Here is a 545,262-nt window from a genome sequence, read left to right on the forward strand (position 1 = left end):
GCCACAGAGGATTGAAATGTCATCAATTGATACCATTGGTGAAAACCTTTTTGCATCTGCCAGAACCTGACCTTATAATTGTGCACTGTGGTGGGAACGATCTAGGCACATTGACTGGGGTAGGTCTGGAAATGCTTTTAAAGGACACCTTTCATCAATTGATGATACTTTTTCCCCAAACTGCCTTGGTATATTCCAATATATGCCAAAGACAGAAATGGAACTGGTCCAACCAATTTTGTCCACAATTTGAGAAAGCACGGAAACATGTGAATAAATCTGTTTCTGCTTACATGAGAGACTATGGAATGGGTTCAATATACAATAATAACTTGCGTTACAACATGCAAGACATCTACAGAGGAGATGGAGTGCACTTCTCAGATGAGGGGAATAGAGTATTCCTCCTGAATTTAAGAATGTGTATTGGAACCTACTTGTAGGTACCTAAATCAACCACGGAACCCAAAAGCTCTTTTCAGAGCTACCCTACCTCTGATCATTCAAAACGTTTATTTTTTTTAACTTTTTTCACTATTTTTCACCAAAGTACGCTTCCCGGGACGCATACCGGTGCGCGTACCGGGCGCTCCCCCCGCGGAAAATATTACAATTTTTTTGTTTGTTTTTACCTTTATGAGCCTCCTAAGACCCCCTCAGAAAACCTAGAGGGTCAAGAAGTCTCTACTGTGCCCCCTTCTAGCCATACCGAACATTGGTTGCCCTCCATCTTGTGTCTCGATTGTTCCGAAACCTAAAATGGAAGACTCCCGTTACGCTGCCGGTGCGCGTACCGGAGCACGCACCAGTAAGCGCACAATAAAAAAAGGTGGGAAAGTAATTTACGGAAAACCCAATGGAGACACTTTCATCAAATATAGAATAGGCCCTACTACATAGCAGTCCCTACCATTTGCCCAAATTTGGTGAAATTCCATTGAGACATTTAGGCTACAGGCCTGTCTAAATATCCTGAGGTAAATTACATGACAAAACCACATATGAAATGTTAGAATTTACAACCAATTAAAAAGTTTCTTTCATTTTCTACGATTATTTCCTGACGTTTGATTGGTTAAGTACAAGAATATATATAAAAGAAGAAAGGGAAACACAGCCATTTTGACTACTGCTTCCAGAAGTACATTTGAAAACAAATATCACTGACAACTTCAACTGATTTCTCTAAGGTAAGTTGTTATTATGGAAGTATATTGTACACTTTAAGTTAATTTCTGAAAAAATATTCTGTTAGTTATATGCTATCCCTCTGTAATAGTTATAGATAGAGATAGACTTCTCTGTAATAGTTATGGATTGAGTTAGGCTTCTCTGGTATACAGTACCCTAACTCTACTAATATAGTTAATTTGTATGCAATTTTCAGAAAGAAAATGGAAGGAGAAAATCAAGCAAATGATACTTCTATCAAAGTAAAGGTGGAAAAACCAGAACAGCAAAAAGATGAAGTTGATTTCATGGATGACTGTTTGGATCAACAGTTTATAGAATGTTTGGAACAAATGGAATCATGTACTAATAATTATGAGGAAATTCCGGACAATATTATGTTAGAAATTTTATTAAATTATGAAAAAGAATCAGAGGAATAAATTTATATTTAATAATTTCAAATTGTTTGAGACAATATTCATTTTTATATGTAATTCATAAAGTATTACCAAAAATGTTTAAAATATAAAGTGAGACTTATAGTATACTGTTCAACTATTTTTCTGTTACATAGTAAGTTTACTCATAGTTACTACCTTTCTCCCACTATATTATCTCCTATGTATATTTTACACCTCTTTTTCATAAGGGAGCAGGATAGACTACTCATGATCCCCTAGAAATTCTCAGGGAGTGCTTAAAAGATCTGTTTCTGCTTTCCAGACAGACTATGTTATAATTTCCATATACCACAAGAAATACAATAACAACATGCAAGATATCTACAGAGGAGATGGTGTACATTAAATTAAAGTCTCTGCATTGGTACCTACATGTAGGTACTTACATAAAATAAAAAAAACAATTAATAAACATACAATTTTTTAAAGTGATTATTTTCCCAAAGTACCCTCCTTGGAGCGCTCCCCGGTGCGCTCCCCGGTGCGCATACCGGGCGCTTCCCCCGCGAAAAACGCAAAAAAAATTTTTGGGGGAGTTCCCGCGGGGTCCTTTAATGGCCCCCATATCAAACCTAGGGGGTCAGGGGGGGTCTACCCTGCCCCCTTATGGTCAATTCCCCCCTTTGTTTTTGCCACCTCTTATGACTAGATTTTACCGACAGACAAGATGGCGGCCGCTCCGGACTGTTTAGAATGTTTACAGACAACTGAGAACCAATCAGCTTTCTGCGCGCAAGTCGCGTGGCGCGCCCGGTGCGCTCCCCGGTGCGCGTACCGGAGCGCGGCTACAGATATATATATTTTTTTGAACCTAAATTACTCAAAATCCACTGGAGCACATATCTTGAGACATAGCAAAGGCACATCGGGCTAACAGTCCCTACAATTTTGCCAAGTTTGGTGGAAATCCATTTAGCCGTTCGGGCTAAAAGTGAAATCGACCGCCCTATGGAAATTAACATGGGGAAAACGTGTTTTGGGACCCCCTTTTATCTCGGCCCCCGCTTCACAAATCCCCCCAAAACTTTCAGGGAAGGACCGGAATGCCGCGAGGCCATTTTCAGGAAATTTTCAGGCAGATTCGTCAACGGGCGCAAAAGTTATTCCAAATAGAATTTTGAGATTTAACATTGAAAAAAATCCTAACTATAACTACCTACTGGCGACCGCCAGTAGGTAATATATATATATATATATATATATATATATATATATATATATATATATATATATATTACCTACTGGCGATAGCCAGTAGGTATATATAGTTAGGATTTTTTTCCTATGGGATTTTTGAAAATTCTATGTCGAATAACTTTGGCTTATGAGGACAGAATTGGCTGACATTTTCAGGAAAATGGAACATTTTGTTTCTGAGCAGCCCCTGAAAATTTGGGGGGTTTTCGTCAAGGGGGGGCCGAGAAAAAAGGGGGGTCCCAAAACGTGTTTTTCCCATGCAATTTTCCATAGGGCGGTTGGCCTCACTTTTAGCCTGAACGGCTGAATGGATTTACACCAAACTTGGCAAAATTGTAGGGACTGGTAGCCCGATGTGCCTTTGCTATGTCTCAAGATATAGGCTCCAGTGGTTTTTACGAAAATTAACTTTGAAAAATATAAATTGGGCTACATTGGGCTATATATATGTTGGAGCCCAAATGTAGCCCAATGTAGCCCAATGTAGCCCAATGTAGCCCAAAGATGGCCACCAGAGACAAAAAACCAAATGTAGCCCAAATATCAGCCAGATGTAGCCCAACTATAGCCCAATGACAGATTGTCCCAGAGTGTTCTAAAGAACAACTAGAGTGCTAACAGTCCTACTTATTACAAAGGTATGGCACACCTGAAGCCATCTTGATTGGAATAAAGTGGTAACTCTTAAAACATTTAATTTAAAAAGGAACAAAATGAGGGGGTTCATTTTGCCATAGAAAGTATGATTAGCCAATATATGACGAAATCCCGCATACCATCAGTCCGCAAAAAAAATCCCGCATGTACTATTAGGCCGCAAATTAAAATAACGAAAACTTTTAGAACGAATATGCCTTTAGCATACACTAAACAACTAAACTACCCTAAACCCTAAAACACTACCCCCAGCATGACCCTACACTACACAAACAGTACAACACTACCCTAAACCCTAAAACACTACCCCCAGCATGACCCTACACTACACAAACACTACAACACTACCCTAAACCCTAAAACACTACCCCCAGCATGACCCTACACTACACAAACACTACAACACTACCCTAAACCCTAAAACACTACCCCCAGCATGACCCTACACTACACAAACACTACAACACTACCCTAAACCCTAAAACACTACCCCCAGCATGACCCTACACTACGCAAACACTACAACACTACCCAAACCCCTAAAACACTACACCCCAGCATGACCCTACACTACGCAAACACTACAACACTACCCTAAAGCCTAAAACACTACCCCCAGCATGACCCTACACTACGCAAACACTACAACACAACCCTAAACCCTAAAACACTACCCCCAGCATGACCCTACACTACGCAAACACTACAACACAACCCTAAACCCTAAAACACTACCCCCAGCATGACCCTACACTACGCAAACACTACAACACTAACCTAAATCCTAAAACACTACCCCCAGCATGACCCTACACTACGCAAACACTACAACACTACCCAAAACCCTACAACACTACACCCCAGCATGACCCTACACTACGCAAACACTACAACACTACCCTAAACCCTAAAACACTACCCCCAGCATGACCCTACACTACGCAAACACTACAACACTACCCAAAACCCTAAAACACTACACCCCAGCATGACCCTACACTACGCAAACACTACAACACTACCCTAAACCCTAAAACACTACCCCCAGCATGATCCTACACTACGCAAACACTACAACACTACCCTAAACCCTAAAACACTACCCCCAGCATGACCCTACACTACGCAAACACTACAACACTACCCTAAACCCTAAAACACTACCCCCAGCATGACCCTACACTACGCAAACACTACAACACTACCCTAAACCCTAAAACACTACCCCCAGCATGACCCTACACTACGCAAACACTACAACACTACCCTAAACCCTAAAACACTACCCTCAGCATGACCCTACACTACGCAAACACTACAACACTACCCAAAACCCTAAAACACTACCCCCCAGCATGACCCTACACTACGCAAACACTACAACACTACCCAAAACCCTAAAACACTACCCCCAGCATGACCCTACACTACGCAAACACTACAACACTACCCTAAATCCTAAAACACTACCCCCAGCATGACCCTACACTACGCAAACACTACAACACTACCCAAAACCCTAAAACACTACACCCCAGCATGACCCTACACTACGCAAACACTACAACACTACCCTAAACCCTAAAACACTACCCCCAGCATGACCCTACACTACGCAAACACTACAACACTACCCTAAACCCTAAAACACTACCCCCAGCATGACCCTACACTACGCAAACACTACAACACTACCCTAAACCCTAAAACACTACCCCCAGCATGACCCTACACTACGCAAACACTACAACACTACCCTAAACCCTAAAACACTACCCTCAGCATGACCCTACACTACGCAAACACTACAACACTACCCAAAACCCTAAAACACTACCCCCAGCATGACCCTACACTACGCAAACACTACAACACTACCCAAAACCCTAAAACACTACCCCCCAGCATGACCCTACACTACGCAAACACTACAACACTACCCAAAACCCTAAAACACTACCCCCAGCATGACCCTACACTACGCAAACACTACAACACTACCCAAAACCCTAAAACACTACACCCCAGCATGACCCTACACTACGCAAACACTACAACACTACCCAAAACCCTAAAACACTACACCCCAGCATGACCCTACACTACGCAAAAACTACAACACTACCCAAAACCCTAAAACACTACACCCCAGCATGACCCTACACTACGCAAAAACTACAACACTACCCAAAACCCTAAAACACTACCCCCAGCATGACCCTACACTACGCAAACACTTCAACACTACCCAAAACCCTAAAACACTACACCCAGCATGACCCTACACTACGCAAACACTACAACACTACCCTAAACCCTAAAATACTACACCCCAGCATGACCCTACACTACGCAAACACTACAACACTACCCAAAACCCTAAAACACTACCCCCAGCATGACCCTACACTACGCAAACACTACAACACTATCCTAAACCCTAAAACACTAGCCCCAGCATGACCCTACACTACGCAAACACTACAACACAACCCTAAACCCTAAAACACTACCCCCAGCATGACCCTACACTACGCAAACACTACAACACTACCCTGAACCCTAAAACACTACCCCCAGCATGACCCTACACTACGCAAACACTACAACACAACCCTAAACCCTAAAACACTACCCCCAGCATGACCCTACACTAAACAACCACCACAACTCTACACTACACTAACACAACACTACACTACACAACACTACACTACACTACACAATCACTAACCCACGAAAAAATTAACACAAACCCACTTACCTCTCTCGTCATCGTGGTTTTCACAACGCAAATGCATTTACCATACATGCCTTTAAAACGTAATTCTTTGTAAAGGCATGCGCGATAAATGCACATGCGTTTTGAAAAAATGCGGGATAATGGTATGCGAGCTCAATGACCTTGCGGGATAATGGTATGCGGACTGAAAGTCTGCGGGATAAAAAATGCGGGAAAATGGCTGCAAACCATGATTAGCAGCAGACTTCCCTGGTGAGCACTAGCTTTACCACAGTGATCTAATGAGCAACTAGAGTGCTAACATTCAGAATTTATGGCAAATGTGTGACACATCTGAATGCCTTCTTGATAGAACCAAAGTAAACAAGCATTGAAAATGCAATAGATCTCGCCCTCGTTTAAGTTAAAGCCATTCTGTTTGTAATGAGGTGGCTTTTTAGCTTTGCTTTTATTAGTGTTTTTAAAACTTTCATGTAAATAACATGCATATGTATGCATATATGTATATGTATGCATGCATTTATATTTATATAGATATGCAGATTACATATGTTTATATATGTATATTACCTACTGGCGATAGCCAGTGGGTATATATAGTTAGGATTTTTTCTCTATGGGATTTCTGAAAATTCTATGTCTAATAACTTTGGCGTTTGTGGACGGAATTGGCTGAAATTTTCAGGAAAATGGCACATTTTTTTTCTGAGCAGCCCCTGAAAATTTGGTGGGGTTTCGTCAAGGGGGGGCCGAGAACAAAGGGGGGTCCCAAAACGCGTTTTTCCCATTCATTTTTCCATAGGGCGGTTGGACTCACTTTTAGCTCGAACGGCTGAATAGATTTACATGAAACTTGGCAAAATTGTAGATATGGTTTGCCCGACGTGCCTTTGCTATGTCTCAATATATGTGCTCCAGTGGATTTTGAGAAATTAACGTTTAAAAAAATATATATATCTGTGACAGCGCTCCGGTTAGCGCCCGGTTCGCGTACCTGACGCGTAACGGAACTTCGCGAAGCGAATCTGATTGGCTCTCCGGTGTCTGTCAACATTCTAAACAAACCGGAGCGGCCGCCATCTTGTCTCTCGGTACGATCGAGAGACAAGATGTGGTGAAAAACGAAGGGGGAAATGAAGGAAAGGGGGCAAGGTAGACCACTCCTGACCCCCTAGGATTGAAGAGGGGGATATTAAAGTGCCCCGCGGGGCAAAACATTTTGCGATTTTACGCCGTAGAGGCGCGTCCCGGTACGCGAACCGGGCAGCTCACCGGGCAGCTAACCGGGCAGCTAACCGGCAGCGTAGCTGTCAACATTGTAAACAGTCCGGAGCGGCCGCCATCTTGTCTCTCGGTAGGTTCAAGAGACAAGATGTGGTGAAAAAAGAAGGCGGAAATGAAGGAAAGGGGGCAAGGTAAACCCCTCCTGACCCCCTAGGATTTATGAGGGGGATATTAAAGTCCCCCGCGATTTTTCGCGGTAGAGGCGCTTCCCGGTACGCGAACCGGGCAGCTAACCGGCAGCGTAACGGGAGTCCGCCATCTTGTGTTTTTGGAGCGTCCGGTTCGCGTACCGGGTAGCGTCCCGGTAAGCGTAACAAGGGGAAAACCAAGAGAAACAGTAAAAAAAAAATTAAGGGAATAGATTTCCAGCAAACTTGGCAAAATTGTAGGGACTGTTTGTTTGATGTGCCTTTGCAAGGCCTCAAGATATGTGCACGTGTGGATTTTGTCTAATTAAGGTTAAAAAAAATATATATATCTGTAAGCGTGCTCCGGCACGCTTACGTTACGGGTTTTGTTTGCGCTGCAGAACCGATACGTCACGGTTATGCGACGCGTCATGAGGCGTCTCACTTGGCTACGTGATACGTCACGTAATAAAGAATATATTTTACAGCTATAGATATTAGCTTTTAAAAAACCAATGAAATTCACTGAAAAAAACCATAGGTTATAGACCATATATAGTTAGGAATTTGCATTTACAAAACCTTGAAAATTCACTGAAAAAACCATAGGTTAGAGACCATATATAGTTAGCTGGACATTTTATTGACAAAAAACCAATGAAATTCCATATATAGTTAGTTGCACTAACTATATATCGCGCACCCGCAATCCACTGCTGATGATGTCACATATTACATCATTCATGACATGGTCAGTGACATCACTGATGACATCACTGATGACATCTCAAATGACATCACTGATGACATCACTGATGACATCTCAAATGACATCAGTGATGACATCATGACACACCAATACCAGTTACTACATACGCACTCACTGATTCCTACGTCTACACACACATTCACTCATTCACCCATACAATCACTCATACATACAGTCACTCATTATTACACTATCATATGCACTCATACACCTATGCAGACACTCACACACTGCCACTCATCCATGGAGTTACTCACACACCTAGTCAGTCCTGTAAAGAATCAATCACACTTCCATTTCCTCATCTATACAGTTAAACACAGAACACCATACTTCAGTGACATCACTGATGACATCACTGATGACATCTCAAATGACATCACTGATGACATCTCAAATGACATCACTGATGACATCATGACACACCAATACCAGTTACTACATACGCACTCACTGATTCCTACGTCTACACACACATTCACTCATTCACCCATACAATCACTCATACATACAGTCACTCATTATTACAACACTATCATATGCACTCATACACCTAGTCAGTCCTGTGAAGAATCAATCACACTTCGATTTCCTCATCTATACAGTTAAACACAGAACACCATACTTTTCACACATATACTAACACATACTTACTCTCTTATACAATCACTGATACAAGTACACATTGATATGCACAGAGTCACACACCTCCCAGCCAGCCACACACACACTCAGTCTTCCATACATCCACTCATTCTTCAATATGTAAAACATATTTAAACTTTACAAAAACACACAGACACTAGATGATGTCATCAGTGATGTCATTTGAGATGTCATCAGTGATGTCATCAGTGATGTCATTTGAGATGTCATCAGTGATGTCATCAGTGATGTCACTGACCATGTCATGAATGATGTAATATGTGACATCATCAGCAGTGGATTGCGGGTGCGCGATATATAGTTAGTGCAACTAACTATATATGGAATTTCATTGGTTTTTTGTCAATAAAATGTCCAGCTAACTATATATGGTCTCTAACCTATGGTTTTTTCAGTGAATATATATATATATATATATATATATATATATATATATATATATATATATATATATATATATAATATATATTTTTTTTCAATGGTGAAGGAAGATATCTCTTGTGTGGAATGTAAAAGAGATTATATATGGATTGAGGGAAATTCGAGAATGGTTAATATCTTGTGTGGGGTAGTTTGGTAGATGTGTCTTCAGACACAAGTGACTCTCGATTAGTGAGTCTGTAGGGCGTGCTGGTGTAGGCTGAAAAGAGACCAGAAAGATTATCTGTTTAGATTGTTTAACTGGTTCCAAGGAATATCATCGTTCAGGCCCATTTTGTGTCTGCAGTCGGTACACCCATCTTTGTTTTTAGGTCTCGCCTTTACCATTCCGAAGGAATGGGAAATGGGGAGAATTCAAGTCGGCTATTTTCTCTTCAAACCAAAGGGCTTTCAGCCCCGCGGTTTTCATGCAGTGCCCGTGAACCACGTGATAACATGCACGCGCATTCAGGGCCAGCCAGCCCAGCACATCAAAGGGCTTCTCCTCCCCTAATTATTCATGGCCGGCTGCAGGCCGGCCGTACTTTCAATTTCCCGACCGGCTTCTCCTCACCTAATTAGGGGAGGAGAAGCCCTTTGATGTGCTTCACACCAACGTGCCTCAGTCATTCCTCTTGTTTGTATTTGCTTCCAGACTCCGATCTGCTCATGTGCACAAGACGCTTTAAACATTACACTCATCTGCCTGAAGTGAGAGTTTTAAACAAGCAAAGCTGGTCCTTCTGTACTTGCAGTTTCACTTCTAATGTGTGTTGTTATTTATCATGATTTTTAGCTGAGGTGTATCACGCTCGTTCATGAGTTTGATCTCTTCATACTGTGAAATGTTTTCTAAGTTGTTTTTGATTGTCTTACCGCTGGAGGTCTCCCTGTGCTACATTTAGCCTCTGACACATGCAACGCCACGCAGCCACGCAACGCCACGCAGCCACGCAACGCCACGCAGCCACGCAACGCCACTCAACCACGCAACGCCACTCAACCATGCAACGCCACTCAACCATGCAACGCCACTCAACTACGCAACGCCACGCAACTACGCAACGCCACGCAACGCCACTCAACTACGCAACGCCACTCAACTACGCAACGCCACTCAACTACGCAACGCCACTCAACTACGCAACGCCACTCATCTACGCAACGCCACGCAACTACGCAACGCCACGCAACTATGCAACGCCACTCAACTACGCAACGCCACTCAACTACGCAACGCCACGCAACTACGCAACGCCACGCAACGATGCAACGCCACGCAACGCCACTCAACTACGCAACGCCACTCAACTCAACTACGCAACGCCACTCAACTACGCAACGCCACTCACCTACGCAACGCCACTCATCTACGCAACGCCACTCATCTACGCAACGCCACACATCTTCGCAACGCCACTCAACTACGCAACGCCACTCAACTACGCAACGCCACTCAACTACGCAACGCCACTCAACTACGCAACGCCACTCAACTACGCAACGCCACTCAACTACGCAACGCCACTCTACGCCACGCAACTATGCAACGCCACGCAACTACGCAACGCCACGCAACTACGCAACGCCACGCAACTACGCAACGCCACGCAACGCCACTCAACTACGCAACGCCACTCAACTACGCAACGCCACTCAACTACGCAACGCAACTACGCAACGCCACGCAACGCCACTCAACTACGCAACGCCACTCACCTACGCAACGCCACTCATCTACGCAACGCCACTCATCTACGCAACGCCACACATCTACGCAACGCCACTCAACTACGCAACGCCACTCAACTACGCAACGCCACTCAACTACGCAACGCCACTCATCTACGCAACGCAACTACGCAACGCCACGCAACTACGCAACGCCACGCAACTACGCAACGCCACGCAACTACGCAACGCCACTCAACTACGCAACGCCACTCAACTACGCAACGCCACTCAACTACGCAACGCCACGCAACTACGCAACGCCACACAACGCCACTCAACTACGCAACGCCACTCACCTACGCAACGCCACTCATCTACGCAACGCCACTCATCTACGCAACGCCACTCATCTACGCAACGCCACTCATCTACGCAACGCCACTCATCTACCCAACGCCACTCATCTACTCAACGCCACTCAACTACGCAACGCCACTCAACTATGCAACGCCACTCAACTACGCAACGCCACTCTACTACGCAACGCCACTCTACGCAACGCCACTCTACGCAACGCCACTCTACGCAACGCCACTCTACGCAACGCCACTCTACGCAACGCCACTCACACACGCAACGCCACTCACATGCAACGCCACTCAACCACGCAACGCCACTCAACTACGCAACGCCACTCAACTACGCACACATGCAACGCCACTCACACATGCAACGCCACTCACACATGCAACGCCACTCACACATGCAACGCCACTCACACATGCAACGCCACTCACACATGCAATGCCACTCAACTACGCAACGCCACTCACCCACGCAACGCCACTCAACTACGCAACGCCACTCACCTACGCAACGCCACTCAACTGCGCAACGCCACTCAACTACGCAACGCCACTCAACTACGCAACGCCACGCAACTACGCAACGCCACGCAACTACGCAACGCCACGCAACTACGCAACGCCACGCAACTACGCAACGCCACTCAACTACGCAACGCCACGCAACTACGCAACGCCACTCAACTACGCAACGCCACTCATCTACGCAACGCCACTCATCTACGCAACGCCACTCATCTAGGCAACGCCACTCATCTACGCAACGCCACTCATCTACGCAATGCCACTCATCTACGCAACGCCACTCAACTACGCAACGCCACTCAACTTCGCAACGCCACTCAACTTCGCAACGCCACTCAACTTCGCAATGCCACTCAACTACGCAACGCCACTCAACTACGCAACGCCACTCAACTACGCAACGCCACTCAACTACGCAATGCCACTCTACGCAACGCCACTCTACGCAACGCCACTCTACGCAACGCCACTCATCTACGCAACGCCACGCAACTACGCAACGCCACGCAACTACGCAACGCCACGCAACTACGCAACGCCACGCAACTACGCAACGCCGCGCAACTACGCAAAGCCACGCAACTACGCAACGCCACGCAACTACGCAACGCCACTCACACACGCAACGCCACTCACACACGCAACGCCACTCACACACGCAACGCCACTCACACACGCAACGCCACTCACACACGCAATGCCACTCACACACGCAACGCCACTCACACACGCAACGCCACTCACACACGCAACGCCACTCACTCACGCAACGCCACTCACGCACGCAACGCCACTCACACACACAACGCCACTCACACACACAACGCCACTCACACACGAAAAACCACTCACGTTGCCAATAGGTCTCGCAGTACGACAGTTGGAGCCATTACAATTGCAAATAACAATGCCTTTCACTTTGGTTATCATTTTAAATACATAAAGGGCTTTGTCATTTACAAAACCAATAGCTCCAACTTTCCTACTGCGAGACCTATTGGCAACGCCAGTGCTTGTTTTACAAGGAGCGTTTGTTGGACTCTATTCTGTGTGGTTACTTTTTCTGTGATCGTCCATTACAAGTCACATTCATCATGATGTGATTCCAAGAAATCGGTCGTGAGTTTGGTCATGTTCTTCTTCCAGCGGATTGTACTTCTTTGTTCGCTGATACGAGTTTTTATCTCTCTGGTGGTCACGCCAATGTGCTTCAGGTCACATGGGCAGGTGATCATGTATACAACATTCATGCTGTTGCAATTTGTATGAGTTATTTGTTCCCATGGAGTCCTGAGTCCCAGGCCGATGCTTTCAGTGTGTGTCATCAGAAGACACACTGCACAGTTTCCACATGGGAAGTGGCCCATCACCGGAGGTAGATCCCAGAGTGTAGCCCATCTGTTTGTTGCTCTGCTGGTGGTATTGCTGTGTACCAGCCTATCTCGGATGCTACATTTTTTTTATGAAAAAAAAGGTTTTTCGAATTCTAGTTGGTTGGATGTAAGTAAACGCCAATGTTTATTGATTGTCTTTTTAATGAAGTTTGACCTAGAGTTGTATGTTGTGACGCATATTATATTCTACATTTTCTGATTTGTTGATTTTGTCAAGAAGACTTTCTCTGGGAATGTTGTGCACTCTTTTTTTGCTTTGTTCACTATTTGGGTAGGGTACATTGGGTCCTGAAGTTTTTAAGGCAGTTTCTCTGCCGCTTTATTATAGTCTTCTATTTTTGAGCAATTGCATATCTCGTATTGGATATATCACCAACTGCAGAATCAGTATCTAGCCTCTCTGGGAAGTCATTATCAAGGGCATTGTTTGAGTCAGAGGAGCTGTTTGAGGACTGTTTTGTGTATGAGAATGTAGCCAGGTAACATTTGTTAAGCATGTCTCTCTTGCTTGACTTGAGATAGCTCAATTTTGCGTGTACTCTGGGAAGCCTCGTTTAGGTGTACATGAGATGTGGTGCCCAGGTCGTATGGCTTACAACCACCTGGGTACTCGTTTGCTTCTTGAGATTTTGAAGTAGTGCTTGTTGATAGTTCTTCCTTAATGTAGGTCTCCATGCAGGTTTGTTCACTACTAGGTGTAGGGCTATCTATTTCCATTAGCTATATTGAGGGTGCACAGGGGTTTGACGGTACTTGCCCAATGATGTTTAGGTTCGGTAAGATGGTTTGAGTGGGACCCTGTGACCCCCATCCTCTCTGCGTCTATGACATTGCTGCAGTCATTTCTCTGTATAGGGAGCATTTCTGTAGCAGTCTCTACTATGGAGTGATTACGAGGGGGCGGGTGAGCGCCCTCTAGTACCATATTAGTTTTTTGCCCTTTGGACTGCACTGCTCCTTGGTGTCCTCTGTTGCCCGGAGATTCTTTTGCATTATTTGCATTTCCTTCAGTTATCAATACTGACTGAACACCTAATGTGTTAGTCTGTTCTATTACCACTGAGTGCAGTGGTGATAGAAGGCTGCCGAGGCCCTCGTTGCTTGAGCATTGCACAGCGTCTGCATCTTTCCTGAAGGACAATTTGTATAGATATGTGATTGAAACCTCGTTGTCGTGGCATTTGCAGAAGATTCAACCACTACCAAAGTGGGGCGAGGGGGAGAGGTGATTTCCCCTGCTAGTGTCCTTTTTTTGGTTGTTGTTCCCTTTGTTAGCCATCAATGACCTTGTTTGCTTCTCTTTCCCTGATCTTACATTGATCAAATCTTCCTAATTCCGCTGGTTCCCAATATTTTCCTGCTTTCAGCCACCTAGTTTAACCCCCTTAGATCCCACATACCTAAATCTGCACAAATGTAGATAGGTCTCTGGTTCAATCCTTTTGCATGCTCGCGCTGTACTCCTGTTGCCTCCTTTTGTGCGGTAATGTTGGAAGGCTAGGGCAGCTCTGACGTGCACTCACACACTCAGCACCTGACTAGTTAGCAGGTGCTCTCCAGCTCTTTCTGGCCCTGCCTGGTGGAGCCACAGCCGTGGGGTACAAGCATAAGGACAGGTGCACAGGTGCAGAGGACCCTGAGATGCGGGAGGACACTGTAGGGTGACAGCTGGACACTATGACTGGCACTCACCGGTTTGTGCATGTGCATGGTTCTGTCTAGTAGAACTGCAATCACGCTGCCACATGATACAGACACCAGGCACTAGTGCGGGGGACACAAGAGGGCCCAGCAGGATACCAGCAGGGTGGGACCATGGAGGTGACGTCACAGGAGGTTTCTCTCAGTTCTCATGTCTCCAGTGTCCCCAATCAGTTCCTCTCCGGTCAGACCAGTTGGGCTGGGCCGCGCTAGGCCTCAATCGCCAGAGTCAACAAAGCCGTTGTTAGGATCGGCTTACTGCGGCTTGCAGTGGGGGGAGCTAGCAGCCCACTACCAGTAATCAGGAGCGGGGATATGGTTTGATGATCTGAGCGCGGACCGTGCTGCACTAATGTTACCTAAGTCAGTGTCGGATTGGTAACGCGGGCACTTGGGCAATGCCCAAGGGGCCGTTGGCCGAGCTCCAGTTGTGGGCTGTTTTTTTTAGCAGCCTGGGGAGCCGATTTGGGCAGTTTCTGCATTGTTCGATGTTGCCAGCAGCCCAGTGGGTGCCTGAGAGGCCTTTCTGGAGGTAGGTGGGCGTCCATTACCTCCCTTTTATCAACGGCAGAGGTGTCACCACCTTTTTCTCGCTGGGCCAGCCCATTAATGTATGCATATTGAGCGGTGCAGGGAGCCTGAGCAGAAGTGGCCTCACTTGTTTTCAGGTCAAGTCAAGTCAAGTCAAGTTAGAATTTTTATAGCGCACTACTCACCCAGAGGGTCTCAAGGCGCTTGAGGGAGGGGGGAGAAGCGTTACTTATCGAATATCCAAGTTTTGAGTTGTTTTCTGAAGGAGAGGTGGTTCTGTGTAAGGCGGAGGTGGGTGGAGAGAGAGTTCCAGGTCTTGGCCGCTAAGTAGGAGCAGGATCTTCCTCCCATGGTGGATCTTTGGATGCGTGGAATCGCGGCGAGGGCTTGATTGGACGATCATAGTTGGCGGGTGGGGGTGTAGAAGGTCAGGCGCGTGTTGAGGTATTTGGGTCCTAGGTCATAGAGGGCTTTGTGTGCGTGGGTGAGTAGACGGAACGTTATTCTCTTGTTGACGGGGAGCCAGTGGAGGTCTTTCAGGTGACCGTATATGTGAGCTTGGCGGGGGATCTCTAAGATAAGTCTGGCTGAGGCGTTCTGAATGCGTTGGAGTTTTTCTGTAATTTGGCTGTTGTTCCGGCGTAAAGGGTGTTTCCGTAGTCCAGTCGGCTTGTGACAAGTGCTTGGGTGACCGTCTTTCTTGTTTCGGTGGGGATCCAGCGGAAGATTTTTTTGAGCATACGTAGGATGTTAAAGCATGATGATGAGATGGCGTTGACTTGTCTGGTCATCGAGAGGGAGGAGTCCAGGATGAAGTCCAGGTTACGTGCGTGGTCCGTTGGTTTGGGTGCGATGCCCAGGGCCGGTGGCCACCATGAGTCGTCCCAAGCGGAGGGGGGTGATCCTAAGATGAGGACTTCCGTTTTGTCTGAATTCAGTTTTAAACGGCTGTTCTTCATCCACTCTGCTACTTCTTGCATCCCTTCGTGTAGGTTGGTTTTGGCGGTGTTTGGGTCTTTGGTGAGGGAGAGGATCAGCTGGGTGTCATCTGCGTAGGAGATGATGTTGAGGTTGTGTTGGTGCGCGATGGATGCGAGGGGACTCATGTATACGTTGAAGAGGGTGGGACTGAGTGAAGATCCTTGTGGTACGGCGCAGATTACTTCAGTGGCCTCTGATCTGAAAGGGGGGAGGCGGACTTTCTGGGTTCTTCCGGCGAGGAATGAGATGATCCAGTCCAGTGCTTTTCCTTGTATCCCGACGTTGCTGAGGCATAGTATCAGGGTGCTATGGCAGACTGTGTCGAAGGCTGCGGAGAGGTCCAGTAGGATGAGGGCCGCTGTTTCTCCGTTGTCAAGTAGTGTTCGAATGTCATCTGTGGCTGCGATGAGGGCGTTCTCGGTGCTGTGTTTGGCTCGGAAGCCGGACTGTGATGGGTCGAGGGAGCCGTTAGATTCGAGGAAGGCGGCGAGCTGATTGTTGACGGTTTTCTCAATGACTTTGGCAGGGAATGGGAGGAGCGAAATGGGGCGGTAGTTCTTAAGTTCGGTGGGGTCTGCTGTGGGTTTCTTCAGGAGAGCGCTGAGTTCGGCATGTTTCCAGCTTTACGGGAAGGAGCAGTTGATGACATCTTGGAGATGGGGTGCGATGATGGAGTCTGCTTTGTTGAAGATGTGGTGGGGACATGGGTCGGTTGGCGATCCGGAGTGGATGGTGTTCATCAAGCGGATGGTGTCTTCAGTGCTGATTGGGTTCCTGGCGCAAAGGATGTCGGAGGGGGGCTTTGGTTTGGAGGTGAGGGGGGTGAACTGGTCGCCAAAGCTGTTATGTATGTCAGCGATTTTGTTGTGGAAGAACGAGGGTAGCGAGTCGCAGAGGTCTTGAGATGGAGTGATGTTGTTGGTGTCGGCGGTGGGGTTGGTAAATTCTTTGACGATGTTGAATAGTTCTATGCTGTTGTGGGCGTTGTTGTCGAGTCGATCCTTAAATGCTGATTTCTTGGTGGATCGGATCAGCTGGTGGTGTTTGCGGGTGGTGTTCTTGAAGGTGGTCATGTTGTCAGTGGTTGGGTTTTTTCGCCAGGCTTTCTCGAGGGTGCGGCAGATCTTTTTAGATTTCTTAAGGTTGTCATTGAACCAGGGGGCTTTTTTGCTACCTTGCTTGGTTAGATGGTTTTTCAAGGGTGCTAATTCGTCTGCGCAGTGAGTGATCCATTGTGTGAGGTTGATGGCTGCTTGATTTGGGTCCAATGATTTGGCGGGAGGGTTTTGGTAAAGCGATGTGAAGAGCTGGTCGGTGGTAATTTTGTTCCAGTTTCTGCGGGGGATTGGTTGTGGGTGGTGGTGGGTCGTGGTTTTTTTGTAGTTGAAGTGAACGCAGCTGTGGTCCGTCCAATGGAGTCCTGTGGCGTGATTGAAGGAGATGTTCTTGCTGGAGGAGAAGATAGGGTCGAGCGTGTGTCCGGCGTAGTGGGTGGGGGTGTTTACCAGTTGTTTGAGTCAGAGATTGGCGAGGTTGTCTAGAAGGGTGGTGGTGTTGCTGTCGTTGTTCTTTTCTAGGTGGAAGTTGAGGTCTCCTAGTAGAATGTAGTCCTCGGAGGGGAGGGCGTGTGGGCTGATGAAGTCTGCGATGTCTTCGCTGAATTGTGTGCGGGGTCCTGGGGGTCTGTAGATGAGGGTGCCTCTGAGTGTGGTCTTAGGGTCGGTGTGAATCTGGAAGTGAAGGGGTTCGGCGGTTGCGAGGTTGTCGTCGGAAATGGTCGTGATGCGGATGGTGTTTTTATGGACGATGGCGATGCCTCCTCCTGTTTGGTTGATGCGGTCCTTTCGGATGATCTTGTAGCTGTCCGGGATGGCTATGGCGATGTCGGGCGCTGATGAGGCGTTCATCCAGGTTTCTGTGAGAAAGGCGACGTCCGGCGATGCGGTGTCTAGTAAGTTCCATAGTTCCATAGTTCAGTGCCGGCGATTTTTTTAACAGCCCCCCCCCCCCATCTTTTTTTATAAAATTTCGCCGAAGCAGTGTTTTGCGGAAAGGCAATATGCAAATGTGGGCCACTTTTTCTTAGTGTGCCAGGCCGCTTTTTTAATCGCAAACCAGCCCTGACCCAAGTCCTGCCTCTCACGTCTCACGCCACTTCCTCCGACACCACAGCTGTAGTGATATCCTGAAGGTATCTGCTTTTCCACATCCTCAAATATTGCAGCATGTAATCAAATATATTTACGAGACTGGACATGCAGAAGAGGTTCGTTCAAAAGGCTGTTTTCCTAAATCTACATTTTTAGGGGGCTCAGTTTTTTTAGGAAACTGGTTGGAAGCCCTTTAGCAGCAAGTATTTATAATTCAAAAGCATACTTAAGCTTTCAACGCTTAAATCAACAACACCTGAATGTTTCCGAAGTTCCTTTAAAAAATACCACCCATAGGGCCAGATGTAGGAAGGCAAATACCGGTCGGTAACGGCTGATTTCGGCCGTTACCGACCGGTATTTGGAGTTTGGGATGTAGGGGCATGTCAAGATACAGATTCGGTAATTTTACAGAATCGGTAAAATACCGATTCTGTAAAATTACCGAATCTGTGTTTTGACATGTAGGTAGCACTGTAATCAGTGCTACAGGGGTTTAAGAATTCGTTAAGTTGGTGGTAAATAATGAAAACCCTTTAAAAAGCATTTTTTTTGCTTTTAAAACAGTGCCATGTTGCAGACATACATGCCCTAAGGGCATGTCTGTCTGCAACATGTGCACCCATGCACAATTGAGGGGTGCAACAGGGTGTCAAAGTGACACCCTGCCACCCTTCTATGTTTCCCCCAATTACCGAATCGGTATTTACCGATTCGTTAATTGACATTCATTCCTATGGGCCTCCAGGCCCATAGGAATGAATTAGTATATACAACAGTGGTTCTGTTGGGAAGAAAAATTACTTTGTTTGTCCTAAGGACAGATTAATCTCATATGACATTTGTAATATTATTTTGAAAATACAAATATCCAATTAAAAATTGAGCAAACACACCATTTTTGGATTCAAGCCTGTATATTCATTATTTCATAGACCATAAATTGTATCAAAAAACCGTGCTATACATTTATCAGTGGTTGTCCTAAATAAACTTTCACAAAAATATACATTGGACTTACATGAAATATAGTGAATGAATGTGAAACAATAACATATAATACAATTTACACAAGGACATACATATTGACAATTAAAAACCAGTCCAGGAAATCACAATGCATTGGTTACAACTCTATTTGAATTTTCTGATTGTGGTTGGAACTTAGTAAGGACAGATGAGTGACACTACGTCAACGTTTCGACCCTATGTTACGGTGCTTGTTTTTCAAAACCAGCTCGGGTCTTCCTCAGGACTAAAAGTACTATTGGACAACCTGTAAAGATGAGGTGCCTACGTCTGTTTCTAAGACGAGGGTCGGAGGATCTGTCAGCCGACAATATTCACTCCTCAGAGGTCATTCTCTTCGAGAATTCTTTTACAATTAATGCATCCGATTCATCCACCAGTCGGCGGCGATTCTGAAAATCACTTATTCAAGCGCCGCAATGCGATCACCATTGTGAAGTTAGAGGAACGCGTCTCTCTTCTTCGTACGTTGTATTGAGACAAACAAAGTAATTTTTCTTCCCAACAGAACCACTGTTGTATATACTAACTTAGAACCCAGGTTCTGAGGGTCACAGGGCCACCCCATTATTACTAAGGCCATAGGAATGAATGGCAATTACCGAATCGGTAAATACCGATTCGGTAATTACCGAATCATACCAATTCGGTAATTAAATCTGTAAATTTACCTACATCCCGATTGCCAGTTCTTAAATACCGAATCGGTATGATTCGGTATTTAAGAATCGGTAATCTGGGATTACCTACATCAGGCCCTAAGTGTCTTCGGCTACCACCTGGAAAAGGAAATTACCAGTTCACCTCATTTTGAAACCAGGCAATTAACTACAACATTCCTTATCTTACAAAGTCAATAGATAAAATATACTGTGGGAGGTAATCTTTGTTGCTTCTATTACAGATTTAGTAAAGACCATATCAGAAGCCTGTGTGTTGGAGCTAGTTCCTCAAAACTGTCGTCTGGATTTTTTGGAAATTCCACCCAATTTCGGAAGGATTTTAACAGCTTGATCCATGGACCCAGCCAGTCCATAAGCTGTGGTACAAGGGATTTCAGATCTAGTCCAAAAACAAGTTAAATAACAATATAGCACACTCATTGTTAAGATCTGTAATGAATTGCTGCTATATAGTTTGTTCTTCTGTGTGCTTTTAGAGATACATATGTCAAAAACAGTCATTTTATTAGCGTGATTTCCTTACCTCTATGTTACTCTGCACTGGGACTCTGAGCACCTTTCTCCATATGTCTTTTGGAGGAGTACCTTGGTAATTTATATATGAAATCATTTTGATAGTCTTCTTGGGTCTGTACATACTTTTGATAAATTAAAAATTCCTAATATTTTCAGGTCACAGTGTTGCCTTACATTGTTTTCTTACATTGATTATCTTGTTTGTTCATTCAATTAATTCTCTGAATACCACTGCTATGATATTGTTATCTTGCTTGCGCAGGTTCTTACTGGTCTAAGGGCTGCTCCTGTTCTGCGTATTTAGGATTAGGTAAAGGCACAGATCGAACGGTTAGAGCAGTCCCAACTTGGAACTGATTACTATGGTTGGCGTACAATTCTGCTTCTAAATGCTGATTTCTTTGAAAATCTGTGGGCTAGAAATATGGTTATAATGGTTCAAAATTTAGGACAAAACACCAGGAAATGGGCCACAGCCTAAAGGTCAGGGATAAAAAAAGAAACACGATTTTACTCTGTCCCAAATGAGTACAGCTACCAGTAATAATGATGGCGGTGAGAGTGTAGCCTTACAACTATTAGTATCTATAAGGCATCTTTGCTGCTCTTCAACCTCTTCAAACTCTGGGGATGTTTGATCTACATGTAATGGCTTTGGCCCCCACAAGAATATTGCAGCTTGTGAGTGATTCAGTCTGCCAAAATAATTTCCACACCTCCTCAGTCTGTTGGTCCATGTACAGGTCTTCCTGGCAGCCAGGGGGTCATACTTTTTCCTCACTGTGAAGTTAAGTCATGTCACAATAGCAAAATGTTTCATAGCCCTCAAAGAAGAAATCCGTCTAAAAGCTTTGCGACTTTGCCAAATATAATCTATACACAGCTATAGCTTCCTTAATGTCCATGGAAGTACAGCATCCTTGGAACTAAGATTTTTGTATTGGTTCTCGCTAAAAGCTGGGGCCAATCAAAGTGAAAGTTTCTTTGAAATCTAAAATCTTATTACAATCAGAGGACTATTCATCTTTGCCCCTAGTCCTAGCCAATCCATTTAGTTCTTCAAAGATAATATAAGTCAGGCACGTTATAACCAGTCATGGTTCACTACTGGATTCAGGCCAGACTGTGAAACAGTGAACTTCTTGCCTTGTGATATTTTTAGCAACACAGGAAATAAAGACGCAGGTGTTTCAGCTGAGAGGTGAGGAACCTATTCTATAGGAAAGGGGTTATGATTTTCCCAAGGTTATTAGACATCTACAGTTTTGGCGGGGGAATCCTAAACAAAGGCACATGCAGGGTCTTAGTGCATTATCTTGTTCACTTTCTACTTGCACCTCACTCATAATGCAGTATTCTTTTGTTGGCACCTGGGGAAATCTAGACCCTCCACAATGCTACTGATGAACATGTCCATTCAAGAAAAACATACTACAAGCATTAACAAGTGCAAAAATAGTTTATTCATTATCAAGCAGAATATTAAAGGGGTGTTTGGGGCATGGGGTGGCTGTCAGACTACACGTGAAAAGGTAGTGCCGGGGTATTTACTAAGCCTACTTATTGCCTTTTAAACAGAGTATCTGTAGCCCAAGAAGACCAGTTCACGTAGACACTTAACCTCTTATGTCATAAATAGCTGGCACATATCTGGCAAAGGTGAGGGTAAGGCAGTTAATATCCATTAATGTTCACTAAAGATGGAAGCAGCAGTTAACACTTTCCTGGGGGGCATGACATAAGATTTCTGCTCACTGCGTGATGCAATCTACACATTGAATAATTAAGTCTTTGTGGTTGAGTGAAGATGCCCATGTCCTGGGTGTTTGATGCTTTCCACCTGAGCTATGATCTTACCTTTTTGAGCAAGGGACCCCTACTGGTGGAGTGACCATTTCTGCAAATGTAGTCAATGGCTCTTTCTGTTTGCTTGCGCAAAGAACTCAACTTGTTAAGTGATGGTGACTTTCAGTTAGCGCTGATCTCTCGTCATTGATGAACGTTTCCTTACCTTTTTGAATAACAAGATGCCAACGTAGAGTAGGGAGAGCTGAGCGAGGGAACACTGTTTTTGACTTGTAAACGGCAGGCATAGGTTAAAAGCAACTCGGAACAATCCCAACAACATTCAGTCTGTTGCCTAGCACTGGATGGCAAACTCAAGTGACAGAAATGGCTTAAAAGTCTATTAAGATCTTCTGAGAAAAATTCCAAAGTGCATCCAAACAGATAGAGCATTTCACTGGGGCTTGGGCTTCCTCAGGCGAAACTTCAGTTCCTGCATCATCTGTGGGTGTGCAAAGCCAAACCTGGTAGAGAGAAATCAAGATTATTAGGAACGGTATTAATCAAACTGACTTAAACGTAACCCTGGCCTTGCCTTATAGCTTGCCCTACAATACCACAGACCAAGCTAAAACACATGTCTTCATCATTACTTCAGAAGTTTGCATAGAAATGACTCAAATCTAGTCCTGCCCCAACATAACCCTCGCTCTTTATTAATTCTGAACAACTTGAAGCGTTCTAACTGTGACACATATCTATTCAATCAATCAATCAATCAGGGGTTTATAAACGGGCTACTCACCCGTGAGGGTCTCAAGGCGCTGTGGGGTGGGGCTGCAGCTACGGATAAGTCGAAGAGCCAGGTCTTGAGGCTCTTCCTGAAGGTGTGCAAAGTGGGGGAGCGTCTGATGTTGACTAGGAGCTTGTTCCAGGTCTTTGCTGCGACGTAGGAGAAGGCTCTTCCGCCTGCTCCGGTTCTGCGGATGAGTAGGGTCTCTGCCAGGGCGAGGTCGGCGGAGCAGAGGTTCCTTTTGGGTACGTGGAAGGAGACTCTTTTGTTGAGGTATTTGGGTCCGACGTTGTGGAGGGATTTGTAAGCATGAGTGAGTAGCTTGAAGGTTACTCTCTTCTCGATGGGGAGCCAGTGGAGGTCTCGTAGGTGCTGGTTCATGTGCTCTTGTTGTGGGGTTCAGAGGACGTTCTGGGTGGTTGGAGCTTGTGTAGCAGGTTCTTGTTGATTCCGGCGTAGAGGGAGTTGCCGTAGTCCAGTCTACTGGTTATGAGTGTGTGGGTGACGGTCTTTCTGCATTCAGGGGGGATCCACTTGAAGGTCTTGCGGAGGATGCAGAGGGAGTTGAAGCAGGTGGAAACGACGATGTTGATCTGGCGGGTCAAGGTGAGAGAGGAGTCTAGAATGATGCTGAGGTTCCAGGCGTGGTCGGTCAGGGTGGGTGGGATTCTGAGGGCAGGGGACCACCAGGAGCTGTTTCATGCAGTTGGGGAGCGTCTGAGGATGAGGACCGTTGTCTTCTCTGAGATCAGTTTTAGGCAGCTGTCGCTCATCCAGGCTGCGTCGTCTTTCATTCATTCTTGGAAGCTGAGTCTGGTGTCTTCGGGGTTCTTCGTGAGAGAGAGAATGCACTGAGTGTTGTTGGCGTAAGGTACTATGCTGAGCCCATGCTGTCTGACGATGACAGCGTGGAGGGCCATGTAGATGTTGAAGATGTTGAATCCTTTCCCAACCAAATCTGACCTAACATTTATCTTTACCTAACCCAGAGAGATTTAATGACCATCTTTGACCTTGCTCCAAGCCCCTCTTCCCCTGCAAATGATACCAGATTAAGGAATGTAACAGTGAGACTATTATAAAGCACTCTATGAAGTAGTTCCATGTTCCTGCATGCATTGAACTTCACAACATCCATTTCATGGAAACAAAGATAATAATTTTGCTACCATCTGGGTTGTTGTTGGTTTCATCTACAAGGATGCACCAATACTGATGACCATACACTCTTAGAAAAAAGATACACTCACTGGATGATGTCATCAGTGACGTCATTTGATATGTCATCAGTGATGTCACTGATCATGTCATGAGTGATGTAATACGTGAGATCATAAGCCACAAGCAGTGTATTGCAGGGTCGTAAGTTATAGTTAGCTCAGGTAACTGTAACTTCTGAATTTCTCTGGTTTTGTATGAATGAAATACGAGCCTAAATATAACATTCCTGTAAGCTTTGTTTTTTCAGTGAATTTCCAAGTTTTTAAAAAATTCTATTTCCTAACAAAAATGTCCTTGTAACCTTTATTTCCAGTGAATTTCTACTGATATTTTAATTATATTTCCTAGCTATAACGTCTCTGTAACCTTTGGTTTTTTCAGTAAATTTCTACAGCTTTTAAAATTAAATTATATTTCCTAGTAACCTGTCACCTTGAAAAAAGGTGTGTGAGTGGCTGTATAGGTAGGTTAGTGGGTGTGTGAGTCTCTTAGTGGATCTGCGAGTGGGTGCATGAGTGAGAGAGTCCGTGAATGGTAACATGGGGTGGGTGGTAAACCTTGCTTCACCGGCGGAGTGTCCGGAGTATAGCCACTCCACGCCCAGCTTGGAACATGGAGTTTGGCAAAAACTCCACCAACCCACCAGTGGAGTGGAGTTTAACGGCAAGCTCACCCCTAGTCACAAAAATTCTGCTGCAGGGTAGTTACTTGTGGCAACAAAAGGGGTTCCTGGACCCCAGCAACCCTCAGCAGCCAATGGGACTTCATCACCCAACCAGTGATGCACCATGAGGCCCCTTTGCTGAGTGGTTGAGACTCCAACGAGGTCTTAGCAATTCTCACCAAGCTTCGTTTTTTAACTGTATTTTGTCTCTTTCTGCTCAGTTTCCGACCTCTATTCTGCTCTTTCTGCTTGTTGCTAACGTTTATTTTGCCTCTTTCTGCATGATGCTCACCTTAATTTTTCCTCTTGCTGATTGGTTTCTGACCTCTATTTTGCTTCTTTCTGCTCATTTCTGACCGTAAATCTGCTTTTTCTGCTTCCTTCTGACCTTTATTCTACCTCTTTCTTCTCATTTTTTACTTTTATTTTGCCTCTTTCTTCTCATTTCTGACCTTTATTCTGCCTCTTTCTGCTCATTTTTGACCTCTATAGTGCCTCTTTCTGCTAGTTTGTGACCTTTATTCTGCCTCTTTATGCTAATTTGTACCTTTACTTTGCCTCTTTCTGATTGTTTCTGACCTTTATTCTGCCTTTTCTGCTCATTTCTGACTTTTATTCTGCCTCTTGCTGCCCATTTCTGACCTCTATCTATTCTGCCCCTTTCTGCTAGTTTCTGACCATTATTCTGCCTTTTCTTCCCATTTCAGACCTCTATTGTGCCTCTTTCTGCTAGTTCCTGACCTTTATTCTGCCTCTTTATGCTAATTTTTACCTTTATTTTGCCTCTTTCTGATCGTTTCGGACCTTTATTCTACCTTTCTGCTCATTTCTGACCTTTATTTTACCTCTCGCTGCTCGTTTCTGACCTCTATTTTGCCTCTTTCTGCTAGTTTCTGACCTTTATTCAGTATTTTCTGCTCATTTCTCACCTCTATTCTGCTTGTTCTGACCTTTATTCTGTCTCTTTCCGCACGTTTATAACCTCTATTCTGCCTCTTGCTGCTCGTTTCTGACCTCAGTTCTGCCTCCTAATGCTCATTTTGGACATTTATTCTGCCTCTTGCTGCTCGTTTCTCACCTTTATGTAGCCTCTTTCTTATAGTTTCTGACCTTTATTCTGCCTCTTTCTGCTCGTATCTGACCTTTATTCAGAGTCTTTCTGCTTGTTTCTCACCTTTATTCCGCCTCTTGATGCTCATTCCTGACTTTTATTCTGCCTCTTTCTGCTCATTTCTAACCTTTATCTTCCCTCCTTCTGACCCATATTCTGCCTCTTTCTGCTCACTTTTTACCTTTATTTTGCCTCTCTCTGCTCTTCCTCTGGTTTTGAGGTTCCTCCCACATTTCCAGCCGACTCCCCGCCTTCTGTGGGAGCTGGCATTGCTGGACTGAAGGCGCTGCTTGAAAGGCAGCTCCCTCTGTGCAGGAGCAAACAGTTACATCTCTTCCCCTGCCTGCTTGTCTGTAGGCAGGGAAAGAGATGAAACATCTGCTTCCAGAGGGTGGGAGCACTTTGACTGTTCCTGCCTGTTAGAACTGGAGTGTTTGCTTATGCTTGACGGGAGCTGTTAAAGCTCCTGCCAAGCATAAGCAAACAGCTATGTCCTGGGGGTGGGCACCCTGGAACATAGCAGGATCTGGCCCTGGGGGGTTAGCGGTCCACATGGCCATGCATGGCTTCAGGAAGGGAGCCAATGAAGGGGTCTTGGCACCCCCCTCCTTTCTTGTGCATGGGCTGCTCCAGGTAGGTGGTGGTCTCTGGAGCCAAGAACGCCCAAGAGGGAGGCCTTGCAGCCTGTCTCCCATGCTTGGTAAATTGTATTTAGCCCCAGGAGGTGGTGGTTCCCGGGGCCCAGGAAGGACTGCAGGCCCCCAATTTTGGGTTATTTAGCTCCGGGGAGGTTTGGTCCCCAGGGCTCAGGAGGTCCACGTGACCACCTCAACAATGTGTGATTGCCCCTGGAAGGTGGTGGTCCCCAGTGATTATAGAGCTCATGGAGGGGGGCCCGTGCACCCCCCTTTTTTCATTAATAAGGTCCTGTGTAGGCGGTGTTCCTGGAGCTCAATATGCCCTAAGAGGGGGGGCCTGTGCGCCCACCTCTGTTTTAAAAAAATGCCCCCAGGACCTGGCCCACCGGGGGGCCCTGTGCGCCCTCCTCTTATTAAAATAAATGTGTGCAGGACCTGACCCACCCAGGGGCCCCTTTGAAGATAAGCGAGTAAACACTGGCTAATGTAATGTCATTTGTAATTTGTGCGCCTTACATTCCGGATGCTTTACCACTTCAAGACAGATAGTGAAGTTTCCAACACTGCTATGCTGCACTCTGTTCACCTGATATGCCTATCTTGCTTCTCTCTTATAGGTCTGACTCTCATTTGAGAGGAATTGCTTCACTTCAACCATAGGCAAAAATCTGCTCTATTTTAGAGAAAAATAGGAGAGTAAATGAAGCAACCCTGTATTTCATAGAACCTTGATATTTTAAAAATCAAAAGAATCAGTGGCTCGGTCGCCAGAACTTAGATCAAATAACTTTATATTTCTATTTTGATTTAGCGGAACAGTTAGGGATAAACCCATGGCGCACATGCAGTTTCTTTAGATACATGTATAGCTATGTTTTACATGGGAAAAATAGTATTGAAAGCTCAGACCGCAGACAGTATCATGATCATTAGGTTTCGCCCTGGCCGTAGCACCTGCGAAGCAGGTGCTCCGCCCAGGGCGAAATCTTATGATCCTACACTATGGGGCTTAGTTCCGCCTCTGTCTTCCATTGGCTAGCTTCATAAATGGAGGCTAGCCATTGGGAGAGATTGGCTGTCAATCATGCTTTCCCCGTGAATACGCGATTCGGGGGCGTTTCCGTGTCTTTTTTTAAGTCCCGCCCTCTCCTCTTCCCATTGGCTGGAATTTTACCTTCCAGACAATGGGAAGGGGAGAGCGCGAAAAACACGCCCCCGAATCTGCCGGCCGGGACATCCCAGTGACATCATTCCCCGGGCCTCGCTGTGATTGGCTGCCGCCTGGGACCTGACTTATTTTTCTTTTCTGAATGCTGGTTAACATTTCCTGTTGGCTGCTAGGTTGTATATTTTTGGAAAGGATCTCTTGCACGGTCTGTATTGTGTGCTCGAGCATTCTAAGGGCCAGTAGGTTGGGTGAAGCTTGTTTATTTAATAATTTTGTCTTTATCCCGTTCCCAACCCCCCCTCCTGCTCTCCGTGTGCCCGTTCCCGCCCCTGCCCCCCCTCCCGCTCTCCGTGTGCCCGTTCCCCATGCAGAAAACGTTATCACAGTGGGGAAATGGTATCACGCTTGTTATTTTGGTGGCATTTTGCGGTTCTTTTTAACTGTATTAACCAGGGTCGTAGTTACCGATAGTGCAGCAGGTGCACTAGCGCCGGAACCCAAGTGTCTAAGGGGCAGTTGCACCTCAATTATTGGTGACCTTTATTGCCCCAGGTGGGGTTTGCCGACATATTTCAGCTGTTTGCTTTGTGCCCCATAGTTTGTAACCCTTGCATGATTGCACTTTTTTGTAGAAGTGCGCACTACCTGCTTAGGAGTAAACATCAGTGGCAAAGCATAACAGGGACAGCAGATTGTAATATTTTTTCAGTCGCCGTGCCGGGCATGCTTTCAGTGAGTCACAGCTGTTTGGAACTAGCCTGCGCCGAAACATTGCACAAGAATCGTGCAGTGCACCGTCCTTTTGTTTCCACCACATGTCACTGAAATGCGATCCCCTGCCCTGTCTGCTGAGTCGAGGCTGGGTAGACACTCAGAGCAGTCCATCGTATTTCTTCTCTTTAACCGCCCACAGGAAATGCAGGCCATGTGCTTATTTTTTTTTAATCCTCTCTGTGTCCCGACGTGCTTCAGTCAGCTTGCGCCGAGAATGCAGTGACATGTTAGCTTCTCTCGTTAAGTTTTGAAGCAAAACTGGCGAGTGCCCGCTGAAAGTTGGAGGGGCAATTGATGAATCGCCCAGGGTAATCCAATCGGCCAGTTTGCTGGCTCCTAATTGAGTGGGAACAGAGATGGTGAAATGTTTGCTCCGAGTTAAAACACCGAATATCTTGTGCACAAAGTTTTAAAGTTTCGGCTAATTCTTCCAGTGCACATATCTTTGTACCCTATATGACGTGCCAATCTAAGCGTACACTTAGCGAACTGTTGACAGACATGCAGCTGTCTGATGTGTGTGTTCAGTACTGTGTTGTTTTCTGTTAACCTGCTTAATGCATTATTCTGCCTGACTAAGCCACACGCTTGCAATTTGCATTTGACTTAATGATGCAGGCGGAGAAACAGGTTCGTCAACGATCACACGTGGCATGTGTACTGTAATGCGGGGGCGCTAGGGCTTGAGATCCAGACGTCTTAAGTAAGGTATTCACTACGCCGCCCCCTCGTTGACCCTCTGATTCTTGCTGAGTCAAATAGGAGAGCTTTTGTTCTGCCCCAGAAAGCCGTTTCCTGGCACGGGTTCGATAGCGCCAGGGGACGGAGGAGGCCGGACTACGGACTCTCGCAATCAGTAGCAGCAAAAAACCGAAGCGGCGTCTTTCTCGGAAGCCCTAATGAGCCATGCCTGGCTGGGCGTCTTTGCAGATTTTTTTTGTGCAGACCCCCTCATCCGATAAATGCACACACGCAAACTTTGGGCGCCCCTGAAAGGGGAGGTGTTTAAGGAGAGGCGGAGGAGTACATTTACCACAGGCAATCCATTCTAGTAAAGTGTGTTCACAAAAGGGACGGAGTTTTATTTATTTATTTATTTATTTATTTATGTATTCTCACATTTTTAAATAGCGCGGGCATTCATCAGAGGCACTGGGGCGCTTTACAGTAAATCGTTACATAAGATTCAAAATAGCAGATCGTTAATAAGCCATAAAACTACAGTTCGAGGACGTAGGTAGGAGCAGCGAGCAGGTGATCAACTGGTTCAAATAAAATGGACGTAGGAGAGGTTCACTAAGAGGATATTAGATGTGAGAGCACATTTCAATTGGAAAGGCTAACTAAGGGGACATTTAGGGGAAATGTCTAGGGTTTAAAACTCCGTTTTGAAGCTCGCCAGTGGGGCGGTGGTATGTAGGTGAGGGGTGTCATATTTTTGTCCCATTTCCTGTGAAGGATTAGACCGTGAACCTTTGCTAAGGGTTGGAGGGTGGAGCACCAGGACTTCTGTATATCGCGATGGCCTGGGGCCTCCAGACAGCTTAGGTTTCTCCACTCGGTAGTGAGGTGTGAATGTGTGTAGGGCCGCCTTGTATATGGGCCTGGTTTCAATGGGCATGCAGCGAACAGTGACCAGAATAGGTGAGATATGGGCTTCTCTTTTTGCCCTGAATGTAGGATTGATTACAGAGAAGACAGATGGGTCTCGGAGAGACCAGGCAAGAGCTATAGTAGTGCGTTTTGGAGAGCCCTGTCATGAAAACATGCTTCCAAAGTCTCCAGTCTCCCTCCTAAACAGGGAGGGGCTTCATGCACTCTGCCCAGGAGCATGTGCAGCTATGGTTACAAACTATACTTAAGGATTTGATCGTGCATCACAGTTCGAGCTGGAGGCATGGACACATATTTTTTAGTCTTAATTCAGACCATTATAGGAGGAGTTTGGGAATCTGTGGTGTAGGGTTTTAGCGGTACTCCAGCCCAACACCCTACGCCTACAGCATCGAGGTCCATTATCAGTGGTTCGTGTGTTTCACGTGACAGAAGTAAAGCACCAGAACAGGAAAAGTTCACATTTCAGCGCATCGTCTGACACTTCACAACCCCCAGTTGTGACAGGAGTCTAGTGCGCCCCACGCTTTTAAAAGAGAAAACATGTCTATTTGTTGAACAAATGTGCTACATAGTTAGTGACCCGGGATCGGATTTCTGGCACATGTATTTTGTCTTTCCCGTCTGACAGCGGCAGTTGAGCTGTGTGCTTTTGCGTATTAAAGCCGCTCCGTCCCATCCACCCCACAAACATGTACATTCGAGTAATTGTTATTATTCAAATTAAGCACTGGATGGTTATAACATGAAAATCAGGAAGAGTTTGCCTGCTTCTTTCTGCATCACAATGACTCATAGTGCAGGCTGACTTGTCTCCAAATGCTTACATAGATTAATGCCACCCACCTTCTGTTTGGCACCCATTTTGTCAATATCATAAAGATGACAGTAAAGCTTTTGGGGTATAGACCCTGTTGGTGGGACCTGTCCTGGTAGAGACGTGAAACGTGGGAACGGCATTGGCACATCAAAGTAATTTATAGGAAGCATTATAATAGCAGGACGATGATAAAAGGATGCGTGCCTGTCTCTAATGATACGGCAGCCGGGTTTGCTGCATTGGTATCACATATATCAACAGTTGTTTATCTGTGCAGCGCCAGAGATGCAGGGCGGTGGCTGGGCTGTGGCACTCTTCTGTGGGCATTGATGCAGCACATGTTAGCGTGTGTAGAGTAGGGCGGTGTGCGGGGCATCGGCCCTGACACACAACGGATTGTGTACTTTTAAGATGTATGTATGGTGCTGTCTGGGTGTGTGTGTGGCTCTGGGTGGGTGTGTGTGGCTCTGGGTGGGTGTGTGTGGCTCTGGGTGGGTGTGTGTGTGTGGCTCTGGGTGTGTGTGTGTGTGTGGCTCTGGGTGTGTGTGTGTGGCTCTGGGTGTGTGTGTGTGTGGCTCTGGGTGTGTGAGTGTGTGTGTGTGTGTGTGTGTGTGGCTCTGGGTGTGTGTGTGTGTGTGTGTGTGTGTGGCTCTGGGTGTGTGTGGCTGGCTCTGGGTGGGTGTGTGTGTGGCTCTGGGGGTGTGTGTGTGGTAGTAATTGCTGTCTGCTGAGCTCGTCCGTAGGGTACAACAGGTCTCACATTTGCGAGAGATTAAGCTAATGGCAATGTAAATGACAATGCCATTTATTTATCTGTTTTCAAAACCAACACATAAATACAAAATTTGTCATTTACAATGCCAATAGCTCTAACTTTTCCAAAGGCGAAACCATTGCATTGTAAATGCTTGTTTTTTTAATATGAATTTATATATTTGTTAACATTGCACCTATAAAAAACAAGTGTTTGAAGATGTTCAAATAAAAGATCCTGGGTGCTACAAAACAAGTGGGTAACGGAGTAGTGCTTGTTTTATTGCAATGTGAAATGAACAATGTTTAAAACAGGAGTTGGCTGTATACAATATGAAATTTCAGATATATCTGAAAGTTAGTGCAAGCTCAAAAGATATGCAGTATTCAAAGTCTGCAGTGTTCCAATTTGTTATCCTGGTAGTATCTAAAGAATGTTGGTTTTTAATGTAGCAGCAGTATTATAGAGGAACAAAAAGGATTGCCAACGCAAAGCCCACTCTCATTATTGCGTCTTTACATTGATGATGCTTTTGTCCCACATTGATAGGGTTTCTACATCAATCGTTAAAATCCAATCCTGAGGAAGATGCATAAATAATCTATATGTACAGCGTGGACTAGTGGTTCTTAACCTGGGCTCCACAGACAATGGAAGTTTCAGGGGATCTGTAACTATTTAATAAATGAAATAATGTTGGCAGATTAATACATTCTAGATATATAAAAAGAAAAGGTTTCAGTGAAAACATTGGACACCTCTGTAAATGTAATGGAATTTAAAACTGAAGGATTCAAATTAGGTTGCTACGCTTAGCTTAATTTATGGACAACAGTGCACGTACAGTAAACAAAATTTACTATGGAAAACTAGTGGCCTCAAATGAAGCACTCGTATGTGCCAACAAAAAGAGAACCTGCATTAAGAGAAAAAAATACTAAGTGGTGTGCTACAGTCCAGCATATTGCTTTGTCTTTCAGATATAAAACCAAATATTTTACATGATCCAACCTTTAACCTAAAATTCCAATGTTTCTATATATTTTCGTTTGTGAATTAAAAAATAATAATAATACTTTGTATAGCTGTGTGATGTATACTTGTTTGTGCTTTTTGTGTACTGTTCTAAGCTTCAAATCATATAAATTGCTTAGTCTGTGGTATCCAGCTTCCAGTAGAGATTCAGCGAGAGTCCATAGAAGTCCACTGACACACTATCCAAATCATAGTTTGCAACTTCACAGTGAAGTATAAACTGTCCAACTTGTAGCTGCCCAATGCTATATGTGACACCTTCAGTTACGTCTGGCTTTTTAGTCAACTGAGCGTTGCCTGCTGGGCATTTTTAGCTACACTTAAATACAAAAGTGAAACTACAATTGCCACAAAACAAAGAGTTGATGGCTAAAACACAACAACTGGCAGAAAGTGTTAAACATGATCTGGGGCCACTTAACAACTATGTTTACTTAGGCACAGGTTGTGTTTCATTATAAAGTACCTCCCCTGAGGATGTGTGTTTTGGAGACAAAGTGGTGAAAAAAGGTCCCCTGAGAAGGTGCTCTCTTTTCCTGGAAGATGTGTGTGATTGAGAAATTTAAGGGTCTGCTTATATGTTTGGTATTAATATGGACACCGTCACGCTACATATCCCATATATACAACACCCTATACCACCTCATTCATCTATTGTTTTAAAATGTTTAGAATGATGTGCATTGTCTTCACGTTTGGTTTCTTGTAAATGTAAATGTAAATGTATTGGCATTTATATAGCGCACTACTTACCCGTAGGGTCCCAAGGCGCTTCGACCGCTGCGAAACCCTTCCTGGCTTCCCTGAGAGATGGTCCCTTAATGGGTATCTCCAGGGTGAGACCAGGCATCCCCGGCGGTCTGGTGGGGCCGTTAGTGAAGATGAGGCAAGCTAATGCCCAGAGTTGCCGAGTGTGATCGCACCCTGGTCCCGGGCCGTCCTCTGCTCTCGGGTCTGCCGCCTCTAACCAGTGAGCCACACTACTTCACTAGTTCTTCTTCACTACTTCTTGCTATATACATCCCAATTGAACTGTCAAAGAACTGTGTATTACATAAAATTGTACATAATGTCTGTTTTTTATGGGGGCGTGGCTTCGCCAAGCTGCAGAATGGCCGCCTTCTACAGGGGCTCTGCTGGCCGGAAGCATCAATCCTACAGAATCGACATCTTTAATTTGGTATTCGGTACTGCAAAACAGCTGCAGCAACCCACACATGCTGACAGTTGAATCTGCGTAATGTTGCCGTTGGGAACGTGACACCAGTTCAAACTATCGAACCGACATCCTGCAGCCTGGTGCGAGCGGCAATATGGCCACGCAAATCCAAGCGGCGAGTGCTGTGCTTACCTGGGCTCCCCTTCGCTTCATACCCGTTTGCTGAGGTCCTGTAAGTGGCTCACTGAGGCTGGACCGCCGGCGGCTGCCATCCCATGGTCCTGTGGGATGCCTGGGCTGCGGCGCGATTGAACCTGCGTGACTGCCTATGTCCAGAGGTTCCCGCGGAGGCCGAATATGGGATGCTGGAGTTCTGGCGAAGACCCACTCCTCTCTAGCTGATGCAGGGAGGCAGGAACGAGAGCACCTGCGACGACATGGAGCACCGGCTGATGATCGACTGGCCTCACGTTCAGATTACAGCAGTGCAAAGGAGCTTCTAAGTGCAGTGAGTGCGTGTGCGGGTCAGGTGGACGCGAGGCCTTGCGCACTCTCTACTGGCTGGGTCTTAACCCCACCCGGTGCCCTTAAGGCCAGGGGGTTGTGTTTGGGCTGGTGGTACGTGCAACGCACAATCTTCCCAAGTTCCGAGCTGTAGCAGTGGTGGACGTGAAGGCAGCCGTGTGTGGTGAGGTAGCAAGCTTCCTTCCATTCCCTCTCCATGCTGTGTAAATAGCTCAGGAGACCAGGGTTTCGGGCGTAGGGGGCTACTCTGTGTAGGAAGGTGGATACTTGACTATGGTTGCCCCCAACTTTTTGCCTGGTGTTTTGCTGGTTTTCCGACTTAGTTGGCCTGGGGCCCTGCCAATCAGGACCCCAGGCCTACTGCTCTCTCTGTAAAATGGATTCCATGTACCTTAGGTACATATCCAATTGGTACTGGGCCACCCTATCAGACCCTGTAACTCAGGGCATAGGTGTACCCAGGGCCTACCAGGGGCTGCAGCATGTATTATGCCACCCCTGGCTGGCCATCTAAATCTGACACAACTGGCTGCACGACAGCTGGGGCGAGGTGGTGTAATCACCCCTTGCTTTAGATATAGTATACCTATATCTAACCCTAAAATGGACACCCGTATTCCTATCAGTCACTCCTATGACAGGCCTTGACAATCCTGAAGGCAGAGTGCTTGGAATCGTGTGAGATGGTACTCTGGCATGAGCTGAGCCCGTTTGCAGCTTGCGGAACCAAGTCCTAATAGCTGTTCCATGATAACGCGGTCTGCTGTAAGTCTCTCCTCCGGATCAAGACTGCCCAGCTCGACGAGAACCGGCTTCCCTGGCACCTCTGACCTCTACCCACATCGTCAGCTCAGCTGAGACCCGTGGGTGCGACGAGACCTCGAGGGACCGGCCATCTTCAGGACTGCACGACGCTTGCCCAGCACGACCGCCGAGGGATCCTCGAGTGAGTGCTTTGGGGTCCGAGAAGCCCCAACCCTGAGCAGCTCCAGCACCGAAGTTCAGCCCTCCAGCATCCACCAAATCTGCGTGGGGCCCTTCTGCTTTTTGCTGCTCACCGCGTTGTCTGGCTACTAGCCCGCTGGCTTGTGGCCTTCCCGACGACGACCAACGACAACAACACTGCTGGTCTGGTTGCTCCAGACTGGCCCTTGCTCCCTTCCAAAAGAGGAGCACCCCGGACCCTTCTGGTCCACTCCAGACGCCATTTTGAGTCCACCGCGTGGGCTTGAATTTGCCAAGACTTGTTGCCCCAATCCTGGGTCCAGCGACGTCGACAGCAGCAACCATCGTGGGACAGCTCGCACCTCCATCCTGTTTGCCGACAATGCCTCCTGGTCCGTGAGACTGCGGAGCCCAGCGTCGCCCACTCACCTGGTCGAGGTGACTCCATCCGGTGCCATCCTGGTGCCCATCTAATCACTGGCTAGTGATTCAGAACTTGGTCCCCTCTGCTTACAGGTGTCTTCCATCTCCGATCCAGGCTTGGATCCATCCGAATCTCTTCACTGGTCGCCTGCCAGCAACTTCTTCTTTCAGGCTCCTGGTTCGTCAACGAGGGTTTCCGACGACACTTGAACCCTATGCAGCCGCAGCCCCTGGGCTTGGTAAACCGAGTACCCCGGTGCTCCAGCGTAGAACAACTCTCTAAGTGCTTAGATCCACTTTCGTTTTTGACCTACCTAGTCGGGTTCGCCCGAGAACACTAACTTTGCATTTACTAGTATCCATAGACTTTGTCCCGCATCCCGCGTGAGAGTGCACACTCTGCACCCGAGTCCCCTAGGCCTCCTGCTAGCAATCTGAAGGTTCAGTAGTCCAGTCCTAGCGATTCCAAACCCTATGAGAGTAGTACTTACCTGCTAGTAACTTCGCATTCCACTTTTAGAGTATATGGTTTTTCGTGCCCCTCGGACATTTGTGTAAATTGTGCAACTTAAAGTATTTTCGAAAGAGTTTTGTTGTGTGCTTAGTACCCTGTCCTCATAAAGAGTACAGGGCTGTTGTGATCTAAATAAATACACTGTTTATTTTCATAACCCTTGTGTGGTGTCCTTTCACTTGGTGTTCAAGGGGTATATGTGATGGTATAACAGCTGGCTTAACACGCCCTCTAGAGTCTAGCCTAAAGACTGCTCTTGTCCACGCTACTAGGATAGCTGGTCTACGGTTGACTTACAACCAATCATCAATAAGGGTTGTTTGGACTGATACATAGTGGTCACTAGAATAGTGAGCACTGCATATCAGGCCAACTTCTCACACTCTGACCTCAACTGCTCGGAGACCCACTCGCGTGTAAACCTCCCTCAAATCCGCTAGCACTGTGCTCGTAACTGAAATAAGCCTTGGGCTTTTAGACACAACAGGCTGAAAAGCATCAATCACAGGGTCATTTTGCTGGCGTATCAAAGACAACTATGCTGCAGGTAGTGGTGCCTGGGTCACAGCTGTGTCGGATTGAAGCATACAGGCCTGCTGTGTGCCACTGAAGGGGTACCATTTGCAAAGCCCGTGCTGTCCTGTGCTGTGAGCGCACCACCTGGCACTATGGGGAAGACTGACCCCAGACAATCTAGACTCCCCTTTGAAAACAAGCACCAAACTCACACGATCGACCCAGGTTCGGAGCCAGACACTGACCTTAGGGCCAAAGACTCTGGGGAATATCTTGAGGATTGCGCTCAAGAATTAGAACCATAGACAGTAAGATTGATGTGCTTACATCAAACCTAGAAAAGGTTATAAAACGGGTAGACACTCATGAAGTCTGCTTAGACATCTTGGAAAACTGAATTTCAGACACCCAAGACTTTCAAGCTGAATCCAGGGAACAACTACTTCAAATGGAGAAGGTACTATCGGTAATCGAAGCAAAAAACAAGGACTTAGAAGTGCGTTTGAGGCACAACAACCTCACAATCCTTGGCCTGCATGAATCCACCGCTATCCTGAAAAGGAAACCATACATAGAAAATTGGCCATGCGAACTGTTTGGGCCGGCACTTTCATCATGCATGATAGTCAAACGAGCTCACCGCTCACTAGGCCACCGGTGGGTACTCCGCCATGTCCCATAATCGCACGTCTTCTAAATTACAGAGATAGAGATGCGATTCTCAGAGCCGCCAGAGACCACCAAAGCCCAATAAATCACAAGGGAAATTCCCTCTCCTTCTTTCCAGATTACACCCCAACGGTGCAAGCAGCATGTAGAGAATTCACACAGGCAAAATGTATCCTACAGAATGCCTCCTTCCCATAAGCATCGCTGTACCCAGCCAAACTAAAAATAATTCACGAAGGGCAGTCACATTTCTTCACTGACGACTAAGTTGACTATTATGATCTAGACAGTTAGATTATTAAGCTTTGTGTGTAATTTTATACAGTATACCATTTCTGGTTGCAGTGCCAGCCGAGTTCAGGGGTAGCCAATTATTCTGCCATTATATTGGCGTAACGTTCACATTAGGCGGGTTCCTAAAAAATTGTCTCAGCCCGGCCACCCTGCCACTAGGCTGGGATCATGCCGGCAACCCAAGCCCCACTGGGAGTTTCCCCATGTGTTTTTGCTTTTTGGTTATGGGGGAGAAAGGGTGTGGGGGTGGGTAACACAACACAACCTAATTGGGGGATTGGTGTAGGAGGTGGGTGGGCTGGAGTGTTCATAGAGTTCTCAGACAAAAAGTCGTTAACTATACTGTATATGCTCACAGTAGACCACAACCTGCTTTATGTAGACGTTGCTTTAAAGTCTTGCATGCATCTGCAATGTAATGTTAGTAGAATCAAATGCCTAGATTTTTGTTGCAATGTGCACTTTTACCGAATAGGTAATACACTACACAACACCATTACTGACCTATGACTGAGACAAAATTCTTTACCTGGAACGTAGGAGGGCTCAATGATTTCAGGAAATCAAGGCTAATGCACACATACCTAATCAGACATTGCATCGATTTGTGCTTCCTGCAAGAAACCCACCTGAAGTGCGGCACTGACCCCGAACTCCACAGCAGGTACTGGGAGGAGATAAGCTGAGCTCTGTACTCTAACTATGCATCGGAATGGGCTGGGCAACCTCTCACACGTAAATTGACCCAGAAGGGTGCCATGTTATTTTAAGTGGTACACTAATGTCCACGCAGGTAACCCTGGTGGCTATATATGGTCCAAATGTGGACGATCCAAATTGTCTTCTCACCGTATGGGCAAAGGTGCTGGCAACGGGAGGCAGGGACCACCTCCCTCACAAAATGAAGTGGGCAAGGTTGGCGCCACCCGCAGCCCACACCCCAGGGCAATTCAGCAACTGAACACCACTATACAAGACCACAGTCTTACTGATATCTGGCGTATCAGGAATCCAGAAGCCAGGGTGGGAACATTAATAACTTCACATCACAGCGCCTGGTCCAGACTGGACTACCGGCGTGTAACAAGTGAAATTGCATCCTGGACCATAGACACCTTCTGACCATGCCCAGTAATACTGCACTGGGTATTACCACAATCTCTACCCTGTGCGTTCAGCTGACATCTCCCACTATACGCTCTCCTAGATGCAGCATTTAGAGAGGAAATCAGAATTGAACTCTCCCAGTTCTTCTCCACAAATGAAGGGTCTGTAGAATCTCCCTCTCTTCTGTGGAAAGCTTTTAAGGCAGTTATAAGAGGTGCATGCATTGGCAAGAAATCAGGGGTCTTGAAGTCCATCAGAGCAACACTATCGAGGCAGGAGCATGACATTAGGTCCTATCAATCGAGAGCACCTACACACCTCGCAAACCTGCGGGAGAAATTCTCAGAATTCAGGGCAGAGGCAGACAGAGAGACCCGCTTCCTGGGGAAGAATGCTAAAGCATGCAGCTACGGTGGAGGCGATAGGCCGGGTAATGCCCTCCTAAATGCACTCAAACAACACACATCCACAATATTCATAGTTGAACTACTTGACAATGACTTAACTCCCATCAGAGGACAGCAAGCCACACATACGCATCTCACTAGATTCAACTCCTCATTATATACGGCCACACAGAGTGCCCCTCACCCTGAGCTGCTGACATATTTAGACTCCATTGAACTGCTCTGGCTCAGCGACGCCCATAGGGTCTGTCTAGGTGCACTATTTTCAGCTGAAGACATAGTACAGGTCATATGTAGCTTGCCAGGTGAGAAGGCCCCAGGGCTAGATGGGCTGACAACCTCATTTTATAAGACATATGCGGAGGAGCTAGCGACCTGACTGCTAGCAGTATACCAAGAATCCTTACACATGGCTCTTTTCCACCCACAATGAGAGAAGCAGTGATTATCTCCTTCCTAAAATCTGACAAGGCAGCACATTTTTGTAATTCAAACAGACCACTTTCTCTAATTAACGTCGATGTTAAGATTCTTGCCAAACTAATTGCTAATAGACTACAGCCGCTCCTACTGCTTTTTGCCAGGCCAGACCAGTCTGGATTCATTCCAGGCAGATCTACAACCCATAACTTACGCACATTCTTTGCTGCATTCCTTGACGTTACCAAAGCATTCGACTCCCTGGAATGGCCATTCTTGTTTACTATACTACCCAGGTTAAGATTCAGTCCCAATTTCATCAAGCTTATTAGCCTGCTCTATACTAAACCCACAGCCCGCCTAAGAGCAAACCGACTATTATCGGAACCATTCTCTATAACACATGGAACCCAACAGGGTGGACCCCTTTCGCCGCTGCTATTCGCAGTGGCGATGGAACCCCTCACTGCCAGTGGGCTAGTGTTCACAGATAGAAGTATAATTATCTCAATGTATGCTGATGATATCACACTGTACATTTGTAAACTGGGTGTAAATCTGAATCTGGTTTTGCAAGAAGTTCTCCATTATGGTGGAATGTCTCGCATAAAGTTTAACTGGCCCAAATCATCACTCATGCCCTTAACTGACGCCCCACTAGAAATTGAACTAGAGTTCCCGCTCACATGGGCTGACGGTGCTGTAAAATACCTGGGTGTGGTGCTCAGCAGAGACATACGGGAAATCTGGTGCATGAACTTCGGTGGGCTGCTGGACTGGCTGGAGCAGAAATCAAAATTCTGGTTGGCTCTTCCACTGTCCCTGGCTGGTAGAGTAGCCATAACAAAAATTATTGCCCTCCTCAAATTCCTATATTTATTTGCAAATATACCTATCCCCCTAACTCAAGCTTTTTTCAAATCTCTCTGTTCCATTGTAATCGCCCTGGTGTGGGCTGGAAAACAACAATGGGTGAGCTGGGAGGGTTGGGATCTCCTAACCTCGAACTTTATGCAACGTGTGCACAAGCCCAATATATCCATTTTTGGGTAAACCCCATCCCATTTCAACCACATGTGGCAATTGAGAAAGACGTGGTGTACTCCATCCCTCTACATGTCGCAATATACAAGCCCTATCTCAGAATGACTGGTGAAGTGAATACCGTTGAGACTCTGCTTTGGGCCTGGGAGCGTCTAAGAAAACATGTAGAGACCCCATTGCTATATGCACCCTCCACCCCACTTGGACATCATTCACATTTCCCTTTTCTTCAAGGTAAAGGTACTATAGCGCACACCAGCCTATTCATACTAGGTGACCTATACCCGCAGGACACATTCCTAGAGACACCGAAAATTCAAGTAGGCAATCCAGTACCTATTGTAGAATTACTCCTGCAGTATCAACTCAGAGCCGCCTGCAAAACACTGCACCCCTCGTTCCCATCAGCCACTAGAGCACATACTCATCAACCCGTCTCCTCAAAAACTGATCACCAGGTTATACGACCTCACACAATCTCACACCCCATTTGTCACCCCAAAGGCTTTGGCACAGGGGAGAGCGGACCTGAATGAATCAAAGACAGATGTTGCTCCCAGCTTAGACACCTATCCCCAAACTACAAGTTGAGACTTATTCATTTAAAAATTATACACAGGGTATATCACACACCCCTGCAATTACACAAAATAGGACTATGCCCAGAAGCGAAATGTTGGAAATGCAAGCAAGACAATGCACCTTCCTGCACATCGAATGGGCCTGCCCATCCATAGCCAAATTCTGGGAGGTGGTGTATGCAATTATTTATGCGGTCACAGGGGTCTCATTGACATGCACACCGCTGGTAGCCCTGTTGGGGTACGTAGAGGAGACCCGCCTGAGAAACGCCGTCTCACAGCTATGGTGTTGCTACTTGCAAAACGCAGGCTGGCAATACACTGGGTCACCCCTAGAAACCCCGAAATAGACACCTGGGTGCAGGACATTACTTAATGTCAAGAACAACTTGCTGCATTCTGGGACCTTATGCCCATGGCTTCATGCCCGAAAGATATTTGGGAACCATTTACTACTTGGCTCAGAGAGAGAGATGGGATAACTTCAGACAACTCTGCGGCAACAACAGATACATAACCACTAACATTGCCCCACTCGTAGACCTGCTACACACACTCTCTTGAAAGCAAGTCTCATGGGTGCTGGATAACAAACTCTGTCACACTTTTGTGCTAAAGAATCTCGATACATGCTTGACTGTGTTGAAAGATATGCCGGACAAGAACTACAGGATCTCAAGGATAATCTCTAGGCATTGTATTCTATGTATATGTTCTAGACAAATGTAGCCCACACAACACTGGATTTGTAATAACCCAAGTGATGCAACTTAATTTTGTTTTGTACTTGTCTACTACGAGTCTGTGTACGAAACTGTATAGTTTGACCCTGCATATATGTCTGTAAACTTCATATGTTTGAATAAAGCAATAAAAAAAGTCTGGTATTTTATAATGATCGGTTCAAGATGGCCTACAGATCAGTTCAGCTAAGGAGACTGTTAATAAATTACATGTGCTATTAAATACCTTCTTTAACCGAAGCCACAACAAGATTACCTGTCTTCAATGTCTTCAAGGTCATTGTCTGACCCCATTTGGGGGGAACCACAGTACAAGAGGCGGCTCCTGGACCACAACGGTGGTGACTGGGGTGATTGCCATTGGGGTCCTGCAGTACGCCTACTATGGCTTTACAAACTGGGTGCCAAGTACACCCCTTTCGAACTTGACTCTCAGGCTAGTGAGGGTGAGCAATTACAGGTTTCTCAACAAGGTAGTCTGGGGGTAGAGACTCAGGCTTTAAGCAGTCAAACAACAGACAACAGACATAATAATTCACTGTCCAGCCCAGTGCTTATCTTACTAAAAACAGAATGATTTAAGTCTCACAGCAAGACGTAACACTGCACACATTAATGGGGATTCTGCTACAGGGTTCTATAAAAAACAGCTACTGGGCTGTAACCTAGTTCCTCAGGAATCTTACATCCGACTATAAAATTCTATCAGCAATGAAAAAGACAATCATTGAGAGTAATCAGACATAGGTGCACGCTCACAGTTTATTACCACCTACTCTGCTCAGTATTTGGAATTATCAGCCAAACTCTAAATTATATGTTTTGATGCAACTATTGTATCCCTGCTGTTTCCCCCTGATAATATTCTGTCACAGACCATTACACTAGCGTTAGAGGGGATCATACTGCTGAAATGAGTTCCCTGATTCAGGAGCTGATGAAGGATGCGCTATAAACTAGATTTATAAACCTTGAATACCAAACACATGCATGTTGGCCTAAATTCACAAATGCTTGGAGAAGTCACTAGGGGGACCTTGAATTGTTGTTCTATATTGGATGCACATGCAAGGTACATAGCTATATTTGTACAGCTATTCATTTCATCCACCAGGGCGTACACTAGGAACAGCATTGACCTAATTAGCAGTTTAGACCGTACCTACTTTGATTGAGCTACACAATTGTTGGTAACATTAGATATTCAGTGCATGTATACTACTATTCCATTGTATGAGGCTATGCAAGTGATAAGAAAAGTGTTTGATGCCAGGGACTCTCCACTATTTGTTCCTACTGATTTCAGTGGATCATTGCCGGAAATTGTTCTCACTAGGAATTACTTAAATTTCAGAATGATATCTATTATCAATCAATCAATAAACTTTATACTATTCACATCGTAAAAGCTTACAAGACAGAATACAATACAATGAAAATAGATAAAAATTGTTTAAAAAGTAAAGCAATAAAAATGCAGATACAATTTAAGATAATGCAGCAATGATCTGCTCACCCAACAACGTCTTCCTACGGAAGATAACAACCCATACAAAAACGTGCTAAAACTACACAAGTATACAAATCTGGGAGTAATTGTAAGTATAAAAAAGCTGGTCTATATTGTTTAAAATTTAAGAATATCAGTGTTGGCTTAATAAAAGAATTACTCAAGTCCACATACAATTTACAAAAAAACATAATATGCATGGTCGATTGTTTTGACATGTTGTCACAGGGGCAACGCATTAATTCACATGACCAGTTATTGGTATTAGGAAAACTCGTCAATCGATAAAAAAATTTCAAGTCTGAAATGTGTCAGGACAAATCTGTGCTGTGCATTTAGAACATTAACTAAATAAGGGTGCATGTAAAATGTGGTCAAAATCATTTTCTATGCTTACAACTATTCTTACTACTTGCATTATTGATGTACCTGTTTACTATGCTCCCCCATGTACATACCCCACCCCACCTATACCTACAACTGTGATGTACCCTATGGCCTGTTATTCACCCTCCTGGTGTTATTCTATGCTCTGTAAAGCGCTCTGATATCTGCAAGGATCTTGTTCGCGCTATATAAAACTTTTAAAATAAAAAATAAATAAATAAAATTAGATTATAAAAGACAGTGGGTTTAACCAGTTCAATAGACAACCTAAAATCCTCAGCGAGAGTTAAACATTCCAGTTTTAGTGATTTCCTTGTGATATTTCTCAAGGTTTCTGGTTGGTCATAGTATTCGGGATGGCCAATTTCAGACATAAATTGCTTGATGAATTTTAGCCTTGGAATTTTTACAGCATGTTGCAAGCCACAACAGTCCTTTGCAATGACGCAGTTAAATTCTGTATAGTCCGATGACCACATTTTGTGCCATAGTAAAACTGGTTGAACCTTAGCAAATCTGCTAGATACTGTGCGCCCAGCTCAGAGTGACATACAAAATTTGAACAGCTGTTAGGAAGCGCAAGAAGATGTAAAAAAAAGCATTTTCCAACGACTGTAGAGTCTCCACGTTTACATAGCCCCACAATTCAGAACCATACATCACAAAATATTTATATTTAGCATTGTAAATAGTCAACATTTGTTTTGGATTTTTAATACCCAAGTTTCTAGGAAAAATTGGACAAGGCCGTAATTGATTTAGCAATTTGCAGTCTTCTGGAATTCATAGCACTACTGCAATTCCCCTCATAGTTAAATACGATCCCTAAATACGAGATGTAGAGTGTTTGTTGTATGATAGCTACTGGAATTTGAATATTATGCATTTTATTGTTCTTTGACCTGCCTTCATAACAAACGTTTTTCTAGTGTTAATTTGTAACCCCTGATTCTGCATATAGTGTACAAATTCGTTAAGAAGACGTTGCAGGGCCAAAGGGGAGCGAGCCATGAGCACTGAATGAATGAATGAATACATTTATTTGTGGTTACTCAAAACCATTAAAATAAGACAAGAAAATGGGAAAAGAAAAAAAAAGAAACATTCCATTATTATAAAAGATTAAATAGTTAAAACCATAAGCTTTGTTACCAAAAGAAACATTAAAATCAAAAATTCATTGGTCCGTTTATACTCAGCCAGCAGTCTCGCCTAGTCACAATGGGATGGGCTGTACAGTCTTGACAGTCTAACACATCAGTGCAAGTACTGGCCCGGTTAGTTAGCTGGGGAAGTCCATCAGTTTCCGACGGGTCTGTTGTATAAATTTGCCGAACTTAGCCATATGTTTCACTGTTTCCAGTGGGTACAGATGTTGCACAGCCTCCTTTGTCGTTCTGATCCCTTGTTGTAGTAAAATTGGCTTGAGGTAGTCCACGCTCTAAAAAAAAGACCGGGCAGCAAAGTAGAATATGGACCAAACTCTCCTGTTTATATTTGCATAGCCAACACTCCGTGTACCCCATCCTTATTGACTTCGAGGGATATAGTTCTTTAAGGGGGCGAGGCTGTAATCTGAACGCTTCAATCCTTTGTAGAGCTTGTCTTCCCACTGCCTGGGTAAGATGGAGTTTGGACTTGTGTTCTGTATGTGGGAGGCTTTGGGACTCATGGAACCCTCTTACTTCCAATGATTCCAGGTCTGAGATACGAGAGCAGAGGCGAACCTGTTTTTTTATCGCACTTTTGATGGCGGTATACTTAGTTAACTTGGGGTCCCAGTTTTCCACTGCAAGATTCAAAGCTTCTTTGGCGGCAGAAAGGCTAATTGACCAGGGGTTGTCAGGCTCCAGATAAATGCTTTTTAAGGTAGACTTCGATGTGTTCTCTGTTGCCGCCGTGGTGAGAAAAATGTATTTGCTCAGTGTGAGAAGGTGGCCTGATATGCAGTGCTCACTATTCTAGTGAACACTATGTATCAGTCCAACAACCCTTATTGATGATTTGTTGTAAGTCAACCTTATGGACCAGCTATCCTAGTAGCGTGGATACGAGCAGTCTTCGGGCTAAACTCTAGAGGGCGTGTTAAGCCAGCTGTTATACCATCACATATACCCCTTGAACACCAAGTGAAAGGACACCACACAAGTGTTATGAAAATAAACAGTGTATTTATTTAGATCACAACAGCCCTGTACTCTTTATGAGGACAGGGTACTAAGCACACAACAAAACTCTTAGGAAAATACTTCAAGTTGCACAATTTACACAAATGCCCGAGGGGCACGAAAAACCATATACTACAAAAGTGGAATGCGAAATTACTAGCAGGTAAGTACTATACTAATTGGCTTTGGAATCGCTAGGACTATGTTACTGAACCTTCATATTACTAGTAGGAGGCCTAGGGGACTCGGGTGCAGAGTGTGCACTCCCACGCGGGATGCGGGACAAAGTCTATGGAGGCTAGTAAAGGCAAAGTTAGTGTTCTCGGGCGAACCCGATAAGGTAGATCGAAAACGACAGTGGATCCTGACCCTTGGATAGTGAGGCTATGCTGGGGCACCGAAATGGCGAAGTTACCTAGCCCAGGGGCTGCAGCTGCATATGTCTCAAAAGACGTCGGGAATCCTCATAGACGAACCAGGAGCCTGAAGAAAGAGGTTGCTGGCAGGCGACCAGTGAAGAGAGTTCGAGTGATCCAAGCCTGGATCGAAGAGGGATGACACCTGAAAGCAGAGGGGACCAAGTTCGTGACTACTAGCCAGTAGTCAGGTGGCACCAGGAGGGCACCGGATGGTAGTCGCCTCGTCTAGGTGAGTGGGCGACGCTGTGCTCTGCAGATCTCACGGACCAGGAGGCGTTGTCGGTGACCAGGATGGAGGTGCGAGCTGTCCCACGATGGATGAAGCTGTCGACATCGCTGGACCCAGGATTGGGGCAACAAGTCTTGGCGAATTCAAGCCCACGCGGTGGACTCAAAATGGCATCTGGAGTGGACCAGGAGGGTCCGGGGTGCTCCTCTTTTGGAAGGGAGCAAGGGCCCGTCTGGAGCAACCAGACCAGCAGCAGTGATGTCGTTGGGGGTCGTTAAGAAGGCCACAAGCCAGACGGCTAGTAGCCAAACAACGTGGAGAGCAGCAAAAAGCAGAAGGGCCCCACGCAGATCGTGGAGATGCTGGGAGGCTGGACTTCGGTGCTGGAGGTGCTCAGGGTCGGGGCTTCTCGGACCCCAAAGCACTCACCAGAGGATCCCTCGGCGGTCGTGCTGGATGGAAGTCGTGCAGTTCTGATGATGGCCGGTCCCTCGAGGTCTCGTCGCACCTACGGTTCTCAGCTTAGCTGTAGAGGTAGGTAGAGGTCAGAGGTGCCAGGGAAGCCGGGTCTCGTCGTGCTGGTTGGTCGGATTCCTGAGGAAGGACGTGCAGCAAACCGCAGAGTTCTTAGATGGTGCATGCGGATGCAGGGTGACTACTCCTTAGTCACAAGGGAGAAATCTTGAGAAGAAGTCTTGAGTTCCTTTCGTGGAAAGTAGTTTCAGGATTCAAAGATGATCTAATTTGGAAGGGTCCCCGCTCCTGCCTTTATCCTAAAGAAAGGGGTGGGTACGCGACTAGGTCCTGCCCTAGGGGTGGGACCAGGAAGGGGGGTGGTTACACCCCTCTCCCATGCCGGACCTTCCCCAGGGCAGGGGCTGGTGGGCCCCTGGAACTGGTTCTAGCCGGCAGATGCGTAGTGGACCACTTGCAGTCACCTTCCTGTAAAACCCTGCCTACCCAGGATACACAAAACCCTGTCTGGGATGGTGCTAGCACCGCCCCCGACAGGAAACCCTTTGTCCAAGCTCTCCTCGCTGGAAGGACTCCCAGCAGCAGGAGGTCAGACTCGTGTCTGTGGTGGCAGCATCCATTTTGTGGAGCTGAGGCTTCAGTTAACTTTAACCGGGGTTCACAGTTACATACATGTCGTGTCCCTCTAGAAAGGTGGAATGCTAACCCCGTCGCCAGAATTGGCGAGGGGTTAGTATTCCAATTCGTATGACACCTTACTCGACATGTTTTGATAAAGCAATACCAGAGATAGCATTTAACCGCGAGGATTATAATGCACTTAAGAGTATATGGTATGCGTTATCATGGAACAGCTATTAGGACTTGGTTCCGCAAGCTGCAAACGGGCTCAGCTCATGCCAGAGCACCATTTCACCCGATTCCAAGCACTCTGCCTTCAGGATTGTCAAGGCCTGCCATAGGAGTGACTGATAGGAATCTGGGTGTCCATTTTAGGGTTAGATATAGGTATACTATATCTATAGCAAAGGGTGATTACACCACCTTGCCCCAGCTGTCGTGCAGCCAGTTGTGTCAGATTTAGATGGCCATCCAGGGGTGGCATAATACATGCTTCAGCCCCTGGTAGGCCCTGGGTACACCTATGCCCTGAGTTACAGGGTCTGATAAGGTGGCCCAGTCCCAATTGGATAATGCACCTAAGGTACACATGTCAATTTAGTGAGAGAACAGCTAGGCTGTGGGTCTGATTGGCAGGCCCACAGCCAGAGGAAGTCGTAAACCAGTGAAACAAAAGCAAAAAATCTGGGTGATCATAGGATTGCAGACCCTACTCTCCTACATGACCCCCCCCAAACTTTGGGACAATAAACTAACCTTGACCAGGTGAGTCTTCTTGATCTAAGTGGAAATACCTGGAGAGCCCATCTGCATTGCCATGATCAGTGCCAGGTCTATGCTCCACTGTAAAATCCATCCCCTGTAGGGAAATGGACCACCTAAGTAGTTTGGGGTTTTCACCCTTCATCTGATTTAGCCACAAGAGGGGCTTATGGTCGGTCTGAATCTTGAAATGAGTGCCAAACAAGTATGGCCTCAGTTTCTTCAGGGCCCAAACCACAGCAAAGGCCTCCCTCTCAATAGCTGACCAATTTTTCTCTCTGGGGGTCAGCCTTCTGCTTATAAAAGCAATGGGCTGGTCTTGACCATCAAAATCAGTTGAGATAGAACAGCTCCCACACCCAACTCAGAAGCATCTGTTTGGACAATGAATGGTTTGGAGTAGTCTGGACTCTTGAGGATAGGTGCTGTGCACATGGCCTGCTTTAGGTCATCAAATGCTTTTTGACAGCCTGCTGTCCACTGAACCTTTTTTGGCATTTTCTTACTTGTCAGTTCATTAAGTGGAGTCACAATTGATCCATAATTCCTGACAAACTTTCTGTAGTAACCAGTCAGGCCCAAGAAAGCTCGAACCTGAGTCTGGGTGTCGTAAATTAGCATAAATGGGTTAGCGTTAGCAGAAGCCATTTCGCATTTAGAAGTTATCTTACCCGTTTTTTAGAAGCCATTTTAGTTTCTGGAGGCCATCTTGGCTACCATGTGCTGCCATGTGCTCACTTTGTACATTGTCCTACCTTCCTTTTAACTGCACTTGAAGTCTGCCTAGTAACAAGATATATTTAGCCTCCTCCACTTCCACGCATGCTCAGAAATGCCTGGTAGAGTCTGCATCTGTTACTGATTAAGTTTTACATAGGAATGTGTTCACTACGTTCTGAAACTGTTAGCTCCTCCCACTTGGTTCCACATGTCCTTATTAGGTATTCCTTGTGTGCTCACAGGAACACAAGACTGCCCCCTTTTATGTATGCTTACTGTGTAAGTCTGAAATGTATATAAGGCATCAGCCTTCTGACTTCCTCAGACTGCCTCATTCATTTGCCATGGCCTTTGGACGACGCAGCCTCACTTCATGTAATAAACTGTCCTTTGATATTTCAGAGTTCTGTGCCAGCCTCTTATTGCTTTTAAAGGACTCCAAGGTTTTTGAATTCCACAATTGGCGACGCACGAAGGGACTCATCAGAGAGGTGACAATCTGGAGGAGTGATCAACTTGCCAGGAGGCAGAAAACTGCTGAGCAGCATGGGACTGGGTTCTGCAAGAAGGTAGCTGTGCACGGCGCGCCTCTGGTGATTCCTTGTGTCTGCAGCTCGTGTGTGTTTTCTGCCTCTCCTGGTCTTTGGTCCCCCCAGGGATGTCACCCTCCTGACTGAGAACACTTTTGGCGTGAGTATTAAAATGTAACATAAAAAGATAGACTGTTAGATAAGACCTGGCAGTTAGAACTTGGACAGCTTATGTTTGGTAAAAGTAATTTTGCGGCGCCTGTTCTAAGTTTTGAATGCCTTTGTAACGCTTACTGTGGCATATTTTGAATTTGAGATAGACTTGTCTACTTTGGTTGTTTGATCTTCGAAGAATTTGATGTGATTTGATTTGATATGTATGTGTTGCAACTCATATAGGCAGGTAATGCGAGGATATTTCCTCCTTCTTTGATAGTAGTGTATACTCTGCACTATTTTTTGGCATGCCTGTTGTCCTTGGTTAAGCTCACATGTTAAAATGTGTTGCTTTTTGTGAACGGTACCATAATGTGATTTGAAGTAAATGAGCCGGCTTCCCTTAGAAGGGATACCTAAATAGGTTTAGGTGTGAAAACATATTTCTTCCTTGGTGATATCGTATCTTCAGGGAATTAAAATATGGCCATAATACATGTACAGATCTTTTGTTCTGTGCACTTTTATAAATGGGGGAATGCAGAGCGATTTTTGGTGCTCTGCCAGTCAGAAAACTTGTGAATTGAAACATCATTGCCAAACATTCCTTGTAAATATGACGTACAACTAGCATTTACAAATTGGTTTGGTTTACGATTTGTTTGTGGCTTGTTTTTTGTTTCAGTCCTATGTATTGGTCTGTGGGTTCAATGTGTGTTTAAATGTGGGGTTTCTGTTCTTGTTAGTGTAATTTCTGCTTGTGAATAGCGTGGGCGCAAATTTATGAAAAAACATGCTTTAAGCGCTGTATTGTGTGTCCTGCATGTTTGAAAATGTTTCTGTTTCTGTGTGAAATGAGCTCAATGTGTGATTGTGGATTTCTTGATGTTTTTCAGTCTGTTAAGAAAAATGTTGGATTAATTGATATTAGGTGAAAATTAAATAAGAATGCAGTAATCTGCCATGTTACTTGCTAAAATAGTTATATGCTGCTCGTAATTTTTAGACTAAACAAGGCACATCTGTGCAAAATGTTAAATGCTTAAATTAGATAGAGTTGAAAATTTACATTTACTGGGAATATGAAAGGCCTAAAAATTAAATTGTGGGTTCTGTGGGGAAAAACGAATTTGAAGCCTTCTTTTACTTACATGCATTTTCATACATGTAAAATGTTAAAGTTTCAGCTAACAGTGAATTTTTGCTACGTTTAAATGTATTTCGTGTCACACACTTTTCTAAAAAAATGTCTGTTTCCTGAAAGCTCCAGGGTCACCTTCGTGCTGGCCATTTCCTGCCTTCCTGCCTTGAGAACGGCAGATGGTGTTTTTTTTTACAGGCCATAAAACATTGGAATGTTGATTCAGCCAGAGATTAGAAGGTAGTTTAACACGGGCTGAATTTAGCAACTCAGAATAAGTGTTTTAAAGGGTTACAAAAGTAAGTTGCATTATTTTGTAGTACAGGAAGGCATTTCAATTGGGGTTTTTGATCATTTCCTAAAACGAGTAAAAGAAGTAAAAAGAAATAGGGGTATATTTCTGGGTTTGTGGCTCAAATGTTCTCTTTTAAATTCTGGCGCGAAAATATGTCTTGTTCTAACTTAGGCTTTTTGCGCATAGGCTCATACATGATTACATCTACACTGTTAGGCAAAAGATGCAGTTTGGTTTTTAAATGCGGTTTTAGTAATTCAGAATGGGGTTGAAAAAATAAACAAGAAATAAATTATTAAACATGAAAAAATTATTTGAAAAAAATATGTGTTTTTCAAAATCGTTTTTAGATATTTAGAAAGCTTAATACTCATACTATGACCTCCTAAAATTAAAACTTGATTAAATTAATGTGTGACTGACTAATTAGGATATTTGCATGTTAGGGTTTTACTTGACGCAGGCGTAAAGGCTCATTTTTCTAAGGCATTACATGCCTATGCCTCATGTTTGCTCCTTGCAACATGTAAAGCACATTCTAAGGATGATTAATATGTAATGTAAGTGTAGGATTTTCAATTTTAAGTGCCCCAAACTCAAAAGTCGAAAATAGGTTAAACTGGACCTTTTAAAAAGCATTCTAGTCATTTACCATAGCCTTGCAGTGTTTCTGGCTTTCAGAGAATGCATGTTTTTATCTATTACAAAACGTGTGGGTTGTTATTATTTGAGGTTGTTCTTCATAGCTCAGTGAGCTACTGTGCCCGGTGTAGAGGTTTTATGTTTAATATCAGGATTGATAATTCAAATTTCGGCAGGGCCTACTCTGTCTTTTATCTTTGTGGAGCTGATAACTGAGTGTAATTGTATAGGCTGGGAGCAAACATTTAAGATAATGCTGGTATGCTATGTTGTTATGTTCTGCAAATTGTTCACAGTAAATGTTTTACTAAATGCATTTTATTTCTGAAAGAAGTCATTTATATAACATGTGTTTTTCAACAGGGTTGGTCTTGTAGCTTAGAATGAGTGGGGAATGGTTTCTGGTCTTGTAAGTTTAAGGGAGGAAATAGGATATAGGGCCAAGACGGTAGGCCTGGCAGAATTTGACCTTAAGGTCAGTGAGAAGGGGGTTTAGGAGTAAGTAAGTGAACAGATGGAGCACGGACTGCTTGGTGAAAAAGCTTCTCTGATTAGCAGAATTTCAAGCTTGCACATTAGATGGGTTACATGAAGGTTTTTGTTTTTGAGTAGTGCATTCTTGACCAGCCCTAAAGAAAGGAAAAAAGCAGGCCCTCAGGGGCTTTGGAGAGGGGGGGACAATGTGGGGCTCGCAGGCTCCCAGGGCTGTGAAGGGGCGAAGGATCCAAGGGTCATGAGGGGCCGCAGGCTCTCAGGGCCTTGAGGGCAGGGGGTCTGAAGGGGCCACATGGAAAGGCTGGTGCAAGGAATGCAGTGTGTCTGTGAAAAAGTTTTACAGTCAATATGAAAGTGGGTTAGCATGTTTTAAAAGAGGGATGGTTGGTTAACAGTTGAGATTTACTCTGTTATGCGCTGTGTTAGTAGTATGTTGAAAAGAGATGGGTTTATTATGACTTCTTTGAAATGAAATGTTTGTGTGTTTTTTTCATGATTTTGCATTTTTCCCTTATGAATGGTTCTTGCTCATCCTATGGGTCACAAACAGCACTGTAAGTTGTATTTGCCAGTTTTGATAACCAGCAACTGGTGATGACCTGGCAAAAAGCGGGGTGTGAGTAAAATGAAAGCGTAATTTTGATGTAATTTTTGATTTTGACAAATTAAGCTGGCCTGGATTCTGGGTTTTGGGTTGCATGCATGCACGTGTTTCTGCTTGATTACAAGTACCAATGTGCTTTGTTTATGCTTTTTGTGCTTATTATATATGCATGTATATTTGATGATAGCGTAATGACATGTTGTTTTGTTTTATTAGCTGCTTTTTGATATTATTACAAGTTTGCCTGTGTTGTGAAGAGACATGTATGACGGTATGTGTCGCTTTACACCACGTGGTTAATATTCTTGTTTATACTAAATTTCACAGATATGATATTTGCATACTGTGATCATAAATACATTCGCCTCACCAGTGGATGTTAAAATTTGGACATAATAGTGTTGAAGTAAAATAAAAGAGATATACAGGAAGCCACACTACAGATACTGCCCTTTCTCCCTTAAGGAACAGGCAGGCCTAGATTTATATATATATCCTTGATTGGACCTAAGGATGCAATTATAGATTTGTGGCTCTTGTTAAAAGGTGACATAACTTTTTCATTTTTTCGACATTTTTCATTTTTTTCCCTTGAAGGTAGCGCTTCTCCCCAGATGTTGCATTGTGTCCAGACTGCAGAGATGTAATAGGAACAACAACATTATGCATAATTCCCTTTAGTATGACCTGACCAGACTGTTTCTTTCTCTTTAGACTTTTTCTTTAGGCCTATATTTTTGTTGCTTTCCAGTCTGACTGTCAGCTTAGTGATAGACTGGTTAACTGATTTAATAATATAATAAGGAAAGTTTTCTCATCTCAATAGGAGACACTGTATGTTCATTCTGGACTGTGGGAAAAATGTAATGCCCATTCTAATTAGGTTCTCAGTTCTTTTAGCTGCTGTTTTAATGTTTGATGGACCACATGTGTTCTAATAATGGAAACATTAGGAGTTTGTACTCTTGTTTTTTCTCTGTTTTCACATTTTTGATAAATTAGCTATTGTCTGATTGTCCCTGACCATCTCTTATGTGATTTCGTTTTTGAAATGTTTCAGGTGAGGGATTTAGGAACACTTAGATTTTCTCATTTAGGAAAATGTTTACCCATTAGATGATGCCCCTATATGTAAGGACTTCCACTCAGATAAAATGTTTATGTAATTGCCTACCCCTAGATGATAGAAGACATGCTCTCATATGGAAACACAATTGAAGAAGCTAGAGTCATTGCTTTGCGTTCTATGAGAATGATAATGCATTTTAGATTATGATAGTCTCATGGTGTATGACCCCTCTCTTGAACATTGTAGGGTAACCGATTGCAATCCCCTTGTTACATATTGAATTGTCTTTGTACAACAATTGAAGGAAACTAACAATTGTGTCATATCTTCTACATTGATAGGTTCTGCAGGATTCTCCAGAGTCAAAGGGAGAGTGACACCTGCAGAACGAATGACAAAGATGAATTCGAATTCCTATCCTTGACAGCCATAGATAAAAGCAGGAAGTTTTGGTCTATAGTCCCAGCACCCAGTAAGGAATCTGCACGCCATCAATGGTATACCCTAGTTCTTTGTTCACACTACTGCCCAGCGTTCCACGACAGAAGAAAAGGAGTCCCTTTGGTTTTGCAACAGAATTTGAATTGAAAAAAAAAAAAAGAGCGCAAAAAGGTACCTGTTATGTACTGGCAACCTCTGACAGTGTACAGCTCCTTGAGCCCTTGGCCTAAGTTTTGGCCTGAAGCCCTTGAGTCCTTTGGTCTGTGTCTTGGCCTGAGCCTTGGTCTAAGTTGGCCACACCGTTCCCTTTTTCACTTTTGCTCCAACGAAAAAGAAATGAAATGGAGAATTCGAGATTGGCGAGAGGCACTATCTTATGGTGCCCATGAACGAGCAGCTTGAGCGTCCTCTGACACCGAACAAGGAGTGTTGGAGTTTGAAAGTGCTGCTGATTTGTTGAAGGAGTTTTCTTGACAGTGCTTGGATCTGCACGAGATGCTTTGTGCCCTTGATCACGAAGAGCACGTCATTTGTAGTGTCTGCCGTAGTGTCTGCCGCAGATGAGAGACACTGTTGCACTGCCTTGAGTGACTGAACTATGAGTGTTTGCCAAAAAGGGCACTCCAATGGATGCTGAGATACATTTCCATGGAAGGCCTGAAATGAGAGGCCCATGTTGCAATGGATGAGGAGATTCGATGAACAATAATAGTCCGCCAGAGGGACTTGGAATTGGACTCTGGGCATAAGTCGTGGTTATAGAAGTGATTCCTGAAATGTTGAGATTCTGGGTGTTGTGGAATTAATTTTTATTGTCTTGCCTGCAATATTCTAGAGTAGTGTTCTGTTTAGTTTAGGTAGAATAAAAGTTCATTCTCTGTGGAATAGTATCTATACCCAACTTGAGAGCATTGAAGGATTGCATTGATACTGTTTTATCTGAGTATATAGTGTTTTCTGAAAGATTTTAGGATTTACTATTGCTTAGGGTTGTGAAAATGCTAATTTCTCTGTAATAGTGGTCATTATTTCTTCCTACTGTTTGTATGTATGCTTATGACCTAATGTCCCGTTCTTTAGTGTTCCTGGTCATCCCCTTGCTGAAATGTTTAGAATGGAAATGGTTATCTAGCAATGAATTAGAAAATTGACGAAATTATGTTCAAATTAATGAGCACCTGTTTTCCATGTTCCTACTGAGTAATACGAATGTCTTCAGCAAACGCTAAAAGGGCCATCTGTCGTAAATTAGCATAAATGGGTTAGCGTTAGCAGAAGCCATTTCGCATTTAGAAGTTATCTTACCCGTTTTTTAGAAGCCATTTTAGTTTCTGGAGGCCATCTTGGCTACCATGTGCTGCCATGTGCTCACTTTGTACATTGTCCTACCTTCCTTTTAACTGCACTTGAAGTCTGCCTAGTAACAAGATATATTTAGCCTCCTCCACTTCCACGCATGCTCAGAAATGCCTGGTAGAGTCTGCATCTGTTACTGATTAAGTTTTACATAGGAATGTGTTCACTACGTTCTGAAACTGTTAGCTCCTCCCACTTGGTTCCACATGTCCTTATTAGGTATTCCTTGTGTGCTCACAGGAACACAAGACTGCCCCCTTTTATGTATGCTTACTGTGTAAGTCTGAAATGTATATAAGGCATCAGCCTTCTGACTTCCTCAGACTGCCTCATTCATTTGCCATGGCCTTTGGACGACGCAGCCTCACTTCATGTAATAAACTGTCCTTTGATATTTCAGAGTTCTGTGCCAGCCTCTTATTGCTTTTAAAGGACTCCAAGGTTTTTGAATTCCACATGGGTGGTTGGAGGAGCCCAGCCCCTGATTGACTGTATTTTGCTCTCCAGTGGCTGAACTTGGCCTCCACCTACAAGGTGGCCCAAGTATACAACCTGTGTCTGCCCTATCTGGCACTTGGTGGCCTTGATAGTGAGACCTGCTGCTTGCAGTGCCTCTAACACTTTCCTCAGGTGGACCAGGTGATCCTCCCAGGTGGAGCTAAAGACAGCAATATCATCAAGATATGCTGCACAGAAGTCATCCAGCCCAGTGAGAACATGATTCACCAACCTTTGGAAGGTGGCAGGTGCATTTTTCAGACCAAAGGGCATTACCACAAATTGATAATGTCCACCAGGGGTTGAAAATGCTGTCTTGGGCTTGGCATCCTCAGCTAACCTGATTTGCCAATACCCAGCTGTCAGGTCAAATGTACTTAAGTAGTTGGCAGAAGCCAATCTATCTATAAGTTCATCTGCCCTGGGTATTGGGTGGGCATCAGTCTTAGTGACTGCATTGAGACCTCTGTAGTCTACGCAAAACTTCATCTCTTTCTTACCACCCTGGGTGTGAGGCTTTGGCACTAGAACCATCTTCCCTGAGAGCTGGAAACACGCCAAACTCAGCGCTCTACTCAAGAAACCAACAGCGGACCCCACCGACCTCAAGAATTACCGCCCCATCTCGCTCCTCCCGTTTCCAGCCAAAGTCATCGAGAAGACCGTCAACAAGCAGATGGCCGCCTTCCTCGAGACGAACGGATCCCTCGACCCCTTACAGTCCGGCTTCCGAGCCAACCACAGCACCGAGACCGCCCTCATCGCCGCCACCGATGACATCCGAGCCCTGATGGACAATGGAGAAACAGCGGCCCTCATCCTCCTAGACCTCTCCGCGGCATTCGACACGGTCTGCCACCGCACCCTAGTACGGCGCCTCAGCAACATCGGAATCCAGGACAAGGCGCTGGAATGGATCATCTCCTTCCTCGACGGAAGAACACAGAGAGTCCACCTACCACCGTACAAGTCAGAGGCCTCCGAAGTCATCTGCGGCGTCCCCCAAGGATCATCTCTGAGCCCCACCCTCTTCAACGTCTACATGAGCCCCCTCGCGGCCATCGTACGCAAACACAACCTCAGCATAATCTCCTACGCCGACGACACCCAGCTGATCCTCTCCCTGACCAACGACCCCGCCGCCGCCAGAGCCAACCTGCACGAAGGGATGAAAGAGGTAGCCGAGTGGATGACGACCAGCCGCCTGAAACTGAACTCGGACAAGACGGAGGTCCTCATCCTGGGCTCCTCACCCTCCGCCTGGGACGACTCCTGGTGGCCTCCCGCCCTGGGCCCCGCACCCAAACCGACAGACCATGCACGCAACCTGGGCTTCATCCTGGACCCCTCCCTCTCCATGACCAGGCAAGTCAACAACGTCTCCTCGGCGTGCTTCAACATCCTACGCATGCTACGGAAGATCTTCTGGTGGATCCCCACCGAGACCAGGAAGACCGTCACCCAGGCCCTCGTCACCAGCCGACTGGACTACGGCAACGCCCTCTACGCGGCACCCCCCCCCCCCCCCCCCCAGCGCCTTGAGACCCTACGGGTATGTAGCGCGCTTTATAAGTGTCACTGATTGATTGATTGATTGATTGAACTACTGGACTAGCCCAAGGGCTATCTGAGGGTTCATTGACTCCCAACTCCAACATTTTCTGCACTTCAGTTTTGATGCAGTCTCTAACATGATCAGGCTGCCTGTAGATTTTACTCTTGACTGGCAAGCTGTCACCAGTGTCAACCTCATGGGTGCACCAATTGGTTTGACTGGGTGTTAGAGAGAACATATGTCTGAAGGATTGAAGAACTTGTTTACAATCCTTCTGTTGATGTTCAGAGAGGCTGCCACAAAAGACAATACCATCTACTGACCCATCATCAGGATTCTGAGTGAGCAGGTCTGGGAGAGGGTCACTCTCTTCCTCCTGTCCCTCATCTATGGCCATGAGCAAGCTCATGTCCTTCCTGTCGACATATGCTTTGAGCCTGTTAACATGGAGCACCCTGTGGGGGCTCCTGGGAGTATCAAGGTCCACCAGGTAGGTGACCTCTCCCTTTTGCTCAAGAATTGTGTGGGGCCCAGACCATTTGTCTTTGAGTGCTGCTGGGGCCACTGGCTCCAACACCCACACCTTCTGTCCAGGCTGATACACAGTCAGGACAGCCTTTTGGTCATGCCAAGCTTTTTGGAGTTCTTGGCTGGCCTTAAGGTTTTCAGATGCCTTCTCCATATACTCAGCCATCCTGGAGCGGAGACCAAGTACATAGTCCACTATGTTGGTTGCAGGCTTTTTGAGAGGTCTCTCCCATCCTTCCTTCACCAAACACAGGGGGCCTCTTACAGGATGCCTATACAAAAGTTCAAAAGGGCTGTAGCCAACCCCCTTTTGTGGGACCTCTCTGTAAGCAAACAGAAGGCAGGGTATCAGGACATCCCATCTACGCCTGAGCTTTTCAGGTAGTCCATGAATCATCCCTTTTAGGGTCCTGTTGAACCTTTCAACAAGCCCATTGCATTGTGGATGATAGGGTGTAGTGAACTTGTAGTTGACACCACATTCCTTCCACATAGCAGTTAAGTAGCTTGACATGAAGTTTGCACCTCTGTCAGAGACAACCTCCTTAGGGAAGCCCACTCTGGAGAACACTCCAACTAGGGCTCTTGCCACAACAGGTGCTGTAGTGGTCCTAAGGGGAATAGCTTCAGGATACCTGGTGGCATGATCCACTACCACCAGTATAAACTTGTGCCCTGATGCTGTCTGGGGTTCCATTGGACCAACAATGTCAATCCCCACTCTTTCAAAGGGCACCCCCACCACAGGCATTGGTATAAGGGGGGCCTTTGTTGTGCCACCTGACTTACCACTGGCTTGGCAAGTGACACAGGAGCGACAAAACTCCTTGGTATCCTCATTCATGTGAGGCCAGTGAAAGTGTGAGACAAGTCTGTCCCAAGTCTTTGTCTGGCCTAAGTGACCTGCTAAGGGAATCTCATGGGCCAAGGTAAGAAGGAAACCTCTCTGAGTCAAGGGGATAACCAGCCTCCTGGTCATGCCAGGCTTGGGGTCTCTTGCCTCAGTGTACAGGAGTCCATCATCCCAGTATACCTTGTGGGTACCTGTGGCGTTTCCAGCAGCCTCAGCAGCAGCCTGCTGTCTGAGGGGTTCAAGGGAAGGGCAGTCTAATTGGTCCTTCCCCAGGTCTTCTCTTGAGGGTCCCCCTGAGCCCAGAAATTCAACTTGATCAAGTTCAAATTCTTTAGGCTCAGTTTCCCTCAATTCCTGTAGGTCAGCCTCCTCTGAGACTTGATCCTCAACCTGGGGCAAGGGGGAAGGCGATGCCTTAACCCTACTGCTCTTCTTCTTGGAAGGTGTCTGGTCCATTGTTCCAGGATCCAGCACCTGTTCAGTGGGGCATTTTCTGGCCTGTGACCTAGTCACAGCAAGCACATGTGCTGGCAAGCCTAACATCTCCATGTGAGTCCTCTGCTCCACTTCTGACCATTGTGATGACTCCAAATCATTGCCCAACAAACAATCCACTGGGAGGTCTGAACTAATAACAACCTTCTTCTGGCCATTTACCCCTCCCCAGGAGAAAGCAACAATTGCCATACTATGACTGGTAGTGACATTGCTTGCATTGGTCACCAGGAAATCTGTACCTGGCATGATCTGTCCAGGGTCCACAAAGTTAGGTGTCACCATTGTGACACTGGCACAAGTGTCCCTATAGGCCTGAGCCATTCTTCCATTTATTAAAGGTGTCTGCCTGTATTTGCCCAAAGTATTGGGACTGACATCAGGGGATATATCCATATCCCCTGTACAGACAAGGACAGCCTGAGTGAGTGTGCCAACTAAGTTGTCATACCCCTCAGAACCCAAGGTTAACCCAACTAAACCCTTGGGAGGTGCACTACCACTGCTGGCTGTACTAGGGGGCACAGGTGCCTTAGGGACTGCAGTGGCAGGAGTCTGCCCTCCTCCTTACTTGGTACACTCACTAAACCAGTGAGTTTTACTTTTACAGTATTGGCACCACCTTTTGGACTGGCCTTCTTGATTCTTCTTTTTCTGGGAAGCCTGACCCCCCACCCTCTTTGGGTTGTTGGGGACCTGTTGAAGACTTCTGGTCATTTTGTTCACCTTTAGAATCTTTACCCTTCTGGTCTGCTTTCTTCTGACCACCCTGGTTCTGGCCCTGGTTTTGCTTAACTCTTGTTCTGACCCATCTGTCTGCCTTCTTTCCCAATTCTTGGGGAGAGGTCAGATCTGAGTCAACAAGATGCTGATGCAACAACTGGTTCTGACAATTGTTTAAAATTTGTTCTCTCATGATCAAATTATACAATCCTGTGAAATCAGTAACCTTACTGCCCAGCAACCAGCCCTCCAAAGCCTTAGTGGCACAATCTACAAAGTCAGACCAATCCTGAGACTGAGTTTTCTGGGTATCCCTGAACAGCAACCTGTACTGCTCAGTGGTTAGGCCAAACCCATCTATCAGTGTATTTTTCAGGACTTGGTAATCATTAGCATCCTCAGCTCTAGTAGTGAGGAGCTTATCTCTACCTTTACCTTCAAAGGAGAGCCACAAGATAGCTGCCCACTGACTCTGGGGGACACACTGTACAGTGCAGGCCCTCTCCAAAGCAGTAATCCATTTGTGGATATCATCCCCTTGTTTAAAGGGGGGCACTATCTTACTCACGTGCCTAGTGTCTAAACTCCTGTTTTCCCTTGGGGGAATGCTGCCACCAGTGGAATCTTGTCCACTCAACTTTTGCTCTCTAGCAAAGGCAAGTCTCTCTTTGGCCAGGGCAAGTTCTTCCCTTTCAATCCTCAGATTGACTTCCCTCACTTTGGCTTCATACACTCTCCTCTGAGGGGATGTCATCCCTCTTTGAGAAGAGCCCTGAGAGCCATTGGTTCGAATGGATCTGTTTGAGCCTCTGGATAGAGACCTAACTCATCCATTCCCAATGTTAAGCTGGCCTGAGAGGGGTCCCAGGGGTCTCCTGGTACCATTCTCATGCCTGCTTAAGTTGTCCCTAGTTAGCTGGCTAACTACTTCTGGACCTTTGTCTGCCTCATCCTCAGATGGCTCTAGATCCTCATCCTCCTCTTCACCTTCTGCAGAGAGATGGATAAGGTCAGGGTCACCCAAGGTTCCCTCTAGGGGAGGCATGTTCCCATCTGGATGAGAAGGTTCTGTGTTACCAGCCCTCCTAGCATCATAAGTCTCTAAGAGACCAATCAGGAATGGGATTGTGGGGTTAGACCCCTGTTTTAGCTTCCTGGAGGTACACACTTGTCTCATCTCCTGGAAGCTAAGAGCAGCATATCTGGAAGTGACCTGTGGAAGGTCCACTGACACAAGGGGAGACTCAGAGTTTCCTCCTTTGTCTGACATGCTGATTCTAGTGTGGTGTAAGTGATGCACCTACCTACACTATATGTTTGCCTACTGATCCCTTGCTAAGAGTTGTAGCCAAGGTGTGCTAAGCCTTGAGGAGCTACAACAGCTGGTTCAGTAGAACTCAGAGTATTCTAAGCTAAGTTATATGTACCTGGAGTACTTATGTGATCTTTCACAAGATATTCTTAGGATACGTATGGTAAAACAACAGCAAGCTCAAATCCCAACCGCTGCTCACCAATGTGAGAAGGTGGCCTGATATGCAGTGCTCACTATTCTAGTGAACACTATGTATGAGTCCAACAACCCTTATTGATGATTGGTTGTAAGTCAACCTTATAGACCAGCTATCCTAGTAGCGTGGATACGAGCAGTCTTCGGGCTAAACTCTAGAGGGTGTGTTAAGCCAGCTGTTATACCATCACATATACCCCTTGAACACCAAGTGAAAGGACACCACACAAGTGTTATGAAAATAAACAGTGTATTTATTTAGATCACAACAGCCCTGTACTCTTTATGAGGACAGGGTACTAAGCACACAACAAAACTCTTAGGAAAATACTTCAAGTTGCACAATTTACAGAAATGCCCGAGGGGCACGAAAAACCATATACTACAAAAGTGGAATGCGAAATTACTAGCAGGTAAGTACTATACTAATAGGCTTTGGAATCGCTAGGACTACGTTACTGAACCTTCAGATTACTAGTAGGAGGCCTAGGGGATTCGGGTGCAGAGTGTGCACTCTCATGCGGGATGCGGGACAAAGTCTATGGAGGCTAGTAAAGGCAAAGTTAGTGTTCTCGGGCGAACCCAATAAGGTAGATCGAAAACGACAGTGGATCCTGACCCTTGGATAGTGAGGCTATGCTGGGGCACTGAAATGCCGAAGTTACCTAGCCCAGGGGCTGCAGCTGCATATGTCTCAAAAGACGTCGGGAATCCTCGTAGACGAACCAGGAGCCTGAAGAAAGACGTTGCTGGCAGGCGACCAGTGAAGAGAGTTCGAGTGATCCAAGCCTGGATCGAAGAGGGATGACACCTGAAAGCAGAGGGGACCAAGTTCGTGACTACTAGCCAGTAGTCAGGTGGCACCAGGAGGGCACCGGATGGTAGTCACCTCGACTAGGTGAGTGGGCGACGCTGTGCTCTGCAGATCTCACGGACCAGGAGGCGTTGTCGGCGACCAGGATGGAGGTGCGAGCTGTCCCACGATGGATGAAGCTGTCGACGTCGCTGGACCCAGGATTGGGGCAACAAGTCTTGGCAAATTCAAGCCCACGCGGTGGACTCAAAATGGCGACGTGAGTGGACCAGGAGGGTCCGGGGTGCTCCTCTTTTGGAAGGGAGCAAGAGCCAGTCTGGAGCAACCAGACCAGCAGCAGTGATGTCGTCGGGCGTCGTTAAGAAGGCCACAAGCCAGCGGGCTAGTAGCCAAACAACGCAGAGAGCAGCAAAAAGCAGAAGGGCCCCACGCAGGTCATGGAGATGCTGGGAGGCTGGACTTCGGTGCTGGAGCTGCTCAGGGTCGGGGCTTCTCGGACACCAAAGCACTCACCAGAGGATCCCTCGGCGGTCGTGCTGGATGGAAGTCGTGCAGTTCTGATGATGGCCGGTCCCTCGAGGTCTCGTCGCACCTACGGTTCTCAGCTTAGCTGTAGAGGTAGGTAGAGGTCAGAGGTGCCAGGGAACCCGGGTCTCGTTGTGCTGGTCGGTCGGATTCCTGAGGAAGGACGTGCAGCAAACCGCAGAGTTCTTAGATGGTGCCTGCGGATGCAGGGTGACTACTCCTTAGTCACAAGGGAGAAATCTTGAGAAGAAGTCTTGAGTTCCTTTCGTGGAAAGTAGTTTCAGGATTCAAAGATGATCTAATTTGGAAGGGTCGCTGCTCCTGCCTTTATCCTAAAGAAAGGGGTGGGTACGTGACTAGGTCCTGCCCTAGGGGTGGGACCAGGAAGGGGGGTGGTTACACCTCTCTCCCATGCCGGACTTTCCCCAGGCCAGGGGCTGGTGGGCCCCTGGAACTGGTTCTAGCCGGCAGATGCGTAGTGAGCACCTGGGGCCACTCTGCAGTCACCTTCCTGTAAAGCCCTGCCTACCCAGGATACACAAAACCCTGTCTGGGATGGTGCTAGCACCGCCCCTGACAGGAAACCCTTTGTCCAAGCTCTCCTCGCTGGAAGGACTCCCAGCAGCAGGAGGTCAGACTCGTGTCTGTGGTGGCAGCATCCATTTTGTGGAGCTGAGGCTTCAGTTAACTTTAACCGGGGTTCACAGTTACATACATGTCGTGTCCCTCTAGAAAGGTGGAATGCTAACCTCGTCGCCAGAATTGGCGAGGGGTTAGTATTCCAATTCGTATGACACCTTACTCGACATGTTTTGATAAAGCAATACCAGAGATAGCATTTAACCGCGAGGATTATAATGCACTTAAGAGTATATGGTATGCGTTATCATGGAACAGCTATTAGGACTTGGTTCCGCAAGCTGCAAACGGGCTCAGCTCATGCCAGAGCACCATTTCACCCGATTCCAAGCACTCTGCCTTCAGGATTTCTTTTTTTTTTTTGTTTAGAGCCCGCCCTTTCTCTCCATAAATCTGCCAGACCTATTTGCTCCATAATCTCTTTGAGAGACTGCCTGGCTCTGGATGGAGGATGACTTTTATATCTCCCGTGATAGGTGGATTTATCTAGTTTAGGGTTCAATATGACATTGAAATCCCCTGTCCATATTATAGGTTCCGAGGTGGTAATTAAATTGTTCCTGACTATTTCTAAGAAGGATGGGTCGTCTATGTTGGGACCATAGTAACCGACAAGGTTACACACCCATCCATCAATAGACAACTTAACTAACAGCCATCTTCCACTGTTGTCCTCGTTGAAGTTAAGAATCTGCACCTTTGCAGCTTTTTTACAAATTAAGAGAATTCCTCTTATATTAGCGTTGTGGTCAGTACTGATGAATTTGTCAATCCACTTCTGTTTTTTCAGTATCTCGCTGGCCTCGCTTTTTAGAAGATGTGATTCTTGGATGACAATGATCTGCGCTGGGGAATCTCGTAGATATTGTAAGATACGTTCTCTTCTCCCTCGAACGCGCAGACCATTGACGTTCCAAGATAAAAACTGAATTGAGGTCATTTGACGCATCCCTCCCTAGCGTTTGACTCTCTATTGTCGTCATTAAAGTTATTGCCTGTTCGAGCTTTGTTTATCTTGCTTATGGCAATTGAGTTGTTTATTAAAGAGCCTAGTCTTCGAGGACCTGACTTCTGAGGATTATTTTGGATTTTTGTGCCCCCCCCCCACCAGCTTCCAGCTCCCCCCCCCCCCTTGGAGAACCCTCCCATACCTACTCCGACCAGATGTCAGGCCGGCTTTGCGCCGACTGCGCCTTCTCCTCCCTCACCACGGAGTGCTCATCCTGCAAAAACTAAAGAAGAATTTACCTGTATATTTTCCTGTACAGGGCCTTATACCTGATGCTTCATTATTTTCTCCTTTAGTTGTGTTTATGTAATAAAAAAATAAAAAAATAAAAATTTTCCCTTTATGTGGTTATTTATTTGTTATTTAATTACTTATTTACCGTTTTATTCTTTTTTTTATTTTATTTTTTGTATTTTTTATTTTTTTCCATTTTTAATTCGGTAGAAGAGATGCCCATATCTGTGCCTTCTCATCCTTCCTTCCTAAACAGACTTCCTGTAGCCCTTATAAGCCTATGTATTGCCCCTTTATAATACAACTGGTGCTAGTGCAATACAATGCAGTAGAGAAAAGGGGCTTACTGGTTCTGGTCACAGTTTACCCTGAGAGTGGTTACGAATAGTTTCCAAAAGTTCTTCCGCCTCGAAGGAGGATCTAACATTATGCGTCTTGTTATTGTACATAACACGTAAGAACGCCGGGAACCTCATTTGAACTGTTGCACCAGCCGCTCTAAATTTGTCCATCATTTGGCCCAGCTCCCACTGCCTGTCAAGCGTGGTTTTAGACAGATCAGAGCGGACTTCAAAAGGGAAATCAGGGCCTTTTACAGTTTTAAGACTGAGTGCCACATTCAGAATTTTCTCCTTCAAGGCGTAAGTCAGGAAATTTATAAGAACTTTCCTGGGTTTAGTTCTACCAGCGTTCAAACGGAAAGGATCTCGATGGATTCTCTGTATATCTTTGTCCAACTCCTCTACTGTCTCCTCGAGGTTTAGGGATTCCTTCAGGAGTTTAACTGTAAATCCCTTGAGATCTCCACCTTCCTTCCCCTCCGGAATTTTCAAGAGGCGCAAGTTGTTTCTGCGTGAATAATTCTCTAATGATTCCAGTCTGTCTTTCATTGCGTCCCCTTCTCTCCGTAGAGATTGGATCTTGGACTCAGCTGCATCTAAGTTAGCTTTCATTACTCCGGCTGAGCTCTCAAGTGCCTCTGTTCTTTCTCCCAGACCATCTACTTTCCGCTCTAGTGCCTCACATGATGCCCGAATATCGTTCTGGTTGGCTTTGGAGACCAGAAAGTCGTTGCGAATCTCGACTCTCATTGAGGCAATCGAGGCAACCAGAGCCTTCAATGCAGACTCGGTGTTGGTTAAGTTAATAGGGCTGTCTCGCTTTTCTTCCTGATCTGTTAAACTTCGTAAATCGCCTGTGAGGGTCGAAGCTTGCCCCTCTCCGTCGTTTTCCAGGGTGTCTACTAATGTACTAGATGGTGACGGGGACAGTGGATTAGCCATTACAGTGACTAAAGTGGGTAAACCAGGAATTTCAGGGACCCTGGTGGGGCTATAGATGTTCGAGTCAGTGTTGTTTACTGGCAAAATACCAGATGGGGCACCTATGTCGACACTCTCAACACTCTCAACCAGATTATTAACAGGTACCAAATCTAGAACCTGAGGCAATACTTTAAAAAAAGAGCGCAAAGAGGGAGTTACTTTCCCAGCGTTGCATGCTGAGCTCGAAGCTTTCGTGCCCCCCTGAGGACCAGAATTACTGTGTTTTTTATTTCTTTTCCCTTTGGGTTTTGATTTGGATTTCTGATTTGGCTTCTCCTTCTCCTTCCCCTTTACTAAATTCTTGAGAGTAGAAGTAGAAGTTAAGGGCTCGGTTGCTGTCAGAGTGGATGTAGAGGGATCAATTGCTGCCGCTGCCCCTAAAACAGGGGATTCTGGGATTTGTAGTAGCCTTCTACTGACCCCTTGTATCCTCTCCAGGTTCCCTATTACCGAGCTAAAATTTTTGGCACAGCCCCCTCTCTGGGCGATTTCCTTGTCTGTCTTGTCTTTCTCACTCCTCTGGTTCACAAAAGCTCCCGGGCTAACATTAACCCCCTCCCGACTCTTTTCTCTAATTATTGAGACTAAGTCTCCTCCAGTCGTTGTCTCCTGCTCCCGTCTAGTTTGAACAGGGAAAGCAGCTTCACCACCTTGTTTCTGAAGTAGCTGAACCTCCGCTCCCCCTGAGCCTGCACAGCCCAGCCTACCTCTCTGCTGTCCCCTCGCCGAGCGCCCCCGACGTAGCTCCACGGCTGCCCTGTGCCACAAGCCCTGGAGGGGCGGAGAGCTGCTGGGAGTAGATCGTGAAGCGTGACACATCCGTGAAGTGAAAGAACACCAAGCCAACACTGGCCCCCGCAGGCTGCAGACAGACATGCAGGCAAGCGCTCCGGAGACACGGTGATCACACCAAGACACACACTGCATACAGCACCGTGGTTACATGCCCGGACCCCCAGCAGGTAAGGACGGCGTGGATTCCGTCATGCCAGGCTTCCGAAGAGATGAAGCAGGAAGAGCAGCTCCGTGGTGTGGAGCTCGGCGTTCAGCGCGCGCACCGCACTAGCCTGCGGCCGCCATGTTCTCCCTCAATCGGGAATCACTCTGCCTTCAGGATTGTCAAGGCCTGCCATAGGAGTGACTGATAGGAATCTGGGTGTCCATTTTAGGGTTAGATATAGGTATACTATATCTATAGCAAAGGGTGATTACACCACCTTGCCCCAGCTGTCATGCAGCCAGTTGTGTCAGATTTAGATGGCCATCCAGGGGTGGCATAATACATGCTTCAGCCCCTGGTAGGCCCTGGGTACACCTATGCCCTGAGTTACAGGGTCTGATAAGGTGGCCCAGTCCCAATTGGATAATGCACCTAAGGTACACATGTCAATTTAGTGAGAGAACAGCTAGGCTGTGGGTCTGATTGGCAGGCCCACAGCCAGAGGAAGTCGTAAACCAGTGAAACAAAAGCAAAAAATCTGGGTGATCATAGGATTGCAGACCCTACTCTCCTACACTCAGGGAAGCCATCTCTTCCAGTTTTTGTTGATTTAGATTTAATTCTAACCGCACTAGATTGTTTCTGGTACATGCGGGTAGATGGAATATCTTTTTATATGCCGAGCAGTGGATTTTTTCTAGAGCTCTTGGTAATTTCCCTGGGAAGGCCAGTTGTGCATAATTAAGTGATGGTATTAACTTCGCCCTCAGGACTCTTTGAATTGCAGTAGTTTTGGGGCTGTGTAAAGAAGCATAAAGCTTGCCAAGGGCGTAGGTAATGCTTTTCCCTTTTGTGTGTATTTTATCAAAGTGAACTCCTGGGTGCCCTGTTTCAGTGAGCCAAACTCCCAAGTAATTGTAATGTTGTATATAATCCAAAGTCAGCTGTCCTAGCCTCCATTTTGCCAGTTTTTTTTCGGATAGTGCCCAAAGATTGTTATTTTTGATTTAGATTGGTTGGCAATCAGTTTGTTCTTTGCGTTATAAGTTGCCAGAGCCGAAAGAGCTTTTTGTAGGGCAATTTTGGTATGGTCAAGGAGTACCAAGTCGTCGGCATATTGCAGAAGTTGGATCTTAGTATGTCCGATCCTCGGCATTGCTAGTGATGCTCCAATCAGGGCTTGACCCATGTCTGCGGTATATAGGTTAAACAGCATCGGAGCTAATACGCATCCTTGTTTCAGGCCGCGATCAATGTCAATTTTCTCTGAGGCAGAGGCTGTCGAAAGTTTGATTCTGACCCAAGTTCTTGAATACAATGATCGACTAGCTTGTAATAAAGAAGGATCAATATTCCAGCTTGCCAATTTCTGCCAGAGGATCGAACGGTCAACCCCATCGAATGCTGCCGTATAATCAATGAAACAAGCGAACAGCGGCAGACATTTTCATGCCACGGCCTTCTGTGCGAGATATGAAAGTGCTATAATGTTGGCCACTGTTGATGCTCCGGATCTAAACTATGTTTGATAAAAGGGCAGAAGGCCCTCGTTGCTGACTCAGTTTGAGAGCTCCACCAGAAGGGTACTTGCATAAGCCTTGCCCTCGATGTCATGCAAGGCAATCATGTGATTGTTTTGAGGATTGGATTTTGGACCTTTCTTATGTATTGGGTGCAATAGCGACCCTCTCCAAGAATCAGGGACGTCCCCCAAGAGTAGGCATTCGGCGTATAGCGTGGTCAGTTTATCTGTTTAAAAATCTGTGTCTTCCCTGAAACGGGAACCAGGCAGGCCGTTGAGTCCTGGTGCACCATTGTGTCTAATCTTTTTTAAGGTTGTATTAACCACCTTTTTTTCGGGGGGAACCGAGTGGTCCACAGTTTTTAAAGGATGGTTGATGATGACTGGTCGTCCAGCCTCGTCCGGGTCTTTATTCGGTGGAGTTGTACTTCCTTCCTCTTGGTACAAAGTTTTCACATGGACTGCCCAGGTGTCAGCGTCAAGGGAGTTCTCTCTATGGTTGGCTCCTTGGTTTAAAGTATTTAGGTATTGCCAAAACTCTTGGGACTTACCGGGTCTCAGTAGCTCAAAGATCTTTAGCCATTTTGCCTCAATATAGTCCCGTTTTGCGGCCCAAACTTTCTTCGAGTGGGTTTTTGCTGCTTCTTGAAATAGCCTTTTAGCGGAGGCTGAGCCCGTTTTCTGATAGGCCCTTTGTTTGGTTCTTAATTGTTTTGCACCCTCTTTAATTGCAGGAATGTGTCCAAAGTTGTGCCAAGGATATGGAGGAGTTTTAATTGTTATGCCTCCTTGAAGTAGTATTACCAGTTTACGTGCAGACTGGTCCCCTTCTTCTATTGCGCCCCTGCTGTTTTCGCTTTGTAGCCCGTCGGCCCATTTTTTTTCCATATCACAAACTTGTTAATTGGCACTGGACCCCATTTGATCCTTCTCGGCAATGTGAACAGTTCAACTCCATTTGATGACCCAACGCATAGTAAAGTGTAGCAATTGACTACTATAAGCTTTAACGTGATTGTTAGTGCGGCGTGATCGCTTTCATTACGTTGGTCTACTTTATAGTCTGTCATAGGATTCTGTTGCCAGCTGCTTAGTAGAATATAATCTATAGTAGTTTGTTTATTGTATGTTGGTGGGAAGAGAGCTCCTGGAGTGTCCCTTAAGAGGAGAGAATGAGCTGATAGCAGCTGATAAGAGAACATCAGGACGTTAAAGGCCTCTTTTGCCGTAGAACGATTACTTTGTGCTACCTTAGCCCCAATATTATGTGTGTTAAAATCCCCAAGTATTATTGGTTTCATATGTGCATACTGTAGGAGAAGATTTTCTATAAGACTTATTAACTGAGACAACTTGTCCTTATCTCCCGGTCCATGAGGGTTATAATAAACATTAATTAAGAGTATTTTAATGGACCCTTGTTTGTCGATAAGCCTTTCAGGGTGCCTGCCATGAACATGTTTGATGATGTTTTTATTTCTGTAAATTGTATTTCCTGAGAAAGCCTGATGTATATTTATTTATTTATTTATTTATTTAATTTATATGGCGCGTTATAACCACAGGGGTCTCTAAGCGCTAATATAGAAGTATATAAGTATATAAGTATATAAGTATATAAGTATATAGAGTATATAGAAATACCTCCAGATGGTCTACCAAATATGTTCTCCTTAATAGCTGGTTTGCAGTATTCCGCGAATCCTCTTATTGCTATTGGTTTAATGGCTCACGTCTCTTGGATGCAAATTATGTCCACTCCAGCCAGGAACAGCAGTATCTCCTGGTTTTGTACTAGCTTTAGAATCCCTGCTACGTTCCAAGACATGATAGTTACACTTTGAGTGCTAATCATTGAGTTTTTAGGGATTGCTGGGGGAGCCATTAGCGGGAGCTGTAAGGTTTTCTTGCTTGCAAAGAAGCTGGGATTAGGAGTTATGATTTAAGGCCCTTGGCACCCAGGACCAGCCTTTGCTGATATTGTTCTCAATTGAGCAAGACCGAGTTCCTTGACCCAGGATTGTGGTTACTTTAATCGAACCGTCACTTGTTGGATTTATTTTTGTGCCACTGTTAGTCCCGTGAAGAATGGACGCTGCGGGTGGCCGTAGATGAAGTAGCTCATTCAGTGGTGTTTTTTTTGAGTGGCCAATTCCAGAGTGGCGGTTTGTTGCTTCGAGTAACTATGTTTCAGGAGCATTGGATATTTTGGCACAGGCCTGCTCGTAATCTTTATGCCCCAATTTACCAGTTGTTCTTTACTTCTTTTTAATGCCTGAGCCATATCTAGATTGGAGAAACGCAACTCTGTAATTTCATTGCTCTCACCTGGACCTGGGGTAAGGAAGGAGACGCTTTCAATGTCTGTTGTATTTATAGTTTCTAGACCTGGGATATTGGCGCAAAGTTTTAAAAGATTGCTGCGGTGAAGGATGTCCCACTTGCCCTGTGAGACGTATTCAGGGTGAAGTAATATTTTCAAGTCATCGTGAGTGACAGAAGATGGCTTATGATGTGTCGTAACTTCCTGTGGTTTTTGACAAGTTGAGGTTTTCTGTGCCAATCCGTCGACCTTGGCCTCTGCGTGATTTATGTTACCAGCCGTCAACTGGTCTTTCCTCTCAGGCTTAGCTAAGGTAGGTGAAGCTTCCCTTACTCTACAGGCTATGAACTTGGTGGAGCCTTGAGGTCCCCTTTGGCCAGGGGATTGTTTGTTTATTTTTAGTATGTCTCTGGTCGTGCCGCTCGAACATTTATCCACTGCAATGTTCGGCAAGGAACTCCCTAAGTTAGATACCTTGGTTCTTTGTGAGGCGTGCCTTCCGTCCCAAGGTATCGGTCCTTGTGGGCGGTTAGAGCACCAGCTGGTTTTTACTTCGCCTGTTTCCACAGTTTTTGACAGTTGCTCCGTGTGCACATCCAAAGTGTCCCCAAGAGTTATTTCTAGGTTAATTTTGCCCAGATTAGTTGAACTTATAGCATTTTCATTTAGAATGTGAGTCTTTGGAGGACTAATAGTCTCAGAGTCGTTATTGGTGTGGGTCCCAGCCTCTTTATTTTCCTGCAGCAACCACTGCCTGATGGAGCCATTAGAGATGGAGTTGTTTTTTCTTTGTTTATTCAACTTTTTTAGTTTTTTCTCATTTTTCCGTGAAAGGTGGGCAGTATCTGAACTTGTCAAGTGCAAGGTGTTTGAAGTTTCTTGTTCTTTAGCATTGAAGCAGCCAGGTTCTGTTGCCGTTTTTGTAGCTCTACATGGGCGCTCCTCTATTGCCTTATGATGTCTTGCTGGAGGTCTTTGACATTGGTTTGGGAATGCTGCAAATTTTCAGTCAGAGAGCGATCGTTGTTGTTCTGCTGGGAGTATACAGTGTTCCGATGCCTGCTGGTTTCTGACTTAAGATCCTCAATTAGTGTGTTCATTATCTCTGGTAGCTTTTCCAAGTTAAGCAGTACATGACTGCAACCGCAGTCCTGCTGTTTTAGTGTTGCTGTTGTATTTGCCTGAGCTCGATGAATCAAAGAATTCAAATGTTCTAGTTTGGAGTCTATTCCTGAAATCAGACCAGCGACTGTTTGTAGAATGGTTATTTGAGCATCCAGTTTGTCTGCGTGCATTATTGCGGCATTTACCATTGAAGACAAGCCGTCATTAATTAGTACAAATCTAATTTGGACGGCTTCGGCTCCTTTTCCATTTCCTGTCCCCGTCCTAGCGAGCTAGGGGTTACAGGAATCAAAGGAATCAAAGGAGCATTGTCATAAGCGCTGCTACTTTGAGTTGGAGAGTAAGTTACTGTGGCTACAAATGGTTCGGCGATTGCACTTAATGCTTGAGCGTTGATTGTTCTGACCTCCTTGGTCCCGATTATCCCATTTGTTCCAGTCTCTCCCTTCTCTCCATTGACCAGACCGTCAGTTTGCGTGTCCCGTGGCCGTAGGGTTACTGAGTTGGAAGTGCTAATTTTACAGTTATTATTGCTATTGTTGCTGAGCAAAATTGGTGCTGTAGTTGTTTGTGATATTAAGCCCCCCCGGCACCATGATTAATTCTGGCGATAATGGGATTGTCAGGCTCCTGGGTGAGTGGGATCCTGGCGATGTAATAGAGACGACTGTGGTTGAACTAGTAATGGTGTTGATATGTCCTGAGCCTGCCAAATTTGGCATTCTATGAAGAAGAAATTCCCTTATATCTCTATTACTGTCAGTACTAAGTGATTTTGTTTCTAGTTCTCAGGCTAAGGGAGCTCTTGTTGGGCGTAGGCTCATGTAGGATTGCATCCTATCCTAGTTGGAGATTAGGCGCTAGTAGTGGAGCTGAAGGCAAGTCTCCTATTTGAGCCACCTCCGCCTCCACCTCCACCTCCACCTCCGCCTCTGCGAGTCCGTCCTTTACACTTAAACCCAGTTTTGAAGCCCCTCTGCCAGAGGGGTAAATAATTTTTTCCTTATGTTGTCTTGCTGACTTGTGGGGGCGGGGCTTCTCTTGGTGTTGAAGCAGAGTTGAATTTCTTGTTCTCATAATTTTTTATTTATTTGTAGCTGCACGATGCTGCCCTACAGCCCAGTAGCTCCTGGAGGCACTCTGTGTGCTGGGCTCAGTCTTGGCTGCTCCTTTAGGGGATCTTGTTCCTGCCTATCCCCCACTGGAAGGAAAAGAAAATCCTACTTGTGCCACCGGCTACCGGCCTCGTCCTCTATGCTGCGCCTGAGTTTAGGGGTGGACCAAGATCGGACAAGCCGCCGAGAGAGTGCTGCAGACGGGAGAGGCGGGAAAGTGATCGCCAAAAGCTGCTGCTACCCCCTCGTGCTCCTGGACTCACTGCAGTACCGCCAAGCGATCCATGGTCACGGTGCAAACTCTCCTGTGCAGTGTTTGGGGAGGCGCTCTGCGGCTTTCACTGCCTTCGCTGCCACCGCTGACACTGCCACCTAGACGAGACTGCAGCATGCTGGCCCCTCGTCTGCAGCGTGCTGGCCCCCCGTGTTATGTTGTCTTGTTTATCTTACATCTCTCCCATGCTGGGCTCTTATCTCTCTTTCCATGATCCTGCTTAGAATTAGAATCCTTCCCTGTTCTTAGAATAAGAATGTGCTGGTATTCCAGGTCAGTTGCGACCTGAAGCTGTTTGTGGATGAGGCTATTAAAACGGACTTCTGAACCCTTCTTCGTTTCCTGTCTGCTTAATTTGGAGAAACACTACATTATTATTGGCGACGATCCTACCTCTTGTAAGCCTCAACACACAGCTGTCTCCATTTCGAATTTCCTCTCCAGCGGCTGAACTTCTGAAAGGAAGCGTAGCCTTCCCAGCGGCTGATCCGACGACGAAAAAAAGAAGAAAAATAACTCCTTGGTGCGGTGAGGAGAAAGGCGGGAGGTTAATTAAGATAAAGGGAGACTTTAAAGGAAAAGAAAATAGATTAACGCGCTTTAACTAAAAGCTTAAGCCGTTAGGAGTGCTCGCGCTGCTCGCGTGTCATTGCGCGATCCGTTTGGCAGTGCGTTCCAAGGAAGGGCTTTGTGCGTTTCAATGACGCGTCACGCTAGCGTCATAAGGAAGTGCGTATGCGTTTCAAGCCTCAAATGATCGACCACCCACAAGCTGAAACGAACAAGCTCTGTTAAAGCGCGTCATCAATAAGAAAGAACGTGGGAAAACGAAAACATTCTTTTTACAAGATCAGAACGTACCATTGTTGTCTAATCACGTTCTCAAGAAAAAATGTTCAGAATGTGGCATTGTTAACATGAACAAACAAAAAGAGTGATCTCACAAGGCTGACTTCATTATTGATGAAACAAAGACTAGTAAAAAGGTGAAACAAAGAGAAAAGAGGTTAACACATCATTATATTACCAAATAATATTTTTCATGAGAGTTCTTTAAAGGGAAATCGCATAATAAAAGTGAACCTAAAAGAAAGGATAAAAAAAAAAGAGAAAGAAGATGCAGAATGTAACTCAACCTTCATTCTTTTTAATAAGTCCAGGTGAGCCGAATGTAAAATGGCAGAAATGGAAGAAGATTTTTGCAAATTATGCGAGGGTTTGCGGCACAAACTTAAGTGCAGAAAGGAAACATTCTCTATTGTTACACTGTTTAGGAGGTGAAGGCCAAGATGTATTAGAACACTTACCAGAGCTCACTGCGGCGGAGCAGAGAAACTTAAACGAATACGAAATAGCTATAGAACAATTAGATCGTCATTATCTCCCAAGGTTGAGCACGATAATGGAGAGATACCATTTTGGTCTAAGGGGTCAAAAGAGAGATGAGTCTGTAGAAGACTATGTTTCGGCATTAAGAAAGTTGGCCTCTTCGTGCAAATTTGGACAAACATTAGAAGAAAGAATAAGAGATCAGTTTGTTCTGAAGTGTGCCCATGACAGCATTCGGAAAGAACTATGGCTAAAAGACGAACCACCCTTAGAGGAAGTACTTGTAATAGCAAAACAGGTGGAACACATGACCAAATGTGTAGATGAACTGAAGAGTGAAAAAGAGAAGATGGTAGAACCGGAAAAGAAAACGGAATCAAAAGTGGAAGAAGTAGTTTGCCAAGTTCAAAAAGAAGATAAAGTAGACAGTGGAAAAAATGACAATGTGATGAACAGATTTAATCCTAATTTTAATATGTCTAACAAATTTTCTTGTTACAGATGTGGCAACTCAAGTCATTTAGCTAATTCACCAAACTGTCCTGCATTGAAATCTATTTGCAATGATTGTGGGAGAAGAGGTCATTTTTCAAAATGTTGTAGAACGAAAGGTAATAGAAGAGATACTACTTACAAGAAATGGACACAACCACAGGTGAAAACTGTAACTTTTCAAATTAGTACTGAACCATTAGATCATCCTACACATTTAGTTAAGGTAGATGATGCCATGGTTGAGTTTAAATTTGATTCATGTTCACAAATCACAATGATCGATGAAGAGTTACTGCACAAAACCTTTGGAAAAAACGTAAAGTTGTTCAAAAGTGACATCTTACCCTTAGATTATGGCAGTAAACTCATTAAGATTTTAGGTTATTTTATGGCCACTATGGAATTGGGATGCAGAATCATTCCAGGGAAAATTTATGTTACAAATTTTGGTGATGCCCTAATTAGCTGGAGAGATCAACGTGACCTTGGAGTTACACTTGACCCAAATGCCACACCTCAGGTGAAAATTCTTGAAATTGAGAACCTATCCGACATGTTTGCAGAAAAGTTCCCCTCTGTGTTTAAGGATAAGTTAGGATGTTTAATTGGCTACAAGCATTGTATAAAGCTTAAAGAAAACGCAATTCCCGTAGTAGCAAAAGTTAGAAGGATTCCTCTGGCAGAACAAGTGAAGGTCCAAGAGGAGATTGAGAAGTTAATTAAAAATGACATAATAGAACCTGTAGAGGCCACTGAATGGTTGGCTCCAATTGTTGTGGCAAAGAAGCCAACTGGGGAGATTCGTTTGTGTATTGATCTAAGAGCATTAAATAAGGAGGTGGTGGTAGACAGATTCCCGTTACCCAATATAGATGAGATTGTAGGCACATTGGAGGGTGCGAGATATTTTACCACACTGGATCTGGCATCTGCCTACCACCAGGTTGAATTGGATGTTTCTTGTCAAGACTTAACTGCATTTGTAACTCCAATGGGCACTTTTAAGTTCAAAAGAATGCCTTTTGGATTAATATCAGCTGCCTCTGTATTTCAGAGAATCATGACACACATACTTAAAGGACTTCTAGGAGTGAAATGTTACCAAGATGATCTTCTAATATATGGGTCAAACTTGCGAGAACACAATGAACGTGTGTGTAATGTGTTGAGAAGATTGTCTGACTCTGGTCTGTCTCTCAAAAAGGAGAAATGTAAATTTGGCTTGGAAGAGGTAAACTACCTAGGCCATTGTATTAAGAGTGAAGGGGTTTTTCCTAAATCTGATCTGGTTACTTCCATCAATAATATGGCTGAGCCTGTTAATAGAGAGGAGTTGTTATCCTTTCTCGGGATGGTAGAATTTTATGCGAAATTTATCATTCATTTTGCAGACAAGACAAAGAATATGAGGAGACTCACTGGGAAAAGTGTCACATTCGACTGGTCTGACGAGTGCAGGAAAGAATTTCAGGATATAAAAGAGGAACTGCAGAAAGCTCCATGCTTACAAGCATTTGTTCCTGGGTTACCTACATTCATATTCACTGATGCGAGTGACAAGGGATTAGGAGCAGTTTTAGTCCAAAATAAGCATGACCAGGATTCTTTAATTGCATGTGCATCCAGGTGTCTTCGTGGTCCGGAATTAAACTATTCCGTAATTGAAAAGGAATCATTAGCTATATATTGGGCGTTAAAAAAATTCAAAAATTTGGTTTGGGGGACTAAATTTGTTGTCAAATCTGACCATAAGCCACTAAAAGAAGTTTTTTGCAAAAAGGGGTTAGATTCTATCTCTTCTCGGATTAGAAGGTGGATCATATCCTTACAGGAATTTGACTTTGAAGTGCAATATTTACCTGGTGTGTCAAACAAGGCTGCTGATTGTTTTTCTAGGTTGGTGAAAGGTGATGATGCTGGTGGTGAAGATGACTATGTTGATGAGGATGATTTCCTCAATGTATGTGAGGTTACTGAGGGTGTGGTAGGAAAGGAAGAGTGGAAAGAGGAATTGTTAAAGGATGAGGAGTTGGTTAGAGTAATGTCTCTATTAAAAGATAATAAGCCTCTGGAAAAACCTTGGTCCTTGGTTTCTCAGGAGCTATCCATTTCAGATGAAATGCTAACTCGTGGTTTGAGGCTTATCCCTCCCTTCTCTTTGAGGAAAAAGTTGTTGTTACATGCACACTCTGGACATTTGGGCATAGTAAAGACAAAAGAGATGATTCGTACTCAGTTTTGGTGGCCAGGAATGGATTTAGAGATAGAACGCATGGTTAGGGACTGTGTTGAATGCTGTGCAAGTGACAAAATTCTAAAAGTCAGACAAATGCCTATGGTATGTAGAGAACTACCCAATCATCCTTGGGATGAATTAGCTATTGGCATTTTAGGGCCCCTCACTGGAGTTTCTGACACACCGTACCTGATAGTACTAATTGAATACCTCAAAAAATGTGGGATATTACACAAGCGAACATCATTATACCACCCTGAAACAAATGGTGCTGTTGAGAGGGTCAACCGTACTTTGAAAGAAAGTATTCAGCTCGCAAGAGCTAGTGGGTTAAATTGGAAAGATGCACTAAGGGAAAGAATTGATGCGTATCGTTGTCCCACTCACTCAACTACTGGTAAATCCCCTTTTGAGCTATTCAGGGGTAGAGTTCCGAACACTATGTGGTGTCCAGGTTGGATGAATCTGAAGAAGGGGTTTGTGGACAATCGTGTTGGTGCTTGGAGGGAGAGGGAAATAGAAAAACAAACTTGTAGGAAAGCGTATTTTGACAAAACTAAATGTGTAAAATTTCATGAAGTGAAGGTAGGTGACCTTGTAAAAATAAAGGCACCTGTTGGGAGAAGGTCTTGGTCAAAATATACTGATATCAGGCCTGTCAGTAAAGTGTTTGGTAATGCCATCAAAACACAAGATGGGAGGATTTGGAACAAAAGTCGAGTTGTGGTTGTTAGATCAAAAAACATCACTCAGTCTGACTGTGATACTAAATCTAATCTCTTTGGTATAAACAACTCGTCTCGCTCCTGTCCCAACTTCTCACATAGCACTCGTCAGAGAAGTCAAAGATTACGCAGTGCTCCTATGTACATGAAAGATTATGTGTAAACAATGTTCATTTTTCTTCCAATTTTGCCTACTCCATTTATCCCACTATTTCGTTTTATCTTAATGTCTTTATTTATTGTAAAGAAGGGAGATGTGTTATGTTGTCTTGTTTATCTTACATCTCTCCCATGCTGGGCTCTTATCTCTCTTTCCATGATCCTGCTTAGAATTAGAATCCTTCCCTGTTCTTAGAATAAGAATGTGCTGGTATTCCAGGTCAGTTGCGACCTGAAGCTGGTTGTGGATGAGGCTATTAAAACGGACTTCTGAACCCTTCTTCGTTCCTGTCTGCTTAATTTGGAGAAACACTACACCCCGTCTGGCCCCCGTCTGGGTACCGGGACTGCTGCGGCGAAAAACGGCGGAATGGCGGAGCGGTAGGCTCTTTTCCTCTCTTCTCCCTACAGCGGGAGCTCCAACTGCAAGGCGCAAACAGCAGGCTCTCTGGAAAACCCGGACTGAATGAGCACTGCATTGTCTGCATAAAGCAGAACTGGTATGCACTGGTGCCCGACTTGCGAGAGGTCAGAGCATTTATTGGCAAGAGTGCTACCCAGACTGTTAATGTACAAGTTAAACAGAAAGGGAGCGTGTACGCACCCTTGTGGAACCCCTTTTTTTGGATATTGAAAGATCGGGTACATTTACCTGTCATTCCAAAAGCGGACCCCTCTAGCGCTTGCTTAATACAAATGACTAAAAAAGTTGAATATCATGGTATCTACTCCAATTGAAAGCATAACAGACCAGAGTTTGTCATGGACTAGGCAATCGAAGGCAGAGAACAAATGAACGAATGTCAGGAACAAGTTAACACACTTTGTATATTTATATTTGCCTATCAATAGGTTCAGGTTGATAGCTTGCTCCATGGTCCCAATTTCCAGCCAGTCTTCAGTTACTGCAATCTCAACTCTGGACTTTTTATCATCACAGAAGAAAGGGGAATTTACATCACGCCAAAATGCTGTGTTGTCGTTGTTACGACTTGCCTCAAGCATTTGATCCCAGGCCTCCTCCTTCAAACCATTTTTACGGGCTTTTAGGGCAAGCCTATACACCTGTCTAAATTTTTTAACTAAAGTGTTCCTAGGTAAAGTATTTAAAGAACGTTTCAAGCTTTTATGCATCTCAATACAAGCATGGTCAAACTAACCCTTAGTTTTTACAACTTCTCTCTTCTGGTGGGAGGTTAGCTCTGCTTTGATATCATTGGTAATTATGTTAAATGCATCTATGACAGTACTAGCTGCTGTTTCCTCGTCTAAGCATATATCAAAAGCCCTTCTCTGCTGATCTATTAGCTGTTCTAAAACTTTGGTTTGATCAACCATGGATCAACACAGAGTAAAGTCATTTAAGCGATATACTTTCATTCTTTCAATAGATGGCGTACAATGGACGTCCTCTTGGTTGTTAACAGAATTAATGTCTAGTTCTAAGCTCTGAGGGAAATGATCGCTCATTGCAAGTTCATGTAGAGTGATTTTGTTGACTAAAGCAGAATAGCTGTTAGGGAACAGCAGATAGTCAATAACGCTATTATCCACACCACCATTAAATATACAAGTAACGTCAACTGGCCTACGCCCAAACTCATTGCTAAAGCCCAGGTCATACTTAAAAGATAACTTGTTGCGTTTCTCTCTGTATTCTATATGTCTAAAGTGGGAGATGTCATCATTAGTGGGGGGTAACCAAGCCACAGATTTTATTGGACGGCAACTGGCATAGTTAAATGTTAAAATCTCCCCCCCATAAAAGAATTGTATCTCTCTGGCTTTATTATAAAAATGCACTATTACCAACAATAGCGACCTTGAGAGTTTTTTAGAGACAATTTGATAAAATGGATTTGTAGACTTAGCAGCAATACAGGAGGAAATCAGTTTATAAGAGACATAGATGCAGAGGCCACCTTTAGGCCTACCAAATTTTCAGGAGGTGGTTGGGGAATGAAATGTTTTAAAGCCATTGAGATGGATTGGCACAACAGCCTTAATTTCGTGTAGGCAGATAATGTTAAAACCAGACATGAAATGTAACCATTCTGACAGGTTATGCTTACTACGAAGCCCTGATACATTCCAACATAAAACAGTAATGGCACATTCACTGTGGATTGTCGGAACTGTATTTGCCACAATGCTCATAGAGACCGGCTTGGCACTTGTTAGTAGGTTCGATGAACGTTCCTCACTCAGTGAGCTGATAGGTTAGGTGGGAGTTATAGAAGGTGTTACATAAGAATTGTCTTCGTTCTCCTTGCTGCCCACAGTCAGTCCACACCAGTAAGGGAGGAGAGACAGTCAAACCTGTTAGAGATCGGAATTGAGAACGTGGGGGGAACAGGAATAATTTAGATTAGATGTTGGTGGTTGAGATAAGGATTATAATTGAGGGTGCGGTTGTGACAACGAATGCGATTGTTTAGAGGACTGTGAGATGGGTTAATAGAAAATCCTGAGGGGTAAAACAGAAATTTGGTCGGGATTCAAGAAACCTGTGCTTGCTCTACCTAGTATTGTTTTAACAAATTCTGGAGTTTTAAAGGAGAGCACCACGCAGTCCCTCTGAAGAATTTTGGGACTTTTGCTGACTCACTTGACCCATCTAGCCATCTTGATATCCACAACAAGAACTTACCCATCCCATCTCTTGTACTTAACCAATTAAGAGACTTGTTTCTTAGAGAATCCCATGGTTCTTGGATAGACGGAAGAAGAGTCAGCACATTGGCCAAAATAGCCACATAGGGGGTCGCAGCTGGAGGAAGGTCTAATCTGTCTAATTTGGACAAGGAGTGGTTAGAGACATTTCCCAAATAAAGTTTGTTAATTGGGGAGAAGAAGACCTTGGTTTGGGGCGATTACTTACTACTAAAGCTGGTGCTGGTTGGATCAGGGACGCTGTATTTGCCAAAAGACAGTTAGATGGATCAGTGTTCCCTGAAGTAGACGGCTGTAGTCTAAGATTAACAGAATGTCTGGAATTTGAACCACTTTAGTTGGTGTTACCATACCACCGTCCCAAAGCGTTCCCATGTGATGATTGGCTACTGGGGTGTGACTTAATTGTCCCTAGTAAGTCTACACAGGTTAATACAGTATGTTCAATCGCTTTAAGTCTGTCAGTAAAAGTACTAAAAGAAACCTTAACAAAAATGGTCCAAGGGGGCAGTTGCCACTTTTTTACTGCTGCCTCTTGGTGGTTTAGTTATGGCTGCCTGTTTCTGGGTGAGTGCCTTCTATTTAACCCGTACTGATCCACCCTGCATCGCCTCAGTATGATCATTAGTACTACTATTAGGCATGTTTGGGGGATTGTATGGCAGATAAAGATTCGAGGAACACAGTGAGGTGGAATTCTGTAGACTCTCGTCGTTATCAGATACACCATTAAAATGAGCCTCGGGTAAAAATGCTAAGCTTGGGTTTATCAAATCAGAGCACCTACCGAAACAGGTAGGTGATGTTTCTTCTACACTAAGGATCTGCTTTTCTATATCCCCCATTGCCCCTGTGATGTAGTTCATAATAGACGAGTGGATTTTGAAGGGGGCTTGACTAAGGTAGTGCTAGGATGTTTCCTTTTCCCCATGATCTAAATGTAACAATATCTGATTATCTAAATGACAGAAGCAACAAAGGCCTTATTTGAAGATGATTAAAGGAAAAAGCCTAAGAAACATGGGGAGATCCAAAGAGAAATGAATCAGCTAAGAAACAAAAATCCAAGTTACTTAAATGCCGGTAACATACAGTAATTATTGGCAGGAAAAGTAAAACCACCACTTCCCTGGGAGCCTGGGTCACAGGGGCTGTTGGAAATTAAAAGCAGGTTAACAGGAAAGATATGGCTAGCCATCACCACAAACTGACAATAACTTCCACACCATTAGGGAACAGAATGAAGAGACCAGCCAAAAGGGGGAGCCAGCACTGCCTCTTCCTGTCACTAATGGGTGCATACAGGCCCGCGCAGCGGGACTCACCAGCCCTTAAATAGTGGAAATCCAAAACAGGTGTGGGTCACACAGGGAGTTATGGGCGTTGTAGTGCCCCAGCGGTTGGGTCATGCAGCAGCATACCCCCTGCAAGAATCGGCACCCAAAGCGCAGGTGAAGCAAGTGGAGCACGGAAAGAACAAACCAGCAGCAGTTCTTTATTGGCGTTTGCAGGTCCAAGTCCAGGTAAGAATCCCCAGCGCAGCGGGACTCACCATCCCTTAAATAATGCAAAACCAAAACAGGTGTGGGTCACGTAGGGGGTTGTTGTAGTGCCCCAGTGGCTGTGTCAAGCGGCAGCACCCCCAGCAAGAACCAGCACCCAAAGAGCAGATGAAGTAAGTGAAGCGTGGAAAGAACACACCAGCAGCAGTTAGTTGTTGGCGTTTGCAGGTCCAAGTCCAGGTATGAATCCCCAGCGCATCGGGACTCACCAGCCCTTAAATCGTGCAAAACCAAAGCTGCTGTGGTTCACACAGAGGGTTATGGGCGTTGTAGTGCCCCAGTGGATGCGTCACGCAAAGGCACAACCCGTCAAGAATCGGCACCCAAAGAGCAAGTGGGGAGCAGAAAGAACACACCAGCAGCAGTTCCTTAATGGCATTTTCAGGTCCAAGTGCAGGTAAAAATCTCCTTTTACTCAGTTGTCGTAGATGGTAGAAATGCAGTTCTACACTTCCACATAACAGTCCATTTAGGAAGCTTTCTGGACGTACCAAAAGCATTCACCTGTCAGGTTCAGCACTTTGGGCACGGCCAAAAAGAACTGTAAGCCAGTGCGACTGTAACTCCTGGTTCCTTTTTCTCAAGTGAAAGATGTAGCAACAGGGTCTCGATTAGCTGCTGATCTGGCAAACCTATATATAGATCACTACAAGCAATAACATCTGTTTTGTTTATCGAGCCCCTTTTTGATGAGAAAAACACACTGGTGTAGGTACATTGAAGATATTTTCAAAATGTAGACAGGTGACCTTCCTTCACTTGAACACTTTCATTCATGGCTGAAAGCCAAGCCCCTGGACATTGGATTACATTTATCACATAACAACAAGGAGATTACCTTCCTTAACCTTACTGTGCAAACTAATGAGGGCGCGCTACATACAACACTGTTCCTGAAAACTACAGACAGGAATACTTGCTAAGGCATTCTGGCCACCATCTATGCAATTTAAGCGATAATGTGCCCTTTGGACAGTTTTTACGGCAAAGGAGGAACTGTAAACTGAAGGAAGATTTCTTTAAAGAATCTGACATCCTGATGTTGAGACTGTATTACTAAGGTAATCTCTTACACCTCAGTAAAAAATCAAGGAAATAGGCCTGGTTAATTCCCTATTAACATTTGGTGACACCGAAAGAGAAAACATAGTGATGAATTTTAAGTAAGGTAGCTACGTTTTGTATTGTGCCTGAGGGTTTGGAATTTGGAACAATGAAATACTGGTTGAGACAATTTTCCTACATTATTTCTGCTAGATGGTGTCCATGCAACCATTATTTTACAGGTCATGCACAACACCAAAGTTAAAGCGTGTATCCTACAGAATTGCTGCTGCATCAGATGTGGTACAATGGGAGCGCCATTGGTGGATCACTTGAAATATTAAAAGCATGGCACTGATGATATTAGACGAACAAATGATTGACCAAGTACAGCGTAGCTCCCATGGAGGAGAAATTATTTTAAACTTGAATCTCTTGAATGCTGGGTGGATGTTACTGGCTCAACTCCATAATGACAAATGAGTATGAAGAGAGGGGGGTTTACTATCTTGTGTACTGAATATGTAATTCCATAGAGGTACTATGGATACTGTTCTGTTGTTTTGCTATCCTTCATTTTGTACTCAGGCTCAGCCGATTGTATCAATTTCTGAATATTCTCGGTCTTTCCTTATGGCATCATTTTAGAAACCCCATGCCCATTGAGTCTTTCTCCTACACTGTATTTTTTCCATCTTCTTTTAGTAAGCTATGTTCTTAATATATGATTGATTATATGTAGGTCACTATAAGTCAACTAAATTATCAAATTGGAAGTTCATTTCCACCCTTCAAGATTAGTCACAAAACCTTTTCTGTGTAAATCGCCTGTAATGTAGGCATCTTTTTAACAATGTCATGTCTTCTGAGTCTTTCTTTCAGAATGTAGTATTTTTTCCATCTTTGTTTTGTAAACGTTTTCAAAACATGACTGACAATTTTTGGGTCACTAATACTCACCACTAAATTTATTTTGGAATTTGATTTGTATTCCCATATGTTTGATTAGGTAACCGGTCTGAGGAAAGCTGCTTAACCTGCATGTATGAGCAACCTCCACCGGCCTACCTATTCTCAACAGGTAAGCATACACCTTTGCTGGTATTCTTTTTGGAGATGCTTGGTGTGCCTGCTGAAAAGTCTGCTTTTCTAGCACTTGAGGGTTTTTTCTCCTTAAATTTTTCTTTGGCTCACAGTAACAGCATTTCGGATTTTTATCTTTAGAGCACCTGATCATTAACTTACCATCTATTACAAGCTCCACAAATGGTAGGCTGTTTCATCCACCTATTTGGCAGATATTGTAATTGCTGCCATTCCATAGAACAATTTGATATTTGCATGACTTGTCTTCACAGTGTTTTGGGATTGGTTACAAATTATGTGAATTATATAACACTCGCTTCTTCTGGTAAGCCAGGATTTCTTAATGGTTCTTTTAGTTTATACAAAGTTTTGCAGTAGTTATATGTCCATTGTTAGGTCTTTTTATGGCATTTTTGTTTTTGCAGAATGAAGTGAATCGGTCTTTGTCTTTGTAAATCAGGGATGTCCACTGTAATTCATGATATTTGCTTAAACATTCTGCTAGGCCCCCATTTATTAGTCTGTACTTATACAAGACATATATACCCCAGCACGTTTTATCCTACACTAGGTTTAATTTCCATCTTCAGTCCTATTAATGTGAAATCCACATGGAGCGAGGTAAAGTATAGTTTCTTATCTCAATATTACATTTCTGTGCTTTTTCCAAGATACAGCGCTTAATGGTACCTTCTATACATTTGTCCAGGGTACATCTCTTTGTACGGATGAAGATCCCAGAATATGCAGCAGGGTGGGTCAAACCGTAGACGCCTTATAAACTGGACTAAAATTCAAAATATGACTTTTTAATTAAAGATTTCCATCTTAACATAAACCACAGAAAAATGTCATCTCCGCAAAAAAGTCCTAGAAGTACTTAGGCCAAAAGAATAAGTAGTAGCTGGGCAGTTTGAATGACCATATCTCATGTCATACATACCTATTAGTGCAAAATGACCACAGTGTCATGCAAAATATAAATATATAAAGACAAAATACCTCAAAATAAAATATAGATAAATACAAATGTCACGCATAGGCCCTCAGCCACAAAGCTTGGAAATGTGATGTCACAGGTCAGCACCCAGGCCAGAAAGCATGGAAATGTCACACATAAGTACTCAGACCAGGAAGGATGGAAATGTCGCAAAAAGGCACCCATGCCAGAAAGCATGAAAATGTCAAAGAAAGGCACCCAGGCCAGTGGTGCTGAAACAATTTTCAAAGTGTTGGTGCTGCCCTCAATCTTACATCACTGAAGTCATAGGATTGTGAAAACTCCAAACATCACACTAAGGCCAAACATAACAAATGAGCCTTGCCCATTCCGGTAGAGGTGGTGTGTGTCATGACCTGACAAACAGATGATGGACAGGGCGACAGGACAGTAGGGACAGCAGACACTAGGACCCTGTGGGTCGTGAGGGAGGTGACCAGGTCACCGGACACCACATCCGGTCAGGGGACAGGAAGAGCACAGATTCGACCAGGGCGACCACGGAGAAGGACGTGTGTGTGACCAGCTGTTTGTAATACTTGAATAAAGAATCGTGAATGCACCTACCTGTGTCCTAGAGTGATTGTGCTGCGCAGTGCCCACATCGTGGACACGACAACTGGTGACGAAGGGTGTGAGAGAAACCGACGTGCATCTCGACGCCATCGACATCTGAAGAACCAGGTGCCCACCCTGGATGTGCCCAAAGAAGAAGAGTGAAAAGAAGCGACATAGGAGCCCACCCGACCGCCTCTGACGAACCATCCGGCAAAACTGTGGTAAGCGCGAAGGAACGCGCGAAATCTCAAAATAGGCGCGAGCTCTCGCGAGAGTCTCAGCGGCCATTTTGGGATCAGGCGGCTAGGCCAATCAGAGGCGAGATCGGGGAAGCGGCCATTTTGGGGCCAGGCAAGCGAGATTTCGAACGCGAAATCTTGCGAGAAGAGCGGCGGCCATTTTAAGAAAAAGACAAAAGCAGAAAAAGGCATAGGAATAAGGAGAGCCGGAATTACGGAGTCAGGCGAAGAAGAGAAAGAGCAGAAAACAGTTAAAGAAAAGACAAGGAAAGCATAGAAAGGCTTAAAACAAAAGCAAACGAACAGAAGTAGAAGAAGACAAAGAAGAAATAAAAGAAGAAAGAGAAAAGAAAGTAATAAAAGAGACACATAAGCAAAAGGAAACTAGAAAGATTAAAATAAAACAAAGCAGAAGACGAAGAAAAAAAAAACAAGGGGAAGAAAAGAGACAAAAGAGAAAGGAAGATAAAGCAAGAGAACAGAAGAAGAAGAAGAAAAAGAAGAAATAAAAGAAGAAAGAGCGGATAGAAGAAGAAGAACAACAAGGGGAAGAAAAGAGACAAAAGAGAAAAGAAGATAAAGCAAGAGAACAGAAGAAGAAGAAGAAAAAGAGGAAATAAAAGAGGAATGAACAGATAAAGGAAGAAGGAAAGAATGGCAGATCCAAAGCCCACGCACAATACAGGAGACCACTACTGTTTAACCTATCGGAGCCACAAACAGGAATAAGGTGGGAAAAGTGGATCAGACGGTTTAAAAGATATGTAGACGATACAGATGTAGCAGCTGGAAAGAAACTGGGACTACTATTGAACTTGGCAGGGGACGACGTCGAAGAACTTCTGGTGACACTGCCGACCGAAGAAACAAAAACATATGACCAACTAAAGAAAGGTCTAACAGCCAAATTCGACCCGCAACGAAACATTGACTTCGAACGATATACTTTTACCATCGCATGTCAACAAGTCGGCGAAACACTAGACGACTTCGCGACACGGCTGAGGAAATTGGTGACACATTGTGAGTTTGACAAATTTGATAACGAGCAAGCAATCAGGCTACGGATCATAGAAGGCTGTCGCGACACAGGATTCAGAGCAAGAATACTTAAGGAACCAACCTCATTGGAGAACATCCTGTCACTAGCGAGAGCAGAGGCGAGAGCAACGGAACATGCCAAGGAAATGGAAAGAGGGAAGAGCGTTGAAACAGAAAACGCACACTTTACGACAAACAGATATCGCAGAGACCAATGAAAGAATGACTGGAGGGAATAAAAAGAGAGGAGACGACCTGAAAGAACATGCTACAAGTGCGGAATGGAATTTCCACACAGAGGTCAATGCTCAGCATTTGGCCAGACGTGCAGAAGATGTGGTGGAAGAAATCACTACGCCAGTATGTGCCAAGGTGCCCCATTAAGAGACGACAATGGGAGAACAGGAAGACAACAGGAATCGACGACAAGACATGTCAGGTATGTTGACAACGAAAGGAGGAGTTCATCACGAGGGTCAGGTGAAGAAGAGGAAGTAGAGAAAGTAGAAAGACTATATCACATGTCGGAGGTGCACACCGAGCAGAGCGAGGAAGAAGAAGCAGGAGAAACAACACAGCCAGCAGACAGAAGCACCCGAGGAAAGACAGACCATGCAAAGATAAGAGTAGGAGTGCATGAAACAGACTTTGTACTGGACAGTGGTGCAACCTGCAATGTCATGTGTGCATCGGAGTATGGGAGAATGGAAGTAAAGCCGACCCTGAGAGCGTCCAAGGTAAAGATTTTTACTTGGGGGGCAAGGAAAGAAGTAACTAACTTGGGGAAGTTCACAGAGGAACTGAGATACAATGACAAAATAAATAAGGAGGACATTCATGTTCTACAAGGCGATGTCCCAGGGCCATGCCTGATGAGCAGCAGCACCGCCCAAACGATGGGCCTTATAACAATGACATATAAAAAAGACAACAGCTATGCTGAGAGCAAGCAAAGAGAAGACTCAGGGAACAAAGAAAGAGGAAGAGAACAAAAAAGAATAATGGAGAGAACAAATACAACAAAGGGCGGCTGTAGAAAGAAAGGAGCAAGAAACAAAACGGAGGGCAGAGAACAACGATCAAGGCGACGAGAGGCCGGCAAAAAGAGAGCAGAAGGAGGACAACGGAAGAACAGAAAGAAGACTAAGAGGAGAGAGCAACGACAAAGAGAAAGAGCGACTGGCAAACTGAGAACAGACGGAGAACAACTGAAGAGCAGAAAGAAAGATGACAGCAGAAAACGACGACCAAGGAAGGGATGCAAAGGGACAAAGAGACTACGTAGAAAGAAGTAGGAAACAGAGACTGGGGAGAAGGGTCGACGAGACTGACAATCTCTCTCTCTCTCTCTCTCTCTCTCTCTCTCTCTCCAACGGCGAGTTAATGATGTAAATGGTGGTGACACGGAGTGATTAGTAGAACTGTACCACGAAATACTTGAATAAAGAATCGTGAATGCACCTACCTGTGTCCTAGAGTGATTGTGCTGCGCAGTTCCCACATAGTGGACACGACAGTGTGGGTGTGGTATGTTGCAGTGGAGCATTTTGAAGACCACTGCTTGTTGTTTGGTGTTGGTAAACTGTATGAACCAAATATTTCCACAATCCTAAACTCACCAATCCCAGGTGCCTCAACTTCCTGCTGTATCCAGCGCTGTTGTAGAATTTCTGCATAATTCTGTGGTCCTCCCTGGCTCGTGGTTACAGGATTCCCTAAACTGAGATTGCATATTAAATGCATTTAAATTTACTGACATTTTGAATAATCGTCATATATTGGTAGCTGAGACTTTAAAATTAGGTTGCTTCCTTCAACAAACAGCGTTTTCTACTAACCCACTGCAAGTCAGCCTTGTCTGCTAAAGAAAGAGGCATGAGGTGGAATAAAGACTCCTAGGAAATTCTTAGGGACCATCCACGTTTCTTGTATCTTTTATGCGGGTACATTAAGTGCTGTTTGTACCAATTTGCAATTGTTTGAATTTCAATACTTTGAAACATTCAAATCTTCTCTTTACTGTCGGTCATATGTAAAATGTAGACTGTGTTTCTTGGTCTGGTCATCATAACACTTCTAGTAAATTACATCCAATTAAACAATGTTTGCCTCAATTTAAGAGGCTATTTTTAACTTCTGATAGCCACATGAGGGATGTGTTCCAGATTTAGGTTGTTTAGCAGCTGGGGGAGATTGAAGAAACTCTGGGGGTTCTCACAGTGATTAAAAGTCTATTTAACAGAAAGGGTAGAGTAGGGTCGAACATTCATTAAGCTTGTGAACTTGGAGCGTTTTCCAAAATGTTTGCCAAACTTCTTTAAGCCCCAGGTATTTCGCAGACACATATTGCAGCTTTGCCGGCCTCCACCATAAATAAAAGCAAATAATTTTTAAGACAAATAAATCTGCACAAGTCACTCAAGTAAGCCAGTGGCACGAGGAGCCCACTGGCCGCTTGTTTAATCAGTATAGAGCTCTGCATGAAAATATGCATCACGGCATAGTGCAATTATGTTATTGTCTGTCTTAGTGCAAAAATAAAACCCTTAGTGTTAAATAAATCCCTTTTATCACAAAGCAAAGTGCTCCACGCAACATGATGCAAAAGCAAGAGAGCAGGATGCCACATTTTGATCAATAAAGCAGCACAATGTTGATGTTCCCCCTCAACTATTCAACTATATAACGTAGCTGGGACACATAATAATGAGGTGCTAGGTGGGATATCCTTAAGGCTTCTGCTGCAGATGCCTAGTGCACTACTTTCCACTTCCAATGTATTTTCCCTTCTCTGACAAAGGAGTCAAGTATATTGTAAGCCATATACAAGATCTTCAGGCGGATAATAATTTTCAGAGTGGTAATCCTACACACAGTATAGCATATGTGTGCAGATATGTAAAGCCCGCCGTAGGAAAGTAGTATCTGCTTCTTATGGTTACCCCCACTTTTTGCTGATGTCACACTGTTTTTGGACTAGTCAGGCTGGGATCCTGCTATTTAGGACCCAAGTCTATCTGTTTTCTCCCTTAAATTGATATGCATGTACTTTGGGTACACTCCAGAGTGGATTCAGGGGTACCCTTATCAGTTCCAAGTATATGGTACCCAATGTACCCAGGGCATAGGTACCCCAGAGGCCTCCCATGGGCTAAAGCATGTATTAAACCACCCCTGAGAGGCCATTCAAACTGACATGACAAACCTGCTACAGCAGACTGTGTAAGCTGGTGCTTGCACCACTTACTTAAGATATAGGTTCACTATATCTATCTAAATCACTACACTTAAAAACCTGCCAGTCACCCCTATAGCAGGCCTTAACAATCCTGAAGGCAGGGTGCTGCGTTTTATGCGAGAGGGTGCCACTGCATGAGCAGAGCCCTTCTGTAGCCTTCGGAGACCATTCTCCGGGGTTGTCTGTGATGCAGCCAGACATATATGTTTAAGTGCATTATAACCTTGCGGTAAATCCTAACTTTAAAACGGCTGCTTAGAAACATTTTGTGTTTAGTGTCAAACACCTTGGAATCATACCTCCACACCAGTAACTGATGTGGGAGGTATGTTTCCTCCCTTCCAAAGGGAAATATGTGGGTCACCGGACTACCCGGTACCAGATTTCTCGATCTGGGCAGCACAAAATGGAAGCTGCCAGCCACAAACTCGGTTCTGCTCTCCTGCTGCTGAGCCAATCTCGAGCAGAGGAAGGCATGATAATAGGCATCCTGTCACGGGGAGGTGTGACCACCTCCCAGCCAGGGTTTAGTGTATTGGGGCTGGGTGGGTGCACTCTGAGAGTGCCAGAAAGTCTGCACTGGGGGCACATTTGGTGTCCCTGTGCATAGTCCAGCTCAAACCAGTTCTGGGAGCCATTTGCTCCTGCTCTGGCGCAAAACTGGACAAAGGACATGGCTGTAGACACCCCTCTGTCCTATCCCTCCCAAAGGAGGGTCACAGAATCTTTCCAACCCCTTCCCATGGGTATAAATTGGGTTACCTGACTGCAGTACAAGATTCTGCAAAGAAGAAACCAAGTACTTTGACTGCCTGCACGATGCTGGACAACTGAAGAATCTCCCTTGGAGCAAAAGAGTTACTCTCCCACAAAAGCAGGCACCTAAATGCACCTGTCCTGTTTGCTTCTCCTGAGCTCCTGAGGACTCCGAAGATTTCAGCAACACAGGAGGTTGGTTACTGAAAGTCCCTGAGGCCGATCTTCCCTCTCAGCTATTCTGAGACCAGTATCCCTTGTGGGGACTGTGCAACCCGAACCCCTGTACATCGTCTACATTTACAGTTGCATATGCTTAGTGATGATTCCCAAGCTTGTGCATTGGACTCTGTGTAGTTCTGACCCCGAGCAGTATTTGCACTGAAGATTTCCAGCCTCCACTCCTCGAGTGTCCTGTGGGCTGGTACTTTGCAAACTTGCTTGCGGTCTCCTCACGATCCCTGCGTCGTTGGCCTGTGGGTCCTGACGAGGGTCACCTTGTTTGTTTTTGGGCTTACCTGGTTGCTCCAGATATGCCCTGACTCTCCATTGCTTGAAGAGTCCCCTGGACCTTGCTGGTACACACTGTAACCTGTTTCCTCTGACCGCATGGGTTATATTTGCCAAGGCTTGTTTGTGCTCCAGTCATATATCGACCCCTCAGCTCTTGACATCCTTTGTGGGACAGCTCACCTCCAGACTCTGGTCATCCTTGATGTCTACTGGTCCTCGTGGCTGCAGAGTCAAGCAGCCCTTCTTCACTCCTGAAGCACTCGACATCCGTGGGGGAAACATCCTTTACAACGCAACTTTTACCACGCAGTGCCTTTACATTGCAACTTTTACAACGCAAACCATTACAACGCAGTGCACTGGGGGGCGCTCTAGGATAGGGAAAAGATTTAATTTACTATCCAACACCTTCCCTACTATCCACGGGGACTGGAGTTGGAATAGTAAATTAAACTATTCGCTATCCAGCACCCCTCAACACTATGCATTGTAAAGACATGCTTTGTAAAACTTGCGATGTAAAAGCATGCGTGGTAAAAGCATGCGTTGTAATGTCATACATCCATCAGTGGGCATTCGACTACTGAGCCCCTGGTCACCTGAAGTGACCCAGACTCTGTCCCCTCTGCTTTTAGGTTCCTTTCACCTTGAATCCAGGCTTGTATTCCACTGGACATTCTTCGTCCTCCTGGCAGCAGAACTTCTTTGCAGCTCTCCATAAAAAATTACGAAGGTTTCCGACACCACTTGACCCCTATGCAATCGGCTCCTCTGAGATAGGTAACACGGATACTTTAGTATTCTCTGGTGGGTTGGCCTTAGAACCTTCTAAGTTCCAAAGGGTTTGCTCGAAGTCCTCTTAGAAGTGTCCTTAACTTCTAATTTTCCAACCGCAACTTTCTTATAGAGTTGGATGGAGCAAACGTCTGTGTTTACTAACTACACCCGTCCTCCGTGTGCTCCCTGTGTCACTGTTCTGGGTGGTTCCTTGAGGTCCCAGTGATTCTACATGCTCTAGGCACTGTGTCTAGTTAAGTAGTTGTTGTTATACCATATTTTTAGTATATGGTTCGGTCTCCCCCTGGAGCCCGCCGTGTATTGTGCTATTTACGAATGTTCTATTGATTCAAAATTGTGTGCTTTGTGCCCTAGTCTCATATAGAGTCTAGTAGAGAGCATTATATTAATAAATACATATTTTTATATAAACACTGTGTGGTTCTCCTTTCATTTAATCATTTAGGGGGTGATATTCTGGTAAAACAAGCTGCTTTACATCCCTTCAAGATTAAGCCTGAAGGCTGCTCTCCACAGCTACCACTAGGATAGCTTTCAATAAGGTTATCTTTGACCTTATACATCATAAGGGCCGTGTGGACTGGTATAAGGTGCCCACTTTAATTAGTGGACAGCATATACCAGCCCACCTTCTCACACTCACCTTATCACCACTAAGGGTACACAGGCACTGAGGGCCATTAGGGAGATTAAGTGAGCTATTGCCCAAAGTCACATGATGCTGAGCTGAGCTGCCACAGGGGATAGAACCATGAACCCTGCGCTCCAGAGTTAGCCTCTGACCGCTGCGCCACACCTCTCCCTTTACACTAGTACATAATCCCCATTTTCAGTGTTTGGAGAAGGACAGAGAAATGTTCAATGGCACACAGCTGCAGGTTCGGCATCAACTACGAATTCCAAGTGGTGGACACCCACGGTGATGAAAATATGTGCATGTATCTAAACGAGCAGCCACATTCTCCCCACCAGAGATAAGCTACTCAGATACAGCTAGGTTAATATGAAAGATCACCACTTCACGCAATCTATCCAGTTCCACCACCAGTTCTCTCAAAGAGCAATCCAGTTCAACTGAGACCACCATGTCATCAACAAATGCCGTACCTTTGAAGGTGTCCTGGGTTATAGCTGGTATTGCACCCAGCAGTCAAAGTGCATTAAACAAAGTATGGGAACTGTAATGTGGCATGCAATGGGGGCTGGGTGAGTAAGCATGGGGGTGGGGTCAAAGGCGTGGCTAAAAAAAAACAAAATATTCTGTAATTATTTCAGTCTTTCAGTCTTTCCCCTTCAGGTAACTACGTATAAAATACCAAACAGCTTAAATTAAAAGTAAATGCAGGTTAACTTAATCAGTGGTAAATGAATCCTGGTTGATCCAGTGGAAAATAGTGGCTTGTGTATGTATAGTGCTACGAAGTCCCAGTCTGTGGCATATGTAAGCTATTATTATTTATTAATTTATGTAAGTCTGTGAATATGAAAGCTATTATTTAAAACGTGCATTGCACACAGTATAGGATAGGCTGCTACAAAATACGCAAATGATTTTTAGGTAAAAAAGTGCTTCCAAAATATACATTTTTGTAATACCAGACTGTAAGCACCCTTACAATTGCAGCTTGACCAGTTGTGTACATTTACATTTCTTTGAGGCACACACACCAACTTACACTTCAGCTGAAGCATTTTAGCTCCCGGAATTAACCATCTTGAGATGGTTTTCTTCTCTCAAAAAGTAAGGGAACTGTTTTGCTCAAATTAAAAAATGTCATGTTGTTTTTTATCTGAATCCAAATGCTGAATGTGTTTAGAAGTTTCTTCCTATGAACGATAATTGTAGAGGCATCGAGATGACATAATGATGAACTCTGTTTAGTTTGTATACATCTAGCAAAGTAATAGCAAATTAATTGTATGCTGCTGTAGTCACCATTCAGGCGTGCATTAAATTAAATCTTGGTTTCATTTCTTTTGTGATTGTTCTTCGATATCTTTCAACAGGTGCTTAAACCGAGCTCAGGGCCTCGATCAGTTTTCAGCAGCTTCCAATCTCAGCGAAACAGTGCTCTGGGCGTACCACGCAGTGAAATAATTCGTATGCTGCTGGATAATTCTACCAGACACCTTGTCACCTCTAAGCTGTTACTTAACATTGTTCCAGTAGCACCTTGGGAAAAGATTCCACACTGTGCCCCAGTCACTGATTGACCTCTCTTTAAGACTTTTGGCACCACAATAGAGAGTTCGACCGGAAGCGCGGGGATCAGTCTGGGCTGAGACAGCTTAACCATGGGCTGAGCTGCTGTGTTTAATTAAATGCTCAGGTGGTGCACGGTCTTCATTAGCTCCCCCCCGCCAGGACCAGGAGGCTGGAAAGGCAGGGAATGTAGCTTAACTCCCGCCCTATCGTGATATAATGTATGGCTAGGCCAGGGCCCTGGGCATCATCGAATCTTCAGATTGTGGCGCCGGACCTTCAGCGGTGACCATCACTCCACCATGCTCGGCACAAGAAAAATAAAAAAACAGTATTGGTTTGGCAATGGACATGACTCAGTTACTTAGGGGACCATTAGCATGATGGGCGGACCACCACTGCCAGGCAGGCGGTGGTCACCGTCGGCCCGGCGGTGGCGATCCGCCCACCAGATGGCCCGGTATCACCCCGCCATATTTGCATGGCATGGGGCACTGTGGCGGATGGAAAGACCATCCACCGCTTTTCTGCCGGTCGGATTCCCAACCAGGTGGAAAAGGCCCTTAACAAAGTGGCGGTACCTTGCAGGCACAGCCATTCATATTAGTATGTGGCTTCTTCAATGCCTTTCCATGGCGGAGACTCCGCCATGGAAAGGCATGAGGATTTCGCTTCATTGGCATGGACAAAGTGGCAGGCACCGCGCGGTGCCTGTCACGTTGTGCATTCTAATGCACAACATGCATATATTGCATTGTGGTGGGCACTGCTTACAGCACTGCATGCCACAATGCATGCAACATATGCGGGATGCCACCGTGGCGGTGGCATCCTGATTGCCATGGTGGGATCGCTGCACCTCTAGCGGTTGGTCCCGAGTACCGTTACGGTGGCCCGCCGCCATCATAATGGACCCCTATGTACTTACGGTTACTGGTGGTGGGCAGCCGGGGCACTGCTTTATTAACTGATAGGCCTGGTGCTGATGCTGATGCTTGCCCTGGCTTAACCGCTAATAACTCATGGGGTGCAGGAGCGCCAGAGTGTGGCATTCTGATAAAAATCAGTGCACGCTGCCTGTCGCAGAGCCCCTACCCCCGCAAGACCAAATCCAGCCCAATCAGTGTTCCGCCCGCCCGTCGGCAACACTGAACTAAGGGCCGACACCGAGCCGCCTAATGCAAATTTGCAAGGCGCATGTGATATGGATATTGGATAATTAATTATGGTTGGACCAGCAATGAATCGTATCATATGAATCTTGGCTCTCACAGCCGCAACACTCTTCACTGGAACTCACTTGGGAGACGAACAAGTACAACACTGTCTGCGCCAAGTCAGTGAGGTAATTATATCATCAATGCCATATGACGTGCAGACACGTTTAGACCCAGACCTGATAAATAGGCACACATTAAGCACAGTTTCCAAGTCAAAAACGTGTACAAGCAAGTATTTGCCATATCTAGCAAATACTTAACCTCAAGGTAATAGGGTTAACTGGTTATGATAAATATCTCAGCCATTCCAAACTGTTCATAATCACAGTCATTTTAATATCGAAGAACTGTGTTATTTACCAAAGGCATTTTCCATCATGATGTAGGCCACTTCCTGAGATGTCATCATTGTCCAGTTCAATGTGATGTCATTTCATCTGACGACTTTGTGCTCAAAGGGCATAACGCCTGTGTCGCACCCTCATTCTACAGTGCCATTTTGAGAGATATATTGTGCAGACAAGAGACAGCACACGTTAGCAGGTGGTAGAGCAGACTACTGGAACATTCCTGACATCTGATTTCCTGTTGCAAGATGGCACCCATATAATCGGAAAGGCACCACCTTGTTGGCATTAAGGTCTGTTAAAGAGTGTCACTCTTCCTTGTCTACCTTCAGAGTCTATCTATTTTACGATTGTATCGACCTACTTTTCTTTAAAAACATGATGTATGGTAAAAGGATAGAATACACATCACAGAGGTAAAACACATATTCGAGAAATCATATCGTTAAACATTGGAACGTACTACGACACAGCCATCAATGGACTCACACAAAAAATCTACAAGCAGTTGAGAGCACATACACTTACCCTCATTTACATACAAAAAATACAAAGAAGGACAAATACTAAAAGACACACTCCACATGGAAGCCAATACACAATCACAAACCATATGCGTGCAGCTAGGGTGAGCCAACAATTAACAAATTACCAGGGAGAGCCGAAGCAAGGGTCTCGCTGGGCGCTATGTGCCCAAGTACAAGCTGAACGCTGAAAGTATTCGCACACCATGCATCAGGTAAAAATTCAAAAAAGTGTTTTTCTTTAACATGCAGAAGCGCTTTACCTTAGTACATCAGATCATATCACTTAATGAGGGACATTTATTAAAAGTGATATTTTTGAAACATTTCCTGCCACATAGCCCTACCTTGAGAACGATGTCGTTGGCGAACTATGGAGCAAGCCACTTGCAATGTGTAGGCTATAGTATGTGACCGAAATTCTTAGATGGAGCAACATTATAATCCACCAAATCAAACACAAGAAGTTTTCGTGCAGTGCAAAATCTAAATTTGCATATCTGAAGGAGTTCTCATATATGATAATTAAAAAAAGGAGACCTGGGAAATAAACTATTTGTCAAGGATCACACAATTTTATGAAGTAGGGAAGCTGGGATTGAACAATATCTTTCTTTTGCCCGTTTTACACTGCTTTGCCTAAAATTCTTGGCACACGAGGGTAATGCATAGGTGGCAGACAAAAGCGGCACGAAAGCTCAGCCCGGTTTGGACTCGAGGGTCCAAGAGGACCTTGTGCTGAGCCGGAGCCTGACATACGGCTCAAGCCTGGATTGAGCTTTCAGTTGCCCCCCTTTTCTACCACTTCTCTACCTGGTCATAGGCATACACACTGAGGCGGCTGTGTAAGGCATGAATGTGTGGGCGAGAAACCCCACAACGTTTTTGTTAATTTTCTCAGTTACACTGTTGAGGTAAAAATCTTTAAAGAAACTATGGAACTTAAAAAATTCAAGCAGATGGGTTCATCAGAACAGATCAAAGAACTGGAGACCATCAGCAGGAGCTAGGGTGGCTGATTGTAGTGTCTAAGGCTCCTGGGCATGCTGTTCAAGTGAGAGAAGGAGCCTACTAAAGAGGAGTGAAAGACAGAATGAGACATTGAGAAAGAGAGGGAGAGCGAGAGCACTTGCTCTGCCTGTAGAGGTGGGTAAACATCTCTGTGTCTGAGGGTAAGAATACTAGAAATGGAGACACAATGAGAGAAGCCAGCACTGCCTACTAAAATAGACAGTCTGACTGGGGAGGGAGGGAGATTTATGGATTACTGCAGAGCATTAGGATGAAATCATTACTCTACTCCCATCATGTCATGTGTGCAATAGGATGCTTTCATTGGGAGAAAGCTGGGCAACTTTACCTTCTTTGGCAGAGCAGCATATGCAAAAAAATGCCCTAAACAACACTCTAACAACATATTCCTGACCTTTTCCCATCCCTAAACAGCTCCCGACCCAACACCCTCCCCCAGGTTCCCCAAGCACTGACAACAACCCCAAAATTATGGCCAACTATAGTCACATGTTCTTTTTATCACATCCAGTGGCATAGCAAGGGAGGTCGGTCTGCCCCGGGTGGGACGAGTCTTGGAGGTGGTGGCCTCCCCCCCCCCTCCTCCTCCTACCTGCTGTCTCGGGCGGCAATCGCCTGTACCCCCCTCCTGCACTTCAATGCGGCAGCTGTGGGTCAAACAGAGGAACCTCTCTTCCTCTACATCATCTGTTCCAATTTCTCCCACTAATCCATCTCTTTGTCTTCATCCCACCCAATCGCTGCCCACAAGCACCATTTGTTTACTTAAAAGCTTCCAACCTGCCACGCCTGATTCCAACTTACCCCATCCACTGGGTTGGGTGGTGGGTTCCTATGAAGCAGGCAAAAGTGACTCCCCGTGCGCCCAGTGTACTGACATGTTCCGACAGCCGTGAAGCCAGCTACATCATTTTGCTACTTCTTTCCTCTCCCAAATTCCCGTTGCAGACGGTCTACACCTTGAGACTGAAAGATCAAGAGCCCAGCAGTGACCTGCAGGGAGAAATAGGGGATATTGGGAACTGCTGGGGAGTCTGTATGTTTTAGTGTAAGACGGACACAAAGACTCAGAACTGCTGCAGAGATTAAAATGAATTTTGGGGAGGTAAAGAGAGGGCAGCGATGTAGAAAGGATGTCTCTGGCCCTAATACAAAAAAAAGAAACTATCCCAGCTCTTGGTTGGTGTAAAAAATTGGATTATTATGTTGGGTTGGTGACTACCCATCTCATGGAATTACCATAACCCTGGTCAGAGTGAACTCTTAAAGTCACTAAATTAACCTGAGTTCAACCCCCTGATAGCTATGACACAGAACAGACAGGCCTAATTTAGAGTAATGTATAAAGTATTTATGTAGTAACAAAACAGTAATAAAGTCAAAATATAAAACAAAATTCCAACCAGAATTAGAAAGATAGAGTAAAATTTAATAAACAAAATGACACCAAAATTACAAAAACCCAATAAGGGGCACCGCAGATATGAAGATTTTAGTAGAAATAGTGCTAAAAAGCTCAAAGCACCAATGATAGTTAATGGTCGCAATAGACCAGGACCCAGGCGCAATTTGAGGCTGATCATGAAGGAGCGTGTTCAGACACATCAACAAGTTTCATTCTGGTCAAATATTATACCTGCTGACTGAGTGCGAGATTTAATTTTAAGTGTATGCAGTAATATCTGTTGCCCTGGCGGAGAACTTAATATCCTTAAGGCAGAGGGTACTCCACCCATCAAATGCAGATATGACCGCCAAGCTGGCGGTCATTTCAAAAGCATTGTCAGGAACCACCATCATGGTGGTTCTTGTCAATACTGTAAAAGAAAAATCCAGAAATAGGATTTTATTTTTGAAGAAAAGAAATATAATGCTCCCCTCACCATAGGTGTTCTCTACAATGGCGCGGGGAGGTTTGAGTAGTTTTCACCGCCCCTTACTGCCAACCTGGTGGTGATGGGCAGAGAAAACCGACCTGTGATGTTCTCCCCTATAAATAAGGAGGACGGAGATCAGCCTCCGACAGCCCATACCTGTCCAAGAGGTGTAACCATAGCAGTCACGGAGTAGTCTCCAATGTGGTTACACCAAAGGTCCGCCAGCTGCTAAATCTGTGGGGTGGACCATTATGATTGAACATAAGGATAATCTGCTGCTGCTGCAATGGAGTATCCTTACTGCTAATATATCAATTGGGCCCATAGGTTTTTAAGTCCCAATCCACCACAGGAGTACACTTCTAATGCCCCGCCAGGGACCTCAGAGGGGGGACTTACAGACTCACAGGGTGTCAGGCAGGGGACAACAGCAGGGCCCAGTCCGGGTCCAGTTCTCAAAGGTTAGCTGGGTAGTTCCAGGGAAAGGTCTCTTGTAGCTTTTTGTATTTCTATAGCTTGAGCAGGAGGTCAGCCTTATGACTCTTGGCATACACTTCTTTCTCCTGGGTCAAGAGGGAGCAAGTCCAGTCCTTTTCAGCTTGTCTCAAGTCACAAACAGCAGGTCCAGTCTTTTTCTGATCTTTCGCAGGTACAGAAGTGTTCTGAAGTGGGTGCCTGAAGGTGCCACATTTACTCCTGGCACTAATATTTGGTTGGAGCCATAGCAATTAGGATAAAGTTTCCCAGTGCCAACCCGAACCACTTTGGGAATTTTTAAAATGGCAAAAGTCTTTGCTCACAATAAACGTGAGCTCTAAGGGCTGGGGAGAGGGTGTGGTGAGTGCTACAGAGTAATTCTAGTTCCTTCCCACATCTAACACTAAAATCCAGTTTGAATCAGCCACTCTACCCACAATAAACCCAGAGACAAACATATGGCATGACAAAATCAGAGTCCTTCAGCATCCTGACAGTGGATCCACAAGAATTATCTTGGCATCCTGTTCTCTCCCCTTTCAAGTATGCCCCAAGGAGTATATGTAAACCCACCATACATTTCAAGGAAGATTTGACACTAAAGAAGGATTTGACACTGTGGTGTCAAAAAAGATGCCTGCCCACAGCCCCCACCCTACAAACACTGTGAAATTCTGAGTTGTCTCTGTCAGCCTATTGTTTGCTCCTGGAAGGCATTTCACCCCTCCTCAATGTTAAGTACTGGCTGGGTTAAGCTACAGAGTCAATGCAAATTAACAAATTAACCTCCAGGAACATTATGCAGGGAAAAGGTAACTTTCTGAAAGTAACTTTTCCTTAATATTTAGTAAAAATCCAACTTTACCATTGAATTTGATTTTAAATAATTATTTAAAATAGTGTTTTAATACATTTTTCAGCAGGTCCCTTTACCGAGATATAGTATTGGTATTTAATATCACTTCCCAGTGTTTCTCTATGGGCCAGCCAGCCTTCCTACTGTGAAAATAGCTTTTGGATGCTATTCGTTGTAAGGCCATGCTAACATTACATTTTTGCATGTGCTACTTTTAAATACCAAATATCCTGCCTTGTGGGCTCAAAGGCCTATAAAGGGATAACTTACTATTTAAAATGGAAGGTTTGACCTGTCAGAAGTATTTATTTTGACAGTTCTCAATGCAGTTTTCACTCTGCAACAGTGGTAGGCCTAAAGCTATGTGTGCACTGACACTGTAGTGGATAGCACAACAGATGCTGCAGTCCACCTGACACATTTAACTTCCAGTCCCTTGGTACATTTTGGGCCAGATTTATATACTGGTGAGAGGCCTGTATATTTGTAAATACGATGGAATAACTTACTCCTTCATGCTGACGGAGATGTTGCCCACCAAGCTGGCGGTAATTTCTAAAGCATTGACAGGAACTGCTGTCACAGCGGTTCCTGTCAATGCTTTTTGCAGTTTGATGCAGGACTCCGTCAGCATGAAGGAGCCTTGTACCTAATTGTTTTTATTTTCTTTAAAAAAAAAAATCCCAGAGCAGGATCTTCTTTTTGAAATGAAAAGATATTGTGGCATGTCGAAAAAATAATAAAGCTAGCTGTGGGGGATTTTAATCCTCCTGCATAGTGGGACGACAATATTCAGTGTTTTTAGTACAAATGCTATTGTTAATTGTGAAAATGCATTTATCAAGTCACACAGTAATTTGATGTACAATGGGACAAGTGGAGATAAAGCCAAGCCCATAGGGGAATGCCAGTGAAGAGCACTATGTGAATGACAAGTTTTTTAACGAAAAAAACGCACATTTAATAAGTCACAAAACGAGCTGCTGTAGAAGCCGACATTTTGCAGAGTCTGAACAGAACCTGTAAGTACATAGTAGTGAAGAGTACTAGGGTACTGAATAGAGTATTGTAATTGACAGCTGCTGTGGAAGTGGATATCCAGCAGGATAAGAAATCAGTTGGGTAAGTATATAGTAGAGAAGAGCACAATGGAACTAATGAATGTTCTTAGTTAAAATCACTGTGCCCATTGTGAGATCATTTTATGAGCTCACACAAAAAGCTGTTCTATATGTCTTCACAGAGGACGAATGGCGGTAACCCTTTAGATCAGTGGTCCTTATATTTTTAGGCTCGTCTCCGCAGGGCGCATGCGCTGATAGGAAAAAGACCTGTAGCAATCGCTTCAGTTTTTGTCCCAAAAACATGCACACGTTGCATTGCCTTCAATGGCAACGCATGCACGTTTGACGATTCCCTTGCGGGAGAGAGCTTGACACCATATGTTTGTAATTAACTTGCAAACACATGGTACCCGTGGCTCGCTCCTGCAAGGGAAACTCACTGTGTGCTCAAGGGAAACAGGCACCGGCCCCCTCCTCACTCCCCTCCCCCTGTTGCCAGCGCGAGGCGCGCGCGCTTGTTTTGAATTTGATTCCGTCGTGCCTATGAACTGATTCAAGTTTTTAGGGTCTCTGTGTGACATGAAGATTCAGCGATGGCACTTTGTTAAAATGACGGTTTCAGAGGTGTGTATCGCCCAGATTAGGGCACGTGCCTAAGCCCCCTTCTGCTGCTGTCCAGGTGGCTCCTTAAGAAGAGGGTGAACTTGGATTAGTGGCAGCAGACCACATGACCAGGCAGAGCGGTGAGCCGGCAGAAGGGCCGGAGGAGCTGCAGACAGAGCTGCCGAACCTCCGATCCGACTCTGATGTGCTTCCAGACCCTGGCACCCGGAGCTAGGAAGGTGAAGGCAGTGAGTGCAACTATGTTGACCGATAAGTTGTACCCACCACATACTTGGACAACAAGGGCGAAGCAGGCCGAGGCAGCCGGTCCAGCTCTGGTTACACGCTGAGGGTGCAACTTGCTGAGGCCCACAGGTCGTAGGTTTGAACCACATACATAGGCTGCAGAAACACGCCTTGGCACAAAGCGACAGAAAGCCAGCGGAAGGCGCTCCAGGGCTGGCAGGTTCAGGGCAGTGGCACTCTGGATCCTATGTGGAGAAACAGCAACGAAAGGAGACACGAGTGTGTGGAGGAAGTGCGGGAGGAAGGAGTGGACTAATGCGGTCATGCTCTGGTATGTGTCCGAGAGAGGAAGTCCCCGTCCACACTGTCCAGAGACCAGCCCGGAAGGTATGTCACTAACTAGGATAGTACGCAAAGGGTTGGGCACTTACTCCCATCACATTATATGCACCTACACAGGGTGGGATGCTTACTTCTGACACAGTTTATGCTCTTCCATCTCCAGGTAGCCCAGGAGCATGCACCTCCTCGTCAGGGATGTTTAATCCCATCAAGGGTGAAGCAGGCACTAAATTCTGGGGGTGCTTGCCAGCCTTGGGGAGAGCTAAGACAGGGGTCCGACTTGGCTCCAATAGTCAGAGTAAGAGCTGAGCAACGAAAAGATGTAGATCAGAAACACATGTGTTAAAAAATGTGCCTAAGACTTGACAATGAAATATATATTGCTCAACATTTCTCAGTGACTGAATTACGTATATAACATGACATCACTGAGTTGAGGACAGAGGTACATTTATTGAAAGTAATAATGTTTTAAACATAAAACCTCCAGGAATAACACAAAGCGCAGACTTATTACCCAACATGTGTCAGTTTGTCGTGTTGTCGATTTATATAGCTTTTGCTAATATTAAATATGAAAGCAAGCATGTGTGACAACTTTTTGCGAATCCAATGTTAGTACAACTGGCCAATACTGAGTTGAGCAATGGGATTTGAATCACACAATTTGCTCACGTGGGGAAGTCGGGACTTGAGCCCAGGATTCACTATACACATTCTGCAGTTTAGAGCCTGAAGAGTTCATGCTTCTCTCTTCCGTTTCACACAAAAGATCAGAGCTTGTTGTTCAGTTAAAGTTATTCAGTGGAAAGTCTAAGCTTTAAATATTGGTTTTCTATTTGGAATGTTTCCACAGACACTGAAGATCAAATACAGCAACAGAACATGCCTGCCTGAAACATGCTACAATTCACAAATGTCTCACTGAAGCCTTATAACGTAAGGCGCAAACTCTGCTGGAACTTCAGAGTGCCCCGTTTTTGTCTAATATTAAATTGCGGTCATTGAGGAGCTGCAACTCCTCTAAATAGGCAAGTGATGTGCCACATGGCTTCAAAGAGGCATCTTCTGTCTGTAACTGTTTATTTTCGGTTTCCACATCAAATAATGAATGGGAGGAGTATTGTCTCCTGCGTCCCTTTTTTCTGTAATATCAACTGTTTATGAAAGTGCCTTATGTGCAGTGCCACACCCATTAGGACAATCATTCTAACTGTGACATACACATATGCAGTGTTTGATTTATTGTTAAACATAATTGAACCATGCACGCCTTCTGCACTCATTTATGTGCCTCTTAGACCTGTCTTATACTACTCCCATTACAGACAGTGCCTTATCAAATGAGCAATATGTTATATAATTGCCTTCATTGTCTAAAATCATAATGCAGGCTATCAAATATTGTTTCATAATGTAAAAAGTGGGACATAAACAGAAGTCCTACAGAAGTCCCTCTGGATATTACGCACACTTGTTCCAAGAGTAAGTCATTTACTCAGGAAGGCAATAGGATGATGTAATGGCAGCTTAATTAAATCTGTGTTTACTTCATACACTGGAATACATCACATAACCATGATTGAAGTAATTTCTTATACTCTCCCTCTGGACTCCCTATACTTTTTGGATTAAATAAATGATCACCCTACAGGGAATTGAATTGTTAAACTGGGGGCACCACAGTTGATCAGAGCAATGAATGAGCTACCAAAAGGCAGAGCCAATCTGACCCACAAAGGCAAAGGGGTTTCTGTGAAGAATCTATGGCTCAATCTTGGTGGCTTGAATAAAGTGGCCATTGCTTTCTCGGGGAAAATGCATGTTGTATGAGTGCAACAACTAGCCAACAACAATACGGTCAAGAAACAATTAACAATGAACCTAACATATTCAAACCAAGTTCGTTAGAAAGACAAAAATAAAAAAATACAAATGACACAAAAGAAGAATATTGAGTGTAGGAATTAAAAGAAAAAGAAAAATGTGTCCTATGGCAAACTAATGAAATAGGTGTTCTATGTTTTCTTATGGGAAATGCTAAATAATGTGAAGAACACAGCATGGTGTCTCCCATTTGGTAGACTGGGACCTAGGTTTCTTCTGTGGTTGACCCGTCATTGAATGCAGTTAGATGCTTAACTTTTGATTGAGAAACTCTTCCGGAGCAATGATATTTACAGCAGGGTTAGACTAAACATAATTGTGGACAAGAGCTTCACTTGATGGAGCGAGGTTTCATGCGTACAGAAACTTGCTTGGACTCAACCCTCTCGAAATAACCTGTAATTAATTAATCAACATGTTTTGTCCAATAATATTTGCATTATACAACATATTTAGTAAGTTGAGGAAGCTTGCATATGAGCTTTTTAACAGTAACCCGAGTGTACTAAAAATGACCGCCGAAAACGCAGGAACTCTTCTGCGCATGTGTCTGCCATATCTACATGGTATGACGTCTTTCGCTTTTGGGGGGAAATCTTTGCTTCTGCGCATTAATGCCAAGATGGCTGCTTCATGCTTACTCATACTGACGCATATGCTGCTGCTTGTACTAAACTTTGTTCGTTCTGCTTAACCAATAATGCTATAGCATAAATAAAGTTGTTAAAAAGTAAACCAGACTAGTAGCTGATTAAACTTCTTCTTTATTCACGGCCTCCACAGTGCCACCAGATTAACAGGACACTTCAGTTCATTCTCTCCTCAAGATCAGTCTACACCTGTCAACATTCTAAAGCAGCCTCCAGGGGTAAGGAACATTCCAAGGGGTAGGAAAGGGAGGGGTGGAGGAAGATACCAAGTACTATATATAACCTCAAGTATAAAACACATACCTTAACCTATGTAGAGCTAGCTCATAGCCCAACCTTAATAATGGATTTTATCAATCTATAAAGAGCATATAAACACATTGTTGATATAACACATGTAGCAACCTGTAACCAGTATAAATACTTATGGATTATAACAAAAGTAATGGGGTTAGAGTAAAGATAACTGGTATACAGAGTCTTCATTTATTTTTGTATTCTAAATTGTTTCTCTTTAACTTTGTTACAAGCTCATATTTGGGCCTGAAAGTGACGCGAAACTCCATATTGAAAAAGCTGCGCCTGCGCAGAAAATCTCTGAAAATCATGAAGCTTCTGTCATTGAACAGCTGCCAACACCTTCTTACCCACGATGTTCCTGGGAACCTGCTCATCTGACCTCTAGAGAGGAAGCTAACAGACTGTATCAAAATACAATGTATTCAATTTGTATACCAATATTGCTGGGTGGAATAAAATTGTGAGAAAATAAATTATGGGCGGGAACTTAATCAATATAAGTCAAGGAAGAATGATCTCATCTTAGTATGCTGTGATGACCTCTCCTCGTCTTTCTGACCAATCACTGAAGGGGAACACATAGATTTGCAACATTTAGGGGTGGTACATTGCCCTGGAAAATAGTATAATTAAGGTAGGTTTAGTTAGAGAATTTGTTCGACTTTTCCGAGTAGCTGACCTGTCACTGACCCAAAGCATGCAATAGGAGATCAAAAGCAGAGGTGCTGGTGGAGCACTCTGTCAGAAGTATCGAGGTGCCGGTGGGAAATTATCGATTACCTAGTCGGGGTGCCAAATTTTGCTAGAGAGTGGTGTGATGCTGGCGATGCACTTAGCGGAGGTCACCTGTCCTGAACTGCACCTGTCTTGTCCTATGGGCACCTGACTTTGTCGGGAGTCCTGTCTTTTGTCCCAGCCCGTGGCCACGATTGGTCCTTGCACCATTCTAGGTAAATATAATCCATGTGGTATGTCCTTGTGCTATTTCCCTTTCTCACCCTTCCCAGGTACCAATGTCTGAAGGTGTTACTGTGATTTCTTGCAAAATGTATATCTTATTAATCATATTCTTACTTATGAAATTTATGGTTTCTGTAATTTGGATGAAGACTCACCTAAAACTTGCATAGATAAAGCTTTTAACACTTCTCCCGAGTCTGTGGTTATTACAGGAAAGGTAAATTGTTTAATACTACTTCTTTATTCTAACACCCTTTTTGATCCCTAGGACTTATAGCTAAGGTGACAAGGATTGGTAGGTCATGGTTTCACAGAGATAAGTCCTAAAAGGACTCAAAGTACTGATAGGCTATTAGTTAGTAATTAAAGGCAGGACTACTAGTTCAAAGTGTGAATGTTTTCTGGGCCAGGGTGAGTATGGAGAAATTGAGCTAGTGGTCCCACGCTTATCAGCTCAGCACCATGTGACTTTGGGCAATAGCTTGCTTAATCTTCCTGACGGCCCCCAGCGCCTAGAGACCCTAACGGGTGATGGTTCGCGCTTTACAAATGTGGATTATTATTAATGTGTATTATTATTATCAATATCTACAGCAGGGTTAGACTAAACATAATTGTGGACAAGAGCTTCACCTGCCTGGTATGATAATCCAGGGGCTCCATTTTGGCCTCAAATTTTCTGATTAAAAGCATCAAATGGGTAAATTGGGAAGATGAGCTGACCGGTTGAACAGCTGTCCAGCTGATGATTTACAGCAAAATACATACATAGTTTTTCCAGAAGCTCTGTTAGTACTAGTACCTTCAAAAACGTATGCAAATCTTTAGGACTTGCTCTTCGAATACATGTCCACTCCCTTCGATTGAAGCAAGTTACCACAAGTCACCCTCAGGGTCCACAAGACATGTCCAGGGAGGTGAAATCTTCCCAGGCGGTTAGCAGATTTCCCAACTTTGGAACCCTATGCACTTTCCAGCATCAGGAGGGATGTTGCAAAGGGACTTGGCCACATTCAGCCCCATGAGGCCTGAATTGCCAGACACAGAAGCTGAGGGCGAACGAGACCTTTCTCGTGAATAGTCACTCACAGATAGGCATGCATTTTTCAAGTCAGCAGGCTTATCTCTTCTTCATGCAGATTCTGTCCTTGGACATGGCAAAACAGGATGTTTTAAAGGGTAAACCTGTCAACCTTTGATTGTGAGATGTAGCCAAACCAAATATAACAAGCATTGGCATGGCCAATAGGTCTCACCTTTGGGACCTTATAAGTGTTTAGCCATGCAACAGTTGATGTTGTTGCACCAAAGATATTGTGCTGCATAACTAAATACTTATAAGGTCCCAAGGGTAAGACTTATTGGCTATGCCAATGCTTGTTTACTTTGGTGGAGCTCCACTGAATCTCTACTGGAAGCTGGGGACATAATTTCTATGATTTGAAACTCAAAACAATAAACAAACACACAAACAAGTATGCATCAAATACACAAATTACAGTTTTCTTAAGTTAATTCACAAAATAAAAAATCGAAATATTGGAATTTTAACTAGAACTTTGGATTATTTAAATATTTGGCTTTATTCTATGCAACACAGAAATAGGATGGACTGTAAAATATCACTTTGGATCTGATTCTCAAAAGTAACATACTTTTGAGTAAGTTTACACACTTCGGTAAATTATTTCTTTTTGTTATTCACAAACTGCACTTTTGTAGTCACTTGCACTTTTTGTATTAATTCCAGCACTATACATGGCCAACCAATGGTACTGCACCACCCTCCCAAGGAAGATGATCGGGATAGGGACTTAAAATAAAACCCCTAGGATATAATGTTGAATTATCTTAAAACATTTAAAATAGTTAAACATATAAATACATACAAGTTAATGTTAGGAGTATTTCAAAATAGTACATATTTATTAAATTAGAACATTTAAAAAGCTATTTAAAATAGGTTACTCAATAAAAATAGTAAATATTTATTATTTAATTATACATTATGTACACATGTGCACATTGCGAATAGCAACAACTGCATCGAAACTACATTATTTTACACATTAACAACAGCAAAGGTTGAGAAAGAAAAATGTGCCACTGAAGAGACACCCTCATTCGTTTAGCCTAGCAAATGCTATCCTCCAGTGCACCGGAACAATACTGTCACTCGGTATAACTGATACTGCAATTACCAAATGCCTGTCATGCTGGCTGAGCTAAAATATGCTTGACATTGCCAAAACACCTTACAGTTAACAGGGGAGGGTCCATCTTCACGCAGCCTGTATACTTTCCTGTAGCCTAATCCAACAATTTACTGACACTGCCTACTTAAAGTTTAAAAAGGGTGTCAGAAAGCAAGGAAAATTAAAATGAAATGAAAGTGAAGAAGTTAAAGAAGAGTGTAATAAGAAAGAGAAAGAAGTGAACTGAGGGCCGGAGAGAATACCAGAGATAAGCACTGCTGATGTAGATGTTTACATCTCACCTAAAAGAGAGGTCAAAAGTGGTTAGGGCGGCTCCTCCATTGGAGCAGAGAAGCGTCGCCCCACAAGCCCCAGAGAGGAAAAATAAAATGATAATAAAGTTTATTTATTACTATTGTATTTTTCAGCAATCCGTCCGGAGCTAAGCATTAGGATAGGGAGGGACCAGTGCTGCCGAGTGGCCGCAGCAGGGAGCTGTGTGCTTTCAAAATGTGCATGTCTCTTTGGCCGACCATCTTGGGAGTGCCAGACAGACATGCACATTTTAAGCTTATCTAGCCTAGCTGTCTTAGACAGCTGGGTTAGAGAAAGCACAGTGAGGTAAAACTCCACGAAGAAGGTAAGTGGAACTTCTTTATTTAAGATCAATAGAACCTGTACCCTCAGCTTGCTGGTGCCAGTCACTCTCAGTGAAGCGCAGCCTCATCAACATTCTAAGGCTGCCTTAGTTCGGAACATTTTCAGTAAGTACCAAAGGTGAGCAGGAGGAGGGGTGGAGGGAAAGTACCAAGGGAACCAGATACAACACATCTTCCTCCCTGAAGGGAAGAGAGGAAGCCAACTAAGAGGTAGCGAACGGGAAGTGGGAAAAAAGTGGACGGGAGGAAGAATGTGGGAAGAGGATGAGGGGGAATAGGTAAAGGGAAGAGAAAGGGGTAAACAGGAAACAAAATACCAAGATTTGGTCTTGCGCAGAAGACCCAACAACCACAGAATGTTTCAATTAGTATGTCATCCTTCACACCATTCTGTATTCTTTGTGCCAACCTGGAGAGATTTGTTGCCTTATTCCTCTTCTCACCTGAACCTCATCAGACCGAGTACTTTGGGCAAGAGGTCTGCTGGCCACCCTATGTCCGACCTCGTTCGGGCCTATGGCAACACGACCCATACTCCATTTTTTCCCATCTTCCAAAATGACTACATTCTTTTTGACCTCTCTTATTTTCTCTGGAGCATAATATTTGTCGCCTTTACCACTCAGGCCCTCAGGCTTCCTGATGTAAATATTTTGCCCCTGTCTGAGAGACGTGTCCTTTGCACCCCATTTCATGTCGTACCACTCCTTGTACTTCTTTTGTCTGGATTCCACACTCTTCCTGAACTCTTCAGGATTGACCACTACCTTATCTTTAGGGCACAGCCAGTTGAGGGACAACTTTGAGCCCGCTTTCCTCCCCCTCAACAGTTCAAAGGTATGACCTGTGGTGAGACTTGGTGTAGTATGGTATGACCATAGTGTATCTCTAATAGCTGACTCAATGGGTTTTCCTGACTTGACTGCCAGTTGAATGCACTCTTTTATCATTCGGTTTGCCCTCTCTACCTTTCCAATAGCCTTTGGACAATACAATGGTGTGCGGATGTGGGCTATTGACATGTCCTTAAGAAACTCCTTCATTTCCTCCGACACCAACTGGTCGCCATTGTCCGTGACTATGGTAGAGGGAATGCCCTCCTTTGAGAATACATCACTCAAGAAAACAATTAGGGACTTCGTGTTGATGTTGTTCACAAATTTGTAAGTTATCCACTTTGAATTATAATCAATGAGCACTAATAGGTACCATTCCTGAGGTCCCTTTGCATGTATAGGGCCAGTGATGTCAAAACCTAGCTTGTCCCAAGGAGACTAAGGGATCTCAACTTGAATGAGAGGGGGTGCCTGGTTGTTCTGGATTTATCACTCATTCCACATGCATAACAGTCTTTCACTTTTTCTTCCATTAGCTGATCCATTCCAGGGAACCAAAATTCAGACCTTAATCTAGCCTTGCAGAGACTCCTCCCCAAATGCCCTTCATGTGTAAGATCTATTATTTGGAATCTCAGTCCATCCGGAGGAACAATTTTCCCTGACTTGAGAAGAAACCTCCCCTCAATCGATAGGTCTTCTCTTACGTTCCAAAATGGTTGTATTTCCCCTGGAAGTTCTTTACATTTGTTGGGCCAACCTTTGATTACATATGATTTCACTTTTCTGCTGATGTTATCATGCTCCATGTGATAGTCCCACTGGTCTTTTGTTACAGTTGGAAGCCTTACCTCCAGAACCCCTTTGTTACCTGTGGATTCCACATATTCCTTTTCCACTGGTGCCCTTAATAGAAAAAACGCTACTTTGTTCTGTTGGCCCGGAGCATGCACCATTTTGGAATTGTATCCTTGTAGCCCTAATGCCCATTTTGCAATGCAGGGGGTCATGTTCTCCATATCCTTTTTTAGTGAACAAGGACAATAGGGGTTTGTGATCCATATATATTTCAAATGGTAGGCCCCATACATAGAAACTGAAGTGTTTTATTGCCCAAAAAAACGCCAATGCCTCCTTTTCTACTGTTGAATAATTTGATTCAGCCCCTGTCAGTGTTCTAGAGGCGAAAGCCACTATATGCACCTTCTTGTCAATCTTCTATGATAGTGTTGCTCCAATGCCCTTACCACTAGCATCTGTGGAAATAATGGTGTCTTTATCCACATTGAAGTTCCCAATAAACGGGGCAGAAATTATGGATTCCTTTATGCTCTCTAAAGCTTCCTTTTGATCTTTTCCCCAAATGAACGCTGTGTCTTTTTTTATGAGATCTCTGAAAGGTTGAGATAGCATTGCAAAATGTCTGATATACTTCGCCATATATTCAGCCAAACCTGGGAAAGACAGAATTTCCTCTTTACACGTTGGGATAGGTGCTCTTCTCACAGCTTCAACATGATCTATCATAGGTTTTATGCCCTCCTCCGATATTGTGTGTCCTAAATAGTCCACAGATGTAACTCCTAGTTTACATTTGTTTTTTTTTGTAGTAAACCCAACCTCTCTCAATCTTTTGAGGACCATACCAGCATTAGAATTGTGTTCTGTTTCACTTGAAACATAGATCAAAATATCGTCCTGAAAACACATAGTCTTGGGGCAACTTTAAGGACGTGTTGCATTGCACGTTGAAATGTTGAAGCTGCAGACGCCAACCCAAATGGCATCCTCAAGAATTTGTAGTTGCCAAATGGGGTGGTGAATGCTGTCAAAGGTTGAGATTCAGGATGTAACTTGATTTGATAATAGGCCGAGGAAAGGTCAAGAACACTGAAAATGTTGCTCCTTTATAGTACTCAGCATCTTGTTGATCCTCGGTAAAGGATGTCTGTCAACTAAAATGTTAGCATTTAAGGCCCTTAAGTCCACACATAGTCTAATACTCTGACCACTATCTTTGGTTGTGATGACTATGGGTGGCAACCAAGCAGTGCTCTCTATTTCTTGAATTACGCCTTGGTTGACCAATTTTTCAATTTCCAAACTTAACGGCTCTCTTATGAGTAAAGGAATAGAATGTGTTTTGTGAACTACTGGGACAGCACCATCTTTTAGAACAATTTTATGCATGTAGTTTTTTAATAAACCCACATTTTCATTAAACACATCTGGAAAATTCTTTAGTGAGATTGGGTCCGACTACTGGGGGTTCAATAAGTAAGACTTGCTCATGATTATTGGGGTCCAGGGTAGTTCCTATTTCTTTATGGTGTTTCCACCCCAGAAGACTTGATCCCTGCTTAGTTATATAAACATTCCCCACTGTGTGTCTATTTTTAAATGAAATTCTCATTCTCGCCATTCCTTCTAAGGGTATTGGCTCTCTATTGTACCCTGTCCCTGATGGACTTATATCAGCATTTTCTAACTTGATGTTATACTTAGAAAACGTCTAGTTAAAAATGTTCTTTTCCACTAGAGTAAAAGGGCAACATGAGTCTGCATATGCCTTGAATTTTTCCCCATAAAGACTAATCTCACATGTAGGATACCGCGTATTTTCATCCAAGTTTCCTTCCTCAATCTGAAAAACAAAATGATTTTCCTCTTCCCTCTCTACCTCCGGGTTTTCAATCACATGTACTTTAGGACTAAATACATTACATACCTTAGAAAAATGCCCTTTCTTATTGCATTTCCTACACATTATGTTCCTAGCGGGGCATTTCCAATTGTTAGCCAAATGATTTGGGCTACCGCATCTGAAACACAGCAACCCCTCTGCTTTATTTCCTGAAGCATCTTTACTTTTTGCACCAACTTTTCACACCGCCTCCTCACTGCTTGAGGCTTTAGGTTCACCCTTCTCTTTATTTCCCTGAGAAATTTTCATCTCTCTCATACACAGTGCCGTGTGTTCTAACCCCTTGGCAATGCTTATTGCTTCTTCAAGGTCATGATTTCTAGTCAGTAATTCCTCCTGAACCTTCAAATCATTTGTTCACCTGACTAATTGGTCCCTGATAAGGGAGTCAGTCAGAGCTCCAAATTCGCAAGTAGCGGACATACCTCACAACACTGCAACATACAAGGATACTTTCTCGTCTTTCCTTTGACATCTTTTGAAAAACTTGTGTCTTTCTAGGACTACATTTATTTTAACCCTGAAGTGTGCTTCCAACTTCCTTAATGTATATTAGTATACGTCAGCACCTGCCTCCTCCTCAAGGGTATTTACAACAAGGGGTGGTGAGGGACAGAGTCTCTGAATTAAGCAGAAAACTCTCACCCAGTCAAGAGATCAGGGCTAGATCCAACACCGTTTTTTAGCTCACTGCACCATCCCAGTTTCAGAACCTGGCTGTATGCAAATTAGTCTGTTCCTGTCCCAGTGCATGATGGGAACAGGGCAAACCAAACTACAAAAGCCAATTCTTACACTGGGAAGGAAACAAGCTCCCGGGGACCGGTTTCTGGCATTACAGCCGTCTTCGGCCCGGTTTGCTTGAATCCTGATGGTGCAATGAGCAAGGGACTCACATCTGAGTATACCCTTCCACGCTTAGGGTGGACAAAAATATTTACAACAAGGGGTGGTGAGGGACAGAGTCTCTGAATTAAGCAGAAAACTCTCACCCAGTCAAGAGATCAGGGCTAGATCCAACACCGTTTTTTAGCTCACTGCACCATCCCAGTTTCAGAACCTGGCTGTATGCAAATTAGTCTGTTCCTGTCCCAGTGCATGATGGGAACAGGGCAAACCAAACTACAAAAGCCAATTCTTACACTGGGAAGGAGACAAGCTCCCGGGGACCGGTTTCTGGCATTACAGCCGTCTTCGGCCCGGTTTGCTTGAATCCTGATGGTGCAATGAGCAAGGGACTCACATCTGAGTATACCCTTCCACGCTTAGGGTGGACAAAAATATTTACAACAAGGGGTGGTGAGGGACAGAGTCTCTGAATTAAGCAGAAAACTCTCACCCAGTCAAGAGATCAGGGCTAGATCCAACACCGTTTTTTAGCTCACTGCACCATCCCAGTTTCAGAACCTGGCTGTATGCAAATTAGTCTGTTCCTGTCCCAGTGCATGATGGGAACAGGGCAAACCAAACTACAAAAGCCAATTCTTACACTGGGAAGGAAACAAGCTCCCGGGGACCGGTTTCTGGCATTACAGCCGTCTTCGGCCCGGTTTGCTTGAATCCTGATGGTGCAATGAGCAAGGGACTCACATCTGAGTATACCCTTCCACGCTTAGGGTGGACAAAAATATTTACAACAAGGGGTGGTGAGGGACAGAGTCTCTGAATTAAGCAGAAAACTCTCACCCAGTCAAGAGATCAGGGCTAGATCCAACACCGTTTTTTAGCTCACTGCACCATCCCAGTTTCAGAACCTGGCTGTATGCAAATTAGTCTGTTCCTGTCCCAGTGCATGATGGGAACAGGGCAAACCAAACTACAAAAGCCAATTCTTACACTGGGAAGGAAACAAGCTCCCGGGGACCGGTTTCTGGCATTACAGCCGTCTTCGGCCCGGTTTGCTTGAATCCTGATGGTGCAATGAGCAAGGGACTCACATCTGAGTATACCCTTCCACGCTTAGGGTGGACAAAAATATTTACAACAAGGGGTGGTGAGGGACAGAGTCTCTGAATTAAGCAGAAAACTCTCACCCAGTCAAGAGATCAGGGCTAGATCCAACACCGTTTTTTAGCTCACTGCACCATCCCAGTTTCAGAACCTGGCTGTATGCAAATTAGTCTGTACCTGTCCCAGTGCATGATGGGAACAGGGCAAACCAAACTACAAAAGCCAATTCTTACACTGGGAAGGAAACAAGCTCCCGGGGACCGGTTTCTGGCATTACAGCCGTCTTCGGCCCGGTTTGCTTGAATCCTGATGGTGCAATGAGCAAGGGACTCACATCTGAGTATACCCTTCCACGCTTAGGGTGGACAAAAATATTTGTAAATCAATTTTGGCCACTATAGGTGTGGCAGGGTATACTCAGACATGAGTCCCTTTCTCACTGCTCCATCAGGATTCAAGCAAGCCGGGCCGAAGAGGCTGAAATGCCAGAAACCGGTCCCCGGTAGCTTGTCTCCTTTCTGGTAAAGAATTGGCTTGGTAGTTTAGTCTGCCCTGTTCCCATGATGCACTGGGCCAGGGACAGACTGATTTGCATATAGCCAGGTTCTGAGCTGGGATGGGGCAGTGAGATAAATAACGGTGATGGATCAAGCCCTGATCTTTGGACTGGGTAAGAGTGGTCTGCTCAATTCAGACACTCTTTTCATCACCACCCCCTTTTGTAAATCATCCTCCTCAAGGGGTTCATCCTCCACTAGTCTACCTGCAATAGCCTCAAAAACTTTTCTTCCCTGAATTCCTAGAGTGTGCAACAGAATATGTTGCTTCCTTACATTTGAAAAATTACCACCCCCTATGGCTATTAGGTAAGATTAGAAGATTCCTTCCCACCTTCTCCACGGTATTTCTGGCTCTCCTAATTCATTCAAAAAGGGGGGTGGCTGACTCATACCTACACCAGCCATGACAGATGCCTGTAAGGATAGTACTACAATAAAAAAAAAATGAGGAGTCTCCAATAATGGTATATGCACAATGGAAATACTGTTAGGGCAATAGGATATTACACAATGAATATGCAATCAGTTAGAGACACATCACAGTAATGAATATATACTTTAAAACATATACACTTTAGGAGAGCTAAAACCCTATAGTAAGGTGTACTACAGTCCTGTTTTTATGTTTATAGATCTTCCCTTAAGCCCCGCCAGTCTGAATGGGGGCGGGAACTTCCTTCCAGAAAGCTGTGTGAGGAGAAAGAGGCACCGCTGACTTCCTTTCACACTGTGCTTGCCGCGATAAAATTATGGAAAAGAAGGATTCTCTGGGCTTTCCCCGAAAAAAGGCAGTAAGAAGTCAGACACCACAATTTTTATTTTCTTTTAAGACTCTCCTTGCCTCTCAGACGCCTCGCGAGTGGGCGCCACAGTGAGGAAACAGAAATTCCGCCGAGACGCTCGAGCAGCGCTGCAGAGATCCCGACGGTGCTCAGGAGTTCAGGACACGTCCAGGATTGGCGTCCGCGTGATGAAGATAACCTGAAAGCCGGCACTACCTCTACGAGTGCTACAGGAAATAAGAGCGGTGCAGCAGCAGCTTCGAAGTACTGGTTTTCCTCAAAAACTGGCAACAGCTTGAGTAAACAGGCAAGTCCCCTGGCATAAACTCCTGGACAGGAGCAGGGAGCTACCCTCGGCCTCGCCACCACAAGGGTTCCCACCAATTACACCTCCGGTTTAGCAGGGGCGGAGGCGGTGGGGAAGGGAAGCCTTAAATCACCTCACACACCGCCAGGAAGAAGGTTTACTTCAAACCGAGACCACATGCCAGCCAGCTAAGTCCTGACCTGGTCCTCGCTTAACTTCCAAATTCAACGCTTTCTTAGAGCAAGCGCTCGAGCGACCTCCCCCTCTGAACCCTCGAGGGCATGCAGCAGGTGGTGAAAACGCCGGTCACACCCATGACAGAAAAGTCGCTATAATGACAATGTCTCAAAAACGATGAAAGAGGACACCTCACCATGAGGATGTAACACCGGGTCCGAAGGTCCGTGGGAAACTGCCACAGCTAGAAACTTGAGCCGCAACCGCGCCTCCAGGCAACCAGCAAGACGAAGAAGCAACAGGGGAAGGTGCAGCGCTGTCCCTGTCACAACATCCCTTCAATCGTCACCAAAATGAAGTAAAACTCCACGAAGAATGTAAGTAGATCAATAGAACCTGCACCCTCAGCTTGCTGGTGCTAGTCACTCTCAGTGAAGCGCACCCTCATCAACATTCTAAGGCTGCCTTCAATCGGAACATTCTAAGTAAGTACCAAAGGTGAGCAGGAGGAGGGGTGGGGGGAAAGTACCAAGGGGCCCAGAAATAACACACAGGCCACCAGTGGCACCTGAGGGAAGAGGACGCAGAGCTGCAAGTTAGGTAGAAAAGTCTATTTTTTTTAATTATTTTTTTTGTCTCCCCCCCCCCCCCCCGTCTACCACCCTCGGGACATACCAGCTGCCACCGACAGTGGTAAAGCATTGAAAGCAGGAATATTGGAAATAGAGCCGAGAAGAAATTTAGAAGGCGCAAGAGAAGGTAGTATGGTATGATATTTTATGGCAGGGTATGGTATGGTATGGGACAGGACGGAATGGGGCAGGATGGATCGAACTATGGACATGAAAATGGTAAACGGTTGGAAGGGAGTGAGCGCTCATGGGTAGCGAACAAGAAAGCAGCACAGAGAATAGGGCTAGTAAATGAATGAGTGAGTGGAACTGTATAAAATGCAGCAATGACCTCACAGAGGTATCCGGGGACTTATCAAAATGCGTCAGATGACAATCTTTGCCAGACAGTAACAGATGTGAATAGCCATGTTTTGATTACGTTTCAGAAAACCGAGTATGAAGAGTTTTTTCAAATGGAAATGAAATTAAAATGAGGACTCTTTACGGAAAATGGCGATAAAGAAGGCAAGATATTGGAGTTCAGGAGCTACCACTGATCAAGGAACCCTTGACTACGTGGGACGATTTGCCATGAAGGAAGAGGTGGAGGGTTCAGCAGTTGTGCTGGATCACGGCAAAGGAAAACTAGCAGCGTATGTGTACGTTTGAGGAAAAACATGCTTACGCTGCAGTATTTCAACAAGATGCCCCGTTACCAGGGGCAATACATATCATAATTTGGGACCACATGGGTGGACCCAGAGAAACACTTTGAATGCAAAAAGTGGATTAGACATTTTGTAGCACAATTCAGGGCTAACAATCAAGACCCACACCCCCCTTAAGGAAAGACCATAGTTGGCTTTTTGTCTTCAAAAGCATGGCGAGGATGTAAAAAAATGTACATATGTAACAGGAACAGCGAAAAGTGATGTGTTTATGGAGAAAGTTTCCAAGAACAGACAGGAAAGGGCCGATCAGTGAACCGTGGTAAAGAACTCCGACTAAAATGGATAGATGCAAGAGAGGCCCAGCATGCCCTTGACGCGGCCCTTCTGCCTTGGGCAAGGGCACAAGGGGAGAGAGTGAACGGCTTGCCAAGAAAAGAAAAGAAACAAGGAATGGCAAAACCAATAGGTCAGGCGTTGGTTGCTGACCTTTGACTTAGCCAATGCTTATTTTGTTTGTGAATGGTTTTTGTGTGACGGCACACATTGGATGAAAACAAGCATTGTCTAAAAGCCAAAATGTACGTATATTCTTTGTGTCAAAGAACACACTGCATCAGTAGTCCCTAGTATTGTGTGGATGTACACATTGTGCAAGAGTAGAATGCCGTCAGTCAGTCAGGTAAGCAAGTGACTGAGGTGGTTTTACCCTGTGCTGTATGCTGTGAAGGGTGGAGTCAAAACGTGAGTGACACTACAACAAACCAATGAATGAAGAGGGCTGACAAAAGCTCCTGTGAGTATGTATAGTATGGGATCTGCAAGGTCAGCTTGCACTGCAAGTTTGCACACCTGTGAAGCCCTACCTAGGAGTTCACTGTTTTAGACAAATACGATTAAACAAATCAAATGTGATAAACCAGAGAGAAAAGGATCAAGGACAAAATATTAATGAGGCAAGCCCAGACACCAAGATATATATGCCAGGAATCAGGGGGGGGGGGGGAAAGAGCAAGTTGTATACTTCCTTCTCCAGTTAGAGGTAGTGAGCTGGTAAGGGTACTGAGTGATTTTGTGATAACCTAAAGGCAGCATTTCTGTATGACGTTTTGAAAGGTTTCAGGGCTATAACAAGGGGCCTCTAGAGTTGTTTGTTGGTAAACAACTTGAAATGAATGCAGGAAAAGCCTAAGGTAATGAGGGAATACATTGAAAAGAATGGGCCTATGGCATAGTAGTACGCTTGATCGGAGTTAGTCAATTACTTTATTCAATACTTATGATGAAGATCAGAGTTATTTCAGTTGAACATTTCAAGATATTCTCTCATGGACTGATGTCCAAAAGGCTGCGGGGGAGTTCATTGTGATTTTCCAGTTGTCATAATCAGAAATAACTCAGTGAACTACCATCCAACAAAAGGCGGGTGGTTGTACAGTGGTTGAAAGTAAAAGGAAAGGTATACTACTGGTATTTTCTTTTAGAAATCTGCCAGTACATCTGCAATACTACTGTTTGCTAGGTTTTTCCATAAGAACTTGATACTATTTAGACATAGACTTGCTCGAGTTTGCCAATAGGTCGTGAGGTACCATTTGCTAACTTCTTGTTGTTCTTCGAGTGGTACTAAAAGGTGACTGGTCTGAAGGACACTGTAGAATAACTGAGTGATTTTTAGGTCTCCCTGCACAAAGCACATGCACTGTTGTTGCGATGGGTATTGTACACAGTAAAGGACTTAGAGCCCACCAATGACTTACCATTTGCTGGCTTTATTGTCATTCTTTTTAGCTGCCTCCTAATTAGCCACCATATGCCTCGAGTCTTTTACTTTCTTTCTCCGTAGCATGGACCAACTACTGATTGATTTTATTTAATTGGTGTGTTTGGATTGTCCTTCCTGCACTGTGGTTCCCAGTACTTTTTGTTCAATTTTCTGTCCATCATTTCCATTTCCATGCTACACTTTTGGGTTGATTTTAAATTATGTGCTACAGGTTTGCTTCTTGTTGCCTTAATTTGTTTTGGAAGTCAGCGCTTCCTTTTACAGCACCAAACAAATGGCACGGACTATTGAAGCGGTTTGTGGCTTTTCCACAATTCCTTTTATTGCACAAAACAAATGGCATGGGATAGTGGCTTTTTATAGTGCAGCGCTGCAGTTAATCCCTTTCACTTTAAAACTGTGTCATTTGTGTTATATGTATTCCACCTCCTCTCTGCACATACAAAGTCTGTTTCTGTTTAAAGAACTTCAGTTTTGTGCAGTGCAGCAACTACTCCACTTCTCCTTTAAACCTGTGCCTAAGTCCCCATTATTATATGTATTGCACCTAAAGTGCTTTCAGGTGCTCTTTATTCATTTGCACCAATGTGCAAGAGATGTGGCCTATAGGGCCGGACAGGGAACCAAAACTGGCCATGCCAAGCTACCGAGCTGTTTGGCAGGGCCAGTTTCAGCTTACTTTGTTACAGGGTGCCGAATTGCCTGTCCCGGTAAGAAAAACAGCCCCAGGGGCCCAAAGAAAACGCCCACCACCCTGGTGGCACACCGGAGAAACGACAAGTGCCCAGTAGCCTAACACCCACAGCTACACTCCACTCCTCTCCTATCTATCTCACCCCACTCCACCTCGAACTTCCCCACTCCTCCCTAATCTACCCTACTCTGCTCCAATCTTCCCTAATCTAACCCACTCCACTATGATCTACTACACTCCTCTTCAATGTACCCAATTCACCCCACTCAACTCCAATCTACCCCATTCCAGTTTACCCCACTCCAGTCCAATCTATCCCATTCCACTCCAATCTACCCCACTTCACTCCAGTGTACCCCAGTGCACACCAACCTGCCCCACTCCACCCCAACGCAGCCCAATCCACCGCACTCCTGACCACTCAACCCCACCCCAATCCAACACAATTCAGTATACCCTACCCCTCTCCAATCTTCCCCACTCCACTCCACCTCAATCCACCGAACCTACCCCGCTCAAATTCAACCTACCCAGCTCCACTCCAATCCACTCTACCCCGTCCAATCTAGCCAAATCGACCCCACTCTACTCCAATCTAGCCCATTCTACCCCAATCCACTCCAATCTACCCCAATCCAATCTACCCCAGTCCAATCCACCCAACCCCACCCCAGTGTATTCCACTCTGTTCCGATCTACCCCACTCCTCTCCAATCTACCCTACTCCACTCCAATGTACCCCACTACACCCCAACCAACCTCATTCCATCCCAATAAACTCCACTCCTACCCACTCAACCCCACTCCTATCTGTCCCCTCCATCCCATCCCAATTTACCTCATATCAATATAACCCACCCCACTCCAACTTACCAGAATCTACCCCACTCCACACAACTTCAATCTACCCTACCCCACCCCAATCCACCCCACTCTGCCCCAATCAACCACACTCCACGCCACTCTACCACAATCTACCCCACTCCACTCTAACACAATCTACCCCACTTCGCTCCACTCCAATCTACCTCACTCCAGTCTAATCTGCTCCGTTTCAGGGACTTCTACAGTGATGTGTGATTTTTAGACCCAAAAATATATTTGCTTTTAGACATTTATTTAGATTGACGGGGACCTGCAGCTTCCACACAATACATTTGACAAAACAGTGACAAAAAAAGTCTGCAAGCCAACATTAAACCTATTTCCAGTCCCAATGCTTGTTTTTTTCTTTGTCGATAGGATCGTAACTTATAAGAGTGAAACAGCATATAACGCATTCAAAGCCTTTACAGCGAGAATTCAGGTTTCACTAGAACCTAAGTAAAGCCAATGGTCTATGACCACTTCGTACTTCCTAAACTTAGAGATTCATATCGTTAAGCATTAATCTAGATTTTCAATCAACAAGCTACGGTTTTTACGGAAGCACTGATTTGTTCAATATCTGCTGAGAAAGTTACCCTAAAGGAATTGCAGTTGTTTCTTAGTCAGTGAAACTTTACCACTAAGGAAATTCCACTGGGCAGCCCCTTCTCAAGACACTTCACAATAGCTACAATAGTTTAGTGTGACCATATTTTCAGAACAAGAAAAATCTGGGCCAGCCACAGACATAGCAGTAGGACTAACTTTTGCCACCCACCATGGATGCAAGTTTTCTAACATCACACATGATAAGCATAGTCCACTTTTCTTTGCATCCTGGGACTTGTAGTCCTATATTTATAATGGTACAAAAAGGCTACAAGAACACAATACAATGAATAAGGAATGAATATGTATTTTCACAACGAAGTAGAAGATAGTGGCAAGAGGAACAAGGACCAGGTGGAGAAATGGCCATGGATTTGTAAAAGGAATTATTTGCATTTCAAGCAATGAAAAAAAAAATAACATAAAGGGCACTTTTTCGAGGAGATACATAGAAATGTGCAAACCTATGAAATCAGATGAAAACACTCCCTCTCCCATAATGTGATGAGACAGGCTTGGTCTTGGCTGATGGTCTCCTCGATATGACTCACCCCTTTTTAAAACCTATGTGCCGAATCAATGAGATCAGGCAGACGACTCTTTAAAGAATAAAACTTCTGTCACTGGTGTGAGAAATTCATTTATTCTTTGATTTCTGGACGTGTTAAAGGATTAGTTGGGTCTAAAGAGCTGATATACCTATTGTTTTAAGCTCGGGTCTAAACAGGAGAAACACAAGTCTGGGCATTGTAGTGGGGCTGGGGCACTCACTGGGAACTTTGATTACTTTTTGGGTTTTTCAATTATTGTGATCACACGCCGCTCTCCTAGCTATTTGCTCTTGAATTTTTGAAGATTGTGGCGGATATAATTTCTCATTGAATTCTAATTTATTGGAGGCTCGGAACAACCAGCCTGCAGCTCCCAATTGGTCTTGGATTTCCAATCTAGATTTAATTTTGCAGACACTCATCGGTGAATCCCAGTCATTGCATCAGAAGATTTTCCACACTGGGACCCCAGAGATGATTAATTAGAGATGGCAGAAAAAGCTCTATAGATGCAGAGAATGAAATGGAGTGGCATACAGAGTTTCTTTTTAAATTGCACAAACTCGACTACAACACATGCCCAACCACATCCGAAAAATCAGCAAAGCATGCAGTGCGCCACTCAGTACAATTAAGACTTTAAACTGCCCATAAGTCCTTCAAGATGCTAAGGATTGTGCTGGAGATGAATATATGATCTAATCCCGCAGCATTTTTCTCCGCGGAGAATCACAACGAGGTCGTTATCACGACCGCGTTGTGATTCCACATACCTTTACTCCACAAGTCGTAACGACTTGCGGAGGGGGCGCGCTGGAAGTTGGAATAGTATAATTTACTATTCAAGCTCCAGTCTATGCCGACACTAGGGAAGGTGTTGGATTTTAAATCCAACATCCCCCCCCCCCTCCTCCGCAAGTCGTTGTTCTGACTTGCGGAGTAATGGTATGCGGACTCACAACACGGTGGTGATAACGACGGCGTTGTGATTCCCGGCGGAGATAATGTTTCATTATAAACGTTGTTTACCGCTGGAGACACTGAAAACCATGGAAACAAAGGAGCTAAAACAATATACACCCAAAAAAGTTAACACAGCCCCCGCTTATCATCTTGTGGAACATGGCTACTCACTAGGATATTATGGATCTACTTGAGGAACATTATACTTCCAGGATCACAATCAAACATTGGCGGGACCATTGTAAAATCATGCTCACAACACCTGTGGAATGCAGGTACGTGACCAAGATGCTTGCTGGACAGAAACTCAAATATCACACTTTCTCAAAGACACCTGTGAAAGCTCTATTTTTCGTGATTTGATGACTACCCATAGACACATCCCTTGGACACATTTTCTGTGACATATCAGAATTAGGACTTTCGGTGAAGTACACAGTACATAGATTATTTCACCAAATGATCAGAACAAGAAGCTCCTACTTACTGTACATAGTAACCCTGTCAACAAAGCAAGAGGGGAATCGTTCAGACCTTTCGGTTATCAGAAGACTCTGCAGTTTCACCAAAGTAGCAAATAAGAGAAGGCAAGGTCCAGTCATGTGCTTCAACTTTCAGCACCTAAGGTAACATCCTGTTAGAAATAGGGGGTCTCTAGTTGGCAGAGATAGGTACCTTTGTCCAAATAGGGACCCTTGCTTCTAGTCAGGGTAACGGGGATACACACTTTAGATAACCCCTGCTCGTCCCCTGGGTAGCTTGGCACAAGCAGACAGACTTATCTCAAAGGCAATGTGTAAAGTATTTGTACACAAAACACACAGTAATACAGTGATAACATCACAAATGGACACCACACAAGTTTAGGAAAAATTAGGTATCTATATCTAAACTCAACAAGACCAAAATGACAAAAATCCAACATACATATAATAAGAATATGACTTGAAAAAGGTTTCAAGTAAATGGGTCCATAGAAACTATGGATGCGTGATTTCTCACAAAGTACCTGTCGATGCGTCAAAATTCACAAGGCCAAACAGCAGCAGAGATAGGAACCATTGAGAAACTAAGAGATGTGTCAGTTTCTGAAACGCAGCAGAAGTGATGCATCGAATCCGGTCTGTAGGGGGGGAGTGATGCGTTGACTCCAAGACGATTCTGGTCCACAGGTGATGCATCTGGAAAACCTGCCGCACGGGTAAGATGCATGGAATTCCGGGATTTAGTAGTGGCGATAGCTGCAGTGAGCAGAGCTGCACCGTTTTTTTCAGCCGTGATCCCTCCATGCGTCAGTTCTTGCAGCGGCGACAGGCGCTGTTTCGGTTTGGCAACGGCGAGGCGATGGGTGGAGTTTCTTCTTGCATGGCAGTGCAATTTCTTCAGTTCTTTAGGTTTCTTACAGCTCCCAACTGCAGGAACAACCTTCAGAGGCCCAGAACTGGAACAAGGACCCCCTGGCAGGTCAGAACTCTCAGCACCAGAGTTCAGAGGAGCTGGGGGTGAAGTCTTGTCTCCCTGAGACTTCAGAACAGGAGACAAGCACATACAGGCCCTTGAAGATCTTCTTCAAGCATGTTGAAAGCAGAGTTCCAGTCTTTGTCCTTTCCTTGGCAGAAAAAGCAAATGCAGGCCAACCCCACACAGCACACAGCAAAGGGGCAGTACTCCTCCTCACAGCTCGTCAGCTCTTCTCCTTTGCAAAGGTTCCTCTTGAGTCCAGAAGTAATCTAAAGTTCTGGGCTTTAAGGTCTTGGGTATAAGTAATACCCAAGTTTGTCTTTGTTCTCTTCGTGTAAGAGTCTACGAGCCCAGCCTACACCAGTTCTGTCCTCACTGGTGCAGTATGACCACAGGTGGTGGAGACAGCATTGTGCAAGGGAGACAGGCCCTATTAAGGTGCAAGTAAAACTCTTACCACTACTCTAAATTCAGCCAAGCCGCATTCAGCTCAGCTCTGAGTCATCCAGGAAGAGCCAAGGACACCTCAACCTCCCCAGTGGCTGTCTACAGTGAATAATCATCCCAGCCCCTGTCACTCCAAAACCTGACAGTCAAAACACAAACAGGCAGAAGCACACAGAATGGTTGAACAAGAAAATACCTACTTTCTAAAAGTATGTGACAAATGTGATCAATTTTGTTTGTAGATATCCCCTGACGGAGGGTGGTGGTTACACCCGAAATGCATTGGGATCGAGGAATGAGTTCCACTACATTGTTTTTGATTTGTGTTATGGATTGTTGAAATTTACCTTTATTTGGATCTGCCATTAAAAGAAGCACATCAGGAAGATAATCGTTTATGATTTACTGTTTGAGTATTATCGCATTAACAAAATGTGGATTGTGAATATTTTTCTAGCATTGTGTAAAGTAATTAAGTTTTTGTGGAATTGTTAATGCACACTCATGAGTGAGTGGATTAGGTAGTGCACATCCTGTCTAGAACATCTTGCTCTAGTTCATACTTCTTGACTGAACTGGTGGTAGGGTGGAACCACCACAGGGAATGCACACCAAGTAAGAATCGTTTTTGAACATTGAGTTTAGGTAGTGTAATGGTTTAATTAGAGTGCACGCAAGCTGTTATTTTTTCCTGATACTTTCTAAAAGTGGCATTTTCAAACACACAATTTAAAAACTAACGTCACTAAAAGATGTGTTAATAAATTCTGAGTTCAGAGAGCCAAAACTTTATTTCCCCATCTTGTCCCAATGGGAAGTTATGCTTGTAAGATGTTACAAAGTACCTCCCATTCTAACCTATAGGAAAGATTGCCTTTCAATAGTGAAAACGAAAAGGGCAGTATTTCACTATCAAGACTTGACACACACACCACTACATGTCCTACCTTTCACATATATTGCACCCTGCCCATAGGGGTACATTTGGTCTACCATAGAGGTGTTTTACATATAAGAAGAGGAAATAATAGGGCCTGGCAAGTGGATGCACTTGCCAGGTTGACATGGCAGTTTAAAACTGAGCACAGACACTGCAGCGGCAGGTCTGAGATATCTTTTCAGGACTACTCATGTTGGGGGCACAATCAGTGCTGCAGGCCCACTAGTAGTATTTGGTTTATAGGCACTGGCACACTCAGTGCACTTTACTTGGGGCTTACTAGCAAATCAAAAATGCCAATCATGGATAACCAATTATGTTCACAATTTACACAGAGAGCATACACACATTAGCAGTGGTAAAGTGCGCAGAGTTCTAAAGCCAACAACAACAGGTCAGGAACAAATCGGAGGAAGAGCAAAAGGCTTGGGTATAACCCTAAAAAAAGGGCCAAGTCCAACACTTCCGCATTCTGCATCAGAAAACAGGATTTTTATACTGTGTAGGGGAAAATATCTCCAAACACTGCATGCAAAACAGATAAACTGAGCCAGCATCATGTGCACACTGCACTAGAAGGCACCATGCAAGCTACTGAGGATGGACCATAATGTATCCGTGGCAGACACTGATTTATTGACACATTACAAGGGCATACCACTCCAAACTATTCTCATGTTTTACTTTACATAACCTAGGTGTGAGTCTCTAACCGCTCTTAACTAATCCATGGCAGACACTTCCACCAATATGGTATGGACTGCAGCTTTGAGGGCAGAGCGGGGCTGCTCAATGACAGAGGAGCAGGGAAGGAGTGGTTTGCCCACTCCAAGTGCCCATGACTGCTTGGCCAGACCTCTCGGGCTGGCCCAACGGTCATGTGCACTTTGCATGTTCTGCATGTAGGCTGCATTACAGCCTGCATGGAGAACATGCCCAGGCCCCCAGCCCCTGTCTGAGCGCCAAACAACAGCGCTCAGACCAATCAAAAGGCTGCATTGCAGCCTTGTGATTGGCTTAGGGGAATCAATCATAGCGCTGCATTACAACGCTGTGATTGGCTCAGTGGAGCCTCAGTCTGGGTACTTCCTGTTTCGAAGCCCAGCCAGTATAGAAGACGGCGGGAAGACAGCAGAGAGGCGCAGCAAGAGGGTAAGTCATTATTTTTCTTTATTTACTCCCACTAAGCCCCCCGCCATTCCCGATCGAGGCTGGCCACTCCTGTCATAGAGGCGTTTATATTAATTCCATTGGACTCCCTGGGGGCGTGATCTGACGAGCTGCGGAATGGCTGCTCTGTCAGCGAGCTCCGGTGGCCAAGAACTAATCCTTAGATTATCCGTGCAGGAGGGGAGCCAATGTCGGGCTGAAATTAGCTCACTAGAAGCGGAATTCTTGCAAAGGCAGGTCCAGACGCTGTGTGGGTGGGCGGCCCCTGTAAATCGAGACCGCAGCTTCAGGCGTGGTGAAGGCCTCAGCCGTGAACACAAGGAGGAAATCTTGCAGCCCCGGTGTCCCCTGAGGCCGCACTGGATGCGGCTGTAGTGTTGCGCAGCCCTGCTGAACATCTCTGCGCTCATGCCCTGATCTCTGCAGGTGAGATGCAACGGAGAAGGGACAGTGCAGCGCTTCGTGAACCGCGGGCGCTATTTTGAGATTGCGCTGCATAGACACCTGGCGTAGCTCTCCCTGTGGAGCTTTGGCGGACTCTGCGGCTGATCTCCCCATAACTGCGAGGGGACAACATCATCCTGCACTGTTGCAGACCCTGCTGGATATGTGTATTAATCCTGACTCTTAGACGCACGCTGGCCGGGCCCTGTAAATCTAAATGCTGCGCTATGGCCAATTTGCACGTGATGCATGGATATAGGAGTGTTGCACAGACAAGACTGGGGTGCACAGATAGCACCAAGTAGACAATCGCAGTGACCTCGCTGAGCTTCTGGTTGCACTACCGTCCTTGCACGCTGTTGCGGAGTGACCCTCACTTGAAGGGTCAAGACGCTTCCCACATGGCTGCCCAACTGCTAGTGGTGAGGGACGGCGGAACCCCTTGCTCCCCTGGACACTACGTCCATGCTTTGCTTCATGATCAATTGAAGGCGGCTGTCAGACATGTGAGGGAAGGAGGTGAAGGTGTGCCCAGTGCATTGTTGGGCGAAAAAGATCTGCTGCTGAGACGAGGGACAACATACATACCATGGGAAAACAAGATGCCTAGCAGCAGAAGTTAAACTTCAGTCAGTGGAGGATGGCTCGACTCGCGGAATCCGACCCTGAGACAGGTGCAGGGAGGTCCGCTGAGTTGCAGACGGAAGATCAGGGGGGAAGACATCCAGACACTCAAGCTTGATATGAGGTCAAGCCTTCGCAACATATACACCAAACTTGACGCACTAACTACACAACTGGAATCATTACAGCCTGCATGGAGAACATGCCCAGGCCCCCTGCCCATGTCTGAGCACCGAACTACAGCACTCAGACCAATCATAAGCCAATAAACCAATCATGAACTCACAAACTCAGACCAATCATAAGCCAATAAACCAATCATGAACTCACGAGCATAGACTGGACCTGCTTGAAAACAAACAATTGGAGTTCCATGAATTCCAGGTGGAGACGAAAGAACAATTTTTACAGATGGATAAAATATTGGGAATAAAATGGGCCAAGAACGAAGATTTGGAGGCGGGATCGCACTGAAACAATTTACACGATTAAAGACAAAAGTGGTTCTGTCGGGTGGCGAAATGAATTGCTTTTAAGTAAAAGCTATGTTAGCTCATAACAGAATAGAACGAATAAAGTTCAATTAAATTCAATTAAACCTCTCTGAGAACAGATGTAGTTCAAAGCTTTTATATAGGAAAAAAGTCACAATTACAATACACCGGAATTTCTTCATTCCATTTCAGTTTCAATAAATGTTAAAAACATGTGAAGAGTGACTGTTGGTGAGCAAAGTGAATAGTGCAAAAAATTCAGTGACACTTATTTACAAATTTATACAGTATTATACAAGGGGGAAAGGGGAGGAAAAGTTTTGGTTTGGCGGTCAGAGTTCTGAGTTAATGCTCCAAGGAAACAGATGATTACTGCGCCCGTTCCCGGAGGTTTCTTGACCAGTATTGTGCGTCGACGTTTCGACCCTTATGTGCCCCGATTGGTGGTCACGGAGGGTCTTTATCAAGACAGGAGAGGGAGGGGGGACCTGGAGGGGAATGAAAGGGGGTTTCAGAGAGGTGTGGAACATTGTTTATACAAATTGAATCGTGCGAGTACAATATACTCACAGGGGGGCTGGACTCGCAGGAGGGAAATATCACACCCTGGAGGGAAGCCGGAAGGTCAATCTGAGGAAAAGGTAGCTGAGATGAGTACCTTGCCAATATGAATGACAGTGGGCAAATCATGCATGATGCCTACATATAGCTAGTAAAGCCATCAAATGAGCGAAACATTTTAAATTGAGGGCGGTGCAAGGTTGAATCAAACAGTGAGGAGTGCCTAGTAAAATGAAGTAGGCACCTCAGAGCCCAAATTATTGTCCATCTATCAAAGGTGTCAGGCGCCCGTTCGGGGTGAAGGTGAAAGGATAGAGGCGGCATCTGGCTATCAGGCGCTCGTGATTATTAACCCAAGCACTCGTGATGAAGTTACGGATAGATCGTGAGTAGGTGGACCGCAAGTTAAAAGAATATAGGCGGCATGTGACTATCAGGCGCTCGTGGTTATTAAACCAAGCACTTGTGATGGAGTTACGGATAGATCGTGAGGTACTTAGTGCCTAAACGAGATCTGGGTTCGTGATGAATGGAGGTGTATGAAGTGCCTGAGCGGGACCACCTATGCTACGCCAAGAGGTATACAGATTCATTGTGCCTATCTGCGATAGAGACCACTCGTGGTACTACCTTGCGCAACGGAGAGGCTTACCCAGAGTCAAAGGAAATACGTGCTTTCTCTGCATGAGCCGAGTACCGTCTGTCATCGAATGCAGTAGCTCGATCAATGGTGACGCGGAGCGCAAGGACGTTATGCACGTCGGTCGCGTAACTGAAATGGAATGAAGAAATTCCGGTGTATTGTAATTGTGACTTTTTTTCCTATATAAAAGCTTTGAACTACATCTGTCCCCCGAGAGGTTTAATTGAATTTAATTGAACTTTATTCGTTCTATTGTGTTATGAGCTAACATAGCCTTTACTTAAAAGCAATTCATTCCTCCACCCGACAGAACCACTTTTGTCTTTAATCATACTTACCCAGGTTCTGAGGGACACAGGGTTACCCCTTTTTGTTAAAACAAGAAACAATTTACACATCGCAGGCATACCAGAGACCACAGAACACTAAATATGCTCCCTCATAGCCTATCTGTTCCTTCCATCAAGGACTTAATCTCTCTTGTGCTATCTCATGCATATAATCACAACAGTGACACTTGACATTTAGATTTTCAATCAATCAATCAATCACGGAATTTGTATACTGCGCTACTCACCCGCAAGGGTCTCAAGGCGCTGGGGGAGAGGGTTACGTCACTGCTCAAACAGCCAGGTCTTGAGCTGCTTCCTGAAGGAGAGGTGGTCCTGGGTCAGCCGAAGGTGGATGGGGAGGGAGTTCCAAGTCTTGGCTGCAAGGTAGGAGAAGGATCTTCCTCCGGCAGTGGCTCGGCGGATGCGTGGTACGGAGGCGAGGGCGTGGCTGGTTGAGCGTAGCTGGCGGGTGGGTGTGTAGAAGGTCAGGCGGTCGTTGAGGTACTTTGGGCCCAGGTCGTGGAGAGCCTTGTGTGCGTGGGTGAGGAGCCTGAATGTGATTCTCTTGCTGATGGGGAGCCAGTCTCTCAGGTGGCCGGAGATGTGGCTGTGTCGTGGGATATCCAGGATGAGTCGTGCGGAGGCGTTCTGGGTGCGTTGGAGTCTTTTTTGAAGTTTGGCTGTGGTTCCGGCGTAGAGGGTGTTCCCATAGTCCAGTCGGCTGGTGACGAGTGCCTGGGTTACGGTCTTCCTGGTTTCGGTGGGGATCCATCAGAAGATTTTGCGGAGCATGCACAGGGTGTTGAAGCATGATGAGGAGACGGCGTTGACTTGTCTGGTCATCGAGAGGAAGGAGTCCAGGATGAAGCCGAGGTTGCGTGCATGGTCCTTCGGTTTGGGAGTGGTGCTCAGGGCAGGGGGCCACCAGGAATCGTCCCAGGTGGAGGGCGATGATCCCAGGATGAGGACTTCCGTCTTGTCTGAGTTCAGTTTCAGGCGGCTGTTCTTCATCCACTCGGCGACGTCTTTCATCCCCTCGTGTAGACTAGCTCTGGGGGTGGCGAGGTCGTTGGTGAGGGAGAGGATCAGCTGGGTATCGTCGGCATAGGAGATGATGTTGAGGTTGTGTTGGCGTGCGATGTCTGCGAGGGGGCTCATTTAGACGTTGAAGAGGGTTGGGCTGAGTGATGATCCTTGTGGTACGCCGCAGATGACTTCTGTGGCTTCGGATCTGAACGGAGGCAGGCGGACTCTCTGAGTTCTTCCGGCGAGGAACAAGATGATCCACTCCAGTGCCTTCTCTTGGATTCCAATGGTGCTGAGGCGCTGTACTAGGGTGCGGTGGCAGACAGTGTTGAACGCTGCGGAGAGGTCCAGGAGGATGAGGGCCGCTGTTTCCCCGTTGTCGAGCAGGGATCTTATGTCATCGGTGGCTGTGAACAGGGCGGTCTAGGTGCTGTGGTTGGCTCAGAAACCGGACTGTGAGGGGTCGAGGGATCCGTTCATCTCGAGGAAGGCGGCGAGCTGTCTGTTGACGGTCTTCTCAATGACTTTGGCAGGAAAAGGGAGGAGCGAGATGGGATGGAAGTTCTTGAGGTCGGTGGGGTCCGCTGTGGGTTTCTTCAGGAGGGCGCTGAGCTCGGCGTGCTTCCAGCTCTCCGGGAAGGTGGCGGTGAGGAAGGAGGCGTTGATGATGTCCCGGAGATGGGGTGCGATGATGGCGTCGGCCTAGTTGAAGACGTGGTGGGGGCAGGGGTCGTGGGGGATCCGGAGTGGATGGAGTTCATTGTGCGGGTGGTGTCTTCGGTGCTGACCGGGGTCCAGTTGCAGAGGGTGGTGGTGGCGGGCGTTGGTTCGGTGGTTGGGTGTGTGGTCTGTGCGCCGAAGCTGTTGTGTATGTCGGCGATCTTGCGGTGGAAAAAGGAGGCGAGTGAGTCGCAGAGGTCTTGCGAGGGGGTGATGTCGTTGTTTCCGGCGCTGGGGTTGGAGAACTCTTTGACGATGCTGAAGAGTTCCTTGCTGTCGTGGGCGTTTTTGTCCAGTCGTTCTTTGAGTGCTGTCTTCTTGGTGGCGCGGATCAGCTGGTGGTGCTTGCGTGTGGCATGCTTGAGGGCGGTCCTGTTGTCTGTGGTCTGGTCATGGCGCCAGGCTTTCTCGAGGGTGCAGCAGTTCTTCTTGGAGTCCTTGAGTTCGTTGGTGAACCAGGGGGTTTTCTTGCAGCCGAGTCTGCTGGGACTTTTATTATTTCATTGCTTTATATACTTTATAACATTTCACTTAATTTGTATTTTTTATTTTTATATTTATCTTTTTTTTAAATCAAGTAGAAATAACTGATTTTGAAAATTCATAAAAAAGCAAAATCATCACAGTAATTGCATAACATTTCATATGTACAAATCCATCGAGGGATCTCGATTGGAGAAGCGTTGGGCATCGTGTGTATACACCCTTGATCTTGCGACAGGCGTGCAAGATGGGGAAAATCACGCACAGGGGCAATCAGATTTCTTTTTACCCAGACTTTACACCAGCGGTACAGTCAGTGAGACATGAGTTCTTGCCTGCAAATAGGATCCTTACGCAGGCCCAAGTCTCCTTTTTGTTATTGTACCCCGCCAAGCTTAAGGTTACCCATGATTGTGCTACTCATTTTTTCACCGATGCCAAGTCCGCGCTCAAGTTTGTTAAACAAATTGGGGCAAGCAGGCGAAGCAAGGCTCCAGATCGGCGGCCTCAGCAGAAACCCAGCTAAAAAATTGCAATGACTGAGGGCAATTCAGTCTTGCCACATATCTTGTTCCAGTTGTTTCACATGGTTTGTGCTGCTTGGAGCCCTACTTGACATTCTATCATCTGATGGCCACTGCCGGTTATAACTCATGCTCCTCAATTTACATTTGCTCCTTCATGGCTGGCTTCTCCCTAGGTTGAGGGGTGGAACCGGCCTCTGCGGGGGACTGTAGATATATGTGCAATGCCTTGGGGAGCTACTGCGATATGTCGGCCATGGGACTGTCATGCTGGGCTGGGCAGGGATGTGGTACTTGTGGGGACCCGGAGGGGCCATTCATGCTAGTTATATGCTATCTTAGTATCCTGTTATGCTCTAGACCTGGCTCTCTGAAGTATGTTGGCCGCCGTGTCACAGTAGGGAAGTATGCCGGCGTTCCCACATCCCCATGGGAGGTTTCCCTGATATTTGATGTTGTCTATTATGTTTATGGGAGGGTTCTCTACAACCTGATTGGGGGGTTGTAGAGTGGAGTGGGTGGAGGGTTGGGAGTGTTGTGTTTTTAGCCAGTGTAACTGCATGCTATTGATCCGATTGCACAGTTAGGTTTAGGAAGATGCTGTGCTGCCCTTGTCCCAACAGCCTGAATTTTCTTATATGGAACAATAGGGAACTGAATGGCGCCAGGAAGTTCAGACTCGTACATATTTTCCTAACGAGACATAATATAGACATAGGAGCAACTTTGCCACCACAGCCTACCTGCGTTTTGCTAACAACGTTTGTTTTCACCGCCCAGAGAGCCCGGAGGGGGGGGGGGGGTTTGCATTATCCACCGCGTCCTGCCTGTTTTGTGCTGACTGAGCAGAGGAGACTCCAACTCCCAGAGTCCCTCTGCTACGCCCACCATCGCGTCAGCCCAGCAGCGCCAGGAGGTGCTAAAAAATCACGCGTGGGCCCCCGCGGTGCGGGACGCTCGAGGAGCAACTTTGCCACCATAGCCTACCTGCCTTTTGCTAACAGTCCTGGGGGGGGCTGCAACGTTCGTTTTCACCCCCCAAAGAGCCCCAGGGGGGTTGCATTATCCACCGCGTCCTGCCTGTTTTGTGCTGACTGAGCAGAGGAGACTCGAACTCCCAGAGTCCCTCTGCTAAGCCCAACATCGCGTCAGCCCAGCAGCACCATGAGGCTCTATAAAATCATGCGCGGGCCCACGCGGCACGGGACGCGCGCAGGCCTGCCCGGGCCAAGGGCGGGCCCGTCACACGCCCGTCCGCGACAGCAAGAGGCAGGGCAGGGCCACCTCACTAACACTTTAAAGAGGAATGCAATAATGCTTTGGGAGCTACTAAAGGTACTGTCTTTCAGTGTGCATACTTTAAACGTCGACCTACAGGATTATTTGACATTTCTGTCTAATGATTTGAGCTGCCTGTTGTCCTCTGATCTCGCCCCTGCTGCTGGGAGGGAAAGGCAAACGCAAGCCATTGGAAGGAGGAGGCGGGGGCGGAGGCCGGAAATGCAGGTAGATTGCGCAAAGGAAAGAAAGCCAGGAAAATATCCAAACACGCAGCCAGCAATTGTGTTTTAGATCACATTGATAGTCTTGTGGAGGAATGCGAGGCAAACTTAACTTCTGATGCCACTGTAAATCAAGTGGGGGAACGGCCCAACAGAATGTTGATGGGTCAGGGTCAGAAGGGCTAAGTAAGGATACTCCTCCCACTGCTATATCCGCTATGTTTCTCCCCAAAGTAAAGGGTAGGGGCATCGGGAGGGAGGGATTATAAAATGCTGCTTGTGAAGATTCTCCAATGACGGGGGGTAAGGAATCCACAGTGCCTGCTATTCCGGTTCTCTGTGCTAATAGATTTTCTATTCTTGCGAATGTCCATAACGAGAGTACCAGGTTGGACCTATCCCAGCCCCCCGGATCAGTTATGAATTCCCCCCTAAATCAGATAATAGACTTCCAAGCTCAAACTATTGACAAGAGTAGCAGTGACATACATGAGGCACAAGACCTGGTAAAGCTAGTAACCCTACTGCGGAAAAGGTGGGGAGGAATGTAAAACCCCCACCTCGTATAGTGAGATAGCTAAAACAGGCAAACTTCTACCCACCCTATACGCACAAAGCAAGCCCCAATTGTTTAATAAAACCAGTCAAACTAACTTTGTAAGGTCTGATGAGAGAGAGTACACGACACCTAATGGCATATGGACTGCTCCTAGTGGGGGTGCCAATCAAAGCAATCCTCAAATTAGTAGGGGGGGTTTGAACTTCAGCGCAGTGCAGAGCGCAAACAAAATTTACTTGACCAATGTTCCTAAGATAAAGTCAGCTAGAAGTAATGAGAGTGCATATTCCCTGATGAATAAAACTATTATTGGGGGGGAGGAGCCAAGCTGGCGACCAAGATGGCCGCATAGGCTCCCGGCTCTGTAGACCTCCTCATCCTGCTACAAGATCCTGCTAGATATCCTGTGCCTATGCAACGCTCCCGTGTAGACAAATCAAAAGCACGCCGCACCGTGAGCGCCTAAAAGTTCTGTCAGCTTCGAGACCAGAGAAACATCGTCTTGAAGTTTGCGGCCTACATCAGCCCTGAAGCCGGGGCCTCGAGTAGAAATCTAGCCGGCACCTAGTTTAACAACATCGGACACAGGAGTTTGGGAGGGGCCGGTCCCCTGGAACGGAAGTGAAGTTTTTGTCCGATCTTCGTATTGAATATTCGAACAAATTGGCGCTGTGAAGGAACACCCCACAGACACTGTTGATGCAAGTTGGATATTAATTAACAGAGCCAGCGCCGTGAACGGCTCGGAAACAGTCGGGAAGGTGACCCGGCGGCTGCGGACACATCCTGACGACGATTCGAACTATCCTGTAAGTGAGGGAGCGGGTGTCCTCATCTTTAACTCTAGTTGGTCTATCCCTATGGGCCCGAGGGACTGACCCTGGTGGAAATGTATGACATGACACCCAATATTGACCTGCGTAGGATTCGAACCCAACCCTCCAAGGGGTTCAGGGAAAGTCGTACGGATGTCTTGGGACGACATATCCTACCCAAGGGGTTTCCGATATCAGACCAGTATGTCACCAACGAGGGGAAACAATCAGTGTCGGCCAGAATTGAACCCACGCTTGCAGCTCTAATGGCGGCTGTCGGTGGTCTTCACTTTTCCCTGAACCGGAGAGCCCAAGCACTGGAAGTTAAATTGGATGCCATTATTTTCGATATGGGGCATATGAAAGAGGCTTGTGTTCAATCTCAGGACAGTGTTAAAGTGGCGGCGTCCACAGCAACTGGTTTAATGGACACCAACAACCCTGTACAGCGAGAAGGGAGAGAGTCTCTGATCCGCAAATCAGCTAATGGCTATGTGTCGGACGTCCCTGTTGTGTCGGAATGTTCAGTATTGACATTGACGGAGAGAAAATTGTGCCGTAAAATACATCTGAGGACTCATGTAAGGACTCAGGAATGGATTGACAAGTACCCCTCTTGCTTTTTTCGAACTCAGTTAAACATGACTGGAAACAATGTCGAGAGTTCTTGACGAATCGGATGGGACCCAGTGACAATGTGATTGAATGTTCTGTGATGTTTCCGGCTCGCTCCTGTGTTCAGCACTCTTGCAAGATGGCGACTGTTTGGGTGGCGAACACTCGTGTACCTGATCGAACTGGCCAGGGCTGAGACCGGCTTATCCTTCAGGACTTTTGTTCGAATTGTGTCTGTGTGGGACTCACTATATAATGTTGATACCGGGAGGCGAAGTAGGCGAGTCCTCCGATTTTAGCTCGATTGTCTAACCGTTGAATATCCTTACTCGAGGAAGGCTTCGAGTTAGTGGGAGGGGAGAGGCCGGGAGCCTGTACGAAGGCCCTCCTCCATTCCTTTTATGGGTTATAGTTTAGATGGGGCTGGGGTGTTACGCGCTTTGCGTTTCTTGTTTATTTTATTTTTCTTTTCCTATATTTTTAATTATGCTGACCCCCCGTTTCAGTATTAGGGTGCTAATGCGAGCGTTATTGTTTGATCTGGTGTATCTTCTACATACAAGGGCTGCAATGTATCCTGTTCATGATCTAAGTATAAAGTGATTTTGTGACCGGCGGAACCGAGGGCCAGCACCCTTCGATAGAGCGAATCCTGTTAATTTCATAATCCTGATTGTTTAGGAGTGTTGAGTCCCGATATGCTGTGTCTTATGTCTCTACTATCCTGACTTTTCCACGATATGATATTTGTATGTATATAATTGCATTGCACCTGATACGTTCTCATTGTTATTGCCTTTTTAAAATTAATAAAAAGATTTATAAAAAAAAAAAGAACTATTCATTGGCTTCACTATGTGAGAGGATGTAGGTCTGTAATTAGGGATGACATTGCCAAAGCGAGTAGACTGACCTCGGACACGGAACAGTTTTGATTGTATCGAACTCACACTTCGGTCGGAGGAAATGGACGAAAATGTATTTGCCCAGGAGTTTAGAACTAGCCCACCAGCCGGCTCAAGCATCCAGCTAAGGAAGGCCCCATTTGGTCTTCAGGTCCACTCGTATTCTGGGCGGCAGCCACGGGCGGATTGGGAGTTCTGGGTTAGAAGACACCGATTGACTCTCTGGTGCATATGCGGACAGCCTGGGTAATGAGGGTGCAGTGAGCAAAGGTTCCGCTGACGAGGGAAACAACCTTTACAACGCAACTTTTACAACGCACCACCATTACAGCAAAACTTTTACAACGCAACATCCATTACAATGCATGGCATTACAACGCAACCATTACAACGCACGACACTACAACGCATACCACTACAATGCATGTCATTACAACGCAGTCATTACAACGCATACCATTACAACGCATAGCATTACGGCACATAGTACCCTTACACTATCCAACACTTACCCTACTGTTGCACCCCCTTGAGTTAGAATAGTAATTTTTACCCCTACACTATCCAACACTTACCCTACTTTTGCACCCCCTGGAGTTAGAATAGTAATTTTTACCCCTACACTATCCAATACTTACCTTACATGCAATGTAATGTTATGCGTTGTAATGGTATGCGTTGTAAAGGTAGTATGCAATGTAATGGAATGCGTTGTAAAGGTAGTTCTTAAAAATGCGTTGTAATGGCATGCGTTGTAATGGAATGCGTTGTAATAGATGTTGCGTTGTAGTGTTGTGCGTTGTAAAGGTATGCGTTGTAAAAGTATGCGTTGTAACGTCATACATCCGCTGACGATGTTGGTAGTTCGCCAATAGAAAGGCTACATATGATAGGGGTAGGGAAATGTATGACTGAAGAATTAGCCGTATGTTCTGGTATTACCCATGGAGACAGCATTGTTATCTCTGATGATTCTTCCGAGGAGCGATTATTGTCCATAGCTAAATTTAGCAATATTTCTGGCATGGGACTCCATAGTCAGTCTACCATTAGCTATCAAGGAAATGGTATGTCTTCTCTACATACAGTAAACGGTACGTGACACCCAGTGTGAGTGTCAGCTCTCTAGGCACAACCTCTGAAAACGCACGAAATGTTTTAAACAAAATAATCCAATAAGTTTAGTTCATTTTGTGATATCCTTGATAATCACGAATATTTATTCCATGTTATTATTCACATGTTTTTAGGTTCATTGCATCAAGGTGAATTATTACTCCAAGTATCATTCCAGATACACAATGTTCAATTCATCTTTAACATCACCCAATGCATTTCGGATCAAATCCTTCAACAGGCGCAGTCTGTAAATAATACAAATAATACAAATATGATCCTTTTCAAAAATGCCAAAAATGTCTACTCTATACATTACAGATTCCAAAATGCGTGACAACTAGCAAAACAGAAAGTGTGAGGGTCACATAAACGGGATAGATGGGTGAATAAAAAGTGAAACGATGTCATTGTGTGGGTAACTAAACATAAACCATATGGTAGGAGGGTGAACCCGTGAAAGGAAACTCAGTAATGGAAACCCGGTAAAGGCAACCCTGTTGCCGAACAGAAATATGTATGTAAAGACAGTAGCACTCAACGTGATTGTAACCTAAATAGCCACGGTGCGGTTAACAAACCAGGGTGAAACGAAGCGCATGTCAGCATTGGAAGAAAAAACTCACCAAAGATTCAGCGTGGAGAGATCCCACAACATCGTGCGTCCTACGCTACGAATGAAAGTTAGTCAATAACGCGTGTGCATTTAAAATACAAAGTGACGTGCGCATAGAAAGCGGACAGGAAATGGTGGCCATGTTGGAGTGGAGTGTAGTACTCCGGGTGAAGATAGAAAAGAGACGACATCATTAGAATACACGAAATGATGGGAAAAGGTTGCAGCAACACAGTAAATCAATAATAAAAAAATACATAATAAAAATAGATATGTGGATATAACCAATATAGCAAGTGCATTATAAATAACAAGAAAATTCCATCCGGTCATTTAACCCATGTGGTTTAGCAGATTGCAAAAATTTAATCCAGTGATTTTCGCGTTGCAGAAGGAAGTTATTATTGTCTCTGCCCTCACTCTTCTCCACCACTTCAACAGCAGCAAATCTAAGTTGACTTATGTTGTGTCTGTTGTCTTTGAAGTGTATTGCCACGTTGGATTTGGTGTTTTCAGTCTGAATATTGCTTTTATGTTCATTAATTCTCGTTTTCAGTTTACGAGATGTTTTTCCAGTATAAATCAAACCTCAAGGGCATTTGATGATATAAATTGCATTTTCAGTGTCGCACGTGGCATTGAACCTGAAATTTATGTTCGTCCCTTTCATTGGATGTTTCATAGTGGATCCCTTGATCAGATTGTTGCAGTTTTTGCAATTGAGGCATTGTTGGTTACCCTTGTACGTAACAGAAGTTGATGGATTGGGTCTAGTGATGATGTCTTTCAAGTTGTTCCCCCTGGTGTATGCAAAAAGTGGTTGTTCTTTGAAGATCTGTTTGAAATCAACTTCTCTGCTGATAATAGGCCAATGTTTCAAGATAGATGCTTTATACGCTCTAGAGACTACAGAGTATTTTGAAACAACCACAGGTCCTTTTATGGTATCCTTCCGTGTAGAATGTAATGCCTCATGTCGGCTCAGTTTGTCACAACGATCTTTAGCATTCTGCAAGATTGACTTGGGATAGCCCCTGTCTTCAAAGCGATTGATCATGTCGATAGCTTGTTCCTGAAATTTATTGGGTTCTGAAACAATCCTTTTAACCCGTCGGAGTTGAGAGTACGGTAAGTGATTCTTCAAGGCCATCTGGTGGAAAGACCTAAAGTGCAAGGTGTTGTTTTTGTCTGTTGTGTGCCTGAACAAGTCGGTTTCAAGACGATTTACACTGCGGCTAATTTTGACATCCAAAAAGGTGATGGATTCCTGACTGTACTCATACGTAAATTGAATCCGATCATTGATCAACAAGCACTGAATCACCTAATCTCACTACGGTTCCTTTTTTAGAGGAAGGTATAGGAGAAAGAGAAGACCCCGGAGGAGCCAAGCAAAAAGAAAAGGAAAAAGAGAGAGAAACAGAACGAGACACCAGGAGTTCAGCCCTCAAGAAGGGAACGGAGAAACCAAAGAAGAAAGTAACTTAGTAATCAACATTTCTTCTTATACTCTGACCAAACAAGAAGAGTCGGTACTACAAAAAGCCACGACATTTGTCCCCACCAACGTTTAAGACATTTTTTTGAGAACATTATGCCTGACACCAGCGATACTCAATCTGACCAACTCAAAGGCTTACGTACTAGGAGTACTTTCATGGCCCCTGTCAGCCATAAATCTTTTGACATTTTTGAAAATCTAGTAACAAATGATATTGCAGGGTTCAACTACAAACGCAACAACAAACACACCAATATGACCTATAAAGAATATGCTATTCTCAAAAATGTTGCCAACAAATTGAAATTACCTATCAGTCTGCAGATAAAGGGGGAGCCCTTGTGCTGATGGATACTGATTTCTATTGTTCACAAGTTAAAGAACATCTTTCTGACACCAACACGTACAGTGCCATACAATACAACCCCACTGGTCAATTTACAGAGGTGTTAATGAACATTGTATCAGCAGCTTTTGACGATGGCATTATCAACCAAAAAACTGTGAAATTCTTGACTCCAGACAATCCCAGAACACCCAGCATGTACATGCTGCCTAAAGTGCACCAGAGTTTGACTCAACCGCCCTTCAGACCCTTTGTCTCCACCAGAGGGAGCATTCATGAAGCTACAGGCAAGTTCATTGACAGATATCTGCAACCGCTAATTCAATCTTCACGCACTTACGTAAAGGATACCACAGATTTTTTGCAAAAAATAGGTGATATTCTTTTTTCAGAACAAGACTCTATTTGGCTGTGTTCCATAGATGTGAAATCTTTATACCCCAGCATACCACATGACCTCGGTATGGAAGCCATTGAGAACATTTTGGTGCATTCTGATTTAGACCTGCAATTTCAAATTTTCATTATGCAGTTGATGCATTTCACCTTATACCAGAGTTATTTTTCATGGGAGGACCAGTGCTATATACAGTTGTCCGGTACTTCTATGGGCAACTGTGCTGCACCGGTCTGTGCGAATGCCTTCATGAAGTACTTTGAGGAGAACCAAATCTTGAACCGCAATCCTTGGGATACACATGCCATTATTTTTTTAAGATATATCGACGATATCTTTGTTCTATGGCAAGGAGATCTAGATCCTTTACAGACAGCTTTGACACAGTTGAATCTCATCAATGAGCGGATTCAATTTACGTATGAGTACAGTCAGGAATCCATCACCTTTTTGGATGTCAAAATTAGCCGCAGTGGAAATCGTCTTGAAACCGACTTGTTCAGGAAATCAACAAACAAAAACAACACCTTGCACTATAGGTCTTTCCACCAGATGGCCTTGAAGAATCACTTACCGTACTCTCAACTCCTACGGGTTAAAAGGATTGTTTCAGAACCCAATAAATTTCAGGAACAAGCTATCGACATGATCAATCGCTTTGAAGACAGGGGCTATCCCAAGTCTTTTTTTTTTTTTAAATAGTTTTTATTGAAATTTTTAACACAGTTTTTGTACCCCCTGCACCGGGGATGAAGAACAAATTACTATATACATTTGGTCATGTTTTCCAAACCAAACAAATCTACTAATACATTTCAAACAGAGGAACATATACATCATATACAAGATTTTTAACTATATTCGATGAGTAACAAAATAAATCTAGAGAGAGAGAGAAAGAAAAAGAGAAGAATAAGTAAATGAACAAGCAGATAAGAAAAAGGTAAGCAAGAAGGAGTGGGGAAAAGACCATACAAGACATAAAAACAATATTCGGACTGAAAACACCAAATCCAACGTGGCAATACACTTCAAAGACAACAGACACAACATAAGTCAACTTCGATTTGCTGCTGTTGAAGTGGTGGAGAAGCGTGAGGGCAGAGACAATAATAACTTCCTTCTGCAACGCGAAAATCACTGGATTAAATTTTTGCAATCTGCTAAACCACATGGGTTAAATGACCGGATGGAATTTTCTTGTTATTTATAATGCACTTGCTATATTTGTTATATCCACATATCTATTTTTATTATGTATTTTTTTATTATTGATTTACTGTGTTGCTGCAACCTTTTCCCATCATTTCGTGTATTCTAATGATGTCGTCTCTTTTCTATTTTCACCCAGAGTACTACACTCCACTCCAACATGGCCACCGTTTCCTGTCCGCTTTCTATGCGCACGTCACTTTGTATTTTAAATGCACACGCGTTATTGACTAACTTTCATTCGTAGCGTAGGACGCACGATGTTGTGGGATCTCTCCACGCTGAATATTTGGTGAGTGTTTTCTTCCAATGCTGACACGCGCTTCGTTTCACCCTGGTTTGTTAACCGCACCATGGCTATTTAGGTTACAATCACGTTGAGTGCTACTGTCTTTACATACATATTTCTGTTCGGCAACAGGGTTGCCTTTACCGGGTTTCCATTACTGAGTTTCCTTTCACGGGTTCACCCTCCTACCTTATGGTTTATGTTTAGTTACCCACACAATGACATCGTTTCACTTTTTATTCACCCATCTATCCCGCTTATGTGACCCTCACACTTTCTGTTTTGCTAGTTGTCACGCATTTTGGAATCTGGAATGTATAGAGTAGACATTTTTGGCATTTTTGACAAGGATCATATTTGTATTATTTGTATTATTTACAGACTGCCCCTGATGAAGGATTTGATCCGAAATGCATTGGGTGATGTTAAAGATGAATTGAACATTGTGTATCTGGAATGATACTTGGAGTAATAATTCACCTTGATGCAATGAACCTAAAAACATGTGAATAATAACATGGAATAAATATTCGTGATTATCAAGGATATCACAAAATGAACGAAACTTATTGGATTATTTTGTTTAAAACGTTTAGTGCGTTTTCAGAGGTTGTGCCTAGAGAGCTGACACTCACACTGGGTGTCACGGACCGTTTACTGATTACCACACTTCTGTCAGGAAGTGATATCTCTAGTGCACGCCACAAATTTTCATTTGGATTAACAGTGGTGTGCGCAATCCCAATAACCTTTTCGTATTCTCTACATACAGGCCATGGTACCATTGGGGGTACTTTTATGTCATGGAATATTGCGGGGTTGGGCTCTAAAATTATAGTACCAGATTGGCTTGCATATATTAATGAGTTTGACATCTGCGCTTTCCAAGAGACATGTCTTTTACACCCGCAATTTTATGCAGGGTATCCAAACTTTTGTGTTCCTGCTACAAAAGGGACCAAAGGCCGCCCAATGGGAGGACTTATGATATGAGTCTGTCAGTCTTTGTCAGTAAACATTAGGGAACTGCAATCCGGGAGTGATGACATTCAGGCATTGAGGTTGGATCTGGGGCCCCTAGGATCACTGGACATTTACAATGTCTTTGCTAGGGGAGTTCAAGGAGGTAAGTCCCAAGTTATAGCGGCTTTGGACATCCTTCTAGAACGCTATTCACTGGACACCGGCGTGATTGTCACAGGTGATCTAAACTCCACCTTCGAGCCGTTGGCCACTCCCGATTGGTACCTTAATGATGACAAGGACTCCCTTTGGGAGTGCCCAAACTGGAGCTCGACCCTGTAAAAAAATGGTCAGAGGTGGCCCTACAGATAAATACCACCTGCTTTGAGAGGAGACTCAGGGCTCTCAATGGTAGGACACAGCAGGACAGACTAGGGGCTTACACGTTTAACAACGGACATAGTAGAAGCAGGATTGACTACATCCATTGTTGTATGAGAATCTGGCATACGGTTATTGACATGGTTGGGGATCGGCCTGAAAGCGACCACAATCCGCTATGTCTGACCCATTGCTGGTGGCTCCCAGAGCCACCCCATCGGGGGAGATTAAATTTTGTGTTCCGGATGCTGTCCCTACCAATGACATGCGTCGTATTAAGTGGCCTTGTTTATTAAAAAACTCAGAGATGTTGGCAAACATTGTGGAAGATGTTGACAAAACTGCCCTAGCAATCGAGCAAGCCCTAGATATTGGTTTTGATCTGTGCCAAGTGACACAGATACATGACAGTTTTTTACTCGCATAAGTAGTTGCTTTGCTAAGCCCAAAGGAAGCCAGAAATTAGCTGATTCCAAACCTCTACGGTGATACAACAATGAATGTAGGCAAGCAAGAGCTACCCTCAGGAAGGCTATTAAGGTGGGGGAAATGAGCGCTGTCCATATTGCTAGGAACGAAAACAAAAAAGCTATACACAAAGCAAAGTGTTTATGGGACGAACGCAGATGACAGGACTTAAAAGAGGCTAGTATACAGAATAATACCAAACTATTCTGGAATATCATCAACTGGGGTAGAGGGGGGCAACCAGAGAAGCCTTTAAATCATGTCTCCCAGGAGGGATAGGTCGAATATTTTAGGCCCCAGTATGCGTGTAATTCCTTAGGTGACCAAGTGGAAGAAGTTAATTGTATTTTTTATATGATGAGGCTTTTAAATTGGAAGAAGTTTTAGTTGCTCTTAGTGAAGTTGCTGGAGGCAGAGCGCCGGGACCTGATGGTGTCCCTGCAGATGTGTTCTTATACGATAAAGTACGATGGAGTAGATATATCAAGTTGTTGGCAAATGCAACGGCCCAGGGTGCCCCAATCCCGCTGTCTTGGAAGGGGCCGTGATAATTCCAGTATACAAAAAAGGAGATAAGTTGCTACCAGCAAACTACAGACCAATCAGCCTAATCGATACAGTTCAGAAGGTAGTTGGGAGGTTGATCCTTAATAAAATCCTGGATTGGATTGACGAGAACAGTATATTGTCTCCTTTCCAAGCGGGTTTTCGCAAGTATACTAGCACCATTGACCAAGTCTTCCGTTTTATTCCTTTATATTGGAAGACTGTGGTATTGGGCAAGGGCAGTCTTTATGCTGCCTTTGTCGATCTGTGTGCAGCCTTCGACCTTGTCCCGCGTTCCCGATTATGGGTGACATTGAGGGATTTAGGTCTCCTATTAGAAATTTTAACACTGGTAATGAGACTGCACGAGGGCAATTTTGCTAGTATCCAATAGGGGGGCAGGGTAGGGTCACCGCCCAGTTCCCTGTAGAGCGAGGAGTGCGACAAGGTTGTGCTATGGCTCCAACCTTATTCTTCTTGTATATTAATGGTATAGTGGACCGCTTGCTGCCAGTGAATACAGACGCTCCTTCTCTAGCAGGTGTAAACATTCCGATTTTAATGTTTGCGGGTGACACGCTTATAATCTCTAAGACTCCTAGTGGCCTTCAGCGAGCTTTACTAACTTTTGAAGATTTTTTGCTGCTCGAGGGCTCGAAGTCATCGTGTCTAAAACTAAATTTATGTTTTTTAATTTGCATCGAAGTTTTAAGGGGAGGGTTTTTATGAATACACAATCTCTTGAACAGGTCAGAGCTTTTACATACTTGGGTATACAGATTGAGAAGAACCTCAAGTGGGATTGCCATATAGATCTAGCCGCCCTAAAACATCGACAGGTCATGGGAGCTCTAAGCCTGGAGCACAAAAAGTCTTTAACAAAACCTATGAGACCAGTCCTCCAAGTGTATGAAGCCAAAGCTGTTAACTCCGCGCTTTATGGCACTGAACTATGGGGGTTTGAGAAAGCAGCCTCTTTAACATTATCTGAAAATAAGTTCATCCTTAGCATAGCTAATCTCCTACAAAGCACCCCTCTTAAGCCACTTAAATATGATTTGGGTAGAAAAGCTATTACTGATGTCGCCAAGCTGCGCCCTATTTTATATTGGCACAGGTTGTTGACGACACCTGAACTCTCATCATATGCTCTGGGTTTCCTAGATGTAATAAAATCTGATGCTTTTAGGAATATTGGCTGTCTAAGGGGTGTTAGGAATAGTTTGATTGGCTTGGGAATGCGAATGCTATGGGAAAACCCCGCAGAGGCCTCTTTCACCTCCAAAAACATTATGAAAACAAAGTACTGGGAGTGGGCTGCTTTTAACACTTGGAATAATACTGATTTATCCTCTTTGGCAGGAGTTTTCCTTGAAGCAAAACTTATACCTAGGCGTCTATTTTTAAATGCCGTGGAAACCTTCCGGTTAAACACAGCCGTTCTCGGCGTCCCGAACTTTATGAAACAACTAACAAAGTAAGTAACGCTAAAATTCAGGCATCGCTTTAGGCGCGCGGTGATTTTGTCTAGATGAGTACGTTACTGAAGCCTCGAGGCTCCAATCGGTTATAACCCACGCATATTAGGCGCATTCACTCTGATTTAATCTGAATGCTACAGAGACACGAGTCATCCGTTTTTAAGCTCACTTCATTCACGTTGTATTATTTTTGTGAGACCACATGTCACTTGAATAAACTGAACTCACTTGTGCACATTGGGGATAGAAAGGGATTAAGGTACCTTTATCGATTTAGTTCTCTTTTGACATTGTTTATGTATAGAATAAGGATTACAATGAGATATCGTCTTTATTTTAGATGCTCCCCAATGAAGGGTGGTGGCCCGAAATGCATTGGAGCGGGATTCAATAATTTGTATCGTTGAACCTTGAATGTTTTTGAAATTCTACTACAAATGGATATGAAATGAATATCAATTTTGGAAAGCAATTAAAACATATATTCAAATGCAGTAACTATCCTCTTTGTGAATTGTTTGGAAGAATACACCAGATTGAGTGCCTTAGGGATGTCATCAATGGCTCATTGATCACACTTCATTTGGGGTGACTTCAATTCCATATTAGATGATGACATGGACAGGCGGGGAGCGACCCGGGCCCTGCATCCCACTGCTAGTGATGCTTAAATCCCATACTCTCAGATGGTGGCCTAGTTGATATCTGGTGCTGTAGACACCCCTCAATTAGAGAAGGTACCTGTATCTCTGAACATCACAGCGCCTGGTCCTGCATGGACTTTTGGATGGTGTCTCGAGATGTGGCCACCTGGACATTTGATGTGTCGCATCTGCCGTGATCCTTGTCGGAACACGCTCCATGCCTTTTGCAATTGGTGCTTCCCGAGTCCCTCCTTTGCGATTTCTCCTGGCTGCTCCCACCACATGCCCTGCTGGACGAGGCCTTCAAGGAAGAAATACGAGCAGATATAACCATTTACTTCACTCTCAATGTGGGTTCGGTAGACACGGAGGCCTCCCTTTGGGAAGCGTTTCAGGTGGTCATTAGAGGTCCGTGTATTGCCCGCCAGGCGGGTGGGCTGAAAGCCATTAGGGGCACGCTTGCCTCACTCGAGTCTCAAATAAAAGGACTCAAAACACAATTTTATTCCGCCAATGAACCTGACACTATGGCTCTCTTGAAGACCAAACTGCTGGACTATGCTGAGGAGGCTCAGCGCAAGGTAAAGTTTCTCAGGAAATATGCGGAGGCGCGGAAGTACGGGGAGGGCGATAGGCCGGGATGGGCGCTTGCTAGTATGATTCAAACCCCACGGTCTACTACTTACATTACTGAGCTGACCAAGACACAGGGGGACGCTATTAGGGGTCAGACAGGTAATCTTGGTGAATTCTCCTCGTTCTACTCTAAGCTCTACACGGCCACTCAAGAGACATTCCCAGAGGGAATGCAGTCCTTCCTCGACTCATTGAAGCTAAACTGGTTCAATCAAAAGGAACAGGGAATACATAGACGTCCCGTTTAGTGTAAAGGACATTACTCAGGTCATAAAAAGTCTACCCCTAGACAAAGCCACTAGGTCTGATGGCCTGACGACCGCCTTCTATAAAATATATCTGGAGGAACTAGTGCCTCGGCTGCTGGCAGTATATGAAGAAGCCCAAACTACTGGTATATTGTCTCAAACTATGCGTGAGGTGATCATTATAACTTTGCTAAAACCGGGGAAACCTGAAGCCGAGCTAGATTCATGTCGGCCATTGTCATTAATTGATGTGGATGTAAAGATTCTGGCTAAGCTGATAGCGAATAGGCTGCAGCCCTTACTTCCCCATATCACTCGTCCTGACCAGCCAGGATTTATCACTGGGCGGTCTACTTCCCATAACCTTCGGACTGTATTTTCGGTGTTACACTACCTCCACCCTGATGTGCAGGCTGCAGCAGTTTTCCTCTACGCTACTAAAGTGTTTGATCCGCTCGAATGGCCATATCTATTTGCTATACTAGCCTGCATGGGATTTAGCCCGCTCTTCATTAAGTTGATCTGAATGCTTTACACTATGCCCACTGCTCGGATTAGGGCAAACGGCCTCATCTCAGAACCCTTCCCTATTTCGCTAGGTACTCGGCAGGGGTGTCCTCTTTACCCCCTGCTTTTTGCGATTGCGCTATAACCCCTAGCTGCACGCATCAGACAACATCACACGGCTAGGGGGATAGGGTTCAGCACCAGGAGCCTTCTTATCTTGCTCTATGCAGATGATGTCACTTTATATATCACCGATCCCGCTGCAAATTTAGACCCCATTTTGAGAGAATTTATTCAATTCTGAGGGCTGGCCGGTGTCTCCATCAACTTGGCTAAGTCCGTCGTATTTCCTCTGACGGATAACATGATCCCGGTGGCCTCTGAGTTCCCTTGAAATGGGAGGCCGAGGAGGTTAAATATCTGGGCGTTTGGATTAGCTGTGACATGCAGGAGGTGTGGAATTTACATTATGGCCGTGCCATCGCTTGGTTGGAAGAAAAGGTTAAAATATGGTCTAAGCTCCCGTTATCTCTGGCAGGGAAAATCACCCTAGCAAAAATGGTTGTTTTACCAAAATTTCTTTATTTATTTTTTAACATTCCAATCATACTCACGCACACTTTTTTCAAGACCTCGCGATCACTGCTGGTCTACCTGGTGTGGGCAGGTGGGCAAGCTAGAATATCAAGCGATTTGCTGACACTTCTGTAGAAACTGGGTGGGATGGGGGCTCCAGATATGTAATTATGGGCCAGATGTAGGTAATTCATATTTACCGACTCTTAAAAAAACGAATTTTACCGATTCAGTATTTAAGAGTCGGTAAATATGAAGGGGTGAGATGTAGGTAATTCGAATATAAGAATTACCGAATGAAGCCATAGGATTCAATGGGCAATACCGATTCGGTATTTACCGTATCGATAAATACCGAATCCTGCAATGTATGTATGTGTCTTGTAAAGCGCACTGCTGCCCTGAGGCGTTGTGGCGCTGTAGACCGCTTGGGAACCCGTCCTGGCTATCCCTGTGAGATGGTCCCTACTGGGTATCTCCAAGGTGAAACCAGGCATCCCCGGCGAATGTGGGGGGCCGTTGTAGAGATGAGGCAAGCTAATGCCCAGAGTTGCCGAGTGTGATCCCTGGTTGAAGTAGGCACTGAGGCGAGAATTATTGAGTCCGCTGACCCTGGTCCACGACCCTGCCGCGTCGGGAATTGAACCCTGGTCCCGGGCCGTTCTCTGCTTCCGGGTCTGCCGCCTCTAACCAGTGAGCCACACCACTCCACTGCAAGGGTGCAGGGGGTGTCACTTTGACACCCTCTAGCACCCCAATTCCGGACTTGTGTGCCATGTGGCACACAGACATGCCCTAAGGGCATGTCTGTGTGTCACATTGCACAAGTGTGCATGCACAGATGTGCATGCACACCTGAATTCGGTATTTTACCACCCAATTGGATTGGGTGGTAAAATACCGATTCTTAAGGGCCAGTGACACTCTTAGGAGTGTCACCTACATGTGGATTTACCGAATCGGTAAAATTACTGATTCGGTATTTTACAGAATCGGTAAATTTAGCGAATCGGTAAATTTACAGATTCTGTAAAATGATGACCCCTACATGCCAAATCCTAAATACCTGTCGGTAATGGCCGAAATCGGACGTTACCGACCGGTATTTTCTCTCCTACATCTGGCCCTATATGCCCTCTGCGCTCAAGCTCAGTTCTTGCACTACTGGGTTCACCAAACACGCTACCAGCCTCATGTAGCAGTGAAGACTGACGCGGTGGCACCTGTTCCCATTCGGGTGGCGCTGTACCAGCCATATTGCCACCCCCGAGACTGCATAGACACCTCAGAGACCCTACGCTGGGCTTGATACGAGCTGCGGAAGCGGGCGGGCGCCCAATACTATATGCCCCTTCTATACCATTAGCACACAACCCCATGTTGCCAAACATTCAAGTCGGAATAAGAAAAGCAATGGCACAGAAATTGAGTCTTCACACGTTTGCAGACCTTTACCCAGTGAACACGTTCAGGGCACCCCCAGTTGCAGCTGAGGGTCAGAGGGTGCCATTTGCCAAAATGTTCCTATATCATAAGCTACGCGCCGCCTGTTGCGCCCTGCATGATAGTTTCCCGGCTCCCCCACCACCCCATTGCTGCGGCCCAGAGCATTACAGGAGTGGAATGATGAGCTCCCTGCCCCAATAACTGAGGATCAGTGGTTATATTGCTGCTGTCAACTCACTGAGTTGTCCCCCAATTACAGGCTCAGCCTGATTTATTTCAAATTCCTTTACAAGTTCTACAGGACACCCAAAGGCTTGAACCGTATGGGGCTAAGGGACGATGAGAGCTGCTGGCGCTGTCGGTTTACTCCTGCCTCTTTCTTACATATGGCATGGGTTGTCCAAAGCTCAAAACATTTTGGTCAACAATCTTTACATCAATAAACCAGATCATTGGTATGTCCCTGTCCACATCCTCCCTGTTGGGCTTGCTGAGCTACGTTAAAGATACGCCAGTTAAGATGCACAAATTACACCCATTACTTCTCTGATTCGCCAAGCGCCAGGTTCCCATACACTGAGGGAGGAGGAGAGTACCTTCGGTTAAGGAGTGGATTAGGGATGTCATCATCATCATTAACTTTATTCGGTCGTTCAGACCATCAAAGTGCATATGCGTACAAAAGTATGGTAAATAAAACAAAATTTACATGATAAAATTGTAAGCAAAAATAGATGATGTTATTCATACAGCAACAAGCATATTAAAACTCGAGCCACTAAGGAATATAAACAAATTAAAAGAACTAGCTTCCAAGGTATTAACACCATACAAGCTAAAAACACATAGACAATACAAAAAGTGCTGGTGCATAATTGTTAGAGTGCAGAGTAGCTCAGTTCTCTGTAGATTGTACATGAGTCATAAAATACCCTGATCATAAGACATCAACAGGTCAGGTGTTTTTTTTAATGCGAAGCCAAAATAGAAGAGGTTGAAGCCTCGCCTTACCAATAATTGTAGTTCTGCCCAGATCTAGTCTTTCTCTGCTGTAGAATTTGCTTTGAGATTGAGATATGATGTTTTCATTCTATTTTTTCGGTGAGGGTTAAACCAAGATATACAATGGAGTCTACCCTTTCCAACGGAGTCCCCCCCAATAAAAGTTTCCCTTTAAATGATTTGTGGGGGTTCATTCACAAGAGTTTGGTCTTTGAGGTGTTTACTTCTAGACCTCTTCTCACACAGAACAACATGAAGCGATCTAGTAGGAGTTGAAGGCCACTTGGGGTTTTAGAAACTAAGACTGCATCGTCCGCAAAAAGCAATGTGCTTATTTTTACACTCCCCAATGAAGGGGCATCAGCATGGGCTTCCACTAAGTAATTCACCACTCCATTTACAAAAAGTGAAAATAAGGTGGGGGCTAAAACACAGCCCCGCATCACCCCTCTTACAACCTTTATTGGGTCTGTCAATTGCGTTTGATCTCCCCAGCGTGCCTTCGCATAATTGCCTTCATGAAGGCGAATTAAAAGTGCCATGATGTTGTGGGGGAGCCCCTGATCATAAAGTACTTGCCAAAGTGTAGCCCTTGGAATAAGATCAAAAGCTGACCTCAGGTCAATAAAAGCAGTATAAAGACTACCCTGTTCCAATGTCACAGACTTCCAGGCCAAGAGGGTAAATCGAAAAACCTGATCGATTGTACTGACCTTTTTCCTGAACCCTGCTTGGAAGGGAGATTATATATAGGGGTGGGCGGCCAGCTACGCTCCGTGCACGGAGTGTGCGTAGTGCCGCCTACTCCGCATTTTGCGGAGCGGGCTTAGCCAGGCGGCACTACGCACGCTCCGCAGACGGAGCGTAGCTGGCCGCCACCCGCCTCCCTCCCGCCCTCCCTAAATACTTTAAATTAAAGGAATCAAATAATTTAAAACGCACTTACCTTGCCCGCCGCTGCCCGCCGCGTCCCCGGGGCTCGCTATCTTCCGTCTTCCGTCTTCTTTACTAATGCGCATGCGCGGGCGGCCGCGCATGCGCATTTTCTCGTGAGAAATGCGCATGCGCGGCCGCCCGCGCATGCGCATTAGTAAAGAAGACGGAAGACGGAAGATAGCGAGCCCCGGGGACGCGGCGGGCAGCGGCGGGCAAGGTAAGTGCGTTTTAAATTATTTGACTCCTTTAATTTAAAGTATTTAGGGAGGGCGGGAGGGAGGCGGGTGGCGGGGCTGGCGGCCAGTGGTGTTTGCGGAGTGGGGCTACGCGGAGTGCGGAGGTGGGCGTAGTTTCTCGCCCACTTCGCGTAGCTCCGCGAAGCCCCACTCCGCCAACTCCGCCCAGGGTTAATTATATATCATTCCCTTCCATCCAATCGGTAATTTTTGTAAGCAGGGCACGAGAAAAGACTTTCTGCTCTCCATCGCTCAGCCTTATCGGTCTGTAGTTTGAGGACAGTGATCGATCCCCCTTCTTGAAAACCGGGATAACCTCGGCTTCTTGCCGAGAAGGGGGTATAGGACCCCCAGCAGCTATACCATTACCAAGTAACCACATATAGTTAGACCACTTAGGAATATCAGCTAAAAATACATCACAAGGTTTTCCATCTGGGCCTGATGCTTTATTTTTAAGAATAGAACTGATACTTTCAGTAATATCTGCTGCTGAAAAAAAAATTACCGTCAGCCTATAAGTTGGTTAAGTCTAAGGAGGTATCTTCAGAGGTGGACATTCCTAATCCAAAATACATTCCGGAAAAGTGGTCAAAACAGGCTACCGCTGTGATATTATTAGTGGGTGGACTTTCAATTTGCAAGCAGCATTGATCTGTTTCCAACGATCCTCCACATGTTCTCTTTTGGCTTTCCTCTGTGCTTTCCTATATGCTCTTCTAGCTATACTTATATTAATATTATTTTTAGCTTTAATCTCAGCTGCCAGAAGTGACCGTGCCTCCTTACACTTTTTATTAAACCAGGAATAATGAGAATTAGCAGATGTCTTCTTTCGATGAGGTTACTTACATGCAGAATGGGAGGCTAACTGAGTGAAAAAGGACGAGTGTATATCTGTAACCATTTTAAGCTCATCTTGATGGTCGGCTCTAAAAAAGAGCCTATCAATATTTTCTTGTAGAATTAAATTTATAGCATGAATCTTATCGATATCCAATGCTACCCGTGCCCATTTTAATCGTCTATTATCATTTGTGGGGTATAAAACCCCAGACGAAAGCATTACCTCAGAGGTAGCACTGGTTTTACTCAAGGAGGAGGAGTTTATAGAAAGCTCAAGTGGATTGTGGTCACTATCAATTGTTTCTCCAACCACCATATCCTGTACTTCTGGCCATAATCTGATATCTATCAAAACATAATCAATACGACTCATATTGGATGTCCTCTTACGGGTATTGGCTCCCATTTTATCTGAGTTTGTGCGGCTAATTGCTGCCCTAAGACCATACCCAAGAGATATGGCCTGAAACTGCAGGGCAGTTTGAGTCAATTTTTTGATTGGTGGTAAATCAAGGGGAGGGACATGCCAATATGTCTCTACCTGGTCACTGTTGGATACATCCATCGTACATAACAGTTCATATGTACAATTAAAATCACCTGGATTAGGGATGTCACCTACGGTCACTCCCAACTAAACACATTCTGGCAACTAATGCCTCCTACCGCGAGACCTTGTGACATCTGGGAACCATTTATTGCTTGGGCCCAGGAGAAGCAGGGGACAGATGGGGACACCCCGACATGTACAGGGTCAGTCAGGGGGTTGCTGTGAAATGTTGAAGCTATCTATCTTTCACTGCTAACATGCTTGCGAAATATGTAACATCAGACGGGTTCCGGATTTTGCAAACAGTTCCCCAAAATGATTATATCTTGATGGATGTCGCTAAATGGTTGTTATTGGCATTTTTCTGTTATGTACTGATGTGTAGGGTGCATACTGTACAACACTTGTAATGAACTAACTGTGCAGTTTTGTATTCCCGGATTTGCATTACTGGTATGCTGGTTTGTTGTTTTGTATGTGTTTTGTATTTTTTCGAAAAAATACCAATACAAAAAAATAATAATAATAATTCCATTGGACTCCCTAAGAGAAGAGTCTGAGTATTCTGACTGGATTCTATTTAAGTTCATATTGATCAAAAGGGATTGATTGGAGAATTAATGCCAATACTATGACTGAGGAAGACCCCAGGACAGCCAAGTTGACTATGGAGAGTTTTTTTAACTCACCAAAATGTAGTAAAATGGCAAAGATCCCAGACAGTTCCTATTGAGGAGAAATGGACCTGTAGGTGTTTGATAACGTTGAACACCAACATCACTATTTGATGTTACATGTAAAGACATTTGGGAGCAGATATATGTAGTCCTGAAGATGGTGGTTGACATTGATAGTGGCCACTGAAATGCACCAACAGACCAGTAAAGCAGAATCTGCAGTGTACAATGGGTAGTCATATGTGATTTAGTTAATAATTGGACACCTGTCGGCATGAAGAGCAGATATGTGTTTCTGTGAAGATTAACAGTTTGGCTCAGATGTTCACCCTTATGTTATTATATTTTATTTTATGGCATGTTATGTATATGTGTCGTAGCCATAAACGTGCTACTTTATAAGAGATTTAAAGAGTGAAATGATTTTATAAAATAGGATTAAAGCTATATATTTGTTTTTTACCTTCAGTTGCATTTGTGTTTGTTGCATTTTATTAGACTTTGGGTGTGCATGTATAGTGAAGTTAGAGAGAGCTGTTTGTGATTATCATACCTAGAAGAGTTTTCATGATCCTTTGGTTGGTGGAATCCTTGTTAGAATTAAAATGTAAAATTGCCACATTACTCGTATTTTATCCAATATCATGTTAGCATTTATATAGCTAATACGTTAAAAAAGCATACTGTATGATTCCGAGCCCCGTAGGTCCATCGTCCGGACGCTGAGGCAGACTTCTCCGAGGCATATTAATCACTTTCCTATGTGAAGCACGGACTTAGAGGGCAAAGGAATTCGACCAGAGGATTTTACGGCAATAACGGCAGCAAGTCACCCCACATCTAATACATGAATAGAGGGTCTCAGTATTGTCTCATGGAACATGGCGGGCCTTCGGTCCAAGATTGATAACCCTGATTGGAGAGCTTTGCTTGAACATATCATATCGTTTTATTCCAAGAGACCTGGACAGTGGATCCTTTGCATATTGATGGTTTTGCCTCCTATCATATACCAGCTGTCCCCTCCAGAGCTGGTAGAGCAAAAGAGGGCTTGGTTACTTTCATATCATTGTCCCTGACAGACATCTCAATAAGAAAACTTTGCAATTCTCACTACTATCAGTTGCTTCTAATTTTTACATCAGAGTCATTTGATCTGCTTTTCATTAATTTCTATGACAACAGTTTTGATCTAACTGTGACAAATAGTATAGATGACTTAGAGGATGCCATAACCGATGCTCAGAAAAAACATAGAAAGGATCTGCAAATCATTTGGGTGGGGGATTATGAGGCTGGTCAGGATGAGGCTTAAACAGGTGCATCCTCAGGGGGTCATTCTGATCAGAACTATTTTGATGACCCCTGGGGAAGGCAGTACTATCATGATGATTATGATATGGATAAAGCTGCAGGGATGTCCTATGGCTAGGAAAGCCAGGAACAGGAAAAGGAACTAGTTTAAATTCCTGTAGATCAGCGTGGTCCTTATGTCACAGCAGATTTACATGGTTTGGCACTAAACATGTTGATCGATTCAGGTGCAATGAATAGCTTTGTTTCTCACTCGCTGGTCCCCGGGGCAGCCCTGTCTGGCCGTAATAATATTTTGGTAGGTTTTTCGGGCGTACAGGTTGTGAGCCCCATTTCCAAACCTCTTACTTTGACTGTTGGGGACGCAAACCTGTTTGGGGCATCGTCAAGCAGCCTCCGCTGCTGCCGTGAGGTGAACCGCTGGATTCCTTCATTCTCGGCCTTGAGGGGAACGGCCCAACAGAACTACATTCCCCAGAGGCCCCTGCACTACCGTAGCTGACACTGCGCACTAGGGGGGCGATAAAACCACAGCGGCACTACCGCAGCACGGGACACGCGCTGGCTTGCCTGGGCAAAGCCCGGGCCAAGGGCAGGCCCATCTGCACCCGTCCGCGGCTGGGAGAGGCTGGGCTGGGCTAGGTCTCCTAATCCTTGTGGCCCGGACTTTGTCCCACCAGGATACGGCGTAAGGGACTAAAAGCTGGCAAAGAACCTACATGACTTTTACTTATTGTAGTGATTGTGCCCAGCTTTAGTCATAACTAGCCATAACTCTGCATCTATTTTATAGTGCTTCGTAGCCCCTGGGCTCCAAGGTCAAGAAGTACTCCTTGTAGCGTCTATTTTGAAGCAGAGGGGGCTTGATTCTCTTCTGGTACTGTGGGCTACATCAAGTGATCAATAACATAAGCGCTCCTTGACTAGCTGGAAATGGGTAAAAGTAAACTAGCTGTTGGAGGAGCTCCGGGGGCAAATGCTGCAGGCTCAGTTGGAATGATAGACTCTTTCCTAACCAGGGCAGCCGATGCCATAACAAAGGAGACAGCCCAACTGAGAAAAGACTCTCTCTGGAGACTGAGAAAATAGTATTGGGAAACATTGGGTGTGGTTTAACTCAGGAGGAAAACAGGGTTCCAATAGCAGAAATATGCTCTTCCACACCCTCATTCACATTGTTGGACGGTCAAATGGGTGGTCAGGACTCATTTACTGATATTCCTGTGGCCACTCTAACTGTAGGTGATGGTCTGGATTGTCTTCCAACTAAGAGAAAACGAACCGGTGGAAGCAGAGCCTTGAGAAAGTCCCCGCAGACAAAAACAACTCTGCCACCGGTACCGGCTAAGCTAAACCTGGATTTGTTGCTGGATAGCCTCTTCTTAAGACTAGAGACTATGACCAAAGCCTTGTTAGTACCTGTAATCGCCAAGGAAGAAGGCATAAAGTTAAAACTTGACTCCTTTGATTCTATACATAAAATTGTTCCGCGGGGGAAGATTTTGTAGCTGGTGGGAGGGGGGGTGTTCGTCAAGTCGCTACTGGTCCGGAACACACACCCCAGATCGGTAGCACACAAGTAGATCAGGCAACCGGTATTCAATCCCCACTGGGCATGTCTCATCCTAGTACTACAACTACTGATTGTGTGCCAGTGGGGCGGGGGGGTCACTGAACCACGGGCAGTCTATCAGGAAGCCCGGGAAAGTGTGAATGAGGACCTGCTATCTAGACACATGTTAGTTCACAACAAACGGTTAACGTCGACAAACAAATGTACAATTGATCTCCCACCCCAATCAGCGCCTTTAGTAGCTGTGCTTTTAGGCGTTACTCCACTTACATCTGGTACTAAGGAAACTTCATTAGATTTGATGCACAAAACCATTAACTGGTGTAATAATAACAAGACAAATGGCTCAAATATTACTCCAGACATCATCATGGCCAGGAGGGTTGGTTGGATCAGCCATGGGACTAGGAAAAACACTAAGGGGAGTTGTATAACTGTCAATTTCAAGCACCCCATGCAAGCCAAAGCATTAATAGATTGTCAACATAAATATGGTACTAAAACCAAAATCAAAATAGTCCCATTGCAAACCTTCTATCCTTCCAAATATTCCCTAGTAAATAGCGACCGGCAGATGCCTGGCTGGCAGAGGCCATTTAAGCTGCTTACACGCCCTCAAGAAAGCAACTCAAATACTACATTACCACTAACAAATGGTTCTTACAATTAGCAAACCTGCAAGGACTTGACGCAAATGATTGACTGGCCATGGCAGCGGGAACATCACAGGTTAAGAATTCACAATCAGAAGCTTATATAGAACCAATAACAGCTGCCCCCACATCCCAATGTTTGTTGGATAACTCCACTAACTCTACCACTATTCCAGGTACTTCCAATGATGCCTCTATGAAGGTATTGTCTTGGAATTTAGCTGGGCTGAGACCAAAGAAGGGGGATTTTTCTTGGGTACACTTTCTTGCCAAACATCACAATATTGCCCTACAAGATGCTTGGGAACCCAATGATTGCTTTCATCTCAATGGATTTATCTCGTTTTGCAAACACGAAATTCCGTCTAACATGGGCAGAGCCAAGGGAGGCCTCCTCCTAATGTTCAGTCTCAAACTCTGTTATAGGGCACAACTGATTGATTCCCCTTCATCCTACGTGTTAGCAGTGGAACTGTCAGGAAAGAACCTCACCATCTTGTTAGTGGTGAATTTCTATAATTCCTTTTCTAGGACGCACAAGACCGAACATCTCTTGGCCCTAGAAGAATTAGTAAAAAATTATGGAGAAGGCAGCCAAGCTTATTATGACACGTTAATTATGGGGGATTTTAACACTCGGAAATGTTGCCTTAACTGCACCTTAACACTGGAGGAGGTAGACGATCTACAGGGGTCAAACCACTTTGAGCACACATTGTCAGGAACCCTCATAGAAGGACTGCTCTCTGTGTTTAATCTGAATTGTTTACAACAATCTGATAAGTCTGCCCTGGTCCCTACCTATGTAGGTAATGGTAGTGTTAGTATAATTGATCATATCTTTTTATGTGCCTTATTAACTTCAGCTGTACACACTTTTAATGTTATTTGTAATTGTTTTAGTGACCATAACCCTTTAATATTGGTTCTCCTCCTCTTTTCTGGTTTAATAGGGGGGACTGCAAACCGTATTTCTTTTATTTTTTTTTATTTTTTTTTTATTCATCATCATCAAGATTACAATTTCATTTTCATTATGTATTTCACCAAGATAAGAAAGTCAGATAACATTCATTATAAAATTGATTCCTTAACAAGTTCATAAATTCATGCTTACATTTAGTAAATTCTATCCATACTAGTTCTTGCAAATTCAACATAAGAGATAAAACAAATTATTAATTATCTTACTGTATGCTTATAACTCCCCCAGCTTTTGCTTCCATGCTATTATTGGAGCCCATATTCGTCTCGCAGCTTCTCTTCTTACCCTTCCCTTTTTTCATATAGAGCCTGTTCCAAGGTGAAAATCGCCAACAGCCTAGAAACCCATTGATGTAATGTCGGTGGTCTAGGATCTTTCCATAGCGATGCTATACATAATCTACTTAATACCATGGCTATATACAAAAACTCATAGTGAGGTACTACCAAGCCATCTTTAGCTACTCCTAAAATCATTATTTTGTCCGACAGTGATATATTCATTCCCAGTGAATTATTAAAGAATTGTTCCAATTCTTGTTTATAGCTATCTAAAACAGGACATGAAGCAAACATGTGAATCGTATCAGCTTGGGTAGAGTGACATCTTGGACAGATTATCCCGCTTATTCCACCCCACTGTGCCACCCTGTGGGGGGTATGGTACAGTTCAAACAATGTTTTATATTGCTGGGTTTGCAAATTTGTTGTTCTCAGCACCGTATTTGACATTTTTAACGATTTCTCAGCCTCATTCCCTATCAGCCCTAGCTTAGTTCCCCATTTCTCAAACATTTTTTTAGAGTCATCCTCCTTGTATTTACATATTTTGCCATACAGTTGCGATATGGAGCACCTGTTTCATTTCTTAAATCTTCCATTAGGTCTACCTTTTGCATATCAACATCCCCGCCCCTCTTTCTTAATAGGACTGACCTAATTTGTAAATATTTATAAAAATCTCTATGCCTTAAATTAGCTCGTATACATCCGGAATCATATCCCTCCCTCTCCATTTATCCGTTATATCTCCCCCCAGCATCCCTCTTATATATTGTAAAACTGTAGCCCAATAATAGGCTTTGAAATCGGGAAGCATCAGCCCACCACGTTCTCGGGGCAACGACAGAAATTTTTGGCTGCGACGTGTTCTTCCTCCTGCCCATATAAACCTGTTCGTTACCCCTTCTAACTCCCTGAACCATTTATTATCAAATAATAGGGGAATGGACCTAAAAAGATAAAGCACTTTAGGCAAAAAGGACATTTTTATCAGGTTGCATCGGCCAATTGTAGTCAGATGTAGATTGTTTAATCGATTAAAATCAGTTTTAGCCTTACGTATTATAGGTTCTAAATTCTTCTCCACTACTGTTGTAATATCAAAGGAGATTGAAACCCCTAAATATACCGCTGTCTCAGTGACTCTTTGATCTGCCAACGTTATTTTTTGATTTATTACAACTTGTGTTTTATCTACGTTTAGCTTATATCCTGATAATTTTCCATATATAGCTGCCTCTGCTTCTATTGCCCGTAGTGCCATTTCTGGATCACAGGATGTGACCGCCAGTTCGTCCGCATACCCCAGAATTTTTGTTTCATGTCCGTTCAAGACAATTGGCCGTATATCTATGTTCTGTTCTATTTTCCTAATAAATGCATCTATATATAGGGCGAAGAGAAGTGGAGAGCAAGGACATCCTTGTCTAGTTCCCCGCCCAATCATTATCTCTTTGCTCATTTCACCCATAATTCTAAGCTTTATTCTTGGATTGACATATAATGCCCTGACAGCATTTATGAAGCCGCTCCCAAGGTTTACCTTCTCTAATACTGCCCTGAGGAATCCCCACGAGACCCTATCAAATGCTTTTTCTGCATCTAATAATATTAATGACATAGGGTCTCGTGAGGCTGCCGTTCCATCAAACAGGGTTACAACTCTCCTGATATGTTCTGTGGTGCCTCTCCCAGGGATGAACCCATGCTGTCTGGGGGATACTATCTTGCCTATTACCTTCCCCAATCTATTTGCCATGATTTTCGAATAGATTTTCGCGTCGCTATTCATTAAACTTATTGGTCTATATGACCCAAGATTAGTTGGTGGCAAACCGTATTTCTGATACAAATATCAGTACCAAAGATCAGGCACGAAGGCTGAGGTGGGTAAAGATCACCCCAGATATTTTCTTGGAGAACCTGTATACCACCTGTGCTTCAGAGCTCAAAGTATGTATGGACCCTGCACCACAGAATAGAGCCACCTTAGATGCCTTTGATATCATTATTAAACAGGCGGCTTTGAATTTAGTGACTAAAACTAAGGTGAAATCCCCAAAACTAAAAAGGTGGTTTGATGACACTTGTTTAGCTGCCCATAAGGAGCTAATGAAGGCTGTCAAGCAAAAACGGAGGGATCCAATACTAACTAGGAGCTGCTGGCAGGTGTATAAACTAGCAGTTTGTGAGAGGAAAAAACAACTAAGAGAGTATGCCTGATAGGAGCTTGGCCAAGCTAGCGTCCTGTCTGACAGGTCTAGATTTTGGTCCATAGTTAACAGTCCTCTTTTTTCAGATATGCAAAACTCAAGCAAGGACTGCATAATACCGGCAGAGAAATGGGTCCAGCATTTTGGCAATATTTATAGTAACACTAATCTAGCAGAAGCCGTGGGACACACAGTTCCCGGATTAGCTAGCGCCCCTCTCAACTTTAACAAGGAAGAGGTCTATAAAGCCATTATATCAACATCAAGGGGAAAGGCCCCTGGCCCTGACAGGATACCAGCTGACCTTTATAAGGCAGACCCCAAAGTCTGGGCCAAGATTCTAACACATGCCTTTAATGCAGCATGTGCTTACGGCTTCCCCCTGTCATGGGCAAAGGTAGTCATTGCCCGCATTTTTAAAAAGTGTCCTCGTGACGACCCGGCTTGTTACAGGCCAATTTGGCTTCTAGATTTTGCTTCTAAAATTATGGGTAAGGTAGTCCTGGATCACCTCGCAGCCTGGCCTGATCACGCTAATGTTATTTCCGATCTCCAATATGGATTCAGGCAGGTAAAGGGGACACTAGACCAATGCCTGAATCTCCATTTGGTGATCAGGAAGTATACCGTTGCCAAGGGAGGTGTCCTGCATCTGGCCTTTATAGATCTAACCTCAGCTTTTGACCTCGTCAATAGGTCTAAGCTGTGGTTGGTCCTTTGTGATATACGGTTAGATGCCGAACTGATCTACTTCCTGAAAACTGCACATGCTAATACCACGGCCATGGTATGGTTTAAAGAAGATGGCAGCCTGACAGATTCTTGGTGTTAGACCTGTCAGCCCTTTGGGTGGTCCCTCCTTTTATTTATTTATTTATTTTTGTCCCCTTTTCTGCCCCTCAATCCTTTCATTTTTAATGTCCACTGGAGTTTTTAGGTGTTAACCTGGGGGTTAGGTGCTCCTTGACCCCATGGTTCCTCACAGGCCCAGAATTCCCTCCTTTTCTGAGGGCCAGCTTAGTTACCTAAAATGGTGGCCAGCAACTGCATTAACGGTCACTTAAGAAAAGAGGCCCATAGGTTAACATAGAGATGCTCTAGAACCTTCTAGCTGGTTCTGGTAGACTGAGGCCAGCCTATAAAAAGGCCAGGTTAGGGGTGCCATTTTAGAACGATCTTTGAGGGCTAGCTGGAGTTCAGGCTAGGACATCAGGGAGGTGGAACACTGAGAGGATTGACTTCACCCTAGGGGATGCTCTCTCTCTCTTCTGTTATCGCCCCTGGGCTTAGATCTGACCCTGCTTAGGTACTCTATACCAGAAAACTGCCCAGTTATCTCCAGAGTAGAGGTACTGACACTTCCACTGACCCATAATTGGTGACTGCCAGGGCTGGTGTTGAGCCAATAGCACTGCCCTTCTCCAACCCCAGTAGGAAGTGCAGTTTAACATCTCTGTGAGACCCCCGTAAGTAAGGAACGGCGAGCCACTGTCCCCCTCTCTTTACCCCCCTGTCGCCACCACCGTGGTGGCGCCGTCGGAACTGCTGCTGAGCGTGTAGTGGCAGGCAGCGACTGACTTCCGCTCAGGCCCAGAGGCGCGGTGGTTCAGGGAAGTGCCTCAGAGAGCGAGCAGCCCGTGGAGAATTGCCTGTTGCGTGAGGCGGAGGCGTCTGTTTCCCGTGCAGGCCCAGAAGCGAGGTTCTTCAAGGAAGCATCGCAGAGAGTAAGCAGCCTGTGTGGATTCGCCTGCTAGTGGCGCAGCAGCGCCTGGCTCCCGCTTAGGTCCTGTGGGAGAGTCAGCCCGGCCGGAAGAGAAAGCAACCAGCAGTAGAGGAGTGGCTGGAGGCACAGTGGTGTCTCCGGGTGCTTATGTCGGCCGGGGCTGAACAGACATCGGCAATCCAATAAGTAAGCCGGGCACTGGTAGCTGGTGGGAGTGCTTGGGATTTGGGAGTTGACGCCACGGGTGTTGGTGGCTGGCCTTTCTAAATAATCCTCAGAGGAACTTTTGAACTTACCAAGGGAGCTCGTCATAACAAAGGCAGTAGAATCTACCAGAGAGGAATTTAGATTTGAAACTAACGATGGTTGGACAGAGAGGAGAAACAGGGGCTAATGTTTAATGAAATCCCAAATTCATCATATGAACCTAACTGAAATATTTATCTGCTTTATTTGATTAGAGAAGAACAAAACAGGCAGTGCTGGGCAAGCACTTAACTTAACTTTATTGAATGAAATAACTAGACTGCACAATTATCAGGATTCGCTAACTAAATGAAATGTGACATGTGTTCTTTTTCTTGTGAATAACAACCTAAGTAACCAGAAATGCTTGATGTACAACCTCATGTGTTAATTTTACAAAGCAAGAAAACCTAAAGAACTTTTATAAAATGAATCGTATTTTTCTAAAACTGGTGTGGTGTTATTTTTGAATGGATGGACGCTGAATTACTGGAGGGTGTGACGCAAGCTTAACATTGTTGCCTCTAAGTTAGACCTTCCTACTCTGTGTCAAGCTATCCTATGTGGTCTGGTGACCCAAGGTCCAACACTTGGCCAGTAGGAAGGGGTGCATTTTGGCTCCCCTGCTATTTACCCTATATATCAATAAACTGGGGGACACTTTAATATCATGCTGTGAGGACATACCTAGGGCTGGTGCCAAAATTATTCCCGCATTGCTGCATGCAAACAATGCAGTTTTATTGCCTAGAACTGCATGGGGCCTGCAACAACTTTAAAATTGTTTTATAGATTTTATGAACTCACTAGATTTAATAACGAATTTTAAGAAATCGCATGCAATGTCCATCGGCCCTCGAAAGGTGGTCAAGGACAAATTTTATTGTAATGGGGACGAATTAACTAAAGTACCTACGTTCCCATACTTAGGGGTACTCTTTGATGACCAAGGTACATGGGGAGCGCAACGAAAAATACATCACAAGGTTTTCCATCTGGGCCTGATGCTTTATTTTTAAGAATAGAACTGATACTTTCAGTAATATCTGCTGCTGAAAAAAAAATTACCGTCAGCCTGTAAGTTGGTTAAGTCTAAGGAGGTATCTTCAGAGGTGGACATTTCTAATCCAAAATACATTCCGGAAAAGTGGTCAAAACAGGCTACCGCTGTGATATTATTAGTGGGTGGACTTTCAATTTGCAAGCAGCATTGATCTGTTTCCAACGATCCTCCACATGTTCTCTTTTGGCTTCCCTCTGTGCTTTCTTATATGCTCTTCTAGCTATACTTATATTAATATTATTTTTAGCTTTAATCTCAGCTGGCAGAAGTGACCGTGCCTCCTTACACTTTTTATTAAACCAGGAATAATGAGAATTAGCAGATGTCTTCTTTCGATGAGGTGACTTACATGCAGAATGGGAGGCTAACTGAGTGAAAAAGGACAATGTATATCTGTAACCATTTTAAGCTCATCTTGATGGTTGGCTCTAAAAAAGAGCCTATCAATATTTTCTTGTAGAATTAAATTTATAGCATGAATATTATCGATATCCAATGCTACCCGAGCCCATTTTAATCGTCTATTATCATTTGTGGGGTATAAAACCCCAGACGAAAGCATTACCTCAGAGGTAGCACTGGTTTTACTCAAGGAGGAGGAGTTCATAGAAAGCTCAAGTGGATTGTGGTCACTATCAATTGTTTCTCCAACCACCATATCCTGTACTTCTGGCCATAATCTGATATCTATCAAAACATAATCAATACGACTCATATTGGATGTCCTATTAAGGGTATTGGCTCCCATTTTTTCAGAGTTTGTGCGGCCATTTGCTGCCCTAACACCATACCCAAGAGATATGGCCTGAAACTGCAGGGCAGTTTGAGTCAATTTTTTGATTGGTGATAAATCAAGGGGAGGGACATGCCAATATGTCTCTACCTGGTCACTGTTGGATACATCCATCGTACATAACGGTTCATGTGTACAATTAAAATCACCTGGATTAGGGATGTCACCTACGGTCACTCCCAACTAAACACATTCTGGGAACTAATGCCTCCTACCGCGAGACCTCGTGACATCTGGGAACCATTTATTGCTTGGGCCCAGGAGAAGCAGGGGACAGATGGGGGCACCCCGACATGTACAGGGTCAGTCAGGGGGTTGCTGTAAAATGTTGAAGCTATCTATCTTTCACTGCTAACATGCTTGCGATATATGTAACATCAGACGAGTTCCAGATTTTGCAAACAGTTCCCCAAAATGATTATATCTTGATGGATATCGCAAAATGGTTGTTATTGGCATTTTTCTGTTATGTACTGATGTGTAGGGTGCATACTGTACAACACTTGTAATGAACTAACTGTGCAGTTTTGTATTCCCGGATTTGCATTACTGGTATGCTGGTTTGTTGTTTTGTATGTGTTTTGTATTTTTTCAAAAATACCAATACAAACAAATAATAACAATACTTCCAATGGACTCCCTAAGAGAAGAGTCTGAGTATTCTGACTGGATTCTATTTAAGTTCATATTGATCAGAAGGGATTGATTGGAGAATGTATGCCAATACTATGACTGAGGAAGACCCCAGGACAGCCAAGTTGACTATGGAGAGTTTTTTTAACTCACCAAAATGTAGTAAAATGGCAAAGATCCCAGACAGTTCCTATTGAGGAGAAATGGACCTGTAGGTGTTTGATAACGTTGAGCACCAACATCACTATTTGATGTTACATGTAAAGACATTTGGGAGGAGAGATATGTAGTCCTGAAGATGGTGTTTGACATTGATAGTGTCCACTGAAATGCACCAACAGACCAGTAAAGCAGAATCTGCAGTGTACAATGGGTAGTCATTGTGATTTATTTAATAATTGGACACCTGTCGGCATGAAGAGCAGATATGCGTTTCTGCGAAGATTAACAGTTTTGGCTCAGATGTTCACCCTTATGTTATTATATTTTATTTTATGGCATGTTATGTATTTGTGTCGTAGCCATAAACGTGCTACTTTATAAGAGATTTAAAGAGTGAAATAATTTTATAAAATAGGATTAAAGCTATACATTTGTTTTTTACCTTCAGTTGCATTTGTGTTTGTTGCATTTTATTAGACTTTGGGTGTGCATGTATAGTGAAGTTAGAGAGAGCTGTTTGTGATTATCATACCTAGAAGAGTTTTCATGACCCTTTGGTTGGTGGAATCCTTGTTAGAATTAAAATGTAAAATTGCCACATTACTCATATTTTATCCAATATCATGTTAGCATTTATATAGCTAATACGTTAAAAAAGCATACTGTATGATTCCGAGCCCCGTAGGTCCATCGTCCGGACGCTGAGGCAGACTTCTCCGAGGCATATTAATCACTTTCCTATGTGAAGCACGGACTTAGAGGGCAAAGGAATTCGGCCAGAGGATTTTACGGCAATAACGGCAGCAAGTCACCCCACATCTAATACGTGAATAGAGGGTCTCAGTATTGTCTCATGGAACATCGCGGGCCTTCGGTCCAAGATTGATAACCCTGATTGGAGAGCTTTGCTTGAACAATATCATATCGTTTGTTGCCAAGAGACTCCTGAAGAGAATCCCTCGAATCTAAGGGATTCGAAACGCGTCGACCTTGTAGACCTTGTAGTTTGACCTGGTTTTGTTTAACTTAGTTGTGTTTTGACTGTATAATCACTTTGAATTCCTTAGACCAATTGTTTACTACTCATTTGAATTTCTTGAAAGTATTAAGCATAGGATGGCCTAATTGTCTATTGGGATCTCAAAGAAAAGGATCCAACGTTACTTTTTAGAACCTTAGATTTAGAAAGGTTCTGGATCTAAGGATTTTTTATCCTCACATATAATAATCTCTTTTTGATCACATACTACCCCCATTGTCTGTCTCACATATGTGTTTACTGTTGTATAAATGATGTTGCATGAGTTTGATGAATGGGTTTGAACCTAAGTGTTTGGTTTGTCCATAGTGTTTCACACACCCTCCCAACACCCCTATGTATATATTCACATTTATCTTAAATATTTCGAGTCTGTCCTTGCTAAACGGCAATTAATATGAATAGGAAGTATTAATTGTTGCTTGTGAATCATCGATTTCGGATGTTAAAAAACTATAATTTAAAAGAAATAACCTTGAAAAACAAATAAATATATTTTTTGAGATACATTTCAAGACTGAAAGAGTGGTCTATCAAGTTGAGAACGATGTGCTCAGCTTTGTTGTATTTAGAGTAAATAATTGAGCAGTATTGGCAATTGTTTTGTTGTTTACGAATGTGGCGTAGCCTTGCTGCGCTTAAGCCAAACCCTTCCTTGTTCTAGTCCCAACCACTAAAGCCTGCTAACGCGGCCAGCGCCGGAAACCGACCATTGCGCCAGAGTGGAGTCTCAGCCGTCAATTTGTTCCACCAGCCCATACGCCGCAGCGCCTGCCTCCAAATCTGGAACACCAACTGCGTGCCAGGCAGTAGCAATTTATGCATCTGCACTGCATACAGTAGGGTGTGAAGCGATGTAGACCCCATAAGGTGACGCTCCAGCGCATACGCTAGATCCTCCCTGGCACTATACCACCAATCATTGAGCACCAGGAGATGGGATGCCTGATAGTAGGATTGGATATCAGAAGTTGCCAACCCACCGTTGTATGTGGAAAGGAAGCAGGTACGCACCGCCACGCGGATTGCGCCCCCGGACCACAGAAACTGTCCCAGGGCAGCATTGACCTGTCTGAACCAGTGGGAGGTATCGGGTGTGGGTGGTTCTGAAGTTGATACAACAACATCGGGAGGGTCACCATCTTGAAGATCGCGGACCTACCATAAATAGTTAGCGGCATTCGGGTCCAGAATATGATGTCGGCCTTAGCACGATCTCACACCGGCCGGACGTTGCGCTCCCAGGCGATCGCCGGGTCCTCAAAAGAAACACCCCCAGGTATTGTATGCCTCCGGCCGCTTTCCGGCGCGCCGAGGCCCATGCCCCAGTCGGGGCGGGTCCCCCCAGTACCCACAGAGTAGATTTAGTCGGATTCAGAAAGAGTCCAGATATCTCGCCAAAAATCTGCATAATCTCCATGAGCCTGGGGCCCGATCTATTAATGTCCGTCAAAAAGAAGAGGACATCGTCCGCATACAGAGCTATCTTATCAGTCGGGCCCCCTTCCCACTCAAAACCATGCACTAGCGCATCTATGCGGACCCACATGGCCAGAGGCTCCATGGCCAACGCAAATAAATACGGAGAGAGGGGACAACCCTGTCGGGTGCCCCTCTGGACGGAAAACCTAGCAGAGGCAACACCCGCCACGTGGATCGAGGCCGTCAGATCAGTGTAGAGCAGCTGGATGTAGGACAGAAACCTGGGACCGAGATTGAGCTGTGACAGAAGGGCGAATAGATAGACCCAACTAAGGGAATCGAATGCCCTGTCCATATCGGCTAGCAGGGGCGGTGGGTGACATTTCAAACTGGTGGGGCGTAAGGTAATTTGCATACAGCACCATAGCGAGTGAGCGATCCCGAACCCCAAAAGGGGGATTTGGGGGGTTACCCCCCCAAGAAATTTTTGAAAAGAAAGAAGAAAAATCGTGCATTTTCAAGCAAATTTGAGAAAGCAGGAAGGTTAATAAAGAAATTGTGAAAGTGCAGTTATTGCATTAATAGATGGCATAACATAGGTAGCTGCTTATTCAGTATAACCACAGAATGACCATGCAAGGTTCTACAGCATATTATAAAGCAGAACAGAACAAGTGGAACTACCCCTCCCTTAAACCATACAAAAGAGGATGAATGAACTTGTCAAATAATAAAAAACAGGGGAGGAATAGGAAACATACATGGGCAAAAAAACAAAATGACAGAGCAACATTTACAGCGTGATTCTGGTTTACATTTTGCATTTTCTTAGTTAAATTGAAAATGGTTCCAGCAAGACTTAATGTTTCAGGTTGGTTTTACTGCCAACTCTATTTTTGTGGATTTTCTTTTTAAGTTTTGGCTTTTAGTCCTTTCAGCCAGTGAGAGATCAGTGGTCGTTCAATACTCAAGAGGCAAACTAAGACAGTACCAAGTCAACATTTAGGCCACCAACAAATCACTATGCAATACAACGATTCAGACAGAGGTAAAGGGCTGCTTGAAAACCCTTCAGTGGAAAAGTGCCATGCACTTACAACCAGCGACAGCTTAATGCTGTGAAAAATAACTAAACAACTGTTTCAATAGGCTCCTAATTGCTAAACCATGTACTAAGTGGAGCGGTCAATGGTGCTTTGATTAGCCAAGGCGATTTATGTCAACCCTCCGCTCACACATACAGAAACACACAGTTGCCTTCATACACAGCAAGCAATTATGTTTGATTTGAAGCACCTTGAGACAGGGTAAAACAGAATCAAAAGGAAAATGTGCTGAAGAACTTCAATAGAAGCAGTCTGGTACCCAAATATTGTCTGATCATGATGGTTCCTAGGCTCATATGGGCAGGCCTGCTGCACTGCATGCAGTAACTTACGCCTTTCTCCCATTCTGTCTGAGGCAGTCTGCGCCTCACACGACCTGCGCCCCCTCACCCACTCTGCGACGCTTCCCACTTTTACTGGGCTATGATGTACTCTCTGCCCTCCTGCACTCTATGGCACCAATGTCCTGGATTTTACAATTATAGATTTTGCTAGCAGTCTAACTGAAAACGTTAGCCTGGGCACAACCTCCAAGTACATGACACACAGAAGAGAAAGTATGAGTGCACGCTAAGCTGGCTGTTTGAGGAAGGAGTACGAGAAAATACTCCATCCTCAGTACCGGGGTCATCACCTTTTCTCTTTCACCAAGTGACAGGACAGCTGATTGGATTCCTACAACATTCCATTTGAAGCAGAGAGCAGTGCTGCTGTGTATTATTTTACAATGTCCATCTAATATCCGATTAAAAGCCTGGCCCTAGAACGTGCACCGATTCGTGCCAAGGGTCGTAACTCCCACCCACCCCTCTTGCTCTTATTTCCCAACCCTGACTTGCCTTTTAGTTCTTTTTGTAAAGCGCTGTATGATGTCTCCGAGGCCTAGCGCTTAGATACATGTGCAGCTCAGACTGCCTTCTGTGCAATCCAATAAAGTGTTGCCTATCCTAAGGAAACTTCATTGGTCCTACTGAAAATGAAGGCGCATGTAGCGCATAATTGATTGTATTGGTTGGATATTTAAATGATTTTTCTTTGCCCCCTGGTGTGAGCAATGGTGGCAGAATTGGATCCCTCTGGATGCCAGGGGGCCGGAAGTGTTGGGAGGGGGCGTGCGCAGAAGGGGCTGGAAGGGCCTTTGGTATGCCCCAGACACACTTCGAGGAAAGGCCCAGAGGTACTGAAATTTGATGACCTTTTCAAATTTCAGATAATTGTAAGGGACCTAGCCAATCACCTTTTCTAATATTAGGAAGTGGTTGAACATAAATGCTTTTTATTTCGTAACTACAATTATCCTTTTAAAATGCTTTGAATCAAGGCAGATAGGGCATTGGAATAATATAATGCATACTTGTAAAGCGCAGATCCCCCCATGGACATCTTAGCACTGAAAAACAGATGTATATTTTTACCCATCTCAACAGTACCCATCGTATTGACCTCGTGAGGATGAAAGTCTGCATGGACCCTCTAGGATTGAGACCTGTGACCTAGGGTCAAACACCCTGCAGTGGTGTCCTTAGTCCACAAAGTCATACAAAGTGCTTTGCCCAAGATCAGACAGTGACAGGTAGCCATAATTTCACTTCAGCTGCATGCTGGTGTCAAGCCTGCCACAGGATCCCTCTAATCCCAACAGCATGGATGCAGCCTCCCGCATCCCCCCATGAAAATTGTTCATCATCTGGCAGGACAGTCAAGTGTGGGATCCAGTTTTAGAAAAGATATCTCCTGTCCTACAGCTGAGAGAGCATGCACCAGGTTAGTCCTTGCTGGCCCGAGCCTCCAGCCTTTGGTCCCAGCCACAGTCTCTCCCCACCTGGGCTGTCAGTAACCGTCACTCCACCCCAGGGTAAGGATCAGAGCATTCTTCCTTCTTGCGGGTGGGGAGTGCGGGAGGCAGTGAGAGGGAGATTCCTGCAGGTGCTGGAGGCGCTCAACCCACCGTCTGAAATGAAGAAAAGGTGCTGGGGCAGAAGGATCTGCCTGTGGCCTTTGTGTGCAAGGATGAGTGTTGCACTGGTCTTCGTATTTGTGAATCAGGTCACCCTATGTGTCAGCAGCGAGCATAACAAAGCGCTAAACCATCTTACTTAATACTACACAGAAGCAAATATTTCAGAGGGGGCAGCTAAGGGAGGGAGGGGTTGTACTCTTAAGGAAGGAAGAGGGCGTAGATAAAGAGAGCGTGGGGGTCTAGATTGCTCGTCAGTTTGGCAGAGGGCTAAATAACCTTTTATCCCTAATCTGTCACATCACGGTCAACAGTAAAATGCCAAGGGTACCAGAAATGAAGTGTGGCATCAGCCCACAGGGTCACGACATTACTATCACAAAGGACAACAACTGGCACGCTTTTCAGTATAGTCAATAGAGAGGCCAATAACTGAATGTTCAGGGAATCTGAACAATGCGAGTATACCTGTACAAGGTCAGATGTCAGTGACGGACTATCTTATTTTGTGCTTTGCTGCGGGCTTTTTCAATAATGGCGTATGGAGAACTTAAAAGTCACTTCTATAAAGTATATGAATGTCAACCAATGGCAAGTGTAAATATAAAAGCAGCCACATAAGAACCTCTCGCGGACCCTGTGACACTGTCTTATCATGCCGGGTATGACAACATTAAGTTATTTGCTCAGAATAACAGATCACGAGGAAGTAGGGAAGCCAAGATTAAGACTCACCTATGGGCCTTCAGCAGCAAACAAACCACCAGACCTGCTCACCTCTCAGCGTGTGGTGTTCAGCGCCACAGCTGCCGGTCTATTACCGCTTCCAGTGCCAGTTGCGTGCCTGGAGTCTCCGTTGATGCGGAGCCCAGGGAGTGATTCCTTCCTACAGGCAGGCGCATCCCTCTGGGGTATTGCACTCCTGGGTCCCTCCATTCCGGGTGTCAGGAGGCGCCCCCGGCAGGTCTCGTGGAGTTGCGCCTGCTGAGCCAGCCTCGTCCACGAACCTCCTTCCCTCTCTGCAAGCTCTGCCTGCTATTGAGGCATGTATTTATAAACGGTCTCCAGAGAAGCCAAGACAACAGGTGGCATTACCTGGACCCGCCCCCACCCTGCTTCCTTCACCGACTCTGCTTAAAAGGGCAAGACCTGTTCCCCAGGCCGACCGACTGCATTCCATGGGAGGTGCCCTCTTAAAACCGGGCAACCTGCCCCAGACCTGTGTGCCACACGCGTGCCTCTGTCCTGGACTTCCGGCTGCGACAGAGCTCTTCGTTGACAGGATGTCCCTGTCCCACCTCAACCACGCGCAGCATCCAATGATGGATGCTGCGCGGTGGACCAGCCAATCCTGGCGCTGCATTGGCTAGGGGGGCACATTTGCTGCTCTCCCTGTCGCCCTTTGAAAACCCGGGCTGTGGCAGGCAAACAATGTCTCGCTGGGGAACTTACAGTGGGTGAGTGCGCATGCTTGGGCAAGTTGCAAACCAATTTGCACTTGCGCAGTACGGTCTGCTGCAGCCTGAGTGTGTGGAATGTCTGTCACTCAAGCTGCAGTAGGCCACCCACCCTGGCCCCTGCACAATTCCCGGCGGCTGATTGAATTTTGCAATGTTTGTATTATGTTTTACAGTCACACTCACAGTAATTTCATTTACATAGGATTGCGGTCGGCGCCCGCGATGCGGGTCCATGTGGCTGGTGGGGCTACGCCCCTATGCCCCAATGGACGCACCGCGGCTGTCGGCTAGGAGAAGAGCCGCGGGCACCCCAGCCTTAAGAACCGCCGCCACCGCCACATGCGCCCTGCGAATATTATGCCTCGTTGCCCTCTGAGGCATAAAGCCCGCTTGATCAGGGTGAATTAAGTCGGTCACATAGGGCAGGAGGCGATTGGCCAATGCCTTAGCCAGAATTTTTGCTTCGACGTTCAACAGTGAGATCGGGCGGTAGGAGGCGTAATGCTCTGGGGGACGACCCGGCTTGTGGACGACCACAATTTCTGCGTGCCGCCAATCAGGAGGGAGGGTTCCCCGCTCCCTGGCCTCCTCCACCACAGCCCTGTAGTGCGCCCCCAGCTGTACATGGTATTTCTTATAAAATTTGCTGGGGACCCCATTTGGTCCCGGCGCTTTACCCGCATTAAGCTCTCCTAACAGTGTGCCCAGCTCCTCCTCTGTGAGAGGAAGCTCCAGACGGTCCCGTACCACATCCGGCACCGCGCGGAGTGGTAGGTCTACCAGAAATTTTGCGATCTCGGACTCTGGAAGGCATTCACATGGGGCGTATAAACCTGCATAATAGGAAGCAAACCCTTCCGCCAGGACCCCAGGATCCGAAACAGGGGCCTCGGTCACGTCCAGAATCCCCGGCAGAGCCTGGGCCTGAAACGTACCCTGACAAAGTCGGTGGAGCATTGTCCCGGATTCATCTCCCCACTGGTAGATCCGACTACGTGTAGCTAACCAAATCTGCTTAGCTTCCTCCATCAACATGGACGCATAGGACTGTTGTGCTTGCAGAAGCTGTCCCACCACTCGGCCCCCTTTTGCCATGCTCCCCCGGAGCTCCAGCGCCCCAATCTCTGCCTCCGCTCTGACTAGGGCCTCCCTGCGCTTTCTCCGTGCCTCTGCGCACCACGCAATGTCCACCCCCCGCAGTGTCGGTTTCAGCGCCTCCCACACTGTACTCACCTCGTCCACTGACCCTACGTTCTCCACCAAAATATTGGCAATAGCCTCCCCCATGTGTTTCTGATATTCCGGTTGCTGCAAGTGCCACATGGAGAAGCGCCATCGAAACGGCCTCCTCTCCCTTCCCATGCTAATGTCCACCGTTATGGGGGAGTGGTCCGACAGGCCACGAGGCCGGATCGCCGACGCCTCAACCCTGTGTCGCACTGCACCCGGCACGAAGAGATAATCAAGCTGAGAGAAGGAGCCATGGACCGCCGACACATACGTGTAGCCCCTCGCATCACCGTTCAGATAACGCCAAGTATCCACCCAGTTCAGGCTTCGCACCATGTCCTGCAGCTTCGTGGGAGGGCCCATCTCCCCTCTACCCCCTGGTCGGAACCTGTCCAGCTGGCTCTCCATAACATCGTTCCAGTCACCTCCTATAACCTGCAGCGCATCTGGCAGTTCCGCCCATACACTAAACAACTTTCCGACAAGGGACCACTGCAGGGGGGGCGGAGCATATACACTCCCCAGTACTAGCGTCTCCTCTCCTATAGTACCCTTTAAAATGATATACCTACCGTGGGCATCAACCCACTGAGTGGAATGGACATACTGTACTCTACGGTGGACCAGGACAGCCACCCCTCTCGAGCCCCTCACAAACCCCACATGGAAGACTTGATGAAAGCCAAAGCGCTGCAAACAAGGTGTTTTGGTGCCCATAAGGTGAGTCTCCTGGAGGAGTAGTACATCCGCCACCTCCCTCTTCGCCTGGCGCAGCACTGCCCCCCGCTTGATCTTGTCCAACACGCCTCCGACGTTCCAGTTGAGGACTTTCAGGGATGCCCCGGACCCCGGGGCCCTTCCGTCAGACCCAGCCATCAAGGGACATCTAGTGTAAACTTCCAGCCAGCAGGCCCAACACCTACCATCCAGTCAACCATCCAGACACCCAGGAGACCACACGACCCCACCCCCCAAACCCAACCCCCAACCACTACCCCCAACTGCCCCCCACACCCCCCTCCCCAATACCTCAGCAACATTGGAACCAACTCTGAAGTACCTGTCGCGGCTTGGGCAACCCCTGATCCCAAACGGGGGACCAGGGGGCATCCACGCCAATGGATCCCCAACAACAATTGAGTGTCTGTGTCCCTCCTGAGGCGGAAGCCGGGAGGTTGTGTTGCTCTGTTTTTTAACGTACTTCTTAATCGAAATACTGCGTAAATCTGCGCTTTTTAAAACTGATTAGCAACATTGCCTAAATTGCTTGACTGAAGAAGCTTTTTATTGCTAACTCCTTCCCACTCCTCCCCGCAGCCCTGGGCCACTCCCAGCCGAGTATTGACGCTGTGGAGTTGGTCCCGGGTACAGAATAGCGGCTGCTATATTGTGTGCGGCTGGGATTCCTCGTGCTCTAGTTGCGCATAAAAGGGGCTTCTCTCGACCCTGCGCTTGTCTGATTGAGTGTCTGTGTCCCTCCTGAGGCGGAAGCCGGGAAGTTGTGTTGCTCTGTTTTTTAACTCACTTCTTAATCGAAATACTGCGTAAATCGGCACTTTTTAAAACTGATTAGCAACATTGCCTAAATTGCTTGACTGAAGAAGCTTTTTATTGCTAACTCCTTTCCCCTCCTCCCTGCAGCCCTGGGCCACTCCCAGCCGAGTATTGACGCTGTGGAGTTGGTCCCGGATACAGAATAGCGGCAGCCATATTGTGTGTGCCTGGATTCCTCGCGCTCTAGTTGCGCATAAAAGGGGCTTCTCTCGACCCTGTGCTCGTCTGATTGAGTGTCTGTGTCCCTCCTGAGGTGGAAGCCGGGAAGTTGTGTTGCTCTGTTTTTTAACTCACTTCTTAATCGAAATACTGCGTAAATCGGCGCTTTTTAAAACTGATTAGCAACATTGCCTAAATTGCTTGACTGAAGAAGCTTTTTATTGCTAACCCCTTCCCCCTCCTCCCCGCAGCCCTGGGCCACTCCCAGCCGAGTACTGATGCTGTGGAGTTGGTCCCGCGTACAGAATAGCGGCGGCCATATTGTGTGTGGCTGGGATTCCTCGCGCTCTAGTTGCGCATAAAAGGGGACGTCCATGCCTCCGCGCAGCGGATGCGATCAGCGGACGTGCCTGATTCGCGCCGGAGTCGTGCCAGAGTCCTGCCCGTCTGCGCCCGTCCGCGACCAGGACGTGGCCAGTGCCAGAGACCTTGCTGCACCTCCCATCTATAGGTATGGTAGAAAAACATTACTCAACCTACGATCCTCCTACTGTGCCTTCTCTTATTCGCTCCCCCGATATGACTACCTCTAACTTCCCGTGTACGCCCTGCAATTTCGATCAAGCAGATGGTATTTCTGCATCTCACTGCCCTCTCCGCTTGAACCTTAAGTGGCTCACTCCTACTAACAAAAATGTCAGGATTAAAGCAGGCCTCATTAATTGTCGCTCGCTAGTAAAACACTCGCTTGATATAGCGCTATCCCTATCAGACAACAACTGTGATATGCTTTTCTTGATGGAAACCTGGCTAGGGGAGGAATCCAACCCTGCCCTATCCCTAGCCATCCCTGTAGGATACAATATCCATTGTGCTCACAGACATAGTAGCACTCATGCTATCATGTATAGATCAACATGGACATTTCCTCTTTTCCTTACACCCAAATAGACTCCATTGAGGCACTGCCTTTTTGCATTCATTTTCCGGCTAACATTACCCTCTCAGGCCTATTAGTCTACCGGCCTCCTAAATCCAAGACCTCCTCCCTGCCGGACTTCTTAGATTATATCCTCCAGGCTAGCTCGCGCTATGCAAATTCCACCCTACTTAGTGACTTTAATCTCCATGTGGAGGACGCCTCGATCCGACAAGTTCCAATTTCATCTCCACACTCTCTGACGGTGGTCTAAACAATGGATCCGTAGCCCCACTCACAAGGCTGGACATACTCTTGATCTGATATGTTCCAATCTGTCAGACTTAATCACTAGTGATCCTTACCCAGTGATCTGGTCTGACCATTTCTTCATCCCGTTTTCTTTCTGTTTATACACATCAAAAAAGACCTTGTGTTCAGGCCAAAACCCTCGGGCGTAACTGGAGCAATATCTCACCAGATAGCCTCGGAACTCATTTGGGCACCACAGCCCTGAGGGAGGCCAGCGATCTCGACTCCAGGCTGAACAACTTTAATAGCTGGATTTCCTCTGCTATCGATTCAATCACTCCCATCAGGCCAATTAAAACATTTCGTTCTGCCCCCTCCGCACCGTGGTTCTCAGAAGAACTGCGTAACTGTAAGTCTGCCTGTAAACTCTTGGAAAGGCGCTGGAGACTTTTATATTCACCTGATAGCAAAATGGAATATAAATCAGCACTCAAAAGGTACAGGAAAAAGATCATAGATCATAAAAGAATCTACCTTGAGGAAAAAATTAATAAAGCTCGTGGCTCCGCAAGGGAGATCTTTCATACTGTGAGATCATTCACCGATCCTTTGGCCCTCAAACGCCAGTCCCCTGTTTCACAATCCCTCTGCAATTGTCTATCAGATTACTTTGAGGATAAAATTGCTACCATTTATGACTCCTTCCCCAGAAAAAATTGCTCTGACCTCACCCATAATTTGACACTGAACACAACCCCTGACTTAGCACCTTCCCAGATCTTATCCAATTTTGAAGAAATCCCTCTCGATCTCTCTTTAGCAGAACTGTCCAAATGCAGATCGGGTTCGCCAACTGACCCATGGCCGGCTAAACAATACAAAGCCTTGGCCCCTCTCCTTAATCCTATCTTGAACAGCATCTGGAATGACTCTCTCCGAACTGGCACTTTTCCAGACTCGTGGAAGCATGCACGACTAGTCCCAATCCTTAAAAAGGCTAACGCTGACCCTAATGAGCCGGCTAACTATAGACCCATCTCCCTGTTACCGGCTCCAGCCAAGGTCTTGGAAAAACTAGTGCAAAAACAACTTGCAAGTTTCCTGGAAACCAACGGGTCATTCCATGATTCACAACACAGATTTAGACAAAGCTACAGCACGGAATCAGCCCTGATAGAGATGGCCGATGCTGTGCGTTGGAAACTTGATGGAGGCTCAAAGGCGGTGTTGGTGCTGCTGGACTTGTCGGCAGCATTCGACACCGTCTCCCACTCTGGCCTCCTTGATCGTCTCCACTCCAAGGGCATTCAAGGCCAGGCCTTGAAGTGGTTGTCCTCCTTTTTGTCCAACAGGACTCAGGCGGTCTTCACCTCCCCCGTACACTTCCAACAGCCGGCCACTAAAGTGGGGAGTCCCTCAGGGCTCCTCCTTAAGCCCCCTTCTCTTTAATGTTTATTTTTCCCCGCTTGCCGAGATGATCGTTCAGTCCGGAATTAAAGCCACCTCATACACGGACGATATCCAACTCCTGTTCTCCTATGACAAACTCTCCCAATCCACCTTTGATCCTCTAAAAAACTGTTTGCGTAAAATTGCATCCTGGATGGACAATAACTGCCTCCGACTTAACGCCGGAAAAACCGAGGTCCTTTTTTTCCATCAGCGTTCCCCCTTGGACCCCAACCTTTGGTGGCCACTCGATCTGAGCCCTCCCCCTTCACCTAAGGATTCCGTAAAGAACCTTGGAGTCAGATGGGACTCCAACCTTTCCTTTCATAACCAAGTACAGACAGTATCAGCGGCTTGCTTCTCCAAAATTAGTGTGGTAAAAAAATGTATCAACTTCCTCCCTAATAACACCAGGAGAGCTATAGTCCAAGCGTTGATTACCTCTCACTTGGACTACGCCAATGGTCTGTACATTGGTTTGGCCGCAGGGCTCTGCCAGTGTCTACAGACAGTTCAAAACGCAGCGGTCCGATTAGTATGTGGCATTTCCCTCAGAGAGCACATTTCCTCCCACCGGCGCTCGCTCCACTGGTTGCCAATCCAGAACAGAGCTGAATTCAAAGCCCTTACACTGGCTCACAGGGCAATTAAAGGACAAGGCTCTGCTTACCTGTCCTCCTGTCTATGCCCCTACAAGAATGTGAGATCTCTTCGTTCCATCTCCAAAAATCTTCTTAACACCCCTAGATTCAATAAAACTCGTTCTGGAGGGAAAACCTCCCACTGGAACAAACTCCCTTCTTCCATCCGGTTGATCCCGGACGAGCTCCCCTTTCGTGAGGCACTAAAAACTTTTCTCTTTTGCTGATTCCCTCAGAAGCTAGACTCATTTACACTCAGGAGCGCCGAGACACCCCGTTGGGGTAGCCGTGCACTATACAAAACACAGTAAATAAATAAATAAATAAAATAAACCCGCCCATTCCCCCAACCCCCCTCCTCAGAAACTAACTCTAAACTAAGGGCACCATGTCCGCCCTGATCACCACTTCCCCCCTCCCCCGCCGCCCCCAAAACATTCCTATCAGCAATGTTTGGCAGTCTCTGTCAATAACACTGTGGAGAACCAAGCTGGCATCCCCAGTGGTCCCCATCCTACCAGACATCGCCAGGGATCACACACACCAACGTTCTGCAAGGCGAGGCACAGATGTTCAAGAGCCCTCCAGCTGCGCAACCGGATCCGCCGTCTTCTCAGCAGTCGCCTCCCCAGAAGTCGAGCGCCGCCGAGACCTGGACCTTCAGTTGCTTTTGTTCTGTGAGCGGCGCGGGAGTCTGCCCCTTCACCCCACCCGATGAAGAATCTGAGTCTCGGCCCGGCGTCTTATCCGTCCAATGGAACACCTCCTCCGGGGTTTCGGAGAAGTGGGTGCGGGACTGAAACACTATTCGCAGGCGGGCCGGATATAGCAACGCATAGGAGAGTCCAAGGCCATGCAGCCTTGCCTTGGCCGCCGTGAATGACTGCCTCTGTTGCTGCACCAGCCTGGTATAGTCCGGGAATATAAGGATCTTCTGATTCTCGCACATGAGCGGCTCCTTCGCCTGTGCCTGCTTTAGGATAGTGTCCCGGTCGTGGTACTTTAGCAGTCAGGCTATGACTGGCCGGGGCCGCGCCCCCACGGGCGGTTGTTGGACGAGGGCCCTGTGTGCCCGTTCAATTACGAAGCACCTGGACAAGGAGTTGGGCGGAAGCCAGCTCTCTAGCCACTGGGTCAGGAAGCCCTCCATGTCGCCTTTCTCGCAGCCCTCCGGGAATCCCACGAGCCTCAGCCCGGAGCTCAAAATTTTTCTGGATTCCTTCCATGGTAGCAACCTTCTGCTTCAGGATGGCGACATCATCCTCTACCCCCGATATCCTGGTCTCCACCTCCGTAATGCAGGTTACGGCATTCCTCAGGTCTTGGCGCAGCAGAGTGAAATCCGCTCCCACTGCGCCGATCTTCGCGTCAAGCATTTCCCGGGACTGGGTATTCGCCGCCATAAGTGCCTCATTGTCCGGGCCCGCACTCTGTTGGCCGCCACTGGCCCCCGCGCCGCCACTCAGTCCAGTGTATTTATCAATGGGGCCCTGCTTCGAGGTCCCCCCTCCACTTCCACCCCGAGTCATCTTGTCCTACAAGTGAGGCACATGCCCTGGGGACCACTGCCCGAACCCAGGAGGCGGTTGTCAATGTCACCAATAGGAGGGAGTGAGGGAGGCCCTGCTTCCCCCAGGCGGCAGTGCGCCAGTCAGTCCCCCGAGGACCAGGCCAGGATCCAGATGCCACCGCTCTGAATGCCCGCTCAGCGCTACCTTGCCGCTCACCTCCGCACACCCACACTGGGGACTGTAATGAAGCGTATCTCTCCAGATGTCCAACGGGCCCCTCCAAAGCCTCAGGCGCTCGTCCAGGCTCGTGGAACACAGCGTCCCCACTGCCGCCACTCCAGGCCGCAGACACCACTCCCAGAAGCCTCCTGGCCCTTTGCCGTCACCGCGACTGGACAATAGGATAGGACAGTCCCCACAGGCGACCCTCCGCTCACAGCTCTAGGCCTCTCATCGGTCCTGCAGCACCTCTCCCAGAGTCCTCTAGTACCACCACTGCCCAGGGGCCAGAGCCGCCACTATTGTGCTGATGTAGACTGCTCCCCCGGACCTCCACGGAGCAGCCCAAGTGTGTCCGCCGGGTGTTCCAGAGCCAGGGGCCCCACGCTGCCAAATGCGGTCTCCCAGGGCCAACAGTGTCCAGCGCACCCTCACTCCAGGGTATAGGCAAGCGCAGAACCATCCTCAAAGGGCGACTGTCTCCCGGCTGTCCCCACCTGCTGCCCCAAAATCGAGGTCCCGGCTTTCCCAAGGCAACTAGGCCGCTCGCCGTAATTATGGCTGGTGCTCCGTCGCAGCATGGGACCCAGGCGCTCCGCCAGTGCCCGCCGTCCTCTCGAGGCATCCGCCGGGTGCCCGCCATTTGCCAAGGGCTCCGGGGCTCTCCCACATCGACCGGCCCCTCTGCTGCGAGCAACGCCACCCGCAGAGCTCCAATCCCGGGGGTCACCCAAACTCGAGGCCCCGGCCGTGCTCCACTCCACCAGGCCTCCGAGAGTCGTCCGCTGCAGCTCGGTGTCTGGCAGCCCCAGGATGTCAGAAGCGCCACCGGGACACTCCCCACCAGCTCTGCTAGATTCGCCCGTAATCTGAGAGGGCTACAGGATCAGTTCAAGGTAGATTGAGAAAGTTCATGATATGGTTTTAGTAGTTCCCAATGTTGACAAATCATGTGGCCAAATCTTGAGCGGCCAAATTAAAAGCCATGACTCACTTCCAGAAAAATGCTTTTAAATACAATTTTTTGAAAAAGTGCACATGTAACCTTAGATAATAGGCAGAATTATCTCTTTAATCTACGATTTCCTATGTAATCAATACAAGCAACAGAGATTATAGAAGATAATGAATTGTGAATATGTTGTGATTCCTCTACTTATTAACTTTAGTAATGCAACAAGTCCACTGCATTAAAAGTGATGTTAATTATTTGCATGATATTCACTTCTAGGGCGAGCATACACACCCCCTGGTTCTGGCAGACAAATGACATGTCTTGATAAAGGTGATCATAATAAGGAGATATCACCGAAATGGATTGACACAATCAAACTGTATAATTCAAGTCTCCAACACCGTAATAGATACGCTGAGCAGGTAGCGATACAACTCTGGTGTTAACAGATCGGAGCAAGAATATACAAACTTGTATCCAATAATTGTATGTTGCAACTGTTCTGTCTGCTTGTAATTGTGCAGGTCGCAATTATATGTACTGTTTCTATTTTATCTTGTTTTAGTCTAGGGATTTAATTCAGTTATCCCCATTCATTGTTCTTTTTTTAATGTATTCAAAATAAATGAATTTTTAACTTTCCCTATATTTTTGTTGTATGTATTTGTTACGTCATAAGGTTCTTTATTTTAAACCTGTATTTAGTTGTGCCTTAAGGGAACCCTTTCTTTTATCTACAGGATCAGGGGGAACAGGATATGCTGGTGGATCGTTACGGGCAGGACGAAGCTTGTCTAAGCAGCGTCCTCCATGCCTGCCCGCCAAGCCACGCAAAATAAATGTTATTCTTGCTTCTCTAAATAAATCGTGAATTTATTTCCGTAAATGAGCTATATAACTTCAATATAAAAATGTAAACTCGAGTTTTGGTTTTATCTTAAGAAATGTCATGACATATTAAAATGCTAAAGTTATAGGTTTACTATGATTAAGCTGGTCTTAGTCTCCATCAACTACGCTTCTATTAGATGATCCATTGACCAAATAGTGGAGTACCTTGATGTAGAGTTTTCAGATAACATGATAGCATTTTTTTTTGTAAATGTATATAATGTATATATATGGTATAAGAATATAGGTACCCCGCTAACCAGCAGCTTGCCTTCATTGTCACTGAATTCAGGAGTAATTGTGTGAATGTGTGTGTGACTCATGGTGTTATGGGCCCCACCGATGAGTAAAGTGGTATTGCTCCTGGGTTGGGTGAGATGAGTATTAAAGGCTGTTGGTAAGCTCCGCTGGATCACAACACAAGAGGACAACTGACTACAGAATGTGGTGGACATGCTTCAGAAGCACATGTGGGAAATGTTCTTTCAGGATCCTCATCAGTGGGGCCAATCAATAAAACAAGGTTTAAACAGCTCTAGAAAGTCAAAGAGGAATGCAATGCAGGATCGAATAGTAATCTCACAACACCTACAGGTGAGGATAGGTGAAATAGCTGATGATGGCCACCAAGGAGTTGAGAAAAGGAAATCCAGCAGTCGTGAAAAAGTGTGGGTTCCGGGGCTCGATGTGTTTGTGGGAGAGACGATAAAAGAGTGGCTATCATTGTAGCTCATGGGAGGAGTGAACCGCTGGGCCGCCATTGTCTCCAAATAAACCAGCAACTCACTGTGACCCAAGATTAGCCTTGGCTTTCAGAGTTTTCCTGTGGGAGGTTTACCATGTTAATGGTCGATGGATACTTGTGTTACCTGATTGTAGAAGTATTGACCTAGTTGGCATTCCATAAGATACCACCTATAGAGAGGACCTGTGCTACAATTTGTCCCCCCCCCCCCTGAAGTTATACAGACCGACAACACCATCCAAGGGGCAGTAATCAAGGGGTACCTAAAGAGTCTGTGGAATCACCATCGAAGCACAACACAATTGGCCGTAGGCTAAAGGAGACGTAAAGCGTTTTATGCGTACTTTAAACAAAGCACTCCGGATTGCAGTTGAACGGGGAGAAGACCAAGAATGGAGCCTGCACCATATTCTGCACAACTATTGGAACACTCCAGGTTGCACAAAACAGAGTGAACCCATCACTATGATGCTTGTGAGGCTGGCGGCCCGAGAAAGCATTCCAGGGGGACCTGGCTGGGAATCGTGCCGTTTTCACCTCGTTGGCACCTAAAGGTGCAGGCGACCAACCAACCAGCAATGCAGTAAAGCCTGTAAGGCCAAGGAGACAGACTTAATAGTAAGAGACCAAGCCATAACTAGGGATTAACACCCAGGCTGGAAGATTTGTACAGCATATGAGAAGGAACTGTGGCTCGTGACAGGGTTAAAAGGAACCCTAGTGTTTGCCCGGTGGGCAGGAGAAACAGCCATGCAATCCATCTTTTAAAAGAATGCTAGCTCCACAGGCTCTGCCAGTGACTGAGGAATTGGAGGATCTGATGCTAGAACCAGGGATGGTTCTGTTGGGTAACACAAATCACTTTGTCAATGCTAATAAATGCAAAATAAACGTTTAGAAACTCTCTGAAACACATATGCAATGAGAAAATAAATACTCAAGCAATCAAGGGCCCGATGTAGGTAAACGGGATTTTCCGATTTCAAAATACCGAGGCGGGCCGAATCGGTATTCTGAAATCGGAAAACGAGATGTAGGAAAAAAATACCGACTGAAAACCGATTCGGTCGGCATCGGTAATGAGATTCGGTACGTTCCGATTCAGCTCGGTCCGAATCGGAAATTACCGAATCGGCCAACAACGATTCGGAAAATACCGAATCGGCTACCACCGAATCGGATATTTCCGATTCGGCGAATACCGAATCGGTAAAAGCCGATTCGGTAAAAACCGAATCGGCAATCATAGACCCATGGCGAAAAAGCCCATAGGAATGCATTGCATGACCCGATTCGGCTTTTACCGAATCGGATAATACCGAATCGGATTTTACCGATTCGGATTTTACCGAATCGGTAAAAGCAGACTCGGCAATAGGCGATTCAGCCAATGAGGTGGCTCCCCCTCCCCCACCCAAACAGGGAGTGGCAACCCTGGCAGGTGCAGCCAATTAAGAAGTTTCTAGAAGTTTCTGGAAAGCCTGCCTGAGCCCAACACACAGTTAGCAGCAGTGGGAGAAGGAGGTTGCAGACTGAGCAGGAGCAAGAGAATATGGCAGATCAGGCAGGAAGCCAGAAGTCCTCCCAAAAGAGGAAGCCCAAATTCACCACCACAGAACTACAGGTGCTGGTTGAGGAGGTGGTGAGGGTGCACCGGCAGCTCTTTGGCAAGCTGTCCCTCAACGTGCCAGACAGCACCAAGAGGCGATTGTGGGCAGACATCGCCCAGAAGGTCAATGCTGCTGGAGTCACCCCCAGGTCCATTGAGGAACTTAAGAAAAGGTTCTATGACCTCCGCAGCCTCACCAAGAGGAAGCTGGCCGACCTCCAAAGGCAGGCTGGACTCACCGGAGGAGGCAAGAACCCGGCGCCACCCCTCACCGAGCTGGAGGAAATTGTCTCCAGCACCATCGAGAGGGAGAGCATTGTAGGGATCGGGACCCTGGACAGCACTGCGATGGCCACAGCTACAGGTAAGAAGCATGCGCATCATGACACACCCTACCAGACACCTCCCCATTAGACACAATGCATAGGCAAACACCAGCACTGTACTGTCACCAACATACAAGAGACAAGCATCATGGTACATGTAGTCAGCAGAAGTTAGCCAAATATGTCAGTGCAGAATCACAAGACAGGAAACAGTGTGACACGGTGTAAGGAGATGCAAGGACATGTGGAATGCCATAATTGTACTGACTGTAATACATCGGCACTCAGTTTACAAATGCTTCTTTGTACCTAGGGGCACCATCAGGCGGCACCACTGTGGCAGCAGAGGGAGCTTCGACATCACATACTGCAGTGGCAGGGCCGAGCACCAGCCAGCCTGGCCAGGAGGAGGAGGAAGAGGATGAGGAAGGAGACACCCCAGGGCTTGGAATGGAGGGAGTCCTGGTGATTGATTTCCAGGCAGTGCACTCCCCAGTACTGCCCAGCTCACCCCCCTTGCAATTTTCACCATACAACTCCCCAACAAGGCAGACCATTCCGCCGACAACAGCTCCTGCCACAACCGTGGCCTTGCCACCCGTCCTACCTGTCCTGGGAGCAGGGGCTCCGGGACCGGCCAGCACCACACCACCACCAGTGGCACCCCAGCCCACTCAGCAGGCCGGAGGCAGCAGTGCCAGACGCCGTGCCACCACCACCACCACCACCACCACCACTGCTGCACCAGCACGGGAGGGCAGTGTGTTCCTGGGCCTGGAGGGCCAGATGGTCAAAATCCAGCGCCAACAGGCCAGATCCACCATGGCCTGCCAACGCCAGCTCCTGCAGCACAACCTGCAGATGGGGGAGTTGGTGAAGGGGTTCCAGGCTGTTGTGGACAGCAACAAGGAGGTGGCAGCAGGGTTGGGCAGGCTGACCACTGCCATCACCCACTCCTCTGCCAGGCAGGAGGAGCATGAGGTTGCGCGCAGGAGGGATGACCGGGTGCTCAACCGGGCCATGGCCCGCCTTGCAGCGGCGACCGCCCAGCTGTGCATTCGAAGCGCAAATCAGGAGTCGGTGCAGAGTCAGCAAACGGCTGAGCTGACCAGGGGGATGGCCAGGATCACCACGGCCATGGAGGCCATGTTAATTTCAAACGCCGCCTCCAATCCTGCCCTGGACCTGGGTGATGCTGGAGACAGCAGCAGCCGCAGCAGCCCGGCCAGCGCTGCATCAGAGCCAAGGAGGAGCACCAGGCGATCCGCTGATGCTGCAGGCCATTCGGAGGGGGCCGGGGGACACCCCAGTGGGTCTGGAAAGCGGGCCAAAAAATAGGCTGGCAAGGGGGGATGATCATACCAGGACCCTGGACTTTATTTGTTTTGACAGACTCCATTTTTTGATGCACTTCAGTGATGTAACTGTGGTGCATCACTATTAAAAATTTTATTTTCCAAGCAACATTTAGCTGTCTTTGCATCTGTACTCAGTCAGAAATAGTTCTCAGTGATCTCCTCACGTCTGTATCTGCCATCACATGGCGTACACACCCCAGCTGGCTGTGTCAGTGGCACAGCTTCGTCGTCGTCATAGTCCTCGTAGTCAGACAACTCCACCTCAGTGCCCTTCTTGACCGCAAGGTTGTGTAACATTGCACATACAGCTATGATCTTGCAGCAGGTGATGGGGGTATACTGCCTTGCACCTCCACTCTTGTGCAGGCATCTGAATCTACTTTTCCAGATGCCAAAGGTCCGTTCAACAACATTCCTGGTGCGTATGTGGGCCCGGTTATACCTCCTTTGGCTGGGTGTGGAGGGGTTGAGGTAGGGGGTGAGTATGAATGAGCGGAGGGCATATGCACTGTCGCCTGGAAGAGAAAGGGGTCACATTAGACACATGCATACATGTATTACACCTACCTACTATGTGTTATGGGGGTCTGATGATGTGGCTCACCTAGGAGGTATCCTTCTCCAAAATCGCCAGCCATCAGCCGTGCATATATGCCGCTCTGTTGGAATATATAGGAGTCATGGGTACTCCCTGGAAATTTTGCTACCAGGTCTGTGATGGTGCACTTGGCATTGCAGATCACCTGCACGTTGATGGTGTGTGTCGATTTCCGATTGCGGTATATGTATTCGGTGTCCGCTGGTGGGCAAATCGGAATATGCGTGCCATCTATGCAACCGATGACTTGGGGAAAGTGTGCCATCTGGTAGAAGTCCGCTTTGGTTTGTAGCAGTTCTGCGTGGGTTGCAGGGAATGAGATGTATTGGTCCATCCTGTCTATCATGGCGTCAAGGAATATGTGGAAGAACCTTGACAGGCTGCTCTGGCTCACCCCTCCTGCTGCTGCTACTCCACTTTGATAGCTGCCAGACGCTACCAGGTGTAGGCTGCATAGCACCTGGACGTGCGCAGGGATGGCGTGTGCCCTTGGGGTGTGGTGGTCCAAGTATGGCTTAAGGTCCCTGATGAGCTCAAGTATGGTGTCAGAGTCCAGCCTGTATCTCTGTAGGATCTCAGCCTCAGTGAGCATGAACAGGGTTATCCTCTGTCTGTAGACCTGTTCATTTCTTAGCCATTCCCTCTGTCCTTCCTGCTGTAGCCGTAGCCGCCTCACAATGACATAGAAAGCTGCCATCCTGCAAGTTGCAATGCATTTTGGGACTGTTTATATGGGTTGGAGTTGGTTACCACCTGATTGCAATCCATGGTAAATACCGAGTGAATTCTACCGATTTTGAGCCGATTTCGGTGTTTCTGTGCCTCCCTACATCTCCCCAACTGTCGGAATCGGGGTATTTCCCGATCGGAGATTCATACGAATCGGCATGTTTTCCGATTCGGATCATGTCCGAATCGGTATTTTTTCCGATTCGGTACATGGACCGAATCGGTGATTTCCCGAATCGGTGTCACTAACGAATCGGTAGTGGGACCGAATCGGTGATTTTCCGATTCGGTGTCACTAACGAATCGGTAGTGGGACCGAATCGGTGATTTTCCGAATCGGTGTCACTAACGAATCGGTAGTGGGACCGAATCGGTGATTTTCCGAATCGGTGTCACTAACGAATCGGTACATGGACCGATTCGGTCTTTGTAACCGAATCGGTGTTTTTCCGATTCGTTACATATCCGATTTTCGGTATGTACGTATCGGATTCTTTCACGTTCGGTACACATTCCGAATCGGTTTTCTATCCGATTCGTTCTGTTTTTGGTTCCCTACATCTCGATGGCTGTTTACCGATCGGTAAGGGCCAAAAATCGGTATTTTCGGCCGATACCGATCGGTAAAGCCCTACCTACATCGGGCCCCTAATGATAAACTTCATATAGCCAAGGGGTGATTTGGAACGATTTTATATCAGAATTCAATCATGTTACATCCGAATTAATTAATTCAATGATGACATTGGATTCTTAAGATAGACCGTCAAACACAAGTGAAAATTATGTGACAATTGGTGAAAAGTGCTTGGTGCATGAAGCAATGTACAGTGAAATCGAATAATACATATATACAATTATATACAAGGGTTAAGTTGGCCAGAATCTATTTTAGATCAGGTGCCACACGATCAGGCAGACACCTGTCCTCCTGATTACCATGTGAGTATCCTCTGCTCACCTGCTCAGTAAAAGTGCAGCGTTTTGCGCACTTTGTTTAAAACCTCTCCTATACAAACCTCTCTGAAACACTTACTTTTATACATTTCAGACTGTCCACCCCCACACACCTGTCTTGAAAAAGACCCGACGCGACCACCAACTGGGGAGCATGAGGGTCGAAACGTCGACGCTCACCTATGGTCCAGAAACTCCAGGATCCATTAAATGAATACTAGGATTCCTTGGATGTGAAATAGATTCTGGCCAACTTAACCCTTGTATATAATTGTATATATGTATTATTCGATTTCACTGTACATTGCTTCATGCACCTAGAACTTTTCACCAATTGTCAGATAATTTTCACTTGTGTTTGACGGTCTATCTTAAGAATCCAATGTCATCATTGAATGAATTAATTTGGATGTAACATGATTGAATTCTGATATAAAATCGTTCCAAATCCCCCCTTGGCTATATGAAGTTTATCATTTTTGTTTTTTTAAACTTTATTTTTGGTTATGCAAAAAAAAACACAAACATTCCCCCCCAATTGCGGCATCATACAAGAACTTTTGCATACAGAACGACAACTTCATTAAGGCACATTAGGGAGACAAATGTCACTGGGCAAAAATCGGACATTGGGACTATAAGAAGAACCACACATTACAATCAGGACATAGCAACAGTGAACATGAGGTAGCAGCCGAGTGCAAACGACAACCCAGATCTAATCGTCCCCATTACCCTCCCCCTCCCCGTCAGTTCCGGACCCCTCAGGTGTGAACAGTTCTGCACTAGTCCCCTCAGAATCACTCATGGACAGACCAGCAGTGCACATTACTCTCCATGCCAACAGGTCTTCCTGCAGTCTTCCATCCCTAGGCGCGCATTGCATATGAGTCTCCTCCACCAGAGACCACTCTCAAACATCCCTCAGCCATGCGGAAATCTCCGGGGCCCTCCGGCCCATCCAGGTAATGGCCACTCTACGCCGCGCCAGAACCAACATAAGCTGTAATAGTTTATAGGGGATTTTATTTTTCCTAGGCCGGGGAACCAGAGCCAATAGACAGTGGAGCGGTGTTAAGTCTATCGCAAGGCTAGTAGTGGCAGCTATACGTCCCACCACCTCCGTCCAGAAACTTCACACCAGGGCGCAAACCCAGGCCAAGTGTAAGAACCCCACCCTCTAAGCTCCGCACCTGGGACAAGTGTCCTCCCGATCTGGTGAGAAGTGCTGCAAGGAGACCGGTGTCATATAAGTGCGGTGCATAAAATTAAAGTGTGCAAGCTTAAATTGTGCATTACATGACACTTTACGTGTAAGACCCCCATTTGCTTGCGCTGCCTGGCCTCCAGGGTCTCCCCTAGATTCGTTTCCCAAGCACTCCATGCAGGCTGGACCGGCGGCTCTGTGTCCCGACGCAGTGCGGAGTAAAGCAAAGTAATCAACCCACAGCCCCTACCACATGAGAGAACGATGTTCAATGTATGAGAAGTCTGGGGCACTTCCGGGAACTGAGGGCACAACTCCCTCGCCACCTCCTGAATGCCACGATAATCTATAAATTGTTCCCCCCCAAACCAAAGGCCTCTGCAGCCTCCTCGTAGGAGACAATTGAGTCACCCGGATAGAGTTCAGCCAAGGCATTGCACCCCCAGCTCTCCAGTCCTAAAGCACATGTGCTCCTCCATAGCCACAATGGGTGCCAAGATCCAGACCGGCAATTCCCTATGAAAGGGGCCCTTCGCAGGACTCGTTCCACACACCTCTGCCAGATTGCAGCCGTGTGGCGCACCACATATGGTAGGGTCGTATCGGCTCTCCTCCCCTTCATTAATGCCACCTGCAATGTCCGTTCAGTGGCACTTCCAGCCAAAAGCTGCTTCTCCCACCCGTCCGTATCCACGAACCACCTCGCTGCCGGCAGCAGTTGCGCTGCATAATAATATAAATCAAACCTCGGAGCCTCCAGGCCACCTTCCCCCAGCTCCGAACCAGGGTGTGTAGCGCAACCCGGCTACGTCGTCCCGCCCAAAGCAGTGACGTTAGCAAGGTATTAAGGGTACGAAATATTCGCAATGGAATAGGCCAGAGCAAATTCTGGAGGACATATAGTGTCCTGGGAAGCATCACCATCTTTGCGACAGCGAGCCGTCCCATAAGGGAGAGCAGCAATGTATTCCAGAAGGTTACTGAATTCTGTAAGGACGTAAGTATCCGACCGATGTTTCGAGCCAGTACCTGTGAGCCCGTCGGGCCACCTGGATTCCCAGATACCGAAAAGCCTCCTGTTCCCAGCGCAGTCCAAGGTCTGGGAAGCCCGCCCCCGGTCCATCCCCGTAACCCGCCAGAGGGAATATCAAGGACTTGTTACGATTGATCTGCAAACCCGAGGCCTCCCAAAAGCGGTCGAGATGGTGCAACAATACGGGTAACGATTCATCTGGCGCCCTCAAATAGAAAAGAGCATCATCCGCATACAAAGAGACCACATTACACGTGTCCTCCACCAGAATACCCCATTGTGCCATCTCCGCGCGGACCTTGACTGCCAAAGGCTCTATAGCCAGCGCAAAGAGGAGCGGCGAGAGGGGACACCCCTGCCGCGTCCCCCGACCTAGCCGCCATTCCGCAGAGTGCCCCGTGCCCAACCTTACTCTGGCACAGGGAGCTGTATACAACAGGAGGACCCAGCGACGAAAATTGGAGCCCAGGCCCACCACTCGGAAGACCTCCAGGAGGTATCCCCAATCAACCGTATCGAACGCCTTGGCGATATCGATAGACACTACCGCCAATAGTTCCTCCCGATCGTAAACTTCATGCAGAATATGATTCAACCGCCGCAAGTTCATGGCGGTATTACGTCCCGGAATAAAGCCACATTGATCCGAGTGTATCAAATGCACCATGTGCAGAGCTAAACCGGCCGCCAAAAGTTTGTCAAAATCTTGACGTCAGTATTAATCATAGTTATGGGTCTATACGCTGCCGGGTCACATTTGTCACCCCCCGGTTTCAAAATCATGCAGATCTCGCCCTGGTTCATGGTAGGCGGTAGAACACCACTCTCAAACGCCTCAACATACACCTGCAACAGGCTAGGGGCAACCGTATCAGCGTATGCTTGATACAATTCCGGGGGAAAACCATCACTCCCCGGAGCCTTGGCTCTCGGGAGACGCTCTCGAGAGACCAGCCATAGCGACCCGCACCTCCCCCAACGTCAATGCTGCATCTAAGTCCTCCACTGTCTCCCTAGACAGAGACTGCAAGGTTAAATCCTGGAACTACGGCAGGTATGTGTTTTCAGAAACTGCAGGGTCAGCCGCATACACCGTTCGCAAATGGGACTGAAGGAACCGGAGTATAGTTTCGTCAGAGTGCACCATGCGCCCTGTTATGTCCCGCAGCGCCACTATCCTCTCCGGGGCAAATTCTCGCTGCAAAACCCAGGCCAGCATCCAATCTGCCTTATCACCCTCCCTATGAAGCCGCTGTCTAAATTGGCCTAAAGTGTACTTATCGAGCCGATCTAGGATGTCATGTACACAGGCTCAAGCCGCCTGTTCCGCCTCCTGTTGTGCCTCATCCGGGTCCAGTAATGTTTGCTGGTGCAACAAGTCACCCTCAGCATCCCGCAGTTCCCGGAGAAGCTGCTTCCTGACCCCATAAGTGAGGCCCATACACTCACCCCTTATGACCGCCTTCAGGGCATCCCACTTGGTGGAATAAGCAATGGACCCCTCCTGCCAGTTCAACTCTAGGTAACTGTTGAGAGCATTCTGGAACGAGTCCCTCGCTATCGGCTCCTGCAAAAGATCCCCCGGCATCCACCAGGTTCGAGGGCGGGCGAGCCGCCCCTCCCACTTCACCGCGCACGTCACAGGGGAGTGGTCAGACAGAAAGCAAGCCTGATGTGTGATCGCCAGTGAGATGGAAGCATTAACGTTGGTGACCAAAATCCTGTCCAGCCTGCTATGTGTGTTATGAGTGGGGGAGAAACATGTATAGAGCTTCAAGATTGGGTGTCGCTGGCGCCATATATCCATCACCCCCAGATTCCCATTTACCTCGCCAAGCTGCTTCGTCATGCGCGGCTTCGTGCCCGCGCGGGGAGGGTGACGATCCATTATGGGATCCAGGGCGCAGTTAAAATCCCCCACCCAAAACAGAGGGGCCTCCAGATCCGGGACCAGCACCTCCTGAAGCGTTAGGAAGAATCCAGGGCATCTGCGTTAGGAGCATAGGAATTCAAAAACGTGAGGTCTCTCCCATCCAGTTTTGCCCTCAAAAACAAATATCTGCCCTGTATATCCACCTCCATGTATTGAATGGCAAAGTGGACCCCGGGCGCTACCCAAATAAGTACCCCCCTAGCATAGGAGGAGAAGGCAGAGTGAAACAATTGGCCTTGCCATTTCCTCCCCAATTTACGGGCACCTTCATCATTTAAGTGAGTCTCCTGAAGGCATGCAATGGAGACACCGTGTCTACGGAGGATTGAAAGGACTCTTTGTCGTTTTGAGCACGTGCCCAGCCCCCTCACATTCCACGTTAAAAACTTATAACCCATGACCAGTCGCCAGGCCCCACTAGGGCCCCATCATCACATCCTGTAATTTTCCCATTTTGTGCCCGCACTGTAATACGACTGATGCCTGTAACAAACCCCCCCAGCAAACCCCCCCCAACAACCTCCCTTCCCCCCTCCCACGAGCAATATTCCTGCAACAACTAAACATGCTTAAATGCCCTTCCCCTGCTGGTGCCAGGACGTACACAGCAACCCCATCCCTGCAAACATAGCAATCACCCCAACAGTACTGAGGAACAAACCCCCCCTCTACCCCCCAAGCATCCCCCGGCACAGCTAGGCCCCCGAATATACTCTGAGCCCCTCAGACTTCCAAATACGAAGGACGTGCGGCCCGTGTACCCTCCCCCGCACCCGAAGCCCCCCCGCACACAATCAGGCCACACCAAACACAACACTCAAAACCCTGAAAAGTAAAAGAGGGGGAAAGGGAAGAAGGGGGTTCAGCTTAAAGGTCCAGCTAACATGCAAGGATATGTCCCTCAGGGCCGGATCTCTGCTGCAGCGGCCGCATAAGCAATCGTCTCCGGTATCATGTCCACTGTGGGCGGTAGGGCGTCCAGCTGCGGTGGCAGTGTGTCCGGTACCAACACAACATCCCGGGGGCTGTCCGCATCCGCCGCCAGCAAGTCCTCAGCCCCCGTGGATTCCATGCGGAGGGCCCCATCATCCCCCACCGTGACTCTTCGTTGATCAGCATCGCCAGAGGTACCAGTGGATCGCCGCCGTCTGGAGCGTCGCTGCCTCGCAGGCCACGTCCCTCACGCAGCCCTAGAGCGACCCCTTTCCTCAGGGGGGAGTGGATCGCCCCTGATTTCAAGCCACTCCCACATTTCCTCTGGTCTTTCAAAAAAATGGGCCATGTCCTGAGAGAGGACCTTAAGTTTGGCGGGGTACAACAACATATATTGGAGGCCCATGTCTCGTAGCTTTTGCTTAACCACCAAAAAGGATTTGCGCTGTTCCTGGACCTGACGGGTGTAGTCCGGATAGACAGAGACCTTAGAGTTTTCGAACGTGAGGTCCTCCGCTTCCCTCGCCGCCATTAGGATACAGTCTCTGTCGAGATAGTTCAGAATTTTTGTGATGAGGGCTCGTGGCGGGGCCCCAGGCCACTGTGGTGGGATGAGCGCTCTATGGGCACGCTCGATTACAAAGCCCTCCGATAGCCCTGCTGGGCAGAGCGTGGTGCGGATCCACTGCTCTAGAAAGCGTTTTGCATTCCTCATTTCCCCCCGTTCCGGGATGCCCAGGACTCTGATGTTGCTGCGGCGCGCACCGTCTGCTTAAGAGAGGCCACCTCCTCCTGTAGCTGAACTATGTTCCCCTCCGCCTCGGTAACTTTATCTGTGACCTTGCGGAGGTCCGCTCTCAGCAGATTAACGTCGATGAACACTGTCTCAATCTGCCGTTCAAGGGCGGTGTGAGATCCCTGTATGGCCTTCAGCAGTTCTGCCCTGGAGGGCTCGGAGGAGCTACTGGACGCCTGTCCTTCGTCCCCCTGGCCGGTCTGGCGGGTGATAAGTTGCGAAAGGAGACGTGGGCTGGTGTACTGGGTAATGGTATTGGGCTGCGAGGAGCGGGCCATCCTGTCCTTCCGCATCATTGATGCCCAGTGAAGCCCCCTCAGGTGCTCCTCCCAACAACGCCCCCCCAGCAAGTCCCAAACCAGCGAGGGACCCCTGCAGAGCAGAGAGGGGGACCACAGGATCCCGCAGGGCACTGGGCCGGACTCACCACATTTCCAGACAAGCGTTGTCCTTCACACTGCGGGGACCTCGCCGCCGCTTCCAGGCCTTCAGGCCCCCCGCACAAGTTTCAAACCAGTCCGTGGGGTTAATATCAAAATCCACCCCCAGTCCGGGCTCTGCACTGTTGAGGCGAGGACGCGATCACAGGAGATCCACTCGGCAGCGTCCTCACTGGGGGATCAACAACTCTCCTCCCTCAGGCGCCCCCCGTGAATGGGGTCCAAGCAGTACCCAATGATCAAAGCAGGACGTCGAGAGCGGGCATCAAGTAGCGCCCAGGCCCGGCCAGCCACCAGCCCCCACAAACTCCAACACGCAGGGGCGGGGGCCACGGGCAGACAGTTCACTCACTACCTCAGTCCCGCTCGAAACCAGCAGCTCCGCCACAAACACAACTGGGAGGGAATCCACAGGCCAGAGACTGTGCCTTCAGTGCCACTCACCAGATCCCAAGTAGCTGCTCCAGGTCAGGGAAGCCATCCCCGGGCAGGCTCCACCGCACCGCCGTCCAGAGCAAGGGCAGCAACAGACTCCGGGGCCCAGGAAGAACCCCCACGCAGCTCCCGTCCCCGGCTCACAGGGTCCGCCGTGCAAGATCTTCTTTGCCCCCCCCGGGGCTCACAGGTACTTCACGCTAGGTTCCAGACCGCCACGAGGTGCGCCGCTCAATCCCACGGCGCCTCCCCGCACCGCCAACTACCAGGGGGGGCAGGCGTCCACTGCACTCAGGGGGCAATGTGCATCCGGCTCTGCGGGCGGCCCTCGATGGCAGTAGGGTCCTCCGCCCCACCCCGCTCCCTCCGGGCAAATGCGGCGATCCCCCAGCGGCGGCTCCAAGCCTCACTGCCGCCTACGTCCCTCAGGGGTTAATGTGAATCCGGCTCTGCAGGTGGCCCCCGATGGCAGCAGGAGCCCCCGCTCTGCCCCGCACTCTCCGGGTCACTGCCGTGTTCCCCCGGCGGCCGCTCCAAGCCCCACTGCCGTCCGCCTTGACGCCGCGCGACAGGGCCCACCAGGATCCGGGCCCCAGAGGGGGAAAGAATCGCCTCCATTTCCACAAGCTCCCGGGCCCGGGAACGCGTGCACTTGGATCCACTGTGGTCCCGGGAGCAGCGGCAGTCCCAGATGTCGCCCGGCAGCGGCCCGTATGTTAGGCCACAGGCGCGGCCTCCCGTGAACAGGGTGCCGGCGCCCGCAGCTCAAGCGTCTCTCGCCACCTCCCGCAGCCGGACCTCCTCAAGCTCGACACCGGAGTGTGCCCCTGGACGTCAGGCCTCCGGTCCCACAAGTTTCGCCACCGAACGGGCACAGGATCAGCACTGAAACAGGATTTGTGGGCTAGGCTGGCCCGGAGCTGCAGGAGCTCACGTCCTGTCGGCCATGTTGCGTAGCCACGCCCCCATGAAGTTTATCATTAGATTACTTGAGTATTTATTTTCTCATTGCATATGTGTTACAGAGAGTTTCTAAACGTTTAATTTGCATTTATTAGCGTTGAGAAAGTGATTTGTCTTACCCAACTGACCACCTTTGTATTTAACCACATTTACCTAGGTTCTGAGGGACACAGGGTTACCCCTTTTTTCTTTAACCAGCTAGAATCAGGGAGCCTGGAAGAAGGGAGGGCCAGTGTGATACTGGGGCCTCCAGGCATGCTTATGCAGCTGGCACGGCTCTACTGGCAAACACCAGCCTCTATACTGTACGGAGCGACTGAAGCACGCACCTCTTCAGCCAGGCACAGCCGAAGGGGGTTGAAGAAAGGGGAGCTGTGCCACTGGGGGTCAGTTCTCTTGAAGCACACATTTCTACCAAGGTACATCTGAATCAGTCAGCATAAACAACTAGTGCACAGTGACAGCTGCACTAAAGATTTAAACTGGATTGTTTTTGTTTCAGTGAAAGTGAGAAACATACCTAACAACCTGCCTTATCTCAGTAGTGTTCTGCAACTTCCACCTGGGCCTTCTTACCGACAGCAGGATAATCACCTGCACCAGCACAGAAACAATTGCTCATCAAGCATTGACACATGTACAGAATCCCTTGAACTGGCATTTGAGTAAACATTTTCACTCACCCACCCACTGTGACACATCTATCCAAACTGAACTGGCATCCACAGGAGCACTGTGCTTTCCAGTACCTAACACACCTTACACCCGTACTCACTGGCACAACAACTACAGTCACTAAAACCTGAAAAGGTACCGTGTCCTCTGGTATAACAGCATGATATTGTCCAGGAACCACAGCCAGCATTACACCTTCAATAATACCAACAATGGTCCACAAATTAGAACAGACACCATTATAAGGAAAACTAAAATATCAATAATTGTCAAAGCCTATATGTCTTGCCTATGGGACTTATTGGCTTTGCTAATGTTGATAGCCATGCTTTAAAGCATAGAATTAAAACAAATGTAAAAAAGGCGCTATGGCGAGGCTGTCATATTGTTTTTATGCACCATGCATGAGCATGTAAATTAAAAATGATGCTAGCAATTTGTTTTTCCATTTAGCAATTTGGATCTGGAAACAAAGCACAGTTGTAGATAGGAGCAACACAGAGGGTTGGTGTGGGGGAAGGCAACACAGGGAGCTGAGATGGAGGTGCAACACAGAAGGCCTGGGTGGGGGGAAGCAATGCTGGTAGGAAGCAGAAGCAAATGGTTAGCCAGAAGGAGGGTCTTCCTCACAGACAGCAGAGTGAGGAGGAAAAGCAATGGGCAAGCGAGGAGGGGACAGGAAGGGAAAGCAACATGGAGGGCAGGAAGTAGCAGCAAAATATGTGAGAGAAGAAGGGCAAGGATGGGGAAAGCAACACAGAGGGTCGTGATGGGGAGGAGAAGCAACAGGCGAAAGACCATCATGGAGAAGGCAAAGGAGAAGTACACAGGAGAGAAAGCAATGGAGAAAGGAAGTACTCATGGGCAAGTGAAACATGAACAGTGCATTGCAATCACACCGGCCAGGGTGGCAACACTGAGTGCAGGGGGAGAAAAGTAAATGAGGGAGTCAGTTGGAAACAACATAATTGTCTATGGTGCTCTTAACCCAAAAGAAAAAATAGAGCTTGAGAAGCAAGCAGTGAAAGCTTAGAAGCCATACAATCAAAAGAGATGGTAAAGAGGCCATGTTCCATGAGACGAACAAAGATAAGCTATGACACAAATATGAAGTATTCAAATGAGAGTAACAGGAAAGTCAGCCAATGGTCAGCAATGGGTGAGATCAAAGCCCTTGTATGTTCTTGGGGGCATATTCTCAAGAAGCTATCGCAGAGTTAATGGCACTTTATCACAGCCAAAGTTGCGATAAAGTTATCACCCCATTCACAAGCTGGTGCTAACAGCCCATAGCACCAGTTAACCTGTGATAGCAGCTACAAAAACCATTGTCACAGACGACCCCGGCAACTATCGCTAATGAGATGCAGAGAAGGAGTTCCCATGTCAAAAGCCGCAAAAACACCACTCCGCAACAGACCAGTCAGATCGGGGAAAGACCACGGAACATGCGATAAGGCGCGTTAGCAGCAGGAAACTAACACCTGCTCTGATCTGGTGCAAAGTCGGGACACAGCCTGCACCAGAAAAGGGAGGCCATTCCAGAGCCACACCTGAAGAACAACAGATGCTGTGGAGCCACTGAGCATGCGGGCTGGTCACCCAAAAGGGCCACAACACCCACTGCCACCACCCCCAGGAAAGACCCCCCCAGACCAAAACTGAGGCAGTGCAGACAAAGACATCGACCCTCAGAAAATGCACCAGCCTCACAGACCCAACACCAGATAATGTCATTGCCCACTACATGCTCAAAGGGACAACCATCCTCCGCCTCCTGACCACCATTGTACACAGGCTGATGGTACCAACCCAGCGGACAACCAACATCCCACCTCAGACCAAGCTGCTGCCCGTGATGCACCTGTTGGCCACTGGTACCCTCCAACCAACATCCGCACGAGTCGGAGAAGTCACACAGCCAGGTCAATCCAAGTCCCTCACAACGGTCATGGATGACACCATAAGCTTGGTACCCCACTATCTATACTTCCCCCACACTGCACAGGGACAGCTGGAGACCAAGCAAGCCACCTACCCCATAGCTGGCTTCTCGCACGGGTTGGGGGCAATTGACTGCACACATGTCCTACTTGTGCCCCCTGCCGACAATGCACACAATAAGCGCAACAAAAAGAGCACATATCCCACCAATGTGCAGGCACTAGTGGACCACTGGGGAATCTCCGCCAACGTCACTGCCAATCACCCAGGCAGTGTGCATGATTCATAACCTCAGACAGTCCATCATGAACCAGTGCTTCCCGGATGGCACCCAAGGAAATGCACTGCTCGTTGGCTAATACCAGATGCACACACCACACACCTCAACTCCACAATCATGCAACTCACAACACAGGAAATGCACACGTCACAAGCTCACAAACAACATGCACACCCACCACACATGACAGCACATCTCACTGTGGGCATGTGGCCCAGCCATGAACATTAGCCATCAACGGCCTCAGCCACACATTAGCAGAATGTCATAAGAGGTGAGGACCAGGCATGTGCAAAGGAGGCAAGTGACAGATGAATGTGGAAGTACACAATGCCAAGTGGGGTGTGGATGTGATGGCCAGACTGCGGTACGCCGACCACACACACATATCCATGTCAACACACACACACATGCTGGTGTTTGGAGTATAGTGGACAGTGGATGCAACCATGTCACCCCAGGCAGTGGGGAAGATCGCGGGACTGTAGCTTGTTACGTTTCTCCCGTAAGCGTGAGCGTAGTGGGCTGGCCCAGAGTACGCCAGGCCATTGTAGGGGTGTGAATAAAAGGCAAGTAACTCTGGGTGTGGTCCTCTTCTGGAATGCCCAACGTCTCTGCCAGGGCAGCGCCTTTCACCCCACCATGAGGCCAACGCCGTCAGCGGGGTTGCCTGCGATCCTGTGCGCCAGCTGCACCCTGGCCGCTGGTCCCTGAACCTGTCTCACCCACCCCTGCGCACCCAGGCCTCAATGCTCACCTGCCGACACTGGCGTGTGTCGAAGAGGGCCCACCACATGCCGGTGCAAGCACCAAGTCCGAGGCCAGCAACCCTGTCAACCTGCTACGACCGTCACGGCCTCCGCAGGCAAGGTGCGCAGTACACCTTTCTCGTTTATGTACTCTACCAGCTGACACAGCGGACTAGTAGGTCACACATTTGGGACTGAATCTTGATTACACCATGGCCGAGCACATTAATTATGGCTGAGCTTATGTCACTATACTCCCTTCGACGTGGTGCCACCAGGTCTTAGTAGTGCATCACAAACGCAAGATTCTGTGGGCCCTCACGGACTACTGTTCTCGGCCTACACTGTGCTCGAGTAGGTCACACAATTGGAACTGAGCATCGATTTTTCTAAGGCAGAGTACATATCATTGCACGCAAGGAGAGGCGTAAGAGGATGACACATTTGGGAGGGAAAAAGGATCATCGTTACGGGGGTGATCAAACACTACCAACAACTGCCCTGGTGTCACTAACTCTGTGCATCGCGAGCCTACGACACGTTGCTGTGACCAGGACGCAGGCCAGGAAAACAGCAACAACAGGCCGGGAGGCGATAGTCAATGGAACACGGTTACAGGGACTGCTATACTCACACACTAGTCACAACCACAAAAATACGGCAGGTTGTATATCCTTATACTCAGTATGGCATGATGTGACTCTATCTACAGATCCAGAAACAAAGCAGAGATTTTGATGAAAAGGCCTCAACCACACTTTGTGGCATGCTTCATCATTGCCAGTCCATCTCACCATGTAAGAGGCTACCAACATGGTGGTCTCAACCTTCTTGTAAGGGAGCTCAAACTAAATGTTTTCTGGCCTTATAAGGGGTCCAGATTTTTTGTAAAACAATCTATGAGTAAACCCAAGGGTTCCCTTTATTTCGAGTACAGAGGGCTGGATTAAAAACAAACAGGGGGATGTTACTGGGAGCCTATGACTCGAACATTCTTTCTACTTGTAAAATACCAGCATGTTTCAGCCTCCATAGGATCCCTTGGAAAGATGGTCCAGGGCCTATGTCAGGGCAGTCAAAGTTACCCCTACTGTATGTCCTTAAGATCTAGGGCCAGATGTAGGAGCCCTAATACCGGTCGGTAACGGCCGAATTCGGCTGTTACCGACCGGTATTAGGGTTTTCAGATGTAGGGGGTAAATTTACAGAATCAGTAAAATACCGAATCTGTATATTTACCGATTCGGTAAATCCACATGTAGGTGGCACTCCTAAGAGTGCCACAGGCCCTTAAGAGTCGGTATTTTACCACCCAATCCTATTGGGTGGTAAAATACCGAATTCAGGTGTGCATGCACACCTGTGCAATGTGACACACAGACATGCCCTTAGGGTATGTCTGTGTGCCACATGGCACACAAGTCCGGAATTGGGGTGCTAGAGGGTGTCAAAGTGACACCCCCTGCACCCTTGCTGGATTCGGTATTTACCGATTCGGTAAATACCGAATCGGTATTGCCCATTGATTCCTACATGGCCCATAGGAATCAATGGGCAATATCGATTCGGTATTTACAGAATCGGTAAATACCGAAACCTACCCATTCGGAAATTCTTCAATTCGAATTACCTACATCTCCCCCCTTCCTATTTAGCGACTCTTAAATACCGAATCGGTAAAATTCGGTATTTAAGAGTCGGTAAATAGGAATTACCTACATCTGGCCCTTAGTTAGTACATTCAGATACAATTAAGTCTTACCTGCTTATCCTGAATGTTTAACCTGTAGAAAAGCAGACCAAAATAAACTTTAAAACTCTAATTTTCTGTCATTTTCATTGCCTTTTGTCTTGTTGTTCCATGCACTAGTATGTCTATTTCTCCTCCTTGTGCACTCAATGTGGTACCCTCTTGAAAATCACAGCACGCTAGACACAAGTGAAAAGCACACTGGTGAGCATGCACAACTAGTGGACCTACTTACCCTGATTTTGTTGGGGTTCTAACACTAGCAGTCACACCTGTGAGGAACACTTGTGTGGAATAAAACAGGGGTTTAGAATGTAATTCTTGGGAGCACAACATGTCTCTAACTAGGACAGGTCTTATTCATATATTTAGACTTTATTGCATCAGGTCCATAATTGGAGAAAACTTCCCTGATTCCTGGTACTGTTATAATGAAGTAAGGCATGCATATAATCATCACGTAACATGAGCCCCAGAGTGGGCCCCGCTACATATGCAAATTCTGTTGCGATGAATGTTCGGGTAAATACTTCCCTTTACATTCGTAATTTCGACCGCACCAATACACAAAGGTCTATTTGCTCCAAAATCAGTTAAAGGTCATTACATGTTAGTTACACCTAATCTTGTTATGTAGGCCCTGCTACATGTGCACATTCCGTTATAAATATGGGGATGATTACTTTTCATTGCATTGAGGAACTTGGCCACATCAATACCAATGATGAAGCATGCCACAAAGTGTGATCTAAATCTTTGCTCTGCTTCTTGTTCCCTTAGATACAGCCTCGTTATTCCAGAATGAGTCTAGGAATAAACAACCTGCCGTATTTCTTTTGGTTATGAATTTTGTTGTGGAGGTTGCAGGGCAAGAAGACCTGTAGCTCTCTTGTTGTGTGAGTCAATGCTCACACCCTGGGACAGGTAGGCATTGGAATATGGGCAGGTCAACAGTCTTATCTGGGACGTCACAACTATAACTGACACTTAGACAATGGGATAGTATGGCTTGGGAACGGTGACAGGGAGACAAGAGCACTGGGACACGGATAAAAAGAAACTGCTAAGGAAGAAAAAGCAGATACTACTAGGGCAGGAAAATACGAACACCGGGGCAGAAACATGGGTGCCCAGAGAGGGAGTTATGCATGCTGGGCCTTGGAGATATGGACTCACAGTGCACAATTAAAGACACATGGAAATATTTGGTGAACAAGGGGCAGGGAAACAATGACTGTTGGATGGGGAAGGACAAGCACTGAGACTGAGAAACACTAGGAAAGGGGAAAAATGTCTATCTAGAGAAGCATAGGAACTTGGCCATTGAAAAACATATATTGAATCATGGAAACACAGGAAACAGGGTAAGGAAACCAACCCTTCTATAGGGACACACAGGTACATTAAAGCACCAACATTGGGATAAGGAAACGACAACACTAGGGGGCTCATTAGGATTGCGGTTTTTCCGCATCCTCGGGGCCGGCGGAAGCCACCGCCGGCCCAGAGGATGCGGAAAAACCGCAGCGGACTGACCAAAGACCCACCGCCACGTTAGGATGGCTGGTGGGTCCTGGTTTCCGTCCGCAGCTTTTCCGCCGCGGTTGGCTTACAACTGCGGCGAAAAAGCTCTAATCTGGTGACGGTGTCTCTCAGACACCGTCAGGCAGATTAGGATGGGATGTGAAACATGCTTTTCCGCGGCGGCTTTTCCGCCGTGGAAAAGCGTGTGTAACTTCACTGCGGTGGCCCGTTGCGGGCCCCCTAGGTGAAGGGGGGTGGGGGGTTCACATGGGGGGTACCTATGGTACCCCCTTGCATTTGTATGCAGAAAGCGACAGGCACCGCATTTTTAACATTGCCGCGGGTGCAGCTTGAAGTCGCACCGCCGCAATGTTAAAAATAGAGGATGTGACCGCCAGGGTGGCGGTCACATTCTAATCGTACAGGAGGGGACTCCACAGCCCATGCGGACGTCCCCTCCTCCTCAGTGGTCGCGGACGGACGCAAGTCCGTCCCGATCATAATCGGCCCCTAAATTAGGTAGACACAGATCTAACTGCAAGGAGACAAGAACTGTAACAGAGGGGCCTATTAGGATGACGGGCGGCCGCCATCCTATCGGCCATTGGGACCGCCCGCCATAAGGGCGGGTGTCCCGTGGGGGGTATTAGGATGCGCCCACCACTGGGCGCATCCTGCATTTTTAGCATTGTGGCAGGCGGTGCTCTCAGCACCACCTGCCACAATGCTAAAAATGCACAAATGCATTTGCATTAACAAAGCAGCAGGCACCACGCGGTGCCTGCTGGTTTGTTAATGCAAATGCAGGGGGGTGCCACAGGTCCCCCCCCGTGTGCACCCCCCACCTCTCCTTCCCTCCGGGGGCCCCCGAAGGGAAGACTGCATGCCTTTCCGTGGCGGCATCGCCTCCACGGAAAGGCATCTGTTTTGGCCCATCATAATATGGCTGGCGGTGTCTAATAGACACCGCCACCATATTAAACCTTTTCTGCCCCGACCGCAAGTTGACCGGGGCGGAAAAGCGGCGGACGGTCTTTCCGTCCGCCGCGGTCTCCCCAGCCATCCTAATGTGGCGGGGGGTCATTTCAGTGCGGATGGCGGGCGGATTGCCCCCGCCAGGCCGGTGGTGGCTACCGCCAGCCTGGCGGGGGCAATCCGCCCACCATCCTAATGGGCCCCTAAGATGGGAAGACATCCATACTCTGAAAGAAAGATGTTGACACTGGGACAGGGAGTCACAGACGCAGGAGAAGTGGAGCTGCATCTCATCAATAAAACTCTGGTTTGCAGGATAAAAAGCCATGTCCGAAACATTGCACCCCAAACTACCCACTTCACTTCCCTGCCCTACCGACGAGCAAAGTGTGCTATACCAATAGCAAGAAACACAACATAACGAAACCCGGCTGTTGTGTCGTAATGGCAGGACAGTGTGAATGGGAGACAGCTTCAAGCCACTGGTGGCAGACCCCTGCCACACCACATCATTCTCCTGAAATAACCATGAACTTTGAGGCAAACAGGCAAAATGGATGCAAAAGACTCTCACACATCACCCTCATCAAAAATAAATTAAAGGAAAACGGTATTTAAAACAATCTGTTTAAGAATTATTCAAGGTCATCAGGGCAAGACTCTCTGCAGAACAGAGCTGGCTCTAGCAGAGGGCCTCATGAATAGCTGAGGCCCTGGGCCAGAACCCACTTTGCCCATGCCTTAAAACGTGTCTGCCTAAGGTTCAGAAGACATGTACACTTGGGCAGGGGATACACTAACTCTAGAGCAGAGAATACTCGCACATTGGGGCAGGGAAACAATTAAGACCTGATTGTGAGAGGATCAGTTAATTCCGACCTGCGTTTAAAACCTTGTTTACGCACGGGTCAAGGGTTACAACAAGTTGAGTATCATTTATCTTTATCGGATGCGGTAAATATCCCAACCTTTGTTAAATTTCGTCAGGCCATATCTGCCGAAATTTAAAAGAGGGAATCCAGACAGCAATTACCGTATAATGCGGATATTGGCGCATTAATCACCAAAATCCGCATGCTGTTCCCTAGATACTCGGAATAGGTACAATTCATTGCATCTGATAAATAACGAACCCCTTGGTAACGTTATTTACTAGGGGCCTGATTACGAGTCGCTCGTAGTATTTCGACAAATTCATTAACCCCTGTTATGAATGGGTTGGAAAATACTATTTTGAAGGTATTTAATGCATCCAATATTTATCGCCTACGTTAAGTAACTCAACCTTCATTGCATTTTGGTAGGTCAAACCTGCCGAAATTTAACAGAGGGAAACATACGGTATGTACTTTATCATGCGGATTTTGGTGAGTTAAACACCAAAAATATGCATGTTATTCCCCATAAACTCTTAGTAGGTGTTATTTATCACACCTGATAAATACCTTACCCTGGTATCGGGATCAGGGGCCATAAGTAACACCTAAACTGTTAACCAGGCCACAGGTGCAATTACTTGTATTCAGGCCCTTGTTAGGCTAAGGGCCTTCTTACAAGTATACGTGCTATTTATCACACTTGGTAAATAATGATACCACAAGATTTGTTATTTATTAGGTGTAAAAAGCACCTATCATGAGTTTCTGGGGAACAATATGCAGATTTTGATGTTTAACGCACCAAAATCGAATGGTACGGTAATTACCGTTTCGTTTAGCCATGTTAAATTTCGGCAGGTTTGACTTGCAGAAATGTAAAGAAGGTTGAGGTATTTAACGCATCTGATAATCCTCGAATGCTTTAAATCACTAAACCTGTAATTCTAAACAGGTGTTTATGCATCGGTCGGAATTAACCAAAGAACTCTTAGGGGCTCATTATAATCGCGGACGGACTTGAGTCCGTCCGCGACCATAGAGGAGGAGGGAACCTCCGCATGGCCTGTGGAGTTCCCTCCTGTCCAATTAGGATGTGACCGCCACCCTGGAGGTCACATCCTCTATTTTTACCATTGCTGCGGGTGCGGCTTCAAGCTGCACCAGCCGCAATGGTAAAAATGCATACATTGCATTTGTATGCAGAAAGCGGCAGGCACCGTGCGGTGCCTGCCGAATACTGCATACAAATGCAGGGGGGTACCATAGGTACCCCCCATGTGCACCCCCCACCTCCCCTTCACTCAGGGGGCCCGCAACAGGCCCCCGCAGTGAAGTTCCACATGCTTTTCCACGGTGGAAAAGCCGCTGTGGATAAGCATCTCTTTTACACCATCTTAATATGGCTGGCGGTCTCTGATAGACACCGCCAGCCATGTTACAGCTTTTCCGCCGCGGTTGTAAGTCAACCGCGGCGGAAAAGCGGCGGACTGAAACCAGGACCCACCAGCCATCCTAATTAGGTGGTGGGTCTTTGGTGGGTCCGCAGAGGATTTTCCGCATCCTCCAGGCCGGCGGTGGCTTCCGCCGGCCCGGAGGATGCGGAAAATCCGCCATCATAATCAGCCCCTTAATGAGGGCCTAAGAGTTATAAAGGGGATAGTGTGGTTTGTTCACTTGTATTACGGTTTAATACGTGCATTTACGTTTTTTGATGATGAATGAATGTTTACAGACATGATATGTTGGACAGAGTTAGTGATTCCAAATAATCTTATATGATGATGGTGACTTATTCTCGTATGCTTAGCAGCACTGCCACTGGAATCGACATGCACTGGAACATCACCTGCACATGTGCATTGTAAGGAAACATCAGACATCCTGGTAACTGGAAGAGAAACGCACTGACGCTATGGACGTGACATGTGTACGCTGGTAGAGGCAGACATACACCAAGGCTGAGAAGACTCTCAGTGAATTGGAAAACTTGCACTTCAAATCAGGGACAAGTCCTGGAAAGTATATCTGAGCCAGGAAATGCAGGGACACCGGGACACCAGTCACACAGAGAAAGGCAAAACAGTGACTCTGGGACAGACACCCTCCTTTTATATGGATGTTTGAGTTGTTTCGGACAGAAACACATATATATGGGGCCGAGAATGCATTGGGACAGGGAAACACTCTTGAGATGGATAATACACTTACAAGGGATCCAGTACTCAAACCTTTCTCAACCTACATCAATTAAATGCCATGCGTCACTATTCGCTGTCAGTGTTATAATAATCCCACAAAGGCCCAAGACTACTCCATACCCGAAATTATGCTGGTCATTTCTACCATCAATATCTATTAATTTATACGTTTTTCAAAATGATAACATACAAGCAAAGGCTGAGCTGTAGATTAAGGGCTTGATTACGAGTTGGGCGGTTAATTCCAACCTGTGCTTTCAGCCCTGTTTACGCATGGCTGGAATGATGAGTTTTTAGATATATTTAAAGCAAACGATAATTATCGATGCATTAAATAATTCAACCTTCGTTAAATATGGAGAGGGTCAAAACTGTCGAAATATAATGGGGGGGAAAATGTACGGTATTACAGCATCATGTGGATTTTGGTGCGATAAACACCAACATTCGATGTTATTGCCCAACACCTCGCAATAGGTGGTTTGTCAAAAGATAAAAGAGAGGTGTACCCAAAAGAGGCAAGCGATGGGTGGGTTGTGTGGAGTCCAAGGTCTAGGTGTGCATTTTAGAAAACTCTGGCTACATCCCAACCCATATATACTGTGCCTCTTCTTATGTGAGGATTTGTTGCTGCTATCTCTGCTATACATGTTCTGTGTGCAAGGGAGGCTTGTGATGTTGAGTCATATGTTTGTGGTACGATTGTACTATTGGCACACTGCCATCATTCACACACCTCCCTCCTCCCACCAGGTCCCATATTACCCAGCGTGTCCAGGAAACTTTTTCTTGGGTGCAATCACTTCTGCCGGCATCGAGCCATCAGTAACTAAGTTTTCTTTGGCTGAAGATCCAGGTATCAGCTGGGGATGCGGCGGTCTCACCATTCCAGGCATCATTATTGGCACCGCGCCTGGTATCAACCGTGGCTTCGGTAGTACCATTGGTGGTGGTGGGAAGCCTTCCCCAGGAGCAATCCACTGCGCCGGCTTTATGTGGGTCTGAAGGACAGGCAGTGGCATAGGTTGATCCTCCACCAATTGGGAAGGAGGGTCCAGGGAGGGCAGTGCAGGCTCTTTCGGTTCAGGAGAAGTGTCTTGGTCAGTGCGGGGCCACAGGTCAGGAACCTGCCGGCGCCATACAGATACTTTTCTGCGCAGGTGAATCCTGCTCTTCTGGGCACTGACATCGAGGGTTTGTACCTCCTCCTGTAGGATAGAAAGAAACATCTCACTCATGGGAGAGGACAGTCCTTACAGCACTAAAACCATTAATTGTGATCCCTCCCTCTGGGCTCCTGTGATGAGGTGCCGACCGCTCCCCATTCCTCTCCTGCTGTATAATTGTCACCCAAGAGCCTCCATTTGCATATAGTTTTTTGGTTACAATTAGTTACAATGATGCCCAACAAAAAATTTAAAACAGTCATCGTACAGCTTCTTTATGTAGGCTATCATTTGGGCATCATGCAAACAAGTGCCCATTTGAGAAGGGCAGTTTGGTAGTCAATCTTGTTTGTTTCAGTGTCCATGCTTTGGAACTCTTTCAATGTTCCAGTTCCGAGTGAAGCAGCCCATCTCCTGTGCACAGAATGCTAAAGAGCTTTACTAGATAGACCATTAAGGGCATGATTTAGAGTTTGGTGGACAGGGAACTCTGCCACAAACCATTCGCAGTACCCTGTCTGCCCGCTCTATTTAGAGTGGAGTGGACCATCATGTTTCCAACAGCGGTTCCCCCGCTGGTTTTACTGGTAGAAATCCTACAACAACGGCCTGGTAGAGGTGGTCTAATGCACATTTTTTCAGTTTGGTACATCCATGGTTCCCGAACAGGAAAGACAATTAAAAAATGACCCCCACACCCTGAAAGAAAACTTATAGGGTGTAAGGGTCATTAGTTCTTAGCTTTTCAAAAACAAACTCTGCTTTGGGAGTTTGTTTATGCAAAGCAAAAAGGTTCGCCGAGCAGCCACTTTAAACATACCTGCCACTCAGCAACCTTTCAGTGTCTTCTGAGGGCAAAGAGATCCCTACAGGTCCTGCAGAGATCTCTAAATGTGGTGGGCTGTGGTCTGGCCAGAGTGGTGAAGGTAATTGCCTGTGCCACCCTGATGTACGGCTGGGTAACAGTCATATTGTAAATGAGGTCTCATTACCAATCTGCATCATACTTGTGCTACAAAGTTCACCCGGTCCAAAATATCTTTCAAAAATACACTGTATAAGCATCAGATGGCTTAACGCCTAACCGTTTTCTTTGGATGTTGTACCATGGACTGGGTGGTTTTCTGTTAGTGCTACCTGGCATACATGAGCAAAGATGAACTGGGCCAAACATAATAAAACAAAGGGTAGATCTGCGATCCACTTACAATTGGAGAGGCTTTGAATAGATAGGTTCTGGTGTAATAAAACGGTGTTACACGGCTGTCCTTGGGGTTCAATCGTACCAGGTTTCAAAAGGCGCATAAGAGTTCTTAACTGTGAATATGTTCAGGTACGCCTGCGCCTGAGTAACTGTGTGCACTGCAGTGAAGCTAAACAACTGTAAACTTCACTGTAGTGCACACAGTTACTCAGGGACAGGTGTACCTGAACGTATTCACAGTTAATTTAGTATGAGGTACTGACCACCCTCAAATACTGTGTAGCGCGCAAAAGATAGTTAAGTTCATTAAACAATTCTTCTAATTGAGAAATTTACAAGAATAAAGGTGTGCGACTCTCGGACTTTGATTTGTTTCTGCACAAAGAGTTCTTACCAGATTAAACAGACCTTCTAGCCCATCTTCCTTCTTCTTATCCTTTTCAACTGCTGTATCGACTGTCTGTCCGTCAGATGCCTCCTTCTCATGTGACTGGCTCGTTGTGTCTTTCATTTTGCCTACTGATTGCTGGCGGGGTTCTCTCTTGAATATATCTCCCTTTCTAAGATCCAGAATTGACTCATCTACTTTTCTTGGTCCTATAATTGGGGGAAGGACACGTATCTTTGTGAATGCCATTTTCTGCACAGCATTTTCTTCGCCAGGATGAGTAATGAATTCTTGCACTTGAGTGTTTTATCCAATATCCAAATGTCTGGGATTAGGGGTTGGCAGTACCATTCTCATTTGTGTTGCATTGGACCATCTGTTTGCCCAAGAGGCCTTTTCTCCAGAGAGTATACTGATTGCATTTTCTCCAGAAGAGTACTTTTATCTTTACTAAAAGGTCCTTTGGCTTTGTCCATGTGATATTTATCACTGGCCAGGTCTGATGGACACTCACTTTCTTGTAAAAGAATGACATCCTTCTCCCTTCCCTCATGGCTGTTCAGAGTTATCTGCCCCTTCTGTACCAGGTGCGGACAGAATGTTTCTGCCAGAGAAAAAGTGTCTGTCTCCAAACTTACAGGATATGTTGCTTGGTTCAAAGACTTGTCCTCTTCCAATACTGAGGATGACAGTGGCGCCTGTGTTCATATCAATATATCCTCCTAAAATAAATATTCACTTTTATTTGGACTTCTGTGCGTCTCTTCAACTACCAATTGGTGTTTGAAATAAGGTTGATCAACTGAAATTATTTTTACTTCCTGTTTTAGTTCTTGTGGCGGCAAGTCTGGTTCACTGAGTGATTGACAGAGCTCCTCTTCCTCTACTTTTGGTGGATGACAGGATTGTTTCAGATGTCTTTCTTCTTCCAATACTACTTCTTCTAACTCTGGCTCTCCCATAACTAAGTTTTCCACACCTCTGCTTTCTTCTGACACTGGATTTCCCAAAAATTTTTCTCTTTCCAGTTTCTCTTTTTCTGATGCAGACTCTTCCATGGATATCTATCCCTCCATGCTCCCCTCTGCTACTGGTCCTTCAATATGTGTCTCTAAGTTCATACTCCCTTGTACTGGTTCTCCCAGAGATGCTTCTTCCTCCACTCTTCCTTTTTCTGTGTCAAGAAACTCCCGGTCTCCAGTGGCACAACGTGGTACAACAGCGCAGAACGGCAGAGAAGTCCGGAAGTAACAAGCGGATCCCGAACTACCATTACCAGCATGCCTAGTGTGATCAGCGCGCGAACCAGAAACGCCTACATAAGGCGCACAGGAGCAAGGGACGGCGTCGGATATTGAGATCCTTGCCAGTCTCCTTGTTTCCTGTACAGACCTTGCTGTTCGTTGACGCCAGACCAGCATCGTTCGTGTTACCAAAGGACCTGATTTCAAGGAAACAGTTCCGCGACGGAGGTAAGACTGAGCGGCTGCTCGTTTTCCCGTCACTCGAGAGGAGTCTTGGTAGAGTGTTGGTTTCTACGCTCCCAAGACAGGATTGAGCAGAGACGCACACCACGGAGGTGTTTGCCGCGTCTCTGCTGGGGTTTCAGATTTCAGTGTATCCGAGAGGCACTAGAGGGTGCATGTGCTGTAACAGGGCACCCCACCTGAAGGACAAGTGGACGCCAGCCTACAGTGTGTAGCGGTTGAAGGTGGAGCGGCTGTTCCCTTCCTTGCTCACAGTACCTTACGGTCGAGTGCCCGGCTGGGCATTCCCGGGGGCGTTCCAACACAGCGCATAAGCAGTTAATAGGCGCTACTGCTAAGTGGAACGAGTCAACCCCATTAGCCTCTTTCGAACGGCATTGTCGGCCGTTGCTCTGCACAGTGCCCTCCGCTGGAGAATACCGGGACCGGTATTCATGCGGAGGACAGTTGGATCGAAGCCCTGCTGAAGTACAGGGTGGCTAATGGGTATCGTTATACATATTGTTTATTTCTTGGTTTACTACAGAGTGTGGGGAATTCCGCACACCGCAAGACTATAGATCGCTATTTTACTTTGTCCAATGTTCTGTACTAAATAAAGGTTGCTGGGAAGCATACCTAAAACACTGTTGTGTGTGGTCATTTGTGTCTCCCCGATCCCGAGATCTTGGGAAGATTACACAATATCCGCCCTTAACAATCCGTCTTCTCCTGGTCGGGGTAAAGGAAACGTGGCCACATTGGATGACGTCTTGGCTGCCTTGGCGACTGTCCAGACTGAACTGAACGCATCCAGACAAGAAACCGCGGATTTAAAGGCCAGATTCGATGCCGGTCAACGAAATCCCTTTGATGCTGGAAGCCAGGTTGTGTCCTCTCCTCCTGCGGTTGTGGTGGAGATGCACGTCGCTGTACGCCTGGCCACACCGGAGAGGTACAATGGACACCCTAATACAGTGCAAGTCTTCCTAACACAGGTGGCATTGCACCTGTCCTGCAAACCCAAGGCATTCCCCACCAGCCAGGCAAGGGTAGCCTTTCTCATTTCATATCTGGCAGGGGACGCAGCGCAATGGGCTGTTCCTTTGGTGGCCAGAAACGACCCTCTCCTCTGTGACTGGGGGGCCTTTCATGAAGAGTTCCTGAAAGTATTCAATAGGCGTGCGGATTCCTATACCGCAGACGGAGAATTGCTGGAGCTGACACAGGGCAGCAATGACCTAGTTCTTTACTTGAATGCATTCAGGCGTTTGGTGGCAGAGACCAAATGGCCGGTCTCAAAGCAAACAGCGCTTTTCCACCAAGGATTGAGCAATGAGCTCAAAGACGTTGTAGCCCAGATTGACCCACAGCCCAAGATCTGTGAGGGTCTCATCAGCTTGGTTCTTCGCTTGGATCACCGCTTGGGCGAACGCAAAGGGAACCACAAGAGGAAAGGGAAATTGTTTCCTTCCTACGTGTCGCAAGGAAACTCCGAATCCAACATCCCCGCTAAAGCCAAACCCATGGATATTGGAGCCATTCGGGCCAGCTTGACCGCCGCAGAAAAAGAAGCACGCCGCAAACAAGGCCTTTGTTTATACTGCGGCAAGAAGGGGCACTATGTACGAGAATGCCCGGCCAAGCCAAAGAACAGCCAATTCAGGGCCAACAGAACAGTGAATGCAGCAGTTGACGTCTCGGAGGAAAACTAACGGACTCCCAGAACAGCGAAGGGGCCTCTCAGAGTCAATTATGTATCCCTTCTTTATCACGCCTTACTCAGGTATGCCAGCAGTACCTGTATATCACCGTTCTTGTTTCCGTGGATACACAGTGGATTCCGGTAGAAGCCATGGTCGATTCAGGGGCCACGGGACTCTTCATGGATAAAGAGGAGGCTCTGCGATTAGGCATTGCCCTCATACCCAAAGAAACTTCGGAGGAGGTCTATGCAGTGGACGGGAGGAGGCTAGTAACCGGACCTATCGGATTTCATACAGGGGTAATACCCGTGAGATTCGGGGAACAGCACGAAGAGGGGATAGACTTCAGTATCATCTGAGCACCACAATACAGGGTCATACTGGGTCTATCGTGGCTCGAAAAACACAACCCTTCTGTCGATTGGGTAGCGCACACGGTTGTGATGACATCTCCGCACTGCTACCGGACAAGGGTTAATTCACAGAGTAGCCACGGAGGCAGAGAAAGAGGTTCTCCTGCCAAGGGTATACAGAGATTACACGGACGTCTTTGACGACGTGCGAGCAGAGGTCCTTCCTCCGCACAGGATTTACGATTGTCAAATCGACTTGGTTCCAGGTGCTAGTGTACCCAGTGGCAGGCTATACGCCTTAACGGAGCCGGAGAACATCCACCTCCGTTCCTACCTCAACAAACTCTTGGGGCTGGGGTTCATCAGACCCTCCAAATCCCAGGCAGCTTCGCCCCTTTTCTTCATCCCTAAGGCCAATGGTGAATTGAGGGCTTGTGTGGACTTCAGGGCTTTGAACGCTATCACCGTAAAAAACTGGTACCCCTTGCCACTCACAAGTGTCTTGCTGGAACAAGTAAAAAAGCCAAGGTCTACACAAAGCTCGACCTCAAAGGGGCATACCATTTTGTCCGCATGAGAGACGGCGACGAGTGGAAGACGGCGTTTAAGACCAGATTCGGCCTCTTCGAATACCTCGTCATGCCGTTCGGACTCTGCAATGCCCCTGCAGCCTTCCAGTACTTCTTGAACGAGGTATTCCGTGACATTCTGGATGTGTATGTGGTGGTGTACATTGACGATATCCTCATCTATTCCAACACGGAGGAGGAACACGTACAACATGTGTCAACGGTACTCCAGAAACAAAGAGAGAACATGCTGTTCTGCAAGCTCAGCAAATGTGACTTCCACGTCACGTCCGTGGAGTTTCTCGGGGTTATGCTGAGCCCGGAGGGACAAGAGATGGGCGAGCATAAGGTCAGGGCTGTGGAGGAGTGGCCTACACCACAGGGAGTGAAGGACGTACAATGCTTTATTGGGTTTTCCAATTTTTGTCGTCGTTTTATCGATGGGTTCTTCGGGCTGGTGGCCCCAATCACTCAGCTGTTGCGGAAATCGCAGTCCATCGCGTGGACTCCGGAGGCGCAGGCCGCCTTCATGGCGTTGAAGAAGGCGTTTGTTTCAGCACCCATCTTAGCTCATCCCAACCCGGAGTTGCCATATGTGGTGGAGGCGGATGCCTCGGAAGTCGCCGTGGGGGCCATACTGTCACAACGGCACCGACACACTCCATCCAGTGGCCTTCATGTCCAGGAAGCTGAACGACGCGGAACGAAACTACCACATAGCGGAGAAGGAGCTGTTAGCCATCAAGGATGCCTTCCCGGAATGGAGACACCTGTTGATGGGAGTCAAGCATGTGGTAACGGTGTTCACGGATCACCGCAACCTGCAATTCATGAAGACGGCTAGACTCCTGTCGCCCAGACAGATGAGGTGGATGTTTTTCTTCTCCGGCTTCCACTTCCACATCACGTATCAGCCTGGTACAGAAAACAGGAAAGCGGACGCACTCTCTCGTCAATCCTCTGTTGCGGTAGCAAGGACTGCACCGGTGCACTCCATCATCCGTCCGGATGCGGTGCTAGGGGTGATACAATGTGACACGTTCCTAAAGGGGATTCAGAGGGGGATAAGTTCATTTACCTGGAGAAGCTGGCTTTTGAGACACAAAGAATGGCAGGTGAAGGAGGGGATACCAGTGAATGGTTGCCGCTTGTTGATACCAAGTGCACGGCTCCGGAAACAAGCCTTCGATTGGTGTCACGTTTCGCCCTGTGCGGGCCACCTTGGGTTCGAGAAGACTGTGGCCAGTCTGGGGAGGCATTTCTGGTGGCCGTCCTTGAGAGCGGATGTTCGACGGTGGGGAGAAGCCTGCACAATCTGTGCTGCCATGAAAACGGATCAGAGACGCCCACAAGGCTTACTGCGGCCTCTTCCTACACCCAACAACCATGGGAGAACATTTCCCTAGACTTTGTCGTGGGGTTGCCGGCGGACCAGGGCTGCACAGCAATTCTCGTCGTGGTGGACCACCTCACCAAAATGGGGCACTTCATAGCCTGTAAACAGGTGCCCTCCACTGGCCAACTAACATTGCTCCTGTTGATGAACGTGGTGCGATTGCACGGTCTACCCAGCCTGATTGTGTCTGAGAGGGGATCGCAGATTACGGCCCAATTCTGGAGGACATGGTTTTCAGCGTTGCTCGACACCTCGGCTATGTCTACAAGCTACCACCCTCAAACAGACGGCCAGACGGAACGCCTGAACCAGTCCCTTAAAAAGTACCTGTGTTGCTTTGTGAATCAGGGGAAAGAGGAGTGGGTGGATCTCCTGTCGCTTGCGGAGATAGCCTATAATAATTCCACGCATAGCTCCACTAAGGCATCCCCTTTTTATAGCAACTACGGCCATCATCCAAGGTTCTTGCCATTTCTACACCCTGTCAGGGACCGGAAGGTGCCGGAGATATCCGAGAGGGTGGCACACATCAAGGAAACACTGATAATGTCGAAGAAATGTTTGGAAGCAGCTAAGGCTGCATACAAAACATCGGCGGACAAGAGACGGCGGCCTGGGCCTCTGTAAGCCGTCGGCGATTACATCTGGGTGTCCACCAGGAACCTGCGGTTTCATCCTCTGTATATCAGACCTTATCGCATCACTCGGTGCATCAGCCCTGTGAATATGAAGCTGGGTCTTCCGGTACACATGCGGATCCATCCGGTGTTCCACGTTTCCCTGCTAAAGCAGTCGGCCCCTGGTCGGCGTGCGCTGCCCTTGCCTGTGGAGGTGGACGCTGATGTTGAGTATGAAGTGGCTGGCATACGGGATTCCAAGTGGAGGGGTGGCAAGCTGTGGTATCTCGTGGCTTGGAAAGTGTATGGCCCGGAGGAACAGTCGTGGGAACCGGCTTCTGGTGTTCATGCCCCTCGGCTGGTGTCTGCGTTCCATAGGAAACATCCTGCCTGCGCGGGCCCCGTGGGGAGGGGTTGATGGGAGGAGGATGTACTGTCAAGAAACTCCCGGTCTCCGGTGGCACAACGTGGTACTACATCGCAGAACGGCAGAGAAGTCCGGAAGTAACAAGCGGATCCCGAACTACCATTACCAGCATGCCTAGTGCGATCAGCGCGCGAACCAGAAACGCATACATAAGGCGCACAGGAGCAAGGGACGGCGTCGGATATTGAGATCCTTGCCGGCCTCCTTGTTTCCTGTACAGACCTTGCTGTTCGTTGACGCCGGTCTAGCGTCGTTCGTGTTACCAAAGGACCTGATTTCAAGGCAACAGTTCCGTGACGGAGGTAAGACTGAGCGGCTACTCGTTTTCCCGTCACTCGAGAGGAGTCTTGGTAGAGTGTTGGTTTCTACGCTCCCAAGACAGGATTGAGCAGAGACGCACACCACAAAGGTGTTTGCCGCGTCTCTGCTGGGGTTTTAGATTCCGGTGTATCCGAGAGGCACTAGAGGGTGTAGGTGCTGTAACAGGGCACCCCACCGGAAGGACAAGTAGACACCAGCCTACAGTGTGTAGCGGTTGAAGGTGGAGCAGCTGTTCCCTTCCTTGCTCACAGTACCTTACGGTCGAGTGCCCGGCTGGGCATTCCCGGGGGCATTCCAACACAGCGCATAAGCAGTTAACAGGCGCTACTGCTAAGTGGAATGAGTCAACCCCATTAGCCTCTTTCGAACGGCATTGTCGGCCGTTGCTCTGCACAGTGCCATCCGCTTGAGAATACCGGGACCGGTATTCATGCGGAGGACGGTTGGATTGAAGCCCTGCTGAAGTACAGGGTGGCTAATGGGTATCGTTATACATATTGTTTATTTCTTGGTTTACTACATAGTGTGGGGAATTCCGCACACCGCGAGACTATAGATCGCTATTTTACTTTGTCCAATGTTCTGTACTAAATAAAGGTTCCTGGGAAGCATACCGAAAACACTGTTGTTGTGTGGTCATTTGTGTCTCCCCGATCCCGAGATCTTGGGAAGATTACATTCTGACACCGGTTTAACTAAAGACATCTCATCTTCCACCCTCTTGTTATACAAACTCGTCTCCCACAGAGTTGTGTCTCCCTCCACTATCCAACTTTCAAATGATGAACCTTGCAGAGACGCCTCTTCCTCTACTCATCCTTGGTTTCAAACTAGTTCTCCCAGATACATGTTTCTCTTCTCTCCTTTGTCTTCTTTTGAATCTGGCTCTCTCATATATGCCCCTCCCTCCATTCTACGTTCTTCTAATCCTGGACATCCTAGAGATGTCTCTCCATCCACAATTAGCTCTTCTAATAATGTTGTCTTCTCAGATGTCTCTATCCCTACTTTCCTATCTTGCAGTACTTGCTCTCCCAGAGAGTTTTCTTTCTGCACTTTCCATTCTTTGCATATTGGTTCTTCTAGAGCTCTCTCCAAGTTCTCTATGTCTGAGACTAGTTTTTCCTGCTGCCCCTCTTCCTCTTCTCTCCTGTCATCTGATATTGGTTCTCTAACATATGTCTCTCCCTTACCTTTGTCGGCTTCAGTTACTGGTTTCACCTGATATACCTCTCCATCTACTCTCCCCTCTTCTGACACTTCCTTCTTCAGAGATGTATCTGTCTCCCCTCGCCAGCCTTCGCATACTGGGTCTCGTTGAACTGCATCTCCTACTATGGTTACTTCTTCTTTAGCTACTTCTCCCTGAGATCTCTCTCCCTGGGAAGTCTTTTTCTCCTCCTGTCTTTCTTCTGATACTGGTTCTCTGGTATATACCTCTTCCTTAACTCTCCCATCTTCTAGCACTAATTCTGCCTGAAATAGCTCTACATTTGCTTTCCCACCTTCTAACTCTTGCATCAGCAGAATCATCTCTGTCTTTACTCTCAAATTTTGGGATACTGGCTTATGCAGATATGTGCCTTTCTTTATGTTTACATATTTTCCCAAATATACCTCCCTTTATTCTCTTCCATCTTCTAATAATGTTTCCCTCTGAGATGTCTCTTCCCCCATTTTCCCATCTGATTGTGGTTCTCCCAGAAATGTCTCTTTCTCATCTCTTCTGTCTTCCCCTGATACACTTCCCCCATGTGATGGCTCTATCCCCACTCTCTCTTTTTCTGAAACAGATTCACCAAAATATAGCTCTCCCTTGACTCTTTCTCTTTCTGATATTGGTTCTTCCCAAGATGTATCTCCTTCCTCTTCTTCATCGTATTCTTGCTCTCCCAGAAAAGCCCCTCCCCCATGTCCTGGTTCTCCCAGAAATATCTTTGTCACCAACCTCTCTTCTCCTGACAATGGTTCTCCCTAGAATGTCTTTCCTGCCTCTCTTCGTTTTGTTTCATACTCGGATTCTTGCAGAGGCTCTTCTCTCTTCTTTCTTGCTGTTGATACTGATTCCCTGATAAAGGGCTCTTCCTCCACTCTCCCTTTTTCTTCTTCTGATACTGATTCTCCCCAAGATGACTCTCCCTCCAGCCCTTCTTCTTCTGATACTGTGTCACTCTGAAATGCTGCTCCCTCATCTATTTCTTTCTTTTCTAATATCAATTCAACCAGAGATGCCTCTGGATTCTCTCGTACTTCTTTTGATATTGGTTCTCTCAGATATAGCTCTTCCATTCCCCCTACGTTTTCTAATATGAATTCTCCTAGTAATGTCTTTCTCACCATCCCCCCTTCATCTTCTGATACTACTTCTCCCAGGGGTGTCCCTCCCCCTTCACTTCCATCTATTTCTAATAATGATTCTCCACGAGTTGCATCTGGATCATCTCTTACTGCTTTTGATATTGGTTCTCCCAGAGATGGCTCTCCCTTTATTTTCCTTTCTTCTTCTGATGTTGATTCCATTAGAGATACTGCTTCCTCTATTACAACTTCTTCGGATATTGATTCTCCGAAAGATATCTCTTTCTCTTCTACCCATTTATCCATAACTGGTTCTTCCAGAGATGTCCATTGCTCCAAGCTCTCATTTTCTGGTACCAGTTCTCTTAGAGAAATCTCACCGTCTGTGCTCCATCTTGTTTCTAGTTGCTCAAGGAACTTCTTCTCATCCTCTCTTCCATCTGAATGAGAGCTCTCTTTCCCCAGTTTTACTTCTTTTAATGCAAGTTCTCTAAGGCATATCTCTCCCTCAACTCTCTCTGTTTCTGATCTTGGTTCTGCCAGACATGTGTCTTCTTCCTCTCCTCCTAATTTTTCAGATACATGGTCCATCAATAATTTATTCCCCACCTCCATTTCTTCTTTATCTGATTGTGGTGCTCCCACATATGTCTGTCCCTCAAATATCCCTTTTTCTGATATTGTTTCTCGTAAGAATAGCTCCCACTGTACACCTGCATCTTCTTCTGAAACTGGTGTTCCTAGAGATGCATCTCCCTCCAGGCCTTTTTCCAAAGATACTGGTTGTCCCAGAGATGTCTCTGTTCCTTCTCTTCCTTCTTCTTCCGACTTTGGTTTTCCCATAGAAATATCTCCCTCAATTCTCTCTTCCTCTAATAATTGTTTTTTTACATGTGTCTCTTCTTCCACACTCCATTTTTCTGTCACTGATTTCTTATGAGACATGCTGTCTTCCTTGTCAAATTGGTCAACTTTTTCCTCCTGACAGGTTCCGTCCTTTTTCCCACTTTCTCCCTCTTGTAAATCACCATTACCCATCTTAGATGCTTCATCTTTTCCACTCTCCTGCTCCTGGTGTAGGTCAACTTGGTCCAGTTGAACTGTTCTTTTTTTCATGTGTTGGTCACTGAGTTCCCTGTGAGTGGATTTTGCCTCTTCCATTTCTCTTGCCTTCAGATTATCCCCCATGGCGCCTTGAGTACTTACCAATTCTTCATTTTCTTCTCCCTCTTCCTGTAGGTCTCCATTTTCCATCATAGATGTTTTTTCTTTGTCCTCCCCTTTAATCCGGTCTAGATCACCATGTTCCATTTGGAACTGGGAAATGTATGTCTCCTCCTTCTGTTTGTCACCTGGTACCCACTCAGGTGTTCTCTGTTCCTTCGGTACTTCAGTTTGTTCCATCTGAAAGGCTTCCACCACACTTCCTTCAAATATATGTCAGTATGTTCCTTCTTATTTATTTATAGGCTTATATAGCGCTAGACTCGACTCCCGAAGGAGTATCTCTGCGCTCAATTCACCCTTAAGACAGAAAAACAATGCTCTCAAGATCTTAAAAAGAAAGAGGCGCTATATTTGAAACAGGAAAGTCTTCAGCAATTTCCTGAAGGCTAGATGATTAGTACAAAGCCTGAGGGTAGCAGGCAGATTGTTCCAAAGACTAGAACCCAAGAATGAGAGAGCCCTTCCGCCTAGTCTCGCCCTTCTGATAGGGGTAAATTGTAGAAGAGATTGGGTGCTGGAGCGGAGGGTACGTACAGGATTATAGGGGACAAACTTCTCAGCCAGATACGGAGGGCCTAAACTATGAATACCCTTGTGGATGATACAACAGGTTTTGAATTTAACCCGTTGTCGGATCGGTAGACAATGAAGCTTTTCTAAAAGGGGAAGAGAGGGGGTTCTGGGCGGAGCATTTAAAACTAGCCTTGCGGCGGTATTCTGAGCCCCCTGGAGTCTACTTAGCAAGTTGTCATTTGCTGATATTAGTAGCTCATTACAGTAGTCCAGGCGGCTGAGCACTAGAGCCTGAACAAGAGTCTTTCTAGATGAGTCTGGCAGTAGTGGAAACTCTCTTCTAAGTAGTCTAATTACTTGGAAACAAGACCCAGCTGTTTGATTAACATGCTCCTTTAAGGACAGCTGTGAGAAGTTGGCCTGGTATATGATGTTCACTATTCTAGTGAGCACCTTGCACCAGTCCAAATGACCCTTATGGTGATTGGTTGTAAGTCAACCTTATAGAAAAGCTATCCTGATGGTAGCATGGACAAAAGCAGTCTTAGGCTTAACTCAAGAGGGCATGTGAAGCCAGCTGTTTTACCATATGTAATCCTTTTAATACCAAATGAAAGAACACCACACAAGTTATATATTATAAAATATATGTATTTATTACTAGAATAATCCTCTGTACTCTTTATGAGGGCAGAAGCACAAGCGTTAAACAAAGAACTTCATATAACATACAAAAGTTGCACAAATATGGATAGGCCCGGGTGGCCCCTAAAACCATATACTAAAACAATGGTATAAGAACCACGTCACGAACAATGGTAAGGCCTAGGGCCTTGGGAATCGCTGGGGCTACACTGGACTAACAGAAGTTAGGACGTGGGAGGCCCACAGGATGCGGGTGCAGTGCCTAAATGCACACGCGTGCACCAATACAAGTCAATGGTGCGCAAAAGTTAGAAAGTTGCAGATTTGGAAGTCTTCCGACTGGACTAGAACTTAACCACTTAAAACTAGGACACTAGAGGTGTAAACCACTACAGGAAGTGGGTGCATAGGTATCAAAGTGCGTCGGGTTTCGTTGTGGAGTTCTATGGAGCTTGGAGGCGACCAGGAGAGAAGAGTCCGGTTGGATCCAAGGGTGGATCAAAGAAGTAGAGTAACTGAAAGCAGAGGGGACAGAGTCTGCGCTGATGGTGCCTGCTTGTGCAGGGTGGTCACTCCTTGACCACAAGGGAGATTCTTCAGTCTTCTACGTCAAGTAGGATGTCGAAGGGTCCAGAGTTAATTATCAAAGTTTCAGTCAGGATAATCTAATGTCTATGGACACAGCTCCTACCTTTATTCCAAATCAAGGGGCTGGATTACCTGCTAGGTCCCTCCTATGGGTGGGACCCAGGAAGGGGATGGTTACACCCCTTTCCCTTTGTCCACCATAGCTGGGGCTGGAGTGCCCCAGCACCGGTTTGAACTGGGCTATGCATGGGACACCTTGTGTGCCCCAGACAACGTCTAGTTTCATTCAGCCCTCCCTGCCCCTATCCACTATCTCCTGTCTGGGGGGTGTTAGCACGTCCCTATGACAGGAAACCTTTTGTCCAGGCCTCCCCTGCCAGAGTTTCAGTCAGCAGCAGGAGGCCAGACTTGTGTCTGTGGCAGCAGCATCCATTTTGTGATGCTGACGCTCTGGTTAGTTTTAACCGCGTTTAAGGAAAGTAACATGTCTTCTCCCTCTAGAAGGGTGGAATGCTACCCCCGTCTCCAGGACTGGTGAGGGGGTAGTATTCCACCTTACACGACATGTTTCGATAAACCCAAACCAAAGATAGCATTCAACTGCGAGGTTCATAACACACTTAAGAGTATATGGTATGGCAATATCCTAGAACAGCTATAAGGACATGGTTCCGAAAGCTGTAGACAGGCTCAACTCATGCTAGAGCACCATCTCACATAAAACCAAGCACTCTGCCTCCAGGATTGTTAAGGCCTGTCATAGGAGTGACTAATAGGTGCATATGTGTCCAGATCGAGGTTTAGACATAGGTTTACTATATCTAAGCAAGGGGTGTTTACACGACCTTGCCCCAGCTGAGTGATCAGCCAGTTGTGTCAGTTTGGATGGCCAGCCAGGGGTGGCAAAAGATATGCTGCAGCCCCTGGTAGGCCTTGGATGCACCTATGCCTTGGGTACCTATAGTACCCTGTACAGGGGCTCATCAGGTGGGTGTAGAGCGGCATCCAGCACAGACATCAACTTCAGCCACGCCACAGAGCTTCAATGGACGGACCACAGCTGCATCCACTTCACCTTCAAGAGAACGACGACCCACCAACACCAGCAACAGGCCGCCCGCAGAAGCTGGAACAAGATCACAGCAGACCAGCTAGCCACCTCCCTGAGCCAACACCCTCCTGCCAGCTCAGCGAACCCCAGCCAGGCCGCCGACAACATCACGAAGTGGATCAGCAACTGCGCGGACGAACTCGCCCCGCTGAGGACCCCGCCCAGCAGACCCGGCAGCAAGAAGGCCCCATGGTTCACCGACGAACTCAAGAGCTCCAAGAAGAACTGCCGAGCCCTCGAGAAAGTCTGGAAAAGGGACCCGACACCGGACAACAGGACCTCCTACAAACTGGCCACCCGGAAACACCACCAGCTGATCCGCGCCGCCAAGAGAACAGCATTCAAGGACCGGCTGGACAACAACGCACACAACAGCAAGGAACTCTTCAACATCGTGAAAGAGCTCTCCAACCCCAGCGCAGGAAACAACGACATCACCCCATCGCAAGACCTCTGCAACTCCCTCGCCTCATACTTCCACAACAAGATCACGGACATACACAGCAGTTTCAACAACCAACCAACGCACACCACGACCGACCTGCCACCCCCCCCCACCACCACCCTCCACGCCTGGACCCCGATCAGCACAGAAGACACCATCCGCACGATGAACTCCATCCACTCCGGATCACCAACCGACCCCTGCCCTCACCACGTCTTCAACAAGGCCGACGCTGTCATCGCACCCCACCTGCGAGACATCATCAACACATCCTTCGACACCGCCATCTTCCCCGAAAGCTGGAAACACGCCGAACTCAGCGCTCTACTCAAGAAACCAACAGCGGACCCCACCGACCTCAAGAACTACCGCCCCATCTCGCTTCTCCCGTTTCCAGCCAAAGTCATCGAGAAGACCGTCAACAAGCAGATGGCCGCCTTCCTCGAGACGAACGGATCCCTCGACCCCTCACAGTCCGGCTTCCGAGCCAAACACAGCACCGAGACCGCCCTCATCGCCGCCACCGATGACATCCGAGCCCTGATGGACAATGGAGAAACAGCGGCCCTCATCCTCCTAGACCTCTCCGCGGCATTCGACACGGTCTGCCACCGCACCCTAATACGGCGCCTCAGCAACATCGGAATCCGGGACAAGGCGCTGGAATGGATCATCTCCTTCCTCGACGGAAGAACACAGCGAGTCCGCCTACCACCGTACAAGTCAGAGGCCTCCGAAGTCATCTGCGGCGTCCCCCAAGGATCATCACTGAGCCCCACCCTCTTCAACGTCTACATGAGCCCCCTCGCGGCCATCGTACGCAAACACCACCTCAGCATCATCTCCTACGCCGACGACACCCAGCTGATCCTCTCCCTGACCAACAACCCCGCCGCCGCCAGAGCCAACCTGCACGAAGGGATGAAAGAGGTAGCCGAGTGGATGACGACCAGCCGCCTGAAACTGAACTCGGACAAGACGGAGGTCCTCATCCTGGGCTCTTCACCCTCCGCCTGGGACGACTCCTGGTGGCCTCCCGCCCTGGGCACCGCACCCAAACCGACAGACCATGCACGAAACCTGGGCTTCATCCTGGACTCCTCCCTCTCCATGACCAGACAAGTCAACAGCGTCTCCTCGGCTTGCTTCAACATCCTACGCATGCTACGGAAGATCTTCTGGTGGATCCCCTCAGAGACCAGGAAGACCGTCACCCAGGCCCTCGTCACCAGCCGACTAGACTACGGCAACGCCCTCTACGCCGGGACCACCGCCAAGCTCCAGAAGAGACTCCAGCGGATCCAAAACGCCTCAGCCAGACTCATCCTCGACATCCCACGGTCCAGCCACATCTCCGGACATCTGAGAGACCTTCACTGGCTCCCCATCAACAAGAGAATCACCTTCCGCCTCCTCACCCACGCACACAAAGCCCTACACGACCAAGGCCCGAGCTACCTCAACAGCCGAGTCAACTTCTACGCTCCCAAACGCCACCTCCGATCAGCCAACCACGCCCTCGCCGCCGTCCCCCGCATCCGAAGAGCGACTACAGGAGGAAGGTCCTTCTCCTACCTGGCCGCCAAGACCTGGAACTCCCTCCCGTCCGACCTGCGCCTAACCCAAGACCACCTCTCCTTCAGGAAGAAGCTGAAGACCTGGCTGTTCGAGCAGTAGCGGCACCCCCCCTCCCCAGCGCCTTGAGACCCTACGGGTATGTAGCGCGCTTTACAAGTGTCACTGATTGATTGATTGATTGAATATCGACGGGAAAATATTGAGTTACATTAATGCCGCCGCAGAAATATCTACAAGAAGAAATATCGATATCAAAAATATAGTTTGACCAGAATATCGACAGACAGGTAAGTAATATCGATAACAATAATATAGTTGTAATAAATATCGTTTACAAAAGCAAAGTTTACAAAATATCGATTTTTTAATAATTATAAGTAATTTAGTGTTTGTCAATTTAGTATATTTTGTAGCATTTTATTAGTTAATAATGTATTTTATGTTGAATTTAGTGTTAATAGTTCCGTAGCAGGTTGTGGGTTTATAGGGGAATAGGGTGGGAAGTAATTTAAATATATTAAAATAATTGATTAATTAATGTGTTAATTTAATATAAATAGTTTAATTATTATAAGTTAATTAATTTCAATTAGTTAATTGATAATTAATTCTGTTAATTAATTATGTTAATTGTTTATTTAATTTTAGGTGTGTGTACTGGAATTTTTAAGTGAAAATGTAGTGAAGTAATTACATTTTTATTGAATAATTAATTAATTAATGATTAATTAATTATAATTAAATAATTTTTATTTTTAAACGAGTAAATACATTTTAGTTTGTGTTGTGGTGTTTATAACTGTATATGGTGTGAAAGCTGTCCATTAATTAATTATGTAAATATTTTGAAAATACAATACTAATCAATAATAATTAGTAAACATTAAATGCAATTGAGTAATTAATTTTAGGTGCGTAGGTGTTTGTTAATAATAATATATTTAAATGTATCTATTAAATATGTTTATAATCTACATGAAATTTTATACTAAATTTGACAGATGGTTTATTATTTTTTTTGAGTTCCTGCGCTTTCCCTACTGTTGTACCCTGTGGAGTGGGAATAGTAATTTTTATGCCTACGCTATCCAGCGCTTTCCCTACTGTTGCACCCTCTGGAGTGGGAATAGTAATTTTTACCCCTACGCTATCCAACGTTTTCCCCACTGTTGCACCCTTTGGAGTGGGAATAGTAATTTTTACCCCTACGCTATCCAACGCTTTCCCTACTGTTGCACTCTTTGGAGTGGGAATAGTAATTTTTACCCCTACGCTATCCAACGCTTTCCCTACTGTTGCACCCTGTGGAGTGGGAATAGTAATTTTTACCCCTACGCTATCCAGCGCTTTCCCTACTGTTGCACCCTTTGGAGTGGGAATAGTAATTTTTACCCCTACGCTATCCAATGCTTTCCCTACTGTTGCACCCTCTGGAGTGGGAATAGTAATTTTTACCCCTACGCTATCCAGCGCTTTCCCTACTGTTGTACTCACTGGAGTGGGAATAGTAATTTTTACCACTACGCTATCCAACGCTTTCCCCACTGTTGCACCCTTTGGAGTGGGAATAGTAATTTTTACTCCTACGCTATCCAACGCTTTCCCTACTGTTGCACCCTTTGTAGTGGGAATAGTAATTTTTACCCCTACACTATCCAGCGCTTTTCCTACTGTTGCACTCACTGGAGTGAGAATAGTAATTTTTACCGCTACGTTATCCAATGTTTTCCCTACTGTTGCACCCTTTGGAGTGGGAATAGTAATTTTTACCCCTACGCTATCCAGCGCTTTCCCTACTGTTGCACCCTTTGGAGTGGGAATAGTAATTTTTACCCCTACGCTATCGAACGTTTTCCCTACTGTTGCACCCTCTGGAGTGGGAATAGTAATTTTTACCCCTACGCTATCCAACGCTTTCCCTACTGTTGCACCCTCTGGAGTGGGAATAGTAATTTTTATCCCTACGCTATCCAGCGTTTTCCCTACTGTTGCACTCAGTGGAGTGGGAATAGTAATTTTTACCCCTTCGCTATCAAATGTTTTAACTAATAATATTTTTTATATTTTTATTAAATATATGTATTATTGTTGTTATATAATTTTATGTGTTAAATATATGTATATGTACACATTTATTAAGTTTATAATTAAAACATTTAGTTAATTTGTTATAAATAGTTAAAATATAAAAGTAATGTAATGTATTTTGTTAATAATACTTATATTTTTTAATAATTTAATGTAATTTTAATTAATTTAAAAAGTCGATATTTTTAACATCTATATTTATTACATCGATATTTTTGAGTAGATATTTATGTACTTACCTGTTTAGGTATAGGGAGTCGATATTTTTGTAAACAATATTTATACAACTATATTTTTGTCAACTATATTTTTGTAATCAATATTTTTGTAATCAATATTTAAACACCCTACCCATAAGGTGACCCAATATCCAATTGGAGATGTACCTAGGGTACATGGAGTCCATTTTAAAGAGAGAGCAGATAGCCTGGGGCCCTGATTAGCAGGATCCCAGGCCAACTAAGTCGAACACCAGCTAAACACTAGGCAAAAAATCTGGGATAGCCATAGTCAGGTATCCACCTTCCTACAACAGCCCTTGGTCCAACCGAACACCCAGGTTTTTTACTACCTGCTTAGGACTGGGAACGGGGCCCAGATCTAATGGCCACCAGTCCGGCGACCACGGTAATGGGGCTTCCCCAAACAGCATAACCTCAGTTTTCCCTACATTACACTGCAGGAAATTCGAGGCATCCATCGAGACACAGCCCTCATACCTTATGAGAAGGAGTGCTTAACTGCCGCAGTCAGGGTCTGAAAAGGGAAGAGCAGCTGAGTATCGTTAGCGTACGACACGGGAATGAATCCGTAAGATCTCATAAGGTCAGCCAGGGGGGCCACATACACGTTAAAAAGCGTGGGACTTAAACACGAGCCCAGTGGTACCCCTTTGATGAACTCCACAGGTGCAGAACGGAAGGAACCCAAACTGACACTCTGCGAGCGGCCAGATAAAAAACTCTTCAGCCAGGACAGGGCCATACCCCTAACCCCTACCTCCTGCAAACGACTGAGCAAGATTTCGTGCGATATCGTGTCGAAAGCTGCGGACAGGTCCAACAGCACCAGAATCACAGAGCTCCCCTTATCCTGTGACATTCTGATGGTATCCGTCACAGAGAGGAGCGCCGATTCCGTGCTATAGTTGGGCCTGAATCCGGACTGGGAATGATCTAAACCTCCAGTTAGCTCAATGAAATTCGACAGGTGGATATTGAGATGCTTTTCCATTATCTTGCTCGGGTATGGAAGGAGAGATATGGGGCGGAGGTTGGATAAGTCCGTCCAGGGAAGAGTAGAGTTTTTACGGATGGGATTTACAAGAGCCTTCTTCCACTCCTGTGGTACCTGACTCTCAGCCAGAGAGAGATTCACCAAAGTCTGGATCATAGGACCAAGAGAATTGCCCAAGGAAGAAACAATTCTGGCAGGAATAAGATCTAAAGGGGATCCTGTCTTAATTTGGCCTATTAGTGTCTCGATGTCACCCTGACTTACTGCTGGAAAGGCCCTAAGTGTGGTGGAATTGATGGTCCGGGAATAATATGGTGGGATGGGGGGCAGTCCATAGGGTTTGTTGTCTTGATGATTTTATCATAAATCATCTCTATTTTACTACTAAAAAAGAGAGAAATGTCATCACATAATGATTGTGAGGATGAGTGAAGACTTTCACAAGCTGCAGGTTTAGTAAAGGATTGTAGAATCCGATATAATACCTTAGAGGAATTGCCTGCCTCAGTTAGTTGCGAGGCGATGTAGTTTTTTCTGGCCAATCTAATGTTTTTATGATATATAAACAGGACAATATATTAAACATTTTTATCTTCCTCAGAGTGAGTTTTTCTCCAGGCTTTTTCTAACTTTCTACAAGCCTGTTTGTCAGACCGTAGTTGATCAGTATACCACGCCTCTTGACAGGACGTAGGGCGCTGTCTACATAATTTCATGGGAGCCAGAGAGTCAACCACAGTTAAAATGGCAGAATTGAACTTAGATAGGGCCAATTCGATGTTGTCGGAGGCTGTAATAAGAGGCTCGACTAGTGCCTTCTGAAAATCATCTGATGTCACTTTGTACTATTGTCTACGCCAAAAAGGAGGAGGGAAGGGCCATTTACTAGGTTTGTCCAAGCCCAGCAGGGAGAATTCAATAACAAAATGGTCTGACCAATTCACCTGAGTAGAGGGGCGACATACAATCTTAGAGGAGTTAGAAAAGATCATATCCAATGTGTGGCCTGCCAGGTGGGTTGGACCTTTGTTGTGTTGTGTAATCCTAGTATGGGTAGGTCCGCCAGAAAAGACAAAGTCTCCGGATTATTAGGGAGGTCGTCATGCACATTAAAATCCCCTAGAAGTAGAAAATTGTTTCCGGATTTAAAATGCGGGGCCAATATTTCAACTAGGGAGAGGGCAAAATTGGCACTCTGCCCTGGTGGGCGATAGACCACAGCCCCCTTCCAGTGGGCTTTAGACGGAGTATTGATCCTAAAGATCATAATTTCCATCATGGGGGTACTCCTTTGTTCCAAAATAGAAACAGTAATCCCCTCTTTATGAATAATAGTAATGCCACCATCTGTTTTAACACGTCTGTCTAGCCTTATCATTTTATATCCCACAGGGATACCCAGGGTAATTGTAGGGACCATGTGGGGTTTCAGCCAAGTCCCTGTCAGGAAACATAACTCAGGCTGTGCGGTGGAGATGAGATCCCAAATTTCTTTGTGGTGTTTAGGTAGGGAACGAGTGTTATATAATAAACTGTTCCACCCATTCAGCGAGCAGATTTCTCCCCTGTGACACCCAACTAGACATTTTTTCCTCCTTTTTCTCTTTTTTTTCACCTGTAGATCACCTGATTGCTTTTGATGTATTGTCGTCTCTTCTTCCTCTCTTTCACTGAGTTGTAGGTCACACAAATTCTTCAGAAACAATGGCCCTTCTTCGTCTACTTCTTTTACTTGTTGGACACCTAATTCTTTTTTAGATGTTTCCTTATTGCCACCAACTAATTCCTCCAATTTGTCCTCCTGTTGGTAACAGGGTCCATGGTGAGTTATATCGCCTAACTCTTGATGGTCATCTTGTTCCCCTGGATAGAGTTCCTCCTTCCCTTCATGTTGTGGATCTGCTCCTTTCTTGTGAGAAAGTTTCATTTCATCATCCAAACTACCCTGCACATTTTCAAAGCCATCTATCGTTACCCACAAGTTAGTCACCATGCCCCGATATCTTCCTCGTTTTTTAGCAAGATTTCCACTTCCTGCAGGTTATCTGGTTCTCCTTGAGATGCAGCGTCATCTCCATCATAATGTATGTCAGCCTGTTGCTTTTGAACGATGATTCTTCTTTCGAAGTGGTCTTCGTTTACCTGCCCAGGGAAATGGTTTGCCATTGGCTTCTCTTTTCGCTCGGTCATTGTTAGCGGCTCCTGTTTTGTGACAAATGCTCTTGAATGGTCTACTATCAAACCTATCATCCTGACCTCGTCATCTACATAAATTTCCTCCCTGTCCCTCTCCTCACTACCCTCTCTGACTATGTTCTTTCTCATCTGTCTTCTGTTCAAGTCTATCTATGGCCTTTCCCTCCATGTTCTGCTCCCTCATTGCAGAATTGGATGTCTGTGGAGGTTCTTCTTCCTCGTTATTTCCCCTCTCTAGCCAACACCCTGCCATCACTAGACAACGTGGTAATTACCCAGCTGTCACATTCATCCACACCCTTCTCCTCGAGCATTAGCCTCTCTGATCTCACCTCATCCTGCAGTGTAAGAGTTGAACCAACATTACCTTCTTCCTCCACATTCTCCATAAACCTCTCCTTCCTGATCTGCTCCTGCAGTATGACAGTGACTTTCTGTTGAAATTCCTCTCTCTTCCCATCCTCTTCTTCCATGGATCTCTCTGATGTCAAACCATCCTGATGTGCGAGAGTTGAACTCGCATGAGATTTTTCTTCTTTATTCACCACAAATGTCCTCTCTGTGGCCTGCCCGAACAGTCTGACAGTGACTTTCCATTGAGTTTTTTCTGTCTCTTCCATCTCTTCATTCATGGGCCTCCCAGTTCTGTCTCCTTTAATGCCCCTTTGCAGTCGTGTGAAAGTGGACCTATCTTGAGGTTCTTCTTCACTCTCCAGGCTCTTACGCTTCCGAGATATTTCCTCCTCTCTCTCTACCACCATGACCTCTTCCTGCTCTGTTTCAGCAGCTTTCTCATCAGGTACTCTCTCCCTCTTTTCCTCAGCCACAGATTCCTCTTCCCTACCACCCTCCTTCCATGTGACAGTGGTTCGTCTTTGAAGATCTTCCACTGTATTCTCATGCTCTTCTTCATTCTTTGAGCTCACTTTTCTTTCTTCCTCCTTGTCCTTCATGCGCAGTGTGGCATTAGATCTCCAAAGCTATTCTTCATTCTCATTTGCCACACTCTTAGGCCTCTCTTCACTGTTTTTCTCTCTGTCCTCCTCTTGATCTGTTACAGCCACATCAGTAACCCAAGATGAACCATGGTGCTGATATTCACATAGGAATAATTAAGATTTGCCCATCACACACTCTAGATGAAAACACAGAGTCTGTGGCAGATGTCTGAAGGGTTAATGAGGGACTTACTCATAAGAGGTGCCACTGTTGCTTTGAATAACTATTAATAGGTAAGGGTTGGGTGTGTCTTGGTGAGATGGCAGACCTGAGTAGTTAAATGTTACACTTATTTGTCTATCTTCAACTGTAATTAACTTGCACCCCACCCTCCCCTTTCCCAAACACATTCAGTGATAGAGAAGAGTATAGTAAAGAGTTTGAGTGTTGAGTGAATTAGATCTGCAGTTTCAGCCGAGTGTGTTTGTCTCATGACTAATCTGTGTTATCCTGTGTTCTTTGGTGGAATCTGGAACACACTGCGTGCGAGCCAGATTCCACAGAAGGACAGTTGGCTCAGGCTTTATTACATGACATCTATCTTGTTCCTTCTTATTAATAAAATAAGAAAACCTACTTCGTCATCTTGTCTTCATTCAAGAGGAAACGTAACACTGGCGACGAGGATGGGATTGTAGAATGATGGATAAGAGTGTTGAAAGAACATAACCCAGAGGATACAAGCCTGAAGCCCTGCATAGTATGCAGATCAAGAGACGGTTGGCATTGGTGAGTGATTAATTCGGCTGACATTTATGCCGAGTACTTGTCTCGCGACCCCCGAGGCAAAGCTGGAAATCCCGGAATTCCGACCTTCATGCGGTGAGACTTTATTGATTTTAAATCTAAATCATCTTTGGCACAGCGCTGAGAGTCGCGCTCTGGACCCCTCTTGCTCGCGTTGTCTCATGAGCGCCTTCTACGTAATTCACGCATGCGCAGAGACTGATAATGGGAGTCTTCACACTTGCCATGTCAGACAAGTGTTTCTAGGCAACAGAACGTTTACGACGCTTCGCGCTGAAGGCAACTCATTTACATGTTGCTTAGCGCTGATGTCATAATCAGTGTTGCCTAGTACCGATTAACTGCCTGTTTTTTTTAAGGATTATTTCTGACACAGAGATACAATTCAACACGTGTGTCTATGCATTTCTTTCTCTGATAGCACACGCAACTTTTTTTCTAAGTGGTTTCAACTGGACATTTTTGCCGATACACACTTCAGTGTGTCATTTAATTGTGTGTCAACAATATTTAACGCTGACACACACGGCACGGGCAATACATTTAAAAACATTTTTTTAACATAGCATTTTTATCTTTATTTTCCACAAAATCTCAATTCATAGATGGAAAGCTTCAATGCTCCTCCTCCATTTTTAGCTTCACCAGGAGAACCTCCTTTAGAATGGAAACAATGGAAGCAAGCTTTTGAAGCTTATTTGGAAGCAATTGGAGGTGATGATTACACCGATAAACGCAAACTTGCCATTTTGAAACATTCTCTAGGAGCCGAATGCACACAAGTTTTAAGTCATCTGCCTCCAATACCAACTGATAATTCCAGTGATGAAGATACGGATGTTTATGAAAATGCTATTAAACAACTTGACAAGCAATATATAAAAAAAATGAATGAAGTGGTTGCTCAACATACATTTTTAAGTAGACAGCAACTATCCAATGAACCCATTGACACGTTTGTCAACGACTTAAGAATTTTGGCTGCAAAATGTAATTATCAAAATTTTCATGATCAAATGGTAAGAGATCAAATGGTACATGATGTTGCGGATGCCAAATTACAAGAAAAGTTACTCTCTGCGCAAGATTTAACTTTGTCCAAAGCCCTTGATATTGCTCATCGTTTTAAAGACATGAAGTTAGGTATGAAGGAGTTGTCAGAAAAAAAGAATCTTACGTCTGAAATACATTCTGTAAAAATAAAAAATTGTTGAAAATTTACCAACAAACCTGCTACTTCTGAAACTAATACTGAAAGAAAAGAATATATTTGCTTTAAGTGTGGATCTCCAGGACATTTAGCTACTGATAAACGTTGTCCGGCTATAAGTCAAGTATGTAGATATTGCAAATCTAAAGGTCATTATGCCAGAATGTGCAGAAATAGAAATACATTTAGAAACAAAAATGTAGAAATTCAAAGTCTGAAAATGTTAATGAAGTTAACAGTGACACTGATGAACCTGAATATTTATTGACTGTATACGAAATTGATGATACCAATAAGGATGCACCATTTTGTATGTTACAAATAGGCAACAGAAGTATAGAAGATATGGCCAACTCTGGCGCAAGACACACTTTAATTGGTGATGAATGGCTAATGGAATTTCCTGACAGATCTCTGCTTCCACCTGACATCAAATTAGTAGGGTATGGGAAGAAACCAATTGATGTTTTGGGTTATTTTACCTCTGATCTTTCTTTTAAGGATAAAACCATATTGGCTAAATTTTATGTGGCGAAAGAGGGATCTTGTCTTTTGGGTTGGCCACAACAACGAGACTTGATGATTAATTTAGATCCCAATCATACCGAGCAAGTTTTGGGCTATTATTCAGGTTACTAACGATGTCAAAACAGATTGGGAAAAATTGTTTCCAAAGGTATTTTCCTCCCAGTTAGGTTTATTAAAAAAGTTTGTGCACAAAATTATATTAAAACACAATGCCATCCCTAAAGTTCATAAGGTCAGAAACATTCCATTGTTGTTGAGAGATGCTGTTAAAAAGGGATTGGAAAGACTTTGTCAATTAGATGTTATAGAGGAAATTGAATCTTCCGAATCGCTTTTGCCAGTGGTTGTAGTACATAAACCCAATGGTAAAGTTAGACTATGGGCTCGATTCCGATCCGGTAAAAAAAATCCCCCGTACGATTCGTATTCGTAGCCGTTTCCGTACGACTCGTAAACACACCGTACGACCCGGCGAGTACGATCCGGACCGGGTGATCAGGACGCTATTCGTACGGTCCGCGTCAGGTAAGGGCGATCCGTACGGAAAAGCGCTCAATCACATACACACTGTACGCCGCGTACCCCCCATGATCGCCGGGGTACGCGCCGTACCCCTGCGATCATGTGGGGTACGCGGCGTACACCCAGCGTACATGGGGTGCGCACCGTACACCCACCGTACGCTGGGTGTACGCCGCGTACCCCACATGATCGCTGGTGTACGGCGCATACCCCACATGATCGCTGGTGTATGGCGTGTACCCCACATGATCGCTGGGGTACGCCGCGTACCCCGGCGATCATGGGGGGTACGCGGCATCCCGGGGGGGGGCGTTCTGTACTTGTTTCGGCACGAACTATGCGTTTGCGGCTGTTTCCAGCTCCCGTAAAAAAAAGGGTTGTACGTTGCGTACCCGACACGAATCGTACTTGCTGGGTCGTAAAAACCAGCCGCGAACCGTAGTGATGTCACGTACAGCGGGTTCCGAGTGGGACTCGTACGGATATTTTAGTCGTACGGAGTCCTGTACGACTCGTACGGTCTTTGGCTCCTGGTACGTATCGTACTTCGTCGTACGTACGGGGACGTGTACGGGTACGATTCGTACGGGGAAAATTGCTCCGTACGACGATTCGGAGCGCATTTTACCGGATCGGAATCGAGCCCAATGTGTGGATATGAGAGATCTGAATTCCAATGTTTGGGTTGACAGACATCCACTGTTAGGAATCGGGTTAGTCCCTTTTTTATGATCATGCCTTGACATCACATGACAAAGGAAGTAGGATAAAAGGTGGTCCTACCTTTAGTTCGATGCTTGATATTGCCAGTGTTTGGATTCCTACCCTGGTTGTTGGCTGCTGTTTGTTGCTGTGCAGAGATTTTTCCTGCTATTTCAAAACCCCTTTTTTGCCTTATTTTTACTCACGGGCTCGTGAGAAGGGTTTGCTTTTCCCTATCCCGGCTTTTCTCCTATTTAGTCAGTTAGGCTGTGTTGGGTTACCGGGTTTCCCTTTCCTTATCCCCGTCCTATTTTAGCCCCAGCACTTTTTCCCTTGTTTTGGTGTGTTCGGGGGCTCCCGTTCACACTCGCGTTGCACGGAGATATTTTTCTCTCGTGTTGATGAAAGAAGCAACGCGGAGGTTAGACGAAGCTTCGGCGGTTTCAGCGCGTCTTTGCTGGGACTGCTCCTTGCTTCGTTTTGTGCGGAAGTGACGTTTTGGGTCACTCCGCGAAGGCATTGCTGGATTGTTTTGGGGCTTCCGAAAGGTTTTTCTCTGTCCCTGTCCCTCGGGTTAAAAACGAAGGGTTTTTTTTAGGCGGTGGCAAGTACCATAGTAAGACCTTTTTCCCCTCATTAGATATTTTACTGTTTTTTGGACATTGCTACAAACGCTCCCTCCACTTCCATATCATAGAGATTAAGTGCAGTTGCAGGAGTATTACTTTCTATAGGTTTACTCCTTATCTTTACGAAGCAGAGCCTGCACATCACATAGGTAAGAGGGGTTTTGTATGTTTTGCAAGGCATGGTCATTGAGGGTTGGTGTTGACATTACCAGTAGCGATACATGAAGGGATTGTTTTGTTCCCCCTTGCACATAGGTGCAGAAGCGTAAAGAAGGAGGGAGCTGTGTCCTGTTCATCACTAAGGGTGGAAGACTTGGTGTCTCCTCAACATTACCACCCTCTTTTCGGGTTCATTGGTGCCCTCATAGAGTTTGACCTGTGGGGGTCCAACGGGCAAGTTAAGGGGATTGGTGCATGCTACGTTCCTGCAGTGCTTGGGCTGGTTGGAGTCTAACATCCACTACCGAATATTGGAGAGATGTTCGCTAAACTTAAAGATGCTGCCATATTTACAACATTAGACTTATCTAATGCATACCATCAAATTGCATTACATGAGGATAGCAAACATCTTACATCTTTTATCACATCTGAAGGAGCTTTTAGGTATAAAAGGATGCCCTTCGGGCTAGTTTCAGCTTCCTCAGCATTTCAGAGAGTAATGCATGAGTTGTTTAAAGACATAAATAATGTTCTGTATTTTCAGGACGACATCTTAGGTTTAGGTAAGGATGTGAAAGAACACACGAAAATTCTACACAAAGTTTTGTCTATTTTACAAGACAATGGTTTAACCTTAACTAAAGAGAAATGTAAATTTGGTATGGATTCTGTTGACTGCTTAGGTCATTCTATTAGTAAGAACGGTATTTCTCCTAAACAAAATTTAGTGAAAGCAATTTAAGATGCTCCAGAACCTCAGAACAAAGACCAGCTGAGGTCTTTCTTAGGCTCAGCAGAGTATTATGCTAAATTTATTCCATCATTTACAGACAAAACAATGCATATGAGAAGTTTAATGAAAAAACATAAAATGTTTGTTTGGGATTCAAATTGCAAGGAAGAATTTGTTTTTCTTAAAAAATGTATAGCTTCAGCACCTGCTTTGTCCCCATTTGACACATCTTGTGAACCAATTATCATGTCTGATGCAAGCAATGTTGGAATTGGTGCAGTGCTTATGCAGAATCAAAAAGGACATCTTGTCACTATAGCATTTGCATCAAGACCCCTTAGAGGTGCACAGATAAGTACTCCACCCTTGAAAAAGAAATGCTTGCTTGTTGGTGGGGCATTGAATATTTTGGTAAATATATGTATGGTACAATGTTCAGAGTCAGGACAGATCATCGTCCAATGGTAGATTTATTTATGACTTAAGGATGTGGAAAAGCAACAGCTAGAATTGCCAGATGGCAATATAAATTACAAGATTTTCACTTTAAAGTGGAATACATTCCAGGAATAAAAAATGTTCTAGCTGACTGTTTATCAAGATTACCGAGTAAGGATGATAATGTTGTCATTGATGATGTTGATCATGAAAAAGTTGTATCCATATGTGAAGTCTCTAATGGGTGTATAAAAGAAGATCAATGGAGAACTGCACGCGATAATGATGAAGACTACAAGAAAGTTATATTTGTCAAAACTGAGTGGCCTAAGAAAGCCAATATATCTCAAAACTTGTTACCTTTTCTTCAGGTTGCACAAGAATTATCCATTCAGGATGATATTTTGATGAGAGGATTACAGTTAGTCGTACCTCGTGATTTAAGGTAAATAGTTTTAGACATGGCCCATGAGGGACATCCGGGTATGTCTAGTATGAAGAGAAGAATTAGGTGGCCTGCTATTGATAGATGCATTGAAAGGAGAGTTAGATCTTGTATAGAATGCAGCATTAGTGACAAATCGCAGAAAACATTGGTTTATCATCATGATCCCATTTCTAGACCTACAAAAGTGTGGGAATGAGTGTCACTGGATATTGCTGGACCGCTGTGTTTCGGTCATAATCCAGTTTATGCTATTATCTCAATTGATCAATCATCTCATTGGCCTGAAGTTACATTTGTGTCTCAGGTTACTTCATAGGTTGTTATTCAATTTTTAAACAATGTTTTTGAGAAAGAAGGTTTTCCTGTGTCAATTCTAACTGAAAATGGTGTGCAATTAACTTCGATGGAAATGAAGTCATTCCTTGAAAATCATGGTATCTGTATATTATCCTCAAAGCAATGGGATTGTAGAACGATGGATAAGCGTGTTGAAAGAAGGTTTACAACTTGCTCTAAGCAATGGGAAGAATTGTTATGATGCTGTGAATGAATTACTTTGGAATTACAGGAATACCCCTAGAAGTGAAGGCGACTTATCACATTTGGAAAAAATGAGAGGTAGGAAAAGTTTATGCAATTTGAGTCAACAATGGGCTTTAGTGGACAAAGGGAATGGTATTACCAAAACAATTTTAAAACAATCACATGTTATGGACAATGTTTCAAACAAAATTATCTCTTGTCCTGTAAATGTTGGTGATTAGATACATGTAAAAAAGGGTAGAATTGTCAGAACAGGTGAATCTCGATTTTCTGATCCTATGAAAGTGGTCAGGGTTGGTAGACAAGTTGTGGAGTTAACTGATGGAAATGTTCGGAGTTTTTCAAAAGTTGTGAAAGTCTCTATTGGAGATAATTGTCGTGTGCCTTCTTTACAAAATAAAAAAGTCTTGCATAAAAATCTGAATTGGCGAGAAGGTTGTCAACGTTCTACCAATTTTGGGAGAAACCAGGTGAATGTGAGACAGAGACATGAACCAGCATGGTGTAAAGATTATGTTATGAGTAGATAACTTTCCTTGTTACCGTGGTTCATTTTGTGTTCTTAAATATCTATTTATTTCCGTTTTGCCATTTAAATGTTATGTAATTTCTGCTAATGCAAAAGATTATATATTAATCCAACATTGTGTTTTAGTTAAATTGTACCAATGTTTTTTTTATTTTATAAAGGAGGGAGATGTGTGGTATCCTTTGTTCTTTGGTGGAATCTGGAACACACTTCATGTGAGCCAGATTCCACAGAAGGACAGTTGGCTCAGGCTTCATTACATGACATCTATCTTGTTCCTTCTTATTAATAAAGTAAGAGAACCTACCTCGTCTTCTTGTCTTCATTCAAGAGGAAACGTAACATAATCCCCAGGGATTACTTTGAAAAGAAAACGCCAGTGGGTGCATGGCAGAAAGAAATTGTATTTCAGCTCCTGTTCCTACCGTGAAGGACATGAACAGCATGGGGTTGTCTGTCTGTGAGGGGATGGCCAACCCTCCAGCATGCAAGGCTGTGCACGGTGGAGAGTTGGCTCTACGTATGGTAATAAGATATTACTGTATGTTAAAAAAACAGAGAAATTCACAGAAAAAAGTAACATTATAGTTAGGTGTGATAGAATGATCTGCTTTTGTTGAAAAAAACCCTTAGAAATAGACTGAAAACACAAAGGTAAAATTGACATTATAATTAGGTGAATATGTCAGTGACAACATTAAAATTTGGAACAAAAAAAACACAGAAATTCATCAGTTATAGTTAGTTGAGCTAACTATAATGTTCACATCCGCCATGCATTGCATATGACCTCACATATTACATAACTCATGTCATGTTCTATGTCATAATTTATGCATCACTGATGACATCTCCTCCCCATTGACATAGATTTTACAGTGGAGGAAGTTATAGAGTAAATCAACGCAAGTAAGGGAAGGAAAGCTCCCGGGCCAGATAGTGTTCCCATGGATTTATATAAATCCAATCTATTCCTATGGGGTTCTCTCTTAACTCCTGTTTTAAAAGCCTGTTGTAAGCAGGGATTTATTCCCACTTGGTCTCAGTCAATCCTTGTACCCATTTTTTAAAAAGGAGACCGAAACGATCCAGCATGTTACAGGGCAATTTTGCTTTTGGATGCATTTGTGAAAGTGGCCGGCTGTATTATTTGAAATAGATTGCAGACATGGGTAGAGGAGATGGGCATAATTACAGAACTGCACTACGGTTCCTGACAAGGCCTAAGTACCATGGAACAAGGCCTACATTTAAATCTAATTTGGTGCAAATTTATACATTCCAAACGGGGGAATCTTTTTCTGGCTTTTGTCGACTTGAGTTCAGCATTTGATTGAGTTATCCATCCCAAGCTCTGGTGCATCCTAGAGGGCATGGGGGTTCAATCATATCAGATCTCAAAAGGCGCATAAGAGTTCTTAACTGTGAATATTTTCAGGTACACCTGTGACTGAGTAACTCTGTGCACTGCAGGTAAGGTAAACAACTGTAAATTTCACTGCATGGCACACAGTTACTCCGGGACAGGTGTACCTGAACATATTCACAGTTAATTTAGTATGAGGTACTGACAGCCCTCAAATATTGTGTAGCGCGCAAAAGATAGTTAAGTTCATTAAACAATTCTTTTAATTGAGAAATTTACAAGAATAAAGGTGTGCGCCTCTGGGACTTTGATTTGTTTCTGCACAAAGAGTTCTTACCAGATTAAACAGACCTTCTAGCCCATCTTCCTTCTTCTTATCCTTTTCAACTGCTGTATCGACTGTCTGTCCATCAGATGCCTCCTTCTCATGTGACTGGCTTGTTGTGTCTTTCATTTTGCCTACTGATTGGTGACGGGGTTCTCTCTTAAATATATCTCCCTTTCTAAGATCCAGAGTTGACTCATCTACTTTTCTTGTTCCTATAATTGGGGGAAGGACACGTATCTTTGTGAATGCCATTTTCTGCACAGCATTTTCTTCGCCAGAATGAGTAATGAATTCTTGCACTTGAGTGTTTTCTCCAATATCCAAATGTCTGGGATTAGGGGTTGGCAGTACCATCAGGTCTTCTCTTTGGTGTTGCATTGGACCATCTGTTTGCCCAAGAGGCCTTTTCTCCAGAGAGTATACTGATTGCATCTTCTCCAGAAGTGTACTTTTATCTTTACTAAAGTGTCGTTTGGCTTTGTCCATGTGATATTTCTCACTAGCCAGATCTGATGGACACTCACTTTCGTGTAAAAGAATGACATCCTCCTCCCTCTCCTCATGGCTGTTCAGAGTTATCTGCCCCTTCTGTACCAGGGGCGGACAGAATGTTTCTGCTAGAGAAAAAGTGGCTGTCTCCAAACTTACAGGATAGGTTGCTTGGTTTAAAGACTTGTCCCCTTCCAATACTGAGGCTGACAGTGACACCGGTGTTGATATCAATATATCATCCTGAAATAAATATTCGCTTTTATTTGGACTTCTATGCGTCTCTTCAACTACCAATTGGTGTTTGAAATAAGGTTGATCAACTGAAATTGTTTTTACTTCCTGTTCCAGTTCTTGTGGTGGCAAGTCTGGTTCACTGAGTGATTGACAGAGCTCCTCTTCCTCTCCTTTTGGTGGATGACAGGATTGTTTCAGATGTCTTTCTTCTTCCAATCCTACTTCTTCTAACTCTGGCTCTCCCATAACTAAGTTTTCCACACATCTGCTTTCTTCTGACACTGTATTTCCCAAAAATGTTTCTCTTTCCAGTTTCTCTTTTTCTGATGCAGACTCTTCCATAGATATCTCTCCCTCCATGCTCCCCTCTGCTACTGGTCCTTCAATAAATGTCTCTAACTTCATACTCCCTTGTACTGGTTCTCCCAGAGATGCTTCTTCCTCCACTCTTCCTTTTTCTGGCACCGGTTTAACTAAAGACATCTCATCTTCCACCCTCTTGTTATACAAACTCGTCTCCCACAGAGTTGTGTCTCCCTCCACTATCCAACTTTCACATGATGGCCCTTGCAGTGACACCTCTTCCTCTACTATTGGTTCTTCTAGAGCTCTCTCCATGTTCTCTATGTCTGAGACTAGTTTTTCCTGCTGCCCCTCTTCCTCTTCTCTCCTGTCATCTGATTTTGGTTCTCTAACATATGTCTCTCCCTTACCTTTCTCCGCTTCTGTTACTGGTTTCACCTGATATACCTCTCCATGTACTCTTCCCTCTTCTGAAACTTCCTTCTTCAGAGATGTCTCTGTCTCCCCTCGCCAGTCTTCGCATACTGGGTCTCGTTGCACTGCATCTCCAACTATGGTTATTTCTTCTTTAGCCACTGCTCCCTGAGATCTCTCTCCATGGGAAGTCTTTTTCTCCTCTTGTCTTTCTTCTGATACTGGTTCTCTGGTATATATCTCTTCCTTAACTCTCCCATCTTCTAGCACTAGCTCTGCCTGGAATAGCTCTACAATTGCTTTCTCACCTTCTAACTCTTGCATCAGCAGAATCATCTCTGTTGTCAATCTCAAATCTTGGGATACTGGCGTATGCAGATATGTGCCTTTCTTTATGTTTACTTCTTCTCTCAAATATATCTCCCTTTCTTCTCTTCCATCTTCTAATAATCTTTTCCTCTGAGATGTCTCTTCCCCCCTTTCCCCATCTGATTGTGGTTCTCCCAGAACTGTCTCTTTCTCATCTCTTCTGTCTTCCCCTGATACACTTCCCCCATATGATGGCTCTACCTCCACTCTCTCTTTTTCTGATACAGATTCACCATAATATAGCTCTCCCTTGACTCTTTCTTTTTCTGATATTGGTTCTTCCCAAGATGTATCTCCTTCCTCTTCTTCATCTGATTCTTGCTCTCCCAGAAAAGCCCCTCCCCCATGTCCTGGTTCTCCCAGAAATATATTTGTCACCAACCTCTCTTCTCCTGACAATGGTTCTCCCAAGAATGTCTTTCCTGCCTCTCTTCGTTTTGTTTTATACTCGGATTCTTGCAGAGGCTCTTCTCTCTTCTTTCTTGCTGTTGATACTGATTCCCTGATAAAGGGCTCTTCCTCCACTCTCCCTGTTTCTTCTTCTGATACTGATTCTCCACCAGATAACTCTCCCTCCAGTCCTTCTTCTTCTGATACTGCGTCTCTCTGAAATGCTGCTCCCTCATCTATTTCTTTCTTTTCTAATATCAATTCAACCAGAGATGCCTCTGGATTCTCTCGTACTTCTTTTGATATTGGTTCTCTCAGATATAGCTCTTCCATTCCCCCTACGTTTTCTAATATGAATTCTCCTAGTAATGTCTTTCTCACCATCCCCCCTTCATCTTCTGATACTACTTCTCCCAGGGGTGTCCCTCCCCCTTCACTTCTATCTATTTCTAATAATGATTCCCCACGAGTTGCATCTGGATCATCTCTTACTGCTTTTGATATTGGTTCTCCCAGAGATGGCTCTCCCTCTATTTTCCTTTCTTCTTCTGATTTTGATTTCATTAGAGATACTGCTTCCTCTATTACAACTTCTTCGGATACTGATTCTCCGAAAGATATCGCTTTCTCTTCTACCCATTTATCTATAACTGGTTCTTCCAGAGATGACCATTGCTCCACGCTCTCATCTTCTGGTACCAGTTCTCTAAGTGAAATCTCACCGTCTGTGCTCCATCTTGTTTCTAGTTGCTCAAGGAACTTCCTCTCATCCTCTCTTCCATCTGAATGCGAGCTCTCTTCCCCCAGTTTTACTTCTTTTAATGCAAGTTCTCTAAGGCATATGTCTCCCTCAACTCTCTCTGTTAGAAATCTAGGTTCTGCCAGACATGTGTCTTCTTCCTCTTCTCCTAATTTTTCAGATACATGTTCCATCAATAATTTATTCCCCACCTCTATTTCTTCTTTATCTGATTGTGGTGCTCCCACATATGTCTCTCCCTCAAATATCCCTTTTTCTGATATTGTTTCTCTTAAGAATAGCTCCCACTGTACACGTGTGTCTTCTACTGAAACTGTTTGTCCCGGAGATGTCTCTCTTCCTTCTCTTCCTTCTTCTTCCGACTTTGGTTTTCCCAGAGAAATATCTCCCTCAATTCTCTTTTCCACTAATACTTGTTCTTTTACACGTATCTCTTCTTCCACACTCCATTTTTCTGTCACTGATTTCTTATGAGACATGCTGTCTTCCTTGTCAAATTGGTCAACTTTTTCCTCCTGACAGGTTTCCTCATTTTTCCCACTTTCTCCCTCTAGTAAAGCACCATTACCTATTTTAGATGCTTCATCTTTTCCACTCTCCTGCTCCTTGTGTAGGTCAACTTGGTCCCGTTGAACTGTTCTTTTTTTCATGTGTTGGTCACTGTGTTCCCTGTGAGTGAGTTTTGCCTCTTCCATTTCTCTTGCCTTTAGATTATCCCCCATGTCACCTTGAGTTCTTACCAATTCTTCATTTTCTTCTCCCTCCTCCTTTCGGTCTCCATTTTCCATCATAGGTGTTTTTTCTTTGTCCTCCCCGTTCTTCCGGTCTAGGTCACGATGTTCCATCAGGTACCGGGAAATGAATATCTCCTCCTTCTGTTTGTCACCTTGTACCCACTCAGGTGTTCTCTGTTCCTTCGGTACTTCAGTTTGTTCCATCTGAAAGGCTTCCACCACACCTTCCTTCAAATGTACGTCAGTATGTTCCTTCTTAGACATTTTTTCCTCCTCTTTCTCTTTTTTTTTCACCAGATCAACTGATTGCTTTTGATGTATTGTCGTCTCTTCTTCCTCTCTTTCGCTGAGTTGTAGGTCACACAAATTCTTCAGAAATAATGCCCCTTCTTCGTCTACTTCTTTTACCTGTTGGACACCTAATTCTTTTTTAGATGTTTCCTTGTTGCCCCTCACTAATTCCTCCAATTCGTCCTTCTGTTGGTAACAGGGTCCATGGTGAGTTATATCGTCTAACGCTTGATGGTCATCTTGTTCCCCTGGATAGAGTTCCTCCTTTCCTTCATGTTGTGGATCTGCTCCTTTCTTGTTAGAAAGTTTCATTTCATCATCCAAACTACCCTGCACATTCTCAAAGCCATATATCGTTACCCACGAGTTACTCACCCATGCCCCAATACCTTCCTCGTTTTTTAGCAAGATTTCCACGTCCTGCAGGTTATCTGGTTCTCCTTGAGATGCAGCGTCATCTCCATCATATTGTATGTCACCCTGTTGCTTTTGGACGATGATTCTTCTTTCAAAGTGGTCTTCATTTACCTGCTCAGGGAAATGGTTTGCCATTGGCTTCTCTTTTCGCTCGGTCATTGTTAGCGGCTCCTGTTTTGTGACAAATGCTCTTGAATGGTCTACTATCAAACCTATCATCCTGACCTCGTCATCTACATTAATTTCCTCCCTGTCCCTCTCCTCACTACCCTGTTCCAGTGTGACACTGCCTCTCTGATTATGTTCTTTCTCATCTGTCTTCTGTTCAAGTCTATCCATGGCCTTTCCCTCCATGTTCTGCTTCCTCATTGCAGAATTGGAGGTCTGTGAAGGTTCTTCTTCCTTACGCTTCCTAGATATTTCCTCCTCTCCCTCTACCACCATGACCTCTTCCTGCTCTGTTTCAGCAGCTTTCTCATTAGGTACTTCCTCCCTCTTTTCCTCACCCACAAACTCCTCTTCCCTACCACCCTCTTTCCATTTGACAGTGGTTCGTCTTTGAAGATCTTCCACTGTATTCTCATGTTCTTCTTCGCTCTTTGAGCTCACTTTTCTTTCTTCCTCCTTGTCCTTCATGCGCAGTGTGGCATTAGATCTCCAAAGGTATTCTTTGTTCTCATTTGCCACACTCTTAGGCCTCTCTTCACTGTTTTTCTCTCTGTCCTCCTCTTGCTCTGCTACAGTAGGTGTGCCTTGAGACTCTCTCCCCTCATTCTCCTCATCAACCAACCTCTCCTCTCTCCAGTCCTCCTGACCCAGGGGTGTAGCTCTCCGAGTTGGTTTTTCCTCCTCCATCTGATCTTTCTCACATGTGGGCTGCTCCTCTCTTTTGTATCCTTGCAGTCGACCATCTTCTTCCCCCATGGAGTTTGTGCCCTCATGCTCATTGAAGAAGCTCTCCTTCACTCCCCAGGAAGGTACCTCCGGAGCTCGCAGATACTCTTCCATCTCTGTCAGGAGGATTCCAGTCAGATTCAGGGCTTCCTCTTCCTCCTTCTCCCCTTCATTCTTTTTTTCATTTTCATTCCCCTGCGATAGTGGACTCCACCCAGACGTACGTTCTGTGACTGCAAACAACAACAGAACATTACTCAAATCATGTCCAGTAACTGTAAGAAAACCAGTGTGCAAAATGTCATTGATTCATCAAATGCCACATCAGTAACCCAAGATGAACCTTGGTGCTGATATTCACATAGAAATAATTAGGATTTGACCATCTCACACTCTAGATCAGGGGTATTCAAACTGTGGGGCGCGACCCCCAGGGGGGCCGTGGAGCGATGCAAAGGGGGTCGCGCCTTCACAGTGTCACTTCTGCCCTGGCCTCCAGGGCTTCAGCCCCCCTCCTCCCCCATCCTGTATCTCAGCCCGGGCTGCTGCAGTGCAGCTCGCGCTCTGGGCAGTGTCTGGAGTCTTATCTCCGGCCCGAGTTTTTCACAGGTCTTTAAAGACCATTAGCATATTTACATGCCTTTGTTAACTAATTACCAAAGCTCCGTTTTTTTATGGTTCCAGTACCCCCTCGGCCCCCACTCTGCCTATTCCTTACATTTGTATTTTTACACTTACTACTGTAGAGTGAGAATGCATTTAATGAAAAGAAATCTAAAGTTGGGTTGCAAAAAGAAACATGCCTGCTATGTGTTGTTTAAAGATCATGCAGAGACCTGCTCTTGACACTAAATTGAGTTATAAATAAAAAAGTATGTATTAATTAGTTATGTGACTTTTCTGTCTTTATTCTCTTTAATTATTAGTCATGGATCATTGAGGCATCCCTAGAACACAATTAAAAGTGCTTTCTATTTATATTTGCTGTTCTAAATATTCACAGTTAAGTGCAAAAAATACAGCTGTAGGTGACTGCTTATTTCTGGGCCATCAAAATAATGAGCTGGTAACCCTAATCATTAGACTGGAAGTTTGTTTCAGGATCAGCACATTATTTATTTCCTCCACCCTCGAACCCTGATTAATGCCATTATAGCAATAGTTTAACTTATATCTGAAACCCTACACTTTAAGTTTCTGGGAATGCACCCTGCTTTCAAACTACTCACTTCTCATTCTCGCCTTCACTTTCACGTTCACCCTGCACTCCCAGCGATCGCAATGCACTCACACTGATCACAATGCACGCACCCTGATCACCATGCACACACACTAATCACTATGCACTCACAGCAATCACAATGCACTCACACTGATCACCATGCACGCACACTGATCACCATGCACGCACACTGATCACCATGCACTCACAGCAATCACAATGCACTCACAGTGATCACCATGCACTCACACTGATCACCATGCACTCACACTGATCACCATGCACATCACAGAACTGAGTGTGAGTAAACTATGAGTAGCGCTATAAAAAAATGAAATGTTTGTCAGACAGGTGCTATGGAGAGATGAGGTGTATTGTTGGTGAGTGGTCGTGAGGGAATTCATGGAGAGGGTGGAAAGACTGTTGCACCGTGTTCGACCAGTGTTTGGACAAGCCCTGGCTGGGAGTGTTAACCCCCCCCCCCGAAGTTCGGGTCTAGTGGATCCCCTGCTTCTACCGTTTATTTACATTTGTAGTGCGCTACTGTTACCAAAAGGTGTCCTGGGGATAATAACCATCTGCCTACAATGTGAGAGAGGGATCCGGGGTTGGGAGAGGAGAGAAGAGAGGGATGGAAGGAAGGGGGTGAGAGGAAAGGGGCATGGGTAAACTGCTTAACTCTGCACAAGACCGCCACGGTTTGAATGCACCCTTGCTGCTCCTGGCCATGGCCAGGTGAGCTTCTAATGTGGCAGCGCGTATTCCTGCGGATTGGGAGGCCCTTCACAGAGGTTGACTAGACACCTTTCTGATGTTAATTGCTGTATTTTGGTTATAAACTGGTACTGATGGGGTGAAATCTTTCCTCAGTATTACTGTGTTTTAAAAAGTTATAAATATTAAAGCAATGCTACCCCAAAATACGCAGCATCACAGAACATTATATACATTTTCTACTCACACTATTAAGTCAAGCCTGTCGCATAATTTGGTCCTCACCTTCCTCATAACCTAGAGGTTCAGAAATTTTTGTCAGGAGGGGGTCCTTATGCTTGAAAATGTTGACAGGGGGGTCTCGGCATCCAAAAGTTTGAGGACCTCTGCTCTAGATGAAAACACAGAGTTGGTGGCAGATGTCTGAAGGGTTACCGAGGGACTCACTCATAAGAGGTCCCACTGTTGCGTTGAATAACTATTAATAGGTAAGAGTTGGGTGTGTCTTGGTGAGATGGCAGACCTGAGTACTTAAATTTTGCACTTATTTGTCTACCTTCAACTGTAATTAACTTGCACTCCACCCTCCCCTTTCCCAAACACATTCAGTGATAGAGAAGAGTATAGTAAAGAGTTTGAGTGTTGAGTGAATTATATCTGCAGTTTCAGCAGAGCGTGTTTGTCTCATGAGTAATCCCCAGGGATTACTTTGAAAAGAAAATGACAGTGGGTGCAAGGCAGAAGGAAATTGTATTTCAGCTACTGTTCCTACTGTGAAGGCCATGAACAGCATGGGGTTGTCTGTCTGTGGGGGATGGCCAACCCTCCACCATGCAAGGCAGAAGGCTGTGCACGGTGGGGAGTTGTCTTTAAGCATGGAAATAAGATATTACTGTCTGTTACAAAAAACAGAGAAATTCACTGAAAAAAACAGAGGTTAAAGTAACATTATAGTTAGGTGTGATATAAAGATCTACTTTTGTTGAAAAAAAACCTTAGAAATAGACTGAAAAAACAAAGGTTAAAGTGACATTATAATTAGGTGAATATGTCAGTGACAACATTAAAATTTGGAACTAAAAAAACCACAGAAATTCATCAGTTATAGTTAGGTGAGCTAACTATAATGTTCGCCCCCGCCATGCACTGCATATGATCTCACATATTACATAACTCATGACATGTTCAATGTCATAATTTATGCATCACTGATGACATCTCCTCCCCATTGACATAGATTTTACAGTGGAGGAAGTTATAGAGGCAGCAATCAACGCAAGTAAGGGAAGGAAAGCTCCCGGGCCAGAAATGTTCCCATGGATTTATATAAATCCAATCTATTCCTATGGGGTCCACTCTTAACGTCTGTTTTAAAATCCTGTTGTAAGCAGGGATTTATTCCCACTTGGTCTCAGTCAATCCTTGTACCCATTTTCTAAAAAGGAGACCGAAACGATTCAGCATGTTATAGGGCAATTTCGCTTTTGGATGCATTTGTGAAAGTGGCAGTCTGTATTATTTGAAATAGATTGCAGAGATGGGCAGAGGAGATGGGCATAATTACGGAACTGCAATACGGTTCCAGACAAGGCCTAGGTACCATTGAACAAGGCCTAAATTTAAATCTAATTTGGGGCAAATTTATACAGTCCAAACGTGGGAATCTTTTTCTGGCTTTTGTCGACTTGAGTTCGGCATTTGATTGCGTTAGCCATCCCAAGCTCTGGTGTATCCTTGAGGGCATGGGTATGGATTTACAACGTATTAATTTTCTAAGGCAATTGTACCATGATGCGCAGGCCAGTGTTCGTTATGGTACAGCGGTAGGGGTGCAGTCAGAATTTCCCTGTTAGAAAGGGGGTAAGCCAGGGGTGCCTGCTAGCCCTCTTTCTTTTTACTTTGTACATAAATGGCCTGGGCGCAGCATTAACTAAGGAATGTCAGGATACCCCTCGAATTGGCGGCCGTCAAATTGTAGCGTCATTATATGCGGACAATGCCGTCCTACTATCCCATAGGCAAATAAGGCTGCAAAAAGTTGTTACTAGCTTTGCTGCCTTCATGTAAAATCTAGATCTCCAGGTTAATATTACTAAAACATATGTAATGAAATGTGGCGAGAACAGTTTAAAGTGTCAAGATTATTAACAATAAAAAGCTGGGATTTACTAACTATTACTCATACCTGGGAATAGTTTTTGAAAAAAGGGGCTTGTGAGTAAATGTTGTAAGAGCGAGGAAACTATTATTTGCAAAATCTACGGCAGCTCTGGTGAATTTTGCCAGGAAGCTGGGCAAACGACCTATTGTTGAAGTGTTAAAAATCTATACTGCCAAATGTATTTCAACAGTCATTTATGGAGCCAGTATTTGGGTCGTTACAGACGTACAACCTTTACAATCAGTGGAGAATTTATTTATAAGATATCTTCTAGCGGTTCCTAATAGTATGGCTACTTATATCTGCTATGCAGAACTTGGAGTGCCATATTTATCAGATAAAATCAAAATACAGCCGGTCCTATTATGGCACAAGATCTGGTCTAGTCTCGCCACTGACCTTTATTGTGACGTGATTAATGATTGTCTTAAATTGGTAGGGGAGGTACATATACCATGGCTTAATTAATAAATTTTGTCATTAACCTGTGATGCCCAGAATACTTTTTTAACCCGTCCACTATTGCTACTGTTCCAAGGAAAGTACTAAAGACTATTGGCATGGAATTCCTGGGGAATTGCAGATTATCTCAAGAAATAGTCAAATCGCTGTTAGAGAGAACCAATTGTTATTATCACAACCAGGGATTCAACCCTATCTTGCAAGTGTGAAGGAAAGTTACAATAGGATGTTGTTAACTTGTTTCCGTTTTGGCAGTTTTTATAGAATGATTGCGTTTCCTAATATGAGCGTATGGTCCCGACTTCTAGACCTGTGTCCTTGTGATGACATTTCCTCTGGATCACTGAAATAATATCTACTACCAAAATATCGAGTTCCCATAATATCGATGAAAAAATATCGAGGGACATAATATCGACTTTCTATCTTCACTAAGGTAAGTACAAAAATATCGAGTTTAAAATATCGAGTGTTTAAAATATAGACTGTCAAAATATCGATTTTTTTTGTCTTTAAAATAAGTTAAAACTATTATAATATTAAATATATTTAATATAAACATTGTTAAAATTATTAAATAAATGTAACATTATTACATAATTAATGTAACTTTAAAAATTTATCATAATAATATATATATATATATGTAAATACATGTTATTAATAAAACATATAGAATATCTTTACCGTAGCATAGCAAAAGGTTTAAATTTATTGTAACCACTCCAGTGGGTGCTACATTAAAGAGATCGTTGGATAGCGTAGGGGTAAAAATTACTATTCCCACTTCAGTGGGTACAAGAGTAGGGAAAGCGTTGGATAGCATAGGGGTAAAATTTACTATTCCCACTCCAGTGGGTGCAACAGTAGGGAAAGCGTTGGATAGCTTAGGGATAAAAATTACTATTCCCACTCCAGTGGATGCAACAGTAGGGAAAGCGTTGGATAGCGTAGGGGTAAAAATTACTATTCCCACTCCAAAGAGTGCAACAGTAGGGAAAGCGCTGGATAGCGTAGGGGTAAAAATTACTATTCCCACTCCAGTGGGTGCTACAGTAGGGAAAGCGTTGGATAGCGTAGGGGTAAAAATTACTATTTCCACTCCAGTGGGTGCTACAGTATGGAAAGCGTTGGATAGCGTAGGGGTAAAAATTACTATTCCCACTCCAGTGGGTGCAACAGTAGGGAAAGCGTTGGATAGCGTAGGGGTAAAAATTACTATTCCCACTCCAATGGGTGCTACAGTAGGGAAAGCGTTGGATAGCGTAGGGGTAAAAATGACTATTCCCACTCCAGTGGGTGCTACAGTAGGGAAAGCGTTGGATAGCGTAGGGGTGAAAATTACTATTCCCAATTAATTATTTTAAATTAATTACCAATTATATTTTAATTATTTACCAATTAATAATTAATTTAAAAAATATAATTAATTTACATAATTATTTAATTAAAATTAAATTACTTCCCACCCTATTCCCCTATAAACACACAACCCGCTACAGAAAATACATTACTAAAAATTAATTATTTATCAATTATTTATTTTTAATTAATTACCAATTATTATTTAATTAACAATTAGATTAAATTTCCATAATTAATTAATTATATTTAAATTACTTCCCACCCTATTCCCCAGTAAACACACAACCCGCTAAAGAATATAAATTACTAAAAATTAATTATTTATCAATTATTCATTTTTAATTAATTAACAATTATATTTTATTTAATTACCAATTATTATTTAATTAACAATTAGATTAAATTTACATAATTAATTCTTTATAATTAAATTACTTCCCACCCTATTCCCCTATAAACCCACAACCCGCTACAGATTTATATTACACAAATATTATTAAATATTAATAACTTACCTTATTTTCGATATTTTTGTTGTCTATATTTTATCTCGTCTATATTATGTCTAGTCTATATTTTTGATTCGATATTTTGGCTATTCTAGTCGATATTACTCGATATTTTTGTTGTCTATATTTTGTCTAGTCTATATTTTGTCCAGTCTATATTTTTTACTCGATATTTTGTCCAATCGATATTTTGGAATCGATATTATGTCTGTTTACCATTTCCTCTCAGTCTACTACACATGTTTTGTTCTTCTGAAAATTTTATGATTTCTTGCTCAGAAGATGGATTTTACCAATATTAAAAAGGTTAGGTCTGAGACAATGTCGGCCTACTTTTTTTTAAATTACAACTTTTGGATAAATACATTTTTACTGAATATTTAGCAAAATATTTGAAGGGTGTGATCAGAAACCTAAAAACTATGTTATCCCCTTAGTTTTAATTGCTACATGAATTTTATTAATCCTTGTATGTATGGCTTTTTAAGGGAATTTATTCTAATGTGATGAAATTAATAATCTATCATCATTTTTGATATTGACACTCTCATTCCTCCAAACTAATGGACATGTAACACATGACTTTTGTTCTTTTATGTATGATACTTTTATGATTTAAGTGTTTAAATCGAATAAAGCTTGTTTTGATTTGATTTGATTTGACATCTCAAATGACATCAGCCAATCTTTTTTTGTACACATTTCTCTATGAACGGATATGTTAGAGCTATGAAATATGGGGCAAAATAGCTCACAATAATATAAAGCATCATTAATACTATCATACATGCAATCCCTATAGGTAAAACCAGCTTCTGGTATGTGCAACATTTGCCCTATACCATAAACTTCAAAGGTAGCCGAGTTCATGTTGAGTAACAACCACAGATAAAAGGGTACCCTCTACTGCACACGGTGTTCAATCTGTATACAACTGTTCAGAGAAAACCAAATTCCTCTAGATACTTAAATTCTGTTACATAACAAATCCCCTACTATGGACAGTTTTTACCCGTATCAAACCCCACTCAGTTACCAAACCTACAGTCAGAAATGAAGTGGGTATCAGTAGAAAAGTGGGTACTGTAAACAGTGTTTACACTATTGATATGTTTAAGCTGTACCACACTGTTTGCAGGCAGTGAAACTCTCATGAGAAATACACAATAGAGTATTAAAAAGTATCTACTAAGAACAGTCCACACTCTTTGCATAACTTGTCCAAAGAGAGACTATTCACTAAAAATAACTAAGGTCTCAAGGTGCTAAAGATCATACTATCTCTAGCCTTCATACTGTGGTGAACAATATTCAGATAGCCCATCTCTGAATCAAAACAAGCACATGTACATAGGTCAGTACCTGGTGCACATAGTTGTCTATGTTATGTAGAAATTGTCATGCTGAGACAATTCTAATACCTCAAACCTTTTAGCATATTGTATGTAGAATCGTTGCCCTGTTGGAAACTTTTTCTGCCGTACCAAAAAACTTGTGTGGAATATGCTGTCACCTGAACATAGATTTACAAAGATTTATAACATGTTCAATACCTACAAAGCCCTAGGATGGATTAGGATCCCATGCATTGAAACACAGGCTGTAACAAACATTTGCAGTGGGTCTCACATTTCTTAGAGTTAGAGCTATTGGCATTGTAAATGCAAATCTTTTTTACTCGTGTGTTTTGTAGTGGATGAAAAGATGTGATGGTAATTGTGTGTTGTAAAACAAAGCATGTTGATTGTGGGTTCTGGTGTATGGGGCTTTCTGGGATACAGTCTAAAGCAATGCTGAATTCATTTTAGCAAATAAACACTATACCGTAATTGAGGACACAATGAGAATGCTTTATTATATCAAGGGAAATTCCTGGTATGGACAATACGAGTCCAAGAGAAACAGGAGTCACCTGATTATTTTATTTGTGGGTAAATAATAACGTTAAGCAGTATGATGGTGCTAATGTTACCTGGTTTCTAAGGCCATGTTGTGCGGCTGCCTTGAATTTTGGTGGGATTACCGCAATGGATGCATCAAAAGAAGAATAAAGAGAAAATCACTGCTTGTAACCAGTAGGTCTGTGGCTGGCACTAAGCGGGCAAGCAAAACACTTCCAAGATACAGAAACAGCCTTGCCAAGCCTTGATTTGACAGACAAAAACCAAAACAGTTAGAAAGAGGGTCCAAGGGATATATAGACCCACACCTGATTTTATCCCCAGCTCCTACTTAATGTACAACACACGAAACACAGGGGGTCTACCAGCTAAATTCTAAAGCTGCACTGTCGTGACTGAGTCCACAGGATCTCAGAGTGTATGTATCACATAGAGACAGCGTATTTCTGAAAAAAGGGAGAGAGGGGTGAACACTACATGCATAGAAGAGACCGGTACATCATAGGTTATTCGTATATGGCTGACTAATCCAAAGCAATTAGTATAGGGTTTCCATCAAATAGACTCAATGATCAGTCCTATCATTTGGCCAAACCCTGGTGCATATTAGGCTGGTCCCCTGATCATTGGGACAAACAACACCGCACCTTATTGCTGTTTTAGGATTTGGTCCACTAAAATAAACAAACAGTTCATGATGACTGATCTTTTGATGGTAAAGTAAACAAGTGCAACAGGAAAATTAGTGACTTAAAATAGGATGGAATGTCCTCCTTCTAACAACTTTATTCTGCGGACAAGACACGCCTCCTAATTAAAAAACCAGAACAGTGCAAAAGAGACAGTAACTAATATCTGTCTAAAAATGGGCCAACATGTTTATGCCTGACGGGTGTTTAATCCCTTGGCATTCATCAGGGCCTCTGCTCTTATAATAGTTGCACTCCTAGTAGTGGAATAAAGAAATCACCACCATCACCAGAGAAATAAAGTATGATAAAAGTAGTTGAATACGGTACAACCTGTAGCAACCGTGGACATTTACCCTCCAATTCACTTTGGCTACTGTGAATTCTGTGAAGGAAAACGTTACATCATTAATACTGTATTGGATGTGTCAGTCCCATATGCATAGTGTGTCACCCAAAAACCAATTGTATATATAAGAAAATTAAATGTTATATGCTCACCCTTAATGGTAGGGGAATAGACCTCACCTCACCTGGACTCTGCTCAGGTTGTAGGAGGCCCCACACTACAAAGACATAGGGAGGAAAACAGGAATGTAGCACAATAAAGCAGACATTATAAGCTTTTCACCATGCCTAAAAATCATTCCTGTGAACAAAATACCCTATATCTAGAGGCAAACATGTGGGGTAGGTCAATCTACAGACTCAGTATGCTAAGCCTCAAGATAACCCAGAAAATTAACTCTGACACCAGGCTATTATAGGTACCAATTGTTCTATTTCAAAAGGTTCTTAAACAGTATAAGATAATTGCCAAAGCTGTCATCTTAATATATATGTAGAACTATGTACTACCATATGTGCTCACCTTTCCGTCAGTACCTCAAGCTCCCATCTGAGGCTTGGGGGAGGTACCGACATGTAGGTGATCTCAGTATTAGTAGTCTTGCGAGGGTTTGTTAGTATGGTAACCCTCCGCCTAGGTAGTCTCTGCTGCCCCCTTGCAGCACTGTTGTAATATATCCCTGCACATCCCTCAACTTTTATTTTATACAAAGGAAGGAGGATAACGGAAGAATAACTTTAGGATGGGCTTAGTAAGTGTGTTTTACTTAGGGAACCAAGCGCACTACTTTGCGCTCGAAAAAGCGCGAGAACACGCGCTCGGAACTACTAGGTGGCGTCATCGCGGCCATTTTTGTAGTTCAATGACTCGGACCTGATTATGATGTGTCCCCGAGCCTCCCTCTGATTATATGTTTTCGAAACGCCCAGGGATGATTGAAACAATTACTTGTTGAGTATGCCCGGTAAATCTATTGATGCTAAAAAAGACGAAGCTGGTAAAGACAAAGCGCACTAATTCACGTTCGAAATAGCGCGAGATCACGCGCTAAGGACTACTCTTTGAGGTCATAGCGGCAATACTTGTAGTTTATTGACTCTTGCATACCAGTAATCTATGTGGCAATTATATCGAGTTGTTAGAAAACATAACTGGAAATAAATTCCGAATTCCTACATGTAGGAAAGCCGTCATGGTATTTGTTCATAACTGTGTTGTATTAAGGAAGTCTGGCATGCTCCATTTGTAATGTAAACAGCAGTAATTAGGCTCGAGTGTATAAATCATGTAAGCAGGAAACCCTGAGCCCTGGCATGCTCCATTTGTAATATAAGCTGCAACAATTAGGCTCGAGTATGTAATTCATGTAAGCACACCCAGTCACAGTCAGTGCATCACGATTAACGCTCACTGGTGTTATCATAAGACTGCAATATCATCTCACTAAGGGAGATAATTCCCTCGGGATAGTAATACCGGTATTGCGAATAAGTCTACGAGGCTTCAAATGTATCATATACCTGACACAGCCACGAATGACAATGTAAACGCCTTTCTGTTACAACTGATGCGCAAATCCGTCGACTCGGATTGAGTCCGGTATGTTTATGGTAGGGATAAGCATAGTGGTGCATCCTAAATACTTGATATTACATATCAGCATTGGACCTTATACTGGGAACCAGCTTGCAAATTAGTTTCTGACTATATTGACCTTATGGAATAGGGCTAGGTTGGTAATAACCTCTAGTAGACGCAGAGGCAGATCACCATAATAAGGTCCAAGGAATATCATCATTTAATCCCCCTTTGTCAGACTGAAGCTTGTAAATCCATTTATGTTCCTTTCGGAAAAGGTACCCCGACACATCACTTATGTAGCCGGGTATGTACGGCTTCTCCAGGACAGTCCATTGGAAGTCCGTTTCAAGGTGTGCCTGATCCAAGAAAGGCTGCCTCACGCTGTGCAAGGACCCCCATTGTGGACCTGCACCTTCTTGACTCCAGATTTTTGGACCAGGGCAACGTTCCCCTCGAATTCTTCGCATTAACGTAGATTCTATCCCTAGGGGTTTCAAGCTTAATTATTAACTCTTTAGGCAATCATTTGTGTCCTGAGGATGAACCAATAATTTGTGAGGTTCGAAACATCGTCGACAACTAGTGCACTAAATGCATAGTTAACGTACAACTTGAACATGCATATGTGTATACTGAGGATTATCATTGTGCAATTTTGATTGTCAGATAACCCGATTTTGCCTGAATATTCCTTCCCTTGTGTTTGTTCCCCAAGTGTGTTAGTCGGACATCGGCTGGTGTCCCACGTCCATCGCACTCTGTGTTTTATTCCCTTTGTTTTATATTATTGCTACCAAGAAATTAAAGTGTCCGGCTGGGCATTCTTAAAAATATAGCTCTATTTAGTCTATATTTATTGTTAGAATTTCCTCTTCTTTACTAAGGACCTCTGTTTTTTGAAAATATGATCCAAGAAATGTCTGGTAAGTTTGGTGTGACTTTTCTTACAGCGGAAGGAGCTCTTATGTTCTAGCATTCTTGTACGGACTTTCCGGGTAGTCATGCCCACATATCGTATGGAACAGGGGCATGTCAGCATGTAAATTAAGTTGGTACTATTACAATTGCTGAAATTGCACTGTAGCCAAGGTCAATTTGTACCTATATCTATCTCCCTTGTGTGTTTTGTCTGTGGGCAGACCGAGCAGGTACCGCAAGGGTGATGCCAACCACTGGAGGGAGATTCCATAGGGTTTCACCAAGTTTCTTAGGAGTCTCTTTAGGGTGTGTGTGAACAAGTCGATCTCGGATGCTACTAGCCCTTTTGAAAGTAAACAAGGGTTGCGCAATTTTTTCTTTGCCATGGTTCAGAAGGCGCCAGTGTCTTCTTACAATTTTTTGGATGACATTGCTTCTGGTGTTGAAGGTGCTCACAAAAGTGAGTCTTTCCAAAGGTGGTTTAGGAATTGGAGCTTCAAGGAGAGGCTCTCTGTTGTTGTTCAACGCTCTTTTCCTTGATCTTTTTATGAGCGAATTGGGATAATGTCTATCCCTTAATTGTGCACAAAGATTACTAGCATGTACATCAAAGTCCTCTCTGTTAGAACAGTTTCTACGAACACGTAGAAACTGGCCATAAGGTAAATTCTGGTGCAGGGACTTCGGATGATAGCTCTCTTAAAGGAGGAGTGAGTTCCGCGCCATAGGTTTCCTGTAAAGTTCACTCTGCAATCCTGCAGGAGTGACACAGATCGACAAATCCAGGAATGCAATTCTTTCCTTGTGTGCTTCCATGGTGAATATAAGAAAATAGTTTCTACTGTTTAGCCACTGATGGAATTCTTTGACTGAATCTAGCGTGCCTCTCCACACCACCAACACGTCGTCAATATAACGCTTCCACCACCTAATAGAGGTGTGGAAGGGGTTGGTGGGTGTCAGTACGTGTTGTTGTTCGAACTGGTGCACGTATAAATTCACCAGGCTCGGCGCGAAAACGCTGCCCATACTTGTTCCAGAGATCTGGAGAAACAGCTTATCCTCGTACTTGAAATAGTTCATTTTCATGGCCATGGTAGCTAAAGCCATTATGAACGGTACTGGAGTGATGGTCTCACCTATACTATCCCTCAGGATGGATGTTACAACTTCCAAAGTCTCATCCTGAGGGATAGAGGTGTACAAAGATTCTACATCGAAAGAGACCAACAGGTCTCTTTCACGATCGAAATCTATTTCTGGTTAGACACGCAGCACATCTTTAGTGTCCTGCAAATATGTAGGCATTTGTTGTACAATGGGCCGCAGAAAGTAATCTACAAAGGTTGACAGCGGCTCCAATGCAGACCCTATTCCTGAAATGATAGGCCTACCGGGCGGCGGCCTCTGCGGTTTGTGTACCTTCGGTAAAAGGTAAAAATAAGGTGTTATTGGATGTTTTGCAACCAGGTATGCTTCCTCACTTTGAGTAATCCAACCCTCGGAGAGTGCCTCTTCAACCATATCCCGTATCTGCTTGATGACTTCCTCAGTAGGATCTATAGACAAAGGAGAATATGCCTGTCTGTTATTTAGTTGTCTATAGCACTCAGTCTGGTAGTCAGTAGTGTTCAAAATAACTATAGAGCCGCCCTTATCCACGGGCTTTATAGTTATTGACTGTACCTCAGAAAGTGATTTCAGTGTTGTTTGTTCTAATTTAGTAAGGTTGTTGAACGACCTGACTCTTGTGCTCCAGTGTCATCTGCAACATCTTGCTCAAACACCAGAACCTGTGGCGGAACCGTGTGAATCGGTGGTTGGAATTTGGATTTAATTTTCAGACCAGTGTTTATGTCTTTCGTCTGGCATTCGTCATTGCTCTTATCTTTGAAGAGATAGTGAAGTCTGAGTTTTCACGAGGATGCCCATAATATATGGTCTTCCAAAAGTCCATAAAGATCGTAATAATCCACCAATGCGCCCCATCGTTTCCACCATTGGTTCGGCCACAGAACCTTTGTCGAAATATATCGACAAATTCCTGAAACCGCTCGTTTGCAAACTTAGGTCCTATGTCAGAGACACTGGTGACTTTATCTCTAAGATCGAGAAGCTGCCTTTTGATCCCTTCACTGAATTCCTGGTCACCATGGATGTGGAATCTCTGTATTCCAATATCCCACAGGAAGGGGCACTGCTTGTCCTTGAGGAAATCTTGATTCGGCAGGTCAATCTCCCCAACGCTCGTGTGATTCTTGAGTTCCTCAGGATTGTATTGGGCGAAAATGACTTCGAATTCAATCAGCAATACTTCCATCAGGTAAAGGGGGTCAGCATGGGGGCCTCCTGTGCACCCAGCGTGGCCTGTCTTTACATGGGCCATTTCGAAGAAATAAATATCTACAATGAGATGGCCCCATTTTATGAGAACGTGCGAGCCTGGTCGCGCTTCATCGATGATATTTTTTTCATCTGGAGCGGCGACCAGACTTTGCTGAATGAATTCATCAGTTGGATTAACTTAGCTGACTCGAATATTCGCTTCACTGCCAACATTAGCAATGAAAAAGTTGAGTTTCTTGATGTGTGGGTAGAACATTACGATTAACAACTGCATATATCCCTCTATACTAAGCCTACTGCTACAAACACACTGCTGGAATATGGGAGTTTCCATCCTCGCAGCCAGCGAGACTCAATTCCCTTCAGCCAATTTCTTAGGCTGAGGAGAAATTGCTCTTGAATGAAAGACTTTTTATTCCAAGCAGATATTTTAAAGACGAAGTTGGCAGCAAGAGGTTATCCCCATCGCATTGTACGTGACTCCTTCAAACGTGCAAGGTACTTCGATAGGGATAGCATGTTTGAGAATCAAAGTAATGAAAAACATGAGCGTTTGGTATGCATTACCAAGCACTCAATGATTGATAACAAACTAAGACAAGTGGTCAATTCCCACTGGCATATCCTGAACACTGATAACCAAATAACGAAACCCATCTTTGCGTTTCGTCGCAATAAAAACCTGCGTAATCATCTGGTACAGGGACCAGTCAAGATTCAAAAAGAACCTAAACAGATCGGTGTATTTGGTTTGCCAGCTATTGAAGAAAACCATTGTTGTGGCACCAAATCCACCAGATCTTAGAAGCCATTTGGGCCTTCCAACCATGACCGGGCATCATAAATGTGGACAATGCAAGGCGTGTGATCTATGCTACGAGGGTACCACATGTACACACAACAACAGAACTTACAAGCTACCACATTTTACCAAGTGCAATAGCTCCAACGTTATGTATGCCATCCATTGCCCCTGTGGTCTTATATCTGTTGGCCAAACCACCCTGAAAGCCAAGGTCAGATTTCTTCAGCACATGAGCAGAGTAAGATGCGGAGTTCAAGGGGCACCTATGGTCGAACATTTCACGACACACCACCATTCTCCTGACAACATAAGATGGTGGGTCATAGAGAAGATCAGTCCCAATGCTAGAGGTGGTTTATTGACAAGGGCTCTGAACTATAAAGAATGCAGATGGATCCACTCACTTAACTCAGTACAGAATGGGTTGAACGAGATGGAGGAGACCCCAAAGCAAATGGGGCAACTCTAACTTGCCCAGGGCCTGACCTCTATGTCGACTAGCCTGCAGTGCCCTCTTCAGGACCGAATGTTAATTTACCACTGTGAAACACTGTACATATCATACACATAATATCCAGTGGACGTTCAGACGAGCCATAATGGGCACTAATGTAAATTGACCACATAAGTCCTTTATATAAGGTACTCTAGGTGACTATTAGTTTTATCCTTAACACTGTACATATAATGCACGGAAACCTGATGCATGTTTTTTATTGCATTGTACGTTCTCGTGCACATCTTACGCAAACGTGCACATCACGCCTAAACAAATGTCTTCTATTGCCATATGAAATTACCTTGTGCCCATTAGTTGTAATTACATTAGAGCCGTATACACATTGCACGTTTAATTCCAAGTGCTTACTTTGTTGGTAAATTATTGTTTAAAGTAAGGACTCATGTGTAATTACACTACATTGTGTGTGTAAATCGCATTGTTCGATTTACCGTTATACAGACAATTAATCAAAATTATAATGTATGTGTTCTCCACACTGTGCACGAGAATATTTATGTCACGTTTAGTTGAAGATACCAATGTCAGACCATAAGTAACATGCAAATCATCTGGTTTCCATGAGAGGTTCAATACTTCGCACAGTCGTTGTATTGTCACACTTAGCGCTCCGTCACTCGTACCGCAATAGTGACGGCTTGATTGGGGGCATCTCCTAGTCCGCCATCCACTCACTGACTTCCACACGCACCGGTAGGAAGGTGCTGTGGCTAGTTGCCATGCAACGAGGCAACACCACAAGGCTCATGACGCGATCGAGCGCCAAGCCTTTTTGGGTTACCTAGCAACTAACGTCCCTCGCAGCTAGATCTGTAACGCGCGATGTACAGGCGCACGTTCCTCCGTCTTTTGTTTGCATATCAGCAGGCTCACACCGAGTCTTACTGTTGATGCATACTGACGAGCCAGGACTCACGCTTGCGCCAGTGTCCAACCTTCCACCCTCCAACGATTCATCATGAAGGTGAGCAGCCCGTAATGGATACTTTGACTATATTTACATGTTCAAATTCGTCGCGAAGCTAGAAGGCTGTTTGCTAATTTAATCCTGCCTCCCTACAGAGTTTGACTAGAAGCCTTTGACTAACGCTTGAAGCTCACCGCGCTATTGGAACCTCTTTGACTCCAACTTCAGGTGAGCAAGCCATGTAGGTCTGTAACTTTGTCTAGAAGCCCCCCTTTACCACAATGCCAGTTCGTGGTGTTCAATCTAATCCTATTCCCCACAGAAATGTACCAGATGTCTTGAAACCTCCAAGGATAATCGCCCCCAGCAGTTCTATCTGGGTGAGTCTTTACTTTATTGAACCAAGTAGGCCCCTGACTCACCAGAAAGGAAGACTCTTACTTACCTACCCATGTCCATTTGTTTAGACATCCCAACGAGCGAGGTCATTGTGGAAGATACCTAGGCTCCCAACATGTTTACTGTTACTATGAATTGCCTAGCTTCTATTAGGTGAGTTATCCACCATCATGTGTGCCCTGATTAACTTGAGCATACAACTTCTACAACACACCTGACCATGGCATCTTACTACTTAGAAGCTGTCACTCTCCTGCCCCTGTCCTGATCAAGACCCGCACTGACTACATAGTGGTGCAAACACTGGGTTGAAAAGTCGACACTATCTCCTGGACCAGTTGCAGGAGTCTGCGAAAAATGAATTGACTCAGTTCGCAGAACTACATAAAACATTTGCCTTCTTGTCTCCCAAGTCCTCTAATCCTTTTTAGACACATATTACGCACTATCACTATGTCACTGAGCACCACATGTCACCTTGTCACAAATTGTATTTCACTGTGTGCTTTGACAGCCTTTCTAATGTTCTTGGGTATTTATATATAAATGACGTAATTTATAAAGAAACCCCGAAAATACCCTACACGGTTTTCTGTGTGTGTTGGTTATGATTAATCGCTTTCTATGAATAACCAATGATTTGTGCAATTGTTTAAGGAATTTTCTCACCCGACAGAACCATTGTTACTTTTGTATTCAATTCACATCAGGCAGGCAGACACCTAGCACACAGAAATGCCAACCTCTAAAAGTTTTTTTTGAAAAATAGTTATAATAAATCTGCACACACCATAGAGTATCATTTACTATCACTATTCCAAATATACCAAACCTGACCACGCTGCGCCTCCCATATCAGTAATTACCACTGAAACACTTATCAGGAAATCACCAATGCAATCCTATAGGAGGGCAGCCCCACATTAGTGAGAAACCAAAAGTGGCTGTTTGTCACTACCAGGGCATGTCACACACTTAGGGTACATGCCCTATCTTTTACCTACAAATCACCCTGCCCATAGGGCTAGCTAGGGCCTACCTTATGGGTGACTGACTTGTAGTAAAAGGGGGTGTCGTGGACACTTTAGGTGCCACGTCATAGCAGCAGTAACACTGTGCCCACAGGCCCTGCAATGGCAGAGGCCTGAGATAGGTTTGAAAGGCTACTTTAGTGGGTGGCGCAATCAGCGCTGCAAGCCCACCCGTAGCATTTAATTTACTAGCCCTGGGTATGTGGGATACGACTTTACAAGGGACTGACAGGGAAATTAAATAGGCCAAACAGGTTTAGACCAATCTTACCACATTTATCACAGAGAGCACACCCACTTTACACTGGACAGCAGTGCTAAAGTGCCCAGAGGCCTAAAACCACCAACACCATGTCAGAAAAAAGGCTATTAGAAAGGCAAAAAGTTTAGGGATGACCCTGCAAAAAGGGTCATGTCCAACACAACCCCTTCCAGCCAAAACGCAGGGTAGACCAATCACCACCTTGATGGGCTTCCCTGCCTTGGGCAATAGAACACGGACCCGGGCCCGCAACTGCAAGGACACCCTACAGTTCCACGCTACTCTGAACCCACGTGGTTCCCTCTGTCAAAGCTCTCCGGACCAACTAGGCTACCCCACTGGTACTACCTAGCTATCCATGGTCAGGAGCAGGCCCTAGGCCACCCAGATGGCACTGGTCCTTGCCAATCCACAGAGTGGGGGCCAGCAACCCCAGGCACATTATTATTATTATTATTATTATTATTTATTTTTGTAGAGCGCGTAGTCACCCGGAGGTATCCCAGCGCTAAAAAAATCCTATCTCCTGAGTACAGTGGACCAAGGGAGGGGGAAAGGAAAGGAAGGGCAAGGAGGAGGACAGGGAGGGCGGACCAAAGGAACAAGATAAGGGCCAGGAGTGATTCACTGTGGGAAAAGTTGGGTTTTAAGCAGTTTCCTAAACCGGAGGTATTGAGGTTCGAGACGCAGGACTCGGGGGAGGGTGTTCCAAAGTCGTGCAGTCTGGACTGAGAAACGCCTTCCTCCCGATCGGGCACTCTTGAATTTGGGGGCAACAATGAGGTTTTCGGTGTCGGAACGGAGAGGTCTTGAGGATTTGTAGGGGGCGATGAATTTCTTGAGAGCAGGGGGGCCTTGATTTCGTCGTAGTTTGTAGGCCAGACACAGGGCCTTAAATTTGACCCGCTCTCTTATAGGGAGCCAGTGGAGGAGTTTTAAGGCCGGTTTGGCCGACACTCTGGCAGGAGTATTCGTAAGGATACGGGCCGCGGTATTCTGAATTCTTTGCAGTTTATTCAGAGTCATCTCTGGGGCGCCCAGGTATATCACGTTGCTATAATCAAGCCTCGAGATTATTAGGCCTTGAATAAGCAACTTTTGGGAGTTGGGGGGCAGGATGGGTAGGACTTTCCTCAATGACTTCAAGAGACCAAAGCAGGTCCCGGCCACTTTCTTTGCCTGCACATTGAACGAGAGGTCGGTGTCAAGCCACACTCCCAGGCTCTTTACTTCCTCTCTGGGTTCTGGAGGAGGGCCCAAGCATGCTGGCCAAATGTTCGGGGGCAGTGTAAGTCCTTTTGGGCCCAGGAGCAGAACCTCCGTTTTTGATCCATTTAATTTTAGGGCAGAAGTGTTCATCCAATGATGGACCTGCGCAAGACAATTAAATAGATCTGCTGGTTGTTGTTTGGGGTGGGATAGTGACACAACCAGTTGTGTGTCGTCAGCGTAACTGACGACACTCACTCCGAATGGAATGATGACCTCCTCCAATGTGGACATATAGATATTAAATAAAGTGGGGCTCAGGGAGGAGCCCTGAGGCACGCCACATTGGAGGGGAATTTCGGAGGAGCGGGCGTTGTTCTCCCAGATTTGATAAGTCCTTTGAGCCAGAAAAGATGTGAGCCAGGCTAAGGCGGAGCCCTCTACACCGGCTCCCTTGAGTCTTTTGATAAGGAGTCGGTGGTCAACGGTGTCGAAGGCCGCGCTTAGGTCGAGGAGGATCACTGCCACTGATCCTCCTCCGTCCAGTAGCGTTCTGGCCTCTTCAACCGCTGCTAGGAGGGCGATGTCTGTGCCCTGCCCTGGGCGAAAGCCCGTCTGGGAGCTTTTTAGTATGTTATTGCCCTCCAGGAACTGGGAAAGTTTTCTATTCACCAGTTTTTCAGCAATCTTGCTGATTCCTGGGAGTAGGGAGATGGGCCTATAGTTCGCCAGATTTTCGGGGTCGAGGGAGGGTTTTTTTAACAGAGCTTTCACGACCGCCGCCTTCCAGCTTAGGGGTACGACTACCTGTTGGAGTGAGGTGTTAATCAGGTGAGTCACAGGAGGGATGATCGTGGAGGCTACCTTTTTGAGAATTCGGAGTGGGGCGGGATCCTTAGGTGAGCCGCTTTTTATGGATGTTAATGTGTCTTCTACTTCTTCAGTCGTGACTTGGCCCCAAGAGGAGAGACGGCAGGATGTTGACGGTTTCGGGAGATCGTGTTCCTCGTCCGGAGTCACGGAGGGAATCGCCTCAAGGATTTTTAGGATTTTCCCGTGAAAGAAATCCGCCAATTGTTGGCATTTGGTCTGGTCAGCTATAGGGTCAATGGGAAGTTTAGGTCCGGGTGCTGGGGGTTTCAGAAGGTCTTTTAGGATAGCATAGGATTCCTTACTGGAGCATACTGCTTTCTCTATTCTCTCCTGAAAAAACACTATTTTGGTTTTACGGATGGTGGTTTTGTAATTAAGGAGAGAAGCCGAGTAGATCTCTTTGTTTGATTCTGTTTTGACTTTCCTCCAGGATCGTTCCGTTCTCTTGCACTCTTGACGCAGGGCTTTAAGCTCTGGTGTGTACCATGGAGCCGAGGCTACTCTTTTGAGGTGTTTAAGAGAGGAGGTTTTAGGGATGAGTGCATCAAGAGAGGAGATTATCCATTCGTTAACCTGCCCGTCAGCCATAGCTGGATCGTTGGAGAGCTCAGGAGTGGACTCAGCTAGAACGGCGGCCCATTCCCCATTCCCCATAGTACCCATTCTCCTCTCTACCCCTCATCAAGGCAGTTAAACACTGCCACTGATCCTCCAGCCTATGGTCCGATTCCTCAGGCTGACCAGAAGTCACGGGCGAGGCTCTCCTCCCCTACCTCTCCTTCTAGCCTCCGCACTCTCCTCCTTTGAGAGGCACCCTCAGAACACAAATCTCACCAGCTGAAACTCCCTAACAGGATGCCAGCTCACTCAGACCCTCTGAGACTCTTGTCTTCCGAAAAACAAAGCACACAGCACAGTTCTTCCTCAAGCAGGGGGGACACAGCATACAGCAAAGTCCCTTTGTCCTCTCCCTCAGCAGAAACAGCAACTCCAGGCCTGCCCTAGACACACTCAGGCAGTAATTGTCCTCAGTCTCTTCAGCTGATCTTTTTTGGCAGGGATTCCCCCTTGATCACAAAGATTCCAAGTCTCCCAACCTAGGGTCTCAAACCTCAGGTTGCACCAGGGTCAGAGGCCAGGACTCCCTCCCTCTGCACCCCCTTCAAGAGGCAGTGTGTTGCGCAAACGCTTTACACATTGCTTCTGGGATAAGCCTGACTGCTTGTGCCAAGTTACCAAGGGGGTGAGCAGGGGTTATCTTCAGTGTGTAACTCCCTTGCCCTGACTAGAGTGGTGGTTTCTGCCTGGCTTTGGCGCAAGCCTTAACCAACCAGAAATCCCATTTCTAACACCCACCCACCCATTTTTTGATATGGGAGCCTGTGCACACGTCTATACGCAGGCTCCCATAGAGTCAATAGTAGTCCAGGTGAACCTAGTACGTATTCTTACGGATGCATCGTACTCGCTCGTTTGGACTCCCCGAGCACGTTTTGTTCAGAAACCCTATGGATCCGAGTCGTACGGAGGGCTTTCCAGACAAGATCGGAATTGGGCCCATAATATTCAAACATACTACATTTGACTATTTATTAACCTTTTTTTCTTGACAGGCTACTTTGTAGGAATGGATTTGTAATACATCCAGCAAACACTCTCCACTTGCAGAAAATGTATTATTAGAACATATTTAAAGAATATTTATAGAAAGTCTGAGAGGCTAGTCTACATGAAAGTCCAGTAGCACCTCTGTGTCCGATAAAATGGAATTGCATCAGTTTTATGAGGCATTTGTAAAATGGAGAGGGACCCCACGAAAACGGTATGAAACAAATGCACTGGATTATCTCAAATACTTTAGCGTATTTATTAAGGGAGTTGTACATATCACACTGGTAGCTACTATGTGCTACCATTTCAAGAGATACCATTCCTTGTCTACAGCAGTATGCCTTGTGCTGCAGACAGTTGTGAAGCTACCAGGCCTGGCTGGTATTTAACTTTTTCGTAATCACTTACCTCCGGGGTCTCTGATGTGTGAATTCTGCTTGAGTCTGTAGACTGGGGCTCCTATGCTTAGGCATCTCTGAATGGTATCTCTCGAAATGGTGCACGCCACATAGTAGCTATGCAATGCCAATAGCTCACACTTTCAGTAATGTGAGAGCTATTGTATTTCAAAGCAATGGCGGCACCCGCGCTTTAGGTTAGGATGTTTAAAGCTGAAACACGAGTGCCGCGATTGAAAAAAAACTACTAGAAAAAAAAGCGGTTGCGAGTGTCCCAGTAGCGCCAAAAGTGAAATTGTGCTGAATGTAAACAAAGCACATCATCCTGCCTCAAGCAGGACAAACTCACTAAAGAATATAGTGCTTACTGTGTAAGAACTGAAGTAAAGGGGCCAGTAGCCATAGGAGGATACAAATGACAACATGGCAGTACTAAGGAGGGACCAACTAGCCTATTGAGGAATCAGACACCAGCATTTACGATGGACAAAGACAGAAGCCAATGAAAAATATAGGTGGGCTTCTCCTCCGTACTGTACCTACAACAGATCGCCAGAGCAGCGCTTGCGCATTGCCTCAGGCTTGACCTAAAATATTAGGTAGAAAAGTAATATGGTAGTTACTCGCTAATATGTAAACTATAAAACAAACTAACTCACTCATTGGATGATGCCAATAGTGATGTCATCAGAGCTGTCATAAATGATGTCATAGAACATGCCATGACTGATGTTATGTGTGAGGTCATAAGCAGTGCATGGTGGGGGCACAAGTTAAAGTGAGCACGGCTAACTATTACTGGTGTTTTTTTAGTTCACAACATTAATGTGGTCACTGACACATACATCTAACTATAATGTCACTTTAACCTTCGTTTTTTCAGTGTGTGTATATATATTTTTTACACATTTATATGTAATAATTCTAAGATAAATAATTGTTTTTTAAAGTTATAATATGGAATACTTTTAAATAGATATTATTACCTATGTAATCTTGATATACAGGGTCATGATATTTTGGAAATTATATTTTTGCAATTTACACTGTAAGTATGTAAACTCAATATTTAGGACCACAATATTTTTGTATTTTGGAGAAAAAAATAGGAGCTGTTGTGGAAATGTTAATGCTTAAAATACTGTGATGTAAAAGTTCTTCAAATCCCCATTATTAATGTGTTTTGTTTGAGGCGGGTCTAAACAACTCCTAATTAACATACATGCATGACAAGATCAGTGTTGGGGGGCAAGCGATCTAAAGGAAATATATTTGTTGGACCATAGGGGTTTGCAACGCTGGGAGAGCCCTGCCCCAGGGGAACAGGGAAAAACATATTACAGTTTGGTAACTTTGATTACAGTGGCAAATGGCATGGCTCGAGGGTTGCAGGGCGGGCATGTGGGGGAGGTGGGGCGCAGGGGCCAGGGGGGCAGGACGGGTCGCAATGTAAATTTTATTTTTAATAAACACTTACCTTGCCTCTGTGTCCCACTTCTCTACTCCTGCTCTCCTGTGTCAGACTCCAGGAACAGGAAGCACAACCAGGCTCCCCTGACCAACCACAATGGAGCAATGGAGCAATGCAGCGTTGCAATTGGTCTGAGTGCTGTAATTCGGCGTTAAGCCATGGACGGGCGGGCCTGGACATGTTCTCCAAGCAGGCTGTAATGCAGTTTGCATGGAGAACACAGAAAAAACACATACTGTTTTGGGTGGCCAGAGAGGGCTGGACAGTCACTGTGCACTTAGGAGTGTTCTCCTACTCCTCCACTGCTCTGCAGCCCCGCCCCCTCATGAAAGCTGTTGCAGCAGGAGTCCAAAATAAAATGATAATAAAATTGTTATTATCATTTTATTTTTACCTTTCTTTTACTGCTTCAAGGCAGTGGGGCGACGCTCCTCTGCCTTAGCGGAGGAGCCGCCCCTGTTTGATTAACAAATCTTGAGTATCTGCTACTTTTGTGTTTCACCAAGAAAGAACCAGAGGACCGCTTCAATGCTTGGGGTGAAAACAAAAGGGTGTAACAGTGCAGACTTTTGCATTGCTTTTACATAACTCAGAATGAGAGGTAATCTGTGGATATTTATGAGCCTGTGCATGAGATGGTCTGGTCTCTTGAGCTTAGTATCTCACATAAATAACTGACCCTTGATAGAGATGATGGTTAGCTGAAGCATTAAGCTGAGAAGGGGCTCTCCTTTGGTCACAATGGGGATTTGGGGGCAGCCGAGTGGAGGGAGGTCTTCCCCCAGGGTCTTTGGGGAAGTGGTGCAGTCCAGAGGACTACACTGAGGGTTTGGGCTACCTTTGGGCTATGGTATAGCCGAAATATAAAGGTCCTCCGTGGTAGCACGGTGGCTGGCAGCTAGCATTAGCTTTTGTTCTCCTCCAGCCCGTCCCTTCAGTTAGGGTTCCAAACGAACTTATTTGAGGGGCTTTATGTACAGATGCACAAGGAGAGATGTGTTTCACTTGTCACTTGATTCAGGTGCACTAATGGTTAGCTGAGAAGTTGCCATGATTTACAGAAGTTTATTGTTTGTGAGCTGAAGTTCAGGCTGAAAGGGAACGGGTAGGAAGTTCACGCCTGGACGACATAGGAAGTTAAAAGAATAGGTAAGTTCTACTGTTCTTTGTAGTACATTTACAGTAATGTATTCTTTTAAACTTGAGACTATTTTTACTCGGCTGAGTTGTACAATAGTCCATGATTTTAACTGTATGTTTATGTGTTTTTTTGTAAATACAGCCCTGAAGAAGTCCTTTCCAGGACGAAACGCGTCGGCTGTTCGTTTTTCTACTGTTGATAAATAAACCAATCAAAGAAACCAGATCTCTGGACGTCACTATTTGTGCCTTCACAATTATTGTGTTGTTTTTGGACATTTCAATTTATGGTGCACCTGTGCTTTTTTCATTATAGGTTCAAAGAGTGGTTGAGGTAGGAAAATGGAATGGTTTTTAGAGGTCCCACTCTCCGTTGAGCAGCTCAGATATAATTATGTTATTCAAGATTGAAGATGTTATCGGGGAGGGTTAATTTAGGGGTGGGGTAGTTTATCGTGGATGAGTAAAGATGTATAGTGAGGCAATAGTGTGTACAGCAAAGGCCCACGTTATGTTGTAATGTGCACCTGTTTCAATAAAGCAGCCTTTTTCACATAACCCAGTTGTCAGTGGTCCGTGATGCCCCTCCTCCCCAAATAGTCAGTGCTAAAGTGGTGGTTATTGTAAGGTGTAAGGACAAATGCAGGCTCCTTACTTGGGTAATAAAATGTGGACATTAAGCACCCTTTAGAGGCCCCGGGGAGTGAATTGTCTTCCAAATAACCATCCCCTGAGCCTGCAGGCTGCTGTCTTTCTGCACTTCGCCTCTGGGTACCTACACCCAAGGTTAAATCTTCGATGCAGGTTTTATGGATGCTCCTGGGTTGTGCTCCATCTGAGATTTGACTGTCAGAGGAAGGATATGGGAGTGAGTCTTCGAGGCGAACCTCATTCATTCCTCCAGGCTGTGATCCTCCCAAACCTCGTCGTTGGGAGAGCAGGCAGGGAGATGCTTCTTCCCCAGAGGCATCACTGACGCTTCCATGTTGCAGCCCTCCCGAACTTTGTCTTTTTAAGGATGATACCCTCCGCAAGGTGACCCGGCTCCACTGCACACTGAGATCCAAGGTGTTCGTAGATACCTAGAACAAGGGAAATTCATTGAAGATGAGAGACTGAGCAACAGAACAAAATACCTCCTCACTTGCTATTTCCCATCTTAATGGTTTGCCTCTCTGTCCCTGTTCGGGCTTCCTTTAATGCCTGCATGCTTCTGATTAAATGATATCTATTCACTCAGGGTTTTGGGAGGATGGGCAGTCACATGACATTGTGTTTTATGAGACATATATTAGGTGCATGTACATAAGGACTGTCAATGGTGTACTGATTGAGTGTGAGTGGTGTGTCTTAGGTTGTGGTAATGTGTGAATCCTAAAACTAGCTATTCTCAATGGCAGTCACTTTGTAAGTGTGATATATAGCAGGGATTCCTGAAGAGATTAGGTCTGGGCAGGAAGAAAGAGCTTAAAATGCAAAGTGAGATGTAGCATGGTTTACACTAATCCTTTTGTGGCTAGAGAGGCAAAGAGATTGACATGTTATGTTATAACGTTTTGTATAGCGCTCGTATGCCCGAAGGTGTCTTCGCGCTGTGCTGCATGCAGGCGATCAGCATGAGATTGATCATAATTTATAAACCACATTGCACAATCCATACATCAAAGAAATGTATAAAGTTTCATCTGGGTCATTTTTGAGAGATGATTTAATCGCCATAGTCTCTGTATGGTTTTGTGATTCCAGGTAGTATGTCGTTGCAGGGGGTAAGAACAGAATATTACGGGCGCCTTCTTGGGTTTTGTTATAGTAGTTAATGGGGAGTTGCTGTGACAGTTATTTTAAACTAGTTTTCTGTGGCTGGTGTTATAATAAGTATCATGAGCTGTGTGTTGCACAGGTGGTGTCAAAGGCGAGAAATGTGTACATTTCGGGCTGTTCTGTGAACTGTTGTCAAAGCAATGATGTCATTGCCACTCTCTTAAATGTAAGAACACAGAAAGAAATCTTGATCTGAAACAAACCTTCCTTTTCTTGTCACACCTGGAATGAAAATATGCAATTTCGAAGTATTGCTGATCTTTAAAGCTAGTTTGAGGGCCGCCTCCTCAGTCAAGACTCTGCACATACACATAGATGTCAGGAGGCCAAGCCCAGATTACCACATTAGGTAGAAGGAACACACACCTTGCTGCTGGGAAAGGCTCAAATGTGCATGTCAGCCTATATTTAGTGCAGGAGGTGGGAGCGATGCATGCATTAGGGTGATCGAAGCAGGAGATTGTGGGAACATATAAAGTGTCCTTTGTAAACCTTTCCGGAAAATATCCTGGAATGGTAACTCACTTGCACCTCAGTAGATGGAGATAGTCAGTTGACATTTCTCCATGATAAGCAAGATGGATTGCTGCCTTTATTTTATGGAAGAAATATGTGAACTTGTGAAACCCCACTGAAAGGAATAGATAATCTGAAGAGAGTACATTAACCTCTCATCTCATCAATAAAGTATATCAGTTCACGGTTGGTAGACAACAGCAGATATCTTTCCAGCTCAGGATACATTTAATTAAGGCAGGGACAGGGAGTTAGGGATGTGGAAAATGATGTATGCTTTGTGTTGGATGGGTGGCACTATAATTTCAAACCCTTTAATGGCACCAAGTCGCCATGAACTTGCGATAACGTCAACTCTAGAGATGAGCAGGAATGGTGAAGAATGTGAAGGGTCTGGTCGCTGCCCTTCTGGGAGATCACAAACAAGTCCACTGGCTCGTCAAATGAGGAGCCTTCATTGTGCGCCCTCTCCCTGCTAGAACGTCCTTATTTTCGTATCCTCAGCGTTCACATTCCTGCCCCCATATATTTCTGCACTATCCCACACTGCCAACCTCCCTCCTTGGGACACACTTCCTTAGGGTACCTCGATGCAGGAGAAGCTTTCCTTTTCCAGGTCAGAGTCAGTGACGTCAGGTGAGCTCTTCGAAGGCACCTCCACTTCTTCCCTGTAACAGAAATACAGCACTCAGCAACATGAGGTGCAACTAGACAAGACGCCGGTAGTGTAGTAAAGAATATTTTATGGTTGAGAAGCTAGTAGTTCAAAGTTCAAAAAGTACTTTATTCGGGTAATAGACAGTAACCATAAAAGCAACAACATGAAATTTCAAATTACACAGGGATATTTAAAAGAAAACAATTAAAATTCATCCAAACCAATTGATTTCCGCAATTTAAAAACACATTTAAAAAAACCTAGAAGGACTGCAACAGTTAAAACAGTGTCCATTCTTTGTAGTTCTAAAAACGCTGGGCGACATCTATTTAAATTAATTTCTTTGAGGATTGGGATAATAAATTTCCTACGTGGTAAAATATAAAATGTACAAAAAAATAAAACATGGGTGTCAGATTGAGACGAAGATTCATCACATGGGCATATAGGCAAATCACGCGACCATGAATTCATTTCTGGGAAACAATATTTAATCTAAAACGGGTCAAGAGAAATCGATTATAGTTGGGCATCGGCAGGGTTAAATACGGCTGTAATTTATCACCAGTTAATAACAGTAAATGCGAGGTAACTGTCTTTTTCTTCACTTCCTCTCACATTCTTTTCACCTCGAGGTATTCCATACCCAATTTTTTCAGCAATTTTCTGGGTATGTCAACCATTGTGAGTGGGTCATCATAATAATGTTGGCAATTGATTTCTATAAGAAAACATTTAACATGATTTAGCCATTTGAATCTACTCATATTTTCCAATTTTAAGACATCCCGCAACATAGCCCGGTTCACGGCACACTCATTTGTTGTCCATACCCTGTGCCACAAGAGAATGGGCTGCGTTCTAATTATATCTGAAATATGCGGTTGTCCAAGTTCAGTATGGCAGATATAACTCGCGGCACTTTCTGGTATTGTCAGAATATGCCTCATGAATTTTTTTCCGGCTATTTGAATTGAATTTATGTTGGTATGGCCCCAAAGGCCCGAGCCATACAAAGCGACTGATGAACACGTGGCATTATATATAGTTAGGATTTCTCTTATTGGTTTCTTACCCAACGTTTTTATAAAATTCTTTAAGGCCATTATTGTTTTTGTGAACAAAAGAGTTCTAGCCTTTACAGCACTTGTCCAGGACCCAGTGTCATGGAACAAAATACCAAGGTAGGGGAAAGTGGAGGTGTTTTCCAGGGGAATATCATTTATGAACATTCTTTTCATTTGCTTCCTAGTTCGTGTACCACAGTTCATGGAGACGGTTTTACTGCAGTTAATTTTTAAATCCAAGCTCAACATGAACATATCAAAGGATGTTATCAAATTCTGTAGGGCCAAGGGGGTCCGGGCCATTAGGACTGCGTCATCCGCATACAAGAGTGCAGGGATAGATCTTTTGCCAACGCTGGGCCTATCCCTGCACTCTTGCAACAGATGAAGCTCAAGTCCATTTATATAGACCAAGAATAAAAATGGAGCCAGGACACAGCCCTGGCGTACCCCACGTCCTACCCCAAAAGAAGCTAGTAGATTTGAAATAGACTTTTATGGTAGGAAGATATTAGAATGGTTCGGAGAAATATATCTGGAAGTCGTGGGTGGTGTGATGGTTAATAGGAAGGTAAAGGGAATCGAAAAATCCACAGACTCACTCTGAAGGCATAACTGTTTGATTTGGAGTCCTGTAGATGGCACCCAGTTTGCAAAGTTGTGGTCTCTGACGTGGTTATGTCTTAGGTTCACTGATGAGGCCCAGCAACGTTAAACCCAGTCTGAGTTGCTTGTGTGCTGATTCAGAAGGGGTTTGGCTTAGCAGTTCGAGCTAAACTATTCATATAGGAGCAGGGTCGAGACTGGTTTTGGATGCTCTCTGAATTAAAAATAATGGACCTGAATGAGGACCAAAGGACTGTCTGCGGCTGAGATCTGTTTGAAGAGATTTGACCTTTTGTGTCTTTTAAGGCATCCTGCCAACGGGCACTTACTGGCAGTGTACCCACACTTTAGCCGTACATTTCCACTGTCCACAATTTTAGAGGACATTCAACCCACATTTTACAGACAATTTTAGACTTTACCCAGAGTGTTTCTCTTTTAACTGGCTGCACCAGTTTGACACAGACAGACACTCAGGAGGGGAAACCTCTTCTGTCTTGGAAGAGAACTCTAAATGCTCAGGATTTTTCCCTGCTATCTTAGCTACGGAAATAATTCAGTTGTAAATACTGTAATTATAGAGGGAAGAGCAGACAACAGATTCCCAACACATACAACATCTTTGCGCCTGCCAGGTTGCCTGTTTGGATGTGGGCTTTGATAGATTTCCGCTAATAGATGATAATACATTTCTCTCATGTACTTGAGAAAAGTTACTGGCTTTGGAAAAAATCAATATGAAAAGATCTCTAGCTATCACCGTGGTCACTTGTACCTCAGCCTCTTGTATTCATCAAACCTTGTTGCGGGCTGACACTTGTAATGACTTACAATGGCTTGCAATGCTCTTCACTGAATGTGTGTTCCCCAATGAATCATACAATGGTATAGTTGGGAAAAATTTGATGTGCTTTTTAGCACGGAAACCTGGACTTGGAGGAGTCTGCACCTGATATAGTCTCTGATTGTACACCGGCTACCAAGTTTTACATCAGCCTCGACCTATGAGAAGAGCTTAGAGGGCTAGCGATGTTTTATGATGTGTCATTTCACATAAAATCATTAAAGTTAAGGACCTTTTGCCAGGCAGACTTGCTCGGCTTCTCTATTATACTCTCCTTCAAGGATTCCCGTTGGTGGTAGTCCTCTAAACTCTAGAATTGACCTCACTGATACCTTTGGAAATGTTGCTGTTTCTTCACTGCTACTTTTTAGCAGTAAGTGGGGCGGATTCACAGAACTATTCTGAGATAAAACCCTAAACATACTACTTTTGGGAGTCACAGAAGGCATTTAGTAGTAGTAAAGTTAGGATTCCTAACTTTACTACTACTAAACTGAGCAAAATTCTAACTTTATGACTCTCGGTATTCACAAAAGGCATTTAGTAGTAGTAAAGTTAGGAATCCTAACTTTACTACTACCTAAATGCCTTCTGTGAATACCGAAAGTAGTACATTTAGGATTTTATTTCAGATTAGTGCTGTGATTCGACCCCAGTGATTTTAACGTGTGGTTGATGGTTGATAGTAATGCTCCTGCAGCTGAACTGATTCATTCATTATTTGCACATAATTTAGTTCAATTTGCACATAAAAGTTCCATCAGCTTGATCTGATATTCGTCCCTGAAATATCTGTGACATGTGGAAATATTGTTCCTTTACCCTGGACCAAACATCTTTTGATATATTTTGTTTTTATCCTGAGGTCAGCTGTAAATTCAATACATCCTAGAAATACTTCACAACTGTGCAAATTTCGTTCATGGGCAAAATTACCTTATGATGAGTTTACCAACCTCTTGTCTAAGAAAAAACTCTCTCTTAAGGAGAGTACTCCACAGGAGGACCTTGAAAATCTAGTCACTGTGATCTCATTCACATTGGGCGTGGTTTGACAGCTTTCACCAAATTGTTCAAATCAAATTCACCTTTATGCTTGTTGATATACTACCCCCATAAGAGACACCCAGATTGTTTGCACAAAACTAGAAAGACATTGGAGGGTGAACTATTCTATGAGGTCAAACTAAACCTTCAGGCAGCGATGAAAAATTATAAAAATTTGAATCAAACATTTAAAGCCAACCACTTCACCTCTAAGGCCTTTTCATCAAAGAATTCGGTTAAAGAGGCTTTCTTCTTCTTTTGTACTTTTACTTTCTGTCTATCTCAGAAGGATGAAAATAGGCAAAAATTGTGTAGTACGCTCTTTAATTTCTTTTAAGAGGGGAGCGTGGACGAGATGATGGATGAATGAGACATGTTTCCAGTCTCTCCGACCCTCGCTGCCGATCCAATGTGTGTCCACAGCCAAAACGAGGGTAATGTGAGCACACCACGCCCACCACCCATCCCCCCACCTCCCAGGTTGTTCAGCTAGAGCAGCGACTGTGCATCACAGAGACGAATTTTGAGGCGTGCGGCCCAGCGACACCGCCACTGAGAGCAGGGGAGCATGAGGAAAGCAGCACGGCCAGATCGTGATGGAGCTGCACCCGTTGTGAGCCCGCAAAGGAAGTGTGAGAAAGTGGCTCTGTATATACTGGACTAGGATGAAGTACAGTATGTATAGAGTCCACCAACCCCAGAGGTATAACAGAGGTTAAAGTCAGAACTGACCTTACTCTCCGAAGTGGTAGCTTGTTAAAGAAGTAAGGCAGTACCATATGACAACAGTGTAAACCATTTGTTGTACACAGTCAGCAAAAGGTTTCACACACTCAAGAACTGAACTCCAGGCCAATTGTTGTTATATCCTCAGATATAGTTGTTTTATTTTTAGAACCAACAGTTATAAAAATATACTTTTCAAGTTATGAGTACTTTCATGTAGATACTTTGCAAAAGAGCAATAAAGTTTGTGCACACAATAATTACAGGATAGATAGTAAGCAACACAGTTCTGAAACACACTCTAGCATTGAGTTCAAAGGGTTTTTCACAGATAAGTACAGTTGATTATTTTATGGATTACTTTGGTAGTTCCAGGACCAGATCTTAGATTCAGTCCTGGGGTCTAAGCTGAAACCAGATTAGCAAAAACGTTGTAGTTACTGTGATGAATTTTCATGAATATAAAGCTGTTTTAAAAGTTCACACTTAGAAACTTTTCAATGTAAATCTGACAATGTTATTCAATGGGAAGGAATTTAGGTTGCAGGTAAAGTATGATCATGTTACTTTTGTAACCCAGCACTGGTCTCCTAGGGCCAGCACTGGGGGCTTAACTCAAAACAGGTAGGTAATTGCGTTTCAGTATTTCGTATGATTTGTAAAGAATATTTGCAGTTTTCAAAAGTAGACACTTAGAAGAACTTTCATAGAAAAGCAGACAATGGGTTCCTATGGAGAAAATACAGATTACTAGTAAACCCGCAAGGGATTACTTTTGCGGTTCAGTACTGGGCTGAAAGGTACAGTACTGGATTCTTCCCTGATCACAGGTGAATAGTTTGGATTTCGGACTTTGTTGATTTTATAGGAATATTTTCAGTTTTCAAAACTTCACACTGAAAATTTTCGAGTCAAAAATGGGTCAATGTTATCCAATGGCAGGTAAGTGAGTTACCGGTTTCCAGGTGAGTACTTGGTTGGTGAAGTTAAGGTTCTGGGTATAGACTCAGGGGTCCCCCAGGGTCAGGTGAGTACAGTTAGTTCAGTCCCAGCGGCACTGGGGCGGCCGGGTGCAGAGGTAGGTAGGCCAATGATATCCAATGAGGGAAAGGGGGCCTTCGGTTGGTGGCTGCTGGCTAGCAGGCCATGGGGCTCTGGGAGCTGGGCTCCTGGTCACTTGCTTAGAGCAAGGTGGGAAGTAGGATAGGACAAAGGGGTCACAGCCAGCTGCACTTGGGCGGCTAGGTGCAGGGTGCTTTTGAGCCGTCGGGTGCTCAATTTGATCCAATGAGGATCTTGAAGAGGGAACAAAGGCTACAGGCTCGGGGATGGAGACTCTCCAGGGGCGACCAGCACTTCGAGAGGTAAGTTGGGATGTTGGAGCACAGGTAGGTACCCCAAAGATAGACACAGGGGGCTGTGGGGCGCCGAATGCAGGGGTGTCTTTGGTGGTCGGAAAAGCTTACCCTCGGCTGGTCGCAGTTGGGGTGTCCCCTGGTTCTGAGTCTGCAGGCGTCGGCTGGTTCATCGAGGAGGGTCTTTGGGCACTGGACTTTGGGTCCCAGTCGCCGGGGGGACGTCCTCGTGGTCTTGGTTCGGGTTGGCCCGGCCCGGGCTCGGCTGGTACAGAGTGGGCTGGTCCGGAGCTTCCTGATGAGCACCAGGTGGGTTGTTGCAGCAGAGCCTCTGCTGATGGGAGTCCCAATCTTCGAGAGGGTCAAGGCAGGCAGGTCCTCTGGGTGTCCCAAGGTTGCTGTCCGCGGAGGTCACCAGGATTAGGCAGGAGCAGGTTCCAGGTAACCATGGGCGAAATTTGCGAATTCGCGATCCGCGAATTCGCGGAAAAGCGAATTCGTGATCTGCAAAATTTGCAAATTTGTGCGAATTTGCCGATTTTTTTTGCATATTCGCGGGGCGCTTTGCGTGTTCCTTGGGCGCTTTGCGTGTTCGCAGGGTTTTTTGTGCGAGATCGCAATGCGCCCTCTCTGGTTCATCACTGCCACCCTCTCATTTTTTGTACCCTTCTGCCCTCTGTACCACTCGTTTTTGTGCCTTTCTGCCCTCTGCCCCACTCATGTTTGTGCCCGTTTGCCCTCTGCCCCACTCGTTTTTGTGCTCTTCTGCCCTCTGCCCAACTCGTTTTTGTGGTCTTCTGCTCTCTGCCCCACTTGTTTCTGCCCTCTGTCCCACTCGTTTTTGTGCTCTTCTGTCCTCTGCCCCACTCGTTTTTGTGCCCTTCTGCCCTTTGCCCCACTCGTGTTTGTGCCCTTTTGCCCTCTACCCCACTCGTATTTGTGCTCTTCTGCCCTCTGCCCAACTCGTTTTTGTGGTCTTCTGCCGTCTGCCAAGTCGTTTTTGTGGTCAACTGCTCTCTGCAACACTCGTTTCTGCCCTCTGTCCCACTCGTTTTTGTGCTCTTCCGCTTTCTGCCCCACTCGTTTTTGTGCCCTTTTGCCCTCTGCCCCCCTCGTTTTTTGTGCCTTTCTGTCCTCTGCCCCACTCGTGTTTGTGCCATTTTGCCCTCTGCCCCACTCGTTTTTGTGCTCTTCTGCCCTCTGCCCAACTCGTTTTTGTGCCCTTCTGTCCCTTGCCCCACTTGCTTTTGTGCCATTCTGCCCTCTGTCCCACTCGTTTTTGTGCCCTTCTGCCCTCTGTCCCACTCGTTTTGTGCCATTCTGCCCTCTGCCCCACTCATTGTTGTGCCCTTCTGCCCCTTGCCCCACTCATTTTTGTGCCATTCTGCCCTCTGCCCCACTTGTTGTTGTGCCCTTCTGCCCCTTGCCCCACTCGTTTTTGTACCATTCTGCCCTCTGTCCCACTCGTTTTTGTGCCCTTCTGCCCTCTGTCCCACTCGTTTTGTGCCATTCGACCCTCTGCCCCACTCGTTGTTGTGCCCTTCTGCCCCTTGCTCCACTCGTTTTTGTGCCATTCTGCCCTCTGCCCCACTCATTGTTGTGCCCTTCTGCCCCTTGCCCCACTCGTTTTTGTGCCATTCTGCCTGCCCCACTCGTTGTTGTGCCCTTCTGCCCTCTGCCCCACTCATTTTTGTGCCATTCTGCCCTTTGCCCCACTCGTTGTTGTGCCCTTCTGCCCCTTGCCCCACTCATTTTTGTGCCATTCTGCCCATTTTCCCACTCGTTTGTGTGCCCTTCTGCCCTACTCGTTTTTGTGCTCTTCTGCCCTCTGCCCAACTCGTTTTTGTGGTCTTCTGCCCTCTGCCCCACTCGTTGTTGTGCCCTTCTGCCCCTTGCCCCACTTGCTTTTGTGCCATTCTGCCCTCTGCCCCACTCGTTTTTGTGCCATTCTGCCCTCTGCCCCATTTGTTGTTGTGCCCTTCTGCCCTCTGCCCCACTTGTTTTTGTGCCATTCTGCCCTCTGCCCCACTCATTGTTGTGCCCTTCTGCCCCTTGCCCTACTCGTTTTTGTGCCATTCTGCCCTCTGTCCCACTCATTTTTGTGCCCTTCTGCCCTTCTGCCCTCTGTCCCACTCGTTTTGTGCCATTCTGCCCTCTGCCCCACTCGTTGTTGTGCCCTTCTGCCCCTTGCCCCACTCGTTTTTGTGCCATTCTGCCCTCTGTCCCACTCGTTTTTGTGCCCTTCTGCCCTCTGTCCCACTCGTTTTTTGCCATTCTGCCCTCTGCCCCACTCGTTGTTGTGCCCTTCTGCCCCTTGCCCCACTCGTTGTTGTACCCTTCTGCCCTCCTCGTTTTTGTGCCATTCTGCCTGCCCCACTTGTTGTTGTGCCCTTCTGCCCTCTGCCCCACTCGTTTTTGTGCCATTCTGCCCTTTGCCCCACTCGTTGTTTTGCCCTTCTGCCCCTTGCCCCACTCATTTTTGTGCCATTCTGCCCTCTGTCCCACTCGTTTTTGTGCCCTTCTGCCCTCTGCCCCACTTGTTTTTGTGCCATTCTGCCCACTGCCCCACTCATTTGTGTGCCCTTCTGCCCCACTCGTTTTTGTGCCATTCTGCCCTCTGCCCCACTCGTTGTTGTGCCCTTCTGCCCTCTGCCCCACTCATTTTTGTGCCATTCTGCCCTCTGCCCCATTCTTTTTTGTGTCATTCTGCCCTCTGTCCCACTCGTTGTTGTGCCCTTATGCTCCTTGCCCCACTCATTTTTGTGCCCTTCTGCCCTCTGCCCCACTCGTTGTTGTGCCCTTCTGCCCCTTGCCCCACTCGTTTTTTGTGCCATTCTGCCCTCTGCCCAACTCGTTTTTGTGCCCTTCTGCCCTCTGTCCCACTCGTTTTTGTGCCCTTCTTCCCCCTGCCCCACTCATTTTTGTGCCCTTCTGCCCCTTGCCCCACTCGTTGTTGTGCCCTTCTGCCCCTTGCCCGACTCGTTTTTGTGCCATTCTGCCCTCTGCCCCACTCGTTGTTGTGCCCTTCTGCCCTCTGCCCCACTCATTTTTGTGCCCTTCTGCCCTCTGCCCCACTCATTTTTGTGCCATTCTGCTCTCTGTCCCACTCGTTGTTGTGCCCTTATGCCCCTTGCCCCACTCATTTTTGTGCCCTTCTGCCCTCTGCCCCACTCGTTGTTGTGCCCTTCTGCCCCTTGCCCCACTCGTTTTTTGTGCCATTCTGCCCTCTGCCCAACTCGTTTTTGTGCCCTTCTGCCCTCTGCCCCACTCGTTTTTGTGCTCTTCTGCCCTCTGCCCAACTCGTTTTTGTGGTCTTCTGCCCTCTGCCCCACTCGTTGTTGTGCCCTTCTGCCCCTTGCCCCACTTGCTTTTGTGCCATTCTGCCCTCTGCCCCACTCGTTTTTGTGCCATTCTGCCCTCTGCCCCATTTGTTGTTGTGCCCTTCTGCCCTCTGCCCCACTTGTTTTTGTGCCATTCTGCCCTCTGCCCCACTCGTTGTTGTGCCCTTCTGCCCCTTGCCCTACTCGTTTTTGTGCCATTCTGCCCTCTGTCCCACTCGTTTTTGTGCCCTTCTGCCCTCTGTCCCACTCGTTTTGTGCCATTCTGCCCTCTGCCCCACTCGTTGTTGTGCCCTTCTGCCCCTTGCCCCACTCGTTTTTGTGCCATTCTGCCCTCTGTCCCACTCGTTTTTGTGCCCTTCTGCCCTCTGTCCCACTCGTTTTGTGCCATTCTGCCCTCTGCCCCACTCGTTGTTGTGCCCTTCTGCCCCTTGCCCCACTCGTTGTTGTGCCCTTCTGCCCTCTGCCCCACTCGTTTTTGTGCCATTCTGCCTGCCCCACTCGTTGTTGTGCCCTTCTGCCCTCTGCCCCACTCGTTTTTGTGCCATTCTGCCCTTTGCCCCACTCGTTGTTGTGCCCTTCTGCCCCTTGCCCCACTCATTTTTGTGCCATTCTGCCCTTTGTCCCACTCGTTTTTGTGCCCTTCTGCCCTCTGCCCCACTCGTTTTTGTGCCATTCTGCCCACTGCCCCACTCATTTGTGTGCCCTTCTGCCCTCTGCCCCACTCGTTTTTGTGCCATTCTGCCCTCTGCCCCACTCGTTGTTGTGCCCTTCTGCCCTCTGCCCCACTCATTTTTGTGCCATTCTGCCCTCTGCCCCATTCTTTTTTGTGCCATTCTGCCCTCTGTCCCACTTGTTGTTGTGCCCTTACGCCCCTTGCCCCACTCATTTTTGTGCCCTTCTGCCCTCTGCCCCACTCGTTGTTGTGCCCTTCTGCCCCTTGCCCCACTCGTTTTTTGTGCCATTCTGCCCTCTGCCCAACTCGTTTTTGTGCCCTTCTGCCCTCTGTCCCACTCGTTTTTGTGCCCTTCTGCCCTCTGCCCCACTCATTTTTGTGCCCTTCTGCCCCTTGCCCCACTCGTTGTTGTGCCCTTCTGCCCCTTGCCCCACTTGTTTTTCTGCCCTTCTGCCCTCTGCATATTTTATTTTAGAATGGCGCCGGCAAGCTGCCAGCGCCATTCTAAAATAGTTACTAAGTCAGCTTCATCAGGAAGCACTAATAGATAAAATAAAGCAGGTGCTCTAGTTAAAGCTCAAATTCTGCATTTGAGCTTCAACTCCAGCAGCACCTGCTTCATTTTATCTATTAGTGCTTCCTGTTGAAGCTAACTTAGAAACTATTTTAGAATGGCGCTGGCAGCTTGCCGGCGCCATTCTAAAATAGTCACAAAGTCAGCTTCAACTTTTGGCCCGGTCAATCCGTTCTGCTCGCGGATTTTGTGGGCAAATTCGCTGATTTCGCGGATGGCAAAGTTGCCGGAAATTCGCAAAATCCGCGAGCGGGACGGATTTTGCGCCCATGCTTAGTTCCAGGAACAACAGGCCGGTAGGGCTGTGGCCAAGTCAGTTGTTGTTGTCCTGTTGTAAGCAGCTGCGCGGCGGGTCTTCTTCTTGATCTTCTTTCTTCTTTTTGATATCGGGATCTAAGGAAGGAAGGTTCAGGGAGCCCCTAAATACTAAATTTAGGGGCGTTACAGGTAGGGCAAGACAGGGACCAATGGGTCCCTGTCCCGTGGTGAGTACACCCCCTAGCCTGCTCCTCTCCTGTGGGAGGGGGGCAGGAGCCTAGCAGGGATTGGGCAGGGCTCCCCATCTACAAGATGGCCGGGGCCTGGGGTTGTACTTCACCTTGCCTCCCCCACCTGAGGGGTGGGGCAGGCACAGGCTGGCACACCCCCATTCCTGACATAGTTTTTCCCTCCAGTCTTCCCACCAGAGAGGGGGTCAGGACAGTTGGAGCTGGTTGCTGGGCACAGAAAATGGTCTGGAGAAGGTCACAGAGGTGGTATGCCTTTGAAGCTTTCCCCTACCCATCCTGGGGGAGGAGACCTAGCACCTCGCCCAGGATGTGCATTGTTGTAGGCCCAGGAGAGCGGGCTCTCCTACCCAGGGGTCCAGCAACATGTCTGCTGTGTGGCAGTGTTGTGTTCTTATCTAGGACCCTAATTCGATATTCCCGATTTATGCCCTTGTGAGGTTATAATCAATAATGTCCTGACAACGGCATAAGAATCAGATTCATATTCAGTAATAGCCCATGCAATTCAAAGCACAGCACGGCTACTCCCATCGACTCCTAGAAAGCACAACGCGTTCTTTAAACAAACCAAGCCTCCAGCAGCCCGGGAAAAACCCCCCTGCTTTTTTTTTGATTTGAACAAGAACTCCTGAAGTCCTGCAAGAACTGTTAGTTCTTGGTGACGTCTTATGTCCAACCTTACGTCAAACCTGGCACCTTTCAGGTATAAAATACCAACAGTTGCCTTAAGCAAAGACACAGTGGTTTGGAGCAGAGCGGCCATCTACTTGCCCGAGAGCCCAGCTGATGCGAGTGCCCGCGGAAGCCGCCCCTCCTGTTTGACGCACTGAGAGAGACGCTGTCTTTTTCTCCAGCCTAGAAAATCCAGCTCCGGTTTTTCCAGCCTACCCTTGCGGGTTGCTGGAATATCGAGTCCTGAGGAAAGAGATACCAGACCTCCCACATTCTATTACCAAGGTACGGAGCTGACTAAACCCTTAGGAGAATTCTTGATGCAGATTCTTGGCAAAAGTATCTTAACTTAACATCGCTACTTACTTGTCCCTACCCGAGTATTAGGCTTAGGTCAGGTACACCGGGGTAGGCTTAGTTAGAAGCACCAGTTGAGTATTTTAGTCAATGTATTTGTGCATGTATATATATTATCCATTTTAAAGTATCATATGGCTAAGAAACCATATCAATGCTTTTACAGTATTATTTCATAATACTACTTTTACTGTACGCACTTTACTTTACTTTAAGTATTGCAATTGTGGCAATTCACTTCTCTTGTATGAGAAAGAAGACTGCTCAATAAATAACCTTTTTATTGAAAACGCCCGTCTCTCTATTTCTCTGCACTCTGGTGAAACTAAGTATGCACTGCTGGCTGAGTAAAATGTCTGTCTATTGTTTTCACACAACTCTAGAGATGTACTCTTATTCTGAGGGAGCAAAGTTGTCATGTTTAGCGGTTGTCGGAAACTGAATCCCTTCTTGTCTGAGGCAGGGAAGGTTAGCCATCCCTCTTCATTCAAGAAACTTTTCAGTGACCTCGGAGCTAGCTGGCGCAAACCTAAATTAAGTTTAGCATAGTCAGTAGAGACCTAGATGACCTCAGTCCTACGTCTACACTGCTGCTTATGTTATTCCAATGCACAGAGCCTATTGCGAAAATAGGAACTACACTACATGGCGCCCAACGTTTGGTAAGGCGATAATCTAACGCAAGACAATAGAGTAACTCAGTCATGCTTTTTCACACAGAACCCTTTCCCCGTAAAAACTCCAATAGACGTCTGGAGTGGGTGAAAGGTTAATATCCGCCGGAACTTAGTAGGATGAGAATCCTATGTATTAGTTTCTAGTCAACGTTGAAGGATACAGTGTTCCAAATTAGTGTGCACCTAATCTTTGTTTCCTTGAAACTCGATCTGCAACAGAAAACTTTCAGTCAGTAAAATGACAGAAAGTGACGAAGAATGGGAGCGAGCAAGACTAACAGCTCGACTCTTAGAGGAAGACACAAGTCTCCATGAAACTGAACCGGATGCAATACTCATTCCGGTCAATTTAAGAAGAACTATAACTCTAAAACTTATAGCAAATGGCCTGACACCGCGAGGTGGTACAGTCATATTCGTGATAGAGGCACACGAATATCGGCAGACAGAGGTATTCTATTCATGGATACACTTTCCAGCAGCACACGCTACGACAAAAGACTTCCACTATTACAAAATAGATGAACCTCCGGATGAATACACTCCTTTCGAGGAGATTGAAATCCCACTGAAATACCAAGAGCACCTGCTCTGGTTTAAAGGTGCCCTAAAACATAATGATCACATCACCAGGCTCGGTCCACTAGGTAGACCAGGAGCAACGTGGCCGGTTCTAGCCAGCTACACACCACATCCAGACATTGATAAAATGTCAGTTCCTGAACTTTTAGCTCAGCTAAAACTCTTAATTAAAATACATAGACAATGAGTCCAATATGTCATGCGGACCTCAATAGTCCAACCGACATTTAACATTCCACAGCAGACCCCTCACCAGGGGACCATAAACAAAATCACATCACAGAACATACAATCATGTTTTGGTAAAGTACCCATAAAACGGAAACAAATTCCATTCTGGTTAGCACCGAAAATTACTCAAATAGAGGCAGTATTTCCTGATACTACGCCTACTGATAAACACAGAATTCTGACTATCTGTCTCCCAATGGGGATCGCACCACATGTGGAGGACTGTGACACTTGGGGCACAGTCTTTGCTTCCATCTACACAAAAACACACAGTGTCCCGTCTATGGCGGTCATACCAGATGTATTAAGACAGATTCAAAACGAATACGGTCCAGAACCAGCTTTAACTCTGGGTATGAAATTACTAAAAGACTTCAAGCTGGTCTCGGCTATATTACTAGCCAACATAAAAGGTGAAGCAGCATCTGTGGCGATCCGCCAGAAACTGAAGGAAACAGATATAGCAGCCCAACCATTGGAACTTGCCAGAATCATAGAAAAATCCTATGAAGAGCTAGGAAGAGATAGTTTGGGTGGGAAACCGATAAAACCCCAACTAACTGAAAATCCTGAAAAAACATTTATTAAAAATAATTTAAGGACTCCAAAAAAGAGCTGGGATGGTAATAAGCAATCCACTCCCAGGGAAAAACGTTTCCTGTCCAGAGGAAGGTCTCCTTAGCGTAGAGAGAGATCTCCAGGCCGAGAAGACAAGTCTCCCCAAAGGGAACCCTCTGAAAAAAGATACAACCTTAGAGGTAGGGATAAAATAAGAAAACCAGACAGATATCAAGATGTTGATTCACGTCCCTCTAGATCATTCTCTCTGAATCCTTCTCGATCTTCATCACAGAAATCAGAAAGAAGAGGACGGTCAGAACACAGAGAAGAGCACGCCAAGTCCAAAGACAAGGATCCTGCTCATCAAAGTAAAAAATTACAATTTCCCAGAAAGAAGGTAGCAAGTATTAAGATTAAACATGCCGAGAATTCTGAGGACACAGCTGAAAAACAGAGAGTGGGCACAGACAATGCTAGACAGCGGAGCAGAAGTGACCATAGCTCACAAGACCCTGATGAATCTTCTGGAGACAGTGGACACAAATGAATACATTCAAGTGGAAACTGCAGACACACCAGTTAGTGTGCCCCATAACCTATATGAAATAACATTACGTATAGAGGGAGAGAAAACCAGGAAAATAAAAAGTATTTTTTGGGAAAAACTTTCAAAAGGCTATGACATTCTGTTAGCTGAGAAAGACTGGCCACCAGAGTTTGTCAGGGAGTGCCCTAATGGCAAACAAATGATTATGCCTGCCTTCTCGAATCATATCCCAATTCATAAAAAATGTACTTATGCAAGAAAATGGGCAGTAGCCCAAGCTCCTGCTTTATACAAAAATCATGTAGGATGGGATGAGGACTCACCTCACCACAAAATACAGTTAAAAAGTCAGCCCACTGCACAAAGGCAGTACCCAGTTAAACAAGAAGCTAAAAAACAAGTCAGGGAGATCTTAGATCAATTTGAATACCAAGGGGTGATCGAAACATGCACCTCTCAAATGAACAATCCTTTGTTTCCTGTCTCCAAACCAGACAACTCATATCGTCTAGTTTTGGACTACAGACACCTAAACTCCTGTTGTAAAATATTTGCAGTGCAAAACTCACATAGTGCAGCACTAATGAATACCATTGTGCGCAAAAAATATAAAACGACATTAGACATCTCTAATGGATTCTTTTGTAAAAACTTTGCACCAGAAAGCAGGTATTTGACCGCTTTCTCAATATTTGGATCGCAAAAACAATTTTGCCGGCTCCCACAGGGATTCAAGAATAGCCCAGGATTATTCTCAGCAAGGGTAACAGAGTTACTACAAATATATGATGATGAAGCATTGTCATATGTCGATGACATCTATCTCACAGACGATGACTTGGAGACTCACTTAAAAAGGGTGAACACCATAATACTTGGACTCGCCTCAGAGGGTTACAAATTCAACTTTAAAATGTCACGAATTGCCCATCTAACTGTCCTATTTTTAGGTTATGAATTATCAATTGAAGGCAAAAGCCTGGCAGACAATTTCTTAGAGAAATGTGCTATACTCCAAGCTCCAAAAACGCTGAAGAATTTACAATCACTACTAGGTTTCCTGAATTTCGGAAGAACATACATTCTAAATTATGCGGAGAGGGTTAAACCTCTCTGCGAATTAATAAAACCAGATTTCAAACAAATCAATTGGACTCAGAAACACACAGAAATTTTGAGATCATTGCAAATAGACATGTTAACTAAAACAAAATTGCAAACACGTGAGAACACACGCAATCTTGTAATCCGAGTCATCCCAGGAAGATGCAGATTCACATACCTGACCTCTAATGAGGGAGAAACAGTACCTATAGCTTAGAAATCACATTTGTACACAGAAGCTGAGATGAAATTCAGCTCCACAGAGAAAATTCTAACTGCGGTTCAAACTGCTGTAGCAAAAGAAAGAACCCTAGCCCACGGCAGAAGAATAGCTGTTTTTTCAGCAGAATCAGCCCTTGAGGCGTTAACAAGTCCTCGTAAACTGGTTAAAGGGGTATTAGATCCAAAATGGATAGAATGGGAAACTTCTTTTGCTACAGAAGACGTGAAATACTATTTTGACCCAAAACTGACAAAACTAGCAGATCTAGTATATGAACGCGAATATCCTCTGCCAGCTGAAATTCTGCCTCTAGAAAAATATACCTGCGTAATCTATATGGACAGATTTGCACAACACTATGATGTAGAAAATAAATCCTATGATGCAGCGTGCGCGATTGTTAAAGGTCGCTGGTGCTCTGATAAATTCAAACCAATGATTACCCAAACAGAATCACTCAGGAAATGTTCAGCTCAGCGAGCTGAAATAAGAACCTTAAAGATGGCGCTTGAAAATGCCGATCGCGAATTCCCCACACTAATAGTGTGCGATTCGTATTTCTGCGTCAAATCCTATAACAGTGACATGCAGACATGGATCAAAAACGGTTACAAAGATGACACAGGTGCCACAATAAAGCATAAAAGGCTTTGGGAACAGGTAGTTCTTTTACAGAAAGAACTACGAAAGACTCACGTGATACACGCATTGAGTCATCGACATGATGGTGTTCACGTTGCAGGGAATTCATTGGCTAACACAGCCACAGCGGAAGCGGTTCACCCGGCTTCCGTAGCCACTGAAAAGCGTTCAGAAAAATAGATAGATGGGGAAACCATGCTAGCGGTAAAAGTCTCATTAAAAGGTGATTATTCAGCACTACCTCTCAACTATCCACTCAGTAATACAGACATAATTGATGCAAACTCTGTTCCGTTTGCTCGAATCCCTGGAGTGGGGTATAGGGTAATTCCAAACACGAACCGGAGAATCTTCTTATTACAAGAAGCACGTATGGGGTTGGGTCTGAGGCACCAAGAGATCCTGAAATCTCTGATGGAACTACAATCGGAATACTGGTGGCCGGGAATGAGCGTAGATATCTACTATTTTGCAAAGAATTGCAAGGACTGCAGCAGAGATCTCAGTTTTAAACCGGTCCAGCCTGTAGCCCAGATACCACTATTAGAGAGCATCAGGCTATCTATATCGCAGAAATCCAGGCAGAGAAATGCGTCCCCATAATAGGTAAGACTGAATTCACTTAAAATGTAGACCCCAGCACTCGGCTGACGCCAGAACTGTTATAAAAGATTTGCGAGTCTTTATCGGCACATACGCAATTGGCATGCTACATTCTGATCAGGGTACTGCGTTTAGCTCTCGAGCTTACAAATAGGCCATGAACAGTATGGGCATCGCATTGCGGTATTCTTCTCCCTTCCAACCTGAGGGAAATGCGGTTGTGGCAAGAAAAAAACGGGACATAAAGCAATCTATAACGGCGAGGGTATTAGGTTCGGGTGATGGGTGGGTCAAACATTTAACAAGTGTCCAACGTAGTCTTAATAATCTGCCAAGAAACTCTCTAAAAGGTCTCACTCCATATGAACTATTGTTCGGAACTAGAATGCTTATTCAGGACTTAGATAGTCATACTTCAGTGGTAGAAGAAAAAAGCTTGGATATCAAAGATCGTTTGGCTGTTTTACAGGTTCTAAATGAAAAAAGAAAAAACCTGAGTAACATAAAGTTGAAACAACAGTCGAAATCTACTGAAGAAAAACCACCTGTCCCAGCAAGACCTGTCTGGATTCCAAAGATTGGGGATCTGGTCAGAGAAAAGATCGCAGTAAAGAAGGAATTTGGGCCCTCAAACAGAAAAGCAGTACCTGTCTTAGCTATCAACGGAACAAGATCAGTAGTACTACCGCCTCTTGCTGGTAAAAAGGAGAACCGAGTCGTATCCATTGACCTGGTAAAACCACAATCATGTGGCCAATAATAAGTAGTAGGCCAAGTGGACTCCCAAGAAATAGAAGAATACCAAAGTTTGCTACAATCCAAGATGCTCATGCTGAGAGACTAATCAAAATTGAAAAATCTACAATGAATAAAAAAGGACTATGCAATAATGCCATGGAACTTGTGCCTCTTGAAACCCAAATACTAACAATTCGTCAAGAAACACCAATCTACACTGATGTAGCTTCAGACTGTTCTAATGAAACAAAGAAAAATGCAAAAGCAAATGAAAATCCGGAAGCAATTCCAACAATTGACAGAACTGCATCAGGCTACTTCATCAACTTCGACAATTTCTCTGAAGACCCAAGCGAACATGAAGAAACGCCTCCAACACAAAGTTTTAAAAACAAAGTAATTGAACATTTTCACCAATTGAAAGAGACATATCTAATTTCACCATGGATTGAATTTTGGATTGTGTTAGGTGTACTTTTCCTCCTGCTTTGGCTCATCATGGTTATATGTTTGGGAAGATTCATTGAAGGAAAATATAGTACAATGGACACAGCAAGTCAGAACATCAACTTGGTCCTAAAGCCACACACATCTTCTGACATTGAGAAAAGAGAACTGCCATCAGTAAACATCACAGCCATTCCAATACCCGGTGGGGTAGCATGGGATAGAACTGATTATGACATTTTGGGCCCGGTCGAGCTTTTAAACTATCCCCACCAGCTCAAGATTTCATTAAGTGACTTTGTAACACCTAGTACCTTCTCTGATGACTGGGACTTTGAAAACATTAATAATATGATGTCAGATTTAGTAATGTCAGCAAAATTTACAGAACAAGATTACTTGCAGGGCTCGTCCATTTATGAGGAGCTTTACTGCTACAACCATTATGGTGATCACTACTTGCATAAAAGTGCTCAGCCTAGAAATGTTTTATCTTTTAACCAGTGGGAACACTGTCCTACTCCACCAAAAGGCAGTTCAAAAAAGTTTTCTGATAAATTCCAATACTTCTCAGGACTTAATAACAGTGACCCAAGAACGTTTTATTTTAAAATGTCAAATAGAACAGGAATGAAAACAATGTTGACAAATACTAAATTGATTTATTCAGAAAAGTTTTATGACAAAATGTCTATATTAGGTTTCGAAATTTGGAAAAACACCATTGAAACAAAAACAATCTGGGGTTCCAAAGATTGGCAAGTACAAGGCCTAGAAGCACTGTTTAGGGCTTGTATGATCCCAGAACAAATTATTTTCTTGAATGACACAATTCAACAAACCACTTGTCTTGGCCTTGCTAAGATAAAAGACATGAACACACCGTCTATTCCGAAACCCATGCCTGATAGTGAAAGCACTACTGATGTGGAGATAGACGTCCCTAATATTTTATACCAAAACAGAACACATACTGATTGGAAAAAGTGGTTGATCTGGCCAACAGACACGAATAACTGTCAAGATAGATTCCTGAACAAAACACATGGGTTCAAAATGACCAGACCAGATCCTAGATATTCCCAGAGACAACATCCAGGGATAGTTACAACATACATGTAGGGAAACTATGCCTTGAGTGGCTACAGAAATCCACACTGACAGAAATTAAGCAACACTTGACTTTACTTAAAGACGGTGCTGACTTGCGTGATTTCTTAATGGGACCACGCAAACAGTGTCAAAAACGTTTCATAGCGGCCGGTATATACGCTGCATACAACGAAGCATGGAAAGTAATGCAAATTGAGACAGCAGAAAAAATACGAGAAATTGATCGCATTAATTTGGAAAAATCACTTTCTGTTGTGGACAATGGGTTAACAACTCTGTCTTCCAGAATATATTCACTGGACAGTATTGTATCGTCTGCCTTTGATATAATAGAGCAGGGCGTACTAATGCTACAACATGGTCAGTCTCAATTACGTTCTATTGTACAGCTCGGCTGGACGTTGCAAAATCTGCGTTCAGGCTATGACCATGGCGTTTAATCAACACAACGTCATTGTTCGGTCTCTTTAACCTTACCAATAAACAAATCAGTTTGGCACAAAAAGGAGCAGATTATACAATCCTGAGCATTGAAAAACTCGAGAGATTACCATTGACAATGTCAGAAAGACCTGTCATTGAATGGATAATACATGGAACGATTACAATTCCGATAACAACTTTCCAGTTTAATTACTGTCAAGAGTATATACCAGCAGGCCAGTATGAAAGGTTGGGTAAAGAATACATCAAATCAACCTGGGATTTACCTTATACCCACAGATGTTATAGTGAAGGAAACAGAGAGGTATTTCTTAGTGGTAAAAATTGTAAAAAATCACTAAGCGGTACACTTCTGTGTCAAGGAATTAATTTGCATGGAGCCTGCGAAGGGTCTTCAAATAACCTTTCATGTCACCTGCATGGCACGCCTGCGAAACAGATAGAGCCATTCTTTAGACCACTTTCAAATGGTAGTTACATTTTAATAAGTGACCAAAGCTGTTGTGGCATGCTGCCAGGAAAAGCCTATCTGACAACTGTAACTTCCAGGGCCATTTGCCGTATGCAAGTATTGTATCCACACAGCAATCCAGATATGGGGGCTGCGTTATGTCCTCGGTTGAATATCTCTTCTATTCGAATTGATACTTTAAGCAGAATTAAGTCTATTCTTTTACAAACAACTGTGTCTCTAACGTCATCAAAAGAAACATATGATCTGCAAGTTGCAAGGACAGCAGCAGAGATACATACCCTTTTATCAACAAATTGCCCCGTACATTTCGTAGAAGTGTTGAGCAAAATCTTAAACATGTCTGATACCAGTGGCATCGCACATGTATTTAAGACAATTTTTTCGGGGCTGTTAGCACCTTTGAAACAGTTCTGGGCATCTTCCCGAATTTTGTCCACTCTGTCTTTGGCGGCCTACCCTTAATCTTGGGACTATGGCAGGATTTTATTTTTGCTTCTTCTGCACTGATATGGCAAGCCAATCCACAGGCAAGACTCTAGCAACGAAGGAAGAAACGATCCTAGCAATACGATACCGAGACCGTATCACTAAGGTCCTCGGATTGGCCCGGCTAAGAGATCTAAGTACAAACTGGTTTCTTTCATTCAGACCGATCTGGCAAGATTGCATCATACCTGTGCTTCGATGTCTGCTATGCAGAGAAGAATGCGTGTTGGACATCTGTCTTACACTACAATCAGCAGTACCAATGGATATCGATACTTTGCTAGGTCCGGTAACGACTCATCATGCATCGTGTTGTCCCCAGTGGCTACCGATTCTGATGACGGCATTCGTTGAGACTTCACCACTACGAGTATGTGGGGGTGAGGTAAGAGAGGAAAGCAGCACCGAACAGGTACAGCCTTCTGTGAGCATTGCTGATCAAACCATCGATGATAGCACTCACGCAGAGAACTGCACAGTTGCAGCATTTTCATACTTGGTCGAACTTTCACCTGATGTGGTAGACCAATTTTTTGTGGGTATGTCTGAGATAATGTTCTCTCCAAGTCAACAAGAATAACTCTTAATAAAAACAATGAGCACACAGCGTTCCCTGAACTCTGAATTCGGCCTTCAGTTTTTGATAAACAAAGCTACAGAAAATATTTGGAACTTTTCCCCTGAAAGCGAAATTATTTTTGCCCATATTTCCAAAATATTTACCTTTTTGTTTGGCACATGGTACTCTGCTTAAAGTAGAACTATTCTTAGAGAACAGAGATTCTATTTTAGGATACTAGAGACAATATTTTACCTCAGCCTCTAGCACATATAACAGATATTTGTATAAATATGCTTTTGTTTTGATTTGAACAAGAACGAAGATTGCAGCGCTAGCGCTTCACCTTTACTAGCGCTAACTTGCACCAGAATTGCTAAAAATTACTTCCAGCTTTTTAATTGAGCTTTTTAGAATTTTAAATCAAATTATTTCGAGTGTGATTAATTGTGTGCTTTATATGTAATTCTGTGCTTTAAAAACTTCAGTTCTGCCCTTACCTGAAGTTTGCTCGCTTTCCCCGGTCCACCACAGCTTCTGTGCTGTTTGTTGTGGAGGGAGCTTTGGAGCGAAATCACTTCCTGGTTTTCTGGCTGTTCCATTCCGGGCCAGCCATTTTGGAGAGGTCGGCGGACTAGTCTCCCCCTCGCCCTGACTACTTGAGGGCGGGAGTCTCTCGCGCGCAATCACTAACAAAACGAAGATTGCAGCGCTAGCGCTTCACCTTTACTAGCGCTAACTTGCACCAGAATTGCTACAAATTACTTCCAGCTTTTTAATTGAGCTTTTTAGAATTTTAAATCAAATTATTTCGAGTGTGATTAATTGTGTGCTTTATATGTAATTCTGTGCTTTAAAAACTTCAGTTCTGCCCTTACCTGAAGTTTGCTCGCTTTCCCCGGTCCACCACAGCTTCTGTGCTGTTTGTTGTGGAGGGAGCTTTGGAGCGAAATCACTTCCTGGTTTTCTGGCTGTTCCATTCCGGGCCAGCCATTTTGGAGAGGTCGGCGGACTAGTCTCCCCCTCGCCCTGACTACTTGAGGGCGGGAGTCTCTCGCGCGCAATCACTAACAAAACGAAGATTGCAGCGCTAGCGCTTCACCTTTACTAGCGCTAACTTGCACCAGAATTGCTACAAATTACTTCCAGCTTTTTAATTGAGCTTTTTAGAATTTTAAATCAAATTATTTCGAGTGTGATTAATTGTGTGCTTTATATGTAATTCTGTGCTTTAAAAACTTCAGTTCTGCCCTTACCTGAAGTTTGCTCGCTTTCCCCGGTCCACCACAGCTTCTGTGCTGTTTGTTGTGGAGGGAGCTTTGGAGCGAAATCACTTCCTGGTTTTCTGGCTGTTCCATTCCGGGCCAGCCATTTTGGAGAGGTCGGCGGACTAGTCTCCCCCTCGCCCTGACTACTTGAGGGCGGGAGTCTCTCGCGCGCAATCACTAACAAAACGAAGATTGCAGCGCTAGCGCTTCACCTTTACTAGCGCTAACTTGCACCAGAATTGCTACAAATTACTTCCAGCTTTTTAATTGAGCTTTTTAGAATTTTAAATCAAATTATTTCGAGTGTGATTAATTGTGTGCTTTATATGTAATTCTGTGCTTTAAAAACGTCAGTTCTGCCCTTACCTGAAGTTTGCTCGCTTTCCCCGGTCCACCACAGCTTCTGTGCTGTTTGTTGTGGAGGGAGCTTTGGAGCGAAATCACTTCCTGGTTTTCTGGCTGTTCCATTCCGGGCCAGCCATTTTGGAGAGGTCGGCGGACTAGTCTCCACCCTCACCTAATCTGTAAGACTCCCCACAGACTAGCGCAGCGGTGACGCGCAGCGGTAGCGCCGAATACGCGCCGAAGAGTAGCCAGTCTGCGCCAGTCCACGGCACGGAGGCGGACGGGGCCGGACGGCTTACGCATATTTTCGCTCTTTGTGCTAGTGACACTATGTGTCGCTGTTCACTTACGTATTCCAGCCCCCAGCTTCGCTCCCTACGCCCCCCGTGTAGTCGCTGCCATCATGTTTTTCCGGGAGGGCGGGCTCTGAGGAAAGGCTGTAGTACTTGTGGCTGGCGCCTTCCTGATCGGAAATCTTTCATACAGGTCAGCCCACCCTTTCAGCATAACTGCTTATTATTGAACACCAGATCCCTACCCGGCCACTCTTTAGACATTTGGAATATGTTACAGGATTCCAACATATCCTGCCTGTTCCTTACGGAAACTTGGCTGTCCGATTCATCCTCTCCTGATTTGGCCAATGCCGTACCTTCCGCCTATAACATTTATAGGAAAGATAGGTCATCCGGTAGAGGTGGTGGAGTGGCTATTATAGTTAAGAAGAATATTGTATGCCATACGTTCTCAGTAGATAATATACAGGGATGCGAAGCATTAGGCTTTACTCTCCAGCTCTCATCTTCTCAGGCCTGTACTGGTATCCTGGTCTACAGATCACCAGGATCGGTGGGGCTGTTTTTGGAAGAACTACAGGCAGCTCTATCAATACCATGCCTTAGGTCTAATCACTGCATTTTATTAGGTGACTTAAATATCCATATGGATAATAGTGCAGATCCGGACACTTTAAAACTGCTAGATATTACTTCCATGTTTGGCCTATCTCCTTATGTGGCAGGACCGTCTCATAATAAAGGCCACACGCTTGACCAGATATTTTCCACCGTTCCTATCTGTGTCGACCCTCCCATGCCAGTTCTGTGGTCAGATCATTTTCTCATCACCTTTTCCATCTCTGTCATGGCTCCATCACGGTCCCAACCAGTAGGGTCGCTAAAGCCTCTCTCCAAACCTTTCCATCTTCTTACCAGAGAGATGCTTTCAAATGTTTTAACTAGCCTCCCGTGTCCCACCTCTAACAATGTAGAGGAGTACATCGATCTCTTCCATAATTGGTTCACAGACCGTCTAGAGAGCTTGATTCCAGCAAAGAAACATACTTCTGCAGACAAGAGAACATCTGCTCCTTGGTTTACCCCTCACCTGAAAAAAGCACGACAAGATCTCAAGAAAGCAGAAAGAGCATGGAGGCGATCCTATGATCTTTCTGAGAGATTAAATTTTAAGACGCAGACTCGGGCCTACCATAAATTAATTTGGGAAGGTAAAAAGTCCTATCTTGAATCCAGAATCAACGAAGCGGAGCATTCTAGCAAGGAAATTTTTAGGGTGGTTAAAGACTTCACCTCTCCCTCTGCTTATACTCCGACCCATGTTCACTCCGAAACTTGGTTGAAGGAATTAGCTGTCTATTTTGTACAGAAAATTACCTCTATTCAATCTTCCCTCCAGGCCACTTTCCAGCAGCATACGACAAGTCTGGGATGTCCCCTGCCAGATCATGGCCCCTTTCTGTCCAATATTCCCCCATTAGATCTAGAGAGTTCTCTTGCTATTCTGACAAGTCTCAAATCTGGATCTCCTCAGGATCCTTGCCCTGCCAAGTGTCTAGCAAACATGGCACCTGTTCTTAATGACTTGATAAACCCCATCTTGAATCTGTCACTCTCTTCCGGGATAGTTCCCAAAGCATGGAAGAGTGCCATGATCTTACCACTTATAAAAAAAACGGCGCTCGACCCTGCAGTTCATGCAAACTACAGACCCATCTCCTTACTCCCTGCTCTGGCGAAAGTGACAGAAAGGTTTGCTCACAGATCTATTTCCAATTTTATCGAAGAAAGGGGTCTGTTGCATGGCACTCAATCCGGCTTCCGTGCAAATTTTAGCACGGAGACCGCGCTCCTTGAAGTCACAGATGCCATCAGGGAGGAGTTGGATGCTGGTAAAAAAGTGGTATTGATTATGCTGGATCTGTCGGCGGCGTTCGACACCGTTCCCCACGCACTTCTTCTCTCCAGACTTTGGGACTTTGGTCTGCGGGGAACGGTGTGGAACTGGCTCACGTCCTTCCTAGCCGACCGCCGGCAGACAATCTGGGCGCCACCTTTCTCTGCTGAGATGTCACCGCTTGAAGTGGGGGTCCCGCAAGGTTCCATCTTAAGCCCCCTCCTGTTTAACATCTTTATGGCCCCCCTGGCGGTGACGGCGGAGTCTTTTGGCGCCCGGATTGTCAGCTATGCTGATGACACCCAGCTCCTCTTTGTAAGTAACAGGGATGGTCAGTTTGATGGTGTCCAGGTCAACGGATGTTTGAGTGCTATTTTTGAGTGGTTTGGATGCCATGGGCTGAAGTGCAACGCCGACAAGTCGGAGTTGCTCTTCTTTGGCTGTACATCTGAACCCGATTGGAAAACCTGGTGGCCGAAAGACATGTCTCCTCCCACTAGCTCGTCTGCGAAAGCCAAAAATCTGGGAGTGGTGATTGACAACAAGCTATCTTTCGGACCACATATTTCATCTCTCACTGGGAAATGTTTCGGCATCCTGCGGATGCTTCGCAAATTTCTCCCCCTAGTCTCTATCCAACACAGACAAATTATTGTCCAGGCACTGATTTGCTCCAGGCTGGATTATGCAAACATTCTGTATTTGGGACTTCCCAAATATCTGGTCAGGCGTTTGCAAATCGCCCAGAATTCTGCAGCCCGAGCCATTTTTGGCCTTCCAAGGAAAGCCAGAGCTACGGATCTTCTCGCCACATTACATTGGCTACCAGTTGCAAAAAGGATTTTATTCAAAACACTGACCACGACTTTCAAGGCCTTGCATGGCATAGGCCCCAAATATATCTCCAAACGACTGTCTTGGTATACCCCTCTCAGATCTCTTAGATCCTCGTCCTTATCAAAAATGAGTGTTCCCACTATCAAACGGGCAAGAGTAGGAGGACGGTCTTTTTCGGCACTTAGCCCCTCATGCATGGAATGATCTTCCAATTTCTTTAAGACAGACTTCCAGTCTTCTGTCTTTCCGCAAGGCCCTTAAGACTTGGCTCTTCCCGTAATCTTTGAGGCTGTTTTTATGTCTGTATGCCCTTTTGGTGTTATGTTTTTTTTTTCCCCATCTTCGGTTGGGAGTCTTCGTCAAAGCGCCGGGATACTCCAGTGGAGTGGCCGTGCGCTATAGAAGTGTACAAATAACGTAACGTAACGTAACGTAACTCCTGAAGTCCTGCAAGAACTGTTAGTTCTTGGGGTTTGTCAGGGGGTCCCTGCCTGCCACGAGTCGGGTACTGACATTTGTCCCTCTTCCTTTCCACCCCGGCGTACGCAGGACGGCTACGCTCCCTTTAAGGCAGCCTGGGCTTACCCAGAGGAGGGAGCTCCGCCAGTGACGTCATCCACGTTTGTCCAATCAGGAGCGACGACGCCGCTGATAACGCGACGTCCTGAGGAGAACGGCGCGACCGGCACAGGAGAGGAGGGAGCGTCCAGCGAACCTCGAGAAGACTTCGCCGTACCGCAAGAGAATACCGAAGCTGCATTGCCGCCGCAGGAGACGAGAGAGACCCCAGTCGCCAGGTCACCGCAAGAGACGGAAAAGCCGGGAGGCCAATGGGACCACGCTCCGCCCCACCACACTTCAACAGGAGAAGTGTGGCTCCACAAGGTAAGGTTGAAGTTACGGGGAGCGTTCTTCACAGAGGGAGGGGACGGGTAGGGGGTGGTTGGGTGGTCACGGGACGTGCGTGAGTGTGTAAGCCTAAACACTTTCACGAGTCTGCAGTGCACAAACCGGTTGCGGTCCCTGGTGATCCCCGTCACTTCCCCGCCTCCTTCCTGTCATTAACGGACTATCGGTCACCCCACTAACCTAGGGTATTCTTTCTTTCTCTTCTTTTTGAGTATCTTCGAAGTCAGAAGACATGCTGTTGGACTACACCATGGGAGCCTACAGTGAAGGACCTAAAGCTGGCTGGATATAGACTATTGTTTGTTATCCCAAGATACGAGACTCTTATTATTTACCTGGAACTATAGCCCAATAAAACCAAACGTTATTCACAAAGCTACTCTGGCTGAACCTCCTTTGCTTTATGGGTTTAGTTCCCCCTACCCAGAGGACACTTCTCACAGTGACGTCTTATGTCCAACCTTACGTCAAACCCGGCACCTTTCAGGTATAAAATACCAACAGTTGCCTTAAGCAAAGACACGGTTGTTTGGAGCAGAGCGGCCATCTACATGCCCGAGAGCCCAGCTGATGCGAGTGCCCGCGGAAGCCGCCCCTCCTGTTTGACGCACTGAGAGAGACGCTGTCTTTTTCTCCAGCCGAGAAAATGCAGCTCCGGTGTTTCCAGCCTACCCTTGCGGGTTGTTGGAATATTGAGTCCTGAGGAAAGAGATACCAGACATCCCACATTCTATTACCAAGGTACGGAGCTGACTAAACCCTTAGGAGAATTCTTGATGCAGATTCTTGGCAAAATTATCTTAACCAACTTAACTTAACATCGCTACTTACTTGTCCCTTCCCGAGCATTAGGCTTAGGTCAGGTACACCGGGGTAGGCTTAGTTAGAAGCACCAGTTGAGTATTTTAGTCAATTTGTGTATGTATATATTTTATCCATTTTAAAGTATCATATGGCTAAGAAACCATTTCAAGGCTTTTACAGTATTATTTCATAATACTACTTTTACTGTACGCACTTTACTTTATTTTAAGTATTGCAATTGTGGCAATTCGCTTCTCTTGTATGAGAAAGAAGACTGCTCAATAAATAACACCTTTTTATTGAAAACGCCCGTCTCTCTATTTCTCTGCACTCTGGTGAAACTAAGTATGCACTGCTGACTGAGTGAAATATCTGTCTATTGTTTTCATACGACTCTAGAGATATACTCTTATTCTGAGGGAGCAAAGTTGTCATGTTTATGCTGTTGTCGGAAACTGAATCCCTTCTTGTTTGAGGCAGAGAAGGTTATCCATCCCTCTTCATTCAAGAAAGTTTCCAGTGACCTCTGAGCTAGCTGGCGCAAACCTAAATTAAGTTTAGCATAGTCAGTAGAGACCTAGATGACCTCAGTCCTGCGTCTACACTGCTGTTTTTGTTATTCCAATGCGCAGAGCCTAGTGGGAAAATAGGAACTACACTACAGCAGCCTCTGCAGCCACTCAGCCAGACGTGGATTGTAGGTTAGGTTTTCAGGGGGGCATCTCTAAGATGCCCTCTGGTGCATTTTACATTAAATCTCACACTGGCATCAGTGTGGGTTTAATGTGCTGAGAAGTTTGGTACCAAACTTGTCAGTCTTCAGTGTAGCCATTATGGTGCTGTGGAGTTCGTAATGACAACCTCCAAGCACCATATGCTCTTAATGGCATCACTGCACTTACAGTGCCCAAGAATGGCCCTGGGTACTGTAGGGGCACAGGGCTCATGCACCTGTGCCCACACCGCTGGCACAGGGCACCCAGCTAGAGGGGTGAATGATACATGCCAGGGCAGTGAGTCTGTGGGCATGGCACACAGGGATGTGTGCCATGTCGACTCTTTGTTTAGTTCTGTACCTAGGCACTCACCCTGCAAAGGCAGTGTGTGAGTACCAAGGTACAGGGTCCCTAAGGGTGGCACAATAAGTGCTGCAGCCCTTAGGGGTCTTCTCTGGTCACCATGCCCTGGGTACCTAGGGTATCATTTACTAGGGGCGGATAGGTGGCCATAGATGCCAATTGGGTTTTGTTTCAACACAGTTTTTAGGGAAGGAACGCAGGCCCTGGGTACCTAGTTGGCAGGAGCCCAGGGCACACTCAGTCAAAGCACATCAGCAGTTCAGAAAAAAGTGGCGGCATACCTATGCAAGAAAGATGGCACTTTCTCACAGGGAGATACTCCCATACCCCGGACATACCTGGCTATGCCACAAAAGTGAGCTGAGGGATATCTCGCCATGTTGAACACACACCTGGGAGCAGAGAGTGTGTGCAGCGTCCTGACACCCACGACCAGCCTGTATTCCCTGTTTGGCACTCATGGCCTGCCCAGGCCGAAGAACACAAGGTGAACCGCAGGCAATCCTCCTGCAGGCTGGAGCGGGAGGAACCCAGGCCCTGCCTGCAGACATCACAGAGATCGCCTTAGAGGCAAGCTACCTGTGGTATAGGGAGCTGCACCCTCCCCTCCAGTGATGACCAGGATACAAGGGTATGTTACAGATGCTTTTTCTTTATTTATTTATTTCCTCCAAGGGGAGAGCCGACATGGGGGTCCTTGCTCCTCAATCGGGAATGCCGTTCGCGTCACGTTACTCCTACAATCCTTTGCGGTGAGTCAAGTGACACGGAACGACTAGACCAAGACACTACACATCTTCCCCCTTAACGACAATGGTAAATAGAACTGTGGCAGAAGAGAAAGAGAGAGAGAGAGAGAGAGAGAGATAGGGAGAGAGAGAGAGAGAGATAGAGAGAGAGAGAGAGATAAAAAATGTTCACAACTGGAATTCGCTGAATCGTTTCGGGAGCTTCACTGTACGGCCCTTGCGGGTGTGCTTGACGGATGCCTGGTTGCCTTGCTCTCATCCTCCACAGCCTCCATCTGTCTTCGTACTCTCCTCCGGTTCTGTGATTTGGATATCAGAAGTCTCTTGCGGGGTGCCCATTACATCAGTGTCCTGGCTGGGCATGTCGCTCGGATGTCTGTAGTTCTGCATTTGCTATGGAGCTGTTCTCGTTCCTGCTGGTAGCCTCCATGTCTTCACCCACTGGTTTTGTGGTCAGTGTTGCAGGCCCGGTAGTGTTGTTGCTTTCTTCAGGATCACTGTTGCTACTGTCCATGCACCACTGAAGTATTTTATTGCACCTGGCCATTCTGGATTGTGACCACACCTTGCAGTCGCTCAACAAAGCTGAACGTGTGTATGGCTCCACTACCCGTAGGGGTTCACTGAATTTGCTGTCTCCTTTTTGTCCTGGGTGACCCTTCTTGATTCAAACCCAATCGCCCTCAGTAAGTGTGGCTTCTCACACATTATGCCTCTTATCATAGTGTGCCTTGTAGATGTGTTGGGCCTTCTCAATGTTGCTTCGGACGATAGCCGGGACCATTTGCTCTGGAGACGCATGTTCAACCAGGCAGTATTGTCCCTGGTAAATGGTTCTCTGCCTCTCAGAATTTTAAACGGGCTGTATCCTGTGAGGGTGCGTGTGATACGGTACGCCCACACTGTGCTTTTGATTTCAGTCTCCCAGTTCTTCCCGGCACTGATGGCTGCCTGGACTGAGCCCATGATCACCCTGTTGATGCGTTCCACTTGGCTGTTGCCAGCGGGTGGTAGACAGGTGTGTGTTTTGTCTGGATACCCTTGGGACTGGTGAAGGCTGTCCACTTGGCGGATGTAAACTGGGGTCCGTTGTCACTGGTGATGGTTTTGGCAATGCACCCTAGCACCCGTAAAGTTAATGCAGTCAAATTCAGACAAAGTCGATACAACAAAAAGCGATGAGTCTTATTCTTTTCTCTTCTTTTTCGTTTAATCCGACATCCGAGAGTTCGGGGTGGATGTATTTTCAAGCCAAGCCAACACGTGTTTCGTCGCTTCTTGTACACATTAGAACATGCGACTTGTTCACGGCTGAATGTAAGGTCTTTGATGTATTTCTTTCATGTGGCGATAATTCAAGGCCACATGGTCCCGCGTCGTGTAAAAACGTAATTCTTGTAGGATGCTGCGATGATATTCACTGGCCCAATATCAGCACTCCAAAATCTGTTTATGTTCTGACATACGCCCAGTACGCGTTGCCTCTCATCCATGCCGGCCCGGCCCAGAAAGGGCGAATCTGGATCCCCACAGATATTGCCGGAACTTTTCCATCGCCCAGATGGATGCAAGCATTTCCTTTTCGATCACTCTGTACTTCTCTTCGCTGGGGGTGAGGGATCACGAGGCAAACCCCACGGTGGTCTCCGTGCCGTCCGTAGCCATTCTGGGAGAGAACCGCTCCCTATTCATTGTCACTGACGTCTGTGGTGAGGATGCTGGGAGCGAAACTGTCAAACCAGTGTAAGGGATTCGCTCCGCAAATGTCACTCTTGATGGCGGAGAATTCTGCTTCTGACTCTTCAGACCAGGAAAAGACGGTTTTGTCTTTCAGCAGTTGATGTAAGCTGTGTGTTTTGGTCGCGAAGTTCCTTACAAATTGCTATAAAACTCCACCATCCCCAGGAATGAGGGGACTTCTTCTTTGTTTTGGGGGAGGGCGCTGACTTGATGGCTTCTACATTGGCCGTTTTTGGAGAGATGCCTGTGTCACTGATCTCATGTCCTAGATAGGTCACTTTGCGTAGGCCGAATTTGCATTTTTCAAGTTCCCGCCATGAGACCGTTTGCCGCCAGCGTATGCAGGATTGTGTGCTGGATGTCATCGTGTTCGGTCTTAGTCTTTGCCAAGACTAGGATGTCGTCCTGGAAGTAGAGGACTCCGTGGACGTCCTTGAAGAGTGTGTGCATGAGTTTTTGGAAGACAGACGGGGTAGATGCAAGACCAAAGGGTAGCCATCAGAACCTGTAGCAGCCGAAGGGAATGATGAAAGCCTCCCCCCGTTCCGAAGCCTCCGAGATCATCTGCGGCGTACCCCAAGGATCCGCCCTCAGCCTGACACTGTTCAACATTTACATGGCCCCGCTCGTACACGTCACCCGACAGCACGACCTCAACATACTCTCCTATGTCGACGACACTCAACTGATCCGCACCCTCACCAAGGACCCCATCACCGCCAAAGCCAACCTCCATGTAGGAATGAAGGCCGTCGCTGACTGGATGAAGATCAGCTGTCTGAAGCTGAACTCGGACAAGACGGAGGTCCTCATCCTCGGCTCCAACCCGTCAGCCTGGGACGACTCCTGGTGGCACTGGGGGCAGCCCCGACCCCCATCGACCACGCGAGCAACCTGGGAATCATCCTCGACTCAACGCTCTCAATGACCAAGCAAGTCAACGCCGTCTCCTCCTTTTACGTTAACACCCTCCGCATGCTCCGCAAGATCTACAGATGGATCCCGACAGATACAAGAAAGACAGTCACCCAGGCCCTCGTCAGCAGCAGACTCGACTACGGAAACGCCCTCTATGCGGGAGCCCCGACCAAGGTCATCAATCGACTACAACGCATTCAAAACACCTCGGCACAACTGATCCTCGATGTACCACGACACGGCCACATCACCCCCACCTGAGAAACCTGCACTGGCTCCCCGTCAACAAGGATATCCTTCAAGCTCCTCATCCACGCACACAAGGCACTCCACAAGACTGGCCCAGCCTACCTCAACTTACGGCTCTCCTTCTACACCCCCAACCACCAGCTGCGCTACGCCGACCTCTTGCTCGCCACCGTCCCGTGCATCGAAGAACAACAACTGGCGAGAGATCCTTCTCCACCTCGCCGCCAAGTCATGGAAAACCTTCCCACTGAGCCTACGTCAGACCCAAGACCTGCTGACTTTCAGGAGGATACTAAAGACCTGGCTGTTCGATCAGTAGCGGCCCCCACCTCCCCCCCAGCGCCTTGAGACCCTCGCTGGTATGTTGTGCGCTTAACAAATGTCCGATTGATGAAAGAGGTGAGATTCCGGCACGATGGATGGAGCGATACCTGATGGTAAGCGGCTTTGAGATCGATGGTGGAAAACCATTTGACCCCCTTGGTCTGGGCTACAAGCTCGTTGATTTTGGGCAGCGGCAACTTGTCGACGATGATGTTTTGGTTATGTTTGCGGCAATCAATGCAAAGGCGTATCTTCTCGCTCTGTTTGCTCGCCACCATCAAGGACGATAGCCATTCGTCGCACTCTATCGGTTCAATGATGTTGTTGTCTTCCAGCCGTTTGAGCTGAAGCTGAACTGCCTCCCTGCAGTTGAACGGGATGTTCCTGACTTTGAGGGAGACGGGCACCGCTCCCTCTTTAAGCATGATTTTATGGATGAACTTGACATCTTCCCAATGTGGTCGCTGAAGACTGCTGGAAAGTTTGCTTTCCACGAGGCTGGCGTGGGTGAGTCGTCCATCGACAACACTTGCGTGTCCCCGCCTGGGTTGAGCTGGATGCCCAATTCTCCCTGGTACGCCCACCCCAGACCGAGGGGCCTTTCTGCGCGACGTACAACTTTGCGGTTGTGTGCCTGCCCTTGAACTCGAACAGGAGCCGCCAGTATCGCCCCATGGGGATTCGTTCCCCAGTGTATGTGACTGGGTGGTTGTCGGTGTGGTGAAGATGGTTCCCCATCATCTGAGCAAAGTCTTCGTCACATATTTTTCGATGATGGTGTATGGCGAACCGGAGTCCGCCACCATGACTATCTGGACACCTCCTAGCAATACCGTGCATGATGGCTTCTTCTTGGAGATACCGCCGATTCCCAGGATTTGGTCCTCGAAGCAGAGTATGCAATCTTGGTCAGATTGGTCTGCCCCCTCTTGGTCGTCGGAGTCATCTTGGACATATTTGACTGCGGCACTTCTGGGCCTCCGCCGGCAGACCTTGCCGAAATGACCTGTGACACTGCAGAAGGAGCATTTGACGTGGAATGCTGGGCACTTCTTGTCGTTTGCCATGTGGGATTGGCTGCAGCATCTGTAGCAGGTTCCTTGCTTAACCATGGGAGCACGACTGGGCCCTTTGGATCTGGAAGTAGATTGTCTGTTGGAGGTATCGCCAGAATGGGTCACAGGTTTTGGGGTCGAGGCTCTCCGGTCGGACACTTTGCACACCACGGGCTGTTGGGGAGGTTCCTTCTTGGTGGCGAGTGTGTACCTTTTAGATAATTTGGCTCTTTTAACTATTGCGATGATCTCCGGGAGGGACGCTTCACCACTAACCCATAACTTCTCCTGGACGCTGGAGTGGGTAGTGTGCATTATGATTTGGTCTCAGATGAGGTCATCATGTAGAGTGCCGAACTTGCAGTTGATGGCTAGCTTCTTGAGGGCCGCCACATAGTGCTCCACTGATTCCGACTCGATTTGCTTCCGCTGGAAAAACATTATACCGGTCGATGGCTGTGCATATTACCGGCTGGTAATTGTTGTCCAGGTCTTCCAGGGCATGTTGGAACACATCATATTCTGTAGAAGCCCTAGTCTTCTTCACCATGTTCTCGTAGACGTGCAGGCCTTCCAGACTCAGATTATGTAGGAGTATTTTCTTCTGGCATTTGCTCAAGAACGCCTCCTCGCCCTCATCTTCCAGCGCCGATAAGTAGTTCAGGAAATACCCATTCCAGTCGGCCCACTTCAAGGCTGGTTCTCCTGGCTTAGGTAGGAAGGGTACTGGGTTAGTGAGTGAAAAGGTTTGGGCGCCCATGATGCGGGCAGCGTGGAAGGCTGAACGCCTTGATGTGGTGCTGAGGCGCTTAGAGAACGTTAATGGTCCTGTAATTGGCGTGCCCGGTTGGGAGCAGGAAGGCCTTATGTCCTCTCGCCCGTAGCATTGTGCTTTTGAGCAGGGAGCCCTTGTAACTTCTCGCTTGAAGTGCTGTGCTCCAGTGTGGTAGTGTGGTGGTGCCACGCGGTCCAGTGGGCTGCGTGCTCTTCGTGGTCGCCGGCGAGTGGCCAGGACACTTGGCTTGTGGTGCAGTTGCGCCATACCTGGTGCAAGGGCTTCTTATGGGCCACACAGCACCCCTGGGAGGAGGCTTAGGCTTGAAGGTCGAGGGTAGGGTTGGGTGTGAGGCGTAACGCCGATGTACGCACCGAGGCCTCACTTGTTGTGACTTGGGGACCCCCCTTCCTGCAAATGCACCTGGCTGGATGCGGCGAGCAGGCCGCACTCACATTTGCGATCGCCGGCTCTCCCCTACCTTGATGGTCGCCTGGGTGCACTGGGCGGTTCTGCCGCCTCGTCGTCACTGTGGTGTAGGGAGCTGCACCCTCCCCTCCAGTGATGACCAGAACACGAGGGTGCATTACAGATTTTTTTTCTTTCTTTATTTATTTATTTCCTCCAAGGGGATAGCCGACATCGGGGTCCTCGCACCGCGATCGCGAATGCCGTTCGCATCACGTCACTCCCACAATCCTTTGCGGTGAGTCACGGGACACCGAACGTCTAGACCGCAACGCTACACTACCCACAACACCGCAATGGAACGCTGGTGCCTGTGAGGAGAGCAACGTGGACTACTCATGACAGCCCCACAGTGGCACGGCACCTCTGGAGTGGGATCTCACTGTGCCTGGCCATCGTTCCCGAGAGACGCTGCCGCCAAAGCAAGCAGAGGGCAGCTCTGATCTGCTGGAGGTGCTACCAGAGGGTGGTGAGTGCTGCTGTGTCCTGAGATTCTCGTCCAGCTGGCCATTCCTGCTTGGTCCTCATGGCCTCCCCGGCCCAACTAGTGTGGAGTGTTTCGCCAACCTGCTTTCGTGGGGACGGTACAAAGAAACTGGGCCCACTACTGCACATTTCTGAAAGCCCCCCCAACTACAGTTAAAGCTTCCCCAGGCCCCCAAAACCCTAGGCTCGGGCTCTGGCCGGCCCAGAATGTCCATAGAAACGAGCGCCCATTCCTTTTTGCTAGCTGGGGCTGTTTACTAGGGTGGGGAGACCAGAACCACGCGAGAATGGAGGCCTCCCATTCATGAAAGGCACAGACAGCCAGGGGAATGCACCTCTTCCAGAACTCCCAGCAATCTGATTTGCTAGCCACAGCTAGACACAGCACTCTTGAGGAGACCCCTTTTTGTATTGACTAGTCAGGAGTGAGTTTGAAGCCCAGGCCATTCTCTGTCTGATGCCGGACAAAGGTAGAGCCCGCCTGACCTGGGCCCTGCCCGGTGAGGGAACCTGCTTGCAGCCCCACTGCAGATGACACCCCTCAACTAACCTAAACTATAACCTCGCAGCCTGGAGGCTTCTCTAGGTAACAGTGGTGAGGTGGCCTTCATCTTTGCAACTCTCAGCACAACTGCAGTGATTTCTTTTGGGTCTACACCCTGGGTGCCTGCTGCAGACCGAACCTATCGCTCGCAACCTCACTACCGGGAACCTGGATTGCCTGGTTCGGACCACACACCTTCCTGTAAGAAGATGCAGGTTACAACAAAGACACCTTACTGTCGAGACACAGCTCCTTGCTGGACGGGGGCTCTTCTACCACCAACCTGCTTGTACTCACAAGGGAATAAGGCCACTCACTATCAACCAATGAACTTGAAGTCATCTGCATATTAACACTGCGTCATATAGAAGCTGAGCCCTTCATCACTCCACTACTCTCCACTGACTCCAGCCACTTTTCAACCCTTGAGCTGGGAAGCACAAGGGAAATATTCGTCCCTCGATTCAGCCTATTCCTCATCATCACTAGGAGTAATTGCTACGGGGAGGAGGAAAATGGACCGATCGCTAAAGGACATGCTCACTAAACCCATTGGGCCCTGGGGTGGAGGCCCCCCCATCCCTCCCAGCAACTGAACCCACACTTTGGGTTGCAGGAAGGCCTTATGTCCTCTCGCCCGTAGCATTGTGCTTTTGAGCAGGGAGCCCTTGTAACTTCTCGCTTGAAGTGCTGTGCTCCAGTGTGGTAGTGTGGTGGTGCCACGCGGTCCAGTGGGCTGCGTGCTCTTCGTGGTCGCCGGCGAGTGGCCAGGACACTTGGCTTGTGGTGCAGTTGCGCCATACCTGGTGCAAGGGCTTCTTATGGGCCACACAGCACCCCTGGGAGGAGGCTTAGGCTTGAAGGTCGAGGGTAGGGTTGGGTGTGAGGCGTAACGCCGATGTACGCACCGAGGCCTCACTTGTTGTGACTTGGGGACCCCCCTTCCTGCAAATGCACCTGGCTGGATGCGGCGAGCAGGCCGCACTCACATTTGCGATCGCCGGCTCTCCCCTACCTTGATGGTCGCCTGGGTGCACTGGGCGGTTCTGCCGCCTCGTCGTCACTGTGGTGTAGGGAGCTGCACCCTTCCCTCCAGTGATGACCAGAACACGAGGGTGCATTACAGATTTTTTTTCTTTCTTTATTTATTTATTTCCTCCAAGGGGATAGCCGACATCGGGGTCCTCGCACCACGATCGCGAATGCCGTTCGCATCACGTCACTCCCACAATCCTTTGCGGTGAGTCACGGGACACCGAACGTCTAGACTGCAACGCTACACTACCCACAACACCGCAATGGAACGCTGGTGCCTGTGAGGAGAGCAACGTGGACTACTCATGACAGCCCCACAGTGGCACGGCACCTCTGGAGTGGGATCTCACTGTGCCTGGCCATCGTTCCCGAGAGACGCTGCCGCCAAAGCAAGCAGAGGGCAGCTCTGATCTGCTGGAGGTGCTACCAGAGGGTGGTGAGTGCTGCTGTGTCCTGAGATTCTCGTCCAGCTGGCCATTCCTGCTTGGTCCTCATGGCCTCCCCGGCCCAACTAGTGTGGAGTGTTTCGCCAACCTGCTTTCGTGGGGACAGTACAAAGAAACTGGGCCCACTACTGCACATTTCTGAAAGCCCCCCCAACTACAGTTAAAGCTTCCCCAGGCCCCCAAAACCCTAGGCTCGGGCTCTGGCCCAGACTGTCCATAGAAACGAGCGCCCATTCCTTTTTGCTAGCTGGGGCTGTTTACTAGGGTGGGGAGACCAGAACCACGCGAGAATGGAGGCCTCCCATTCATGAAAGGCACAGACAGCCAGGGGAATGCACCTCTTCCAGAACTCCCAGCAATCTGATTTGCTAGCCACAGCTAGACACAGCACTCTTGAGGAGACCCCTTTTGTATTGACTAGTCAGGAGTGAGTTTGAAGCCCAGGCCATTCTCTGTCTGATGCCGGACAATGGTAGAGCCCGCCTGACCTGGGCCCTGCCCGGTGAGGGAACCTGCTTGCAGCCCCACTGCAGATGACACCCCTCAACTAACCTAAACTATAACCTCGCAGCCTGGAGGCTTCTCTAGGTAACAGTGGTGAGGTGGCCTTCATCTTTGCAACTCTCAGCACAACTGCAGTGATTTCTTTTGGGTCTACACCCTGGGTGCCTGCTGCAGACCGAACCTATCGCTCGCAACCTCACTACCGGGAACCTGGATTGCCTGGTTCGGACCACACACCTTCCTGTAAGAAGATGCAGGTTACAACAAAGACACCTTACTGTCGAGACACAGCTCCTTGCTGGACGGGGGCTCTTCCACCACCAACCTGCTTGTACTCACAAGGGAATAAGGCCACTCACTATCAACCAATGAACTTGAAGTCATCTGCATATTAACACTGCGTCATATAGAAGCTGAGCCCTTCATCACTCCACTACTCTCCACTGACTCCAGCCACTTTTCAACCCTTGAGCTGGGAAGCACAAGGGAAATATTCGTCCCTCGATTCAGCCTATTCCTCATCATCACTAGGAGTAATTGCTACGGGGAGGAGGAAAATGGACCGATCGCTAAAGGACATGCTCACTAAACCCATTGGGCCCTGGGGTGGAGGCCCCCCCATCCCTCCCAGCAACTGAACCCACACTAGATAGTGCTGACACAGACGCTCCAGTAACTCGCTTCTTCTTGGAAGCACTTTTTGCTTTCCTCAGGGTGGATCTCCAAACCCTCAAGAGGACCTCTCCAGGGATATCAGGGCAGTCTGCTAAGACCTGGAGAGAATGGGCGACAGAGTTACCTCCTTGAAGGACCACAACGTAAGCTGAGATGAAGAGACTGATCAGTTGCAACAGGAGGTAATCTGCCTAAAAGATCAACAGCTCAACTACAAGCACATGCTGAGGAGTTAGAAAATATGTCCAGACGTGACAAAATACGCATAAAAGGCATATCGACTGCAGCTGAAGGAACTGACATAACTGTTTTTGTTACAGACCTCTTCAGATTGATTCTGGCAGCATCACCGAAGCTTGATATCAAAGTGGATAGAGCACACAGAGTAGGCCCCAAACCACCTGACTCTGCGCCACCAGTGGATGTACTAGTTTGTGTCCTCAGAGCAGCCAGAGACCAGCACCCAATACAGTTTAGAGGGCAAGCGCCAGTGCTGTACCTAGACTTAGTGGCTTCCACACTTCAGAAACGCTGGGAGTTTTGCCCAGTCACGACCCATCTCCAGAGTCAAGACATACTATACTCATGGAGGGCACACTTTACGGATCATCTTCTGCTTAAATGAAAAGATTGACTAACTCCAGCCAGTTGCTTGGCATTGACAAACCCCTCCATCCAGCTGGTGACAAGGGGAGTCCTGCAACACCAGAGGGGGCGACAAACCAGAACGTCCCCTACTAGACTCCATCCTGATCCATAGACAATGGCCAAAGAGAGGCAAGCAGTGTTAGAGACGCTCTCAGATGACACCTTTGGTATAGATGAGACATAAGCCTAGCTGCAATGCTGTTTTTCCATTCTTCAGGTAGATGGATTGGGTGGGGGGGAACAGACAGAATTTCTAGGTCACTAAACACTGCCAACCATTTCATCCAAACTGGTGCTGACCCTGAAAATTGACTCCATTGGACTATGTCTCACTTGTTGTTTGTCTTGTTTTTCTTTCTTCTACAGTTGTTTGGGAGGGAACCAGTAGAAAGTGGACACTTTTTGATGCATGAACCGGTTATGCTCTCAGTAATCCAAGACTTCAGTCCCGTGCACCTAGCGCAGACATATACCCATGTCTCAAGCAGATTCACAGATCACTCATTCCCCCTTTACAAAGCACCATATTCTACAAATTCTTACCCTTAATGTGATGTGTTTTAATAGCAGAGTTCAGCTCCAGGCTATATTGTCCTACAATGAGAACTCCAGTGTGCATATCTCTCTTCTCATCAGTGACTTGAACTATTAAACTTGTGTATAAGTATTTTCATATCCTGAGTAGAGTGCTTTAATTGTGTGTATATATGTGAGTGGTTGTCCCGGTATGCAGATGGACGACTGAATCGGGTAAAAAGAGCTGTTTCAGTTCCTAATAAAAATACCTAAGTGGTTCCAAAGGGAAATTTTGTGTTTAACTTCTTTAATACCACACCACCAATGCAGCAATAATACAAAACACATTTTACATCTAATTGAGAAAGCCCAACATTCGGATCGGGAGCAGATGCTTATGGCCATTGATACTGAGAAGGCATTCAACCGGGTCCATTTGCCTTACCTAAAAGCCAGGCTTCAACACTTTGGGGTCGGGGGAGATTTCGTTTATGGTTTCCCAGCAACTATGGGCATCCCAGGGCGCGTGGCTTAGCTGCAGACCGGGACAGCCGCTCTGAGCTGAGGCTCTCCCGGCCGTGGTAACAATCCATTCATTTCCCGGACTCAAATGTGATGTATAATACCTTGAGAGCCAGCGGAACAGTGGTGAACATCCTGGTGGTGGTGGTGACCAGCGGGTGAGCCGCACGAGAGAGAGCTGGGGAAACAACTGCACCATATCTGCAAAAGCGCTACCCAAGATGGCAACGTCACGAAAACACCCGACTGAGGAGCTGTCGGTGGATCGGAGAGACAAGCGGAGGCCCGAGCGGGGGCGGTGCAGTGAGTGGCGGCATCAGCTTTGTGGTGCCCGGACCACACAGACCTGCACCGAGCGTCCCACAATCCGGGGGGTCCGTTAGACCTCCCGAGTGGAGTGCGCACATTGCCCTGGGAGCCGTGAGCATCTGAGATTGTGGGGGAGGGGCCTGCGCCGTAGCTTCAGGGCAGGCCCAAGCCATGGCCTCCAGTAATTAATTTGTCCGGGGCTCCTGGAGGTGCTCAACTGCAACTGTGGTCCGGCGCCTGGTTCTATACTGGGCCTCCCCCCCTGCTCCCCTTGCCTAGGGATTTCCACATAAAGCGCAGGAACCCTCTCCCCTACCGAGCTGCACTGGAATGACCTGAGGGATATAATAAAACCATACAGTGCAGACCTGAAATCAGAAAGCACATTGCCTATCCTGCTGTCATTAAGGACTCCCAGCACACAGAGACTCGACCTCATGCTACCCTGACCACTGACCACATTTGGTCTTTTCACATTGTTATTTAAGACACTGTCCTGATCACTCAGTGGGGGAGAACTTATCTAACGCTGTAATACATCAGCCGGAAAGTTGGTCCAGTTTAAGGGGGGCCACAGATCACGTCTTAAACAGCGGTTTACAATAAGGACTGCCCTTGCCCTTCAGTGGTATCGCGGCATGGGCCGCAAATACCCTAAGCAGCACCTACTCCCCTTTGAGAAACTAGTGGAAACTACTCGCGACCCGCCTAGTGACATGGCGGCAGGTGGACAAATACCCACCAATCCGGTGGACGAAGCTAGCCAGTTGAATCTGCTGCTACTAGAAATGAGGGCAGGATTCAAAGCACTGGATGTTAGCTCTGACACCTTGGACAAACATGTGGCAGACCTGGGGGCGAAGATCCAAGTGCACGATCGGCGTCTCGATGTGGCAGAGTCCCGCACATTGGATCTGGAGGATGGGATGGCGCAATCACTGAAAAGAATCGATCGCATGGAACGGATCCTGAAAGATGTTGCGATAAAAAATGAGGATTTGGAAGCAAGAAGTCGCCGTAACAATATTCGCCTTATGGGCGTACCCGAATCCATAGCCAGTGGTCGCATGGACAAAATCGTGGAAACGATTCTGACTGACCTGTTTGCAAAGAGGCGTTTACTCCTGGATTCGTGGTGAAACGTGCCCACAGGTCACTTGGCCCAAGACCCAACCCAGGCTGTCCTTCCAGGCCCATTATTGCACGAATAATGAACTTTAGAGACAGAGATACAGCATTGCGTCTGGCTCGTGAACAGGGTGAACTCTCCTGGCAGGGCTCCAGACTATCTCTTTACCCCTATTTCACCGCCATGGTACAGGATGCTAGAAGAAAATACCTTGGTGTTAAAGCAACACTAAAGAACCTGGGATTAAAGTATGGCATGCTGTATCCTGCCAGACTACAGGTGGAAGTCAACAGCCGATCCCGAATCTTTGAGAACCCGACGCAGGTGCAGGAATTCTGCCACACCTACAAACTTAACAGCAAACACCCCCCAGACTCAGATACCGCTTCTCCCCCACATAGTGTTTCGGTCGCCAGTGCAGACCTGTTCTCGAGCTCTGGCCTTGGCTAAAAGTTTAAGTTTCTTATATGGCCGCACATTTGCCTGCTTGAAGGAAATACCGGGATTCGACTTATACAGTATAACATTTTGTACAGGTTACTAGGCCATGGGATAGTACAAGTCCCGTCTTTGGTGTACACCTAGCGATAATTGTGGTGATGATAGAATGTACCCTAATTGTTTGTTCTTCATTGCATTATGGGTTCCACTGGTACCTTGCACTGTTTTCGGAAAATTGGTACTGCCTCTCCGAATGGGCAGGAAGGCTGGGTGGGGGGTGGTGGGCAGGGAAGGGTTGTTATTGCTTTGCACTGAGTTTATGGTATGTTTGATCACAGATGCACTGGATAGGTGCAAATGTTGGTTATTCTTCAGACCTCCAATCAAGAAGCTGCCATGGCGCAGTTAGGACACAACACTGGCCCTTCGACTGTGACTCTAGCCACATGGAATATTCGGGGCTTGAATGACACCCGCAAACAAAGACGGGTGATCCACTATTTGATACGGCACAGGGTCGACATCGCATTCTTACAAGAGACACATCTCCCAACCAGTAATCAGGCTCGGTTTGCATCCTCATGGGGCACAAACAGATTGTTCGCCAACTATAGCAACTACGCTAGGGGCACAGCCATTCTCATACACAAACGCCTCCCCTTCAAGTCCCACTCAGTAACCTGTGACAATGAAGGTAGATTTGTAATAATAGTGGGCACATTGTTTAGTTACAAGGTGGCATTGGTATGCATATACGATCCAAATGTAGACTCCCCTGATTTTTACCATGCACTACTCTCTAGGCTGCTACAGCTTTGCTCAATGCCCCTACTGCTAGAGGTGATTTTAACATTGGTCTTAATCCCAACACCGATAGCACTTCACCTGCCCCGGATCCTAAAGCTAGGGCACACAAAGCCTTACAATCTCTGTGCAAACACTTCTCTCTTCTAGACTTAGGCCGCGTCCATGACCCAGTCCACACTACAAATACTCATTATACTGGATCCCATGACACGTGGTCTCTGCTTGATTATTGGTTGTCCTCCCCAGAAATATCTCGCTGGTTCCATGAGCTACAAACATTGCCCGGATCCTATTCTGACCACTCCCCGGTCCTATTATTGCTAAAGATCCCTCGCCCGGAAGAGTTTGAAAGGCAGTGGAGATTCCCAAGCCGTGCTTTAGACGATGAGGTGTTCAGACAGAAAATTCTGGAAGCTATAGAAGACTACTTCAAACTAAACGCAGGGTCTGTGGACTCCGAGTCAGTGTTGTGGGAGGGGTTTTGGAGTTCTGGACTTTTTGGTTCCGTCCAGAGGTGTCAGGGTACAACACCCAAAGACCCCGGAGTCCCACCTGCCTTGGTGCACAAATGAACAGAAACACGAGCTTCTCGATGGTGGCGTCAAAGACCAAAGGTTTATTACTGCAGGGACACAGAAGTCACAGAAACCACACATGGGCAGATTCTAGGAGCCTGTTCGATTTGTACAAAGTGGGTTGCTCCTTATATACCAAAAATTGTGCTCTAGGCAAATATTTCACATGTCGGTACATTCCCAAACATTTTGTGTCTCTAAACAATAAATATTTGGCGTTACACAGGAACTGTCGATAATATCTGATACCAAACATCACGAAGAGGGGTTCCCACCAGTCCATCACAATTCCTTGTCAATATTGTATTCAGGAGCCGGACCGCCTCATCGTAAAGTTCGTTACCTCCCCCTAATAAAGGCCCAGAAGGAAAGGAGCAGAGCCAGGTGCAGAAGATAGAAAAGCGAGATAAGAGATGTTTGTGGGTCGTAAATGGGCAAGGCTACCGGCTTCGGCCGCCTAATCATGATCAGGTACAATGGACACGAAGACCAGTTTGGCAGGACTGGCCTCGGGCAGAGGAGGCAGCCTTTGTCGAGTCATGCAGCTACAGCGTGATCTGGTTTAAGGTACACGTGTCACGTAAGAGGTGAATCTCCGGCTAAAGCTACGTGTCCTTAATCAAAGTGGAGTGAATGAAATGATCAGAGGCTATTGCATATGTGAGGGCAAGGAACCACAAAATGGCGGCCATGATCTAAGATGGATGCCATGGGTAGATCAGAAATGTGTCAGTGGAAGGAGTGCTCTTGCTCGTAGCGTAGCGAAAACACTAGGATATACTAAATGGATCATTTGCGGTTCACTGATATCATTTTTATGTATTTCCGACAAACTTGATAACACGGATTCAAGTCGTCACGGAACCGTCACGGAACCTCAGACCCTCCTTTTGCCCTTACATAGGCAATTACTCAATCTATGTCTGAATCTAGTTCTATGTTCATCAGGTCAGTGACATGCTGTTGTATCATCATCCTTTCTCGTGTCTTTTCTCCAAACGCAGGTGGTTTTCTGAGACAAGTTGCAGCACAAAGACTACACAGAGCAGGACCACACTGGATAATCAGACAACATGAGAGCAGGAATACTAAGATGACACCAATGACCATTAGAATCTTCCATCCCCACGCTGAGATCAGAGTCCAAACCCACTCCATGAAGGACCAGTTTCCCTTGTCTACATGTATGGAGTCCGAAATCTTGTGCAACTTAGAGATCGCCTCGTAAACTGTTGGAGCATTATTAGGAATAAAGACACAGCAGCTCGATTGGATCATTCTGCATACCCCACCTCGATCTGCAAGTATAACATCTAGAACCATACGGTTCTGTAATGTCATGAGCCTATCCGCCTGAAGCTCAGCTGTCAGATTGCTAAGGGCACCAGCAGTTTCGGTAATAGTAGATTCAACTACCCGTGTTAGCTGACGTATGTTTCTACTATTGGCCATAGGCCCCCAGAACGGAAGGAAGCCTTTGAAGAAGTCTCCAGCTTCCTGGCCAGCGGTATCTTCCTTGCTGAAAACACCTCTTGCTACTCTTGTTCTGTGGTAATCCGGTGAAGCAGTGTATGTTGGAGGCAACAATCGAGCAATATAACATGATCCTGAGAAGTCGGCAGGCAACCATGTATAAGCTCTGTCTCGACAAATGAAGTAGGTACCCCTAGCAGTGAGGAAGGCAGGGGAGGAGTTAGCCGAAAACACATAAGTTTCTACGCACTCACTCCTCCCTAGCTGAGCTCTCGGATTTCTCCCATTACCTTGCAAACAGACCTGACCTCGGTGAGGTACGACCCAGATTGGAGTTGAGCTTTTATGCTTGCTTTCTCCTAAACTAAGGTGATACTCTGAAGTATTCCAACTTAAATATACTCGCAATTCGTCTCTAGGGTAAGATGGAGTATTATTGACGTCCTTGACCATGTCAATAATTCCCTGGACTAAGGCTTTGTTGGCAGAGTTATATTTAGTGGAACGTGGTGGACGTGGAGGATAGGTTTCAAGGGCATAAGCAAAGATGGTTTGGAAGGCCTGAAATGATCCATTATAGCTGTAAGGCAAAACCAAATAGGGAATACCTTTATCCATAGTGTGAGGTATCAAGCCACACACCCAGCAGTCTGTAGTGTTAACTACCAGTTGGTGTTGGTGCAAGAGCTGTACAAAAGTGTTATTGGTGAATTCTGAGCGTCGGGCTTGCTCATGTTCTGGAAATGAGTGAAAAGAGTGTATAGAAGAAACAGTAGAAATAGCTGGATCAAGGGGAGGCACTGTAGAAACTGGCACAAAAATCAAATTTATGCTAAAAACAATTCCACCCACCAATGTTGCTAAAACAATCAAAAATGTAACGACACATTGCATCAAGAAACATTTGCTGTGAAGAATTCTATTTAGTCTGTTTCTGCGAACGTAAATCACATTTTCTCGTTGCAGCGCAGGAAGTTCCATCTTCTACAATCCGCTCGCGACCACTGATGATGTGTACGTAGATGAAAATGCCTCTGTCAGCCCTGGGAGTTCCCAAAACTAACAGAAAGATCGACCTTGTGTCAGACCCCTGCAAATTCAAACTAGGCACACAGCCACGACCCTACGGCTACCCAGACGGCAAGGCAATTAAAAAAACAATAAACAATAGCAAACTTCCTGGCTGAAAAAAAATTCAATATATATATATCAAAATTACAATATGCAGTTGCCTGCTTTATTTGTCCGTTTTATGGCTTCTAAGGTTGTATCTCTTCTTCGCTGGTACTGTTTGATCGGAAAATAGTGTATCACTAGCAGTTGTTGTAGAGTTTAAGTTCGCAGATGGCAAAGTTTCTTTTGATGCTGGAGACAAATGTTCAATGTTTAAAGCAGTCTTTTCAGGAGGAGAGTCAAGTTCCAAAGTGTCAGTAATCAAATCGGCATCGCTGAAAGGGACAAATTTCGGAGTTATTTCAGATTCGGAGGCACCAATTCCCTTCTTCACCCAGTCGTCATAGGGCAGCGGCAGTGGAACACGCTTTACGTGAGAAGCGTGGATCCAGTGCTTGCGGCCAGCAACACGTACAGCTGTCCTCGTCGTCAGCAGGACTTGGAAGGGGCCGATGTAGCGAGGCTGAAGATTCTTTGTCCTCGCGAAGTTCCGGACCACAATGAAGTCACCCGGTTTCAGTTGATGCCCTGGACTCTCCGGAGGCTTTGGCAAAGCATCAAAGACCTGTTGATGAATAAGATTTAATTTAGCAGTCAAGTCGTAAAGGTAGTCTATCAACATAGGATATTCAATGGAGCAAAACCTTTTAGGCCTTGGCACACCCCAGATATTTGCTGGGCGGCCAAACACAATCTCATATGGAGAAAGCCCTATTCTAGAATGCACTGTTGCTCTCGTTGATAACAAAGCCAAGGGAAGTGCGTCTGGCCAAGCCAAACCTGTGGATGCTTGTATTTTGGCTATTTTAAGCTTGAGGGTGCCATTGTAACCCTCGACTAAACCAGCAGACTGGGGATGGTTTGCACTATGAAATTTTTGTTTCAATCCTAAACCAGCACACACACTCTGCATAACTTTCCCTATAAACTCACTTCCGTTATCTGACCATACAATCCGTGGCATTCCGTACCTAGGGAAAAATTCTTTTAGAAGAATTTTGGCAGTAGATAGAGCAGTGTTGTCCTTTAGTGGGTATGCTTCTATCCACCTGGAAAAAGCACAAACTACCACCAGGACGTATTTTAAATTGTTGCAGCGTTCCATGTGAATGAAGTCTAACTGAATTACTTCAAAGGGACAGGAAGGAGGAGCAAAATGACCAGCTGGAGTTGGAGTTCCCTTGCCAGGATTATGCATCAAGCACACCATACAATTTTTCACCACTCTCTCTGCACACTTACTGATTCCCTCATTCTTCCAGACCGGATCCAACATCTTACATATCCCTTTAGAACTTATGTGCGCCACTCCATGCGCCATCGTCACTACTGCAAGCACATACGCATCAGGCAACATCCAACGCTGCTGTTCTGTCAAATCGATCCAACATCCATTCGAGTCCAATTTGCCCGTACTTTCTCTCCATACGCGTTTCTCTTCCTCAGTCGCTTCTTTCTGAATCTCTTTCACACTTTCCATTGTGTCCTCACACATTCCAGACTCAGCAATCCATCTTGCAGACGTAGCAACATACATTCTACTCATCATGTCTCTAGCTGTTTGTTTAGCGGTTTCATCAGCAAAGGCATTTCCACGACCAACATCATCTGTGATTGCTTTATGAGCACTGCACTTCACAATCGCAACTTCAGTCGGTAAGGTTAGAGATTCCAACAAGTCGTTAACTAGCTGACCATGCTGAATCTTAGTCCCATGGGACGTAATGAAACCCCTTTCTCTCCACAAACGGCCAAAACTATGGGCCACGCCAAATGCGTACTGACTATCTGTAAACACATTCACTCTCTTTCCCTCAGCTAAAACACACGCTCTCGTAAGAGCTATTAATTCTGCAGCTTGGGCAGAATTCTGACTCACTCTTGCAGTCTCCACAATCGTCTTCAAAGTCGTTACCGCGTAGGCAGCAGTTACATCACCATTCTCCAATTTAAAACATGACCCGTCCACATACAGCGTACCCTCCGGGTCGGATAGAGGAGTATCCCTCAAATCGATGCGACCTTTTGTCTCTTCCTCTGTCCTAAAATAACAGTCATGTGGCTCAGAATCACTCGACTCTTGATCAGTCGGCAACAATGTTGCTGGATTCAATACATTGCATCTTTTGATCTGAATATGACTCGCTAATAACGTCAGCTCGTAACCAGATAATCTCGCACTAGTAAGGTGTTGTGTCTTCGTTCGGTTCATGAGTGTATCCACTGCATGAGGAACCATGACCACTAGCATATTGTTCATCACCAAACCAGCAGATTGTCGAATGGAAGCTGCAGCTGCCGCTGTAGCCCTCAAACAACTAGGCAATGCTCTAGCTACCGGATCTAATGTTGATGAAAAATACGCACAAGGGCGTTGTTTGTCACCAAACTTCTGTGTCAGAACACTCAACGCGCAACCTTCTCTTTCGTGAACGTAGAGCGTGAATGGCTTGCTATAATCAGGTGTACCCAATACAGGAGCTGAACACAGTGCTTTTCGTAACTCAATAAAACTCTCTTGACATTCATCAGACCATGGCACCGGACTCGGAACATTTTTCCCAGTCAAAGCTACCAATGGTTTCGCTAAAAGAGAAAAATTTGGAATCCACTGCCTACAGTAGGAGGTAATACCTAGAAAGGCACGTACTTCCCTCTGTGTGCGTGGAACGCTCATTTGCGTAATTGCTTTTATTCTTTCTGGGGTCAACTTCCTTCCCTCCTTTGATAAGAGGTGACCTAGGTAGGTTACTTCTTGGCAGCAATATTGCATTTTGGAAGGTGACACCTTGTGATTCAAACTAGACAAATGATGCAATAGTGAAATTGTAGCTGCTTTGCAAGTTTCCTTGTCATCGGCAGCCACTAAAAGGTCGTCTACGTACTGTACTAGGGCAGAACTTGGAGGAAGGACAAAAGAATCTAGCTGACTTTTTAAAGCTTGACTGTAAATGGATGGACTTTCACAGTAGCCTTGTGGAGCGCGTTTAAATCTGAAACTGCGACCTCCTAAACAGAAGCCGAAAATATCCCTACTTTCTTCAGCTATTGGAATGCTGAAAAATGCATTCTTGAGGTCTATAACTGAGAACCACGTAGCTGTGGCAGGAATCAATGTTAACAAGGCAGTAATGTCTGGCACTACAGGAAACTGCGGAATTACAATCTTATTAACTTCTCTAAGGTCTATGACAAACCTATAGACTGGAGGCTTTGTAGGATCAGTTCGTTTCAAGATCGGTAATACAGGACTGTTACAGACATTTCCTCGCGTTTCTTCAACCACACCTTTTTTAATCAAATCTTGCACGATTAGTAAAAGTGCACGTTCTCCTTCATTCGAGATTTTATATTGAGGAATTCTTGGAAATTTTACATTCGCTTTCAAAGTTACTACATATGGTGGAATTTCTAGTAGACCTACATCATTGGGACCAGTCGCCCAAAGAGAATCAGGGAGTGAACGTAGCTCCGGCGGGAGTGCGTCCATTGACAAGTACATCGGAGAGGTGAGTCTTTTACCCAAAGTAAGCTGTACTCCTTCCGGAGAACAGTACAATGTCGCATATAATCGTTTTAACAAATCTAAACCAAGCAGATTTTCATTACAACCTGTCGTCAAAATCAGGGGTGCTTTCAATTGACACGGTCCAACAGAAATAGACAAAGGGCCAGATATCGGGTTGTACACAGGGGCGCCTGAAAAACCTACGGAAACATTTGTTGAGCCAGACAAAGGTGCGCCAGGGAGTTTCGCATGCATGATAGAACTTTTTGCTGCACCAGTATCCAACAGAAACGGTTCGATTACACCTGATGTTGCTACTGCGACATAAGGCCCACTCTGATCCACTGGAACTGATACTACTCCCTCTCTCCGTCCATGGCTGTCCTAGTACCCATTTTGTTGGAATCCCTCATCAACTTCACAATAATCCTCAACAAGATATTGCTGAGATCTATTCTGTTGAGCTGACTGTACATTTCGTTGATCAAAGTGATTAGAAGGACGATCATTCGTTTGCGGAGGCATAGCACCTCGTCCTCGATCTCTAGAATTCTGCGCATAACCACCACGACCTCTCTGAGCTGCTGCTGCATTATTTTGTGCTAAGATCGGACATTCATTTTTATAGTGACCCTCTTTCTTACAGTACGCACACTGATTCCACTGATATTGAGGCCTTGATGTACTATAATCTGTCCTTTGATATGAGTTTTGCTGCGTATTAGTCTGATTCGTACGAGGCGGATACGCCTGCTGCAAAAGAACTTTAGTTTTTAAATCTTTCGTTTTCCTCTCTGATTTCTCCTTTTCCTCTTTATCCCTATTTTCGTAGTACTGTGCAGTCGCAAGTATTTGCGCTGTCGTAGATACAGCCCACGCGCTCTCTGAGTCTTTCAATTTATTGCATAATTCAGGTAACAAATTATGCACAAATTTATCGACAAAGAGTCTCTGTCCTCCTTCTGTGCTCATATCCTGACCACTATGATCTACAAAAGTCTCTTCGAACCTCGTGAAGAAGTCGGAGACACTTTCGTCTTTCTTCTGTCTACACGCTGACAACTTGTCCCAATTAACACGCAATGCTGGCATCAGAGTCTTCATTAAATCAATTATTCTACCTGGAAGATTAGCAATCAAAGGTTCGGGTTTCGCACCACCTATTTGTTGAGCATCTGCTGCAGTGATAGCTGCCCAATCACCACCTAAAGCAGCCTGATGATCCTCTCTACGAATTTTAGCCCACACTGGTTGCGGAACTACATTACCAAACAACATATCAATGTCGGCTAAGTTCATTATACAAGCCTCAACTGTCTGTGTCAATTCCTTGTAATATCCGGCTGGATTCTTACGTGGATCTGGCAAAGCCTGTTTCACTGCTAACACTTCTGCTCGCTTCCATGGAATATGTATCCATACTCTTTGGAACTGTGCTGGAGCAGCTGCAATACCTGCATTATCATCACGTTGTACTGCTTCGCGCCAAATTGGAGGAACCTCCCTCATAGGATATTGGCGACTTGGCTTCACTTTACCTCTCTCTAAATCTCTCGGCGAGCGAAGAGATGGATCACTCCTAAAACTCAAAATGAGTTCCATCGCTTGCTTTATATTCTCACCCACTATCATTCCAGCAGCAAACTCCTTTTGAACTTTAATTAAATCTTCCAAATCTGATTCGGCATCGTCTTCTTCTATCTCTTCACGTAACAACGAGCACATCTCATCAAAGACGTACCGTTGCGTTGGCTCTCCCCATTGCATAAATGTCTCTAACACATCTCTCGTATTATATCTTCTAACTTTCGTAATCCATCTGAGAGCCATGGAGTCTAAAACTCCCCGTTCTTCAGTACTTGGAAGCTGACTCCGTCTCTGAACAGAGTCAGGAGTAGGAGTCTTAATCAAGGTTTTATATATAGGAGACAGCATATTAGTAACAGAATCAGTGATTCTTCGACGAACAGAAAGTGGAGTTAGTACACTCGCAGACATAGAGAATGCAGTAGAGGTAGGAATGGATGACGAAACAGTAGGAGTATCGAGAAAAATAGTTTGAGGACCAGTAGGTACAGTGGTAGGTATAGGAGCTGGCAGTGCGGGAAGAGGAGGAGCTGTAGGAACATGTACATTTACCACAGGAAGTATAGGAACTTGATTCTGAGGAACAGGAGCAGGAACACCAGGTTGTCCAGCAACCGGCAATTGAACATTCGGGATGAGTGGAGCCGTAGCACCTTGTGCATACGGTGGAGGTGAACGTAACAGATAAGATAGCAGAGGATCGTTTTCGGAATCCTCCAGTGTCTTAGCCATTTTCGATGGCAAGGCAAGATAGCACTTGTCAATCGCTAAGTTATGCTCTCTAATGGCTACATCTATGGCCTTCTCACACTCGTTAGCCTGCAACTGTTTAGTCGCTTGCTCTAGAGTTAACTCTTCTTGTTCTTTTTGCTCTTTCTTCAACCTTTTCATTTCTCTCTGTTTGGATTCTTTCCGCCAATAACGAAAAGAGTCAAACATTGCCGGCCGGGCTTTCTTCCTAAACAATTTCGCTTCTAAGTTGTCGAGAATCTCTTGTTCAAAACTACCATGCAGTGGCCAACTAAGGACACCATCCTTCTTACAATAACGGACCCATATCTCATTATAAGTTATAGGACCCACACCATACTTACAGTATAAATCATATAGGGGAGTCCCAATCGGAGGAACCAGACAAGAGTCCTCTAATTGTGAGTCACTGTTGCAACTAAAACAAGACAACATTTTCCGACTTACCATTTTCAGTCCGGAACACAAAACAAACAAACACGAAACAAATTTGTGCACTTGAACCAAGAACTTAGGCCTACCAAAAACGAACTGATGTATCGATACCCAAAACTAAACCAAATAGATTATCGTAACTAGAGCAACCAAAGATAATCTTACAAAACCAAACCAAACCAAGAACCGATCAAGGATTTTTAACAATCCTCACAAAAGTAACCAGCTAGCTATCACTAAATACTTAACTGAGTCACTGAAGACGTCACCAAGGAGAAACCCGTCACGTTTCGCCGTACTAAGGACTGCACCACTTCGGGTCCAAGACAGGGCGACGGTCAAGGCAACGGCCCACTGCAGCCGTCCTGAACGGGAACCCTCGTGGAAGAGAACTTCAGGGCCACTTTTGCGATATGCCGGGATCGATGAAGTGGGGCGCCTCCCTCAGGAATCTTCACACGAAGCTTCTCGAACTCTTCAGGCTTTTGGACCGGTACCGAATGACGTCGCCCCACGTTGGGCGCCAATTGGAGTTCTGGACTTTTTGGTTCCGTCCAGAGGTGTCAGGGTACAACACCCAAAGACCCCGGAGTCCCACCTGCCTTGGTGCACAAATGAACAGAAACACGAGCTTCTCGATGGTGGCGTCAAAGACCAAAGGTTTATTACTGCAGGGACACAGAAGTCACAGAAACCACACATGGGCAGATTCTAGGAGCCTGTTCGATTTGTACAAAGTGGGTTGCTCCTTATATACCAAAAATTGTGCTCTAGGCAAATATTTCACATGTCGGTACATTCCCAAACCTTTTGTGTCTCTAAACAATAAATATTTGGCGTTACACAGGAACTGTCGATAATATCTGATACCAAACATCACGAAGAGGGGTTCCCACCAGTCCATCACAATTCCTTGTCAATATTGTATTCAGGAGCCGGACCGCCTCATCGTAAAGTTCGTTACCTCCCCCTAATAAAGGCCCAGAAGGAAAGGAGCAGAGCCAGGTGCAGAAGATAGAAAAGCGAGATAAGAGATGTTTGTGGGTCGTAAATGGGCAAGGCTACCGGCTTCGGCCGCCTAATCATGATCAGGTACAATGGACACGAAGACCAGTTTGGCAGGACTGGCCTCGGGCAGAGGAGGCAGCCTTTGTCGAGTCATGCAGCTACAGCGTGATCTGGTTTAAGGTACACGTGTCACGTAAGAGGTGAATCTCCGGCTAAAGCTACGTGTCCTTAATCAAAGTGGAGTGAATGAAATGATCAGAGGCTATTGCATATGTGAGGGCAAGGAACCACAAAATGGCGGCCATGATCTAAGATGGATGCCATGGGTAGATCAGAAATGTGTCAGTGGAAGGAGTGCTCTTGCTCGTAGCGTAGCGAAAACACTAGGATATACTAAATGGATCATTTGCGGTTCACTGATATCATTTTTATGTATTTCCGACAAACTTGATAACACGGATTCAAGTCGTCACGGAACCGTCACGGAACCTCAGTTTAAGGCCTACATGAGGGGTGTATGCATCTCTAAGAGTTCTGGAGTGCTTTGTGATCTCCGTGGCACGCTTACCCGGCTGAAAAAAGAACTGGGATCATTGGACGCCAGTCAGAGGGTAGCTGCAGACCGAGTTACGCCACAAACAGGGCAGCTCTTGGAGTACGGAGAGGTGGCTGACAGGGAAATACTTTACATGGGGAAGTAACACAACGCTAAGGTTTATGGGGAAGGGGAACGCCCTAGATGAGTGCTAGCGCAAATGATCAGACCCTCTTACACTAAGGCATACATCACAGGAGTTTCTATCTTACTTCAAAACACTTTACACTTCAAAATTAGGCCCTGATAGAACTGACCAGGAGTCCTATCTATTTGAAATTGCATTAGTATACTTAGAAAGATTCATGCAAGATTTTTTAGCAGAACCAATCACGTAAGATAATATAGATGAAGCCATTACAGCTCTCAATGGGTCTGCCGCCACTGGACTGGATGGGTTTACAGGCGAGTTTTACAAAGCCTACAAAGACCTCTTGATCCCCCGAATGCTAGACGTCCATGCCGAAGCCCTAGAGAAACAGATACCCGCCCCCCTTAGTCTACGAGAGGCAGTTATCATCCTGCTCCCTAAACTGGGTAGAGGCCACCTACTGTGTGGTTCGTATCGCCCCCTGTCACTCCTAAATTTAGATTACAAAATCCTCGCTACTAGCTTGCCGCCTCTCACTGCTCATGGAATCTATAATTTCCCCAGCCCAATCTGGTTTTGTTCCGCACTGGTCCACTGCCTTCAATCTCTGCACCCTATTTAACACATTGCACAGAATAAACCCCGAGATCCCTGCAGCAGCTATCCTTCTAGACACCGAGAAGGCTTTTGACTCCCTGGAATGATCCTTTTTACTTTCCATAATGCAGCGCATGGGGATGCCACAGGGATTCATTGCCACCACAGCTCTGTTATATAGTCATATACCTGCAGCTAGGCTCCAGCTAAATGGCACTCTGTCTGCACCCTTTCCCTTACCGTGGGGAATGAGACAAGGGTGCCCGCTATCCCATTTAATATTTATTTTAGTGATGGACCCCTTGATTGGCCACTTCCAGGAAAAACACCTACACAGAGGTTTGCAATTCAACACAGGCCCGTTACTGGTTTCTTTATATGCAGATGACACATTCTTATATGTCCGGGACCCCCAAACAAACCTGGATCCACTCATCAGAGAGATCCTATGTTTTGGCACTTTTTCGGGTCTGGGGATTAATTGGCGTATATCAGTTATCTTCCCTCTCACAGCAGGAACGGCCCGCTGGGATCCAGGATTCCCATTGGAATGGTGTACGAATTCCGTAAAGTACCTAGGGGTTCACATCCACCTCGATTCTGACCAGATCATTAGACGGAACTATGGAGTGGTGATCTCCAAACTCGAGGCGTAAATAGACTCCTGGCTCAGGCTCCCACTCTCCATGGCGGGTCGAGTGGCCCTTATGAAAATGATTGTACTCCTGAAGTTTTTATATTTATTTCACAACATACCAATCCCACTCACGAACAAATTATTCGGCACTCTGCGATCACACTTAATCAGGCTAGTTTGGGGCAACAGGACACCCAGGGTGAGATGGCAGATAATGACACTCCCCTGTGATAGAGGAGGGTACAATTGTACTTTCTGGCAGCTTTCTGGCAGCACAATTTAGTTTCGCACAGACAAGGTACCACCCAGATGCCAGGATTACGTACCCACGTCCGGAATTAGATTTCGTCTTACCGCACACCCTGGCCACCTCAGGTATCCCTAAAGACCCCACAGACATTCAGCCGGTGTCCACTACCAGCTGGGCATGGACTAATTTGAGTCATATTACAAATACCACAACACTGTACTCTTTGTCTCTCCCACTCCCTAACGCCAAACTGCTACCCATAACTGGCGAAAAGTTGGTGAAAAGACCTGCTCTAAATTTAATATTATCACAGTGGGGGATCTGTTCCCTGTGGGCCACATATTCAACCCAGATGATATATCCATGTTCCCAGATGCCACATTTATGGACAGATTTGTCTTAGCTAGACTGCATTCAGCTCTGCGGGCTCAGCTCTAAGACTATCCACTAGAACCTCCATCATTTCCCCCCCTTACAATGGTGATAGGTAGCAGCAAAGGAATCCATCTTATATCGCAACTGTACAAGACATGTGCCGACCTAGTCCCAGTTAATGATGAAAGGGTACGTAAGGCATGGGAGACGGATTTAGGCAACCCAATCACTGATGAGCAATGGGTGGCCTGTTGCAAGGTGACTAAAACGGTATCTCTCAATAGCAGACATAATTGATCCACTTCAAGTTTTCGCGTGGAATTTATATTACACCTGCCCGAGCACACAAGGTAGATTCTACTAGACCACATCACTGCCAGCGGTGCCAGTCTCCTCAAGCAGACTTCGCGCACCTTGCCTGGACGTGCCCACGCATCCACACCTTTTGGGTTGAAGTACACAAACCTTTAAGTAAAATGATACAGGTGCCGATTGAACCCTTACCTGAAATTGCCCTTTTGGGATATGTTGTCCAGTTCCCTCCTAAAACACGCAGATTTGCTGCCATCTCTCTACTCTTGGCTAAAAGGGAAGTCACAATCCACTGTGGCGGCAAGAGGGCTCCGACTATACACAGCTGGATCCAAAGTTTAGCAACCTCTTCTATGAGAAGTGACTTGTATGCTAAAACTATCCCTCCTTCCTCTCGACCTAAAGACATCTGGGGCCCCTTCAGATCTTTCCTTTCGCAGCAACAGCAAGACCCCCCCGCCCAACAGGAGCAGGGTATGGTGCCGACTGGGGTGGGCTAGAGAGATTCAAATTATGCATGAATGACCTCTAATATGCTATACCCACTCATTGTAACAGGATTCTATGTTTCCCTGTGTATCTGTCATCGAAGGGAGATACGGATGTTTAGATGGTCTGATTAACGGAAGCGACGCTTAAAGGGGGTCTTGTGCGTGTTATATGCATTATTTTAAGCAATTGTATAACCTACAGTGTTTTCGAGAAAATGTCATCAGTAATGTATTGCGATTGTACCCTATCTGTCACTCAACTGAACTCAGTGCTTCGCATTGTCTTTACCAAAATGCTAAATAAAGTAATAAAAAAAAAACTATGGGCATCCCAATGTGACTGTTTGCAATGAATGGACAGACCGTGGTACCATTCCCCGTCTGAGGAGGCACACGTCAGGGGTGTCCCCCCTCGCCCCTACTTTTTGCGCTCTATGCAGAGCCTTTAGAACAGCGGGTTCAAGTTAATACCAGCATTAAAGGGATCTGCTTCGGAGGGCAGAGCATACTATAAATCCCTATGCTGATGATGTCCTGGAAGCCGTGGAGGAGCAGTATACCTCTCTCCTGGCTTTTCTTGAGGAATTGTAGGCCTTCGGGCAAGCAGCAGCATTCAACATTTACAAATCACATGCTATGAATCTCTCACTCTGGACGGCCACTGAGACGAGCCTTTCAGATAGATATCCTTTACAGTGGATGACCAGCTTCAACACCTACCTGGGTATTCAACTTGCCCGTATGGTTTAAGCAACTGCATCACTCAATTACAAGGCCCTCTGACAAAAGGTTAAAGCAGACCTGTCTAGATGGAGGCCGCACCGCCTCTCCTGACTAGGTCGTGTAGCTGCCCTGAAAATATAATTTCTGCCAATGATTTTGTTCCTATTTCAGGTCTTACCACTGGAGCTGCCACTTGGGATTGTTTAAATTCTTCAACAAGACATGTATTGGCAGACGGTCGCTCCCAAAGTTAGAAGGCGCAGAGCTATAGTATAGACCACTGGGGTGGGGAGATTGGGTGAGCGGGAGGAAGTGGAAAAGCACTGGCTTTTCATGGCTAGAGCAGGCTGGTGACTAAGATGTCAGACAGACGCCTGATCACTGAACTATATGGCCTCGTGCTCCCTTCCCTTCCACTGACTAACTCGGCAGGCCAGAGGCGTTGGGAACTGGAGCTGGGACACTCACTGACCCAACAGGAGTGGGACTTAGTATATTACCGGGCACAACCCACTGCCCGCAACACAGTAATTGTAAATTAAAATGTCACAGTATTTGTAAAGCGCAAACAGTTACCGAGGGCGTCAAGGCGCTGGGGGCTGTCGGGAAGATTAAGCGAGCTATTTCCCGGAGTTACATGGTGCTGGATTGAACCGTGAGCTCCCAGGTTCCGGGGTCAGCTGCCCCGGTCACGGCGCCACACCTCCTACAGTGAGTATCAAAACAGCTACAAAAATATCTACATATTAGTACCTCACGTCGATGTGCATATATAAGGGCAATCCCAGACGCACAGTAGATTGCGGGTCCGGCTGCGGATCCCCGGGGACTTTGTTCCACCATCTCTGGGAATGTCTGATGCTCACTGGCTGTTAGACACAACTGCTGTATTACATAGCCACTCACTTCAACACCCAGCTACCCCAATTCCTGGCTTAAACAGTTCTGAGACTGCCCAATGAGCTCACCTTTCCCCTTAAATCACACAGAGGATGGCTGATTACATTAGCTCTGGGGCCAGCCCTGCAGGTCATTCCAACTCATTGGGGCATGGCCCAGATTTCCACACACTTAGGCTGGCTTCACCGCCTCTGGTAAATATTAGGGATGAGGAGGCTGACTCTGACTCTTTCAGCACAAGGCACCTCATATGCTGAACTCTGGCGCCCCTTCATCACTTTACTATCCACGGAGTTCTGCAAATTAACCTGTCCCAAATAGCTCTGCCTTCTTCGCTTGACAGACACTGATACTGATCCCCACCACCAGAGCTTTCTTTAGATAGATGCGTCATGACATATTAGGACCTAATATATATTTTATCACTTAGCACTGTAGTTCCAGGGGTTTGGGTGAGGGGGAGTTAGGGAACTATAGAGTTTGCTCATAGCTATGGTAAGTAGATTGAGTGATGCACTCTGTCGGCAATGCTTTGTTTTTACTGTATTTTGAAATTTAATTTCTTTTCTGAAAAAAATTACAAAATTTGTCAGAGTATTTGCCCTTCAGCTGATAAATTCATCAGTCTGGCATCTGCTTCAGAGACTATTTCGCCTTGTCTCTACAATTTCCAGGAATTAATTCAAGAGGATTTTGGGGAAATTACCAACTTTATCAACTCTGGCTCTTCACTAGACCTTTTGCTGCCTGACGTCTGGAAGAGGACATTGGCATGCTTGACCTCCCCCTTTCCTAAGCTGTACAATAAGTCGATCTCCACTGCTCAGGAATCAAATGTATGGAAGATTTCCGGGTCGCCCCAGTTATTTAAAAAAACGTAATGCAGTCCAAGATAACATGAGCAATTTCCTTCCAATCTCCCTTTTGTCTTTTCATATCAATCTATTTTTAAGGGGAGGGGGGGGGGATGACATCAATAGGCAAATTTAACAGTTTCTGGAATTGCATTCCATCTTACACCAGGCTCAGTAATGGTTGCGTCTAGGACATGGGATACAGACTGTACTAATATCTATTCTCGAAACCTGGACGACCAGAGTAATTTGTTGGAATAACATGGTCATTCGATAAAGCATGTGCTGGTAAAGTTGTCTGCCATGTTCGATAGAAACTCGCTTGAAAGACTACTATTTAGGCCTACTGAGATTAGTATACAAGGGGAGGTACTGCAATGGTTTCAATCCTACTTGGTGTCTAGATACCGGGCCATCCATAAACAGCCTTTTTGCTCTGAGTTTAAGACAATATTGAGGGGAGTCACTCAGTCCAACTCTTTTCAATGTCTAATCATGGCCTTTGGCTCAGTTGCGCCGTTCATATGGGATCAAGTTTCTCAACTATGTTGATGACACTGAGGTTCTGATATCATTTGACATAACAGATCCACACTCAAGCAGTCAGTTCCTGAACTGTATGCTACAAATCTGGTGGATTACTCACTCAAATTTAGTGCAGACACAACTGAGATATTGTTTTTTCCTTCCCACCAATTTTTGCACAGCCTCATGGGGCTCAGCTCCCACTCCACCCAGAGGAGTGCAAAGCCTAAGCTTTCTTTTGGACAACAGCTTGCTCCTGTCTGTACGGGTCAATCAACTTTCTTATATCTCTGTGTGTATGTGCTTACTCTGCAAAATGTTGCATCTTTTGTCTGTGCAGAATCATCCTTTTGTGGCCCAGGCCCCAATTCTTAATTGCCTGGACTACTGCAACCCCCTTATTCCTAGGTTGCACTGGTGGACAGTTAAGGTGTCTTCAGCTCATTCAGAATGAGGATGGCAGATTATCTGTTCAGAGTCATAGGATTCTTTTATCACCTCTGCACTGCGCACTTCCTATTGGATATCAAAGGCTAAACAAGTCATTTTTAAAGATCGCTGGTTTATCAAGCTTTAAATTGCTGAGGTCCAAGGTATCTCCAACACACATTTCACATCTAAATGCCTTCAAGATAACTGCTTTCTGCAGATGCTTTTTGGTTAACATCCCCAAATTTCAATATGTAAACTTGGCAGCATGTCTTTTTGATAAAAGCCGCCTCAGCCTGATTGTTGTATTCTTTGCCACCATCTTTGTGGAAAAAATATAAGTTACTGACTTTTCATAAGGCTTTTCAAGACCTGGCCTTACACTCAGTAATACAACAGTCTACATTAGCTTCCACCTCCATAACGTTTGAAATGTAATGCATATGGCTAATGGAGTGAATACATTGAAAAGAGTTTAAAAAAGACTACGATGTGAACCCCGGCTGGGGTCGAGGATAATTCATCAGAAAACGGAATGTATGTTGGTTTGATTAAGAACATTGGAAGGCTGTCCCTGTTTTTGTTTATTGTAGTCCTGAGGAGGTGCCGTCTTGATGTGCAGTTAATAACACATTACCATAGGGTCGAAACGTTCGACGACAGGGTTCAGTGTCCTGCGTAAATTATCCTAAAATAGACAACCAGGATAAAAGGATGTTCTGAACTTTGAAATCTGGACATTTTACACTATATGTTTTTTTCATTGTTTCATGTATTGTGCATATCCTTGCACACTGCGATCTGTACATTCTCACCATGTGTTTGTTATTTTTTTATATGTAATAGATGTGTTTTTGGAAGCAAGTCGGAAAACAAAAAAAAAGAAAATTGCTTGATTGGAAGTACAGTTGGGTAAATGAGAATGAATATACCAAACTAAAATAGTCCTTTGTGTTGTGTGTGATTGTTTTGTTGTTTACACGTTTTTTTCAAAACAATCTAGCACACTAGTGGTTGCATTCAGTGCCAGGGGGCAAAATTGTTAAGATAGTCCCCATTTGTAAAAGGGATCATATTGTGACACTTCTGTATAAATGTTGATTGTTTAATATTCTCTCACAATTTTTGGCTGAGAATTGTGTTACCCAACATAACACCTTGTAGCCTTTAAATTATATATCCAGGTTCTGAGGGACACGGGCAACCCCATTATAGTTAATGGTTCGTATACGTAACACAGCATAACTTTTTCTCTATTATTGTTATCAAATGAATGCAATAAAAAAATGTACTACTAAAAAAAACCCTCCTAATGTCAATCCAAAACTTTAACAAATGAGAAGTGGGAGAGATTGTGTTCTCTGTTAAACCAGGCAATCTGTGAAACAGCCTTCCAATGCACCATTGTACTATCCATGATCACCTAGCCTTCAGGAAGATGGTTAAAACCTGCCTCTTCCTGAAACCACAATAGTAGCGCCGAATCCAGTATAGCAAATAGAGTTAACCTATAAAGCCCTCTACTAATTCAGATCCTTGCCACGTTACAACTAGTGTAAGTGTTCGAGAGACATATAACAAAATATCAACCTCTCACAAAATTGGAACCCCGGATGCTAAAGAAAGGGAGATAAATCGTTACTGGCCACGTGACAATATTCTTAGGCAATGACTAAGTCTGGAAACTGTCACTCAAAGCCACCCATTATGGTGAGAGACAGACAATAAGGACTAGAATGCCGATGCTTTGACCCCAATAGGTGTCTGAACATGGTACAAAGAATGTATGAGGTAGCAACTCTGCTGGGAAGTTGTTTAAGCAATTTCTGTTCATTATTGTCAGATGACATCAGAACATCAAAACAATGAATAGAAGCCTCTTCTGAATTGTTCTCATTGAAGAAGAAGAACATGTGCAGAGCGGCCTTGCCAAATTATACAGTAAGGCCCTCAAACAAACCTAATTATCGCACTAACCAAAAGCTCACTTGCCACCCCAAAATAGAGAAACATGCTACATACGAAAAGCAGTCAATGTCGTAAGACATCTTTAAGAATCCAAACGGATTAATTATATAGTGCAAGCTCTCCCAAGAAGTTGTTTCACTTAGGGTGCGTGTATGCCAGGATGTTGGTATATATGCATGTATGAGAAAACGACCCCACGACTTCCTCCTTCCTTCAGCCATCAAGCATGTTCTAAGAATGTTGTGGTACCACACCCTCAACAGACACTGCATTCTCAGTTGGGGTGCACCTGCAACCAACCTAGGAACCTTGAGGTGCTTTACAGAAAAAGGCACAACTGTTTAACATATGCACCTCATTAGGGATTCGGAACCTGATTTAATGTTTTTGTCAGAATCACAAGCTACCACAACTGAATGAGCTGTCCACAAGAGGGCAGGAAACAAGTGTCCAGAGATGGCCAGCACTAATCTGCACCCACCTGGTGAAACACTTGAGACTTTGCAAGTATACACACTTGGCAAACTGCATCTACCATGATGCCCAGGGGCGAACCTGCTGGGAGGTGAAGCAGTGTGCTCCCACATCAGTTTCCTGTTTAAAGGCTCCCTCGAGCCGCTTTGAGCTGACAAGCTCGTGGAGAGGCACCTGCGCACCTGGAGAGGTACTGTGACCCAAGAATACGGCGGCCTGCTTAGCAACCCCAAATAATCTTATGCCTAATCTCTGCTGATGACGGATCATAATCCAGAAACACGTGTCCAGAGATGGCCAGCACTAATCTGCACCCACCTGGTGAAACACTCAAGAGACTTTGCAAGTATACACACTTGGCGAACTGCATCTACCATGATGCCTAGGGGCAACCTGCTGGGAGGTGAAGCAGTGTGCTCCCACATCAGTTTCCTGTTTAAAGGCTCCCTCGAGCCGCTTTGAGCTGACGAGCTCGTGGAGAGGCACCTGCACGCCTGGAGAGGTACTGTGACCCAAGAGTACAGCAGCCTGCTCAGCAACCCCAAATAATCTGATGACTAATCTCTGCTGATGACGGATAATAATCCAGAAACACGTGTCCAGAGATGGCCAGCACTAATCTGCACCCACCTGGTGAAACACTCAAGAGACTTTGCAAGTATACACACTTGGCGAACTGCATCTACCATGATGCCTAGGGGCGAACCTGCTGGGAGGTGAAGCAGGGTGCTCCCACATCAGTTTCCTGTTTAAAGGCTCCCTCGAGCCTCTTTCAGCTGAAGAGCTCGTGGGGAGGCACCTGCGTGCCTGGAGAGGTACTGTGACCCAAGAATACAGCAGCCTGCTCAGCAACCGCAAATAATCTTATGCCTAATCTCTTCTGATGACGGATAATAATCCAGAAATACGTGTCCAGAGATGGCCAGCACTAATCTGCACCCACCTGGTGAAACACTCGAGAGACTTTGCAAGTATACACACTTGGCGAACTGCATCTACCATGATGCCTAGGGGGGAACCTGCTGGGAGGTGAAGCAGTGTGCTCCCACATCAGTTTCCAGCTATTGGGATGTAGATTAAATTCGGCCCTTTTATGTATTATTTTTTAAAACACAATAGTTGTAAAAGAAATTAACAACAATATCTTTGCAAATAAATACTGCATTTTTACACCTTTTGATTTGATAGTATGCTACTGTGTTATAATGTATCTCATTCCACCCCAGCAATGTTAACCTTCTCATTGAAGCACATCACCAAGGATGAACCAGACTCCTCAGAGACCTGACTTGATGTACATAGAAGATGGGCCAATGGGATGTGTGGCACCTTGAGTTATGCCACATTTGGGACATTGCAGTTATGCATTTATAGCACGCACGGACACACAACAGTGATGCACACTGGACTAGAGAGGGGGTAGTAGCTTAAAGGCTAACAGCTTGGGTAAAACACAAACATGGTAGGGATCGTACTGTGTCAAGAAGGCAAGAAAATAGTAGTGTGAATGGAGAGTTGTATGGTGAGTGAAAAGATCTTTCCTGTGAAAAAGATTGCCATAGTGGGAGAGAGGCTTGTCACTAGGGTGAAGGCAGGTAACTTGAATGAGAGGCAGGTCAACAACTTGACAAATGAGGTCATGTTCTAGTTGGGTACCTAACAGGGTGGTGGGATGCCAGGTATGAGAGGCTGGTATTTTAGGAAGAGAGGGTGATTAGTTGGTTATGAGGCAAGCTAAGAGGGAGATGATGTGATAGGGCCAGTAGAAGTCTGGAGAGGTGCCAAGCAACGTGTAGGGTGTAAAAGAAATTACTAAAGTAGATACCAGTCTGGTAGTATGGACGAGAACCTGAAAAGATGATTAGTAGCCTGGCAGGTGAGGTAAGGGGGATTAATGTGGATGGGTTAAAGCCTGCAATGGTGAGCGAGACTTTACTATAGGGGTTAGTGATTAGTAAAGCTGTCACAGGGCTATTATGGTTAGTGAGAGCTTGGGAGGATGCAGCGGTGCACAGAGAGTGGTGATAGGCCTGTGGGTAAAGGTCAAGAAAGGGTTCAAGGTGGCAGCCTCTGGAGGCTGGTCAGGTAGACAAGACATGTATTGGGTGGTAAATTAGATATGGTGGGGAGATGTTGTTACTACTTACATAATACATCGTTGTTACCTACCTATTTTCAGTGAGTTCTCCAGCTCTGGGCAAAGTTGATGAGCCAGCATCCTGATCTGGTGATGGTGGCGGTGTGTCGCCAAAAAACAGGTTGGCCACAGCACCAAGATATTCCTAGTGAAAGAAAATGAGGTAAGAAGATGCGAGGAACCAATGAGCGAGTCATAGGGAAAGAATGTCTAAGAATCCTTTGCTGTGACAGCAGTGCAAACGACATTGAGTGGTGAATTATGTAAAGTGGGTAAAAGTGTACCTGAAAGTGATGTCCCAGTATAGAGCCCGTGGGATCCCTGGGCAGTATGCGGGTAATAAAGGGGTTAAGACTCTTAGTGAAGTACCTGTACAGTGAGTGTACGTGGTTCTCTTTTCGGACCATCTAGCAAGGAATTAGAAAAGTATAGAGAATTACCAAAACCATGGAGATTCACAATGAGGTCTGTTGAGAGTAGGTCTTAAAAAGTGTGTCTCAAAGAAAGCACTCTACTGGAGGTAGTTTTTCAGATTGCATTGGCCATTGTGTTTTTGGGAGGGTTTCAAATTCGTGCATGTACCAGAATGTCCTTTGTAATGATCATTTTATTGTAATTTTTCCAGAATGCTCTCTGTTGGGTTAGTTTTCCAAGAGTTCACATCGTCCGCTTCAGAGTACACTCTGTTTTTAGAAGGTTTTACCAAGTCATTCCCCCCAAAAAAGACAGCTTATGGAGGTCACTTTGAGGAGACCCCTCCCCACTCCCTTTTTTAGGTTGAGCCTGGGGAGCGCATGCGCTGCTCTGCAAGGCATGCTATATTAAGGTAGGGACTTAAAACTCGGCCTACTCTTCGCCCATATTTTTTATTGACTTGAGTCATTTTCCACTGAAAACTGTGACTGTTCATTGGGCAAAAGGCTTAATAGTCCCTTCTCAGTACTGCATTGTCTCATTTTGTAACCTCCCATGGCGACGCCCCCTGTTATGTGTGTCGTTCCTCAGTAGGCTTTAAATTACAGCCTCCAAGCACTATTTGCTCAAATCACTTTGTCCTGCCTGCAGGCAGGACACACTTTTTTTTTAGCATGGGCACTGGCATTTGCAATGCAATAGGTCTTGCATCTGTATGAGTTTAAGGTATTGGCATTGTAAATGAAAATGCCTTTTATTTATCGGTTTTAAAAACAATACATTAAAAAAATCTGTCATTTTGAATGCCAATAGCTCAATCTCTCGGAAATACGAAACTTATTGCATTGCAAACGCTTGTTAGGTAAATTATTTAAGGTTTAGAGGAAACATATAAAGGGTTTCAAACACACAAGCACTCGCAAAGCCCTGCCATTGTCTGCAAGACCTTTGGCTTTGTCAATGCTTGTTTTGTCATGGTTTTTGCAAAACGTTATTGTTGGGGAAACTCTTGTACTGTTGCCAATATAAAAATACATTGGCTAAAAGCTCAAATATGTTTTCATGGTAAAAAGTATAGTTTTCCATAGAAGTCCTGGTACTGTTTGGAACTACTTTGTGAAAGGCCAGAATATCGTCACGGGCGGTGAAGTTAGCCAGTGGCTGAAATGGGTTGGCTCAGTGTCCGTGCTGTATGCTGTTTAGGGTAGAAGAAAAATGGGAATAACAATTACAGACCAATGGATGAATGGGGCTAGCTGGAAACCCTTATACATAAGTATATTATACATATAATTTTAGTATTTAGCAATTTGTCAACTTCAGAAACACTACCCGCATTCCCTTTGTTCTATTACATTGCACATTACATAGGCAACCATTTGGTAGAACTGCAGCACAATTGACCCCTCGCTCTCTCTTACATATCCTACCCCAACAGAGACCAGGAATGTATAAGAAAGTATAATCTCCTCCTCCTCTTCAACAAGGATAAAAAGAGGTTCTTTAAAGGCACGGTCCTCTCAGTATTCCTCATAAATGGTTTTGTTTTAAGGTTTTCTAGTTTCTAAACTGCCGTTTAGTTGCTAAAGATAAACACTTTTTAGAAAGCTACTGAACGTCTCCTGACATCATCATTCACTAAAGCTTTCGGTAAGTTGGAGCTTTTCAAATCACGATGTGTTTATAAAGATTCCTCATATGGCTACCACAAATAGCTTTGTTACGGGCGGCAATCAAAGTAACGTCTCGTCCCGGAAAGCAGCAGAATACTGCTGCTATGCGGGACGGACGTTACTTTTTATTGCCGCCCTTAAAAGAGGTTCACCGTATCTGGGAACTGAATTACGGAGCACATTTGGGACAGCGGCAAAACATACAGTTCCGTAGATCCTATCGCATCGTATTATTGGGCTGATTTAATACCGATTCAGCGACAAAGTAAACACAATGAACCACCAAATAATAGGATTGTCAATGTGATGAATGGGAGTTCACAGTTGAAGGACAAAACACCCAAACTGTGGGACCCACAAATAGAGGAAGTGTTTCCAGAAAGCGTGCACAGGATCACGATCAGAAGAACACTGTGTAGCAATTTGGAGAATTTATATACAGGATTGGGTCCTAAGGTGAAACCCAGGAGATATAATTGAATTTTTAATATTGTGAGAAAAAAGAGAGACAACCAACTACTTTGTCTTGAAAAAGGTGGTGCACATCAGGCAGCACACTGAAAGGCGTTGACACCATTGTTTTTAATTAAATCCGAGGAACTATTGTGTTATCATCCGCTGATACTAGCCTGACGTTGCGAATAGAGTCCAACGGATTAATGACCCAGGATGTTTTCGATATGAATCACTGAATTGTGTCTCTTTTTTAATTGTACAGAAACAACAGAGGAGCGTCACCCCTATAGTGACTGCAAGACAAAAAAGTTTAATTTGTCAGCAAGTGAGACTGGTACAGAGTCTATGTTAGTTTAGAATAAAACCTTAATAGGTTGTTGAATAAAGCCCTCACTCACCACTAGTTGGTGACATGCTTCATCATAAGGCCCCACAGGGAGTTTCCGAATGCCACCCCAGTATGCTGCGACGCCAGAGTTACTGCGGAGCTGGTTCTTTTTGGTGAAAGTGAAGAAATTTAAAAATGTCACAATTAGGTCAAAAAGGTAATTTATTGATTTTGCCAATTGGACAGAATAAAAACAGTGAAAGGATAAAGGACCAGGATTATAAATCCAAGATTATCCTTGAGTGCAGTGATCAGGTCAACATGTTTCAGGCATTCGTCAGGACCAAAGTGATTAGTGTAATGTACAAAAACCCGGCGGTATGGGCTCGCTAAGGCCCACCCTGGCCTGGGTTATATGTGTAAAACTTTTTTTTAAATTACAAAAATTACACAGTTACTCAGATTCCAAAAAATAGAGGGGAACCGAGTTTATTGAAGGCCGTTACAAATCTGAGCGCCATGGATCACGGGGGGAGGGTGGATAGCGATATGGCACACCGCCTCCTGCACTAAGCACCTGTTATGGCACCTGCATAACCCCTTCACCGGACCCCGAAGATTGCACCTTAATACATTATGATTGATTGCTTTTGGTGTCATGTGTGTGAATTTTTAGAATTGTGTTTTAAACAGTTTTTATCGATTGATCAATACATTTGAATTTTTTCTTATAACTTTGGAGTTGCAATTGCAATGTGTTTGTGCTTATAACTGTGGGGGTCCCTTATTTTGGCACCAGTGTGGATGAAATATTGTATGAGCTAGAGTGTTTACCAGTGATACAAGTGCAAGGGAAATTTTCTTTTAACTCAATTATGAGTAGCGATTGAAGAGTTTTTAGGGTTCTGGATGGAGTAGAGTTTAGGGCGGTGAGAGGTTTAAGGATTCAAAGATGGGTGGAGTTTAGATGTAGAAAGGAGTTTTCGGGATGGGTAGGTTAGGGTGATGAGGAGTTCCTATGGGCCATGGATGGCTGGTGTTTAAGGGCGGTGAGAGTTTTTTAGGGTTCAAGGTTGGGCGGATTTTGGGTATGCTGAGATGTTTTAAGGGGTATGGGAGGAGTGGGGTTTAAGAATAGAAAGGGTTTTTTAGGGTGCAGAAAAGGGTGGAGTTAGGGGTAGTCAGTGGTTGCATGGTTCAGGGATTGTGGATTTTTGGGATAGAAAGTGCTTTCAGGCTTCAGGGATGAGTATAGTTTAGATGTGGTGAGGGTTTTTAGGGGTCAGGCATTAATGGTATTTAGGGGTTGTGGGGTCATCAATGGATGGTGTATACCAGTGTTGAGTTCTCAGTGAATTAAAAGCATCTGAAGTAATTGTTTGACAATGTACAATATATAAACTGAAATAATGTCTCTTGAAGTAAAGCACTGATATGAATATCTCCATTGAAACTGCATCTGAAAGTAAGACCTTCAACCATTGCATTGACACTTTAAAAATAAGCATTCAAAGGCCAATTTCAACCAAAAAGACATTATATGAATTGGTTTCAACGAAAAGATAGATGCCATTCATTTTGAAAATTTCCCTTAAACAGTTTAGATTAAATGGTTTCTCAGTAATGGTACTCCATGAAATAGTTTTTTTCCCTGAAATCACATACAATCGGTAAAGGCATGTATTGTGAAAAATGTGTGGTAAAGGCATGCATTGTAAAGTCATAAAATCGGTTAACAGTGGTATAGTGCATAGAGTCCTAAGGCCAGCAAAAATGAGATCAGCAAAAATGGAGGAGGAAGGCAAGAAGTTTGGAGGAAGACCACCCTAAGTCTCACAGGTCTAAGAGGATTCTAGAGGACCACTGTGGCATCTGGATTAATATTGTCTCCCAGAAGGTAAGTAGGGGCAGGGTATGTCTGAAGATGAAGGTATCTGTATGTCTGAGCGAGTGAGAGTATATGTGGCACATGTGAATGTGTAATTGAGTGATCCTCTGTGTGCATGTGTGTGTTTTTGGTCATGGCAAGGAGGCAGACACTGTGTGAGAATTCTTAATTACATCCTTGATTGCCCAGGCGTTATAGTGCCCAAATTGTGACAAATTGTGGTCATTATTAATAACCTTGCTAGTCCTTCTTGCGACACATTAGTGCATATTTGAGCTTTTAAGCAACATGGTGGCTACCCCTGTCATAATGGTGGCCCGGAAAAAAGGAGAAAGGCTGGGTCCTGTCACTGACCGGCTGTATCTAGCGGTGGCAAAAACAAGTAGGCTAGTTTATCATCTCAGCTGTCCACTTGTTTATTTTGTATCCAGGATTGGTGCCTCAACAAAGAGTAATTTCTGAGGCATTACACAGTTGTCTATACTTTTTGTCATTACAATTGTTATATGTGTATGTTTTGATTTAATGTATCGTTTATGGTATTGTCAATGTACTTGTGAATCCTTGTAAATGCGGTGTGTATACTTTGATGCTAATGCATTTTTCTCATAACTTTTTTTTCATAAAAATACAAGTGACGAAACACTAATGGTTTGTTAGCCTAGCAATTCATTATACTAGGTGTGTACTTGTGTCTACTAATTGATACTGTCCGGCATTTGTTTTTGTTTGTTCAATAATGGTGGCCCAGCAGTAACATGTTGCAAAATATCTGTGGCAAAATTGTTACTCTTTCTCTCTGCCATAACAGAAACCCATCTTTGATTTCGTGACATTTTTGCGACTAGCTAGCCCTGGCAGAATAGTGTGAAACCCCTAAATATCTTGGTCATATCTGGTACATGATTATGCGAAATGAACATGAAAGCATAATCTGTACACGAGTGAGTATATCATTTATGAGTGCGCAAAGGAAGTGACAAATAATTGTGGTTTGGAAATAAATAATTTTTAAATTCTTGTAGTGGGGCGGCAGAAAGAAACACCCATCGGGAGGTCACACTTTCCCATTTTTCTCGCTCCTTTTCAAGGAAGGTATTTGCTCCCTTACACTTTAAGTTCACCTACACACACTGCCGGAAACCATTTTACAGCAATCCAATCCCTGCACTTTATTAGAGATTGTTTCTCTAAAATGCATACTATAGATGAGTGCACATTGTTATAAAGTGCTTTGCAGCAGTAGACCCTGAAGAGGCACTACGTCTGAGGATAATTTGCCTGCTAGCAGGAATCCATCCCCACACGCGCTATATTGTTGACCTTTAAGCAGGGAATAGTTTCCCAGAAAACTTTCCGTTGGGGACCACTCTGCAGGAATACACTTAATGAGAGGCAGTTGTCCAGCAAGTAGGTGCTCTCCTACGCTGCGTCATTGGCAGAGCACCAGCCCTTCGAATACACTTTGTTGGTGAACACAGTTTTCGGTAGCTCATCTCGAGGATGTGTCAGGGGCGTAGCTTCCATTGGTGCACCAGGTGCAGTGCTCAGGAGCCCAGAGACTTGAGGGCCTCACCCCGCCTGGCTGCTGCTGTATTTTACAATTCTAACAGCAGTCAGGGGACCCATTTCCTTCTTAGCATCATAACTTACTACGCCACTGGAATGGGTGCACTCTATTGGAGATCGTTTGGGTGCCTTTTCATTGCCCAAAACTAACTCTGCTGGGGGTTCATTTGTAAAACCCCATCCCCGGAATAACCTTATTTCCGGACTATGTAACAAGAGAACAATTACACGATCCGCAAGACTAGGGGGCAGATTTATGTTAACTGGCGCATCCCCAGGGATGCGTCAGTTAACATGCGCCACAGTGCGCCACAGCTCCGCCAGCCATGGTGCGCCGCATTTATAATGCGGCGCACCATGGTGCAAAAACGACACAGATGCGTGACGCATCTGTGCCGGAAATGTGGCGCATTGCTGGAGTTGTGTCGCAAGCGCGACGCAGCTCCAGCAAGGCTCGGGGATGCCCCATTTTAACAATGCTGCGTCAAGACCTACGCCTGCTTCAAGCAGGCGTAGGCTTTTGACGCAGCATTGGCTTAAAAGTGACTGAGTGAAATCTCATAGATTTCACTCAGCCACTTTTGCGAGGCGCACCTGCCCCGGAACGCCCACCCTGCGCCGGAACGCCCACAAGCGGCGCAGGGCTTTACAACATGACGCATCTGCCTAGATGCGTCACGTTGTAAATCGTTCGTAGGGATGCGCCACGTTTACGCCGCCTTGCGTGACGCAACAGCGGCGTAAACGTGGCGCAAGGGCCTCATAAATCTGCCCCTAGGTCTCGAGGGGAAAGGCCTGCGCGTGCTCTAGACCTGGTTCTCGGGGGCATAAATAGTTGTTTAGATACACAATTATAGTACAACGTATGCCAAGTTGTCCTTTTTATGGTCGAACTGTTTCCCTAGATTGCCTCTTTTGCGTTCTGGTTATACTCTAACCTGGCCTGATTGAGGTAGGTTGGGGGTACTAACCCTAGCTCCTTGTATATCCAAATGAGCTCTCCTGACTTCGATATTTGACTCACCAAGGCACCCTGCAGTGCCTCGAAGACGCGGGGGAGACGGCGCTGTAGGAGGTCCATGTTGCCCGACCCCGGTACTTAGAAAGACAGGCGTTGGTAGCTCCTACCGGCCTGGGTTCACGAGGTCAGTGGCTGTGAACCCACCCGGGGCTTTTCGAGGTCTTCTTGTCCCCTCTGCTTGGTCGTTCTCGGCGAGGCCGGTGGTTCCTTCTGCTTCTCACCGCTCGGCACTGGATGGGAAGTGGTGAGTTCGTCAGAAGTGACCACAGAGCGCGACCTGTGGGCGTAGGGGAACTTGAGTCACGTACAAATATGTTAGATGTACCCAGTGTGCACTTACAACTATACTGCGCCACTGTGCAGGGGGACTTCAGGATTCCGCCCACACTCAATGTAATGTGCGAGAAACCTGTAACTTTGCTACCCTAATGCGACAGGCATCTGCCCCTGCCAAACCTTTCCGACTCTTCCCTACTCTGTGCCAGATTTCCTTCATCTTCAGCCTGTGTGCTAATCCTCCAGCCCGATATCCTACACATGCTCTACAGTGCCCGGCCCCGGGTCACCTGTCCCTCCCATACTGTGTACCACGCCCCCACTCATTCTGTCTTGTAAACAGGCATTAGTACAAACAGCCTTCGGCATGAGTCAGGTTCTTTTCACAGGAAGGAGGCGATGTGAAAGGGGAAACTGTGGTTTTATGTGTAATGAACAAGAGTTGGGCCTGCTCATAACTCAACCCAGGGGGGTGTGCTAGATCTGTCCTCTAGTTCTACTTTTGATCCCCCAATCAGGGGTCTGCAACCTTTTCTGTAAAGGAGTTACTTATTTTCGATGAAAATCACCCCTAGCTACTAATATTAATAGTGTTGTAATAGTGACAACATATAATTACACTAGCGGCCATCATATGCAAGATTACCAGCAGTGCTCACCTCAGTGCATTAGGAAGCAGTGGCCGCTCTTCCGCTAAGGCGGAGGAGCGTCGCCCCACTGTCAGGAGCAGCAAAGGAAGGAAATAATAAAATGATAATAACAGACTGTTATTATCATTTTATTTTTTCCTCCTGCTGCAGCAGTGCGTGAGGGGGCGGGGCGGAGCTGCATGCGAGGAGTGGGAGAACACTCCTGTGCGCAATGACTGTTTGGTCGACCCTCTGGGGCCGCCCAAAACAATCATGCACACCTCCCTGTTCTCCTGCAGGCTGCATCACAGCCTGCATGGAGAACATGCCCACCCCTCCAGCCCCTGGCTGAGCGCAATGTTTTGGCGCTCAGACTAATCACAATGCTGCATTGCAGTGTTGTGATTGGCTTAGGGGTGGGAACCTGGCTGCCTGCTCCCCCTGGAGTGGGGCACAGGCGAGCAAAAAAGAAGACGCAAGACCCGGCGGCAGCAGTGGCAAGGTAAGTTTTTTGCCTGCCCGCCCTCACACCTGCGAGCCATGCCAGTACCCCTGTTAGGAAGGGTTGTCAGCAGCAAAGATTTGTCGATTTAGAGTGCTTCTACATGAGTAATACATGACATCCAGAGCCACAAGGGCCCCGGCACCCAAGTAATAATATTGGTAATAAATCTTCCAAATGCCACATGATTTACCACTCCAAAATCGGTTTTAAATATATTTTAGAAATAGTAATTTTCTATACACATCAATGTATGAAGTTTGAAAATACAAACATTATTGTCTCCAATTCACACTCAGTGTTGGTATACATATTAATTGAACAAAACGAGTGCTTCTAATATAGCAGGCTAAGGTGCACCCAGGAGAGCTACTTGCAGGTAGACGGAGAGCTACTAGTAGCTTGTGAGCTACTTGTTAGAGAAGCATGAAGTAGGTATTATTTTTTTAACTGTTTCATCTGTGCTGAGTAATTTCTCTGCACCTCCTCATTAGCACTGGAGACGATGTGCTAGACTGGTACTTTTGCATTGTATGGGTTTACTCTATATTGGTCCTTTTCAGTTGGGGTAGTGTGTTTCCAGACTTTGACCTTAAGTTTGGGGGGTATTTCTTTATGTTGCCCCTTAAGTTCCTCAGATATTTTTCTAGATTGGCATTTTTGTGTCTTGTTACACTGATAGTTTAGTGACATAGTATTTATTTAATCAGTCCCTTATTTTCAAGGCCATTGGAATTGTGTGTTTCTGCAGTTGCCACATTTTCCGCATAGTTATAGATTTGCCACACTTGCCACATGATCTATCATCTGCTGCATAATCTACAGATTTGAAAAAAACAAATTGTTTCTAGCTCAAATGGAACAAAAGTTACTAAAATCACAGAGACACGTTTTGATGCGCAGTCGAAGGCCATATGCAAAGGCTGATTGACCACTTTTCAGTTGCTTATTCCTGTATTTGATTTGGATCTTAAACTGGTACTGACCAAGTAAAACCTATGGGCAGAAATTGTTGATGTGTAAAAATAGGAAAATTATAAAGTAATATTATCAATTATCAGAATATGTGCTGCATTACGTTGCATAATTTGCGATTTCTTACCGCACAATTTAGTCAACAATGTTGTATAAATTGGGCCTACTGTGCCTCACAATTCCAGTTGCCCAGCTTATTTATATTTCTGAACGGATTGTCTTGGCTGCCACCACTGTGACATGTACATTTCTGCAGACCTTCAGTTTATTGGAAAATAGGTTTTATCTCTAGGTGGACTTTTGAAGTTTTGTAGTGTTCCAGATTATGAGTGTATTGAATATTTTTTGTAATCTGAACCTTTTATTGCTAGGAAGACTTGGGGCGCAGGAAGAACAATTGTTACTTACCTGTAAACAGGTGGTTCTCCAGGATTGGTGTCTTTCATAGATTCACATGCTTGAATATTCCCCGTCGTCGAAGTGGGAGTCCCACGGTAAATAAAATAGCAATAATGCTAACTATAAATATAGAAATATACATATACATAATATCAGAATAGAAGGAAATACATAGAAAACCTCTAAAAACAAATCCTACATAGGAATGCATGGAGAGAGTCAAAAACCATTTGTAACACCTTAGTGTCATTATGTTAGTCCAAACTGCGGCCAATCAGGCGCCAGCACCCTCTAGAACCTTCTCCTCAGAAGCTCAAGCCCCCAGATTTTCGTAGCACAAGTAATAAAGAGCGCATGAGGAGAAGAAGAGCCTCTGAGGGGAGGAGGGTGGGTCGCATGTGAATCTATGAAAGACACCAATACTGGAGAACCACCTGTTTACAGGTAAGTAACAATTGTTCTTCTCCAGTATTAGGGGTGTCTTTCATAGATTCACATGCTTGAATAGAATAGAAAGCAGTAACCTCAGAGAACTGAGATTGCTAGGCACTTATTTGGAAACAACCGAGACAGTACTAGAATAATACAGTCATATAACACATCATAGCAATCACAGTAAAACATAAGGGAGGGGGGAACAGAGGCTCACCTTATTGAAAAAGATGGCGAAGCACTGCCTGTCTCACTGCGGTGTCCGCCTCATTGATGGCATCCAAACAGTATTGTCTGGTGAAGGTGTGCCTGCTGGACAATGTCACTGCACGGCAGATCTGATGAAGTGGCACACCAGCAAACAAGGCGGTGGATGAAGACATGGCCCTCGTAGAGTGAGCCCTCACTGAAGACTGCAATGGTCTGCCCTCTTGTTGGTGGCAGAAAGCAATGGCTGAGGAAAGCCACCGGGCAATAGTTAGATTAGAAATTGGATGTCCCTTGCGCAGTCGTCCGTAGGCAATGAAAAGTTGGTCGGACTTGCGGAAAGGGGCAGTTTTGGCAATGTAAAACTTAAGACATCGTTTGATGTCTAGAGAATGCAAGCGCTGCTCTGCCGGAGATTTTGGATCCTGAAAGAAAGTCTTGAGGAATACAGGCTCATTCAAATGAAAATCCGTAGGTACTTTAGGCATGAAAGAGGGGTTGGTCCGAAGTGCCACCCGTCAGGTTTGAACTGTGGATAAGGTGGTTTGACAGTAAAAGCATGAAGGTCGCTCACGCGACGAGAGGAGGTCAAAGCCAGCAGAAGTGCAACCTTCCAAGTGATGAACTTGATATCCGCCCTGTGGATAGGCTCAAAAGGTGATTTCATAAGTTGAGCAAGACAGCATTGAGGTGCCAAGCTGGAGGAGGGCGACGCACAGGTGGAAACTTGCGGAACAGCCCTTTGAAGAATTGACGTATAATCCGTGATGAACAGAGGGATGAAGAGCCATCATGTCGGAAACGGGATATAGCCGCTAAGAAAACTCTCAGTGTAGAATGAGAGACCTGACTGAGCGAGGCTCAAAAAGAATGGAAGGAGCTGCTCAGGAGTGGAATGGATGGGATGGATATTGGCCGTAGCGCACCAATGACATAATCGCTTCCATTTAAGTTTGTAAGTCTTGATGGTAGACGGAGCTCTGGCATGAGATAGAATGTCTCTGCACTCCTGGGATATGTTTAAACCAGAGAACTCAAGGTGCTCAGGTTCCAAGCCCACAATTGTAGCGTTGAGGGATCCGGATGACACACCAAGCCCTTGTCCATGGTTAAAAGGTCCGGACGAGGACGTAGAGGAATGGGCTCGCAGAGGGACATTAGGAGTAGTTCTGAAAACCATGCCTGTCTGGGCCAACAAGGAGCAATCAGCAGGATGTGGCAGGGTTGTCTCAGCATCTTCCACAGCAACCGCGGTATCAATGGGAGCGGAGGAAAAGCGTAAGCAAATAGACCGCTCCAGTTGATCAAAAGGGCATTCCCGCGTGACTTTGGGTGGGGATGCCAACTTGCATAAGACGGGCATTTCCGGTTCTCCGGTGTCGCAAAGAGATCCAGATCCGGGTGACCCCATTTGTGGAACACAAGATTCAGAGTCGGTTGGTGCAGCTCCCATTCGTGTGTCGAGGAAGTGGACCTGCTTAGAGAGTCGGCTAGGAACTTGGACACGCCCGGAAGGTGGACAGCTGTCAAGGTGATGTGATGGCGAAGAGCCCAATCCCAGATTGACTGGGCCAAGCGGGACAGAAGCGGAGACCTGGCCCCCCCTGTTTGTTCATGTAGTGCATACTGATGGTATTGTCCGTTTGAATTAGCACTGACTCCCCGTGAACAACTGGGAGGAAGGACTTGAGCACCAGAAAAATCGCCATCAATTCTAGCCTGTTGATATGCCATGTGCGTTGCATCGGCGACCACTTGCCCTTGATGGACAGGCCCTGAAGATGAGCGCCCCACCCCTCTAAGGAGGCGACGGTCGTCAACGTAAGGTCTGGAGCATGATCGAGGAAGGACACACCCATTCCCAGATTTGCGGGCTGCATCCACCAAAGCAGGCTCTGTTTCATGCGAGCTGTGACGGCAACAAGGTCCTTGAAAGATCCGGAGACCTGACGCCACTGTAAGTCCAGTTCTTCCTGAATGGGACGGGCACGCAACCTGCAATTTGGGATCAGTGCGATACAAGATGAAGCCATTCCCAAGAACGATTTTAACGTCCGAACAGAAACGGACTGTTTTCTTCGAATGAGGGAGACCGGACGAAGAATCTTTAGACGTCGTTCGTCCGAGACGAACGCTTTTGAGAGCTGCGTGTCTAGGATTGCTCCCAGGAAAGTTCTGATCCACAGAGGTGCAAACTGTGACTTTTCTTTGGTGATGGTCAACCCTAGAGACCGAAACACTTGCTGGCAAAGGTGTGTGTCCCGATCCAGCTGATGGTGGCATTGAGATTTGAGAAGGCAATCGTCTAAATAGGGAAAGATCTGAACTCCTTGTAGACGCAAGTGAGCCACCACCGGGGCCAGGACCTTCGTGAACACACGAGGAGCTGAACGCAGTCCGAAGGGTAGCACCTTGAACTGAAAATGCAGTGGCCCCACTTTGAAGCGCAGGTACTGCCGATGTCGTTTGATTATTGGCACATGAAAGTAAGCGTCTTGAAGATCTATGGTGGTCATAAATTCCTCGCTGGATAGAAGACGCAGAACTTCCAGTAGTGTCAGCATTCGGAATGATTGAGACTTCAGGAACTGGTTGAGAGCCCTCAAATCCAGAATGGGTCGCCAATCTATGTTCTTCTTGAGTATGAGGAAGAATCGAGAGTAAAAACCTCTCCCTCTTTGATGTATAGGGACCACTTCGACTGCACCCTTCAACACAAGAAGACGGACCTGATGGAAAAGCTCCTCGAGATGTGGAGGAGGTGGGCCATGAGGTGGAGTGCAAGGAGGAATCTCTGTAAACTCCAGGGTGTGACCCCGTTTGACAATGTCCAATACCCAGCGGTCCCAGGTGATCGAGGACCACTGGGAATAAAACAGAGAGATTCGCCCTCCAACACTTTGAGAATGGCACAGTTCATTGGCGTTTCTGAGTGGTGCCACGATAGGACGACTTTCCTCTGTAAGGTCTGGAGGGTTGCTGACGAGACTGCTGGTCGGACGTGTACCGTTGGCCGCTCTGAGTGTAGGAGCGGTATTGTTGTCCTCCTCGGAAGTTGGAAGATGTGCCACGTCCGCGCGCACCTCGAAAGGACTGCTTCCGAAATTGAAGCGTGCCCAAGGACTTCGCCGTATCGGTGTCCTTCTTGATGGACTCGAGGGCATCATCGATATGGGATCCGAACAGTGACTCCCCATCATAAGGCATATCCAATACTCTGCTTTGGACTTCATGTCGGAAGGAGGTGGACTTCAGCCAACCCTGTCTTCGGAGTGCAGCTGCACTTGCCAGGAGGCGGAAACCTGTGTTAGCGATATTGACTGCACAGTCGATGATTTCTTCCGCTGCCCTTTGACCATCGCGGAGAATCTGTTGTGCGTCAGTCTTGGATGCATCAGGTATGAGTGCCATGAAATCTGCAATATCTGACCACATCTGCCGGTCATAGCGTCCCAAGATGGCTAAAGCATTGGCTGCTCGGACAGAAGTTGAGGCCATCGTTGAGAACTTGCGGCCAATAGCATCTAAGCGTCGACCCTCTCTATCCGGAGGGGATGTGATTTGGGACGCTGGATTCCGAACTCTACGCTGTGCGGCCTGAGTCACAACAGAATCCGGTTTGGGATGAGAAGTCAGGCAAGCTGGAGAGCCAGTGGGAGCCTTGTACTTCTTTTCAAGGCGTGGAATCTGAGCAGGTAAGGAGTTAGGAGCTTTTATTAGTTTAATGCCCTCTTTCCACACAAACTCAATAATAGGAATGGTGTGGACCTGCTTGTAAGGTTTCTCTTTAAAGTCATAGAGAAAGAGATCTTCCTCATGTTGTGACCGTGGAAGTTTGAAACGCTGAGTTGCTTTATCCATTAAAAGATGGAAACTGGCAATATCAACTGGTGGTGAGTCACTTGAAGTACCAGGTTGAGGAGAAGGCGTTTGCGTTCTATAATCGTCCCAGTCGGCCATATCCTGATCACCTGCTTCATCATCTGTTTTGTCAGGAACTTCACCATCCTCCCGTTCTGCGTTTGCTTCATCATCCGCATCCTGCGGATAAACAGTGGTTTGGATGCTAATAGATCTATGAATCCGGGACGAAGTTGTAGATGGTACGACAGGTGGCAATGAAGGTGGAGGTAGCACCACAGGAGCGGGAGATTGTGCGGGTGTAGTTTGTGGACTAGCCGGAAAACGGCGGTTGTAATCATCCAACATATGCTGGAGATTAGATTAAGGTCAAAGGAATGGTGGCCACAGGTGTTTGAACCAACTGTTCCCCTTGTTGAAATTCTGGCTCACCGCAATCATCAAAGTCTGTGTCCTGACATTTAATTATTAAATCAGAGGGGCTATGAGCTGCCCCAAACGTGTCCTCTTCATGCTCCGAGTCTGATGTAGTCGCAAACATCGGAGAAGGTGGTTGAGGCTCTGGTTCTGAGATCTGTTGGCAGGGTACTGTAGTGCGAGAATGCGAAGATTTAGAGGTCTTCAAGGGCACCAACGGTACAGAAGCAAATGAAATTGGTGCCGTCGTCGACGGAGCCGTGACCGACGACGAGGCTGAGTCAGTAGTTTTGGCCGGTAATTTTGAAGAAACCTGCGTCGACGGAGTGGTCGTCGACGAGGTCGTCGACGGTGTCACCGTCGACGAGCGATCCATTGTTGAAGCAGCCGTCGACTGGTTCGTCGTCGTCAACACGCGTGTCGTCGACAGGTTCGTCACCGTCGACGGGCGTGTCGACATCAACGGGATCGCCGTCGATGTTGGTACTGACCCCGTCGACGGAGCCTTCGTCGACGGGCCTGTCTTCGTCGACAACATCTTCTTCGTCGACGAGATCTTGGTCGACGGTGTCTTCGTCGATGAGGCTTTCGTCGACGGCGTCGTCGTCGTCGACGATGTCTTCGGATCCTTCGTCGACGAGGATTCTCTCTTCTTTGTCGATGAGATAAGAATCGTCGACGGAACAGGTTTAGACGGCAACGAAACCCTCGTAGACGTGAGGGCCGTCGACGAAACCATCGTCGATGATGAGAAAGCCGAAGAGGTAGTCAGAGTAGTCGTCGACGATGCAGGCAAAGCCGCTCTCGTCGATGGAGCGCTTCTCGTCGACAGCGGGGCTGAGAGAGGTGTGAAGACACTTTGAGAGGTAGCCAAAGACACCTGAGAGCCAGGTTTCGTGGGCGTAGAGGTGGTAGGAATGGCAGTAGAGACTGCAGGAGCCACAGACAGGGCTAATTTTGGCTTCTTGAGGAAAGGAGAAGGAACCTCCTGGACACTACCCCTCTTTGAGGCTGAGGAAAAACCAGAATGCAAACTCTCTGTGTCGGACACTAAAGAGTCCTTGTCCTTAAGACGCTGCAGCCAAAGAAGAAGACGGCCTTCCCTGTCCTTAAGAGTTTTTGTAGAAAAGGTTCTACAAAACTTGCAGCTGCCAGCCTCATGATCCGGATATAAACAATAAATACACTTCTGGTGGGGGTCTTTCTCAAAAAGACGGAGCTTCCCACAAGAGGAACAAGGTCTGAATAAAGACTTCTTACTTGACATTGTAGATTTCTGGAAACTAGAAGATAAAGTTCTGAAAAAACTGAGCAGAGCTCAGGGAGACTCCCTTCACACGACGTGCGGTAGAAAATTTGAGGGCTTGAGCTTCTGAGGAGAAGGTTCTAGAGGGTGCTGGTGCCTGATTGGCCGCAGTTTGGACTAACATAATGACACTAAGGTGTTACAAATGCTTTTTGTCTCTCTCCATGCATTCCTATGTAGGATTTGATTTTAGAGGTTTTCTATGTATTTCCTTCTATTCTGATATTATGTATATATATTTCTATATTTATATTTAGCATTATTGCTATTTTATTTACTGTGGGACTCCCACTTCGACGACGGGGAATATTCAAGCATGTGAATCTATGAAACACACCCCTAATACTGGAGAATAACTGGTCATTGATGTTAGAGCAGCTCATATTCCCCAAGTGTTGGTTTAAGCTGGCCTTTCAGGGCAATAGCTACTTCTCTTAACTGACCCAGTTGTGCTGAGGCGATGTCTTAATTATCCCTAGGCAGTCCCTGGTCTCTCCTCTTCTGATAGAGTCCATTATCTATGTCAGTGTTAATATCTGGGGCTGTCTCTTTGGGCATATGTTGTTCAGTGTCTGTTGATTTTAGGAGTTTTAGGATTTTTTGGATTTTCTATTTACTTTCTGAGAATAACCCACCGAATCTCTTGGCCTCACCCAGAAGATTCCAGGTTCCTGCAATTCCTAACCTCAAATATCTGTGAGGTTCTAGAGTAGAAGTCATGTTAAAGAGACAGAGTCTGACCGGAAATAAAATCAGCCCGAGCATAAAGGTTCAAACCAGCCCCAAACTGTAGGATTACACGATTAAAATGGGTCCATGTGCCATGGCAGTCCACAACCTGGTGGTCACTGGGGATTTTAATATTCACCTTGAGGATGTCGCTTTTCGCCTGGCCTCTACACTTGTAGAGGACCATGACATCCTCTAATTATCTCAACGGGTTACCTGCCCAAAGCACGTTTTAGGATATTTGCTCGACCCAGTCTTCTCCAATTCACCAGCTTTAATTGTTGGCACACCAATCCCCATTTTACGGTCAGACCACTACATTTGCCCTTTCTAGCTTGGGCTTTATAGTCAGCCCATGGCTCGCAAGGTATGCATAAATTATAAGATCAGGAATGGGCAAAGGTCACCTCAGAGTCTCTTAATGAGGCAATGCAGACCAAAGAACTTGTGTTTGGCAAGGCTAGTGAATCAGCTAACCAGTTTTGGGATATGTGGATCACTGGGGCCCTAGTATCTTTCTAGCTTCACCTGTCCCTTTCCAGAGGAACTGCAGGTTTTGGTCACTAGAGTAAAATCTGGATCTCCAAAGGACCCTGCTCCCCCCAGATTCTGGGAAATCTTCTGAGTACCTCATTCTCCTTTGGCCTGCTACAGAAAAAGTGGATGATTTAACCCAGATCTTTTGCCTGGGGGAGAATGTTTGCATTGTCAGCATTCTGTCCATCATTTGTTTGCTGTAACATAAAAAGTGGAAACATGATATTGATAGCCACTTCTCCAAAAACCTACCCTGCCTCAACGGAAAATTTGAGACCTATCTCACTGCTTCCTTCCTTTGCCAAAGTAGCAGAGAAACATGTCAATGCCCAATCGACATGCTTTATAGAATCTAATAACTTGCTTCACGAGTCCCAATCCAGTTTCCTGGCCCATACAGCACCAAGTCAGCATTATTTCTGGCCTCAGAGTCTCTTAGATCTGATGCGGACCAGGGCCACACTGATCATTTTGGACTTAAGTGCAGCATTTGATACCATCTCCCACGGTCTACTCCTGCAAGGGCTCTGTAATGGGGGTGTGCGCTTCTCTTCATTGAACGCACTTTCCACACATTTAGACACATTTTGCTTTGGAAATGTTGCTCCTGTCCGAGGGGGTGCACCAGGGCTCTAAACTAAGCCCCAATCTATTTAACTTATATATGCGCCTCCTGGCAAATGTCACTGACAAACAAAATGTCACCATGGTGTCTTATGTCTATGACACAGTTGATCATCTCTCTTGCTCAGGACGAAGAAACATCTGCAACGCATTTTAGGTCCTGCCTGGCAGATGTGGCTCAGTTGATGAACTCTAGCTGCCTAAAGCTTGATGCCAACAAAACAGAAGCTCCCATAGTTGGCAAGCAACCCTCTGTGTGGTCCTCATCGTGGTGGCAGAGGGCATTAGACCCCACTCCTAGCTCAAAGCCTAAGGCAAGAAATGCAGGAATATAGTTTGATGCAAACCTCTTTCGATGGCCAAATAGCCTGCCTGGCCGGAAGATATTTCACCATTCTTAAGATGTCAGTCAAGATCTGTGATCTTCTTTCCTTGGCAGCTACAAAATCTGTAGTGCAGGCCCTTGTGATCTCAAAACTAGATTACTGTAACAGCCTCTACATCAGAGCCTCCCAGGACAGGATCCAGAAGCTTCAAAAAATGCAAAATAGAACTGCCTTTGAAGCTCCTGAGACAGGCGCATGTGTCTCCGGCCTTAGCTGAACTACTCTGGCTCCCACTGGCTCACAGAAAACTGGACACATGCCGGTTCTCTCACTCTTCAGGCTTATCAGGGCTTTGTGATCGGTCGGCCACCGTGATATTTCACCGGTGGCACCGACAATATATTTGGTTGGCTGCACTCAGGAATGTTACTACTGCCTACGGTATTTAAATATAACAGGTTGTGGACATACATTCCCACCAGGTGATTGCAGGACACAGTGCTCGTCAAACTTTATTCTGTGAGGGATCTCTACGTTACATTGTGATTTCCTGCAGGTACGGTCATCTTTTGTTGGAGCTACGAGTCAGAGATTGACTCAACCATTAATTATAATGGGGTAGCCCTGTGACCCTCAGAACCTGGGTTCCAAGTGTATATATGTAACAATGGTTCTGTCGGGAAAAGGAAGTTACTACAAATATCCTAATGATATACTTGCAATATCACTACAAAGATACAAATATCTACTTAAAAAACTAAACAAACACACCCTTCATTGGATTTAATCCTATATATTTCATTCTTTTGTAAATCGTTGGTTGTACAGATAACTCAGTTATACATATATTTAAAAGGTTGTCCTAACACAAAAAACAAACAATTGATTTACACGTTATTAAAGTGCATAAAAGTGAAAAAAAGGAAGAAAGTGACATATGCTGTGATTCAACAATTAAACATATATTATGACAATTAAAAACAGTCCAAAATGCACTGTACATTAGTTACAACCCTATTGTAATTTTCTAATTGTGGTTGAAACTAAGTAGGGACTGATAGATGTTGTTACGTCGACGTTTCGACCCTATGTTACGGTGCTTGTTTTACGCAACCAGCTCGGGTCTTCTTCAGGACTACAGAACGACCGGACAACCTATGAGGAAAGGAAGGACTTTTAATATTTGGGTGTGTTTTAGCGTGATAGAAGGTAAGAATGTAACCATGTGGTTATCTCACCTGTCTCGATCCACGACCTGCGTCTATTTCTAAGACGGGGAGAGGAGGATCTGTCAGCCGACAAAATTCACTCCTCAAAGGTATTTCCTCTTCCGAGGTCTTTCTCTTCACCAAATCTGTAAGTGAGGTTCTGTTGTTACTAACATTTCACAAATTAAAATAATTTAAAAAGGTTTTTTTTAATTCTTCTACTCAACCACTATTTCTGCCTTTGAACATAGTGTTAGTCGTACATAACTTATGCAATTTATGCATATGATTCATCCACCAGCCGGTGGAGAATCTGGCAAGTATTATCCCTTTACCCACTCCAGACGTCTATTGGAGTATTATGGAAAAAAGGGGTCTCTGAGAAAAGCACGACTGAGTTACTTTAGTATCTAGAGTTAAATTAGGGCCTTACCAAACGCTGAGCGCCATGTAGTGTAGTTACTATTAGCCTGATTCATGAAGTAAAATTGCGCCCGCAATCGCTGCGAAAATGCAAATGCGGGCGCAATTTCCGTAATCGCCATTCAACATCAAAATAGCGAATTCGCAAACACAGATTTGCGAATTTGCTAATATATTCTCAGAATCCCGGCAGGTGAGCATTAGCGAATCGGAAATAGCGACACACCACGGATTCTGCGAAAATAATAGCGAATTCGCTATATAATCGCAATCGGTATTCAAGAAAAATCGCAATTAGCGAAAAACCCAAAAATCGCTATTTGCACCGCGCAAAATAAGGACAACTCAAAGCAGGTGGTAACCATGAAAGCCATGCAAAAAAAACATTTAAAAAACCGTTGTCCTATCACCAACAGGTACTGGCCTGACCAATCACACATAAGGACCATCATCATCAGCAGCATTAGGAGTCCCACAATGCCAGGAATGTACATGGTGGTGAGGCGTCGAAGGCTAGAGCGATTAGCACGGAGGAGACGCAGGATCCAGGACAGGATATTCCGCCAGCGGGTCACCTTGCTGGGCCAAACCAGAGAGCAGATATATGCTAAATACAGGCTGAATGGGGAAATGATAATGCAGCTAATACAGGACCTTGACCCCCTGATGCAGCACCCAACAAGCCGTACCAATGCTGTGCCTACACATGTGCAGGTATTGTGTAGCCTGCACCTCCTGGCCTCCGGGAGTTTCCAGGGGATAGTAGCGGCTGCTGGGGGGATATCCCAGCCCACCATGTCACGCTGCCTCCACACTTTTGTTGACGCCATGCTCACCCAGCTACACCGTCACATCAAATTCCCCGCCAGCCAACAGGAATTGGACATGACCAAGCTACAATTCTACAATGTAGCCCATTTTCCACATGTGCTCGGATGCATAGACTGTACCCACGTCGCCATCTGCCCACCTGCTGGCATGGAGTATATGTTCCGCAATAGAAAGTCCTACCACTCCCTCAACATCCAGATGGTCTGCAATGCTAAGACATACATCACTGACATTGTCGCACAGTACCCAGGGAGTACCCATGACTCCTTCATTTTCCGGCACAGCGGCCTCCACACTCGACTGGTCAGGGGAGAGATTGGGGAAGGACACCTACTTGGTAAGTACTCTTTTTTGGAAATGTCACATTGCTAAGATGTAACAGCGCAGCACAGGCAATCACCATCTGCTCCTCTCATTCAGGTGACAGTGGCTACGCCCTCCGTGAATACCTCCTGACCCCATACCTCAACCCTGCTACACCCCAGCAACGGCGCTACAATATTGCACACATACGGACAAGGAATTGCATAGAAAGGACATTTGGCCTGCTCAAGAGCAGGTTCCGCATACTGCACAAGACAGGTGGGGCCATGTATTACAGTCCTGAAAAGTGCTGCCGCATTGTGGCTGTCTGCGCAATACTACATAACATTGCAACCAAGCGCCGGATACCTGTTGACATCTCTGGCAGTGAATCTGAGGGGGACAACCGGCCACCTGCACATGCACGCCATGCACATGGAGAGAACCCAGCAGAAGGGCACAGACGTCGCAACCACATCACAGTGAACAGTTTCTAGTACAACCACTTCCATCACCCCACAAATCAACAATGCATGCAAAATGTAATGATGACACAACGCTAATGTGTGTAGCAAAATAAATGTATTTGTTCAATTCACAAAAATAAAAATAAGGTTCCAGTCCAAATAACTACAACAAACAGTATTACGCCATCCTGCTGTGTATCACTACATGGCAGGCTTAACGTCAGCCTGTGCCATTGATAGTCTGAAGTTCTCAGGAGCGCCTACTGCGCGTTGCGCCATAGCGCCTCTGAGGGGCATCCTCCTCCGGGGCTTCAGGCAATGGCGTGGGCCTGGTGCGACCTGTGAGGCAGAGTGAAAGCTGACGCTGGACGCCCCCTCACTAGCATCATCACCCCCCACAGTGGATGGAATTGCTGGAGGGTGAAGTGCAATGACGGCCGTGGTGAGGTGCTCCAGCACCCTAGTCATGTCCTCGCTGCACTGTATTAGTTGGTGCTGCTGGGTCAGGGAGCGCCGCGCCAACAGAGAAGTAGCATTTGCTGCTACATAAATTGCCCTGCTGTAAGAGGCCAGCCGGGTCATAAGTTGGCGGTGGCGCCGGCGTGCTCCACTGCGCTGTCTCGACATGGCAGCGGTGTTGGCCTCCATGGCTGCAGCCATGCGGGCCATTCCCTCACCCACACCTGCCATGGCTGCCCTCATGCCGTCCATGTGGCCTGCAACTGTGGCCACATTGCGCCCTATCATGTGGAGCTGCAGCTGTATAGCTCCTTGCTGCTGTGCCTGGCGCTGGTGAATCCGAAGCATGCGTCTCTCAACGCTGAGCCGCGCCAGTCCCTGATCATTGGCCCGCCTGCTTGCTTGCAGGAGTGGAGTGCTGCCGTGACCTGCCACGCCTGCCCTGCTGGCCTGAGTGTGTGGCTGGCCGCTGTGTGGAAACTGGCGCAGCCCCGGATGTAGAGGCGACAGCTGCTGGGGGTATGACCGCAGGTGTTGCAGGTGCACCAGATGCAGGGGGTGTGACTGCTGGTGTGGCTGGTGTAGAGGATGCAGGGGGCACAGTGGTGACTGCCCTGGTTGCGGCTCTAGGTGGAGCAGCGGTAGCAGGCGGCGCAATGGTGGCTGGCCTGGCAGCGGCTGTGGGTGCTGCACCAGTCGCAGGGGGGACACTGCAGGTGGTTCTTGCTGCTGGTGTTGATGCAGCGGCAGGGGCTGGTGCCTGGGTTGGTGGTGGCACCTCCTCCTCCTGGACCCCCTCATCGATTTGCAGCCTTTCGCTGTCGCTGCTATCGCCACCTGTGGGGGTAAGTGGTGGATCATTAGTTGCATGTATCTGGCAGACGTGCAGTTGCTACATGCATGCTGGGTGACATTCCCTGAATGGCAGTGGCTTTGTGTGCTTTGGGACCTGTCTGGCTGCATTGTGGTACTACAACATTGTGGCCAGACTACATCTCCCACAATGCTTCAGGACATTCCTTGATGTGCAACTATGGCATGCCTATGGGACATTGGGGGAGCCTATTTGGTCATGGACATCCATAGGGGGCAGGGTCGCAGTCGCATGCCACTTACCTTGGGTGTCTTGGGTGGTGCGGGATGAGTCTAGTTGTGTAAATCCTACACAGGCCTCCTTCTCCAGGGTGTCCTCCACCTGGTCCTCCATGGCAGTATTGGGTGGGACAGTTGGTCCTCCTCCTCCAGTGCCCGAGGACTCCCCAAGGCGCGCCGCCACCTTCTCCTTGGCACGGCCTCGGAGGTCGTACCAGCGCTTCTTTAATTCCTCGAGGGACCTGTCCGCCACTCCCACGGAGTTCACAGTCGAGGCTATCCCCTGCCATATCCTGCGCTTCTCCTGTTCAGGGACCCTCCTTGAATCTGTGCCAAACAGTCTGTCATGGTTTGCCACCACCCCCTCTATCAGGTGTTTTAGCTCCTGCTCCGAAAATTTTAATTTTCTTTTGCGCCCAGACGAGCTGCTGGTGCCAGGTGCAGGTTCCTCAGCCATTGTAGCAGGGTTGTGGTTCTGTGGTTTTCTCCTGAATAGCTGCAGCTCTCCAAATTGCTCCCTCTCTGTCAGCCTCACTGTGGAGAATGGTGGTGGGAACCGGCAGCTTCCTGGTTGTGATGTCATCACTGGGCTCGAAATGTGACTTCCCGTTTTCCCGATCTCGCGAGTTTGTGATCTCGCAAATAGCGATATCGCAAATAGCGATATCGCTATTTGCGAGCTCGCAGTCCAGGCGCGGGTAGCCGAAAATAGCGATTATTCTGCGATTATCGGTCATCGCTAACAGAATTTGCGATCGCGTGCGAATCGATTTTTTTTATCGCAATACTTCATGAATTCGGATTTGCGATTTCTGATTAGCGATTCGCTTTTTTTCGCTATTACAGAATCGCAAATGCCGATTTTCATGAATATGGCGGTATATTCCCAATAGGCTCTGCACATTGGAATAATATATCCTATAGATTTGACGTAGGACTTATGCCAATAGGTCTCTATCGAATATACTAAGCTTAATAGTGTGTGTGTGTGCCAGCTAACTCAGAGGTTACTAGATACTTTCTCGAATTCACAAGAAGGGATTCATTTCTGACAAATGCATAGACATGACAACTTTGCTTCCCAAGAATAAGAATATATCTTCAAAGTCGTGCAAACAATAGATAACTATTTTACTCAGTCAATCGTGCATGCTTCATTTCTACAGAGTCTGCAGAGAAATATAGAGAGACGGGCATTTCAATAAAAAGGGTTTGTTGAACAGTCTTCTTTCTCATGCAAGATAAGTGAACTGCTACAATCGATAGACAGAATGCAAAGTATAATGCGTATAGCGCAAACACTAATGTAATATAATACTGTAAAAGCACTGTAGGGTTTTAAGCCATATAAAAGTACATACATAAAAATATAAGCTAAAATACTCAACTGGTGCTTCTAAAATACGCCTACCCCAATGCACATAACCTAAGTCTAGTACGAGGGAAGAGTAAGTGTTGCTTTTGTATAGGTTTAGTTTTTGCCAAGAATCTACCCAAGGTTTCTCTAGGTTCTTATAAGCTCCTTACCTTAGAATGAAGGAGGTTTGGTATCTTTGTCTCAGGACTCGATTTCACAACACCCGCAAGGGGAGTCAGAAACACTGGAGCTGGATTCTCCTCAGGAGGATGTCAGCTGCTGTTCAGTGCGTCAGCTGGAGAGTTAGCTTCCTTTGGCACTTGCTGTGGCGAACTGCATCGGGCAAGTAGGCCATTGATCTGCTCCAAACCACATTACTTTGCCATAGCGAGTGAAGGTATATTTATACCTTGAAGGTGTTTAGGAATGCCATGATCTGACGTAAAGTTGGGCAAATGAACGTCATGAATGAACCCCTAGGGACTAGTTGTTCATTGTAAAACTAACAGTTCTTGGAGAAATAAATATTCAAGCAAGGGGAAGTCCCTAACATCTTAAGCTAGTTTTCCAAGAATCGTTGTGACGTTTGGTGAATGGATGGAAGTAGCCATGCCTGTATTAGGGTAGCATGGGCTATGCCTAAATAAGGTCTGGATTTCTATGCCTATATAAGGGCAACGTGAATTGTACCTACATAAGTGCATGAATCGGGAAAATCCATTCAGAATCTAAAACGACATACAACAGAAGGACACCACACCAGTTTAGAAAAATATCCAATATTTGAATATACTTAACCTTGAAATAAAGTTCATTGAAGTTCATAGCGCCGTCCGGGGCTATCACGGCGTCTGGAAACACACCACACCAAACAGTTCTGGTTGACAGCGGCATGGCGGGTCAGCTACGGTGTCAAGTAACCCGCAAAACAGTATCTTTAGAAATATAAGATGTTGGCAACCTTTCGTTGAGCTTCCGAAAGCAGGGCGTCTGCAGGCTTCGGTCCTGGAGGTCGGTGCAGAAGTCGTTGGGCCCTTGAAATCAAACGCATCACAGATCGAACTCCTCGCGGTTGAAGTCAGGAGCGCTGGCATCCGTGGACTTTGGGTGCTGCGGTGCAAAGTGCAGTGATGTGGTGTATGATGCCCTCAGGTCGCTGTGCGAGCAGCGGCTCGATGGCGGCATCAGATGGCGTTGTCGGTGAGACCAGGGTCGCAATGCAAGTGATGTGGTGCTCGTCGCGATGCTGGCAGGTCACGGTGCAAGCAGCCGCGACGTCGTTGCTGAGAATATGTGATGACATTCCGCATTCAAAAATCCCGCATACCATGACTCCGCATTAATTACAACGCGGAGCCATTACTCCGCAGTACAATCACTCCGCAAAATTTAACCCGCATATAACTTTACAACGCATGCCTTTACAACGCAAAGGCATGTGTGGTGAAGTTATATGTGGGGTAAAGTTAGAAAATGTACTTACACTATATATATATATATATATATATTCACTGAAAAAACCATAGGTTTTAGGCCATATATAGTTAGGGATTAGCATTTACAAAACCTTAATTTACTCGCACAAAACCATTGAAATTCGCATATATAGGTAGATGCAATAAATATATCTCGCGCACCTGCAATCCACTGCTGATGATGTCACATATTACATCATTCATGACATGGTCAGTGACATCACTGATGACATCACTGATGACATCATCCAGTGACTGTATGTTTCTGTAAAGTTAAAATATGTCTTACATATTGAAGAATGAGTGGATGTATAAGTGTCTGGATGAAGGATTTAGTAGGTGCATGACTGACTGTATGAAAATACAAATCCATGGTAAAATACCGATTCCTGTGTACATGCACATCTGTGCATGTACACATGTGCCATGTGACAGACAGACGTGCCCTTAGGGCATGTCTGTGTGCCTCATTGCACACATGCCCGTTTTGGGGGGTGCTAGATGGTGTCAAAGTGATACCCCCTGCACCCTTGACAAATTCGGTATTTACCGATTCGGTAAATACCGAATCGGTATTTGAATTGAATCCTATGGGCTTCAAGGCCCATAGGATTCAATAGCAAATACCGATTCGGTATTTACCGAATCGGTAAATACCGAATTTTTAAGGAATCGGTAATAAATCAGATGTTGGTACCTACATCCCATTTACCGATTTTGAAATACCGAATCGGTAAAATTCGGTAATATTCGGTATTTCAAAATCTGTAAATGTGATTTACCTACATCTGGCCCTAGGTGTATTATTGTTTTACATAAAAGGTTTAAAAACTTTTTTTGAAATCAAATGCATGCACACTTAGGGCCCGATGTAGGTGGTTGTTCCATGTCATTTACCGACCGGTTACGGCCGATTTTGGCCGTTTACGACCGGTAAATGGCCATTCGGTATGTTGGTGGCCTAAATCCAGGGCCACATGTAGGTAAATCTACATTTACAGAATCGGTGAAATTGTTTTTGATGGTAAAATGATGTGACTCTTGCAATGCGTCGCTTTTGCGGAACAGATATATGATGCAAATGTGTTGTTAATGTTACGGTCTATATGTAAAAAATGATGCATAAGTGTTGCACGGCCATTGTAAATACCCTCCTATGTGTGCTTAGCAATTTCAAGTCACTTCCCCCGGGTTCAAGGGCCTTGTAAATACGTCCCCATGTGTGTCTGGTCATTTGAAGTCACTTTCCTCGTAGTGCAAGGCCCTTGTAAATACGCCCCCATGTGTGCTTGGCAAATTTTTATTTTGATTGTTTGAGTTGCATAGCCATGTTAAAATTTATTGAAAAAAAGGTGCAAGTTCCTTAAAAAAACGTTTTCATGTGTATTAGGGCATTTTAAGTCTGTTCCCCTTGAATGTAGGAGTATTATTGTTTTACATAAAATGTTTTAAAACTTTGGTTGAAATCAAATGCATGCACACTTAGGGCCAGATGTAGGTGGTCGTTTCAGACCATTTACCGACCGGTTACGGCCGATTTCGGCCGTTTCCGACCGTTAAATGGCCAATCGGTATGTAGGGGTCTAAATCCAAGGCCACATGTAGGTAAATCTACATTTACAGATTCGGAAAAATTATTTGTTCGGTAAAATACCGAATCGGTAATTTTACCGATTCTGTAAATTTGCTATGTAGGGGGGAGTCTTCTGAGTCCCAAAGGCCTTAACGAATCGATATTTTAGCATGAAATCAAACTTCATGGTAAAATACCGATTCCGGTGTGCATGCACATGTGTGCTCGCACACCTTTGTCATGTGAAAGGCAGACCTGCCCTTAGGGCTGGTTTGCCTGCCACATGGCACCTGTGCCTGTTTTGAGGGTGCCAGAGGGTGTCAAAGTGATACCCCCTGCACCCTTGTGAATACTTTTATTTTATTTATTTTTATAGCATTGTTGAATCTAGTTCTTACTGTTATTGATTTAGTTTGGTAATAGTGGTTAATAACATTTTGTATTATATTTCACCACAGATTCAACTGCAGATTATTTGGAAATTAGACAATGCCGTCTAAGGATAGAATTCGAAAGACTACGAAACGTCAAAGACAGCAGTTACCTAACATTTTGCAGCAGTCCTCTACATTAGTATTACCTCAACGGACGAAGAGAACACCGGGTAAGAGAACGAAATCATTCCTTAAAAACATTTGTAGAAACAAAAGTATAACTACAGAACAAGTTTTAGTCCAGAAAAAGAGAGCCAATTTAAATGGAAAGGAAAGGCCTGTGAAAAAAGTTTGTGCTAGAGCAGGAGATAACTCTGTGCATGGCAGTCGAAGGGCAAATATTTTCAGGGACATTCGTAAGCGAATGTTCCTTAACAGGGTAATTGTCAATTTGGTAAAACAATTTAAAAAAGGTCAACAGAAAGTGTCATTTTATAAGAAAAAGAAAAATGTAGAGAAAATTATTGATCAGGCTTTCGAAATCAAGCGAAAGTTATTTATTTTGGTAATTAATAGAATTAGGAAACTAAACAAGGTCATCTATGTTTTCAAATCTAATAGTAGATGGAAGAGAGACGTTAATCGAAGTAATTTTTGTGAAGTTTTCTTAGGAGAATGGATGCATAGTTCAAATGGTGAGGCATTTTTTAATGAGGAGAGTTATTTTCAGGACAATGTTTTGGTGCATGCAGTTGACAGCAGTGGTCGAGCATATGAGGTAAAAGATGGTCATCCGGTTGAAAAAGAAATACTTGTGTCTGCAGATGCAGAAGAGGCGCTAAGTGATGAGGTTTTAGGGAGACGTCCTAAGGGACCAGTGTACACCTGGAAGTGTAGTTCTATTTGCAGTGTGCGACAGGATTCATATCAATTTGCTTTGTGATTTTATACGGACATTTCATAAGAAAAGTGTAAAGCAAAAAATAAAGTTGTTGCAAGAATTAGATCCTTGCAGAGTGAGACAAGTGACAGGTTTGCGTTGTCATTCACTGGCTTGTCTTTCTAGGAGAGTGTGCCAGAGTGTATTTCATCATTTCAGGATGCTAGCAGTGCATCATAATAAAGTGAGGAAATTAGTTAGAATGTTGTATTATGCTAAGAGTCCAGCAATTATGCTTAAAAAATTAAGCAGAGCTCTTTTGCATGGTTCTGAAGTAGATGTGAAGAATATTTGTCAAGAAATTGAGTTCAGTTATTTTGCTGGTAAAGAGAACAATGTTGATATTGCACCACTAGAAGATGGTAATGTGGAAGACAGTGAACAGATTTTCAGTACAGATAAGTTTCACAAGGAAATTTCCACGTTTTTGGTGAAATCAAGTGAGAGGCCTAATTTTACTTGTGTGTGTTGTCGATGGACTTATTATAAGAATCAGACTAAGTTAGTGGATATATATGCAAAGAGTGATATGGAAAACAATGGTGAATGGAAGGATTTTGCCACATACTTGATGGTAGAAAATTGTTTTGATGTGGGAGCAGACCAACGTATGTGTACTTATTGCTATAACAAATTAAACCAAAACCAGATGCCTGCTAGAGCGGTTTATAATAATCTGGAATTAGATGACATTCCTTATGAATTGAAGGATTTAAATACTTATGAATCTATTTTGATTCAAAGTGTCCATCCCTTCCAGGCTATTGTACGAATGGAGCCAAAGACAGGGAAGTTGCCTCCATCAGATTTACAGAGAGGATTAAAGGGAAGGGTTGTTTATTTGCCTCTGGATTTGAAGAAAAACATTAATACAATTGGAGTAGAGAAAGTGGAAGAGGAACCTCTGGTTATCATAGTTAATGGTGTTCCGACAAAGAGTAAGAAAATCTGGCAAGATTTAGTGGATGTTAGGAAAGTTAAAAAGGCAACATTGTATTTGATAAAAAATAATAAGTACTACAAGAATGTATGTGTTGCAGAAGAGGAAGTAAGTGAAGAAGAGGACAGCGATTTGTGTCCTGGTCAAATTGAGAAAGTAGAAGCCTCTAAAAAGGAAGAAATATATGAACATTATAGTGTTCATCCTTTGCATTCCAAGGAAGTCATGGGGAATGCTATTGAGTTGTTTCAAATGAAACAAGCCAAAGGGAGTCCCATTAGTGTTTGGGAGGAAAGTTTGGAAGCTCGGTGTTTCCCACAGTTATTTCCCACAGGTCGAGAAGGACGTTATGATGAGCGACCTGTTCAAATTCCTGCTTCAGAATACCGGACTTTACGATTGTATACAGAAGATCCTAGGTTTCGACAATGCATTCCCTATTTATTTAATCTATTGTTTGAAAGTGATCTCTCTGGATTGTCTTATGCAGTGAACCACATCTTGAAAAGTGGTATACAACTGCGAAATATCTCGGCAAGGGACTTTATGGATAAAGTCAATGTGCAAGACAGTATTTTGGATTCTCACCTGATTAATCTCATGGCTTGTCAGCGTGGTACTAATGAGTATTGGTACCGCCGTCATGGTGACTTAAAATGTATGCTGAGGAACTTAGGAACTCCCACATGGTTCCTCACTCTCAGCTGTGCTGAGTATGGCTGGGAAGACTTACTTGAATTTCTACGAGAGGTAAATGGAAACATTGCAAATATTGAATTTAAGACACCCGGAGAACTGTGCTCTTTGGATCCTGTGAATGTTTGCAGCTACTTCAATCATAGATTTGAAGCTATGATGTCTTTCATCACAAACAAGAAAAATCCACCTCTTGGAGAGGTGTTGGATTTCTTCTGGAGAAAGGAGTATCAAGCAAGAGGTGCTCCTCATATACATATGCTACTTTGGATTAAAGATGCACCCAAATTTGGAACAGATCCGGATGACTTAGTGATGAGTTTCATAGAACAGTATGCTACATGTGCTGTTCCAAAGACAAACGAAGACAAAAGTCTAAGAGAACAAGTTTTACGGTTTCAAAGCCATCGTTGTGGAAAGTACTGTCGTCGTAAATTCAGAAACAAGGACAAATACTACACCAAATGTCGTTTTGCATTTCCACGGTCGGTGTTATCAAAAGGAAGAGTTAACAATTTGATGTCATCGCTGCGACATAATGTGACGAGGAAATCACCCAAAAACACATACAATTTGAAAAGAAACGAAGAGTCCAAGTACATCAACGACTACAACCCAGTGATTTTGTCCATGTGGAATGCTAACATGGATATACAGTTTGTGGCTGACAACTGTATGGCTGTGGCTCGGTATGTGACGTCTTACATCACTAAAAAAGAAAAGACAGAACTGAAGGATATGTGGGAGGATATTTCCCATGAAAAGAGCCTCAGTAAGAAGTTGTACAGTTTCAGTCTGAAGATGTTGTCGCATCGAGAAATTGGAGCTTACGAATGTTCTGACCGGTTATCTTCAGCAAGTCTCTATGCCAAATCTAGGAGTATCATTTGGGCGAGTCTTGGTCTTGCTGCAACGCGTAATCGAGTTCTGAAACCTGTACGGGAAATTGAGTATTTGGCGGAGAAGGAGCCAAACAGTACAGATATTTTGAAGAGCAACATGTTGGATACATATTATCCAAATAGAAGCAGTCATCTGGAGAATGCTTGTCTGTATGAAGTTCTTCAAAATTACGTTTTCAAGAGGAACATCAAAGAAGATATTGATAAAGGAGTGTATGCTGTAATTGGAAGTGAGGGATGTCTGGTCAAGCAAAATAAATGTCAATTGATAAATCATTGAAAATTGGATTGCGAATCTCCCGAAAGAAAAGAGTTTTTCTATTTAGCTCTTTTGCAACTTTTCAAGCCTTGGTGTGCAGAAGAGGAACTGCTTGGGGATTTCCTCTGTTACGAAGACTCTTTCAATGCAGCCAAGGAGTCCATAGAATGTCCTGTTTTTCCAAAATATCTACAAATGTTGAATGCAGAAATTGAGCAGGAAGCAACAATTGCAGCCGAGATTGCTAGAGACAGTTCTCAGGACAGTCAGAGTTCTGTTTCATTGAGTCAGGATCCACTAGGAGAACCAGTTATTGAAAATGAAGCTGCCACTGCCATGATTGAAGTGGAAAGAGCCATGGCACATGCTCAGAAGGATGCGGTTAACTTAGAAGAATTGGAAAGACAACTTAACGTTGAGCAGAGGAAAATATATGTCGAAGTTACCAACCAAATTGAGCATGGATTAAGTCATGAGAAGGAAGAGTGCTCATGTACGTCGTTGAAGCCTGTCCGACTGTACATGAGTGGAGAAGCAGGAACTAGAAAAAGTTTCCTTATTAAAGCAATTTCATGTTATATGCAGAAAGGACTGATTCATCGCTGTCTTGTGTTGTGACCGCTCCAACTGGACTGGCAGCTCATAACATTAAAGGGATTACTTTTCATCGGTTACTGATGCTGCCAGTGGAGCATGATAACAAATTACAATACCACAAGTTATCTGGGGATGCTTGTTGTGAAGTATCTCGAGTTTTGAAGAAGATGAAACTTCTTATCATTGACGAAGTAAGCATGGTTTCCAATCTCATGCTTGCTTTTGTGCATTTAAGAATGCAGGAAGTTCTTAAAACAGAGTATGATGTGTTATTCGGTGGCAAACACATCATTGTTTTTGGTGATCTTCTGCAGCTGACACCAGTGAAAGGACAACCAGTTTTTAAACTGCTTACACATGAAGATACCAAGAAGTGCCTAGGGAGCATTGGCAACGTTAACATATGGTTAAACTTCAGTTATGCTGAGCTGCGTGAAAATATGCGTCAGGCGAAGGACGAAGATTACAAGAATATTCTACAAGATATTAGAATCGGGAGAGTGACTGAGCGTGGTAAAGAAGCTTTACATGCACGCTTACTGTCAAATTTATATCCAGAAGAAGACGTTTTGCCAGAGGATATTTTTCAGAAAATTACTGTGAAGAAATCTGGAATATGTTTGATGCCAACTCTTGCAGAATGTTCCATCTTCAACAACAAAATGTTGAATTTAGAAAAACAAGAGATTGTGAAACTTGAAGCTATTGACAAAATAGAGCATATGGGAGCATTTTTAGACTATATCTAAAAATGCGGGTTTTGAAAAGACTTTGAATGTGTGCTTAAATTGCCGAATCATTTTGAGAAGGAATTTACATGTTGAAAGAGGTCTGGTAAATGGATCAATGGGTAATGTTGTTGATTTTGAGAAATACAGAAATAGAGATGGAATTGAATTTTTAAAAATTAAATTTGATGGCATTGGGGAAGTACAGCTAATTGGTCGTTGCTCTGCTAGGTTTTTGCTTGTTAAAGACTTTTATGTTCTCCGTAAGCAGTTTCCTGTTTGCTTGGCATATGCGGTGACAATTCATAAATCGCAAGGTTTAAGTGTAGACACTGCTTTAGTGAATATTGGCAGTTCTGTATTCAAAGAGGGTATGGCTTATGTAGCATTGTCACGAGTCAAAACTTTATCGGGTTTGTACTTGATTGACTGTGATGTCACAAACATTTATGCAGATCTAGATTGTGTTAAGGAATACAATAGGTTAAGAAGAGAGTATGCGCCACATTTGCCTCAATATCCTTTGTTTGAGAAACGTGTGGTAGGCCGGAAACGAAGAAATATCAGTAATAGTAGGGAGGTTGAAGCAAAAAGACCAAAAGTCGATGAACCCAAAAGTGGAAGCAGGAATAAAATGAATTCTGTTGAAAATGTTGTTGGTTTTAAATTTGAAAATAGTTCTGGTGTCAACTGCTATGCTAATGTAGTTGTTAATGTTCTCTTTTCACTAGAGACTTTCAAAGAACAGATTGTGATCAATTCGGAACAAAGTTTATGCTGTTTGTTGAATTCTGTGTTAGAGAAATGTAGTGCTGATAAAACGAGAGTGGAAAGGGGCGACCAACTCGGTCCCCCCGAACGTATGGCCGAGTGCCTCGATCCCCCCGGGAAGCCATTTTTGGGCGGGAGGCGCGCCTCAGCTGGTATGCCCGAAGCGGCGTAGCTGGGGCGCGCTCGTTCCCGCCCTAGAGTGGGCTGGCCTAGACACCGACGTAGCCAGCCACGCCCTCGGGGCAGGCAGGGGCGGGTATACGCCCGCCCTGAAGACGGATAAAAAGGGACGCAAGACCAGAAGACATCCTCTTGTTCTTGTGCCCTGAAGCTGCACCTCCTCGCTGCACGTGAGCTCGGGACAGAACGAAGAGCCAATTTTGAGCGTTTTAATCTCTCTTTTTGTCTTCTAGATACTTCGTCTGAAAAGATGCCCAAGAAAGGCGCGAAGAGAATATCGACTGATCAGTTGGTTCGGGCCCTCATGAAGGACATGTCCGAAATTAAGAAGCGGTTGGCGGAGCGAGACGGCGAGGAGGGATCGGGGCGTCCACCGGCCGGAGGGAAGCCAAAGAGGCCGAGAAGGGGGCCGGTCGGGGGAGTCGTCCCGGTTCCCTGTTCCCCGCTCGAGGCGCCAGCCCCGGTACCGGCCCCGGTACCGAAGGAGGGGAATCCGATTCCCGTAGTAGTCACCCCGTCATCCACTGAAGATATGCCTTCCGAGTTGGCGGCACAGTTAGCGGCGTGGTTGGGGGACAGTAGCGAGGGCGCCACGGCTGCCGAAGCGCAAGCACTCATTAAACAGTTGCGCGAGAAACGTGATACAGCCAAGGTGCCCGCGTCGGATGCGGTGATAGACAAGCCACGAGTGGCGGAGGCAGCGTCCGGTGCAGGTAAGCGGCCATTGCCGATCGCAAGGGATGAGTCAACACCCTCTCGTAGAGAAAAGTTGGGGCAACATGTTCCTTTGGCAATAAAGGAAAAGATTTGGGCGGGGGAATACGTAAACATTTTCTCCTTGCTCGTTGATCATTATGAGGTTGAAACTGTTAAAGGCCAAAAGGATCTGATGCATCCAAGTGTTTGGCGCGCAAAAATGGCCGCCTTCAAAGTGAATGAAAATATTGGCAACTGGGGTAATGCTTGGGGAATTTTTACGTCAATTTTGGGGGAACGTAGGCCTGAATTGCTCCCTGAATTTCCAGTATATCAGTCACGAATTATGGGGTACTCGACATCGCACCAAGGTAACCAATGGTTCTGTTATGACAACCTTTTCAGGAAAGCGATGGAGCATAACAAAAGTTTAACCTGGGACTGTTACGATTCTTTGACATGGAATAAAATGAAAGAGTCGGGGATGTTGAAAGTGCCGTTGGTGGGGAGTACTGTTGGTGAGTCCTCCCGCCAAAATGGGGGGACGCCCTTTCGGTCGGGTACGGGTACAGACGATTACCCGAGGCCCGCCGGCAATACAGGGAAGAGGGGTTTCTGTTTCAATTTCAACAGAAGTAAATGTACTAGGCCCCCGGGATCTTGTAAATTCAAACACGAATGTAGTGGTTGTGGGGCACCCCGTCCTGAGTCCTCGTGCAGAGCCAAATCGGGTGAAAATGGGGGTAGAGGGGGCGCCAAACAGGTCTAATATAGTCCGAGGGGCGCCTTTACCAACCCCGATTGATACCCTGGCGATGATTCCCTGGCTCAGCGAATACCCAGATCGTACTTCAGCTGGGGTGCTACGAAACGGTTTTTCATATGGTTTCCGCATCCCGGTGGGGAACTTTCAGGGTGTCGGGTCGTGCAAAAACCAACTTTCCGTCTTGCAGCATACGATTGTAGTACAGGATAAGATCCGGAAAGAGGTTACCCGAGGTCGGGTTGCCGGCCCGTTTAGTGTTCCCCCGGTACAGAATTTTGTTTGTTCTCCTTTAGGGGTGGTCCCCAAGAAGGACCCAGGTGAGTTTCGATTGATTCACAATTTATCAGCGCCTCATGGCCTTTCTGTAAACAACGCAATTGACCCAGAGATATGTTCGGTGCGGTACGCATCATTCGATGAGGCCGTAGCCATTTTGAATCGCCTGGGGCCCGGGACGCTGATGGCGAAATCAGATATCGAGTCAGCGTTCCGTTTGCTCCCGGTATACCCGGAAGACCAACGGCTTTTGGGATTCATGTTTCAAGGTTCGTATTACATGGATAGGTGTATGCCGATGGGGTGCTCTATATCTTGTGCATATTTCGAGAAATTCAGTAGTTTTCTACAATGGGTTTACACGAAGAAAACGGGTTTTCGGAATGTAATGCATTACCTCGATGACTTTCTGTTCCTTGGGGCCGCTGGGGATGATGAATGTGCCCGGGCCTTGTCTGAATTTTGTGTTCTAATGAATCAATTTGGCGTGCCATTGGCACCAGGTAAAACTGTGGGTCCCACGACTTGCCTCGAGTTTCTCGGGATCGAGTTGGACTCTAGTGAGGGTTGTTTTCGTTTACCAGCTGCCAAAGTGTCGAAATTCAGGGCAGCCCTGCAAATGTGTATTATTGCATCTAAAGTTACGCTGCATCAGTTGCAGCAATTGGTGGGGAAGTTGAATTTTGCCCTGAGGGTAATCCCGATGGCCCGCCCCTTCTCCCGATCAATTGCCCAGGCGATGGTCGGCCTAAAAGAGGGTCATCATCGCACGAGATTATCGGCCGAGGTCCGCCAAGATATGCGTATTTGGTTAGCATTTTTGGCGGATTTCAATGGTCGAGTCGTCTGGAACAAACCGGCCTTGTCCTCTGAAGAGCTTGGTCTATGGACGGATTCAGCGGGAAGCATAGGTTTCGGCGCCATCTTCGGCACAAAATGGTCGGCACAAAGGTGGCCAACATGGTGGCATGAAGAGGGGCTGACGAGTAATATTGCTTTCCTTGAACTGTTTCCCATTTTGGTGGCCCTCCGAACCTGGCCCGATGGAATCAAAAATCACTCTGTCATATTCTGGTCTGACAATATGACCGTTGTAGAATGCATCAATAGTCAGGCAGCACGTTGTAAAATGATTTTAAGGCTGCTTAAAGAAATTGTCTTACTGTGTATGCAACTGAACGTGGTGTTCAGAGCAAAACATGTCCCAGGGGTGATGAATCAGGCTGCTGATGCACTGTCTCGTTTTCAAATGCAGGCTTTCTCGGGTTTCCTTCCCTCAGCGGACCCCGAGCCAGCACCCTTTCCCGAAGCTCTCTGGTCTCTCGGTGCCCCGAACTTCGTTACCTCGTGGGAGAGAGTCTAGCACCAAGGACGAGGAAGGCATACGAAGGGGCGTTTCGGGCTTATTTAGCCTTTTTGGGGACTGAGAGAGGGGGACTTTGGGGGCATGAGGATTGGGTAGTACATTTTCTGATGTCCTTGCGTAAGGCTGGGAAGTCGGTGGCTACAGCCCAGAGGCATCGTGCTGCCATTTCCTTTGTTGCCAGGGCTCATAATATCCAGGACCCGACAGCGTCTTTTGTGGTACAGAAAGCGCTGCGTGGGTGGCAACGCCTTGAGGGTCGCAAAGTAGATGAGAGGCGCCCGATAGGTCTGGATAGGTTGTCCCAGTTGCTGGCAACACTCCCCGCCACATGCTCGTCTCAGTTCGAGGCCTGTTTGTTCCGAGTTGCTTTTACGCTTGCATTTCACGGGGCAATGAGGATAAGTGAGCTGGTAGCAAGGAGCAAGCGGGATGTGGTGGGGGGTTTGTGCCGGGAACACGTTCAGATCAGGGGTGAGACGATGACTGTATCCTTTGTCAAGTCAAAAACCGATCAAAGTGGGGTGGGAGACTGCATAATCATTCGCAGGATTCCAGGGTCTTCCATGTGTCCGGTGAAGTGTTTAGAAGATTACCTAGCACGAAGGGTGGCATCATGGGGGGGGACATTGTTGAGACACGCGGACGCCACCCCACTGACGAGGTTTCAGTTTCAGCGGGTGCTCGCGATGTCAATTACCGCAGCGGGCTTGGACCCGGGTGAGTTTGGGACCCATTCCTTTCGGATAGGGGCTGCCACTGAAGCTACAGCCAGGGGTCTTAATGTGGAACAAGTAAAACGAGTGGGGCGTTGGTCCTCCAATTGTTATAAGAGGTATGTGCGGTTGCACATGTTGTGAAGCTGTAATAATGTACTCACGCTTCTTGTCTTTTGTTTGGTTTTTCAGTTACGCAAGCCTTCGAGGCGGGGCGGACTATGCAGTCGACCCAACACCAGGCCAGCGGTCAGACATCACCGGCTGTGAGAAAGGAGGTGTGGGTCGTGGGCCACTCATACGTGAGGCGTGCCGCAGACGTATTCGAAGCAGGTGACATGATTCACGTAGCTGGGGAATACGGGTACAGAATGTCCTTCTACGGAAGGGGCGGTCTCTGTATTGACCAGTTTCAGGCATTCTTTGAGGGTTTGTTAGGGCGGACGAGGTCACCGCCGTCTATAGTCATAGTGCATTTAGGGGGCAATGATTTGGTCACCACCGGTAGACGACTTCTCCTGGAGGCAATGCTTTCCACTGTAAGTTGGTTGGCGAGGAAAGTTCCGGGGTGCATAATTGCGTGGTCTCATATGATCCCACGAAAAGTGTGGCGGGGGGCTATTTCGATCCCTGCTTTGAACCATTCTGTTAGAAAACTTAATAACAAAGTGAGTAGGTTGTTCCGTTCCAAGACATTGCATTCTATCTCGCATGGTTGTATTAATGATGACAGTATGTATCTGGGGGATGGTGTGCATTTGTCTCGGGTGGGAAATGAGTTACTTATAGGAGACTTCTTAGCATGGTTAAAAACGTTGAAACATGACCTTTAGCTAGGAGTTTTGTGGGGGGCCCGGATAGCCGGTCAACTATCCGGGCCTGTGGCGGTAAGGTCATGATCGGTGAGCACTAATTAGTAGATCCCTATGAGTGGGCGTCACCCAACACGGATGGGAGCGCTCGGGAGAGGTGGCCATTGGCCCCTCAGTGGGGAGGCGGTCCCTTCTAAGGATGGGTCGCCGGAAGTAAAGGAAAGGCGGTCAAGGCCCCTTCCTTTGTAGGAGGGGTTACAGCCCCCTCCTGGGGAATTTCCCGGGGCCAGTGACATCTGCGACGGCAGATGCGGTAAGTTGTGTGGGGTTGGGATAAGGTCTACGGTACCTTCTAGATACCTCACACGAGTATTCGAACGACCTTTAACTGGCGTCGAGTCTTTAGGTGCCCCCGTCAAGTCAAGGGAAATTGGTAATAGTTGCACTTGAGGTACGCCTCCGTGCTGTCGCCCAGCCCAAGTGGGAGGGGTAAGTCTGGTTAGGGATCTTGACACCGGTTATGACCTTGCCGTTGGCCCTTAAACGTTAGGTTGTACAATTTCAATATGTCAAGAAATGTTTTGTAAGATGCTAGTTCGGCTAGGAGAACCTCTGTATTAGAGAATCTGTTAAGGTTAGCCAAACATCGCAATATGGTAATGAAATTGTACATAACATGAAACGTTTAATGTTTTAATTTTGTTTTAATAAATACGGCCGGGATGGTCACTCCATCCCACTTCCAAAAACTTCAAGAACTGTTTCCGGTTTCCCTCCTTTCGGGGATTGTGTTGAGAGGGGGTGGCGGGTATCTCGGCCATATGGAAAGGGGCGACCAACTCGGTCCCCCCGAACGTATGGCCGAGTGCCTCGATCCCCCCGGGAAGCCATTTTTGGGCGGGAGGCGCGCCTCAGCTGGTATGCCCGAAGCGGCGTAGCTGGGGCGCGCTCGTTCCCGCCCTAGAGTGGGCTGGCCTAGACACCGACGTAGCCAGCCACGCCCTCGGGGCAGGCAGGGGCGGGTATACGCCCGCCCTGAAGACGGATAAAAAGGGACGCAAGACCAGAAGACATCCTCTTGTTCTTGTGCCCTGAAGCTGCACCTCCTCGCTGCACGTGAGCTCGGGACAGAACGAAGAGCCAATTTTGACCCACCCACCCACCAGCCCCTGAAGACAGCCAGTTGTGTTTAATAAAGTTGATTAATTTTTTCGGTTTTCGTATACAGGTTGTAGTGCCATGTTGAGTTAATAAAGAATGGTCGTTTTGAGTATGTTTGCCATTAAAGATAGTCAGTTCAGTGTTGAATTTTAATGCATGCTCTTTCGGTCATAGTGGCCAATGGATTTGTAGGTTAATTTGCACTGTCGTATTTATTTTGGTAGGCGGTAAGGTCATGATCGGTGAGCACTAATTAGTAGATCCCTATGAGTGGGCGTCACCCAACACGGATGGGAGCGCTCGGGAGAGGTGGCCATTGGCCCCTCAGTGGGGAGGCGGTCCCTTCTAAGGATGGGTCGCCGGAAGTAAAGGAAAGGCGGTCAAGGCCCCTTCCTTTGTAGGAGGGGTTACAGCCCCCTCCTGGGGAATTTCCCGGGGCCAGTGACATCTGCGACGGCAGATGCGGTAAGTTGTGTGGGGTTGGGATAAGGTCTACGGTACCTTCTAGATACCTCACACGAGTATTCGAACGACCTTTAACTGGCGTCGAGTCTTTAGGTGCCCCCGTCAAGTCAAGGGAAATTGGTAATAGTTGCACTTGAGGTACGCCTCCGTGCTGTCGCCCAGCCCAAGTGGGAGGGGTAAGTCTGGTTAGGGATCTTGACACCGGTTATGACCTTGCCGTTGGCCCTTAAACGTTAGGTTGTACAATTTCAATATGTCAAGAAATGTTTTGTAAGATGCTAGTTCGGCTAGGAGAACCTCTGTATTAGAGAATCTGTTAAGGTTAGCCAAACATCGCAATATGGTAATGAAATTGTACATAACATGAAACGTTTAATGTTTTAATTTTGTTTTAATAAATACGGCCGGGATGGTCACTCCATCCCACTTCCAAAAACTTCAAGAACTGTTTCCGGTTTCCCTCCTTTCGGGGATTGTGTTGAGAGGGGGTGGCGGGTATCTCGGCCATATAGAAAGTGTGTCTGAAATTCGTTTTCTGTTAGACGAATGTTCAGGTGAAACAGAATTCTCTGAAAATATTCAGCAGGATTGTCAGGAGTTTTTAATGTATATGCTTAATGTATTGCAAGATGAGGGTGTAGATGTAGATTATCTATTTGGACTTTCTTATCAATGGCAGCATGACTGCGAGAACTGTAGGCTATCAAGTACTAATAGTGTAGACTCAGAAAGATTTATATATTTAACTTTGCCTGACAGTAAATCAGTATCCTTCAATAAGCTAGTAAAGGCAGCCGATCAAAATATGAAGTGCAGCCAATGTAACTCTGGAATGCTGTCCACGTTAATTTTACGAAGTTATGGCCAGTGTGTCATTTTAATGTTCCAACGATGTAGGCCTGATGGAACTAAATTGACAACTTTAATTAATAATTTTGTGGCTTCGCAGTTGTCAATATCAGGAAGGACTTTTAAAACTACTGCAATTATATATCATAACGGTCCTTCAACTAATTCAGGACATTACACAGCTTATTTGAAATCTGGAAACGGTTGGTCATTCTGCAATGATTCTGTTTTAACTTTTAAAAAAAGATTGCCTTTCCACCTTCAAAATTCTTACCTGGTGTTCTTACAACCAAAATTTTAGGAAAGGAAGCTTGGGATTTGTTTAGAGGAATTTACAGTGGTTCTAATTGCTCCTACTATATATGGCCTTGTGGATAATTGTAGTACAGAGCGAAAACTGTTTGTTTTTATAAGCAAAATCAAGCAGCAGATCAAAATAAGGAGTAGAGGAAATGTAAGTCTGCAATGTTGTCCACATTATTTTTGAAAACTTATGGATGAAATGTCATTTTACAATTTCAACTACATAAACTGGAAGAAAATAAGTTGTCCAGTCTAATTAAAAATGTTTTTGCTACACAGTCATCGATTTCAGGAAGAACATTTGCAACTGCAGTTATTACATAATATGCTGGTCCTTTGACAACATCTGGATATTACACAGCTTATTTAAAATTTAAAAAATGGCTATTCTTTCAGCAAACATTACTAATTGAGCATGAGGCAATGTTGCCTTTTAACTTGATTTTTGAAGTCAGAATTTAGGGTAGGTAATTGGACTACAATGATTCTAGGTGTTGCTGTAACTTAGTGTGTTGTTTCAAATTGCTTTGTATGTCTCAGTTTTCTTAAAACAATTGAGTTTATCTTTCAGAAAGTGGCGGGCAGAAAATAGTAACAGCACAACAGAGTATAAGCTGTTCATAGGATATCCTTTGACGTCATAGAAAGTAAGTTACTTTGGAGAAGTTCCTATTTCTGCTTATTTATATTATTTGGGTTTTTAAACACAATAATTTTGATTGTGTTTTTTTTTCCCCGCTGTTATATGATGAATACCTTCAACTCACTGTTTTCAGTGAAATTTGATTTATTTCTGATAACAGCAAAAATAAACCATTAAATATGTTTAATTAATTTTCTACTTTGAATTGTGATTTCTAAAATGTATATTGATTGGTGTGGCTCACTGATTAGAGGCGGCAGACCCAGAAGCAGAGGTCGGCCTGGGACCAGGGTTCGATTCCTGACGTGGCAGGATCTTGGGCCTTGGTCAGCGGACTCGATAATTCTCGCCTCGGTGCCTACTCCAACCATGGGTCCCACTCAGCAACTTTGGGTAATAGCTTGCTTAATCTCAACTAACAGCCCCATCAGCGCCGGGGATGCCTGGCATCACCTTGGGGATGCTCAGGAGGGACCATCTCACAGGGAAAGCCAGGATGGGTTCCCCAGTGGTATACAGCGCCGGGACGCCTCTTTGCTGGGTCAGCTGTACGCTTTACTAGTATACCACATTTAACATTTAACATTCATTTTGTCTTATGCTCACTCTTTTTTTACCATCTTGTATTAATTTAAATTTTTTTGTTCTTTCTTACACAGATTAAAAATGATAATACAGTACGGTAATGACAATTATAAGGTAAGCGTTTAGTACTCTTTACGTTACATGTCTATCAGATTTAACTTTTATTAGTTCCTCTGCTTCTTTTTTTTAACCCTTAGTTTCCTGTCTTTGCTACTTCCTTCATTTCTTTTTCTATTACTTATTTATACTACTCTTTTCACTTCTTTTATCAGTCCCTCTTTCAACAGTAACTGTGTGTTACTCCCTCTATTTTTCTTTCTTTTCACATTACTCTCTGTTTATTAACTCGTCTTTTTTTAAAAATATTTTTTTTACTTCGCTCCCGGTTCGCGTACCCGAACGCTAACCGGGAAGCGTATCAAAAGAAATAGAGGATGCTAGAGTGCTAAACATTCTAGCAATTTTTTTTAAAAAGGGAAGGTAGTTCTGAAAAGAACTTTTTTTTATTATTTTTGATGTTTTATATTTTTTTTGTATTTTTTTGAGGAAGGGGAAACAAAAATGATTTACTTCAAAGGGCTCAACAGGAGCAACAAAAAAAAAATTACTTTCTAGGACGTTTTGGACATTGATGATTTTCAAATGATCTATTTATTAAAGTAATACTCATTTCTCCGCATGAAATTAATTTTCCACACTCTACACAAGTCAATCTCATCTGCCCAAAGTTCTTTTGCAGATTTGGAACCGTTTCCCTTGCCTCTGACTCACTTATTGCTAAGTCATTGGTGGATGTTTTTGCCGGTCGGGGGTTATCCACCAAATCTCGAAATTGTGCTTTGGAATAATTAAGAGGGTGCCAAGTCTCCATGTGCCGATGCATGGTATGATTACCAAAGCTATATTTTTTTTCGGTCCCTCTCGAGAGTGTTTTTTTGCAGATGAGGCAGGTAACGTACCTGGCATTAACTTTCTTTTCATGAGAAGGAAAAGAAAAAAATTGCCAGATAAAATTCACTTTCACACGGGACGTTCTTGGCATTTCTTTCAGAAAGCCACTTGTCCCTTGCTCCTGTTCCTCGTCTTCCTCTTCTTCTTCTTCCTGGTCGAAGATCACCTGGCTAGTCGGTCCTCTCTTCTTTGGTGGTGGTGGAGGTGGTGGAGATCCACCAGCTGCAGCTAATAGAAATGCCATGTCTTAGCAACCAAAAACAGGTCTTTCTCTCATAAAAATGAAAGTCGGAGTGAGGAAAAAAGGTGGGACTTTCATCATTTGAGAAAAGAAAATGTTCTAAACCAATGAAAAGTGTTTGTTTTATGTCATATGATCAAGCGTTCCATCATTAGGAAACTAAAAGTAAAATCAACCAATGAAAAGTTTTATTAACTAGTCACATGACCTGTTATGCTTACGTTCCGCGTTCCGCGCCACGCCTCGGATCGATTCCGGGGCTTTACGTTTCGCGTTCCATAACGCTTCCGGGTGCGCTAACGCAGCACGTCATAAGGGGCATTACGTAGTAATGCGATATGTTGCGTTTACGGGACGCGTCACGATGTGCCTTTCTAACGCGGTATTTGCACTAACGGAACGTTTACCGGTTCGCGGACCGGCAGCGAAACAAGAAAAAATAATTTAAACTATAATATAAATTGAATTAAAAAAATATAATACAAATATATATAAAATATATTTGTGAATTAGAATAAAAATATATGTTACAGCTATAGATATTAGCTTTTAAAAAACCAATGAAATTCACTGAAAAAACCATAGGTTATAGACCATATATAGTTAGGGATTAGCATTTACAAAACCAAGAAAATTCAATGAAAAAACCATTGGTTATAGACCATATATAGTTAGGAATTAGCATGTCATCAGTGATGTCATTTGAGATGTCATCAGTGATGTCATCAGTGATGTCACTGACGATGTCATGAATGATGTAATATGTGACATCATCACCAGTGGATTGCGGGTGCGCGATATATAGTTATTGCAACTAACTATATATTCGAATTTCTATGGTTTTGTGCGAGTAAATTAAGGTTTTGAAAATGCTAATTCCTAACTATATATGGTCTATAACCAATGGTTTTTTCAATGAATTTTCTTGGTTTTGTAAATGCTAATCCCTAACTATATATGGTCTATAACCTATGGTTTTTTCAGTGAATATATATATATATATTACCTACTGGCGGTCGCCAGTAGGTATATATAGTTAGGATTTTTTCTCTATGGAACTTTTGAAAATTCTATGTCTAATAACTTTGGCGTTTGTGGACGGAATCGGCTGAAATTTTCAGGAAAATGGCACATTTTGTTTCTGAGCAGCCCCTGAAAATTTGGGGGGGTTTCGTCAAGGGGGGGACGAGAAAAAAGGGGGGTCCCAAAACGCGTTTTTCCCATTCATTTTTCCATAGGGCGTTTGGCCTCACTTTTAGCTCGAACGGCTGAATTGATTTACACGAAACTTGGCAAAATTGTAGGGACTGTTAGCCCGATGTGCCTTTGCTGGGTCTCAATATATGTGCTCCAGTGGATTTCGAGAAATTAACGTTTAAAAAAACAGATATATCTGTGACAGCGTCCCGGATAGCGCTCCAGATTGCGTACTTTTCGCGTAACGGAGCTTTGCGAAGCGAAGCTGATTGGCTCTCCGGTGTTTGTCAACATTCTAAAAGTCCGGTGCGGCCGCCATCTTGTCTCTCGGTAGGATCAAGAGACAAGAGGAGGAGAAAAACGAAGGGGGAATTTAATGAAAGGGGGCAAGGTAGACCCCTCTTGACCCCCTAGGAATGATGTTGGGGTTATTAAAGGGTCCCGTGGGCCAAATAAAAAAAAAAAAAATTTCGTGGTAGAAGCGCTTCCCGGTTCGCGAACCGGGTCGCAAACTGGTAGCGAAACGGGAATTCGCCATTTTGTGTTTCGATTTAATTAAATTACAAGATGGAGGAAAAACAATGTGAGAAATGGGTATAAGGGGGTACGGGAGACGTATCCTGACCCCCTATGTTTTCTGAGGGTGGTTGAGGAGGTTCATATATGTTGATACTTGTCTTCCACCGGCTGCGCGTGAGCGTTTTTTTTTTTTTTTGCTGCGTGACGTCTGTTGACGTTCGATTCGAAGGAAATCAGGAAGTGTTGACCGCCATTTTGACACTGCGAGTAAATATATTGTTAAAAATAATTGTTATAAATTAATCCGTATTGATAAACATTGTCTGCGCCATCTTGCTTTTTTTCCAATGCCACACTTTTGTCGTGCACGGCAGCCATTTTAGATGCCTTGACCAGACCCACTCTCTGCACGCCGCCGATCCTCAGCATGGCTCCCCACCCTCGCAAGCATCTCCCCCATGCACTGGTCACCCACGCTCTCTCTCTCATGTATGGGCCATAAACCTCCTCCCATATGCGCTGCTCTTCCCTGAGAATCACACCCCGTGCTGAGGAAAATTCAGCCCAGATTACAACCGATGCCCAGGCTGCTGGCACAAGAGGCCACTTAGTTCCCATCTTGAACGGTTACCAAATAAAGAGACGGGCGCTGGAAGCAGGAACACAAGAACAGAGTTTTATTTCTCATGAGGAGAGCTTGTCATTTCACTCTACATATCATACAAGTACCACTCAGCCCCCCGGCCCCCTAATCCTGAGGCAGAATTGCCACTGCAACAAAGGACTTAAACTCCTGCAAAGAACATCATGTAACATTTAATATCATTTACCACCAATGTTTTCATATATCAGTGTTGCTGAACTCACTCAGTGAAATGTCGCTCATTTCATTAAATCACTTTTAAAGCATGCCTTATAACAATGCACCCAATCCTATGTGGAAGTGCTTATATTAAACATGACATTGCTTTAACCAGGATAGACAAAGAAATGACACAGTGATGTAAAAGTTTCTGAAAGAAATGCCAAGAACGTCCCATGTGAAAGTGAATTTTATCTGGCAATTTTTTTCTTTTCCTTCTCATGAAATGAAAGTTAATGCCATGTTCATTACCTGCCTCATCTGCAAAAAAAATAACTCTCGAGAGGGACCGAAAAAAAATATAGCTATGGTAATCATACCATGCATTGGCACATGGAGAGGTGGCACCCTCTTAATTATTCTAAAGCACAACTTCGAGATTTGGTGGATAACCCCCGACCGGCAAAAACATCCACCAATGACTTAGCAATAAGTGAGTCAGAGGCAAGGGAAACGGTCCCAAATCTGCAAAAGAACTTTGGGCAGATGAGATTGACTTGTGTAGCATGTGGAAAATTAATTTCATGCGGAGAGATGAGTATTACTTTAATAAATAGATCATATGAAAATCATCAATGTCCAAAACGTCCTAGAAAGTAATTTTTGTCATTTTTGAGGAAGAGAGATAACCTACAGTGGTACGGGGTCGTTTTCGTTCGTACTAGGGGGGCCAGGTGACATTCCTTCGGGATGGCTTAGGGGCATTTAAAACAACTTCCCTGATACAGGTAGCATATAAAGTAGAGGCTAAATACCAGGATCTTTATCGATTGCTTTATGCTGTACAAAAATGAAAACACATACAACAAACCAGGACCATTAATATTTTCAATGTTTCTGCGTACTATACTTTTTAACCCTTAACTAATTGAGCTGCTTCATTTCACCTGCCTTTTTTTTTTTTTTTTTAAATCGGAAACAGTGGCCATTGATTCGAAACTTACCAATCTACGCGTTACAACTACGTTTGCTTTTTCAAAAACCTTTAATAAAAATGTTGGTGCCCAAATACGGGCCTACAACCCCGTGGGCCGGCCACTGAGCAGGCTGGAACTGTAAATGGGGGGGGGGGGGGGTGGTATTTATTTGTGGAAAACATAACAAAGTCAGTGGTCGTTGATTTCATAGTAAAAAGTGCGACAAGTGCAACAAAATCATATCGATAATTCATTGTGAGCAAGTACCAAAAGTGTCGACAATTCGAACCTTCAATAATAAATACAGTAATCAATGATGCATTAGAACTTAATATCAATTCATTGTTCGAACGTGTAATCAGTACCCGTCCCTTGTCAATTCATTGTTCGAACGTATAATCAATACCCATCCCGGATCAATTCATTGTCCGAACATATAATCAGTCTTATCCCATATAAATTCATGTGCTAAAAACTGCATACATATTTTATGATATCAAGGCTGAGCAATCGGGGCACAACAAGGAGTTGAGAGTTTCATTTGTACCGGCGCCATTTTGGGTGAGGTCAGGAAGGTCCAAGTATAGTCAAAATGTCTCCACCAACTCGTGGTTGGACCGGGACCTCTTTCGGCAGTCCAAAAGTTTTCGTTGAAGGGTAGCAGAGGGGACTGGCGACATGAACCATCAGTGAAAGTGGGGTGGGAGGCAACAATCTCTCCTACCGGGTCATACTGGTGTCCCACCGGAACTGATCAAGTTGGTAGTCTTGCAGGATTTTGGTCATTTCAAGACTGAGGCCGGCGCCGGCATGAGCGCGCCGACGTCCCGCGGCTACGTCGTGGTCGTTCCGTGGGTGATCATGGCAGTCATTCCCCATTGGGGGTGTCTGCGGGGGTCGGGGGCCCCCGTGGCTCTTATAGAATCTTCAAAGTTGAGGAGAACGTTTCTGGACGCAGTACTCATTTTCTAGTTGAACTCAAAAGCGCAGTTGCACCGCAACAGTGGACGAGACCCCCGCTGGGTGAGCGGAGCATCATTGCCTCGCAATAGTGGACAAGACCTTTTGTTGGGTGAGTGGAGCGTTGGGGGTGCAGCTGAGGGGCCCCCACCTGGGGTGGTGGGAGAGGCTCGTTTGCGCCGCCTCTCCCTCCCAGCGCACCCCACGCCGACACCTGGCGTTGATATCCGTGATGTCCGGACCAGGCGATCAGAGGGGGGGGGCGGAGGCAGAGGCAAGACTTCCCCCCCCCCGTGGCCTGCAGGGTGCCGCTTCAGGACCGAACGGGGAGCTCATACCAAGCCGGGGCCAGACCAGGAGATACGAAGGCAGGGGAGGGGGGGGTCGGTGGTATGTGCAAGACATCCCCCCCGTTGTCGCAGCCATTATTGAAGAAAGAAGAGGGATCCCGTCGGCCTCGGTTCCTCTCCTGGCCCAGGGGGGGGGGTCGGTGGCATGTGCAAGACATCCCCCCCATTGTCGCAGACAATATTGAAGAAAGAAGAGGGATCCCGTCGGCCTCGGCTCCTCTCCAGGCCCAGGGGGCGGGGGGGGTCGGTGGCATGTGCAAGACATCCCCCTCCAGTGTTGTTGCAGCCATAGAAGAGGGATCCCGTCGGCATCGGTTCCTCTCCTGGCCCGGGGGGGGGTCGGTGGCATGTGCAAGACATCCCCCTCCAGTGTTGTCGCAGCCATAGAAGAGGGATCCCGTCGGCCTCGGTTCCTCTCCAGGCCCAGGGGGGGGGGTCGGTGGCATGTGCAAGACATCCCCCTCCAGTGTTGTCGCATCCATAGAAGAAGATTCCGTCGGCCTCAGCTCCTCTCCTGGTGCACCTTACGCGACGACCCTTTTGTTGGGTGAGTGGAGCGTTGGGGGTGCAGCTGATGGGCCCCCACCTATGGGGGTGGGAGAGGCTCGTTCGCGCCGCCTCTCCCTCCCAGCGCACCCCACGCCAACACCTGGCGTTGATATCCGTGATGTCCGGACCAGGCGATAAGAGGGGGGGGGGTCGGGGCAGAGGCAAGACATCCCCCCCGTAGCCTGCAAGGCGGCAGAAGAAGGGAAACGGAAGACCAGTACATTTCGGGCCATCCACCCCACAGCTGATGGCGGTTAGCCGGGCCCCGCCCTGCACGTGTCGAGGCCTCATCTTCCGGATGGGCGTAACCGTGGCCCTGTTGCACTTCGGGAGTTTCCGGAATGGGGGTAGGTATCTGCTGATTTGTATCTATTTCATGTTACCGTTAATGGGAGTGGCGGGCGGTGGGACAGACATGCTTGGAGCAGTGGGGGGGTGGCGAAGCCTAGCTACCTCATGGCTGCCGTAACGTCAAGCTTGGCTTCTTTTACCACTTCCATGTTTTTTATTTCTAGCGAAGTCAAAAACTCATCAGTGGCCTACTGATTTTGTTCGATTTCTTTCCCTTCCTTTTCAAGTGTGTTTCATGCTAAAGTTTCTGTTTAACAGGATACAGTGATTACTTTGTATTTTACATATGTCTTCTTTATTAGGGGTACTCTCCGGTTGAGCCAGATGATGTACCTCTAATAAATGGTCCGGGTGGAACTAGTTTCTCAATCAGTGGGGAGTAGATGGGCATTACAGATTACAACGGGGGACGAAGGTCCGCATTACCCACCCTTCACTACTTGCAAAGACTAGACAGAATATTTCTATTCCACGTTATTTGCAAACAGAGAATACCTCGAAAGAACTATTCCTTGAACAATAAATGTCCAGCCAATCAATCAATCAGTGGGGAGAAAAACAGGCATGACGGATTACAACGGGGGACAAAAGTCCGCATTACCTATCCTTCACTATCTGCAAAGGGAGACAGAACATTTCTATTCTCTGTTTGTAGACGGAATATCTCAAAGAGCAATAATCGATAAAAAATTAGTAGGATTATAACACTTTAATAACTTATAAATATATACATCGCAACAAAAACAGTAAACATCTTAAAACATTTTTTATTAAAACAGAAGCAACAATGACAACTAAAAGTAGTGATATTCTGGGCGGGTGATGGAACTGGGATTGTTAATGGAAAAAGATCTACAGAGAAAGCTATTGGTAAATTATACTTCTCCGGAAATTTAAAACTCACAAATGTTTTATTTGTGTAATCGTTTCAGGTCAAACGGATTGTGGAAAAATGTTCAGAATGGAAGAGTCACCAAAAGGCAAAAAGTACACTCATGTATGAAAATCTTACTATTAATGCTTGACTGAGGCCAAGGAGATCAGAGTGCATGAGTCTCATGCTCAATCGATTGAGCTAGCCGGATCGGGCAACAAAAAGTATAAAATAGTTATGTAAATAGTTATTTAATAAAATGTTTTACCCTGTTACTTTGCTGGTGTGTTGTATATATTTATAATATTTGCATAGGGTTTGTCGTTATTTTGGGTGGTGTGGGTGGTGGAGCCGAGCTGTCTTGCAGCCATCATGGTGTGGAGCTCAGTTCATCTCACTAGTTTCGTATTTCTCATGAGGGGTTGTTCTTAATGTTTCTATTTTAGCGAGGTCAAAAAGAGATCCCATTAGTGGCCTACTGATTTTGCTCGATTCCTTTTGTTTTTTTAAACAATTTTTCACTATCTGCAAAGACTAAACAGAGTATTGCGACTCTGTGCTTGTTTGTAAATAGAGAATGAACCAAAGAGAACCAATTCTAAAACAGTAAATGCTTGGATAACAATCAATCAAATAGAGAGGGAAGCAGGCACGACGGATTACAACGGGGGCAAAGGCCTGTGTTACCTACCCTTCACTATCTGCAAAGAGAGAATACTCCTAAAAGAAAAGAGGGGGGGGCAGTGTTCAAAGCACATCAGCGTGCAAAAACACGAAAATGTTTTTACCTACCACGTACTTGACATTTTAAAGCTTTTGATATTTGCTATTAAAAAACCATTGAAATTCACTGAAAAAACCATAGGTTATAGACCATATATATATATATATTCAATGAAAAAACCATAGGTTATAGACCATATATAGTTAGGAATTAGCATTTACAAAACCATATTTTACTCACACAAAACCATTGAAATTCGCATATATAGTTAGTTGCACTAACTATATATCGCGCACCCGCAATCCACTGCTGATGATGTCACATATTACATCATTCATGACATGGTCAGTGACATCACTGATGACATCACTGATGACATCTCAAATGACATCACTGATGACATCAATGATGACATCTCAAATGACATCACTGATGACATCTCATTTGACATCTCATTTGACATTACTGAGTACATCAATAATGACATCATTCATGTGATAATACGATGAACCTCTTCAGACTCTAATATAACCTTAGATACACTCAGTGTAAACAGACACTCACAGACTGTCACTCATCCATGGAGTTACTCACACACCTATTCAGTCATTCAAAGAATCAATCACACCTCCATTTCCTCAACTATACAGTTATACACACCTTACTTAATCAAACATATACTAACACATATTTACTCTCTTATACAATCACTGATACAAGTTCACAATGATCCATACAGCCACTCACACATTCACTGGCTCTTATGCACAGTTATTTATATATGTCAACTCTTACATGGACTGTGTTTTACATATGTACTTACTTTGACATGTAGCACTGAGAAATCCAATCACTCACCAATACACTCATGCAGACAGTCAACCGCCCATACAGCTGTTTCCACATGCACTTTTGAACCCATACATCTAGTGAATCAACTGCTCACACATCTATGCACAGAGTCACATACCTCCCAGCCACCCCCACACACACACTCACTCTCCCATACAAATATTTGGGCAACCAATCAATAACCCATATAGTTACTCATATAGCTACTGATCAACACATGCAGCAGTTTACAGAACTACAGAAATAATGATGCACAAATTAAGACAGTTTAGTTACTAACCCATGCACTCAGTGAGACACATTTAATCATTCTCTCATACAGTCAGTCATGCACCTACTAAATCCTTCATCCAGACACTTATACATCCACTCATTCTTCAATATGTAAGACATATTTTAACTTTACAGAAACATACAGTCACTGGATGATGTCATCAGTGATGTCATCAGTGATGTCACTGACCATGTCATGAATGATGTAATATGTGACATCATCAGCAGTGGATTGCGGGTGCGCGATATATAGTTAGTGCAACTAACTATATATGCGAATTTCAATGGTTTTGTGTGAGTAAAATATGGTTTTGTAAATGCTAATTCCTAACTATATATGGTCTATAACCTATGTTTTTTTCATTGAATTTCAATGGTTTTTTAAATGCTAATATCTGTAGCTGTAAAATGTCTTTTTCTTTATATCCCAAATTATATTTTATATGTTTATGATTAATGTTTAAAAAAATATTTTTTGGGTTCGCTCCTAGTTCGCGAACCGGGAAGCTTTCCGTTAGCTCAATTTGATGCCGCGACCCGGTCCGCTAACCGGTAAACGTTCCGTTTGCGCAACTACCGCATCAGAAATCAACATCGTGATGCGTCGCGGAAACGCGAGATATCACGTTGTCGCGTAATGCGTCTTATGACGCGCCGCGTTAGCGCTCCCGGAAGTGCTCCGGACCGCGAACCGGAAGCGATCCGGGGCGCGGCGCGCACCGCGTAACGTGAGCGGAACAGGTCATGTGACTTGTTTATAAACGTTTTCATTGGTTCATTTCACTTTTGGTTTCCTAATGATGTAAGACTAGGTCATGTGACCTAAAAATAACACTTTTCATTGGTTTAGAACTATTTTTTTTCCCAAATGATGAAAGCCCCCACCTTTTTTCTCACTCTGACTTTCAACTTTGAGAAAGGAAGACCTGATCATTTGCTCTGATTAAAAAATGGCTTCAATAGTAGCTTCAGCTGGTGCACCCCCACCACCACCACCACCATCTCCTCATAGGAAGAGAGGACCACCTGCACAGTTTCTTGGCAATCCAGAGGAGGAAGAAGATCCAGAAGAGGGAGAGGAAGAAGAGGCACCACAATTTGTCAAAGAGTTACCCCGGGTATCTCATCACAAAAATAGCTTTATTTGGCAATTTTTTTCCATTCCACCTGGAGAGAAAAAAGTCAATGCACGATATGCTACGTGCCCTATATGCAAAGATAAATTATCCAGGGGCACAGATAAGAAATACAGCTATGGAAACCACACAATGCACCGACATATGCAGAGGTGGCATCCATTAAATTATAGTCGGGCAGAGATGCGTGAACTACAAGAGAACCTCCCAACTTCGGTGGCCAGAACATCTACTGATATTTCTCTCACAGTTGCAAAGGCAAGCGAAACAGTGCCCGATATTCAAAGAAATTTGGTCCATATGAAGCTCACTTGCTTACATTGTGGGACTTTAATTTCATGCGCAAACATGAGTGTGAAATTAATTAATTTAGCATTCGAGAAACACCGATGCTCCAAACGCCCCAAGTTTAAATTTTTTTTTTTGCTCCTGTTGAGCCCTTTTCAATGCCTCTTTTTGTTCTTTCCCTTTGAAAAAAAACAAAAAAAACAAAAAAGTGTTCAAAAAATACAAAAAAACAAATAATGTTCAAAAAAGAAAAAAAAAATATAAAACAACAAAAAAAGAAAAAAAAAGTTCTTTTCAGAACTACCTCCCCTTTTTACAAAAATTGCTAGAATGTGTAACACTCTGGCAAGCTGTTTTTTTTAGTTCGCTTTCCGGTTCGCTCGCCGGTTCACGAACCGGGAGCTAACCCCAATTTTTTTTAAAAAAATAAAGGAGTAAGTACAAGGGAAGAAAACAGAGAGTAATGTTAAAAGAAAGACAGCTATAGGGACTAAACCAGAAATGGTGTTTAATAGATTTATTTACCTAAGAAAAGAAGGAAGAGGATATAATTGTGGAAAAAAAAATACATAAGGAAGTGAAAGAATCAAGCATTGAAAATGCAATAGGTTTCACAATAGAAGAGTTTGTTCTTTTGGTTTTGTAAATGGATGAGTGGGGTTGTATGGATGAGAGGCATTGCGTGGATAATTTGCGTTGTGTGGATTATTGGTGTTGCGAGGATGAGTGGTATTGCGTGGATTAGTGGCATTGCGTGGATGAATTGCGTGTGTGAATGGCGTAGTGTGTGTGAGTGACGTTGTGTGCGTGAGTGGCGTTGTGTGTGTGAGTGGCGTTGCGTGTGTGAATGGCGTTGCGTGTGTGAATGGCATTGCGTGTGTGAGTGACGTTACTATGAGGGGGGAGGGAGAGGAGAAATGCACACGGCAGACAGGAGAGGGGACGAAGCGGGGACAGTAGATTGAGAAGGTAAAGCAGCCGGGGCGTTTATAGTGAAGCTAAACTTCACTTCAAAGGTGTGTGAGGAGTATGCCTGAGGAAACAGACGGCAATTTGGTAATGTGCACACGCATTTTAGGTCAATGCACTTGTGAATTGAACCAAAACCCACGGGCACAGCTCCAAATTTGCACATTTAAATAATCTTTGTTTAAAGCTCTATAGTCTGAAGCCCTATAGTAGGTGAATGTGATTGAAATGTAACGAAAAGAGTAGAAAACATTTACCTTATAATTCTTGTTAACTTTTTCAATTCTTTTTTCATACTTTCAATCTGTGAAAGAGAGAACAAACATTTCAAAAATATTAAAACATGTATTTAAAAATTAGAAAAGACAAGGGAAAAGGTTCAAGAACAAACAGTTTTTCAACAACTTTGACATTTACAGAAGCCTCTGCTTCTCTACGTCCCCTACACAGTCCTAAAGATATATATTTTAAACAAACAGTATCTTGATGCTGATGAAGTGAGGCCTATTTTGGAACATGGTGCATCTTTTGCACTGCTGATGTCTCACAATAGTGATGCAATGGCCACGCAAAAGAGATGTAAAGCCATCATAAAATTGTCTCTAACATTTTAAATAATTGTTTTAGGATGCAAATAAGATGTGTCCTTTCCAGAGGTTTGTTTGAGGTGAGGCCTATTCAGGTTTAAAAAAAAAACAGTACCCAGAAGTGCAGCACTGTAAGCATTAACTTTGACACTTACAGAAGCCTCAGTTTCTCCATATCTACCTCACATTTCTAAATGTATATCATAAGTACAAAAAGTAGAGAATTAATTATACATGTTAAATGGTTTATTTTTGCTGTTCTCAGAATGTATCAATTTTCACTAAAACAGTGACTTGAAGGTATTCATCATGTAACAGCGGGGAAAAAAAACACAATCAAAATGATTGTGTTTAAAAAACCCATACAACATAAGAAATCTGAATTTAAAAGTCATAAAAATTAACTTACTTTCCATGACGTCGAAGGATGTCCTATGAATAGCTTACACTCCTTTGTGCTATTAATATTTTCAGCCCGCCACTTTCTGAAAGAAAACCTCCATCGTTTTGAAAAATATGTTACATACATGTTTCCATATGGCCAAATCATGTTAGAGCGATTTACAACTTTTGGAATTCTTGTAACCAAATCCCGTCTTTTTCTATTTTCGCAACTTTCAGAAAGAAAACGTTTAAGATTACTTTCACAATCCTGAACTACTAATATCTTACTCTTCTTGCTCACTCATGTTCTACTTTTCCTCTCACACTGATATTGCTTACTATGAAGCAGACTTACTTGCATCAGGTATATATAGTTGGATTTTTAAAATGACATTATAATCAAAATTTTGGACCAATAATCTAGACAGCATTGCAGACTTACATTCCCTCTACTCCATGAACCTCTTGAAATTCCTCAGAGCACATTCCGAGATCCTTTCCCTAAAATTTTGGTTTTAAAAAAACCAGGTAAGAATTTTTAAGGTCATACGGCAATTTTTTTTTGAAAGTTACAACAGAATCGTTGCAGAATGACCAGCCGTTTCTAGACTGTAAATAAGCTGTGTAATGTCCTGATGTTGTTGTAGGACCGTCATGATAGATTATTGCTACAGTTACAAAAGTCCTTCCTGATATTGACAACTGCGAAGCAACAACATTTTTTATTAAAGTTGTCAAATTTGTTCCATCAGGCCTACATCGTTGGAACATTAAAATGACATACTGGCCATATCTTCGTATAAATAATGTTGACATCATTTCAGATTTACATTGGCTACACTCCATGTTGTGATCAGCTGCTTTTACTAGCTTATTAAAAGACACTGATTTACTGTCTGGCAAAGTTAAATATATAAATCTTTCTGAGTCTACACTAGATGTACTTGATACCCCACAGTTCTCGCAGTCATGCTGCCATTGATAAGAAAGCCCAAACAGGTGATCTACATCTACACCCTCATCTTGCAATACATCAAGCATATACATTAAAAACTCCTGACAATCCTCCTGATTATTTTCAGAGAAGTCTGTTTGACCTGAACATTCATCTAACAGATAACGAACTTCAGACACACTTTCTACTTTTGTTCGATCAGTGCTACATTTCTCTAACACAGAATTCAACAAACAGCATAAACTTTGTTCCGAATTGAACACAATCTGTTCTTTTAAAGTCTCTAGTGAAAAGAGAACATTAACCACTACATTTGCATAGCAGTTGACACCAGAACTGTTTTCAAATTGAAAACCGACAACATCTTCAAAAGAATCCGTTTTCTTTCTGCTTACAATTTTTGGTTCATCGACTTTTGGCCTTTTTGCTACAACCTCCCTCCTATTACTGATATTTCTTCGTTTCCGGCCTACCACACGTTTCTCAAACAAAGGATATTGAGGCAAATGTGGCGCATACTCTCTTCTTAACCTATTGTATTCCTTAACACAATCTAGATCTGCACAAATGTTTGTGACATCACAGTCAATCAAGTACAATCCTGATAAAGATCTAACTCGTGACAATGCCACATATGCCATACCTTCCTTGAACACAGAAATGCCAATATTCACCAATGCACTATCTACACTTAAACCTTGCGATTTATGGATTGTCACCGCATATGCCAAGCAAACAGGAAACTGTTTACGGCGAACATATAAGTCTTTAATAAGCAAAAACCTAGCAGAACAACGACCAATTAGCTGTACTTCCTCAATACCATCAAATTTAATTTTTAAAAATTCAATTCCATCTCTATTTCTGTATTTCTCAAAATCAACAACATTACCCATTGATCCATTTACCAGACCTCATTCAACTTGTAAATTCCTTCTCAAAATGATTCGGCAATTTAAACACACATTCAAAGTCTTTTCAAAACCCGCTGTTTTAGATATGGTCTTCTCTAATGAATCCAATTTTAATTTCAAATTCTCAGACAAAATAATTGTTGATCACATATGCTCTATTCTGTCAATAGCTTCCAGCTTCACAATCTCTTGCTTTTCTAAATGCAACATTGTGAATGCAACATTTTGTTGTTGAAGATGGCACATTCTGCAAGAGTTGGCATCAAACATATTCCGGATTTCTTCTCAGTAATTTTCTGAAAAATATTCTCAGGCACAACGTCTTGTTCTGGATATAAATTTGACAGTAATCGTGCATTTAAAGCTTCTTTTCCATGCTCGGTCACTTTTCCAATTCTAATATCTTGTAGAATATTCTTGTAATCTTCATCCTTCGCCTGACGCATATTTTCATGCAGTTCAGCATAATTGAAGTTTAACCATATATTGACGTTGCCAATGCTCCCTAGGCACTTCCTGGTATCTTCATGCGTGAGTATTTTGAACACAGGTTGTCCTTTTACTGGTGTCAGCTGTAGAAGATCTCCGAAAACAATGATGTGTTTGCCACCAAATAACACATCATACTCAGTTTTAAGAACTTCTTGCATTCTCAAATGCACAAAGGCAAGCATGACATTGGAAACCATGCTTACTTCGTCAATGATAAGAAGTTTCATTTTCCTCAAGACTCTTGAAACTTCACAACAAGCATCCCCAGATAACTTGTGGTATTGTAATTTGTTGTCATGCTCCACTGGCAGCATCAGTAGACGATGCAAAGTAATACCTTTAATGTTATGTGCTGCCAGTCCAGTAGGAGCGGTAACAACACAAGACAGCGATGACTCAGTCCTTTCCTGCAAATAACAAAAAATTGCTTTAATAAGGAAACTTTTTCCAGTTCCCGCTTCTCCACTCACGTACAGTCGGACAGGCTTCAACGACGTACATGAGCACTCTTTCTTCTCATGACTTAATCCATGATAAATTTGCTTGGTAACTTTGTCATATATTTTCCTCTGCTCAACGTTGAGTTGTTTTTCCAAGTCTTCTAAGTTAACCGCATCCTCCTGAGCATGTACCATGGTTCTTTCTACTTCATTCATAGCAGTGGCAGCTTCATTTTCGATAATAGGTCCTCCTAGTGGATCCTGACTCAATGAAACAGAACTCTGACTGTCCTGAGAACTGTCTCTGGCAATCTCGGCTGCAATCGTTGCTTCCTGCTCAATTTCCAAAGTCAACATTTCTTGATATTTGGGAAAAGCAGGACATTCTATGGTGTCCTTGGCGGCATTGAAAGAGTCTTCGTAACAGAGGAAATCTCCAAGCAGTTCCTCTTCTGCACGCCAAGGCTTGAAAAGTTGCAAAAGTGCTAAATAGAAAAACTCCTTTTTTTCTGGAGATTTGCCACTCAATTTTCGATTATTTACCAAGTGGCATTTTCTTTGCTTCACCAGACATCCCTCACTTCCAATTACAGCATACACTCCTTTCTCAATATCTTCTTTGATGTTCCTCTTGAATATGTAATTTTGTAGAACCTCATACAAACAAACATTCTCGAGGTGACTGCTTCGATTTGGATAATATGTATCCAACATGTTGGTCTTCAAAATGTCGGTACTGTTTGGCTCCTTTTCCGCCAAATACTCAATTTCCCGCACAGGTTTTAGAACTCGATTACGCGTTGCAGCAAGACCAAGACTCGCCCAAACGATACTCCTGGATTTAGAATAAAGACTTGCTGAAGACAACCGGTCAGAACATTCGTAAGCTCCAATTTCTCGATGCGACAACATCTTCAGACTGAAACTGTACAACTTCTTACTGAGGCTCTTTTCATGGGAAATGTCCTCCCACATATCCTTCAATTCTGTCTTTTCTTTTTTGGTGATGTAAGATGTCACATACTGAGCCACAGCCATACAGTTGTCAGCCACAAACTGTATATCCATGTTAGCATTCCACATGGACAAAATCACTGGGTTGTAGTCGTTGATGTACTTGGACTCTTCGTTCCTTTTCAAATTGTATGTATTTTTGGGTGATTTCCTCGTCACATTATGTCACAGAGAAGACATCAAACTGTTCACTTTTCCTTTAGAAATCACCGGTCGTGGAAAGTTGAAACGACATTTGGTGTAAAACTTGTCCTTGTTTCTGAATTTACGACGACAGTACTTTCCACAACGATGGCTTTGGAAACGTAGAACTTGTTCTCTTAGGCTTTTCTTCTCCGTTGCGTTTGGAACAGCACACGTAGAATACTGTTCTATGAAATTCATCACTAAGTCATCCGGATCTGTTCCAAATTTAGGTGCATCCTTGATCCACAGCAGCATATGTATATGAGGAGCACCTCTTGCTTGGTACTCCTTTCTCCAGAAGAAATCCAACACCTCTCCAAGAGGTGGATTCTTCTTATTCGTGATGAAAGACATCATAGCTTCAAATCTATGATTGAAATACCTGCATACATTCACTGGATCCAGAGAACACAGTTCTCCGGGTGTCTTGAATTCAATGTTTTCAAGGTTTCCATTTGCCTCTCGTAGAAATTCAAGTAAGTCTTCCCAGCCATACTCGGCACAGCTCAGAGTGAGGAACCATGTCGGAGTTCCTAAGTTCCTCAGCATACATTTTAAATCACCATGATGACGGTACCAGTATTCATTAGTACCACGCTGACACGCCATGAGATTAATTAGGTGAGAATCCAAAATACTGTCTTGGACATTGACTTTATGCATAAAGTCACTTGCCGAGATGTTTCGCATCTGTATACCACTTTTCAAGATGTGGTTCACTGCATATGACAGTCCAGACAGATCGCTTTCAAACAGGAGATGAAACAAATAGGGAATGCATTGACGAAACCTAGGATCTTCTGCATACAATCGTAAAGTCCGGTATTCAGAAGCAGGAATTTGATGAGGTCGCTCATCATATCTTCCTCCTTGACCTGTTGGAAATAGCTGTGGGAAACACCGAGCTTCCAAACTTTCCTCCCAAACACTAATGGGACTCCCTTTGGCTTGTTTCATTTGAAACAACTCAATCGCATTCCCCATGACTTCCTTGGAATGCAAAGGATGAACACTATAATGTTCATATATTTCTTCACTTTTAGAGGCCTCTACTTTCTCAATTTGGCCAGCACACAAATCGCTATCCTCTTCATCACTTACTGCCTCTTCTGCAACATATACATTCTTATAGTACTTATTATTTTTCTTCAAATACAATGTTGCCTTTTTGACTTTCCTAACATCCACTAAATCTTGCCATATTTTCTTATTCTTTGTCGGAACCCCATTAACTAAGATAACCAGAGGTTCCTCTTCCACTTTTTCTACTCTAATTGTGTTAATGTTTTTGTTCAAATCTAGAGGCAAATAAACAATTCTTCCCTTTAATCCTCTCTGTAAATCTGATGGAGGCAACTTCCCTGTCTTTGGCTCCATTCTTACAATAGCCTGAAAGGGATGGATACTTTGAATCAAAATAGATTCATAAGTATTTAAATCCTTCAATTCAGAAGGAATCTCAACCAATTCCAGATTATTATGAACCGCCCTAGCAGGCATCTGGTTTTGGTTTAATTTGTTACAACAATAAGTACACACACGTTGATCCGATCCCAAATCAAAACAATTTTCTACCATCAAGTATGTGACAAAATCCTTCCATTCACTATTATTTTCCCTTTCACTTTTTGCATATAAATCCACTAACTTAATCTGATTCTTGTAATAAGTGCGTCGACAACACACACAAGTGAAATTAGGCCTCTCACTTGATTTCATCTGAAACGTGGCAATTTCCTTCTGAAAATTATCTGTACTGGAAACCTGTACATTATCTTCAACATTACCCTCTACTTCTGGGTCAATTTGAACATTCTCATCTTTACTTCCAAAGTAACAAAACTCAATTTCTTCACAAATATTCTTGACATCTATTTCAGAACCATGAAAAAGAGCAGCACATAATTGTTTAAGCATAATTGCTGGACTCTTAGCATAATACAACATTCTGACTAATTTCCTCACTTTATTATGATGCACTGCTAGCATCCTGAAATGATGAAAAACACTCTGGCATACTCTCCTGGAAAGACAAGCCAGTGAATGACCACGCAAACCTGTCACTTGTCTCACTCTGCAAGGATCTAATTCTTGCAACAACTTCATTTTCTGCTTCAAACTTTTCTTATTAAATGTCCGTACAAAATCACAAAGCAAATTGATGGAATCCTGTCGCACACTGCAAATAGAACTACACTTCCAAATGTACACAGGACCTTTAGGACGTCTTTCTAAAACCTCATTACCTAACACCTCTTCTATCTCTGTTGTCACAAGTTTTTCTTTTTCAACTGGACAACCATCCTTCACTTCATAAGCTCGACCACTGGTGTCAACTGCAAACACCAATTCATTATCCTGAAAATAACTCTCCTCATTAAAAAATGCCTCACAACTTGAACTATGCATCCATTCTCCGGAAAAAACTTCACAAAAGTTACTACGATTAACTACTCTCTTCCATCTACTATTTGATTTGAAATCAGAAATTACCTTGTTTAGTGTCCTAATTCTATTGATTACCAAAATAAATAACTTTCGCTTAATTTCGAAAGCATGATCAATAATTTTCTCTACATTTTTCTTTTTCTTATAAAATGCCACTTTCTGTTGGCCTTTCTTAATATTTTTTAATAAATTAACTATTATCCTGTTGCGGAACATTCGTTTTCGAATGTCCCTAAACTGTTGTTTCCTTCTACTATCATGCACAGAGTTATCTCTTGCTCTAGCAGTAACATTTTTAATTGGTCTTTCCTTTCCGTTTAAATTGCTTCTCTTTTTCTGGACTGAAACATTTTCTTTAGAAATACTTTTTTTACTACAAATATTTCTTATGAATGATTTCGTGGTCTTACCCGGAGCTTTCTTGGTGATTTGACAAGTTTTTTTGGGAGAGGACTGCTGCAATAATAGATGAACCTGCTGTCTTTGACGTTTTCTAGCCTTTCTAATTCGATTCTTAGTTGGCATTTTCAAATTTTGAAATGATCTGCAGTTGAATCTGTGGAAAAATATAATAAAAAATGTTATTAACCACTATTACCAAACAGTAAATGAATAACAGTCATCAAAAACTTAACACCCTACTATTATTTAACATAGCAAATCTTTTGCACCACCACTGCGTCACAAAAGTGACGCACAGTGGTACAAAACAGGCATACACCTATCATAAATCTCTCCGTAACATTTTAAATGATTGATTCAGGATGACGATAAGGTGTGGCCTATCCAGAGGTTTGTTTGAGGTGAGGCCTACTCACGGTTGCAGATGAGTTTTTCGCTTGTTGAAGAATACAAAGGAGATAATACATGTGAAGGCCTACCAATGAAGTAAGTCATGTCCACTTCACTCTTGAACAAAGGGCAGACCTCTTTTGAATCTGTGGTCAGACCTAAACTTCATCTGCACAATGTCATTCATAAACTTAGGAAACACTACTAATGTAATTGAAAAATGTGGAGTTTTTTTCCTTTTTTCAGAATTACATCACCTGTGTTCCCTCATTGACTTAAAATGTCCTTAAGACACATGAAAGCGTTTTTTGATTGCCCTTGCACCATTTTTGGGTCATTTTTAAAATGGCTATGTAACTCCCATAATCAAAATCTAAATTTGCCAAGCACAGGTGGGAGCGTATTTACAAGAAAGTTGCCCCATGGAGAAAGCTCCTCAATTAAAATGGGAAAAATAACATCATAGACACTCAAATGCCTTATAAATATGCTCCAAACAACCTATGAAGCTCTAGCAGTACATATCCAGAAATGCAATTGATTTCAAAAAACGTTTTTAAATACAACATATAAATCAATTGTATACCTACATTCAAGAGGAAATGACTGAAAATGTCCTTAAGACACATAAAAGCGTTTTTTTTGATTGCCCTTGCACCATTTTGGGGTCATTTTTAACATGGCTATGTAACTCCCATAATCAAAAACTAAATTTGCCAAGCACAGGTGGGAGCGTATTTACAAGAAACTTGCCCCATGGAGAAAGCTCTTCAATTAAAATGGGAAAAATAACATCATAGACACTCAAATGCCTTATAAATATGCTCCAAACAACCTATGAAGCTCTAGCAGTACATATCCAGAAATGTAATTGATTTCAAAAAACGTTTTTGAACACAACATATAAATCAATTGTATACCTACATTCAAGAGGAAATGACTGAAAATGTCCTTAAGACACATAAAAGCGTTTTTTTTTATTGCCCTTGCACCATTTTTGGATCATTTTTAACATGGCTATGTAACTCCCATAATCAAAAACTAAATTTGCCAAGCACAGGTGGGAGCGTATTTACAAGAAACTTGCCCCATGGAGAAAGCTCTTCAATTAAAATGGGAACAATAACATCAGAGACACTCAAATGCCTTATAAATATGCTCCAAACAACCTATGAAGCTCTAGCAGTACATATCCAGAAATGTAATTGATTTCAAAAAACGTTTTTGAACACAACATATAAATCAATGGTATACCTACATTCAAGAGGAAATGACTAAAAATGTATGTCCTTAAGACACATGAAAGCGTTTTTTTGATTGCCCTTGCACCATTTTTGGGTCATTTTTAACATGGCTATGTAACTCCCATAATCAAAATCTAAATTTGCAAAGCACAGGCTGGAGCATATTTACAAGAAACTTGCCCCATGGAGAAAGCTCTTCAATTAAAATGGGAACAATAACATCAGAGACACTCAAATGCCTTATAAATATGGCCCAAACAACCTATGAAGCTCTAGCAGAACATATCCAGAAATGTAATTGTTTTCAGAAATCGTTTTTAAACACAACATATCTGTTTCAGCTTACATGAGAGACCATGGAATGGGCTCCATGTACAACAATAACTTGCGTTACTGCATGCAAGATTTCTACACAGAATATGCAATTACAATTTGTCAAAGAAACAAAATCTATTTGTATATCACTTGAGACAAAGCAACATTTTAAAAACACAGCTTTCTTCATCATTTTCTCCTTAAATCATACTATTCTCTATCTAAATTAAATAAATCTTTTCTCACCTTAGCAAATACTTTTTGAGTTTCAAAACAGTCTCAGAAATACACCAAATTGTCTTCAGCAGAACAAAGAGTATGCACTCCAGAGGCTGCAGCTATAGAAAGCACAGAAATGCTGATATTCATTACACATATCTCTCATATTAGCCAATCATAAATCTTCCCTCACTTTTTTCAAATCAAAACCCTTCCCCCCCCTGCCCTCTCTGCCTTTTTTGCTTAGCAACCACCTCCTGAAAGACCTCTCATGTTTGCAAGTTCACACAACAATGTTTCAATTGAACTCTGAACTCTCAGTGCACCTGCGTATCCAGTGCAATCTTTCATTAAATGTTTTTTCCTTGACCATTCAAATTACATCTTTCAAAGAACACATCCATGCACCCTAACTTTCTGTTTTCAGAAATGGAAATGCACCAATCACTGCTAATGAATCATTAGCACTGGAAATCCACAGTTTTTTTTCTTTACAAACTCCTACTGTTTCAACTGCCCTTTCATTACCACACTTCATCTGACTGCAGCACAACCTTCTCTCACCATGTTTTATGTCTGGATTGTTGGACATAGTTACATCTACTGGGCTCAAAGGTATGCTGAGAACAGAAATTTACCTAACCTCAATTTACAAGATGTGGAAATTAAGTGGTTGGGCCAAAGAGGATTAAAATGTCACCAATTGATACCATTGGTGAAAACCTTTATGCATTTGCCAAAACCTGACCTGTTAATTGTGCACTGTGGAGGTAATGATTTGGGCACTTTGACTGGGGTAGGTCTGGAAATGCTTTTAAAGGACACCTTTGAGCAATTAATGGCACTTTTTCCTCAAACTGCCTTGGTATATTCCAATATATGCCAAAGACAGAAATGGAGGTGGTCCAACCAATTTTGTCTACAAATTGAGAAGTCGAGGAAGCATGTAAACAAATCTGTTTCAGCTTACATGAGAGACCATGGAATGGGCTCCATGTACAACAATAACTTGCGTTACTACATGCAAGATATCTACAGAGGAGATGGAGTTCACTTCTCAGATGAGGGCAACAGAATTTTCATTTTGAATTTAAGACTGTGCATTGGTACCTACTTATAAGTACCAAAATGTACCATAAACCCAAAAGCTCTTCTCAGAGCTACCCTACATCTGATCACTCACAATTATTATTTTACTCTAACTTTTTTCTCTAAATTTCAACAAACTACGCTCCCCGGAGCGCTACCCGGTACGCGAACCGGAAGCTAACTGCGCAAAATTTCTAAAAAAAATGTTTTTTTCCCGCACATATGGGCCTCCTCAGCCACCCTCAGAAAACCTAGGGGGTCAAGATACTTGTACCGTGCCCCCTTCTACCCATTCTGAACATTATTTGCCCTCCATCTTGTATCTTAATTCGACCGAAACACAAAATAGTGGACTCCCGTAACGCTGCTGGTTCGCGAACCGGACCGCTTCCCGGGAAGCGGTCCCAAAAAAAAGGTGGGAAAGTAATTTACAGAAAAACGACTAGAGACACTCTCACCAAATATAGATTAGCTCATACTACATAACAATCCCTTTCATTTTCACAAATTTGATTGAAATTCCATTTAGCCATTTAGCCTGTAGACCTCTCTTAATACCGTGAGGTAAATTACTTCACAAAATACATCTGAAGTGTTGGAATTGACAACCAATGAAAATGTTACTTTCATTTTCTACTTTTATTACCTGACATTTGATTGGTTATATACCTGAATATATATAAAGGAAGAGAAGAAAACACAGCCATTTTGACTGCTACTTCTTGTTGTACATTACATTTGAATAGTTACTAAACACTTCAACTTGTTTGTGAAGGTAAGTTGTTATTTTTTAAACTGAAGTATATTGTGCACTATAAATTAATATGGTAAACTTTTTCTGATAGTTATATACTATCCCTCTGTAGTAGTTATAGATTTAGATAGACTTCTCTGTTATAGTTATGGATGGAGTTAGGCTTCTCTTGTATAATTATGAATTTACTTACGTTAAATCACATACACTTTTTTATATTCCTACTTCCACTCTGATACTATACACTGGCAAAAGATAAATTCACTGATAAAAACTACCTATCTAAAATTAATCCCAACAGTGCCCTATCTCTACTAATATATATTTTTTTTATCCAAATTTCAGGCAAAATGGAAGGCGAACAGAAAGTTGAATTTCAAATTGTCCTGGAAGAGAGCAGCCAAGAAATCATTGATCAAAATGAGAATGATTTTATGGATGAAACTTAGGACCAAGATCTACTGCAATGTGTTCAAGCAGTAGATGGCCTCCTTAAAAATGAGGACATTTTACAACCTCAGAGACTACAAAGTATTTTCTATGAAAATAATGACATTTCTGACAATGAAATGTTAGAAAGTTTAATAAATTATGAAACACAAACACAATAAAAAAAAATGCTTAAAAAATAAAGAAATTAAAAAAATAATCAACAAAACCAACAATCAATTAACATACAGTATTTGAAAAGTCTATCATTCTTTTTTCCTTATAGTACGTTTTTTTTTTTTGCCTTGCTGGGCCCTTTTAAAACCTCCACATAAAACCTAGGGGGTCAACGAGGATCTACTATGCCCCCTTATGGTAATTTCCCCCTTTGTTTTGGCCTCCTCTTGTCTCTCGATCCTACCGAGATCCTACCGAGAGAATAGATGGCGGCCGCTCCGGACTGTTTAGAATGTTCACAGACACCGGAGAGCCAATCAGCTTCGCTTCGCGAAGTTCCGTTTCGCGTCAAGTACGCGAACCGGAGCGCAGCCCGGAGCGCTGTCACAGATATATATCTTTTTTTGAACGTTAATTTCTCAAAATCCACTGGAGCACATATATTGAGACCTAGCAAAGGCACATCGGGCTAACAGTCCCTACAATTTTGCCAAGTTTCGTGCAAATCCATTCAGCCGTTCGAGCTAAAAGTGAGGCCAACCGCCCTATGGAAATTAACATGGGAAAAACGCGTTTTGGGACCCCCCTTTTTTCTCGGCCCCCCCTTGACGAACCCCCCCCCCAATTTTCAGGGGCTGCTCAGAAACAAAATGTTTCAGAAAAGGGGGTGGTGATGAACAGAGTGTCTGAATTAAGCAGACCACTCTTACCCAGTCCAAAGATCAGGGCTTGATCCATCACCGTTATTTATCTCACTGCACCATCCCAGCTCAGAACCTGGCTATATGCAAATCAGTCTGTCCCTGGCCCAGTGCATCATGGGAACAGGGCAGACTAAACTACCAAGCCAATTCTTCACCAGAAAGGAGACAAGCTACCGGGGACCGGTTTCTGGCATTTCAGCCTTCTTCGGCCCGGCTTGCTTGAATCCTGATGGTGCAGTGAGAAAGGGACTCATGTCTGAGTATACCCTGCCACACCTATAGTGGCCAAAAACGATTCAGAAAAGGGGGTGGTGATGAACAGAGTGTCTGAATTAAGCAGACCACTCTTACCCAGTCCAAAGATCAGGGCTTGATCCATCACCGTTATTTATCTCACTGCGCCATCCCAGCTCAGAACCTGGCTATATGCAAATCAGTCTGTCCCTGGCCCAGTGCATCATGGGAACAGGGCAGACTAAACTACCAAGCCAATTCTTCACCAGAAAGGAGACAAGCTACCGGGGACCGGTTTCTGGCATTTCAGCCTTCTTCGGCCCGGCTTGCTTGAATCCTGATGGTGCAGTGAGAAAGGGACTCATGTCTGAGTATACCCTGCCACACCTATAGTGGCCAAAAACGATTCAGAAAAGGGGGTGGTGATGAACAGAGTGTCTGAATTAAGCAGACCACTCTTACCCAGTCCAAAGATCAGGGCTTGATCCATCACCTTTATTAATCTCACTGCACCATCCCAGCTCAGAACCTGGCTATAAGCAAATCAGTCTGTCCCTGGCCCAGTGCATCATGGGAACAGGGCAGACTAAACTACCAAGCCAATTCTTCACCAGAAAGGAGACAAGCTACCGGGGACCGGTTTCTGGCATTTCAGCCTTCTTCGGCCCGGCTTGCTTGAATCCTGATGGTGCAGTGAGAAAGGGACTCATGTCTGAGTATACCCTGCCACACCTATAGTGGCCAAAAACGATTCAGAAAAGGGGGTGGTGATGAACAGAGTGTCTGAATTAAGCAGACCACTCTTACCCAGTCCAAAGATCAGGGTTTGATCCATCACCGTTATTTATCTCACTGCACCATCCCAGCTCAGAACCTGGCTATATGCAAATCAGTCTGTCCCTGGCCCAGTGCATCATGGGAACAGGGCAGACTAAACTACCAAGCCAATTCTTCACCAGAAAGGAGACAAGCTACCGGGGACCGGTTTCTGGCATTTCAGCCTTCTTCGGCCCGGCTTGCTTGAATCCTGATGGTGCAGTGAGAAAGGGACTCATGTCTGAGTATACCCTGCCACACCTATAGTGGCCAAAAACGATTCAGAAAAGGGGGTGGTGATGAACAGAGTGTCTGAATTAAGCAGACCACTCTTACCCAGTCCAAAGATCAGGGCTTGATCCATCACCGTTATTTATCTCACTGCACCATCCCAGCTCAGAACCTGGCTATATGCAAATCAGTCTGTCCCTGGCCCAGTGCATCATGGGAACAGGGCAGACTAAACTACCAAGCCAATTCTTCACCAGAAAGGAGACAAGCTACCGGGGACCGGTTTCTGGCATTTCAGCCTTCTTCGGCCCGGCTTGCTTGAATCCTGATGGTGCAGTGAGAAAGGGACTCATGTCTGAGTATACCCTGCCACACCTATAGTGGCCAAAAACGATTCAGAAAAGGGGGTGGTGATGAACAGAGTGTCTGAATTAAGCAGACCACTCTTACCCAGTCCAAAGATCAGGGCTTCATCCATCACCGTTATTTATCTCACTGCACCATCCCAGCTCAGAACCTGGCTATATGCAAATCAGTCTGTCCCTGGCCCAGTGCATCATGGGAACAGGGCAGACTAAACTACCAAGCCAATTCTTCACCAGAAAGGAGACAAGCTACCGGGGACCGGTTTCTGGCATTTCAGCCTTCTTCGGCCCGGCTTGCTTGAATCCTGATGGTGCCGTGAGAAAGGGACTCATGTCTGAGTATACCCTGCCACACCTATAGTGGCCAAAAACGATTCAGAAAAGGGGGTGGTGATGAACAGAGTGTCTGAATTAAGCAGACCACTCTTACCCAGTCCAAAGATCAGGGCTTGATCCATCACCGTTATTTATCTCACTGCACCATCCCAGCTCAGAACCGGGCTATATGCAAATCAGTCTGTCCCTGGCCCAGTGCATCATGGGAACAGGGCAGACTAAACTACCAAGCCAATTCTTCACCAGAAAGGAGACAAGCTACCGGGGACCGGTTTCTGGCATTTCAGCCTTATTCGGCCCGGCTTGCTTGAATCCTGATGGTGCAGTGAGAAAGGGACTCATGTCTGAGTATACCCTGCCACACCTATAGTGGCCAAAAACGATTCAGAAAGGGGGTGGTGATGAACAGAGTGTCTGAATTAAGCAGACCACTCTTACCCAGTCCAAAGATCAGGGCTTGATCCGTCACCGTTATTTATCTCACTGCACCATCCCAGCTCAGAACCTGGCTATATGCAAATCAGTCTGTCCCTGGCCCAGTGCATCATGGGAACAGGGCAGACTAAACTACCAAGCCAATTCTTCACCAGAAAGGAGACAAGCTACCGGGGACCGGTTTCTGGCATTTCAGCCTTCTTCGGCCCGGCTTGCTTGAATCCTGATGGTGCAGTGAGAAAGGGACTCATGTCTGAGTATACCCTGCCACACCTATAGTGGCCAAAAACGATTCAGAAAAGGGGGTGGTGATGAACAGAGTGTCTGAATTAAGCAGACCACTCTTATCCAGTCCAAAGATCAGGGCTTGATCCATCACCGTTATTTATCTCACTGCACCATCCCAGCTCAGAACCTGGCTATATGCAAATCAGTCTGTCCCTGGCCCAGTGCATCATGGGAACAGGGCAGACTAAACTACCAAGCCAATTCTTCACCAGAAAGGAGACAAGCTACCGGGGACCGGTTTCTGGCATTTCAGCCTTCTTCGGCCCGGCTTGCTTGAATCCTGATGGTGCAGTGAGAAAGGGACTCATGTCTGAGTATACCCTGCCACACCTATAGTGGCCAAAAACGATTCAGAAAAGGGGGTGGTGATGAACAGAGTGTCTGAATTAAGCAGACCACTCTTACCCAGTCCAAAGATCAGGGCTTGATCCATCACCGTTATTTATCTCACTGCACCATCCCAGCTCAGAACCTGGCTATATGCAAATCAGTCTGTCCCTGGCCCAGTGCATCATGGGAACAGGGCAGACTAAACTACCAAGCCAATTCTTCACCAGAAAGGAGACAAGCTACCAGGGACCGGTTTCTGGCATTTCAGCCTTCTTCGGCCCGGCTTGCTTGAATCCTGATGGTGCCATTTTCCAGAAAATTTCAGCCAATTCCGTACACAAACACCAAAGTTATTAGACATAGAATTTTCAAAAATCCCATAGAGAAAAAATCCTAACTATATATACCTACTGGCGACCGCCAGTACGTAATATTTACAAAACCTTATTTTACTCACACAAAACCATTGAAATTTCATATATAGTTAGTTGCACTAACTATATATCGCGCACCCGCAATCCACTGCTGATCATGTCACATATTACATCATTCATGACATGATCAGTGACATCACTGATGACATCACTGATGACATCACTGATGACATCTCAAATGACATCACTGATGACATCTCATTTGACATTACTGATCACATCACTGATGACATCATTCATGTGATAATACGGTGAACCTCTTCAGACTCTAATATAATCTTAGATACACTCAGAGTAAATAGACACTCACAGACTGTCACTCATCCATGGAGTTACTCACACACCTAGTCAGTCATGCAAAGAATCAATCACACTTCCATTTCCTCAACTATACAGTTATACACACCTTACTTATTCAAACATATACTAACACATATTTACTCTCTTATACAATCCCTGATACAAGTTCACAATGATCCATACAGCCACTCACAAATTCACTGGCTCTTATGCACAGTTATTTATATATGTCAACTCTCACATGTACTGTAATTTACATATGTACTTACTTTGACATGCAGCACTGAGATATCCATTCACTCACCAATACACTCATGCACACAGTCAACCGCCCATACAGCTGTTTCCACATGCACTTTGAACCCATACATCTAGTGAATCAACTGCTCACACATCTATGCACAGAGTCATACACCTCCCAGCCACCCACACACACACTCAGTCTCCCATACAAATACTTGGGCAACCAATCAATAACACATATACTTAATCATAAAGCTACTGATCAACACATGCAGCAGTTTACAGAACAACACTCAGTGAGACACATTTAATCACTCACTCATACAGTCAGTCATGCACCTACTAAATCCTTCATCCAGACACTTATACATCCACTCATTCTTCAATATGTAAGACATATTTTGACTTTACAGAAACACACAGTCACTGGATGTTGTCATCAGTGATGTCATCAGTGATGTCATTTGAGATGCCATCAGTGATGTCATCAGTGATGTCACTGATCATGTCATGAATTATGTAATATGTGACATGATCAGCAGTGGATTGCGGGTGCGCGATATATAGTTAGTGCAACTAACTATATATGAAATTTCAATGGTTATGTGTGAGTAAAATAAGGTTTTGTAAATGCTAATTCCTAACTATATATGGTCTATAACCCATAGTTTTTTCAGTGAATTTTCAAGGTTTTGTAAATGCTAATTCCTAACTATATATGGTCTATAACCTATGGTTTTTTCAGTGAATATATAGATATATATATATATTACCTACTGGCGGTCGCCAGTAGGTATATATAGTTAGGATTTTTTCCCTATGGGATTTCTGAAAATTCTATGCCTAATAACTTTTGCGTTCGTGGACGGAATTGGCTGAAATTTTCAGGAAAATGGCACATTTTGTTTCTGAGCAGACCTTGAAAATTTGGGGGGGTTTTGTGGAGGGGGGGCCGAGAAAAAAGGGGGGTCCCAAAACGCCTTTTTCCCATGTTAATTTCCATAGGGCGGTTGGACTCACTTTTAGCCCGAACGGCTGAATGGATTTTCACGAAACTTGGCAAAATTGTAGGGACTGTTAGCCCGATGTGCCTTTGCTAGGTCTCAATATATGTGCTTCAGTGGATTTTGAGAAATTAACGTTTAAATCAAGATATATATCTGTAACAGCGCTCCGGGCAGCTATCCGGTTAGCGAACCTTTCGCGTAACGGAACTTTGCGATGAGAAGCTGATTGGCCCTCCGGTGTCTGTCAACATTCTAAACAGTCCGGAGCGGCCGCCATCTTGTCTCTCGGTAGGATCGAGAGACAAGAGGAGGCCAAAACAAAGGGGGAAATTACCATAAGGGGGCATAGTAGATCCTCGTTGACCCCCTAGGTTTTATGTGGAGGTTTTAAAAGGGCCTAGGAGGGTCCAAAAAAAAAAATTTTTTTTTGCGTGGTAAGCGCCAAGTTCGCGAACCGGATAGCTTTCTGGGCAGCGAACTTTATGGATAAAAGAATGAAAGACTTTTCTAATACTGTATGTTAATTGTTTGTTGTTTTTCTTGTTTTTTTTTGTTTTCTTTATTTATTTATTTTTTTTATTATGATTGTGTTTCATACTTTATTAAATTTTCTAACATTTCATTGTCAGAAATGTCATAATTTATTATAGGGTGTAATTGTTTTTCATTTTGAAGCAAGTTGTCTACTGCTTCAACACATTGTAGAAGTTCGTGGTCTCTACTGTCATCCATAAAGTCATCAAGTTTGTCTTGGCTGCTCTCCTTCAGTTCAATCGAAAATGAAACTTGCTGCTCGCCTTCCATTTTGCCTGAAATTTGGATTAAAAAAATATATATTAGTAGAGATAGGGCACTGTTGGGATTAATTTTAGATAGGCAGTTTTTATCAGTGAATTTATCTTTTGGCAGTGTATAGTATGAGAGTGGAAATAGGACTAAAAAAAAGTGTATGTGATTTAACCAAGACACTACTACTACAGAGGGATAGTGTATATGTAGCAGAAAAAGTCTACTATATTAAGTCATAGTGCACAATATATTAAATTATAACTTACCTTCACAAAGAAGTTGAAGTTTTTTGAAGCTTTTGAAATAGGAGGTACAACAAGAAGTAGTAGTCAAAATGGCTGTGTTTCCTTCTCTCCCTTTATATATATACAGGTATATAACCAATCAAATGTCAGGTAATAAAAGTAGAAAATGAAAGTAACATTTTCATTGGTTGTCAATTCCAACAATTCAGATGTGTTTTGTGAAGTAATTTACCTCACGGTACTTGGAGAGGTCTACAGGCTAAATGGCTAAATGGAATTTCAATGAAATTTGTGAGAATGGAAGGGATTGTTATGTAGTATGAGCTAATCTATATTTGGTGAGAGTGTTTCTAGTCGTTATTCTGTAAATTACTTTCCCGCCTTTTTTTAGGACCGCTTTCCGGGAAGCTGCCCGGTTAGCGAACCTTAAGCGTCACGGGAGTCCACCATTTTGTGTTTCGTTCGCATTAAGATACAAGATGGAGGGCAAATAATGTTTAGAATGGGTAGAAGGGGTCATGGTAGACTTATCTTGACCCCCTAGGTTTTCTGAGCGTGGCTGAGGAGGCTTATATGTGCGGAAAAAAATTTTTTTTTAAAAAAATTCCGCGAGGTTAGCTTTCGGTTAGCGAACCGGGTAGCGCTCCGGGGAGCGAATTTTGTGGAAAATTAGTGAAAAAAGTTAGAGAAAAATAATAATTGTGAGTGATCAGATGTAGGGTAGCTCTGAGAAGAGCTTTTGGGTTTATGGTACATTTAGGTACTTATAAGTAGGTACCAATGCAGAGTCTTAAATTCAGAATGAAAATTCTGTTGCCCTCATCTGAGAAGTGAACTCCATCTCCTCTGTAGATATCTTGCATGTAGTAACGCAAGTTATTGTTGTACAGAGAGCCCATTCCATGGTCTCTCATGTAAGCTGAAACAGATTTGTTTACATGCTTCCTCGCTTTCTCAATTTGTGGACAAAATTGGTTGGACCACCTCCATTTCTGTCTTTGGCATATATTGGAATATACCAAGGCAGTTTGAGGAAAAAGTGCCATTAATTGCTCCAAGGTGTCCTTTAAAAGCATTTCCAGACCTACCCCTGTCAAAGTGCCCAAATCATTACCTCCACAGTGCACTATTAACAGGTCAGGTTTTGGCAAATGCATAAAGGTTTTCACCAATGGTATCAATTGGTGACATTTTAATCCTCTTTGGCCCAACCACTTAATTTCCACATCTTGTAAATTGAGGTTGTGTAAATTTCTGCTCTCAGCATACCTTTGAGCCCAGTGGATGTAACTATGTCCAACAATCCAGACGTTAAACATGGTGGAAGAAGGTTGTTCTGCAGTCAGATGAAGTGTGGTAATGAAAGGGCAGTTGAAACAGTAGGAGTTTCTAAAGAAAAAAAACTGTGGATTTACAATGCTAATGATTCATTAGCAGTGATTGGTGCATTTCCATTTCTGAAAACAGAAAGTTAGGGTGCATGGATGTGTTCTTTGAAAGATGTAATTTGAATGGTCAAGGAAGAAACATTTAATGAAAGATTGCACTGGATACGCAGGTGCACTGAGAGTTCAGAGTTCAATTGAAACATTGTTGTGTGAATTTGCAAACATGAGAGGTCTTCCAGGAGGTGGTTGCTATGGAAACAAGGCAGACAGGGCAGAGGGGGGAAGGGTTTTGATTTGAAAAAAGTGAGGGAAGAGGTATGATTGGCTAATATGAGAGATATGTGAAAAGAATATCTGTATTTCTGTGCTTTCAATAGCTGCAGCCTTTGGAGTGCATCCTTTTTCTTCTGCTGAAGACAATTTGGTGTATTTCTGAGACTGTTTTCAAAACTCAAAAAATATTTGCTAAGGTGAGAAAAGATTTATTTAATTTAGATAGAGAATAGTATGATTTAAGGAGAAAATGATGAAGAAAGCTGTGTTTTTAAAATGTGGTTTTGTCTCTAGTGATATACTAATAGAATTAGTTTCAAAGAGAAATTATAATTGCATATTTGGTGTAACATTCTGGCATGCAGTTACACAAGATATTGTAATACATGGAGGCCATTTCATGGTCTGTTATGTAAGCTGAAACAGATATGTTGCTTTTAAAAACGATTTAAGAAATCAATTACATTTCTAGATATGTACTGCTAGAGCTTCATAGGTTGTTTTGGGCCATATTTATAAGGTATTTGAGTGTCTAAGATGTTGTGTTCGCCTTTTAAAATGTAAAGTGTTCCTCATGGGACAAGTGTCTTGTAAATACGCTCCCACTTGTGCTTGGCAAATTTAGATTTTGATTATGGGAGTTACCTAGCCATGTTAATAGTGTCCCAAAAATGGTGCTAGGGCATTCCAGAAAACACTTTCATGTGTCTCAAGGACATTTTTAGTCATTTCTTCATGAATGCAGGTATACAATTGATTTATATGCTGTGTTTAAAAACGAATTTTGAAATGAATTAAATTTCAGGATATGTACTGTTAGAGCTTCATAGGTTGTTTGGGGTCATATTTAGAAGGCATTTTAGTGTCTTTGAAGTTATTTTTCCCTTTTTAAATGGAAAGCGTTCCTCATGGGGCCCTGAGCAGTTCTTAGCCATGTTATTTAATAGGAAGTGGATAACATGGCTAAGAGCATTTGCTGGGAAATGCATGAATATCGCTGATTTTTCTGCTATATTCATGCATTGTGGCCGTTTTTTTTCACATTGCTTCATAGGTTGTTTGGGTTCATATTTAGAAGGCATTTTAGTGTCTTTGATGTTATTTTTCCCTTTTTAAATGGAAAGCGTTCCTCATGGGGCCCTGAGCAGTTCTTAGCCATGTTATTTAATAGGAAGTGGATCACATGGCTAAGAGCATTTGCTGGAAAATGCATGAATATCGCTGATTTTTCTGCTATATTCATGCATTGTGGCCGTTTTTTTCACATTGCTTCATAGGTTGTTTGGGTTCATATTTAGAAGGTATTTTAGTGTCTTTGATGTTATTTTTCCCTTTTTAAATGGAAAGCGTTCCTCATGGGGCCCTGAGCAGTTCTTAGCCATGTTATTTAATTGGAAGTGGATAACATGGCTAAGAGCATTTGCTGGAAAATGCATGAATATCGCTGATTTTTCTGCTATATTCATGCATTGCGGCAGTTTTTTTTCACATTGCTTCATAGGTTGTTTGGGTTCATATTTAGAAGGCATTTTAGTGTCTTTGATGTTATTTTTCCCTTTTTAAATGGAAAGCGTTCCTCATGGTGCCCTGAGCAGTTCTTAGCCATGTTATTTAATAGGAAGTGGATAACATGGCTAAGAGCATTTGTTGGAAAATGCATGAATATCGCTGATTTTTCTGCGTTATTCATGCATTGCAGGCCTTTTTTTATCACATTTGCAAGCATTTCTTAGCCATGTTATCCAATGGGAGGTGGATAACATGGCTAAGAGCATTTGCTTCAAAGGTTGTTTGGGGTTATATACCATTTTTGGGAAATTATTAACATGCCTATCTAACTCCCATAATCAAAATCTAAATTTGCCAACTGCAGGTGGGAGCGTATTTACAATAAATTTGCACCATGAAGAATGTAAAATAGCATACTAGATACTCAAATAACTTATAAATATGATCCAAAACATCTTATGAAGCACTAGTAGTGCATATTTCCAGAAATGTATTGGTTTTCATTTAATGATTTACTTCATTGGTAGGCCTTCACATGTTTTTTTACCTTGGTTTTTTTTCAGTGAAAATCTTATCTGCAACCATGTGTTGGCCTCACCTCAAATAAACAAAACAGGTGATGGACTGAATGTGGATCAATGACACACATTCACCCCAGTCCAAAGATCTGGGCCTAAACAAACCTTTAGATAGGCTACATCTTATCGTCATCCTGAATTAATGATTTAAAATATTAGGGAGTGATTTATGAGTGTTGTATGCCTGTTTTGTACCATTGAGTGTCATTTTTGTGATGCAGTGCTGGTGGAAAATATTTGCTATGTTAAATAATTAGTACAGCATTAAGTTTTAGATGACTGTTATTTATTTACTGTTTGGTAATAGTGGTTAATAACATTTTATATTATATTTTTTCACAGATTCAACTGCAGATTCTTTCATAGTTTGGAAAATGCCTTCCAGAAGTCGAATACGAAAGGCTAGAAAACGTCAAAGACAGCAGGATGATGTTTTATTGCAGCAGTCCTCTTCCCCAAATACTTGTCAAAACACCAAGAAAGGTCCGGGTAAGAGCACGAAATCATTCTTAAGAAATATTTGTAGTAAAAAAAATTTTGCTCAAAAAAATGTGTCTCTTAACAAAAAGAGAAGTAATTTAAATGGAAAGGAGAGACCCATCACAAATGTTACTGGTAGAGGAAGAGATAACTCTGTGCATGATAGTAGAAGGAAACAACAGTTTAGGGACATTCGACAACGAATGTTCCGTAATAGGATATTAGTTAATTTATTGAAAAATATTAAAAAGAAAGGCCAACAGAAAGCGGCATTTTATAGGAAGAAGAAAAATGTAGAGAAAATTATTGATCATGCTTTTGAAATCAAGCGAAAGTTGTTTATTTTGGTAATCAATAGAATTAGGAAACTAAGCAAGGTAATTTCTGATTTCAAAACAAAAAGTAGATGGAAGAGAGTAGTAAATCGTACTAACTTTTGTGAAGTTTTTTCTGGAGAATGGATGCATAGTTCAAGTTCTGAGGCATTTTTTAATGAGGAGACTTATTTTCAGGATAATGATTTGGTGCATGCAGTTGACATCAGTGGTCGAGCTTATGAAGTGAAGGATGGTTGTCCAGTTGAAAAAGAACTACTTGTGACAACAGAGACAGAAGAGGCGCTAAGTGATGAGGTTTTAGGAAGACGTCCTAAGGGTCCTGTGTACATTTGGAAGTGTAGTTCTATTTGCAGTGTGCGACAGGTTTCCATCAATTTGCTATGTGATTTTATACGGACATTTAATAAGAAAAGTTTGAAGCAGAAAATGAAGTTGTTGCAAGATTTAGATCCTTGCAGAGTGAGACAAATGACAGGTTTGCGTGGTCATTCACTGGCTTGTCTTTCCAGGAGAGTATGCCAGAGTGTTTTTCATCATTTCAGGATGCTAGCAGTGCATCATAATAAAGTGAGAAAATTAGTGAGAATGTTGTATTATGCTAAGAGTCCAGCAATTATGCTTAAACAGTTATGTGCTGCTCTTTTGCATGGTTCTGAAATAGATGTGAAGAATCTTTGTGAAGAAATTGAGTTTTGTTACTTTGGTAGTAAAGATGAGAATGTTCAAATTGACCCTGAAGTAGAGGGTAATGTGGAAGATAATGTACAGGTTTCCAGTACAGATAATTTTCAGAAGGAAATTGCCACGTTTCAGATGAAATCAAGTGAGAGGCCTAATTTCACTTGTGTATGTTGTCGACGCACTTATTATAAGAATCAGACTAAGGTAGTGGATTTATATGCAAAAAGTGAAAGGGAAAATAATAGTGAATGGAAGGATTTAGCCACATACTTGATGGTAGAAAATTATTTTGATTTGGGATCGGATCAACGTGTGTGTACTTATTGTTGTAATAAATTAAACCAAAACCAGATGCCTGCTAGGGCAGTTCATAATAATCTGGAATTGGTTGAGATTCCTTCTGAATTGAAGGATTTAAATACTTATGAATCTATTTTGATTCAAAGTATCCATCCCTTTCAGGCTATTGTAAGAATGGAGCCAAAGACAGGGAAATTGCCTCCAGCAGATTTACAGAGAGGATTAAAGGGAAGAGTTGTTTATTTGCCTCTAGATTTGAACAAAAACATTAACACAATTGGAATAGAAAAAGTGGAAGAGGAACCTCTGGTTATCTTGGTTAATGGGGTTCCGACAAAGAATAAGAAAATATGGCAAGATTTAGTGGATGTTAGGAAAGTCAAAAAGGCAACAGTGTATTTGAAGAAAAATAATAAGTACTATAAGAATGTATATGTTGCAGAAGAGGAAGTAAGTGATGAAGAGGATAGCGATTTGTGTGCTGGCCAAATTGAGAAAGTAGAGGCCTCTAAAAGTGAAGAAATATATGAACATTATAGTGTTCATCCTTTGCATTCCAAGGAAGTGATGGGGAATGCTATTGAGTTGTTTCAAATGAAACAAGCCAAAGGGAGTCCCATTAGTGTTTGGGAGGAAAGTTTGGAAGCTCGGTGTTTCCCACAGCTATTTCCCACAGGTCAAGGAGGAAGATATGATGAGCGACCTCGTGAAATTCCTGCGTCTGAATACCGGACTTTACGATTGTATGCAGAAGATCCTAGGTTTCGGCAATGCATTCCCTATTTGTTTCATCTCCTGTTTGAAAGCGATCTGTCTGGACTGTCATATGCAGTGAACCACATCTTAAAAAGTGGTATACAGATGCGAAACATCTCGGCAAGTGACTTTATGCATAAAGTCAATGTCCAAGACAGTATTTTGGATTCTCACTTAATTAATCTCATGGCGTGTCAGCGTGGTACTAATGAGTACTGGTACCGTCGTCATGGTGACTTAAAATGTATGCTGAGGAACTTAGGAACTCCGACATGGTTCCTCACTCTGAGCTGTGCCGAGTATGGCTGGGATGACTTACTTGAATTTCTACGAGAGGCAAATGGAAATATTGAAAACATTGAATTCAAGACACCTGGAGAACTGTGTTCTTTGGATCCTGTGAATGTATGCAGGTACTTCAATCATAGATTTGAAGCTATGATGTCTTTCATCACAAATAAAAAGAATCCACCTCTTGGAGAGGTGTTGGATTTCTTCTGGAGAAAGGAGTACCAAGCAAGAGGTGCCCCTCATATACATATGTTGCTGTGGATCAAGGATGCACCTAAATTTGGAACAGATCCGGATGACTTAGTGATGAATTTCATCGAACAGTATTCTACGTGTGCTGTTCCAAACGCAACGGAGAAGAAAAGTCTAAGAGAACAAGTTCTACGTTTCCAAAGCCATCGTTGTGGAAAGTACTGTCGTCGTAAATTCAGAAACAAGGACAAGTTCTACACCAAATGTCGTTTCAACTTTCCACGACCGGTGATTTCTAAAGGAAGAGTGAACAGTTTGATGTCTTCGCTGCGACATAATGTGACGAGGAAATCACCCAAGAATACATACAATTTGAAAAGGAACGAAGAGTCCAAGTACATCAATGACTACAACCCAGTGATTTTGTCCATGTGGAATGCCAACATGGATATACAGTTTGTGGCTGACAACTGTATGGCTGTGGCTCGGTATGTGACATCTTACATCACCAAAAAAGAAAAGACCGAACTGAAGGATATGTGGGAGGACATTTCCCATGAAAAGAGCCTCAGCAAGAAGTTGTACAGTTTCAGTCTGAAGATGTTGTCGCATCGAGAAATCGGAGCTTACGAATGTTCTGATCGATTGTCTTCAGCAAGTCTCTATGCCAAATCCAGGAGTCTCGTTTGGGCGAGTCTTGGTCTTGCTGCAACGCGAAATCGAGTTCTAAAACCTGTTCGGGAAATTGAGTATTTGGCAGAAAAGGAACCAAACAGTACCGACATTTTGAAGACCAACATGTTGGATACATATTATCCAAATCGAAGCAGTCACCTTGAGAATATTTGTCTATATGAGGTTCTCCAAAATTATATATTCAAGAGGAACATCAAAGAAGATATTGAGAAAGGAGTGTATGCTGTAATTGGAAGTGAGGGATGCCTGGTCAAGCAAAGAAAATGCCAATTAGTAAACCATCGAAAATTAAGTGGCGAATCTCCAGAAAAAAAGGAGTTTTTCTATTTAGCACTTTTGCAACTTTTCAAGCCTTGGCGTGCAGAAGAGGAACTGCTTGGAGATTTCCTCTGTTACGAAGACTCTTTCAATGCAGCCAAGGAGTCCATAGAATGTCCTGCTTTTTCTAAATATCAAGAAATGCTAACTTTGGAAATTGAGCAGGAAGCAACGATTGCAGCCGAGATTGCCAGAGACAGTTCTCAGGACAGTCAGAGTTCTGTTTCATTGAGTCAAGATCCACTTGGAGGACCTATTATCGAAAATGAAGCTGCCACTGCTATGAATGAAGTAGAAAGAGCCATGGCACATGCTCAGGAGGATTCAGTTAACTTACAAGACTTGGAAAAACAACTCAACGTTGAGCAGAGGAAAATATATGATGAAGTTACCAAGGAAATTGAGCACGGATTAAGTCATGAGAAGAAAGAGTGCTCGTGTACGTCGTTGAAGCCTGTCCGACTGTACGTGAGTGGAGAAGCGGGAACTGGAAAAAGTTTCCTCATTAAAGCAATCTCTTGTTATTTGCAGGAAAGGACTGAGTCATCGCTGTCTTGTGTTGTCACCGCTCCTACTGGACTGGCAGCACATAATATTAAAGGTATTACTTTGCATCGTCTATTGATGCTGCCGGTGGAGCATGACAACAAATTACAATACAACAAGTTATCTGGAGATGCTTGCTGTGAAGTTTCAAGAGTTTTGAGGAAAATGAAACTACTTATCATTGACGAAGTAAGCATGGTTTCCAATGTCATGCTTGCCTTTGTGCATTTGAGAATGCAAGAAGTACTTAAAACTGAATATGATGTCTTATTTGGTGGGAAACACATTATTGTTTTCGGAGATCTTCTACAGCTGACACCAGTAAAAGGTCAACCTGTGTTCAAAATACTCACGCATGAAGATACCAGGAAGTGCCTAGGGAGCATTGGCAACGTCAATATATGGTTAAACTTCAATTATGCAGAACTGCATCAAAATATGCGTCAGGCAAAGGATGAAGATTACAAGAATATTCTACAAGATATTAGAATTGGAAAAGTGACCGAGCATGGGAAAGAAGCTTTAAATGCACGGTTACTGTCAAATTTGTATCCCAAACAAGATATTGTGCCTGAGAATATTTTTCAGAAAATTACTGAGAAGAAATCCGGGATATGTCTCATGCCAACTCTTGCAGAATGTGCCATCTTCAACAACAAAATGTTGAATTTAGAAAAGCAAGAGATTGTGAAACTTGAAGCTATCGACAAATTAGAGCATATGGGATCAACAATTATTTTGTCAGACAATTTGAAATCAAAATTGGATTCATTAGAGAAGACTATATCTAAAACAGCGGGTTTTGAAAAGACTTTGAATGTGTGTTTAAATTGCCGAATTATTTTGAGAAGGAATTTACATGTAGAAAGAGGTCTGGTAAATGGATCAATGGGTAATGTTGTTGATTTTGAGAAATACAGAAATAGAGATGGAATAGAATTTTTAAAAATTAAATTTGATGGCATTGAGGAAGTACAGCAAATTGGTCGTTGTTCTGCTAGGTTTTTGCTTGTTAAAGATTTATATGTTCGCCGTAAACAGTTTCCTGTTTGCTTGGCATATGCGGTGACAATCCATAAATCGCAAGGTTTAAGTGTAGACTGTGCATTGGTGAATATTGGCAGTTCTGTGTTCAAGGAGGGTATGGCATATGTGGCATTGTCACGAGTTAGAACTTTATCGGGATTGTACTTGATTGACTGTGATGTCACAAACATTTGTGCGGATCTAGATTGTGTTAAGGAATACAATAGGTTAAGAAGAGAGTATGCGCCACATTTGCCTCAATATCCTTTGTTTGAGAAACGTGTGGTAGGCCGCAAACGTAGAAATAGCAGTAATAGTAGGGAGGTTGTTGCAAAAAGACTAAAAGTCAATGAACCGAAAATTGTTAGCAGAAAGAAAGTGGATTCTGTTGAAGATGTTGTCGGTTTTCAATTTGAAAACAGTTCTGGTGTCAACTGCTATGCAAATGTAGTGGTTAATGTTCTCTTTTCACTAGAGAGTTTAAAAGAACAGATTCTGTTGAATTCTGAACAAATTTTATGCTGTTTGTTGAATTCTGTTTTCGAGAAATGTAGCAGTGATCGAACAAAAGTAGAAAGTGTGTCTGAAGTTCGTTATCTGTTAGATGAATGTTCAGGTCAAACAGACTTCTCTGAAAATAATCAGCAAGATTGTCAGGAGTTTTTAATGTATATGCTTGATATATTGCAAGTTGAGGGTGTAGATGTAGATCACCTGTTTGGGCTTTCTTATCAATGGCAGCATGACTGCGAGAACTGTATGGTATCAAGTACTACTAGTGTAGACTCAGAAAGATTTATATATTTAACTTTGCCAGACAGTAAATCAGTCTCCTTTAATAAGCTAGTAAATGCAGCGGATCACAACATGGAGTGTAGCCAATGTAAATGTGATATGATGTCAACATTATTTATACGTAGATATGGCCAGTATGTCATTTTAATGATGCAACGATGTAGGCCTGATGGAACAAAATTGTCAACTTTAATAAAAAATTTTGTGGCTTCTCAGCTGTCAATATCAGGGAGGACTTTTGTTACTGTAGCAATTATCTATCACGATGGTCCATCAACAACATCAGGACATTATACAGCTTACTTAAAGTCTGGAAACGGCTGGTCATTCTGTAATGATTCTGTTGTAACGTTCAAAAAAAAATTGCCGTTTGACCTTAAAAATTCTTACCTGGTGTTTTTAAAACCAAAATTTTAAGTAGAGGGAATGTAAGTCTGCAATGCTGTCTCGATTAAAAATTCAACTATATAAACCTAATGCAAGTAAGTCTGCTTCATAGTAAGCAGTATCAGTGTCATAGGAAAAGGAGAACATGACTGACAAAGAAGAGTAAGATATTAGTAGTCCAGGATTGTGAAAATAATCTCAAATATTTTATTTTTGAAAGTTGCGAAAATAGAAAATGTCGGGATTTGATTGGAAGAATTACAAGATTTGCGAATCGCGGCAACATGATTTGGCCTAGTGGAAACATGTGATATAATGAGAGAAGTTTTTTTTCTATGTAACATATTTCACGTATCGATGGAGGTTTTCTTTCAGAAAGTGGCGGGCTGAAAATATTTAAAGCACAACAGAGTGGATGCTGTTTATAGGAGATCCTTCGACGTCATTGAAAGTAAGTTAATTTTAAGAAGTTTTGAAATCAGATTTCTTAGGTTGTATGGGTTTTTTAAACACAGTCATTTTGATTGTGTTTTTTTTTCCCCGCTGTTACATGATGAATACCTTCAAGTCACTGATTTAAGTGAAATTTGATACATTCTGAGAACAGCAAAAATAAACCATTTAACATGTATAATTAATGTTATGCTTTTTGTCCTTATGATATACATTTAGAAATGTGTGGTACATATGGGTAAGGTGAGTTCTGTAAATATCAATTTTAATGCTTAGAGTGCTGTACTTCTGGGTAGTGTTTTTTTTTTATAAAAAAAAGAGGCCTCACCTCAAAGAAAGCTCTTGAAAGCACACATCTTATTTGCATCCTAAAACAATCATTTACAATGTTAGACACAATTTTATTATGACTTTACATCTTTTTTGCGCTGCTATTGCATCACTATTGTGAGACATTAGCAGTGCAAGAAAAACATCATGTTTCAAAATAGGCCTCAGTTCAGCAATATCAAGATACAGTTTCTTTCGAATATATATCTTTAGGATTGTGTAGGGAACGTAGAGAAGCAGAGACTTCTGTAAATGTCAAAGTTGTTGAAAAACTGTTTGTTTTTGAACCTTTTCCCTTGTCTTTTCTAATTTTTAAATACATGTTTTAATATTTTTTGAAATGTTTGTTCTTTGTTTTACAGATTGAAAGTATGAAAAAATATTTAAAAAAGGTAACAAGAATTATAAGGTAAATGTTTTCCACTCTTTTTACCCGCAATGCACTGCTGATGATGTCATTGACAGTATCTCTCATTTACTCTCTCTAGCTGTCTTTCTTTTTACATTATTCTCTGTTTACTTCCCTTATACTAACTCTTCTTTTTTTTTAAAAAAATATTTTTTTTAGTTCGCTTAAAGTTCGCGAACCGGTCAGCGAACTTGAAGCGAACCAAAAGAAATAGAGCTTGCCAGAGTGATAAACATTCTAGCAATTTTGTTTGAAAGGGGAGGTAGTTCTGAAAAGAACTGTTTTTTTTTGTTTTTGTTGTTTTATGTTTTTTTTGTAATTTTTTGAACATTTTTTGATTTTTTTGTATTTTTAGAACTGTTTTATGTTTTTTTTGTGTTTTTTAAGGAGGGGAGACAACAAAAAACAGGCTTTCAAAACGGCTCAACTGGAGCAAAAAAAAAGAAAATTACTTTTTGGGTGCATTAGGGCACTTATGATTTTCATATGCAATGTTCATGAGGTTGACACTCATGTTGCCATATGACAGCATAGCACCACAGTAAATACAAGACACCTTCATGTGCTGGAAGTTACGTTGGATGTTTGGCACAGTCTCTTGTGCCTCTCTTCCCGTCAAAGACAATGTGGATGTAGATCTTGCCACAGGAGTTGCCGTCGGATTGTCTTCAAGATCCCTCAACTCAGCCCGGCTGTAGTTCAAGGGATGCCACCTGCTCATGTGACGGTGCATTGTATAGTTCCCCATACTGTACTTCTTTTCTGTGCCTCTCGACAATCTGTGGTCACAGATGAGGCAGGTGGCATATTTTGCATTCACTTTCTTGGTTCCAGGAGGGATGGTGAAAAACTGCCAGATGAAACTGGTTTTTCGTTTAGAAACCCGGGGCAACTCATCAACAAATTGTTGTCCCTCTCTCTCCTCTTCTTCTTCTTCCTCATCTTCCTCCTCTCTGTTAGTCATAATTTGACTGGGTGGTCCTCTCTTCTTATGGGGAGGTGGAGGTGGTGGTGGGGGTGCACCAGCTGCAGCAACAATGGAAGCCATTGTGGATCTTCAGATAAATGGTCTTTCTCTCACCAAGATGAAAGTCAGAGTGAGGAAATAAGGAGGGGTTTACTTGATTTGGGGAAAACAAAAGTTCTGAGCCAATGAAAAGTGTTATTTTTAGGTCACATGACCTAGTCATACATCATTTGGAAACCAAAAGTGAAATGAACCAATGAGAAGTTTGATAAACAAGTCACATGACCTGTTCCGCTTACGTTACGCGGCGCGCGCCGCGTCCCAGATCGCTTCCGGTTCGCGGTCCGGAGCACTTCCGGGAGCGCTAACGCGGCGCGTCATTAGACGCATTACGCGATAACGTGATACGTCGCGCTTCCGCGGCGCGTCACTGTTCCGCTAACGTAACGTTGACCGGTTCGCGGACTAGATCGCGGCATCAAGATGAGCTAACGGAAAGCTTCCCGGTTCGCGAACTAGAAGCGAAGAAAAAAAATATTAAAAAAAAAATTATCAATAAACATCTAAATATATTTTGGGATTTAAAGAATAATACATTTTACAGCTACAGATGTTAGCTTTTAAAAAACCAATGAAATTCACTGAAAAAACCATAGGTTATAGACCATATATAGTTAGAAATTTGCATTTAAAAAACCATTGAAATTCAATGAAAAAACCATAGGTTATAGACCATATATAGTTAGGAATTCGCATTTACAAAACCTTATTTTACTCGCATAAAACCATTGAAATTCCATATATAGTTAGTTGCGCTAACTATATATCGCGCACCCGCAATCCACTGCTGATGATGTCACATATTACATCATTCATGACATGGTCAGTGACATCACTGATGACATCACTGATGACATCTCAAATGACATCACTGATGACAACATCCAGTGACTGTATGTTTCTGTGAAGTTAAAATATGTCTTACATATTGAAGAATGAGTGGATGTATAAGTGTCTGGATGAAGGATTTAGTAGGTGCATGACTGACTGTATGAGTGAGTGATTAAATGTGTCTCACTGAGTGCATGGGTTAGTGACTAAACTGTCTTAATTTGTGCATCATTATGTCTGTTGTTCTGTAAACTGTTGCATGTGTTGATAAGTAGCTATATGAGTAACTATATGGGTTATTGATTGGTTACCTTAGTATTTGTATGGGAGACTGAGTGTGTGTGTGGGTGGCTGGGAGGTGTATGACTCTGTGCATAGATGTGTGAGCAGTTGATTCACTAGAGGTATGGTTTCAAAAGTGCATGTGGTAACAGCTGTATGGGCGGTTGACTGTGTGCATGAGTGTATTGGTGAGTGAATGGATATCTCAGTGCTACATGTCAAAGTAAGTACATATGTAAAACACAGTACATGTGAGAGTTGACATATATAAATAACTGTGCATAAGAGCCAGTGAATGTGTGAGTGGCTGTATGGATCATTGTGAACTTGTATCAGGGATTGTATAAGAGAGTAAATATGTGTTAGTATATGTTTGAATAAGTAAAGTTTGTATAACTGTATAGTTGAGGAAATGGAGGTGTGATTGATTCTTTGCATGACTGACTAGGTGTGTGAGTAACTCCATGGATGAGTGACAGTCTGTGAGTGTCTGTTTACACTGATTGTATCTAAGGTTATATTAGAGTCTGAAGAGGTTCATCGTATTATCACATGAATGATATCATCAGTGATGTGATCAGTAATGTCAAATGAGATGTCATCAGTGATGTCATCAGTGATGTCATTTGAGATGTCATCAGTGATGTCATCAGTGATGTCACTGACCATGTCATGAATGATGTAATATGTGACATCATCAGCAGTGGATTGCGGGTGCGCGATATATAGTTAGCGCAACTAACTATATATGGAATTTCAATGGTTTTATGCGAGTAAAATAAGGTTTTGTAAATGCGAATTCCTAACTATATATGGTCTATAACCTATGGTTTTTTCATTGAATATATATATATCTATATATTCACTGAAAAAACCATAGGTTATAAACCATATATAGTTAGGAATCAGCATTTACAAAACCTTATTTTACTCGCATAAAACCATTGAAATTCCATATATAGTTAGTTGCACTAACTATATATCGCGCACCCGCAATCCACTGCCGATGATGTCACACATTACATCATTCATGACATGGTCAGTGACATCACTGATGACATCACTGATGACATCTCAAATGACATCACTGATGACATCTCAAATGACATCACTGATGACATCACTGATGACATCTCATTTGATATTACTGATCACATCACTGATGATATCATTCATGTGATAATACGATGAACCTCTTCAGACTCTAATATAACCTTAGATACAATCAGTGTAAACAGACACTCACAGACTGTCACTCATCCATGGAGTTACTCACACACCTAGTCAGTCATGCAAAGAATCAATCACACCTCCATTTCCTCAACTATACAGTTATACACACCTTACTTATTCAAACATATACTAACACACATTTACTCTCTTATACAATCCCTGATACAAGTTCACAATGATCCATACTGCCACTCACACATTCACTGGCTCTCATGCACATTTATTTATATATGTCAACTCTCACATGTACTGTGTTTTACATATGTACTTACTTTGACATGTAGCACTGAGATATCCATTCACTCACCAATACACTCATGCACACAGTCAACCGCCCATACAGCTGTTTCCACATGCACTTTTGAAACCATACATCTAGTGAATCAACTGCTCACACATCTATGCACAGAGTCATACACCTCCCAGCCACCCACACACACACTCAGTCTCCCATACAAATACTTGGGCAACCAATCAATAACCCATATAGTTACTCATATAGCTACTTATCAACACATGCAACAGTTTACAGAACAACAGACATAATGATGCACAAATTAAGACAGTTTAGTCACTAACCCATGCACTCAGTGAGACACATTTAATCACTCACTCATACAGTCAGTCATGCACCTACTAAATCCTTCATCCAGACACTTATACATCCACTCATTCTTCAATATGTAAGACATATTTTAACTTTACAGAAACAAACAGTCACTGGATGTTGTCATCAGTGATGTCATCAGTGATGTCATTTGAGATGTCATCAGTGATGTCATCAGTGATGTCACTGACCATGTCATGAATGATGTAATGTGTGACATCATCGGCAGTGGATTGCGGGTGCGCGATATATAGTTAGTGCAACTAACTATATATGGAATTTCAATGGTTTTATGCGAGTAAAATAAGGTTTTGTAAATGCTGATTCCTAACTATAAATGGTTTATAACCTATGGTTTTTTCAGTGAATTTTTAAGGTTTTGTAAATGCTAATTCCTAACTATATATTCTTTATAACCTATGGTTTTTTCATTGAATTTCAATGGTTTTTTGAAAGCTAATATCTGTAACTGTAAAATGTATTCTTCTTTAAATCTTAAAATATATTTTACATGTTTTTAATACATTTTTTTTAAAAATATTTTTTTGTTTCGCTCCCAGTCCGCGAACCGGTCAGCTTCCCGTTAGCTCAATTTAAAGCCGCGGCTCGGTCCGCGAACCGGTAAACGTTCCTTTAGCGTAACTGTTACGTTAGCATGACGTTTTGCGTTGTCGCGTAATACGTCATTGGACGCGCCAAGTTAGCGGACCGGAAAGCGGAGCAAAGCGCGAAACGTAAACACAGCAGGTCATGTGACTCGGTAATAACACTTTTCATTGGTTCATTTCACTTTTGGTTTCCTAATGATGTAATACTAGGTCATGTGATCTAAAATTAACACTTTTCATTGGTTTAGAACTTTTGCTTTTCCCAAATGATGAAAACCCCTCCTTCTTTCCTCACTCTGACTTTCATCTTGGTGAGAGAAAGACCCTTTTACATTCCAGAGAAATGGCTTCAGTTGTTGCTTCTGGTAGTGTTCCCCCACCACCACCTCCACCTCCTCATGGAAAGAAAGGACCACCTACTCAACCAATCTTTGAAGAAGAGGAAGATCAGGAAGAGGAGGAAGTGCCTGAGTATTTGCCTGAGGAGCCCAGGAGGTACAACAGAAAGGAACATTTCATCTGGCAATTTTTTAAATTTGCAACAGGGCAAAAGAAAGTCAACGCAAGATATGTCTTTTGCCGTATTTGCGATGAACGCCTTTCAAGGGGGACGGACAAAAAATATAGTTTTGGAAATTTTACAATGCACAGGCACATGAGTAGGTGGCACCCAAATAATTATAGTGCTGCTCAGCTTCGAGACGAACAACAAAATCCCCCAGCAATAGCCAGAAGATCGGTCGTGCCAGAAGTTTCGGGACCAGAAGCAAGGGAGTTGATCCCGAATATTCAAATGGACATGGGAGAAGTGAAACAAATGTGCGTGTGGTGCAATCAAATATTATGCTACCGTGAAAGTAGCATTACTCTTATAATAAGAGCAATCAAAAATCATGTATGTCCAAAACGCCCCCAAAAATAAATTCTTCTTTTTTTTGTTGCTCCTGTTGAGCCCTCTTCTATGAATCATTTTTGTTTCCCCCCTCCCCCCAAAAAATAAAAAAAATTACAAAATGTTCAGAAAAAAACAAAAAAATATAAAAAATGTTCAGAAAAATAATAAAAAAAATTTAAAACAACAAAAACCAAAAAAAAAGTTCTTTTCAGAACTACCTCCCCATTATAAAAAAAAAATTGGTAGAATTTTTGGAACTCTGCCAAGCTCTATTTTTTTTAGTTCGCTCCCAGTTCGCACTCCGGTACGCGAACCAGGAGCGAACCAAAAAAATGTTTTTTATAAAAAAAACAGTAAGTATAAGGAAAGGAAACAGACAGTTATGTTACAAGAAAGACAGCTATAGGGAGTAAAGAAAAGATACTGTTACCCGCAATTCACTTCTGATCATGTCATATATTACATCATTTTTGACATGGTCAGTGACATCATCAGCAGTGGATTGCGAGTAACAGTATCTTTTGTTGACTTCCTATAGCTGTCTTTCTTGAAATATAAATGTCTGTTTCCTATCCTTATACTTACTGTTCTTGTTTTAAAAAATTTTTAAGATCATTCAGAAACAATAACATTAATAGAGACAGAATGAGTGAATAAGAATGAAGAAGTATGAGAAGAGAGGGACTGAGAAAAATATTTGAAGGAGTAGAATAATTAAGTAATAGAGAAAGGAATGAGAGAAGTAGCAAACACAGGAAAGTAAGGATTAAAGAAATGAAGCAGTAGAACTAATAGATGTTAAATGTGATAGAGTAAATGATTGATTGAGGGTGACGATAAGGTGTGTCCTCTCTAAAAGTTTGTTTAAGGTGAGGCGTACTCAGGGTTGCATATCAAATTTATGCTTGTTGAAGAATACAGAGGAGATAATACATGTAAAGACCTACCATTGTAGTAAAACATGCCCACTTATTACATCATTCATGACATAGTCAGTGACATCATCAGCAGTGGAAGGCGGGTTAAAAAAGTAGAAAACATTTACCTTATAATTCTTGTTAACTTTTAAAGAAAATTTTTCATACTTTCAATCTGTAAAAGAGAGAACAAACATTTCCAAAAATATTAAAACATGTATTTAAAAATTAGAAAAAAGAAGGGAAAAGGTTCAAGAAGAAACATTTTTTAAACAACTTTGACACTTACAGAAGCCTCTGCTTCTCTACGACCCCTACACAATCCTAAAGATATTTATTTTAAACAAACAGTATCTTCATGCTGATGAAGTGAGGCCTATTTTGGAACATGGTGCTTCTTTTGCATTGCTGATGTCTCACAATAGTGATGCAATAGCAGCGCAAAAGAGATGTAAAGCCATCATAAAATTGTGTGTAACATTGTAAATGATTGTTTCAGGATGCAAATAAGATGTGTCCTTTCAAGAGGTTTCTTTAATGTGAAGTGTATTCAATTTTCAAAAAAAAAACAGTACCTAGAAGTACTGCACTGTAAGCATTAAAATTGACACTTACAGAAGACTCAGTTTCTCCATATCTACCTCACATTTCAAAATGTATATCATAAGTACAAAAAGGAGAACATTAATTATACATGTTAAATGGTTTATTTTTGCTGTTCTCAGAATGTATCAAATTTCACTTAAATCAGTGACTTGAAGATATTCATCATGTAACAGCGGGGAAAAAAAAACACAATCAAAATGATTGTGTTTAAAAAACCCATACAACCTAAGAAATCTGATTTCAAAACTCCTTAAAATTAACTTACTTTCAATGACGTCGAAGGATGTCCTATGAACAGTGTCCACTCTGTTGTGCTATAAATATTTTCAGCCCGCCACTTTCTGAAAGAAAACCTCCATCGTTTTGAAAAATATGTTACATACAAGAAAAGACTTCTCACATTCTACCACATGTTTCCACTTGGCCAAATCATGTTGCAGCGATTCACAAGTCTTGTAAATTCTTCCAATCAAATCCCGTCATTTTCTATTTTCGCAACTTTCAAAAAGAAAACATTTGAGATTATTTTCACAATCCTGGACTACTAATATCTTACCCTTCTTTGTCACTCATGTTCTCCTTTTCCTATGACACTGATACTGTTTACTATGAAGCAGACTTACTTGCATCAGGTTTATATAGTTGAATTTTTAAATTGACATTATAATTAAAAGTTTTGGACCAATAATCTAGACAGCATTGCAGACTTACATTCCCTCTACTTGATGAACCTTTTGCAATTCCTCACAGGAAATCCCAAGATTCTTTCTTTAAAATTTTGGTTTTAAAAACACCAGGTAAGAATTTTTAAGGTCAAACGGCAATTTGTTTTTGAAAGTTACAACGGAATCATTGCAGAATGACCAGCCGTTTCGAGACTTTAAATAAGCTGTATAATGTCCTGATGTTGTTGAAGGACCATCGTGATAGATAATTGCTACAGTTACAAAAGTCCTTCCTGAAATTGACAGCTGAGAAGCCACAAATTATTTTATTAAAGTTGACAATTTTGATCCATCAGGCCTACATCGTTGGATCATTAAAATGACATACTGGCCATATCTACGTATAAATAATGTTGACATCATTTCAGATTTACATTGGCTACACTCCATGTTGTGATCCGCTGCATTTACTAGCTTATTAAAGGAGACTGATTTACTGTCTGGCAAAGTTAAATATATAAATCTTTCTGAGTCTACACTAGTAGTACTTGATACCATACAGTTCTCGCAGTCATGCTGCCATTGATAAGAAAGCCCAAACAGGTGATCTACATCTACACCCTCATCTTGCAATACATCAAGCATATACATTAAAAACTCCTGACAATCTTGCTGATTATTTTCAGAGAAGTCTGTTTGACCTGAACATTCATCTAACAGATAACGAACTTCAGACACACTTTCTACTTTTGTTCGATCAGTGCTACATTTCTCGAAAACAGAATTCAACAAACAGCATAAAATTTGTTCTGAATTCAAGAGAATCTGTTCTTTTAAACTCTCTAGTGAAAAGAGAACATTAACCACTACATTTGCATAGCAGTTGACACCAGAACTGTTTTCAAATTGAAAACCGACAACATCTTCAACACAATCCACTTTCTTTCTGCTAACAATTTTCGGTTCATCGACTTTTGGTCTTTTTGCTACAACCTCCCTACTATTACTGATATTTCTACGTTTCCGGCTTACCACACGTTTCTCAAACAAAGGATATTGAGGCAAATGTGGCGCATACTCTCTTCTTAACCTATTGTATTCCTTAACACAATCTAGATCCGCACAAATGTTTGTGACATCACAGTCAATCAAGTACAATCCCGATAAAGTACTAACTCGTGACAATGCCACATATGCCATACCCTCCTTGAACACAGAACTGCCAATATTCACCAATGCACTGTCTACACTTAAACCTTGCGATTTATGGATTGTCACCGCATATGCCAAGCAAACAGGAAACTGTTTACGGCGAACATATAAGTCTTTAACAAGCAAAAACCTAGCAGAACAACAACCAATTAGCTGTACTTCCTCAATGCCATCAAATTTAATTTTTAAAAATTCTATTCCATCTCTATTTCTGTATTTCTCAAAATCAACAACATTACCCATTGATCCATTTACCAGACCTCTTTCAACATGTAAATTCCTTCTCAAAATGATTCGGCAATTTAAGCACACATTCAGAGTCTTTTCAAAACCCGCAGTTTTAGATATAGTCTTCTCTAATGAATCCAATTTTGATTTCAAATTCTCTGACAAAATAATTGTTGATCCCATATGCTCTATTTTGTCAATAGCTTCAAGTTTCACAATCTCTTGCTTTTCTAAATTCAACATTTTGTTGTTGAAGATGGCACATTCTGCAAGAGTTGGCATCAAACATATTCCGGATATCTTCTCAGTAATTTTCTGAAAAATATTCTCAGGCACAATCTCTTGTTCGGGATATAAATTTGACAGTAATCGTGCATTTAAAGCTTCTTTCCCATGCTCGGTCACTTTTCCAATTCTAATATCTTGTAGAATATTCTTGTAATCTTCATCCTTTGCCTGACGCATATTTTCATGCAGTTCAGCATAATTGAAGTTTAACCATATATTGACGTTGCCAATGCTCCCTAGGCACTTCCTGGTATCTTCATGCGTGAGTATTTTGAACACAGGTTGACCTTTTACTGGTGTCAGCTGCAGAAGATCTCCGAAAACAATGATGTGTTTGCCACCAAATAACACATCATATTCAGTTTTAAGTACTTCTTGCATTCTCAAATGCACAAAGGCAAGCATGACATTGGAAACCATGCTTACTTCGTCAATGATAAGTAGTTTCATTTTCCTCAAGACTCTTGAAACTTCACAGCAAGCATCCCCAGATAACTTGTGGTATTGTAATTTGTTGTCATGCTCCACTGGCAGCATCAGTAGACGATGCAAAGTAATACCTTTAATGTTATGTGCTGCCAGTCCAGTAGGAGCGGTGACAACACAAGACAGCGATGACTCAGTCCTTTCCTGCAAATAACAAGAAATTGCTTTAATGAGGAAACTTTTTCCAGTTCCCGCTTCTCCACTCACGTACAGTCGGACAGGCTTCAACGATGTACATGAGCACTCTTTCTTCTCATGACTTAATCCGTGCTCAATTTGCTTGGTAACTTCATCATATATTTTCCTCTGCTCAACGTTGAGTTGTTTTTCCAAGTCTAAGTTAACTGAATCCTCCTGAGCATGTGCCATGGCTCTTTCCACTTCATTCATAGCAGTGGCAGCTTCATTTTCGATAATAGGTCCTCCAAGTGGATCTTGACTCAATGAAACAGAACTCTGACTGTCCTGAGAACTGTCTCTGGCAATCTCGGCTGCAATCGTTGCTTCCTGCTCAATTTCCAAAGTTAGCATTTCTTGATATTTGGGAAAAGCAGGACATTCTATGGTCTCCTTAGCAGCAGTGAAAGAGTCTTCGTAACAGAGGAAATCTCCAAGCAGTTCCTCTTCTGCACGCCAAGGCTTGAAAAGTTGCAAAAGTGCTAAATACAAAAACTCCTTTTTTTCTGGAGATTCGCCACTCAATTTTCGATGGTTTACTAATTGGCATTTTCTTTGCTTGACCAGGCATCCCTCACTTCCAATTACAGCATACACTCCTTTCTCAATATCTTCTTTGATGTTCCTCTTGAATATATAATTTTGTAGAACCTCATATAGACAAACATTCTCAAGGTGACTGCTTCGATTTGGATAATATGTATCCAACATGTTGGTCTTCAAAATGTCGGTACTGTTTGGTTCCTTTTCTGCCAAATACTCAATTTCCCGGACAGGTTTTAGAACTCGATTTCGCGTTGCAGCAAGACCAAGACTCACCCAAACGATACTCCTGGATTTGGCATAAAGACTTGCTGAAGACAATCGATCAGAACATTCGTAAGCTCCGATTTCTCGATGCGACAACATCTTCAGACTGAAACTATACAACTTCTTGCTGAGGCTCTTTTCATGGGAAATGTCCTCCCACATTTCCTTCAGTTCTGTCTTTTCTTTTTTGGTGATGTAAGATGTCACATACCGAGCCACAGCCATACAGTTGTCAGCCACAAACTGTATATCCATGTTAGCATTCCACATGGACAAAATCACTGGGTTGTAGTCATTGATGTACTTGGACTCTTCGTTCCTTTTCAAATTGTATGTATTTTTGGGTGATTTCCTCGTCACATTATGTCGCAGTGAAGACATCAAACTGTTCACTCTTCCTTTAGAAATCACCGGTCGTGGAAAGTTGAAGCGACATTTGGTGTAGAACTTGTCCTTGTTTCTGAATTTACGACGACAGTACTTTCCACAACGATGGCTTTGGAAACGTAAAACTTGTTCTCTTAGGCTTTTCTTCTCCGTTGCATTTGGAACAGCACACGTAGAATACTGTTCTATGAAATTCATCACTAAGTCATCCGGATCTGTTCCAAATTTAGGTGCATCCTTGATCCACAACAACATATGTATATGAGGAGCACCTCTTGCTTGGTACTCCTTTCTCCAGAAGAAATCCAACACCTCTCCAAGAGGTGGATTCTTCTTATTTGTGATGAAAGACATCATAGCTTCAAATCTATGATTGAAGTACCTGCATACATTCACTGGATCCAAAGAACACAGTTCTCCAGGTGTCTTGAAATCAATGTTTTCAATATTTCCATTTGCCTCTCGTAGAAATTCAAGTAAGTCTTCCCAGCCATACTCGGCACAGCTCAGAGTAAGGAACCATGTTGGAGTTCCTAAGTTCCTCAGCATACATTTTAAATCACCATGACGACGGTACCAGTACTCATTAGTACCACGCTGACACGCCATGAGATTAATTAAGTGAGAATCCAAAATACTGTCTTGGACATTGACTTTATGCATAAAATCACTTGCCGAGATGTTTCGCATCTGTATATCACTTTTTAAGATGTGGTTCACTGCATATGACAGTCCAGACAGATCGCTTTCAAACAGAAGATGAAACAAATAGGGAATGCATTGACGAAACCTAGGATCTTCTGCATACAATCGTAAAGTCCGGTATTCAGACGCAGGAATTTGATGAGGTCGCTCATCATATCTTCCTCCTCGACCTGTGGGAAATAGCTGTGGGAAACACCGAGCTTCCAAACTTTCCTCCCAAACACTAATGGGACTCCCTTTGGCTTGTTTCATTTGAAACAACTCAATAGCATTCCCCATGACTTCCTTGAAATGCAAAGGATGAACACTATAATGTTCATATATTTCTTCACTATTAGACGCCTCTACTTTCTCAATTTGGCCAGCACACAAAACGCTATCCTCTTCATCACTTACTTCCTCTTCTGCAACATATACATTCTTATAGTACTTATTATTTTTCTTCAAATACAAAGTTGCATTTTTGACTTTCCTAACATCCACTAAATCTTGCCATATTTTCTTATTCTTTGTCGGAACCCCATTAACCAAGATAACCAGAGGTTCCTCTTCCACTTTTTCTACTCCAATTGTGTTAATGTTTTTGTTCAAATCTAGAGGCAAATAAACAACTCTTCCCTTTAATCCTCTCTGTAAATCTGTTGGAGGCAACTTCCCTGTCTTTGGCTCCATTCTTACAATAGCCTGAAAGGGATGGATACTTTGAATCAAAATAGATTCATAAGTATTTAAATCCTTCAATTCTGAAGGAATCTCAACCAATTCCAGATTATTATGAACTGCCCTAGCAGGCATCTGGTTTTGGTTTAATTTATTATAACAATAAGTACACACACGTTGGTCCACTCCCAAATCAAAACAATTTTCTACCATCAAGTATGTGGCAAAATCCTTCCATTCACTATTATTTTCCCTTTCAGTTTTTGCATATAAATCCACTAACTTAGTCTGATTCTTATAATAAGTGCGTCGACAACATACACAAGTGAAATTAGGCCTCTCACTTGATTTCATCTGAAACGTGGCAATTTCCTTCTGAAAATTATCTGTACTAGAAACCTGTATATTATCTTCAACATAACCCTCTACTTCTGGGTCAATTTGAACATTCTCATCTCTACCACCAAAGTAACAAAACTCAATTTCTTCACAAATATTCTTCACATCTATTTCAGAACCATGCAAAAGAGCAGCACATAATTGTTTAAGCATAATTGCTGGACTCTTAGCATAATACAACATTCTCACTAATTTTCTCACTTTATTATGATGCACTGCTAGCATCCTGAAATGATGAAAAACACTCTGGCATACTCTCCTGGAAAGACAAGCCAGTGAATGACCACGCAAACCTGTCATTTGTCTCACTCTGCAAGGATCTAAATCTTGCAACAACTTCATTTTCTGCTTCAAACTTTTCTTATTAAATGTCCGTATAAAATCACAAAGCAAATTTTTGGACTGGGGTGAATGTGTGTCATTGATCCACATTCGGTCCATCACCTGTTTTGTTTATTTGAAGTGAGGCCAACACATGGTTGCAGATAAGATTTTCACTGAAGAAAACAAAGGAGAAAATACATGTGAAGGCCTACCAATGAAGTAAGTCAGTATTTGAAATAAATTACATTTCTGGATATGTACTGCTAGAGCTTCATAGGTTGTTTTGGGTCATATTTATAAGGCATTTGAGTGTCTATTATGTTATTTTACCCTTTTTAAATGGAAAGCGTTCTTCATGGTGCAAATTTCTTGTAAATACGCTCCCACCTGCGGTTGGCAAATTTAGATTTTGATTATGCCCTTACACCATTTTTGGGAAATTATTAACATGCCTATGTAACTCCCATAATCAAAATCTAAATTTGCCAACAGCAAGTGGGAGCGTATTTACAAGAAACTTGCCCCATGAGGTACGCTTTCCATTTAAAAAGGGTAAAATAACATAATAGACACTCAAATGCCTTATAAATATGACCCAAAACAACCTATGAAGCACTAGCAGTACATATCCAGAAATGTAATTGTTTTCAAATAATCGTTTTTAAACACAGCATATAAATCAATTGTATACCTGCATTCATGAAGAAATGACTGAAAATGTCCTTGAGACACATGAAAGCGTTTTCTGGAATGCCCTAGCACCATTTTTGGGACATTATTAACATGGCTATGTAACTCCCATAACCAAAATCTAAATTTGCCAAGCGCAAGTGGGAGCGTATTTACAAGACACTTGCCCCATGAGGAACGCTTTCCATTTAAAAAGGAAAACATAACATCAAAGACACTCAAATGCCTTATAAATATGACCCAAAACAACCTATGAAGCTCTAGCAGTACATATCCAGAAATGTAATTGATTTCAAAAATCGTTTTTAAACACAGCATATAAATCAATTGTATACCTGTATTCAAGAGGAAATAACTGAAAATGTCCTTGAGACACATGAAAGTGTTTTCTTGAATGCCCTAGCACCATTGTTTGGACATTATTAACATGGCTATGTAACTCCCATAATCAAAATCTAAATTTGCCAAGCGCAAGTGGGAGCGTATTTACAAGACACTTGCCCCATGAGGAACGCTTTCCATTTAAAAAGGAAAACATAACATCAAAGACACTCAAATGCCTCATAAATATGACCCAAAACAACCTATGAAGCTCTAGCAGTACATATCCAGAAATTTAATTGATTTCAAAAATCGTTTTTAAACACAGCATATAAATCAATTGTATACCTGTAATCAAGAGGAAATGACTGAAAATGTCCTTGAGACACATGAAAGCGTTTTCTTGAATGCCCTAGCACCATTGTTTGGACATTATTAACATGGCTATGTAACTCCCATAATCAAAATCTAAATTTGCCAAGCGCAAGTGGGAGCGTATTTACAAGACACTTGCCCCATGAGGAACGCTTTCCATTTAAAAAGGAAAAAATAACATCAAAGACACTCAAATGCCTTATAAATATGACCCCAAACAACCTATGAAGCTCTAGTAGTACATATCCAGAAATGTAATTGATTTCAAAAATCGTTTTTAAACACAGCATATAAATCAATTGTATACCTGTATTCAAGAGGAAATGACTGAAAATGTCCTAGAGACACATGAAAGCGTTTTCTTGAATGCCCTACCACCATTGTTTGGACATTATTAACATGGCTATGTAACTCCCATAATCAAAATCTAAATTTGCCAAGCGCAAGTGGGAGCGTATTTACAAGACACTTGCCCCATGAGGAACACTTTCCATTTAAAAAGGAAAAAATAACATCAAAGACACTCAAATGCCTCATAAATATGACCCCAAACAACCTTTGAAGCTCTAGTAGTACATATCCAGAAATGTAATTGATTTCAAAAATCGTTTTTAAAAACAACATATCTGTTTCAGCTTACATAAGAGACCATGGAATGGGCTCCATGTACAACAATAACTTGTGTTACTGCATGCCAGAATGCTACACCGAATATGCAATTACAATTTCTCAAAGAAACAAATTCTATTTGTATATCACTAGAGACAAAACCACATTTTAAAAACACAGCTTTCTTCATCATTTTCTCCTTAAATCATACTATTCTCTATCTAAATTAAATAAATCTTTTCTCACCTTAGCAAATATTTTTTGAGTTTTGAAAACAGTCTCAGAAATACACCAAATTGTCTTCAGCAGAAGAAAAAGGATGCACTCCAGAGGCTGCAGCTATTGAAAGCACAGAAATACAGATATTCATTTCACATATCTCTCATATTAGCCAATCATACCTCTTCCCTCACTTTTTTCAAATCAAAACCCTTCCCCCCTCTGCCCTCTCTGCCTTTTTTCCATAGCAACCACCTCCTGGAAGACCTCTCATGTTTGCAAATTCACACAACAATGTTTCAATTGAACTCTGAACTCTCAGTGCACCTGCGTATCCAGTGCAATCTTTCATTAAATGTTTCTTCCTTGACCATTCAAATTACATCTTTCAAAGAACACATCCATGCACCCTAACTTTCTGTTTTCAGAAATGGAAATGCACCAATCACTGCTAATGATTCATTAGCATTGGAAATCCACAGGTTTTTTTCTTCACAAACTCCTACTGTTTCAACTGCCCTTTCATTACCACACTTCATCTGACTGCAGAACAACCTTCTCCCACCATGTTTAAGGTCTGGATTGTTGGACATAGTTACATCCACTGGGCTCAAAGGTATGCTGAGAACAGAAATTTACCTAACCTCAATTTACAGGATGTGGAAATTAAGTGGTTGGGCCAAAGAGGATTAAAATGTCACCAATTGATACCATTGGTGAAAACCTTTATGCATTTGCCAAAACCTGACCTGTTAATAGTGCACTGTGGAGGTAATGATTTGGGCACTTTGACTGGGGTAGGTCTGGAAATGCTTTTAAAGGACACCTTTGAGCAATTAATGGCACTTTTTCCTCAAACTGCCTTGGTATATTCCAATATATGCCAAAGACAGAAATGGAGGTGGTCCAACCAATTTTGTCCACAAATTGAGAAAGCGAGGAAGCATGTAAACAAATCTGTTTCAGCTTTCATGAGAGACCATGGAATGGGCTCCTTGTACAACAATAACTTGCGTTACTACATGCAAGATATCTACTGAGGAGATGGAGTTCACTTCTCAGATGAGGGCAACAGAATTTTCATTCTGAATTTAAGACTGTGCATTGGTACCTACTTATAAGTACCTAAATGTACCATAAACCCAAAAGCTCTTCTCAGAGCTACCCTTCATCTGATCACACACAATTATTATTTTTTTTCTAACTTTTTTCTGTAATTTTCAACAAACTACGCTCAAAGAGCGCTATCCGGTACGCGAACTGGAAGCTAACCGCGCAAAATTTCAAAAAAAAAGTTTTTTCTTCGCACATATGGTCCTCCTCAGCCACCCTCAGAAAACCTAGGGGGTCAAAATACTTGTACCATGCCCCCTTCTACCCATTCAGAACATTATTTACCCTCCATTTTATACCTTAATTCGACCGAAACACAAAATGGTGGACTCCCGTTACGCTCCTAGTTCGCGGACCGGACCGCTTTCCTGGGAAGCGGTCCAAAAAAAAGGTGGGAAAGTAATTTACAGAAAAACGACTAGAGACACTCTCACCAAATATAGATTAGCTCATACTACATAACAATCCCTTTCATTCTCACAAATTTGATTGAAATTTCATTTAGCCATTTAGCCTGTAGACCTCTCTAAGTACCGTGAGGTAAATTACTTCACAAAACACATCAGAAGTGTTGGAATTGACAACCAATGAAAATGTTACTTTCATTTTCTACTTTTATTACCTGACATTTGATTGGTTATATACCTGAATATATATAAAGGAAGAGAAGAAAACACAGCCATTTTGACTGCTACTTCTTGTTGTACATCACATTTGAATAGCTACCAAACACCTCAACTTGTTTCTAAAGGTAAGTTGTTATTTTTAAAACTGAAGTATATTGTGCACTATAACTTAATATGGTAGACTTTTTCTGATAGATATATACTATCCCTCTGTAGTAGTTATGTATTTAGATAGACTTCTCTGTTATAGTTATGAATGGAGTTAGGCTTGTCTTGGTTAAATCACATACACTTTTTTATAGTCCTATTTCCACTCTGATACTATACACTGCCAAAAGAAAAATTCACTGATAAAAACTGCCTATCTAAAATTAATCCCAACAGTGCCCTATCTCTACTAATATATATTTTTTTAATCATAATTTCAGGCAAAATGGAAGGCGAGCAACAAGTTAAATTTTCAATTGTACTAGAGGAGAGCAGCCAAGAAAAAATTGATGATTTCATGGATCAAAGTAGAGACCAGGAACTACTGCAATGTGTTGAAGCAGTGGATAACCTGCTTCAAAATGAGAACATGTTACACCCTATATTCAATTTTGAAATTTCTGACACTGAAATGTTAGAAACTTTAATGGATTATGAAACACAATCAAAATAAAAAAAAAAACTTTAAAAATAAAGAAAACAAAAAAAAACAACAAAAACAACAAACAATTAACATATAGTATTTGAAAAGTGTATCATTCTATTATCCTTATAGTACGCTGCCCAGAACGCTTTCCGGTTCGCGTACTAGGCGCTCATCACGCAAAAAAAAAAATTATTTTTTTTTTTTACCCTGCTGGGCCCTTTTAAAACCTCCACATAAAACCTAGGGGGTCAACGAGGATCTACTATGCCCCCTTATGGTAATTTCCCCCTTTGTTTTGGCCTCCTCTTGTCTCTCGATCCTACCGAGAGACAAGATGGCGGCCGCTCCGGACTGTTTAGAATGTTGACAGACACCGGAGAACCAATCAGCTTCGCATCGCAAAGTTCCGATACGCGAAAAGTACGCGAACCGGATCGCTGCCCGGAGCGCTGTTACAGATATATATCTTACTTTGAACGTTAATTTCTCAAAATCCACTGAAGCACATATATTGAGACCTAGCAAAGGCACATCAGGCTAACAGTCCCTACAATTTTGCCAAGTTTCGTACAAATCCATTCAGCCGTTCGAGCTAAAAGTGAGTCCAACCGCCCTATGGAAATTAACATGGGAAAAACGCGTTTTGGGACCCCCCTTTTATCTCAGCCCCCCCTTGCCGAAACCCCCCCAAATTTCCAGGAGCTGCTCAGAAACAAAATGTGCCATTTTCCTGAAAATTTCAGCCAATTCCGTCCACAAACGCCAAATTTATTAGACATAGAATTTTCAGAAATCCCATAGGGAAAAAATCCTAACTATATATACCTACTGGCGACCGCCAGTAGGTAATATATATATATATATATATATATATATATATATATATATATATATATATATATATATATATACATATATATATATATATATATATATTACCTACTGGCGGTTGCCAGTAGGTATATATAGTTAGGATTTTTTCTCTATGGGATTTTTGAAAATTCTATGTCTAATAACTTTGGCGTTTGTGGACGGAATTGGCTGAAATTTTCAGGAAAATGGAACATTTTGTTCCTGAGCAGCCCCTGACAATTTGGGGGGGTTTCATCAAGGGGGGGCCTAGAAAAAAGGGGGGTCCCAAAACGCGTTTTTCCCATGTTCATTTCCATAGGGCGGTTGGCCTCACTTTTAGCTCGAACGGCTGAATGGATTTGCACGAAACTTGGCAAAATTGTAGGGACTGTTAGCCCGATGTGCCTTTGCTAGGTCTCAATATATGTGCTCCAGTGGATTTTGAGTAATTTAGGTTAAAAAAAAGATATATATCTGGGCGGAGCCTAACCACACATCTGATCTGATTGGCTGTCAGCACTTCATCCAAGAAGTGTTGGCAGCCATCTTGGGACCAATATACATGATAGCACCTCATTAAAAAGCATTGTAGTTAATAGAGGGTTTTAGGACTTTAGTTACATTATAAATCATTTGTTGATGGTACCATACTCGTTTTAGGAATTGTGGTGGGTTCTAAGGTGATTTTACCATGTGAAAAAACCTTCTGCTGTGATTTCATGAATATTGTTTGAAAGAAAACTAATATCTCATGATTTTCCCACAGTGGTTTGGAAGGGGATCTATAAGCTAAACTGAAAGCATATTTTCTGTAAATTCACATTATCTTTCTCAGTCATGTGAAAATGAAGTCTGACATTCTCAGTAAAACATGTACATCCAACAAGGACAGAGACTGTCAGTTGATTCCTTTGTGTTCTACTGCAGCCTCCTAGAGTGTTCTAAAGAATAACTAGAGCGCTAACAGTCCTACTTATTACAAAGGTATGGCACACCTGAAGCCATCTTGATTGGAATAAAGTGGTAACTCTTAAAACATTTAATTTAAAAAGAAACAACATGAGGGGGTATATTTTGCCATAGAAAGTATGATTAGTGCTGCAGAATGAAAAATTAGGGCACATTTTGAGTGACTTCTCAAATCCTTTTCTATTTCATTAAAACATTCTGACATGCAGTCTGCCAAAATGGCCACCAGAGACAAAAGAGCCCAAATGTAGCCCAAATATCACCCAGATGTAGCCCAAGTATAGCCCAATGACAGAATGTCTCAGAGTGTTCTAAAGAACAACTAGAGCGCTAACAGTCCTACTTATTACAAAGGTATGGCACACCTGAAGCCATCTTGATTGGAATAAAGTGGTAACTCTTAAAACATTTAATTTAAAAAGAAACAACATGAGGGGGTATATTTTGCCATAGAAAGTATGATTAGTGCTGCAGAATGAAAAATTAGGGCACATTTTGAGTGACTTCTCAAATCCTTTTCTATTTCATTAAAACATTCTGACATGCAGTCTCCCAAAATGGCCACCAGAGACAAAAGAGCCCAAATGTAGCCCAAATATCACCCAGATGTAGCCCAAGTATAGCCCAATGACAGAATGTCCCAGAGTGTTCTAAAGAACAACTAGAGCGCTAACAGTCCTACTTATTACAAAGGTATAGCACACCTGGAGCCATCGTGATGGGAATAAAGTGGTAACTCTTAAAACATTTAATTTAAAAAGGAACAAAATGAGGGGTATATTATGCAATAGAAGGTATTATTAGTGCTGCAGAAAGAAAAATTAGGGCACATTTTGAGTGACTTTTCAAATCCTCTTCTATTTCATTAAAAAATTCTGACATGCAGTCTCCCAAAATGGCCACCAGAGACAAAAGAGCCCAAATGTAGCCCAAATATCACCCAGATGTAGCCCAAGTATAGCCCAATGACAGAATGTCCCAGAGTGTTCTAAAGAACAACTAGAGCGCTAACAGTCCTACTTATTGCAAAGGTATGGCACACCTGAAGCCATCTTGATTGGAATAAAGTGGTAACTCTTAAAACATTTAATTTAAAAAGGAACAAAATGAGGGGGTATATTTTGCCATATGAATTATGATTAGTGCTGCAGAAAGAAAAATTAGGGCACATTTTGAGTGACTTCTCAAACCCTCTTCAATTTCATTAAAAAATTCTGACATACAGTCTCCCAAGATGGCCACCAGAGACAAAAGAGCCTAAATGTAGACCAAATATCACCCAGATGTACCCCAAGTATAGCCCAATGACAGAATGTCCCAGAGTGTTCTAAAGAACAACTAGAGCGCTAACAGTCTTACTTATGACAAAAGTATGGCACACCAGAAGCCATCTTGATTGGAATGAAGTGGTAAGTCTGAAAACACTCAATTTAAAAAGGAACAACATGAGGGGGTTAATTTTGCCATAGAAAGTATGATTAGTGCTTCAGAAAGAAACATTAGGGATCATTTTGAGTGACTTCTCAAATCCTCTTCTATTTCATTAAAAAAATTCTGACATGCAGACTGAAACATGCACTTTGAATACCAGCAGCAGACGTCCCTGGTGAGCAGTAGCTTTACTACAGTGATCTAATGTGCAACTAGAGTGCTAACATTCAGAATTTATGGCAAATGTGTGACACATCTGAATGCCTTCTTGATGGAACCAAAGTAAACAAGCATTGAAAATGCAATAGATCTCGCCCTCGTTTAAGTTAAAGCCATTCTGTTTGTAATGAGGTGGCTTTTTAGCTTTGCTTTTATTAGTGTTTTTTCAACTTTCATGTAAATAACATGCATCTGTATGCATATAAGTATATGTATGCATGCATTTATGTTTGTATTTATATAGATATACAGATGATATATGTTTATATATGTATGTATATATATATATATATTCACTGAAAAAACCATAGGCTATAGACCATATATAGTTAGGAATTAGCATTTACAAAACCTTGAAAATTCACTGAAAAAACCATAGGTTATAGACCATATATAGTTAGGAATTAGCATTTACAAAACCTTGAAAATTCACTGAAAAAACCATAGGTTATAGACCATATATAGTTAGGAATTCGCATTTACAAAACCTTATTTTACTCACACAAAACCATTGAAATTCCATATATAGTGAGTTGCACTAACTATATATCGCGCACCCGCAATCCACTGCTGATGATGTCACATATTACATCATTCATGACATGGTCAGTGACATCACTGATGACATCACTGATGACATCTCAAATGACATCACTGATGACATCTCAAATGACATCACTGATGACACCACTGATGACATCTAATTTGACATTACTGATCACATCACTGATGATATCATTCATGTGATAATACGATGAACCTCTTCAGACTCTAATATAACCTGAGATACAATCAGTGTAAACAGACACTCACAGACTGTCACTCATCCATGGAGTTACTCACACACCTAGTCAGTCATGCAAAGAATCAATCACACCTCCATTTCCTCAACTATACAGTTATACAAACCTTACTTATTCAAACATATACTAACACATATTTACTCTCTTATACAATCCTTGATACAAGTTCACAATGATCCATACAGCCACTCACACATTCACTGGCTCTTATGCACAGTTATTTATATATGTCAACTCTCACATGTACTGTGTTTTACATATGTACTTACTTTGACATGTAGCACTGAGATATCCATTCACTCACCAATACACTCATGCACACAGTCAACCGCCCATACAGCTGTTTCCACATGCACTTTTGAAACCATACAACTAGTGAATCAACTGCTCACACATCTATGCACAGAGTCATACACCTCCCAGCCACCCACACACACACTCAGTCTCCCATACAAATACTTGGGCAACCAATCAATAACCCATATAGTTACTCATATAGCTACTTATCAACACATGCAACAGTTTACAGAACAACAGACATAATGATGCACAAATTAAGACAGTTTAGTCACTAACCCATGCACTCAGTGAGACACATTTAATCACTCACTCATACAGTCAGTCATGCACCTACTAAATCCTTCATCCAGACACTTATACATCCACTCATTCTTCAATATGTAAGACATATTTTAACTTTACAGAAACATACAGTCACTGGATGTTGTCATCAGTGATGTCATCAGTGATGTAATTTGAGATGTCATCAGTGATGTCATCAGTGATGTCACTGACCATGTCATGAATGATGTAATATGTGACATCATCAGCAGTGGATTGCGGGTGCGCGATATATAGTTAGTGCAACTAACTATATATGGAATTTCAATGGCTTTGTGTGAGTAAAATAAGGTTTTGTAAATGCGAATTCCTAACTATATATGGTCTATAACCTATGGTTTTTTCAGTGAATATATATATATATATATATATTTGTTCCACAGTGTACTATACATTATGGAAGAAAAACCGTATTTAATGTACATAAACCTATTAGGTATCCCCTCTAGGGGAATCAGCTGAGTAGTTTCTAAATCCATATTGGTTCCATCAAGACAGCAACACTTTCTACGAAGTGTGCTAGGAGCAGGCATTCCAAAAATATTACAATGCGATATAATATAATCAAAAACGTATTTATCCTGAGATGTATCCAAAAGTAGAGACAAATCTCCACATTACCTGCCTTTATTTGCTGCAGAAAACAAACAAACCAAAATCTTGGCCAAGTTATACAAAAGTGTTGCATCGCGACCTTACCATACAGAGTCTCCAGCTTCCAACTGCCAAGTTCTGAATCGACCTAATGGTCAATTTGAGATGAACGCCAAAGTGATCTCAGTCAAGGACCGGTCACCACCTGGAGGTTCAAATTGGGAAAATCAGAAAAGCACTTTGGTCTGCAAAGACAAGGGTCTCATTGTGTAGTATACATCCTCAGCGAGATTCCAAACCTCTGTTGAGACTACTCTTTTGGGTGAACCCGTCTCCTGATGAGCCCCATGACGGGCGCCAATTTATGGGGGTGAGCTTTTTGGAGGCTCACCGGTGCAGGAGTTTGCCCTTCTTTGTGTACTGGTCCTTAGGACAGACAAAATAGAGATTGGCACGGAAGCAGTAATATCAAAGAAATAGATGTATTATCCTCTCATGAGGGAGACTACGTCAATACGGTACCCTCAGGCCACTGTATGAGGTAGTCCAAGGGGTACAGAAACCATGGGCCTTTTATGGCCAGTTGCTAGCTGAGTAAGCATGAAGACTCAAAAAGAGGCGGTATAAGTATACACATGAATAGCTATTACACATATATGGACAACTGGAAAGAACTTAGTCAACAAGGTAGGAGGAGTAACAGAGTTTCTGAAATTAGTTAACATAGCCTAACAGTTACTTTAAGAGCAGGTGCATTCTAGCAGCTACAGGCCTTTCTGAGCATTTGCTGTGCTCTGGCTCAGTGCTGAAGGAGTTAACTATAGATGATGACTCCGGCGTAATAGAGAAGCAGGCAACAGTGAAGACGGGGAAGCACATGGCCAGCACATGGCTAACTAAAATGGCTGCCACAAACAAAATGGCTTCAACTCATGCCAACAGCGATTTCTGCTAGTTTCCACAATACCCCTGGAACCACCTTTGTATGTCATCCCCCTTCTTGAATTCCTTGCCTACATTCTTGGGGATGTGCACAATTCTGTCTGACTACCCTGACAAATTGCTGTCACCATCTGAGCTAGTTTTACTCCTCTGATCCAGCTCCTTTATCCTGATATCATGGTCTAGAATCATGCTTTTCTCCTCCATGGCTAACTTAAGCTTCTCCAGTTCCATAGCAACACTGGTTTAAAGGGTGCCCCGTCCCAAAAGCACATCCACCCTTGGAATAGGCTCTTCTGCCTCCATGCCAAGATCCCCAGACAGCTCACTAGCATGTGTGGCTGCTACCCAGGCCCTCAGCGCCTTTTGTAGCTCCTCTTTTCTGGTGAGGCTCCCAATTTGGACTTTTTTGCAGATCGCCTTCAATTCCTTCACATTGTAGGTTTCTAAGCTCTCCTCCTCAAAGGCCACTTCAAAGGATGCAGCAGATGATGCAATTGATTCAGGTATGCTGAACTGGAAAGTTCAAGTTCAAGATCAATGGAAAGGCAAAAATAGACCAAAAAACAGTATGTGGTGTTGTATGTCTTTTTAGATACCGTATTAAGGTTTCCCAATTTACGCCCTTATATAGGCACAATTCGCATTGCCCGTATTTAGGCATAGAAATCCAACCCTTATTTAGGCATTATCCATGCTAACCAAATACAGACATTGCCACCTACATCCATCCATCCACGTCACACTGAGTTCTTGGAAAACCAGACTTTAAAGCCTTTAGGACTTCCCCTTGCTTGGATTATTGATTTCTCCAAGAACTCATTTATTATGCATGAACATTTATTCCTTAGGGGTTCATTCATGATGTTTCTCTGCCCGACTTTTACGTCAATACTGGCATTCCTAAACCCCTTCAAGGTATAAATACATCTTCACTTGCCATGGCACGGCACGGCTACCTACCGACTGCATGACTACATACTTGCATGGCTCGGCTGCGGCTTGCCACGGCAAGTTCGGAAGGAATTTGTGTCCCCGCCTTAAGCACTGACCAGACGCTGTCATCCTACTTGCATAGAATCCAACTCCAGTGTTTCTGACTCCCCTTGCAGGGTGTTCGAGATCGAGACCCGGAAAGAAATTCCAACCTCTCTCATTCTAAGGTATGGGAGCAGACTAGAACCTAGAGGGACTCTTGGCAACACTGGCAAAACTAAACTATAGCTAGCTGTACTTTAGAAAAACAGCACCTACTTCTTACCTCGTAATACACTTAGGTTAGGTACACTGGGGTAGAACTAGCTAGAAGCACCAGATGAGTATTCACATTTTAGCCTGTGTTATTTATGTATGTATTTTTATGAATATATGTCATAGCTACAAACCATGCTATTGCAGTATTATCTAATCTTTCTGCTAATGCTGTACGTATTATACTTCGCATTCTGTCCTACAAGTGTATCAGTTCATATCTCTTGTACGAGAAATAAGACTGTTCAATAAACCCTTTTTATTGAAACACCCGTCTACATATTTCTGTGTAAACTCTGTAGAAGCGAAGCATGCACGATTGACTGAGTGAAACGGTTATCTATTGTTTCCACGATCGAAAGACTATTCCGATTTTAAGGGAAACAAAGTTGTCATGTTTATGCGGTTGTCAGAAACTAATCCCTTCTTGTTTATTCGAAAAGGGTCTAGTGACCTCTGAGTTAGCTGGCACACACACAAGTAATTAAGTTTAATATACTCGATAGAGGCATACTGACCTGAGTCCTATGCCACAACTATAGTGTATATTATTCCAATGCACAGAGCCTATCAGGGATATAGGAACTACACTACATGGCGCCCAACGGTTTGGTAAGGCACTAATTTAACGCTAGATACTCACGTAACTCAGTCGTGCTTTTCTCAGAGACCCCTACTCATAAAACTCCATAAAACATCTGGAGTGGGTAGGGCTAATATTCGCCATAGCGGAGTACTACGAAAATCCTATGTATTAGCTGTTTGGTTCGTTCAACGTTGAAGGATACAGTGTTCCAAAATATTGTCCACCTTATCTTTGTTTCCTTGAAACTTGCTCTGAAGTTTTCATTAAACAATGTCCCAAAAGGGGGAGAATAATACCATGACCGGTGCGGCTGCGGCTAATCCAGTCGTAGCAGCTTTTAATTAAACAGGTTTTAATGATAGTGATGCAGATGAGATTCCTATCCATCCAAATTTAAGGAAAGCCATCAGTTTAAAACTTATAAAACATGGTCTAACACCTAGAGGTGGTAGAGCAGTTTTTGTGATAGAGGCACATGAATCTCACCAGACAGAGGTATTCTACTCATGGATAGTAATCTCTGAATCACATTCAGTAACACAATTGTTTCACTTCTACAAAAAAGATGAACCACCTGAGGAATATATTCCTTTCGAGGATGCTGAAATTCCACTCACAGACCAGGAGCATCAGCTCTGGTATAAAGGCACCCTAAAACATTTGAATCACATTACCAGGCTTGGTCCACTAGGTAGACCAGGAGCAACATGGCCGATTGTAGCCGGCTACACACCTCATCCTGACATCGAAGTAATGTCAGATGAGGAATTATTTACTCAATTAAAATAGTTAATAAAAATTTACAGACAATTAGTCCAATATGTAATGCAGACTTTTACAGTCCAACCGCCATTAACCATTCCAAAGCAAACCCCTCACCAGGTTAATACTCTAAACATTACTCCACAGATGTTACACGCAGTCATGGGTAAAATGCCCACAAAACATGAACAAATTCCATTCTGGATAGCTCAAAAAATTACTCAAATCGAAGCGGTATTTCCTAATGCCAGCCCTTATGAGAAACACGGAATTCTAACAATCTGTATACCAATGGGGATAACACCACATCTGGAAGACTGCACCACTTGGGGCACATTCTTTGCTGCCATCTACACTAAAACACATGGTGTTCCGTCTATTGCGGTAATACCTGATGTCCTGAAACAAATTCAAAACGAATACGGGGCAGAGCCTGCTCTGAATTTAGGTATGAAGTTACTGAAACATTTCGACCAGGTCTCAACAATACTATTATTCTAATATTAAAGGAGAAGCAGCATCAGTGGCAATCCACCAGAAATTAAGGGAATTTGATGTAGCAGATCATCTACACGAACTACCCAGAATAATTGAAAAATCCTATGAAGAATTAGGCAGAGACAGTTTGGGTGGGAAACCAGTTAAACCACAACTGTCTGGAGGTCCTGAAAAGGACTCTATTAAACAAAATCCTACATCGTCTAAAAAGAAGTGGTAAAATATCAAACAACATTCAAAATAGAAACGTTCTCAATCCCGAGGTAGGGCTCCTCAAAAGGAATCAAGGGCACGTCACTTCTCTCTGATCCCCTACCCCTTATCAACACTTTGATTAGGCAGTGTTGGAGTGTTAAGTCACTCATCTCTGCCCCCTCATATTTCTGCAATACAAACCACGAGACCAGGACCTGTCACCTAATGTTATTCAGAAGTATGGACCCCATTTCACAAAAAAATCTGCAACATCTCACCTTGTCAGTACCGAACCCAAGAACACAAAACCCGAATGCCAGACTTCCGTTCAAAAAATTATCAAAAGCTTTACTGATGCCCGAGTATATCGCATCATACATTTAAAAATAGAATATTCTTTAAAAAAAAAATATAGGCGCAGATCTCGTATGTGCCGTGTCAAAATCATATGCTGCAGGTTGTTGTGAAAAAAGCTTGTCAATGAATTAATTTGTTCAGTTTTAAGGACAAATGTTGTAATGTTAAAATCCACAGGTTATTTGTTGTAAAAATGAGAGGATAAGCAGGCACCATCTAAGAATAAATTATCAAAAAAAATGGGTAACGAACAATTTAAAAAATATTTTGATGAAGTAATGTTATTACAATAGTGCCACCTATTGGCCAGTCACGAGGTGTTTCATTTCGTGATTTAGGAAGTCATTGTAAAAAAAGGTAGCGGTTTAGAATAGCTCGTTGTTTAGCTTTAGTGGTTCAGGAAGTTGTGGTTTAGGCAGTAATTGTTTAGACATACATCCATGTTGGACAGTGCAGCAGAAGAAACAATAGCTCGCCAGAACCTGAAGGAACTTCTGGAGGCAATGGACTTGAATGAGTACACCAGGGTTAGTTCTCCACAAACGTTATATGAAATAACCCTCCGGATGGAGGGAGACATACCAAGAAAGTAAAAGCACTCTTTTGGGAGAGACTTTCAGAGGGTTACGATATACTTATTGCAGAACAGGACTGGCCACCAGAATTTGTCTGGGAGTGCCCACATGGCGAAGCCATCATTAAGCCAGCCTTCTCCAACCATGTTCCAGTACATTTAAAATCTACTTATGCCAGGAAATGGGCAGTTGCCCAGGCCCCAGCATTATACAAAAATCATGTAGGATGGGTTGAGGACTCACCTCATTATAAGATCCAGTTAAAAAATCAACCTACTGCACAAAGGCAGTACCCAATTAAGCAAGAGCTAAAAAAACAGGTCAGGGAGATCTTAGATCAACTTGAATACCAAGGGGTGATTGAAACATGAACCTCAATTAACAATCCTTTGTTTCCTGTTTCCAAACCAGACAATACATATTGTCTAGTTTTGGATTATAGACACCTAAACTCTTGTTGTAAAACATTTGCGGTGCAAAATGCACACAGTACAGCATTAATGAATAACATTGTGCGTAAAAAGTATAAAATCACATTAGATATTTCTAACGGTTTCTTTTCTCAAAACTTTGCAGCTGAAGGCAGGTATTTGACAGCGTTCTCAATAATAGGGACCGAGCGTGACTTCTGTCGACTCCCTCAAGGGTTCAAGAACAGCCCGGGGTTATTCTCATCAAGAGTAACAGAGGTACTTCAAATTTATGATGACGAGGCATTGTCATATGTCGATGACATCTATCTGACAGACAATGACCTGGATATACACTTGAACAGGGTGAACACCATTATATTGGGCTTCGCCTCTGAGGGTTATAAACTCAATTTTAAATAATCAAGAATTGCCGATCTAAATATCCTTTTCCTAGGATATGAACTATCAAGTGAAGGCAAAAGCCTGGCAGCCAACTTTTTAGAAAAGTGTGCGCTGCTCCAACCTCCAAAAACGCTGAAAAACTTGCAGTTGATTCTAGGCTTCCTGAATTTTGGAAGAACTTACATTGTAAACAATGCAGAAAGGGTTAAACCTCTCTACGAATTAATCAAACCTGATTTTAAAATCACACATTGGACACAGAAACACACAGATATCCTGCGTTCACTTCAAGCTGACATGTCAGCAACAAAACACTTACAAACACGCGTGAACTTATGCAACTTAGTGAACCAAATCATTCCGGGTCAATACAGAGTCACCTACTTAACTTTTAACGAAGGTGAAAAAGTACCAATTGCTACAAATCACATTTGTACACACAAGCAGAAATAAAATTTATATCAACAGAAAAAATTCTGACAGCAGTTCAAACCGCTGTAGCAAAAGAAAGAGCCCTAGCTCAGGGAAAACGCATTATGGTCGTAACTCCTGTACCAGCCTTAGAGGCAGTTACAAAGCAAGCATTCCGAATGCAAAAGCTTTACATTCAAGATGGATACAATGGGTTTATTCACTTGCTGCAACAGATGTTGAATATGTTTTTGATCTTTATTTGAAAACACAAGCATTCCTGCAATACGAACCTGTCCTCTGCCTACTGAGATTCTCCCTCTTGACCAGTACTAATTTATAATTTATACTGATGATCTGCACAACCCGCTACAGGGGGTAAGCAAGCTTACCGTGCAGCGTGCGCAATTGTTAAAGGTCATATGCACGATTGCAAATTCCGACCGATGATCACAAAAACACAATCTCTAGGAGATTGTACAGCTCAGCGAGCTGAACTACAAGTATTCAAAATGGCACTTGAAAATACGGATTGCGAATTCCCCACACTCATAGTGTGCAATTCTTTTTACTGTGTTCAATCATATAATGAAAATTTACAGAATTGGCTTCAAAATGGTTTCAAAGATGCAAAAGGCGGCACAATCAAACACAAAATGCTTTGGGAACAAGTAGTTCAGCTGTGAAATGGACTACAAAACACTCACGTGATACACACACTGAGTCATCAATGTGATGGCGTTCACGTTGAAGGGAATTAATTGGCTGATGAAGCTGTAAAGGGGGCTGTGCAAACGGCTTCTGTAGCTGTGACGAGAATAGACAGTGAAATAATACTGGCTGTTAATGCTTCAAGCAAAGGCAGCGGTGGAGCGTTACCTAAAAGGTTTGCACTCAAATACTCATATACAATTGATGCGAACAATGTTCCGTTTGCTTGAATCCCTGGAGTGGGGATAGGGTAATACCAAACATGGAACATAGATTAGGATTAATCCTAGCAGCACATGAGGGGATCGCCTCTGCACATGCAGGTGTTTCCGTCACAGTATCATTATTAAAACAGAGATACTGGTGGTCAGGAATTAGGAAACAGACCAGAAACTATGTTTTGGACAGTGAAATATGCCAGAAGATGAAAGTCTCTACTGTGAAACGTCATGCGCAAATGCCCCTGTTAATCTCAGATAAACCATTACCGTGTGTTTACCTGGACCACTGCGATCCCTTTCAAAGGGATAGTACCTATAAATATATCATGGTCGCAGTGGATTCGTGTTCAAGGTTCCTATGGATGTGGCCTCAGCGCTCGGCTGACGCTCAAACTGTTATAAAAGATTTGCAAGTCTTTATCGGCACATGCGCAATTGGCACACTACACTCTGACCAGGGTCCTGCGTTTAGCTCTCGAGCTTACAAAGAGGCTGTAGCCAGTTTGTGCGTAGCATTGCGGTATTCTTCTCCATTCCATCCTGAGGGAAATTCTGGTGTTGAAAGAAAAAACCGGGACATAAAGCAGTCTATAACAGCTAGGGTATTAGGTTTGGGTGATGGGTGGGTCAAACATCTTTATGGGGTCCAACGCTCATTAAATAATTTGCCAAGAAGTTCTCTAGGGGGTGTCACTCCATATGAGGTCCTATTTGGGACTAGAATGTTGGTACCGGACCTTGACATGAAAGGCACAGTGGTGGAAAATAAAGAATTTGATATCAAAGATAGTTTGGCTGTTTTACAGGTCTTAAATGCACTAAGATTGAAACAAAGCAACGCGTTCCAAACACCACTGGGGAAAAAACAGCCATCCCAGCAAAGTCTGTCTGGATCCCAAAGCTTGGTGATCTGGTCAGAGAAAAGATCGCGGACAAGAAGGAATTTGGGCCTTCTTAAAGACAACCAGTACCTGTCCTAGCAATCCACGGATCAAGAACAGATTGCCGCCCCTTGCTGGTAAAAAGGAGAAAAGATTTGTGTCCATCGACCTGATCACACCACACTATGTGGCCGATACTAAGCAGTAGGCCAAGTGGACTCTGAAATGTAGCAGACGCACTCCTCTAGCTACAATCTAAGAGGTTCAAACTGAAATACTCATCACCTTTGAAGATTCTACAGTGAGAAATGAAGGACTAAGCAACAAAGCTATGGGACTCCTTCCTCTTGAAACCCAAATAACAGTTCGTCCTGATACACCGGTCTACAACGAAGTAACAAGTGATCAACTGGTTCCAGTGAATTCAACGAATCCTGATGCAATTCCAACCATTGACAGAACTGCCTCTGGCTATTTCATTAACTTTGATACGTTTTCTGAGGATCCTAGAGAACCTGAACCAACGCCAGTACAAAGACCTTTCAAAGAACAAGCAACAGATTGTTTTCATCTCCTGAAAAATACTTATCTGGTTTCACCATGGATTGAACTATGGATTGTTTTGGGAATATTCTTCTTTCTACTTTGGTTAGCTCTGGTAATAACTCTGGGTATGCTGATAAATGGAAGATATATTCAACACACAATGGATCACCCACAGTGCCGACGAACTAGCACCCTTGAAAAACCATCAAATCATCAAATCAAGCAAGGTAGCAAAAAAGCCCCATGGTTCAACGACGACCTTAAGCAATCCAAAAAGCTCTGTCGTACCCTTGAGAAAGCCTGGAGAAAAAACCCAACCACTGACAACCTGGCCTCCTTCAAGAACGCCACCCGCAAACACCACCAACTCATCCGATCCACCAAGAAATCAGCATTCAAGGCTCGACTTGACAACAACGCCCAAAACAGCAAGGAATTATTCAACATCGTCAAAGAATTTACCAACCCCCACCGCCGGCACCAACAACATCACTCCCTCCCAAGGCCTCTGCGACTCTCTATCCTCATTCTTCCACAACAAAATCGCTGACATACATAACAGCTTCAAAAACCACTCTGAAGACCAGCCCACTTCACCCACCCCCGAACCAACACCGCACTCTAACAACCTTTATGCCTGGAACCCAATCACCACCGAAGACACCATCCGCCTGATGAACTCCATCCACTCAGGATCGCCAACCGACCCATGTCCCCACCACATTTTCAACAAAGCAGACTCGATCATTGCACCCCATCTCCGCGATGTCATCAACTGTTCCTTCAACTCCGCTACCTTCCCGGAAAGCTGGAAACATGCCGAACTCAGCGCCCTTCTGAAGAAACCCACAGCAGACCCCAATGAACTTAAGAACTACCGCCCCATCTCGCTCCTCCCATTCCCTGCCAAAGTCATTGAGAAAGCCATCAACAGCCAGCTCGCCGCCTTCCTTGAATCCAACAAATCCCTCGACCCCTCACAGTCCGGCTTCCGAGCCAAACACAGCACCGAGACCGCCCTCATCGCAGCAACAGACGACATCCGAACACTACTGGACAACAGAGAAACAGTTGCCCTCATCCTACTTGACCTCTCCGCAGCCTTCGACACAGTCTGTCATAGCACCCTCATACAACGCCTTAGCAACGTCGGAATACAAGGAGAAGCATTGGACTGGATCTTCTCGTTCCTCGCCGGAAGAACCCAGAGAGTCCGCCTCCCCCCTTTTAGATCAGAGGCCACCAAAGTCCTCTGCGGCGTAGCACAAGGATCATCACTCAGTCCCACTCTCTTCAACGTATACATGAGTCCCCTCGCATCCATCGCGCGCCAACACAACCTCAACATCATCTCCTACGCAGACGACACCCAGCTGATCCTCTCCCTCACCAAAGACCCTAACACCGCCAAAACCAACCTACACAAAGGAATGAAAGAAGTAGCCGACTGGATGAAGACCAGCCTTTTAAAACTGAACTCGGACAAAACGGAAGTCCTCATCTTAGGCTCATCCCCTCTGCCTGGGATGACTCTTGGTGGCCACCAGCCCTGGGAACCGCACCCATACCTACGGATCACGCACGCAACCTGGGCTTCATCCTGGACTCCTCCCTCTTGATGACCAGACAAGCCAATGCCGTCTCATCATCCTGCTTCAACATTCTACGCATGCTCAAAAAAGTCTTCCGTTGGATCCCCACCGAAACAAGAAAGACGGTCACCCACGCACTGGTCACCAGCTGACTGGATTATGGAAACACCCTTTACGCCGGAACCACAGCCAAACTACAGAAAAAACTTCAACGCATCCAAAACGCCTCAGCCAGACTCATATTGGACATCCCTCGTCAAGCTCACATTTCCGGTCACCTGAAAGATCTCCACTGGCTCCCCGTCAACAAGAGAATAACGTTCCGTCTCCTCACCCACGCACACAAAGCCCTCTACGACCTAGGACCCGAATGCCTCAACACGAGACTGTCCTTCTACATCCCCCACCCGCACACTACGATCATCCAATCAAGCCCTCGCCGCAATTCCGCGCATCCACAGATCCACCATGGGGGGAAGATCCTTCTCCTACTTAGCGGCCAAGACCTGGAACTCTCTCCCCACCCACCTCCGCCTTACTCAGAATCACCTCTCCTTCAGAAAGCAACTAAAAACTTGGATATTCGACAAGTAAAAGCACCCACCCCCCAAGCGCCTTGAGACCCTCTGGGTGAGTAGTGCGCTATATAAATCTCTGAACTTCAACTTGAACTATGGACACAGCAAGTAAAAGAGTGAACTTACTTCTCCAGCCACACAAATCATCCCATCGTGAAGGAATTGACTTGTCAACAGTGAACATCACAGATGGTATAGTTTGGGACAAAACTGATTATGACATTTTTTGCCCGTCTGAACTCTTGAAGATTCCACAACTGTTTAAAATTTCATTAAGTGACTTTATTACCTCTAGTACCTTTTCTGATGATTGGGACTTCGATATGGTCACTAACATGATGTCTAATCTAGAAAGGTCTGCAGTATTCACAAATCATGAATATTTGGAGGGTTCATCAGATTATGAACAAATGTATTCTTATAACCACTATGGTCATCACTTCTTGCAGAGAACTGCATCACCTAGAAATGTATTTTTGTATAACCAATGGGAAGATTGTCCTACACCTCCAAAGGGTAGCTCAAAAACTTTTGCAAAGAAATTTCCATATTTTTTAGGTTTTAACTTGTCAAATCCAGAAAAGTTTTTTCTTTAAAAATGTGAACACAGGAATGAAAAATATGCTACCCAATGCAAAACAGATTTATTCTGCAGCCTTTATTGCCCTACTGTGTAGACAGGGTTTCGACTTTTGGAAAGACAACATTGAGACAAAATCTGTCTGGGGTAAAAAAGATTGGCAAGTGCCGGGGGTAGAAGCTTTGTTTAGAGCCTGTATCATCCCTGAGCAAATTATGTTTTTGAATGACACTGTCCAACAAATCTCTTGTCTTGGGATAGCCAGGATCATAGATATGAACACTCCGTCCATACCTGCAAGTAATAGCACTTCACAGGTGGAAGTCGCCATACGTACTATTTTGCATCACAACAGATCAGATCCAGATTGGAAAAAATAGTTGCTCTGGCCCACAGACACAAACAGCTGTCAAGATCGATTCCTGAACAAAATGCAGGGTTTCACTATCAATAGGCCAGACCCACTATATGTTCAAAGACAGCATCCTGGGGTAGTAACAAAATACAGTGTAGGGAAATGTTGCCTTGATTGGCTACAGAAAGCTACACTAGAGGATGTGAAGCAACACTTAACTTTACTTCAAGAAGGCGCAGACCATAGGGAATTCTTGCTAGGTCCAAGAAAACCGTGTCAAAAACGTTTCATATATGCCGGTATGTACGCTGCTTATAATGAAATATGGAAGGTTACCCAAGCAGAAACTGCAGAAAGAATAAGAGAAATTGATCGTATTAATTTAGTGAAATCTCTTGCTTTAGTAGACAATGGGTTAACTACTCTGTCGTCCAGGATATATTCATTGGACAGCATAGTATCCTCTGCCATAGACATTATGGAACAAGACTTGGTCATGCTGCAACATGGTCAGTCTCAACTACGTTCTATCATGCTATTAGGCTGGACGCTTGCGTGCAGGCTATGTGCCTTGGCATTTAATTAACACTACGTCACTGTTTTCAGAATTCAATCTCGCTGATAAACAGATCAAACTGGCACAAAGGGAAGCAGACTATACGGTGCTGAGCATTGAAAAACTGGAAAAATTACCATTCATGGTGGCAGTAAAACCAGCTACTGAGTGGATCATACATGGTAAAATGACTCTGCCTATTACAACTTTCCATTTTCAGTATTGCCTAAAACATATGCCAGCAGGCAAATATGAAAGGTTGGGTAAAGGATACATCAAGACATCCTGGGATTTACCTTACACACACAGATGTTGGAGTGGGTGCGCAACGTTTCCAACGCGCGCGTTACCACGACCTACCATTACCACGCGGTTGTAACAACGAAAGTTGTTACAACGCATTGCGCTGGGGGGCGCTCGAGGATAGTAAATCATTTAATTTACTATCCCAACACCTTCCCTACTATCCACGGGGACTGGTGTTGGAATAGTAAATTAAATGTTTTAAATTCGCGCCCCCCCCAACGCAAGTCTACAACCGCGTTGTAATGGTAGGTCATTGTAATGCACGCGTGGTAACGACATATATCCGTTGGAGTGGGGGGTGTGAAGTGTTTCTTAGCGGTACAAAGTGTGAAAACGCACTAAGCGGTTCTCTCCTATGCCAGGGTATTAATTTACACGGGGCCTGTAATGGTTCCACTTCAAAATTATCCTGCCACCTGCAAGGTTCACCGACTGCAGTGATTAATCCAATTTTTGGACAACTTTCAAATGGAAGTTACCTCATGTTCAATGATCACAGCTGCTGTGGCATGTTACCAGGTATCGCATATCTAGTAACGGTTACATCCAGGGTCACTTGCTGTAGGCAAGTCTTGTTCCCCCAAATAGAGACAGCCAGGGAGTCACATTTATGGCCTTCACTGAACATCTCTTGTATACAAATTGATACTCTAAGCAGAATGAAAGCCATTCTTTTACAACAAACAGTGCCTCTGACCTCGGCCAAAGAAACCTATGATCTACAAGTCGCAAGGACTTCAGCCGAGATACCAGCCCTTTTGAATACCAACTGCCCTAATTCTCGAAATGTTGGAACGTATCTTAAACATGTCTGATACGAGCGGTATTGTACATGTATTTAAGAACGTGTGTTCAGGACTGTTAGCACCTTTCCAAGCAGTCCTCAGAATAATTCCCAACTTTGTGCACTCTGTGTTTAGGGGACTGCCACTACTTTTAGCACTTGTTGCAGGGTTCCTATTTTTTCTCCTACTGCTTCGATATGACAAGCCAAATCACTAGAGTCACTCCAAGCACCATAGAGAGAGCTCTATTGGAGATGAAGTCTCATGAGCGCATTGTCCAAATTTTAAGTTTACCTCGTCTACAAGAATTAAATACCACATGGTTTCTGTCATTCAGACCAATCTTGCAAGATTGCATTTTACCTGTTCTACGCTTCCTGCTATGAGGTGAAGAATGCGTGCTAGACATCTGTCTAACACTCCCATCAGTCATGACTACGGATATCGATACTCTGCTGGACCCGGTAACGGCCCATGCTGTGTGTTGTCCCCAGCGGCTACCAATCCTGATGACGGCATTCATTGAGATCTCACAGACGCAAATTGCTACTGCTGAGGTACGAGAGGAAACACCAGGCACGCAGGTAACATCTGATACGAACATTGCTGATGCGACCAATGTTGAAGGCGATGCTTCTCACCTATGTGCGGTTAGTCTTCTTAACGAGGTAATCCAACTTTCACCTACAACAGTGGACCACTTTTTGTCTATAGGATTAGATTTCATGTTTTCTCCATTCCCAAACACTGACTTTTGATTCAGCACACAGTGTAACGGGAAGACTCTGAATTTGGCCTTCATTTTTCAAAACAAAGACTGAACTTGGAACTTTTTCCTGTGTTTATTTTTTTTCTCCAAATTTGTATTTTTCTTTTTTGGCAAAGTAATCTGCTTACAGTAGAACTATTCATAGAGAACAGAATTATTTGAAACACTTTCAGAGACAATATGTCACCTTGTTAATAACAATTGTTTCATGTAACTTGACATGAAATGGTTTTGACTTTTATCTTCTGTATTTACGAGCCATTTCATCAGGAGTATATACATATATGTATGTTCATTCATTTAGCATTCGATGCCAACTTATGCTTAGAATGAAACATTGCTTTAATATGTACAGCACCATTGCATTTTTATGCATAGCAACAGTTTTAATGCATTTTTTACAATGTATTTTAAACATATTTTTAGCAATTCATGTTTAGCTATATTTTAGATATGTTTAGAATTTAGTAATGTCGTTCATACGAAACTGGAGTGGGTGTTGTGTCTAGTTTTAGATACCGTATATAGGTTTCCTGATTTACGCCCTTTTATAGGCACAATTCGCATTGCCTGTATTTAGGCATAGAAATCCAACCCTTATTTAGGCATTATCCATGCTAACCAAATACAGGCATGGCCACCTATATCCGTCCATCCACGTCACAACGAGTTTTTGGAAAACCAGACTCTTAAGCCTTTAGGACTTCCCCTTGCTTGGATTATTGATTTCTCCAAGAACTCATTTATTATGCATGAACATCTCTTCCTTAGGGGTTCATTCATGATGTTCCTCTGCCCGACTTTTATGTCAATACTGGCATTCCTAAACACCTTCAAGGTATAAATATACCTTCACTTGCCATGGCACGGCACGGCTGCCTACCGACTGCATGACTGCATACTTGCACAGCTCGGCTACGGCTCGCCACGGCAAGTTCGGAAGGAATTATAGTCCCCGCCTGACGAACTGACCAGACGCTGTCATCCTCCTCGCAGAGAATCCAGCTCCAGTGTTTCTGACTCCCCTTGCGGGGTGTTAGAGATCGAGACCCGGAAAAAGATTCCAACCTCTCTCATTCTAAGGTATGGAGCAGACTAGATCCTAGAGGGACTCTTGGCTACTCTGGCAAAACTAAACTATAGCTAGCTATACTTTAGAAAAACAGCACCTACTTCTTACCTTGTACTACACTTAGGTTAGGTACACTGGGGTGGAACTAGCTAGAAGCACCTGATGAATATTCACATTTTAGCCTGTGTTATTTATGTATGTATTTTTATGAATATATGTCATAGCTACAAACCATGCTATTGCAGTATTATCTAATCTTACTGACAATGCTGTAAGTATTATACTTTGCATTCTGTCTTACGATTGTAGCAGATCATATCTCTTGCACGAGAAATAAGACTGCTTAATAAACCCTTTTTATTAAAACGCTCGTCTACATATTTCTGTGTAAACTCTGTAGAAACGAAGCACGAACGAATGACTGAGTGAAACTGTTATCTATTGTTTCCAAGATTCTGAGACTGTTCCGATTCTAAGGGAACAAAGTTGTCATGTTTATGCGGCTGTCAGACACTAATCTCTTCTTGTTTATTCGAGAAGTTTCTAGTGACCTCTGAGTTAGCTGGCACACACACAAGTATTTAAGTTTAATGTACTCGATAGAGGCATACTGACCTCAGTCCTATGCCACAACTATAATATATATTATTTCAATGCGCAGAGCCCATCAGGGATATAGGAACTACGTAACAGTGGTATGTAATGGTCTGCAATATGGTAGTAGTGCACACCAATCATTCAAAAGTCTTTATTTCGATTTCAGAATCATAAAAGACAGCATTATAAAAAATAACAACTTTAAAACCAGTAAGGTAACATGTCATATAGCTGATTTCATAACACAGAGTGACATCAGGACGATATAACAAATTGTCATCCGTCCATCTACTAAAAAAATAATTTAAGTACATTAATTAGTGTGTAACATTCATTTTAACATCCATTTTATACATATTTGATTACACTATAAAAAAAAATTAAACATAAAAAAAGAGAATACAGAAGGTTCCATGTACAATGAATGTCCATACATGTTATTTGGGTAGCATGATCATAGTATATACATTTTTTAAGAAATACATAAATAATCAATGTAAACATGATTTACGTGCTTGAATTATCCGCATCCAGTGTAGAAACTTTGCAACAGCTATAACCACAGGCTGAGAGCTATTTGTTTTAAGAATCCTTAGAGACTCACAACCTGTTTTAAGTCCCAACTGCAAGCAGATAGGTTTCAACCAGGTCTGCCTTGGGGCTTTATATTCGGGACAGATAAATAAAATGTGGCCAATACTTTCCCGTTGAGGAGGGCAAAAAGGACAACTGGGGTTATAGCCTCCGCTCTATTTGGCAGTGAAGGAATTTATGGTAGCGTGCCAACCCTAATTTGGTGGCATCACTTCCTATCCTCAGGAACGGTAATACAATTAAGCATGGGCGAATTTTGCGAATTCGCGGTACGCGAATTTGCGTATTCACGAATTCACAATCCGCAAAATCCGCGAACTCTCGCAAATTTGCGGATTTTTTCTTTTTTTTGTGTTCGCAAGGGTTTCTGCCAGTTCGCAAGGGTTTTTTACCAGTTCGCAAACGCGAACTTACTTGTCGGCTCGCAACGGTCGCGACTATGTTGTTTCTACGTCTGGTTCATCACAGCACCCTCTGTTTCACCACTGCCACCCTCTGGTTCATCCATGCCACTCTCTGGTACATCACTGCCACCCTCTGGTTCATCACTGTAGATTATGGGGGGAAAAGCACACCTGCCCTGCTTCAACTGACATGAATTATTTTGGGGTTGAATAATGTGTTACTGAATTTGAACTTCCAGTCTGGCACCTGCTTCCTTATCTGTAATTTGCTTTCTGTTGCAGTGCAATTTTTTTTCACAGGACCTTTGTGGCCTACTTGTAGCTATTCTATGAGCCTGCTGTGAGGGTCAGAGCAGGGTCATAGAATAGTTGCAAGTAGGCAACTGAATTCTGGAGGGGCCCCTCAGGAAGCACTACAGGGAATGGTTAATAATTATGAGTTTGAACTTTTGTACCTGCTGAGTGCTTTCAGTTTTGCAAAAATCGTTTTTCTGCAATTTTGCGGGATTCGCGGGGTGCAAATTTGCGCGAGATCGAATTCAGAAGCCGCGAATTTGTGCGAATATGCGATTTGTTTTTTTGCGGCGTTAGTTCGCAAGGTTTTGTGCGTTTTAGCAAGCCGCTTGTAGCGCAACAGCGCGAAGTTACCCTCACGGTCGTTCACGGGCGCGGCCATCTGGTTTGCATGACGTATTTCCGTTTCCGGGCGCTATGTTTAATCTCGCAAAGTGTGCGGCTCGCTAGTACAAGTTCGCGTGTGATCGCGAGGGAAATCTCACGCGAACTTACCCACGCGGTCGTTAACGGGCGCGGCCATCTTGTTTCTCATTCATTGCTATGGTTCTGGGCATGCATTCTGTATCCTCTGTCAATCTCTGCCATCCTTTGCTTGTTTGAAGTTTTTTTTTATCTATTTTACTTATTATCTATCCCTCTATTTTTCTAGCTCTATATTTTTGTGTTTTCTGCTACTTTTGGTTAATTTTAAACTACTTTTTTAAACTCTTTTCTTTTCTTTTTCCCTATTCTATTTCTTATTTCTTATTTACCTTCCTTTCTGCCCAGACCATGGTAAAGGGAGCCGGGAAGCAGCCTGAGAAGGGGAAGGGTCCTGCACCCCGTGCCCGGCTCCCGTGCGGGAGTTTGAGGGGGGAGACAGTCACAGCCCGGGAGATCTTTAGCACAGAGGAGGTGGCCGCACTAGTTTTTTATGTCCAGCGCCGCCTCCCCAGGACCATCATGGCAGGCGGCAAGATCGCTAGCGACTACGGGATCCGGGAGCGCCGGAAGCGGTGGGAGAAGGTGTGCCGGGCCATGTACCAACACTCTTGGGTCCGGCGCACCTACAACCAGGCCACCCACCGTTGGACGGATCTCCTGGACCGGGAACGCGACTTGGTCGACCTGCTCGGCCTCGAGATCCCCGGGCTTGATGAGTAGTAGTAGCTATTTCATCACTACTCTGTTTTCTCCTGCTCTGTGTATTATTATATTGCAAACTTTTGTTTTTTTCCAAGAGCAATAATGCTGCCGATTACATTGTGGGTAAATGTAATTATATTTCAAAATCTTCTGGGCATTTCAGGTGCACTGCTCTCCTTCTCAGTAGCGTTGCTACTATGCTTATTTGTTTTCGATTTTGTGTTCATTTCATTGGCCTGAGAAATTATGTATGAGTGTAGTTTAAAGAACTGCGTAATGCTAGACACTAAGGGTCAGATTTTCAATTACAGCGCATCCCTGCAAAGTAGCAGGGATGCGCCAGTAATTGTGCACCACGCCACCACCACCCATGGTGCGCCGTATTTACAATGCGGCGGACCATGGGCTCAAAACGTCACCGAAGCGTTACGCATCTGTGCCGTAAAGGCGGCGCATTGCTGGAGTTGCATCGCAATGATGGCGCAGCTCCAGCAATGCTCTGGGGTGCCCTATCTTCCCAATGCTGCGTCAAGCCGTACGTCTGTTTCAAGCAGGCGCAGGGTTTGAGTCACGCATCATTGTCCTAAAAGTGACTGATTGAAATCTTGTAGATTTCCCTCAGCCACTTTTAGGATGCGTTCCTGCGCAGGAACGCCCTCCCTTGCGCCGGAACGCCCCCTGATGGCGCAGGGCTTTACAACGTGATGCATCTCCCATATGCGTCACGTTGTTAATATACGCCGTACCATGGCGCCTCTTTTGTTCGGTCGCTGCGTCACAAAAGTCACGCAACAATGGAGCAAAAGAGCCGCAAGGGGCTTGTAAATCTGCCCCCCCTACAGACTCAAGTCCAGTCCTTCCTTTGTACACCTGGCAATAAGAACAAATAGTGGTGGTGGATTGATAGTTTGAGTATTGTAATGGCTGGTTAATGTAGTAGGAAACTTTTTAGTGTTGTCGCTGATCTGCAATCACAATGGAGTTTGTCTGTCACTTCGCGTGCTGCGGACTGCTGCCTGCCAGTCCTAGGCGAACCTTTTTAGTAGTTTGTTTAGTGAGTTACATAACTTTCCAAGTCGACGGTCCGCAAATCAAGCAATACTAATATCGTAGTAGACCACATGAGATAGGTCAATATATCCAGTGGAATAGTTGTCTACTTGCTATTTCGCCAAAATATTTTTTTATTGTTCTTTTGAAATGTTTGATTTGGTTGACAACAATCATACATGTTTTCGGGTCTTTTTTTCTTTCATGGTGTACATCAGCTTCCCCCAGGGGCAAGAGGACAGAGGAGGAGGCTGCTGTGGAACTGGATGCAGGCCAGGATCGGTCAGGCGAGGGCTCTTTTGCTGGCCCCAGTAAGTTTTCATTTTAATATAGAGTACCTATTTTTTCCTAGCGTTCCTCATTCGATTTTTTCTAAATCGTCTTTGATCTTCTTGTAGACGGTATCTAAATTCTTATCCTGCCTCTACTATGACTCCCTGTGGTATTACTAGATTATTCTTATTAGTCTGTCTGTGTAGCTAACTAAGATTACACAGTTGGCAAAAGGTGTTAACCGAAACTCCCATTCTAGTCAGCAAATGCTCTATGCTATGTGCAGTCCTCTGGGATTGTCCATAATGTCTTTTCAAGTCTTCTAAATGTTTATGCTTTGACAATTCCCCACAATAAAATGTGAATGACCACCAAGAAAGAATAAGATACTACTTTACTTTTGGTTTGGATAGGAGGACAATCCATACTACTACTGTTGCAGGGACAAATCTGCACAAACAGAACTATGGACACTAAATAGTGCATTGTTTATCAATTATAATAGGCGCAGGTAGACTTTCCACATACCTCAGTGATATCAGACTTTGAAGAACCCCCAATCTCCTTACTGACTAGATAGTGTGGCAGAGTCATTTAGCTCCCAAATTCATCAATGATTGATCCCCAATGATGATTATCCAACGCAGGACAAGGGTACGGAGTCACAGTCCAGAAGTGTCAGAGGCACGGACTCATGCTTGCAAATTGCAAAACCTTTTGCTCATTCACTCTTGACGAAAAACCACAGAGTCTATTTAAGTTTTAAATCTTTATTAAAAGTAAAAATATTTATTAAAATCAAGCTTGTCATAAAACATAAACGGTTGATTAAAAACGGAAAAGTGCTTCGTGATGATTTCTTTCACACATTTATTGTGGCCGAGCCGAGCCCTCACCTGTTTTGAACTTTAATTTTTCTTTTTGGTGCTGAATCGTTGGTCACTCCGTCCTAGTGAGGTTGATTTGTTCTTAGAAGTGAAGCTTCTGTCTGTTATGAGAAAAATGGTGCGTGTTAAAAAGCAAGCATTCATCAGTTGTGCCAAAAAGTGCAGCAAGACCACACCCTTCCCTGGAAAAAGGAATTTTTTTACTTTAGAGTAGACAGTCACAAATTATTAGATTGGTTTCTGTATTCACATTTCTTCATTTCTAGACAAAATACTAGTGAGTGGTGTATGTCTATGACATCTAACTAACATTCTTAAATGTACTTTGTAGGTGGAACATCTGTTGCTGGGCCCATCGCGCAGGTGGAGGAGGAGACTTCAGGGGAGGAGGCGGTGCAAGTGCCGGACGAAACTGCTGTGCGGGTTGCCATGGTAGTGGCGGGCAGTGGTAAGCTCTTATATTCCTTACTTATTGAGATTGCAGACTGCATAGTGTGCTCCCCGTGAGAAAACGTAAGGTTTGTCCAGATGAGAGACATGAAGAAGAATGATTGACATATAGTTTGAATGGATGGATGCCTGGATCATGGTACTATGTGACTCTTAGATAGCATATGGTTTAAGGTTTGTTTATTGTACAGTTAATAAAAACTCACAATTATAAAACGTACAATTTTTTTTAAAAAGTCAGTATCTTCGTTAAAACAAATAAGGTGCAGTGGTTCAAATGTAAAAAGTCTCGGCTTTAGTTGCATAAGAGTCTGTGGAGTTTTCGTGGCCTTAATGCTTCCTCTTCGATGGCCATGATAGCCAGGGGTGTTTGTTTTGTTATTATTTGACTTCTACTAGAGAATACCCTCTGTTTTTTTCGTTCAGTCTTTTGGCCACTATATCAAAGTATTTTGTTATTCGGCAGTTTAGCTGAATTTCATCAGGGTTAAAACAGAGCATCACGGCCTGCCTGCAGCTCGTTATGCCCTTCTGTTTCCATAAAGCTCGAAGCTGGGAGCGCCTTATGTCCTGGAGGTTTGTGCAAATGCAGATAATGTGTATAAGGTCTTCTTTTGCAGAGAGACAGAGGCGGCATTGATTTGCGGGATTTTCCCTTGTCCATGGTGCCAGGTGCGGAGCTATGGGAATTCTGCCCATGCGCATGTTGAGAAACTTGTTTTTTGTCTTCTGTGTGAGGCCCATCGTTAGGTAGTCTTGTGGTTTTAGAGCGCTGTAACCATTCAGCACCACCCAGCCGTGCGCTCTCTTAGCTAGGGTGGCTTTGTCCTCAATTGATGAAACCATCTTAGTGACTTTTGATACCACTTTTTTAAAGGTACCAGGGTCTTTTAAAAAAGTGGTGTCAAAAGTCACTAAGATGGTTTCATCAATTGATAGCATATGTGTATCTAGAGAGAGTAGACGGTCACTGGAAGAACTAAGTGTTACTTTGAAGAGCATGTAACACCGCACCCGCACGTCCGTCCCAGTGTAGGAAAGGCAAGGAAAAGAAGTTGTAATTTTGTCCGAATACTACCATGAATAGTAGCAGTAGTTTGTATTGCAAGCACAGCATATATCCGGCTATTACGATGGCCACTCACTACCTCTGTTAATAAGTTTAGTAGAACTCGGTCATTCATGTGTGGATGTATCACTGTTCACTCAATAAAAAGCAAAGCACCTAAAGTCATCCCATATGTAAGCAAATACATACCATGTGCAGTGATAGATAATCAGATTATTTATCTTCTTCATTTTTCTTTTCTAGTATTCATTGGCACTGTAGGGTGAAAGTTAAATTAATTAAGCAGTAGCCCTTGTAACAGAGTATTCTCAGTGCCACCCATAATAGAAAAGTAAGAGCATCACCACCTGTATGTACTGGACTGGTACAGTAACGCAAGTCTGTCTCACTCATCACGGCGGGCATCTGTTTTTCTCGGGTGCAAGTTGACTGCGCTGGAATTATGCCGGCTTGCATAAGTTAACGTACCAATTTTGCTAAACAAGAGAGAAGAAGAAGAAGAAGACTGGTGTACTCTCATAGTCGACTCTAATGGAGTGAGTCCATATGCTCGTAGAATTGATTCCTTAAACTCCCACTAATGTTAGAGCAAGGATGAAGAAGTGGGAGGTTAGATAGATACTGGCCAGAATAGTTATGTACTGCGCTTGCAAGTTGCTAGTTCTACTGTGACACAACTTTCTGCTGAATCATTTTGTGTTAATCTTAAAGAGCATTGGTCACAGACTATGTCTTTCTTTTTTCATATAGATGCTCCTTCCAAACCAACACGGAAGGAGCTGGCTAAAAGGGCCCGGCAACGGAGGCTGGAGGTCACTGTCGCCGAATATCGGCGGCTGGTGGCCCAGGAGGAGGAGGACACGCAGAGTACGTCAACAACATCCACGGCGACACCGGCATCCTCCTCTGCGCTCCCTGGGTCAGCCAGTCAGTGCAGCAGGTCTCCAGCGATACGGAGCCGGGGTACCGCAGCCACCCGCAACCGCCGAGCAGCAAAGAAATCAGCTGCCCCCCACAGCAGTTTCAAAAAAAGGATGCACCGCCTTTCCCTGAGGGTCTCAGCAGGAGCTCCTCAACACCAAAACCCTGCTCGAGACCCTCCGCAAGGAGCATGCCGACCTGGCCCGAAACGTCAACAGCAGCCAGCAGTAGGAGGAGATTGTCCCTTGCTCCTTTTTTAAAGACTTCTGGGGGTTGGGAATTGGGAGTTGGGTTTTCTACTTTTTTGGACTTAGTTTTCAGGGACATTCGTTGGGGTTCGGGAGGGGGGGTGGGTTGGGTTTCTTGTGGGAGATTATTTATGTTAGGGATATATAAATATACTTTAAACTTTATCTTAGCATACATGTTTTTTACTGCTTTTGAGGCTGGTGGGTGGGGGTTTAACAGTCCTGAAACTTAAGTGGCATCTTGATTCAAGTTGTGTAAGTACTAATGGCCCAAATGTTTTCAAAACTAAGTGCCTCCCACAGAGTAAGTGAATTCAATAGTCCTTGGACCGTCAGTCTCTCGTCTCTCCTAATACTCCATCATACTACCTCCCCCCAAACACTTATCTTACCTGTAATTTGTGTTTGGAAATAGGGCTAGGCACAGGGCTGGCTGCACGCGAAATGGCGATTAAGGTTGGCAATCCTGGGCGGATGAAACGCCATCATTGCGGTGGTACTTGTGGTGTTACACAGTGGCAGTTGCAGCATCTGAAAAAAAAAGAAAATGAAACCTTGTTTGTCCTTACCGTAGCATTAGAATGATACGATAGAGAATATAGCAGGTGATAGTACACTAGAACAGTGCCACAATGTAGCCTAACAAATGGTAAAGTATTGAAAGTATAACTAGTACTTGCGTTGAATTTCTTTGACATTAGCTACTACTACAAGAAATAGTACTGAAGGTGAAGGACACAGCAGCGTAATAATTTGCCACGTCTAGGAGGAGGATGTTCTTGATGACCAATCAAGTTGATGGCGCACATGAAAATCTGCTTTCATTTGCCAATAGTGACTGAGTGTCAAGCTGAGTAAGAATAGAATATATCCTCGGATTCCTTCATCAGCCTGTTGCTATGACCTTATCCTCCCCAGCAAGTGTGTGGAATTATTGCTGTCATTTAGTCACACATCAATCAAAACCACACAGCCCGGGGGAAGAGGGTTGGGGTTTGGAAAATGGATGGGAATGGGGGTTTTTGGGAAAGTTTGTTGAGAGAAGAAAAACAAAAGCACAGCATGGACAAACAATAATTGAAGATAAAGAAATCTTTGGGTACAAAGCTAACCATAAATCTTTTAAGTGACATAAAGGAAGTGCATGCACTACTGCATGCATGGTTACTGAAAAGTAAGTAGTACTTTCGACAACTGTGAATTAAAGAATGCGACAGTACTGGGCTGCAGTAATAATTATGCGTTTTCACTTGCCTATCTCTGCACTCAGAGAAACACTTCATACATTAAATTAGGTTTGAAAAATAGCAGAAGTAAAACCTATACAATGGCTGTAGGGATGAATTTAGAAGCAGAGATCAAAGAAATGCAGAGTCACACTCATAGAAGTTCACAGCAATAACATTACTTAAAAGATAATTAGAAAAGAACGGATACTGTATCTGTATGTTGTTGTAGTTGTCCTGTTGAATTTGGGAAGTTGTAAGATGCCTCCAACCATTCCTCTTATTAGTGTGACTCCTCCATTCCATCTGACGCTCCGTCCATCAATGTTGGTGACCAGAAGACACCCTGTCCACTGCCTGCCTGGCGGATGCTGAATTGCGGCTCGCTAATGTGAAGCCTGACTTCATCCTTTTCCCATTGCACAGGCTGAAACCCGGCCTGTAATTTTTGATGGAAGAACAGGAAGTGATATTAGAACACCACTGACAAATAAATATAAGGTATGTACGCTGTGTAGTGCAAAAAGTCACATTTTGAGTTTTCTAATAGACAGTACAATATTTTTGAAAGTGCGTACTCTGTCGGAGTCTCCTATTGAAGGATAAATAAGTATGGGTGAATTAATTTAGCGGATCTTTCCCCTCAAGCTAGGTGTACTGTAAACTGTGTTTTAGAACAAAATTAGACCTTCCCAGCAGTGCTCCCAGACCCTTACTAAACCCAGTCGCAAAAATGTAGAAGACCCCAATCAGATCTCAAAAATCGAGGCCTAGTAGAAAATGGTGACAAAATGTACTTTGAAAGTAAAGTAGGCCCAAATCCCCCCTTACCCACCGTGGATTGTATTCAAACCACTTGCAAGCAAGCAAAAGTATCCATACCCAGCCTTGCTCCAAGACTCGCAAACCCCCCACCACAACCAGCCCCCGCCCAAACACATGCAATACAATACTGCTAACCCTAACGAGCCCTAAGTCAAGAATAGTGGCAAACGCTTTCTTTAACTAGGCCAAATTCCCTCATTCCCACCATGGATTTTCTTCAAACCACTTGCAACCAAAATTACACATTCCCACGAGTGCTCTAAGACCCCAGAACTCAGTTGCAAAAATCTAGAACACCCCGAAACACATGCAATCCTGCTGCTAGTGCTAACCCTAACGAGCCCTAAGTTAATGTGCCAAAACGCTTTTCAGCATGGATTTTCTCCAAACCACTTTTATCCGGTATTAGACCTCCCCAGCAATGCCCCAAGACCCGCCAACCCACCCGCAAAAAAGCACAACACCCCCAAACAGGCAAAAAGCAAAAATGGAAAATCTCATACTTACAATATTTTTCGGCCTTCTTTCAATTCTGTCCAAACGCGCTGTGCAGCTAGGTCATAACTCCACTTTTCCACCATGGATGTCCTGGAAAACAAATGCAATCAACATTAGACTGTGCTAGCAGTGCTCCCAGACCCCAAACCCCACCCCCAAAAACCAGGAACCCCCCCAAACGGCCCCCTGAAAACATGATAGTGAGCAAAAAGGCAAAACCTTTCCCAACTCTGATTTTCTCCAAAACACTTTTATCCGGTATTAGACCTTCCCAGCAATGGCCCCAGAGCCGCCAACCCAGGCGGAAATAAGTAGAAGACCCCCAAACAGCCAAAAAGCAAAACTACAAAAATGGGGACTTTCCAAAATCACTCTGCGCGCGCTCTGCAGCTAGGCCCTAACTCCCCTTTGCCAGCATGGATTTGCTTCAAACCCCTTGCAATCAAAAGTATCCATACCCAGCAGTGCTCCCAGACCCCAAAACCCACCCCCAAACACCAGGAACCCCCCCAAACAGGCCCCCGAAAACATGATAGTGAGCAAAAAGGCAAAAACATTTTCAACTCTGATTTTCTCCAAACCACTTTTATCCGGTATTAGACCTTCCCAGCAATGGCCCCAGAGCCGCCAACCTAGGTGGAAACAAGTAGACGACCCCCAAACAGCCAAAAAAGCAAAACTACAAAAATGGGGACTTTGACATTTTCAGGCAAATTTCCAAAATCACAGCGCGCGCTCTACAGCTAAGCCCTAACTCCCCTTTTCCAGCATTGATTTGCTTCAAACCTCTTGCAATCAAAAGTATCCATACCCAGCAGTGCTCCCAAACCCCAAAACCCACCCCCAAACACCAGGAACCCCCCCAAAACAGGCCCCCAAAAACATGATAGTGAGCAAAAAGGCAAAAACTTTTTCAACTCTGATTTTCTCCAAACCACTTTTATCCGGTATTAGACCTTCCCAGCAATGCCCCAAGACCCGCCAACCCACCCGCAAAAAAGCAGAACACCCCCAAACTGGCAAAAAGCAAAAATGGGCCTACTACCTGGAATTCTGTCCAAACGCGCTGTGCAGCTAGGCCCTAACTCCCCTTTTCCACCATGGATTTCCTGAAAAACAAATGCAATCCACATTAGACCGTGCCAGCAGTCCTCCCAGACTCCAAAACCCACCAACAACCTAAAAGCCCGCCAAACAGCACCCCAAAGACAGGCAAGTGATCAAAAGCGCAAAATCTTTTTCTGTTCAGATTTTCTCCAAACCACTTTTATCTGGTATTAGACCTTGCCAGCAATGGCCCCAGACCCGCCAACTCACCTGCAAAGAAGTAGAACACCCCCACAAGTGCAGAGTCTTTCTTTATTGGGCGTAATCCAGCCATCTGCTTTGAGGGAAATAGGAGTCTGGAGGAGGTGGATAGAGGAGCATGTTCTTGTGAACTTGTGAACCTGAGGAATGCAGACTGCGGCACCTTCAAATCAATAAGCAAATAAGTGAAGACAGTTCTGCTGATGGGCTTGATTTTGTGATTAGGTGATGGAAGTTTTTTTATATAGATTTTGCAAAACAAAGAAAGACAGACACACAGGAATAAAAGTGAATAAGGACGAAAAAGAAAGTTATTGACTCATTGGCTCATTTTCAGGGCTCGGTGTCAGGGAAGAAGAGTTCACCCTCATACTCTGTGAATTCAGGCGGGAGTAGGTCACCTAACAGAGAAGAACTTCCCTCATCTAAGTTGGTGTCCTCCTCGTCTTCTTCCTGCTTGTATTCTCGTATTTTGTAATCTGGTGGTATGAGGTGCTGATTCATCTTGATCATTGTTAACCTCTCCACATTTTTGGGCGAGAGGCGGGTCCTTTTGCAAGTTACAATGCCACCAGCAGCACTTAAAACACGTTCAGAAGACACGCTTGCGAGTGGGCAAGACAAGTAATTTATAGCCAGGTTGGAGATCTCTAGCCACAATTCTTTTTTCCCATGCCAATACGCCAATGGGTCATCATGATCATAGACCTCTGTTGAGTCATTCAGATAGTCCTGCACCATCGACTCAAGGTTCTCCACGGTTCCTCCACTTTGCTTACTTTTTGCTGGGACCTTTTGAGAAGCAAACCCAAGCTGAGTTAGCCAATCCTCTTCTTCACACAATGTTACTGTTGTGTCTGGTGCAGATGATACGGTTGCTGGTGTCTTTAACGGCTGAGAGGGAAAATCACTCACTTCTGCCACAGCCTCAGATGCTGCCTTTTCCTTCAATTTCCTGCCGTTCTCTTTCAAACCGAGTGGCTGACACAGCTAGCCAACGTTTGTACTTTGTAACTTCTGCGTCATCAAAAGGAAAGAATACTCAGCCTGCCAGTGCCTTTTTGTACCGTGGATCCAGAATAGTAGCACAAATGTAATGCTGTTCTGTGTGGATCTTTTGAAGACGTTCATCGCAAAGTAGGCGCTCTAATAATTTCTCCGCCAAATCAAAAGCTTCTTGCTTTTTTTCATCTTTTTGAAACGTAGAATACACCGCCTTCAGTTGGTGCTCTAGCATGCTCAACAATGGGATAGCTTTTCCCAAATTACAGTCCTCCCTGCGGACTGCACGTGTGAAGACCTCAAAAGGACGAAGCATGTCTGTCAGGCTTTGAACTAGCTTCCATTGCTCCGCATGTATCCTCAGGTCCTTCATAGCTGCACCCTGTGTAAAGAAATACTGATCGACTACCGCACACTGCTCAGACGCTCAAGCATGTAGAAGGTTGAGTTCCAAAGTGTTGCCACCTCCTGGATGAGTGCTTTCACTGGCAGTTTACGTTGATGTAGCAGGCCCCTCAGATGCTTCCGGGCCTTAAAAGAATGGTTGAAATGTGTGCACATTCTTCGGCAGGTGGTCAGTAACTCGCACACTGGACTTTCTTCACTCAAGAATTTTTTAACAACCAGGTTTATGCAGTGCGCCAAACACGGCACTCTGAAATAGTTACCCATATCCATGGCCTTAACTACATTGGCGCCATTATCTGTTGAAACATAACCAATCTTGCGTTTTATTGGGGACAGCCATTGAAAGACCTTTGTGTTAAACTCCTGCAAAATGTTTTCTCCTGTATGACTTTTCTCCATGCCAAACATGGCTAGTGTTACATGTTTCCGAGCAGCTTTAAAAACATTGTCCGGGTCAACACCTGCCCTTAGCTTTGCTGTAACCCCTGAAAAAGAGACCCAGTGTGCAGTGATGCACATGTAATCGGTGGCTGCACAACTGGTCCACATGTCTGTTGTCAGATGTATAGTGTGAACAGCACTCTTCTGCAAAGCTGCCCCAATCACCTCCAGCACATCTTCATGTATTGCTGGAACCGCAACTCTGGCAAAATAGAACCGGCTAGGAACCTTCCATTTAGGGCAGAGCGTTGCCACTAATTCAAGAAAACCAACCCCTTCCACAAAAGAAAAAGGGAGAAGGTCCAGAGCTAGCATTTTAGCCAGCTTAGTGTTATACAGACGCGTCATTGGGTGGTTGCGTTCAAATGGCGCATCTGAAAACAACATGCTTCTAATGGTGGGCTGGACCATTTTACGGGATGATGATGATGACTTCTTCGACCCAGTTACGCTCGGTGATGATGAACTTTTTCGCATTGGTGTCTTTCTCTCTCCCACACTCTTAGTGTGGCTCATATATCTTGCAGGGGGTGTGCTGCTGACAGGGGTACTGGGTGTAAGTGAAGAAATGTTTGACGCTTCTTCCTCTTTGTCATCATCAGATGAAACATCAACGGATACAGTTTCTTGACTTGCAATTCGGCCTTCCTTGATCTCCTTTAGGTGCGCATGCCATTTGACAGTGTGCTGTCTCTCAAGATGATCTCTCTGGGCTCCGGTACCATAGTTGGTACCAAGCTTACCACAACTAACTCCAAGCTTGCAAATGGTACAAATGGCTATGTTTTCCCTTGTTGTGCTAACACTAAAGAAGTCCCAAACTGCGGACTTCAAATGTCTGTGGGGGGCAGAGGAGGCGATACTGGTCATGCTCATGCCAGATGAAGTGGAGGATGTGTGTTGCCGAACTTTACTACGTTGTGCACTTGCAGCACCACTAATTGAGGAAATGGAGGTCGAGGTGGATGGAGGTCCCTTCTGGCGAGAAAATATGGAAGCGGTAGGTGGTGGTGTACTAGTTAACTGCAATGGTGGTGGTCCCATTGCCTCGTCGACAACATCACGCTCAGCAGCTTTTCGGGCTAGGGTCAAAATGTCTGTTTGCTGCATGCCCGTTGGGGCTGAAGTGACGTTTATGATGACTGTGTCGTCGTCGTGAGAGTCTTCATCAGCAGTAGTATACGCCACTTCTTGTTCAGTGTCATCATCACACTCCATAAGTACGAGAGTTTCGGGGACCTTCCTTTTACGCTTAGCTACCTTTGTCAGATCATGGTGTGCCTCACTCTAAGACGGCAGTGGTGGTTCCCAATTTGGATCCATATCATCAGAAGGAAGGGGGCTTGAAGAAGATGTAGACACCATCCTTGATCTTTTCCTTGCTAGGGATCTGGAAGACAATGAATGATCAGGAGGAGTGGCTTCCTCAAATGATACCTCGGCTTGAATGTCGATTTCCTGATGTGCCCCTACTTCGGGAGGAACAACTATTGTGGGCACTTGTGCCGCTCCATGCACCTCTGCTTGCGCATCTCCTTGCGCTGCCTCTCCTTCCACATGTACTTAGTTTGTACTTGCACATGTGGTTGTTGTTGCGGCTGTGGTTGTTGAACACTCGTCAGATGAGTTACAACAACCTGTGTTGATTGAGGGATGCTGCTACTTTCTTGCGATGAGCCAACATAACTGGTCGATGGTGATTGAACAACTATACTGGCTGCCTCTAAAGCACTCAAGGGCTTGGACTTAAGTTGGCGTGGTGGTGGTGGCACTGAACCCAATGGAGCGGGGTGCTGCTCCCAGCTTGGTCCCCAGCAGATCCCGCTGCTGCTGCAGGCGTACTTTTTTTCCCAAAAAATGTGGTGGCGGCACACCAGTCTCCTTGGTAAGTGGCGCCACTTGCTTCTTCTGCTCCTTACTGGCAACTTTCTTGCTAGAGGAGCTACGGGGAACTTTTTTTGGGGTCATCTTCTTCAGATGTCAGAACAGCAGGCCGCAGTTGCACGAGTTGCAGAGTTGTCTTGTCTGTGGCCACACGTGACGTCGCGTGACGTTATGCTGCACACACCGCTGCAGGACTTCTTCCTGGCACTGGTGGTTCTCTTGTGCACCTAAAAGCAATGGAAGACAGAGGAACATCAGTTATACACCCCAAAAAGTCGAAAAACACACACAAATCAGCACATTCCCATGCCATCCATGCCCTCAATGATGTTTAAATTCAAGACACCCCACAGAAAGACTAGGCCCATGCACCACTCACTACCCCTGGGCATAATGGATGAAAGCTAGGCAAAATGGGTGCAGGCCTGAGAACACTGCCTGCCTTCAAAATGGCCCCTTGCCCCCCAGCACATGGCCAGGGCCAGCCTGTACCAGCATTCAAAATGGCCCCCACTCACATGGCCAGTCCCCATCAACAACCCAAAAAATCGAGAAACACACAAAAATCACCACAATCCAATGCCATCCATGCCCTCCATGATGTTTACATTAAAGAGACCCCACAGAAAGACTCAGTCCATGCACCACTCACTACCCCTGGGCAAAAGGCCCCAACAGCAGCCAAAAAAATCGAAAAACAAAAACCGGCACAAAAATCAGCACAATCCCATTCCATCCATGCCCTCAATGATGTTTAAATTCAAGACACCCCACAGAAAGACTAGGCCCATGCACCACTCACTAGTCACTACCCCTGGGCATAATGGATGAAAGCGAGGCAAAATGGGTGCAGGCCTGAGTACACTGCCTGCCTTTAAAATGGCCCCTTGCCCCCCAGCACATGGCCAGGGCCTGCCTGTACCAGCACTCAAAATGGCCCCCACCCACATGGCCAGTCTCCATCAACACCCCAAAAAATCGAAAAACACACAAAAATCAGCACAATCCCATGCCATCCATGCCCTCCATGATGTTTACATTAAATAAAGAGACCCCACAGAAAGACTCAGTCCATGCACCACTCACTACCCCTGGGCAAAAGGCCCCAACAGCAGCCAAACAAATCGAAAAACACACAAAAATCAGCACAATCCCATGCCATCCATGCCCTCAATGATGTTTAAATTCAAGACACCCCACAGAAAGACTAGGCCCATGCACCACTCACTTCCCCTGGGCATAATGGATGAAAGCTAGGCAAAATGGGTGCAGGCCTGAGAACACTGCCTGCATTCAAAATGACCCCTTGCCCCCCAGCACATGGCCAGGGCCTGCCTGTACCAGCACTCAAAAAGGCCCCCACCCACTTGGCCAGTCCCCATCAACACCCCAAAAAATAGAAAAACACACAAAAATCAGCACAATCCCATGCGATCCATGCCCTCCATGATGTTTACATTAAAGAGACCGCACAGAAAGACTCAGTCCATCCACCACTGAGTACCCCTGGGCAAAAGGCCCCACCAACAGCCCAAAAATCGAAAATTCCAAAATTGTAGTTGCAGCAACTGTAATGCCCCAAACAAACTTACTTGTGAAATTTCTAATCCAAAAGTGATCCAAAGAAAGTCAAAAAGGCCTCAAATCCAAATATCCAGCAGCATCCACAAAAAGTAATCCTTCCAGGTCAAGATCCAAATGAAAGTGACCAGCAAATGAAGAAAGCACTGGGAGGAGCCTGCTGGACAGGAACAGGAAGTTGGAGACTGTGGGGCACTTCCTTCCTCCCACCGCCCCCCCAAAATGGACTCCTTGCAAAAAAAAATGCAGGCAAATGTCAACCTGAGGAGTTATTCTGATAAAAATCATAATTTTCAGAAGGTTTATGCTGCTTGCTGGTGGATTTCTTGTGCAGAATTGCAAATTTTGCAATTTCGCGAGTGCGAGATTGTTGCTGCCCGCCGCATCTACGTGTTCGCAATTGTGAGCTCTCGCGATGCGTGCTGTGCAAGGTGGCAAGCCGGGATGATGTAATCGCGGTCGCCAAACTCCCGCGGGATCCCGCAGCAAGATCCAAAACGGCGCAGCACATGCAAAATATGGAGAAAAACAACTCTGCAAACGCTGAATGACGGTAAGTGAACGCCGCGCGCCGCAATATTGTATCACCAAGCAAAAAAATCCGCTGCGTGCGAATTTGCGAATTTTCGGCAAAGTCGCGAGAGTTTGCGGATTGCGAATTTGCCGAAAATCCGCAAATTCCGCGAGCGGAACGGATTTTACGCCCATACTTAAATACAATCCCAATATCCCTCAAGAGCAGTTTGAGTGTTTTAGTTCCAAAAAGTCCGCAGTTAATGACGGACTGGTACAATTACCAAATCTTTTCAATTAAACCATGCTCCAGTAAAGTTCTCTAAAAAAATGTCTAGGTGGGAATATATTGGCTGTTGGATCTTCCCACAAACTGACTAGGCCCATAGCAATATATATTGCCCTTGCCTCCTTCATCCAAGGGATTTTGTGTGCCCTATCAGCAGCTCTGACTTCAAAAAATTCCTGTGCATACTGGGAGAGATCTGGGGTGACCCGCAGTCTCCTCCAGTATGCCACTGGTCTATAACGGGCCATATCCTCCAAATCTTGGGATCCCAGGTCATAGAATAGGGGAGTCAAGGGGGTAGATACTGGGAGGCCCGTGATTCCACGTAAAAATGTATTTTGGGTCCTAGTCAATAGGGCAAGATTGCTGTACCCCCACAATTCTGCCCTGTAAAGAACTGCTGCACCAATCTTCCCATCGTAAATTTTGAGTGCTGGGGCAATTGGCCTTGTGTGGGAGAGAAGTAACTCTTTTGTTAGGGCACCTGCTAACTGTGCATGCTTCGTAACCAACTGGTTGGATGATGTTTCCAATCTAATTTAGAAGCAAGGGTTATACCCAGATATGAGAAAACCTGAGTCTGTTCAAGTTGAACCCTGTTCATGGCCACCTTGCCTCTCACATACTTGGACTTGTGGAGGACCATGAACTTGGTCTTACTCACATTTATGGAAAGTCCATGGTCTTTGCAGAATACCTCAAAAACATCTATAGCCTTTTGCAGGCCTTGTTGTGTTTTCGAAATTAATAGAGTATCATCTGCAAACATCAACGGGGGGTCATCTTACCATCCAACTTGGGGGCATCAGTTGGTTGATGCTCGTAGTAATTGATCACCCTGTTGATGTACAGTGAAAAGAGGGTCGGTGCCAGTACGCACCCTTGGCGTACTCCCCTGGCTATCGGAAACCTATCTGTTACACTCCCTAGTTGGTTCCATCGAACTTGGGCAAAATTGTTCTAATGTAGTTTCATTAAAAAGGACAAAATGTCTAATGGCATGCCCTGGTCTACAAAAATAGCCCACATTTTTGTTCGTGGCACCAAGTCGAACGTGGATTTAAGGTCGACAAATGCCGTGAAGAGCGTACCCCCTCCCTAACACTACCACCCGCCAATAAATTAAAACAAATCTAAAAACTTGATCTATTGTGCTTGTATGACTGCGGAACCCGGCCTGGAGAGCTGACAATACTTCTTCCTCCTCAATCCACCCTTGGATTCTCTGCAGAACAAGCTTTGCTACCACCTTCTGTATACAATCTATTAAACTTATAGGCCTGTAATTTCCTGGATCTGAGCGCTCCCCCTTTTTAAAGATCGGAATGATCTCGGCACCCTTCCAGGTATCAGGTATGGGTGAGCCATTGGCAATGCCATTAGCTAGAGATTGAATATACGGTGCCCAAACCGCCTTATCGTGCATAAATAAATTGGCTGGAACTTGGTCCAAACCTGGTGCTCTACCCTTAGGGATAATATTCAATATCTTTTTAACCTCGGTTCTCTCAAAGTGTAAGGGAGTAATATCCTTATTAGACAGGTTTAGATCTTCACTCATTTCACTAGCCATTTCTATGGATGCAAACTGGGATGCATAATGAGAGACCCAGAGGTTGGGCAAAACGTGGTTTATTGGTTCTCCCCTTTGAGTCCCCCTACCCCACTTAACCATATCCGAAAAGGTGCACATTGATCGTTCTTTACTAGCACAATACAGCTCCCTCCTATAATCCTCCTCCCATGCTAGTTTGGCATCATATTGGGCTTTTTTATAGAGGGCACGGCCATTCTTAATTCTGTCTCTATCTTTTGTTTTAACTGCCTCTGCCAGGGCTTTATACGCGGCCCTGCAAGATTTCCCATACCATTGTTCTTCCTTTTTAGCAGGCCTCTTCTGTCTATTAGAAGCCTTTTTTATTAAAAAAAACCCTCAATTGATTAAAAAGTTTGGTATGGATCGGATTGACATTTGTTATCACCTATCACCAATCACTGTAAGTTAAGTGCAAACGCAAGTCCTATCCTCACCGCTGACAACCAATGTTAGAAATGGGGTTCTCTAGTTGGCATAAGTTTGCACCTTGTCCAAACAGGGACCCTTTCTTCTAGTCAGGATAAGGGAGTTACACTCATAAAATAACCCCTGCTAACTCCCTTGGTAGCTTGGCACGAGGAGTCAGACTTATCTTAGAGGCAGTGTGTAAAGCATTTGCACAGAACAAAGAGTAATACAGTGTAAGCACTACAAAAGGACACCACACCAGTTTAGAAAAATATGCAATATTTTTATATACTTAAGACCAAAAACGATTAAAATCCACAATACAGTACTTAGAAATCTTCAGTTATCAAAATAACCTTGAAATAAAGTTCCTTGAAGTTGATAAGTCCGTCCGGGGCTATCACGGCATTGTGAACCAATAAATCCAAACAGTTCTGGCTGACTGCGGCATCCCGGGCCAGCTACGGTGTCCGGGAGACCCGCAAAACAGTACCTTTAGAAATGTAGGGGGTCGGCGAATGTGAGAAAGTGCCCTCTTTCTTGCATGGTATGCCCCCACTTTTTGCTGAATTACTGATGTTCTATGACTGAGTGTGCCCTGGGCTCCTGCTAATCAGGTACCCAGGGTCTATGTTCCTTCCCTAAAGCTGCATTAAAACCTAAACCCAATTGGCATTTCTGGCCACATGTCAGCCCCTGGTAAATGGTACCACAGGTACCCAGGGCACTGTGACCAAAGAAGGCCTCTGATGGCTGCAGCACTTATTGTGCCACCCTTAGAGGTCATGTACCCTGACACTCACACACTGCCTTTTCAGGCTGCGTGTCTTGGTGCAGAACAAAGTGAAGAGTCGACATGGCACACATCTGTGTGTCCCATGCCCACAAACCACTGCCATGGCATACATCAGTCACCCTTCTAGCTGGGTGTCCTTTGCCAGTGGTGAGGGTATAGGTGCATGAGCCCTGTACCCCTACAGTGCCTAAGTCCATTCCTGGGCACTGTAAGTGCAGTGCTGCCAATAAGAGTAGATGGTGCTGGAAGTTTGTCATTACAGAACTCCACGACACCATAATGGCTACACTGAAGACTGAGAAATTTGATATCAAACGTCTCAGCACATTAAACCCACACTGATGCCAGTGTGGGATTTAATGTAAAATGCACAACAGAGGGCATCTTAGAGATGCCCCCTGAAACACGACCAACTTCTAGTGACCTGACTGAGTGGGTGCTTAGACAGACTTGTTTCTGGACCCCTGGGTCGAGAGTCTGCTGCTCTCTGGGCCTGAAACAATGTACATCCCGGGATGAGATGCCAAGTCTCCTCCACCCGGATGGGCAGAGTCCACGAAGGGAAAGCTTCGAAGGCATGCCGCCTTTGTGAGTCTCCTCACACCATTTGCTGCTTTCAGCAAGTGGTCCCCACTGGTTCTACCTCACACTTTGGGTGGTAGAACTAGCGGGAAAAACAAGTGAGGAAAAGAGGTGTGCCCACCTCTGCCAACTCCACCCCTCAGGTGGGGGAGGATAAGTGAAGCATAACTCTGAGTCCCCGCCATCTTGAGGATGGGGGAGCTAGCCAAGCAGGGACAGGCTCCTGCCACCCTCTCACTGGAGGGTGGCACGATAGGGGGTGTACCCACCCCAGGGAAGGGACCCATAGGTCCCTTCCCTTACCTACCTGTAACACCCTTAAATCTAGTATTTAGGGAGTACCCTGAACCTTGCTTTCTCAGATCCAGCCTGACAAGAAGAAGAAAAGAAGAAGAAGGACCGAACAGCTGGGCAGCCAGCTAACTAGAGGACTACGCCCACTGACTTGGCACCAGCCCTTCTGGCATGTCTCCCCTTGAACCTGCTCCTGCAAAATCCCAGTGTCTCCTGCAGCCAGCAACCTCGAAAACCCCGGAGGACCTGCCTGCCTTCACTTCCAAGATTGCTTCTCCTGTGAACACCGGATTTGTTCAAACTGCAGCTTCTGGCTCCAGCCAGATACCGCAAATCCAGCCCACTCTTCACCCGCCGAACCCGGCCCGAGCACAAGTGGATAAACACAACAAGGAGGTCCCCCCAGTGATTCTAACCCAAGATCCGGCGACCCCTGACCTGCCTCAAGCCTCCAGCCGACACCTGCAGCATAAATCCAAAAGGCCCTTCTGACCGCGACCAGGAGCTGGTAAGAAGATCCGACCCCAAAAAGCACTCCTGCACCCAACGCCCCACAGCCTTGTGTTCCCAAACCAACGGTGCCTAACCAACCCTTAACTTCCCAACGTACCTCTCGAAGTGGTGGTCGCACCCAGAAGTCCTTCGTCTCCCTGCTTTTGCAAACTAGAGATTCTCCATTGAAAACAACAGGGCACCCAACCTCAAAACAGCACCCTGCCCCCGGCCGCCCTTGTGCCGCTGAGGGTGTAAATTTGGTGCTAATTTGGTTCCCTATTTGCCCTGACCTAAACCCTACGAGCTTTGCTCTCACAGCCGTGTGGCCTGCTTGCCAGCAGCCACCAACCGGAGGCCCCCTATCCTCGATAGGATAACATTGGGCCTCAACACTCTGCAGCCCGGCCGCCTTTGTGCCGCTGAGGGTGAAACAAAAGTGCATCACTGACCCTGGGGAACCCCTGAGTCTACCCCCAGAACCTTAACTCCCACAGACGATGACTTACCTGTGAACCGATAACCTATTTTTCCTCCATAGGATAACATTGACAATTTTCTTCCAAAAAGTTTTTAACCACATCGCTGTGGCCGGAATGCCCCCGCGGTGCTAAGGAATTTGACGCGTGCGCAGTTCGGATGGCCCCCGGCCATCCTCCGCAAACGCCCACCGTGAGGTCAGACGGCGGGGTGCCGTCCGACGCACAGAAGAGGTTAAGTGTGGGGTTTTGAAATCTAAAAACGTATTTACTCACCTGTTTATAGGAAATGTCCCAGTGCTGAATTCAGGCATCCAGCACTGAGTAAGAAAAGTAACGTACAAAGTACCTTATCTGCAATTTACTGAAAAAGCCTATTAATTTCAATGCACTGTTTTTCTTCCAAAAAACGACTAAGTGTGGCGTTTTGAAATCTAAAGATATTCTTTAAAAATCATGCGAATAACCAAAACGTAATTACTTACCTGTTCCCAGGAAATGTCCCATTGCTGAATCTAGGAACCCAGCACTGAGTTAGAAAAGTAGCGTAAAAAGTAACTTACCTGTAATTTACTGAAAAAGCCTATTTATTTCAATGTACTTTATGTTCTAATTGTTGCAACCTGCTGCATCCCTTGCAATTCAAACAAGTACAAGTTCTACTGCATTTTCAAACTGTTCTAAATCCAGTAACTTATTACTGAAAAGTATGTAATGCTTACCTGTGCCAGGCTTACGTGGTTCTAAAAATAAAACAACAGTATATATTTGTATACAAACACAATTGGCCTAGAGTTCAGATATTGAGTGTGTGAATTCATTTGTTGACTGAGTGTCTACATCAAATGCTTAACACTGTCTTCTGATACTGCCTTACTCTCGACCACTCTACCACAAATAGAACATTACTCTCTATCTAACTTTAACCTCTGCCTACCTCTGGGGTCACCTGAACTCTATACACACTATACCTAATTTTGGTGTAGTATATATAGAGCCAGTTTCCTACAGTGACCTCTTGTTGAGCTTCCGGAAGCACGGTGTCTGTAGGCATCGGTTCCGGAGGTCGGTGATGTAGTCGTTGGGCCCTCGAAGTTACACACGTTGCAGATGGAACTCCTCGCGGTTGAAGTCAGGAGCGCTGGTGTCGGCAGGCGTCAGGTGCTAGGGTGCGAAGTGCAGAAGTGTGGCGTGCAATGCCCTCATGTTGCGGTACGAGCAGTGGCTTGATGACAGCGACAGATGGCGTCGTCGGTGAACCAGGGTCACGGTGAGAAAGTGATGCAGTGCTGGCAGGTCACGGTGCAAGCAGCGACATCGTTGTTGCTGAAGGGCTGTCGTCGGCTGACGAACTGGAGTCGATGGTGACGGCGTTGGTAGGCCAAGGCTGCAGTGCAGGATGAGGGCGGTGCATCATGTGGCTCTACAAGCGGTGCCTTCGAACCACGGTGCAGGCAGCAGCGTCAATGTCGGCTTGAAGTGGGGTTACCAAGATGGCGTTGTGAAGCGAGGCGGTGCAGGGTGCGGTACCCACAGGTCATGCTGCGAGCAGCGGCTTGGTGGCCCGTCAGATGGCGTCGTTGGTGAGACCAGGGTTTGGGTGTGACGTTGTGGCGGTGCACTCTGCAGTGCTTTCAGGAAATGGAGTTGGCAGCTGCGTCATAGATGGGGTCGGGTTGCTTTTTCTTTTGTTGCAGCACAAAACACACAGGGCCAGATGTAGGTGGCCGAAAATAGCCATTTACCGATCGGTAACGGCCGAATTCGGCCGTTACCGACCGGTAAATGGCCATTGACATGTAGGGGCCCTTAAATGTTGCATTTTCGGTAATTTTACCGATTCGGTAATTTTACCGAAAATGCAAGATTGAAATGTGGGTAGCCAATTTTCCATTGGCACATGGCTTTCAGAATCGGTATTTTACCATGGAATACAAATCCATGGTAAAATACCGATTCCTGTGTACATGCACATCTGTGCATGTACACATGTGCCATGTGACAGACAGACGTGCCCTTAGGGCATGTCTGTGTGCCACATTGCACACATGCCCGTTTTGGGGGTGCTAGAGGGTGTCAAAGTGACACCCCCTGCACCCTTGACAAATTCGGTATTTACCGATTCGGTAAATACCGAATCGGTATTTGAATTGAATCCTATGGGCTTCAAGGCCCGTAGGATTCAACCGAATCGGTAAATTCCGAATTTTTAAGGAATTGGTAATAAATCCAGATGTTGGTACCTACATCCCATTTACCGATTTTGAAATACCGAATCGGTAAAATTCGGTAATATTCGGTATTTCAAAATCGGTAAATGTGATTTACCTACATCTGGCCCACAGTCCCCAGTGGTGAGAGCAGAAGAACTTGAAGTTTTTGTTGTTCCTGAGACTTCTTGAACAGGGGGCAAGCTCTACCTCAAGCCCTTGGAGATTCTCAAAGAAAGAAGTTGTAGAAAGTTCAGTCCAGTCCTTTCACTGCCCAAGACAGAAGCAGTCACTGCAGGTCAACACAGCAAAGCGCTCAGCAAAGTGGTAGTGTTAGGGTTTGTACAATCAATGTAGCCCAACCCCATACTGTGTACTAATTGCCAAATGTATTAAGTGTTTGCTCTCTTGCTATACATTGTTTATGCAAGTCCAATTCCCCTTCTTATATGGTTATTACAGGAGCAGGTTGTATATTGTTTGAGGTCAAGTGTGATGCCTCTTTATGTCATTGTAGCAGGGGTATGTTTATATCTTTTTAATAAATGTTAAATGCTCACAAATGTGCTCAGTTAAACAAAAAAGCGGAATGAATCAAGTGAAGAGGCAGTTTGCACGTGTTTGAAGCTCGCTGCATTATTAACATACTCATCATGTTAAAATCATCATGGCACATTTTCTAACAGCACGTTGTAATCCCAAGTGCTGAGTCATCTCATCACCCTAACGGTAGAACCCCACCCATCTCCCTGCCCATATAAGACCCGCAGACACAACAAGACGCACTTGCGTTTGTTAGTGTATCTTCTCTTACCTGAATTCCAGCACAAATCCTCTACAACGCATCTTCTGAAGAGTTTCCGGTTTCCCCAGCAACGCGTCTTCTTTGAGAGCGGCACTTCGATCTCCGTCTCAGTTCCCGAGTGTTTTGGTTTCCCCTGTAACTCTGTGAAGTGTGGGCCTTTCCATCCTCGCTTCCATTCCAGTTTTAGAAATCTTCCGTCCTGCAAAAAACAAAGGAAAAGAAATACGTGCAAGTAAGATCTTTCCAATTTTTCATGCATGACAAAATAAAAGCGCGCATAAAGAAATAATTAAACAGTTTCAATAAATGAACAAGTAAAGGTTTATTTTTACCTTCGGTTTTCCTGAAGTCGAAAGGGAATCGATTCTTTTGGATTTTGGACACGTATCTGAAAAAATAAACATTTAAAGAGTAAGAGAACTGTATTTGCAAAACAAAGAACTCAGCATAAAAGACAAGAGTGGACATTTTAGTTAATCTCTTGACGACTTTACTGAGAGGACTACTGGAAGGCATCATTAGTGAGTTCAAGATAGACAAAAGTTTTAAGAGTCCCTTGATAATAGTATGTATTAGTGTATAACATTTTTGGTTACCTACAGCACAAATAAGAATTGCTCTTCAGAATTATTCTTCGGTGAAAAGGTGAAAGGCTTGTGATATTTGAATAAGAGCAATTACAACAAAGGTATTTTGAAATGCAGAATGAAAACTACATTTAGAATCAAATAGAAGAGTATAGAGCATTGCATCACAATTTTTAGTAAATATTGATTATACTATTCATAGATGTCTAGCCATTAAAGGACAACAACTTCTGAAGCCATACAAAAAATCTAACGCAAAGGAAGAAGTGCCTCATCTCAGAGCTGCAACTTTGGAGTACTTCTTTTGTTCTTTTTTTTATTTTGTCCCATTTTCCCCCTTCCCTTAGAGATCTATCCTACCCAAACTGAATATTAACATACAGTTTAAGCTGGCATAGGTTATTAGGGGCATAGAGAACATACATCTCTCAAGTTGAATAACCTGGACTTCAGGTGAGTGAAGACTTAACAGGTAGTTTCTCCACACAGCTTCTCCAGCTCTTCTTCTTGGCAGTCTTCTTGGTCCAAAACAGTTCTAAAGTTCAGGGGTTTGGGTCCCACTTTTTATAGCCCAAAATCCTTTGTCCTCTTAGACAGAGAGTGTCTGTGCTCAGCCAGAACCAGTTCTGTCCTCTGAGGTAATATAAATTTTATGGTCATGTTGTGTTCCCTAGCGAGTACCCCACCGACTCCATGTACGAGTTAAAAGTGCATGTAACTTCCCTCCTGTACCAGCTATGAAGACGCAAATACATTTGCGTCCAACGTTAACTTGTCCTCTTTCAGACCCACCATGAATGGGTTTGATGGTCCGTTCCTAAGTATGCTATGCCAACGTCTTTTTGAAGTGTACTCCTACGTTTTTCAGCCTGGCTGAAAGTAGGCCCTGAATCTCTGCCACCGAGCCTCTTTTCTGGCTTCTGACTGCGAGGGCCTCTGCCCAAGCAGCCCCCGTACCCGTGAACTCTGACTTACTTCTAGCGCGGCCCTCCGTGCTCAGCTCAGCCTGCTGCCTGCCAAGATTGACTATAACCTTCGAGTTATCTGTTTTCCTCCCCGAAGATACATTCCGGCCTGCTAGCTTCAGTAAACATCCTTCCTCAGCTACAGGGCTAAAGGGCCGACCTGTCTTTATGCAAGTAATTCATAGCCTCTGTTGCCATGCTTCCATGGAAGGCCCCATGCCCCCACGCTTCTCATACAGACACTCAGGCGCTTATACACGCACTCACAGCAAGTATAGAATAGCTTCTGCTCTAGAGACCTTTCTGCCCAGATAGCTTAGTTCCTAAACATCAGATATCAGATATGATAGAAGCACAAGTTGATCTGACATGCCAGACTTCTGTCTCTTTCCGCCAGTGTAAATGTCAAGTCCCCTGCACCCCGTCTATCACACGTCATGCAGCTGCGCGCGCATCCAAGCTTCCGATTTCCGCTGACATTGCAACATTCTGTTAGCACCACCCCTTGGTGCCACCCACTTGCGTCACCTATCAGTGACGTTTCTAGCACACACGCCTAGTTTACGCCTCTTGATGATGTACTAGCACCACGTGTATACTGTTATCTTGTCTTCTCTCAGCTGTTACGCCTCTTACATTGAACATTATGATGTAAATCAAGTATATAAGCTATGTATTGTCAATAAACGACGGCGCGCTCATCTATCCCTTCTGACATCCTGTGTGGTGGTCAGAACATGATATCCTGATTCCTTTATGAGGAATAAAACCCTTAGAAACTCTTACACCACGGACTCTGTTTTCCTTCATTTCGATTGAGTTATTATTGATTAAGTACTTACCTGCATAGAAATTAAGAGAGTAAATTAATTATTTACATCATTTTGGCGCCCGAACAGGGACCCCTCCCCCACCTCACGCGCCGGAAGGTGCGTTGCAATCCGTGTCCCCTGCCATCAGTTAGACGGACAACACGTGTACTGGCAGGATTTCCTGCATCCCCCTCTGACACACGGAGGTGACGAAGACTGCGATCAGTGCCCAGACGAGGCGGTGAGGAGTGCGGAGGATCCCGACCAGAGCCCAGCCGAAGGAAGCAAGGTCCGAGGTGTGAAGAGGCCCACCAGTTTTCCGAAGTTTTCCGAAGTTTTCCGAAGTTTTCCGAAGTTTTCCGAAGTTCCGAGTCGAGTCCAGTCGAGTTTTCCGAGGCCTTCTGTTTTCCGTGCTTCCCGGTGAGTACCATTGCTGGGTCGTATCTAGACGGGTTTGGGTACGCAAGTCCGGTCTGCACTGTTTTTAGGCAGTGTATCTGTACTGTTTAGCAGTATATAAAGTATTCCGAATTTCTGCACTGTTACAGCAGTGTATCTGTATCGTTGAGCGGTACATTCAGAGTAGGGGGAAGTTAGCTATGTCTTTAAATGTTTCATGTGATTAATGTCGTGGTATGAATGTGATTGTTCTTGTGTATTATTGTGTTTTTTTGTTTAAATAGTTACAGGCGAAATTAAGTATTAAGGATCAAGCATTTCAGTATCAAGTAGGCACAATGCCGTTTTTTAACAAATTAAAGCAGATAGGAACTAGGAAAGGGATGTTAGAGGAAGAAATTCCAATCCCCCCTAGGGACACTCCAGGTAATTTCATGTATAATAAGCATGGCATAGACGCCATCTTGTATCTAGAGTTATTGACAGATTATACCAAGCACCTAGAGGAAAGATACCGATGGCCAGTTAACGGAACATGGGATGCCGAGTGCATCATAAAGGTAGAAGAAATATTACGGAAAAAGAAAGCTAGACAATCTCAGAAAGACGCCATAGAATTTTGGCGTAAGGAATCACGTAAGCGTGCTGATAGAGCACTCCGTAGAGAAGACAGGCTTAAAGAATCAGAAAAGGCCCAAGAAAACGAATTAGTTACTGAGGGAATTCGAGTAAAAGTAGAACAAATAGATCGTATCCAAAATGGCAAAGTGAACAACATGTATCTTTTGGCCGATGGTACCCCTGACGCCATTTCAGAAATACCGAAAAATTTGCCGTCACCATTAGTTCCAACTAAAGTAATGCATAAGACTACTAAAGACATATTCCTAAATTCATATCTCGAAGATGTAGCGCCAGCTTACACCAATCTGCCTGTTCGTGCCCTGCCTACTGACAGGGCCGGGGGTGGTACTGCCCCCCAAGATCACTCTCAGCCGACACCGAAAAAGACTAGTCCCGTTCCGCCAGCTCCGCCACTTCCCTCACCTAAAACTGATCTGCCGAAACCACTTCAATCAGATCCTACTAAAAGACAAATTCAGATACTGACTACACACAGAGATAATGCCCAAGTTTCCGCTTCAGGAGGTGCGACCGCGGGTCTCCAGACCCCGCCACCGACTCACAGATTAAATCTCAGAGGTCTGCAGAGTCCTCTTACGTACAGATCCCCCCGTTCTTCTAATTCATCCCGTCTTGATGCACTAAAAGAAAATATGTCAGTTTGTAGATACGATCCAGAACCTGGACAGGACGACTTAATGGTATTAGCGTCTTTACGGTTAAGATCTGCTACTGATAGTTTGTTATGTTATGCAGGAATGAAGGAGCACCTAGATAGAATATATGAGTTCGTTCAAACGGGAAAGGACCCCGACAGTATTAAGGATGCCCTGGAGAAACAGAAAGTTAACATGCAAGCACTGATACTACGATTTTTCATAAATTGTCTAATAAGAGAACGAGACAGGCCCGGAACAGAGCAGAGTGAATTGGATGCATTGAACAAGTGGGGTCAAAATATAGCCGATGGAAAACATGACAGACAAAATTGCATAGAGGCCATGTATAAAAAGATTAAGAAAGCAGTGATAGCAGTACACGAGAAAGAGAAAGAAAAGGCTCCCTCCGAGGAGGAAGAAGAATCTGAAGAACTAGAACCGACTACAAGCACTATAGCATATGTAGGTAAGGGAACTTATCTTAGGAAGGGTATCCGTCCAGAAAGCAAGAGAGTTTTCTTCTCTGCCTTAACGAATCCGAATTCTGCTGAACATCAGTTCCAGGAAACTGATAAACGGCTTCGAGATCGAGTTGGGTACCATGTACTCAATTCTATGGATGAACAAGAATTAGCCCGATCAGCGGTATCATGGGCCGAAAATGCAGACATATATAATGATGACACCGTAGCACAGACATTTCTGAACCTCTCCCCCGACGAACAGAAATTAGCAGGTATATATATGATTCAGCACCTTCTCATTAAGTACAGAAAACATTATTCCGATCCAGGTCCCTTACATGAGACACTAGAAGCACTACTGATGGATAGATGGAGAGGCCTAAGCACTAAATTAGTTCAAATAATTCTAGAACAACGACGCAGATATGACACCTTTGTAAGTCCTGAATATGTTCCCGCCCCACCTCCAGAAAGGAAAATGTACCATATGCAGTGCGGGGGTGGTATTGAAAGTCAGAACCCCTTGCGAGAAGTGCACCCTGTTATGGGTGAGGATAAAATTTTGAAACGCGTGTATGTACACACGCCTCTAACTAAATTAGAACTGTTAGAAATGAAGAAATTAGTACCGTGCCATGATAAAGACCCTGCAGGTTTTCATAGAGAGCTCAAAGACATGTTACTGATGGGGGACTACACATATGATGATATCATGAAAATGTTGAAAGTATTATTGCCTACGGGTATATTCGAGAAATTAAAGGAAAAGGACTGGGAGGTGGGAGACGCAAAGATTGCCTGGGCAGAAATAGAGGATGAAGAAAAGAAACGGGTTCCAGGGTTAGGCCTTGGGGACAAAACTAAAGCATTACCAGGTTTAATAGTACAGGTCCTGCCCAGATTATTGACAACTAGAAAGGAGGATTGGGATGCAATCTCGTCCTGTAAACAGAAACATGATGAAGATACTAGCGACTTTTATTCAAGATTCGAGAAATGTTTTATTATCAATAGTGGCCTCCAGCCAAGTAGCGAGTCGTACCCACATCTTTTTGTATCAAAGTTAGTCGAGAATTCCCTACCGTTAGTTAAAAATAGAGTGTATAAAGTCGAGAGTACATGGCAAGCAAATACGCCATCCCAGATGTTACAAATGTTACAATATCACCAGAATAGAATTAGGGAAGAACAAGATCAGGAACAGAAGCGCATGAAAGACACGAAAATGAAAATGTTAGTAGCCCAGACGGTCCCATCCGACAGTCACAGGAAAGGTACGACCCAGACAAGTCACGCTGCAGCTCCTGTTAAAGGGACATGCAATTATTGCAAGCAGCCAGGTCACTACGTACACGAATGTGCAGTTCTGAAACATAACATAGCGACAGGTAAAACTAAAGAGAGACCGCATCCGCCTAGACAAGACCATAACCAGCATCAGTCTACACAGAATACACAGCCCATGCATGCATCCGCACAGACAGCACAGACTGTAGCAGTACCACAGCCACAGCCCATTGCTGCAACTCAGCAAGTCTCACAACAGATGTACCAGTATGCCCAGTCTGCTTACCCCGAATATTCCCGATATACATGAAACAGCCTAGAGAGGGAAGGTGGCTTGCCTCTTATCGAGATTCCTGTAGATCAAGAAGGTCCTTATGTACACAGTCAAGTATTGGGGAAAGATAGAAAGTTTTTAATTGACACAGGGGCAAGTCGCACTACAATAAGTCATGACGAAGTTCCAGGGGCACCCCTCTCAGGCTCACAAAATGTTTCCCTTGGTTTTTCAGGACAACCTATTGTAAATGAAGTCTCAGAACCAGTTCCCCTGGCTGTGGGTCCATTATCACGCGTTACAGACCTGTTACTAACAAAATCATGTCCGGAAAATCTGTTAGGAATTAAAACACTGAAGGCTCTAGGGGCTATAATATGCTGCTCCCCGGAGGGAGTTAGACTCTTTCTGCGGGATTTCAAGGGTCATTACGTCCTTCGTGAGTTTGACGTCAGATTGAAAAATGTACCTGATTACTTGTGGGCAAAAGGCCCAACTGATGTAGGATGTATGCACATTACACCATACCGCGTTACCCTCAAGGCAGGTGTTGTATTACCCAGAATCAGACAATACAAGTTACCACCCGATGCTGTAGCGGCTTTACTGAAAATCATTGAAGAGCTCATTGCCCAAGGAGTGGTCGTCGAGACCGACTCCAATATCTGTAACTCACCCATCATTCCGATTCTTAAACGTACTGATCCCAATGCACCGCCAGTATATCGGCTGGTGATTGATCTTCGAGAATTGAATAAATGCATTATCCCACAGTATCCTGTGGTCCCCGATATATCATCTCTCTTGACTGCTATTGATTCAGAAGCAACGTTCTTTACTGTAATTGATCTCAAGAACGCCTTCTTCAGCGTGCCTATTGATCCCGAGAGCCAATATCTCTTCGGATTCTGTTTAAATGGACGCAGTTTCAAATTTTCGCGCGCACCTCAAGGATTCACAGAAAGCCCCAGCATCTATAGTCAAGCACTGAAAAGACAACTAGATTGTATTCAAATGCCAGTTAACACCGCTTTACTACAATACGTCGATGATCTGCTGATCACCGCACGAAGTGAGCCCGAATGTGAAAAAGCATCACTGACAGTTTTACATTTCCTGGCTGACAAGGGACACAAGGTGTCTCCTTCGAAGCTACAATTCTGTGTTCAGCAAGTTGTGTACTTGGGTCACTTGCTGTCCAAAGTGGGGAGACAGCTCACTCCCGATCGCATTCAGTTAATTGTGAACATGCCGCAACCCAAGACACAAAAGGAAGTGCGGGCCTTCATAGGCCTCACCTCGTACTGCAGACAATGGATTCCCCAGTATGCATTTCTAGCTAAACCACTCATCCAGTTAACGACACAGGAGGCAGCGACTTCGACTGTCCTCCCTTGGACTCAGGAACACACACAAGCTTTTGAAGAATTAAAGAAAGTTTTATGCCAAGCACCAGTTTTAGCGACACCATGTTACAGCAAACCGTTTACACTTTTTGTTACAGAACGTGATGGCACAGCGTTGTCTGTCCTCACTCAAGACCAAGCAGGTTCACATAAGCCTTGTGCTTATTTTTCTAGTACATTGGATTCAGTAGCTCAAGCACTCCCTGCGTGCTTAAAGTCAGTAGCAGCAACAGCGTTAGCAATAAGACAAAGTGATTCAATTGTTTTAGGTCATCAGTTAACAGTTCAAGTACCACATTCTGTAGAGGTTTTGTTAAACAGAACCCAGACTCAACACTTAACTATAGCACGACTGACAGGTTATGAATTAACACTATTCCAGCCACACATAGAAATCAGACGTTGCAGCATCCTGAACCCCGCAACACTGTTACCTACAGTTATGACAGATCCAGCTCCGCATGATTGTATAGAAATAATTAATGCAGTAACTAAGCCTAGACGAGACTTAACAGATGTCCCATTGACAAATCCAGACCTGACACTTTATGTGGACGGTTCATGCATGAGAACAAGTACAGGAGAATTAGTGGCCGCGTACGCCGTGACCACTGAAACTGAAATTAAAGAAACACATCGTATTGACACACTGTCTGCTCAAGCAGCAGAGCTCATCGCTCTGACCCGAGCTTGTATTCTAGCCAAGAACAGAAATGTTAACATATACACAGATTCCCGCTATGCCTTCGGAGTTGTACACGACTTCGGAGTCCTCTGGCAAGAACGAGGTTTTCTGACTTCCCATGGGGCCAAGATACAACATGGCCCCCTCATTCAAGCACTGTTAGAAGCAATACATTTGCCCTCGGGCATATCAGTCATGAAGTGTAAGGCACATACTAAAGTCACAGATTCTGTTTCCCAGGGTAACGACCTGGCAGACCAGACAGCAAAACATACAGCATTGACTTACACCCAGACTACTGATGTGACAAAGACAATAGTCCAGACCCAGTGTATGGCAGTTAGAGATCCCGCCCTAGATGTAATTGATATCCAGACACATGCTACTCCAGAGGAGATAAAGAAATGGACTGAACTAGGAGGGATTCAGACAGATCAAGGTTGGGTGACGAAGGGAAAATCTATATGGTTTCTCCCCGACTCAATGGTTCAAGTCATGATAAATACAGCACATAGTCCTGCCCATCTTGGAGAGAAAGCCATGTTAGACAGTTTACAGAATCTCTGGTACAACAAACACTTACGAGCAGCAGCAAAACAGAAAGTGCGTACTTGCATGATCTGTTGTCAGTTCAATCCAGGTAAAAGCGTCCCTGTTGAGCAAGGTGGATTTCATCCTCCCGATCACCCTTTTGAAGTCCTCCAGATGGATTATATCCAGATGAATAGCTGTAGAGGATTTAAGTATGTCCTTGTAATTGTTTGTGCTCTGTCCCGCTGGACCGAAGCATACCCAGTCCCAGACTACACTGCTCCGACCACTGCCAGACAGTTGGTTCGTGAATTCTTCCCACGGTACGGTTTGCCCCGTGTCGTGTATTCAGACAACGGACAGCCGTTCTCGTCCGAGCTGATGAGACAAGTTTCCCTCTTGCTAGGATATCAGTGGAGGTTCCACTGTGTCCGACATCCCGAAGCAGCTGGCCTTGTAGAAAGGCATAATCAGACACTAAAAATCCGTCTTGCCAAGATCTGTCAGGAAAAAGGGGTCGACTGGATAGTCGCCCTGCCCGTGGCACTATTCTACATGAGGATGGTCGCCCACTCGAGATCAGGGCTATCCCCGTACGAAGTGGTCTTTGGCAGACCGCCGAATATGTGGGGGACGCCCGTTCCGAAAAAGATCACTGATATTGATTGTAACATGTTGACAGATTACCTTGCCTCCTTGATGTCTGCACTCCAATCATGTCGTTCACAGGTTGCCGCAGCCTTCCCTGACAACACCGATGTAAAGGCGCATGAGGTCCGTCCAGGGGACCTGGTAGTCGTCCGGAATTTCGACCGGAAAAGTCCGCTGGAGCCCCGCTGGAAGTCTCCAAAGACCGTTCTGCTTACCACTAGGACCGCCGTGAAAATCGAGGGGAGAAAGGGGTGGGTCCACACGAGTCACATCAAACTATGCAATGAACTAAAAAACGGACTGAAACAGGACTCTGACTCGTCCACCCCCACCAAAGACTGTGTTGAAGCACAAGACGTTACTGTGCCTAAAAGAGAAAAGACTCCTCAAGAACTTTACCGAATGAAGCTTCGATCTAGCAAGTCAGACAGTTTAATTGTTTAAGTCCTCCCTTAGGTGAATCGGTTAAATAGTTTCTGACATGTATCCCCTAGATCGAGTTAGAGAGAGAGAGGAAAAGAGAAGAACATATTGCAAATCACTTCGTAGTCACTGCATAGTGACACTAATAATCATGTTTATTCTGAGTATTCTAATTATTATTGCCAGCATTCTGCTTCCTATGTACTGGCCTATTTTCAGGCGTGAACAATCTGCTTACAATGTCTCTGCTGAACACACTTTTAGTGAACTTCCTGCACATGAACTCTCTTACAGACTTGCGCTGCGCAACAATACATTCATTAGTATGTTACACCATTCCCATCAGACAAATAATGCTACAGACTGTTGGATATGTGGCCGACTCCCTCCCTACCAGAATTACAAGGGAGCTCTGCCTCTCTTTCCGTACCCATTCACTCACAATGGCTCCTGTGGAGCATGGTTTAAAATAATTAATTCTTTAGATCCTGATATTGCTGTTTTCGATGGGGGCTGGGTTTGGGGAAACTTGAACTTAGTCCTGCTCAACGTCTGTTATCCTGATCAAGAAGGACTTCCCACTCGAATAGGAACTGATCTAGAAAATGAAGTATATGGATTAGGTAATTACACAATTAGCCTTATGATCCTCACTGTTGAATCTGAAACTGCTCCAGTTCTGCCCCATATGTTAGTACTACCAGTCACAGGTGAATTATGTGTTAGCAAGAAAGGTTCAGTACACGTAGGTCATAGTAAATGCACTACTGTGGTCGAGTTCAGTGACCATGGTAAATCGTCCTTTAAAGCTATCAGTCATTCCTACTTTGTTTGTGGTCATACCGCATACATACGTTTGCCTCCAGATTGGGATGGTACCTGTTACATTGCCTTCCTTCTGCCACCTGTTTTCCTAGCTCCTCCTGATTACCATAGAAATACGAATCTAGCACCGAATAGACCCAAAAGAGATATTCCCCTTGTCGACTACACAGAAACGGCATGGGAACAGTACACTGATTTCAATAAAGGATTCTTTTTCTTCCTAGGACCTGTCCAAAACAGTAAATTAATACGCAGATTAACGAGAACACTCGAAGCAGTAGTGAACGAAACTGCCTCCGCTCTAGGTAACTTAACAGAGGAGCAGTCTGCTATACGGACTGTTGTCCTTCAAAATCGTCTTGTGATTGACGTCATCTTGGCAGATAGAGGTGGAGCTTGTAAGGTCATCGGGTCAAGTTGCTGTGTTTTCATTCCACAAAACGCACCATCTGTCTATCAAGCTATCACCCGTTTACATAAAATTGCAAATCAGATACATCAGAATCCAGGCACCTGGACTTGGTCCGGTTGGTTCTGGACTACGTTGACAGCTTGGGGATGGAAGATCTTATCGTTCCTAGGCATTGGCCTTGTTATAGTATTCAGTTGTTGCCTGTGCCTGCAGTGTGGGCCAGCGATATGTGGACTGTGTGCCACATCCTGCATTGAGCATTCCAGTTGCCTCTCAAACAGTCAAAGAAAGAAAGACGAACATATAATGTTACAAGAACAAACTGATCGATTTATGAGGATCGATATATCATGAAGGGTCCGTAGGGAACAAGGAGGGAATGAGGTAATATAAATTTTATGGTCATGTTGTGTTCCCTAGCGAGTACCCCACCGACTCCATGTACGAGTTAAAAGTGCATGTAACTTCCCTCCTGTACCAGCTATGAAGACGCAAATACATTTGCGTCCAACGTTAACTTGTCCTCTTTCAGACCCACCATGAATGGGTTTGATGGTCCGTTCCTAAGTATGCTATGCCAACGTCTTTTTGAAGTGTACTCCTACGTTTTTCAGCCTGGCTGAAAGTAGGCCCTGAATCTCTGCCACCGAGCCTCTTTTCTGGCTTCTGACTGCGAGGGCCTCTGCCCAAGCAGCCCCCGTACCCGTGAACTCTGACTTACTTCTAGCGCGGCCCTCCGTGCTCAGCTCAGCCTGCTGCCTGCCAAGATTGACTATAACCTTCGAGTTATCTGTTTTCCTCCCCGAAGATACATTCCGGCCTGCTAGCTTCAGTAAACATCCTTCCTCAGCTACAGGGCTAAAGGGCCGACCTGTCTTTATGCAAGTAATTCATAGCCTCTGTTGCCATGCTTCCATGGAAGGCCCCATGCCCCCACGCTTCTCATACAGACACTCAGGCGCTTATACACGCACTCACAGCAAGTATAGAATAGCTTCTGCTCTAGAGACCTTTCTGCCCAGATAGCTTAGTTCCTAAACATCAGATATCAGATATGATAGAAGCACAAGTTGATCTGACATGCCAGACTTCTGTCTCTTTCCGCCAGTGTAAATGTCAAGTCCCCTGCACCCCGTCTATCACACGTCATGCAGCTGCGCGCGCATCCAAGCTTCCGATTTCCGCTGACATTGCAACATTCTGTTAGCACCACCCCTTGGTGCCACCCACTTGCGTCACCTATCAGTGACGTTTCTAGCACACACGCCTAGTTTACGCCTCTTGATGATGTACTAGCACCACGTGTATACTGTTATCTTGTCTTCTCTCAGCTGTTACGCCTCTTACATTGAACATTATGATGTAAATCAAGTATATAAGCTATGTATTGTCAATAAACGACGGCGCGCTCATCTATCCCTTCTGACATCCTGTGTGGTGGTCAGAACATGATATCCTGATTCCTTTATGAGGAATAAAACCCTTAGAAACTCTTACACCACGGACTCTGTTTTCCTTCATTTCGATTGAGTTATTATTGATTAAGTACTTACCTGCATAGAAATTAAGAGAGTAAATTAATTATTTACATCACCTCTCTGGTGTAGCTTCCTGGCAGAAGGTGGAGACTGCATTGTCAGAGGCCGACCAGGCCCATTCAGGTGAAACCAAATCTCCTCTGCCTACTCTAAATGTAAATTGTAAATTGATACTTGTATAGCGCACTACTCACCCGCAAGGGTCTCAAGGCGCTTGTACGAATACCGCTGTGGAACCCTTCCTGGCTTTCCCTGTGAGGTGTCCACTCCTGGGCACCCCCAAGGTGGAGGCCAGGCATCCTTAGCGTTGTGGGGGCCATTGTGGAGATTAAGCAAGCTATTGCCTAGAGTTGCAGAGTGGGACTCCATGATTGGAATAGGCACGAGGCGAGAATAATCAGGTCTGTGGAATTTTGAGCCCAAGACCCGCCGAGGCGGGGAATTGAACACTGGTCCCGGGCCAGACCTCTGCATCTGGGTCTGCCGCTCTAACCATTGAGCCACACTTCTCCCAGGTCTATTCAGCCCTTCCCTAACCCATCTAGACTCTCTGGAGCCACTGCTCCTCTCCAGCCTCTGTCATCCTAAACTCAGACAGTCAGTCCACAAAACCAGCAGAGGCGCCTACTGGATGATTGATCAAGAAAATACCTACTTTCTAAGAGTGGTATTTTCAAATACAGAATGTATTAATCACGTTCATTAAAAGATGCATCCTTAGATTCTGAGGTCTATGCCTACTATTAAGGGAGACTTCCCTCCTCACAGTGCAGCTCCTTGTCCATTGTGCATCTGTGATGGTGCGGCCCAAATCTTGCTCCCACGCATTGCGAACCTCTTCTTCCCCAGCCTGTCTTGCATTATCACATGCTTTGTATAGCTTTGAGATGAGATGTGTACCTGTCTCACATTCAATGATCAATGTGAGTGGAGCGAAGGAGTTGGGTTCAACTGGGTAAGTAGTCGATGCGGCTTGTGGAGCAGAGCGGATTTGCCCTAATACAAAGTTATCCATAAAGGTGAGAGGTTGAAACCAGGCATCTTCAGTAACCGAGAAAATTTGCTCAGCCGGATAGAGATCCCCCATTTTCGTACTGTTGAATTTGTCTAATGTGCGTTGCACCAATTTTTCCCCTGTTATCGGCAACCAGGTAGGATTGGGAAGGGGTAGGGCAGAAGAGTATAATGTGGTGGCACCAACTAGCCTCCATAACTTATCCCATGCCCAACTGGTGGTGGAGACAGTCTGTATGTTGTGTGGGTCTCTAGGAACGCCCTTCGCTAGTAGAGTGGCCAGTTTTTTGGGTAAAACAAAATCTGCTTCCGGCCGTAGAAATGGGATTCGTGCGTTGGGGTGGAACCATGCATATGCGTAGCAGCACTGGGCTACCAAATAATATAGTTGAAGGTCTATGAAGCCCACAGGCGTGTCCATTTGGCGCATGATCGAAAGAAAGAAAGGCCATTCTAAGGAATCAAAAGCCTTTTCCGCATCCAGAAGGAAAGCAGGAGTTGGCACCTTTGAGTCAATTCTATGTATTACAGCAAATAACATTGTGAGATTTAAGGAAGTGGATCGATGGGGGACGAAGCCCGATTGGGCTGGGGATATGACGAACTCCATTAATTGGGATAGATGATTAGAAATCCCCGATGCAGCCGTCTAATCCAGTGGTCGAGGAGCCTTTGAGAGAATCAATCGCGCCAAGTACATTAGCCTCAGATATGTGCTCTGTTAAGAAATCTTGCATGTATTTCTCCAAATATACCAATGCAATTTCTGACACATAGTCTTCTTGAGCTGAGTGATCGCTCCCTATTTTAGAAGAGTATAAGGCTGTGAAATAGTCCAGGAACTCATCACGAATTGCTGGGATGGAAGATAGTATATGAGTCGTGGATGATCGGATTTCGGTAATGTAAGACCTGCTGTACGGGGGGCGGAGCATTTGGGCCAACACCCATCCGGGTCGCTCAGCTTCTCCATACCATCTGGCAGACTGGTATTTGCCCAAGTATAAGAGCTCCCTGTCTGCTGCCTCACAAAATTAAACAAATGATCCCTTGTGTCCAATATGCCGATGACATCGTCCTGCTAGCACAAACTCCCATAGGCCTACAGAAACTGATCACCGAACTAGGAGACTATGCCACCTCGAACCAACTTACGATTAACCATAACAAAACACAAGTTATGTGTTTCTCGAAATCTATTAAAACACCGAAAAGTCAAACTTTTTCCTGGAATTTGGGTGAGCATCAATTGACAAGGGTTACGTGCTACAAATACCTGGGCTTTCAGCTAGATTGTAAGCTTAACTTCAAATCACACTTGGACCAAGGTCGCTTGAAAGCCAAACAACTGCTGTTCGCTTTTAAAACTCTAAGGAAAAAACTTATAGGATGCTCCACTGCCCACCTGCTCAAAGTGATTACTGCAACATTTTTACCCTCCATTTCATACGGCTCAGAAATTCTGAACACTAAAGATGCCACAGTCCTAAATACAGCACAATCTATATTATTTAAGAGACTGTTCTCAATTCCGCTACACACCTCACAGGCACAAATCCGCCTAGAATATGGTCTAAAAAAATCAGATTATGGCCAGACAAGGCGCCCTAGTAAAACACTACTGGAGGATGAGGGAGGCAGAAGATAACACCCTAGCCCACTATTGTTGGGTCGAGATTGAAAACCAAAAGAGCCTAGCTAACTCAACCACAGCAGCCCTGAAGGAATCCCTGTTGGCATTACAGCTAGAGGATGCTTGGCTCACCCTCACAACGTACTCCGGATTTAAATTCGTAGTCAATAATGCCATCAAACGGACCTCTTTATTAACTGATAAAACGTCCTTTGCAAAAAAAAATCATGCCTGGGCTGTGATTAAGGATTACCAGAGGCTGAAGCCGCAACAATACCTTTTGGAACAATTCTCCCATCAGAAAAAACACTATCTGACTTTGATACGCATGGGGTCTTTCCCCTCAAAGGACTTGACCCCAAAATGGAAACAAACATGGCCATCCAAGGAGTGTCGTCTCTGTGGTCAAGCGGAAGAGACACTACTACATTTTCTATGTACTTGCTCTTTTTTATTGGAAGCCCGAAAATCCATTCTCCGGGAGGCTCTAAGGAAGGAACAAATAAGAACATGTAGAGCAGCGGTCATTAAATGTCTCGGAGGGTCGTCAATTCCTTTGTCCTGTAGAGCCATACCACTATGGAAAATCGCAGCAAAAGAACTGGCAAAATGCGACCCTGCCAAGCAGCTAACTAATTAGCAGATTTGTCCCAAATGCATTGTCATATTCGTTATTATTTTTAAAATAATAAGCATCTCCCTATTCTGACATCAACCTGAAGCCTTTTTAGGTTTTTAAAAAAAATGTATATTCTAAAGCACTGCGTTTTATGATGGTTGTCCATCCTTTTATGATTTTTTTAATGAATCAAATAAAAGTATATTTTGACTTGACTTGACTTGACTTGAGTCAACCGTTTGCCCTCTAAATCCGGGTCCGAGGCGTGTAATGTCGCGGCTTCTAAGACCGCGAGTTCGCGTTCAATGCATGCCAGTGTGTTATGCAAGTCTTTAAATATTCCGGCATGCTTGATGATACAAACACCTCTTATGTATGCCTTTAAGCCCTCTCATAAGACAGCCCATGTGTCTACGGAAACGGTGTGTGAGAAGTTGGCCTGATATATGATGTTTCCAATTCTGGAACCACCTTGTATCAGCCCAAACAATCCCTCATGGTGTCTGGTTGTAAGTCAACCTTATAGACAAGCTATCCTAATGGTAGCATAGACTAAGCATCCTTAAAGACTTAACTTAAGAGGTCGTGTTAAGCAAGCTGTTTTACCAATCACAATCCTGTAATATCAAATGAAAGGACACCACACAAGTATATATTATAAAAATATATGTATTTATTATTAGAATAATCCTCTGTACTCTTTATGAGTGCAGAGGCACAAGCGTTTAAACAAAAGCACAGTTAAACATATGAAAGTTGCATAATTATGGATGAGGGCGGGTGGCCACTCAAACCATATATTAAGAAAGTGGTATAAGTAATACCAATCGAACAGTGGTTAGGCCTAGGGCCTAGAGAATCGCTGGGAGCAGTCGGGACTAGCAATGCTGAAGTCGGGAAAAGCCCGCGGGATTCGGGTGCAGCGCTTAAAGCACAGGCATGCACCAATGCAAAGTCAATGGTGCGTAAAAGTTATAAAGTTATAGTTTAAAGATACTTCCGCTCAACCTAGAAGGACGAAACTTAAGGCACATACACTAGAGGTGTATACCAGTGTGGGAACACCGGCATTACTGAGTTACCTCACCCACAGGAAGCGGGTGCACAGGTGCGAAGTAGTGTCGGGTTTTGTCACGCAGGTTGCTGGTGCTTGGAGCTGAAGATGCTGCAGGCGTCGAGACGAGAAGTGTCCGGTGTGATCCAAGGGTGGATCGAAGTTAAAGATGATCTGAAAGCAGAGGGGACAGAGTCTGGGTCACTTAGCAGTGACCAGGGTGGAACCAGAAGGAACCAGGCAATGTCGGGAGCTTTCAGGTCGCTGATGGGTCGCTTCTCTCCGCTGCCACGTGGACTCTGGGGCACCGAGGATGTCCAGGAGTGGATCACGAGCTGTCCCACGCAGGCTCTTGCTGTCGGCGGTGTCGGCTTCCGGATTGGAGCCAACAACCCTTGGCAAGGGCAACCCACGCAGGATTCGAAGATGGCAGCATTGTGCTCGGACCAGGAGGGTCAGAGAGGGTGCTCCTTTTCAGGGGAGCGAGGGCAAGTCTGGATCAACCAGAATCACAAGTTAGTTTTCAAGGTTCGTCGGCACAGGGGCCACAAGCCAACGGGCAAGTGACCGGGCCAACGCGTTGAGCCAAAAGATGCAGAAGGGCCCCACGCAGCACTCGGTGAAGTGGAGGGGTGAGCTTCGGTGCAAGAGAGGCTCAGGGCTGGGGCTTCTCAAACCCCAATGCACAGCTTCGAGGGTCACTCGGGGGCTGCACGGTCAGCGTCTTGTGGGCTTTCCAAGATGGCGGGCCCCACGCTTCAGGTCGCCTCCACGGGTCTCAGCTCTGCAGGGACTGTGGATCGGGCTGTTAGGAGGCAGGCACGCTTGGTCTTGTTGAACTCTGTCGCTCGAGTTCCGGCGGGAACTGCAACAAAGCAAACGTCGAGGTGCTGGATGGTGCCTGTTTGCACAGGGTGGTCACTCCTTGACCACAAGGGATATTCTTCAGTCTTCTACATCGAGTAGGATGTTGAAGGGTCCAGAGTTTCATTTCATAAGTTTCAGTCAGAATAATCTGAGTGCTTTGGCACTGCTCCCATTCTTATACCAATCTAGGGGTCTGGATTACCTGCTAGGTCCCCTCCTATGGGTGGGACCCAGGAAGGGGGCGGTTACACCCCTTTCCCTTTGGCCAGGTCGCGCTGGGACTGGGGCTGGTGTGCCCCAGAACCGGTTTGACCGGATTATGCAAGGGGAAGCCCTGTGCGCCCCAGGCACTGTCTGGTTTCTTTCAAACCTCCCTGCTACAATCCACTATCTCCGGTCTGGGGTGGTGTGACACCTCCCCGCAACAGGAAATCCTTTGTCCAGGCCTCCTCGGCTGAGTTTCGGTCAGCAGCAGGAGGTCAGACTCGTGTCTGTGGCAGAAGCGTCCATTTTGTGATGCTGAGGCTCTTTTAAAATCAACCGCGTTTCAGTAAAGTAACATGTCTTCTCCCTCTAGAGGGGTGGAATGCTATCCCCGTCGACAGGACTGTCGAGGAGATAGTATTCCAAATCGTATGACACCTTACACGACATGTTTTGATAAAGCCAAACCAAAGTTAACATATAACCGCGATGGATTATAATGCACTTAACAGTATATGGTATGGCATTATCCCGGAACAGCTTAGGGAGTTGTTCCCGACAGCTGCAGACAGGCTCAGCTCATGCTAGAGCACCATCTCACGTTAAACCATACACTCTGCCTCCAGGATTGATAAGGCCTTCCATAGGAGTGACTCACAAGTTTACATGTGTCCAGATAAAGGTTTAGATATAGTTATACTATATCTAAGCAAGAGGTGATTACACCAACTTGCCCCAGCTGAGTGATCAGCCAGTTGTGTCAATTTAAGAACCAGCCAGGGGTGGCACAAGCTATGCTGCAGCCCCTGGTAGGACTTGGTGGCACCTATGCCCTGAGCACCTATAGTGCATGGTACAGGGGCTGACAAGGAGTCCAGTTCCAATTGGGTTATGTACCTATAGTACATGTATGTGAATTTAGAGAGAGAACAGCAGGCTGGGGGTCGGATTAGCAGGCCCACAGCCTCATTAAGTCAAAAACCAGTGAAGCAAAAAGCAAAAATTGGGGTGACCATAGGATAGCAGACCCTACTCTCCTACACAACCCCCCCCCCCCCCCAACGCAGGGACATTAAACTTAACATTGACCAGATAAATCTTCATGTTCTAAGTGGAAGTACCTGGAGAGACCATCTGCATTACCATGGTCAGTCCCTGGGCGGTGCTCTACTGTAAAGTCCATCCCCTGTAGGGAAATGGACCACCTGAGTAGTTTGGGGTTTTCACCCTTCATCTGATTTAGCCACAAGAGGGGCTTATGGTCTGTCTGAATTAGGAAGTGAGTTCCAAACAAGTATGGCCTCAACTTCTTCAGGGCCCAAACCACAGCAAAGGCCTCCCTCTCAATAGCTGACCAACGTTTCTCCCTGGGGGTCAGCCTTCTGCTAATAAAAGCAATGGGCTGGTCATGACCATGTACATTAAGTTGTGAGAGCACAGCTCCCACCCCCAACTCCTGGGGAGACTAACCAAAAATTGATCCTGGTCCAAGTGTTATGCTGGCCCGAGTAGTGGGTATTTTCCGTGAATGTAGGATTGCGTTTGTGCCAAATGTCAAGCAAGGAGAGTTGCTCACAGAGATCTAGCAGAGCACGGCATGCGCGCAGCTTAGTGTCCGGAGACGTGGAAGTGCTATCTAAGCTTGGGTTCGGTAGTAAGTTAAAGCCCCCCCTCCAACCACGAGAAAGCTAGGTTCCAACCTAGCCAACTGTGTGTGTAGGGAATGAAAAAAGTCAGGAGTCAGTATTCTGGCCACAGACGCATACCAAAGCTGTGTAGTGTCCCATAAGTGTGCCTGTGACGATTATGAATCAACTCTCAGTATCCCCTATAACTGAGCTGAGGCTGCAGGGAACTCTCTCGTGTATAAGGATAGCCGTGCCCCTGGTGTAATTGCTGTAATTCTCAAAGTATCTATGTGCCCCCCAACTGGCAGCAAAGCGGGCTGTGTCCGCTTTAGGCAAATGTGTTTCCTGTAAATATGTGATGTCTACATTGTGTCGCATCATGTAGTTCATAACCTGTCGTCGTTTGCGGTTGTCATTAAGACCCCTGACATTCCAGGACATTAAGGACAAGGTAGAGGGACCTTCGGTGTTACTTGTGCCATAGGAAATGCCCATCAAATATAGCACGATGAAATAGCAGAGAAAACATAAAAACAGTGACAGGGACCATTGCAGTACATAACTGGAAACTTTATTCAATGTGAAGTCCCCCCCTCCCACCACCCAGCCTCAACCCAACCCAAGCGAGGCAGTACCCTAACAAAACCCATTACTTTAAGTACCAATTAACTTTACATTTAAATGTAGAACCCCTAGAAGGGCAATTTGGCAAAGACATGATCAAACCCAAGGTGTACACCTTAAGGGGTGGCAACGCCACAGCAGTCAGCCAACAAACTGAAATAATACAGAAGCATAATTTACATTATCCCGGAACCATTGAGCAATCTGGTAGAAGAGACAATGCCGCTATGTTAACCAGTACTAGAACTGGAGAATAGTTCAGCACTTGCGTCAAAGCTGTAGTGTGGAGGGGAGGGCCCCCACTCCTTGACCCAGCCCTATTGTTGTTTTGTTTTTAAGTGTGGCAGAATTCCTGCGCCTCTGCTGGGGTGTCAAAGATGCGAGCATGGCCACCTATATCTACCTTCAACCTGGCAAGGTACAACATACCATATTTTAAACCCAGATTTCTAAGGGTGACCTTCACCCCAAAAGATTTCCGGAGGGCGTCTTGCACCATCACAGTGAAGTCTGGATATAAGGATAGTTTAGAGCCCAGCGTTGTCTCCCCTTTCTCTAGCAAGGCGTAATACTGAATCCCGGTCTCAGAAGTTTATGACTCGGGCAATGATGGGTCTTGGTGGACAACCAGGATTTGGCCGGGGACCGAGGGACCGATGTGCTCGCTCTATCACAAATCCCTGAGTGAAAGACTCCCTACCAAAAATGTCAGACAGCAATGTCTCTACAAATAAATCCATCCGGCCCATAGTTGCAGTCTCAGGGACCTCCAAAATGCGAATGTTATTGCGCCTGTTGCGCACCTTGAGGTCTTCTTTCTTTATAGCTACTTCCTTAAGGATCCGTTCGGTACGCTCCAGACGCTTTGGAGATTGTGCTGTTCCGTCCGGGATGCGGGTTTTGGCAATGTCCAAGCATCTGTCATGTGCTTGGATTTTGGCCCCCATGTCCCGCAAGCTCTTGTCTAACGTGTCAAACCACCAGTCTAGTGATTTGAAGCCCGTCCTCATTTCCTGAAGCATCGATGCCAATAGCGCAGAGAGGTCATTCACACGCTTCACGCTCTGTGCACTCTCTGCCATTGTAGAGCAGTCTTGTACGTGAGCTTTTCGAAGGCCAGGGTCTTCTGTTTAGGGTCTTTGCGGCCCATGCCGCAGTGTCGCCTCGTGGTGAAATTGCAACTTGGCCAATAGAACTATGACGAAGTCGCAACCCAAGGTAGTTCCCCAAAGGTAAGCCAGTAGTCTGCATCGTATCTTAGGAAGCAATGACATCAAAGGTGTAAGCCACAGCTGGCCCAGAGTGTCAGCAAGGGAGTAAGACCCGGAGTTGGGTTAGGCTTGGTGCAGTAGGGGACTGAGGCAGTTCCCACAGGCGAGTCTGGCTGACCCCTCTGCATCACGCATCCCGGCTCTGGGACTGTGAGTAGCTCGCTATGTAGGAGGCTGCAATCTGATGGTCTAGCAGCAGAGGAGTCAACAGATGGGCCACGTGTTACTGCGTGTGCCAGAGAGCAAGATCAGGCCCAACACTCCTGGAGCTGTGTTTGTATGCCCGATGAGCAGAGGTAGCCAGTGTGACATGAGGGGCGGGCGTGTCTGTGGTTACGGGCGTCAGGAGCAGCGATGTTGTGCCTTTGGTGTTTCTCAGTGGCAGGGAACACCAGCCTGCGCAAACAGGTCTCCTACACCTCAAGGATCCACACGATGGGGCAGGACCCCGGCAGCGGGGCAGCTTGGAAGCGGGGGAGAAGGGACCACGTCACCGGGCGGCCGGCCGCAATGCGCCCGGGGCACGCAAAGAGACGCCCCCACCACCGTCCTCCACACTCCTACACCCTCAGAGGATCGCCTTTAAGTCACACAGTGGGGCCCTTTCCCACGCGTGGCCCAGGTATGTGGCGGGTGTATGTGCTTCTGAATGGGCACGGTCTGGTGTCACCGCATCCTAGCCAAGACCTCTGCACAGCATGGGGCAGGGGGGAGTCACCACCGTCGTCCCACGACCGGCACCAGTGCTGCAGCAACGGGCCCTCACTCACCGCCAGCAACACCAGGCACCGTCACGCCTCTCCGCCCTTTTGCAGCAGCAGGGCCCTGGACGACGCTGTAGGAGAGTAGGATCTGCTTCCGATGGTTACCCCCACTATTTTGCTGTGTTTCACTGGTTTATCGACTTTAGTCTGGCTGCTAATCAGGGCCACAGCCTTGCTGTTCTCTCTCTAAATTGATTACCTGTACATTAGGTACACACCAGATTGGTTACTTGGTTACCCTTGTGAGTCCCTAGTATATGATACCTTAGGTACTAAAGGCATAGGTACCCCTGAGGCCTACCAGGGGCTGAAGCATGTATTATGCCACCCTTGGGCAGCCATCCAAAATGGCACCACAGGTCTGCACTTACAGACTGGGTAAGGTGGTGTAAGCACCCCTTACTTAGATATAGTATTCCTATATCTACCTTTTAAAACAGACACATATATACCTATAAGTCGTAGAGAAGGCACATAGAATCCCAACTGGCCAGCCAAAACCGGGACAGACACCACGGCCGCTTATTGTCCGGATCCTCAATTACCGGGATAGAGATATGCTGCTTAATCAAGCCAGAATCAAATCGGTCATACCGTGGGAGAATAAACGAATTTCACTATACCCGGACTATACCACTCAAGTGCAAAAACAACGGTCCTCATACTATGAAGTGAAACAGAGGCTCCAAAAGGCTAAACTGCACTACGCCTTATTGTTCCCTGCACGCCTAAAGGTGATCCACGACAAGAAGACTCACTTTTTCGAAAGCCCCACGGACGTGGAGGAATGGATGGAGGTGATGGACATCGAGGAGCGACTGGACCCGACGCAGGACTCCACAGGCAACGGATCCAAGGAAGACTCGACTCAAGGGGAGACCGAGAATGGTGCCCAACGCACTCATCCGAAGCAGCGCAAACCGACCGCCCACCAACAAAAGCAGGGACAGGCTGATGCAGTGGCAGCGGTGGGATCCTTCAGAGACGACGGTGCGACAATCAACACGGACACTGAGGATAGCACTGTACACTCTGACTCGGATAGCAGTATGATCCTATTTCCGACGGTGACGCCTAGGGCAGCGGATGAACTTATAGACAATGCCCAAGAATAATACCTTCTATGAACCAGACCTGAGACTTGAATACAACACGATATCCTTTTCCGTATGAAATAGGGGACGGCGGGGATGGGGGGGGAGGGGAAATGTGATTGCTCAGAATATGTATGTAGCCCTTTATTTGCTGGCGAGCACCGTGCGGCCTGCCCTGGATGGGGAGAAAGACTCAGATACAGGGATCGTGCGATGCGATTCCTGCGCCTCCTGTGCTCTTGCGGCACATAGCTGCAACGGGCTGGTTCTGCCAGTCTGAGGCCGCCCTTGTCCCCCCCCTCCCCTGACCCTTTGCTCCCCCCCCTCCACGAGACCTGGCTACATACACTGAATAACTCCGAAAAGAACTCTCCCGGCGGCGCCGTTGAGCCGGCGACATGACCGAGCATGGTACTATGGACACGGCAGATGCTTGGCCGACCCCCCACTAGCGTATGCACTGTTACTTGTTTACTTACGTTCCAATGTTTCTGGTTCGGCGCAGCAGGGTTTAGAGGCTGCGCCTTCACAGTTGGGGTTTGGGATAGGGAGGGTACTGTCTCCTGGGGGGCACGGAAGAATCACTCAATAGGACATATGGGAACACTACTTGCGACACCAACACGGGGCTATGGCTGACACACAAGGAAAGTATAGGCTGGTCACCTGGAATGTGAGAGGGCTGGGGGCAGTGCAGAAGAGACACAGAGTACACGCTTTCTTGCTACGGCAACGGGCACACATAGTGTTCCTACAAGAGTCACACCTGACACACTCCGAGGCACTCCTATTAAGAAATAAATGGAGGGGTACTGTTTTTTCTACAACATACTCTGCCTTCTCAAGAGGGGCCACAATATGGGTGCGCCATGGTACTCCATTTGTGGAACTGGAAAGGCGGACTGACGAACAGGGATGTGTTGGTGAGAGGCACCTTGGACGGGGAGGTGGTAGTGCTGGGCAGCATTTATGCCCCAAATTTTGACCAGGATAGGTTCCTTACTGCAGTGGGCCGGGCGTTAGCGGATTGGGTGGACGTCCCCTGGATTTTGGGTGGTGACTGGAACATGATCTTAGATGTGACCCTCGACAGATCACCCCCCCCCCCTCCAGGCGGCGGGAATACATAAACTATCAGAGTCATTTGGGACGTGGCTTCGGGGTTGGAGACTGGCGGACATCTGGCGCACACTGCACCCGACACACAAAGAATACTCATGCTACTCCCCTGTACACAAATTACATACCAGATTGGATAGGTTTGTATGCTCTAACTCTGTAGTGACTAGGTGCGCCACAGCAGATTACCTTGCTAAAACGTTCTCGGACCACCGACCGCTGGCGATTGACCTACACTGGGGTAGAGTACCCTCACCAGTTCCTACCTGGAGGCTTAACCCTGCGCTGCTCGAGGATGGCCCGTTTCGAGCACATATAGCTGACGCCTTAACTGATTACTTCAATACCAATTGGGATTCCGCATCCTCGAACCTAGTGGTGTGGGACGCAATGAAGGCTGTAATACGGGGGGCTGCTATAGGCCGACAGGTGGGAGCCAGACAGGAGATCCACGGTAAGCTATGCGAGGTGGAACAGTGCTTCCGCGACCTAGAAAATGCGGTGGGGCAGGACCCTGGCCGTGCAGCTGAGCTACAGCAGTGTAATATTGACCACGCAGAATTGCTAGAAACCCTGAGGGTGATGGACTATGGGGCCTATCTGAAAAGACAACAGGCGGAGGCGGACAGATCCGGCGCTCTGCTTGCCCGGCTAGTTCGGGATGCCCCTGAATGCCCTACCATAACGACGATTAGGAACGCAGCGGGTACACAGGTGCACACTCAAATGGGGATTAACACAGTATTTAAGACTCACTTGGAGAACCTCTACGCCCCCCCTCTGTAGGAACCAGGGAAGACATAACGGGATTCCTAGATGAACTAACGCTCCCAGTGCTGACCCCGGGAATCCAGGCGGCTATAGCCGGGCCTATTACACAACACGAAATAAAGGTAGCAATCCATACACTTAACCGGGGCAAAACCCCGGGCATGGATGGCCTGCCGGGGGAATTTTATCAAACCTACGCTGATGTGCTGGCCCCCGTCCTGGAGAAAATTTACAACACCGCCTACGAGGTTGGCCACCTCCCGACTACCACCATGCAGGCCTTGGTGATCTCGATCCCGAAGCCCGGCAGGGACGTTCAAGATGTGGGTAATTACAGACCCCTATCCATGCTCTCCATGGAGTATAAGAACCATTGTAAGGCTATTGCCGTGCGGATCCAGCACCACCTCCCGGGCCTGATCCATACTGATCAATGTGGCTTCCTCCCAGGGAGGAGTACCTCCCAGAACTCGAGGCGACTCCACGCTCTCATGACAACTACACCTCACAACTTACCACACGCTGGCTGCATAGCCCTTGACCTCCGTCAGGCTTTCGATTCCCTGACGTGGGACTTCATGTTTGAAGTCCTGCATCGTTTTGGGTTCCCAGAGGCCCTTATAAAATGGATCCGCTTATTGTACACAGGCCCGACGGCTAGGGCACGCACGGGAAGACACACATCTGACTGTTATGAGGTCCATAGGGGCACACAGCAGGGCTGCCCACTGTCGCCACTGCTGTTTGTGCTGAAGTTGGAACCCCTGGCTATTGCGCTTCGCAATAGAGCTGCGGAGGAAGGCATACCAGTAGAGGGCACCGACCACATGGTCTTAATATATGCTGACGACATCTTGGTATTTCTCCGGAACCTGCGAGGGGACCACTCGCCCCTGGCGACTGTTTTCAGACGCTTTGAGATCATATCTGGACTGGCTATAAACCCGGGAAAGTCCCTGGGCTTCTTCTTCCGAGAGGGCCAACAGCCCCCCCACATACAGTTCGGGGCCTATGAAATTCAAGTGGCACCAACCACGTTCAAATATCTCGGGATACAGGTCTACCGGGACCCAGAGGCTCAAATTGACGGTAATATCCGTAAGGCCATTACTGGCCTGCGAGGTAGCATAGGTTTCTGGACGTCCCTACCCCTATCGGTAATGGGACGGGTGGCGGTCTCGAAGATGGTCCTGCTCCCCCGCATATTATATTACTTTGTAAACCTGCCGGTCCTGCTCCCGCGACAGATTTTCACCACACTTGATACATTACTGGTCAGCCTCATATGGGGATCGGAGAGAAGACGAATCAGCCTTAAAAAACTGCAACTGAACACCAGACGGGGCGGCCTGGGCGTACCGGACCTGCGAAGCTACTACTATGCCAGCCAGCTCCAATGGTTGACCCGATGGGTGGCGGGTAGAGACTTGCATGAGATCGCTTACACGACGGACAAATTAGCACATGGAGACCTACACTCCCTCCTCTTGCCCAACGCTAGGATCCCCAGAGACTGCCACCCCCTCCTGCATGTGGCCCTGACCTGCTGGAAGAAATCGCTGTCATACACGGCGGGGACCTCTCCATATGCGGATAATATCCCTCTACTGGGGCTCCCGACACCACAGGGGACTCTAACACAGCGCAGACTACGCCCATGGACGGAGGCCGGGGTGGACAGGGTGGGAGACCTGTTCGGCGATGACACCATACTGGACCATGCCTCATTTGTGCAGGTCACGGGAGCCCCTTCACGTTTATACCTCCTACACGCCTCGGTAACGCACTACATGCGACGGACCTGGGCCCACAACGTACAAAACCAGATCAACATGAGTTAGTACACCTCATGCATTATATGGGCACGGGGGACACCTAGTGAAATGGCTGTATGTTGGTATCAGAGAACATGTGACGTCGCCGATCGCCACACTCAGGGAGACCTGGACTGTAGACGCGGGTGAAGACATATCGGACGGAGAGTGGAAGATAATTCTGGGTCATCATAGACGGGTATCTAGGAATGTTAAATTTCAGTTCATACAAGCCATGATTCTCTATAGAGCTTACCTTACGCCCCAGAGACTACACAGAATGTTCCCTACCGCTGCACACTGCTGCCCGAGATGTCAACAAGACGAGGCACATATTCTTCACATGCTATGGGCATGCCCGAAATTACATACTTACTGGGGGACGATCAAACACACGCTGCACTCCATAACAACACTCCGGATCCCGGAGGGAGCATTACCCTGTCTACTAGGGAACAGGAAACGGCCCAAAACATGCAAGGCACAACTGAAGTTTGCGGACCTGGCGCTAGTGCTGGCGATCAGGGTGCTCACTATGAGATGGAAGTCGCCCAGGGCCCCGCGAGTAGCAGTGTGGCGCAGCGACATGCTGAAATGGGGTAAAGCAGAATCTGCAGCTCTGCTGGAGGAGGAGAGCAAGGGCCTTCGCAAATACCCCATAGCACAGGAATGGGACCAAATGCTGATAGAACTGGAAGAGACAGACCTGGACAGCCCAGGAGACCCGGTGGGATGAACTTACACAGATGGCAGGGGGGGCTGAGGCTCACGAGCAATGGGGCAACTCACTGGGGTTAGACCAGACCTAGGACCTTACACAAATTCCAGATAGACAGAGCCACCTTGGCCCGGGATATCGAGTGTAGGAGAGAGACCAACCAGGAGACAGAGGGGGGCGGGCGGGGAGGGGGGGACAGTTGGGGTTTGCCAATAATGAAAACCATGATTATAGTGTTTGAAACACATACTTGGGATGCATTCGGGGAATGTTATGATAAGTAACTCACAACTGAAATGTTATACCCCCACAATTAATGGTTAAGAAAATGGAAAAGACTGCTGAGTGATATGAGGTGCAATTGAACAGAAATGTATGTCATCCTGAAACAGTCACGAATAAAGAGTTTAAAAAAAATAAAAAAAACCTATAAGTCACACCTATGGCAGGCCTTGACAATCCTGAAGGCAGAGTGCTTGGTTTTGTGTGAAAGGGTGCCCTAGCATGAGCTGAGCCCCTCTGCAGCTTTCGGAATCCCTTCCTTATAGCTGTTCTGTGATATAGCCTTACCATATACTCTTAAGTGCATTATAATCCTCGCGGTTAATGCTAACTTTGGTTTGGCTTTATAAAAACATGTTGTGTTTGGTGCCAAAAACTTTGGAATACTACCCCCCCACCAATTCTGGCAGCGGGGGTAGCATTCCACCCTTCTAGAGGGAGAAGACATGTACACACTTACTTTCCCGGTACGTGTTTAAAAGAGCCTCAGCATCACAAAATGGATGCTGCTGCCACGGACATGGGTCTGACCTCCTGCTGCTGGATGAAACTCCAGCAGGGGAGGCTTGGACAATAGGTTTGCAGTCCAGGGAGGTGCCAGCACCTCCCCAGACAGGCTTTAGTGTATTGGGGCAGGGTGGGTACCTTTCAGTGAATGCTTTTGAGACACTGCCTGGAGAACACAAGGTGTCCCATGCATTTCCCAGTTCAAACTGGCTGCTGGGGCACTCAGCCCCAGCTCTGGCGTGAAACTGGACAAAGGGGAAGGGGTGTAACCACCCCCTCCCCCGGTCCTCCCATAGGAGGGACCTTTAAGCTAGTCCAACCCCTAAACTTGGTATAAGTATAGGGACCCAGTCACTAAGACTTTAGATTACCCTGGACGAAACTTTGAAACATAAATCTTGGACCTTTGACATTCCATATCGACTGGAAGACAGAAGAAATCTCCCTTGGGGTCAAGGAGTGACTCCCCTGTTCAAACAGGCACCAAAGAAGCATCTTGCCAGTCTGCATTTTCGAGGCTCAAGTTCAAGTTCAGGAATTTGTATAGCGCACTACTCGCCCATAGGGTCTCAAGGCGCTTGAGGTAGGGTGTGTGCATTATTTATCGAATAGCCAGGTTTTTAGCTGTTTTCTGAAGGAGAGGTGGTTCTGTGTAAGGAGGAGGTGAGAGGGGAGAGAATTCCAGGTTTGGGCCGCTAAGTAGGAGAAGGATCTTCCTCCCATGGTGGATCTATGGATGCGCGGAATTTCGGTGAGGGCTTGATTGGATGATCGTTGTTGGCGGGTGGGTGTCTAGAAGGACAGTCGTGTGTTGAGGCATTCGGATCCTAGGTCGTAGAGGGACTTGTGTGCGTGGGTGAGGCGACGGAACGTTATTCTCTTGGTGACTGGGAGCCAGTGGAGGTCTTTCAGGTGACCGGAAATGTGAGCTTGACGGGGGATGTCCAATATGAGTCTGGCTGAGGCGTTTTGGATGCGTTGGAGTTTTTTCTGTAGTTTTGCTGTGGTTCCGGCGTAGAGGGTGTTTCCATAATCCAGTCGGCTAGTGACCAGTGCATGGGTGACTGTCTTTCTTGTTTCGGGGGGTATCCAACTGAAGATTTTTTTGAGCATGCGAAGGACGTTGAAGCATGAAGATGATACGGCGTTGACTTGTCTGGTCATCGAGAGGGAGGAGTCTAGGATGAAGCCCAGGTTACGTGCGTGATCTGTGGGTATGGGTGCTGTACCCAGGGCTGGTGGCCACCATGAGTCATCCCAGGCAGAGGGGGATGATCCTAAGATGAGGACTTCCGTTTTGTCCGAGTTTAGTTTTAAACGGCTGTTCTTCATCCATTCGGCTACTTCTTTCATTCCTTCGTGTAGATTGGTTTTGGCGGTGTTTGGGTCTTTGGTGAGGGAGAGGATCAACTGGGTGACGTCTGCGTAGGAGATGATGTTGAGGTTGTGTTGTCGCGCGATGGATGCGAGGGGACTCATGTAAACGTTGAAGAGGGTGGGACTGAGTGATGATCCTTGTGGTACGCCGCAGATGACTTCGGTGGCCTCTGATTTGAATGGGGGGGGCGGACTCTTTGGGTTCTTCCGGCGAGGAATGAGATGATCCAGTCCAAAGCTTTTCCTTGTATACCGACGTTGCTGAGGCGTTGTATGAGGGTGCTATGACAGACTGTGTCGAAGGCGGCAGAGAGGTCAAGTAGGATGAGGGCAACTGTTTCTCCGTTGTCTAGTAGCGTTCGGATGTCATCTGTAGCAGCGATGAGGGCTGTTTCGGTGCTGTGTTTGGCTCGGAAGCCGGACTGTGTGGAGTCGAGGGAATTGTTGGATTCAAGGAAGGCGGCGAGCTGACTATTGACGGCTTTCTCAATGACTTTGGCAGGGAATGGGAGGAGTGAGATGGGGCGGTAGTTCTTAAGTTCGGAGGGGTCTGCTGTGGGTTTCTTCAGAAGGGCGCTGAGTTCGGCATGTTTCCAGCTTTCTGGGAAGGTAGCGGAGTTGAAGGAACAATTGATGATATCGCGGAGATGGGGTGCGATGATGGAGTCTGCTTTGTTGAAAATGTGGTGGATGGAGTTCATCAGGCGAATGGTGTCTTCAGTAGTGATTGGGTTCCAGGCGCAGAGGTTGTGAGGGTGCTGTTTTGGTTCGGAGGTGGGTTGAGAGGATTGTTCTTCGGACTGGGTTTCAAAGCTGTTATGAATGTCGGCGATTTTGTTGTGGAAGAAAGAGGATAAAGAGTCGCAGAGGTCTTGGGAGGGAGGGATGTCGTTTGTGCCGGCGGTGGGGTTGGTAAATTCTTTGACGATGTTGAATAGTTCCTTGCTGTTGTGGGCGTTGTTGTCGAGTCTATCTTTGAATGCTGATTTCTTGGTGGATCTGATCAATTGGTGGTGTTTGCGGGTGGTGTCCTTGAAGGAGGTCAGTTTGTCAGTGGTTGGGTTTTTTCTCCAGGTTTTCTCGCGAGTACGACATAATTTCTTGGATTTCTTAAGGTCATCGTTGAACCAGGGGGCCTTTAGGCCACCTTGTTTGATCTGGTGGTTTTTCAAGGGTGCTAATTCGTTAGCGCTGAGGGTGATCCATTGTGCGAGTTTGGTGGCAGCTTGGTTGGGTCCGATGATATGGTAGGAGGGTTTTGGTTAAGTGATGTGAAGAGTTGGTCGGTGGTGATTTTGTTCCAGTTTCTTCGAGGAATAGGTTGTGGGGGGTTGTGGGTCGAGGTTTTTTTGTAGCTGAAGTGAACGCAGCTGTGGTCCGTCCAATGGAGAGCTGTGGCGTGGTCGAAGGAGATGTGTTTGCTGGAGGTGAAGATAGGGTCGAGCGTGTGTCCGGCGAGGTGGGTGGGGGTGTCGACAAGTTGTTTAAGTCCGAGGTTGGCCAGGTTGGCCAGAAGGGTGGTGGTGTTGCTGTCGTTTTTATTTTCCAGGTGGAAGTTGAGGTCTCCCAGTAGAATGTAGTTCTCGGAGGTGAGGGCATGTGGGCTGATGAAGTGAGTGATGTCTTCGTTGACTTGTGTGCGGGTTCCTGGTGGTCTGTAGATGAGGGTGCCTCTAAGTGTGGTCCTGGGGTCGGTGTGGATCTGGAAGTGAAGGTGTTCGGCTGTAGCGAGGTTATCGTCGGAGCTGGTCGTGATTCGGATGGTGTTCTTATCGACGATGGCGATGCCTCCTCCTGTTTGGTTGGTGCGGTCTTTTCGGATGATCTTGTAGGCGTCCGAGATGGCTATGGCGATGTCGGGCGCTGATGAGGCGTTCATCCATGTTTCTGTAAGGAAGGCGATGTCCGGCGATGCAGTGTTGAGTAGGTCCCAGAGTTCAGTGGCGTGTTGTCGGGATTGAAAGCAGCGCAAGAACACGCAAGCGCCACTAACCTGACTCTGATGGCCAGCAGAGACGATAGACGATAGTCCTCCCAACTCCGCACTGCACAAACCCCAACAATGGAATATACCCACTATTCGAGCCTGTACTGAAAGGGGCCGGGAGGTGGATTGGCATCGGGGGATCTGGTACTTCTGGTATCGTTTGGTCGTTACACCACGAGGTTACTGGTACTGGGACACTGCAGGGAGAGGAGGGGACAGAGAGCAAGCGATTAATACCACAATTGTAACTGTCCGAACTCTGGTTCCCCCCCTTTGATTCAAAACTCACCAGTTTCTCAACCCCAGATATCCGAGAAGGAATCCATGAATACGCACTGCGCACTAGCGAAAAGGTTGCCAGAAGTACGGAGAAGTTAGCTTCACTTCTCGACCTAAAACACACTACAGGTATCTAGGGTTTATAAATGAGGGCTAATTGTACTTAGCGTTAAAAGCCACGCTTCGTAAGAACCACAATACTCCATGTGGAATGGTGTATCCCAAGTAGCAAGTAGAGTCAGTAGAACCCGGACAGAGAGAATGGGAATCCCCAGTTATATAAACAATAATGGCAGATGCACCTGTACCAAACTAAACAATAGCAACAAACAAAAGAATAGGAGGGAGAGCCCGCACTCCTCAGGTATACTTGCACGACAGGATAAGGCTTGCAACAAGAATTCTACTGGAGTCCTGACCACGCTGGCTCTTCGTCGGCGTTGATTGCTCCAACGAGAACTGACCCCGCTGGCTCTTCGTCGGCGTCGTGCTTATCAGATCTCTGACCACGCTGGCTCTTCGTCGGCATCGTGTTGAACAAGATAGCTGACCACGCAGGCTTTTCATCAGCGTAGATCACGGTAAATCAACTCCGAGAGAGAACATCCAATACAGCTAACGAGAGAATACGGAACAAGATTGACAAGCCCCGTTGTGTTCCGGAGGTGGAGTTTAAATAAGGTCCTCCCATTGATTCAACCCCCAGCGCCGGATGGCCTTCCGGGACTTGTAATATTTCCGTAAGGGGCGGTCAGTATGGAATCTTTTGCATTTGGCTGTGTCAATGGTAGCGATGGTAGCGATCGCTACAGAACCCCCTCTCGACGTCCTGGCTTCCCGGGATACTGCTCATGGAATTGTTCAACCAAATCGGGACAATGTAGATGGTCCACAGGCTCCCAGGTTCTGTCTTCGGGGCCAAATCCTTTCCAATCGACCAGGTACTGAATCCTGCCACATACCATACGAGAGTCCAGGATGGACAGTACCTCGTTTGCCTCATGTCCTTCAACTTCCACTGGACGAGGACGTTCAGGCAACCGCACGCTTGGAAGACAAGGACGTAGGAGCGACACATGAAACACAGGATGAATCGTCCACGATACTGGTAACGAGAGTTTCATGGCCACCGCATTTATTACCTCACAAATACCATAGGGACCAACATATTTAGGCTTCAACTTCGTAAGTCCCTTCAGATGCAGGTTGCGTGTGGAAAGCCAGACTTTGTCTCCAACCTTATACTCAGGCTTAGGGGATCGTTTTTTATCAGCAAAAAGCTTCTGGGCTGTTTTGGCTTTTTCCAAATTGTTCCGAGCCTCGATCAGAATCGCCCGAAGATGAGCATGATGTTCATGGATGGCAGGAACCAAGGATTCAGCCGGCCATTCAAATGGAAGCATGTTCGGATGGAATCCATAAAGGCAAAAGAATGGAGAACAACCCAAGGTGGTATGTACAGCGTTATTATAGGCGAATTCCGCTAACCACAAAAGGATGGTCCAATCAGTGGTGTTCTGCAACGTAAAACATCGCAGGTATTGTTCAAGCGTCTGATTCAGACGTTCCGTTTTACCATCCGTTTGCGGATGGTAGCTGGACGAGAGCCGAGCATCTATCTGCAGAATGGTACATAGAGCCTTCCAAAAACGAGAGGTGAATTGTGTTCCCCGATCCGTAATTAACACACTCGGCAGTCCGTGTGGTCGTACGATATGTTGCAGGAAGACTTTAGCCAATTCACTGGAGGAAGGCAGACCAGGTAAAGAGATAAAATGTCCCATTTTCGTAAGATGGTCAACTACCACCAAAACAACTGTCTGTTTCTCACAAGGGGGCATTTCCACGATAAAATCCATGGACAAGGTATGCCATGGTTTGGGTGGAATCGGTAATGGCTGCAACAGTCCTGGCGGTTTGATATGACTGGCTTTTCCCTGTGCGCAGATCGCACAGTTTTTTACATACTTCTTGGAATCAGCTCTGACACCAGGCCACCAAAATGATCATTCCACATTAGCGGTGGTCTTGTGAATGCCCATGTGTCCCCCTAAAGCAGAATCGTGTGCCCATTCCAAAACCTTGCGTTGCAACACAGTTCGGGGTATATATAAGGCATGGTAATGATATGCTAACTGATCTTTTTCGCATCGGTTGTCAGGCTCTTCTTGCACCCAAGATGCTATGTCCTGGTCAGTTAGAGCGACTCTAACGTCTTCTAGAAAATCTTCGGAAGTGATTAAGGCAATGGACAGTTCCGATTGTTCGGTCCCCTTAAGAATGAAAGGGGGATCCATAGGAACTACTGCTTCTTCATCGTCCAACCTGGAGAGCGCATCTGCTTTTCCGTTACGAGTCCCAGGTCTATATTTGATCACGAAATCAAAGTCTGAGAAGAAGAGGGTCCACCTCAGTTGACGAGGAGTCAAAGCCTTTGCTGTTTTCAAAAACAACAGATTACGATGATCTGTGATGATCTCGACGGTATGTAATGCCCCTAGGAGGTAGTGTCTCCATTCTTCGCACGCTCTCTTGATGGCTAAGAGCTCTTTGTCAGTGATGGTATAATTGACTTCACACGGGGTGAGCTTCTTAGAGTAATATGCCACAGTGTGAAGCTGACCTGTGGTAGGGTGGCGTTGGGACAGGACTCCCCCATGAGCATACTGTGATACGTCAGTTTCCAGCACAAATGGCATCTTAGGGTCTGGATGTCGAAGAATGGGTGCTTGTGTAAACTTCTCTTTCAGACGTTGGAATGAGTTCTCGGCTTCCTCTCCCCATCTGAAAGGGACATTTTTCCTCAAAAGGGCAGTGATGGGATGGATGACCTTAGAAAAATCCTGAATGAAACGTCGATAATAGTTGGCAAAACCAAGAAAGCTCTGCACTGACTTGACGTTTCGTGGCGTTTTCCAAGTTAGGATGGCCTTGACCTAACTCATGTCCATCCGAAACCCTTGAGCATCGATCACATAACTCAAAAAGGCAACTTGTTGAACATGAAAAAGGCATTTTTCCAGCTTGGCATACAGTGAGTTTTGTTGTAGCCGTTCCAACACAGTCCTTACATGTGTGATGTGGTCTAACAGAGATGCAGAATATATTAAAATATCGTCAATGTAAACCACACAAAATGACTCCAAACACCCCCTTAACACCTCGTCCATAAAGAACTGGAAGGCGGCTGGGGCGTTGCATAGGCCAAAAGGCATCACCCGATATTCATAGAGACCAAACTTAGTCCTAAACGCAGTCTTCCACTCATCCCCCTTCGTTACTCGTACAAGATGGTAAGCCCCGCGGAGATCGAGTTTGGTGAAATAGCGAGCTCCCTTCAACTGATCCATCAAAACAGGAATTAGGGGCAGAGGGTAACGGTTCTTGATTGTTACTTTGTTGATGGCTCGATAGTCAATACAAGGTCGCAACTCCTCGCAGTCCTTCTTGGGTATAAAGAACATGGGCGAAGAGGCAGGAGAGGTGGAGTGTCTCATGAACCCAGATGCCAGATTGTCCTCTATATAGGTTTTTAGATATAGCGTCTCCTTTTCTGTCAGGGCATACACCCTGCTGCAAGGGATATCCGCACCCGGAATGAGGTCGATCCGACAATCGTAGGTGCGATGGGGAGGCAATTGGGTGGCCTTTTGTTTGTCCAACAGGGCGTGGAAATCACTGTACTCATTGGGTAATGCTGTGGCACAGCAAAAGGAATCCACTGAACATGCACTCGCTAAGAAAGTAGCGGGTGATGGATCAGGTGGGAAGTCATGGTTTATCCCGTCCCGACAATGTTCTTTACAATACTCGGAAGTCATACAGACTGTACGAGACGACCAGCTTACCATAGGATCATGCAGCGTTAGCCAGGGCATACCCAGAATGAGACGGAACTGTGGGGCATCGATAAGGTCAAACTGGATGTACTCACAATGATCTTCTCCAAATCTCATTAATAAGGCAAGCGCATGGTATGTTACAGGGCCTGATGTCAGTACAGTACCATCCACTGTTTTAACGGTTTCAGGCATACGTTTCTTTTCACAGGGGATACCCATGCGGAATGCACAGTCTTGGTCGATATAGTTCCCTGTAGCCCCCGAGTCTAACAAGGCATCGAGTCTTAAAGGGTCCTGATTAGCTACCCATAAAGAAACACTCACGTTCATATGGGCGACTGCAGGGTGTAGGGTATTTGCGACATATGGGGAGACCATATCAGGTGGTCGTCTCAAATCAGAGGTCTCTATCTGATCCGAGACCTTCAGTTTTCCGACGGCTCACTTGAGCTAAGAGCGGCCTGCACTCGAGGAAGGGGATTTTTCCCTGGAACGTAATTCCTGGCTCTACATTCATTGATGAAGTGCCCACCTTTGCCACAATATAGGCAAAGTTTGAGCCTCCGTCGCCTGTCCCTTTCTTCCCTGGTGAGAGGACCACGGATTCCCCCGATTTGCATGGGTTCCGGTCCTTCTAGTGTCTTTACTTTTTCCTCACCCCCCTGCCGGGGTTTAACCATGGGGTATGAGTATCTATTGTCTCCCCTATTTCTATCCCCTTTTCGTTCCAGCAACCGGTGATCTAGTTGGACGGTCAGATCTATTAATTCCTCACAAGTAGAAGGCAATTGCACCACCTGTGCTAATACGTCCTTAAATTCTCCCCGGAGGCCTTGATAAAACAAGGAAATCCGCTTCTGAGCCGGCCAATCCGTTTCTACGATTAGGCGATTAAATGTGGTTATATAGGACAACAGATCCTGGGATCCTTGTCTTAAGGTCATTAATTCGTGATCTAGGGACAACATATGGGACTTTCTGTCAAATAATTTACGTAGTTCCAGGTAGAAATCGGAAAAATTATGCAAAACAGGGTCATTCCTTTCCAGTAAAGGAATGGTCCAACTGGACGCATTCCCTTCCATGTAGGACATCATGAAGGCTGTTTTGGAAGCCTCATCCTGAAAAACCATAGGCTTACATAGGAAATGTAGACGGCATTGATTCAAGAATGTCTCAAATTTTCGCGGGTCTCCATAAAACCTTTCGGGGGGAGCTAGAGGTATTCCATGATTTCGGATTATATGGACCGTGGGAGTGGTCTCGGTAGAAGTGGATGGGGCGGCAAACGAACCCCCTGTTTGGAAGGAAGAAGGCGGCGGCAAGGTAGCCGGCCTAATCAATGGTTTCACCACCTGCTCTTTATGTGCAAGGTCGGACATGTCTTTGCGTAAATCAGAGACCTCTTTATATAAAGCCTGGTTCTCTGCACGGGAGGTTTGGACCTCTTGTTGAAGTTCTGTAAAGCTCTCCAACAAGGAAGTGAGGAATAGTATTTGTATCCATTGTCTAGGCTGGGCTGTATTCTTGGGCTTGTCAATCTGTCGGGATTGAAAGCAGCGCAAGAACACGTAAGCGCCACTAACCTGACTCTGATGGCCAGCAGAGACGATAGACGATAGTCCTCCCAACTCCGCACTGCACAAACCCCAACAATGGAATATACCCACTATTCGAGCCTGTACTGAAAGGGGCCGGGAGGTGGATTGGCATCGGGGGATCTGGTACTTCTGGTATCGTCTGGTCGTTACACCACGAGGTTACTGGTACTGGGACACTGCAGGCAGAGGAGGGGACAGAGAGCAAGAGATTATTACCACAACTGTAACTGTCCGAACTCTGGTTCCCGCCCTTTGATTCAAAACTCACCAGTTTCTCAACCCCACGTATCCGAGAAGGAATCCATGAATACGCACTGCGCACTAGCGAAAAGGTTGCCAGAAGTACGGAGAAGTTAGCTTCACTTCTCGACCTAAAACACACTACAAGTATCTAGGGTTTATAAATGAGGGCTAATTGTACTCAGCGTTAAAAGCCACGCTTCGTAAGAACCACAATACTCCTTGTAGAATGGTGTAGCCCAAGTAGCAGGTAGAGTCAGTAGAACCCGGACAGAGAGAATGGGAATCCCCAGTTATATAAACAATAATGGCAGATGCACCTGTACCAAACTAAACAATAGCAACAAACAAAAGAATAGGAGGGAGAACTGACCCCGCTGGCTCTTCGTCGGCGTCGTGCTTATCAGATCTCTGACCACGCTGGCTCTTCGTCGGCGTCGTGTTGAACAAGATAGCTGACCACGCAGGCTTTTCATCAGCGTAGATCACGGTAAATCAACTCCGAGAGAGAACACCCAATACTGCTAACGAGAGAATACGGAACAAGATTGACAAGCCCCGTTGTGTTCCGGAGGTGGAGTTTAAATAAGGTCCTCCCATTGATTCAACCCCCAGCGCCGGATGGCCTTCCGGGACTTGTAGTATTTCCGTAAGGGGCGGTCAGTACGGAATCTTTTGCATTTAGCTGTGTCGATGGTAGCGATCGCTACACGTGTCTGTGGATCGAACGGGTGTTCAGTAGGATGCACTTCAGGTGGTTAGAGTTGGAGCTGTGTTTGGAGTTATTGGAAGAGGTGTGGGTCCTAATGCAGGCGAATTTGCAGGAGTGGCAGGTGAAGGGTCCATGGGTATGTCCTGGGGCGGCTTCGTAGCATTGTGGTGTGCGTCCGGGGTTAAGGGCAAAGAGGGCAGCGGCGTCATACGTTATACGGGTGGAAAGGATTTTGCGAGGACCAGGGGGTCTGGCGCTGGGCGCAGTCCAGGCGCGGACGGGCGTAGACAGGCTTACCTTTGGCGTGCCTTCGGCGCGCATGGGGCGTGCCCACTGCGCGTGACCGCTGCGCGTAAAGCATCTGTCATATGTAGATAGTGGAGGGGGAGGGGCAGCTGGGAGGCGGGAGCGTGGGGGGGAGCCGGGCTGGGATCAAAGCACAACAACAATCAACAAGATGGCAGCAAGCCAAAAGCGAAACAGGGCGAGATTGGGGGCACAGCCTTACAAACGCTAACAACTGTCCAGAGGCACCGGCCCAATAATTAAATTAAATTAAATCAGGCAAAGCGGGCAGAGCACAATTGTAGAATGAATGCACAGCCGTCTAGCGGTAAAGCGCTACGAAAATGCAAAGCGAGTGTTCAGGCACAATAATGAGAAGTAAGCAGAGCGCAATTAATTAATTTAGTGGCACAGAGCAGTTTGGCAGAAGCACTACGATACCACGGGTCTGGCAGGGAGCAGCGTGAAGGAGCGACCGCTTCTGAGGAGGCAGGACTGTCACAGCGCTTCCAACGATCGTGCAGAGCCTCAGTATCAGTGGGAGGGAGGGGCAGCTGGGAGGCGGGAGCGTGGGGGGAGCCGGGCTGGGATCAAGGCACAACAACAATCAACAAGATGGCAGCAAGTCAAAAGCGAAACAGGGCGAGATTGGGGGCACAGCCTAACAAACGCTAACAACTGTCCAGAGCACCGGCCCAATAATTAAATTAAATTAAATCAGGCAAAGCGGGCAGAGCACAATTGTAGAATTAATGCACAGCCGTCTAGCGGTAAAGCGCTACGAAAATGCAAAGCAAGTGTTCAGGCACAATAATGAGCAGTAAGCAGTGCACAATTAATTAATTTAGTGGCACAGAGCAGTTTGGCAGAAGCGCTACGATACCACTGGTCTGGCAGGGAGCAACCTGAAGGAGCGACCGCTTCTGAGGAGGCAGGACGGTCACAGCGCTTCCAATGATCGTGCAGAGCCTCAGTATCAGTGGGAGGGAGGGGCAGCTGGGAGGCGGGAGCGTGGGGGGGAGCCGGGCTGGGATCAAGGCATAACAACAATCAACAAGATGGCAGCAAGCCAAAAGCGAAACAGGGCGAGATTGGGGGCACAGCCTTACAAACGCTAACAACTGTCCAGAGGCACCGGCCCAATAATTAAATTAAATTAAACCAGGCAAAGCGGGCAGAGCACAATTGTAGAATGAATGCACAGCCGTCTAGCGGTAAAGCGCTACGAAAATGCAGAACGAGTGTTCAGGCACAATAATGAGCAGTAAGCAGTGCGCAATTAATTAATTTAGTGGCACAGAGCAGTTTGGCAGAAGCGCTACGATACCACTGGTCTGGCAGGGAGCAGCGTGAAGGAGCGACCGCTTCTGAGGAGGCAGGACGGTAACTGGTCTTCGGGATCTGGCTCCCACCAGATCCCAAAGAATCTGCGACACAGGACACAAACTTCCAGACATCTCCGAGGCGGACACGAGTCCCCAGCAAAGCTGAGACCTGTAGCTATCACGAGAAACTTGGGACCGGAACTCCTGAACATACTGCACATTTGCTGTTGCACCGACTTCCCGAGCTTTCCCTGAAGTTGTGCATTGGGCTACTTGTGGTCCAAGCCCTGAGCACCTTTTGCATCAAAGATTGTGGGCCTACACTCCACGAGTGTTCCGTGGGCCTGCTTTCAGCATTTCAGCTTGAGGCTCCTTTGCGATCCCTAGACCGTCGACTTGTCGGTCCCCACAAAAGACAATCCTTTGTGTCTTGGGCTTTCCTGGTTGTTCCAGATGTGCTCTGACTCCCCTCCAAAGGGTGAGTCCCTCAGACCTTGCTGGTCTACACCGAAGCCAATCTTGTCATCTTGCGTGTGTTGCTGTTGTCAAGGCTTGTTGGGTCCAATCCGGATACAGACGCTGCAGCACTCGACAGCCTTCGTAGGACAGCTCGAATCCAGCTCCTGGTCATCGTCTACGCCGCCTGGTCCTCGTGGCTGAAGAGTCAAACTTCACCTGCAGCACCTGAAAACACCCGACATCAGTGGGCATCTTCTCCTCGCCATCCTGGTCACTGGCTAGTGACCCAGACTCTGTCCCCTCTGCTTTCAGGTTTTTCAGATCTCCGATCCACCCTTGGATCCATCCGGACACTTTTCCTCTGGTCGCCTGCAGCACTTCTTTGAAGCTCTCCATTGGAATCGATGACGAAACCCGACTCGAAAAGACACCTATGCACCCGGCTTCCCTGGGTGAGGTAACACGAGTACTTCAGTGCTCCCGTGGGTCTTCACTCTCAAAGGGTTCAGTTCTGAAAGGGTTTTACCGTAGTCCACTCCTAAATGTCCTTATTCTTTAAAATGTTAACTTTCGCCATAGAAGTCAATGGTGATTTGTGGCTGTGTTTAGACACTGCACGCATCACTCATGGGTCTCCTGTGTCCCTACCTTGGGTGGTTGCTGGTGGCACCAGCAGTTCTATAGGCCCTAGGCCTTGCTTCTATCCCTCACCTGGTTCTTATACCACTTTCTTAGTATATGGTTTGTGAGGCCCGTAGGGCAAAACGTATACTGTGCTAATTTACTGTGTGCTATTTAAGTTCTTGTATTGTACTTTTGCCTCTATCCCTCACGTGGTTCTTATTCCACTTTCTTAGTATATGGTTTGTGAGCCCTGTAGGGCAAAACGTATACTGTGCTAATTTACTGTGTGCTATTTAAGTTCTTGTATTGTACTTTTGCCTCTACCCTCATAAAGAGACTAGAGGGGTTGTGTTTAGAATAAATACATATATATTTGATATATACCTGGTGTGGCTCTCCTTTAATTTGATTATTCAAGGGATTATAACTGGTAAAACAAGCTGCTTTACATTCCTTCAAGACTTAGCCTGAAGGCTGATCTCCACAGCTACCACTAGGATAGCTTTCTATAAAGGTTGTCTTAAACCTACCATCAATAAGGGTCGTTTGGACTGGTGCAAGGTGCCCACTAGAATAGTGGACATCATATGCCAGGCCAACTTCTCACATTGGTGTGCAGCGTGTGGGATCCCAGCTTGCATTGTCTTACCAGATAATCTTGAGAATATAATTTGAAAAACCACTAAAAGGTACCAGTAGGTACATATAATCCAAGATTATAATACAGTAGGTTCTACTGAACTTAGAGGTGTGTGTGGTAAGGGCCTAGCACACCCTCACCACAACTCAAGAGAGGTTTAGTAGGAAACCAATAATGTAGGTAGGTGCACACACCACACCTCACTAGTCATGTCCTTAAAGGAGGGACCCAGTGGGTCTGTCCCACATGTCAATCCAGTACAGCAGGTACAGATATCTAAATATGACACATTCTCTTTCCAAGAGTTAAGGGCTCTATGTGCCATGAGCAAATTGAGGCCAGGACAGAATCCTAATATCTAGCACCTTAGAGAGGTGTTATTGCTTGATGACTTTAAGAAAGCATCAGATCCTAGTAGGGTAGGCAATGGGGTGGATACATCTGAGGGGGCGAATCCCAGTGGGTTGCCCCACCAGAACTCTGACTCAGATGAAAACCAGGAAGAGGACAATGACCTTGCCCTGGAGAATCCAGTTCTGCCGAGAGATGAAGAAGGCCAAACGGGCCCAATCTTTGTCCCCCCAGGTAGAGTTGGTGGTGTGCCCAGAAGAGATAGATCTTCCCAGGAATCCAATTATTCTGGTACATCTATAGGGTCCTCTGCCTCTGCTCATAGGAGGGCTACCTCCCAGGAGCAGAGGGAGCATCAGGTGAGAATGAAAGAAGCTCAACTGAGAATAAGGAGACAGCAGGTAGCCTTAGAGAAGGAAACCCTAGAGCTTGAAAAAGCAAGAAAAAAAAGGGCTAGAGCCCCATGGTGGCAGCAATGTCCCTATTTGTAGGGATAGGTCTTATGACCATAGAAACCTTAACAAGATTGTACCTCCCTATCAGATTGGGGATGACATCCACAAATCGATTACTGCACTGGAGAGGGCCTGCAAAGTACAGAAGGTACCCCAGGAGCAGTGGGCAGCAATCTTGTGGCTCTCCTTTGCAGACAAAAGGTAGAGCTAAGCTCCTCACTGTAAGTGAAGAGGATGCTGATAATTACTAGGTCCAGAAGAGTGTTCTGATAGATGGGTTTGGTTTAACCACTGAGCAGTATAGAATACAGTTCAGAGACACCCAGAAGACACAGACTTGGGACTGGGTTGACTTTGTAGATTATGATAGTAAGGCTCTGGAGGGCTGGTTGTTGGGCAGAAAAGTGTGTGACTATACAGGATTGTATAATCTGATCATGAGAGAACAGATTCTTAACAACTGTCAAAACCAGCTGTTGCATCAGCACCAGGTGGACTCTGATCTGATCTCTCCCCAAGAACTGGGAAAGAAGGCAGACAAATGGGTCAGAACCAGGGTGAAGCAGAAGGTACAGAGCCAATGTGGTGACCAAAAGAAGCAAGATCAAAAGGGTGGGGAGAAAGGTAAAGACCAGAAGTCTTCACAAGGTCCCTAAAAAGCTTCTAATGGGGGGAATACCCAATCTTCCAAAAAGAAAGAAGGCCCAAAGAAACCATGGTGCATAGTCTGTAAGCAGAATAGCCACTTGACCAGTGAATGCACCAAAAAGGACACAGCTCCAACCACCATTGCCTCTAAGGCAACTGTTCCCCCTAGTAGAGCTACAATTGGTGGTGGTTCTCAGCAGAAGGGTGTAGTATGGTTGACCCTGGGATCTGAGATGGGCTCTGGCCTAGTCAGTGTTCCAACTCAAGCTGTTTTAGTCTGTGATGGAGGTATGGATATGACCTCCTCTGTGAGTCCCGGTAACCTGGGCAAGTACAGACAAACACCTTTAATAAATGAGAGAAAGGCAGAAGCATACAGGGACACAGGGGCAAGTATCACAATGGCAACAGCAGACTTTGGGGACCCTGGACAAGTCATACTTGGAGAGACTTACCAAGTGACCAATGCTAGCAATGTCAGGACCAACCATAGTCTGGCAGTTGTTAATTTCTCCTGGGGAGGGGTAACTGGCCTAAAGAAAGTTGTGATAAGTGCAGGCCTCCCTGTTGAATGCTTGCTTGGAAATTACCTAGAGACTTCAGCCTGGTCTGAAGTGGAGTATAGGACCCATGCAGAAATGTTAGGAAGCTCAGCACATGTCCTTACAGTGACTAGGTCACAGGTCAGAAAGTCTAACACTGAACAGGCCCTGGATTCTGGAATAATGGACCAGGTACCTACCAAGAAAATGAGCAGTAGGGTTAAGGCAGTGCCTTACCCCCTGACTCAGGGTGATGATCAAGTCTTTTGATGAAGCTAGTTGTGAGCCTGAAGAAGGAACTGTCCCAGAGGAGCTTGAGCCTGATCAGGTTGAGTTCTTAGGGACAGGGGGCCCTTCCAGGGCAGATCTGGGTCAGTCGCAGCTGAGCGGCCCTTCTCTTGAACCCCTCAGACAGCAAGCTGCTGCTGAGGCTGCTGGGAATGCTAGTGGCACCCATAATGTTTACTGGGATGATGGACTCCTGTATTCAGAGGGTAGAGACCCCAAGCCGGATGCATCCAGCAGGTTGGTCATACCTTTGGCATTCAGGAGCTTCCTATTGACACTAGCCCATGATATTCCCTTAGCAGGACACCTAGGCCAGAACAAGACTTGGGACAGGATTGTCCCTCACTTTCACTGGCCCCACATGACTGAAGACATCAAGGAGTTTTGTAGCTCCTGTGTAACCTGAAAAAGCCAGTGGTAAGGCAGGTGACACTACAAAGACCCCCCTAATACCACTACCTGTGGCGGGGGTTCCCTTTGAGAGAGTGGGGATTGACATTGTTGGACCAATGGATCCTCAAACTGCTTCTGGGCACAGGTTTATCCTAGTGGTAGTGGATCATGCCACTAGGTACCCAGGGGCAATTCCCCTTAGGACCACTACAGCACCTGTGGTGGCAAGAGCCCTCTTGGAAGTTTTCTCAAGAGTGGGTTTTCCTAAGGAGGTAGTATCTGACAGAGCTGCAAACTGTATGTCTAGCTACTTGACAGCAATGTGGAAGGAGTGTGGAGTGAACTACAAATTCACCACACCCTATCATCCACAGTGCAATGGTTTAGTTGAAAGGTTCAACAAAACCTTAAAGGGTATGATTAAGGGCTTCCCAGAAAAGCTCAGGCGGAGATGGGATATCCTGCTACCCTGCCTTTTGTTTGCATACACGGAGGTTCCTAAGGGGGTTGGCTACAGCCCATTTGAACTTCTGTTTGGACACCCTGTCAGGGGCCACTTTGTCTGGATGGGAGTTACCTCTCAAATCCCCAAAACTGGATATTGGGGATTACGTACTTGGTCTCCGCTCCAGGATGGCTGAGTAAATGAAAAAGGCAACTAAAAACCTTGAGGCTAGCCAGGAATTACAGGAAGCCTGGCATGACCAAAAGGCTGTTCTGACTGTTTACCAGCCAGGACAGAAAGTGTAGGTGTTGGAGCCTGTGGCCCCAGCAGCTATCCAAGACAAGTTGAGTGGACCCCACACTATTGTTGAACAGAAGAGAGAGGTTACCTATTTGGTAGATCTTGGAACTCCCAGGATTCCCCATAGGGTACTTCATGTCAACAGATTGAAACCATATGTTGACAGGGCAGACATGGGCTTGCTCATGGCTACTGATGAAGGAAAGAAGGAAGAGAGTGGCCCTCTCCCAGCCCTGCTCTCTCAGAACCCTGATGATGGATCAGTTGAAGGAGTAGCCTTGGCAGGCAGCCTCACTGATCAGCAGCAAACTGATTGCAGGCAAGTCCCAAATCAGTTTAGACATATTTTTTCACTGACTCCAAGTCAGACTACCTGGTGCACTCATGAAGTGGACACTGGAGATAGTGCCTGTTAAAAATAAGATTTACAGGCAACCTGATCATGTCAGGGACTGTATTAGGACTGAAGTTCAGAAAATGTTGGATTTGGGAGTGTTTGAACCCTCAGATAGCCCTTGGGCTAGTCCAGTAGTCTTGGTACCAAAACCTCACACCCAGGGTGGTAAGTGAGAGATGAGATTTTGTGAAGACTACAGAGGTCTCAATGCAGTCACTAGGACTGATGCACATCCAATTCCCAGGGCAGATGTTTAGCAGACTAGGATAGCTTTCTATAAAGGTTGTCTTAAACCTACCATCAATAAGTGTTGTTTCGACTGGTGCAAGGTGCCCACTAGAATAGTGGACATCATATGCCAGGCCAACGTCTCACAGATGTGCCCCGCTTCTCCATGCCAATCATGGAAACACCAATCCATAATAACAATTTACAACATGAGCACTTTAACACTGATCAGCAGTGAGAAAGTGCGCAGAGACACTAAACCAGAAAAACAGAGTCAAAACCGGGAGGTCAGAAAGCAAAAACTCAGGGGAAACACGCCAAAAGATGCCAAGTCAAATACATATGCGGCAATTTCATACCGGCAAAAGATGAAGATGGAGGAAATTTAACTCAGGCCATATTGACTTTGCATAGGTTGCATACATGGATGAAGAAAGAAAGGGGAGCTCCAGATGAGTGGTTCACTGGCTTGTTTGATTGGGTGCAGTCCTGGATGTCGAGGTTGTCTAAGGCCTTGTTGCATATAATAGTTCTGTTGCTATTGATGTGCCTAGTATTTCAGGTTATTTTAGCATGTTGCAAGAGGGTTACAGCTAAAGTGGGAGGTATGTTTCCTATAATAAGAAATAAGGAGATGTACAATACAGGATTGGAAGAAATGTACTGGGGTAGAAAGTAAGTAGTCGAAGAATCGACTAGAGGGAAATGAAAGGAATCAAAACCCTAATTTAGATTTAAGCCCTAATTATTCTGTTCATTATTCTGTTTTATCTATCACGTGTCCACAAACTGTGAAATATCATCATGTAAAGAAAGAAAAACAGTATAATACTGTTTAAATGTGCGGTTACAAGTGCATGTTTAAACTGCACATTTTATGTGGTAATAATCTACAGCGAGCTTAAAAAAAAAAAAGGTCTAAATGTGGTCTGACTTGTGATTTTTCTTCACATTGTATGCTTCCTGTGAAACTTCCTAACTTGAATATGTAACAGGAAATGTGGAGCAGCAAGAATGTTTCAATTGTAGTCTGTAAGTGTGGCGTGAGAAGTCACTAACACAGGAAAAAGCTGCTCTTAAAATAAATGTATGTAATCTGGGTGGGATATAACGGAAAAGCAGGAAGCTTTTTCTGTTGTTTACATTGTATTAAACATGGATTTATGGCAAAATTAGTATTGTAAGACTAGATTTGCAGCATGTGTAATTTGAGACTGACCTGTGCTTCTCTCATAGTACGGGTCGCTCTCCCAGCTGTACTAGTCTAGCATATGCAATAAACCTGTTTGTTTTCCTTTTGTTGCAGATGTGGTGATTGAATGATTTTCATTGCTTAAAGGATTTTTCCCCCAACAGGTATTCTGTCCCAAATGTATTAAAATAACATTTATCTTGAATTGTGCACCAATTACTTGAAGAACCCTAATCTTATTGTAACAGTTTTTAAATGTGGTTATGCGGAGACCAATGTCACTGGCTCTGGGTACTTTAAAATGCACTTTTCCCGCATATTATCCTGAAGAAATGCTTGCATTGCGTATTCTATGTCAGGACAGGAGGCTCCGATTATGCTTTCTCATTTCTTTAATGAAATGCTCAGCAGCCAATCAAAAAACAGAACTACAAATCCCATGAACACTTGGGAATGACCTCAGGAAACACTATAAAAGGTCCACAAATCAGTCTTTCTTCCTCTTTCTTTGCTGCTCCGCAGCCAGTTAAGTCTATTTTGCCTTACTTGCATTGCTTTTCTTGTAATTGCTCTGCTTTGGTGTGTACACTTGCCTTGTATTGCGCTGTTTGTGCTTTGTTGCGAATTGCTTGTGTACTCTTGTTCGGTTTCATTACCGATATTCCTTCCTTCGTCCGTTAGCGGCGTGTCTTCCTGGGGGCGTGTGTTCACCTCCCTGCGCCTGGCCACGTCCTTTGTGCCCGGTTGCCTTAGTGGAGTGGGAGCAGGGGTCGTCGGCTTCTTGGGGGAGCGCGAGCGCTCTCGAGCCGGTGTTTCAGTGGCAGCAACGTCGCACATGCGCGTTGCTTGTTTCCGGTTTCTGGCTGTTTGCCTCACGCCGGTCGAGTGAAGGAACGCTTCTCACCAGCGCTCACGCCCACAGCCCTGAACTTTCGACCCCGTCTACGCCGGAGCACGCTGAGGTGTTATGGCTGATAATTGTGCATAGGCTCTGCCTAGAGTGGTTTATTGGCAGGCTCTCTCCCTCCACGTTCTATTGACTTCGGAGTTTGGTTCTTTCAACCATCTCTTGGGCCTGCTTTGGGGTTCTCACTCCCCCTTACTGGTATCTCGATACCCCATATTCAGTCAGTCATCTGGTGGGCTTTTACTTTTGTACTTTGATACAATGTCTGAATACTACGACGCAGACGATGACTGTTATTATGATGAGGAAGAGGATGACTCCATGGAGTACAACCTGGTCGAGGAGTTGGACAAGGGAGTCCAATTTTCAGTCAACAAGGCCTTGGTTCGAGCCATTACCCCTCTTAAAAGGCACCTCAGTGACTATGCTGTGCAGCAGGGGTGGTTGCCGCCTTCTCAAAAGGCTGCGAAGTCCCCTCTCAATCCGCATAAATCAGATTTTCAAAGGCTGGCACGGGCCTTGTCTTCGGACAAAACCAAAGCTTCTGTGTCTCATCCTGTCGACGAGTCGGACCAGGCTCAGGCTTCTTCGGAGCACGATTCTTCACCCCCAAAGAAGCGTCTCCGTAAGGAACGTTTTGTGGACGCACCTGAACGTCCCCTTCTCTTGAACTTTGAGCCGGAGGATATCATCCACCCCAACTCAACATCATGGTTGCCGGCTCCGGCTGTGGCCGCCTATCTTGAGGCGCACGTTCGCCACCCCTTCGAGGCCCCTGTCAGAGCTCGTCTACGCTCGGAGTGTCCGAGGCCAGATCTTGCGGACAACATGGCGGAGACTCCAGAGGTGGATCCAATGATGGTAACGTACCTCAAGAAGTACGCCAAGGACCCCAAGAAGGGTCTTGACCGCTCGTGGAGGTCCTGTCAGGACAAATTGATGGATATGCTGGGTCCTCTCGCTAAGATCTTGGATTTGGGCTTCAAGGCCAAGGAGGCTTCCGCGACCGTCAACCCTGACGAACTTATTGAATGGGCTCAACGAGCTGTCTGTATGTTTGGCAACGTTAATTGCGCCATTTCCGCGGAGAGACGCAGGTCCATTCTCCTCAAGCTTGACCCAAAACTGGCGGAATTGGCCACGTCTGAAGCCGGTCCGGAGGCGCAAGGTCTTCTTTTTGGTCAGCCTTTCCTCAAAGAGTTGACCAAATTCGTGTCCGCCTTTAGCGGCATTGACAAGGCGCAGGCGTCTTTGCGCCGGGCCATGCGTCCGGTTTTCGGCAAGGCCGGACGACGGGGACGGTCGTTCGGCCGCGGGTCACAGCAACAGTCCCACAGGGGAGTTCCTCAACAGCGCGGCGGTCAGTATGACGCCGGTTATTCCACCCGCGCAAATTTCTATCCTTCCCGGAAAGGAAAAGGCCAGTACGGCAAGGGACGATCTGGTGGTCACCAGGGACAGTACCAGGATTCCGGAGCTACAGGTGAGCTTAATTCCAGCATGCGATGTGATGCTGGGGGGCAGGATACAGTTTTTTCTAAACAATTGGCGCTTGATCTCCAGCGATGCTTGGGTGCTGGAAACCGTTCAGGGGTTCAGAATCGAATTCTATCACCCAATTCATCAGACCCGTCTGCCGACCCCTATGCTTTTTTCATGTCACTCTCGAGACAGTATGTCAAAGGAGATTCAGGAACTCCTCAGCAAGGGGGCGATTGTTCCAACAGTATGCCATCCTCAGGGCTTTGTCAGCTCAGTCTTTCTGGTGGAGAAAAAGGGAGGCGGCTCCCGCCTAGTTCTCAACCTGAAAGACTTCAACAGCGGGGTTGTATACAGGCATTTCAAGATGGAGGGCATCCATCTTCTGAGGGATCTCCTTCGGGAAGGGGATTGGATGGTCCGATTGGACCTGAAAGATGCTTATCTATCCATCCCGATATACGGTCCCCATCGCAGATTCCTTCAATTTCAATGGCTGGGTCAGTGGTACGAGTATCAGGTTCTCCCGTTCGGTCTCTCGTCGGCCCCGTGGTGCTTCACGAAATTGCTGAGGCCTGTGGTGGAACATCTTCGTTCCAGGGGGGTCAGACTGATTATTTACCTGGACGACATCCTTTTTATGGCGGATTGTCCCCTCAAGCTCCTGCAACATCTGGAGTGGTCCATCACCCTTTTGCAATCTCTGGGTTTTCTAGTCAATGTACCCAAATCGGTTTTGGTTCCCGCTCAGTCTATCGATTTTCTGGGTTTTCGGATCGATTCCTTGACTTGTCAACTACTCTTACCCAACCAGAAACTCCGTTACATCAGGAGAGAGTTGACGTCTGTTATTTCCAGACAGACTGTGTCGTTGAGGTCGTTGGCGCGTGTAGTGGGCCTTCTGGCGTCCTCCATTCAAGCGATCTTCCCGGGTCCCTTACATTACTGGGCGATGCAACGCTTGAAGATTCAGCATCTTCGGAAAGGTCTCCGCTATTCAGATCAAATTCCTCTTTCGGAGGAAGTGCGGATGGAGATGCAATGGTGGCTAGACCACATGGAGGCATGGAACGGTCGAGCCCTGTTCGGGTCTTCTCCAGAGCTGGTGATAGAATCGGATGCCAGCCAATGGGGCTGGGGAGCCCGTTGCGGGTCCATCTCGACGGGGGGTCGTTGGTCTCCCCAAGAATTGTCCCTTCACATCAATTGCCTGGAACTCCTGGCAGGGTCCTTTGCGATCCGGTGTTTTTCCCCCATGCAGGCGAATTGTTGCATCCTTCTCCGGATGGACAACGTGTCGGCAGTCCGTTATGTGAACAAACTGGGCGGGACACGGTCCAAGATTTTAGCGGAGATTGCCAAAGATTTTTGGCATTTTTGCCTTCACCGGAAGATCACAGTTATTGCCGAGTATCTTCCGGGCCGCAACAATCAAGTGGCGGACTGGCACTCCCGTCATCTTCGGGACTACAGCGACTGGAGACTTCACCCTCGAGTCTTCCGTGCCCTTGTTCATCTTTGGGGCCAGTGTCACCTGGATCTTTTTGCATCTCGCCTCAACGCGCAGCTTCCCCAGTTTTACAGCTGGAGACCGGACCCATCAGCTCTGGCCACGGATGCTTTTCTCCAACAGTGGCCCTCGACTCTTTGCTATGCATTTCCCCCGTTCATGATGCTTCCCAGAGTCCTGGCTTACGCCAAACGCTTTCGAGCGGAGCTGATTCTGATTGCTCCCTTGTGGAGAGCTCAGGCATGGTTCCCGGTTCTCCTGGAGATGTGCTGCGCCCCTCCTCTCCTTCTTCCCCAGAAGCGGACTCTATTGCAGGATCCTCTCGGATCTCCGCATCCCCTCATTCTCGCCGGCACTCTCCAATTACTGGCATGGCGAATTTCGGGGATCGCTGGTCGATCCCAGGCATTTCTAGCGACGCTGCCACCTTTATCAGTAACGCCTGGTCTCCCAATACCCACAAGCGGTATCGGGGAGCTTGGAAACGATGGAGTGATTGGTGTGCTCAACGGGAGGTTGATCCCGTTTCGGCAGATGTCAGTCTAGTTATAAATTTCTTGACTTCTTTGGCCACGTCGGGCCTTGCCTACCGGACTGTTAATAGTTTCAGGTCGGCGATTTCGGCAGGTCACATCCATATTGATGGTAAACCTGTTGGGGAACATCACTTGCTGTCCAAACTTTTGAAAGGCATCCGCCTCGCGAAACCTCCCACACCGAAGTATGTGTCTCTGTGGGATGTTTCGATTGTCCTGAGATTCTTGGAGGCCTGGCCTTCTAATCTTCTTTTGTCCCGGAAACAGTTGTCTGCAAAACTGACAATGTTATTATGCCTAGTTTCTTGCAAACGTGTTTCGGATATTCGGGCTTTGGACCTAGCGGGCCGCTCCTTCACACCAGAAGGTGTTACTTTTACTCTTTCTCGAAGGACTAAAACCAACACCTCCTCCATTTCCTATCCTTCATTCCCGGATCACCCCAACCTGTGTGTTGTGCAATGTTTAAAGGATTACGAGGTGAGTACCGCTTCTTTGCGCGCGGATTTGCAAGGTCAGCTATTGATTGCTTTGCAGAAGCCTTTTCGCCCCGTAGCCCCAGCTACATTGGCTCGCTGGGTGCGCTGGCTTATGTCCGAGGCAGGCATTGATGTCTCTGTGTTTGGGGCGCATTCTGCTAGAGGGGCGATGGCCTCCAAAGCCTTTTCTATGGGTGTAACTCTGTTTGATATCATGAAGGCTGCAGACTGGTCTTCGGATTCTGTTTTTAAGCAATTCTATTATAAACCTATTGTTAGTGTTGCCTCTGTTGTAATTGATGAGCTTTGAACAAGCATAATCGGAGCCTCCTGTCCTGACATAGAATTCAAAATTTGCAAACATTCGTGACAAGAATTTTCAATTCTATTAAGGACAAGGAGGCGAGGATTATCCCACCCGGACTATGCTTAATTGATATAAGCATTTACTGTATATCGAATTTGTATTATTACAGTTGTAAAGAATTCTATAATGTTTCCCTTCCCTGTATTTCTTACTCCCTTGATGTTGGGATATTACGGCTCTGTCTCTGTTTCAGGTTCCGACCAGAAGTGATTTGGTTTTACATCATGAGCCTCACCTGTCTCCTTGTGCACGGACCCCGGATGTTTCCTCCTTTGCGTTGAAGATCTTGTGGATTTCGGCGGCCTGCCTG

At 45.0% G+C, this 545,262-nt stretch overlaps 2 protein-coding genes and 1 long non-coding RNA gene across 3 annotated transcripts; 1 reads left to right on the plus strand and 2 right to left on the minus strand.

Annotated features, from left to right (window-relative positions):
• Positions 1-22,487: 22,487 nt before the first annotated feature.
• LOC147705746 (uncharacterized) lies at positions 22,488-350,066 on the minus strand. The gene is given in 11 exon segments (XM_086929556.1): positions 22,488-23,356; positions 211,848-212,290; positions 213,847-214,196; positions 214,199-215,155; positions 221,373-224,420; positions 234,051-234,369; positions 244,514-250,035; positions 275,301-275,727; positions 277,569-277,650; positions 342,518-342,630; positions 349,838-350,066. Coding segments are annotated over 11 exon segments (11,388 nt in total). The 5' UTR covers positions 349,895-350,066; the 3' UTR covers positions 22,488-23,286.
• LOC147705747 (uncharacterized) lies at positions 234,043-235,940 on the minus strand. The gene has a single exon (XM_086932189.1). The coding sequence runs from the start codon at positions 235,571-235,573 to the stop codon at positions 234,842-234,844; it is 732 nt and encodes a 243-aa protein (XP_086788315.1). The 5' UTR covers positions 235,574-235,940; the 3' UTR covers positions 234,043-234,841.
• On the plus strand, positions 266,131-275,201 carry LOC147705748 (uncharacterized). The gene is made up of 3 exons (XR_015297605.1): positions 266,131-266,308; positions 266,407-266,479; positions 274,788-275,201. It is a non-coding gene; the product is annotated as an uncharacterized LOC147705748 (long non-coding RNA).
• Positions 350,067-545,262: the final 195,196 nt, after the last annotated feature.

The sequence above is a fragment of the Lissotriton vulgaris genome, chromosome 7, assembly GCF_964263255.1.
Source record: "Lissotriton vulgaris chromosome 7, aLisVul1.2, whole genome shotgun sequence".
Lineage (NCBI taxonomy): Eukaryota > Metazoa > Chordata > Amphibia > Caudata > Salamandridae > Lissotriton > Lissotriton vulgaris.

What these genes read in the sequence shown, in the direction of transcription:
- LOC147705747 (XM_086932189.1), bottom strand. Translation starts at nt 235,573, where the DNA reads ATGAAGGACAAGGAGGAAGAAAGAAAAGTGAGCTCAAAGAATGAAGAA.